Source organism: Scyliorhinus torazame, chromosome 11, assembly GCF_047496885.1.
Source record: "Scyliorhinus torazame isolate Kashiwa2021f chromosome 11, sScyTor2.1, whole genome shotgun sequence".
In the NCBI taxonomy this organism is placed as follows: Eukaryota; Metazoa; Chordata; class Chondrichthyes; order Carcharhiniformes; family Scyliorhinidae; genus Scyliorhinus; species Scyliorhinus torazame.
The window spans coordinates 21,350,134-21,926,849 of record NC_092717.1 but is presented as its reverse complement, the minus strand read 5'-3'; the positions used below and the strand labels follow the sequence as shown (position 1 = coordinate 21,926,849).

The following is a 576,716-nucleotide window of genomic DNA, read 5'->3' as shown; positions in this document are numbered from 1 at the left end:
TTAAAGCAGGTCCTTGTCCCAGTCTGTACAGTTAGTGCAGGATCCTGCCCAATCTGTACAGTTGGAGCAGGACCCTGTCCCAGTCTGTACAGTTAGAGCAGGACCCTGTCCCAGTCTGAACAGTTAAAGCAGATCCCTGTCCCAGTCCGAGTCTGGACAGATAAAGCAGGTCCCTGTCCCAGTCTGTCCAGTGAAAGCAGGTGCCTGTCCCAGTCCCAGTCTGAACAGTTAAAGCAGGTCCCTGTCCCAGTCCCAGTCTGTACAGTTAAAGTAGGACCCTGTCCCAGTCTGTACAGTTAAAGCAGGACCCTGTCCCAGTCTGTACAGTTAAAGCAGGATCTTGTCACAGTCTGTACAGTTAAAGCAAGTCCGTGCCCCAGTCTGTACAGATAAAGCAGGATCCGATCCCAGCCTGTACAGGAAAAGCAGGACCCTGTCCCAGTCTGTACAGTAAGGGCAGGTCCCTGTCCCAGTCTGTACAGTTAAAGCAGGATCCTGTCCCAGTCTGTACAGGAAAAGCAGGACCCTGTCCCAGTCTGTACAGTAAGGGCAGGTCCCTGTCCCAGTCTGTACAGTTAAAGCAGGTCCCTCTCCCAGTCTGTACAGTTAGAGCAGGTCCCTGTCCCAGTCTGTACAGTTAAAGCAGGATCCTGTCCCAGTCTGTACAGTTAAAGCGGGATCCTGTCCCAGTCTGTACAGTAAGGGCAGGTCCCTGTCCCAATCTATACAGTTTAAGCAGGTCCCTGTCCCAGTCTGTACCGGAAAAGCAGGACCCTGTCCCAGTCTGTACAGTAAGGGCAGGTCCCTGTCCCAATCTGTACAGTTAAAGCAGGTCCCTGTCCCAGTTTGTACAGGAAAAGCAGGACCCTGTCCCAGTCTGTAAAGTTAAAGCAGGTCCCTGACCCGGTCTGTACAATGAAAGCAGGATCCTGTCTCAGTCTGTACAGTTAAAGCAGGTCCCTGTCCCAGTCTGCACAGTTAAAGGAGGTTCCTGTCCCAGTCTGTACATTGAAAGCAGGTCCATGTCCCAGTCTGAACAGTTAAAGCAGGTCCCTGTCCCAGTCTGTACAGTTAAAGCAGGACGCTGTCCCAGTCTGTACAGTTAGGGCAGGTCCCTGTCCCAGTCTGTACAGTTAGAGCAGGTCCTTGTCCCAGTCTGTACAGTTAGAGCAGGATCCTGTCCCAATATGTACAGTTAGAGCAAGTCCCTGTCCCAGTCTCTACAGTTAAAGCAGGTCCCTGTCCCAGTCTCTACAGTTAAAGCAGGTCCCTGTCCCAGTCTGTACAATTAGAGCAGGATTCTGTCCCAATCTGTACAGTGACAGCAAGTCCCTCTCCCAGTCTGTACAGTTAGAGCAGGTTCCTGTCCCAATCTGTACAGTTGGAGCAGGATCCTGTCCCAGTCTGTACAGTTAGAGCAGGATCCTGTCCCAGTCTGTACAGTTAAAGCAAGTCCGTGTCCCAGTCTGTACAGTTAAAGCAGGACCCTGTCCCAATCTATGCGGTTAGAGCAGGTCCCTGTCCCAGTCTGTTCAGTTAAAGCAGGTCCCTGTCCCAGTCTGTATAGTTAAAGCAGGACCCTGTCCCAGTCTGTACAGTTAAAGCAGGTCCCTGTCCCAGTCTGTACAGTTAAAGCAGGTCCCTGTCCCAGTCTGTATAGTTAAAGCAGGTCCCTGTCCCAGTCTGTATAGTTAAAGCAGGACCCTGTCCCAGTCTGTACAGTTAAAGCAGGACCCTGTCCCAGTCTGTACAGTTAAAGCAGGTCCCTGTCCCGGTCTGTACAGTAAAAGCAGGTCCCTGTCCCAGTCTGTACAGTTAGAGCAGGTCCCTGTCCCAGTCTGTACAGTTGAAGCAGAATCCTGTCCCAGTCTGTACAGTTAAAGCAGGATCCTGTCCCAGTCTGTACAGTTAATGGAGGTTCCTGTCCTAGTCTGTACAGTTAAAGCAGGACCCTGTCCCAGTCTGTACAGTTAGAGCAGGATCCTGTCCCAGTCTGTACAGTTAGAGCAGGATCCTGTCACAGTCTGTACAGTTAAAGCAGGACCCTGTCCCAGTCTGTACAGTTAAAGCAGGTCCTTGTCCCAGTCTGTACAGTTAGAGCAGGATCCTGTCCCAATCTGTACAGTTAGAGCACGTCCCTGTCCCAGTCTCTACAGTTAGAGCACGTCCCTGTCCCAGTCTGTACAGTTAGAGCAGGATTCTGTCCCAATCTGTACAGTTAGAGCAAGTCCCTCTCCCAGTCTGTACAGTTAGAGCAGGTTCCTGTCCCAATCTGTACAGTTAGAGCAGGATCCTGTCCCACTCTGTACAGTTAGAGCAGGATCCTGTCCCAGTCTGTACAGTTAAAGCAGGATCCTGTCCCAGTCTGTACAGTTAAAGCAAGTCCGTGTCCCAGTCTGTACAGTTAAAGCAGGATCGTGTCCCAGTCTGTACAGTTAAAGCAAGTCCGTGTCCCAGTCTGTTCAGTTAAAGCAGGTCCCTGTCCCAGTCTGTATAGTTAAAGCAGGTCCCTGTCCCAGTCTGTACAGTTAAAGCAGGTCCCTGTCCCAGTCTGTACAGTTAAAGCAGGTCCCTGTCCCAGTCTGTACAGTTAAAGCAGGATCCTGTCCCAGTCTGTACCGTGAAAGCAGGTCCCTGTCCCGGAATGTAAAGTTAAAGCAGGTCCTTGTCCCAGTCTGTACAGTTAGAGCAGGATCCTGCCCAATCAGTACAGTTGGAGCAGGACCCTGTCCCAGTCTGTACAGTTAGAGCAGGACCCTGACCCAGTCTGTACAGTTAAAGGAGGTCCCTGTCCCAGTCTGTACAGTAAAAGTAGGTCCCTGTCCCAGTCTGTACAGTTAAAGCAGGACCCTGTCCCAGCCTGTACTGTGAAAGCAGGTCCCTGTCCCAGTTTGTACAGTAAAAGCAGGTCCCTGTCCCAGTCTGTACAGTTAAAGCAAGTCCCTGTCCCAGTCTGTACAGTTAGAGCAGGTCCCTGTCCCAGTCTGTACATTTAAAGCAGGTCCCTGTCCCAGTCTGTACAGTTAGTGCAGGACCCTGTCCCAGTCTGTACAGTTGAAGCAGGACCCTGTCCCAGTCTGTACAGTTAAAGGAGGTTCCTCTCCCAGTCTGTACAGTTAGAGCAGGATCCTGTCCCAGTCTGTAAAGTTGAAGGAGGTCCCTGTCCCAGTCTGAACAGTTAAAGCAGGTCCCTGTCCCAGTCTGTACAGTTAAAGCAGGATCCTGTCCCAGTCTGTACAGTTAGAACAGGTCCCTGTCCCAGTCTGTACTGTTCGAGCAGGACCCTGTCCCAGTCTCTACAGTTAAAGCAGGATCCTGTCCCAGTCTGTACTGTTAAAGCAAGTCCGTGTCCCAGTCTGTACAGTTAAAGCATGTCCCTGTCACAGTCTGTACAGTGAAAGCAGGATCCTGTCCCAGTCTGTACAGTTAAATCAGGACCCTGTCCCAGTCTGTACAGTTAAAGCAGGTCCTTGTCCCAGTCTGTATAGTTAGAGCAGGATCCTGTCCCAATCTGTACAGTTAGAGCAGGACCCTGTCCCAGTCTGCACATGTAAAACAGGTCCGTGTCCCAGTCTGTACAGTTAGAGCAGGACCATGTCCCAGCCTGTACAGTTAAAGCAGATCCCTGTCCCAGTCCCAGTCTGGACAGTTAAAGCAGGTCCCTGTCCCAGTCTGAACAGTTAAAGCAAATCCCTGTCCCAGTCTGCACATGTAAAACAGGTCCGTGTCCCAGTCTGTACAGTTAGAGCAGGACCATGTCCCAGCCTGTACAGTTAAAGCAGGTCCCTGTCCCAGTCTGAACAGTTAAAGCAGATCCCTGTCCCAGTCCCAGTCTGGACAGTTAAAGCAGGTCCCTGTCCCAGTCTGTCCAGTGAATGCAGGTGCCTGTCCCAGTCCCAGTCTGAACAGTTAAAGCAGGCCCCTGTCCCAGTCCCAGTCTGTACAGTTAAAGCAGGTCCCTGTCCCAGTCTGTACAGTTAAAGCAGGACCCTGTCCCAGTCTGTACAGTTAAAGCAGGACCCTGTCCCAGTCTGTACAGTTAAAGCAGGATCTTGTCCCAGTCTGTACTGTTAAAGCAAGTCCGTGCCCCAGTCTGTACAGATAAAGCAGGATCCTGTCCCAGTCTGTACAGGAAAAGCAGGACCCTGTCCCAGTCTGTACAGTAAGGGCAGGTCCCTGTCCCAGTCTTTACAGTTGAAGCAGGATCCTGTCCCAGTCTGTACAGGAAAAGCAGGACCCTGTCCCAGTCTGTACAGTTAAAGCAGGTCCCTGTCCCAGTCTGAACAGTTAAAGCAGGATCCTGTCCCAATCTGTACAGTTAAAGCAGGATCCTGTCCCAGTCTGTACAGTTAGAGCAGGTCCCTGTCCCAGTCTGTACTGTTAGATCAGTTCCCTGTCCCATTCTCTACAGTTAAAGCAGGATCCTGTCCCAGTCTGTACTGTTAAAGCAAGTCCGTGTCCCAGTCTGTACAGTTAGAGCAGGATCCTGTCCCAGTCTGCACAGTTAAAGCAGATCCCTGTCCCAGTCTGTACAGTTAGAGCAGGATCCTGTCCCAATCTGTACAATTAAAGCAGGTCCCTGTCCCAGTCTGAACAGTTAAAGCAGTTCCCTGTCCCAGTCCCAGTCAGGACAGTTAAAGCAGGTCCCTGTCCCAGTCTGTCCAGTGAAAGCAGGTCCCTGAGCCAGTCCCAGTCTGTACAGTTAAAGCAGGACCCTGTCCCAGTCTGGACAGTAAAAGCAGGATCTTGGCCCAGTCTGTACAGTTAAAGCAAGTCCATGCCCCAGTCTGTACAGATAAAGCAGGATCCTGTCCCAGTCTGTACAGGAAAAGCAGGACCCTGTCCCGGTCTGTACAGTAACGGCACGTCCCTGTCCCAGTCTGTACAGTTAAAGCAGGATCCTGTCCCAGTCTGTACAGGAAAAGCAGGACCCTGCCCAGTCTGTACAGTAAGGGCAGGTCCCTGTCCCAGTCTGTACAGTTAAAGCAGGTCCCTCTCCCAGTCTGTACAGTTAGGGCAGGTCCCTGTCCCAGTCTGTACAGTTAAAGCAGGATCCTGTCCCACTCTGTACAGTTAGAGCAGGATCCTGTCCCAGTCTGTACAGTTAAAGCAGGATCCTGTCCCAGTCTGTACAGTTAAAGCAAGTCCGTGTCCCAGTCTGTACAGTTAAAGCAGGTCCTTGTCCCAGTCTGTACAGTTAGAGCAGGATCCTGCCCAATCAGTACAGTTGAAGCAGGACCCTGTCCCAGTCTGTACAGTTAGAGCAGGACCCTGACCCAGTCTGTACAGTTAAAGGAGGTCCCTGTCCCAGTCTGTACAGTAAAAGCAGGTCCCTGTCCCAGTCTGTACAGTTAAAGCAGGACCCTGTCCCAGCCTGTACTGTGAAAGCAGGTCCCTGTCCCAGTTTGTACAGTAAAAGCAGGACCCTGTCCCAGTCTGTACAGTTAAAGCAGGATCGTGTCCCAGTCTGTACAGTTAAAGCAAGTCCGTGTCCCAGTCTGTTCAGTTAAAGCAGGTCCCTGTCCCAGTCTGTATAGTTAAAGCAGGTCCCTGTCCCAGTCTGTATAGTTAAAGCAGGTCCCTGTCCCAGTCTGTACAGTTAAAGCAGGTCCCTGTCCCAGTCTGTACAGTTAAAGCAGGTCCCTGTCCCAGTCTGTACAGTTAAAGCAGGATCCTGTCCCAGTCTGTACCGTGAAAGCAGGTCCCTGTCCCGGAATGTAAAGTTAAAGCAGGTCCTTGTCCCAGTCTGTACAGTTAGAGCAGGATCCTGCCCAATCAGTACAGTTGGAGCAGGACCCTGTCCCAGTCTGTACAGTTAGAGCAGGACCCTGACCCAGTCTGTACAGTTAAAGGAGGTCCCTGTCCCAGTCTGTACAGTAAAAGCAGGTCCCTGTCCCAGTCTGTACAGTTAAAGCAGGACCCTGTCCCAGCCTGTACTGTGAAAGCAGGTCCCTGTCCCAGTTTGTACAGTAAAAGCAGGTCCCTGTCCCAGTCTGTACAGTTAAAGCAAGTCCCTGTCCCAGTCTGTACAGTTAGAGCAGGTCCCTGTCCCAGTCTGTACATTTAAAGCAGGTCCCTGTCCCAGTCTGTACAGTTAGTGCAGGACCCTGTCCCAGTCTGTACAGTTGAAGCAGGACCCTGTCCCAGTCTGTACAGTTAAAGGAGGTTCCTCTCCCAGTCTGTACAGTTAGAGCAGGATCCTGTCCCAGTCTGTAAAGTTGAAGGAGGTCCCTGTCCCAGTCTGAACAGTTAAAGCAGGTCCCTGTCCCAGTCTGTACAGTTAAAGCAGGATCCTGTCCCAGTCTGTACAGTTAGAACAGGTCCCTGTCCCAGTCTGTACTGTTCGAGCAGGACCCTGTCCCAGTCTCTACAGTTAAAGCAGGATCCTGTCCCAGTCTGTACTGTTAAAGCAAGTCCGTGTCCCAGTCTGTACAGTTAAAGCATGTCCCTGTCACAGTCTGTACAGTGAAAGCAGGATCCTGTCCCAGTCTGTACAGTTAAATCAGGACCCTGTCCCAGTCTGTACAGTTAAAGCAGGTCCTTGTCCCAGTCTGTATAGTTAGAGCAGGATCCTGTCCCAATCTGTACAGTTAGAGCAGGACCCTGTCCCAGTCTGCACATGTAAAACAGGTCCGTGTCCCAGTCTGTACAGTTAGGGCAGGACCATGTCCCAGCCTGTACAGTTAAAGCAGATCCCTGTCCCAGTCCCAGTCTGGACAGTTAAAGCAGGTCCCTGTCCCAGTCTGAACAGTTAAAGCAAATCCCTGTCCCAGTCTGCACATGTAAAACAGGTCCGTGTCCCAGTCTGTACAGTTAGAGCAGGACCATGTCCCAGCCTGTACAGTTAAAGCAGGTCCCTGTCCCAGTCTGAACAGTTAAAGCAGATCCCTGTCCCAGTCCCAGTCTGGACAGTTAAAGCAGGTCCCTGTCCCAGTCTGTCCAGTGAATGCAGGTGCCTGTCCCAGTCCCAGTCTGAACAGTTAAAGCAGGTCCCTGTCCCAGTCCCAGTCTGTACAGTTAAAGCAGGTCCCTGTCCCAGTCTGTACAGTTAAAGCAGGACCCTGTCCCAGTCTGTACAGTTAAAGCAGGACCCTGTCCCAGTCTGTACAGTTAAAGCAGGATCTTGTCCCAGTCTGTACTGTTAAAGCAAGTCCGTGCCCCAGTCTGTACAGATAAAGCAGGATCCTGTCCCAGTCTGTACAGGAAAAGCAGGACCCTGTCCCAGTCTGTACAGTAAGGGCAGGTCCCTGTCCCAGTCTTTACAGTTGAAGCAGGATCCTGTCCCAGTCTGTACAGGAAAAGCAGGACCCTGTCCCAGTCTGTACAGTTAAAGCAGGTCCCTGTCCCAGTCTGAACAGTTAAAGCAGGATCCTGTCCCAATCTGTACAGTTAAAGCAGGATCCTGTCCCAGTCTGTACAGTTAGAGCAGGTCCCTGTCCCAGTCTGTACTGTTAGAGCAGTTCCCTGTCCCATTCTCTACAGTTAAAGCAGGATCCTGTCCCAGTCTGTACTGTTAAAGCAAGTCCGTGTCCCAGTCTGTACAGTTAGAGCAGGATCCTGTCCCAGTCTGCACAGTTAAAGCAGATCCCTGTCCCAGTCTGTACAGTTAGAGCAGGATCCTGTCCCAATCTGTACAATTAAAGCAGGTCCCTGTCCCAGTCTGAACAGTTAAAGCAGATCCCTGTCCCAGTCCCAGTCAGGACAGTTAAAGCAGGTCCCTGTCCCAGTCTGTCCAGTGAAAGCAGGTCCCTGAGCCAGTCCCAGTCTGTACAGTTAAAGCAGGACCCTGTCCCAGTCTGGACAGTAAAAGCAGGATCTTGTCCCAGTCTGTACAGTTAAAGCAAGTCCATGCCCCAGTCTGTACAGATAAAGCAGGATCCTGTCCCAGTCTGTACAGGAAAAGCAGGACCCTGTCCCGGTCTGTACAGTAACGGCACGTCCCTGTCCCAGTCTGTACAGTTAAAGCAGGATCCTGTCCCAGTCTGTACAGGAAAAGCAGGACCCTGCCCAGTCTGTACAGTAAGGGCAGGTCCCTGTCCCAGTCTGTACAGTTAAAGCAGGTCCCTCTCCCAGTCTGTACAGTTAGGGCAGGTCCCTGTCCCAGTCTGTACAGTTAAAGCAGGATCCTGTCCCACTCTGTACAGTTAGAGCAGGATCCTGTCCCTGTCTGTACAGTTAAAGCAGGATCCTGTCCCAGTCTGTACAGTTAAAGCAAGTCCGTGTCCCAGTCTGTACAGTTAAAGCAGGTCCTTGTCCCAGTCTGTACAGTTAGAGCAGGATCCTGCCCAATCAGTACAGTTGAAGCAGGACCCTGTCCCAGTCTGTACAGTTAGAGCAGGACCCTGACCCAGTCTGTACAGTTAAAGGAGGTCCCTGTCCCAGTCTGTACAGTAAAAGCAGGTCCCTGTCCCAGTCTGTACAGTTAAAGCAGGACCCTGTCCCAGCCTGTACTGTGAAAGCAGGTCCCTGTCCCAGTTTGTACAGTAAAAGCAGGACCCTGTCCCAGTCTGTACAGTTAAAGCAAGTCCCTGTCCCAGTCTGTACAGTTAGAGCAGGTCCCTGTCCCAGTCTGTACATTTAAAGCAGGTCCCTGTCCCAGTCTGTACAGTTAGTGCAGGACCCTGTCCCAGTCTGTACAGTTGAAGCAGGACCCTGTCCCAGTCTGTACAGTTAAAGGAGGTTCCTCTCCCAGTCTGTACAGTTAGAGCAGGATCCTGTCCCAGTCTGTAAAGTTGAAGGAGGTCCCTGTCCCAGTCTGAACAGTTAAAGCAGGTCCCTGTCCCAGTCTGTACAGTTAAAGCAGGATCCTGTCCCAGTCTGTACAGTTAGAACAGGTCCCTGTCCCAGTCTGTACTGTTCGAGCAGGACCCTGTCCCAGTCTCTACAGTTAAAGCAGGATCCTGTCCCAGTCTGTACTGTTAAAGCAAGTCCGTGTCCCAGTCTGTACAGTTAGAGCAGGATCCTGTCCCAGTCTGCACAGTTAAAGCAGATCCCTGTCCCAGTCTGTACAGTTAGAGCAGGATCCTGTCCCAATCTGTACAATTAAAGCAGGTCCCTGTCCCAGTCTGAACAGTTAAAGCAGATCCCTGTCCCAGTCCCAGTCAGGACAGTTAAAGCAGGTCCCTGTCCCAGTCTGTCCAGTGAAAGCAGGTCCCTGAGCCAGTCCCAGTCTGTACAGTTAAAGCAGGACCCTGTCCCAGTCTGGACAGTAAAAGCAGGATCTTGTCCCAGTCTGTACAGTTAAAGCAAGTCCATGCCCCAGTCTGTACAGATAAAGCAGGATCCTGTCCCAGTCTGTACAGGAAAAGCAGGACCCTGTCCCGGTCTGTACAGTAACGGCACGTCCCTGTCCCAGTCTGTACAGTTAAAGCAGGATCCTGTCCCAGTCTGTACAGGAAAAGCAGGACCCTGCCCAGTCTGTACAGTAAGGGCAGGTCCCTGTCCCAGTCTGTACAGTTAAAGCAGGTCCCTCTCCCAGTCTGTACAGTTAGGGCAGGTCCCTGTCCCAGTCTGTACAGTTAAAGCAGGATCCTGTCCCACTCTGTACAGTTAGAGCAGGATCCTGTCCCAGTCTGTACAGTTAAAGCAGGATCCTGTCCCAGTCTGTACAGTTAAAGCAAGTCCGTGTCCCAGTCTGTACAGTTAAAGCAGGTCCTTGTCCCAGTCTGTACAGTTAGAGCAGGATCCTGCCCAATCAGTACAGTTGAAGCAGGACCCTGTCCCAGTCTGTACAGTTAGAGCAGGACCCTGACCCAGTCTGTACAGTTAAAGGAGGTCCCTGTCCCAGTCTGTACAGTAAAAGCAGGTCCCTGTCCCAGTCTGTACAGTTAAAGCAGGACCCTGTCCCAGCCTGTACTGTGAAAGCAGGTCCCTGTCCCAGTTTGTACAGTAAAAGCAGGACCCTGTCCCAGTCTGTACAGTTAAAGCAGGATCGTGTCCCAGTCTGTACAGTTAAAGCAAGTCCGTGTCCCAGTCTGTTCAGTTAAAGCAGGTCCCTGTCCCAGTCTGTATAGTTAAAGCAGGTCCCTGTCCCAGTCTGTATAGTTAAAGCAGGTCCCTGTCCCAGTCTGTACAGTTAAAGCAGGTCCCTGTCCCAGTCTGTACAGTTAAAGCAGGTCCCTGTCCCAGTCTGTACAGTTAAAGCAGGATCCTGTCCCAGTCTGTACCGTGAAAGCAGGTCCCTGTCCCGGAATGTAAAGTTAAAGCAGGTCCTTGTCCCAGTCTGTACAGTTAGAGCAGGATCCTGCCCAATCAGTACAGTTGGAGCAGGACCCTGTCCCAGTCTGTACAGTTAGAGCAGGACCCTGACCCAGTCTGTACAGTTAAAGGAGGTCCCTGTCCCAGTCTGTACAGTAAAAGCAGGTCCCTGTCCCAGTCTGTACAGTTAAAGCAGGACCCTGTCCCAGCCTGTACTGTGAAAGCAGGTCCCTGTCCCAGTTTGTACAGTAAAAGCAGGTCCCTGTCCCAGTCTGTACAGTTAAAGCAAGTCCCTGTCCCAGTCTGTACAGTTAGAGCAGGTCCCTGTCCCAGTCTGTACATTTAAAGCAGGTCCCTGTCCCAGTCTGTACAGTTAGTGCAGGACCCTGTCCCAGTCTGTACAGTTGAAGCAGGACCCTGTCCCAGTCTGTACAGTTAAAGGAGGTTCCTCTCCCAGTCTGTACAGTTAGAGCAGGATCCTGTCCCAGTCTGTAAAGTTGAAGGAGGTCCCTGTCCCAGTCTGAACAGTTAAAGCAGGTCCCTGTCCCAGTCTGTACAGTTAAAGCAGGATCCTGTCCCAGTCTGTACAGTTAGAACAGGTCCCTGTCCCAGTCTGTACTGTTCGAGCAGGACCCTGTCCCAGTCTCTACAGTTAAAGCAGGATCCTGTCCCAGTCTGTACTGTTAAAGCAAGTCCGTGTCCCAGTCTGTACAGTTAAAGCATGTCCCTGTCACAGTCTGTACAGTGAAAGCAGGATCCTGTCCCAGTCTGTACAGTTAAATCAGGACCCTGTCCCAGTCTGTACAGTTAAAGCAGGTCCTTGTCCCAGTCTGTATAGTTAGAGCAGGATCCTGTCCCAATCTGTACAGTTAGAGCAGGACCCTGTCCCAGTCTGCACATGTAAAACAGGTCCGTGTCCCAGTCTGTACAGTTAGGGCAGGACCATGTCCCAGCCTGTACAGTTAAAGCAGATCCCTGTCCCAGTCCCAGTCTGGACAGTTAAAGCAGGTCCCTGTCCCAGTCTGAACAGTTAAAGCAAATCCCTGTCCCAGTCTGCACATGTAAAACAGGTCCGTGTCCCAGTCTGTACAGTTAGAGCAGGACCATGTCCCAGCCTGTACAGTTAAAGCAGGTCCCTGTCCCAGTCTGAACAGTTAAAGCAGATCCCTGTCCCAGTCCCAGTCTGGACAGTTAAAGCAGGTCCCTGTCCCAGTCTGTCCAGTGAATGCAGGTGCCTGTCCCAGTCCCAGTCTGAACAGTTAAAGCAGGTCCCTGTCCCAGTCCCAGTCTGTACAGTTAAAGCAGGTCCCTGTCCCAGTCTGTACAGTTAAAGCAGGACCCTGTCCCAGTCTGTACAGTTAAAGCAGGACCCTGTCCCAGTCTGTACAGTTAAAGCAGGATCTTGTCCCAGTCTGTACTGTTAAAGCAAGTCCGTGCCCCAGTCTGTACAGATAAAGCAGGATCCTGTCCCAGTCTGTACAGGAAAAGCAGGACCCTGTCCCAGTCTGTACAGTAAGGGCAGGTCCCTGTCCCAGTCTTTACAGTTGAAGCAGGATCCTGTCCCAGTCTGTACAGGAAAAGCAGGACCCTGTCCCAGTCTGTACAGTTAAAGCAGGTCCCTGTCCCAGTCTGAACAGTTAAAGCAGGATCCTGTCCCAATCTGTACAGTTAAAGCAGGATCCTGTCCCAGTCTGTACAGTTAGAGCAGGTCCCTGTCCCAGTCTGTACTGTTAGAGCAGTTCCCTGTCCCATTCTCTACAGTTAAAGCAGGATCCTGTCCCAGTCTGTACTGTTAAAGCAAGTCCGTGTCCCAGTCTGTACAGTTAGAGCAGGATCCTGTCCCAGTCTGCACAGTTAAAGCAGATCCCTGTCCCAGTCTGTACAGTTAGAGCAGGATCCTGTCCCAATCTGTACAATTAAAGCAGGTCCCTGTCCCAGTCTGAACAGTTAAAGCAGATCCCTGTCCCAGTCCCAGTCAGGACAGTTAAAGCAGGTCCCTGTCCCAGTCTGTCCAGTGAAAGCAGGTCCCTGAGCCAGTCCCAGTCTGTACAGTTAAAGCAGGACCCTGTCCCAGTCTGGACAGTAAAAGCAGGATCTTGTCCCAGTCTGTACAGTTAAAGCAAGTCCATGCCCCAGTCTGTACAGATAAAGCAGGATCCTGTCCCAGTCTGTACAGGAAAAGCAGGACCCTGTCCCGGTCTGTACAGTAACGGCACGTCCCTGTCCCAGTCTGTACAGTTAAAGCAGGATCCTGTCCCAGTCTGTACAGGAAAAGCAGGACCCTGCCCAGTCTGTACAGTAAGGGCAGGTCCCTGTCCCAGTCTGTACAGTTAAAGCAGGTCCCTCTCCCAGTCTGTACAGTTAGGGCAGGTCCCTGTCCCAGTCTGTACAGTTAAAGCAGGATCCTGTCCCACTCTGTACAGTTAGAGCAGGATCCTGTCCCTGTCTGTACAGTTAAAGCAGGATCCTGTCCCAGTCTGTACAGTTAAAGCAAGTCCGTGTCCCAGTCTGTACAGTTAAAGCAGGTCCTTGTCCCAGTCTGTACAGTTAGAGCAGGATCCTGCCCAATCAGTACAGTTGAAGCAGGACCCTGTCCCAGTCTGTACAGTTAGAGCAGGACCCTGACCCAGTCTGTACAGTTAAAGGAGGTCCCTGTCCCAGTCTGTACAGTAAAAGCAGGTCCCTGTCCCAGTCTGTACAGTTAAAGCAGGACCCTGTCCCAGCCTGTACTGTGAAAGCAGGTCCCTGTCCCAGTTTGTACAGTAAAAGCAGGACCCTGTCCCAGTCTGTACAGTTAAAGCAAGTCCCTGTCCCAGTCTGTACAGTTAGAGCAGGTCCCTGTCCCAGTCTGTACATTTAAAGCAGGTCCCTGTCCCAGTCTGTACAGTTAGTGCAGGACCCTGTCCCAGTCTGTACAGTTGAAGCAGGACCCTGTCCCAGTCTGTACAGTTAAAGGAGGTTCCTCTCCCAGTCTGTACAGTTAGAGCAGGATCCTGTCCCAGTCTGTAAAGTTGAAGGAGGTCCCTGTCCCAGTCTGAACAGTTAAAGCAGGTCCCTGTCCCAGTCTGTACAGTTAAAGCAGGATCCTGTCCCAGTCTGTACAGTTAGAACAGGTCCCTGTCCCAGTCTGTACTGTTCGAGCAGGACCCTGTCCCAGTCTCTACAGTTAAAGCAGGATCCTGTCCCAGTCTGTACTGTTAAAGCAAGTCCGTGTCCCAGTCTGTACAGTTAAAGCATGTCCATGTCACAGTCTGTACAGTGAAAGCAGGATCCTGTCCCAGTCTGTACAGTTAAATCAGGACCCTGTCCCAGTCTGTACAGTTAAAGCAGGTCCTTGTCCCAGTCTGTATAGTTAGAGCAGGATCCTGTCCCAATCTGTACAGTTAGAGCAGGACCCTGTCCCAGTCTGCACATGTAAAACAGGTCCGTGTCCCAGTCTGTACAGTTAGAGCAGGACCATGTCCCAGCCTGTACAGTTAAAGCAGGTCCCTGTCCCAGTCTGAACAGTTAAAGCAGATACCTGTCCCAGTCCCAGTCTGGACAGTTAAAGCAGGTCCCTGTCTCAGTCTGTCCAGTGAATGCAGGTGCCTGTCCCAGTCCCAGTCTGAACAGTTAAAGCAGGTCCCTGTCCCAGTCCCAGTCTGTACAGTTAAAGCAGGACCCTGTCCCAGTCTGTACAGTTAAAGCAGGACCCTGTCCCAGTCTGTACAGTTAAAGCAGGATCCTGTCCCAGTCTGTACAGTTAAAGCAGGATCCTGTCCCAGTCTGAACAGTTCGAGCAGGATCCTGTCCCAATCTGTACAGTTAAAGCAGGATCCTGTCCGAGTCTGAACAGTTCGAGCAGGATCCTGTCCCAATCTGTACAGTTAAAGCAGGATCCTGTCCCAGTCTGTACAGTTAAAGCAGGTTCCTGTCCTCGTCTGTGCAGTAAAAGCAGGTCCCTGTCCCAGTCTGTACCATTAAAGCAGGTCCATGTACCGTTAAAGCAGGTCCCTGTACCGGTCTGTAAAGTTAAAGCAGGTCCTTGTCCCAGTCTGTACAGTTAAAGCAGGTCCGTGTCCCAGTCTGTACAGTTAAAGCAGGATCCAGTCCCAGTCTGTACAGTTAAAGCAGGACCCTGTCCCAGTCTGTACAGTTAAAGCAGGTCTTTGTCCCAGTCTGTATATTTAAAGCAGGTCCTTGTCCCAGTCTGTACAGTTAGAGCAGGATCCTGTCCAAATCTGTACAGTTAGAGCAGGACCCTGTCCCAGTCTGCACATTTAAAAAAGGTCCGTGTCCCAGTCTGTACAGTTAGAGCAGGACCATGTCCCAGCCTGTACAGTTAAAGCAGGTCCCTGTCCCAGTCTGTCCAGTGAAAGCAGGTCCATGTCCCAGTCAGAACAGTTAAAGCAGGTCCCTGTCCCAGTCTGTACAGTTAAAGCAGGACGCTGTCCCAGTCTGTACAGTTAGGGCAGGTCCCTGTCCCAATCTGTACAGTTAAAGCAGGTCCCTGTCCCTCTCTGTTCAGGAAAAGCAGGACCCTGTCCCAGTCTGTACAGTTAAAGCAGGTCCCTGTCCCAATCTGCACAGTTAAAGCAGGATCCTGACCCAGTCTGTACAGTTGGAGCAGGACCCTGTCCCAGTCTGTACAGTTAGGGCAGGTCCCTGTCCCAATCCGTACAGTTAAAGCAGGTCCCTGTCCCAGTCTGTGCAGGAAAAGCAGGACCCTGTCCCAGTGTGTACAGTTAAAGCAGGATCCTGTCCCAGTATGTACAGTTAGTGTAGGACCCGGTCCCAGTCTGTACAGTTAGAGCAGCAACCTGTCCCAGCCTGTACAGTTAATGCAGGTCCCAGTCCCTGTCTGTACAGTTAAAGGAGGTTCCTGTCCCAGTCTGTACAGTTAAAGGAGGTTCCTGTCCCGGTCTGTACAGTTAAAGCAGGTCCCTGTCCCAGTCTGTACAGTTAAAGGAGGTTCCTGTCCCAGTCTGTACAGTTAAAGCAGGATCCTGTCCCAGTCTGTACAGTTAAAGCAGGATCCTGACCCAGTCTGTACAGTTCGAGCAGGATCCTGACCCAGTCTGTACAGTTAAAGCAGGATCCTGTCCCAGTCTGTACCGTTAAAGCAGGATCCTGTCCCAGTCTGTAAGGTTAAAGCAGGTCCCTGTCCCGGACTGTAAAGTTAAAGCAGGTCCTTGTCCCAGTCTGTACAGTTAGAGCAGGATCCTCCCCAATCTGTACAGTTGGAGCAGGACCCTGTCCCAGTCTGTACAGATAGAGCAGGACCCTGTCCCAGTCTGCACATGTAAAACAGGTCCGTGTCCCAGTCTGTACAGTTAGAGCAGGACCCTGTCCCAGCCTGTACAGTTAAAGCAGGTCCCTGTCCCAGTCTGTCCAGTGAAAGCAGGTCCCTGTCCCAGTCTGTACAGTTAAAGCAGGATCCTGTCCCAGTCTGTACAGTTAGAGCAGGTCCCTGTCCCAGTCTGTACTGTTAGAGCAGTTCCCTGTCCCATTCTCTACAGTTAAAGCAGGATCCTGTCCCAGTCTGTACTGTTAAAGCAAGTCCGTGTCCCAGTCTGTACAGTTAGAGCAGGATCCTGTCCCAGTCTGCACAGTTAAAGCAGATCCCTGTCCCAGTCTGTACAGTTAGAGCAGGATCCTGTCCCAATCTGTACAATTAAAGCAGGTCCCTGTCCCAGTCTGAACAGTTAAAGCAGATCCCTGTCCCAGTCCCAGTCAGGACAGTTAAAGCAGGTCCCTGTCCCAGTCTGTCCAGTGAAAGCAGGTCCCTGAGCCAGTCCCAGTCTGTACAGTTAAAGCAGGACCCTGTCCCAGTCTGGACAGTAAAAGCAGGATCTTGTCCCAGTCTGTACAGTTAAAGCAAGTCCATGCCCCAGTCTGTACAGATAAAGCAGGATCCTGTCCCAGTCTGTACAGGAAAAGCAGGACCCTGTCCCGGTCTGTACAGTAACGGCACGTCCCTGTCCCAGTCTGTACAGTTAAAACAGGATCCTGTCCCAGTCTGTACAGGAAAAGCAGGACCCTGCCCAGTCTGTACAGTAAGGGCAGGTCCCTGTCCCAGTCTGTACAGTTAAAGCAGGTCCCTCTCCCAGTCTGTACAGTTAGGGCAGGTCCCTGTCCCAGTCTGTACAGTTAAAGCAGGATCCTGTCCCACTCTGTACAGTTAGAGCAGGATCCTGTCCCAGTCTGTACAGTTAAAGCAGGATCCTGTCCCAGTCTGTACAGTTAAAGCAAGTCCGTGTCCCAGTCTGTACAGTTAAAGCAGGTCCTTGTCCCAGTCTGTACAGTTAGAGCAGGATCCTGCCCAATCAGTACAGTTGAAGCAGGACCCTGTCCCAGTCTGTACAGTTAGAGCAGGACCCTGACCCAGTCTGTACAGTTAAAGGAGGTCCCTGTCCCAGTCTGTACAGTAAAAGCAGGTCCCTGTCCCAGTCTGTACAGTTAAAGCAGGACCCTGTCCCAGCCTGTACTGTGAAAGCAGGTCCCTGTCCCAGTTTGTACAGTAAAAGCAGGACCCTGTCCCAGTCTGTACAGTTAAAGCAAGTCCCTGTCCCAGTCTGTACAGTTAGAGCAGGTCCCTGTCCCAGTCTGTACATTTAAAGCAGGTCCCTGTCCCAGTCTGTACAGTTAGTGCAGGACCCTGTCCCAGTCTGTACAGTTGAAGCAGGACCCTGTCCCAGTCTGTACAGTTAAAGGAGGTTCCTCTCCCAGTCTGTACAGTTAGAGCAGGATCCTGTCCCAGTCTGTAAAGTTGAAGGAGGTCCCTGTCCCAGTCTGAACAGTTAAAGCAGGTCCCTGTCCCAGTCTGTACAGTTAAAGCAGGATCCTGTCCCAGTCTGTACAGTTAGAACAGGTCCCTGTCCCAGTCTGTACTGTTCGAGCAGGACCCTGTCCCAGTCTCTACAGTTAAAGCAGGATCCTGTCCCAGTCTGTACTGTTAAAGCAAGTCCGTGTCCCAGTCTGTACAGTTAAAGCATGTCCATGTCACAGTCTGTACAGTGAAAGCAGGATCCTGTCCCAGTCTGTACAGTTAAATCAGGACCCTGTCCCAGTCTGTACAGTTAAAGCAGGTCCTTGTCCCAGTCTGTATAGTTAGAGCAGGATCCTGTCCCAATCTGTACAGTTAGAGCAGGACCCTGTCCCAGTCTGCACATGTAAAACAGGTCCGTGTCCCAGTCTGTACAGTTAGAGCAGGACCATGTCCCAGCCTGTACAGTTAAAGCAGGTCCCTGTCCCAGTCTGAACAGTTAAAGCAGATACCTGTCCCAGTCCCAGTCTGGACAGTTAAAGCAGGTCCCTGTCTCAGTCTGTCCAGTGAATGCAGGTGCCTGTCCCAGTCCCAGTCTGAACAGTTAAAGCAGGTCCCTGTCCCAGTCCCAGTCTGTACAGTTAAAGCAGGACCCTGTCCCAGTCTGTACAGTTAAAGCAGGACCCTGTCCCAGTCTGTACAGTTAAAGCAGGATCCTGTCCCAGTCTGTACAGTTAAAGCAGGATCCTGTCCCAGTCTGAACAGTTCGAGCAGGATCCTGTCCCAATCTGTACAGTTAAAGCAGGATCCTGTCCGAGTCTGAACAGTTCGAGCAGGATCCTGTCCCAATCTGTACAGTTAAAGCAGGATCCTGTCCCAGTCTGTACAGTTAAAGCAGGTTCCTGTCCTCGTCTGTGCAGTAAAAGCAGGTCCCTGTCCCAGTCTGTACCATTAAAGCAGGTCCATGTACCGTTAAAGCAGGTCCCTGTACCGGTCTGTAAAGTTAAAGCAGGTCCTTGTCCCAGTCTGTACAGTTAAAGCAGGTCCGTGTCCCAGTCTGTACAGTTAAAGCAGGATCCAGTCCCAGTCTGTACAGTTAAAGCAGGACCCTGTCCCAGTCTGTACAGTTAAAGCAGGTCTTTGTCCCAGTCTGTATATTTAAAGCAGGTCCTTGTCCCAGTCTGTACAGTTAGAGCAGGATCCTGTCCAAATCTGTACAGTTAGAGCAGGACCCTGTCCCAGTCTGCACATTTAAAAAAGGTCCGTGTCCCAGTCTGTACAGTTAGAGCAGGACCATGTCCCAGCCTGTACAGTTAAAGCAGGTCCCTGTCCCAGTCTGTCCAGTGAAAGCAGGTCCATGTCCCAGTCAGAACAGTTAAAGCAGGTCCCTGTCCCAGTCTGTACAGTTAAAGCAGGACGCTGTCCCAGTCTGTACAGTTAGGGCAGGTCCCTGTCCCAATCTGTACAGTTAAAGCAGGTCCCTGTCCCTCTCTGTTCAGGAAAAGCAGGACCCTGTCCCAGTCTGTACAGTTAAAGCAGGTCCCTGTCCCAATCTGCACAGTTAAAGCAGGATCCTGACCCAGTCTGTACAGTTGGAGCAGGACCCTGTCCCAGTCTGTACAGTTAGGGCAGGTCCCTGTCCCAATCCGTACAGTTAAAGCAGGTCCCTGTCCCAGTCTGTGCAGGAAAAGCAGGACCCTGTCCCAGTGTGTACAGTTAAAGCAGGATCCTGTCCCAGTATGTACAGTTAGTGTAGGACCCGGTCCCAGTCTGTACAGTTAGAGCAGCAACCTGTCCCAGCCTGTACAGTTAATGCAGGTCCCAGTCCCTGTCTGTACAGTTAAAGGAGGTTCCTGTCCCAGTCTGTACAGTTAAATGAGGTTCCTGTCCCGGTCTGTACAGTTAAAGCAGGTCCCTGTCCCAGTCTGTACAGTTAAAGGAGGTTCCTGTCCCAGTCTGTACAGTTAAAGCAGGATCCTGTCCCAGTCTGTACAGTTAAAGCAGGATCCTGACCCAGTCTGTACAGTTCGAGCAGGATCCTGACCCAGTCTGCACAGTTAAAGCAGGATCCTGTCCCAGTCTGTACCGTTAAAGCAGGATCCTGTCCCAGTCTGTAAGGTTAAAGCAGGTCCCTGTCCCGGACTGTAAAGTTAAAGCAGGTCCTTGTCCCAGTCTGTACAGTTAGAACAGGATCCTCCCCAATCTGTACAGTTGGAGCAGGACCCTGTCCCAGTCTGTAAAGATAGAGCAGGACCCTGTCCCAGTCTGCACATGTAAAACAGGTCCGTGTCCCAGTCTGTACAGTTAGAGCAGGACCCTGTCCCAGCCTGTACAGTTAAAGCAGGTCCCTGTCCCAGTCTGTCCAGTGAAAGCAGGTCCCTGTCCCAGTCTGAACAGTTAAAGCAGGTCCCTGTCCCAGTCTGTACAGTTAAAGCAGGTCCCTGTCCCAGTCTGTACAGTTAAAGCAGGATCCTGACCCAGTCTGTACAGTTGGAGCAGGACCCTGTCCCAGTCTGCACAGTTAGGGCAGGTCCCTGTCCCAATCCGTACAGTTAAAGCAGGTTCCTGTCCCAGTCTGTACAGTTAAAGCAGGACCCTGTCCCAGCCTGTACAGTTAAAGCAAGTCCCTGTCCCAGTCTGTACAGTTAAAGCAGGTCCCTGTCCCGGTCTGTACATTTAAAGCAGGACCCTGTCCCAGTCTGTACAGTTAAAGCAGGATCCTGTCCCAGTCTGTACAGTTGAAGGAGGTTCCTGTCCCAATCTGTACAGTAAAAGCAGGATCCTGTCCCAGTCTGTACAGTTAGAGCAGGATCCTGTCCCAGTCTGTACAGTGAGAGCAGGTCTCTGTCCCAGTCTGTACTGTTAGAGCAGGATCCTGTCCCAGTCTGTACAGTTAAAGTAGGACCCTGTCCCAGTCTGTACAGTTAAAGCAGAATCCTGTCCCAGTCTGTACTGTTAAAGCAGGTCCCTGTCCCAGTCTGTACAGTTAAAGCAGGTCCCTGTCCCAGTCTGTACAGTTAAAGCAGAATCCTGACCCAGTCTGTACAGTTGGAGCAGGACCCTGTCCCAGTCTGCACAGTTAGGGCAGGTCCCTGTCCCAATCCGTACAGTTAAAGCAGGTCCCTGTCCCAGTCTGTGCAGGAAAAGCAGGACCCTGTCCCAGTGTGTACAGTTAAAGCAGGATCCTGTCCCAGTATGTACAATTAGTGTAGGACCCTGTCCCAGTCTGTGCAGTTAGAGCAGCAACCTGTCCCAGCCTGTACAGTTAATGCAGGTCCCTGTCCCTGTCTGTACTGTTAAAGGAGGTCCCTGTCCCGGTCTGTACAGTTAAAGCAGGTCCCTGTCCCGGTCTGTACAGTTAAAGCAGGTCCCTGTCCCAGTCTGTACAGTTAAAGGAGGTTCCTGTCCCAGTCTGTACAGTTAAAGCAGGATCCTGTCCCAGTCTGTGCAGTTAGAGCAGGATCCTGTCCCAGTCTGTACAGTTAAAGCAGGATCCTGACCCAGTCTGTACAGTTCGAGCAGTATCCTGACCCAGTCTGTACAGTTAAAGCAGGTCCCTGTCCCAGTCTGTACCGTTAAAGCAGGATCCTGTCCCAGTCTGTACCGTTAAAGCAGGTCCCTGTCCCGGACTGTAAAGTTAAAGCAGGTCCTTGTCCCAGTCTGTACAGTTAGAGCAGGATCCTCCCCAATCTGTACAGTTGGAGCAGGACACTGTCCCATTCTGTACAGATAGAGCAGGACCCTGTCCCAGTCTGTACAGTTAAAGCAGGTCCCTGTCCCAGTCTGTACAGTAAAAGCAGGTCCCTGTCCCAGTCTGTACAGTTAAAGCAGGACCCTGTCCCAGCCTGTACAGTTACAGAAAGTCCCTGTCCCAGTCTGTACAGTTAAAGCAGGACCCTGTCCCAGCCAGTACAGTTCAAGCAGGTCCCTGACCCAGTCTGTACAGTTAAAGCAGGTCCCTGTCCCAGTCTGTACAGTTAGAGCAGGACCCTGTCCCAGCCTGTACTGTGAAAGCAGGTCCCTGTCCCAGTTTGTACAGTAAAAGCAGGTCCCTGTCCCGGTCTGTACATTTAAAGCAGGTCCCTGTCCCAGTCTGTACAGTTAGAGCAGGACCCTGTCCCAGTCTGTAGAGTTAAAGCAGGATCCTGTCCCAGTCTGTACAGTTGAAGGAGGATCCTGTCCCAATCTGTACAGTAAAAGCAGGATCCTGTCCCAGTCTGTACAGTTAGAGCAGGTCCCTGTCCCAGTCTGTACTGTTAGAGCAGGATCCTGTCCCAGTCTGTACAGTGAGAGCAGGTCCCTGTCCCAGTCTGTACTGTTAGAGCAGGATCCTGTCCCAGCCTGTACAGTTAAAGTAGGACCCTGTCCCAGTCTGTACAGTTAAAGCCGAATCCTGTCCCAGTCTGCACATGTAAAACAGGTCCGTGTCCCAGTCTGTACAGTTAGAGCAGGACCCTGTCCCAGCCTGTACAGTTAAAGCAGGTCCCTGTCCCAGTCTGCCCAGTGAAAGCAGGTCCCTGTCCCAGTCTGAACAGTTAAAGCAGGTCCCTGTCCCAGTCTGTACAGTTAAAGCAGGTCCCTGTCCCAGTCTGTACAGTTAAAGCAGGACCCTGTCCCAGTCTGTACAGTTAAAGCAGGTCCCTGTCCCAGTCTGTACAGTTAAAGCAGGATCCTGTCCCAGTCTGTACAGTTAAAGCAGGAGCCTGTCCCAGTCTGTACAGTTAAAGCAGGATCTTGTCCCAGTCTGTACAGTTAAAGCAAGTCCGTGCCCCAGTCTGTACAGATAAAGCAGGATTCTGTCCCAGTCTGTACAGTTAAAGCAGGGTCCTGTCCCAGTCTGAACAGTAAGGACAGGTCCCTGTCCCAATCTGTACAGTTAAAGCAGGTCCCTGTCAGAGTCTGTACAGGAAAAGAAGGTCCCTGTCCCAGTCTGTACAGTAAGGGCAGGTCCCTGTCCCAATCTGTACAGTTAAAGCAGGTCCCTGTCCCAGTCTGTACAGGAAAAGCAGGACCCTGTCCCAGTCTGTACAGTTAAAGCAGGTCCCTGTCCCGGTCTGTACAGTGAAAGCAGGATCCTGTCTCAGTCTGTACAGCTAAAGCAGGTTCCTGTCCCAGTCTGTACAGTTAAAGAAGGATCCTGTCCCAGTCTGTACTGTTAGAGCAGGATGCAGTCCCAATCGGTACAGTTAGAGCAGGACCCTGTCCCAGTCTGCACATTTAAAAAAGGTCCGTGTCCCAGTCTGTACAGTTAAAGCAGGTCCCTGACCCAGTCTGTCCAGTGAAAGCAGGTCCATGTCCCAGTCTGAACAGTTAAAGCAGGTCCCTGTCCCAGTCTGTACAGTTAAAGCAGGACGCTGTCCCAGTCTGTACAGTTAGGGCAGGTCCCTGTCCCAATCTGTACAGTTAAAGCAGGTCCCTGTCCCAGTCTGTTCAGGAAAAGCAGGACCGTGTCCCAGTCTGTACAGTTAAAGCAGGTCGCTGTCCCAATCGTTACAGTTAAAACAGGATCCTGACCCAGTCTGTACAGTTAGAGCAGGATCCTGTCCCATTCTGTACAGTTAAAGCAAGTCCGTGTCCCAGTCTGTACAGTTAAAGCAGGTCCCTGTCCCAGTCTGTACAGTTGGAGCAGGACCCTGTCCCAGTTAGTACAGTTAGGCCAGGTCCCTGTCCCAACCGTACAGTTAAAACAGGTCCCTGTCCCAGTCTGTACAGGAAAAGCAGGTCCCTGTCCCAGTGCGTACAGTTAAAGCAGGATCCTGTCCCAGTATGTACAGTTAGAGTAGGACCCTGTCCCAGTCTGTACAGTTAGAGCAGCACCCTGTCCCAGCCTGTACAGTTAATGGAGGTCCCTGTCCCTGTCTGTACTGTTAAAGGAGGTCCCTGTCCCGGTCTGTACAGTTAAAGCAGGTCCCTGTCCCAGTGTGTACTGTTAGAGCAGGATCCAGTCCCAATCGGTACAGTTAGAGCAGGACCCTGTCCCAGTCTGCACATTTAAAAAAGGTCCGTGTCCCAGTCTGTACAGTTAAAGCAGGTCCCTGACCCAGTCTGTCCAGTGAAAGCAGGTCCATGTCCCAGTCTGAACAGTTAAAGCAGGACCCTGACCCAGTCTGTACAGTTAAAGGAGGTCCCTGTCCCAGTCTGTACAGTTGAAGCAGGTCCCTGTCCCAGTCTGTACAGTTAAAGCAGGACCCTGTCCCAGCCTGTACTGTGAAAGCAGGTCCCTGTCCCAGTTTGTACAGTTAAAGCAGGACCCTGTCCCAGCCTGTACTGTGAAAGCAGGTCCCTGTCCCAGTTTGTACAGTAAAAGCAGGTCCCTGTCCCAGTCTGTACAGTTAAAGCAAGTCCCTGTCCCAGTCTGTACAGTTAAAGCAGGTCCCTGTCCCAGTCTGTACAGTTGAAGCAGGACCCTGTCCCAGTCTGTACAGTTAAAGGAGGTTCCTCTCCCAGTCTGTACAGTTAGAGCAGGATCCTGTCCCAGTCTGTAAAGTTGAAGGAGGTCCCTGTCCCAGTCTGAACAGTTAAAGCAGGTCCCTGTCCCAGTCTGTACAGTTAGAACAGGTCCCTGTCCCAGTCTGTACTGTTCGAGCAGGACCCTGTCCCAGTCTCTACAGTTAAAGCAGGATCCTGTCCCAGTCTGTACTGTTAAAGCAAGTCCGTGTCCCAGTCTGTACAGTTAAAGCATGTCCCTGTCGCAGTCTGTACAGTGAAAGCAGGATCCTGTCCCAGTCTGTACAGTTAAATCAGGACCCTGTCCCAGTCTGTACAGTTAAAGCAGGTCCTTGTCCCAGTCTGTATAGTTAGAGCAGGATCCTGTCCCAATCTGTACAGTTAGAGCAGGACCCTGTCCCAGTCTGCACATGTAAAACAGGTCCGTGTCCCAGTCTGTACAGTTAGAGCAGGACCATGTCCCAGCCTGTACAGTTAAAGCAGGTCCCTGTCCCAGTCTGAACAGTTAAAGCAGATCCCTGTCCCAGTCCCAGTCTGGACAGTTAAAGCAGGTCCCTGTCCCAGTCTGTCCAGTGAATGCAGGTGCCTGTCCCAGTCCCAGTCTGAACAGTTAAAGCAGGTCCCTGTCCCAGTCCCAGTCTGTACAGTTAAAGCAGGACCCTGTCCCAGTCTGTACAGTTAAAGCAGGATCCTGTCCCAGTCTGTACAGTTAAAGCAGGATCCTGTCCCAGTCTGAACAGTTCGAGCAGGATCCTGTCCCAATCTGTACAGTTAAAGCAGGATCCTGTCCCAGTCTGTACAGTTAAAGCAGGTTCCTGTCCTCGTCTGTGCAGTAAAAGCAGGTCCCTGTCCCAGTCTGTACCATTAAAGCAGGTCCATGTACCGTTAAAGCAGGTCCCTGTACCGGTCTGTAAAGTTAAAGCAGGTCCTTGTCCCAGTCTGTACAGTTAAAGCAGGTCCGTGTCCCATTCTGTACAGTTAAAGCAGGATCCAGTCCCAGTCTGTACAGTTAAAGCAGGACCCTGTCCCAGTCTGTACAGTTAAAGCAGGTCTTTGTCCCAGTCTGTATATTTAAAGCAGGTCCTTGTCCCAGTCTGTACAGTTAGAGCAGGATCCTGTCCCAATCTGTACAGTTAGAGCAGGACCCTGTCCCAGTCTGCACATTTAAAAAAGGTCCGTGTCCCAGTCTGTACAGTTAGAGCAGGACCATGTCCCAGCCTGTACAGTTAAAGCAGGTCCCTGTCCCAGCCTGTCCAGTGAAAGCAGGTCCATGTCCCAGTCTGAACAGTTAAAGCACGTCCCTGTCCCAGTCTGTACAGTTAAAGCAGGACGCTGTCCCAGTCTGTACAGTTAGGGCAGGTCCCTGTCCCAATCTGTACAGTTAAAGCAGGTCCCTGTCCCTCTCTGTTCAGGAAAAGCAGGACCCTGTCCCAGTCTGTACAGTTAAAGCAGGTCCCTGTCCCAATCTGCACAGTTAAAGCAGGTCCCTGTCCCAGTCTGTACAGTTGGAGCAGGACCCTGTCCCAGTCTGTACAGTTAGGGCAGGTCCCTGTCCCAATCCGTACAGTTAAAGCAGGTCCCTGTCCCAGTCTGTGCAGGAAAAGCAGGACCCTGTCCCAGTGTGTACAGTTAAAGCAGGATCCTGTCCCAGTATGTACAGTTAGTGTAGGACCCGGTCCCAGTCTGTACAGTTAGAGCAGCAACCTGTCCCAGCCTGTACAGTTAATGCAGGTCCCAGTCCCTGTCTGTACAGTTAAAGGAGGTTCCTGTCCCAGTCTGTACAGTTAAAGGAGGATCCTGTCCCAGTCTGTAAGGTTAAAGCAGGTCCCTGTCCCGGACTGTAAAGTTAAAGCAGGTTCCTGTCCCAGTCTGTACAGTTAAAGCAGGACCCTGTCCCAGCCTGTACAGTTAAAGCAAGTCCCTGTCCCAGTCTGTACAGTTAAAGCAGGATCCTGTTCCAGCCAGTACAGTTCAAGCAGGTCCCTGTCCCAGTCTGTACAGTTAAAGCAGGTCCCTGTCCCAGTCTGTACAGTTAGAGCAGGACCCTGTCCCAGCCTGTACTGTGAAAGCAGGTCCCTGTCCCAGTTTGTACAGTAAAAGCAGGTCCCTGTCCCGGTCTGTACATTTAAAGCAGGTCCCTGTCCCAGTCTGTACAGTTAGAGCAGGACCCTGTCCCAGTCTGTACAGTTAAAGCAGGATCCTGTCCCAGTCTGTACAGTTGAAGGAGGTTCCTGTCCCAATCTGTACAGTAAAAGCAGGATCCTGTCCCAGTCTGTACAGTTAGAGCAGGTCCCTATCCCAGTCTGTACTGTTAGAGCAGGATCCTGTCCCAGTCTGTACAGTGAGAGCAGGTCTCTGTCCCAGTCTGTACTGTTAGAGCAGGATCCTGTCCCAGTCTGTACAGTTAAAGTAGGACCCTGTCCCAGTCTGTACAATTAAAGCAGAATCCTGTCCCAGTCTGTACAGTTAAAGCAGAATCCTGTCCCAGTCTGTACAGTTAGAGCAGGTCCCTGTCCCAGTCTGTACTGTTAGAGCAGGATCCTGTCCCAGTCTGTACAGTTAGAGCAGGACCCTGTCCCAGCCTGTACAGTTAAAGCAGGTCCCTGTCCCAGTCTGTCCAGTGAAAGCAGGTCCCTGTCCCAGTCTGAACAGTTAAAGCAGGTCCCTGTCCCAGTCTGTACAGTTAAAGCAGGTCCCTGTCCCAGTCTGTACAGTTAAAGCAGGATCCTGACCCAGTCTGTACAGTTGGAGCAGGACCCTGTCCCAGTCTGCACAGTTAGGGCAGGTCCCTGTCCCAATCCGTACAGTTAAAGCAGGTCCCTGTCCCAGTCTGTGCAGGAAAAGCAGGACCCTGTCCCAGTGTGTACAGTTAAAGCAGGATCCTGTCCCAGTATGTACAATTAGTGTAGGACCCTGTCCCAGTCTGTACAGTTAGAGCAGCAACCTGTCCCAGCCTGTACAGTTAATGCAGGTCCCTGTCCCTGTCTGTACTATTAAAGGAGGTCCCTGTCCCGGTCTGTACAGTTAAAGCAGGTCCCTGTCCCGGTCTGTACAGTTAAAGCAGGTCCCTGTCCCAGTCTGTACAGTTAAAGGAGGTTCCTGTCCCAGTCTGTACAGTTAAAGCAGGATCCTGTCCCAGTCTGTGCAGTTAGAGCAGGATCCTGTCCCAGTCTGTACAGTTAAAGCAGGATCCTGACCCAGTCTGTACAGTTCGAGCAGTATCCTGACCCAGTCTGTACAGTTAAAGCAGGATCCTGTCCCAGTCTGTACCGTTAAACCAGGATCCTGTCCCAGTCTGTACCGTTAAAGCAGGTCCCTGTCCCGGACTGTAAAGGTAAAGCAGGTCCTTGTCCCAGTCTGTACAGTTAGAGCAGGATCCTCCCCAATCTGTACAGTTGGAGCAGGACACTGTCCCAGTCTGTACAGATAGAGCAGGACCCTGTCCCAGTCTGTACAGTTAAAGCAGGTCCCTGTCCCAGTCTGTACAGTAAAAGCAGGTCCCTGTCCCAGTCTGTACAGTTAAAGCAGGACCCTGTCCCAGCCTGTACAGTTACAGAAAGTCCCTGTCCCAGTCTGTACAGTTAAAGCAGGACCCTGTCCCAGCCAGTACAGTTCAAGCAGGTCCCTGACCCAGTCTGTACAGTTAAAGCAGGTCCCTGTCCCAGTCTGTACAGTTAGAGCAGGACCCTGTCCCAGCCTGTACTGTGAAAGCAGGTCCCTGTCCCAGTTTGTACAGTAAAAGCAGGTCCCTGTCCCGGTCTGTACATTTAAAGCAGGTCCCTGTCCCAGTCTGTACAGTTAGAGCAGGACCCTGTCCCAGTCTGTACAGTTAAAGCAGGATCCTGTCCCAGTCTGTACAGTTGAAGGAGGATCCTGTCCCAATCTGTACAGTAAAAGCAGGATCCTGTCCCAGTCTGTACAGTTAGAGCAGGTCCCTGTCCCAGTCTGTACTGTTAGAGCAGGATCCTGTCCCAGTCTGTACAGTGAGAGCAGGTCCCTGTCCCAGTCTGTACTGTTAGAGCAGGATCCTGTCCCAGCCTGTACAGTTAAAGTAGGACCCTGTCCCAGTCTGTACAGTTAAAGCCGAATCCTGTCCCAGTCTGCACATGTAAAACAGGTCCGTGTCCCAGTCTGTACAGTTAGAGCAGGACCCTGTCCCAGCCTGTACAGTTAAAGCAGGTCCCTGTCCCAGTCTGTCCAGTGAAAGCAGGTCCCTGTCCCAGTCTGAACAGTAAGGGCAGGTCCCTGTCCCAATCTGTACAGTTAAAGCAGGTCCCTGTCCCAGTCTGTACAGGAAAAGCAGGACCCTGTCCCAGTCTGTACAGTTAAAGCAGGTCCCTGTCCCGGTCTGTACAGTGAAAGCAGGATCCTGTCTCAGTCTGTACAGCTAAAGCAGGTTCCTGTCCCAGTCTGCACAGTTAAAGCAGGTTCCTGTCCTAGTCTGTGCAGTAAAAGCAGGATTCTGTCCCAGTCTGTACAGTTATAGCAGGACCCTGTCCCAGTCTGTACAGTTAAAGAAGGATCCTGTCCCAGTCTGTACTGTTAGAGCAGGATCCAGTCCCAATCGGTACAGTTAGAGCAGGACCCTGTCCCAGTCTGCACATTTAAAAAAGGTCCGTGTCCCAGTCTGTACAGTTAAAGCAGGTCCCTGACCCAGTCTGTCCAGTGAAAGCAGGTCCATGTCCCAGTCTGAACAGTTAAAGCAGGTCCCTGTCCCAGTCTGTACAGTTAAAGCAGGACGCTGTCCCAGTCTGTACAGTTAGGGCAGGTCCCTGTCCCAATCTGTACAGTTAAAGCAGGTCCCTGTCCCAGTCTGTTCAGGAAAAGCAGGACCCTGTCCCAGTCTGTACAGTTAAAGCAGGTCGCTGTCCCAATCTTTACAGTTAAAACAGGATCCTGACCCAGTCTGTACAGTTAGAGCAGGATCCTGTCCCATTCTGTACAGTTAAAGCAAGTCCGTGTCCCAGTCTGTACAGTTAAAGCAGGTCCCTGTCCCAGTCTGTACAGTTGGAGCAGGACCCTGTCCCAGTTTGTACAGTTAGGGCAGGTCCCTGTCCCAACCGTACAGTTAAAACAGGTCCCTGTCCCAGTCTGTACAGGAAAAGCAGGTCCCTGTCCCAGTGTGTACAGTTAAAGCAGGATCCTGTCCCAGTATGTACAGTTAGAGTAGGACCCTGTCCCAGTCTGTACAGTTAGAGCAGCACCCTGTCCCAGCCTGTACAGTTAATGGAGGTCCCTGTCCCTGTCTGTACTGTTAAAGGAGGTCCCTGTCCCGGTCTGTACAGTTAAAGCAGGTCCCTGTCCCAGTGTGTACTGTTAGAGCAGGATCCAGTCCCAATCGGTACAGTTAGAGCAGGACCCTGTCCCAGTCTGCACATTTAAAAAAGGTCCGTGTCCCAGTCTGTACAGTTAAAGCAGGTCCCTGACCCAGTCTGTCCAGTGAAAGCAGGTCCATGTCCCAGTCTGAACAGTTAAAGCAGGTCCCTGTCCCAGTCTGTACAGTTAAAGCAGGACCCTGACCCAGTCTGTACAGTTAAAGGAGGTCCCTGTCCCAGTCTGTACAGTAAAAGCAGGTCCCTGTCCCAGTCTGTACAGTTAAAGCAGGACCCTGTCCCAGCCTGTACTGTGAAAGCAGGTCCCTGTCCCAGTTTGTACAGTAAAAGCAGGTCCCTGTCCCAGTCTGTACAGTTAAAGCAAGTCCCTGTCCCAGTCTGTACAGTTAGAGCAGGTCCCTGTCCCAGTCTGAACAGTTAAAGCAGGTCCCTGTCCCAGTCTGTACAGTTAAAGCAGGATCCTGTCCCAGTCTGTACAGTTAGAACAGGTCCCTGTCCCAGTCTGTACTGTTCGAGCAGGACCCTGTCCCAGTCTCTACAGTTAAAGCAGGATCCTGTCCCAGTCTGTACTGTTAAAGCAAGTCCGTGTCCCAGTCTGTACAGTTAAAGCATGTCCCTGTCACAGTCTGTACAGTGAAAGCAGGATCCTGTCCCAGTCTGTACAGTTAAATCAGGACCCTGTCCCAGTCTGTACAGTTAAAGCAGGTCCTTGTCCCAGTCTGTATAGTTAGAGCAGAATCCTGTCCCAATCTGTACAGTTAGAGCAGGACCCTGTCCCAGTCTGCACATGTAAAACAGGTCCGTGTCCCAGTCTGTACAGTTAGAGCAGGACCATGTCCCAGCCTGTACAGTTAAAGCAGGTCCCTGTCCCAGTCTGAACAGTTAAAGCAGATCCCTGTCCCAGTCCCAGTCTGGACAGTTAAAGCTGGTCCCTGTCCCAGTCTGTCCAGTGAATGCAGGTGCCTGTCCCAGTCCCAGTCTGAACAGTTAAAGCAGGTCCCTGTCCCAGTCCCAGTCTGTACAGTTAAAGCAGGACCCTGTCCCAGTCTGTACAGTTAAAGCAGGATCCTGTCCCAGTCTGTACAGTTAAAGCAGGATCCTGTCCCAGTCTGAACAGTTCGAGCAGGATCCTGTCCCAATCTGTACAGTTAAAGCAGGATCCTGTCCCAGTCTGAACAGTTCGAGCAGGATCCTGTCCCAATCTGTACAGTTAAAGCAGGATCCTGTCCCAGTCTGTACAGTTAAAGCAGGTTCCTGTCCTCGTCTGTGCAGTAAAAGCAGGTCCCTGTCCCAGTCTGTACCATTAAAGCAGGTCCATGTACCGTTAAAGCAGGTCCCTGTACCGGTCTGTAAAGTTAAAGCAGGTCCTTGTCCCAGTCTGTACAGTTAAAGCAGGTCCCTGACCCAGTCTGTCCAGTGAAAGCAGGTCCATGTCCCAGTCTGAACAGTTAAAGCAGGTCCCTGTCCCAGTCTGTACAGTTAAAGCAGGACCCTGACCCAGTCTGTACAGTTAAAGGAGGTCCCTGTCCCAGTCTGTACAGTAAAAGCAGGTCCCTGTCCCAGTCTGTACAGTTAAAGCAGGACCCTGTCCCAGCCTGTACTGTGAAAGCAGGTCCCTGTCCCAGTTTGTACAGTAAAAGCAGGTCCCTGTCCCAGTCTGTACAGTTAAAGCAAGTCCCTGTCCCAGTCTGTACAGTTAGAGCAGGTCCCTGTCCCAGTCTGTACATTTAAAGCAGGTCCCTGTCCCAGTCTGTACAGTTAGTGCAGGACCCTGTCCCAGTCTGTACAGTTGAAGCAGGACCCTGTCCCAGTCTGTACAGTTAAAGGAGGTTCCTCTCCCTGTCTGTACAGTTAGAGCAGGATCCTGTCCCAGTCTGTAAAGTTGAAGGAGGTCCCTGTCCCAGTCTGAACAGTTAAAGCAGGTCCCTGTCCCAGTCTGTACAGTTAAAGCAGGATCCTGTCCCAGTCTGTACAGTTAGAACAGGTCCCTGTCCCAGTCTGTACTGTTCGAGCAGGACCCTGTCCCAGTCTCTACAGTTAAAGCAGGATCCTGTCCCAGTCTGTACTGTTAAAGCAAGTCCGTGTCCCAGTCTGTACAGTTAAAGCATGTCCCTGTCACAGTCTGTACAGTGAAAGCAGGATCCTGTCCCAGTCTGTACAGTTAAATCAGGACCCTGTCCCAGTCTGTACAGTTAAAGCAGGTCCTTGTCCAAGTCTGTATAGTTAGAGCAGAATCCTGTCCCAATCTGTACAGTTAGAGCAGGACCCTGTCCCAGTCTGCACATGTAAAACAGGTCCGTGTCCCAGTCTGTACAGTTAGAGCAGGACCATGTCCCAGCCTGTACAGTTAAAGCAGGTCCCTGTCCCAGTCTGAACAGTTAAAGCAGATCCCTGTCCCAGTCCCAGTCTGGACAGTTAAAGCAGGTCCCTGTCCCAGTCTGTCCAGTGAATGCAGGTGCCTGTCCCAGTCCCAGTCTGAACAGTTAAAGCAGGTCCCTGTCCCAGTCCCAGTCTGTACAGTTAAAGCAGGACCCTGTCCCAGTCTGTACAGTTAAAGCAGGATCCTGTCCCAGTCTGTACAGTTAAAGCAGGATCCTGTCCCAGTCTGAACAGTTCGAGCAGGATCCTGTCCCAATCTGTACAGTTAAAGCAGGATCCTGTCCCAGTCTGAACAGTTCGAGCAGGATCCTGTCCCAATCTGTACAGTTAAAGCAGGATCCTGTCCCAGTCTGTACAGTTAAAGCAGGTTCCTGTCCTCGTCTGTGCAGTAAAAGCAGGTCCCTGTCCCAGTCTGTACCATTAAAGCAGGTCCATGTACCGTTAAAGCAGGTCCCTGTACCGGTCTGTAAAGTTAAAGCAGGTCCTTGTCCCAGTCTGTACAGTTAAAGCAGGTCCGTGTCCCAGTCTGTACAGTTAAAGCAGGATCCAGTCCCAGTCTGTACAGTTAAAGCAGGACCCTGTCCCAGTCTGTACAGTTAAAGCAGGTCTTTGTCCCAGTCTGTATATTTAAAGCAGGTCCTTGTCCCAGTCTGTACAGTTAGAGCAGGATCCTGTCCCAATCTGTACAGTTAGAGCAGGACCCTGTCCCAGTCTGCACATTTAAAAAAGGTCCGTGTCCCAGTCTGTACAGTTAGAGCAGGACCATGTCCCAGCCTGTACAGTTAAAGCAGGTCCCTGTCCCAGTCTGTCCAGTGAAAGCAGGTCCATGTCCCAGTCTGAACAGTTAAAGCAGGTCCCTGTCCCAGTCTGTACAGTTAAAGCAGGACGCTGTCCCAGTCTGTACAGTTCGGGCAGGTCCCTGTCCCAATCTGTACAGTTAAAGCAGGTCCCTGTCCCTCTCTGTTCAGGAAAAGCAGGACCCTGTCCCAGTCTGTACAGTTAAAGCAGGTCCCTGTCCCAATCTGCACAGTTAAAGCAGGATCCTGACCCAGTCTGTGCAGGAAAAGCAGGACCCTGTCCCAGTGTGTACAGTTAAAGCAGGATCCTGTCCCAGTATGTACAGTTAGTGTAGGACCCGGTCCCAGTCTGTACAGTTAGAGCAGCAACCTGTCCCAGCCTGTACAGTTAATGCAGGTCCCAGTCCCTGTCTGTACAGTTAAAGGAGGTTCCTGTCCCAGTCTGTACAGTTAAAGGAGGTTCCTGTCCCGGTCTGTACAGTTAAAGCAGGTCCCTGTCCCAGTCTGTACAGTTAAAGGAGGTTCCTGTCCCAGTCTGTACAGTTAAAGCAGGATCCTGTCCCAGTCTGTACAGTTAAAGCAGGATCCTGACCCAGTCTGTACAGTTCGAGCAGGATCCTGACCCAGTCTGTACAGTTAAAGCAGGATCCTGTCCCAGTCTGTACCGTTAAAGCAGGATCCTGTCCCAGTCTGTAAGGTTAAAGCAGGTCCCTGTCCCGGACTGTAAAGTTAAAGCAGGTCCTTGTCCCAGTCTGTACAGTTAGAGCAGGATCCTCCCCAATCTGTACAGTTGGAGCAGGACCCTGTCCCAGTCTGTACAGATAGAGCAGGTCCCTGTCCCAGTCTGTACAGTTAAAGCAGGTTCCTGTCCCAGTCTGTACAGTTAAAGCAGGACCCTGTCCCAGCCTGTACAGTTAAAGCAAGTCCCTGTCCCAGTCTGTACAGTTAAAGCAGGATCCTGTCCCAGCCAGTACAGTTCAAGCAGGTCCCTGTCCCAGTCTGTACAGTTAAAGCAGGTCCCTGTCCCAGTCTGTACAGTTAGAGCAGGACCCTGTCCCAGCCTGTACTGTGAAAGCAGGTCACTGTCCCAGTTTGTACAGTAAAAGCAGGTCCCTGTCCCGGTCTGTACATTTAAAGCAGGTCCCTGTCCCAGTCTGTACAGTTAGAGCAGGACCCTGTCCCAGTTTGTACAGTTAAAGCAGGATCCTGTCCCAGTCTGTACAGTTGAAGGAGGTTCCTGTCCCAATCTGTACAGTAAAAGCAGGATCCTGTCCCAGTCTGTACAGTTAGAGCAGGTCCCTGTCCCAGTCTGTACTGTTAGAGCAGGATCCTGTCCCAGTCTGTACAGTGAGAGCAGGTCTCTGTCCCAGTCTGTACTGTTAGAGCAGGATCCTGTCCCAGTCTGTACTGTTAAAGCAGGACCCTGTCCCAGTCTGCACATGTAAAACAGGTCCGTGTCCCAGTCTGTACAGTTAGAGCAGGACCCTGTCCCAGCCTGTACAGTTAAAGCAGGTCCCTGTCCCAGTCTGTCCAGTGAAAGCAGGTCCCTGTCCCAGTCTGAACAGTTAAAGCAGGTCCCTGTCCCAGTCTGTACAGTTAAAGCAGGACCCTGTCCCAGTCTGTACAGTTAAAGCAGGATCCTGACCCAGTCTGTACAGTTGGAGCAGGACCCTGTCCCAGTCTGCACAGTTAGGGCAGGTCCCTGTCCCAATCCGTACAGTTAAAGCAGGTCCCTGTCCCAGTCTGTGCAGGAAAAGCAGGACTCTGTCCCAGTGTGTACAGTTAAAGCAGGATCCTGTCCCAGTATGTACAATTAGTGTAGGACCCTGTCCCAGTCTGTACAGTTAGAGCAGCAACCTGTCCCAGCCTGTACAGTTAATGCAGGTCCCTGTCCCTGTCTGTACTGTTAAAGGAGGTCCCTGTCCCGGTCTGTACAGTTAAAGCAGGTCCCTGTCCCGGTCTGTACAGTTAAAGCAGGTCCCTGTCCCAGTCTGTACAGTTAAAGGAGGTTCCTGTCCCAGTCTGTACAGTTAAAGCAGGATCCTGTCCCAGTCTGTGCAGTTAGAGCAGGATCCTGTCCCAGTCTGTACAGTTAAAGCAGGATCCTGACCCAGTCTGTACAGTTCGAGCAGTATCGTGACCCAGTCTGTACAGTTAAAGCAGGATCCTGTCCCAGTCTGTACCGTTAAAGCAGGATCCTGTCCCAGTCTGTACCGTTAAAGCAGGTCCCTGTCCCGGACTGTAAAGTTAAAGCAGGTCCTTGTCCCAGTCTGTACAGTTAGAGCAGGATCCTCCCCAATCAGTACAGTTGGAGCAGGACACTGTCCCAGTCTGTACAGATAGAGCAGGACCCTGTCCCAGTCTGTACAGTTAAAGCAGTTCCCTGTCCCAGTCTGTACAGTAAAAGCAGGTCCCTGTCCCAGTCTGTACAGTTAAAGCAGGACCCTGTCCCAGCCTGTACAGTTACAGAAAGTCCCTGTCCCAGTCTGTACAGTTAAAGCAGGACCCTGTCCCAGCCAGTACAGTTCAAGCAGTTCCCTGACCCAGTCTGTACAGTTAAAGCAGGTCCCTGTCCCAGTCTGTACAGTTAGAGCAGGACCCTGTCCCAGCCTGTACTGTGAAAGCAGGTCCCTGTCCCAGTTTGTACAGTAAAAGCAGGTCCCTGTCCCGGTCTGTACATTTAAAGCAGGTCCCTGTCCCAGTCTGTACAGTTAGAGCAGGACCCTGTCCCAGTCTGTACAGTTAAAGCAGGATCCTGTCCCAGTCTGCACAGTTGAAGGAGGATCCTGTCCCAATCTGTACAGTAAAAGCAGGATCCTGTCCCAGTCTGTACAGTTAGAGCAGGTCCCTGTCCCAGTCTGTACTGTTAGAGCAGGATCCTGTCCCAGTCTGTACAGTGAGAGAAGGTCCCTGTCCCAGTCTGTACTGTTAGAGCAGGATCCTGTCCCAGCCTGTACAGTTAAAGTAGGACCCTGTCCCAGTCTGTACAGTTAAAGCCGAATCCTGTCCCAGTCTGCACATGTAAAACAGGTCCGTGTCCCAGTCTGTACAGTTAGAGCAGGACCCTGTCCCAGCCTGTACAGTTAAAGCAGGTCCCTGTCCCAGTCTGTCCAGTGAAAGCAGGTCCCTGTCCCAGTCTGAACAGTTAAAGCAGGTCCCTGTCCCAGTCTGTACAGTTAAAGCAGGTCCCTGTCCCAGTCTGTACAGTTAAAGCAGGACCCTGTCCCAGTCTGTACAGTTAAAGCAGGTCCCTGTCCCAGTCTGTACAGTTAAAGCAGGATCCTGTCCCAGTCTGTACAGTTAAAGCAGGAGCCTGTCCCAGTCTGTACAGTTAAAGCAGGATCTTGTCCCAGTCTGTACAGTTAAAGCAAGTCCGTGCCCCAGTCTGTACAGATAAAGCAGGATTCTGTCCCAGTCTGTACAGTTAAAGCAGGTCCCTGTCCCAGTCTGTACAGTTAAAGCAGGATCCTGTCCCAGTCTGAACAGTCAGGACAGGTCCCTGTCCCAATCTGTACAGTTAAAGCAGGTCCCTGTCACAGTCTGTACAGGAAAAGAAGGTCCCTGTCCCAGTCTGTACAGTAAGGGCAGGTCCCTGTCCCAATCTGTACAGTTAAAGCAGGTCCCTGTCCCAGTCTGTACAGGAAAAGCAGGACCCTGTCCCAGTCTGTACAGTTAAAGCAGGTCCCTGTCCCGGTCTGTACAGTGAAAGCAGGATCCTGTCTCAGTCTGTACAGCTAAAGCAGGTTCCTGTCCCAGTCTGCACAGTTAAAGCAGGTTCCTGTCCTAGTCTGTGCAGTAAAAGCAGGATCCTGACCCAGTCTGTACAGTTATAGCAGGACCCTGTCCCAGTCTGTACAGTTAAAGAAGGATCCTGTCCCAGTCTGTACTGTTAGAGCAGGATCCAGTCCCAATCGGTACAGTTAGAGCAGGACCCTGTCCCAGTCTGCACATTTAAAAAAGGTCCGTGTCCCAGTCTGTACAGTTAAAGCAGGTCCCTGACCCAGTCTGTCCAGTGAAAGCAGGTCCATGTCCCAGTCTGAACAGTTAAAGCAGGTCCCTGTCCCAGTCTGTACAGTTAAAGCAGGACGCTGTCCCAGTCTGTACAGTTAGGGCAGGGCCCTGTCCCAATCTGTACAGTTAAAGCAGGTCCCTGTCCCAGTCTGTTCAGGAAAAGCAGGACCCTGTCCCAGTGTGTACAGTTAAAGCAGGATCCTGTCCCAGTATGTACAGTTAGAGTAGGACCCTGTCCCAGTCTGTACAGTTAGAGCAGCACCCTGTCCCAGCCTGTACAGTTAATGGAGGTCCCTGTCCCTGTCTGTACTGTTAAAGGAGGTCCCTGTCCCGGTCTGTACAGTTAAAGCAGGTCCCTGTCCCAGTGTGTACAGTTAAAGGAGGTTCCTGTCCCAGTCTGTACAGTTAAAGCAGGATCCTGTCCCAGTCTGTACAGTTAGAGCAGGATCATGACCCAGTCTTTACAGTTAAAGCAGGTCCCTGTCCCAGTCTGTACTGTTACTGCAGGATCGTTTCCCAGTCTGTACTGTTAAAGCAAGTCCCTGTCCCAGTCTGTACAGTGAAAGCAGGATCCTGTCCCAGTCTGTACAGTTAAAGCAGGACCCTGTCCCAGTCTGTACAGTTGGAGCAGGACCCAGTCCCAATCTGTACAGTTAAAGCAGGTCCTTATCCCAGTCTGTACAGTTAGAGCACGATCTTGCCCCAGTCTGTACAGTTAGAGCAGGACCATGTCCCAGCCTGTACAGTAAAAGCAGGTCCCTGTCCCAGTCTGTACAGTTAAAGCAGGTCCCTGCGTCAGTCTGAAAAGTTAAAGCAGGTCCCTGTCCCAGTCTGTAGTTAAAGCAGGATCCTGTCCCAGTCTGTGCAGTTAAAGCAGGTCCCTGTCCCAGTCTGTACAGTTAAAGCAGGTCCCTGTCCCAGTCTGTACAGTTGAAGCAGGAACCTGTCCCAGTCTGTACAGTTAAAGCAGGTCCCTGTCCCATTCTGTACAGTTAAAGCAGGATCCTGTCCCAGTCTGTACAGGAAAACAGGTCCCTGTCCCGGTCTGTACAGTTAAAGCAGGATCCTGTCCCAATCTGTACAGTTGGAGCAGGACCCGGTCCCAGGCTGCACAGTTAAAGCAGGTCCGTGTCCCAGTCTGTAGAGTTAGAGAAGGACCCTGTCCCAGTCTGTACAGTTAAAGCAGATCCCTTTCCCTGTCTGTACAGTTAAATGAGGTCCCTGTCCCAGTCGTACAGTTAAAGCAGGTCCCTGTCCCAGTCTGTGCAGTAAAAGCAGGATCCTTTCCCAGTCTGTACAGTTAAAGCAGGACCCTGTCCCAGTCTGTACTGTTAAAGCAAGTCCATGTCCCAGTCTGTACAGTTAGAGCAGGACCCTGTCCCAGTCTGTACAGTTAAAGCATGTCCCTGTCCCAGTCTGTACAGTGAAAGCAGGATCCTGTCCCGGTCTGTACAGTTAGAGCAGGTCCCAGTCCCAATCTGTACAGTTAAAGCAGGTCCTTGTCCCAGTCTGTAAAGTTAGAGCAGGATCCTGTCCCAATCTGTACAGTTAGAGCAGGACCCTGTCCCTGTCTGTACAGTTAGAGCAGGACCATGTCCCAGCCTCTACAGTTAAAGCAGGTCACTGTCCCAGTCTGTACAGTTAAAGCAGGTCCCTGTATTAGTCTGAACAGTTAAAGCAGGTCCCTGTCCCAGTCTTTAGTTAAAGCAGGATCCTGTCCCAGTCTGTGCAGTTAAAGCAGGTCCCAGTCCCAGTCTGTACAGTTAAAGCAGGTCCCTGTCCCAGTCTGTACAGTTGAAGCAGGAACCTGTCCCAGTCTGTACAGTTAAAGCAGGTCCCTGTCCCATTCTGTACAGTTAAAGCAGGATCCTGTCCCAGTCTGTACAGTTAAAGCAGGACTTGTCCCAGTCCGAACAGTTAGAGCAGGATCCTGTCCCAATCTGTACAGTTGGAGCAGGACCCGGTCCCAGTCTGCACAGTTAAAGCAGGTCCGTGTCCCAGTCTGTACAATTAGAGAAGGTCCCTGTCCCAGTCTGTACAGTTAAAGCAGATCCCTTTCCCAGTCTGTACAGTTAAAGTAGGTCCCTGTCCCGTTCTGTAAAGTTAAAGCATGATCCTGTCGCAATCTGTACAGTTAGAGCAGGACCCTGACCCAATCTGTACAGTTAGAGCAGGACCCTGACCCAATCTGTACAGTTAAAGCAGGTCCCTGTCCCATTCTGTACAGTTAAAGCAAGATCCTGTCCCAGTCTGTACAGTTATAGCAAGTCCCTGTCCCGGTCTGTACAGTTAAAGCAGGACTTGTCCCAGTCTGTACAGTTAGAGCAGGATCCTGTCCCAATCTGTACAGTTAGAGCAGGACCCTGACCCAATCTGTACAGTTAAAGCAGGTCCCTGTCCCAGTTTGTACAGTAAAAGCAGGTCCCTGTCCCAGTCTGTACAGTTAAAGCAGGTCCCTGTCCCGGTCTGTACATTTAAAGCAGGTCCCTGTCCCAGTCTGTACAGTTAGAGCAGGTCCCTGTCCCGGTCTGTACATTTAAAGCTGGTCCCTGTCCCAGTCTGTACAGTTAGTGCAGGACCCTGTCCCAGTCTGTACAGTTGAAGCAGGACCCTGTCCCAGTCTGTACAGTTAAAGGAGGTTCCTCTCCCAGTCTGTACAGTTAGAGCAGAATCCTGTCCCAGTCTGTACAGTTGAAGGAGGTTCCTGTCCCAGTCTGTACAGTTAAAGCAGGTCCCTGTCCCAGTCTGAACAGTTAGAGCAGGTCCCTGTCCCAGTCTATACTGTTAGGGCAGGTCCCTGTCCCAGTCTATACTGTTAGAGCAGGATCCTGTCCCAGTCTGTACAGTTAAAGCAGGATCCTGTCCCAGTCTGTACAGTTAGAGCAGGTCCCTGTCCCAGTCTATACTGTTAGAGCAGGACCCTGTCCCAGTCTCTACAGTTAAAGCAGGACCCTGTCCCAGTCTGTACAGTTAAAGCAGGTCCTTGTCCCAGTCTGTACAGTTAGAGCAGGAAACTGCCCCAATCTGTACAGTTAGAGCAGGACCCTGTCCCAGTCTGCACATGTAAAACAGGTCCGTGTCCCAGTCTGTACAGTTAGAGCAGGACCATGTTCCAGCCTGTACAGTTAAAGCAGGTCCCTGTCCCAGTCTGAACAGTTAAAGCAGATCACTGTCCCAGTCCCAGTCTGCACAGTTAAAGCAGGTCCCTGTCCCAGTCTGTCCAGTGAAAGCTGGTCCCTGTCCCAGTCCCAGTCTGAACAGTTAAAGCAGGTCCCTGTCCCAGTCCCACTCTGTACAGTTAAAGCAGGACCCTGTCCCAGTCTATACAGTTAAAGCAGGACCCTGTCCCAGTCTGTACAGATAAAGCAGGATCCTGTCCAAGTCTGTACAGAAAAAGCAGGACCCTGTCCCAGTCTGTACAGTAAGGGCAGGTCCCTGTCCCAGTCTGTACAGTTAAAGCAGGATCCTGTCCCAGTCTGTACAGTTAGAGCTGGACCCTGTCCCTGTCTGTACAGTTAAAGCCGGTCCCTGTCCCAGTCTGTACAGTAAAAGCAGGTCCCTGTCCCAGTCTGTACAGTTAAAGTAGGACCCTGTCCCAGCCTGTACAGTTAAAGCAGGTCCCTGTCCCAGTCTGTGCAGTTAAAGCGGGACCCTGTCCCAGCCAGTACAGTTCAAGCAGGTCCCTGTCCCAGTCTGTACATTTAGAGCAGGACCCAGTCCCAGCCTGTAGTGTGAAAGCAGGTCCCTGTCCCAGTTTGTACAGTAAAAGCAGGTCCCTGTCCCGGTCTGTACATTTAAATCAGGTCCCTGTCCCAGTCTGTACAGTTAGTGCAGGTCCCTGTCCCAGTCTGTACAGTTGAAGCAGAATCCTGTCCCAGTCTGTACAGTTAAAGCAGGACCCTGTCCCAGCCTGTACTGTGAAAGCAGGTCCCTGTCCCAGTTTGTACAGTAAAAGCAGGTCCCTCTCCCGGTCTGTACATTTAAAGCAGGTCCCTGTCCCAGTCTGTACAGTTAGTGCAGGTCCCTGTCCCAGTCTGTACAGTTGAAGGAGGTTCCTGTCCCAGTCTGTACAGTAAAAGCAGGATCCTGTCCCAGTCTGTACAGTTAGAGCAGGTCCCTGTCCCAGTCTGTGCAGTTAAAGCAGGATCCTGTCCCAGTCTGTACATTTAAATCAGGTCCCTGTCCCAGCCAGTACAGTTCAAGCAGGTCCCTGTCCCAGTCTGTACAGTTGAAGCAGGTCCCTGTCCCAGTCTGTACAGTTAGAGCAGGACCCTGTCCCAGCCTGTACTGTGAAAGCAGGTCCCTGTCCCAGTTTGTACAGTAAAAGCAGGTCCCTCTCCCGGTCTGTACATTTAAAGCAGGTCCCTGTCCCAGTCTGTACAGTTAGTGCAGGTCCCTGTCCCAGTCTGTACAGTTGAAGGAGGTTCCTGTCCCAGTCTGCACAGTAAAAGCAGGATCCTGTCCCAGTCTGTACAGTTATAGCAGGTCCGTGTCCCAGTCTGTACAGTTAAAGCAGGACCCTGTCCCAGTCTGTACAGTTAGAGCAGGTCCCTGTCCCAGTCTGTGCAGTTAAAGCAGGATCCTGTCCCAGTCTGTACAGTTAAAGCAGGACCCTGTCCCAGTCTGTACAGTTAAAGCAGGACCCTGTCCCAGTCTGTACAGTTAAAGCAGGATCCTGTCCCAGTCTGTACAGTTAAAGCATGTCTCTGTCCCAGTCTGTACAGTGAAAGCAGGATGCTGTCCCAGTCTGTACATTTAAAGCAGGACCCTGTCCCAGTCTGTATTGTTAGAGCAGGTCACAGTCCCAATATGTACAGTTAAAGGAGGTCCTTGTCCCAGTCTGTACAGTTAGAGCAGGATCCTGTCCCAGTCTGTACAGTTAGAGCAGGACCCTGCCCAGTCTGCACATGTAAAACAGGTCCGTGTCCCAGTCTGTACAGTTAGAGCAGGACCATGTCCCAGCCTGTACAGTTAAAGCAGCTCCCTGTCCCAGTCTGAACAGTTAAAGCAGGTCCCTGTCCCAGTCCCTGTCCCAGTCCCTGTCCCAGTCCCAGTCTGGACAGTTAAAGCAGGTCCCTGTCCCAGTCTGTCCAGTGAAAGCAGATCCCTGTCCCAGTCTGAACAGTTAAAGCAGGTCCCTGTCCCAGTCTGTACAGTTAAAGCAGGTCCCTGTCCAAGTCTGTACAGTTAAAGCAGGATCCTGTCCCAGTCTGTACAGTTAAAGCAGGTCCCTGTCACAGTCTGTACAGTTAAAGCAGGATCCTGTCCCAGTCTGTACAGTTAAAGCAGGACCCTGTCCCAGTCTGTACAGTTAAAGCATGATCTTGTCCGAGTCTGTACAGTTAAAGCAAGTCCGTGCCCCAGTCTGTACAGATAAAGCAGGATCCTGTCCCAGTCTGTACAGTTAAAGCAGGATCCTGTCCCAGTCTGAACAGTAAGGGCAGGTCCCTGTCCCAACCTGTACAGTTAAAGCAGGTCCCTGTCCCAGTCTGTACAGGAAAAGCAGGTCCCTGTCCCAGTCTGTACAGTAAGGGCAGGTCCCTGTCCCAATCTGTACAGTTAAAGCAGGTCCCTGTCCAAGTCTGTACAGGAAAAGCAGGACCCTGTCCCAGTCTGTACAGTTAAAGCAGGTCCCTGTCCCGGTCTGTACAGTGAAAGCAGGATCCTGTCACAGTCTGTACAGTTAAAGCAGGTCCCTGTCACAGTCTGTACAGTTAAAGCAGGATCCTGTCCCAGTCTTTACAGTTAATGCAGGACCCTGTCCCAGTCTGTACAGTGAAAGCAGGATCCTGTCACAGTCTGTACATTTAAAGCAGGATCCTGTCCCAGTCTGTACAGTTAAAGCATGATCTTGTCCGAGTCTGTACAGTTAAAGCAAGTCCGTGCCCCAGTCTGTACAGATAAAGCAGGATCCTGTCCCAGTCTGTACAGTTAAAGCAGGATCCTGTCCCAGTCTGAACAGTAAGGGCAGGTCCCTGTCCCAATCTGTACAGTTAAAGCAGGTCCCTGTCCCAGTCTGTACAGGAAAAGCAGGTCCCTGTCCCAGTCTGTACAGGAAAAGCAGGTCCCTGTCCCAGTCTGTACAGTAAGGGCAGGTCCCTGTCCCAATCTGTACAGTTAAAGCAGGTCCCTGTCCAAGTCTGTACAGGAAAAGCAGGACCCTGTCCCAGTCTGTACAGTTAAAGCAGGTTCCTGTCCCGGTCTGTACAGTGAAAGCAGGATCCTGTCTCAGTCTGTACAGTTAAAGCAGGTCCCTGTCCCAGTCTGCACAGTTAAAGGAGGTTCCTGTCCCAGTCTGTACAGTTAAAGCAGGTTCCTGTCCTAGTCTGTGCAGTAAAAGCAGGTCCCTGTCCCAGTCTGTACAGTTAAAGCAGGATCCTGTCCCAGTCTGTACAGTTAAAGAAGGACCCTGTCCCAGTCTGTACAGTTAAAGCAGGTCTTTGTCCCAGTCTGTATATTTAAGCAGGTCCTTGTCCCAGTCTGTACAGTTAGAGCAGGATCCTGTCCCAATCTGTACAGTTAGAGCAGGACCCTGTCCCAGTCTGCACATTTAAAAAAGGTCCGTGTCCCAGTCTGTACAGTTAAAGCAGGTCCATGTCCCAGTCTGAACAGTTAAAGCAGGACGCTGTCCCAGTCTGTACAGTTAGGGCAGGTCCCTGTGCCAATCTGTACAGTTAAAGCAGGTCCCTGTCCCAGTCTGTTCAGGAAAAGCAGGACCCTCTCCCAGTCTGTACAGTTAAAGCAGGATCCTGTCCCAATCTGTACAGTTAAAACAGGATCCTGACCCAGTCTGTACAGTTAAAGCAGGTCCCTGTCCCAGTCTGTCCAGTGAAAGCAGGTCCATGTCCCAGTCTGAACAGTTAAAGCAGGACCCTGTCCCAGTCTGTACAGTTAAAGCAGGATCATGTCCCAATCTGTACAGTTAAAGCAGGGCCCTGTCCCAATCTGTACAGTTAAAACAGGATCCTGACCCAGTCTGTACAGTTAGAGCAGGATCCTGTCCCATTCTGTACAGTTAAAGCAAGTCCGTGTCCCAGTCTGTACAGTTAAAGCAGGTCCCTGTCCCAGTCTGTACAGTTGGAGCAGGACCCTGTCCCAGTTTGTACAGTTAGCGTAGGTCCCTGTCCCAACCGTACAGTTAAAGTAGGTCCCTGTCCCAGTCTGTACAGGAAAAGAAGGACCCTGTCCCAGTCTGTACAGTTAAAGCAGATCCCTTTCCCAGTCTGTACAGTTAAAGCAGGTCCCTGTCCCAGTCGTACAGTTAGAGCAGGTCCCTGTCCCAGTCTGTGCTGTTAGAGCAGGATTCTTTCCCAGTCTGTACAGTTAAAGCAGGACCCTGTCCCAGTCTGTACAGTTAAAGCATGTCCCTGTCCCAGTCTGTACAGTGAAAGCAGGATCCTGTCCCAGTCTGTAAAGTTAAAGCATGTCCCTGTCCCAGTCTGTACAGTGAAAGCAGGATCCTGTCCCAGTCTGTACAGTTAAAGCAGGATCCTGTCCCAGTCTGTGCAGTTAAAGCAGGTCTCTGTGCAGTTAAAGCAGGTCTCTGTGCAGTTAAAGCAGGTCCCTGTCCCAGTAGGTACAGTTAAAGCAGGTCCCTGCCCCAGTCTGTACAGTTGAAGCAGGAACCTGTCCCAGTCTGTACAGTTAAAGCAGGTCCCTGTCCCATTCTGTACAGTTAAAGCTGGATCCTGTCCCAGTCTGTACAGTTAAAGCAGGTCCCTGTCCCGGTCTGTACAGTTAAAGCAGGACTTTTCCCAGTCTGTACAGTTGGAGCAGGATCCTGTCCCAATCTGTACAGTTGGAGCAGGACCCGGTCCCAGTCTGCAACGTTAAAGCAGGACCCTGTCCCAGTCTGTCCAGTTAAAGCAGGATCCTGTCCCAGTCTGTACCGTAAAAGCAGGATCCTGTCCCAGTCTGTACAGTTAAAGCAGGTCCCTGTCCCAGTCTGTACAGTTAAAGCAGGATCCTGTCCCAGTATGTACAGTTAGAGTAGGACCCTGTCCCAGTCGGTACAGTTAGAGCAGAACCCTGTCCCAGCCTGTACAGTTAATGCAGGTCCCTGTCCCTGTCTGTACTGTTAAAGAAGGTCCCTGTCCCGGTCTGCACAGTTAAAGCAGGTCCCTGTCCCAGTCTGTACAGTTAAAGGAGGTTCCTGTCCCACTCTGTACAGGAAAAGCAGGACCCTGTCCCAGTCTGTACAGTAAGGGCAGGTCCCTGTCCCAATCTGTACAGTTAAAGCAGGTCCCTGTCCCAGTCTGTACAGGAAAAGCAGGACCCTGTCCCAGTCTGTACAGTAAGGGCAGGTCCCTGTCCCAATCTGTACAGTTAAAGCAGGTCCCTGTCCCAGTCTGTACAGGAAAAGCAGGACCCTGTCCCAGTCTGTAGAGTTAAAGCAGGTCCCTGTCCCGGTCTGTACAGTGAAAGCAGGATCCTGTCTCAGTCTGTACAGTTAAAGCAGGTCCCTGTCGCAGTCTGCACAGTTAAAGGAGGTTCCTGTCCCAGTCTGTACAGTTCAAGCAGGTCCGTGTCCCAGTCTGTACAGTTAAAACAGGATCCTGTCCCAGTCTGTACAGTTGAAGCAGGACCCTGTCCCAGTCTGTACTGTTAAAGCAGGTCTTTGTCCCAGTCTGTATATTTAAAGCTGGTCCTTGTCCCAGTCTGTACAGTTAGAGCAGGATCCTGTCCCAATCTGTACAGTGAGAGCAGGACCCTGTCCCAGTCTGCACATTTAAAAAAGGTCCATGTCCCAGTCTGTACAGTTAGAGCAGGACCATGTCCCAGCCTGTACAGTTAAAGCAGGTCCCTGTCCCAGTCTGTCCAGTGAAAGCAGGTCCATGTCCCAGTCTGAACAGTTAAAGCAGGTCCCTGTCCCAGTCTGTACAGTTAAAGCAGGTCGCTGTCCCAGTCTGTACAGTTAGGGCAGGTCCCTGTCCCAATCTGTACAGTTAAAGCAGGTCCCTGTCCCTGTCTGTTCAGGAAAAGCAGGACCCTGTCCCAGTCTGTACAGTTAAAGCAGGTCCCTGTCCCAATCTGCACAGTTAAAGCAGGATCCTGACCTAGTCTGTACAGTTAGAGCAGGATCCTGTCCCATTCTGTACAGTTAAAGCAAGTCCGTGTCCCAGTCTGTACAGTTAAAGCAGGTCCCTGTCCCAGTCTGTACAGTTGGAGCAGGACCCTGTCCCAGTCTGTACAGTTAGGGCAGGTCCCAGTCCCAATCCGTACAGTTAAAGCAGGTCCCTGTCCCAGTCTGTACAGGAAATGCAGGACCCTGTCCCAGTGTGTACAGTTAAAGTAGGATCCTGTCCCAGTATGTACAGTTAGAGTAAGACCCTGTCCCAGTCTGTACAGTTAGAGCAGCACCCTGTCCCAGCCTGTACAGTTAATGCAGGTCCCTGTCCCTGTCTGTACTGTTAAAGGAGGTCCCTGTCCCGGTCTGTACAGTTAAAGCAGGTCCCTGTCCCAGTCTGTACAGTTAAAGGAGGTTCCTGTCCCAGTCTGTACAGTTAAAGCAGGATCCTGCCCCAGTCTGTGCAGTTAGAGCAGGATCCTGTCCCAGTCTGTACAGTTAAAGCAGGATCCTGTCCCAGTCTGTACCGTTAAAGCAGGATCCTGTCCCAGTCTGTACCGTTAAAGCAGGTCCCTGTCCCGGACTGTAAAGTTAAAGCAGGTCCTTGTCCCAGTCTGTACAGTTAGAGCAGGATCCTGCCCAATCTGTACAGTTGGAGCAGGACCCTGTCCCAGTCTGTACAGTTAGAGCATGACCCTGTCCCAGTCTGTACAGTTAAAGCAGGTCCCTGTCCCAGTCTGTACAGTAAAAGCAGGTCCCTGTCCCAGTCTGTACAGTTAAAGCAGGACCCTGTCCCAGCCTGTACAGTTAAAACAAGTCCCTGTCACAGTCTGTACAGTTAAAGCAGGACCCTGTCCCAGCCAGTACAGTTCAAGCAGGTCCCTGTCCCAGTCTGTACAGTTGAAGCAGGTCCCTGTCCCAGTCTGTACAGTTAGAGCAGGACCCTGTCCCAGCCTGTACTGTGAAAGCAGGTCCCTGTGCCAGTTTGTACAGTAAAAGCAGGACCCTCTCCCGGTCTGTACATTTAAATCAGGTCCCTGTCCCAGTCTGTACAGTTAGTGCAGGTCCCTGTCCCAGTCTGTACAGTTAAAGCAGGACCCTGTCCCAGCCAGTACAGTTCAAGCAGGTCCCTGTCCCAGTCTGTACATTTAGAGCAGGACCCTGTCCCAGCCTGTACTGTGAAAGCAGGTCCCTGTCCCAGTTTGTACCGTAAAAGCAGGTCCCTGTCCCGGTCTGTACATTTAAATCAGGTCCCTGTCCCAGTCTGTACAGTTAGTGCAGGTCCCTGTCCCAGTCTGTACAGTTGAAGCAGAATCCTGTCCCAGTCTGTACAGTTAAAGCAGGATCCTGTCCCAGCCTGTACAGTTAGCGCAGGATCCTGTCCCAGCCTGTACAGTTAGAGCAGGTCCCTGTCCCAGTCTGTACTGTTAGAGCAGGATCCTGTCCCAGTCTGTACAGTTAAAGCAGAATCCTGTCCCAGTCTGTACTGTTAAAGCAAGTCCGTGTCCCAGTCTGTACAGTTAAAGCATGTCCCTGTCCCAGTCTGTACAGTTAGAGCAGGACCCTGTCCCTGTCTGTACAGTTAAAGCAGGACTCTGTCCCAGTCTGTACTGTTAAAGCAAGTCCGTGTCCCAGTCTGTACAGTTAAAGCAGGTCCCTGTCCCAGTATGTACAGTGAAAGCAGGATCCTGTCCCAGTCTGTACTGTTAGAGCAGGTCCCGGTGCCAATCTGTACAGTTAAAGCAGGTCCTTGTCCCAATCTGTACAGTTAGAGCAGGATCCTGTCCCAGTCTGCACATGTAAAACAGGTCCGTGTCCCAGTCTGTACAGTTAGAGCACGACCATGTCCCAGCCTGTACAGTTAAAGCACGTCCCTGTCCCAGTCTGAACAGTTAAAGCAGGCCCCTGTCCCTGTCCCAGTCTGGACAGTTAAAGCATGTCCCTGTCCCAGTCTGAACAGTTAAAGCAGGTCCCTGTCCCAGTCTGTACAGTTAAAGCAGGATCCTGTCCCAGTCTGTACCGTAAAAGCAGGATCCTGTCCCAGTCTGTACAGTTAAAGCAGGTCCCTGTCCCAGTCTGTACAGTTAAAGCAGGATCCTGTCCCAGTATGTACAGTTAGAGTAGGACCCTGTCCCAGTCGGTACAGTTAGAGCAGCACCCTGTCCCAGCCTGTACAGTTAATGCAGGTCCCTGTCCCTGTCTGTACTGTTAAAGAAGGTCCCTGTCCCGGTCTGTACAGTTAAAGCAGGTCCCTGTCCCAGTCTGTCCAGTTAAAGGAGGTTCCTGTCCCAGTCTGTACAGTTAAAGCAGGATCCTGTCCCAGTCTGTACAGTTAGAGCAGGATCCTGTCCCAGTCTGTACAGTTAGAGCAGGATCCTGTCCCAGTCTGTACAGTTAAAGCAGGATCCTGTCCCAGTCTGTTCAGTTAGAGCAGGATCCTGTCCCAGTCTGTACAGTTAAAGCAGGTCCCTGTCCCAGCCTGTACAGTTAAAGCAAGTCCAGGTCCCAGTCTGTACAGTTAGAGCAGGACCCTGTCCCAGTCTGTATAGTTAAAGCATGTCCCTGTCTCAGTCTGTACAGTTGAAGCAGGATCCTGTCCCAGTCTGTACAGTTAAAGCAGGTCCCTGTCCCAGTCTGTACAGGAAAAGCAGGACCCTGTCCCAGTCTGTACAGTAAGGGCAGGTCCCTGTCCAAATCTGTACAGTTAAAGCAGGTCCATGTCCCAGTCTGTACAGGAAAAGCAGGACCCTGTCCCAGTCTGTAGAGTTAAAGCAGGTCCCTGTCCCGGTCTGTACAGTGAAAGCAGGATCCTGTCTCAGTCTGTGCAGTTAAAGCAGGTCCCTGTCGCAGTCTGCACAGTTAAAGGAGGTTCCTGTCCCAGTCTGTACAGTTCAAGCAGGCCCGTGTCCCAGTCTGTACAGTTAAAACAGGATCCTGTCCCAGTCTGTACAGTTGAAGCAGGACCCTGTCCCAGTCTGTACTGTTAAAGCAGGTCTTTGTCCCAGTCTGTCTATTTAAAGCAGGTCCTTGTCCCAGTCTGTACAGTTAGATCAGTATCCTGTCCCAATCTGTACAGTTAGAGCAGGACCCTGTCCCAGTCTGCACATTTAAAAAAGGTCCATGTCCCAGTCTGTACAGTTAGAGCAGGACCATGTCCCAGCCTGTACAGTTAAAGCAGGTCCCTGTCCCAGTCTGTCCAGTGAAAGCAGGTCCATGTCCCAGTCTGAACAGTTAAACCAGGTCCCTGTCCCAGTCTGTACAGTTAAAGCAGGTTGCTGTCCCAGTCTGTACAGTTAGGGCAGGTCCCTGTCCCAATCTGTACAGTTAAAGCAGGTCCCTGTCCCTGTCTGTTCAGGAAAAGCAGGACCCTGTCCCTCTCTGTACAGTTAAAGCAGGTCCCTGTCCCAATCTGCACAGTTAAAGCAGGATCCTGACCCAGTCTGTACAGTTAGAGCAGGATCCTGTCACATTCTGTACAGTTAAAGCAAGTCCGTGTCCCAGTCTGTACAGTTAAAGCAGGTCCCTGTCCCAGTCTGTACAGTTGGAGCAGGACCCTGTGCCAGTCTGTACAGTTAGGGCAGGTCCCAGTCCCAATCCGTACAGTTAAAGCAGGTCCCTGTCCCAGTCTGTACAGGAAATGCAGGACCCTGTCCCAGTGTGTACAGTTAAAGCAGGATCCTGTCCCAGTATGTACAGTTAGAGTAGGACCCTGTCCCAGTCTGTACAGTTAGAGCAGCACCCTGTCCCAGCCTGTACAGTTAATGCAGGTCCCTGTCCCTGTCTGTACTGTTAAAGGAGGTCCCTGTCCCGGTCTGTACAGTTAAAGCAGGTCCCTGTCCCAGTCTGTACAGTTAAAGGAGGTTCCTGTCCCAGTCTGTACAGTTAAAGCAGGATCCTGTCCCAGTCAGTGCAGTTAGAGCAGGATCCTGTCCCAGTCTGTACAGTTAAAGCAGGATCCTGTCCCAGTCTGTACCGTTAAAGCAGGATCCTGTCCCAGTCTGTACCGTTAAAGCTGGTCCCTGTCCCGGACTGTAAAGTTAAAGCAGGTCCTTGTCCCAGTCTGTACAGTTAGAGCAGGATCCTGCCCAATCTGTACAGTTGGAGCAGGACCCTGTCCCAGTCTGTACAGTTAAAGCAGGTCCCTGACCCAGTCTGTACAGTAAAAGCAGGTCCCTGTCACAGTCTGTACAGTTAAAGCAGGACCCTGTCCCAGCCAGTACAGTTCAAGCAGGTCCCTGTCCCAGTCTGTACAGTTGAAGCAGGTCCCTGTCCCAGTCTGTACAGTTAGAGCAGGACCCTGTCCCAGCCTGTACTGTGAAAGCAGGTCCCTGTCCCAGTTTGTACAGTAAAAGCAGGTCCCTCTCCCGGTCTGTACATTTAAAGCAGGTCCCTGTCCCAGTCTGTACAGTTAGTGCAGGTCCCTGTCCCAGTCTGTACAGTTGAAGGAGGTTCCTGTCCCAGTCTGTACAGTAAAAGCAGGATCCTGTCCCAGTCTGTACAGTTAGAGCAGGTCCCTGTCCCAGTCTGTGCAGTTAAAGCAGGATCCTGTTCCAGTCTGTACAGTAAAAGCAGGATCCTGTCCCAGTCTGTACAGTTAAAGCAGGACCCTGTCCCAGTCTGTACAGTTAAAGCAGGATCCTGTCCCAGTCTGTACAGTAAAAGCAGGATCCTGTCCCAGTCTGTACAGTTATAGCAGGTCCGTGTCCCAGTCTGTACAGTTAAAGCAGGACCCTGTCCCAGTCTGTACAGTTAGAGCAGGTCCCTGTCCCAGTCTGTGCAGTTAAAGCAGGATCCTGTCCCAGTCTGTACAGTTAAAGCAGGACCCTGTCCCAGTCTGTACAGTTAAAGCAGGACCCTGTCCCAGTCTGTACAGTTAAAGCAGGATCCTGTCCCAGTCTGTACAGTTAAAGCATGTCTCTGTCCCAGTCTGTACAGTGAAAGCAGGATGCTGTCCCAGTCTGTACATTTAAAGCAGGACCCTGTCCCAGTCTGTATTGTTAGAGCAGGTCACAGTCCCAATATGTACAGTTAAAGCAGGTCCTTGTCCCAGTCTGTACAGTTAGAGCAGGATCCTGTCCCAGTCTGTACAGTTAGAGCAGGACCCTGCCCAGTCTGCACATGTAAAACAGGTCCGTGTCCCAGTCTGTACAGTTAGAGCAGGACCATGTCCCAGCCTGTACAGTTAAAGCAGCTCCCTGTCCCAGTCTGAACAGTTAAAGCAGGTCCCTGTCCCAGTCCCTGTCCCAGTCCCTGTCCCAGTCCCAGTCTGGACAGTTAAAGCAGGTCCCTGTCCCAGTCTGTCCAGTGAAAGCAGATCCCTGTCCCAGTCTGAACAGTTAAAGCAGGTCCCTGTCCCAGTCTGTACAGTTAAAGCAGGTCCCTGTCCAAGTCTGTACAGTTAAAGCAGGATCCTGTCCCAGTCTGTACAGTTAAAGCAGGTCCCTGTCACAGTCTGTACAGTTAAAGCAGGATCCTGTCCCAGTCTGTACAGTTAAAGCAGGACCCTGTCCCAGTCTGTACAGTTAAAGCATGATCTTGTCCGAGTCTGTACAGTTAAAGCAAGTCCGTGCCCCAGTCTGTACAGATAAAGCAGGATCCTGTCCCAGTCTGTACAGTTAAAGCAGGATTCTGTCCCAGTCTGAACAGTAAGGGCAGGTCCCTGTCCCAACCTGTACAGTTAAAGCAGGTCCCTGTCCCAGTCTGTACAGGAAAAGCAGGTCCCTGTCCCAGTCTGTACAGTAAGGGCAGGTCCCTGTCCCAATCTGTACAGTTAAAGCAGGTCCCTGTCCAAGTCTGTACAGGAAAAGCAGGACCCTGTCCCAGTCTGTACAGTTAAAGCAGGTCCCTGTCCCGGTCTGTACAGTGAAAGCAGGATCCTGTCACAGTCTGTACAGTTAAAGCAGGTCCCTGTCACAGTCTGTACAGTTAAAGCAGGATCCTGTCCCAGTCTGTACAGTTAATGCAGGACCCTGTCCCAGTCTGTACAGTTAAAGCAGGATCCTGCCCCAGTCTGTACAGTTAAAGCATGATCTTGTCCGAGTCTGTACAGTTAAAGCAAGTCCATGCCCCAGTCTGTACAGATAAAGCAGGATCCTGTCCCAGTCTGTACAGTTAAAGCAGGATCCTGTCCCAGTCTGAACAGTAAGGGCAGGTCCCTGTCCCAATCTGTACAGTTAAAGCAGGTCCCTGTCCCAGTCTGTACAGTTAAAGCAGGTCCCTGTCCCAGTCTGTACAGGAAAAGCAGGTCCCTGTCCCAGTCTGTACAGTAAGGGCAGGTCCCTGTCCCAATCTGTACAGTTAAAGCAGGTCCCTGTCCAAGTCTGTACAGGAAAAGCAGGACCCTGTCCCAGTCTGTACAGTTAAAGCAGGTCCCTGTCCCGGTCTGTACAGTGAAAGCAGGATCCTGTCTCAGTCTGTACAGTTAAAGCAGGTCCCTGTCCCAGTCTGCACAGTTAAAGGAGGTTCCTGTCCCAGTCTGTACAGTTAAAGCAGGTTCCTGTCCTAGTCTGTGCAGTAAAAGCAGGTCCCTGTCCCAGTCTGTACAGTTAAAGCAGGATCCTGTCCCAGTCTGTACAGTTAAAGAAGGACCCTGTCCCAGTCTGTACAGTTAAAGCAGGTCTTTGTCCCAGTCTGTATATTTAAGCAGGTCCTTGTCCCAGTCTGTACAGTTAGAGCAGGATCCTGTCCCAATCTGTACAGTTAGAGCAGGACCCTGTCCCAGTCTGCACATTTAAAAAAGGTCCGTGTCCCAGTCTGTACAGTTAAAGCAGGTCCCTGTCCCAGTCTGTCCAGTGAAAGCAGGTCCATGTCCCAGTCTGAACAGTTAAAGCAGGACGCTGTCCCAGTCTGTACAGTTAGGGCAGGTCCCTGTCCCAATCTGTACAGTTAAAGCAGGTCCCTGTCCCAGTCTGTTCAGGAAAAGCAGGACCCTGTCCCAGTCTGTACAGTTAAAGCAGGATCCTGTCCCAATCTGTACAGTTAAAACAGGATCCTGACCCAGTCTGTACAGTTAAAGCAGGTCCCTGTCCCAGTCTGTCCAGTGAAAGCAGGTCCATGTCCCAGTCTGAACAGTTAAAGCAGGACGCTGTCCCAGTCTGTACAGTTAGGGCAGGTCCCTGTCCCAATCTGTACAGTTAAAGCAGGTCCCTGTCCCAGTCTGTTCAGGAAAAGCAGGACCCTGTCCCAGTCTGTACAGTTAAAGCAGGATCCTGTCCCAATCTGTACAGTTAAAACAGGATCCTGACCCAGTCTGTACAGTTAAAGCAGGACCCTGTCCCAGTCTGTACAGTTAAAGCAGGATCATGTCCCAATCTGTACAGTTAAAGCAGGGCCCTGTCCCAATCTGTACAGTTAAAACAGGATCCTGACCCAGTCTGTACAGTTAGAGCAGGATCCTGTCCCATTCTGTACAGTTAAAGCAAGTCCGTGTCCCAGTCTGTACAGTTAAAGCAGGTCCCTGTCCCAGTCTGTACAGTTGGAGCAGGACCCTGTCCCAGTTTGTACAGTTAGGGTAGGTCCCTGTCCCAACCGTACAGTTAAAGCAGGTCCCTGTCCCAGTCTGTACAGGAAAAGCAGGACCCTGTCCCAGTCTGTACAGTTAAAGCAGATCCCTTTCCCAGTCTGTACAGTTAAAGCAGGTCCCTGTCCCAGTCGTACAGTTAGAGCAGGTCCCTGTCCCAGTCTGTGCTGTTAGAGCAGGATTCTTTCCCAGTCTGTACAGTTAAAGCAGGACCCTGTCCCAGTCTGTACAGTTAAAGCATGTCCCTGTCCCAGTCTGTACAGTGAAAGCAGGATCCTGTCCCAGTCTGTACAGTTAAAGCATGTCCCTGTCCCAGTCTGTACAGTGAAAGCAGGATCCTGTCCCAGTCTGTACAGTTAAAGCAGGATCCTGTCCCAGTCTGTGCAGTTAAAGCAGGTCTCTGTGCAGTTAAAGCAGGTCTCTGTGCAGTTAAAGCAGGTCCCTGTCCCAGTAGGTACAGTTAAAGCAGGTCCCTGCCCCAGTCTGTACAGTTGAAGCAGGAACCTGTCCCAGTCTGTACAGTTAAAGCAGGTCCCTGTCCCATTCTGTACAGTTAAAGCTGGATCCTGTCCCAGTCTGTACAGTTAAAGCAGGTCCCTGTCCCGGTCTGTACAGTTAAAGCAGGACTTTTCCCAGTCTGTACAGTTGGAGCAGGATCCTGTCCCAATCTGTACAGTTGGAGCAGGACCCGGTCCCAGTCTGCAACGTTAAAGCAGGACCCTGTCCCAGTCTGTACAGTTAAAGCAGGTCCCTGTCCCGTTCTGTACATTTAAAGCAGGACCCTGTCCCAGTCTGTACAGTTAGAGCAGGTCCCTGTCCCGGTCTGTACATTTAAAGCTGGTCCCTGTCCCAGTCTGTACAGTTAGAGCAGGATCCTGTCCCAGTCTGTACAGTTGAAGGAGGTTCCTGTCCCGGTCTGTACAGTTAAAGCAGGACTTGTCCGAGTCTGTACAGTTAGAGCAGGATCCTGTCCCAATCTGTACAGTTGGAGCAGGACCCGGTCCCAGTCTGCACAGTTAAAGCAGGTCCGTGTCCCAGTCTGTACAGTTAGAGAAGGACCCTGTCCCAGTCTGTACAGTTAAAGCAGATCCCTTTCCCAGTCTGTACAGTTAAAGCAGGTCCCTGTCCCGGTCTGCAAAGTTAAAGCATGATCCTGTCCCAATCTGTACAGTTAGAGCAGGACCCTGACACAGTCTGTACAGTTAAAGCAGGTCCCTGTCCCAGTCTGTACAGTGAAAGCAGGATCCTGTCCCAGTCTGTACAGTTAAAGCAGGATCCTGTCCCAGTCTGTGCAGTTAAAGCAGGTCTCTGTGCAGTTAAAGCAGGTCTCTGTGCAGTTAAAGCAGGTCCCTGTCCCAGTCTGAAAAGTTAAAGCAGGTCCCTGTCCCAGTCCCTGTCCCAGTCCCAGTCTGGACAGTTAAAGCAGGTCCCTGTCCCAGTCTGTACAGTTAAAGCAGGTCCCTGTCCCAGTCTGTACAGTTAAAGCAGGATCCTGTCCCAGTCTGTACAGTTAAAGCAGGTCCCTGTCACAGTCTGTACAGTTAAAGCAGGATCCTGTCCCAGTCTGTACAGTTAAAGCAGGACCATGTCCCAGTCTGTACAGTTAAAGCATGATATTGTCCGAGTCTGTACAGTTAAAGCAAGTCCGTGCCCCAGTCTGTACAGATAAAGCAGGGTCCTGTCCCAGTCTGTACAGTTAAAGCAGGATCCTGTCCCAGTCTGAACAGTAAGGGCAGGTCCCTGTCCCAATCTGTACAGTTAAAGCAGGTCCCTGTCCAAGTCTGTACAGGAAAAGCAGGACCCTGTCCCGGTCTGTACAGTGAAAGCAGGATCCTGTCTCAGTCTGTACAGTTAAAGCAGGTCCCTGTCCCAGTCTGCACAGTTAAAGGAGGTTCCTGTCCCAGTCTGTACAGTTAAAGCAGGTTCCTGTCCTAGTCTGTGCAGTAAAAGCAGGTCCCTGTCCCAGTCTGTACAGTTAAAGAAGGACCCTGTCCCAGTCTGTACAGTTAAAGCAGGTCTTTGTCCCAGTCTGTATATTTAAGCAGGTCCTTGTCCCAGTCTGTACAGTTAGAGCAGGACCCTGTCCCAGTCTGCACATTTAAAAAAGGTCCGTGTCCCAGTCTGTACAGTTAGAGCAGGATCCTGTCCCAATCTGTACAGTTAGAGCAGTACCCTGTCCCAGTCTGCACATTTAAAAAAGGTCCGTGTCCCAGTCTGTACAGTTAGAGCAGGACCATGTCCCAGTCTGAACAGTTAAAGCAGGACGCTGTCCCAGTCTGTACAGTTAGGGCAGGTCCCTGTCCCAATCTGTACAGTTAAAGCAGGTCCCTGTCCCAGTCTGTTCAGGAAAAGCAGGACCCTGTCCCAGTCTGTACAGTTAAAGCAGGATCCTGTCCCAATCTGTACAGTTAAAACAGGATCCTGACCCAGTCTGTACAGTTAAAGCAGGACCCTGTCCCAGTCTGTACAGTTAAAGCAGGATCCTGTCCCAATCTGTACAGTTAAAGCAGGGCCCTGTCCCAATCTGTACAGTTAAAACAGGATCCTGACCCAGTCTGTACAGTTAGAGCAGGAATCTGTCCCAATCTGTACAGTTAAAGCAAGTCCGTGTCCCAGTCTGTACAGTTAAAGCAGGTCCCTGTCCCAGTCTGTACAGTTGGAGCAGGACCCTGTCCCAGTTTGTACAGTTAGGGTAGGTCCCTGTCCCAACCGTACAGTTAAAGCAGGTCCCTGTCCCAGTCTGTACAGGAAAAGCAGGACCCTGTCCCAGTCTGTACAGTTAAAGCAGATCCCTTTCCCAGTCTGTACAGTTAAATCAGGTCCCTGTCCCAGTCGTACAGTTAAAGCAGGTCCCTGTCCCAGTCTGTGCAGTAAAAGCAGGGTCCTGTCCCAGTCTGTTCAGTTAGAGCAGGTCCCTGTCCCAGTCTGTACAGTTAAAGCAGGTCCCTGTCCCATTCTGTACAGTTAAAGCAAGTCCATGTCCCAGTCTGTACAGTTAGAGCATGTCCCTGTCCCAGTCTGTACAGTGAAAGCAGGATCCTGTCCCAGTCTGTACAGTTAAAGCAGGAACCTGTCCCAGTCTGTACAGTTAAAGCAGGTCCCTGTCCCATTCTGTACAGTTAAAGCTGGATCCTGTCCCAGTCTGTACAGTTAAAGCAGGTCCCTGTCCCGGTCTGTACAGTTAAAGCAGGACTTTTCCCAGTCTGTACAGTTGGAGCAGGATCCTGTCCCAATCTGTACAGTTGGAGCAGGACCCGGTCCCAGTCTGCAACGTTAAAGCAGGACCCTGTCCCAGTCTGTACAGATAAAGCAGGTCCCTGTCCCGTTCTGTACATTTAAAACAGGACCCTGTCCCAGTCTGTACAGTTAAAGCAGGTCCCTGTCCCGGTCTGTACAGTGAAAGCAGGATCCTGTCTCAGTCTGTACAGTTAAAGCAGGTCCCTGTCCCAGTCTGCACAGTTAAAGGAGGTTCCTGTCCCAGTCTGTACAGTTAAAGCAGGTTCCTGTCCTAGTCTGTGCAGTAAAAGCAGGTCCCTGTCCCAGTCTGTACAGTTAAAGCAGGATCCTGTCCCAGTCTGTACAGTTAAAGAAGGACCCTGTCCCAGTCTGTACAGTTAAAGCAGGTCTTTGTCCCAGTCTGTATATTTAAGCAGGTCCTTGTCCCAGTCTGTACAGTTAGAGCAGGATCCTGTCCCAATCTGTACAGTTAGAGCAGGACCCTGTCCCAGTCTGCACATTTAAAAAAGGTCCGTGTCCCAGTCTGTACAGTTAAAGCAGGTCCCTGTCCCAGTCTGTCCAGTGAAAGCAGGTCCATGTCCCAGTCTGAACAGTTAAAGCAGGACGCTGTCCCAGTCTGTACAGTTAGGGCAGGTCCCTGTGCCAATCTGTACAGTTAAAGCAGGTCCCTGTCCCAGTCTGTTCAGGAAAAGCAGGACCCTGTCCCAGTCTGTACAGTTAAAGCAGGATCCTGTCCCAATCTGTACAGTTAAAACAGGATCCTGACCCAGTCTGTACAGTTAAAGCAGGTCCCTGTCCCAGTCTGTCCAGTGAAAGCAGGTCCATGTCCCAGTCTGAACAGTTAAAGCAGGACGCTGTCCCAGTCTGTACAGTTAGGGCAGGTCCCTGTCCCAATCTGTACAGTTAAAGCAGGTCCCTGTCCCAGTCTGTTCAGGAAAAGCAGGACCCTGTCCCAGTCTGTACAGTTAAAGCAGGATCCTGTCCCAATCTGTACAGTTAAAACAGGATCCTGACCCAGTCTGTACAGTTAAAGCAGGACCCTGTCCCAGTCTGTACAGTTAAAGCAGGATCATGTCCCAATCTGTACAGTTAAAGCAGGGCCCTGTCCCAATCTGTACAGTTAAAACAGGATCCTGACCCAGTCTGTACAGTTAGAGCAGGATCCTGTCCCATTCTGTACAGTTAAAGCAAGTCCGTGTCCCAGTCTGTACAGTTAAAGCAGGTCCCTGTCCCAGTCTGTACAGTTGGAGCAGGACCCTGTCCCAGTTTGTACAGTTAGGGTAGGTCCCTGTCCCAACCGTACAGTTAAAGCAGGTCCCTGTCCCAGTCTGTACAGGAAAAGCAGGACCCTGTCCCAGTCTGTACAGTTAAAGCAGATCCCTTTCCCAGTCTGTACAGTTAAAGCAGGTCCCTGTCCCAGTCGTACAGTTAGAGCAGGTCCCTGTCCCAGTCTGTGCTGTTAGAGCAGGATTCTTTCCCAGTCTGTACAGTTAAAGCAGGACACTGTCCCAGTCTGTACAGTTAAAGCATGTCCCTGTCCCAGTCTGTACAGTGAAAGCAGGATCCTGTCCCAGTCTGTACAGTTAAAGCATGTCCCTGTCCCAGTCTGTACAGTGAAAGCAGGGTCCTGTCCCAGTCTGTACAGTTAAAGCAGGATCCTGTCCCAGTCTGGGCAGTTAAAGCAGGTCTCTGTGCAGTTAAAGCAGGTCTCTGTGCAGTTAAAGCAGGTCCCTGTCCCAGTAGGTACAGTTAAAGCAGGTCCCTGCCCCAGTCTGTACAGTTGAAGCAGGAACCTGTCCCAGTCTGTACAGTTAAAGCAGGTCCCTGTCCCATTCTGTACAGTTAAAGCTGGATCCTGTCCCAGTCTGTACAGTTAAAGCAGGTCCCTGTCCCGGTCTGTACAGTTAAAGCAGGACTTTTCCCAGTCTGTACAGTTGGAGCAGGATCCTGTCCCAATCTGTACAGTTGGAGCAGGACCCGGTCCCAGTCTGCAACGTTAAAGCAGGACCCTGTCCCAGTCTGTACAGTTAACGCAGGTCCCTGTCCCGTTCTGTACATTTAAAGCAGGACCCTGTCCCAGTCTGTACAGTTAGAGCAGGTCCCTGTCCCGGTCTGTACATTTAAAGCTGGTCCCTGTCCCAGTCTGTACAGTTAGAGCAGGATCCTGTCCCAGTCTGTACAGTTGAAGGAGGTTCCTGTCCCGGTCTGTACAGTTAAAGCAGGACTTGTCCGAGTCTGTACAGTTAGAGCAGGATCCTGTCCCAATCTGTACAGTTGGAGCAGGACCCGGTCCCAGTCTGCACAGTTAAAGCAGGTCCGTGTCCCAGTCTGTACAGTTAGAGAAGGACCCTGTCCCAGTCTGTACAGTTAAAGCAGATCCCTTTCCCAGTCTGTACAGTTAAAGCAGGTCCCTGTCCCGGTCTGCAAAGTTAAAGCATGATCCTGTCCCAATCTGTACAGTTAGAGCAGGACCCTGACACAGTCTGTACAGTTAAAGCAGGTCCCTGTCCCAGTCTGTACAGTGAAAGCAGGATCCTGTCCCAGTCTGTACAGTTAAAGCAGGATCCTGTCCCAGTCTGTGCAGTTAAAGCAGGTCTCTGTGCAGTTAAAGCAGGTCTCTGTGCAGTTAAAGCAGGTCCCTGTCCCAGTCTGAAAAGTTAAAGCAGGTCCCTGTCCCAGTCCCTGTCCCAGTCCCAGTCTGGACAGTTAAAGCAGGTCCCTGTCCCAGTCTGTACAGTTAAAGCAGGTCCCTGTCCCAGTCTGTACAGTTAAAGCAGGATCCTGTCCCAGTCTGTACAGTTAAAGCAGGTCCCTGTCACAGTCTGTACAGTTAAAGCAGGATCCTGTCCCAGTCTGTACAGTTAAAGCAGGACCCTGTCCCAGTCTGTACAGTTAAAGCATGATCTTGTCCGAGTCTGTACAGTTAAAGCAAGTCCGTGCCCCAGTCTGTACAGATAAAGCAGGATCCTGTCCCAGTCTGTACAGTTAAAGCAGGATCCTGTCCCAGTCTGAACAGTAAGGGCAGGTCCCTGTCCCAATCTGTACAGTTAAAGCAGGTCCCTGTCCCAGTCTGTACAGGAAAAGCAGGTCCCTGTCCCAGTCTGTACAGTAAGGGCAGGTCCCTGTCCCAATCTGTACAGTTAAAGCAGGTCCCTGTCCAAGTCTGTACAGGAAAAGCAGGACCCTGTCCCGGTCTGTACAGTGAAAGCAGGATCCTGTCTCAGTCTGTACAGTTAAAGCAGGTCCCTGTCCCAGTCTGCACAGTTAAAGGAGGTTCCTGTCCCAGTCTGTACAGTTAAAGCAGGTTCCTGTCCTAGTCTGTGCAGTAAAAGCAGGTCCCTGTCCCAGTCTGTACAGTTAAAGAAGGACCCTGTCCCAGTCTGTACAGTTAAAGCAGGTCTTTGTCCCAGTCTGTATATTTAAGCAGGTCCTTGTCCCAGTCTGTACAGTTAGAGCAGGACCCTGTCCCAGTCTGCACATTTAAAAAAGGTCCGTGTCCCAGTCTGTACAGTTCGAGCAGGATCCTGTCCCAATCTGTACAGTTAGAGCAGGACCCTGTCCCAGTCTGCACATTTAAAAAAGGTCCGTGTCCCAGTCTGTACAGTTAGAGCAGGACCATGTCCCAGTCTGAACAGTTAAAGCAGGACGCTGTCCCAGTCTGTACAGTTAGGGCAGGTCCCTGTCCCAATCTGTACAGTTAAAGCAGGTCCCTGTCCCAGTCTGTTCAGGAAAAGCAGGACCCTGTCCCAGTCTGTACAGTTAAAGCAGGATCCTGTCCCAATCTGTACAGTTAAAGCAGGACCCTGTCCCAGTCTGTACAGTTAAAGCAGGATCCTGTCCCAATCTGTACAGTTAAAGCAGGGCCCTGTCCCAATCTGTACAGTTCAAACAGGATCCTGTCCCAACCGTACAGTTAAAGCAGGTCCCTGTCCCAGTCTGTGCAGTAAAAGCAGGATCCTGTCCCAGTCTGTTCAGTTAGAGCAGGTCCCTGTCCCAGTGTGTACAGTTAAAGCAGGTCCCTGTCCCATTCTGTACAGTTAAAGCAAGTCCATGTCCCAGTCTGTACAGTTAGAGCATGTCCCTGTCCCAGTCTGTACAGTGAAAGCAGGATCCTGTCCCAATCTGTACAGTTGGAGCAGGACCCGGTCCCAGTCTGCAACGTTAAAGCAGGACCCTGTCCCAGTCTGTACAGATAAAGCAGGTCCCTGTCCCGTTCTGTACATTTAAAACAGGACCCTGTCCCAGTCTGTACAGTTAGAGCAGGATCCTGTCCCAGTCTGTACAGTTGAAGGAGGTTCCTGTCCCGGTCTGTACAGTTAAAGCAGGACTTGTCCGAGTCTGTACAGTTAGAGCAGGATCCTGTCCCAATCTGTACAGTTGGAGCAGGACCCGGTCCCAGTCTGCACAGTTAAAGCAGGTCCGTGTCCCAGTCTGTACAGTTAGAGAAGGACCCTGTCCCAGTCTGTACAGTTAAAGCAGATCCCTTTCCCAGTCTGTACAGTTAAAGCAGGTCCCTGTCCCGGTCTGCAAAGTTAAAGCATGATCCTGTCCCAATCTGTACAGTTAGAGCAGGACCCTGACACAGTCTGTACAGTTAAAGCAGGTCCCTGTCCCAGTCTGTACAGTAAAAGCAGGTCCTTGTCCCAGTCTGTACAGTTAAAGCAGGACCCTGTCCCAGCCTGTACTGTGAAAGCAGGTCCCTGTCCCAGTTTGTACAGTAAAACAGGTCCCTGTCCCAGTCTGTACAGTTAAAGCAGGTCCCTGTCCCGTTCTGTACATTTAAAGCAGGTCCCTGTCCCAGTCTGTACATTTAAAGCAGGTCCCTGTCCCAGTCTGTACAGTTAGAGCAGGTCCCTGTCCCGGTCTGTACATTTAAAGCTGGTCCCTGTCCCAGTCTGTACAGTTAGAGCAGGTCCCTGTCCCAGTCTGTCCAGTGAAAGCAGGTCCCTGTCCCAGTCTGTACAGTTAAAGCAGGACCCTGACCCAGTCTGTACAGTTAAAGCAGGTCCCTGTCCCAGTCTGTACAGTAAAAGCAGGTCCTTGTCCCAGTCTGTACAGTTAAAGCAGGACCCTGTCCCAGCCTGTACTGTGAAAGCAGGTCCCTGTCCCAGTTTGTACAGTTAAAGCAGGTCCCTGTCCCGTTCTGTACATTTAAAGCAGGTCCCTGTCCCAGTCTGTACATTTAAAGCGGGTCCCTGTCCCGGTCTCTACAGTTGAAGGAGGTTCCTGTCCCAGTCTGTACTGTTAAAGCAGGACCCTGTCCCAGTCTGTACAGTTAAAGCAGGTCCCTGTCCCGGTCTGTACAGTTAGAGCAGGATCCTGTCCCAATCTGTACAGTTAGAGCAGGACCCTGTCCCAGTCTGCACATGTAAAACAAGTCCATGTCCCTGTCTGTACAGTTAGAGCAGGACCATGTCCCAGCCTGTACAGTTAATGCAGGTCCCTGTCCCAGTCTGAACAGTTAAAGCAGATCCCTGTCCCAGTCTCGACAGTTAAAGCAGGTCCCTGTCCCAGTCTGCCCAGTGACAGCAGGTCCCAGTCCCAGTCTGTACAGTTAAAGCAGGACCCTGTCCCAGTCTGTATAGTTAAAGCAGGTCCCTGTCCCAGTCTGTCCAGTGACAGCAGGTCCCTGTCCCAGTCCCAGTCTGTACAGTTAAAGCAGGATCTTGTCCCAGTCTGTACAGTTAAAGCAGGACCCTGTCCCAGTCTGTACATTTAAAGCTGGTCCCTGTCCCAGTCTGTACAGTTAGAGCAGGATCCTGTCCCAGTCTGTACAGTTGAAGGAGGTTCCTGTCCCAGTCTGTAAAGTTAAAGCAGGTCCCTGTCCCAGTCTGTACAGTTAGAGCAGGATCCTGTCCCAGTCTGTACAGTTGAAGGAGGTTCCTGTCCCAGTCTGTAAAGTTAAAGCAGGTCCCTGTCCCAGTCTGTACAGTTAAAGCAGGTCCTTGTCCAAGTCTGTACAGTTAGAGCAGGATCCTGTCCCAATCTGTACAGTTAGAGCAGGACCCTGTCCCAGTCTGCACATGTAAAACAAGTCCATGTCCCAGTCTGTACAGTTGGAGCAGGACCATGTCCCAGCCTGTACAGTTAATGCAGGTCCCTGTCCCAGTCTGAACAGTTAAAGCAGATCCCTGTCCCAGTCTCGACAGTTAAAGCAGGTCCCTGTCCCAGTCTGTCCAGTGACAGCAGGTCCCAGTCCCAGTCTGTACAGTTAAAGCAGGACCCTGTCCCAGTCTGTATAGTTAAAGCAGGACCCTGTCCCAGTCTGTACAGTTAAAGCAGGATCTTGTCCCAGTCTGTACAGTTAAAGCAAGTCCGTGCCCCAGTCTGTACAGTTAAAGCAGGATCCTGTCCCAGTCTGTACAGGAAAAGCAGGACCCTGTCCCAGTCTGTACAGTTAAAGCAGGATCTTGTCCCAGTCTGTACAGTTAAAGCAAGTCCCAGTCCCAGTCTGTACAGATAAAGCAGGATCCTGTCCCAGTCTGTACAGGAAAAGCAGGACCCTGTCCCAGTCTGTACAGTAAGGGCAGGTACCTGTCCCAGTCTGTACAGTTAAAGCAGGATCCTGTCCCAGACTGTACAGGAAAACCAGGATCCTGTCCCAGTCTGTACAGTAAGGGCAGGTCCCTGTCCCAGTCTATACAGTTAAAGCTGGTCCCTCTCCCAGACTGTACAGTTAGGGCAGGTCTCTGTCCCAGTCTGTACAGTTAAAGCACGATCCTGTCCCAGTCTGTACAGTTAAAGCAGGATCCTGTCCCAGTCTGTACAGGAAAAGCAGGTCTTTGTCCCAATCTGTACAGTTAAAGCAGGTCCCTGTACCGGTCTGTAAAGTTAAAGCAGGTCCTTGTCCCAGTCTGTACAGTTAAAGCAGGTCCGTGTCCCAGTCTGTACAGTTAAAGCAGGATCCTGTCCCAGTCTGTACAGTTAAAGCAGGCCCCTGTCCCAGTCTGTACAGTTAAAGCAGGTCTTTGTCCCAGTCTGTATATTTAAAGCTGGTCCTTGTCCCAGTCTGTACAGTTAGAGCACGATCCTGTCCCAATCTGTACAGTTAGAGCAGGACCCTGTCCCAGTCTGCACATTTAAAAAAGGTCCGTGTCCCAGTCTGTACAGTTAGAGCAGGACCATGTCCCAGTCTGTACAGTTAAAGCAGGTCCCTGTCCCAGTCCGTCAAGTGAAAGCAGGTCCATGTCCCAGTCTGTACAGTTAAAGCAGGACGCTGTCCCAGTCTGTACAGTTAGGGCAGGTCCCTATCCCAATCTGTACAGTTAAAGCAGGTCCCTGTCCCAGTCTGTTCAGGAAAAGCAGGACCCTGTCCCAGTCTGTACAGTTAAAGCAGGTCCCTGTCCCAATCTGTACAGTTAAAGCAGGATCCTGACCCAGTCTGTACAGTTAGAGCAGGATCCTGTCCCATTCTGTACAGTTAAAGCAAGTCCGTGACCCAGTCTGTACAGTTAAAGCAGGTCCCTGTCCCAGTCTGTACAGTTGGAGCAGGACCCTGTCCCAGTCTGTACAGTTAGGGCAGATCCCTGTCCCAATCCGTACAGTTAAAGCAGGTCCCTGTCCCAGTCTGTACAGGAAAAGCAGGAGCCTGTCCCAGTGTGTACAGTTAAAGCAGGATCCTGTCCCAGTATGTACAGTTAGAGTAGGACCCTGTCCCAGTCTGTATAGTTAGAGCAGCACCCTGTCCCAGCCTGTACAGTTAATGCAGGTCCCTATCCCTGTCCCGGTCTGTACAGTTAAAGCAGGTCCCTGTCCCAGTCTGTACAGTTAAAGTAGGTTCCTGTCCCAGACTGTACAGTTAAAGCAGGATCCTGTCCCAGTCTGTGCAGTTAGAGCAGGATCCTGTCCCAGTCTGTACAGTTAAAGCAGGATCCTGACCCAGTCTGTACAGTTAAAGCAGGATCCTGTCCCAGTCTGTACCGTTAAAGCAGGATCTAGTCCCAGTTTGTACCGTTAAAGCAGGTCCCTGTCCCGGACTGTAAAGTTAAAGCAGGTCCTTGTCCCAGTCTGTACATTTAGAGCAGGATCCTGCCCAATCTGTACAGTTGGAGCAGGGCCCTATCCCAGTCTGTACAGTTAGAGCAGGACCCTGTCCCAGTCTGTACAGTTAGAGCAGGATCCTGTCCCAGTCTGTACAGTAAAAGCAGGTCCCTGTCCCAGTCTGTACAGTTAAAGCAGGACCCTGTCCCAGCCTCTCCAGTTAAAGCAGGTCCCTGTCCCAGTCTGTACAGTTAAAGCAGGACCCTGTCCCAGCCAGTAGAGTTCAAGCAGGTCCCTGTCCCAGTCTGTACAGTTAGAGCAGGACCCTGTCCCAGCCTGTACAGTTAAAGGAGGTTCCTCTCCCAGTCTGTACAGTTAGAGCAGGATCCTGTCCCAGTCTGTACAGTTGAAGGAGGTTCCTGTCCCAGTCTGTACAGTAAAAGCAGGATCCTGTCCCAGTCTGTACAGTTAGTGCAGGTCCCTGTCCCAGTCTGTACAGTTGAAGGAGCTTCCTGTCCCAGTCTGTACAGTAAAAGCAGGTACCTGTCCCAGTCTGTACAGTTAGAGGAGGTCCCTGTCCCAGTCTGTGCTGTTAGAGCAGGATCCTGTCCCAGTCTGTACAGTTGAAGCAGGATCCTGTCCCAGTCTGTACAGTTAACGCAGGACCCTGTCCCAATCTGTACTGTTAGAGCAGGTCCCAGTCCCAATCTGTACAGTTAAAGCAGGTCCTTGTCCCAGTCTGGACAGTTAGAGCAGGATCCTGTCCCAATCTGTACAGTTAGAGCAGGACCCTGTCCCAGTCTGCACATGTAAAACAGGTCCGTGTCCCAGTCTGTACAGTTAGAGCAGGACCATGTCCCAACCGGTACAGTTAAAGCAGGTCCCTGTCCCAGTCTGAACAGTTAAAGCAGGCCCCTGTCCCAGTCCCAGTCTGGACAGTTAAAGCAGGTCCCTGTCCCAGTCTGTCCAGTGAAAGCAGGTCCCAGTCCCAGTCTGAACAGTTAAAGCAGTTCCCTGTCCCAGTCTGTACAGTTAAAGCAGGTCCCTGTCCCAGTCTGTACAGTTAAAGCAGGATCCCGTCCCAGTCTGTACAGTTAAAGCAAGTCCGTGCCCCAGTCTGTACAGATAAAGCAAGATCCTGTCCCAGTCTGTACAGTTAAAGCAGGATCCCGTCCCAGTCTGTACAGTTAAAGCAAGTCCGTGCCCCAGTCTGTACAGATAAAGCAAGATCCTGTCCCAGTCTGTACAGTTAAAGCAGGTCCCTGTCCCAGTCTGTATAGTTAAAGCAGGATCTTGTCCCAGTCTGTACAGTTAAAGCAAGTCCCTGCCCCAGTCTGTACAGATAAAGCAGGATTCTGTCCCAGTCTGTACAGTTAAAGCAGGATCCTGTCCCAGTCTGAACAGTAGGGGCAGGTACCTGTCCCAATCTGTACAGTTAAAGCAGGTCCCTGTCCCAGTCTGTACAGTTAGAGCAGGTCCCTAACCCCGTCAGTACAGTTAGAGCAGGATCCTGTCCCAGTCTGTACAATTAAAGCAGGTCCCTGTCCCAGTCTGTACAGTTAAAGCAGGTCCCTGTCCCAGTCTGTCCAGTTAGAGCAGGACCCTGTCCCAGTCTGTACAGTTAAAGCAGGTCCCTGTCCCAGTCTATACAGTTAAAGCAGGACCCTGTCCCAGTCTGTACAGTTAAAGCAGGTCCCTGTCCCAGTCTGTACAGTTAAAGCAGGTCCCTGTCCCGGTCTGTAAAGTTAAAGCATGATCCTGTCCCAATCTGTACAGTTGGAGCAGGACCCTGTCCCAGTCTGCACAGTTAAAGCAGGATCCTGTCCCAGTCTGTACAGTTAAAGCAGGACCCTGTCCTAGTCTGTACAGTTAAAGCAGGTCTTTGTCCCAGTCTGTGTATTTAAAGCAGGTCCTTGTCCCAGTCTGTACAGTGAGAGCAGGATCCTTTCCCAGTCTGTACAGGAAAAGCAGGACCCTGTCCCAGTCTGTACAGTTAAAGCAGGGTCCTGTCTCAGTCTGTACAGTTAAAGCAGGTCCCTGTCCCAGTCTGTACAGTTAAAGGAGGTTCCTGTCCCAGTCTGTACAGTTAAAGCAGGATCCTGTCCCAGTCTGTACCGTTAAAGCAGGTCCCTGCCCCGGTCTGTAAAGTTAAAGCAGGTCCTTGTCCCAGTCTGTACAGTTAGAGCAGGACCCTGTCCCAGTCTGTAGTTAAAGCAGGATCCTGTCCCAATCTGTGCAGTTAAAGCAGATCCCTGTCCCAGTCTGTACAGATAAAGCAGGTCCCTGTCCCAGTCTGTACAGTTAAAGCAGGTCCCTGTCCCAGTCTGTACAGTTAAAGCAGGATCCTGTCCCAGTCTGTACAATTAAAGCAGGACCCTGTCCCAGTCTGTACAGTTAGAGCAGGACCCTGTCCCAGTGTGTACAGTTAAAGCAGGTCCCTGTCCCAGTCTGTCCAGTTAGGGCAGGACCCTGTCAAAATCTGTACAGTTAGAGCACTACCCTGTCCCAGTCTGTACAGTTAAAGCAGGTCCCTGTCCCGGTCTGTAAAGTTAAAGCATGATCCTGTCCCAATCTGTACAGTTGGAGCAGGACCCTGTCCCAGTCTGCACAGTTAAAGCAGGATCCTGTCCCAGTCTGAACAGTTAAAGCAGGATCCTGTCCCGGTCTGTTCAGTTAAAGCAGGTCCCAGTCCCAGTCTGTACAGTTAGAGCAGGTCCCTAACCCCGTCAGTACAGTTAGAGCAGGATCCTGTCCCAGTCTGTACAATTAAAGCAGGTCCCTGTCCCAGTCTGTACAGTTAAAGCAGGTCCCTGTCCCAGTCTGTCCAGTTAGAGCAGGACCCTGTCCCAGTCTGTACAGTTAAAGCAGGTCCCTGTCCCAGTCTATACAGTTAGAGCAGGACCCTGTCCCAGTCTGTACAGTTAAAGCAGGTCCCTGTCCCAGTCTGTACAGTTAAAGCAGGTCCCTGTCCCGGTCTGTAAAGTTAAAGCATGATCCTGTCCCAATCTGTACAGTTGGAGCAGGACCCTGTCCCAGTCTGCACAGTTAAAGCAGGATCCTGTCCCAGTCTGTACAGTTAAAGCAGGACCCTGTCCCAGTCTGTCCTGTTAGAACAGGACCCTGTCCCAGCCTGTACTGTGAAAGCAGGTCCCTGTCCCAGTCTATACAGTTAGAGCAGGACCCTGTCCCAGTCTGTACAGTTAAAGCAGGTCCCTGTCCCAGTCTGTACAGTTAAAGCAGGTCCCTGTCCCAGTCTGTCCAGTTAGAGCAGGACCCTGTCCCAGTCTGTACAGTTAAAGCAGGTCCCTGTCCCAGTCTGTACAGTTAGGGCAGGATCCTGTCCCAGTCTGTACAGTTAAAGCAGGTCCCTGTCCCAGTCTGTACAGTTAGGGCAGGATCCTGTCCCAGTCTGTACAGTTAGAGCAGGATCCCGTCTCAGTCTGTACAGTTAGAGCAGGATCCTGTCCCTGTCTGTACAGTTCGAGCAGGTCCCTGTCCCAGTCTGTACAGTTAGAGCAGGATCCTGTCCCGGTCTGTACAGTTAAAGCAGGTCCCTGTCCCCCCGGATCTTGCGGGGCCGCGGAAGGAGGTCCTCCTTCAGAGAGGACGGCCCGTCGATCGGTGGGCACCGATCGCGGGCCACCTCACATTTGAGCAGGTCCCTGTCCCAGTCTGTACAGTTAAAGCAGGACCCTCTCCCCGTCTGCTGCTCAATAATTTGAGAACATCCTGCACATATCACTGAAGTTGGTGGTGTGATACTGGATGCAGGGAGAGCAGCGAGGAAGCCAGCGTTGTGTTGTCACCCTGCCTGCAGTCATGTTTAGCCTGCTGCTGGAGCTTCATTTGGACATTTGCCCAACTTTGAAGTTTCTCATTACGTACGCTTCCTGCATCCTATCTTCCACATCCTCGTCCCTGGATGTTTCAATGCTCCTCATGTTTCCACAGTAGGTCAGATAGCCACAATTAAACTAAGCCCTGGGTTTGAATCTTAATGCACAGACTGACAAGCTGCTCACTTATTGGTTGGTAGTGAAATCTCTTCCATCTTGTAATATATGGGAGGCACAGATTCTCCTCCGACCAAAATAGTTAAAATGTCTGAATGAACAAGTTTGATAGGCTCACGGCCTCGTCTACCGATCTGCCAGGAGATCTCAAAGATGGGAATTTAATGATGGGGCCAATGCCTGCACAGACTCTGCTAAAATTGTTGTGCTTTACTTCCAGTTTATACCTGAAGAGCAAGCAGAGGGCAAAATAATCTTCAACCCTAAATTGTAATTTTTTTTGTTGGCAGCAATAGTGGTAATGTTTCGATATAGAGCACCTGAATTAGTGCTAAGATCAAGATACTCCAGAGTTACACCCATTCTAAAATGCACCTATAATCTTGGCCAAAGTGGGGCATGTAGACAATCGCCAGGGTAAAAGGTGGCATCCCAGATTGACACCGTCACTGGACTGGGGGTTACGTCTGTGGAATATACAGCGGCACAGTGGTTAGCACTGCTGCCTCACAGAGCCAGGGACCCGGGTTCAATTCCGACCTTGGGTGACAGCCTGTGTGGAGCTTGTACGTTCACCCCGTGTCTGCGTGGGTTTCCTCCGGGTGCTCCGGTTTCCTCCCACAGTGTAAAGATGAGCAAGTTAGGTGGATTGGTCATGATAAATTGCCCCTTAGTGTCCAAACTTGTGCAGGTTTGGTGGGGTTGTGGAGATGGGGAGGGGTTGGGGCGAGGGAGTGGGCCCAAATGGGTGCCCTTTCAGAGAGAGGGTCGGTGCAGACTCAATGGGCCAAATGGCCTCCTCCTGCACTGTAGGAAGTCTATGGGGCGGGATTCTCCACCCCCGCGCCGAAGTGCCCATGCCGTCGTGAACGCCGTCGAGGTTCACGATGGCGTGAAACGGCCCCTATCCCGACCGATTCAGGGCCCGATAATGGGCTAGGAGCGGGGCCGCGTCATCTACATGCGCCAGGCCTTGTCGCCGCGTAAAGGCGGCGCCACATACATGACGCGGCCGGCGCCGCATAACTGCCGTCACCCGCGCATGCGCGGGTTGCCGTCCTCTCCGAGTCAGCCCCGCAAGAAGATGGCGGACGGATCTTGCGGGGCCGCGGAAGGAGGTCCTCCTTCAGAGAGGACGGCCCGACGATCGGTGGGCACCGATCGCGGGCCACCTCACATTTGAGGTACCCCCCGGTGCAGGATTCTCGGCGATTCTCCGGCCTGCGGCCCGCGGAACTCGACGGGGCCGTTCCCGCCGCTTGGGAGAATCGCGGGAGGGCGTCGGACCGGCGTCGCGGGAAACCTTGGCGGCCCAGGCGATTCTCCCAACCGGCGCGGGAGCGGAGAATCTCGCCCATGGTTCTAAGTGGCCTTCCATCAGTATCAAAGCAGGAAGTGAGTGAGTTCACAGGCTTGGAATGGCCACAAACCTTATCTGAACCCTCAGCTTTGACTGAAGTTACCAAAATCTATCCCCAGCTGTGCGATTAAGAAAGGGTTCAGCAATCCGACTTTCAGCAGTTTCAGGCTGGAAAGCTTCTCCCGTTCTTCTGCCCTGGAATGGCTCAGTAAGGAGGCAGAGAAAGAATAATGTCCCATTGCAAACTGACCTCCAAACGTCCTCTCAATCATCAAACCATTCAAGGAATGAACACACTTTGGAATACGGACCTTCATATCACAGTGTTTTCACTGTGCACAGATACAGCTACAGCAAGTGACTTTTTATCGCTATGAGTCCGGTGTTTTTCCGTGGCATCCTTTATTCTGTCACAGGGCTGTGTTGAGGTGATGATAGCTAAAGGATCAGGTCAGCAGTGGCGCCTGCTGCACTGTGGTGTTCGGACCTCTGGGAACGGAGGGGATCCTCTTTCCAGGGCTGCTGAAACCCGACAGACCACTCTTCAGAAGGCCACATTGCCATTACACGGGTGTATAGAGCCTGTGCCCTTGCCCAACTCCAGTCGGGAGTTACAGATGCTGACTGGAGACAGGGGGATGTCATTACTCAGGCGGATTCTATACACAGCACTTGTGCTCGGTTCTGGATCTGAGTGCCCACTGGTCACTGGGAGGGCGGGTGTCTTGCTATCAGTTAGTCTGCAGGCCTTGAGAAATGGCATCCCCAAACAGCTCGAAGGTCGATGTCTCCCTCCAAATTTCCCCTCCCCAAAAGCCTGGCGGCATGTACGATTCACTGACTGATCCAGTGGCCTCCCTGTCAGCGCAAAGATCCCACTGACTCCAGGCAGTGCTGCGGGGACTGAATCCTTCTTGGATGTTGACACGGAGGATGGCGCTTCCGCGACCCTTACCTCGGGTCTCCTCCGATGATCCTCAGTGGGACCTCCAGGAGAGCACGATGCTCACCCAGCATCCCACCGTATCGGCCAGAATCCCAGCAACGTGAGACTTCAGGGCACTTCGCTGACACCTGCAGAGCCTCCGTTCCTCACTGGCAGATCCCATCTTGACCTCTGAATTCTCTGGGCCTGTGAAGGTGGCAATTAAAGAGCCTCGAACCTATAAAGAGACAGCAAGGACAGATCAGGAGAATAGATCGTTTGCCTTGCTGCTGGAGAGAGAGACCTGCATTGCAAAGAAATGTTGGGACTCTCAAAGATACCATTTAATGTTGCAACCTCCTCCCCTCCACATTCTTGATGGATTTCTTGTCCTCCACACTAAACAGATCATCCCTCCTCCTCCATATTCCCGTAAGGCCAGTTTCCTGAAGTTTGCTGTATATTTCTCTGATATTAAAAAAAAAGCACCAGGTCTTTCACTTGCTTCCATCAATGCTGCCCCTTTAAGTAGCAAGTTTTAGATCCGAAACGTAAAATCCGAAACAAGCAATTCTGAAATCGTACTGGCGTTTCCACATTCCAAATGTTATTGTTGCTTTAAACCTTGATGGTTTAGTATTGCACAGCTTAACGTTGCACTGCCTGGTGCTGTTCGATATTTTACAATTTAACATTGCACAGTTCAACATTGTGCAAGTTAAACAAAGCCTATTTTCTAATCCACACGTTGCACACAGCCTTAGCAAAAGGTGCAACAGGCGCAAGATTGCACAGCGGCTAAATCATCTGCAGTATTAAAGTTCAAATATGCACAGCACAAACAAACCCCCCCCCCCCCCCCCTCCCCTCCCCCCGAGCAACTGTTCAACTGAGATCAGTTAGTAATATTCCTCGAGTGCCCTTGTCACCTTGCTCCTTTGTTTGACAAGGTTCTGCCCTGGCAACACTGCACCCATGGCAATAATGGGCATCAAACGCAAATGCTATTACCCAAGGATATGTGACGCCTTTTAAACCTTTCTTAATTTAAGTTGGACCCTGCAGATTTGACAGTTCAGAACAGAATACAGAAAGCCTGAGAATTTGTGGACAAAAGACAATAATAATCCATCATCAGCTGTTCACGACGTGTGCTGGCAATTTTATCTTGCCTACACTGGCAATAATTTATTGAATGTTTCCACAGCCGACGCAGAGTAAGAATCGGAGTTTCCCCTCCCGTCCCCACAAGCTATGTGGTTTGTACATCACGGTTTAATATGCCAACCTGCCCCTATGTCTACCCGAGTGGGGACCTGCCTTACAGATCATTGGCTGAACACATCAGTGGATTTCCCAAGACGGAGTCCAGTTATTTCAGTCGATGGAAGAATCCAAATTCCTTTGATTCGGAACTAGAGGGATACATTCAGGGCCCTGTGCAAGTAACCAATAATAGGGTCGCTAGGAACTGGTCCTTGGGTTGATACCAAAACTCATTGCACCTCCAAGAGAACCTCATTACCTAGTGGAGTGGTGCAGCGACAACAATCTCTCCCTCAATGCCAGCAAAACTAAAGAGCTGGTCATTGACTTCAGGATGTAAAGTACTGCACACACCCCTATCAGCATCAACGGGGCCGAGATGGAGATGGTTAGCAGTTTTAAATTCCTAGGGGTGCACATCTCCAAAAATCTGCCCTGGTCCACCCACGTTGACTCTACCACCAAGAAAGCACAACAGCGCCTATACTTCCTCAGGAAACTAAGGAAATTCGGCATGTCCACGTTAACCCTGACCAACTTTTACAGATGCACCATAGAAAGCATCCTATCGGGTTGCATCACAGCCTGGTATGGCAACTGCTTGGCCCAGGACCGCAAGAAACTTCAGAGAGTCATGAACACCGCCCAGTCCATCACATGAACCTGCCTCCCATCCATTGACTCCATCTACACCTCCCGCTGCCTGGGGAAAACGGGCAGCATAATCAAAGACTCCTCCCACCCGGCTTACTCACTCTTCCAACTTCTTCCATCGGGCAGGAGATACAGAAGTCTGAGAACACGCACGAACAGACTCAAAAACAGCTTCTTCCCCACTGTCACCAGACTCCTAAATGACCCTCTTATGGACTGATTTCATTAAAACTACACCCTGTATGCTTCATCCGATGCCAGTGCTTTTGTAGTTACATTGTATATGTTGTGTTGCCCTATTATGTATTTTCTTTTCTTCCCTTTTCTTCTCATGTACTTAATGATCTGTTGAGCTGCTCGCAGAAAAATACTTTTCACTGTACCTCGGTACACGTGACAATAAACAAATCCAATCCAATTACTCACCTCCTTGATAACCTCCAATTTAAACCAGTCGCCTCGCAGGCAGCGGCTCTGAAGTAAACTGGAAGAGGTGAGGGTGGAGGGAAGGTAGGCGATTGTGGACTGGCTGCTCTTTCGGGCTCTTCACTCAATAAAAATCTGAGAAAAACGTAACGATTTCCTGGTCATTACGTGTGGTCCCTTTAAGGACCATTGGTTAGTCGGCACCTAATCCAGGGAACACTGGACAAAGGATCTAGCATCTGGCTGAGGCAGCCTGGGAGGTTCCTGAAAAGGCGACTGAGCAAATCTGGATTCTGAGCATTTTCAGGTGCCCTTGGGCCATGGGACACAGCCCCAGGAATTTGTTCATTTGTCCCATGTTTCCCACCTGGGAAGCCGGTGCAATTAAGTCCACTTTCTTCCACAAGGTCTTGGGCATAATGGCACAAAGAATATAATTGGCCTAAAGCTAGCAGGGCTAAAGGGCAGGTCATTGACTCTTTTACTGGCGTACAAATGATGTCCTTCACCTGTATATCCGGCGATATAATTAACAAACCATTAACTGGATGAACAGGTGATAAATACAAGGAAATAAACAGTGTAAAAACCAATAAATATGGCACATGCGCAAAGGACTTGGGCCCGGATATTGCTGATCCCAGGCAGAGAGGGAAAAGGGAATCAAGACCAGTTCCATTGGATCCTGTACTCCCCACGTCTTTTCCATTATTCTATATTTTCCGTGGTTTCCCCGTACACATATTCCTGCTTCTGGACCTAGAACAGGCGTGGGGACAGTGCTACTTCGACTGAGGTGGGAGGCTATGTTCCCAGCTCACCTCCTCCTCCTGACCCTGTTATCCAAAGCAACTGCCAGTGGGTCACACCCTCAGTCTGGAGATTGTGAGTGGAGCAGTCAGCGAGGCAGAGGGAGCTACGCAGGTAAGGTGCCCCCTTTCCCCTGCGGCCTCTCAACAGTGTTCTGAGCCCGTGGCACTTCCGGCTGTGATTCTCCAACATGGTCTTTGAAAGCCCCATGCCCCGAGGATGCACTTCTCTTGACAAATTCCTGGGCAAGAAGCCAAGGTATGGGCCTTGAAGTTCTTGAATAGGCTGATTAATCTGTTCTATACACTATTCATTCGTTTGGGACTTGGGGATGGAGAGGAACGGGGATCAATCAAACAGCGGGACAGGAACATCAGTACAAGAGGTCTTTGCGTAGACACTGTGGCCATGCAGTCAACCATTTAACTTAGCTGAAAATATCAACTCAGAACTCTGACATCACGGCGGCGCGGTGGCACAGTGGTTAGCACTGCTGCCTCACAACGCCAGGGACCGGGGTTCAATTCCAACCTTGGGTGACTGTGTGGAGTTTGCCCTTTCTCCTCATGTCTGCGTGGGTTTACGCTGGGTGCTCTGGTTTCCTCCCACAGTCCAAAAGATGTGCAGGTTCGGAGGATTGGCTAAGCTAAATTGTCCCTTAGTGTCCAAAAGATTAGGTGGGGTTACGGGGATAGGGCAAAGGAGTGGGCCTGGGTGGGGTTGGTGTAAACTCGATGGGTTGAATTTCCTGCTTCTGCACTGTATCTATGATCTAGTGCTACTAATTGTTACAGACTGGAGGGGGGATTAATTTAAATGGCATTAATTTCTCTTCTCAACAACTATCCATAGGTGTTTCGATTTATACACGGTGGCATATTTCCCCAACCCCTCAGTTTTGGTGAAAATTACCCCACAGCCAAATTGAGATAGGATGAACACAAAGGGTTAGTTTATTTGCACACACTCAAAACACAAAATAGCTTTGCAACATCCCTTTCATATTCAGACAATAAAGAGGGGGCTAGAGAAAAGTAAGATTTACAGTGCAGAGACCACAGAGAAAATAAATATTGCTTCACATGGGTTCCAGAATCAAAGTTCAATGAGGGATTCCTTCACGAAGGTGGGTGGGTTGAAAACCGATGCTGGATAATGGGTAATTCATTTTTCTGGTGGTGTTGAATTCACACAATGATATAGGCACGCAGTGATGAATCAGTCTTGTAGGCAAAGGTACAGATTTCTCGAAGAATCAATGGTCAGGTGTCTAACCTGGGCCAGAGCTTCTTTGGTGTGGCCTGCTGGTCAGATGTTAAACAGCAGATTAAACCATGCAGTTCAGTAAGGCAATATTACTTGTTCCACAAGCTGGAGGCCCATGTCACATGACTCCCAGCTCTCCATCATCTTTGACAACGGATGGCTGACGATTCATCGCCTACTAACCAGCATAGATTATTAAATGCAGGTGGCCCTCTTCGAAGTTGGGGCTGTGCAGTCCTCAGGCCATCATTAGTAGCTCCTCAGGGATAAAAAGGTGTGAGATTTCCGAAACTACAAAACTCCAGGGCCATAGACTGTCACAGTTTCTGCCATATTCAGGGTCTTTGTTCAATTTTAAAAATGTTCGAAATAGCCATGAGGGTATCATATTCTACAGTTTGTAAAAGAATACCGTGTGAGGTCTTAGTCCTTCACACAACCTTGGGATTTCCCTGGGGTATCCAGGAATTGAGGATTAGTCTCTGGAATCCTGCTGGAAGAAACTCAGAAGAAAAATCATCGGGGCTTTAAAACATATATTTTATTTCAACACTTTTGCTTATTAATTCTAAAAATATTGGAGTTGTTTGACCAATACTTATAAATCACCCAATCAGGTAACAAACTTTCCAATTGGCCAAGTGAATGTGTTGGGTGATCAATCAATGGGGGCAGTTTGGGGGAGGGCCAGTTGAATAGAGGCAGTCACATGACAAAACCTCCAATTGTGATCTCTGGGAGCCAACGTCGGCGCGTGTGTACATATCGCCATGGAAACCAATAAACCCGCGGCCCAGCTCTACAGGCCTCAGTGAGCACAGCCCACACTGTCAGCCCCTGTGGAAGGAAATCTTCTTGCAACATGCCAAATTACAGCAGCAACAAATCGAAATATTTTTCGAAATGTCAAAACACCAACAGCTACTAAGAAATCCATCGAGAAATTTGATTCACGGAGATGTTGTCATCGTGCCTTCAGGCCCGTTTCCAGGAAAAGCGAGGCCGCAATAAGCCTGCTCTCAGAAACCTGCCGGCGGGGGGGGGGGGGGGGGGGCAAAAACAACCACCATTAAATTAGTCTGCTTGTTTATAACGGTAAAAATAAAGCCCAGGCTGAAAACTCACAAGCGATTGCTCGACACACGTTCCTCAAGGTGTTCATTTTCTGCAGGTGTTGACCGCTTTATTTATTTTGAAACGCCGCGCGCGCAAAAAAATGTAGCACGATCGCATTCAGCACTCTCTCACCCGACTTCAACAATCGGTTTTACTAACCCAGGCGTCGAATTTTCAAAGGACCCGATACCCGGATGAATTCCGAGACCCGATCCCACTCCTGAACTGCATCAGTCCGGCGACACTTAAAAAAAAAAATTGGGCGGGAGGTGAATTCATCACCCAATCAGGGGAGCTTAGAGGGCCGTTAATGGGCGGCCTGCTGGTTTCCCATCCCCTCCCATCTAGCCGGCCGTTTGAAAATTGCAAACTTTCCCGAAGGTGATGGGATCTAAGGCCACCCTCCAGGGACACAATTTCCAACCAAATCGCGCTTACGCTCATTTCCACCCTGGTTGGCAATTGGAAATCCAGCTCTTTGAGTCAAAAATATCAATGCCTTTTGTGGTCTCGCTGCAATCGATAGTGAGAATGATATCAAGCAATACTTACGTCTGCCCAATCTGGTTAACTGCTTAGCAAGGTTGAAGCTGACCGATGTTAATTGACCAAATAAGGCAGCAATCTTCCATGGGTATGTAAGGGCGAGGGGAGGGGCGCCAACTAGTGGCTGCTGTGGCTTAATCGCTTTAATCGTCATCATTAAAGGACAGCAAAAAAACACTTTTCCCATTTCATAGAATTTACAGTGCAGAAGGAGGCCATTCGGCCCATCGAGTCTGCACCGGCTCTTGGAAAGAGCACCCCACCCAAGGTCAACAGCTCCACCCCATCCCCATAACCCAGTAACCCCACCCAACACTAAGGGCAATTTTGGACACTAAGGGCAATTTATCATGGCCAATCCACCTAACCTGCACATCTTTGGACTGTGGGAGGAAACCGGAGCACCCGGAGGAAACCCACGCAGACACGGGGAGGATGTGCAGACTCCGCACAGACAGTGACCCAAGCTGGAATCGAACCTGGGACCCTGGAGCTGTGAAGCAATTGTCCTATCCACAATGCTACCGTGCTGCCCTTCATCCTTACTACAGAAAAATTGCAATCAAGTGTTCCCACAATTTACCTGACAGTTAAAATTAGAATCATTTCACAAAATGGTAAGTAGGCTGCATTTGATTTAACAGAGGCCTTTTATCATTAAGGAGACTTTTTCTAAATTAGTTTTGCAGCACGGTGGGAGCACCCTCACCCCTAGGCCCGAAGCTCCAGGTTCAGATCCACTTGATGGCCATGGAGGGTGCATTCATAACATGGCCAAGTCCTTTCGCTAAGCCTGACGGCAGGCGGCAAGAGCAGGAGAATTTCCTGGTCAGCCACACTGCAGAAGGCAACAGCAAACAACTGCAACACCTTGCCAAACATAATGGGCGGGATTCTCCTTTCCGAGGACTAAGTCCCCACGCCGGCGGGAGAACCGGCAAGCCACCGTGGGGTCAGATCCCCCCGTGCCCCCCCCCCCCCCCCCCCCCCCGTGGACCGCCCCGGCCGAATTACCTGCCAGGTCCCGCCGTGTGGGACCATGCCTGACCCACGCCAGTGGGACTGGCCAAAAACAGACTGCCGTTCAGCCCATCGGGGCCCGGAGAATTGCCGGTGGGGCCGCTGCCAACGGCTCCCGACCGGCGTGGCATGAACACCGCCCCCACCCAAAAACCGTCACGAGAGAATACGGCAGCCAGCGTCGGGGCGGCGGGGCAGGATTCGTGCCGCCCCCCGGGGATTCTCTGACCCGCCGGAGAGTCGGAGAATCCCGCTGAATATGTTACGAAACCAATGGAAATGCATGGTCACCAACACCCTCTTCGTGCTTGGTACCTGGAGGAGGTACTGAAGAGCCAGCAGCTGTCAGCAGCGGGACTCCTGTCCCTGGTGCCTTTAGTAACTTGAAGAAGCCAGCGGCTAGAGAACAGAGATTTATTTAACTATCTACAATATTCTGCTCAAGGCAGCAACTCGTTCCCACTCCAGCCTTGCTGGGAGAACTAACCACCCCAGGCCCTGCTTTGGGCCGGTTTTTATGTTCATTTACAACAAGCTCCTCTGGGTGGCCTCCATCCCCTATCTGGGAAGTTCGTACTTCATGGGTCCTACAGGGAGATCAACAATGGTTTCCCCGTGGTCCTCATGAGGGTTATAACAGTGACTTTGATCCCTGGATAAGACCCTCTGCTGTCCGGATAAGTGCCGGAGTGCCACTTAATTTGGCAGGCCTTCCCTAATGGAGGGAAGTGAAGCTCTCGCCAGCCGCCCAGCCAGTGGGCGAGACTCCCCTCACCTCCAGTAAATACGGCCCATTAACTCCGTTCTCCTCGCCACAGATGATGCCTGACCTCCTGAGCACCTTTTTTTTTTTAACCTCACGTTTTCAGCATCCGCAGTACTTGGCTTTCGTGATGAGCAACTTGCTGTTTCCAATAACTTGAAGCACGCCCCTCACTTTGAAACCGGTCGCGGTAAGTGAAGCACCCAGAGTGCTCCCCTAGATCCCACTAAGAACGTTTTGCCTTCCAGTGTCCAGGGAGGCGATTTGGGCAGGTAGGTGAGCAGTCTGTGTTGGGATGCTGCATGATGCTTAAAAAGTACCCATCTGAATAGAAGTCTCATATAAAGCCTGTTTGGACAGTGCTCTTTAACCCGGAGTTCATGGTTTCTCTAGGGTGCACCGCCTTATTTTGACATGTGCGTAAACTTTGAAATTTATTTCTTTAGTACCACATTCCCCCGCTCCCTTTCCTTCTTTCACCATCATAATATCCTTTCCCGAGAGTTAGCCTGTGTGTGTTCGCGCCCCCAAGGGACCCATCCACAGTGGCTGTCGGGGGAGACAGCAGAAAACAGATTAGGTTAGGGAGGTGACGTCGATGGTGGCACAAACCCTCTGCTACACCTTAGTTTAGGTGCATGAACCCTTGCAACAGGCGGCCCAGATCAACACCCGGTACCAAGCTGGCCTCGGAACCCTGCAGACATTGTCCTCAGGCATTGTCAGGTACGTAGGCCGAAGCTTGTTGATACAGTTGGCAGCAATAGGCTGCTGTCAGCACTGTCGCTCTGGAGACTCACTGGGAAGCCTTCTCTCATCATGGCTGGGCCCAATTCTAACCCATTCAAAACCCACCCTCTTGCACAGTTAAAATTGGTCCTGATGTACAACTTGAAATTCTGCCAAGCCCCCATCACAAATTGAACTTGACTGTTGGGGAATTATCACTCAGCCATTTGGCGGGTAACTTTTAACTTACTGACACTCTGGCAGCTGAGGATTGGGGGGAAAGGGAGGTCAAAAGCCTGGGTTAGCCCAGGGGATAATGAACGTTTAACTCCACAGCATCCATTGTCTGTCATTGACAGGCTCCCCACTCAGGTGGCAGCAGACTCGCCTAAACCCAGGCAAGGAGATCTCCAGACGGGGTGGCAGAACTGGGGTCTGGTCCCTGATCCTTCGTATGGGACTGAGGGGCCTGCTATTTAGGGAACTTCGGGGGTTGCTGAGAGGAAGCCCACCTGTTCCCCTTGGCCCACAAGGAGTGCTTTGAAGGCACTACTACCCTGCTCTCCAAAGTATTCCTCATCCTTCAGCATCAAGATTTCCCGAGACCTGGGGAAACCCCGTCGCCCACGGCTAAACCTGAAGAGCAAGTTAATTCCGAGATGTTTAAAACTCATAGTTAAAATGCCAATCCGCCCCCTGGGAGCGGATTGGCCAGTCGCTTCTTGTCCCACCCCTATGGCAGCCGAAGGTCAGCAAGTTGAAACCGGCTTCCTGATACACAGGGAATTTTTCCCCATTGAACTTCTCTCAACCGCAACCAACCCCACCCACCTACTCAAGTTGAAATTTCTCCCTTTTTCCTCCCTGAGTAAGTTAATGGTGTAAGAAGTCCGTTTTAATCCCCCCTCTTTTGACAAGTCTTTTTCTTCCGCTGAAGGAGCGTAAATTCCCTGCTTGGATTCAGCTTTCTGATACATTATCAGACATCTCAGCAAATGTAGCTCCCACGCCGACACAATGTGAATACAAAGAAAATAAATTCTCCCAAAATTATTTGTTTTGAAATTATCATTTCTGTCCAGTAAACAATTCATATTAAGTGGAGGAAACAGGATTGCGTCATTTATTGGTTCCACCCTAAAAGCCTGATTAAAATTTGTTTTTTAAAAAGTCACCGAACCCAACAGAATTGATGTCACGTTTTACACTGGATGTGACCTGGATTGCAACAGAGTCAACCTCCAGATTTTTAATTCCGACAGTGCACTTGAAACAAGATTTTAAAACATACTTTTTTTTCATTCTTTCACGGGATGTGGGCGTCGCTGGCTGTGCCAGCGTTTGTTGCCCAGCTCTAATTGCCCTTGAGGCGGGCAGTTAAGAGTCAACCACATCTCTGTGTGGGTCTGGAGTCACGTGTAGACCAGAATTCCTTCCCGAAAGGGCATTAGTGAACCAGACGGGTTTTTACACCAATCGACGACGTTTTCATGGCCATCATTCGACTTCTAATTCCAGATGTTTACTGAATTCAAATTTCACCGTGGTGGGATTTGAACCTGGGTCTCTGGTTTACCAGTTCAGTGACCGGCCTTCCCATGGAGACCCCAGCCGGGCGCCACTTAGTATTGGTCCACGCAAATGCAGACCAGGCGGGATGGTATCCGGAGAGTCTCCCAGGCCATTGGAGTCCCCCGGGTGGCCAGGGACAGGGCAGGGTGTCATCCTGGCTCTCCATCTGCGACCTGGGTACCTTGGCACGACCAGCGTGGCACTGCCAAGCTACCCAGGTGACTGTGCCAGGCTGGCAGGAATGCTTCCAGAATAACACTGTGAAGGGTCCGGGCCTGAGGTTGGCCATTCCCATGAAAGGAAGGGCGAGGGGAGGTATGAAGGGTGTGTGGGGGGGGGGGTAGGGCTGGTATAAAGGAGCCTCCAGAAGGTTGGGGGGGGGGGTGAAGGGTGGGGGTCCTGAAAGGGGAGTGGGGAGACCTGAAAATGGGGGCCCCCTCAGTGACCACATAGTGGGGTGTCCTCACTTGGGGGGGGGGATGTGGTGTAATGCTCATGTGTGTGGGAGGTGACATTGTCCATGGGTGGAGGGGGGGGGGGGGGCGGTGAGGGGGACCCTCCAACTCACTTAGAGATTAGGGCACCCTTTCAAAATGGTGGCCCGATCTCTGAGGAACCGGTCTGACCAGCGGGTTCAGCTCCCCAGTGATGAAAGAAATTCTATGGCGCGATCTAACTGAATTGCAAAAGAATGCCATGGCAAGCAAGTTTAACTGGACGTTTCCTGCACTGAAGAGCTCTGGTCATCACAACTGCTCAGTGCAGGAGATCGGGACACCATTTTTAAATCGCGCCCCGGTCTCTGTACCCCCCCCCCCCCCCCCCCCATGACGGAATCCCCGGACAGCCCAAAGCACCAACTCACTTATAAGGGGGTCCTAGACCCCCGCCGCAACCCAGCTCATACAGGCAAGTCACCCCAGGCCTGATCCCTGGCGCAGGCAGGTTGCCAGCATGGCACCATGTCAGTGCCCCTTCCAGCCAGGGTGCCGGCTGGCAGTGCCAAGGGTGTCATCTATCCAGAAGGCAACCACCCAGGGGCCTCCGATCCCCAGGCCTGCCCCCCCCCCCCTCCCCTATTGTGGAAGTGCTCCTGCCAACTGGCAGCACCACCTGGACACCTTGGCAGTGCCTGGGTACCATTCTGCCCAAAGGGGCCTCCATTCCCCTGGGAGACCCCATGGTCCCCATTTATGGAGACCAGTACTGAACGGCGCTCGCCCGAGGTCTCCAAGGCGAAGGGGATAGATCCCAATGCCTAAGGTACCTCAGGAATCTGCACATTAAAGTGAGACTTGCAGTCTCGTTTAATATGCAGATTTGACACAAAGTGATCCCGCCCACAATTGGCAGGATCTGCATCGTATCACGTTGCAAGATCACTTTAGATTTCACAAGGCTTAGCAAACCGGGTAGATCCTGGGAGCGCGGTCTCCCGGCTTTTATCGGCCATGCTACACCATGGCAAGCTGCTATTCGGGCGCATCGTGGCCATTCGATCTCGCCCTTAGTGTGTTTAGATAGCGCTGGGAAACTCGCCGACAAAGCCAGGAAGAAACTCCCAGTCAAACCCACTTGAAATGACACTTAAAAGCTTTTCTGTTAGATCGCGCCCACTGTCTCTAGTTACTTACAGCCCAGGGAACCTCTTCTTTCTACAAATAAAATTCCATTAGCCCTATTCAGGTAAACAATATACATGGTTGGAATGAATTGTGAACTTCTTTTACGACATCTTAATTACACGTTCTGCAGCCAAAGTGTCTGCCTTTCTTTTAAACCAAGATTTAAAAAAACATGATCGCAGCAGTTACATACACGCACTAACCCAGACTTGTAACCATTACTGCACCAGATACAGATAATACAATATATATCTGAACTTCCGACATTCATCACAGTGTGCATGTGTGTGTGCATGAGTCCATGTATATGTGTGTGTGTGCGTGTGTGTGTGAGTGTGTGAGTGCATGTGTGTGTTTGTGCATGTGTGTCTGTCTGTGAGTGGGTGCTGTTACAAATTGGATGTCAAAAAGTAAATATGTAATATTTCTTTAAACTTACAAGAAAACTTGCCTTTTCTCTGTACATTTCGACGCTCAAGGATGTAATACATTTTTTCTCTTTAACACTACTTAGAAGAATAAAATAACGTGATTGATTAGTTCCTGGAAGATAATTAAATATAGAGTCATTCTTCATACGTTTCTATCCCTGCCATGGAACCAGCTCCAATGGGAGTGCATCATTGGAAATCACGCAAAATTCTTCTCATGTGCTTCCAGCAGGCAAGAGCTGTCACCCATTACGGTCAATTTTGTCGTACCCATACTCCTCAAGGGCAACTAGGGGCGGCCAATAAATGCTGGTGTAACCAGCGGACCCACATCCCAGGAATGAAGGAAAAATGATCAATGGAAATTTCTCCAATTCTGTAAATTGGTGCAAGGTTTTTTTAACCCATTGGGACCATTTTATCCGTACCTGCCAGAGGTGGATTTACAGTTAGTGGGGCATTGTGCTCACCTTCATTTCTGGGTGCCCCCCCCACCCAACACCACCCCACCCCCGCCTTCCCCCCAACCTCACCCGTCTCCACCCACCCTCACCCACAGAACATAAAGGCAGAAGCCATAAAAAATGTTCAATACTTTGAGCTTCTAAAATAAAATGAGAAACTTTCTTTGCTTAGCTTTGTCCTCTTGTCTTGCCTTCAACTTTCTGTGTTTTGGACTTCCAGATTGATAGCATCGCTTCATATTGCAGAAGAAACTGATCTTGTTATTAGCCAGCTAATAAAGTGCCTGAAAGAGCTGGCATTCACACAGTCAATCCCAATGCTTTTATCAGATTCTAACTTTGTGAAAATTAGATTCATCTTTTAACTATGAAACACTGTTTCTGATCGGGGATTTCAAAAAACATGCACTCCACTCTTCCCCCTGCCCACACACTCCCCCTCTCACAAACACTACCTCCCCCGCAACACCCTCACAAACTCTCCCTCCCCACAACACCCTCACAAACTCTCCCTCCCCCTCACAAAATCTCCCTCCCCGCAACACCCTCACAAAATCTACCTCCCCGCAACACCCTCACAAACTCTCCCTCCCCCTCTCACAAACTCTACCTCCCCACACCACCCTCACAAACTCTCCCTCCCCACAACACCCTCACATACTCTCCCTCCCCGCAACATCCTCACAAACTCCACCTCCCCGCAACCTCCTCACAAACTCTCCCTCCCCTCTCACGAACTCTACGTCCACACAATACCCTCACAAACTCTACTTCCCCCGCAACACCCTCACAAACTCTCCCTCCCCGCAACCTCCTCACAAACTCTCCCTCCCCTCTCACAAACTCTACGTCCACACAATACCCTCACAAACTCTCCCTCCCCGCAACACCCTCACAAACTCTCCCTCCCCGCAACACCCTCACAAACTCTCCCTCCCCGCAACACCCTCACAAACTCTCCCTCCCCGCAACACCCTCACATACTCTCCCTCCCCGCAACATCCTCACAAACTCCCCCTCCCCGCAACCTCCTCACAAACTCTCCCTCCCCTCTCACAAACTCTACGTCCACACAATACCCTCACAAACTCTCCCTCCCCGCAACACCCTCACAAACTCTTCCTCCCTGCAACACCCTCACAAACTCCCCCTCCCCGCAACCTCCTCACAAACTCTCCCTCCCCTCTCACAAACTCTACGTCCACACAATACCCTCACAAACTCTACTTCCCCCGCAACACCCTCACAAACTCTCCCTCCCCCGCAACCTCCTCACAAACTCTCCCTCCCCTCTCACAAACTCTACGTCCACACAATACCCTCACAAACTCTACTTCCCCCGCAACACCCTCACAAACTCTCCCTCCCCCGCAACCTCCTCACAAACTCTCCCTCCTCCTGCAAGACCCTCACAAACTCTCCCTCCCCCTCTCACAAACTCTCCCTCCTCCCACAATCTCCTCACAAACTCTCCCTCCTCCTCAACACCCTCACAAACAGGGTGTAGTGTTAATGAGGTCAGTCCATAAGAGGGTCGTTTAGGAGTCCGGTAACAGTGGGGAAGAAGCAGTTTTTGAATTTATTTGTGCGTGTTCTCAGACTTCTGTATCTCCTGCCCGATGGAAGAAGTTGGAAGAGTGAGTAAGCCGGGTGGGAGGGATCTTTGATTATGCTGCCCGCTTTCCCCAGGCAGCGGGAGGTGTAGATGGAGTCAATGGATGGGAGGCAGGTTCGTGTGATGGACTGGGCGGTGTTCACGACTCTCTGAAGTTTATTGCGGTCTTGGGCTGAGCAGTTGCCATACCAGGCTGTGATGCAGCCAGATAGGATGCTTTCTATGGTGCATCTGTAAAAGTTGGTAAGGGTTAATGTGGACATGCCGAATTTCCTTAGTTTCCTGAGGAAGTATAGGCCCTGTCGTGCTTTCTTGGTGAATAAATACGAATAAAAACTGCCCAGACCAGGGAAATCACAAGAAATTCACCAGGGGATGGAAAGAGGAAGTGAACAATTACATTAACACGCAGTCAAAGCTGTTTCATAATCCGAGCACAACCCTGCAAATAATGGAGATGTTAATGCATTGATTAGCAATGCCCTGGACAGGACAGTCAATGCTGTTGAACTCTTATTAAGGCAATGGAGCCTCTGCAAGAGAGTGGCATGACCAGCAGTATGTTTGGTAAGGCAATGGTGCCAGTACAAGGAGACAATCATTGCAGCATTGTCACTGCCAATGGGGGAAGGAGGTCAGATACTGCCCAGTCTGTGGAACCGCTTCGGACCTTAATTGCCAACTTTCAGTTGCAAACTGGGTTGTGTCGCAGGTCGACACCGAATGGCACTTAAATCCGCAGAACACTCAGAAATTCCAACAACGTTGCAGGTATTTAAAAGCCCTGCCAGGTGGGCGCCGGTGGTATTAAAATGGGAAGAAACCAATTGCAAAGTTGGGTTATTCAACAGTGCTGCCAGTAAATGTAAAGGGAATGTCAATATCCATAGCACAGCACAGTGGTCCAACTTATTGTATGTTTCAACATGCTGTGTAACAGACTGCTAAGTGTCAGTGTCACGTTAATCACTCAGTTCCAATGCAGTTTCTGTCGGTCTAACAAGGGATGCGATAGAAATTTTCGTTTTGGCTCATCGGTCCGAAGTAACAACACTTTCACTTTTCTTTTTGCCCCTCAGGTGCCACCAGACCTGGTGAGCTTTCTGAATCAGGGAGGACAGCGACGGAGCCCACTGCTTTGCTCGGATAGGACATTCTGAAACGGTCTGGCATAAACTCTCTTTGGATCCAGGGATGCGTTGAGGGATCGCCACACATCGCAGCGACAGCCGCCTGTACGTGGCACAGGTAGGACGAGACGTCATCGTCATAGGACCAAAGGGAGGCTCTTCGGCCCTTCGAGCCCCTCCTGCTAGATTATGGCTGATCACACCACAACTCCCATTTATTTGATTTTGTTCTTGATGCAGTTACCAGGCAAATATCTCAATCACTGCCCTGAACATTTCAACTGACTCAGCATTCAACTTCATTTGGAAGTTCCAGATTTTGAATACACTTAGCGTGACCAAATATATTTAGTCCCAAATGCTCCACTTTAAACCAGTTTGAAGATTTTTCCCCTTCTTCTAGCCTCCCGCACTAGTGGCGACCAGTTCTCTGTGTCTACCCTAAAAAATCCCTTTATTATTTTGTCAGCGGGATCCCCTTTTACCTCCACCCCCGTGGGCTTCTACCAGGCTTGGCACCCCGTTGGCCAAGCCCCACCACTGCCCGGGTGATCGTCTCTCTCACCGGTGGATTCGCTCCCACCTGCGCCTGCTTCACCTGAGCAGCGCCCCCAAGAGAGAGAGGAAAGGAAAACCTCTGCCCACCTGTACCTGGCAGCCTTTCCTGAGTGAGCGGGTTCGAATCGCCCAGGGATTTCCCTCAGTTCTCGACACTGGATTTATGGTAAGGAGTATTTTAATAGTGACTTGGCTAGAGCTCGTTGGTGAGGGATTGAAGGAATTGAGACAGACTCCAATTCCAAAATCCAAACACATATATTTATTAATTGCCAAGATCAACCACCACCAAATACAGAAAACACACAATTATCTTATACTTTAATGACTATTACTATGGAAGGAATACTATCGCAGCACAACGTAAAACTTACATACACAATTTTAGCAATCTTTTAAAAGGACAAAATAGGAGCGTGCACCCCCTTTCCCCAAAGCCTCAAACACTATACTAGTCCCGGGAGCTTCGCAAGCTGCTGCGGGATACTTACAATCCAAGGCTGATGTTGTAGGAGCAGAGAGTTCAGCACGAGCAGAAGATCCTAAGTTTGAGGTCCGGTGGCCTTTAAACTCAAAAGTAAAATAATCAAGTTTTCAACAACTGAATAAGCATTTTTGCCCGAGCAGTTCAAACTCACACAACCTTCGATAGTCTCACACATTTTTTGTTTGATTGGGACAATTAGTACTTAGGGGATGTCAAATTTAGATAGCCTATCGCAATGGAGAAGCGGTCGCAACTCACGTCATCCCAGTTTCCCATATGAAGGGAGAGAGGAGAAAACAGTGACAGGGTGAACTTAGAAGGTTACATAAGTCAGGTTGAGATAGTAGATTGTGAATGGTCTGAGGGCAGGTCAGGTGGCGCAGTGGGTAGCATCCCTGCCTCTGAGCCAGAGGCTCCTGGTCAGCCACACTTGAGCCCCTCGAGCAATAATAAGGCCCTGGCGACAGGCTAATGACCTCCTCCGGCAATCACTAGCAATGGAAAGAGATGAAAGTCTGCCTTAATGCGGCACCAGGTGCGGGAGAAAGAGGAAGAAGAAATGGTCTGAGGAAAATGAGATGAGATGAGGGGCGGTGTTTTTCAGCCAACACGGGATTTCGCACCCCCTTCACCATTTCCGCAAAATCCCAGCTGAGGAGTTGCCAAAGGCGGAGATACTTAAGACAAACCTCTCTTGCCCACTCCATATTGGGCTGAATTTTCATTTTGGAAGCTTTGAATCCACGCCCAGGGAAAACAGTCACCGACCTGGGATTTTGACGATGCACCACCTTAAATTGGAATGGAGATATGTTCCTTGACCAATTGAGGTTCTCTCAGATCTAACTTCAGAGCAGCAGCACCTGCAGAGGAGGGTAAACGACTGAGAGGGTGCTTCACCTTTGCGCCGTCACACCAACTTCTCCCAAAATTGAAATCAAAAATATAAAAAGTAGCACCACCACCTTTGTTGGGGGAATTGAACTCTCTGCAGAGGGCAGTCTGTGGCTGCACCCACTCTCAGGCAAGCAGGGAGGGTCTCGAGGCCTGCATTGAGCACTGGTCTCCCAGCCTGTCTCTGAGTGCCTGCCTCCAGGCAGTTCAATGTAAAAATAACAATCTTTATTAGTGACACAAGTTAGGCTTGTGAAGTTACTGTGAAAATCCCCTAGTCGCCGCATTCTGGCACCTGTTCGGGTACACTGAGGGAGAATTCAGAGTGTCCAATTCAACTAACAAGCACGTCTTTTGGGGCTTGTGGGTGGAAACCGGAGCACCCGGAGGAAACCCACGCAGACACGGGGGGAACGTGCAGACTCCGCACAGACAGTGACCCAAGCCGGGAATCGAACCCGGGTCCCTGGAGCTGTGAAGCAACAGTGCTAACTACTGTGCTACCGTGCTGCCCTAGGTTACTGTGAAAATCCCTTAGTCGCCACACTACAGTGCCTGTTCGGATACACTGAGGGAGAATTTAGAATCATAGAATTTACAGTGCAGAAGGAGGCCATTCAGCACAACGTGTCTGTACTAGCCCTTGGAAAGAATACTCTACCCAAGCCCACACCTCCACCCTATCCCTGTAACCCAGTAATCCCACCCAACCTTTTTTTGGATATTAAGGGTAATTGATCATGGCCAATCCAACTAACCTGCACATCTTTGGACTGTGGGAGGAAACCGGAGCACCCAGAGTAAACCCACGCAGGCATGAGGAGAACGTGCAGACTCCGCACAGACAGTGACCAAGCCGGGAATCGAACCTGGGACCCTGGCGTTGTGAAGCAACTGCGCTAACCAATGTGCTACCGTGCTGCCCCTCAGAATGTTCCCCCACAGGCTTAGGAAGTCGGAGGCAAACTGGAAAATCCCAGTCAGCCTCGACTGTCTACCCTTGACCAGGTCCTTAATGAGCCTAATTGGCTGCCCACCTCGAAGGGGTGAGTAACCCGGCTAAGCTCCAATGTTTAGCACAGGGCTAAATCGCTGGCTTTGAAAACAGACCAAGGCAGGCCAGCAGCACGGTTCGATTCCCATAACAGCCTCCCCGAACAGGCGCCGGAATGTGGCGACTAGGGGCTTTTCACAGTAACTTCATTTGAAGCCTACTTGTGACAATAAGCGATTTTCATTTCATTTCATTTCATTTCATTTCCTCCCCTAAAACGGTTGGTCAGGAAACAGGTACACCACCCAGAACCGGTATCTTGGGACCTCGTTAGCCGCCTGACCTTGGAGGTGCCCGAAAATTCTGCCCCATGCTTCCTTGTAGGCTCGTGTCAAGAATTTGTCTGGGCCAATGCTGATGGAAGCACAAAGATTAAGAGATAATAAACAAAGTCTACTTCCAACAAGAACTAACCACACTTTTATGAACCACATTTTAAAGCAGTCACTCACTGAGTATATTCAAACACTTCCCATTTAACACTTAGGAATAACATGTTGACTTTCATTCCTATTACAACTAATTGAAATGGTTTGCACCATAAACCTAATCTGCCTACGAAAGCTTAAGACACGTGACCAAGCCATCCCTGATAGTTAAACCAATTAAGAACATATCTGTGTCAGCATCAAAATAAAAGCTAATAGGGGCAGCACGGTGGGGCAGTGGGTTCGCACTGTGACCTCACGGCGCCGAGGTCCCAGGTTCGATCCCGGCTCTGGGTCACTGTCCGTGTGGAGTTTGCACATTCTCCCCGAGTTTGCGTGGGTTTCGCCCCCACAACCCAAAGATGTGCAGGCTAGGTGGATTGGCCACGCTAAATTGCCCCTTAATTGGAAAAAATGAATTGAGTACACTAAATTTAAATAAATAAAAGCTAATGCAACTGGGTTTATGTTGTGCAGGACTCGCTCAAAGGTTGTTTAGCGATGCTCAGAACTTTGTAAAGATGCACAATTTTATCATTGAGGAGAGGCTAATTCAAATCTTTATGTCAACATCAATATGAGGCACATTTTTCCTTGTTTCCAAGCAACTGATACTGTCAGGTCAATTATGTAGAAATGCATCAGCTCGTCACTGGACAAGGTTCATTGCTGCAAAAATATGACCTCTTCCTTGTCAAATAGGATTTCCACTCTTCATTTTAAAAGTCATGGGCGGGATTCTCTGTCAGTGGGATCCTTCGCTGCACCGGCAGCGCACTCACGCCTGGGGATTTCCTGAATGGGAAACCTCATTAGCCGGCTGCCAGGACAGAGGATCCCGCTGCCGGCTGGGCTGCGCGCACCAGAAAACAGGTCTGGCGGGACAGAGAATCACACCCCGTTTTCCTGGCCATAACAACATGGACAGTATCTGGGCCCTGGGCCATGCTGATCAGATCCCCATTTACAACAAAGGTCTCTGCAAAGGGTAAGATCAAATAAACGTTCAACACACTAAAAATAGGAATCCAAATGATGTTCAACAGTGTTCTAACATAAGAACATAAGAAATGGGAATGGGCGTAGACCTTCTGGTTCCTCAATGACTTTGTCATTCAATCAGATCATTGATGGTCTTCAACCTCAACGGCACTTGCCTGCCTAATTCCCGTGGTCTTTCCCTTAAGAGTCCAAAACCTTATCAGTGTCATCCTTGAATATACTCAACAACTCAGCGTCCATAGCCCTCTGGGGGTAGAGAATACCAAACTCTCAACTCTCCAAGTCAAGAAACGTCTCCTCATCTCAGTCCTAAATGCCCAACTGTTTATCATGTTACTCTGCTCCCGAGTTCCAGAGACGCCATGTGGTAGTCACCACTGTTGTATTATATTGTATATATGGGTATTACGGTAAGGCCCCTGTACTACAGGTACGGGGGTAGATCCCTGCCTGCTGGCTCCGCCCAGTAGGCGGAGTATAAATGTGTGTGCTCTCCGAACAGCAGCCATTTCGTCAGCTGCTGTAGAAGGCCACACATCCCTGTGTAATAAAGCCTCGATTACATTCTACTCTCGTCTCGTCGTTATTGATAGTACATCACCCCAGCCAAGGAAAACAACATCTCAGCATTTACTCTGCCAAACCTTCTCGGGACCTTTTGATTTGATTACCTCTCATTCTTCTCAACTCCAGAGAATATAGGCCCAATCTACTCTTTAAACTACCTCATTGGACAACCTGCTCATCATAGGAATTAATTCAGGAATTAATCCCTCTGAGCAACAACATTTAATAGATCTTTAGAGTCTAAAAACATTTTATTTTAATTCTGCCTACTAACATAAATAACTTCACCTTTCCCCACTTTACACTCTATCTGCCACCTCCTTACTCACTTAACCCATTTCTATCCTATTGCAGATCCTTTAGGTCACTTTTAACCTCAAATATCAGGGTTGAGTGGGAGGTCAAAGTGTTACATTTGAATCCAACCCCAAACCCTCTTCCAACCCAGCCACTCCCAGATTTAACTGGAATTCATCAACCCAATCCCAAGAGAGGGGTTGCCACTTTAAGTGTAATAATGCGGTTGCAAGCCTCATTATGTTATTCCCCATTTTAACTGAGGTAACGAATGCCAGATCGAGAGGTTGCGGCTTTTCACTAAACAACCAGATCCAACGTGCCTGCCTTGTGCCTGCCTCGGAATCACCCTCTCCCATCAGTAAACACCCCCCCACACACATAACATATACAGACTCTTCTGATAATCAAATCTCCCCACTGCCAGGCCCCTTAAACCCCCTGCCCTGTTGATGGCCTCCAAACCCCTCTCCTAACCTATCACCCCCTCTAACATCCCTCTCCACACCCACGCACCCACCAATCTTGCACTGTTTAGCACAGGGCTAAATCGCTGGCTTTGAAAGCAGATCAAGGCAGGCCAGCAGCACGGTTTGATTCCTGATTCTGCCTCCCCGAACAGGCGCGGAATGTGGCGACTAGGGGCTTTTCACAGGAACTTCATTTGAAGCCTACTTGTGACAATAAGCGATTTTCATTTCATTCTATTCATTTCATTTTCATTTCATTTCATTTCAACAGGCCCTGGTCTCCCAACTGCTCAGGTGGAGGCCAAAATCTGAGAACATGGGGGATCCCTGATCTCCAGGTTCGTTGTGCCTTCGCCATTCCCGGCCATTCAGGTAAGTTAAGAGCCAGTCCTTTGCGTCCTCCTCAGAGCTTACCTTCCCAGTAAGCTTTGCATCACAGGCAAAATTGGATACATTATGCTCTGTCCCTTAATCTAAGCCAAAGGTCTGCAACTCACATCGCTACAATTGTACGGGTGGCACGTTGGCACAGTGGTTAGCACTGCTGCTTCACGGCGTCGAGGACCCGGGTTTGATCTCAGCCCCGGGTCACTGTCCATGTGGGGTTTGCACATTCTCCACATGTCTGTGTGGGTCTCACCTCCACAGTCGAAAAAGATGTGCAGGGTAGGTATTGGGTTCTATGAGTTGCCAGCATACTGGTCCAGGGCTGGTTTAAGTGCAGCCCATTCAAATGGAACAGCTCCCCTTTTCCCCGGTCCTGGTGTCAGTGTCCCATGAATTGAAACCACCGTCTCTGAAACCACTCTTTAAGCCACACACACAACCTATAGATCTGGTTTGCCTGTATGCTACTTTTCACATAACCAGGCAGTGTCCCAAAGATAATTACCTTTACGGTTCTGCTTATTAATTTGGACCCGAGCTTCTCATGCTTGTTTTTCTTGTTCGTTTACAGGATGTGGGCGTCGTTGGCTAGTCCTGCATTTGTTGCCCATTGTTGGGGCAGAGGTCAAAGGTCGTTCAGCACCTTTACATCACCCTCCTGTCCTTGACTACTTGACCAGGCCTGTACCATTGCCAACCGGAAGGGGTATGACTGCCTCCTGGATCAAAATGTCCAGGTAGCTCTCCTCCTCTAATATGCTCCACAATGTCTGCCCTCAGGTTCCAGTTCAACAACTCGAGGTTGTGGTTGCTCAAGATGCAGATGTGATTATCCAGGATTGCCATACTGTCCACAAACCCCAACATGCTTCAGCTGCGGTACACCACATCCCCATCTAACCTCACCTTATTGATTTCATTAATTAAAGTTCATGGCCACAAAATTGGGCTCCTTGAAGAGGTTTGTATTTTTGAACGAACGAACCCTGGCCACTATTGCCAGGTTGTCGGTATGTACGGGGCCATCGGGCCCAGTTGTGACCTACTGATCGCAGTACCTCCAGTGACGGAGCTGGAGTGAATTGTGTGAAAGAGGCCTCAAGGGACCCCCGGACAGCCACCAGCAAGTCGACTCCAGGAACCTGTTGGAATTCGGCTTCATCAGGAGGGCCCAACCGCCCTGGTGTGTCCCCAATCTGTTTTGAAATGGGCCCTTACAAATTCAAATTGAGGAAAGGTTGGGCTTATATTCTTTGGAGTTGAGTAGAATGAGAATCAATCCTATTGAAAGGTTAAGGGTAGAATTCTCCCATTTTGAGGCTAAGTGCAGTGGTGGGCAGCTCCGGAGGTGCTTTTCCCGCTGGCCGAAGTGGCCAGATCCCACTCCAGATTATACGGTTGGAACCTCATTAATCATGTGCAGGTGAGTTCTCCTCAGAGTTACTGGCGGGCCGCAGTTGATTTGTCCGCCCGTATCAGCTGGTGCGTACAAAGGTCCTGGCACCGTATTTAAATACTAGTCCAGCCCACTCATCTCATTCTCTCCAGTACACCTGCCTTCACCAGACTTTACAGGATGTCAACAACCCAGAGGGAAAAGGCTAGCAGCCTCAAGAGGACATTTGTTCCTCGATTCAACCACGCTCCCCCCGAGCCCATCACCTGCAAGGCCCCCATACCCCACTTGGACATCTACCCACTGCACCTGGAGTCTTCGTGCTGCCCCTTCCAGTAAACGATGCGGTAACCCTTTGACCTCCTCGTTTGTGAACTTTTCATGCAGACTTGTCGGGGTCCACCTTCTGTCCCCTCAGTCCTACCTCTGCCTTCCATTGTACAACCCCCTTGTCCCACCGCCTGCCTCACCCTCGCCCCTTCCTTGCACGGTCCCCCTGCCACATTGTTCTCTTATATCTTTGTCAAGCCACCACCACCCTCTTGCCTCAACTTGCACTCCACCTGCCATCAAAGTTGAACCTTTGTTGCGGTGGCTTTATGAGTCCCGTAGCACAGAGCTGTCCAGATAGGCACTGGTGGCTGGCACCCGGGAGAAGGAGACCCCTGTGTGCCCCCAAGCCCAGGCACTGTACTGATCTGAGACAGTGCCACAGGAGGGTTCATGGTGCAGTCCATGAAGACCAGTTGGGCATGGAGATGGAGGACAGGAACCGGTCTGCCCCTTAATTGCCTGATGACTGTGAAATCTGGTCATAGCTTCCCAGCCCGACGGAGGCGATCGTATCCCGATTTTCCGGCTGGTGGGCGGGGCTAAAGTCTGGGCAAAAATGCCGGCCAAAGAAACAAAATATTAGCTGGCAGTGTAAAAGAGGAGTGCTGTGCACGATGTGGTGCGTACTGTGTAAATGCTGGCACAGAACAGAGAATCGTGGTATTACGCCCCTTGCAGCGCTTTTCAAACCATGTCATTTGACCCTGAGAGTTTCTTGCCATTTGCGTCTCTCGAGTTGAGTGACACACACAGGAGAGGTGGAAGTGGTAGCAATACGTTGGAAACTGATTAGCATTTCCCTGTATTTGTCAAATGTTGCTTTTGACCTTGGTCGGCTGCCCATCTAGATGTCTGCCAATTGAAAGGGGTTGGCCCTGACTCTTTATATAATAACAGAATCACTAATCCCACAACTGACAAGTAGATCGCTTCCACAGTTTCGAGTCAGAGGGTCCTTGTTATACATGGGTTTTTTTCAACCAAAAAAAAACTTTATTCATAAAATCTATACTAAACATTACAGAACATTTCGAATTGGCTTGACTGTAAATTTCCAATCGAGTTACACATTCCCTTGACTTTCTTCCATTCAATTTTGACATTACACACATATCGCTCTTTACGTTACAATTCCTTCTTAAACATTTACATTGTCATGTTTCTTTTATACATTTGTGAAGACTTTATATATATGTGTGTGTGTCCACTTACTCCTTGGAATGCACCATACATTGACACCTAGTCTAAGGGCCGCCCATTATTACCAGTTCCGGAAGGTCTGTGCTCTATTCAATGTCACTCCGCTCAATCCCGTGCTGACTTCCCTTTTTCTAAGCAGAAACAAACTGCATCCAATACCCATGTGAACCCGAGTAGACTCGTCCAGCCTTTTCCAAAAACAACAGGCAAGCCTTGGATCACGTCCAAAGGACACATTCTGGTTGAGGAGCTCACAATTAATGCAAACCGATGTGGGGCAATCTGCGGTGGAATCAAGTGGGTAATTTGCTTTCGTAGATGGATTCCTTCTGTCAAGTTAGGAATATGGGGGGGGGGGGGGGGGGGGGGCGGGGGAGGACTTGGATCACCCAGGGGAATATTAACTGTAAGCTTTTCCGAGAGCGATATCACGTCAGTTAATTTTCTGATCAGTGATTTGCGGCTACCCCTGAAGTTTTAATTCGAGCAGGGTTCTTAGCATTTTCACTTCTGAGCACCCTTTCCATGTTAATAGAACTCCAAAGACCCGCCCAACGCAAGTATTGTTTCTGTACATCAATCAGTTTTGCACCTATGAAAATAAACGTTCCTTTTTATTTTTTTGAAATAGATTTAGAGTACCCAATTTTTTTTTTCCAATTAAGGGGCAATTTAGCGTGGCCAATCTGCCTAAACTGCACATCTTTGGGTTGGGGGGGGGGGGGGGGGGGGGGGGTGAGACCCACGCCGACACGGGGAGAATGTGCAAACTCCACACGGACAGTGACCCGGGACCGGGATCGAACCCGGGTCCTCAGTGCCGTGAGGCAGCAGTGTTAATCACTGCGCCACCCTGCCGGCCAACATTCCTTTCCCTTCTATGTTTCATTGCTTGGCAATTAAACGTCTGCAATTTCCAGGGTTTCGAAGATTCATCGGACAGGACTTGTACACCAATTACACGTTATAGTTCAGGAATAGGTCCACTTCTAGTTCTAATGAAGCCAAAATTCAAGTAGCTGTCTTTGTATTTCCCTAATTTTGCAGGGTTAATTTGACTGCTTCATGTCTTTCCCTCACATCTTCACCAACTCAGTACTCTAATCGCTGAACTTGATGAAGAAAGTTCTGCCTTATCATTCAGTGAGTTTTGTTGTTTCCAAGCTGATGGTCTGACATATCTATTTACCACGGTCATTCCTGTTCTTTGTCATTCATCCTGCTGCCCTGAAATAGCTCTATTATACCTTACACAACGGGAGGACACATTATCATGCCTAACAAGGTGCTAATTCCTGCTTTCACTGTGTGACAAGCACACAGCAAATGGGGTGAGCACCATGCTCTCACCCCAAGGATCAAAACATAACTCAAAAATACTCCCGCCCTCACACAGATGGTGAGCAAAGCCTTTTACGTCAATGGCATTAGATACTCCATTTGGATGAGCAAAGCATCAAATATCCCAGGTGGGTGAATATAGGATCAGATACCCTGAACCATTCTGAAGATATATTGCCTGCTCTTCCTGTGGCTGTTGATTCGCCTGTTCTTCCTGTGGCTGTTGATTCGCCTGCTGTTTTCCAGTCTGTCTACTGTTGCAGGAATTTTCGTTATTATCTTCCTACAAAGGGAATGCTTTGAAACGTCATCTTGTGAACCTGCAACACATTCCCAGTTTTATGGAGGTGTTGCGAAATGGGTTGCTGAGCCTGACCCTGTGCCTCTTGGGTCATTGGTGTGGTTGCCAGTAAATCTCTAAATAGAATCATAGAATTTACAGTACAGAAGGCCATTCGGCCCACCGAGTCCGCACCGGCCCTTGGAAAGAGCACACGACACAAGCCCACACCTCAACACTATCCCCACGCCTCCACCCTATCCCCGTAACTCCCTAACCCCACTTAGTATTTTCTTAAGACACTAAGGGCAATTTAGCACGGCCAATCCACCTAACCCGCCATCTTTGGACTGTTGGAGGAAACCGGAGCTCCCGGGGGAAACCCACGCAGACACGGGGAGAACGTGCAGACCCGTACAGACAGTGACCCAAGCCAGGAATCGGACCTGGGACTCTGGTGCTGCGAAGCAACGGTGTTAACCACTGTGCCACCGTGCTGCCCTAGAGAGTGCAGTACAGCTGAAATCTGCACTGGGGCAATGCACCAGAAGCTGGTTCCAAGGTGAATGGGGGGGGGGGGGGGGTACACGTTAAGAAGACCAGGGTGAAAATCACTCAGTTAACCTCATCACCACCCATGACCCCATCTCAGAGGGGGACAGGGTTTACCTCAAAGTCATGGTTTAATTGTGCAAAGGTGAGCTGTTGGAACTAACTCCACAGGTCGCTGTCCATCTCCAGGTGTGTCCTTCACCTCCGCCCTCTGCTTTATAATGATCCTTTTTTTCCCCCAAACATCGCGCTGCTGCTGTGACTTTCCAATCAGTGTCCAATTCCCAGTGACCTCACTATACCACGTGCGCAAAGTGGAGCGGTGCTAATTTGGGAATGAGTGCATTATTACATTGGGTCAAAAATGAAACTTATTTTTCGACCTTTAGGTCACAAACCCCTAGTTGAGAAACCATGAGAAAACCGAAGATATTTGGGCTAATTCACCAACGAACAGCTGTCCACTGCTGTCACTTTAACATGGAGTCCAGACATCGTTTCAACTCCATTCAAGTTATCTATTGGATTTCATAGCCGGCACATCCATAGCACTTTGGAATAAATGTCTTTGAGACTAAAATTCATCAGTTCTTGCCCCTTTTTCTGCTTGTCAGACTCCAATCTGGTAGGCAGTGAACTCATTACCAGCCAGAATCACTGTATTAATGTAGGTAAGTAAAACGGCGCCTGGCGCAGGAGTTAGTCCCACTGCGCATCTTAACAAAGGACCATGCCTCTGCCTGCTGTTTAAAATTGAGTTAACCTAAATGCTGTCGACTCCGCCCAGCTACCCAAACATATTGCAGTTCGATACCAGCCCATGCTCCCGAACCCCGCCATCTAGCACACTGGGCTAAATCGCTGGCTTTGAAAGCAGACCAAGGCAGGCCAGCAGCACGGGTTCAATTCCCGTACCAGCCTCCCCGAACAGGCGCCGGAATGTGGCGACTAGGAGCTTTTCACAGTAACTTCATTTGAAGCCTATTTGTGACAATAAGCGGTTATCATTTTTCATTTCATTTCATCTTGCTGCCCCCCACTCTCCCATCTGGATTGGATGCCCTGCCCCTACCCCCCCCCCCCCCCCCCCGCCCACCCACCCCAGCCCGCACCGTGGCCTAATCTGCCCCTTGGCCCCTGTGTATGAAACAAACAATTTCCTGCTGTCCCAGAGCCGAAGCAGGGTAGGGTGCTAGGATTGGGGGGGGGGGGGGGTGCTGTTTGATGCCCAGTTGCACGCAAATGTGCAAATTATTTGGCCCTCTTGACAAGTTTTGAGTGGGTGACATTGCCTCTCCGTCAACCTCACTCCGGCTGAATATTCGTTCCCTGCCCCCCCATTTAACATTAGACACTGATTTCAACTGGTACCAGTTAAAACCAGACGGGGGAGATGGTGCCATGATGGTAACGAGTGATCCAGAGGCCCAGGCTAATGTGCTGGGAATGTGGCGAGCACATTCCACCGTAGCAGGTGGCAGAATTTAAATCCAATTAAGAATCTGGAATTGAAAGCTAGTCTCAGTAATGATGACCATGAAACCATTGTTGATTGTCATGAAAACCCCGTCGGGCTCACTCATGTCCTTTAGGGAAGGAAATCTGCCCTCCTTACCTGGTCTGGCCTACATGTGACTCCAGACCCACAGCAACATGTTTGACCCTCAGCTGCCCCTCTGGGATGCTGTGGCAAGCCACTAACTTCAAGGGGCTATTAGGGTTGGGCGACAAATGCTGCCCTTGACAATGATGCCCCCCCCCCCCGCCCCGAAATAATAAAAAAGGAGTCAAAGTAATACCGTCTCATTTCTATTGCACTAAATTTACCACATCAGTCACCAGAAGGGGCGTTTTGACTGGATGTTTTTGTTGGAAAACACAACGCAAGACCATTTTTGTTGTCATTTAATTCCAATTCAGTTTAGTTCGTTTAATTGACAAACCACTTTCCTGAAACTGAAAGTAGGTTACGCAAAAGGAAGTCAATGAAATAGATGAGGGTTTGCATTCCCTCGGCAGTCAGAGTAAGGATGCGGAGGGTGAGTCACAGAAGCTGCCCTGAAAATGAAATTAAGGTCATGGGAATATTTCCCTGACCAGAAAACAGATGTCACACGGTCGGCACAGGATTTAACCGTGGATGTCTGGAGACTCTTTGACATCCTACTGACAAGTACGATGAAAAGCATAAGCTGGAACCAGAACATCCTGAACTGACGCAACGTCGAAGCTGTTTATTGAGCCTTGTGAAAAAGACTTTTGTTTCTTTCCGTACATAATAAGTGCTTTCTGGCCGAGTCAGTCAACTCCCTTGAGGTTCCATCACAAATACTATTACTGGGCACATTCCAAGCCTCGGGGGTAAACAGAGAAGTGTTCTATTAAGATCTCCGATCTACAAGAGAGGCATCAGGGTAGGAGCCCATGTGGAATACAACTGATTCTATCCAAGAGGATTTCATAACTGGCTGGTCAAGGAGGACTTCACCCACGTTGTGCCAAGTAACGGGAAGGACATTATTAAACTTATTAAAGAAAAGAGTGCCGAAAAGATTTACTAGGATATTACCGGGACCTGATGGTTTGAGTTATAAGGAGAGGCTTGATAGATTGGGACTTTTTTCCCTGGAGCGCAGGAGGCTGAGGGGTGATCTTATAGAGATCTATAAAATGATGAGGAGCACAGACAAGGTAGATAGTCAACATCTTTTCCCAAAGGTAGGGGAGTCTAAAACTAGAGGGCATAGGTTTAAGGTGAGGGAGGAGAGATACAAATAGGTCCAGAGGGGCAATTCTTTCCCACCGAGGGTGGTGTCTACAATGAGCTTCCAGAGGCAGGAGTAGAGGCGGGTACAATTTTGTCTTTTCAAAAGCAGTTAGACAGTTATATGTGAAAGCGGGTATAGAGGGTTATGGGCCAAATGCGGGCAATTGGGATTAGCTTTGTGGTAAAAACTGGATAGGTTGGGCCGAAGGGCCTGTCTTCATGCTGAAATCTCTATGAGGTGGTTGGGAAGCAGGGGTGGGATAATGAATTAGCAACAACAGCTCTAAGGGCAGCACGGTGGCGCAGTAGTTAGCGCTGCTGCCTCACGGCGCCGAGGACCCGGGTTCAATCCCAGCCCCGGGTCGCTGTCCGTGTGGAGTTTGCACATTCTCCCCATGCCTGCGTGAGTCTCACCCCCACAGCCCAAAGATGTGCTGGAGAGGTGGATTGGCCAGGCTAAATTGCCCCTTAATTGGAAAAATAAAATAAACCACGGCGCTGGAACGCCCTTGTTCTCCCGCCGTTATTCCAACCCGAGATCGGGGGGGACGTCGGCGGAGTTTCAGGATCAGTGAGTACAGACACCAGCAAGTAACCATGTGACACTTTGTTGAAGCCACACGCATGAGGAGGAACTGAGGGAAACATAAATGAAGCTGGTCTGAACCCCAATCATAAAACCATTGAAATTACAGCGCAGACAGCGACCATTTATCCTATCCCAGGTCTGCCAATGTACCCAGATTTCCCTTCACATTTGCCCAGAACTGTGTCAGGGCAGATGTTCTGCCTGCAAATGCATCCCCACTCTGTCTCCATCCTGATTTCTTTCCTCAGTTTTATTTCTGGGCAGGCTTTTAGCATTCACTCTTATAAACGTGCCTCAGGAAACCAGCACTAATGCAATGTGCAGTTAGCTACAGAAACTTAAATGGACAGGTCAGCAATTTCAAAACTGGAAGCAACAGCATTTTCAAACCAGGAGTGTGTCGGATGGTAAATCCCCGGTAGAGATTTTGTTCGACGAAAGGAAGAAGAGGTTAGTTAGCACTGAGGGAGGGAAGTCAACAAGGCCATGGTCTCAACACAGTGGGAGCAGGTGGGCTTGCTGGGCAAAGCTACCTCCCATATACCCCACAAAGCATTGAGAAAGCATTTGGGGCGGCACAGTGGTTAGCACTGCTGCCTCATAGCATCAGGGACCCGGGTTCAATTCCGGCTTTGGGTGACTGTACGGAGTCTGCACGTTCTCCCCGTGTCTGCGTGGGTTTCCTCCGGGTGCTCCGGTTTCCTCCCACAGTCCAAAGGTGTGCAGGTTAGGTGGAGTGGCCATGCTAAATTGCCCCTTAGTGGCAGAGGATGGGCAGGTTAGGTGGGACTATTGGTTTGCAGGGATAGGGCAGGGGAGTGGGCTTGGGTCGGGTGCTCTTTCGGAGGGTCAGTGCAGACTCGGGACAAATGGCCTCCTCCTGCACTGTAGAGATTTTACGATTTGAAATTTTCGATAACCTCACCAGGCAAGACAAGGTAAAGCTGGTAACCAAACCATAATATGGGGGGTCATTGTAACCCAGGGAGGAAACCCACAGGATTGTGTGGAATACAGACTTTATACCGCATCCAATAATACTGACAACAATGGAGAGTAAAATCCAGCAGGACGAGAAACCAGTGTTGCACTTTGCACTTGATCCCATCAGCTTCCTAACACACATCCGAAGTTAAAGTAACCCCCAGTGAAACTGAAGAAGCAAATTTCACATTTGTAACCCCTTGCCCTTGCAACGATCTCTGTAGAACGTCCCAGAAATTCGTACGAGGTACCATGGAACCTCCCACAAACCATGCTATCCCTTGTAATTGTGCCTGCACTCACTCAACTTAACATGAGGTCAAGCTGCAAAATTGTGCATGCCGTACACTGCACCTGTACGTTTGCATCTTGCAACTGCTAACAACTCCATAGTGGAATACTTACCACTATTTATACTGCTGCCCACATGATGGGCAGTAGAAAATCTTCACATCATGCACTTCTTAAAAGTAGAATAAGATCAGACTCAAGTGGTGAAACCTTCAACTGCTCACCTGTAATAGGGGAAGTAACTCTTCAACTCGAGCAACGCAGGAAAAGACCAGTTGTAGATTCACCTAATGATTAATTTTCCCATGCCTCTGAAGCACCTGCAGTGCACAAATAAGTGGTATCGCGATAAAAGTGAATGCTTGAGGTTATATCTTTTACCGAATACACTGTAGATGTTTGCTGTTCATCCTCCCCAGCGTATCTTTCTTCATTTTGTACCTTCCTAAGTGTTTTGCATTAACCAAGAGAGGAAGAACAACAGGAGGATCCTGGTGTTTCTGCTTGAGGACAACCCCAACTCCTCAGTACAAACTGCATCATTCAGTCACTTCCTCCCAAACACCAACTCAACGGAATCATTGAATCCCTACTGTGCAGAAGGAGGCCATTCAGCCCATCGTGTCAGCACCGGCCCTTGGAAAGAGCGCCCCACTTAAGTCCACTTCTCTATCCCATCCCCATAACCCAGTAACCCCACCCAACCTTTTGGACATGAAGGGGAATTTATCATGGCCAATGCACTTAACCTGCACATCTTTAGACTGTGGGAGGAAACCAGAGCACCCGGAGGAACCCCATAGAGACACGGGGAGAAAGTGCAAACTCCACACAGACAGCCACCTGAGGCCGGAATTGAACCCGAGTCCCTGGAACATCCCACGTGGGCCGGACGCTCGTAACCTTCCTTTGGATTCGTCTTTTTTTTTTTCTTTTGATTTCGAAGGCTCTGAATTCCAATTGAACTTCTCCCTCAAGATTTTCTCGTTCTAGGCTCAAAGGTCAGTCCTCGGAATATCCTTGGAAATACATGTCTGGAGGATCCTGTGCTCGGAGAGATCTCTGTCGAACGTCCTGGAGCTATCAGGTGGCACAGCGGTTAGCATTACTGCCCCACAGTGCCGGGTTCAATTCCGACCTTGGGCGTGGACTTTGCACGTTCTCCCTGTGTCTGCGTGGTTTTCCTCCGGGTGCTCTGGTTTCCCCCCACAGTCCAAAGATGTGCAGGTTAGGTGGATGCTAAATTGCCCCTTAGTGTCCAAAAGGGTAGGTGGGGTTACTGAGTTATGGCGATAAGGTGGGGCCGCCTAGGTAGGGTGCTCTTTTGAAGGGTTGGTGCAGACTCGATGGGCCGAATGGCCTCATTCTGCACTGTTGTGTAGTAGCGATTCTACCAGACATTCCAGGATAGAATGAATTGGTAAATATCTTTTTCAGGTAGTACCACAAAATTGGGCTTGGGACTCTAACATCCTTAGCGGCGCCTTGATATTGCCTGATGCTCTCTCCCCTAACATCATCATCTGAATGATGAACAATTGAAGTCTTATGTCTCTTAAGCCTTCAGTCGGAAAATACCTTTCCAGTCCAATGCCTCATTCATTAGCTTCCCAATGAACCCCAAATCACCCAATCCCTCTTCCAGACTATCTGCATCACCCTGAATGAAATCATCTGTGCTGATTCATTGACGTGATTAGGGGTCGTGACGGAACGTGCCAATATCTGCTGGGAGAGCCACATGCTAAATATTCTGCCAATTGTTCTATTCTCTCTCTCTCTCTCCCTCTCTTTCCGCACCATCTTCCCTGCTTCTGGCTTTGGTGGAGATAAGAAAAATGGGAATTGTAATGAGTTTCCTGCCTTCTACGTTTTCCTTCCTGTTGAACTCTTGTTAGTGTCTCCCCAGAATTTGAGACGTAACAAAGAGAAAACATGTCGGATTTCTGGCCATTGGTCAATGCACACACCCTCCCACGTCTCCATCCTTACAGCCCTGGCTGAGTGAGTTCCCAGGATTGACTTTGCCTCCTACCCCTGGGTGTTGTATCTATTTAGTTTAAGCCGTCCCTTTGCAGAGTTGACGACTAAGTCCTGCTGACCATTTAGGACACAGAGTGAAACCCTTAGCTTTGTGATTCACACTTTCAGAGTAAATATAGGTTTACTGAAAAGAGCAAAATATCCATTACTGACACTTTTCAGCTATCACATTATCATCACTGACCTGGTGAGGCCATAATTGCCCTGGTGTTGGATAGATTCTACTCACTAAATGTACCATTCTGTTGCTGTACTCCAAGCTTGCTTGCTACTCATTCCTAGTTCTCCATTTCACCCATCATCATCCCCCCCCACCCCCTAGCCCCCACACCCCAGGGGTGTGCTGGCAACAGGGGGTTGCGGGGTGGTCAACAGCAAGGACAAGCCCCCTCCTCTCAACTTGCCCTTCCCAATGTCAGATCACCTTGAGCGAGCAAGAAGGGAAAGTCCGGCAGCTCATGGAATTTTCTGTTCATCTCAAGGGGACTTGAGGAGAAAGTTGTGCTCCAGTTGTGCAGAGGCTTGGCCAGATCACATCTGCAGCACTGTGCTCAGTTTTGAGTACCGCGGATTAGAAAGGGTGCAAATTCACCAGGATGACACCACGCGACGGCAAGCTGCAAATACTTGGCTTGTCTTCCCTTAGGCTTAGAAAGAAGGGTGATCTCGTTGTGATATTTAACATTTTAAAGGGATTTGAGAGGGTAGATACACTACAATGCTTTCCTCTGAAGGGAGGATTCCAGAACAATTTTTAAATTAGAGCGAGGCCATTCTAGGGTTGAATAAGGATGCAGTTTGTTCCACACAGAGGGTAGTGGAAATCAGGGATTCCTGCCCCCAAACATCTGTGGGGGGAATTCAACATGGCTGCAGGGTGGTCCCGGACTTGGCAATAAAATCTGGTGGCACCCTCCCGCCGGCCTGATATCCCAACGTAATAAAATGCCTAATTGGCAGTGAGAACCAGGGACATTTAATTGTGGCACTGCTGTGTCTGGGCGGATGTCCTGCCCTGAGAGCTGCCAGCCAATCAGAGGAACTCCAGCAGTGCCACCAGAAGCGGTGGCCACTGTCAGTATTGCATGCGGGCCTTCACAGAGGATCACCGTTCAATACTCCCGAGTCAGATAAATGGAGCAGGATGGGGGTCCCGGGAAGGGGTGTGCTGGCAAAGGGTTGGTCGACAGAAAGGACATAAAGGTTGTTTCCTACGAGCCCCCCCCCCCCCCTCCCCCCACACACAACCCCGCCAGTTCCCAATGTCAGCTCCCTCAAGCAAGCACAGAATGCCTGAGAACATGGGACCCCACTAAGAGACTACAGGGCAGACCTGAAAGAATTTGCTGTGTGGTCTTCAGCGATAGCGAGTCCCTGGCTCACTACAAGTAGAATTGCATGCGCAATTCCATGACTGAAAACACTCAGGTGATTTTCCCTCAGGGAGTCCAGCCTATCAAGCTAACCTTTGTGCCCTGGGGCACCGTGGTTTTAGCTGGGCAGTAACCGAGCCCCTGCTGCCGGTGATGCAGGGGAATTGCACAAACTCTCCCTGTCCAGAGTCTCCACCCCTGATTGTACAAGGCTGAAAAATCCCTATGGTCAGGCTGATATCGGGCAGAACCAGACCCAGGCCCATTTTACCAACCCTTCCAGCCCACTCCCATTCGAATGTATGTGAGATACCTTTAAGTTTTATTTATTTAAGCGATGATTCACCGTTGCACTTTTTAAAAAACAAGTGCTGGGTGGAAGTCTCTGAGCCCTGCAATTTGTTTATGTAACACTACCATATCAGCAAAGCTGAATGGACAGTATTTTCAGAAGGAACTGCAAATCACTTTTACTTGATTTCAGCAGTTCTCGGTGGGACATGAGCAGGGTGGAGGTTCCAGTGACAAGGAAACAGTTTTTTGGATATCGTCTTCTAATCTTTGGTGGTGGAAGATGTTTGCTGAAACTTACCCTGGGCTAAATCTGGTCACGTTGAGCAATCTCAGCTTTTGCATGCAACATTCTTTGGCAGGCACCCAGCATTGTCTGGGAAGCTTCAATAGCACTGATTCTGCGTAATCCTCTACTGATCCACAGGTTACGCAAGACACACACATCAGGCCCAACAACAAAAAATTTCAACTCTTCTAACTCAGCTGAACCATTTTAAGTCTGCTTTTCCTTTTAGCACAGTTTCAAAATGTAAGCGGCATTCGTTTTCTTAATGGTTCAAAAGGACTGAACCCCAACTTTCATGCGCTGTGAGGACGCAAGGGTGGCAGGGTGGGAGGGGGGGCACCTAATTCACATGGGCTGGCAGGCACCTGCCCACTATGGGCAGGTGACACCCCCCCCCACCGGGTGACACCCCAGCCCCCCATCACTGTCCCACTCCATCCTGCTCTAAGCTGCCAGGATCTCCAGCCTGTTAGTTCCAAGGAGATATCAAGACCAATCATACTGATCACATCCTTCGCTGTGCATAACCATTCATTTCAATGTACAATACCTGTACATTTTTTTGCATGGCCGCTCTGTGACCGAATACGCATGCAACCTTAAATGCACTGAAGCCTGAACAAACGTAGGGCTTAGAGTTGCTGCACATCCACGGACAACCACATCTTAGGGGAAGTATTGATCAGAGATGCATAAAACACCCGCGATTGGTCTCAAATGTCTCATTTTGTAAGGGGCGGGGAGGGTCATTAACCACACACACACAGAATAAGTTGGCTGTCAGCCTTTGGGGCTCAGTCCTTGGCCTGGACACTTATTGTGTTTCTCTCGCGCCCATGAAGCAGCTTCTTTGCATCTGAGATACTAACTCTCAGGGTTCGGCCTGTGAAGTCAGGGATAGGGGATTTCCCCGGGTAGGGAGCTCTCTCTGAGGCAGGAGCTCCTATAAGGGGCAGGCAGGCTGGCACGATCCCAATCCGTTTCCAGCCCTCTCACCGTCCTTCAGCCTGAGTTGGGTCAGGGGTTGTGTTCGAAGGCCATGGAATTCTGGCCACGTTTGAGTGCCTTTCCTGGAACAATTTACTCAGCCCGCTCACTTCCTGAACATTTGCTGGGCTAGAAGCTCACAGGTATCAGTCGCCATCTAGTCATTCACCCGACTGGTCATCAGACTTTGATTGCTGGCAGGAATCTTGACCATGGGACTTCCGGTGGAGGCATGTCGTGGAGGTTGCACGTTAGATGGCTCCTGCTAGAATCTCTGGACCTTGGACTTTTATGCCCGGTTTCAGGGGTAGTTTGTGAAGGAGTTGGTGTGGGAAGTTATAAGGAAGGTGTGAAATGTCGAAGACCCAGAAGAAGGGTGCTGGAAAGAAGGAGGCGAGCGAAAGTCCGGCGTCGAGTGAGTCTGGAGTTCTGCAAGAAGGAAGATGGTGGGGTTGGGCTGTCGGGTGGGGCCGATTCCATCACGGTGGAGACTCTGACTGAGGTGATGTCGGGGGAGCTCGAGAGGCTGTTTGCCAAGCATATGGAGGGAGATGATGGCTGTGATGAAAGAGTGGGTGGAGGAGGCGATTGCCCTGGTAAAGGCAGCAGCGATGAAGACGTTGGTCGAGGTGCGGGATCAAGGAGAGAAGTTGAAGGGGGTGGCGGAGACATTGTTGCAACACAGCGACCAGTTAACCTCGATGGGTGAGGAGCTGTGGAGGGTGGCAGAGGCAGACAAGGGCTCAGGGCTAAGGTGGGAGGACCTGGCTGCCTACGGCGCTGAGGACCTGGGTTTGAATCCCGGCCCTGGGTCACTGTCCGTGTGGAGTTTGCACATTCTCCCCGTGTCTGCATGGATTTCACCCTCACAACCCAAAAGATGTGCACGTTAGGTGGATTGACTATGCTAAATTGTCCCTTAATTGGAAAATAAAAATATTTGGGTACTCTAAATTGATTTTTTTAATTAAATTTTTTTTGAAAAGGTGGAGGACCTGGAGAAGAGGTCTAGGAGGCAAAATCTGAGAACCGTGGGCCTGCCTGAGGGGGTACCCGGAGGGCACGGGTCCGAACGGGTATTTTGCGAAGATGTTTACGGAGTTGATGGGAGAGGGGGAAGAACCCTCCCGCTACGAGTTGGACAGGGCACGTCACTCGCTCAGGCCGAAGCCTAAAGCGAATGAGCCACCAAGAGTGGTTTTAGTCTGCTTTCACAGGTTCCATGTGAAGGAGAAGGTCTTGAGCTGGGTGAAGCAGAGACAAGAGGTGAAGTGGGAAGGTGTTGGTATGCGAATATATTAAGACCTGGCAGCAGAGCTGGCAAGAAGGCAGGTGGCCTTTGGATGGGTAAAGGCTGCATTGGATCGCAGCAGAGTGAGATTTGGCGTGGTCTACCCTGCAAAATTGAGAGTGGCACACAACGCGAGGGATTTTTATTTTGAGACGGTGGAGGAGGCGGAGGTGTTCGTTAAGGCTGAAGGACTGGGACTGAGATGAGAGTTGGGATTTGGACTTGGTTGATGGGGACGCATATGGTGTTTTTCTCAGGGAGGGCTTTCTATTTGATTGGGGCTTTGGTTTTCTGTCTCTTGAATGGGGGATTTTGTTTTGATTTGTTTGTATGTGCTCTGGGTTTATTCCTTTTTTCTGTGGGTACAGTTTTGTACGGTTCTGTAATAGGAGGGAGGTGGGGATTTGTTGAGGAGGAAGTTGAGAGGAGGGGGGGGGGGCTCTGGCAGGGGTCACCACACGAGCAAGCGAAGGTTGGCTAGTGAATGGGAGTGTGGTGGGGCCATGGTCACGGAGTCTGGTCGAGCAGGTTTCATTGGGCCTGGGAGGTGTGAATGGTGGGGGGAGGGGATCGATACTGGTTGAGGTGTTTGTACGAGGAAGTGGAAGGAGTGATTCTGGGAGTGGAGGATGGGTTCGGCTGTAACAAAATGGTAGGGCGGGCCTGGCCGGAGGGGCAGGGCCCGGGGTTACAGTGTTGGCGGATAGGAAGGGGGGCGGGGGGCGGTGAGAGCCCCCCAGTCGGAATTGTCATGTGGAACGTGAGGGGTTAAGGGGGCTGGTGAAGAGATCAAGAGTTTCACGCACTTGAAGAGTTTAAAAACTGACGTGGTGATAGTGCAGGAGACCCAATTGAGCGTGAAGGACCAAGTGAGGCTTAGGAAGGGTTGGGCGAGTCAGGCGTTTCATTCGGGGTTGGAGTAGGATTCGGGGGATTAGGGATATTGGTGGGCAAGTGGGTGAGGTTTCAGACGGAGAAGGCAGTGGCTGATCCAGGGGGGGGGGGGGGGGGGGCAGGTACGTGGTAGTGACGGGTGCATTGGTGGGGAGGTTGGTGGCACTGGCGAGTGTATATGGCCCCAATTGGGATGATGCAGGGTTTGTGACGAGGGTGCTGGGTACCATCCCGGATCTGAATACCCATGAGCTGATAGTAGGGGGTGACTGGAACACAGTGTTGGAACGACAGGTCCCAGGCGTGCTTGCTGACCCAGTCGGGGGGGGGGGAGGTGAAGGGATTGGCTTGGCTCATGGGGAGATGGGAGGAGTGGACCCATGCAGGTTTTCACACCAAGGGATCGAGAGTATTTGTTTTTCTCCCCAGTGCACAAGGTGTATTCGAGGTTTGGCTTTTCTTACGGTGGAAAGGCGCTGTTTGCTGGGGTTAGGAGGTCGGAGTACTCGGCAGTTGAGATCTCGGATCACGCTCCGCATTGGATGGAGGTGGTTTTGGAGAGGAGGCAGCCCAGAGCTGGGGTGGAAAATGGATATGGGGTTATTGGCGGATTGGAGCTTCTGTGACCAGATAGGGGAGGTGATTGAGGAGTAAGTGGGGTTCAATTGCATGGGGGAGGCCTCACGGTCGGTGGTCTGGGAGGCTCTGAAGGTGGTGGACTCAGGTACCTTGGCAAAGAGGAAAGAGCTGCAGCGAGGGAGATAGTTTGGGTGTGCGATAAGGTGGGAGAGTTGGTGGTGGCTCCGGAACAGATTAATAAGATGTTCGAGGAGCTCTATAGGGATTGGTAAGGTCAGAGCCACCAGAGGAGGAGCATGAAATGAGGGGATTCCTGGGTGGGCTGGAGTATCCGAGGTTGGGGGAGGCAGAGAGGGTAGGGTTGGAGTAGCCGGTGGGGGAGGAGCAGGTGGAGGTGGAGATTGGGAGGATGCAGGCAGGGAAGGCGATGGGGCCTGACGGGTTTCCAGTCACGTTTTATTAAAGATTTAAGGACTGGCACCGTTAATGGTGGGAATGTTTGAGGCCATGATGGTTAGGGGTGTCTTGCCGCAAACAATGGGGCAGGCTTCCATCTCATTGTTGCTAAAGAAGGACAAGGACCCCGTGGAGTGTGGGCCATACAGGCCCATATCTCTGCTGAATGTAGCCGGCAAGGTACTGGCAAAGGTGTTGTCGTTAATGTTGGAAGGGTGTCTCCCAAAGGTGATTGTAAGGACCAGATGGAGTTTGTAAAGGGAAGACAGTTGTCCTCGAATGTGATGAGGTTGCTGAACTTGATGTTCTCTCCGGCAGAGGGGGGGGGGAGATGGACGTGATGGTGGCGTTCGATGCGGAGAAGTTGGTCGCTCGGTTGGGGTGGAGTTATTTGATGGCGGTATTGGAGAAATCTGGGATTGGGCCGAAGTTTGTGGGAAGGTTGCAGCTGCTATACAAGGAGCCGATGGCGAGCGTGGTACAACAGTATGAACTCGGAGTATTTTGCATTACATCAGGGTACGAGGCAGGGATGCCCCATGTCTCCCCCTTCTGTTCGCATTGGTGATAAAGCTCTTGGCTATTGCGCTGAGTAGCTTAGGGTTACGGAAAGGGATAGTGAGGGGGGAGGCGGAACATAGGGTGCCCTTATATGCAGATGATTTGTTGCTGTATATTTCTGAGCCGAGCTCTTCGGTGGGGAGTATAATGGGGCCGTTACAGAAATTTGGGACGTTTTCAGGGTATAATTTGAATTGAGGGAAAAGTGAGTATTTTGTCGTCTCCCCTCCGGGAGGGGGAACGGGGGGGGGGCTGCCATTTCATCTGTCAGCGTCTCACTTTAGATATATGGGGGCCAGGGATTGGGCAGGGCTTGGGAGGTTTAACTGCACTAGCTTGGTGGGGGGGGGGGATGTCTGATTTGCTGAGGTGGGACGATCTCCCTCTGTCATTGTCAGGCAGGGTGCAGGCAGTAAAGTTGAATATTTCACCGCAATTCCTGTTATTGTTCCAATGTCTGCCGGTCTTTTTGCCCAAGGCATTTTTCAGGGGGGTGGGCAGGCTGATTTAGCTTGTTTGGGGGGGGGGGAAGGTGGCCAGGATTAGGAGGGCGATACTGCAGAGGGGACGGCAGGCAGGGGGGGGGGGGGGGGGGGGGGGGGTTAGGGTTGGGGTTAGGCAAAGAAAGTTATTCCCAACCTTCCTGATAGCACCGACCTCCTCATTGCTGGAGGTGGTGTTGTCGGGGGGGTGGGGGTGGTTTTGAGAGGGGGGTCGTCTCAGCGATTTATGGGAGGATTTTGGTGGCGGACTGGCTGTCCATGGGGGGGGTTAAGGCAAAGTGGGAGGAAGAGCTGGGGTGATGCTGGAGGAGAGTTTGTGGTGTGAGGTGCGGCGGAGTACAGGGCGCACCTCACAGAGTCTGGGATGAGCTGTCTATTTGAGGGGGTGGAGAATGTCTGTGAGCGATGTGGGAGGGGCCCTGCGAATCATGTACATATGCTTTGGTCCTGCCCAAAATTGGAAGGTTTTGGAGGACAGTGTTCCGCACCATTCCGGGGGTTTTACATGTGGACATGGAGCCTGGTTCCCGAAAAGCCATATTCGGGGTGTCGGATTGGCCGGAGCTGTAGGCAGGTGTGGGGGCTTTAGCCTTCGCCTCGTTGATTGCTCGGAGGGGGGGCTTGTAGGGTTGGAGGTCGGCGGGGGGGGAACCTGCTGGAGTTTCTGACCCTGGTTGAATAAACTCAGTTTGTTCTCACTGGAACGAAGGGGTTTGAGGGGCGACCTGATAGAGGTCTACAAAATTATTATTATTTTTTTAAAATTTAGAATTCATTTTTTCCAATTAAAGAGCAATTTAACATGGCCAATCCACCTAGCCTGCCCACCTTTGGGTTGTGGGAGCGAGACCCACGCAAACACGGGAAGACTGTGCAAACTCCACATGGGCAATGACCCAGAGCCGGGATCGAACCTGGGACATCATGGCTAACCCACTGCACCACCGTGCTGCCCAGAGGTCTACAAAATTATGAGGGACATAGACAGGGTGGATAGTCAGAGACTTTTCCCCGGGGTAGAGGGGTCAATTGCTAGGGGGCATAGGTTTAAGGTGCGAGGGGCAAGATTTAGAGAAAATGTAAGAGGCAAGTTTTTTACACAGAGGGTAATGGGTGCCTGGAACTCGCTGCCGGAGGAGGTGGTGGAAGCAGGGACGATAGTGACATTTAAGGGGCATCTTGACAAATACATGAATAGGATGGGAATAGAGGGATACAGACCCTGGAAGTGTAGAAGATTGTAGTTTAGTCGGGCAGCATGGTCAACGCAGGCTTGGAGGGCCGAAGGGCCTGTTCGTGTGCTGTACTTTTCTTTGTTCTCTTTGTTCTTTGAAAAGGCGACATTCGTTCTGAGGGGAGCGAGTGATGGGTTTTACGATTGTTGGGGAGTTGTTCATCATGCATTTTGGGGGCTGGGTTGTTTTTGTGGAGTTGATTTGTATTGTCAAACTGTTGAAAATTTGTTGAATAAGAATACTTTTAAAAAAAAAGGAATCTCGATTATGGTAGGCATCATCGGAACGCCTTCCACAAATGTGCCTTTTCCAGCCAAAATGCACAGGACAGTGATCTGGAGCAGGCTACCCTGACTGATTCGTCCTCTTCCTATCACAGTGGCACTGGGACTATTTGCAATTCTTCAGCCTGACATCAACAGACAGGTCAGCGTTCTGCCTGGGTTGATCCTTCAGCAGGTCGTGCCTGTAGGAAACAGACCATTGGCAAATTCATCAACATCATCTAATACCAAGCAAGGAATATTATTGCAGCAAGAACTTTAGCCTGGGCCGTCTCGCGCCGAGTTCCCATTACTGTATATTTGCAAATGTATATATCAGGGTCTGTCCTCGCTGCTCCAACATTGAGGATAATTATAGTGACTTTCCACTTAAGTCTAAACACAGCTGCCACAGAATATACAGTGAACTAAAACCCCAATTAAAACAATTATTAGAGGGTGGATCTGAGTGGAATGAACCAAGCAGCTACTGCCTTGCTGTTTTGGGAGGGGCGCTAAATATGTGTGTTCTCTAAATCAAACTGGAAGTGGCGTTTAACACCTCCCACTGCTTTATGTTGAGGTTTGGTTTTACAGCTATCTATTTATGGAGAGACAGACTACAATCATTCTCATTATCTGTCATGATGCATCTGATGCAATATAATTATAGAACCAAGTGATCATTTATGAAAGATTGCACCTTGGATTACATTATGAGACAGGGATTTAAAAAGACTCTAATCTAATTACATATATTGCAGCTTTCACACGGTACATTCTACCACAAGTTTATGCCACTCACAAACAAAAACAAGCAAGGGGTCAAAGGAGAGAAGGAAAGGGGAGGAATGGTGGCCGAGACGAAGAGGAGGTGGAGGAGAGAGGTTGCAGAAAACAAGGGTGCGAGCAGAGAAGGGGTGAAAGGGTGGAGGTCGCGGAGGGGAGGAGAAACGTGAAGGAGCTGGCAGGATGTAGGTGTCGAGCAGATAGAGGATCAGGTTGGCAACTAATCATTTTAACATTTCCCTTCTCCCCCCTCCCCTCTTTTCCCATATCTCCTCATTCTCTCTCGCTTCCCCTTTTGCGCTCCATTGGCCCTCCATTGTCCTCAATTCCTCCCCCTCGCTCACTCTCTGCCCTCTCCACGTCTCCCTCCTTTTTCTCAACTCCTCTGATCCATTCTCAGCCTCTTTGCCCCTTCACCATCCCTCGTCATCTTTCCCTTCCTTTTTCTTCTCTCTACTCTCCTTCCTCTTCCCACTTTCTCATTCCCCTTTCCCTCTTTGTCCCCTCTCCTTTCCGCCTTCCTATTCCCAAATTCCCTTCCCCTGCAGCCTTCCTGCTCTCCCAGCATTCCACCTTCCTACCCTCGCTTCCCGTCTTCTCTACCCCTCCCCACCCTCGGTAGACAGTGCAAAGTTGACCATCTGTTAATTGTGAAGTTGGTTGTGTGAATAGAACAAATTGCAGGTCTGCAGGACAACGGTGGCGGAATGGAACTGGGTGAGGTGCTCTTGCAGAGAGGCAGCACGGACACCAAAGAGAAAAGGCTGGAAAATCTCAGCAGGTCTGGTAGCACATGTAGGGAGAGATAAGAGCTGATGTTTCGAGTCCAGATAACCCTTTGTCAAAGCAGCACAAATACAATGGGCTGAATAGCCTCCTGCTGCACTGTAAATATCCTGCAGCTGGCGTTTTCCAGCCCTTTCATGGTGGGACCCGCCTTGTGGATGCAGAGGCCCAACCAAAGGTCCATTGATTTTCGACAGGACCAGACCAGACCAGCAACAAGTGGGGTTGGAAGGTTCCTCCCTATTGTTCTAATGGCTGGACAGGAAGTTGGCCCTTTCATAACATAGAATTTACAGTGCAGAAGGAGGCCATTCAGCCCATCGAGTCTGCACCGGCCCTTAGAAAGAGCACCCTACCCAAGCCCACACCTCTACCCTATCCCCATAACCCAGTAACCCCACCCAACCTTTTTTGGACACTAAGGGCAATTTAGCATGGCCAATCCACCTAACCTGCACATCTTTGGACTGTGGGAGGAAACCAGAGCACCCGGAGGAAACCCACGCAGACACGGGGAGAACGTGCAGGCTCTGCACTGACAGTGACCCAAGCTAGGAATCGAACCTGGGACCCTGGAGCTGTGAAGCAACTGTGGGTCTGCTCCAACATTCAATAAAGCCACTGCTGACCTGGTTGTGATGAACTCCCCATAACCCTCTTGACTGTCCCCCCCCCCCACCCCGATAATCCTCGACTCCCTTGTCCAACAAAAATCTGTCTAGCTCTGCCTTAAATTAATTCAATGACATAACCTCCACTAACTTCTGAGGAAGAGAACCTCGAACACCAACGATCAACTCTTTGGGAAAAAAGGTTTCTCCTCATCTCTGTATTTTTTAAACTATAGTGTCCTCGTTTAGGTTCTTCCGCAAGAAGACAAGTCCTCCGAGTCTCCACTCTGTCAAGTCCCCTCAGAATCTTGTATTTGCCCAGATTAGGCCGAAGAGGCTATGTGATGAAGGAGAGGTCATTAAACGGTGGACAGGCATGATAAAGACACAGCAGAAAAGGAAACTCCTGTTTCCTCGGGAGTTCACACTTTCTTTCCCGCTCAAAGCTGACGCGAAGCTTGAAGAACTGGTGTCTGGGTCGTTTCATCTGTGTCTGAATGGACTGCTGCTCATTAGCCCCAGTGTGCATGATACTGAGAGATAGATAGTGTTTGGGAAGTTACTCCTGCTTAACCTTGGCGGTGTTTCTGATAGAGAAGCTGAATATTCCACTGAACCAGCGTTATTTAAAACTAAGTGTTACATTTCTAGGGGGGCTGCCTAATCTCATCCCTTTAATGAACAGGGGTGATGAATGAACCGTTTGGAGGGACTGAACGGGCTCCTCCTGTTCCTCTGGCGACATGTTCATGTCCTGACGAGGACATTGTGGTTGTAAACCCTTCAATTATCTTGCTTTATAATAAACGCCTGAATCAAAATCTTGAATTTGCTCTCCTTGAGACATTGCAATGACAACTATTTCTCAACTTAATATAGTTCAACAATTAAACGGGTACTGCCTTGCCTACCCAATTTCAAGATGGAGTCATTAGAACAATATCAGTGGGACAAGGCCATGTTGATAGACCGGAAAAGGGATTCCGTTCCAGGCATCCCTGTTTGTGAAATTATTTCATTATAAATGATCACAGCTTTATCGAGTGCACAAGACCTGGATGATATGCAAGATAGGGCAATATCCCCAGCAATGCAGGGTGGCACGGTGGCACAGTGGTTAGCATCGCTGCCTCACAGTGCCAGGGACCCGGGTTCAATTCCGGCTTTGGGTGACTGAGTTTGCATGTGCTCCGCGTGGGTTTCCTCCGGGTGCTCCGGTTTCCTCCCACAGTCCAACGATGTGCAGGTTAGGTGGATTGGCCATGATGAGTTTAAGGGGAGGGCCGGGTGGGATGGAGGAGTGGGCATGGGTGGCGTTTTCTTTCAGAGGGTCGGTGCAGACTCAATGGGCCGAATGGCCTCCTTCAGCACTGGAGGGATTCTAGGATTCTATGAATGCACCATTGACCGACAGATGTGACATCGGAGACTTGCAGACTGAATCTGGGACACAATAGCCGGAATTCTCCGGCCGTTGGGATTCCCAGTTCCCGCTGGCAGCACACCCCTGCCCACGGGAATCCCATTGACAAGCGGTGGGAGTAGAGAATCCAGCCCAATATCTCCGGTTTTGATCCTGATTGGGGATTTGAACTCCATGACGGAAATGTAATTCCCGTTATTCGCGTAACGCATTGTACCACTCAGGCCTGTGAAAAACAATTGAACCACAAAACCCCTGTCACTTAATCCTACCCCTGGAACCACACGGCACTGAAGGAGGTAATTTGGCCCATCAGGCCCGGACTAGCTCTTCAGAAGGACCCTCAAATCAGTCGCAGTTCTTCCCCAGTGGTTGTGAAATTTCTTTCCTTGCTAACAGTAACTAATAGGAGGGCCACCATGGCACAGGGTAGAACCAGGTGCGGCAATGAAAGAAATGGAAGGGCAGACACCATTGCACTGGGTTTCTGCCTCCATGCACTGTCTGACAATATTCCGCAGTTCCCAAAGCGTGTGGGACTGGGCCTACGCCTCCGACAGGCAAGATGTCTCAAAAGGCGAGGCCCGGACACTCTACGGGGCTGGAGTGCCTCTGGGTATCCTGGGAAGACTGCAGAGAAAGTTGATCAGAAGATCAGGAGCCCATTCAGGGCCAGAGCGGTTTTGATAAGAGCAACTACAAGTTCTGCATTGTACTTTGCTCATGGCTATGGTTGGAGGAGGGAGGGGAACAGTAAGTCGTGGATTTTCTCATGGCCAAGTCTGAAAAACCTGTTCATTTCTCAATATCAGCAACTTCTCAATCTAAAGCTTCACTTTCCCACGGAATCCAGCCCATGAGGTATCTGACTCATCGCCTTCAAACCTCAAGACAATGAGCATTATCAACTATTGCATAATGATCTATCACCAATGGCATCCTTTCCACACTGTAAGCTGCATAGATGTACTGTGCAAGTCAGTCCAGCCTCCAGCTTGCTGTGACGATCTCACTGTGAACACTCTGAAAAGCATTATCATTCTGAACTGGCGTGGATTGATCAAGTTTCCTGGAATTGCGTGAATTTGGTGAAAATTGCAAACACAAACATATGAGCAGCTCCCGAACAGGGACTTAAACCCTGGACCCTCAGATTAAAAGTCCGATGCTCTAACCAACTGAACTGGCCGGGCTCAATGTACAAATGCAAATGGCGTCCTCCTAAAGATAACGTGTGCTCAGCATGGTCTCATTGCAACAAACACCCTCTTCCACCAGAGGGGCAAATACAAAACCCCATGAAAAGACATACTTGCCAGAGAGGCAGTGCAGGGGAGGGTCACTCTGCTGGTACCAGGGTTGGCGGGACAGTACTATGAGGAGAGATTGGCTTGACGGGGCCTGCAGTCACGAGATTTCAGAAGGATGAGAGGAGATCTGATCGAAGCGTATTAAATTCTAACAGGGCTGGACTGACTAGACGTAAGGGATGTTGTTCTCCCTTGTTGGGGAATCTAGAACCAGGGGACACAGTCTCAGGATGCGGGGCGGACCATTTAGGACTGAGATGAGGAAACATTTCTTCACGCAAAGGGTAGAGAACCTGTGGAATTGTCCACCACTGAAGGCTGTGGAGGCCAAGTCACTGAATGTACTTCAGAAAGAGATTGATAGATTCTTTTTTAGATTTTAATGGCATCGAGGATTAAGGGAACAACACGAGAATATGCATTGAATTTGATGATCAGCCATGATCATAATGAATGGCGGAACAAGCTCGAAGGGCCGAATGGCTTCCTCCTGCTCCTAGTTTCTATGTTTCTTAGGTAGCATTGGGTACTTCTAATCCATTGACACATTGTTCTGGTGGTTTGTTAGGTGGCCCTGGACAATGGCAGGTGTGAAATTCCCCAGGAGAGTCCACTTGGGCATGTCCATTGCTAATCCATTTGGAGCGTTCTAGAACCTTGATAAACATTGCGGTTGAAAAAAATCCAAGTGACCCTTGGAGTCCATTTTAAAGCTTCAGCAGTGTCCATTTTAAAATAAAGTCCAGGTTTATTTTTAAATTGTAATATCCTCATGTGCACTCAGCATGAAAAAACTATTCCCCACCCTCCAAAGTTCAGAAGTGCACCAATTGTAAATATCTTCAAGAAGGTGATAAATCATTCTGAGGAAACGTTTGATTTATTTATTTCTTGTCCGAAGTAGGGGAAACACTGACAGGCATTTTCCTGATCCGCCTATTTCCTGCGGCTGAGGAAATCCTCCCAGAGACACATTTGGCTTCAGATCTTCCACAGGTACTTGTGTCAGCCTCCTTGTTGCCAGGAAAGCTGAAGAAAAACGTCCGAAACTACACACGCATCTCTTCACTGCGTTCATCAGCCGGACCTAAGCAATTGACTCAGTGAACCGTAAACCTCTGAAAATAGTGTCTCAAACATTTGGATGTCCAATTGATAAGTGTCATCACAATTCTGCAACTGCTTCATGATTATATGGTTGCCTCTATCTCGAGAGGATGGTCTGAAACAGGCCCCTTCAAAATCCACACCGGGCTCAAGCAAGGCTGTGACGCTGCCATACCATTTACTACCTATCTGACAGTGGCTATTCACCTCATTGGAGATCAACTCCCCACTGCCGTGAGTACTACTTACCGCCTCGGTCAAAAGATCTAACCTTAGTCGCCTCCGTGCCAACGCTAAGAGATCTATAGTTTGTGGGTGACTGCAATGTCGTTGCCCACACTATGGCAAATACAAATTTCTTTACCCGTCAGTCTGGCCTCAATAAAAGTCGAGATGGATTTGCAGGTACAGCATTAGTTATTTTATTTGACTTGCAAGTCTGATTCATTTCACACAGGCACAGGACACAGAACTAGTCTCCTAGACCCCTGGAAAACGAATGAAGAAGGAGACAAAGGGATTTCTGCAAATACATTCAAATGGCATCAAGTTTCACATACACGATTCCCATAGGTCATCCTATACCCCTCCTGACCTGGCCATACATCCTGATTGGCTCACTTCTCATCCCTTCCTCTGGCCTCCTATTACCCAGCATCCTTTTCTCCTCCTTATCTGGACACCCCTGCCCCTTGCTTTGCCATGCGTTCTGAAATTCTTTGTCTGTGAACTAACAGAATCAGACCGGCCTATGTTTACATTACAGTAACTAATATCACTAAAGTAACTATTTTATATCACATTCGTCAACTACACCAGATTTGCAAGCCACACTCAATCTCCGCTATTCCGCCTAAAGAAACATGACCCATCCTTGAATGTTGTCAAAACAGAATTCACATATAAACCCACACCTGGTCAGCCAGTTATTCCACCTCCCGGATATGATGACGAGGAGACTCTGGGATATGTTTAACCCTTTCTTGCACATCGGCAGTCACCTCTTTCAAAAAGCCACCATGGACAAGGAGATCCAATACCACCTCATCTGTCCAACTCGGCCTGGTACAAACTATGACAGCAAGTGTTTGACAACAAAGACTTCTGCAAGTCCTAGGCCACGTTTTTCAGGGCTCACTTGTTACGGGCGCAAATCCTTTTATGGGCACTAACTCTCATGAGGGGGCCATAACGGGGCTTGCGCAGGTCCGATTTCAGAATGAGATCTTTCCCGCCTTCCCATTGGCAATGTAATCAGGTTCATGTCCAGCGAGGTCGTGAACGTGATTACCACTAATTTGCATGGATTTAATATTCCTGGACAGCACAATCCCATATCTTCTGGGGGCGTCAGATGATACGACCCATCAGTATCACATCACACCAGCAGGAATCATAATCAAAGGCCTCTTCCATCCAGGGTATTCTCCCTTCCATCGGACAGGAGATACAAAAGTCTGAGAACACGCACTCACAGATTCAAAAACAGCTTCTTACAGCTTCTTCCCCGCTGTTACCAGACTCTGAATGACCCTCTTATAGACTGAACTGATCTCTCCGCTCATCTTCTCTACTGAGTAGTACGACACTCCTGTATGCGCCACCCGATGTCTCTGTCTATGTATTTATATTGTGTATTTATCATATGACCTAGTTTTTCAAGTATGGAACAATCTGCCTGGACTGTACGCAGAACAATACGGTACGTAAAACGATACTGTATGCAGAACAAAACTGTACACAGAACAATACTGTACGCAGAATGATACTGTACGTAAAATGATACTGTATGCAGAACAATACTACGCAGAACAATACTGTACGCAGAACAATACTGTACACAGAACAATACTGTATGCAGAACAATACTACACAGGACAATACTGTATGCAGAACAAGACTGTACGTAGAACAATACTGTACGCAGAACAATACTGTATGCTGAACAATACTACGCAGAACAATACTGTATGCAGAACAATACTGTACACAGAACAATACTGTATGCAGAACAATACTACGCAGAACAATACTGTACGCAGAACAATACTGTACGCAGAACAAGACTGTATGCAGAACAATACTGTACGCAGAACAATACTGTACGCAGAACAATACTCTATGCTGAACAATACTACGCAGAACAATACTGTATGCAGAACAATACTGTACACAGAACAATACTGTATGCAGAACAATACTGTACACAGAACAATACTGTACGCAGAACAATACTGTACACAGAACAATACTACACAGAACAATACTGTACACAGAACAATACTGTATGCAGAACAATACTGTACACAGAACAATACTACACAGAACAATACTGTGCACAGAACAATACTGTATGCAGAACAATACTGTACACAGAACAATACTGTATGCAGAACAATACTGTATGCAGAACAATACTACACAGAACAATACTGTACACAGAACAATACTGTATGCAGAACAATACTGTACTCAGAACAATACCGTACGCAGAACAAGACTGTATGCAGAACAATACTGTATGCAGAACAATACTGTACGCAGAACAATACTGTATGCAGAACAATACTACGCAGGACAATACTGTATGCAGAACAATACTGTACACAGAACAATACTGTATGCAGAACAATACTGTACACAGAACAATACTGTACGCAGAACAATACTGTACACAGAACAATATTACACAGAACAATACTGTACACAGAACAATACTGTATGCAGAACAATACTGTACACAGAACAATACTACACAGAACAATACTGTACACAGAACAATAGTGTATGCAGAACAATACTGTACACAGAACAATACTGTACGCAGAACAATACTGTACACAGAACAATACTACACAGAACAATACTGTACACAGTACATTACTGTATGCAGAACAATACTGTACACAGAACAATACTGTATGCAGAACAATACTACGCAAAACAATACTGTACACAGAACAATACTACACAGAACAATACTGTTACCAGAACAATACTGTATGCAGAACAATACTGTACACAGAACAATACTGTATGCAGAATACTGTACACAGAACAATACTGTACACAGAACAATACTGTACACAGAACAGTACTACACAGAACAATACTGTACACAGAACAATACTGTATGCAGAACAATGCTGTACACAGAACAATACTACACAGAACAATACTGTACACAGAACAATACTGTATGCAGAACAATACTGTACACAGAACAATACTGTACGCAGAACAATACTGTACACAGAACAATACTACACAGAACAATACTGTATGCAGAACAATACTGTACACAGAATACTGTACGCAGAACAATACTACGCAGAACAATACTGTACACAGAACAATACTACACAGAACAATACTGTACACAGAACAATACTGTATGCAGAACAATACTGTACACAGAACAATACTGTACACAGAACAATACTGTATGCAGAATACTGTACACAGAACAATACTGTACGCAGAACAATACTGTACACAGAACAATACTACACAGAACAATACTGTACGCAGAACAATACTGTACACAGAACAATACTGTACACAGAACAATACTGTATGCAGAACAATACTGTACGCAGAACAATACTGTACACAGAACAATACTACACAGAACAATACTGTACACAGAACAATACTACACAGAACAATACTGTACGCAGAACAATACTGTACACAGAACAATACTGTACACAGAACAATACTGTATGCAGAACAATACTGTATGCAGAACAATACTGTACACAGAACAATACTACACAGAACAATACTGTACACAGAACAATACTGTACGCAGAACAATACTGTATGCAGAATACTGTACACAGAACAATACTGTACACAGAACAATACTACACAGAACAATACTGTACACAGAACAATACTGTATGCAGAACAATACTGTACGCAGAACAATACTGTACACAGAACAATACTACACAGAACAATACTGTATGCAGAACAATACTGTACGCAGAACAATACTGTACACAGAACAATACTACACAGAACAATACTGTACACAGAACAATACTGTACGCAGAACAATACTGTACACAGAACAATACTGTACGCAGAACAATACTACACAGAACAATACTGTACACAGAATAATACTGTACGCAGAACAATACTGTATGCAGAATACTGTACACAGAACAATACTGTACACAGAACAATACTACACAGAACAATACTGTACACAGAACAATACTGTACGCAGAACAATACTGTACACAGAACAATACTGTACGCAGAACAATACTACACAGAACAATACTGTACACAGAACAATACTGTACACAGAACAATACTGTATGCAGAACAATCTAAATCACTATTGCTCTCCAGCAGTCGGGTGGTCAGAAACATGGGGCTGGATACTACGCCGTAATTGCGGCTGGCGAAGGGGCGGAGAATCCATTTTGGCGCACGGAATTGGGACCGCCGCCGATTCCCCGATTCTCCAGACCCCCAAGTGCGGTATGTTCCGCCATTCTCCGCCCCCGACCAGGTGGATCTAATGTGGTCCAGCCAGTCGGGATAGTCGCGTGGCGGCTGCGGACTCAATCCATGGCTGCCCTGGTCGGGGGGGCGGGCCAATCAGAGGGCTGGAGGGGCCGGGGAATGTTTGTGCAGGTGTTGAGGGTCAGGCGCACGGCCAATCGGGGGGGGGGGGGGTTATTTTTGGGGTCCACCTCCGCGACCCGAGCCTGCCATGGAGCACGGCAATCCTACGGCACTTACCTGACTGGCTGCAGCTTCCTAAAAGGCCTCCCCCTTCTCTTCAGTGATGTCCCACCATCGAGACGTCCTCGTAATGAAGCACCAGCCTTAGCGCTGGCCACTGCCACCGTAGGCACTACTGAGGCTGTGAGGGCTGGCAGCTCTTGGGCAAGGGAGGCGGTGCTGGTGCTGGCAAGCGGGCATTCTCAATTGGACAATGATCCAGGGACCCCAGCCTCCTAATTGGCCACCACCAGCAAAATCCCACCCCAGGATTCCGCTGCCAGTTTCATCCCTGGAAGGTCAATAATCTCCATAAAATTCAAACAAAGAACAAAGTAGAGCACAGGAATAGGCCCTTCGGCCCTCCAAGCCTGTGCCGCCCATGCTGCCCCATCTAAACTAAAATCTTCTACACTTCCTGGGTCCGTATCCCTCTATCCCCATCCTATTCATGTATTTGTCAAGATGCACCTTAAATGTCACTATCGTCCCTGCTTCCACCACCTCCTCCGGTAGCGAGTTCCAGGCACCCACTACCCTCGGTGTAAAATACTTGCCTCGTACATCTCCTCTAAACCTTGCCCCTCTCACCTTAAACCTATGCCCCCTAGTAATTGACCCCTCTACCCTGGGAAAAAGCCTCTGACTATCCACTCTGTCTATGCCCCTCATAATTTTGTAGACCTCTATCAGGATCGCCCCTCAACCTTCTTCGTTCCAGTGAGAACAAACCGAGTTTATTCAACCGCTCCTCATAGCTAATGCCCTCCATACCAGGCAACATCCTGGTAAATTTCTTCTGCACCCTCTCTAAAGCCTCCACATCCTTCTGGTAGTGTGGCAACCAGAATTGAACACTATACTCCAAGTGTGGCCTAACTAAGGTTCTATACAGCTGCAACATGACTTGCCAATTCTTATACTCAATGCCCCGGCCAATGAAGGCAAGCATGCCGTATGCCTTCTTGACTACCTCCTCCACCTGTGTTGCCCCTTTCAGTGACCTGTGGACCTGTACACCTAGATCTCTCTGACTTTCAATACTCTTGAGGGTTCTACCATTCACTGTATATTCCCTACTTGCATTAGACCTTCCAAAATGCATTACCTCACATTTGTCCGGATTAAACTCCATCTGCCATCTCTCCGTCCAAGTCTCCAAACAATCTAAATCCTGCTGTATCCTCTGACAGTCCTCATCGCTATCCGCAATTCCACTAACCTTTGTGTCGTCTGCAAACTTACTAATCAGACCAGTTACATTTTCCTCCAAATCATTTATATATACTACAAAGAGCAAAGGTCCTAGCACTGATCCCTGTGGAACACCACGAGTCACAGCCCTCCAATCAGAAAAGCACCCATCCATTGCTACTCTCTGCCTTCTATGACCTAGCCAGTTCTGTATCCACCTTGCCAGCTCACCTCTGATCCCGTGTGACTTCACCTTTTGTACCAGTCTGCCATGAGGGACCTTGTCAAAGGCCTTACTGAAGTCCATGTAGACAACATCCACTGCCCTACCTGCATCAATCATCTTTGTGACCTCCTCGAAAAACTCTATCAAGTTAGTGAGACACGACCTCCCTTTCACAAAACCATACTGACTCTGGTTTCTTTACCTCTGGCTCCTGTTCTACAAATTGTACAACTACTTGCTTCCTCTGACAGCCCAAAATACGAGCCCTACAAGCATGTCCCTCTTCAGGTTTGAGGTTTTGGCACCCCTGTCACAAACAGAAACTTCCTAGTTTACCCTTTGCTGCAAACCCCAATAACCAGAATGGCAATTCTTCGGCGATTGGCCAGAGAATCAAGGTTCCTGACCAAATCGAGGGCGGCGCTGCTTTCGCGATGTTCCGCCCCCTCCAAAGTGGCCCACATTGCCTGAGGCCCACTTCCCGATCGGTCGTGTTCTCCGCAGCGTCGGTCACGTGTGGTTTCATCCGTCGGGAGCTCGGCGTGGCGGTTGTGGACTCAGTCGGGGGAGGGCCGATCCGTGGGCAGGGGGACTTTGTCAGGGGCTGGGGGCACTGTGGGGGGCTGGTCCGGGGCACGCGAGCCGGCCAAAGGGGGGGGTACTATTTCGTGGGCAGGGTCCGTGGGTGGCCTCGGCGCAGCCGCTCCAGGCTGCGCCATACGTACGCGCGGCCACGGACCCGGCAATTCTCCGGGCTGTATCGGCAGCAACAGCTCGGTGCTTTACACTGCCGGCATGCTAGCCCCCAGCCAAACGGAGGATCGGTGGCCGTTTTACGCCATTTCTTCTGTCGTAAAACACCACCGTTCCCACGCCAGCATGGGAACATATCCTCAAAATCGGAGAATCCAGCCTTTGAACTTTTTGATGTTCTTCCCAGCTTGATCTCTGCTTTATGCGAGGTTTATGCTTGTTGCTCTTGCAACTTTTGCAAGAGCCATTGAATTATTTTTCTTTGTTCATGAGAGCTGAAGGCTTTACCTCACAAATGGAGTTTTACTCATGTGCATCTTTGAATGGTAACGTGTCCGGACAAGCGGTCTTATCATTCCACTCCGTCATCTGTGCGAGTCAAAGAGAAATAACAAAAACTGATCTTAAGAAATCGGACTTTAATGTTCAAATCTGATGTTGATTCAAAGATTAACAGGCAGGTAGGGAGTATAATGTCCACAGCATACCTCATTGAATGAGTGAGACGTCCCTTCAAAGGCATTCTATGTTTCCCACAATTAGGTGGAACTCTGCACCTTAAAGATGTTGATCAATTATACCCAATAAATGTACTGAACGAAAGACAAAGGAATAGAAGAAACATTTCCTCAGTCAGAATCACAAGATTGCACCGAGCTCATGTTTGGATGAAAATGAAGGGAAGATGAAACAAGAGGAGTCTCAATAATGTCCCCTTGAATCAATACTCATGAAACATTCTCTCAGATACGTTGGGCAGATCATGGTCAGTTTGACGGTCCTGGCGAACTGTATGCCCCAAATGAGCATGCCTCAGCTTGCAGCAGGATCATGGGGCAGGGAGACCGATCTGAGGGCTTGGGGTGGGGGGGTGTTGGCGGTTGGTTGGAGGGGGGGGAATAGGGCGATGCAGGAACATTGTTTTGTGAAACTCTTCGGAGAAATCCCGCTCCTACACTGCGGGCTTTTTCTGCTGTCCCAGCTCCAGCTCAGTACACTGAGCGTGGCACACGTTCTGCCCAATTGTCCCTCTAACTTACATCCTGTGCATGACTTAAGATAACAATTTGCATACTGTAATGAGACTCCCGTTCTCCCATGCCCCCGCCGATGGGATCAATGGGGAACGGGGAGCAAACTTTCCCAGGGTGAGAAGCCCCGGGGAGGCACGGTGGCACAGTGGTTAGTACCGCTGCCTCACAGCGCCAGGGACCCGGTTCAATTCCGGCCATGGGTAACTTTGTGGAGTTTGCACGTTCTCCCCGTGTCTGTGTGGGTTTCCTCCGGGTGCTCCAGTTTCCCCCTGCAGTACAAAGATGCACGGGTTAAGTGGATTGGCCATGCTAAATTGCCCCTTAGTGTCCAAATGTTAGGTAAGGTTACGGGGTTGGGCAGGGCAGTGGGCCTGGGTAGGGCGGTCTTTCAGAGGGTCGGTGCAGACTTGATGGGCTGAATGGCTTCCTTCTACACTGTAAGGATTCTATGGGCGGGATTCTCCGACCCTCCGCACCGAAATCGGCTCGGCGCGGGGGGGGTGGAGAATCACCCAAAATAGGCTCTCACGCCGGCCCACGATTCTCCAGCGACCAGAGAATCGCCGTCAGTTGCGCACGCGCGATCGACGAGGCGCCGGTCGGGGGCCATTGAAAGCGGCCCCCGCGGTGATTCTCCGTGCTCGACGGGCCGAGTGACCGCCGAGTTCCGCCGAATCCGCCGGCGTGGTTCACATGAGGTCCCACCCGGCAGGGCCTCGGCGTTCTGGCTGCGGGTAATGTCCTGGTGGGGGGGGGGGGGGGTGGCCTTCACGGTGGCCAGGCCCGCGATCGGTGGCCACCAATCGGCGGGCGCGCTCATTCCGGGGGGGGCCTATGTACCCCCGTGCCAGGACACTGTAGGGCTCCGCCATGTTGGGCGGGGGCCAGCGCGAAGACGGCCGCCATGCGCATGCGGGCTGCGTGGGCGTAACTGCAGGGTCCCGCTGGCAGCCGGAGCTGCGGGGCGCACGCCGGGGCCCTGCTAGCCCCCTTGAAGACGGGGAATCACCCCGGACTTTCTAGGAAAAAGTCTGGAGTGATTCCCGCCTATTTTCCAGCGGGCATGGGGACTTAGTCCCCAGAAGGGAGAATCCCGCCTCTATGATTGCGGTTGAGGCCCAAAAATCGGATTCACGTTGGCAAGACTTTACAGAGGGGTCTTCCCACGGTTCCCGCCATGACAGTTGGGGAAGCTTTGCGCAAGTCAAGGAGACACAGCCGGAGTGAGACATATCCAGAGTGGGAATTTGGAACTTGGTAGTTTGGTGCAGTGAGGTAATTCGGTGCAGAGTGGGAGAAGGTGCTTTTTCTCTACTGTTTTGTTCTCTCTCTTTCTTCTGGCCTGTAACTTTTAATCTGCAGGGAGAGAACCAGAGAGCATCTGAGACCCTCGGAAGGTAAGTAAGTGATTTTTACTCATTTTTACTTTTATTACCTTTCCAAATTGTGTTTGTGGGGGGGGGGGGGGGGGGAGAAACTGAAGTGACATCACGGAAAAGCTGTGACCTGATTGGCTGGTTGGGAATCTACACTAAATTAAAAAAATTAAGCATTGGTAAACTAATTAAACATAATTACTTATTACTTAATTATAATTAAGAGGGGTATCTAAGCCAGAGATCGGAGAGTACTGTATTTAGCTTTCACATTTATAGTAGAAATCTAGTGCTAGGAAACATACAGTTAACAGTAACTTTTAAAAAAACTTTTAAATTTAATTTACTAATTAATTGACGCAATGTCAGTTAGAGGGGTGCAGTGCTCTGACTGTGAGATGTAGCAGGTCCGGGAGGCTTCCAACATCCCGATGGCTTCATCTGCAGAAAGTGCACCCAACTGGAGCTCCTCACAGACCGCATGGTTCAGTTGGAGCAGCAGTTGGATGCACTTAGGAGCATGCAGGTGGTGGAAAGCGTCATAGATCGCAGTTATATAAATGTGGTCACACCCAAGGGGCAGGCAGAGAAATGGGTGACCACAAGAAAGGGCAGGCAGTCAGTGCAGGAATCCACTGTGGTTGTCCCCCTCTCAAACAGGTATACCCGTTTGGATACTGTCGGGTGGGTAGCCTATCAGGGGAAAACAGCAGCAGCCAGAGCAGTGGCACCACGGCTGGCTCTGATGTTCAGAAGGGAGGGTCAAAGCGCAGAAGAGCAATAGTCATAGGGGACTCTATAGTCAGGGGCACAGATAGGCGCTTCTGTGGACGTGAAAGAGACTCCAGGATGGTATGTTGCCTCCCTGGTGCCAGGGTCCAGGATGTCTCTGAACGAGTAGAGGGCATCCTGAAGGGGGAGGGCAAACAGGCAGAGGTCGTTGTACATATTGGCACTAACGGCAGAGGTAGGAAGGGGCATGAGGTCCTGCAGCAGGAGTTCAGGGAGCTAGGCAGAAAGTTAATAGACAGGACCTCTAGGGTTGTAATCTCGGGATTACTCCCTGTGCCACGTGCCAGTGAGGCTAGAAATAGGAAGACAGAGCAGCTAAACACGTGGCTAAACAGCTGGTAGGAGGGAGGATTTCCGTTATCTGGACCACTGAGAGCTCTTCCGGGGCAGATGTGACCTGTATAAGAAGGACGGGTTGCATCTAAACTGGAGAGGCATAAATATCCTGGCCGCAAGGTTTGCTAGTGTCACACGGGACGGTTTAAACTAGTATGGCAGGGGGGTGGGCATCGGAGCAATACGTCAGAAGGTGAGAGCATTGAGGGAGACTAGGGAATAGGGCCAGTATGGCTTTGAGGCAGAGCAGACAGGGAGAAGTTCCTGAACACAGCGGGTTTGGTGGGCTGAAGTGCATATGTTTTAATGCAAGAAGTATGACGGGTAAGGCAGATGAACTTAGAGCTTGGATTAATACTTGGAACTATGATGTTGTTGCCATTACAGAGACCAGGTTGAGGGAAGGACAGGATTGGCAGCTAAACGTTCCAGGATTTAGATGTTTCAGGCGGGATAGAGGGGGATGTAAAAGGGGTGATGGAGTTGCGCTACTGGTTAGGGAGAATATCACAGCTGTACTACGGGAGGACACCTCAGAGGGCAGTGAGGCTATATGGGTAGAGATCAAGAATAAGAAGGGTGCAGTCACAATGTTCGGGGTTTACTACAGGCCACCCAACAGCCAGCGGGGGATAGAGGAGCAGATAGGTAGACAGATTTTATAAAAGAGTAAAAACAACAGGGTTGTTGTGATAGGAGACTTCAATTTCCCCAATATTGACTGGCACTCACTTAGTGCCAGGGGCTTAGACGGGGCAGAGTTTGTAAGGAGCATCCAGGAGGGCTTCTTAAAACAAAATGTAGACAGTCCAACTAGGGAAGGGGCTGTACTGGACTTGGTATTGGAGAATGAGCCCGGCCAGGTGGTAAAAGTTTCAGTAGGGGAGCATTTCGGGAACAGTGACCACAATTCAGTAAGTTTTAAAGTGCTGGTGGACAAGGACAAGAGTGGTCCTAGGGTGAACGTGCTAAATTGGGGGAAGGCTAATTATAACAATATTAGGTGGGAACTGAAGAACCTAGACTGGGGGTGGATGTTTGAGGGTAAATCAACATCTGACATGTGAGAGGCTTTCAAGTGTCAGTTGAAAGGAATTCAGGATCTGCATGTTCCTGTGAGGAAGAAGGATAAATACGGCAAATTTCGGGAACCTTGGATAACGAGAGATATTGTAGGCCTCGTCAAAAAGAAAAAGGAGGCATTTGTCAGGGCTAGAAGGCTGGGAACAGACGAAGCCTGTGTGGAATATAAGGAAAGTAGGAAGGAACTTAAGCAAGGAGTCAGGAGGGCTAGAAGGGGTCACGAAAAGTCATTGGCAAATAGGGTTAAGGAAAATCCCAAGGCTTTTTACACGTACATAAAAAGCAAGAGGGTAGCCAGGGAAAGGGTTGGCCCACTGGAGGATAGGCAAGGTAATCTATGTGTGGAGCCAGAGGAAATGGGTGAGGTACTAAATGAATACTTTGCATCACTATTCACCAAAGAGAAGGAATTGGTGGATGTTGAGTCTGGAGAAGGGTGTGTAGATAGCCTGGGTCACGTTGAGATCCAAAAAGATGTGGGGCGAAATTCTCCCGAAACGGCGCCAATCAGACGGCCATCGCGCCGCCCCAAAGGTGCGGAATGCCCCGCATCTTTGGGGGCCGAGCCCCAACATTGAGGGGCTAGGCCGACGCCGGAGGAATTTCCGCTCCGCCAGCTGGCGCGGAAATGACATCTCGGGGCGGCGCAAATCTTTGGCGGGTCGGATCAAGGAAAACCCCAAGGCCTTTTGCACATATGTGAGAAATATGAGAATGACTAGAGCGAGGGTAGGTCCGATCAAGGACAGTAGCGGGAGATTGTGTATTGAGTCTGAAGAGATGGGAGAGGTCTTGAACGAGTACTTTTCTTCTGTATTTACAAATGAGAGGGGCGATATTGTTGGAGAGGACAGTGTGAAACAGATTGGTAAGCTCGAGGAAATACTTGTTAGGAAGGAAGATGTGTTGGGCATTTTGAAAAACTTGAGGATAGACAAGTCCCCCGGGCCTGACGGGATATATCCAAGGATTCTATGGGAAGCAAGAGATGAAATTGCAGAGCCGTTGGCAATGATCTTTTCGTCCTCACTGTCAACAGGGGTGGTACCAGGGGATTGGAGAGTGGCGAATGTCGTGCCCCTGTTCAAAAAAGGGACTAGGGATAACCCTGGGAATTACAGGCCAGTTAGTCTTACTTCGGTGGTAGGCAAAGTAATGGAAAAGGTACTGAAGGATAGGATTTCTGAGCATCTGGAAAGACACTGCTTGATTAGGGATAGTCAGCACGGATTTGTGAGGGGTAGGTCTTGCCTTACAAATCTTATTGAATTCTTTGAGGAGGTGACCAAGCATGTGGATGAAGGTAAAGCAGTGGATGTAGTGTACATGGATTTTAGTAAGGCATTTGATAAAGTTCCCCATGGTAGGCTTATGCAGAAAGTAAGGAGGCATGGGATAGTGGGAAATTTGGCCAGTTGGATAACGAACTGGCTAACCGATAGAAGTCAGAGAGTGGTGGTGGATGGCAAATATTCAGCCTGGATCCCAGTTACCAGTGGCGTACTGCAGGGATCAGTTCTGGGTCCTCTGCTGTTTGTGATTTTCATTAATGACTTGGATGAGGGAGTTGAAGGGTGGGTCAGTAAATTTGCAGATGATACGAAGATTGGTGGAGTTGTGGATAGTAAGGAGGGCTGTTGTCGGCTGCAAAGAGACATAGATAGGATGCAGAGCTGGGCTGAGAAGTGGCAGATGGAGTTGAACCCTGAAAAGTGTGAGGTTGTCCATTTTGGAAGGACAAATATGAATGCGGAATACAGGGTTAACGGTAGAGTTCTTGGCAATGTGGAGGAGCAGAGAGATCTTGGGGTCTATGTTCATACATCTTTGAAAGTTGCCACTCAAGTGGATAGAGCTGTGAAGAAGGCCTATGGTGTGCTCGCGTTCATTAACAGAGGGATTGAATTTAAGAGCCGTGAGGTGATGATGCAGCTGTACAAAACTTTGGTAAGGCCACATTTGGAGTACTGTGTACAGTTCTGGTCGCCTCATTTTAGGAAGGATGTGGAAGCTTTGGAAAAGGTGCAAAGAAGATTTACCAGGATGTTGCCTGGAATGGAGAGTAGGTCTTACGAGGAAAGGTTGAGGGTGCTAGGCCTTTTCTCATTAGAACGGAGAAGGATGAGGGGCGACTTGATAGAGGTTTATAAGATGATCAGGGGAATAGATAGAGTAGACAGTCAGAGACTTTTTCCCCGGGTGGAACAAACCATTACAAGGGGACATAAATTTAAGGTGAAAGGTGGAAGATATAGGAGGGATATCAGAGGTAGGTTCTTTACCCAGAGAGTAGTGGGGGCATGGAATGCACTGCCTGTGGAAGTAGTTGAGTCGGAAACATTAGGGACCTTCAAGCAGCTATTGGATAGGTACATGGATTAAGGTTAAATGATATAGTGTAGATTTATTTGTTCTCAAGGGCAGCACGGTAGCATTGTGGATAGCACAATTGCTTCACAGCTCCAGGGTCCCAGGTTCGATTCCGGCTTGGGTCACTGACTGTGCGGAGTCTGCACGTCCTCCCCGTGTCTGCGTGGGTTTCCTCCGGGTGCTCCGGTTTCCTCCCACAATCCAAAGATGTGCAGGTTAGGTGAATTGGCCAATGATAAATTGCCCTTAATGTCCAAATTGCCCTTGGTGTTGGGTGGAGGTGTTGAGTTTGGGTAGGGTGCTCTTTCCAAGAGCCGGTGCAGACTCAAAGGGCCGAATGGCCTCCTTCTGCACTGTAAATTCAATGATAATCTATGATTAATCAAGGACAAAGGTTCGGCACAACATCGTGGGCCGAAGGGCCTGTTCTGTGCTGTATTTTCTATGTTCTATGTTCTATATGCGCGGGAGCGTCAGCGGCGGCTGACAGTTTTCCACGCATGCACAGTGGAGGGAGTCTCTTCCGCCTCCGCCATGGTGGAAACCGTGGCGGAGGCGGAAGGGAAAGAGTGCCCCCATGGCACAGGCCCACCCGCGGATCGGTCGGCCCCGATCGCGGGCCAAGCCACCGTGGGGGTACCCCCCCGGGGCCAGATCGCCCCGCGCCCCCCCCAGGACCCCGGAGCCCGCCCACACCGCCTTGTCCCGCCGTTCAAAAGGTGGTTTAATCCACGCCGGCGGGACAGGCAATTTATCGGCGGGACTTCGGCCCATCCGGGCCGGAGAATTGAGCGGGGGGGGGCCCGCCAACCGGCGCGGCCCGATTCCCGCCCCCGCCGAATATCCGGTGCCGGAGACTTCGGCAACCGGCGGGGGCGGGATTCACGGCAGCCCCCGGCGATTCTCCAACCCGGCGGGGGGTCAGAGAATGACGCCCGAGGTGTTGGGCATCTTGAAAAATATTACGGTAGATAAGTCCCCAAGGCCTGATGGGATCTGCCCCAGAATACTGAAGGAGGCTAGAGAGGAAATTGCTGAGGCCTTGACAGAAATCTTTGGATCCTCACTGTCTTCAGGTGATGTCCCGGAAGACTGGAGAATAGCCAATGTTGTTCTTTTGTTTAAGAAGGGTAGCAAGGATAATCCAGGGAACTATAGGCCGGTGAGCCTTACATCAATGGTAGGGAAATTACTGGACAGAATTCTTCGAGACAGGATCTACTCCCATTTGGAAGCAAATGGACGTATTAGTGAGAGGCAGCATGGTTTTGTGAAGGGGAGGTCGTGTCTCACTAACTTGATAGAGTTTTTCGAAGAGGTCACAAAGATAATTGATGCAGGTAGGGCAGTGGATGTTGTCTATATGGACTTCAGTAAGGCCTTTGACAAGGTCCCTCATGGTAGACTGGTACAAAAGGTGAAGTCATACGGGATCAGGGGTGAGCTGGCAAGGTGGATACAGAACTGGCTAGGTCATAGAAGTCAGAGAGTAGCAATGGAAGGGTGCTTTTCTAATTGGAGGGCTGTGACTAGTGGTGTTCCGCAGGGATCAGTGCTGGGACCGTTGCGGTTCGTAGTATATATAAATGATTTGGAGGAAAATGTAACTGGTCTGATTAGTAAGTTTGCAGACGATACAAAGGTTGGTGGAATTGCGGATAGCGATGAGGACTGTCAGAGGATACAGCAGGATTTAGATCATTTGGAGACTTGGGCGGAGAGATGGCAGATGGAGTTTAATCCAGACAGATGTGAGGTAATGCATTTTGGAAGGTCTAATGCAGGTAGGGAATATACAGTGAATGGTAGAACCCTCAAGAGCATTAAAAGTCAGAGAGATCTAGGTGTACAGGTCCACAGGTCACTGAAAGGGGCAACACTGGTGGAGAAGGTAGTCAAGAAGGCATACGGCATGCTTGCCTTCATTGGCCGGGGCATTGAGTATAAGAATTGGCAAGTCATGTTGCAGCTGTATAGAACCTTAGTTAGGCCACACTTGGAGTATAGTGTTCAATTCTGATCGCCACACTACCAGAAGGATGTGGAGGCTTTAGAGAGGGTGCAGAAGAGATTTAATGAGGAGAGGTTGAATAAACTCGGTTTGTTCTCACTGGAATGACGGAGGTTGAGGGGTGACCTGATAGAGGTCTACAAAATTATGAGGGGCATAGACAGAGTGGATAGTCAGAGGCTTTTCCCTAGGGTAGAGGGTTCAATTACTAGGGGGCATAGGCTTAAGGTGCGAGGGGCAAAGTTTAGAGGAGATGTACGAGGCAAGTTTTTTACACAGAGGGTAGTGAGTGCCTGGAACTTGCTGCCGGAGGAAGTGGTGGACGCAGGGGCGATAGTGACATTTAAGGGGCATCTTGACAAATACATGAATAGGATGGGAATAGAGGGATACGACCCAGGAAGTGTAGAAGATTGTAGTTTAGTCGGGCAGCATGGTCGGCACAGGCTTGGAGGGCCGAAGGGCCTGTTCCTGTGCTGTACTTTTCTTTGTTCTTTGTTCTTGAATCCCGCTGGGGAGCGACGTGAAACTGAATTACACCCCACTAATATTGCAAATGAAGGCCTGCCGAAGTTTGTGGCATGCAAAATTCAGGACTTACCTGAAGAAGACCTGGGGTTGCCTTGGGAGTTGGAGATGGAGGCGACCCCGGACCCTGGAACACCACAGGAGTGGGTAGGGGGAGCATCAATCAGGTGGATCTTCAGCATCAGTGTCTTCGAGGAGGTCCAATTTCCAGCCTCAGAGAGTTCCTGGAGAAACAGCTTCTTTCTTCAGGAGATCCATTTTCTTTCTTCAATGGTGGGTCAGTGATGCCGGGCACCTTTTCAATGTGGCTCCCACGTATGACGGCGGAACACCATCCAAGCCCGCCCTCATAACGGGAGATGGCCCGAAACGCCCAGATGCACAATTCATTACACTGGGGGTGGAAGATATGACGTGGTCTCTCATCGGCCTTCGCTGCGGGAAACGTTCTCCATCTCCGCCCCTGCCACAGGTCTTAGTTCCGGGCAGGAGAATTCCGAGATTGGTTCGGGGGGGGCACCTGGACCACCCACAGGAAGCACCCTGTAAACATCGCTGTGGCAGGTTAACATGATGGTCAATGATCCACAGCAATATTAACTCAATGAACACCTTTGCTTCCGCCAAGCAAGTTAACCCTTTCATTTTTACAACAATCTTCCACTTCATGGGCGAAATTCTCCGATATCGGCGGAAAGTCCGCCGATCGGCGCAAAAAACGGCGCAAATCCGACTTGCGTCACGTCGGAAAAATGGGTCGATAGTCTCCGGCCCGAAATGGGCTAGCAGCGACGTAACGGGATCCGCGCTTGCGCAGTGGTTCACGCCGTGCAGCGTCATACGCGCTGCACGGCGTGACGGCTCATAAGGCCGCGCAGCTCCCCCCCCACCCGACCGGAACACCCGACCGCAACACCCGACTCGATGGCTGGCCGCCGCTCAGCCCCGAGGTTCGAGTCACGCGATGTGGAGGCGCTCCTGGACGCGGTGGAGCAGAGGAGGGACGCCCTGTATCCCGGGCACGGCCGCAAAGCTGCCCCACGCCACAGCCGGCGTCTGTGGAGGGAAGTGGCAGAGGCCGTCACCGCTGTGGCCCTGACACCACGGACAGGCACCCAGTGCCACAAGAAGGTGAACGACCTCGCCAGAGCAGGCAGGGTGAGCCTCCCCCATATCCCCCCCTCCCCATATCCCCCCTCCCCCATATCCCCCCTATCCCCCCTCCCCCATATCCCCCCTCCCCCATATCCCCCCTCCCCATATCCCCCCTCTCCCATATCCCCCCTCCCCCATATCCCCCCTCCCCCATATCCTCCCCTCCCCCATATCCCCCCCTCCCCCATATCCCCCCTCCCCCATATCCCCCCTCCCCCATATCCCCCCTCCCCCATATCCCCCTCCGCCATATCCCCCCTCCCCCATATCCCCTATATCCCCCCCTCCCCCATACCCCCCCTCCCCCATATCCCCCCTCCCCATATCCCCCATATCCCCCCTCCCCCATATCCCCCCTCCCCATAACCCCCTCACCCATATCCCCCATATCCCCCCCTCCCCCATATCCCCAAGTGAATCCAGCCCTAACCTTAACCTCTGCAATGCACGCGCAACCGATGGCGTGCATTCATATACCTGCCTAACACTGTTGCCTTTTACCCCTGCCCCCCCCCCCCCCCCACAGGAGAAGCGCGCACACAACAATAGGGAGCATGTGAGGACTGGAGGAGGGCCCGCTGATGAGAGGCCACTGACCGTACACGAGGAAAGGGCCCTGGAACTGGCTGGCGGACCTGAGGACCGGGAGGTTGCTGATGCAGAGGTCGGGGGCGTACTAGCGAGTGAGCCACCGACAGCCCGTCCCCATATCCCCCCTCCCCTATATCCCCCTCCCCCGTATCACCTGATCACTGCCTGATGTCTAACCATGCATGCTTCATTGTGTATCGCAGGACCAAACGTCCAGGCACCCATCCCCGCAGATGCAGACCACCCGCAGGATGCCCCTCGGAGACCACAGGAGACGGAGAGACCCGCACCCTCCAGCATGCGACGCCCGCAGGACGCCCCTTGGAGACCACAGGAGACGGAGAGACCCGCACCCTCCAGCATGCGACGCCCGCAGGATGCCCCTGGGAGACCACGGGAGACGGAGAGACCCGGACCCTCCAGCATGCGACGCCCGCAGGATGCCCCTCGCACACCAGGGGAGACGGAGAGACCTGGAGCAACAGGGAGACGACACCTCCGTCACGTGCGGGAGCGACCACCCAGCGACGAGGGGGGCAGCCACAGGCCCCCGTCACATCCGAGCCAGGACACCACTACCCAGGACACCACTACCCAGGACACCCCTACCCGGGACAGCACTACCCAGGAGACGAAATACCGACAGTGACTCAGAGTGGATGGGTGGAGACGAACCCCCACCCCAAAGTGCCATGGACTCAGAGTGGGACGAAGAGCATGACACAACGCCACTGCTGTCACCAACACCCTCCACCATCGCAGAAACACTCACCACGGTTGGGCACTTTAGTGATGAGGCGTCTGGTACACTCACTGGTGCGCACAACACAGCCGTCCCGGTACAGCAGGTGGAGGTAGGAGCAGCAGAGGGACCGGGCGGTCGGAGGGCAGCCCAGCCCAAGCGAACATCTGCCGCCCAGATGGATCCCGGGTTCCTGCAGTTACCACACCCACACATAGATCCGATGCAACCACCGACCCGGAGACGAGCGAAGAGGGTGACGGGCGGCTTGCGGCGGCTTGCGGTCGCAGGTGGAGGAGTCCACCCGCGTCCAGGAGCTGGGAGTGGTGCCGGTCATGCGTGCCACCCAGGCCGACACCGCACGGGGTGGCGTCCGCGGTGGAGGCAATGGGTGAGACGGTGTCAGACATGGGGAACGGTTTGCGAGGCCTGGGGCCTTCCGTGCAGGCGGCGTCTGTGGCCCAGGAAATGGCTGCCCTCTCACAGGAGGCCATGAGCCAGTGCCAGCGCCAGATGGCAGAGGCGCTCAACGCCATAGCCCAGTCTCAGCAGGCCATGGCCCCAGTCTCTGCAGGCCATGGCCCAGTCTCAGCAGGCCATGGCCCAGTCTCTGCAGGCCATCGCTGAGGGCATCGGCGCCAGTGGCCATGTGCGAGCCGGCGTCGCACTGTCACAGACAGGGTTTGCCAACCCCCTGGGCTCCATGGCTGCAAACCTGCAGACCCCTGTCGATACCAGCACGGGCTTCCAGGACTGGCAGCGCCAGATGTCGGGGGGCGTTGGATGGCCAGTCCGTTCGCATCCCCCACCCATGTAGAGGCCTGGGGGCCATCGGGCACCCCGAGGGAGGAGGAGGTGGTGTGGTCCGTCCCGGTTCCCTCTGTAGGGGAGGTCCCGGTACACCGCGACAACTCGGACTCTCCCCCTTCCGTCCCAGGTGCATCGGGTGGGCAACGGGCAGGACAGGCTGGCAGCTCGCCATCCCAGTCGCCCGGGCCGCAGCCTGGCCCATCTAGGCCAGGACGCCCCCAGGAAACGGCCGCCAAAGGAATCCAGTGTCAGAGGGCAGGAATCACAGGAGTCCACCTCCAGTTCTGCTGTACCGTCTGGGGAACCACGGAGACGTAGTTAAAGGGCCCGTAAGGCCAAACAATTAGACACTGAGTAAGTTGGCACGGGTGCAGAGCACAGATGAGTTTTTGGGGCTAGGGCACGTGCATGAACTCCTTTGGTTATTAAAGTCAATGTTACACCTACCGAAGCTGCCTTCGTGCTCTGTCCAAAGTGTGCGGGGGTGTCATGTACGTTGAGCGCAAGTGTGTGTGTGAGGGGTGGTCTTACCTCAGCCCCAGGTGAGTCTGCCCCCTTCCCCCTGGGCCGCCATCAACATCCCCCGGGCAGAGGACGGGACCGTGCGCTGCAGTGTCACAGCCGCATGCAGGGATGGTCCGGGTGGATGGTGGTACTGTGGCCATGGGTCAGACATAGTCCCAACGATGTAGAGCCAGGTGCTCATCGCAGGGCGGGTTGTCATCATCCTCCATGGCCTGCGATAGACATGCGTCCACCCGCAACTGTGTGAGCCCGCTCGTTGGATCGGCAATGGGGGGGGGGGTGGTGTGCATGCGGGTGGGGTGGGTGGGGTTGGGGAGGGGGGTGAGGGTGCTGGGTGGGTGGATGGGTGGGGGGTGTGGGTGGTCGGCTGTTGCCATGGTGTGCGGTCTGTGGCCATACTACCCGATTCCCACGCCCATCTAGTCAGTGAAGCGGGCGTCTATCAGTCTGGTCCCGTGCCCGCTGGGCCAGCCGGTAACGGTGGACAGCCACCCGCCTGTGTCTACCCCGTCTGCCCTGACCATTGCCCCCATCCCCCTCATCTGGGGAGGACTGGGCCTCTTCCTGCTGCTCCTCCACTCCGCCCTCCTCTGCCTGCGGCACATCGCCCCTCTGCTGGGCTATGTTGTGCAGGACGCAGCCACACCACAATGATGCGGCCCGACCCTATCTGACCGATACTGGAGGGCGCCCCCAGAGAGGTCCAGGCACCTGAAACTCATCTTCAGCACGCCAAAGCACCTCTTGATCACTCCCCTTGTCGCTACATGGGCATCATTGTAGTGGTTCTCCGCCTCATTGCGTGGCCTCCGTATAGGCGTCATCAGCCACGATCGCAATGGGTAGCCCCTGTCGCCCAGCAACCAGCCCCTCAGCCGGGGATGGCGTCCCTCGTACATGCCGGGGATTGATGACCGCGACAACACGAATGAGTCGTGTACACTGCCTGGGTGACGGGCGCAGACGTGCAGGATCATCATGCGGTGGTCGCAGACCACCTGTACGTTCATCGAATAGGTCCCCTTCCTATTAGTGAACACGGCCCTGTTATCTGCAGGTGGCCGCACGGCGACGTGCATCCCATCGATCGCGCCCTGGACCATGGGGAACCCGGCCACGGCAGAGAAGCCCACGGCCCGGGCATCTTGGCTGGCCAGGTCCACGGGGAAGCGGATGTAGCGGTGCGCCATGGCATATAGGGCATCTGTCACTGCCCGGATGCACCGGTGCACCGATGTCTGCGATATGCCGGACAGGTGCCCCACTCGGTGCCTGGAATGACCCCGTTGCATAAAGGTTCAGGGCCACCGTAACCTTGACGGACACGGGGAGAGGGTGTCCCCCGCCAGTGCCACGCGGTGACAGGTGTGCCAGCAGGTGGCAGATGTGTGCCACGGTTTCCCCGGCTCATCCGAGTCTCCTCCTGCATTCCCGGTCCGTGAGGTCCTGGTATGACTGCCGGGGCCGGTACACACGGGGCGCCCTCGGGTGCCTCCGTTGCCGTGGGGCCGCGACGTCCTCCTCCCCCCTCCTCGTCCTGTCGGTCAGGTGTCCCTCCAGCCTGGGCGGCTGCCGCCTGCCCCTCTGCGGCAGCCTGCGCCGCCTCTCTGGCACGCTCCTCCTCCTCCTCCTCCTCCTCCTCCTCCTCATCCAGGGCAACATAGACATGAGCGGCTGCCACCACGGCGGCCAACATCGCTGGATGATCTGAAAACATGACGGCCTGGTGCGGGGGAGGGGAACGACGACATGTCATCATTGCCCATATCCCCTCCTCCCCCCCCCAGCCAGGTGGCATGGACCGCATGGGTCCAACTGTTGGAGGCTGGCACCTGGCCAGGTGGGACCAACTCACTTGCCTTCCCATCCCCCTCCTCGGCATGGACACCCCCCCCAACCTCCACCCCAGCACGGACCCCCCCCCCCCCCCCAACCTCCACCCCGGCACGGACCCCCCCCCCCCCAACTTCCACCCCAGCACGGACCCCCCCCAACCTCCACCCCGGCACGGCACGGACCCCCCCCCAACCTCCCCCCAACCTCCACCCCGCACGGACCCCCCCCCCCAACCTCCACCCCAGCACGGACCCCCCCCCAACCTCCACCCCAGCACGGCACGGACCCCCCCCCCCAACCGCCACCACGGCACGCACGGACCCCCCCCCAACCGCACCACCCCGCACGCACGGACCCCCCCCCAGACATCCACCGCCGCACGACCCCCCCCCCAACTTCCACCCCGCACGGACCCCCCCCCCAACCTCACCCCGGCACGGACCCCCCCACCGCCACCTCCACCCCAGCACGGACCCCCCCCCCAACCTCCACCCCGGCACGGACCCCCCCCAACCTCCACCCGGCACGGCACGGACCCCCCCCCAACCTCCACCCCGGCACGGCACGGACCCCCTCCCCTAGACCTCCACCACCGGCACGGACCTCCCCCCAACCTCCACCCCGGCACGGCACGGACCCCCCCACCAACCTCCACCCCGGCACGGACCCACCCCCCCCAACCTCCACCCCGGCACGGACCCCCCTCCACCTCCCCGGCACGGACCCCCTCCCGGCACTCCCCGGAGCCCAGCCTACTCTAACCACCCCCCCCCCCCCCCCCCCCCCCCGCCGCACACACACACACACACACAACCCGAGACACACCTCTCCCCACACATTCAGACTGCGGCCACGCCATTGCCTGCCAAGAGCCAACCCCCCAGGCCGTCACTCACCTCCACGCTGGTCGGCGTGAGCCTGGAGCACCGGGTCACGCCGATGAAAAGGAGGTTTAATTTACGTCGACGTGAACGGTCATCACGTCGACGGGACTTCGGCCCATCCGGAAGGGAGAATATCGGCAGGCCGAAAATCGGCTGCCTTGCGCAGACCCGTGACATTCTCCGCGGCAGCGGCGACATTAACGCCCCGCCGACTTTTCTCCCTTTGGAGACTTCGGCAACCGGCGGGGGCGGGATTCACGGCGGCCAACGCCCATTCTCCGACCCTCTGGGGGGGCGGAGAATGACGCCCCATGTGTTAATTTAAATTTTATTTTCCATTTCTGCTACTTTCAAAGTTGCCACTTTCCATCCTGGTAGAACAAAATCAGGATGATTATAAGCTGGCAGGAAAGATCTTTTCCTGACAAGTACATTCTATTTGGCTGGATTACAATGTTCTCTTATATAACATAAAGACTTAATTAATGACTCATTATGCTGATAATTCAGATGCAAAAGTTTAGTTCCAAAACATTGCGGGAAATCAGTGATTTATTTTTCTTTCAATGAGTATGATTTGAATTTGTTCCTAAAAATCAGGATTAAACTTGGCGTGCTTTCTCTCCCGTGAGCAGAGTCTCTGTCAATGCCGCAGTCTCGTTTTGTGAAGTCCGTCTTTTTCTTCATCGAGTCCTTTTCGCAAAGCAGAAGATTGCGACGGACAAATCCCCAAAGTCATTGAGACTGTATAATCAGGATCAGGATAATAAAGTTCCAAGTAATTCATCATCTTTGTGGCACGTCAGATTGGGTTTTAAGGAAATGGGTTCATGGTGACCTCTGATCGTATTCTAGGACCAAAATTAGTCTTCTGATGAGAAGCCTCACGAACCGGTAAGGATCTTTCCACTTAATCCACATTTTGTTTGTATTTGGAGAAGAAAGCATTCTGTTAAGTTTGGTGAAAACTATTTTTTTGCAGGCGAGTGGAGTGGAATCAAACAGAGGAGTCTAACTGGCTCAGTGATGGAACAACACAGAAGCTTCTTTTTTAAAAATCCTAAAAAAACAACTGTGAACAGAAATGAATCCTCATTATTCCCTCTTCCTCTGGGTTGGAAGTAATCATTTGCGTTCCTCTGGGTAGGAAGTCTTCCAGATTATTCTCGACCTGGGCCTAAGATGGGGCCAAGCTCTCGTCATTCACACTTCAACTCCATTTGGAAGAATCGAGCATCTATTGTTCGCAGTTATAACTGGGATTAGGAACTCTCCATCGCTCCACGTTAGAATACTTCTTTGCTTTGAGAATTCATTCTTAGAATGTGGGGGTCACTGGCAAGGTTGTCTAATTCCCAAGTTGCCCTTGAGAAGGTCGTGTTGGGCCTGCTCTTTGAGTAGTGTTAACCCTGTAGCCATCTGGGGTGGCCATTTACAATAAGAAAGATGGACGGTCGCAAAGCATAACGGGAAAAATGGACAATGTAAGGTTCAGGCAGGCTCAGAGCCTGAATGTATATTTGTGAGCGAAGAATCCAGACAGCATCGAAACCCCCAACCGATTAGTATTTTGATGGCCCATCTCCGTAAGACAAAAGACTGATACTTGAGCAACCGATACAATCCCACACATTTCGGCGCCACTCCCTGTACCCAGGATGCATCAACAACAGGGTCAATGACCGCTTAGGACACGCCCAGCCAGGAAGGCACCCGCTCCTTTATTGGCTCAGATCGAATACAGTGATCGGGAACTACCCAATTAGTGGGGTCCAAACCGAAGGACCGCCCAAAAGAGCGCGCAACTCCCCAAGGATAAGGAGAGAAACCGCCATGCGTTCGATCTCTCTTGGGCCTGGCGCTCCGGCAACGTCGACCTCCAACTGCAGCGCCACCAGAAGCAAGTCCAAGTTCAACGCCCGCTACCAGACGGATGAGCCCAGCTGAGCAGCAGTTACTTCTCCAGACCCGATAGACCCAGATTCGAACAACGGCCACTGCTCCTCTGACCTAAGCCGGGTGCCTGAAGTTAAGTACAGGTTGTCATAGTCGATAGGTATAGTTTAGCTAGTAGTGTTTATGTTGCATGATAATTGTGTGTGTAAATAAAGTACCCTTGATCTTGAACTAACTAACTGGTGTTTGGCTCTTTGATCGATAGCCGGTTGAACCTTGTGGTGGTATCATTTGATACCTGGCGACTCTGAGCAATATAATATAGATATCCAAAGAAAGAAGGGCAACCTTATTGACTGCCATATGTATAGCAGGCAAAAAAGGCAACAACCCACGCCTAACATTAGCCCAGAACCTCGCACCCTCTTCTTTTTAACTCCAACCTGAAAGAACTGCCACAACAAAAGCAGGGAGTAATTTATTTTTAATTTGTTCCAAGACAACACAGTCAAATCGATGGGCTGAAAAGCTGCACTCAATGTATATCCTCTGCCCCTGGGTTTATATCTATTTCTGAGAAGGTAGCAAATAATAAATTCTGACAGGGATGGAAGTCAAAAGTGCAAAATTCTACACTTCTCAGTTCCTGCAAGTAGATTAATAGGGGTAGGACAGATTTCCCCTCAGGCTAAAAATACACTTCTTGTTACTCACTAATGACTCATGTTCATTGTATGGCATTGCAACTAAAATATCACTGAGTGCAAACGTAACGTGACTCCAAACCTCAATCCCATAAACCACCCAGCAGCCCACCTCAGGCAATGAATGGGTAGCAAAAAACCTGGATGTGCTACTCTACTTCAAACCCAGCTTTTTATCCCATTTCTGATCCGGTCTCATGACCACTTTTGTCCATCTCAGGAATATCATCACCCCTTGCTGTTGAAATTTTAACCCATGCCTTAATGGCCACAGGGCTAAAGTTCTGCAATACGTCCCTTGCTAGCCTCCCGGTTTCCATTCTCATTAGCTCCAACTCACCCAGAACTGCAATGCTCGAGGTCTTCAACATATTACGGCCTACGTCACCCTTAATCCCATCCTTTCCACAATTCGCTTGCTCGCAATTCTCCTGATATTTCCCTTTAAGCGACCCAGCCTCATCTTTTCCTGCCCCGTGCCTTAAACCAGCTCATTCACTCTTTCATGTGGTGAGGTGGCAGGGTTTTGGGTGGCATGGTGGCAAAGTGGTTAGCACTGCTGCCACACAACAGCAGGGACCCGGGTTCGGTTCCGACTTGTCAGAGTGGAGTCTGCACGTTCTCCCAGTGTGTGCGTGGGTTTCCTCCGGGTGCTCCGGAGTTTCCTCCCACAGTCCAAAGATGTGCAGGTTAGGTGGATTGGCCACGCTACTTAGATGAGGGGAGTGAAGACATCGGGTGGGGTTCTCTGACCCCGGGCCGGGTCGGAGAATCACCGGACTGGGCGTGATTCACGTGACGCTGCCCCAACGCCGGTCCACCAATTCTCCGGTCAGCGGAGAATCGGCGCCATTGGCATCGGCGCCAATCATCCCGACGATTCTCCGCGCAGGATGTGCCGAGTGGCCGCCAAGATGGGCCGAGTCCCGCGAGATAGGCGATTACGCCACTTCCACGGGGGCGGAGCATGGCTGACCGACGCCCCGATTTAGGCACCGGAGTGGATTCTCCGCCCGATCGCCAATTACGATATTGGCGTTGGGCAATGGAGAATACCAACCAGGAAATAGGAGCAGATGTAGGCCATTCTCCACAGCTCTGTTAAAAGGGTGATCACTCATTTTAAAACAGTGTCCCCTCATTCCAGACTCACCCACAAGAGGAAACATACCTTCCACATCCACCTTGTCAAGATCATTCAGGATCTTACATACTTCAATCAGGTCACCTCTCACTCTTCTAAACCTCAGCTGAAACAAGCCCAACCTGTCCTATCAATACTCGTAAGACAATCCACTCATTCCAGTTACAGTCTAGTAAACTTCCTCTGAACTGCCTCCAACACATTTACATCCTTGTTTAAACAAGGAGACCAAAAGCTGTGCACACAATTTGACATGTGGTCTCGCCAATGCCCTGTATAACTGAAGCATAATGTGCTGACTTTTATGCTCAATTTCTTTCGTAATATAGGATAGTATTCCACAACCCTCTTGATTACAGGCTGTACCTACACACTAACCTTTTGTGACTCATGTAGGAGAACACCCTCTGCACCTCGGAGTGCTGCAGTCATTCTCCCTTTGAGATATCCTCTGCTTTTTTATTCTTTCTGCCAAAGTGAATTTTTCCACATTATACTCCAGCTGCCAGATTTTTGGCCACTCACTCACCCTAACTTTATCCGTCTGTCTGCAAACTCCGTGGGCGTGATTCTCCGTTTCTGAGACTAAGTGTTGACGTCAATGCAGAATCCGTGGACTTTTACGACAGAAAAACCTTTGCCGCACCCAGACCGATTCCGCTACCATTGAGGGGCTAGCATTGGTGCTGCGCGGAACCCATTCGATTCCAATGAAAAACGGTGCGGGATTTGCCGGGTCCGTGATTGACACTCGGGAGGCTGACAAGCTGCAGCCGCACCTACACAGTACAATCCCCACACACACTATCCCAGCCAACAAGGTGGCACTGGTTGTGCTGGAGCACGCCCATACAGCTGATGGGTCGGCTGGGGGCAGAGGGCACCCAGGGGGGTGCCCTGGTGGGACACCGATACGACACGTAGCACTAGGTTCAAAGTGGGCCGTTAGTGGTGTGCGCAGCTGCACAGCTGCCTTGTGGGCTGCGGCAATGGTGTTCCGTGCCCATCCATCCCACTCCACAGCCCACCTCCTGGCCACCCCGGCTACTCCCCCCGACCCTGGCAGAAACCCACCCGGTCAGTGGCACAACTGCCAGCAAACTATGGTGATATTGGACACTGTCCGAACCCCCTCTCTCTCCCTCAGCAGCCGCCACGTCGGTTCCACGATTCTTAAAGGCACAAGTGAACCGTGCCGTCGGGAACTCGGTCCATCGTGGAGACCCCGGAGAATACCGCGGTGGTCAGGCCCGCTAATGACATGCAAATGGTGTCTACCGTGCGTATGTTTCGGAATGCATTGATGCGTCTATTGAGATGACGGAGAATTGCGATTTGGCGTCCAATCGGCGCCTGTCGCAGTTTTGGCGTCGGCTAACGGAGAATGCCGCCCCTTATACCTTCACAGCATACTTTCCTACCTTTCTTTGTGTCGTCTGCAAATTTAGCTACGATGGGCGAGATTCTCTGGTCCTGAGGCTAAGTGTTGACGCCCATTTACGACGGCGACGGCATTTACGACGGCGCCAACAAGCCCCCAGGCGTCAAATGGGCGCCACGGGTCTGCGCGTGCGCGCCGCGTCCGGCACGAACTCGCGCAAGCGTGCTAGCTTCCTTCTCCGCGCCGGCCCGGCGCAACATGGCATAGAGCTACAGGGGCCGGCGCGGAGTAAAAGAGGCCCCCACCAGGAGAAGCCGGCCCGCCGATCGGTAGGCCCCGGTTCCGGACCAGGCCACGCTGGAGGCACCCCCTGGGTCGGACCCCCCCCCCCTCCACCAGGCCGTCCGCTGCAGGATGGACGCTTCAGTTATGCTTCAGTTATACAGGGCATTGGCGAGACCACATGTCAAATTGTGTGCGCAGCTTTTAAACAAGGATGTTTAAACAAAGATGGAAAATGTGTTGGAGGCAGTTCAGAGGAAGTTTACTAGACTGTAACTGGAATGAGTGGATTGTCTTACGAGTATTGATAGGACAGGTTGGGCTTGTTTCAGCTGAGGTTTAGAAGAATGAGAGGTGACCTGATTGAAGTATGTAAGATCCTGAATGGTCTTGACAAGGTGGATGTGGAAGGTATGTTTCCTCTTGTGGGTGAGTCTGGAATGAGGGGACACTGTTTTAAAATGAGTGGTCACATTTTTAGGACAGAGCTGTGGAGAACCTGCTCCTATTTCCTGCTCGGTATTCTCCGTTGCCCAACGCCAATATCATAATTGGCGATCGGGCGGAGAATCCACTCCGGTGCCTAAATCGGGGCGTCGGTCAGCCATGCTCCGCCCCCGTGGAAGTGGCGTAATCGCATCGAGCGCCGCACGTCATTGCAGCGGCGTTGGCACGCCATCGGCAGGCCCTCCCACGATGCTCTGCCCCCGATGGGCCTAGTTTCCGACCACACGGGACACGTGTGGTCTGAGCGGTTACGAACCCGACGTGGCGGCTGCGGACTGAGTCCAGTGCCGCCACGCTCGGCTGGCATTCCTGCCGCTGGCCAGTGGGGCTTCCGCGGGGGCTGGGGGACTGGTGGGGGGGGGGGGGGTGGCCTATGGGGTGGCGGATGGTGGGTCGGGTTCGCAGGCGGCCGGCGCCATCTGTACGGCGCGACCGCTGCAGGTTGTCGCCGTGCGCGGCCACGGCCATTCTCCGGCCGTTTTCAGCACGGGAACTGGGAGTTTCATACGCTCGCCCCTCCCGGAATCGGTGAGGGTTCGGCGCCGATTTTCGGGTCGTAAAACGCCATGAATTCTCGGTTTGAGCTGATGCTAAGCCGCTGAAAGGGGGAAGCCAGCCCTTTTTCTTTGCCAAAGCGATGCATGACCTGTCTCTTCATAATGAGTTTTAAAAAAGAAAATGATGATTATCACAAGCTGTACTTTCCCACTTGAATGCTCACACAAATGTCAGTATGTGGTTTTATCCAGGATAATTTCTTCACTGCTATTTTATATTTGGGGGGATTCTTCCAAAGGCTTTACTGGCTATCCCTTATCTGCTTGAGAAGGTGATGGTGAGCCACGTTCTTGAACCGTGGCAGTCCATTTGGCGTGGGCACACCCAGATTCCTGGTAGGAAGGGAGGTCCAGGATATTGACCCAGCAGCAGTGAATGAATGGTGACATTGTTCCAAGCCAGCATGATATGTTGCTTGGAGGGAAACTTGCAAGTGGTGGCATTCCCATGATCATGAGTTTGGAAGGTGCTGTCGAAATAGGCCGGGACCTCCGGCGTGAATGTTGGAAGTGGTGGATGGGTTGCCAAGAAAATGGGCTGCTTTTGCCCAAGATGACATCAAGCTTTGAGTGTTGTCGAGCTGCACTCTACTCGACGAGTCAAAAGTATTCCACCTCACTCTTTGTGAACTTGGAGATCTTGACAGGCTTTGAGGAGTCGCTTGGTGAGTTACTAACCACAGAATTCCCAGCCTCCGACCTGCTGTTATAACCACATGGCTGACACCATTCAGTTTCTGGTCAATGGTCGTTGATCGAATGTGACCAGCTCGGGTGATCAATTATGGTAATACCATTGAACGTCAAGGTGCATTTTGGAAGGTCTAATGCAGGTAGGGAATATACAGTGAATGGTAGAACCCTCAAGAGTATTGAAAGTCAAAGAGATCTAGGAGTACAGGTCCACAGGTCATTGAAAGGGGCAACACAGGTGGAGAAGGTAGTCAAGAAGGCATACGGCATGCTTGCCTTCATTAGCCGGGGCATTGAGTATAAGAATTGGCAAGTCATGTTGCAGCTGTATAGAACCTTAGTTAGGCCACACTTGGAGTATAGTGTTCAATTCTGGTCGCCACACTACCAGAAGGAAGTGGAGGCTTTAGAGAGGGTGCAGAAGAGATTTACCAGAATGTTGCCTGGTATGGAGGGCATTAGCTATGAGGAGCAATTGAATAAACTCGGTTTGTTCTCACTGGAATGAAGGAGGTTGAGGGGAGACCTGATAGGGGTATACAAAATGATGAGGGGCATAGACAGAGTGGATAGTCAGAGGCTTTTCCCCAGGGTAGAGGGGTCAATTACTAGGGGGCATAGGTTTAAGGTGAGAGGGGCAAGGTTTAGAGTAGATGTACGAGGCAAGTTTTTTACACAGAGGGTAGTGAGTGCCTGGAACTCGCTACCGGAGGAGGTGGTGGAAGCAGGGACGATAGGGACATTTAAGGGGCATCTTGACAAATATATGAATAGGATGGGAATAGAAGGATACGGACCCAGGAAGTGTAGAAGATTGTAGTTTAGTCGGGCAGCATGGTCGGCACGGGCTTGGAGGGCCGAAGGGCCTGTTCCTGTGCTGTACACTTCTTTGTTCTTTGTTCAGCAATGAGATCGGAAACGACTTTTTTATGATGAAGTGCAGATTCAATTTTGAGTTATGAGGTACCAATTACCTTACAGGCAATAAATCCCAAAACTGCAGCAAGGGGGCCTCAGAAAGAAATCTATACATTACTGTCCCAATGTGTAAAGTTTTGGGGCTGAATTCTCCGCCGTTGGGATTCTCCGTTTTGCTGGCAGCCCGGGGGTTTCCCGGCGGCATGGGGCTGTCCCGCAATGGGAAACCCCATTAATCAACCGGCAAAACGGGAGAGTCCCGACAGCGTGCTGAACCAGAAATCCGGTGCTGCGGGACGGAGAAATCCGCCCTTAGTATTTGTACACATAATTACTGATTAGTAAAATTACAGTTATCTTCATCTGAATTGGTCAAAACACTCCTAATCTATGATTGGCCAAAATAATTTTCACTGTTTCTAAAAGTATAATTACAATTTTTGCACCTTGTGACGAATGTAAGAAATTGTCATTTTTTTTTTGTTGCAATTATGTTATTAAAGCCAGACAGTGTGACTGCGAGAGCTGTGATTAGGGTGCCGCAAAAGTGAGGTCATCGTTGATTTGCAGGTGAAGTGTTCTGCGAATAGATCTTGAGAACCATGTGCTTGTTTACAGATAGCTTCCTAATGGGACGCTGCTTACATTTGAAAGACCCTTGGTGTGTAAATAATTTGAGGGGTATTGTGTTTGGTCCTGGCCAAACAAGTCAAGGGATATCTTGTAGGAAAGGACCAAATAATGTCTTATACTTTGGGTACACTTATGTGACACTCTACTGTTTCCGAATGCCCTATTCCACTTAAACTTTCAGTAAGGATCCTGAATATAAAAAATGTCCAGTAAGAAGTCTTACAACACCAGGGTAAAGTCCAACAGGTTTGTGTCGAATCATGAGCTTTCGGAGCGCAGCTCCTTCCTCAAGTGAATGAAGAGGTGGGTTCCAGCAACGCCGGCATCTCCACATCATAACAAATGCCGGGGCGGAATTCTCCATTCCAGCAGTTAAGTGCTGGCGCCAACAGAGAATCCGCGGGTGGCTCACGACCTGGAAAATCGGCACGAACCCCTCACCGATTCCGGTACCGGTGAGGGGCTAGCGCCAGCGCCGCGTGAGCCACCCACGGATCGCGCGGAAAACAGTCGGAGAATGGCTGGATCCCGGGCAGGGCTGACGGCCCGGAAAACATAGTTCCGGCCGTGCCCGAACCCTAATCTGCCCACCCCGGCCTCACAGCCTACCGGCTGGCCACCCCCCACCAGCCCCCCCAGCCTTAGCAGAAGCCCCCCCAGCCAGCGGCACGGATCCCGGACGGGTGTGGCGGCGCTGGACGCCGCCCGCAGCCGGCACTCCGGGTTCCCCACCATTGAGACCGCACGTGGCCCGCGCCGTCGTAAACCCAGCCCATCGGCATCATCGCGGGTGGGCCGACTGATGATGCGCCAACAGCCTTGCGCCCTGGATCCAGCTTCGCAGTCCATTCTCCACCCCATCCCAATTTTGGCATCTGGCTACAGAGAATCCCGCCGCATATCTATTGCCCCTACTCGGGCAAGTGACTCTGCTGCCAATGTACTTCTTACCATTCATAGAATCATAGAATTTACAGTGCAGGAGGCTATTCGGCCCATCGAGTCTGCACTGGCCCTTACAAAGATCACCCTACTCAGGCCCACGTATCTACCCTATCCACATAACCCAGCAACCCTCACTTAACCTTTTAGGATACTAAGGGCAATTTAGCACGGCCAATCCACCTAACCCACACATCTTTGGACTGTGGGAGGAAACTGGAGCACCCGGAGGAAATCCACGCAAACACGGGGAGAACGTGCAGACTCCACACAGGTAGTGGCCCAGCCTGCAATCGAACCTGTGACCCTGCAGCTGTGAAGCAATTGTGCTAACCACTTTGCTACCGTGCTGCCCGTAGAATGGCTGGGTCCCATTCTTAGTATCTTTTTGTTTTTCATGCCAAAGGACAATATTTACCTTCCCCACCCCCATCCTCCCTCAGAGAAAAATTATAAATCCTCCCGCATAAGATGAGTCACTATAAACAATCAGTTTCCGCTGCCTAATATCACCTCAAGATGGGAATTTCAAAACACAATTGTCCAATTTAATTTTGCCAATGTTTTGTTTGTTCACTTTAGTGCTTAGTTCTAAAACATCAAAAAAAACTGCCGTCCAATCTTGATTGCCGAGCTAACTAATTCAGCTGCCCAATTAAACTCTTTTTCCATTTCAGGAACCGCCGTATCCTTTAGTGAGATCCGACAACGAGTAATCGCGATGAGGTTAATATTCTCCAAGTAAGGAGTGATATGCGAGCCACTCTGCCCAATGTCTAACCCAATGTATTTGAATGCACCAGAGGCCTGACTTCCAATCTTAAACTGTGTTCTCAGCCGGTTATTAACACTATTTCCAAATTTGCTGCTGCCGCCGATACACGATCAATGACCTCTAAAGCGAGGTTGTAGTCCAACTGAAGGCTTTAATAAGCTAGATGTTTCCCCCAGCAGCTCAGGTACAGAATGAAGGCTGCTGGGGCGGCACAGGTTCTTATAGCCCACCTAGCAGGGCGGAGCTATCATACATTCTAACCGATAGAAAGCATACAGTTTCCACCAATGGTGCTTTAGCCTATCAGGTACCGTAATACCTATAATGCCACACAGCACCACAAAAAAATCATCTCCGGGCATCATGAAGATGCCTGAAAGTTTCCCTCCATGGTTCGAATAAAACATCGCAGCTTTCAACTGGAGACAGCCCGACTGTAACAAAACTGGCATCACTGAGAAATATCAAATTGTGGGGGCATCATTCAACCCCGCGTAAACATTCATTTAACTTGCAGAGCACCTCTTCTGTGTTTGCCACCTCTTTTGGGGGACAAAGAAAAATGCACCTTTGAAGCTATATCCCTGTAGGAAAGCAGCTTTAATGTCTATTGACTTGCATTCCAAAGCATTTGAAGCTCACAGAGCCAATAACCTTTCCTGCTGTAGGTGCATCTGTCCTTACATCTTGGTCACCCATTTTTTCTTCAAAACCTTGTGCCACTAGCTCGGTTTTGGCCTTAGAAGTTCCATCAGGAAGCATCCTTTCCTTGCATATCCATCGATGAGATAAAACCCATTATCCCCTATCTGGGACCTCCGTGTACACCCCAAATTCTTTCCAACTTTGCAGTTCTTGCTGCTATGCATGTCTTATTAATTTATCACCTAATATATTGGAAACCACTAAGACCTCCCGATCATATGGGCATCTGCTCCTTGTAGCTTTCTGTGCCTCTACCAGATTACTTGACCTTGTTAAGCTGTGCCCTCCATCCTGCCTTATGTCTTGTTCCGGATTGCTGCTGTTTGATCTCCCCCTCTTAATGTGAGATGTTCTGTCAACGGTTCTTGATTGCTTCCTATGGGCATGTTCACTGCCAGAGCTACTGTCCGAAATAGCACTACATTTCTCTGCTCCCCCATTTTATACAAAGAATACAGCACAGGACCAGGCCCTTCGGCCCACCAAGCCTGTACCAGTCATGGTACTAACCTTGGCCAAAACCCTCAGCATTTCCTTGTGCCATATCCCTGTATCCCCATCCAATCCATGTATTTGTCAAGATGCCTTTTGAACGTAGTTAATGTATCTGCTTCCACAACCTCCCCTGGCAACGTGTTTCAGGCACTCACCACACTCTGCATAAAAAACCTGACTCACACATCTCCTTTAAACTTTGCCCCCTGGACCTTAAACGCCTGGTGACTGACCCCTCCACCCTGGGAAAGAGTGCCTGCCCATCCATTCTATCCATGCCCCTCATAATCTTGTAGACCTCTATCAGGTCGTCCCTCAACATCCGTCTTTCTAATGAAAACAGTCCGAGTCTATTCAGCCTCTCCACATAGCTAACACTCTCCAGACCAGGCCACATCCTGGTAAACCTCCTCTGCACCCTCTCCAAAGCCTCCACATCCTTCTGGTAGTGTGGCAACCAAAATTGTGCGCAATATTCCAAGTGTGGCCTTACCAAGGTTCTATACAACTGCAGAATAACTTGCCAGCTTTTATACTCGATGCCCCGTCCAATGAAGGCAAGCATTCTACATGCTTTCTTGACTACCTTTTCTACTTGTATTGCCACCTTCAAAGATCTGTGGACCTGCACGTCCAGATCTCTCTGACTTCATGTTCTCAAACTAAGGGCCTAACCTCCACCCCTTCATCTTGTACATTCAAACAGTTATTATGTTTTCTGGTGGCCTTCCCTGCTCTCCCAATGAAGGTTGCGTCCTTCCACTGACCGGCCCCTTCTGACAAGTATTTTACTTTAGCACCAACCTTTGGCAGTTGTCCTGTAGGACAAATAGCCTCATCCGGTCCATCAAAATTAGCATAGTCTGGTTTCCATGTTGCAAAATGATTGTTTTATCATCTATATCTCGAAGCTTTCCTGGACCTTTCCACTCGTTAACTCCATCTCTTTTATAGTATGCCATGTCTGTTTGAAAATAGTTCCCGCTGCCCGTACATTGTGCCTCAAGGCTCTCTGAATTCTACTTCATGTTCTTTTGCCCGCGTGGGGTGCATTCAAATACTGAGAAAAGATAGAGCTAATTGTAGTTCCCCTCCCAAGCTGGAGGATGATCATTCATGACTGAAACGTATTTTGGGATTTCCGCCCAAAAACCAATTGATACGGCTGTAGCCCCTAACCATCTGCAGCAAATTCTTTGCATGTATGGCCCATGCTAAAGCCGAAGTTACTTTATGTGGTGCGGTCTATTTAAACATTGAGTGAAATCTATTGAACAATAAAACAATTAAAACACCAATTCTGTCTCATGTGCTGGGGCATCTAACTCTTTCCTAACACTGCACTGTAAGCAGAATAAAATACTCACTTCATCATTGGCTGTGTGGAAGGAGGGTGTGTCTTCAGCTCAGTGGAATTTTCTGAGGAACAGAAACTTGAAGATTGCCTAGTTTGAAGCTAATGGGAGAATCTTCAGTGGACCTGACAGTGTCTTATTGCAAAAGAAAGTAACCAGCAGATTAGCATGGTAGCACAGTGTTAGCACTGTTGCTTCACAACGCCAGGGTCTCAGGTTCGATTCCGGCTTGGGTCACTGTCTGTGCAGAGTCTCCACGTTCTCCGTGTGTGTGCGTGGGTTTCCTCCGGGTGCTCCGGCTTCCCCCCCACAAGTCCCAAAAGACGTGCTGTTAGGTAATTTGGACATTCTGAATTCTCCCTCAGTGTACCCAAACAGGCGCCGGAATGTGGCGACTAGGGGCTTTTCACAGTAACTTCATTGCAGTGTTAATGTAAGCCTACTTGTGGCAATAAAGATTATTTTTTAAAAAGTGTTGAAAAATAACCACAAGGCCTCCACAGTCGAGAGAGGATGAATTAAAGTTTTACCTCTGAGAATAGCTGGAGCTGCGGAGAATTCTCCAGGGGACTGTGGCGTATTTATGGGTGGTCCCTATGGAAATAATAACTTAAAGATTGGTGTGTCATATAAGAGAATTCTTGGGAGAAGTAGTGTGCGAACCTGAGTGCCTAATACACGTAGTTATAAACCATATTGTTTAGGTAATAATGTTAATAGCGGCATGGTGGCACAGTGGTTAGCACTGCTGTCTCACGCCGCCGAGGACCCGGGTTCAATCCCACCTCCGGGTCAGTCTGTGGGGTGGTTGCACATTTTCGCCGTGTCTATGTTGGTCTCACCCCCACAACCCAAAAAGATGTGCAGGGTAGGTCAATTGGACACGCTAAATTGCCCCTTAATTGGAAAAAATAGAATTGGGTACTCTAAATTTATCTTTCAAAAAGTTAATATTAGACTGCTTGCTTTGTTTATTTTGTTCTATGTGCAATAAAGTTTTGTTAAAAAAAGTGAAATCTTATTGCACAGTATTTGGATTTATTTTTTAAATGCTAATGGTCCCCAAATGTATCAAAACAATTCAATCTCTGGGTAAAGAGAGTGCCCATGAATTCTTTTTTGGACTGTTCAGCGACTGTCTTGTATTTGACTCTCAGTTTTGGGGTGTGCATTCCATTGACCTGGCTTGTACCAGGTCCCCAATGCCCAATCCTTCTGGAGTCCCTATTCCATAGCCCATTGGCCTCAAGCACAAAAAGGTTTTGTTCATTGACGTCTTTCAATGGGAAATAGTGAAATATATAATTTTGCATGTGAGACAATAGGTTATAGTGTGCAGAGATTGCATAAAGCAGGTTATAGAGGTACAGAACCTTTGCTAGGATTCAAATCAAAACCACAATTGCTGTATAGATTCTGTGTAAGAATACTCTATTTTATGTCCTCTGCATCATTAACTATAGATGACTGAATTTTACAATCTTACAAGCTGCTTGAACAAGATGCTACACCTGAGCCTTGCTAAAAGCCGCAGATCATTGTTCCTTTTCTCGCATTCCTGTTGTTTGCGGTGCATTTCTGTTTTGAGCAGAGAGCGTATGTTGTGCAATTTTAAGATGGGTGCGATCTTGCCAGGCGTCACAGAATGTTGAGATGATGTGTCTGCCTTAGTCTCGGTTAGCAATGGAAAAACTTTGCTTTTCTCAGATATTTGCAAAATCCCCTCAGATTTCCCTCTCAAACCACGGGACTTTAACGGAACCTTTTTAAAAACATTTCAGCGAGCGATGATTCTGCCGCGCCGCGTACGGTAAATTAAGGTGTGTTTGGATCCACAACGGGAGGCCTGTTCGCCCTGGTGTACGGAGGCGTCGTTTCGAGGGGTGACGGGTTTGCGCTCCATGATTTCCCAAGTGAGGTTTGGAGGGTGGGGTTGAGAGAGGGGTGCGGGGTCAGTTCAGATGCTTCCCGCACCAGTGCAGCTCCCCTGTGGTTCCAGGCGGATAGCCGACAGCAGATTACCCGTTCAGTTCAGGCTGCGGAATAACGCCTTGCAAAAAAGTCTTGTAATATCTGATCCCTCGCATGTGATTCTGCACATAGCCTTTCATGCCACCTTCGTAAGAGGGCTAAGGTTATGAACCCAAGGGCGGCACGGTGGCGCAGTGTTTAGCACTGCTGCCTCACGCCGCTGAGGACCCGGGTCCGATCCCGGCCCCGGGTCACTGTCCGTGTGGAGTTTGCACATTCTCTCCGTGTTTGCGTGGGTTTCACTCCCACAACCCAAAGAATGCGCAGGGTAGGTGGGTTGGCTATGCTATATTGCCCCTCAATTGGAAAAAAAATAATTGGGTACTCTAAATTTATATTAAAAAAAAGATAATGAACCCGGTAAGCTGTGATCCTAGTGTATGAGCATGTTAGTTTGACTGAAAGGACATGTCCAGCTGAAAGAGTTATCTATCATTAATCCACAATAACTGTTCCTGCACCAATATACACAGCCAACACATCTGGACTAGAGAACTGCAGCATTACTGAAGCCCCAACCGACCTAACCACCTGAAATGATGCAGAGCTTTGCAGCATTTACAATATTGAAGTACATGGAGCAATCTCAAGTGGCAAAAAGTTGCCCTAATAATATCCAGCGTTAGCCTGAACAGTTCTGACCTATATTGGAAAATATACTTGTGCTTACTCTTCCCCCTTTTTTTATTCCTTTCTCAGAATTACAAAGCAAGCCCTTAATCCACCTGACTCCAAAAAAAATTGAATCCAATTCATGGTCCCCAAAGAGTCATACTAGATTGGAGTTGTCTCGAACAGGCATTCCACCCGATCGCAAGCTTGAGTCTACGCTTGGTCTTAGCCAAAAGGTCGAGAAGCGATCTTCCGCTGAATTCCAGAGAGGCTTTTATCTTCAGCTAGTGAGCTGAAGATTAAACTCGAGACCCTTTGTATACAGTAACCACGATCGGGTCACTATCATCAACCAACCAGTTAAATGTATGACAATAGGTTTTTCTAATTGCTCGGCAGGATTGCCTAGTAACTAGGCCGCCCGGTTCAAGGCGGGTCTGTATTTGATGCGTGGTCTCTGCTGAGTTGGCCGTTCATAGCCAGGGTCGTACAATTGGCCTCAAATGGGGAAAATTACCATGTGTAGTGTTATGGCGAGGCATTTTCAGAACCTCAAAATGTATCATGGAGTTCAACCAACCTCTCCCTTTAATGTATTTGTTGCTTTTCCGAGCACACGGCTTTTTTCCTAGGTGTGGGATTACAATTATGGACACGTGGGTTTTTAAACACAAAACACTGTTTATTCCATGAACTCAACTTAACATCTTAAATAAACATTGGATCTCTTAACACCCCTTACTTCAAAGATAACTCAGAAAATATTGCAACAGTAAATAATTCCATAAAATGTTCCTTCAAACTTCCAAGAGACTTAACACCTTTAAACAGTATCACATCAGGTTAAAGGATATATATTTTCTGTAGAATGGCAGAGATATATTAGCTTGGTTGACTTCAGCTCCAGCACCTTGCTTTCTTCCTGCAGCTCTCTGGAAACCCACAGACACACCAAGCTGCTTTCTCAAACCTGGCTTTCTCCCTTCAAGCAGATCACAGCAAACCAGAACTTCTCAAGCTGCTGTCTCAAACTGGCTTTCTACTTTTAAACTGCTCTCAGCAAAACCAGCCAGGCACTTTTTAGCTGCTCTCAGCAAAACCAGCCAGGCACTTTTCAAACTGCAAAATGGCTGAACTGAGCTGAGCTCCACCCACTATGACATCACTGTTTTCTTAAAGGTACATTGCTTAAACATCCACGTCTTAAAGGTACCCTCACATGACAGTAGTGACCTCCGTAGTCGTCAATGGGAAGGGGGGATGGGGGGGTTGAGTTTGAATGTGATGCCCTTGTAGTCAAATAGTCTGCCAAAACGCACCGTCAGAGCTCCCGGAAAAATATTGGTGACTTTGGCAAGGAACCAGAGACCATAAGAGAATGACTGTTGCCCATGGACCATCTTCAAGGAAGGTGTCAAAGGGGTGGCTTCTGATCTTCTCAATTCAGTGGTGCATGTGATCTCACTGAGGGAGGTGAATGCTGCCCGACTGGTGATGCCTCCATCTCTGCCAGGATAATGTATGAACATCACTGGTCTCCCTTCAGTAAAGGCTGTTTAACAAAACAGGCATGTCTGTTTTCACCTTTAACGGCTTAATCATCAGGTGAAAGGTTTTAAATTTGCACCATTACACCATATTTGGGGGAGGTCTTGTGGCGGTGGGCAGGTCCCTGTCTCTGAGCCAGAAGCTCCAGGTTTGAGTCCTACCCCAGGGCTTGATGCCCAAGGAAGGGCCATTCATAATGCAGTCAAACAGGTTTGAGTATCAACCTGCACATCCTTCCAGGCACACCAATGGCTGGCGGTAAGAGCAGGAGACACTTCTGGTCAGCCAACACTCAATGTGGAGTGGTGCCCATCAAGCTATAAGCCGCTGGTGACAGACTAGTGACCTGTTCCAGGAATAACTAGCGACAGAAACAGTCAAAGCCTTTGTGCCACGAGGTGTGGGAAAAGAATTGGAATTGGAAAGCATATTTGCAAGTGTGTGAACTCACGAGCAAGTGGACACAGCAGAATAACTGTGGTCTGTGTCAGGTTCCCCTCCCTCAAGCCCATTTTTTGTGAATAATATGGAAGGCCTGTGCAGTGGGAACCAGCATTAGAATAATAGAATCCCAACAGTGCAGAAGGAGATCATTCGGCCCATCGGGTCTACGCCGACCCTGCGCAAGAGCACCAGGTCCACCACGCCCAATCCCCGTAACCTAACCTGCACATCCCTGGACACGGAAGGGCGATTCGGCATGGCCAATCCTAACCTGCACATCTTTGGATCGTGGGGGAAACTGGAGCCCCCGGAGGAAACGTAAATCAGGTATTATTTCCACGGTAAGGAATATGTCAAAACTTAGACCTCAACAGTAGCACAGCCACTGTGCTAAATAACCAGTCAAGATTTTGGACAAGCAATTGACTGCAGGACGTTTTGATACATCGCACTACCTACCTCATTTCACCAAACTCCGCAAAGCAGGCGCGTGAGACTGAATGGCCTACTGCTGGGCCTCTTCATTAGTTCCTCATGTTCGTCTGCTCAAAGGTTTATAATGTCTCCACCAACACCAAATAGGACTAACTAGGCTGCCTCAGCAGACATGATGCACGTAGAAATTCTTGATAAGTCTGCCTATCACTGTCAGCAACAAAGGGCATGGCTCGATACAGACTCCTGGCAAACTGCATTGCATCAATTCAGGGGAAAGAAAAACATCCAATGTGTTAGTTGCTTGAAATCAAACAAAGAAAAGTGAAATAATACGAGTTTCCCTTCCAATTCTCACTTTACTTACATTAACAAAACACACAAACTATTTGTTCATGTAATTTTGCCTTTATTGCTGAAGGTTCATTTACAGCTGTACATATTCACATATTCACATTTTCAAAATAGTGTTTCATATTTTTCAGCAGGACATTGCTGCCAGTATAGATTTGCATTTCCCAATAGTCTTTTTTCACCTTGTATCACAGATACGATAAGCTCAACAACCATGAGAATAATCAGTGCAACAGAAATATTTCACCGTCTTTTAAACCTCAAATCTCATGATTTTCATCTAATATTGCTTGTAATAATTCACATTTACACTGATCTTTTATACAACACCAGTAAGATATTTTTCTGACGATATGCAAGAAAAGATACAGGTTACACGTCCACTGTACACGAGGTATAAACAAAACATACACAGTAGTTAATGAAAATGCAACATCTAACTCAAGCCAGTTCGTCCTGCTGTTAGCTCAGATTTCACCCCTGTAGTTGGCGACCTTATTTCACAAGCTGCAAAACTAATAAATGAGCTCTTTAACGGATGCACATAATCTTCATAATGATTCCACAAACACAAAAGGATGTAGCAAACACATGATGATGGTCACCTTTCAACCGAGGATCAAGTGTGTAATGTATTTGAGTACAACTGGGATATCTTTTGCGATGTTTCACACAATGAAAAATACAGTCACAGTATCGTTTACACGTGGACAAAGTTCTAGAGTAGTCACGGTAATGGATGCTTTTTGAAACACATTTGTCTTGATATTGTATGGACAATTTTAACACACTTGCATTGTAAAGATCCTACTTTAAATTCCTCCAGGAGAAACAGTGAAGTTGTTTGCAATAATGCTCATGGCATCTGCGCCATTTTTGAAGCGGTCAACAGCATCCAAGGAAGCAATGGACAATGCAATATTTTGGCTGTCTTCACAAACATTAGCTTCATTTGTGTGACGTTTGCACTTTTAGACTGAATTACAAAAGATTCCCTGTTAAATGAAAAATATATATAGACCTACTTTACCCCTTTGTAAGACTGACAATATCTCACTGACCATGATATACGTTTCCAAGCCTAAAACTTAGATTTGTAAGGCTGGTTTAGCACACTGGGCTAAATAGCTGGCTTTTAAAGCAGACCAAGGCAGGCCAGCAGCACGGTTCAATTCCCATACCAGCCTCCCAGAACAGGCGCCGGAATGTGGCAACTAGGGACTTTTCACAGTAACTTCATTGTAGCCTACTTGTGACAATAAGTGATTTTCATTTCATTCTTGTAGATGATAAAACGTTACTAAAGTTCAGGTGTTTTAAACCTTTTTTTCCTCTTAATAAATTTAGAGTACCCAATTATTTTTTTCCAATTAAGGGGCAATTTAGCGCAGCCAATCCACTTACCCTGCACATCTTTGTGTTGTGGGGGCAAAACCCATGCAAACATAGGGAGAACGTCCAAACTCCACACGGACAGTGACCCAGAGCCGGGATTGAACCTGGGACCTCGGCGCCGTGAGGCAACAGTGCTAACCACTGCGACACCGTGCTGCCCTTAGGGATTTTAAACCTGACGCTTGCAAACCTTCCCATTTTCTTGTACCATGCCACCCCTGCAAAGCTAATAACCAATAGTGTGTTATAAGGCTGTGTCGTACTTGCCCTAGTACTCCAAATCTCAAGGGTACATTATGCTTGTGAACCCGCTTAAACAGTTTTCCCGCTTTGTTTATGTTACACAAGTTAGCAGTCTCTTTCCCAGTGGTAAATATTACTATCCGAGGTTTACCAGTTGCCAATTTTCCCCCCAAATCATTGTTAGTCAGCTTGGGCAATAAGATTAATTGTTTGTGTTAAGATGATGAAAAGGATTTTTTTTCAAAACAAGATTCTGATACCAGCTACAATAGTATGGGCTGATGAGAGTTTTACTGAAAAATAATGCAATCTTTTACTGTGTTATAATAGGCTTGGATGCATTATGCAACAGTTAACCAAGACAGCTGTATAATCAATGGGGCCAGATGACATCAAAGCCAAAAGGCACAGCTTAAATACTATACAATGTCAACTGATCCCTGGCTATTTGTGTAGCTGCCTTGGAGTGACTCATTGACATTTATTAAATATGTTTACGCAATGTAGTAATGGTTGCTGTATAATGCATAATTTGAAAGCATTGTCCAGCTGCAGGGTTCCCTCGGTCATGTTGTAGAGTTGTATTATTTATGGTGGTGGAGCAAGATGTCGGAGGCCATGTTACCAGCTAGCATTTGGGGGGGGGGGGGGGGGGGGGGGGGGGGGGTGTACGGCAGTGTGCAATAAGGGAGCTCTTTCGCTGTGAGTGGAAGGCCTCAGGCTGCTGAGAGATCAGTTCAAATTGCCAGCCCTCACACAGAGGCCCAATGACAACAACCATGCACAAATCTCCCCACCTTCTCAAGCCAGAAGGCCCACCTGCAAAGACCCAAATACAGGAGGAAAGGATTTTGACGAAACAACCAATTATATAGAAATTAACAAAATTCATAACGGTTTCAATGTTACACAAATACAATAAGTTAAAGTGGTTGCACTTGCTCTCTCTTAAATAAATCTTTAAATGAATAAATAGGTTAGGGAGGGTGTGAATGACATTGTGAAATTTAATAAATTCCAACACAAACGGAGGTCTCTGCCTAGGTAACCTGAACTGGTCTGAAAGTTGGGGAAAGGTCTCATGTGATGGAAACTGCTGCCAAACTGAAGGATATTAATGCCCGTTTGAGACCGGTGTAAGTTTGCGTGTGCAAATGTATACAGGGGTTCCTTCTTGGATGAGAAAGGATTGGGATGGGCTACTTCGCAGTTCTTTCTTGTGGGCGAGTTATAAAAGTTTTTCAGTTCTCCCACTGGTCAACAGGAAAGGGGGTGGTCTTCCTGCCCATCACCCTCAAATTCTGGGACTGTCTGGTCCGAATTCAGGCTCTCCTGATCGGGCTGCAACGGCTGGCAGGCAGCGCGGAACCAGGGGTGCAGCAGGATCTCTCCGGCCGCCAGTCTCTCCGGCGGGTCCCGCCTCAGCAGGCTACGGATCAGGCACTTGGCTTTGGGGGAAACACTGTCGGGAATGCAGAAGTGGCCTCGGCGGATCTTGCTGAACAGGGCGCTGGGGTCCGAATCGTGGAAGGGGTAACGTCCCACCAGCAGAGTGTAAAGCATCACACCCAGGCTCCAGACATCGGCTGCCTTCCCGGAATAACATCCACTCGTGTTCAGTATCTCCGGGCTCACATAAGCTGGACATCCGTGCTTGTCGGACAGGGAATCGTCCTTTCCTTTCAGAATATGAGCATCTTCCAAGCTCTCCAGCCTGAGCCTCGTGCTGTGGGAATAGCACAGAGATGATCAGACCCTGCCTAGGAAACATACTGTACCCCACCCACCCCCACACGGTGTATAAAAACCCCTGAGGAATCCTGGTTTATAAATTACTCCAACCCACACTCTATAAAAAAAAACCATTCCAGAGTGGATCTAAACTATCCCATTCCACAGTGTATAAAATGTGCTAGCTCAGTCTAATGACCGATATGCTGAACAATATAACCCCAAACTAAACCACATCCAGATTAGTGCATGTTTAGCACAGGGCTAAATCGCTGGCTTTGAAGGCAGACCAAGGCAGACCAGCAGCACAGTTCAATTCCCGTAACAGCCTCCCCGAACAGGCGCCGGAATGTGGCGACTAGGGGCTTTTCACAGTAACTTCATTTGAAGCCTACTTGTGACAATAAGCAAATTTCATTTCATTGTGGGGACAAATCTCCTGTCATCACAATGCTGACTTATACTCAGGTTTTTATTTGAGGTCGAAAGTGAAATATAACTAACAGCATTTGCCACACCTTTAACGTTTGTTAAATATTAATGATGCCCCAATTGTACGTGACTTTTGAGTGCGAAGCGTTTGCATACTGTTCGTTGCAATGAAATGACATCCATTGGAAATTAAGTGAAGGGTTAACGTGGGGCTAAAAATATGTTTGTTATTCTATTTTAATTTTTGGGGGGAGGGGATGCAATTTAAGTGCTTTGAAGAGGGGAAATCGATGGCGGGGGATGTGTCCTATAACTGAGCCCTGGAGCCAGTGGAAAGGGCAGTACCCTCAGCTCTCCTGTTTTGTAAATGGAAAACATGACTCATTGCAGCCTGCTGTGTGTGTGTATTATAGTCCCTTACGACACCGAATCAATAAACACCTGCTTTGACACGGAGAGTACCTTCAATTGCAAAACCGCCCCGAGTTGCCAAATCTGCAGCACATGATGTTTAAAAAAAAGTCTGCCCAATGCCTGCTGCTGCTGCAAAAAAAAATTAGCACAAGCAAGCAGAATTGCAATTTCATTTCCAGCTTCCAGTGTGTGTAAAGAATAAATAACGCGGCTGCACCGCCTCCTGCTGCGGGAACATTCTCAGCTATTGAGAATGAAATGGAATTTCACAGCACCCAGAAACAGACCATTCGGTCAGTGTCAATTTCCCCACTAAGGCTCTTCCCACCCAACCCCCATCTAAATTAACCACTCCAGCATAGCTTTGCTATGCACTCCCCACATGCTTGTGAATCAGGTTCTCCTCCCGTCCCCCTTCCTGAATACCTCAACTATTCCATGCGGTCCAATCTCACCGCATCCGTGACACAAAGACAATAAGCTCACCTCGTGCAACAGAGAAGCGATCAAGAGAAAATGCTGGGCAAAGTTTCTCCCCACCCCTCCCCCAGAACTTTCTGTTTTATTTCAGATCTCCAGCTTTCATCCAATGCACATCGCCCTGATCCAGACAAGAGACACAAAAGGTGCTCGGGTTTAACTAAGCCCTTTTTTTTGTACAGTGAAGGACTAGTTACAAACCGCACCGCCATGAAAATGTCCAAAGCAGCCTCCAGAAAATAAGGGGAGGGAAGTACTGAAGCGGGACTAACAATCAGGGCAATTGCTAAAAAAAATAGATACACAAAACTTCAATTCAAACGTCCCGTGGTTCAGTAACCATCAAAAAACTGGGTGCAAATGTCAACTGCGATTTTTAAAAAAAAGTTTAATATTTATATTAATAAATTACCCATTTAAAAAAAGGCTGCAGATAATAATATTTCAAGTAAACCTGCACTTGCCCAACTCCACTCTATAAATGTTTGATAACCTTGTGCAATACGTTTTATTCCGCCGTAATAAAGTGTTTTGAAACATTTGGACCAATGTTCGTTCGTCCCAATCGTGTGTCTGCGCCGTGTGCAGCATCACTCCCATTCTACAAAAGGGCAAATCACTCTTTGAGGGATAGATTTATAAGGGCTCGGCCAGGTTTGGTGGTTAAGTGTGTTAAAGATGTCGTTATAACGGATAAAACATACTTTCATGTTTCTTGAGTATTGAATACGAAATTAATTTTGCACAAGATTTTGATACTACCAAAAAAAGGGGGGACTAAACGCACCTTGCAAATATTTTTAGTAGATTCATTAATATTTGCAGCTTTTGCCTGCACCATTCCGAAAGTTAACCCCTCAGTAAACTGTGCGTGTTAAATAATTCTCCTTTAAGGTGGCCTTTAGGAAACAGTGAATCTTTTTTGAGATTGGGGACATGGAAAACACCATTGTGCTCACACTCAATTATTGACAAAGTGTATTAATAGGGCATTAAAATCCTGTAAATGGAAACGGTGCTAAACCCCTTCCCATGAATTACATTCCAGATACACCCCTGTCCATTAATAAAACACACACATGGAGCCCGGTTGGGGCATTCATGCAGCCTGACAATCAATTCATATTTTGTTTATTGGATTAACCTGTCAGTTTTTGTACCATTATTAAATTGGGGGTTAACTCTCTGAATGCCATCACATGGTTTTACCCTTTTGCGTTACATGTACCCACCTCTGCTTGTCGGCGAAGACGAATTTCCTGAGTTTGAGGTCTCGCAGGACGATGCCCGAGCTGTGACAGTGCGCCACGGCCGAGACAATCTGGCGGAAGAGCCGCGCCGCCTCCTCCTCGTCCAGCCGCTTGCAGCTCCGCATGTACAAGTGCATGTCCCCGTGCCCCTTCCCCAGGAACACGTAGCACCTCCGCTCGCCCAGGATGATCTCCTCGATCGCCGTGATGTTCTCGTGGGCTGGGATTTGCAGATAGGGTCCGATTTCATCCCTGTAACTCTTGATGTCAAAAACCTGGGCAGGGAGGGGGAGAGAGACACACACCACACTCAACTCTCAGAAAATGTTGCCTCGCCAGAGAAGGGAAAAAAAGAGTCAATGTTTCTTTGAGCAGCATCCAGCCATTATTGACAAACTGAGACTCCGAATCTCAGGCAGCTGGAGCTCAGAAACAACAACAACAAAAGTTCAATAAAAGCAAGGAAGTTATCCAATAACAAAAAAAAACCAGAAAAATGCTGGGCAATCTCAAGCAGGTCTGACAGCATCTGTGGAGATTTGGGAGCTATCGTTTGGAGTCTGGATGACCCTTTTGTCAAAGCTGATGAGAACTTTGTCAAATTATCTAACATTGGACTCGAAATGTTAACTCCCCACAGATGCTAGCCCCAAGCACTTTATTTGCAACAAGTGAGTTTTTGCAACAAAGTTTTCGTGGAGCAAACCTCACTTTGACCTGTCTGAACTCAACATGGTGCAAAAATTAAAAATACAGATTTTGCCCTTCAATAAATCTAGGCAGACTTGGCGATACTCTCTCCCCGGATTCTTGCCGCAGCCTCTTGGCCACACACGGTGGCAGCACCGGGTGGGCTGTCAGTCTCACGGCCGCATCCACTTCAAAGTGCAAATCCAAACAAAAAAAAACCCTCAGAAGTTGCACTCAAAACTCCCACCCTTTTAACCCAGTCCCCCGGGGTCACACGTTGCACTTGCAAAAGGCTGTGCAAAAATGCATAATGAAAAATTATTATTCCTCCCTCCCTGATAAAACTGCGCCCATCCAACAATTTAGAACAGGACTTTCTGCTGTAGCATTTCCCCTTCCTTACCTTGCAGACGAATTCCTCTCCCGTGTGGCTGCCAATCGCCCGGAAGACCTTGTCCCGCTCCAGGCTCTGCAGGAGAATGTAGTCGCCGATGCGAGCCGATGCCTGCGAGCCGGGCGGGCAGCTCTCGGTGGGGCAGGGGGAGGCCGGCGAGGGGAGGTCAGCGCTGTCCGGGGGGCAGTCACTCAACCGCGGGCACTTGGCGGCCGGCTCGTCCGCCTCCACCCGCTTCTGTCTCCATCGCAGGATGGGGATCGCTGTCCGCGCGTTTACACTCATCAAAAACCGCTCGGTGCAAGAAAGAAGCGAGCCGGGATCACGAGGTTTGCAAAGACACAGGCACAAAAAAACCCACACAGGAGCTGGGTTAGGAGGGAGGCACACACACACCCCCAAACTTTCTTTTCCTCCTCTGGGGGTGGGCTGAAGTCGAGATTGCAAATAAGTCCAGAGGGTTAAGCGTTTGCAGAAATGCTCATTGCAATTCACCGTGGATCAAGACAGCGAGCTGCTCTCCTCTGCGCCTGGAACAAAGGAGCCGCTTTAAAGTGACTGGTCCACGGCTCTCTCTGCACAAGTCGAACGCATCCGCCTCACTGTGTCTGCGGGATGAAATTGGGAGGGCGGAATTGTTTCCTTTTCCCCCTCACCCTCGCCACAACCGAGTATCCGTTTCCCCACCACCTCCTCTCCCTCTCCTCCCCGGATGAAGGTCGCGACTCCTGGAGAAGATCCCAACTTGCGTGCAAGGTGTTCGCTCTCTGCTCTCTCTTTCTTTAACAAGCGATCCAGGCGAAGGAACGCATTGCAAAACTTTAGCCGAAGTCCCCCACACCCTTCCCTGGGTTGGAATAAGCTTGTAGGTGAAGCTTGAAGGACAGTTGCCCTGTTTGGGAAAAGTTGCAGTAACTGATGCAGAGAGAGAGTGAGTGTGTCTATGGAATGCAGGCTGGGTCACAGTGTGGCTGCACAGAACAGACTGGGAGATTGCAACATCACGCACTCAATGAGTCGCCCTAGCTGCCAGAAATCGGCAAGAACACAATAGTTTCACTGCCCTTTACCTGCACCCGGGGAGAAGCTACATTTACGCAATCTGGCGCCGCCCGCAGTGTGAGAAAGCAGATTGTGAACCTCACGTTTCTCTCTCCCGCCTTGCAATAGAGAGAACCCCCCCCCAAAAAAAATTAAAGAAACCCTCAACCAACCAACCCCCCCAAAAAAAAGCAAATCGAGTTTATTTTAAGAAATCAAATAGGGTACCCTTTAAGGGGGGGGTGCTTGTTAAGGTCATAAGTGTTACTAATTATATCCGAGTTTTTTTAAGGCAGAGGGGTTTTTGGTCGCTCGATTTGCAGATGCACATTTAACCTTTCATGTATTACGGTAGACGAATTCGATCCCCCTTCTCTCTCTCTCAACACAATTCATCACCATCACATGGGCTGCCTGGAATGACGCAAGGTTCCAGTCTAGGCAACTCTCTTGACGTCGAGGCCTCGGTGCGAACTATCATTAACTCAACACCTCCAGCAGCTCACTTCAACAGCAAGCCTATTCCCTCCCCCCCCCCCCCCCCCCCGATAGCAATGAGGGCTGAGTGACAACCTTACTAAGCCAACACAATCGGGTTTTGGCCAGGACAAAGCAAAATAGACCAAATCTGATGTGTGTGCACTTGCATTTTGATGGCACTTTAACCCCTTCCGAAGTTGTTTCAACGACTGCTCTCGAATTAAATTGCTAGCGAGCAACATTAGGAGGAGCTATCAGGACAGGGGACTAAAGCGTGGTCAAAGAGGTTTCAGGAGTGAGTTCCAAGAGCTTATGTCATAGAATCGCTCCAGTGCAGAAGGAGATGGTCATTCGGCCCATCAAGTCTGCACCGACCCTGCGCAAGACCACCCTACCAAAGTCTAATCCTCCGTCCTATCCCCGTAATGTTTTGGACACTTAGGGGCAATTTAGCAAGGCCGAGCCACCTAACCTGCACATCTTTGGGAAGAAACTGGAGCACCCAGAGAAAACCCGTGTAGACACGGGGGAACGTGCAGACTTCACACAGTCAGCCGAGGTCAGAATCAAACCCGGGTATTTCGCACTATGAGGCAGCAGTGCTAACCATCCGAGCTGTCCCTCTGTGGATGAATGTTATATAGGTTTAAAACAGCAACCAAATACATGAATATAGTGTCTTTAATTTAGTAAAATATCCCACAGCCCTTCACAGCAAGTCCCAACAAAAACCTGAAAATAAAATTCAAAGTGACTTTTACACATTTGCCATTTAAACGTAAACAGAGAATGCTGGAAAACTCAGCATGTCTGACAGCATCTGAATCATAGAATTTACAGTGCAGAAGGAGGCCATTCATCCTATCGAGTCTGCACTGGCCCTTGGAAAGAGCACCCTACTTAAGCCCACCCCTCCACCCTATCCCCGTAACCCCACCTTTTTGGACACTAAGGGCAATTTATCATGGCCAATTCACTTAACCTGCACATCTTTGGCCTGTGGGAGGAAACCTGAGCACCCGGAGGAAACCCACGCCGACACAGGGAGAATGTGCAGACTCCGCACAGACAGTCACCCAAGCTATGAAGCAGAAGTGCTAACCATTGTGCTACCGTGACGCCCTTAAGGGAGAGAATTTAAAAATAAAATTAGGGAGAAAATTAAACTGCCATTTTAAACTTAGTTCATTTTAATTTTAAAAATGCATTTATTTGAAAACAATTCCCAAATATATTATAAAATGATACACATATAATATAAAATATCCCATTGGTTTACATAAATTGCATAATTAACCAACATGGTCATAGATGCTTGAATATCTGAAGATCATCCTTCATGTACAAGCAAGTTCATAACAATGGCATGAGTGAAGTGTTTAGGGCTTAGAATCCCTGCAAGAATTCAGCCCCTTCTGGAGAGGGGATGGGTGAAATTGTAATTTTAAAGACTGCCTACACTCTAGTTGTTTCAATATTTGAATGGATGGAGGATCTACCCACAGACAGTTCATCTTATGATTGGATGCATTTCACCAACTATCACAACAAGCTATTACTTTAATTTCTGTTCCAGTAAAACAGGCGTCTGGATATAATCGCGTTATCTTTTCCGTCAAGTGGTACAAAATTCTGCAACCATTGATGTAGTGTAGCCTATGTTCTATTTTGGATCGTGAATAGAAGGAAATAACAGGATGGTGAGCTCCTGTGCTAAGTGGAACTCAGCAAACACATTTGGTAAGAATGTATTTTACCGCATAAGCATTCGCGACAGCATAATGATAGCCATAACTACCAATTAGAACTTGCTGCATCAAAATCGGTGACAAGGTCAGAGTTAGGAACTCCCCATCAAGCAATTGCCTGGAATTTTCTTGTGGATTTTCCAGTGGGTGATTAACCAAGCTCCCCAGGGAAATGGCATTGAAAACCAAAAATTACACTACACTACACTTGCTTCCAACCTACCTTAACATAGTCCGAATATGTTGTCGCATAGCTTCTTTTCCCCACTTGCTGCCCAACAAGGTCACCTTAGATGTGCTATGAACTTGAGTCATTGGTCCCTCTGTCCTATGTGTTAGGACCTCAGTGACATTATCCATAAGTGGCACAGGAGCACACTGGTGAGCACTGTTGCTTCACAGCGCCAGGGTCCAAGGTTCGATTCCCGGCTTGGGTCAATGTCTGTGTGGAGTCTGCACGTTCTCCCCGTGTCTGCGTGGGTTTCCTCCGGATGCTCCGGTTTCTTCCCACAAGTCCCGAAAGACGTGCTTGTTAGGTGAATTGAACATTCTGAATTCTCCCTCAGTGTACCCGAACAGACGTCGGAATATGGGGACTAGGGGATTTTCACAGGAACTTCATTGTACTGTTAATGTAAGCCTACTTGTACAATAGTAAAGATTATTAAAGTGTCAGATCAGCTTCTGCATGTAGCCTGACAATTCCCACTCCATCACCAGCTTTGACCCAATTGTCGCCACTGTGCTGTCGGACCGTCTGTCAAATCACGGATGAGCCACAATGTTCTCAACCTAACCCGTGATGGAAGCCTGCCAACACCGTAACTTTGTCCTTGATGTCAAGGCCCCTTCCTCAGCTGGTACCGCAGACTGAGCAAAATGCTACATAACCTTGGTCCCGATCTGAATGTTAAACCTTACGAGACCATCTTGCTCAATCTCTACCTTTACTTCAACCTCACTGCTTCTGAAAACCCCATGTTCATATTTGGTATTGACACTGAACCTTCCCAGCATGCTCCTCACCAGCTTTTGAGCAAAATTCCAACTCCTCCAAAATTGCACCATGCAAAAGCTTTGTGCATTAAGTTGAATGTACCCATCACTTGTCCCAGCTAAAGGACACAGAGTGATAGACAACCGGAAAAAGATACAAAGGAAATTAAAAACAAGAGAAAGGATCAGACAGTGGTAAAAGTAAAGAACTGGAAACGAGAATTGGAGAAAGACATCATTGGGGTAGCACGTAGCGCAATGGTTGGCACTGCGGTCTCATGGCGCCGAGGACCCGGGTTTGAGCCCAACCCTGGGTCACTGTCAGTGTGGAGTTTGCACATTCACCCCATGTCTACGTGGGTCTCACTCCCACAAACCAAACATGTGCAGGGTAGGTGGATTGGCCATGCTAAATTGCCCCTTAATTGGGAAAAAAAAATTGGGAACTCTAAATTTATTTTATTTTATTTTTAAAAATAAATTTAGAGTACCCAATTAATTTTTTCCCAATTAAGGGGCAATTTAGCATGGCCAATCCACCTAACCAGCACACCTGTGAGTTGTGGGGGTGTGGTATTGTAGGTATTACGGTACCTGATAGGCTGGAGCACCATTGGTGGAAACTGTATGCTTTCTATTGGTTAGGATGTATGGTAGCTCCGCCCTGCTAGGTGGGGCATAAGAGCCGTGCCACCCCAGCAGCCTTCATTCTGTACCTGAGCTGCTGGGGGAAACATCGAGCTTATTAAAGCCTTCAGTTGGACTACAACCTCGCTTTAGTGGTCATTGATCATGCATCAATTTAATAAGCTAGTTTTTTTTTAAGAAGAAAGGATGGAGCTCCGAATCAAGCCGGAGTGTCTACAACTCAGCCCCCGCGCGGCGAACTCAGCGGCAATCTTCAAGCACTGGCTGGCATGCTTTAAAGGGTATCTCGGGACGGCTGAAAACACACCCACGGGAGAGCAGAAACTGCAAGTCCTGCACTCAAGGGTGAGCCCGGAGATTTACACCCTCATCGAGGAAGCGGAAGACTTCGATGCAGCAATAGAGCTGCTAAAAGGACATTATATTCACCTGGTAAACCAGGTCTACGCTCGGCACCTGCTTGCAACAAAGCGACAAACCCCTGGGGAATCACTGGAAGAATTCTACCGTGCACTCCTGGTGTTAGGGAGACGCTGCAGCTGCCCGCAAGTTTCGGAGAGCGAACACACTGAACTTTTAGTCTGGGACCCTTTCGTGACAGGTATGCTATCCTCACAAATCCGCCAGCGACTGTTAGAAAAAGACACTCTGGGTCTCAGGGAGGCACGGGCCCTTGCAGGCTCCCTGAACATGGCTTACGTCCCCGACCGCGTGGCAGCCCCCTTGGCAGCGTGGAACCCCTCCGCGGCCGACCCCGAGACTTTCCCCATTCCCCCACAGGCCTGCGCTGCAAGGCGGCCTGGCAACCCCAGGGGGCCCCGCTGCTGCTTTTGCGGGCAGGCCAAGTACCCCCGCCAGCGCTGCCCAGCCCGCGCATCCACCTGCAAGGGATGTGGCAAAAAGGGCCATTTCGTGGGGGTATGTCAGGCCCGTGCGGTTGCCGCGGTCTCCGGTGGCGAATGCGGACCACAACCACAAATTTCTCCACGGTCCCCATGCGGCCAGCGGTCGCCGCCATCTTCCTATTCCAGGGCCACGTGCGGACCCCTGGCGCCGCCATCTTGTTCTGCGAACGCCACGTTGGAGGGATGGGCGCTGCCATTTTGTGCACCCCCAGCCATGTGCGACCAATGGAAGCCGCCATCTTGGATGAACCCTCAGGACCCCAGCTCGGCTGACCACGCATTGCCCGAAGAGAACTCTCAACTGCTGCGATTAGCCTCGGTGACCCTGGATCAGTCCCGGCCTCGAACACTCTCAACTGCTACAACGACCGTATTCATCAACGGGCACGAGGCGTCCTGCCTAATTGACTCTGGGAGCACGGAGAGCTTCATACACCCCGACACGGTAAGGCGCTGTTCTCTCCTCATCCACCCCATTAATCAAAAAATCTCCCTGGCCTCCGGTTCACACTCAGTGGAGATAAAGGGGTTTTGTGTAGCAAACTTCACAGTCCAGGGAAGGGATTCCAAAATTTCCGTCTCTACGTCCTTCCCCACCTCTGCGCGGCTACACTCCTGGGTTTAGGATTCCAGTGTAACCTCCAAAGTCTAACCTTCAAATTCGGCGGCCCTATACCCCCCCTTACTGTCTGCGGCCCTTAAGGTCGACCCGCCTTCCCTGTTTGCGAACCTCACCCCGGATTGCAAACCCGCCGCCACCAGGTCAGAGGTCCAAAGGCTACTGAGGGAAGAGGGTCATTGAAGCCAGTAACAGCCCCTGGAGAGCTCAAGTAGTGGTGGTAAAGACCGGGGAGAAGCATAGGATGGTCATAGACTACAGTCAGACCATCAACATGTTTACGCAGCTGAACGCGTACCCTCTCCCCCGCATATCCGACCTAGTAAACAGGATCGCGCATTATAAGGTCTTCTCCCGGTGGATCTCATGTCCGCCTACCACCATCTCCCCATCCGCACTAGTGACCGCAAATACACTGCCTTCGAGGCAGATGGACGGCTCTACCATTTCTTAAGGGTTCCCTTCGGTCTCACCAACGGGGTCTCGGTCTTCCAGCGGGAGATGGACTGAATGGTTGACCGGTACGGTTTACGGGCAACATTCCCGCATCTCGATAATGTCACCATCTGCGGCCACGACCAGCAGGACCACAACCTCCGAAAATTCCTCCAGTCTGCAAAAATCCTTAACCTTACATACAACAAGGATAATTGCGTGTTTAGCACCGACTGCCTAGCCATCCATGGCTACTTAGTGCGAAATGGAGTTACAGGCCCCGACCCTGAACGCATGCGCCCCCTTATGGAGTTCCCCCTCCCTCACTGCTCCAAGGCCCTGAAGCGCTGCCTAGGGTTTTTCAGTTACTATACCCAGTGGGTCCCCAACTACGCGGACAAGGCACGTGTCCTGATCCAATCCACAGCTTTTCCCCTGTCGATAGAGGCCCGCCAGGCCTTCAGCCGCATCAAAGCAGACATTACAAAGGCTACGATGCACGCCATTGATGAGTCCTTCCCCTTTAAGGTCGAGAGCGATGCGTCCGACGTAGCTCTGGCGGCTACCCTCAACCAAGCGGGCAGACTGGTGGCTTTCTTCTCTCGTACCCTCCATGCTTCCGAAATCCGCCACTCCTCAGTCGAAAAGGATGCCCAGGCCATAGTAGAAGCTGTGCGACATTGGAGGCATTACCTGGCCGGCGGGAGATTCACTCTCCTCACGGACCAACGATCGGTTGCTTTCATGTTTGATAATGCACAGCGGGGCAAGATAAAAACGACAAGATCAAACTCTCCACGTACAACTACGATATCTTGTATCGTCCCGGGAAGCTAAATGAGCCACCTGACGCCCTGTCCCACGGCACGTGTGCCACCGCACAAGTGGACCGCCTCCGAGCCCTCCACGAGGACCTCTGCCACCCGGGGGTCACTCGCTTTTTCCATTTTGTCAAGACCCGCAACCTGCCCTACTCCATCGAGGAGGTCAGGACAGCCACCAGGGACTGCCAAATCTGCGTGGAGTGCAAACCGCACTTCTACCGACCTGAGAAAGCACACCTGATAAAGGCTTCCCGTCCCTTTGAACGCCTCAGCATGGACTTCAAAGGCCCCCTCCCCTCCACCGACCGCAACACGTACTTCCTGAACGTGATTGATGAGTACTCCCGGTTCCTATTCGCCATCCCCTGCCCCGACATGACCGCAACCACCGTCATCAAGGCCCTCCATAGCATCTTTGCACTGTTCGGATTCCCCACTTACATACATAGTGTTAGGGGGTCCTCCTTTATGGGCGAAGAACTGCGTCAATTCCTGCTCAGCAAGGGCTTCGCCTCGAGCATGGTAACAGACAGGTAGAGAGGGAGAACGGAACGGTCTGGAAGACCGTCCTACTGGCCCTACGGTCCAGGAACCTCCCAGTCTCCCGCTGGCAGAAGGTCCTCCCGGATGCCCTCCACTTCATCCAGTCACTGCTTTGCATGACAACCAACCAGACACCTCACGAACGTCTCCTTGTCTTCCCCAGGAAGTCCTCCTCTGGGACCTCGCTCCCGACCTGGCTGGCAGCACCCACTCATCCTGCTCCGAAAACACGTGCGGGCGCACAAGTCGGACCCGTTGGTCGAGGCGGTCCATCTGCTCCATGCTAACCCCAGTACGCCTACGTGGCGTACCCCGACGGCCAACAAGATACGGTCTCCCTACGAGATCTGGCACCCGCTGGAACCCCACGCACACCCCAGCCAGCAGTCCCATCCTCCGCTCCACCGGGGCACCTTACAGGAGGATCGGTCCTTCTCCCGGCCCCGTCGAGGCCCCCCCACCCACTGATGCTCCCCGCAGGCGCTCCCTTCCCAGCTCAACCGTTTTCCCCACCAGCGCCATCTAGGGGTGCCGAAGCTGCCATGGAGATCGAAGCCACGCTCCCGGAGTCACAGACACCCGCGCGTCCACTGGAGTCACCGCCGAAGCTCCGACGTTCACAGAGGACGACCAGGGCCCCCGATCGACTGATTGCTTCATTTTAAATTGTAGACTGTAAACTGAAAACTGATTGCTCCATTTTAAATTGTAAATTGTAAACTGTAAATCATCAAATGTACATAGCTATCAGAATTGTAAATAGTTACAAAACGCTGTACGGAGGTATTACGGTACCTCCATAACTAATTCTACCACGTTGCCATGTTTGTAATATCAGTCCACCACCCCCGCCGGACTCTTTTTTTAACAGGGGGTGAATGTGGTATTCTAGGTATTATGGTACCTGATAGGCTGGAGCACCATTGGTAGAAACTGTATGCTTCCTATTGGTTAGGATGTATGGTAGCTCCGCCCTGCTAGGCGGGGTATAAGAGCCGTACCACCCCAGCAGCCTTCATTCTGTACCTGAGCTGCTGGGGGAAACATCTAGCTTATTAAAGCCTTCAGTTGGACTACAACCTCGCTTTAGTGGTCATTGATCGTGCATCAGGGGGTAAAACCCACGCAGCCACAGGGAGAATGTGCAAACTCCACACGGACAGTGACCCAGGGCCGGGATTCGAACCCCGGACCCAGTGCTAACCATTGTGCCACATGCCGCCTCTAAATTTATTTTATAAAAATGGAGAAAGACATCAGAAGATCGAGAGAAGCTTCCAGGCAGAGGGGGTTGGAAGACAAACGATAACTTCTGACTTATATTGACTACACATGGGAGACCAATGATTTGTTGATAGCAATTTATCACGAAAACATAGAAACTATGTATCAATGCAATGGAATTTAAATTATCAGTGACTTGCATCCTTACTTCCACTGTAAAAAGGCGTATAAATCTCTGCTGCTAAAAAAGAATCATTTTCCATATGACTGGAATAACCTTTTTAATCATTACAGTGTGGGTTTTGTGGGTGGCCTGGTGGGATCACAATTTGAAGCTCATTTTCTTGTTGTGTTTTGCAGGGGAGTGAAACAGGAAGCAAAATAAAACTGAAAGAGTCAATATATTCTAATGCTTATTTCAAATTTAAGATGCGTTCAACATGGAAAACTGAAAATGTTCTGTTCCACTGTCATTCCAGAGAAAACTGATTGACATTAAATGTAGAACATACTGATGGTAGCATGTATAAACATGAGAACATAATCTTGGCGGGTATCATGGGGTCATTTTTTACCTACAAGATAAAGGCTGCTGCAAAATCAAATGATCAAACGAAGAGTGAAATGGTTTTACATTTCACCCACAGTACTTTTAGCATCAAGGCGTCAAAGTTAATAATGTGAGGATGGTGCGAGGGTATCCCAACTTGGAACACCGGTTTATGGGGTTATATAGCTTCATTTTCGGAGTGGGGCAGCACGGTAGCACAGTGGTTAGCACTGTTGCTTCACAGCGCCAGGGCCCCAGGTTCGATCCCCGGCTTGGGTCACTGTCTGTGCGGAGTCTGCACATTCGCCTCGTGTCTGTGCGGATTTCCTCCGGGGGCTCCGGTTTCCTCCCACAAGTCCCGAAAGACGCGCTGTTAGGTGAATTGGACATTCTGAATTCTCCCTCTGTGTACCCGAACAGGTGCCGAATGTGGCGACTAGGGGCTTTTCACAGTAACTTCATTGCAGTGTTAATGTAAGCCTACTTGTGACAATAAAGATTATTAAAAATTAAAAGAGAGAGAGAAAGCCCTTGCCTTAGTGTCCAGGATTTGAAACAGAGCTTCTTGGGTCTCTGTAAATCATTCAACTCGAGTAGGACCCAATCATCACCTGTTACTGGGCAGAATACGGCCTTTTGGCCAATTCATTAGCCATCAGCCAATCAATTGGATCAAGTACCACCCCATCTCTCGGATGCAGAATTGTCTGGGCCTTACTGTCCATATACTATGTTGCAACTTCTAGAATTCTTCCTTGTCTCTGCTGCTTGACTTAAAGATCATAGATCATAGAATTTACAGTGCAGAAGGAGGCCATTCGGCCCATCGAGTCTGCACCGGCACCCACACTTCTTACCTATCCCCCTAATCCAATAACCCCAACTAACCTTTTTGGACTCTAAGAGCAATTTAGCATGGCCAATCCATCTAACCTGCACGTCTTTGGACTGTGGGAGGAAACCGGAGCACCCGGAGGAAACCCACGCACACACGGGGAGGATGTGCAGACTCCGCACAGACAGTGACCCAGCCGGAAATCGAACCTGTGAACCTGGAGCTGTGAAGCAACTGTGCTGACCACTATGCTACCGTGCTGCCCATGTGCATGGATCAAAATGACACCAGCATAAATAAAGAATGGGGAAATAAGAGAATCAGCAGGAAGGACCCCTACACACCTTTGTGATTCAACGGAAAAAGTTCAGAGCCCGTTTTAGGACCCATTTAGGAGATGGGAAAGGCCCCGTTTCAATGGCACTTTGGGGTTATTTTTTTGGCCTCGGTGAGGAACGCCCCGTTGAGTCGCACTTTAGTCATTAGCTCAGTTCACCAGTACAGGAAGACAACTCGCAGATCAGGGCACAATTTCTAAAGGCAGCTCCGATCTTTTAACCCCCCTCAGTGACCCCACTGTGGCCTCCAGACCCTCCATCCCCCACTGCACCAACTTACTTCTTCCAGGGTCCTTGAGCCCTCCTCACCCCACCTCTTATGGGCAAGTCACCCCCGGGTCCAACCACAGGTACGGGCAACTTGGCACCCGGGCACCTTGGCACTGCCAGCCTGGCACCATGGCGGTGCCAGGCTGTTAGTGCCTTGGTGCCAAGGTACCACCCTGTCCAATGCCCGACCATCCAGGGGTCTCTAGTGGCCTGGGAAACCCTCCAGGCGTTGTTATGCCTGGTCCACGTTTGTGGAAACCAGTGATAAACAGTGCCCTGGTGAGGTCTCCCAGGTGCGGCCAATGGCTCATTTAAATATGCATATCTGGATCTCGCTGAGTGAGGGCAAGATCCAGATTGCAATGTCTCGAGAGGTTTGGTTGAATCACATGAGATGTCTCAAGCGCTGTGAATCTCACAACAGGCCTCTCGCGAGATTAACGGTTTTGTGCGATGCCAAGTCAGGCGCAAAATGGCCGGTACATTGCACGCCTTGATTCCAGACATTAGCATGTGCATACCTAATTAATCTCCCAATCATCTAGGTAAACTGTTTCTACTAAAAAGCTATTCACATCTGGTTCTATCTAAAGACCTTCTAATCTTGTTACTGGGAGAGACACAAGTCATCTGGCCTTTTGAATACTGGCTATTGCTTTCGCTGGGCAGATTTGTACCTGTCGCTGGCAGGTCGTATCCTATTGTATCTTGTTAAATGGCTATTGCTGTCACTAGGCACTTCCAAAATCTAAAGTTATTTAAAATATGTAAATAAATATACAAGCAGCAGGAATGTGAAATTGGCATCAGATCATCCAGGCTAAGGAAGGTAATAAAATTGCAAATCCTTAAGCCTTGTTCAAGGATTACTTACATATGCATAGTTGGGGAAAGAGATTGGCATTGACCTTGGCTTTGATATCCTTTATGATTAGATGGGTGCTTGGTCATCACTGGGCTGAATATTCCTGTTTGTTTCATTATCACACTGGTCTAAATTCAGGGTCAGGAACTCTGAACTGGCCGCATGGTGGGACATATATCATGATTTTCCCAGAAGTGGCCAATTAAGAAGCCACTTCCAGTAGCCCCATCAAATTAAGCACAGTGAGCAGAGCCAAGGCCCAATCAGGAATCCTGCAATGATGTTCAACCACTAGCCCCACCAGGAGAGGTGGGTGCTGTCGATGTAAGTAATGGAACAGGAGGGCATCTCATGAGGGAGGCGCCCTCTGAAGAGCTCATTAGTCTGCAGGATACCCTATGTTGTGAGCCTCTGATACCCGTATCTCTATGGAGAGGGAAGGACTTAAAGGAGACCTCACTAGTCCCTTGGCCTGCCTCCAGCATGATGGCTTGCAGGTGTGATCGTGTCAGGGATCTTCCCCAACATGTTATTCTCTAATTTTGCTCCCAGGCATACCTCCAAAGCTACCAGGGAAATTCTGCCCTGCTATTTGGGCTCACGTTCGAAATAGGTACTTGAGAAACCAATATGAGACAGAAGGAGAATGAATGTGAGGAGAATGGAAAGGATGAGAAACTAATCATGTGGACTAGAGATGTGAAACACTCACCGTTAACATGAAGGTCAGAACGCTGTTAAATATCTTTAATTATCCATGCCTTTTTCTTCATTGCAAGAATGAAGCTATCGAAAATTAAGAATTTGAACCTGGGCAAGTGTGGAAAAAATCAGCCAAGATTCCTTGGATATCGGTTTCTGAAGATTCAGTAATAAAATGTTTAATCTGATAGGACTTGGTTTAACCTTTAAAGTACCATCGATCTAGGCACTGTCCAACTCCAGGTCCCTCTGACTATTGTGCTTTTTGGCAGAGCTCTCTCCGAGTTTGACATGTTACATTTGGTCTGGTCATGTCAATGATGTAACTGTGTCAATGTTATTGTTTTTGACTGGCTGGAACTCAAATCAGCTTCCAGCCAACCAAACCAATTTTATTTTTTGGAATATGTTCCAAAGTACACAGCTTTAAATAACCAACAGTGGACGGAGGTAGCAGAGAAGGTTAGTGCCAGGAAACCCGCGATACAGACCTGGCTTCAATGCCCGAAGAAGTTTAAAGACATGACCAGGGTTGCTAAGGTAAGATTTCTTACCCAGATTTCTTACTAACTAGGGGCTTTTCACAGTAACTTAATTGAAGCCTACTCGTGACAATAAGCGATTATTATTATTGTGCTAAACCTTGCAATATCTGTAGCCCCAGCGCCCATAACACTTCCCTGTCCTGATTTCAACCATTCCCCATCCCCTCCAATCACTACAACATTCATTCCAGCCTCTTTGTGTCTTGATGTCACACTCTATGGGCCAGTGGCGCAATGGATAATGCGTCTGACTACGAAGTAGGAGATTCCAGGTTCGACTCCTGGCTGGCTCAGAGTTCAAAATTTTAGGGGCTGGTTTAGCACACTGAGCTAAATAGCTGGCTTTTAAAGCAGACCAAGGCAGGCCAGCAGCACGGTTCAATTCCCGTACCAGCCACCCCGAACAGGCGCCGGAATGTGGCGACTAGGGGCTTTTCACAGTAACTTCATTGAAGTCTACTTGTGACAAGCGATTTTCATTTTTTCACTCTGCACCTGCTAATCTTCTCATCATCACTCCATTCATTTCCTTACACCTCTGGTACCCTTTACACACTCGCACCACTATTTTAACTTGACATACAAATCTTCAAAATATCTCACTGACTCTTCCAGGGAAAGCTAGCAACTAATAATGTGAATCATGTGCACCCGTTAAGGTCCTCTCCCCGGAGAGAAGAGTATCATAGATTGAAGGAATTGGATGGGTCCGAGATGTGGTGAGTGGCGAGGCTGGAGAACACATGCAGCACGCCTCTTGACCATCTTACACTCTCATCTTCCCACTGAAATCTCACCGTTAAACATTGTACTCACTGTGACAAACTGCAGCTGGCTTCAGCAGCCACTCTTCTGTCTCAATCTTCAAGACTAAAAAGTAATCCTTGCCTTTCTGCTAAAACAAACATATAGCAACGAGGGGAAAAGGAGCTGGGCAAAGGGAGCATTAATGAAGATACAGAATTACCGAAAGCACCAACTCAGAGACTGACACCAGTAGAGGATCCATGAGATGGCTCTACACTGGCAGACCCACCAAGCACTGGTGTGCAGGAGTTTGGGAAGGGGAAAGAATGGCCCAGGAAGCAGCTTGCCAGAGTGAGAATTTGCACCCCAAGCCCTGTTGCAGACAGAGGGAATGGAGGAAAACTTTGAAAGTCTACATAAAAAAGGTAATCGCTATACACTAGCTCCTTCCAACTGCGCTGGGCAGCTGCCATTGAGATTGCACACCACAGCACAGAACAGAACATGGAAGCACCCAGTTCCAGCTTGTGTGCAGCTGTCTAGCACAAAATTGGGATTGTATATTCATACATGGAGTATTTGGCAAACTCAAGGAGGTCCACAAGACTGATCCCTGGAATGAAGAGCTTCTCGGATGAGGAACGGTTGAGGACTGGGTCTTTATTCGTTGGAGTTTAAGAAAGATGAGGGGGGATCTTATTGAAACTTACAGGATACTGCGAGGCCTGGATAGAGTGGATGTGGAGAGAATGTTTCCACTTGTAGGAAAAACTAGAAGCAGAGGACACAATCTCAGACTAAAGGGACGATCCTTTAAAACACAGATGAGGAGGCATTTCTTCAGCCAGAGGGTGGTGAATCTGCGGAACTCTTTGCTGCAGAAGGCTGTGGAGGCCAAATCACTGAGTGTCTTTAAGACAGGGATAGATAGGTTGTTGATTAATAAGAGGATCAGGGGTTATGAGGAGAAGGCAGGAGAATGGGGATGAGAGAAATATCAGCCATGACTGAATGGCGGAGCAGACTCGATGGGCTGAGTGGCCTAATTCTGCTCCTATGTCTTATGACAGCTCTGATAGAATCACTGGAAACGTACCACTGCTGTCATTATTGCTCTGGGATCGAGCATCTCCGCAGGCCATTGATCCATGAAGGAAATCATGGATAGGGGCTTCCAGTGTTTCATTCCACTCGTTCACTTTGCTCTCCCGCAGAGCAATGGGATGGTAGATATACCATCCCGATGGCAGTGGTATTGATTGCATGGAAAAGACGCATGCTGTCTTCCCCAAGGATAAAAGAATGCCTGCTCTCCTAACTTCAGACCATTGCCTTTGTTGTACATCCACATGATCAAACTGAGACACAGCAGAATTCAGCTGAGCCCTCAAGGGCAGAGCTGTTTAAGGTCACCTACTGCAGCCAACTCCCATGCTTCAATGAATAATCAGCAATCTTCAACATTCCAGACTCCAGTGACAGTGGAACAGCCTCTTGGGGCCTCTAAAGTAGGTCAATGAACAAAAAGGACAGCCACTACGATAGGATGATTTCGCCTTCATTCAGAGAACTGAAATTTGTCAAAGGCTTCATCTGCAAGATGAAAATGGTTTTTTCTCATTCAGGTTGGTTTCATATTCTGCTCAGACATGTACAGTCGGACCCTTCCATAGGTGTTCAGAAATTGAAATCTTTGAGACTGACGATGATTTGTTCAATGCAATCTCTTACTCCTGCCTGGCTCTCATTGTATCGGCACTTTGCATCTGTGCCGCGGCCCTAACAGTAGTCATGAGCCAGATCTGGGGTGATTATCCCTGTCTTCAAGTAGCTAGAGAGTGACTTACTGGTCTCTGTGGAAGGCAAGGGGTGGGGTGGTGGCGGGATTGAGGAGGAGTGCAGTATGACCTCACCATGACTACTTCCAGAACATCTAGTCTGTGGTAATTCACCCCGCTGCCCAATGTGTGGGTGGAACTCCTTCCTAGTAGAGAACATGGTCGATTCTTGGGTGTTTGCTGATGATTGCACAATGTTCAGCACCATTCACAACTCTTTAGGCATTGAAACAGTCCGGGTCCATATGCAGCTAGACCTGGACAACATTCAGGCTTGGGTTGGTGTGCAAGTAACATTTGCACCAGGCAATGTTCATCCCCAACAAGAGAGGCTCTAACCATCTCCCCTTGATATTGGCTAGAGGTTGGGAATTCTGAGTAACTCACCTCCTGCCTCCCCAAAGCCTGACCCCCATCTACCACAGGGGCTGGTTTAGCACAGGGCTAAATCGCTGGCTTTGAAAGCAGACCAAGGCAGGCCAGCAGCACGGTTCAATTCCTGTACCAGCCTCCCCGAACAGGCGCCAGAATATGGCGACTAGGGACTTTTCACAGTAACTTCATTTGAAGCCTAGTTGTGACAATAAGCGATATTCATTCATTCATTTCATTCATTCATTCACCAGGCACAGGTCAGCAATGTGATGGAATACTCTCCGCTTGCCTGGATGAGTGCAGCTCCAACAACACTCAAGAAGCTTGACACCATCCCAGGTCAAAGCAGCGCCGCTTGATTGGCAACCCATCCACCACCTTAAACATTCACTCCCTCCACCACAGTGGCAGCCGTGTGTACCGTTTACAAGACACACTGCGGCAACTCACCAAGGCTCCTTCAACAGCGCCTTCCAAACCTACGACCTCTACCACCCAAGAGTAATAATAATAAGGGCAGCAGATACATGGGGACGCCTCTCCTTGCATGTCCCTCTCCAAGCCACACACCATCCTGACTTGGAACTATATCGCCGTTCCTTCACTGTCACAGAGTGAAAATCCTGGAAAGCCCTTTCTAACACTGTGGGTGTACCTACACCACTGGGACTGCAGCAGTTCAAGGAGGCAGCGCACCACCACCTTCTCAAGGGCAATTAGGGATGGGCAATAAATTCTAACCTAGCCAGAGACGCCCAAATCCTGTGAAAAGAATGAAAAAACATTTTGATTCAGACAACGCAGGGCAACCCCTGTGCAATCAATTATGCTTTGCACATGGGGAAACACAGCAGTACATGACAAATCAGAGCGTTCTTTCTGCAGTTTAGTAGCCTCTATGGGAAAGGGTTTGCTCTCTTCCGGCAAAGAGGGCACCATTTCAGCTTGATGGTTGAATGGATAGAACGGCGGCACAGTGGTTAGCACTGCTGCCTCACAGCGCCAGGGTCCCGGGTTCAATTCCGGCCTCGGGTGGCTGTGTGGAGTTTGCACTTTCTCCCTGTGTCTACGTGGGTCTCCGGATTCCACCCACAGTCCGAGGATATGCAGCTTAGGTGGGGCTGTGGGGTTAGAGCAGGGAAGTGGGCATAGGTAGGGTGTTCCTTCAGGGAGAGGGTCAGTGCAGACTCGATTGGCGAATGGCCTCCTTCTGCACTGTAGGGATTCTATGGAAAACCGATATAATGCTGCTGGCGACACCTGCTGTAGCTTGGCATGAGAGCTTCTGGTTAATAAGCTGAGTTCTTTAACAGCCACTGGCAATGCTGTGTGTCCTGAGGATTGGTTCAAATTTCTGCTGCAATAGATGGGATAGATCAGATCTGCTGAAAGTTCATTGACCTGAAACATTAACTCTTGCTTTTCTCTCCACTCATGCTGCCTGAGCTGCTGAACGTTACCAATGTTTACAGATTCTGGGTCACTGACGTCCTGACTGTTGACACGGAGCCTCCTCATAACCTGCTTCAGTCATATATGAAGTTACATTCTGGAAGATCTGCATCCTGCACAGCCTCTCATGCCTTTGCCCACTTCTGTGAGCCTCCCAGGTCCCTGCTGCTTTGCCTGCTCTGCTGCTCCCTCTGGTGTGGCAACCCCAATAACTAACCCTTTGTCTTCATCGTCTGGGTCAATGGCAGAGTAGCTGGTGGAACTGAAACCCTGTGTGTATTGTATAGTTAGGCCCGGTCGTAAGGTGAAACTGGGGCGGCACGGTGGCACAGTGGTCTGCACAGCTGCCTCACAATGCTAGGGACCCGGGTTCAATTCTGGCCTTGGGTGACTGTCTGTGCGGAGTTTGCACTTTCTCCCAGTGTCTGCGTGGGCTTCCTCCGGATGCTCCGGTTTCCTCCCACAGTCCAAAGATGTGCAGGTTAGGTGGATTGGCCATACTGAATTGCCCCTTAGTGTCCAAAGATGTGCAGGTTAGGTGGCGTTATCGGGTTACATGGTAGGGCGAGGCGAGTGGGCTTAGGTAGGGTGCTCTTTCAGAGAGAGGGTCGGTGCAGACTCAATGGGCCGAATAGCCTCCTTCTGCACTGCAGTAATTCTATGGCAGACAGCAGCAACTGACACCGGGGATTCCAATTTAAATATCCACAAACTGTTTTGTCATGTAAATTTGCTAACTCTCAAAGCTGTTCTTACTTGGTGCAGATGGAGAGCACAAGGCACATAATACATGACGCTATTTCATTGAAGGTATGCATCTGAGACGCATGTTTACATTAGCCACAATTATACATGGGACAGTGACATTTAAATCCGTAAGGTGACAATAAGTCAGTTATTCAACACTATACTGGGCTGAAGCAGCTTTCAATCAGAGATTGACAACTCAATACATGCTGAGGCTTAACATACAATGGCACAATGGGATGACCACATGGACTAACATCAACAAAAGTTTTGAGAGGTAGTCCCTCTGAACATTCACATCAAAAAATGGGTCCCAGTATCTATTTGTTCATTCTGGTGGTAGGTGGAGGACATCAGAATGAGGGATCATTCAGAATACTGGTTGATCTACATTCAGGAGAGATTTTGTTATTGCGGGTTTGTGTAATGCTTTGATGATTAACAGGTCTGCCCCAAATAGTTCCAGCCATGAGTCATTCTGACTGTAACCTTAATATTTTGCACTGCATTTGCAAGCAGTTAATGATTTTACCTGGGATTTACTGTAGAAATGTTTCTATCACAATGAAACAGGGTGCAAAAAGCCATCTATTTAAAGAGACACTATTTAATTTTCTGAATGGCTCCCTGGGCAAAGGTATCACCAATGTGGTACTGAGTCACGTATAGTCCAGAAGTTCAGATTCCATTGCTGGTCTTTTTCGTGTCAGCTGATCTCAGTTTTAGGTAACACCAGGCATACTGCGGGTGTCCTCAGCTGATGCAGAGGATTAAAATAATTCAGGAGTCTAATCCCTGGAGCTATCCCCGTGGAAAGGACTGATGCCTGGAGGCTGGGAGAGGAGGTTTTATGGCCCCACCATCTGGCAAGTTGCTTAAACTCAAAATTCATTCACAAGAGATTGACATCCTGGCTGGCCAAGATACTGAACAATTCAAAATGGTCATGAAATTGTAAATCGCCACCAGTTGTTGCCTTCGTAAGGGAGATAAATGGAGGGTGGGTGGGGTATTTTGGGGAAGAGTTGGCATTTCTTGCTCTAATTCCAATATGATCTGTCCTGAGAGACACATGCAGAAGGCCAGAGTTTTAGCTCAAAACAAACGTCTGCATATACCTTTCTGAAAGTATTTATTTTTAATGAATTCAATATTGCAGAACAAGGTTAATGATGTTTCCAGGCATAGGTCTTCGAGCAATTGTAGAACAGTGCATGAGGGTATCCAAATTGTACTTTTTTTTCTGTGGAATTATGCTAAATTATCTGGTAGCAACAGCTTGTATGGAAATGCACTTAGTGTTTTCTGTGCAATTCAGTAGAAACTCAACCCCACAGCCACAAGCGTTACAACAGTTCAAGACCACATTGTGAACTTTGTAATCTTCGCTAATTTATAGCTGTTGCCCTAATTAGCAAAAACCAATCTGCCCACATGGAACAGACTTTGGTGTTGTCATTAGGTTATTTTTTTCTCTTATAGGACACAAGTATTACTTGTCTCTCAGACACACAATGAATAATTGGAAGCATGACTTAATGAATTAGATATTTCAGTAAGTATTTTTTCAAATTATCTTCCGTCTGATTAATAATACGAATCATTTTTGTATTTTCAAAAAGGGGGCGTGGTTTTAAAATTAGGGCGTCGCCCTTTTAGCACAGGGATGGGGAGAATTTCTTCTCTCTCTCAGAGGGCTGTGCTACTTTGGAACTCTCTACCTCAGCAGGTGGGGGAGGCGGGGGCCGTTGGGACATTTTTAAAGCGGAGGTAGATGGATTCTTGTTGGGCAAGGGAATCAAAGGTTATCGGAGTAGGTGGGAATGTGGAACGCGATATACAAACAGATCAGCCATGATCTTATTGAATGGCAGAGCAGGCTCTATGGACCGAATGGCCTACTTCTGCTCCTATTTCGCATGTTTGCACGAATGCGCGGAATAAAATAAGCCTTCCAGTTATCTATGTTTAGAAATGCCACCAATTAGTGTTTCCAATTATCATTAAGGGGACTGCAATTATTTTGTTAATCCACAGAAGTTAAATTTAACCTTTACTCTTCTGACAGCTTGAGAATGCATTTCAACAGGAGATTGTACACAACAGGCCCAGAACTCAAAGCTTCCAATGTTATCCCATCTGTGGAATGTTATTGCAAAACATAACAGTATGACTGGAAGAGCAGCCTGCCAAATGTTTGGAAAGATCACAGGAAATGTTTCACATAGACTTGAATGCAAGAGACTTGATGTGTAAATAAGGAGGCGCGTACTTCAAATCCATGGGCATTGGCAAATATGCCATGTTATCTGTCACATGAGCCATGAATGTTCAAGATCTACCCGGTGACTTTAAAGGTGAAAGCGGCACACTGAATTTAAAACAGACACTGGATTCATACATATTACACCTGTTACAATAAAAACTAAGCATTAGAGCAAAAATACAAACATATCACTGGAGAGGGATACAAACATGGAAAGCACAGTTCCTGTGGTCCCCTGTTCCCTTCCCACTTTCTATCCTGCATCCCCCCACCCCGGTCGTCTAGCGTGCCTTCTTCCCTCGTCTGTTCTTGTACCTTGCTCTAGTTACGTTGGTGTGATGCTGTCTTGTGTTTCTTGTTGGGCCTGGTTGGGTTCCATGTCTCCCCTGACCCCCCAGCCCCCACCCCTTGTTGTATCGTGACTAACCTCTCCTGTTCTTTGGCTTATTGCCTGTTGGTTACGAACAGGTCTTGGAACAACTGAGTGAATGGCTCTCCATTTGGAGAAATTCCAATAGGTCGGACAGCCTGTCTGTAGCTTTGGGTGGTGCTGCTGACCGCCAGTCGAGCAGGATTCTCCGGCGGGCGATTAGGGAGGCAAGTGCGTCGGCCCTCCTCCCCATGAATGTTCTGGCTGTTCAGAGACCCCAAAGACTGCCACTCTCGGGCATGGCTCCACCCTCATCCCCACCACCTTGGACATAGAACATAGAACAGTACAGCACAGAACAGGCCCTTCGGCCCTCGATGTTGTGCCGAGCTTTGTCCGAAACCAACATCAAGCTATCCCACTCCCTGTCATTCTGGTGTGCTCCATGTGCCTATCCAATAACCGCTTGAAAGTTTCCTAAAGTGTCCGACTCCACTATCACAGCAGGCAGTCCATTCCACACCCTAACCACTCTCTGAGTAAAGAACCTACCTCGGACATCCCTCCTATATCTCCCACCCCGAACCTTATAGTTATGCCCCCTTGTAACAGCTACATCCACCCGAGGAAATAGTCTCTGAACGTCCACTCTATCTATCCCTCTCACCATCTTATAAACCTCTAATAAGTCTCCTCTCATCCTCCTCCTCTCCAAAGAGAAAAGCCCTAGCTCCCTCAACCTTTCCTCATAGGACCTACCCTCCAATCCAGGCAGCATCCTGGTAACAATGCTTCCACATCCCTCCTATAGTGAGATGACCAGAACTGCACACAATACTCCAAATGTGGTCTCACCAGGGTCCTGTACAGTTGCAGCATAACCCCACGGCTCTTAAACTCAAGCCCCCTGTTAATAAATGCTAACACACTATAGGCCTTCTTCACGGCTCTATCCACTTGAGGGGCAATCTTCAGAGATTTGTGGACATGAACCCCAAGATCGCTCTGTTCCTCCACATTCCTCAGAACCCTGCCGTTGTCTCGCCTGGTGACATTGTCTCAAAGAAGGCTGCCCAAAACCCTGTAAGTCTGGGGCAAGACCAGAACATGTGGGCGTGGTTGACGGACCTCCTTGGCACCATTCGCATTTGTCCTCCACCTCCAGGAAGAACCCGCTCATTCAGGTTCTGGTTAAGTGGGCTCGGTGTACCACTTTTAGCTGCATTAGGCTGAGCCTTGCACATGTGGAGGTGAAGTTGACCTTGTGCAGTGCTTCGCTCCAGAATCCCCACCCTATTTCAAACCTCAAGTCCTCCTCCCACTTCTCTCTTGTCAAGTTGGGTGATAGCCTTCCCTTGTAGTCACCCATATATATCGCCACAGTTCCCTTTCCCTAGGATGTCCGCGTCCAGTAGGTCCTCTAGCAGTGACTGTTGTGGTGGTCGTGGATACGTCCTCATTTCCTTTGTAGGAAGTTTTGGATCTGCAAGTACCTTAGTTCGTTCCCTCCGCCAGCTGGATTTTTTCTGTCAGTTTCTCGAGTGTTGGCAGTGTAGAAGTCCCTGTCAGTGTACCCCCCGTCCTTTCTCCACCTTTTGAGGGTGGCATCCATTGTCGCTGGCGGAAACCCGTGGTTGTTGCAGATGGCAGACCCATTACCCATCTCCGCTCCAAAGCAGCTAAGTGATTTCACTTCCTCTTTTCTAACCGCAAAAAACACTTAGCATTGTTGAAGCGGTCAGCAGCTTTCAATCATAACAAGACTGTTTACAAACATTGCAGTTAGGATCAATGGAGGGTACTTCAGATGCATGCAAGCATGAAAGGAAAGATGCATAAACAAATCTCCTGGCAGCTGTTTTTAAACCATTAAGCTATCAATCGAAGGCAAGTTAAAGGTACTGTATTGTAAAATTGAATGAATGCTTAGCATTTCTAAGGATCTCGGGGGGTTTAAAGCCTGTTAAGGTGTTGTGGGCTTTCTTTTAAAAAAAATAAATTTAGAGTATCCAATTATTATTTTCTGAGGGGCAATTTAGCGTGGCCAATCCACCTATCCTACACATCTTCGGGTTGTGGGGGTGAAACCCACGCAGACACGGGGAGAATGTGCAAACTACACACGGACCGTGATCCGGGATCGAACCCGGGTTCTCAGCACCGTAGGCAGCAGTGCTAACCACTGCACCACCGTGCCACCCTTGGGCTTTCTCGGAAAGCTGTTACACTTCAAAAAGCAGAGTTTCAAAAGCATAGGGCTGAGGGAACAGGTGTGAGGAAAGGAATGCTTTCCTGGCTTGATTCTTCAATGAACTGTCTGCCCTGTTCATCAGCTGTCAGGCAGAGCAGTTCAGAGTGAGAAGCCACCTCAGTGTTTACACCAGGATGAAGACCTTAAACAGGGGACTGCCTGAGATCAACATGCCAAGAGTGATCTTCAGGTTGCCCATTGCTGGAAGGGGTGGTCCAGACACAGGACCCCCATCCGGGGGGGAAGGATCCCAAGGCGAACCCCTTATCAAAAGCCTGAGCCCACCCAACTCCCAGGACCCTTGAGGAGCCTTCCCTCTGTGACCTGGCAGCAGCATAGGGGCATATGAGCAATGAGTTAACCCCCCTCGGGTCCACTGCACCAGGCGAGGGAGTCACTGCCACGATGTTAGTGCCAGGTGGCGGTGCACCATTGGCAATGCCAGGGGGGGTGCCAGGGACTGAAGGGGGTGGCTGAGGGGGCCGGCGTACCCTCATGCGTGTGTGGTAATAATAATAATCACTTGTCACAAGTAGGCTTCAGTGAAGTTACTGTGAAACGCCCCTAGTCGCCACCTGTTCGGGGAGGCTGGTACAGGAATTGAACCGTGCTGCTGGCCTGCTTTCAAAGCCAGCGATTTAGCCCTGTGCTAAACCAGCCCCCCAGTATGGGGGGGGGGGGTGACCCGTTATTCCCGTGGTGGGGAGTATGCCCTTCCTTGATGAGTTGGGGGTTCTCCCCTCATCAGCAGGGGGGGTTCAGCATTTGCGTGGTGGAGGGAGGGATGGCTAAAGAGGGGGGCCTATCCCGGGATGCTGGGATTGTGGCACCCATTCAAAATGACAGCCTCACCCCAGTAACTGCAGGTAAACCGGCGTGTTCAGCGTCATGCAAATTTTCGCGTAGTCAAGCTATGAGCCTCCCACCCCAGCAACATTACTAGCAACAGCAGGACAGAGTCCGGATTCTTTGCCTGCGGGAACACTTGGACTCCGGAATGGAGAATCCCAACCATGATCTTTTTCCCTTTCACCGACCTAGACCTATACATTCTGCATGACAAACTGCACGTGCTTTCACAGGTCACCTCTCGCTATGCATTAAAAGATAACCCCTTTCCCTAGCCTTTCATTTCGAGTGCTGAGAGAGTGGAGATACCCCTGCCACTCTGGGAAAAGGTCAGCCATTCTGAAGGTGGACCATCACCAGCTGAGACATTGAAATGCACTTCAGTGGGGAGGCTAGAGAAGCAGCTTCCTTGTACTGCATCACTGAGCACAAGAGTTCAGGATCGGGTGGAGGGGTGCAAGATGTTATGGGGGCCAGCTCACAAGACAAGAGACTGCATATTAGCTCTTCTACATAGGATTCAGATGAAGACTTCAAGGGCCCAGACAATTGATAAAAAGCAATGGGGATAAGCCAGGAAATGTTTAGTACTTTGGGAAGCCTGTCAGAAGTTCAGCTTCAACTTCTCTCAAGGATTTGTGCACGGAGATAATTCTACCCAGCACACACCGAGTGGTCACAGCTCATCAACAAGAAAGTGGCTTCGTCCATGATGAAGGTTCTGACAGCTTCCAGTGTAGCAAGCATTGCTGCCATAGCAGCTCTGGCCTCCACCGTCAAGATGGCAGTTGTCTAAGTTGGCAGGGAGCAGCTTCATTGCGATCCAGCAGTGTGCCTTCGTGCAAAATCACTAGAGTGCTGAGATCGTGGTGGATGGTCTTGGTTCTGTGAGAAGAGGCACCAGCTCCTCCCCTCTTCCACATCCCAAAGTGTCAATACCCACACTTCCTTACCCTCCTAAAACAGTCACTTGTCCTCTCTCCGTCCTGCCTCACATCGATTCCAGCCTTCATAATTTTACTTCTCCTTAGCATTGCGCTTACTCAAACCCAATTCATGCAGTAAGTGACTCAGGTCCGCCAAATGTAGTGGACAATAATTCCTCTTTAGTCATATAGTGGTCAGAATTACACACAGTAGCAGGAATGACTCAGGGGGGAGTGATGCTGAGGAAAGGGGCCCCATCAGTGCTGATCTTAGTCTGTGACCTCGCCAATTTTCCCAAATTAAATGCAGACATTTGGCATGTATAAATGCATGAGCCTACATCTTTGGCTAGACCATAGCTACAGTGTTACACAGTTTTTGATAACACACTTTGGGAAAATATATTGGCCTAGGGGGGAGTGCAATGTCGATTTACCAAAACTATCTTCAGGGGTTAAATTACAAAGAGGGATTATGCAAACTAGGGTTGTATTCCTTGGGATTAGAAAATTAAGGAGTATTTTAAGAAGCATAAATAGTCAAGATATTGAGGAAAACTGACAGAATAGAGAAAGATATTTCTGCTGGTTGGGAAGTCTGGGACTAGGGTACATTAAGGAACACTTCTAATAATAATAATCGCTTATTGTCACAAGCTTCAATGAAGTTACTGTGAAAAGACCCTAGTCGCCACATTCCGGCGCCTGTTCGGGGAGGCCTGTACGGGAATTGAACCCGCGCTGCTGGCCTTGTTCTGCATTACAAGCCAGCTGTTTAGCCCACTGTGCTATACCAGCCCCTGGAAAGGGCTGTAGAAGCTTGAAACGTTACTACTAAATGACAGCTAATACAAGGGCAAGTGTTAATTGTAAATTTGAGATTAAAAGATTTCTGTTATTACAAAATCTGGGACGAAGACGTTTGATCAAAGGTCAGCCATGAACTGATGGAATGGCAGAGCAGACTCAAGGGGCTACATGAAATCAGAGTGACTGCTTCACTGTGGAAGTGCCTGCCTCCTGTTACCCCTCTTAGAGAATAGGATGACTGAAATACAGAATGTCCTGTCTAGCACCGTGTCACTTTTAGGGCATTGCGCATTGGAACTTCGGTTACACCTTGCAGTCGATGCTTGATTTGTGGCCTATTTTTATTTTGGCAGATTTACACAAGTCAATATTTCATCATTCATTTTAAACTATGCATTCCCTTATGATTAGCATAGGCAAGTCAAATTAATTCCAGTTATTCCCCAAAATAAGAATTTAGAAATTAAGGTTCAACCAGGATAAAGCTGAAAATATCGACACAAATGTACTGCAGTTTTAGTGCGACATGGGGCAGCTGCTTTCTATTCGGTGAAGTGAGTGTTTATTTTTTTCTTCAGCCTCGGGGTAAGACTGACACATTGTACCTTCAGTTGCCCGCATTATGGAGAGACAGCTGAACAAAGTTCCATGGGAGAGGTGACACTACAGTTGATGATTCACATCAATGCCTTTCAGTATTGAAACACTTTGAAGACAGCTGTAAGCATTTTTTTGTGTATCCAGAGTACTGCATTTGTTTCTTCCAAAATTGACTTGCTTCGAAGTATTGTACATTGGCGCTAATATTCCCATTAGCCTAATCATAGCCCCCATTTTCTTTTTGAATACAAATGTTGTCCGTCATTTTTGACATTTAAATGGATACATTTGCTTACAGCTGATATCACCCCATTTGGAAAATCGAAAACCTGAAAATCAGAAAGACTGCCTTTAACCCACCAATTTTGCTTGAGGTGGACGAAATGGGTTGGAATCACTGCTTTGGTAATCAATATAATTGGAGATTGAAGAAGGGCGAGACTCGGGATTTCAGGAGATAATAGGAGGGCTGTTTAATGTTCCTTCACCTTCTGTAATAAATTGTGTGCAAGAAAAGCTATGGTTCGTATGAGTCAACATAATGTTTTTGATTCAAATTCATTAAATTGTTAATGTGCCCACGTCAACCACACTACTATTTAATGGTATTATTTAAAATTAACACTTAAAACAAAAGTGGCCGACATCACATTGTAAACTATATTTGTATCTATAACAAAATTAATCCAAGCCAAGAGTTAAAATGACTTGTAAACCACAATGAAGCAATTCAAATATGCAAGATTGGGTTACTGCTTTGTAACAAACTTATTCATTATCCTCTATGATTCAAAGCTTATGACAGTTTGGATGAGTGTCTTGATAGTTGCTGTCGCAAGTCGCACCACCCAAGTATTTCTGTAATATGTAAATGACACCATCTCACGTCCGTATCCTGCAATTTACATCAACATGCCCATGTTGGCTTCATCCTTCTACACAATACAGCAATGTAGTTTGGTAATCTAAGCAGTTTGATATTCAACATTCAAACTACATAGGCACACTTCCAAGTTCTTTTGGACACTTTTTGTCATAGCTGAATCAGCTGGCTGACTTTTGGGTAGTTGCTATCCCATTGCTAGGTCAAATGTATGTGTCCCCTCTTCAGAGTTTTGTGTCCTTCCGATCCTATTACCAATAGAACATAAAAACTGTCCTGAAATTACAAGTAATTGGATGTCACCCTCAGAAAAAACACAAAGTCAGTGAGTGTGAAAAGGTAATGCAGGTGGAAAATATAATTCCGCAGTCCTGGAACTTGTAAGGGCAATTTAGAAGTTCTGAATCACAATCAATTCATGGTCCATTTGACCTAGAAGTATTTCATGGGGTCACTGACTGCTAAATCATACATGCATAACGAGCAGCTCTCTTAAAACAGGCACTTGTACAGAAAACAAGTAAAAGTAATTTATTCAAAATTTAGCCTTGGTCAGGATTGCTGCTGAGAGGCAATTTGAATTGTTTCATGCAAGATAAGTAGATATCACGGGCATCTGGTATCTGTAAAAGGTAAACAATGCTATGCTGAAATTCATTTCCAAGTATTTGGAGAATTAATTAAAAAATGGCAACTATAATAATAATTTTTATTAGTATTACAATTAGGCTTACATTAACACTGCAATGACGTTCCTGCGAAAATTCTAACATGAAACATCACTGGCGGGATTCTCCGTTTCAGATGACACCGGGACTGAATGGGCGGTGTTCTACGACGGGGAAATTGGCGCCGTTCCCAGACCAATTAATCAACTGTTGATGGACTAGCACCGGCGCCACGTGGAACATCACCGATCTAATGAAAAATGGTGTGTGATTCACCGGAGTCGGGATTGACACTCAGGAGGCTGACAAGCTGCTGCCACATGTAAGCACTCCACTCCCCGCACACACACCATCCCAGCCAACAAGATGGCAGCAAGGAGAGCAACACCGCTGTTCACAGACGCTGAACCCGAGACCCTGTTGACTGCCATGGAGGAGAGGCAGGCCACCCTGTGCCCCGGGGCGAGTAGGAAATTGTCACCTGCCGCCGTGCACTGGGCCTGGGTGCAGGTGGGAGAGGTATTGAGCACCGTGGGCAACACCGCCAGGACCAGCCAGCAGTGCCGTAAAAGTCCGCACAACCTCCTCAGAGCGGCCAGGGTAAGTGTGCTCCTGGCACCAACCCCTGGCCCACACACCCTTAACCCCACCCCTCAACCCCTCCCTACCCGGGGGGCGACAGAACCATCACCCATACCGACCGCCATGGTCGGCTGTTCTGGCCACCAAGGCACCAGTTACCCACCGACTGCGCTGCATGCGTCCGACTGTCAAACCCCCCCCGCCCCACCCAGGAGAAGTCAGCCCACGACTGGCGTGAGAGGGAGAAAGCCGGAGGGGGCCCGTACAGACCTGCAGCCCCTCACGGCAGCTGAGCAGCGGGCACTGGACCTGGTGGGTGGGCCCTGGGAGAGGGCGGTCACTGAGGCGAAGGTCGGCCTCGGACGAGCAAGTGAGGTGGGCCAATCCCTGTGCTCCATGGCCACGAGTATGGAGACCCTGCTCTGGGCGGGTGTGGGCCTCCAGGACTGGCAGGGCCAGGTAGCAGGGGAGCCTCAGGGGTGAGCTCTGCTCACATCCCCATCCCATGAAGTAGCCTCGGTACAATCAGGCCCCCGAGGTAGGAGGAGGTGTTGGGGGGCTGTGCTGATGACTCCCGCAGGGAAGGTGCTGGAACAGCACAGGACCTCACTCTTGCGCCCCCCCCCCCCCCCCCGCCTTACAATTTTAGATAACGTTTTAATATCTCTCCAGCTTCTCGCAACCCCAAAACATGTGTGCATGATTCATCGGCCCTCGCCCTTACTTCTTGCACTCATTGTCCATCCCTTGAAAAAATCCATTCATCTTCGCCTGGGTCATATGAACCTTGTGTAACATCTAATATCTAACTGAATCAAGCTCATCCTCCACTTCACCCTACGAATCGCCTTACACCACAGTCCCTCCTCACATTTTTTCTTGATCAGCACTCCGACACCGCTTCCCCAACTATCCATAAATGTCCCCAGTCCTACCCTCCCCCAACTCTGCTGAGAGCAGCAGTTGCTCCGAAGCAACCTGGGAAACGTCCTCCATTTTGTCTTGCAAAGTCCCTCACCACCTGCATATACCTGAATTCACTCCCCCTCAAAACTCTCCCGCAACTCAACAAAGCAGTATTTATATGCTCACATTAAACACTTGATCACAACGTTACAACGTGTCTCGGTGCTCTGTCAGAAGGGTGTGAGGGATGGGATGGGCTGGTCTGGCCGCAGAGGGGGCGCAGGGGGGGTGGTGGGCTTGGCTCAGGGTCCCCAGTTCAGCCAGCGCTCACCGCTCCGGTGTCCCAGCCTCCATTCGCTCCCCACCACCCCCACCCCAAGGATTCGATGGGACCATGTGATGGAATGGCCAGCTCATATATTCAGTGATCACCCAGGTGGAGGGTGGAAAGTTGTTGACTGGTGCAGAGCACCAGAATTCACTGCAAAGCGGGTCACCATCACCCTCCATCCCATAGACCAGACCCGCTGTCACTGTCAACCCAGGGCCTGCACCCCGTAGTGAGGCAGGTGTGAATCACAGATGGGGTTGCAGGGGGTGAGATGGGATGTCCGTGCTGCCGGCCTAGCCCCCTGGTCGGTGAACATTGTGTGGCCTCCCGTGTTAGCCTGGGCCCCGTGTCCAGCCCATCCTTGCCCTCCTCCGCAGCCCCCTTGCCGGACGAGGACTTGTGTTCATCCTCCTCCTCCAGCACTTCACCCCTCTGCTGCGCGATGTTGTGGGGGACATAGCAGGTCACCACGATGTTAGACCCTCCTAGCGCTGTACTGGAGACCCCACCAGTGGTCCAGAAATCTAGACCTCATCTTCAGGATTCCAAAGCACCGCCCGATTACAGCCCTGGTTGCGGCGTGGCTGTTGTTGTAGCGTGTCTCCGCATTGGACTCCGGATGGGTGTCATCAGCCACTGCCGCAGTGGCTATCCCGTCTCCCAGGAGCTAACCCCTCAGCTGGCGATGCGCCTCGAAGAGGCCGGGAACCTTCAAATGAGTCAGGATAAAGGCGTTGTGCACACTGTCTGGGTATTGGTCACACACCAGCTGTACGTTCATTGAGTGGAAACCCTTTCAGTTTGCGAAGAATGGCCTGTTATGAGCGATGCATCCCGGCGATGCAGCCCCTGGATCTGGGGCATCTCCTCGGCGATGATGGCGAATCCCGCAGCCCAGGCATCCTGGTGGGCTCACTCCACATTGAATTTGATGGGTTGTGGCGACTGGCCACACAGTTGAATTTGATGGGTTGTGGCGACTGGCCACACAGGGGCTTCGTGACGGCGCGGAGGTACCGGTGCACAGAGGTCTGCGCGTTTCTGGACAGGTCCCCACTCGACACCTGGAAAGTTCCCGTGGCGTAAAAGTTCAGGGCGACCACCACCTTGATGGCCACCGGGAGTGGTTGGCCTCCCCCATATCCCCATGGTGCCAAGTGCACCATGATCTGGAAGATATGTCGCACTGCCCCCCCCCCCCCCCCTCCGCTCAGCGGAGTCTTCAACTGCATGCCCGGTCCGGCAGGTCCTCGAATGACGGGCGCTGCCAGTACACACGAGGTCTCATGTGGTACCTCCTTTGCACCTTCTCCTCCTCAGCCTGTTGGGCAGCCGGCTCCCAATCCTCACTGGCTGCCTCCTGTTCCACTGGGACAGCTATTCTACTCTAGAGCCTTGGCTATTCTTTTCAGACTTTACCCTGATCTAAACCCTCTCAACCACTTAATCGCTTGAAACCCTATTTAACTAGTTATTCAAATTGCCACGGCATTGGTTGAACCGGCAGGGGTCTATCTCAGCCAAACAGCTCTCGTTCCAGTACTGACATTGCAAGAAGTGTGGGCGGCACAGTGGCAAAGTGGTTAGCACTGCCTCACAGTGTCAGGGATCGGGTTCAATTCCAGCCTGGGAGACTGCCTTTGTGGAGTCTGCACATTCTCCCCGTGTCTGCGTGGGTTTCCTCCGGGTGCTCCCATTTCCCCCCACAGTCTAAAACTGTGCAGGTTAGGTGGATTGGCCATGCTAAAATTGCCCCTTAGTGTCCAGGGATGTGCAGGTTAGGTGAGGTTACGGGGTAGGGGCCTGGGTGGGGTGCTCTTTCAGAGGGTTGGTGCAGACCCGATTGCCGAAAGGCCTCCTTCTGCATTGTATGGATTCTAAAGCTCTGCCTCCCACACAACTCTTTTCAGCCACGCATTTATACCTCTAAGCAGTTGGTCCCCATGCCAATTTACATGGTTCAGGCAGTAATCCATTGATTATTCCTTGCTTTTTAATTTGTAGCCTGGCTCTTTAAACTACCTCAGCAGAAACTCATTCCTAGTTCTGTTTATGTTGGTGTTTCCTTATGTGGATCATAATTCCGGGATCAACTCCCTCCTTCACAATTCCCCCCAGCTACGCAGATGTCCTCAACTGGCAAGGAGCAGAGTCTTTGAAACCCTGCTCAAAGCTACACAGAACAGCACCTATCCCCAACTGTAGTATGCTCTACCCTTACCACAAGTCTTTATAAACCGCTACCTCTCCCTCCCCGCACGTGGTTTCTTGTACCTTGACTCCTCCCCGCTATATTTTTCATCATCTATACATGTAGCTGGTATCTCTTACCTGTGGAAAATGGCAAAGGATTACATTCTCCACACTTCATATGTTGCCTGAGTCAAAGTCCCATCAACCTGTCCCTGACCACTAACCAAATCGAAAACACTGCCCAACTTAAGAAGTGCGACTGCCTTCTCTGTCAGCATGCCCCGTTAGCTCTCCCAATCCCTGATGCATTGATGCATTGAAACATCTGCGTTTCAGATATTAGCTCGACAACTCTAAGCTGACGCCCCTCGAATTGCTGACATTTACCACATATGTGGTTGCTTAAGATCATGGAGCTCTCCGCAAACTCTGCAATACTGCAGATGTGGCACATCACCTGTGCTGCCATCGCTATGTAACCTTGTTTTTAAAAAAAATGTAATTCACAGCTCAGCTGTGATTCTGAAAAATGTTAACAGCGCAGTTTCAATTATTGTTCTGGCGGAGGTAGACTTGCGATCTGCATCCTTGCTCTGCCCCCGAGAGTGGAAGGCAAACCACCACTGACAAAGTCTGCCAAAAGAAACAGCTCAGGACGAAACATCAACAGACATTGAGCCAAGGACATGACATGATGATGAAAGCTTAATGTAATTCACCACTTTTATTTTTAAAAAACTAATTAATTAAACTAATTTAAACTATTAATTTAATATGGTATTAGTCATAGATTCCTAGCTTTAAATATTGCAAAAGGTAAAGACACCTCCTCATGAACGAGAGATCACAGATATAGGTTGAGAGGCGGTAGATTTAGAACTGAGATGAGGAGGAACTACTTCTCGCAGAGGGTGGTGAGTTTGTGGAACTCGCTGCCCCATAGCGCGGTGGAATCTCAGTTATTAAATGGTTTTAAGAAGGAGATAGATATATTTCTGATTTTAAAAAAGTGTTAAAGGGATATGGGCAACATGTGGGGAGGTGGATTTGAGACCAGGAAGAGATCAGCCATGATCTGATTGAATGGAGGAGCAGGCTCGAAGGGCAGAATTGCCGACCTCTGCTCCTAATTCCTATGTTCATCCTCTGTATTACATTCCCACTCATTTAATGTTTTCATTCAAAATACAAAATTCACACAGAAAGCTTAATAATTAAATACTGAATTTTGTTTCTCTTTTGTTTAACCTCAGGACCGTTACTTAGTTTAGACAAACAAAGCAATTTTGCAGCAATTCTATCCGCTACTACAGACATAGAAAGGATAAACCCCATTTTTGGCAGGAGTTCAACTTCTAAATTCTCCTAACGGATTTAGGTTATTTGCCACGGATCTTAATACAAATGAAAATGGCATTTAATACAATTATGGTATTACTGAATCTTGTAAAACTAATGCAAACGGATATAAAGTATTATTCCAGCTCAAACAAGGCTAAAGGCTTCTTTTTAGTTGTCATAGAATTTACAGTGCAGAAGGAGGCCATTCGGCCCATCTAGTCTGCACCGGCCCTTACAAAGAGCACCCTACTGAAGCCCACCTATCTACCCTATCCCTGTAACCCAGTAGCTCCCACTTAACATTTTTTGGACACTAAGGGCCATTTAGCACGGCCAATCCACCTAACCCGCACATCTTTGGACCGTGGAAGGAAACCGGAGCACTCGGAGGAAACTCACGCAGACACGGGGAGAACGTGCAGACTCCGCACAGACAGTGACCCAGCCGGGAATCGAACCTGGGACCCTGGAGCCGTGAAGCAACTGTGCTAACTACCATGCTACCATGCAGCAACATGGACGCCATTTTCTGTTTATTTAAAATGTTTGCAAACAGAAATGCTAGAAAAGCACAAAAAAACCTCAAGCTCCTACAAAGTATTAGCACCTCACGCTCTGACAGCTCAATGTGTAACCACCACCAATATTATGATGCAGATCCGAGAGGTTCCAAGGTTTTTACACTGGTCACCACAATGATCAGAGTTGTGTATCTGAGCACAACACCAGTGCCTGTTGCTACAATTCAATATGCATGGACAGGGGCACACAGCATCGGAATCAGCTGTGCCAGACTGCATCTGAATAGGCAGTAGACTACTGACTACAGCCCAGACAACCCCATGAAAAAAGGTTATTGGGGCAAGGGATGGAAAGGTTGCTGTCATGCCAAGTAAGCCTTTGGGGCAGCACGGTAGCCTTGTGGATAGCACAATTGCTTCACAGCTCCAGGGTCCCAGGTTCGATTCCGGCTTGGGTCACTGTCTGTGCGGACAGTGACCCAAGCCGGAATCGAACCTGCGTGGGTTTCCTCCGGGTGCTCCGGTTTCCTCCCACAGTCCAAAGATGTGCAGGTTAGGTGGATTGGCCATGATAAATTGCCCTTAGTGTCCAAAATTGCCCTTAGTGTTGGGTGGGGTTACTGGGTTATGGGGATAGGGTGGAGGTGTTGACCTTGGGTAGGGCACTCTTTCCAGGAGCCGGTGCAGACTCGATGGGCCGAATTGCCTCCTTCTGCACTGTAAATTCTATGAATAAAGCCTGTTTTGCAGGGCTATGGGGATGGGTCTAATTAGGTGTCTCTTCCAAAGAACAGGAAAAGGCACGACAGGCCCAATAGCCTCCCTTTGTGCTGTATCATTCCATGATTTTAAGTTAACTCCTCCAGATGAGGGGAACAAGCTGGACTGATAGCCAGAAATGCGTAGAAGCTGATTTTCAAATAGCTTCAATTTTAAAAACAGCCAAGATCTGCCCGCACTAAAACATGGTCGTTGTGTTTGATTGGAGTCAGGGCTCAGTTGGAACCAGTCTTGTTTCTGCTTCAGTAGGTTGTTGGCACCAGCTTCACTCCAGGACATAGAGTGTCCTGTAAGCTGACACTTCAGTGTGGCAAGTGTCAAAGTTGCTGCAATTCAAACACGACGTTAAATCCTTCCTGCCTGTGCCAGTGGCTCTGAGGGACATTGAAGATTCCATAGTATTTTGTGAAGGAAAGAACTATCCACCTGTAATAACCTGCACAGGACTCATCCACCTGGGGATGATTGTTCCCCGTGTTCAATTGGACTGAGTTAACCCAGCACTAGCATAAAAGGCAGGCAGCTGAAGAGCCAGCTAAAAAGGAATGAGGACCTGGTGAAAGGGAACCGGGCCCTGTGTATGTATGATGCTGTTGCTGAAATAAAGGACTTTTCAGAAGCTCGTTGGACTCCCCTGGCTTTATCACATTGGCGACGATGATGAATTGGAGCTGCTTGTTTGGCTGAGCTACTTCCCGGGAATTTTTTTTTCAAAAAAAGAGTGGACAACGGTACCAAGTTTGTTTCTGTGTTTTTTTTTTAGAGCCTCTAATGTTATGGAAGGCGAGGAGCCGGGGCGAGTTTTTTTTTTTCTGTCGGCTTGTGAAGTGTGTCCGCTGGGAGTGATCTGGAGTCTGATGTGTCCGGCAGTACCAGATGCGGTATCATTCTGGTGTGGGTCGCGTAGCGTTTCGTCCATCTGTCTGCTGTGTTTCCTGATGCTGGCAGAGCGGTCCACCGGGGAGTCCGCTCTCGAGTTGCCGCCGCCGTTTTGGAACGTCATTCTGGTCGCGAGTGCAGTCTTGTTTTTGGAAGACTGTTCTGCGGCAGCTTGGACTGTGGGATTTGCAACAGTGATGTTTTGCCTGCGACCTGACAGTTATTGTGCGACTGCAGGTTTTGTGCCTGAAGACTCTGGTGTGGAGTTGACAGGACATTCTATACGTGACTTCTGGTCCTGTGGAAGCTTGCACGGAACCATGCTTTTTTTTTTTATTTGCGCTGTGTGTTTATTTGCCTGTGTACTGTAAGAATGTCGGGGCGACAGCTCCCTGGGCATTTTGGTAGGTGTTTTATTTTTTTGGGGTAGAATTTAGAGTGCCCAATATTAAAAATTAAGGGGAGTTGCGGGATGTTGAGGTGGACGTTGTCTGATGTTCCCCACCCACTGTTCACTCTGTGGCTGGAAGGCATGCCACGCCGATTGGGCCTTGGGTTGATGGGTCCGATGCTGTGGCGTGCGCCGTCCCCGGGTTCGGCTGTTGGCAGCTTCGCCCCCTGTGTGACTGGTGAGGGTGTTGGGCCGGACGTAATGCTTGGTGAGGGTACACGCCTGCCCATCCTGCTTCCCCGTTCAGTGGAGCCTTATCCAAACCAATTTTTTTTTTAGGTTTGCTGTCTGGTCACTGTGGGGTTTGCACCCGTTTGGTCCTCTCCTATCCACTCCTCCTAAATGGCCGTCCTTGTGAGGGGTTTCGGGCTTTGTGGGGGGGGGGGGGGGGTGTAATAACCTGCACAGGACTCATCCACCTGGGGATGATTGTTCCCCGTGTTCAATTGGACTGAGTTAACCCAGCACTAGCATAAAAGGCAGGCAGCTGTAGAGCCAGCTAAAAAGGAATGAGGACCCAGTGAAAGGGAACTGGGCCCTGTGTATGTATGATGCTGTTGCTGAAATAAAGGACTTTTCAGAAGCTCGTTGGACTCCCCTGGCTTTATCACACCACCTAACGCAGCCTTCTGGTTAGGAGTTCAATACATCTTGTGGAGCACCTTCATGTCCTTTCGGCTGGTTTCCAGGGCTACTCCCAATTTCTGCTAATTTGCATCACCTTGCATCATGTTCTGCTAGCAGTCTCTGATTTACTGGACCTAATTAAATCAGAGAAACAACTTTAAAAAAAGCCACGTTTATTTTAGATGTATGCAACAAGGAAAGAAATTGCAAAAGGAAATCCCAAGCAGTGGTGGTGATAAATTAGAACAACAATATACTTAGGGAGTTTCATGTTGCAAAAGATTGAATCAAAGCATTATCCACATTGGAGGAGGATGCAGAAATTATTAAGTGAAAACGTTTAAATTTTAGTGAGAAATCCTTTGCTATTCGGAACTGCTCATATAGTTCAATACCGCTACCTTGGAACGGTAAACAACATTTAATTTGAAAACAATATGCTCAATTTTCCCAAACTAAGTTTTGACTGGGGCGACCTGAAAAAATTCAAAGATTGTATATATGTGCGCTTCCATCAAAGCAGGTCACACCAAAGTGAACATCAATTTTTGTCTAATTATATAATTAGCAATGATCGACCAGAACTCGTTCCTCCCATAAGATAACCTTCTGAATATTTGGATCGGATAGCTTCTTCTTCATCAGAATTGCCTGTTGAGGGTCTGATCATCTAATCATCGCATTTGATGTTTTTTGTGATTTTCAATAGCACGCCTCAGGGTGGTGTCCATTGAGAGGTCACACTGGTTGATATCTTCATTGTCACATCCAACAACGGGGCACCTATTGCCAAAACAAAAGTGCAACAATCACAAATATAAACTGGACAGTGCAGAAATAGTCAGGTGGCCATTTCTTAACTCACCTGCCGAATTCTGAGGCCGAGACTAGCTTAATTTTATATTTTTTAATGCCTTTCGCCATCAGGTACATAGGGTGGGATTTACCACATTGCTCCACACACAGAGCGTTGTCTGGTGGCAGAGGCAGCTCACCATTAGCTGCCGGCAGGGTTTGGCCCCATTGATGTCTACAGAGCTTTATGTGGCTCACCTGTCCTGCCGCCAGGAAACCCGCCGGGGGCAGAGGGAATCCAGAAGATTCCATCAGCAGGAATGGCCAGAAAATCCCACCCTCGGACTTTTTACTTTGAATAGTTTTGACAGACTGATGTATATCATATAATTTACAGTTGCACTAACTCCTAAGTATGCCTTTGCATAGTTATTGGTAATTATATATTCCTTTAACTGCCCGTTAAAGTATACATACCAACACCGAGAATGCTTTCATACAAAGTCTGATAGAAATATAACATCAGTGAGTTTGCATGCAAGAAGGTTCGTGATGAAGCCAGTGTTGCAATATTCCATTAATTCTGTGGCCAATCCATCTGTTAAAAATGTTAAACATGTCTGGAAATCATACTGCTTTTGGTTGTAAAGAACATTCCAATGTGCTTTACGTTGGAATAAGGAGCTTAGCCATCGTTGTGTTTCCAGTTAAGAGCCTAATATTGCTGGAATGTACGTGTCTTCAGTGGTTGGTAGAAAAAGGCGAGCCCAAGTCAATAGCAGCCAGTTTAAAAGACAGTATTCAGCTGGATGTTTTGAATCGCCAAAATCATTAAGAATGTGGGTTTCTCTAGCACGTTAAAGAAGTGTTGTGTCGCACTCAATTACTTTGCTGCAAGCAAGTGATCCAACAACCTTTTAGCAACAGCACAAGGAAATCTGCACTGCTAGCTGGCAAACAAATGACCATACAAATATGTTTAAAATGAGACTGCTGCTCTAACAGATGCTCTCTGACCTAGTTGGATGAGCTTGGAGAATCAATTATGTGCAAGTGCTAATTTGTTGTGATTAATTATCATATATCAAAAACAGGATACAAGTTGCCTCTTAATTGGAAACAAAGAGAGAATTTGGTTTTCATACATCGAAGACTGCAACAATGGTATGGTTCATTTAAGCCTCTGGACTGTACTTGAGTGATATATGGTCATACTTGTGACATCCAAGTGCCTGTTAGGGTGCAGTTGGGTCGTGTTCTGCTTTTAACTTACCGGGCTTTCTTCTTCTGTTTGTGTTTGTTCTGGATTATTCTTATTATGGCTTCCTCTTCGTAGCTGTGACCACAAACTTTATTCTTCACAGGACATTCCATTTCCCTCTAAAAATGCAAAAGTTTAAAAAAAAATGACTCCTTCCTCTCCTTTTAATAATAGAATGGCTAAACCGATTAGGATTTTCCACAACATTTGATACTTATAACTGGCCTGAAGTCAGTTTCTTATCAACAAAAGTGGAATAAAACAATAATTTCAATGAAAACAAAGCGTTTTACCCTTCTTTCCCTGCCAACCTTATTTAGTCTCTCATGCCTTTTGTAACCCTAAATTTGTCAATACCTGCATTTCAATGGCAATATTATTCTGCAGCTAGTTGGTCAATGGGATCTGTGGACCTGGATTTTCCTCTTTGGGGCAAAGTTTCAAGAGGGCAGTACCTCCACCTGCATGCTCCTGCAGGTACCCTAGCCTGGGCTGGAGTCATCAGAGATGCAAGGTAAACTCCCGATGATAGTCCTTTCATCAAGTGGAAGCCTGACAATGCCAGCCAGGAATCCATACAGTCTTCTAGCTGGGACGTGAATGCAGCTGCCAAACATACAGCGGAGGTATTAAAAGGACAGGAGTGATGAAAAGCATGAAAAGAGGCCTGCCCCGGAAGAACTCTCCTGAGAATCAGACCTTTAGCAGGCAAAACCCTTGTGTCTCCATTTTGGTATACACTGCGACTTCTGAAACCAATCATCCCCTACCACGTGGTTGACTCAGGAAGCTGAGGTAAATATGGCAGAGAGCAGCAAAGTCTTTCAGACTGACTATTTATATTTGGTGGGAGAATATGATGAAGACCTCAGAGGATGACTTTTAAAACATTTGCTATCAATTTGGGGGCGAGAAAAACTTTCCCTTGCTATTTACAAAGTCATATAGAGCAATCTTAGCTGCATTAACAGAAAGGAAAGAACTATAACCATTTCGAATCATAGAATTCCTACAGTGCAGAAGGCGGCCATTTGGCCCATCGAGTCTGCACCAACCCTACCTAGGCCCACTCCCCCACCATATCCCTGTAACCCCACCTAACCTGCACATTTCTGAACACTAAGGGGCAATTTTGGCATGGTGAATCCACCTAACCTGCACATCTTTGGACTGTGGGAGGAAACTGGAGTACCTGGAGCACCACACAGACATGGGGAGAAGGTGCAAACTCCACACAGTCAGTCACCTGTTGTCGGGCCGATTAGGCTCCCCGTGAGTCTCTTGGAATACGAGCTTCCCCCGCTAAGGGGGCAGAGGCTCCTCATCAGCGGGTATGCAAACCGGAAGATAAAACCCCAACCCCGGTGTGGGCTGGGTAGTCCCTTCTGGGCCCAGTGAATATAGAGTCTTCGTTCTTCATTCATAAATCTTTTGTTGCTTATACTTCCTGTGTGGCCACGTTTGTGAACTCAACGTCTACCAAGGCCAGAATTGAACCCGGGTTCCTGGCGCTATGAGGCAGCAGTGCTAACCACTGTGGCATCGTGCCTTTGGAAGTGCAAATTCTGCACCCCCACACTCCGCCCCCCCAAACTGGCCCTGCCTGGAATATTGAATATGTTGATGATAAAGCCAATGCTTTTTTTCTAAGAGTCAGTTTACTTTATCATCACATAATTGTCCTTTCATTCAGAGGCAGTGACGTTGTCACTGGGCTAGTAATCCAGAGACCCAGTGTAACGCTCTGGGGACCTGGGTTTGAATCCCACCATGGCAGATGGTGAAATTTCAATTCAATAAAAAATCTGGAATTAAAAGTCGCAAGGTGACCATGAAACCATTGTCGTAAAAACCCATCTGGTTCACTGATGTCCTTTAGGGGAGAAAATCTGCCGTCCTTCCCTGGTCTGGCCTACATGTGACTCCAAACCCATTGCAATGTGGCTGACTCTTAAATGCCCTCCGGGATGGGCAATAAATGCTGGCCTAGCCAGCGACGCCCACATCACGTGAACAAAGAAATAAAAGAGTAGATCCTTCCTGGATGGAGGGAGGGAAAAAGGAAAATCTGAAAAACAGATTGAAATATGGGGCGAAATTCTCCGGAAACGGCACGATGTCCGCCGACTGGCGCCCAAAACGGCGCAAATCAGACGGGCATCGCGCCACCCCAAAGGTGCGGAATGCTCCGCATCTTTGGGGGCCGAGCCCCAACCTTGAGGGGCTAGGTCGGCGCCGGACGAATTTCCGCCCCGCCAGCTGGCGGAAAAGGCCTTTGGTGCCCCGCCAGCTGGCACGGAAATGACATCTCCGGGCAGCGCATGCGCGGGAGCGTCAGCGGCCGCTGACAGCTTCCCACGCATGCACAGTGGAGGGAGTCTCTTCTGCCTCCGCCATGGTGGAGACCGTGGCGGAGGCAGAAGGGAAAGAGTGCCCCCACGGCACAGGCCCGCCCGCGGATCGGTGGGCCCCGATCGCGGGCCAGGCCACCGTGGGGGCACCCCCCGGGGCCAGATCGCCCCGCACCCCCCCCAGGACCCCGTAGCCCGCCCGCGCCGCCTTGTCCCGCCGGTAAGGTAGGTGGTTTAATTTACGCCGGCGGGACAGGCATTTTAGCGGCGGAACTTCGGCCCATCCGGGCCGGAGAATCGAGCGGGGGGGCCCGCCAACCGGCGCGGCGCGATTCCCGCCTCCGCCGAATATCCGGTGCCGGAGGCTTCGGCAACCGGCGGGGGGTCGGAGAATTTCGCCCATGAAGTGCCTCAGTTTTGCTGTAGATTTTAACGTGTGTCCTGGAGGGGGCTCATCAAAAAGAATAATGGAGATTCTCCAGAAAGGTTTCTTTTTTAAAAAATTTAGAATACCAAATTCTCTTTGTTTCCAAGGGGCAATTTAGCGTGGCCAATCCACATACCCTGCTCATCTTTGGGTTGTGGGAGTGAGACCCACGCAGACACGAGGAGAATGTGCAAACTCCACACGGACAGTGACCCGGGCCGGGATCGAACCTGGGACCTCAGCGGCATGAGACAGCAATGCTAACCACTGTGCCACCCTCTCAGAAAAGATTTTAAAATGTGGTAGCGAGCGGGAACTGCCGTGAGCTTTCCGGCTCTCGGCCCAGTGAGGCCGGCAATGCTATTAAATGTTAATTGGTCCACCTAATGAGGCCCCACGGGCTTCTCGCTGCAAATGACGGTTCGCCAGCTAATTCGCTAGCACTACCAGTCCCCCGCCAGCAAAGTCGAGCAGCACTTGCTCTGCCAACCCCAGCCAACTCGCAAGAATGGAGCCCAGGAGACCGTCCCCAAGATTCGGGAATGCAGATCTGGGAGGCTCCTAAACGCAGTGGAGGCCAGGAGGGATGCCCTGTTCCCCTGAGGGTTCCAGAGTGTCAGCCAGTGCCACCTGGGATGATGTGGCAGCGGCTGTGAGCTGCAGGAGTGTGAGAAGGAGGAAGTCCTCCAGTGCAGGAAAAAGGTCAACGACCTACATTGGGCACCATGAATGAATAGAATTCCGCCCCCCCCCTCCCTTTCCGCATCCAAATATCATGCAGAGGTGAGGAACCCAGCCAAAAGACTGATCAAACGTGAGTTTTATTGCCTTACTGACTGACCCATCCTTGCCACTGACCACATGTCCATTCTCCCGCAGGTACTCCAGCCGACTGGGCCGGCCCATCCCGGGTGGCCCCCTCTCCTGACTCCGAAGAGAACACCTTGGAGGGGAGCTCCGAGGATGCATCTATTGTAGTTGTGGCACAGTTGTCATCCCCACTCTCCACCAGCGCAGATACACGCACCGCGGTGGGAAATGTTAGTGGTTAGGTTTCTGGGGCACAATCTGGTGAGCACCACACAGCTGATGAGGCACATCAGGTGAAGGCAGGAACCCTCAGGCGAGACAGCAGTCAGAGATCTGCTGGATCCCACGACCCATGCTGAGCCTGTGGAGGAGATCACCCCGGAGCTGATGGAGACTTTAGGGTGCGGCCGCGACATTCAGAGGGAGATGTCAGCGACACTCCAGCAGGTCCGTAGCCGATTGGAGGAGCGCCAGGGGCTACAGGCGCAGGAGATGTCGCCAGCAACCTGGTACCGAGGTCAACACTGCTAGTGTGGTGACCGCAGTGGAGAACCTGGTGCACAACATCAGCACCATTAGTGAAGGTGTCCAAGGCGTCGTGCAATTGGTGACGGCCATGGTTGAGGGTCTCGACAGAATGTCTGCTTCGCTGGGGGATGTCACCCCGTGCTAGGCTGACCTTAATGAGGTTCTGCGTGACATGTCCCGCTCTCAGATGGGAATGGCCAATGCGCTACACAGCATGTCCCAGTTACTGAGGAGCATCGCCGAGGGAATTGACACGATGGTGTGAACCATGGGGAGCCGCCAGGGCTGGCAGAGCCAGATGATGCAGGGGCAGCCGGGGCTCGAATCAGCTACACCTCTGTCCAAAAGTGAATCCCAGGGCTCTATGGGCACCGAGCGGGAGGAGGGGGCGCTGGGTGGCAACTTGGACTTGTCCCATGGAGTGGCGGCGGTGGCCACCAGTTCTCCCAAATTCCACCCCTCAGATGAAGCCACTTCTCACAGGCAGCACACGGGATAGGGCGGCACACCTGTGCATGTGACGGCGACAAGTGAGCCGGAGCCCTGCAGCCCCAGAGGATGCCAGCCAGGGTCATCGTAAACCATGGGGCGAGATAAGCAGCTGGCTGCCTGCACCTCAGATGTGCATCCTGGGGACACACCTGGACGTAGCATTAGAGCTAGGAAGGCAAAGCAAATCGAGGAACACTGAGGGCACCGGATAGGGGGGACAGGATTGCGGAACCATCGGGAGAGTGGGAAATTGTGAAACCCCCTTGAGCACAGCCAGTATGATGCCTCTGTCACTTTCTTCCGCAATGCAGACCGACCTCTGAAGCTTTGCCCATCTCTCCAGGCATACCCCCACTTTCCCGGGCACCCCACATGCAGGTGATGGGTGTGAGTGAGCACTCAGCAGACAGGGAGGAGTTAGATTATGGCATAGAATGAGGACCACTGCCGCTCAGCACGATGCGGGTTATCATCACCCCCGCTGCCCTCGACAGTGGCTCACTGATGTTGCCGACAATCCTAGCACACTGGAGTGACGAGACATACCCTGGGAGGGTGGGAAATGGGAGTTGGGGGAGGGGGGGTTTGAAGGACCAGGCCATGTCCTATGTGAATCGGGCGAATAGGAGGGCCTCCCTGACCCTCCGAGCTTGCTGGACCCTCGCCGCTGCCGCCTGTCCTGCAGCCTCCGGCTGGTTCTTCAGCTCCTCCCCGGCCTCGCCCTCCAGCCCCTGCTAGTGTGACGCCACCTCAACATCATCATCCTCATCCTCCTCTGCCTCGGAGGCCCGCTGCTATGCCAGGTTGTGGCGGGCACAACAGACCACCACAAAGCTGGAGTGCACCACCGGAGCGGACGAGGCATCCGAACCGCATCCCATGGCTGTTCGGATCTCCGCTGTTGTGTGTGGTGTTGCGTCCTGCAGTATTCAGGCACAGTGTGCAGGCATCACAGTTTGATTGGGATTCTAGGCAATGACTCTCACATGCTACATGGCCCACCCATCCACGGGAATCTATGTGGGTTGTGCAAAGTGCTCATTTAAGGAATGTCAAATTGTGATATTATCAGGTGTGGTCGAAATAGGAGATAGCTGGGAATCTTTCATAGAGTTTAATAAAAAAGAACTATTATTTATAGAATCATCGAATTGACAGTGCAGAAGGAGTCCATTCAGCCCATTGAGTCTGCACCGGCCCTTGGAAATAGCACCCCATTTAAGCCCATGCCCCCACCCTATCCCCATAACCCAGTAACCCCACCTAACCGTTTTGGACACTAAGAGCAATTTATTCTGGCCAATCCACCTAACCTGCGCATCTTTGGACTGTGGGAGGAAACCGGAGCACCCAGAGGAAACACATGCAGACAAAGGGAGAACGTGCAGATAGCCACACAGACAGCGACCCAAGCCGGGAATCGAACCTGGGACCCTGGAGCTGTGAAACAACTGTGTTAACCACTGTGCTACTGACGATGAAAACTACATTAAAAATAAATGTTGTTGGGCAGTTCCAGTTGAATGATTTTGCGCATAACAAGATCCTAGTCAACCAAATCATTTGGAAGCAAGGGCAAATAGAGGAATCACATTCACCCGCAAGAAAAGCTAAATGAAATTCAAAGGCCATCCCCATCATTCATGTTGTCCCGACTCCCAGGTTGGGAGCAGGACCACATGACCCTCTTTTCTCTAAAATTGCAATTCACCAACATTTCGAATTTTAGGCCTCAGTCAGGCCTTACTTTCCAGCAACAACCAAGACTTTAAGCGAAAGGCAAGGACCTTAAGTTAATTTAAATGTATTGAAAGAACTCAAAATACATTCAATAGCTAACGTTGCTAGTTAACTGCAAAGGAAAATGGACCTGAACACTTAGTTCTGAGAATATGCTGTTCTGTACCTGTGTAATGGGGCAAATGAAATTTCTTTGGCTCTGGGTGACCGCAATGTCTTCATCAATCTCATTGGCTGAAGTGCTCTCATTTTGTGATTCGGCACCAACTGGAAATCCAAAAGAACATGATGAATAAGTCGCGTTTCCCAATGATGTGCCACACAACTACATTATTTATTCACTGACTGAAGTCCTTTAATTCTAACATTAAAACATGCTGCAGCTACAATGAATTCTACTATTACACAATCTATTTCAGCATTTACTTCATTACGTCTGGGAGCCGGTTTAGCTCACTTGGCTAGGCTTGTGATGCAGAGCCAGGCCAGCAGCGTGGGTTCAATTCCCGTACCGGCTGAGGTTATTCATTCCTTCTCAACCTTGCCCCTCGCCTAAGGTGTGGTGATCCTCAGGTTCAATTACCACCAGTCAGCTCTCCCCCTCAAAGCCTATCGTCATCTGGGACTATTTTTACATTACCTTTACTAGGTCTAAGTTATTTAGAAGTCAGTGCAGCTCATTTAACTCATTAATTCAACATTCATCCTCGGATTTAATGGAAGTATAATAGTGGAAGTCAACTTTTCAAATAACTACATGGATTTTCACGCAGCTATGGTGCACGATTTGTTTTTCAAGAAGGGGCTATTTTACAGTCTCTTCGAGCAAGCGCATTCTCTCCTCCGGGCAAAAAAATCACGTTCAGATAAATACTTGACCATCAGGAAATTAAAAAAGCAATAAAATTCATAAAACATTAGAATGTAAGCATGTAAAAGGTCAAAACACAAGGTACAATCTAGAGACAAGGGGAAATGAGACATTAATTTTTTTTTTACTGGAAAGAGAAAATGAATAGGTAAAATAGAATGTCAAATTGCTAGGGTCAACCAGATGGTGCACGAAGTAGCAGTTCCGATTATCTTGAACTGACTTTAACTTCTGTATGCACAATATCTTTGGAACTTTGTCCGGATACATTACTTTTCTCCGTCTGCTGATCTTAAAAGATTTTTTTTCGTGCTGTATCACTGAACGTTTGCAAAATTAACCTTTTACACTATATAGAGAAATTAACTTGCTTTTATGCAGCAACTTATTATGGCTCTTAATGAGCGATCTTAAATTTTGTGGAGGTAACATAATTTTAGGCAGAATTATGAAGTTGAAATTTAAGCTCGGAATCAAGTAGAATTCCAAAGCTCCGAGACAGTGACTGCAAAGGGATGGAATTCATGCCAAAAGTGCTGAGTTTGTGATTGGGGCCGATGGTCTTCCCAATATTTAGCCAGAGATATTTGTAGCTCATTAATGACTGGGCAAATCGCATGACAAGACAGAGGCAGTGGCAGGATGAAGAGAGACAGTAGGGAGGAAGAGATAGGTTTCATCATTGTAAGTGGGGGCAGTGACCTTGGCCGGGATTCGCTCACGCCGGTTTTGACGCCGGCATCAACAGACTTCCAGGCCCAGTAATTCTCCTCTTCTTCGGGGCTAGAATGGCGCCGGAGTGCTGTGTGGGCCCGCGCATGCGTGCCACCGGCGTCTCCGTGTATGCGCGTGGTTGCCATCACGCGCCGTGGAAAGTGTCAACCTGAAGTATTGTTGCCGCCGCACCCATCCTGGCGAATGGTAAGTTTTCCACCAGACGCCTGAATTGAACCACAGTTGGAGGTCAGTAGGACGTAGTTGCACATTTTTTTGTTTAGAATTATCATCATCTGCATCAAAGTAACATGAATATTACCTGAGGCTCGTCAGCCCAAGCTGTTGTTCAAGACCTACTGGCACTGGTTGCTTTATTGTTAGAGGCATTGTGAATGGAATTGAACACTGTAGAATAATCAGTGAACAGTCCTACGCCAGACCTTAAGATGGGGGGGGGAGGGGTGTTACTTAAAGAAGCTGTTACGGGCAAGGTGTTTTCAGAACCCCAAAATGTATCATGGAGTTCAACCAACCTCTCCCTTTAATGGATTTGCTGCTTTTCCTGGCACACGGCTTTTTCCCTAGGTGTGAGATTACAATTATGGACACGTGGGTTTTTAAACACAAAACACTGTTTATTCCATGAACTCAACTTAACATCTTAAATAAACATTGGATCTCTTAACACCCCTTACTTCAAAGATAACTCAGAAAATATTGCAACAGTAAATAATTCCTTAAAATGTTCCTTCAAACTTCCAAGAGACTTAACACCTTTAAGCAAAATCACATTAGGTTAACGGCTTCACTATTATAAGTTTAAATCACCCAAATGATCCAGAGATAGTCTTTCATGGCAGAGATCCAGCTCACTGCAAAACACAGAAGCACACCCAGCTCTTTTCCTCCAAACTGCAAAACTAAACTGCAAAATGGCTGACCTGAGCTCAGCCCCACCCACTCTCTGACATCGCTGTTTTCTTAAAGGTACATTGCTTAAACATCCATGTCTTAAAGGTACTCTCACATGACAAAGCTATTGAAGATGGTAGAACTGAGGACCCTTGCTGTAATATCCGTTAGCTGCCAACAACACAATCATTTTTGTTTGCGTTAAGGCTCCAGCTCTAGAAGGCTTCTTGCATTGACCATTATTTAATTGGGTCCCTTTTTACTATTTTAATTATTTCCCGTCATATTGGTACCTAAATGCTTAATTACAGTATGTAACTTTTCAATTCAGTACTACAGTGCATAAACTTAATTAAATTCCTTTCAGTTGCTTTCCTTGCTCCATTCAATTTGAAGTTGCATTTAATTAATTATTAATTTATTGCTCAAATCTTGCACTAAAAATTGACAATTCTTTCTTCTGACGCTTTTTATTTCACCAATTCTACAATAAATTTGATCTGGACCTGTCTTTGTGAATAGTTTCTTGCAGTGCATAACCTTTAAGGAAATTCCTCCTCCTTTCCTCGCTGTGAAGAGTTTTACTGAAGTAAATTACTTTTCAATTAATGTGGTTTGTTTTGTATATATGTAATGGTCACTTACATATGGTGTCTTCTTACAAAATTAAAATGGTTAAACCTTTGGAACTTAATCCCCCCCAAAATTGTAAAAAAATTGGACAATGGAATAGAAGTGGAATTTCACTTATTTGTCATTGTAAACTAGTGAGCCTGATGGTAGGCCAACATGAGTTATATTAAGAGTTCAGTAGATTTTTCTCTTGTTGTGCTTGGGATCATCTGTACACATGACTCAGAGGAACTCAGGGTTATAATTTAATTGTCCATGAGCTTCATTCTCTTCTTTAAAATTTATTACCCAATTCATCTTTTCCAATTAAGGGGCAATTTAGTGTGGCCAATCCACCTACCCTGCACATCTTTGGGTTGTGGGGACGAAACCCACTCAAACACAGGGAGTATGTGCAAACTCCACACGGACAGTGACCCAGAGTCAGGATCGAACCTGGGACCCCGGCGTTATGAGGCGGCAGTGCTAACCACCGCGCCAGTGGTGCTACCCGATCTTCATTCTCAACTAAGGGAGCAACGTCCAAATATTTTTCAAATTCCTTTTGCTGTGTTTTCTTTGTCTCCATTTTTAAACAATTACTGTGGCTTAAAACTGAAAACAAGCCTGTGAAGCAGCACAAGTCACAGGCTGAAAAATTGTTGTGTGGGCATTTTATTTGCATTCTGGTTGCACAGTCCTAACATAGTGGGGTTAAAGTCATTCATTTGGTGCAGGTGCTCAACCCGCTGACCAAACACAATTCCATGAAGCAAACATTTTATCATCAAATCTAAAGACTTTAGTTCTTTTGTTGTGGGGGCCGTGTATATATTTGCATTTCTGCAACATGCAATGTTTCTTCCTTCAAGCTGTGCTGTCTGTTCTTTTTTCTCAAGATGCATTATGTACATGTTTTCCCATTCTGCTTGTCTTTTATTTCGAGCTACATACAATGCTTTTTTCTCCTATCGCAGTACTTTTTAAAAAAAAGGCTGTGTTCTGCAATGTCTTAAAAATAATGATTGTTTTCAATTTTCTTTTAACAACCAGCACCTATTTTCTCCCAAATTCTCTATATTGGGCATCTTTTCTTTATTCTTTTCTAAACTGCCCTTCACCACTCTCCATTTCATAACCACCCCCCCAGCCCCCCAATTTCCATGTGATGTTACTGATTCTAATAACGCTTTATTTTATGAGTTTCTTCCAGACATAACCGAGTCTTTGCTTCAGAGAAATGTGACACACAATAAGAGGCTTGGAGGCAAATTCGTTTTTCAATTAACTCCTAAAATAATATGCGCCAGATGCAAATGCTCCCTGCCAAAATCATTAGATGTAATGGGGACACTACAATTTTGTACCAAATTTCTTCTTTCTGCTACTTTTCTGAAGTCTCCCACATACAACTTTCTTCGCCATCTACACCCAGGCTATTGCCAACTGGTCACTGTGATGGATGCTAAAGCAGCCTATTGTGCAGTCCTACAATTTTCTTTCCATGTGTGAAATAGCCTTGCTTCAACTTGATGCCTGTCCTGATAGTATGGCAGGATCAGACAATTCATGTGCCATCGTTGTGGGTGTTAACCACACCTTAGTCTCTGTTATAATGTATGGGAACTTTGGTAGCCAATCTGGCCAGGATCCAGTACCGGTTAGCTTTACATCTAATATTTTGATCCTTAGTCCCTTATCCTAATGAAACACCAGCATGGGCCTATGCTTGTTGCTTTCCCGCTCTGCAATAGCTTTGATGTGACAGGGACACAAAAGTCAAGTTTGTTTTAATCGTTCCCCCACAACCCGCCTGCCCACCCACCTCTGCACCCCTGTCTCCTCCACCCCCACTTCACCATCATTGTCTCTGCAGCTCCTTATTCAACTTGTTCGTTTACTGTTGCCCACTAAACATACATTTTAAGTATGATCCAGTGGGTATGATCTGGAAGATAAGATGCCAGAACTTAATGGACAACATATTATTTTTTTTTAAAAGTGTTTATTTGCAAGTTGAGTTCTTTAAAGAAGGCAGGAAACTAGTTCACCCAATGTCTAATGCTGCAATGTTATTAGTAGGATTAAGGCAGGTAATGGAATGCAAAACTATCCAAATAACTAGCTTTCTTTTGCATTTATTTATGATAAACTTTGTAAATGATAATTTGCTGAGTTTTAAAACAAAAAGAGAAATAAAATAAATACAAATGTACAACCTCACCCTAAAGTAGGTCTGCATACAGGAAACACACACTCAAATTACATCTAAATATTTAGCAAGTTTTCTTTGGGAAATTAGGCTGAGAACTAGAAGTCATGGGGGCTTGTGGACACGACAACATCCTCTCTTAAATACACAGAAAATGTCTCCACGACCTAATCATTTGCTAAATGCTGCAAAGTAATTTGAGATTTAAAAAAAAAAACTCTGTAGGTTCTGTTTTTTGGTGGAGGCGAATACTTCCCCAATTATACCAGATAATTAATAGTTTGAACAGAGAATGTTAAAACATTTACTAATGCTTCAGAAATCTCAGAGGTGGCCAAGTACCACTCCCACCCAGCCTTGAGCCTGGTATGTTGTTGCATTATACTTGTGTTACTTAATACTCATTGAAGGCCACTCTCAATGGTATGAATGTGCCTAGACCTGTCTCCCAGCCCATTTGGCAACCTCTATGAAATTTCGAAGTAGCAAATGAATACAGATTGATTGTCACTTCAAAGGAATGTTGTGACACAAATGCTATTCATTGCCACTTTACAACTTTTTTTGCATTCATATTGTCAGCTGCTCAAGCATCTGGGCTCTGTGACAAAATTAGTTATTTAAAAAAATATTTGCACTGTAACATGGACTTCTGTGGTCCAGAGAGGAGTGGGAACATCATTTACAGCCTATCACAGCGAATGTCATATTAAATTGATCTTCATTTTATTAAGCTATGATAATTGCAGCGATCTTTACATGAAACTTTTGTATTATCCATCTTTCCCAAAACCTCTGATGACCATTTACCCCAGTGGACAGTTGGCACTGCATACGAAACAAACGCAGAGCCAATTCACATAATTAAAGCATTTATTAAGGCCAATTTTTCAGCCTTTCTGGAATTTTGCCAGCCCCTGCCACAGCTGGCATCGGGGGAGCGGGAGGGGAGGGGGTGAAGAGATCAGAGCCAGAACAAACATGCCCCCAAGACAAAGCTGCGCTCAAGAAAGAGTGCGCCTTCTGTCCAAACGATACTGCCGAAGGGCTTCTCCTCTGCTCTGAGGGGCATACCAGCTTCATTTCAATCTGCTTCTCTCTTCTTTAATAAATTTAGAGTACCCAATTAATTTTTTCCAATTAAGGGGCAATTTAGCGTGGCCAATCCACCTACCCTGCACATCTTTTGGGTTGTGGTGGCGAAACCCACGCAAACACAGGGAGAATGTGCAAACTCCACACGGACAGTGACCCAGACCCAGAGCCGGGATCGAACCTTGGACCTCGGCGCCGTGAGGCAGCAGTCCTAACCACTGCACCACCATGCTGCCCACCAATCTGTTTCTCTCGAGGATGCCTCCACGTTGAGACACCTTTGCGGTCCCCAAAGTTCCTCAGCAGCACTCTCCTTTCCCAGTGAAGTAGTCGAGGTTCTAGAGCTGCCAGCCTGACCAGGGAGCAGGCAACTTCGGGAACGCAGCAAATGGGGAGATGATAACTTTGGCTGCTTCTGGGAGGATTGCAACAGCAGTCTTGCTGCTGGCAAGTTCCGGCTTGGGACTCTCACTTGATCCTGACGTCAAGTTCTTGAAGTCCAGGGGAAAATCTAGTCCACAGTCTCAAACTTTCACTATTGGAAGCATAGGAATCATGATAGAATAGGTATGGATCAGAGTAAGTTGAAATAAATTGGGGTGCCTGATTTAGAAAGAAAACCAAGAGTCAATCACAGAACCCTGGCTGGATTCTCTGAGCCGAAATCGGGTTCGGTGCGGGGGCAGAGAATGGCCGTTTACCCGGAAATCGGGACTGGCGCCATTCCCGGAGAATCGCTCGGGAGTCTCGCGTGCGCGAACTACGCGGGGGCCATTGACAGAGGCCCCCCCCCCCCCCCCCGGTGATTCTCCATGCAAAACTGGCCGAGTTCCCGACGGCGTGGTTCTAACCACCTATCGGCCATCGGAAACCTCGGGAGCGGCCAGGGGAGTGATCGGGTGTCACAGATCCGCCGGCGCGCGGGATTTCGGGGGCCTACATTTTTGTCTTTTAATTGTGAACTTGGCTCAGTTGTCTTTGAATCAGTTGTTAATAGGTTCAAGCCCTGCTCAGAATTAATGTTACCTTTGTTGCTCTCTCAACCAATGCTGTCAGGCCTGAGTATTTCCAGCATACTCTTTTTTTTTTAAATAAATGTATTTGTTTATGGGACAAGAGCATCACTGGCTAGACCAGCATTTATTGCCCATCCCTAATTGGCCTCAATAAGGCTTTGATACGCTGCCTTCTTGAACCATTGTAACCCACATACTGTAGACGCACCGATTGCGCTGATAGGAAGCAGGTTTCCAGGATTTTGACCCAATGACAGTGAAGGAATGGTGATACAGTTCCAAGTCAGGATGGCGAAGGACTTGGAGAGGAATTTGCAGGTGGGGGTGGTGCTACCATGCGCCTGCTGCCCATGTCCTTTTAGGTGACAAAGGTCACAGGTATGGAAAATGCTGTCAAAGGAAACTTGGTGAGTTCCTGCAGTGCATCTTGTAAATGTCACTGTGCGTTGGTGGTGGAGGGAGTGCATGTTGAAGGTGGGGGATGGGATGCCAATCAAGTGGCTCTTTGTCCTGGATGATGTCCAGTTTCATGAGTATTATTGGAGCTGCACTCATCCCAACAAGAGGAGAATATTCCATCACATTCCTAACTTTTCTTTGTGGATGGTGGACACGCTTTGGCGAGTCAGGAGGTAAGTCACTTGCCGCAGAATTCCCTGCCTCTGGGAGTTTCCGTGTTCCAGTATCCACAGTATTTTGCTTCTGTTCTAATTAAAGGGCTAATCAGTTTTGCTGGTGGGGGTTAAAGGATAAATATTAGTGAGGATTCGTAAAAAAAATTCATGCTCTTCAAAGAGTGACATGGGCCTTGTACCTCCACCTGAACAGTAACAACATGCCTTTATATAGCACCTGGGACAAAAGTGTACAAGTGTTAAACAGATTGTATGCTTCAGTCTATTTCAAAATTGTTGCAAATACTTCCTCCGAAGGTCAAGTCTGTAGATAGTTTTCATGCATGTCTTTTGAGAACATTTGACTACTTCAATGTCATCCAAAACTCAATTAAAAAATGACTCATACTCTCAACAGCCGCTTTACAGACGAATAGTAGGCAGACAATATGTTACTGCATCTCACTCCGGAAATGAACCAGTACCGAGAGTTAGTTTGCTGTAGCAGCTACCAAAATGAGTCTATGCACGTTCAAAATAGGAAAGATACAAAAATAAATTCTCAAAGCCTACAAAGGTCGACACGTGAAATTTTGGCTTATTCCCAGAAGCTTGCTCATTTTGCCTCATACTTTTTTAAGTGGTTAGAAAAATCAATTTATGCAGCCAGCTCAAAGTAATTTTAATCTCCAGGAAGCATAGCAAGATGCTCTTATTCACCAGGACCCACTGCCCCTTTGATACCAAATTTTACCTGCAACTGGACCCACCCTAGCCTTATTTATGATAACTATATCTGACTTAGATCTCAACTGATTACTTCTGCATCTGGTGAGATATTAAGCTTGCATTTCTCACTTCCTCCCTGCCCCACAAACTGAGAATATGAATCATTTAATTTCCTTCTCGGTAACATTTTGTCCGATCTGAAATCAAAGAACCTCCGATGCTGCTTTGAACTGGCTGCTTGGGATGTGAGAACACCCTGGACGTGACACTTATTCCTATTTTGTTTCCACTAATGCTATTGTAATATGCTTTTGTAACTGCCCAATTTCATGCCTGTTGTCACAGAGTGAACCGATGTGAGAACATGCAATATTTAGGGTATTCCTGACATAAGGTATCCTTGGAAGGTGATGGATGGTTCCAAATGGGAGCAAAAGAGCTGAGATGATAGAGCAGTGCACGGGAAATGCTGAACGAAGATTAACAATGGACAGAAAGTCGCTCAGCTCTGGTTAGAGAGACAATGCAATAATGCGGTGCTATGTCATACATGTCCATATTCGCTACTACTAATTGATTATTATTGCACCTATCCCCCCCCCCCATCAGTATTACTGTTTGATTTAAGGTCACAGGCCAGCTAGAGGTAGGAGTCAATACTTTCTGTCCTTCAAAGGAAAAATGATCTGTAATATCATAAATAAAAACAGATAATGCTGTGGAGAGAGAAACTTTCTGAACGTCCTTCCAAAACTTGAATGTTTATTTTATCATTTGATGACCAGGTACAATATTCAAAGGTCAAAACCTTGAGGGAGGTAAAAATCATTGAGTGTTTTATTTCTGCTATACTATTCCTGTAATAGCTAGTAGGAAGTGCAAATGTCAGATGATTACAAACCTAAATGTAACTGTGGTGCTGTGCATGGCTGACAAGCTGTTGGCGTCCATAACCAAGGTGGCCCAGATGTGCAAGATGGCACACGGCAACCATCTATTATTTAGTTATGATGGCTCAACTTTAGACAGGTATGATTGTTGATTGACAGTGCAGCTAATTAGATTCAATTAGCCAAATGTCTGTAGCACCACTCCACAAAACTCCAATTTGGTTCGTTCACATGGAATAGGTGTCGCAAAGCAGGGGAGAAAAGAAGTCTTAAAGCAGTAGCCCAGTTCTATTCATATTGGTTTTTCCAAATACAGCAGGCATTGTTTTGTTCGTGGTTACCATAGTCTTGGTGGGGCTGTTGGCACCATCTTGCTGCTTCTTTGACTTTTTACAAGCCTCCCTCAGTCCACATCTCAATGCTTACTGCCCTTCGGATTTTTCTAATTCCTCTTGTTTTCACCCTCAATTTCTCCTTCAGTTGTTGCCAGGACAAGGCAGGTCTTTGCTTCCAATAATGTCTATAACTTGGTTACCTTTTTAAACGGTACTCCGTTGACTCCAGAACATCTACTCTTGATCTAACCCAGAATTTTGAAAATTAAATTGATTTTTCTCAATGGGCAATCAAAATTATTACTGAAATTAACACTAATAATAATAATTATTATTATAAAATTTAAACACTCTGTACAAAAAAAATTACAAGGTCACACCTGCCCCCCAACAAGGAAACCAGATTTTCAACTAATGTCTTTGATCCTCTGCTCTTACAATAACTTGGAGCTTTGTTGGACTGGTTTAAGATGCTCAAATTAGTTTGATTACTCACTCGTTGAGTTCTGGGGAAAACCTGCAGAACCACTTGCAGATACACAGGTTAATAAGAAACTAAACTGCTTACATGCAAAAGTTTGAAAAATTAAGATTCTTCAGAAACTTTGTGATGTGCTCAACATGTAACATTTAATTTAGTTAATTGTCCTTTATCAGAAACAAACACTTCTAGAATAAGTATCAGCGGTGTAACATGGGGAGGTGGTGGCATAGTGGTATTGTCACTGAACTAGTAAACCAGAGACCCAGGATAATGCTCTTGGGACCCAGGTTCAAATCCTGTCACTGCAGATGGTGAAATTTGAATTCAATAAGAATCTGGAATCAAAAATCTAATGATGGCTATGAAACCATTGTGGATTGTTGTAAAAACCCACCTGGAAAGGAAATCTGCCATCCTTACCTGGTCTGGCCTACATGTGACTCCAGATCCACAGCAACCATGACTCTTAACTACCCCTCAAGGGCAATTAGGGATGTGTAATAAATGCTGGCACAGCCTGCAATGCCCACGTCCCAGGAACAAATAAAAGAAATGTTTAGAAAAAAAAAGTTGTAAATAATTTGAATTAAATTTAACATCTTTGCTTAAACATCTCTGTTGAAACATCGAAAGCCAATCACATCTTAGTTGGAGGAAAGAGGACAGACTGAGCAATATAACTGGTTACAATATGACATCTTGAACCGGATGCCGTGAGACGTCTGCATCAGTATTCATTAAGAAAACAAAAATAGGGACTTCCGGGTGCGGCTATGCAGAGCTAGGTCGCATATTCGGTAGCTCCCGCTTGGAACGAACTTTTGGGCTCTTTTACAGGGCCCCCACGGCATTTGTTTGACATTTCCCAGTGTGGGAAGAAGACTGCAGCATTCCCCTGACAGTGTCCCCCAGGAATGTTATGTCTTTTGGCTGCCAGACCCAGCAGAAACAGTAAAGGATTTGGCTTTGGCTGCAGGTTTAGACAAGGGCCTCTTCCAGCATGCAGGCGGGGGAAGGGCAAGCTTAAAGCTGCAATCTGACTTGACTCTATCAAAGGTGAATTCTAGCAGCAGAGGGAACAACTGTGAAAGGATCTACCAGGGCCATTGAAGAAGCAGGGACGAGGCTTCCGGTCGCGGCCATGGAAGAGTAGGTCGCGCATTCGGCAGCTCCTGTCTGGAACTGACTCTCAGACCTTTTTCAGGAGTTTCCATAGACTTTTTAAACAGACCAGAAGTGTAACGGCCAAAGGAGCGGCACTGGAGCAACGGGAGAAGCGAGGGAAAGAAAACAAAATGGCGGCGGCCAGGGACAAAGGGGAGATGCAGGAGTTCATCAAGCGCTGCTTCGAGGAGCAGCGCGAGGAGATGCGCAAGGAGATGTTGGCGCCTATGCTTTCGGCAATTGAAGGACTCGGGATCACCCAGAAGGTCCACGAAGCTAAGATCCAGGAGGTACAGAAAAGAGTCAGTCAGAACGAGGACGAGATCGTGGGCCTGGCGGTGAGAGTGGAGCAGAACGAGGCGCTACACAAGAGGTGGGCGGGAAGACTCGAAGACCTGGAGAACAGGTCGAGGAGAAAGAATCTGCGAATCCTGGGTCTCCCTGAGGGAGTGGAGGGGGCTGATGCCAGGGCATACGCGAGCACGATGCTCGAGGCGATGATGGGCACGAAGGCCCCTTCGAGGCCGCTGGAGTTGGACGGGGCACATCGGGTGCTGGCAAAGAAGCCCCAGGCAAATGAGCCGCCAAGGGCGATGGTGGTGAGGTTCCACCGGTTCACGGACAGAGAGTGGGTCCTGAGATGGGCCAAGAAGGAGCGGAGCAGTAAGTGGGACAATGCAGAGATCCGAATATATCCGGACTGGAGCACGGAGGTTGCAAAGCGGAGAGCGGGTTTCAACCGGGCCAAAGCGGCGTTGTACCGGAAAGAAGTGAAATTCGGAATGCTGCAGCCAGCGCGACTGTGGGTCACATACAAGGGCCAACACTATTACTTCGAAACGCCTGAAGAGGCATGGACCTTTGTACAAGCCGAAAAGTTGGACTCTAACTGAGGGTTTGTGAGGGTAGGGGGGATGTTTGAGGTTTGATGTGTGATGGTTGTTGTATATAGGGGGTCAATCACGCGCAGGAAATGTTACATGGGCTGGGAGAGAGAGAGACAAGGCCGCGACAGGAGCTGCGCCAGAGGGGGTGGAGCGGGCTTTGGAAAGCGCGGGGTGTTTTCCCGCGCGCGGGAAGAAAGGTGGGAAGGGGAACGAAGGAATGCATATGGATTGGGAGACTCCCACGCGGGGAGGTCAATGGGACAGTGGGGGAAGCCGGGGTCAGCAGGCGTCAGCTGACTTACATGAGTGAGATGGGGGGAGCAAAAAAGCCAGACAGGGGTCTAGCGGGGGGGGGGAGGGGAGGGGGGGGGGGGAAGAGGGGGGAAAAAGGGTTGCTGCTGCACTGGTCGAAAGGGAATGGGACACAGAAGAGGTGGTCGGGACGGGGGTCCCCCCTCTGGGGGACTGGAGGATGAGGGAGGCGTGGACACGGGACTGGCCCAGAAAAGGAGATGGCTAGTCGGCGGGGCGTGCGGGGGGGTGAGTGCCCCTCCAATCCGGCTGATAACGTGGAATGTGAGGGGCCTGAATGGGCCGGTGAAGAGGGCTCGAGTGTTCGCGCACTTAAAGGGACTGAAGGCGGACGTGGCCATGCTCCATGAGACACACCTGAAGGTGGCGGACCAGGTCAGGCTAAGAAAGGGATGGGTAGGACAGGTATTCCACTCGGGACTGGTGCGAAGAATAGAGGGGTGGCAATATTGGTGGGAAAGCGGGTGTCATTTGAGGACAAGACTATTGTAGCGGACAATGGAGGGCGATATGTAATGGTGAGCGGTAGGCTGCAAGGGACGTGGGTGGTGTTGGTAAACGTATACGCCCCGAACTGGGATGATGCAGGATTCATGAAGCGCATGTTGGGGCGCATTCCGGACCTGGAGTTAGGAGGCCTGATAATGGGAGGGGACTTCAATACAGTGTTGGATCCAGCACTAGACCGCTCCAAATCAAGGACTGGAAAGAGGCCGGCGGCGGCCAAGGTACTTAGGGGGTTTATGGATCAGATGGGGGGAGTGGACCCATGGCGGTTTGCAAGGCCGCAGGCCAGGGAATTTTCTTTCTTCTCCCATGTACACAAAGCCTACTCCCGGATAGATTTCTTTGTTCTGGGTAGGGCGCTCATCCCGAGGGTGGAGGGGACGGAGTATTCGGCTATAGCCGTTTCGGACCATGCCCCACACTGGGTGGAACTGGAGCTGGGAGAGGAGAGGGACCAACGCCCGTTGTGGCGGCAGGATGTGGGACTGCTGGCGGACGAGGTGGTGTGTGGGAAGGTGAGGGGGTGTATCGAAAGGTACTTGGAGGCCAACGACAATGGGGAGGTGCGGGTGGGGGTGGTATGGGAGGCGTTGAAGGCGGTGATCAGGGGAGAGCTAATTTCCATTAGGGCTCATAAGGAGAAGACAGAGGGTATGGAAAGGGAGAGGTTAGTGGGGGAGATTTTGAGAGTGGACAGGAGATACGCAGAGGCCCCGGAGGAAAGATTACTTTGGGAAAGACGACGGCTACAGACGGAGTTTGACCTGTTGACCACAGGGAAGGCGGAGGCACAGTGGAGGAAAACGCAGGGGGCGACCTACGAGTATGGGAAAAAGGCTAGTCGGATGCTGGCACACCAGCTCCGTAAGAGGATGGCAGCGAGGGAAATAGGGGGAGTCATAGATGGAAGGGGAGCCACGGTTCGGAGTGCGACGAAAATAAACGAGGTATTCAAGGCCTTTTATGAAGAGCTGTACAGATCCCAGCCCCTAGCGGGGGAAGAGGGGATGACACGATTCCTAGATCAGCTGAGATTCCCAAGGGTGGAGGAGCAAGAGGTGGCTGGTTTGGGGGCACCAATTGGGTTGGAGGAGCTGAGCAAGGGTTTGGGGAGCATGCAGGAGGGGAAGGCCACGGGACCGGACGGATTCCCGGTGGAGTTCTACAGGAAGTACGCAGACCTGTTGGCCCCGCTACTGGTGAGGACCTTTAATGAGGCAAGAGGGGAGGGGACCCTGCCCCCGACAATGTCGGAAGCGACAATTTCTTTGATCCTAAAGCAGGACAAGGACCCACTGCAATGTGGATCGTACAGGCCGATCTCGCTCCTCAATGTGGATGCAAAGTTGCTAGCAAAAGTGCTGGCCACGAGGATCGAGGACAGTGTCCCGGGGGTAATCCACGAGGACCAGACGGGATTTGTAAAGGGCAGGCAACTAAACACCAATGTGCGGCGGCTCTTAAACGTGATAATGATGCCATCGGAGGAGGGAGAGGCGGAGATAGTGGCAGCTATGGACGCGGAGAAGGCCTTTGACAGGTGCTGTGCAGGTTTGGATTCGGGGTAGGGTTTATCAATTGGGTTAAGCTCCTTTACAGAGCCCCGATGGCAAGTGTAGTGACGAACCGGCGGAGGTCGGAGTACTTTCGACTGTACCGAGGGACGAGGCAGGGGTGCCCCCTGTCCCCCCTGTTGTTTGCATTGGCGATCGAACCATTGGCCATGTCATTGAGGGAGTCTAATAAATGGAAGGGGGTGGTCTGAGGGGGAGAAGAGCATCGGGTGTCGCTATATGCGGATGACCTGTTGCTGTACGTGGCGGATCCAATGGAGGGGATGGTGGAGGTCATGCAGACTCTAAGGGAGTTTGGGGAGTTTTCGGGCTTTTAGTTAAATGTAGTGAAGAGTGAGCTCTTTGTATGACAGGTGGGGGACCAAGAAAGAGGGATAGGGGACCTACCGCTGAGGAGGGCGGAGGGGAGCTTTCGGTATCTGGGGATCCAGATAGCCAGGAGTTGGGGGACCCTACATAAACTGAATCTGACAAGGTTGGTGGAGCAAATGGAGGAGGATTTCAAAAGATGGGACATGTTACCGCTCTCACTGGCGGGTAGAGTGCAGTCGGTCAAAATGGTGGTCCTTCCGAGGTTTCTGTTTGTGTTTCAGTGCCTTCCCATCGTGATCACTAAGGCCTTTTTTAAGAGAGTAGGCAGGAGTATTATGGGGTTTGTGTGGGCGAATAAGACCCCGAGAGTAAGGAGAGGGTTCCTGGAACACAGTAGGGACCGAGGAGGGTTGGCGCTGCCAAACCTGGGGAGCTACTACTGGGCAGCAAATGTGGCGATGATCCGCAAGTGGGTTATGGAGGGAGAGGGGGCGGCATGGAAGAGGATGGAGATGGCGTCCTGTAAAGGAACGAGCCTGGGGGCGTTGGTGACGGCACCGCTGCCGCTCTCGCCGACAAAGTATACCACGAGCCCGGTGGTGGCGGCATCGCTAAGGATCTGGGGCCAGTGGAGACGGCACCGGGGTGCAATGGGAGCATCGGTGTGGTCCCCGATCAGGGGTAACCACCGACCGGTTTGTCCCGGGGAAGATGGACGGGGGGGTTCCAGAGCTGGCATCGGGCGGGGATTGGAAGAATGGGGGACCTGTTCATCGACGGGACGTTTGCAAGCCTAGGGGCACTGGAGGAGAAGTTAGAGTTACCCCCGGGAAATGCCTTTAGATATATGCAGGTGAGGGCTTTTGTGAGGCGACAGGTGAGGGAATTCCCGTTCCTCCTGGCACAAGAAGTTCAAGATAGGGTGATCTCGGGTGTATGGGTCGGGGAGGGCAAGGTGTCGGAAATACACCAGGAGTTGAAAGAAGAGGGGGAAGCGCTGGTAGAAGAGTTGAAGGGTAGATGGGAGGAGGAGCTGGGGGAGGAGATCGAGGAAGGTCTGTGGGCTGATGCCCTAGGTAGGGTTAATTCCTCCTCCCCGTGTGCCAGGCTCAGCCTGATACAATTTAAGGTGGTCCACAGAGCGCACTTGACGGGGGCGAGGTTGACTAGGTTCTTTGGGGTAGAGGACAGATGTGGAAGGTGCTCAGGGAGCCCGGCGAACCATGTCCATATGTTTTGGTCATGCCCGGCACTGGAGGGGTTCTGGAGAGGAGTGGCGGGAGCAATATCTCAGGTGGTGAAAGTCCGGGTCAAGTCAAGCTGGGGGCTAGCAATATTTGGAGTAGTGGACGAACCGGGAGTGCAGGAGGCGAAAGAGGCCGGCATTCTGGCCTTTGCGTCCGTAGTAGCCCGGCGAAGGATCTTGCTAATGTGGAAGGAGGCGAAGCCCCCCAGCCTGGATAAATGATATGGCTGGGTTCATTAAGTTGGAGAGGATTAAGTTCTCCTTGAGAGGGTCTGCGCAGGGGTTTTACAGGCGGTGGCAACCGTTCCTAGACTATCTCGCGGAGCGTTAGAGGAAGGTCGGTCAGCAGCAGCAGCAACCTGGGGGGGGGGGGGGGGGGGGGGGAGATGTCCTGGGAGGGGGGGGGGGGAGAAGAGGGGGGACTGCCTGGGAGGGTGGATGAGCAAGAGATAACATGAAGGGTTGGGGAAACTGGCACGTACGGGTGAGGGCCAGTGTACAAAGCTGTGTAAATATATCATTTTGCCATGTATGTATCTTGCTCTGCGCAATTTCTCGTTTTTTTTTGTTACGGAGGGGGGGGGGGGCGTTATTGTTTGTAAGGGAGAAAAATTGTGTTAAAAAACTTTAATAAATATATTTTTTTTAAAAAGAAAACAAAAATAGATTTTTCAAATTCAAGAGAAATAAATGGGTGAAAACAATGAAGTTAATTCCTCTCTGTAATTTTTTTTTAAGGATTACCAATAAGATTTCCACCCTTCTGAAGCCTACTGCCTGCCCTAAAATTTGCATTCCATTATTGCAAATTGCAATACAACTAAATTTTAAACTATGGCTATAATAATAGTGATATTATTTCTTTACTGCAAATTACATACGATTATATACTGTAGAATTTACAGCACAGAAACATGTCATGATGCTTTGGCTCCATCTGAGCTTCCTCCCACACTATTTACTTCATCTAAGTCCACCCATTCTTTTTGCCTCATGTATGTAAGTAGCTCGCTTCCCCTTAAATGCATCCATGATACCCTCCTCAACTACATTAATGCATTTTTATTAAAATCAATTTGCAGATTTTGTCTTAACTGGTTAGGCATTGAAACAGGGTGAACAAAATGACAGGATGTTTTGCCATTATTTTAGGGGTTACATGCGAGTCTTTATGCAACAGGACGCAAAAAAGCTCAGAAAACTGGGTGTGCCTAAAATAACTGCAGTTTACAGATCTGAACAAAATAACAACCCAGAGATTTGCATGTTTCCCAATGCAAAATAATCTGATTTTAACCTGTATGCATCTTATGAATAAAGCTGTGCACAGCAAATACAATTTAACAAATCGCTCATTTAAAAGGGAAACGCACGAAAATGAACAAAAAGAAAATAGGGTGTGAATCTCAAACTGAGATGAATTAGAGCTCAGCTCCATAAAAGTTTCTACGCTGACAACCTTCTGGTTCATATGTGATACACAAAATTATTAATTAAAAAAATAATAATTTCAAGTCTTTTTTTCCAATTAAGGGGCAATTTAGCATGGCCAATCCACCTACCTTGCACATTTTTTTGGGTTGTAGGGGCAAGACCCACGCAAACACGGGGAGAATGTGTAAACTCCACGCGGACAGTGACCCAGAACCGGGATCGAACCTGGCACCTCTGCTAACCACTGTGCCACTGTGCTACCCTACACAAAATGATTAAAGTGTACAATTTTAAATTTCCAATTTTTACATTCAATAGTCTGGCCTATTTTAACATACTAATAGTTCAGTTGAATTCCTTACAGATTATAAATCTGCCTATATAGCTGTATCTATAATGTATTAAAATTATAAGTATAGCGGACATTTCCTGTTGTGCCACTTTGTCACATTTTCCCTGCCACACTTTATTAATTGGGTCAAAGTAAAACAGCAAAAAAGTCAGAACTGAAGATATGGAAAGTAAATGCCGCAACCTGAATTTATGCAGCACTTCAGAAATGGAAAAATGTCCCAAGGTACTTCAGAGGCATTAAGAAAAAATGGATGCTAAACTGAAGGAGTTATCAAGGAAGTTGCCAAAAACTTAGCTTTAAGGAGGGTTCTACGAGAGGAGGAGGTGAAGATATTGATGGATTTAAGGAAGGAAATTCCAGAGCATGGATCCAGGATGTTAAAGACATAGTTACCAATGGTGGAACAAAGGAAGTGGGGATGCAGAAAAGCCAAATTCAGAGGAATAGAGATACAGGAGGAATAGTTCATAATTATGGGAGAGGTTACAGAGGAGGAGAGGAGTGGAGCTCACGGAGGGATTTACACATGCAACAAGAGAATTCAAAATTGGAGTCTTGAATATATAGCACTGGAATAGTCAAGTCCAGAAATGATATGGATGCAGGTTGCGATGACCAAAGTAGAGGCAGTTGCTGGTGATATTATACAGGAGGCGGCAGTTAGTGATGGAGAGCACATTGTTAGGCAAACAAAGATAGTTTTAAGGGATTTATATTTGTATGAATAAACATTTGAAATAAGGTATAGTTTTAAGTAGATTTAATTTAATGTTTCTGTGTCTGGAAGGGGCCTATAGCTAAATTCATACTGGACAAAGGAGTTTGCATGTGTGGAGGTTGGTTTCAATTCCAACTGGGATGCTATTGTGCTTAGAGAGGGGCACGGTATGAAGAATAAATAGAAGTAAGGTGTTGCTTAGCAACAGAAGGCCAGTTTCCAGAGAGATGGGATTTCCTTTGTTCTTAGTTTCTTTAAAACTGAAAGCCACAACAGTTGGAACCAGGGGCGAAATTCTCCGATATCGGCGCGATGTCCGCCGACTGGCACCCAAAACGGCGCAAATCAGTCGGGCATCGCGCCGCCCCAAAGGTGCGGAATGCTCCGCATCTTGGGGGCCGAGCCCCAACCTTAAGGGGCTAGGCCCACGCCGGACTAATTTCCGCCCCGCCAGCTAGCGGACAAGGCCTTTGGTGCCCTGCCAGCTGGCGCGGAAATGACATCTCCGGGCGGCGCATGCGCAGGTGCGTTAGCGGCCGCTGACGGCATTCCCGCGCATGCACAGTGGAGGGAGTCTCTTCCGCCTCTGCCATGGTGGAGACCATGGCGAAGGCGGAAGGAAAAGAGTGCCCCCATGGCACAGGCCCACCCGCGGATCGGTGGGCCCCGATCGCGGGCCAGGCCACCGTGGGGGCACCCCCTGGGGCCAGATCGCCCCGCGCCCCCGCCAGGACCCCGGAGCCCGCCCGCACCGCCTTGTCCTGCCGGTAAGGTAGGTGGTTTAATCTACGCCGAGGGGGAAGAGGCATTTTAGCAGCGGGACTTCGGCCCATCCAGGCCGGAGAATCGCGGGGGGGGGGGGGCCGCCAACCGGCGCGATTCCCACCCCCGCCGAATATCCGGTGCCGGAGAATTCGGCAACCGGCGGGGCCGGGATTCACGCCAGCCCCCGCGACTGGCGGGGGTTCGGAGAATCTCGCCCCAGATCACTGAGAAGTGAACAGCTTTTAACTCTGCTAGGCGAAGTTTCCGAAGTAACAAGCTACAGTCCAGATAACCAGCGAATTGTGACAGAAAGAGTTTCTTACAAAGTCTGGAGTTAAACCGAATAGAGAACCTGGGAACAAGACAGATTACTGTTCAGTAAAGTCACTGAGTTGAAAAGGCATTGGGTCATGAGAGGCCAGAAAGATATCTGCAGTGGTATTAAAGTCTGTAAGATATTACTACAGATTGTGAGACATTACTTGAAATAATCGAGTAAATCGGTGGCTGGATCTGAGAGTTTGTTTAGAAGCCTTTAAGGATCCTGAAGGATAGGTATAAAATCATGGCCTGGATTTGCTGGTAAAAGTGGAGCGGAAGCTCTGTCCACAAGAATATTTTGGAAGATGTGGACTGGACTTTCGATTGCAAACCTCTAATGGAAAGCATGATTATGTGAGACAATTTTAAAGCATGTTTTGGGGATTAGAATTTGGAAACCTTTGCATGACAATCATCTGGGGGATTCGGAGGAGACATCCACAGACATTGGGGTTTTCAGAGTGGAGTTTGTATTTGACCACAGGCATTGCGTGTGTGTCGAAGGGTCTTTGTGTGCCAATGAAACCATTGTAGCTTCAAATGTACTTTATCATCCGTGTTAATCTTAAAATCTGTGCGTATCTGTTAAGCTAAGCGGGGAATAAAGGAGTATTGCATTTTAATCCTTTTTTTTCAAGTTTAATAAACATCTTTTCTTGTTAAACTAATTTCGCAGCACTGTGACTCTATTCCTCCCCATTTGATAAAATAAAAGTTACAGTCTTTTGAGCCAGTGTTCCAGTCTGGGATCTTCCCGTCCAATTATATCAACTGGCATCGTAACAACTTGAGGCCAGAAAAGGATGCTGACAATAAAAAGAGCCTTTTTTATCCCAGCCAATGGCGAGGGAAATCAAGTTCGTGGTAAGTGCACAGAGCTAGTGACATGCCCAAGCGCTTGGGATTGGTTTTCTCAATATTTAGCCAGAGGAAATTACAGTTCATCCAAGAGTTAATTGTTGAAAAGCAGTCCGACAAAAAAAAAATCCAATACAGGGTATGAGAGAGGGAGGTGATGGGGAGATAAACCTGAGTGTCATCAATGTGCATGTGGAGGCTGACCACATATCTTTCTTTTAAAAAAAATATTTTAATTCAAATTTTTACATATTTTCAACAAAACCCCTCCCCCTTACAAAAAAAAAGAAAAACAAAGAACACATAAATAAACATCTTACAACTACATAAACACAGTAGTAAACACAAAGTACCCCCCCCCCCCCCCCGCCCCCCTCCTGGGTTGCTGCTGCTGCTGACCACCTCCTGACGCTCCGCTAGAAAGTCTAGGAACGGTTGCCACCCGCCTGAAGAACCCTTGCACAGACCCTCTCAAGGCAAATTTTACCCTCTCCAATTTAATGAATCCATGTCACTGATCCAGGCTTCCACGCTTGGGGGCCTCGCATCTTTCCACTGTAGCAGAATCCTCCGCCGGGCTACCAGGGACGCAAAGGCCAGAATAACGGCCTCTTTCGCCTCCTGCACTCCCGGCTCGTCCGATACACCAAATAATGCTATCCCCCAGCTCGGCTTTACCCGGGTTTTCACCACCTTAGACACCGTCCTCGCAATACCCCTCCAGAACCCATCCAGCACCGGGCACGCCCAGAACATATGGGCGTGATTTGCTGGGCTCACCGAGCACCTCACACATCTGTCTTCCACCCCAAAGAACCTGCTCAGCCTCGGCCCTGTCATATGCGCTCTGTGAAGAACCTTAAATTGTTTCAGGCTAAGCCTGGCGTAAGAGGAGGAAGAATTAACCCTACCCAGGGCGTCCGCCCACGTACCCTCGTCTATCTCCTCCCCAAGCTCCTCCTCCCATTTACCCTTTAGCTCCTCCACCGAGGCCTCCTCCTCCTCCTGCATCTCCTGGTAGATCGCCGAGACCTTGCCTTCTCCAACCCACACCCCCGAGAGCACCCTATCCTGGATCCTATGTGCTGGAAGCAGCGGGAACTCCCTCACCTGCCGTCTTACAAACGCTCTTACCTGCATGTACCTGAAAGCATTTCCGGGGGGAAGCCCAAATTTTTCCTCCAGTGCCCCAAGGCTCGCAAACGTCCCATCTAAAAACAGGTCCCCCATCCTTCTAATTCCTGCCCTGTGCCAGCTCAGGAACCCTCCATCCATTCTCCCTGGGAGGAACCGATGGTTCTCTCGGATCGGGGACCAAACCGAAGCCTCTACCTCACCCCTGTGGCGTCTCCACTGCCCCAAAATTTTCAAAGTTGCCGCCACCACCGGACTCGTGGTGTACCTTGTCGGTGGGAGCGGTGCTGTCACCAGCGCTCTCAGACTCGTGCCCACACAGGCCGCCATCCCCAGCCTCTTCCACGCTTCCCCCTCCCCCTCTCCCTCCATTACCCACTTGCGTATCATCGCCACATTGGCAGCCCAGTAGTACCCACACAGATTAGGCAACGCTAACCCTCCTCTGTCCCTACTCCGATCCAGAAACACCCATCTCACCCCTCGGGGTCTTTTTTGCCCACACGAATCCCATGATGCTCCTGCTAACCCGCTTAAAGAAGGCCTTAGGGATCAGGATGGGGAGGCACTGGAATACAAAAAGGAACCTCGGGAGCACTGTCATTTTCACCGACTGCACCCTACCCGCCAGGGAGAGTGGCAGCATATCCCACCTTTTAAACTCCTCCTCCATCTGCCCCACCAGTCGCGTCAAGTTGAGCTTGTGTAGGGCCCCCTAGCTCCTGGCCACCTGGATCCCCAGGTACCGAAAACTCCTTTCCGCCCTCTTCCATGGAAGCTCATCTATCCCCCTTCCCTGGTCCCCTGGGTGCACCACGAAGAGCTCACTCTTCCCCACGTTGAGCTTATACCCGGAAAAGTCCCCAAACTCCCTGAGGATTCGCATCCCCCCCACTGGGTCCGCCACATAACAGGTCATCAGCATACAACGATACCCGGTGTTCCTCCGCCCCCCCCCCCCCCCCCCCCCCCCCCCCCCCCCCGACCAGCCCCCTCCAGTTCCTGGACTCCCTTAAAGCCATAGCCAAAGGCTCAATTGCCAATGCAAATAGCAAGGGGGATAAGGGGCACCCCTGCCTCGTCCCCCGGTACAGCCAAAAGTATTCCGACCTCCTCCGATTCGTGGCCACACTCGCCACTCCGATTCATGGCCACACTCGCCACTCTGATTCGTGGCCACACTCGCCACCGGGGCTTCGTAAAGTAGCCTAACCCAACTAATGAACCGCTCCCTGAACCCAAACCTCCTCAACACTTCCCAAAGGTACCCCCACTCCACCCTATCGAAGGCCTTCTCCGCGTCCATCGCTGCCACTATCTCCGCTTCCACCTCCACTGCAGGCATCATGATTACGTTAAGGAGCCTCCGCACATTGGTATTCAGCCGCCTTCCCTTCACAAAACCCGTCTAGTCCTCGTGAATTACCCCCAGGACACAGTCCTCAATTCTGGTAGCCAACACCTTCGCTAACAGCTTCGCGTCCACGTTGAGGAGCGAGATTGGCCTATACGACCCACACTGTAATGGGTCCTTGTCCCACTTCAAGATCAGCGAGATCAGCGCCCTGGACATCGTCGGGGGTAGGGCCCCTCCCTCCCTCGCCTCATTGAAAGTCCTCACTAGTAGAGAGCCCAGCAGGTCCATGTACTTCTGGTAAAATTCCACTGGGAACTCATCTGGCCCCGGTGCCTTCCCCGCCTGCATACTCCCCAGCCCCTTAGTCAGCTCCTCCAGCCCTACCAGTGCCCCAAGCACAGCCACCCTCGGGAACCTCAGCCGATCAAAAAATCGACACATCCCCCCCCCCCTCCTCCGTCGGGGGCTCAGGCCTATACAGCCCCTCATAAAAGTCTCTAATTACCCCATTTATTCCCACTGCACTCCGCACCGTTTTCCCCCCTTTATCCCTAACTCCCCCAATCTCCCTCGCTGCCTCCCGCTTCTGAAGCTGGTGTGCCAACATCCGGCTAGCCTTCTCCCCGTACTCATACACCGCCCCTTGCGCTTTCCACCATTGCACCTCTACCTTCTTGGTGGTCAACAGGTCGAACTCGGCCTGGAGGCTTCGACGCTCCTTGAGTAGTCCCTCCTCGGGGACCTATGCATACCCCCTATCCACCCTTCACATCTCCCCCACCAATCTCTCCCTCTCTCTCCTCTCCTTCCTCCCCTTGTGGGCCCCAGTGGAGATTAGCTCTCCCCTAATCACCACCTTCCAGACCTCCCCCACCTGCACCTCCCCATTATCGTTAGCCTCTAGATAACTTTCAATGCCCCCCAGATCCGCCCGCTCACCTCCTCAGCCGCCAGCAAGCCCACATCCAGGCACCACAGCGGGCGCTGGTCCCTCTCCTCCCCTAGCTCCAGCTCCACCCAATGCGGGGCATGGTCTGAGATGGCTATGGCCGAATACTCCGTGTCCTCCACCCTCGGGATTAGTGCCCTGCTCATAACGAAGAAGTCTATTCGGGAGTAGGCTTTATGGACGTGTGAAAAAAAGAAAATTCCCAGGCCCGGGCCCGGCCTGACAAACCTCCATGGGTCCACTCCTCCCATCTGGTCCATAAACCCCCTCAACACCTTGGCCGCCGTCGACCTCTTACCCGTCCTGGACCTGGAGCGGTCCAATGCTGGATCCAGTACCGTGTTAAAGTGTCTCTCTCCCCCCCCCCCCATTATCAAGCTCCCTGCCTCCAGGTCCGGAATCTGGCCCAACATGCAGCGCATAAATCCCGGCATCGTCCCAATTCGGGGCATATACATTCACCAAGACCACCCGCATCCCCTGCAGCTTAATACTCACCATCACATACCTACCTCCATTGTCTGCCACGACGTTCAGCGCCTCAAACGACACCCGCTTCCCCACCAAAATCGCCACCCCTTGATTCTTTGCGTCCAACCCAGAGTGGAAAACCTGCCCTACCCACCCCTTTCTCAGCCTAACCTGATCTGCCACCCTCAAATGCGTCTCCTGGAGCATAACCACATCTGCCTTCAGTCCCTTCAGGTGCGCGAACACACGGGCCCTCTTGACTGGCCCGTTCAGGCCTCTCACATTCCATAATATCAGCCAGATCAGGGGGCTTCCCCTTTTCTAGGCCAGCCACGTGCCCGCGCCTCCCGCACTCTCCATTCCCCCCAGCGGCAGACCCCCTCCCCGACTCTCTCTCCGAGCCCCTCCCCAGATAGGTCCCCCCCCAGCTGCGTTGCTCCGCCCATAGCACTCCCGTAAGTCAGCTGACTCCTGCTGACCCCGGCCACTCCTGCCACACCATCGATCCCCCAGTGTGGTAGTCTCTCTCTCCCCCCCCCCCCCCCCCCCCCCCCCCCCGGTCCATCAGCAGGTACTCCTCTCCAACACCGGCCTCCCATCTCCCCATCCCAACGGGGCCCGGTCTTTCCAACCACCGACGCCCACACTCTCTCAAAATCCCCACTTCGAACCATTTCACCCTACCCCACCCAGCACCCAAGGAAACAGTACAGAACATCCCCCAAAACACAGTAACCACAGTAGCCCTCCCCCGCGACATCCCCTCACAACCGACCCTCAGTCCGTGTCCAATTTTTCGGCCTGGATAAAGGTCCACGCCTCCTCCGGCGTCTCAAAGTAATGGTGGCGGTCCTTAAACGTGACCCACAGTCGCGCCGGCTGCAGCATCCCAAATTTCACCCCCTACCGATGCAGAACCGCCTTAGCCAGATTGTACCTGGCCCTCTTCTTGGCCACCTCCGCGCTCCAGTCCTGGTATATACGGACCTCTACATTCTCCCACCTGCTGCTCCGTTCCTTTTTTGCCCATCTTAGGACACACTCCCTGTCCACCAAGCGGTGGAACCGCACCAATACCGTCCGCGGCGGCTCTTTAGACTTGGGTCTCCTTGCCAGGACTCGGGTGGGCCCCATCCAGCTCCAGGGGTCTCGGGAAGGCACCCGCGCCCATCAACATGTTCAGCATCGTGACCACGTATGCTCCAGCATCCGACCCCCCCACTCCCTCCGGGAGCCCCAGAATCCGCAGGTTCTTCCTCCTCGCCCGATTCTCCATGTCCTCAAACTTCTCCTGCCATTTCTATGCAGCGCCTCTACCTTCACCGCCAGGCCCAATATCTTGTCCTCATTCTCCGAGGCCTTCTGCCGCACCTCCCGGATCGCCACCCCTTGAGCTTGTCAATCGAAGCCTTCATCGGCTCCAGCAGCTCTGCTTTCAATTCCGTGAAGCAGCGTTTGAGAAACTCCTGCTGCTCTTGCGACCACTGCGCCCACGCTGCCTGGTCTCCCCCCGCCGCCATCTTGGTTTTCTTCCCTCGCACTTTTCGCTGCACCAAAATTACTTTTCTCACCGCTCCACTCCTGGTCCAATCCTTACAGTGCCAGGGGAAATCGCACTGTCACCTTCCCACACTGGGAACCGTCGAACAAATGCCGCTGGGGCCCCTAAAAAGAGCCCAAAAGTCCGTTTCTGGCGGGAGCTGCCGAGCGTGCGACTTAGCTCAGCATAGCCATAACCGGAAGTCCCCACATATCTTCTAATGATGTCGCCAAGGGGTGACATTTAGATGAGGAAGAGATCCAGAATTAAAGCCTTGGGAGATTCTCATAGTGACAGTGTTGCAAGGCAAAAAAAGCCACTGCACAAAACTATGATCAGACACGCAAGAGTAGAATGAAGTAACAGGAATCTGACCAAGCAAAGTTGTAAAAGATCAAGGAAGGATAATGCACCGTGATCACAGAGAGACTGTCATTTGTGATTTGATGTATAGCCAATTCTGCATTGTGAGAGGGATGGAACTCAAATTTCTTGTGTTCTGCTTTTAAATGGGCACAGATCTGGGAGGCAACTACATGTCCAACGACTTTGGAGAGCAGAGGAAGTTGCAGATGGGGCGGTAGTGCACAAGAACAGGGGTTCCATCGATATTTGATAACCTTAAGAAAGCCTCAAGTCTGACTTAACCATTTCCTTTGAGCAAACTTCATTACAATATGGCACTCTGAAAAAAGGAATTAGAAACGACCAGTCACTTGGAAAATAATTTTACAGTGGAATAGGAAAAGAAACAAAACAGGGAAAGGCAACTTTAAAAATGATAACTTAAAATAAAACAAATCAAAATAGAGGAAAGGAAAACAGCTGTTTTAAATAAACAGGTATTGACAGAAACTCAACTCAATGTTCTCTTCCTGCCACAGAGCTAAGTTTAAATACAGGGATCCTTTCTTGGGAGATGAAACGAACAAGGTTTTATTGAAGACTTCTGCAAGGCCTTTACCAATTCTCTAATTGTGTATCACTGGACAAAAGAATATCGGCAAATATTAAACATCATTCACCTACACCAAACAGTATGCAGTACTTAATTCTAAGAATATTCTTATGAATAACCATTCAGGACGGTATGGTACTAATTCAACTTCAATGATTTGAATTGGTTATCCTTCACCTGGGAGCGTATTTACACTATGTCAGCAGCATTTACACTATATCAGCAGCATTTCAACACATGTTTAAAGTGCAACAAAATTACAAAACATGGAAATTAACCTCTGTCGAGCAATCAAAATTAATAGCAAATTCTAAAACATTTCAGATAACTGAAATTGGTTACGAACCAGCTGATGACGCCTCTTAAGGTTTTTGCTATAGATCATTATTGTGTGCAGGGAATCTGATGAGACAGTATCATTTTCTGCTATAGCTATTAAGATGAAAGATCAAAACGTCTGCATTTCATTTTTGAAGTTAATACACAAAAGAAAACACATTCAGGGCTTTGAGATGTGAACTTCCAGACTTGTACCTTAGAAGCTCAATCGTTTTATGTGGTTTTAATACTGAAAAAACTGAAGACGTTTCTACATCAGACCAAGCTTTTCCTCCCAGTTTCACCGTAAATAAAATCCAAAGTTTTGAAGCTTGGAATAAGGAATCAGCAAAGTTCTGGTCAAAACATTCAAATATAGAGAATACATAGACAGGTTTAACTCCCACCTCCCAAAATCCCTAACCCTGACTATCACAGAGCATTTACTGTGTCCGGCTTTTTTGCAGCATAGGAAGTACAATTAAGTACCAGAGATCAGGTTCCACATCAGTAAATTGTAATAGAGTGTGCAATGGTCGATGTGGGAAAACACAGCATAGCATGTATGCTGTTATTTGGACCACCCACAGAAAGAGATTTTAAATTATTGTTTATGAAATCTATTTTGTAAGAAAAAGTTAAGGCACTAAGCACCACCAAATCTGACCAAGAACTAAGAACAAAAAACAAAGAAAAGTACAGCACAGGAACAGGCCCTTCAACCCTCCAAGCCTGCGTCGACCATGCTGCCCATCTAAACTAAAATCTTCTACACTTCCGGGGTTGATATCCCTCTATTCCCATCCTATTCATGTATTTGTCAAGATGCCCCTTAAACGTCACTATCGTCCCTGCTTCCACCACCTCCTCCGGTAGTGAGTTCCAGGCACCCACTACCCTCTGTGTAAAATACTTGTACATCTCCTCTAAACCTTGCCCCTCTCACCTTAAACCTATGCCCCCTAGTAATTGACCCCTCTACCCCGGGGAAAAGTCTTGACTATCCACTTTGTCTATGCCCCTCATAATTTTGTAGACCACTATCAGGTCGCCCCTCAACCTCCTTTGTTCCAGTGAGAACAAACCACGTTTATTCAACTTCTCCTCATAGCTAATGCCCTCCATACCAGGCAACATACTGGTAAATCTCTTCTGCACCCCCTCTAAAGCCTCCACATTCTTCTGGTAGTGTGGCGACCAGAATTGAACAGTATACTCCAAGTGTGACCCAACTTTGCATTCAAAAGGTACTTGAAACGACATCATAGGCCAAAACACAGCAAAAGGCCCAGCTGGACACTTCAATTCATTTAACCCAATGAACACTATCTTAATTTGTGCAGAAAGCTCACATATTCTGAAGACTGGAAAGATTTATAAACTATGCATGAAGTAATTCTGAACATCTTGAACTGCAGCCAAACTCCAGACCACCCAAAAGTGACAAACACGAACATGTTTATAGTGCACTGAGTTACTGCGAAACATAAAGAGGGCTACGTGCAGGTTCTACGAGAAGTTGTGACTCAATGAACGGCAGTAAAGTAATATTCAAACTTTATAGACGAGCGGTCAGAATAACCATTGTAGAATAATCACTAGAGTAGAATCACAAGGGCTAGTTTCAGTCTGGAAGAATAAAGCCCATAGTATGCTTCTCCCTCTCTTTCATGTGGTAAACATACACCAGCAGAATGAAATGCTAGATATCTTGAACAAATAACTAATGAGTAAGGAAGTTATGATTGGGACATGATCCCATCGGATAAGTGGACATATTCATCACATCATTATTCCATGCAGAGTCCATTTATAGCAATTGCAACAAATGTTCAATATGGAAAAATGAATTTAATGAAAATTATTTTAGCTTTTGTTGCCCAAAGGAAAATCAGATTAAACAGTCTTATGGTAGGAACGTAGGAGTGTACAGAACTGGAAGAGAGGATTACAGTCCACAATTAGTCAGATATTATGTTTCTATTTATGCACACGGGCTTTCAATCAGTTTATTAACAGCAACTTGTATTTATATAGTACCTTCAAATGTAGTAAAACACCTCAAGGTTCTCAAGAACATTATCAAACAAAATTTGACATTGAGTCACAGTAGGAGATGTTAGGACAAGTGATCAAAAATTTGGTCAAAGAGATAGATTTTAATGTGAGTCATCCAGAACGAGAGGTTCATTAAGGTGAAAGTTCTAGTGCCGAGAAGCCAGGCAGCTGAAGGCACCGTAACCAATGGTGGAGCATGGGCAGCATGGTTAGCACTGTTGCTTCACAACTCCAGGGTCCCAGGTTCGATTACTGGCTTGGGTCACTGTCTGTGTGGAGTCGGCACGTTCTCCCTGTGTCTGCGTGTGTTTCCTCCCACAGGTCCCAAAAGACGTGCTGTTAGGTAATTTGGACATTCTGAATTCTCCTTGTGTACCCGAACAGGCGTCGGAATGTGGCAACTAGGGGCTTTTCACAGTAACTTCATTGCAGAGTTCATGTAAACCTACTTGTGACAATAAAGATGATTAAAAATGATTATTTATCCACTTCTAAGCCTGCTAAAACCGCTAACACCTTCTCCCTCTCAATGCTAATCTGTTCAATGAACTTCCTCAGTTCATCGGCCTCAGCTGTAAGACTCCCTACATTAAAATAAATTCCATCCAGCCATGCCATATTCTCTTGTGCCTTAACATGTCTATCATTGCTCTGCCTTCCAGACTGACTTGTTTTTTCTTCTACATTAAAGCTGTGCATGACCGCCTACTGTACCTCCATTTTGCAACTCATCCCCCTCTGCCAGATTAGTTTTAGACCCCCCGCCCTCCCCCACTCCAAACAGCACTAGTAAACCTCCCCTCAAGGATATTGGACTTGTACAGGACCCACTTTTCCCAGAAACAGCCCAGTGATATAGGAAACTAAAGCCCTCCCTCCTGCAGCATCTCTTCACCCACGCATTCATCCAGTGCTGAGTGAAACATGCATTTTGTTGCCATTACCCTTCACCTACATGTGTGAGTTGGGATTTTCCATTTTCACAAAAATGAAGATGGCACAAAGGAACTGGCTGAAGTCAGCACCTGATATGCGCATTGCCCTCTGCTCCTTTGAACCAGATTCAAGTGAGATTAGGAAGAAAAAGCAGGCTCCCCTTTCGCATTAAAAGGGAAGCAAACATGTTGTGCGTCGCGAAGGTCGGTTGGCCAGCATGGGTTGCAAAGGTCAGCCGGCGTGGGTCCCGAAAGTTGGTCAGTTGCCAAAAGTGGTCCCGGGAAAAAAAGTTTGAAAAGCACTGCTTTAACCTTTGCTTTTCATCCTCTAGGCGAATAATTGTCAACCAGAATGCAATGACTTACTGATCCTGAAGTATGCTAATAGTATGGTATTTGTGTGTCTCATAGGGATAATGAAGTAAGCTATAGGGACTCGGTGGAAACGTTTGCAAAATGGGTGAGATAAAAATAATCTTAAACTGAATGAAAACGGGACAAAAGAACTAGTTGTAAACGTCAGGAAAAAGCCAGTTAAGGACAATGTTCTGGTAAAGATTCATGATGTGGACATTGAAAGTTACCAACTACAAGTCAACTTTTTACAAGTTATATAAGATTCCGACAGTGGAGTCAGCCTCGGTGAGGGTGAAATGGGAGGGGGAATTGGGATCTTTTTGGATGAGGAAGTGTGGAGTGAGGCCCTTCATAGGGTAAACTCCACATCTTCTGTGCACGGCTCAGCCTGATCCTGTTCTTGGGGGCCGCCCAATCACACCCATATGATCTGCTCGTGTTCCAAGCTGGTAGGCTTTTCAGTCTACTTCTTTAACACCATGTTAGCAATTCTTAACGTCCATCTTGTCCTTTGGTGGCTATTTTCGGGGTGTCAGACTTTTTGGGGTTGCAGACAGAGGTGAAGGCAGATGTCCTCACCTTTGCCTCGTTAATAGCCCGCAAGCGGCTTCTCCTGGGGTGGAGGTCTTCTACTCCACCCAGCCCCTCAGTCTGATTGGGTGACCTCATGAATTTTTGCATCTGGAGAAAGCCAATTACATTGTCAGGGAGTCAGATGAGGGGTTCTACCTGAGATGGCAGCCATTCATTTTCTTCTTTAAAGTGTTAGTCACCGTCAGCTGTTGGGGGGGGGGGGGGGGGAGGAAAGAGTGTTAGTTTATTGGTGGGGACAGGGTTCTTTTTGCTTTTGATGCGATTTATATGGTTGGTTGGGTTTTTGCTATATTGTATTGTGTAACATCCATCTTTTGTGTTGTTAGTTTGTTATAAATTTGTTATAAATTAAAAATCTTCAAAAAGATATATATTTTTGAAAGTTTGCCTTCCTAAGACAATACCAGACCATCCTGAAAGGATAATAATCTTTTTTTTTAAAACAAACATTTTATTCAGGTATTTATGGTTTTATAGCAATAAAAGATACAAATACAAATGTAAACATAGTTCAGTACGTAGCGCATCCCTCCATCTCCCACTGTTCCTGCCTAATCTAGACAAAAAATAGCCTAACTCCCTCTACCCCCCCTTACCCCTAACCACACACCCCTTATTGAATCTGCTAACAGCTTAGTTTTCTCCGAAGAAGTCGATAAACAGCTGCCACCTCCGAACGAACCCTAATGTTGATCCTCTCAGGGTCAACTTAATTTTCTCAAGTCTGAAAAACCCAGCCATGTCGCTAACCCAAACCCCTGAGTTCGGAGGCTTCGAGTCCCTCCATGCGAGTAAGATCCGTCTCCGGGCTAGCAAAAGGCAAAGGCCAAAACGTCAGCCTCTCTCGCCCCCTGGACTCCCGGGTCTTCCGACACTCCAAAAATCGCCACCTGTGGACTCAGCGCCACCCTCGTTTTTAGTACCGTGTACATGACTTCTGCAAATCCCTGTCAGAATCCCCTAAGCTTAGGGCATGCCCAAAACATGTGGACATGGTTTGCGGGCCCTCCTGCACACGTCACACACCTGTCCTCCACCCCATAAACCTGCTCATCCGGGCCACCGTCATGTGTGCCCGGTGAACCACCTTGAACTGTATCAGGCTGAGCCTGGCACATGAAGACGACGTGTTGACTCTGCTCAGAGCATCCTCCCACAAGCCCGCCTCTAACTCCTTACCCAGCTCATCTTCCCATTTACGTTTTATCTCACCTATCTGGGTTTCCTCCCACTCCATAAGTTCTTTATAGATTTCCGCTACCTTCCCCTCCCCCATCCCCGTTCCAGAAACTACCTTGTCCTGTATTCGCGGTAGAAGAGAAAGGTCGAAACCTGCCTTCGAACAAAGTCCCTCACCTGCAGATACCGAAACCCATTCCCTCCCGGCAATTCCAAGGATAACAATCTGAACTACAGCCGTTTAGAAAACTTTCATGATTGTAAGATCCACTTAAAAATGATTTTAATTTTCTGAGACAGTATAACTGCGTATGTCCCTTGCCCGCTCCATTCTGTACACCAATCCCTCCAATTTACCCTGTGAAGGGGCTCACTCCACGCTTCCTCATCCAAAAAGATCCCAATTCCCCCTCCCATTTCACCTTCACCTCATTCACCGAGGTCGACTCCACTGACGGAATCTTCCCGTAGATACCTGAAATAGTCGCCCACCAGACTCTGCTAAAAATAGAATCCTCCTCAGCAGGGATGATGGCGGTGCCACGGGAAATGACAGAAAGACCTTTTGCACAAAATTACGAAATTAGGTCGATCTGAACAAATAGAGTTGAAACTTTGCCGACAGCCTCTCCAGACTGGCAAACCATCTCTCCACGAACAAGTCCCCAAATCTCTCAAGACCCTTCGCCACCCCCCCCCCCCCCCCCCCCCCCACCCCCCCAACCCACCCACCCTCCCCACCATGACCTAAACGTCGAGTCTAAACTCGATGGCACAAATAGGTGGTCATCACTGGTAGGGGCCAGCAACGACATGGACCCAAGCTTAAAATGTTGCCAAATTGCTTCCATATCCTTAGAGTGGACACCACCACCAGGTTCAAAGAATAACAGAGAAAACAGCAGGAAGGCTGTTACCAGCTCACCTAAACTAGAGCTGCTGCACAAACCTGCCTCCATCTGTCCCAATATGGAACTCAGATCACTGAACCACCCCAACACCTTCTCAATATTGGCTGCCCAATCATAAAAATGTAAACTGGGCAACACAAGACCTCCCCTGGACTGTCTGCCTCTACGAATCTTTGGGGTCTTACCTGCCCGTATAAAGGAGGCTCCCAATTTATTAACCCACCTGAGGAAGGAGCTGCGCTCTGAAAGCTAGTGATTCGAAATTGGACTTTAACCTGGGTGTTGTAAGACTTCCTACTGTAACAAAAAAGGATTTGGGGAGAAAAGTGAGAAGACACTGAAAAAGAAATAAAAAAACCTCGGGAGGATATCCATTTTAATAGTCTGGACCCTGCCCACTAAGGCCAGGGGAAGGTTATCCCACTTTTGCAAGTCGGAAAAGCAGACGTTTAAAATTGTACAGAGATTATTCGAACAGACAGAAGGATATTTAATGAGCAGACCTCTCTTGACAAAATCTGCTCTAAGAAACTGAAAGAGACAAAAGACAAGACTGTCATAAACAATACCTCCTTGTCTCAGTATTACTGTTGGATATGTTCCGGGAAAAGGTTACAATCCCTCAGATGCAGGGCAAAGTGGTTCCTAAATTGGTTTGTTTGCTTCTCTATAAGAACTTTTTGCAGGAGTTTGATGTATGGGCAAGTATCTACACTGACGCTTGGACTGACTGTATGATTATTTCAATACACTGGAATAGTTTTTAATATATATTTTAATTAAAGATAGACTCCTGTGATAGGGTAATCTTCTTTCTTTTTATTCTTATTATTCATTTATATGTAATGTTTTATTGATCAAGCAATGTACCGGAAATAAACTTCTTTATGGATAATGAAGTGAAATCGAGCTGAATGGAATTTATTTTCATTCCCACTGCCCCTTTACACATTCCACACATTAGTTAACTTTGGAGCCTCAAATAAATCTCTCCTGGAGGCCTTCGCACCCAATAGCATTTTTATTCAAATGCTAACATTTTTACATTTAACACATCACATTACAAAACAATATAAGCCCAACACCAACCCCTAAACCCGCCCCTAACACCCCAAACAACCTCCCCACCTCCCCCTCTCCACCCCCTAACAGTTGACAGCAACCAGCTCCCCGAAATATAGTAAAAACAAACCCCATCTTTTATGGAAACACTCACACACCCCTCTTAAAGCGAATTGTACCTTTTCTAACTGCAAAAACTCCATTAAATCCCCTAGCCACACCTAGGAACAGGGCGGAGAAACTGACTTCCACCCCGACAGAACCCGCCTGCAAGCGATCAACGAGGCGAAGCCCCCACTCCCGTCTGCAACCCCGAATATGGCCCCCGGGGACTGGGCTCTAAATCCACGTGCAAACATTTCTCGAACTTTGGCAGGACCAGAACATGTGTAAGTGATTGGCTGGGCCCCACCCACACCGCTCACAAATATCACCCAGTCCCCCAAACAGCCGGCGCATTCTCGACTTTGTCAGGTGCGCTCTGTGCACTACTTTTAACTGCATCAACCCCAGCCTCGCACATGAGGTTGAGGCATTCACCCTCCGCAGCAGCTCACAATACAGCCCCTTCTCCAGCTCCATCCCCAGCTCCTCCTTCGACTTAGACTTCACCCACCCAACCAGAGACTTCTTATCCTCCTCCAAAATGCTCCAACAGATTGCCGAAATGACCCTCTTTCCCCCCCTCTAACCACATCATCGACAACACCCCCTCCAGCAATGACGGGGGGTGCTACCAGTAAGGTCGGAAAAATCTTTTTCGCAAAATCCCGCACCTGCATGTACCTGAAACCATCCATATGCAGGATCCTAAACGTCTTCCCCAACTCCTCCAAACCACTCTTCCGAAAACAAGTCCTTCATCTCCATCACCCCATGCTCCTCCCATCCCCGACACCTCGCATCCATCCTCCCTGGCTCAAACCCGTGGTTCCCTTGGATCAACATCAACTTCAGCCCTGCTCCCAGTGTAAATGCTGCCGGAATTGACTCCATATTTTCAGTGTGGCCACCACCATAGGACTCCCCGAGAACTTCCCTGGTGCAAACGGGAGCAACGCCGTTGCCAGCCCCCAGAACCCGAACCCTTACAAAAGCCTGCATCCATCTCACCCGACTGGCGTCCTCTCTGAAGTACCATCCGCCGAATCCTTGCCGCCTTACCAGCCCACACAAGCGCGTAACCAACCCCCAAAAAACAATTTCAGCAAAAAAACTAATAAGCACTGAAATAAAAATAAGAACTGCAACAAACTGTGCATCTTAACCGCCTGCACTCGACTGGCCAATGATAGGGGAAGACTGTCCCACCTCGATATCGATAGATCTGCCTTAACATTGCCCACCAGTCTCGAAGTTCAACTTATGGAGCTGGGCTTACTCGTGAGCCACCTGCACTCCCGAATACCTCAAGTGGGTTGTTGTTACCTAGCCCAACGCCCGCCCCCGGAGAAGACACCAAAAATCACACTCTTTTCCCCAAATTTAACTTTAGTCTGAAAAAGCCCCAAATCTCAGAGGCAGTGCTATTATATCCAGCCTGAAGAGCCGGGGTTAGAGAAACACGGCAACAAATCATCAGCATCAGCATACAGGGACATCCTATGCTCCACACCCACCCCTCACTATCCCAATATATTAATCTGAGCACCTCAGCGCTATGACCATGGACTCTATAGCCAGTGCAAACTGAAGTGGGGGGGGGGGTGGGCATCCCTGCCTCGTTCTCTTTTGCAACGGAAAGTACCCTGAATTCATCTCATTCGGGCACACACGCCATCAGATCCTTAGACAACAATTTCACCCGTGCCCCATATTTAGGCCCAATCCCCAACCTTTCCAGCACTGCAAGCAAATAACTCCATTCCACATGATCAAACACCTTCGCCTCATCCACTGCCACCATCACCTCTAACTCCCTCCCTTCTGCCAGAGAAAGGACCACATTCAACAGACAGCGCACATTTGTGACAGCTGTCTGGCCTTTTACGAACACCGTCTGATTCTCTCCAATCACCTCTGGGAGGCACTCCTCCAACTTAAGCGCCAGCACCTTCACCAAAATCTTAGCACCCACATTCAAAAAGATATAGCCCACACTCCACCGGGTCCTTGTCCTTCTTACGCAACTGTGAAATGGATGCCTATCCCATAGTCTCTGCCAGCGCCCCCTTAGTCACCACGTCCTCAAATATCTCCACCAACGTGACGCCAACTTATACATAAACGTTTTATAAAACTCTACCGGGAAACCATCTGGCCCTGGTGCCTTACCTGTCTGCATTTTCCCTTATGCTACCTGCACTTCTTCCACCCCCACTAGCTCCTCCAACCGTGCCCTCTCCTCTTCCTCTCCTACTTCAGGACACTCCAATCCCCACAAAAACTCCCTCATCTCCGACTCATCCTCCGAAGGCTCTGACTTATACAAACTCTGATAGAACTCCTCAAATGTCTTGTTCACTTGTTCCGGTGCACCACCAGCTCCCCGAACAATCTCTCTTACCGTCGCCGGCCAGCAGAGCTGGCCCGCCAACAAGCGACTAGCATTCTCCCTATACTCATACACGTCCCCTCTAGCTCACCTCAACATCCGAACAGCCTGTCCCATGGACACAATGTCTAACTTCGTCTGTAGCTCCCATCTCCTCATCAAAATATCCGGAATCGGATCCTCTGCATACCTTCCATCCACCTCCAAAATCTCCTCTACCAACCGCTGCCATTCCTCTCTGTCCACCTCAGCCTTAAACAAGATGGCCTCGCCCCTCACTATTACTCTCAAAGCTTCCCACACCACTGACAGCAAAACCTCCCATTCGTAATTATTACAGGACAGAAGGCGGCCAATCGGACCATCATGTCTGCAATTGCTCTCTGTGTGATCAATTCCTTTAGTGCCATTCTCCCGCATTCCCCACATAACATTTATCAGTCTAATTCCCCTTTTAATGCTTCCATTGAACTTGCCTCCAACCCACTCTCAGGCATTCTACACCTTAACGACTTGCTGCACGAAAAGATTTCTCACATTAATTTTGCTTCTTTTGTCAATTACTTTAAATCTGAGACCTCTTGTTCTTGATTCTTTCACGAGTCGGTACAGTTTCTTCCTATTTACTCTTCCCAGACCCTTCATGATTTTGAATACCTCTATCAAATCCATCTTCTTTTTTCCTAATTTTGCCAATCTGTCTTCATTGCTAAAGTTGCACATCTCAGCAACCATTCTCGTGAATCTTTTCTGCACTCTCTCCAATGCCTTTACATCGCCAGAACTGCTTGCAACATTCCAGCTGAGGCCAAATTAGTGACTTATACAAGTTCAAGATAACCTCATTGCTCTTGTACTCTATGCCCCTAGGGTACTGTATGCTTTATTAATCGGGCTCTCAACCTGTCCTGCCACCTTCAATGACTGATGCTTATATACATGCAGGTCCTCTTGCTCCTCCACCCCTTTTAGAGTTTACTTCAAAATAAAGCAAGTACTTTACTTTCATTTTATATTGTCTCCCCATGTTCTTCCTACCAAAATTAATCACTTCATATTTCTCTGTATTGAACTTCATCTGCCAACTGTCCACTCCTCCTCAAAGTTCACAATACTTCCAAGTTTTGCAACTTTGAAATTGTGCCCTTGTACACCAAGGTTTAGGTCATCAATATATATCAGGGAGAGCAAGGTTCCTACCACTGACCCCTGGGGAACTCCACCGCAAGCTTTCCTCCAGCCCGCGAAACATACATTAACCACTAGTCTCGATTTCCTGTCACTCAGCCAACAATGTTGCTGCTGTCCCTTTCGCCCATGAGCTATAACTTTGCTCTCAAGTCTTTGTGCGACACTGTATCAAAGGCCTTTTGCAAGACCATTTACACTAAATTAACAACATTGCCCTTGTCTACCCTCTTTGTTGCCTCTTCAAAAAACTCCTGCAAGCTAGTTAAACACTATTTTGCCTTAAAAAAAACCAAGCTGACTTTCTTCAACCCGCATTTGCCCTTGTGACTACTAATTTTGTCCCGGATTATTGTTCTACTCTATGGCAACAGAGGACAATGCAGTACAATAAGCAAAGGTGCAATCTGATGCCAAAACATCCCCAATATCAATATTATTAGTCACCCAAAGGTGCAATTCTTCAAATAGCTACAGCAGAGGATAATAGAATGGACTGAGTTACCCGATCTGGTTCCCGCTTCTGCACTATGGAGCCCCACCAGCCATTTATTTAATTCAACAAAAATAGTAGACACCTAGAAGACAACTGAAATGATGGGCACAATCTTCCCAAAAGGGGACAAAGTGCCCTAGCGAACATGTTTAACCATATGTTTCCCGGCACTCACAGTGCAGAGAAACACATGACTATTCAACGCAACTCGTTTTTAATTAGGGGCCTGAACGGACAACGCACGGCCGAGGCTGCACATAGTCCCGTTTTTTACAATGAGGGAGATCCGCTCACCGGAAATCCCCTGCCAGGGTACCCAATTGGCACCACCCTGCCCAAAGAACATAAGAACTAGGAGCAGGAGTAGGCCATCTGGCCCCTCGAGCCTGCTCCACCATTCAATGAGATCATGGCTGATCTTTTGTGGACTCAGCTCCACTTTCCGGCCCGAAGCCCATAACCCTTAATCCCTTTATTCTTCAAAAAACTATCTATCTTTATCTTAAAAACATTTAATGAAGGGGCCTCTGCTGCTTCACTGGGCAAGGAATTCCATAGATTCACAACCCTTTGGGTGAAGAAGTTCCTCCTAAACTCAGTCCTAAATCTACTTCCCCTTATTTTGAGGCTATGCCCCCTAGTTCTGCTTTTACCCGCCAGTGGAAACAACCTGCCCGCATCTATCCTGTCTATTCCCTTCATAATCTTATATGTTTCTATAAGATCCCCCCTCATCCTTCTAAATTCCAACAAGTACAGTCCCAGTCTACTCAACCTCTCCTCGTAATCCAACCCCTTCAGCTCTGGGATTAACCTAGTGAATCTCCTCTGCACACCCTCCAGTGCCAGTACGTCCTTTCTCAAGTAAGGAGACCAAAACTGAACACAATACTCCAGGTGTGGCCTCACTAACACCTTATACAATTGCAGCATAACCTCCCTAGTCTTAAACTCCATCCCTCTAGCAATGAAGGACAAAATTCCATTTGCCTTCTTAATCACCTGTTGCACCTGAAAACCAACTTTCTGCGACTCATGCACTAGCACACCCAGGTCTCTCTGCACAGCAGCATGTTTTAATATTTTATCATTTAAATAATAATCCCTTTTGCTGTTATTCCTACCAAAATGGATAACCTCACATTTGTCAACATTGTATTCCATCTGCCAGACCCTAGCCCATTCACTTAGCCTATCCAAATCCCTCTGCAGACTTCCAGTATCCTCTGCACTTTTTGCTTTACCACTTATCTTAGTGTCGTCTGCAAACTTGGACACATTGCCCTTGGTCCCCAACTCCAAATCATCTATGTAAATTGTGAACAGTTGTGGGCCCAACACTGATCCCTGAGGGACACCACTAGCTACAGATTGCCAACCAGAGAAACACCCATTAATCCCCACTCTTTGCTTTCTATTAATTAACCAATCCTCGATCCATGCTACTACTTTCCCCTTAATGCCATGCATCTTTATCTTATGCAACAACCTTTTGTGTGGCACCTTGTCAAAGGCTTTCTGGAAATCCAGATATACCACATCCATTGGCTCCCCGTTATCTACCGCACTGTTAATGCCCTCAAAAAATTCCACTAAATTAGTTAGGCACGACCTGCCCTTTATGAACCCATGCTGCGTCTGTCCAATGGGACAATTTCCATCCAGATGCCTCGCTATTTCTTCCTTGATGACAGGTTCCAGCATCTTCCCTACTACCGAAGTTAAGCTCACTGGCCTATAATTACCCACTTTCTGCCTACCTCCTTTTTTAAACAGTGGTGTCACGTTTGCTAATTTCCAATCCGCCGGGACCACCCCAGAGTCTAGTGAATTTTGGTAAATTATCACTAGTGCATTTGCAATTTCCCTAGCCATCTCTTTTAGCACTCTGGGATGCATTCGATCAGGGCCAGGAGACTTGTCTACCTTTAGCCCCATTAGCTTGCCCATCACTACCTCCTTGGTGATATCAATCCTCTCAAGGTCCTCACCTGTCATAGCCTCAATTCCATCAGTCACTGGCATGTTATTTGTGTCTTCCACTGTGAAGACCGAACCAAAAAACCTGTTCAGTTCCTCAGCCATTTCCTCATCTCCCATTATTAAATCTCCCTTCTCATCCTCTAAAGGACCAATATTTACCTTAGCCACTCTTTTTTGTTTTATGTATTTGTAGAAACTTTTACTATCTGTTTTTATATTCTGAGCAAGTTTACTCTCATAATCTATCTTACTCTTCTTTATAGCTTTTTTAGTAGCTTTCTGTTGCCCCCTAAAGATTTCCCAGTCCTCTAGTCTCCCACTGATCTTTGCTACTTTGTATGTTTTTTCCTTCAATTTGATACTCTCCCTTATTTCCTTAGATATCCACGGTCGATTTTCCCTCTTTTTACCGTCCTTCCTTTTTGCTGGTATAAACCTTTGCTGGGCACTGTGAAAAATCATTTGGAAGGTTCTCCACTGTTCCTCAACTGTTTCACCATAAAGTCTTTGCTCCCAGTCTACCTTAGCTAGTTCTTCTCTCATCCCATTGTAATCTCCTTTGTTTAAGCACAAAACACTAGTGTTTGATTTTACCTTCTCACCCTCCACCTGTATTTTAAATTCCACCATATTGTGATCGCTCCTTCAGAGAGGATCCCTAACTATGAGATCCTGAATCAATCCTGTCTCATTACACAGGACCAGATCTAGGACCGCTTGTTCCCTCGTAGGTTCCATTACATACTGTTCTAGGAAACTATCGCGGATACATTCTATAAACTCCTCCTCAAGGCTGCCTTGACCGACCTGGTTAAACCAATCAACACGTAGATTAAAATCCTCCATGATAACTGCTGTACCATTTCTACATGCATCTGTTATTTCTTTGTTTATTGCCTGCCCCACCATAATGTTACTATTTGGTGGCCTATAGATTACTCCTATCAGTGACTTTTTCGCCTTACTATTCCTGATTTCCACCCAAATGGATTCAACCTTATCCTCCAAAGGGCATGCAGCTGTGGGCCTCTGATCCCCTTGGGGAGCCCTTCGAGTGTCGTTCCGTCTGGTCCACGTTTGTGGAGACCTGTACCAAATGGCGCTCACCCGAGGTCCCTTTGGATAAGGGATTGACTCCCAAAGCCTCAGGTACCTTGGGAATCCGCACATTACTGCCTCTCTCTAATATGCAGATTTGCCATCAAGTGATCCTACCCATTGTGGGTGGGATTAACCTTGCAACAACTCACGAGATAGCATTGAATCTCGTGAGGCGTTGCGAGTGAAAGTCGGGAGACCCCACCCCAGAGTCTAGTGACTTTTGGTAAATTATCACTAGTGCATTTGCAATTTCCCTAGCCATCTCTTTTAGCACTCTGGGATGCATTCGATCAGGGCCAGGAGACTTGTCTACCTTTAGCCCCATTAGCTTGCCCGTCACTACCTCCTTAGTGATAACAATGTTTTCAAGGTCCTCACCTGTCATAGCCTCATTTCTATCAGTCACTGGCATGTTATTTGTGTCTTCCACTGTGAAGACCGACCCAAAAAACCTGTTCAGTTCCTCAACCATTTCCTCATCTCCCATTATTAAATCTCCCTTCTCATCCTCTAAAGGACCAATATTTACCTTTGCCACTCTTTTTTGTTTTATATATTTGTAGAAACTTTTACTATCTATTTTTATATTCTGAGCAAGTTTACTCTCATAATCTATCTTAATCTTCTTTATAGCTTTTTAGTAGCTTTCTGTTGCCCCCTAAAGATTTCCCAGTCCTCTAATCTCCCACTAATCTTTGCCACTTTGTATGCTTTTTCCTTCAATTTGATACTCTCCCTTATTTCCTTAGATATCCATGGTCGATTTTCCCTCTTTCTACCGTCCTTCCTTTTTGTTGGTATAAACCTTTGCTGAGCAGTGAAAAATCGCTTGGAAGGTTCTCCACTGTTCCTCAACTGTTTCAACATAAAGTCTTTGCTCCCAGTCTACCTTAGCTAGTTCTTCTCTCATCCCATTGTAATCTCCTTTGTTTAAGCACAAAACACTAGTGTTTGATTTTTACCTTCTCACCCTCCATCTGTATTTTAAATTCCACCATATTGTGATCGCTCCTTCCGAGAGGATCCCTAACTATGAGATCATGAATCAATCCTGTCTCATTACACAGGACCAGATCTAGGACCGCTTGTTTCCTCGTAGGTTCCATTACATACTGTTCTAGGAAACTATCGCAGATACATTCTATAAACTCTTCCTCAAGGCTGCCTTGACCGACCTGGTTAAACCAATCGACATGCAGATTAAAATCCCCCATGATAACTGCTGTACCATTTCTACATGCATCCGTTATTTCTTTGTTTATTGCCTGCCCCACCATAATGTTACTATTTGGTGGCCTATAGACTACTCCTATCAGTGACTTTTTCACCTTACCATTCCTGATTTCCACCCAAATGGATTCAACCTCATACTCCAGAGCACCGATGTCATCCCTTACTATTGACCGGATGTCATCCTTAAATAACAGAGCTACACCACCTCCATTACCATCCACTCTGTCCTTCCGAATAGTTTGATACCCTCGGATATTTAACACCTAGTCGTGACCATCCTTTAACCATGTTTCAGTAATAGCCACTAAATCATAGTCATTCACGATGATTTGTGCCATCAACTCATTTACCATATTCCGAATACTACGAGCATTCAGGTAAAGTACACTTTTGTTGGCTTTTTTACCTCTGTTTTGAATCTTAACACCTCGATCAGTAACCTCTCCTAAGTTATATTTCCTCTTAACTTTTCTCCTAATTTTCCTTGTCGTTGAACCCATATCTTCATGTAACAACCTGCCACGTCGCTTACCATTAATGTTTTTACTTCCCGTTTTATTTCTTTCAGTATTACTGGGCCTATTCACTGAGCTCCCCTCAGTTACTGTACCTTGTACTGTCGCCCTTTTTAATTTTTGACTATGGCTTCTCTGCCTTACACTTTCCCCCTTACTGCCTTTTGTTTCTGTCCCTGTTTTACTACCTTCCAACTTCTTGCATCGGTTCCCATCCCCCTGCCACATTAGTTTATACCCTCCCCAACAGCTCTAGTAAACACCCCCCCATAGGACTTCGGTTCCAGTCTTGCCCAGGTGCAGACCTTCCGGTTTGTACTGGTCCCACCTCCCACAGAACCGGCTCCAATGCGCCAGGCATTTGAATCCCTCCCTCTTGCACCATCTCTCGAGCCACGCATTCATCCTATCTATCCTGACATTCCTACTCTGACTAGCCTCTGGGCACTGGTAGCAATCCTGAGATTACTACCTTTGAGGTCCTACTTTTTAGTTTAACTCCTAACTCCCTGAATTCAGCTTGTAGGACCTCGTCCCGTTTTTTACCTATATCGTTGGTGCCTATGTGCACCACGACAGCTGGCTGTTCACCCTCTACCGCCAGAATGTCCTGCAGCCGCTCAGAGACATCCTTGACCCTTGCACCAGGGAGGCAACATACCATCCTGGAGTCTCGATTGCGTCCGCAGAACTGCCTGTCTATTCCCCTTACGATTGAGTCCCCTTTCACGAGAGCCCTGCCATTATTCTTCCTGCCCAGCTGCGCAGCAGAGCCAGCCACGGTGCCATGAACCTGGCTGCTGCTGCCTTCCCCTGGTGAGCCATCGCCCTCAACAGTATCCAAAACAGTATATCTGTTTTGCAGGGAGATGAGCGCAGGGGACACCTGCACTGCCTTCCTACTCTTGCTCTGTCTTCTGGTCACCCATTTTCTATCTCCCTCAGTAACTTTCACCTGCGTTGTGACCAACTCGCCAAACGTGCTATCCACGACGTCCTCAGCATCGCGGATTCTCCAAAGTGAGTCCATCCGCAGTTCCAGAGCCGTCAAGCGGTCTAATAGGAGCTGCAACTGGACACACTTCTTGCACGTGAAGGAGCCAGGGACAGTGGACGTGTCCCTGAGCTCCCACATCGCACACAAGGAGCATGACACGGGTCTGGGATCTCCTGCCATGTCTTAAACATTAGGTAAACTTATACAACTACAATTCAAAAAAAACAAAAGATAAAATAAATAAATTAGGCAATGAAAATAAAAACTACTTATCAGTCACCTACCAGGGATAAAAAGCACCCCCCCCCCCCCAAGCTTCGAATTCCCACCTAGCTTCAAATTCCCAAACTCACTCTTGGTTGTGTCTCACTCTGGCTGTGTCTTCTCTGGCTCACTGGGAGAATTATTATACACCTGATCAAGCTCGCCCGTTAAACATATGGGTATATGAACAGGAGTTAAAAGCAAATTACTGCGAATGCTGAAATCTGAAACAAAAACAGAAAATACTTGACATTTCAGCAGGCCTGGCGACATCTATGGCGAGAGAAGGGAACTAATGTTTTGAGTCTGGATAACTCTGCCAAATGGAAGTAGTGAGCCACTCGGCCTTGTAAGCCTGCTCCATCATTCAATTATCATGGCTGAACTGATTGTAACCTCCTGCCCAACCCCGACATCCTTTTAGCCATTGTTTATCGACCTCTGCCTTGAAAACATTCAAAGACTTTGCTTCCACTGCCTTCTGAGGGAAGGAGTTCCAAAGGCTCTCCACCCTCCGAGAAAATACTTCTTCTCATCCCTGTCTTAAATGGGCAACCTCTTAATTTCAAACAGTGACTTCCTAGTTCTAGATCCTCCCACAAGAGGGAATATTCTCACCGCATCCGCTCTGGCGCAACCCCACTCGGCATTCTATGTTTCAATCGAGTCATCTCTTACTCTTTTAAACTCCAGTGGATACAAGCCCTCGCCTGTCCAATCATTTCTCATAACACAACCTGCCCAGTTTAGTAAAGCTTCTCAATAATCTGATGTACATTTAAAGGAAGGTAATTTTGGAGGATCATTTCTGTGTTTGCTTTCAGGAATAGCTTTTTTCCATAAATATTCTTTGCCAAAATTTCTGTCTGCATTATCTTTTAACATCATCTTCATCAATCTCAACTGCCTCAAGAGATGTCAACCTCAGTACTATAGAGGGTGGCACAATGACGCATTGGTTAGCACCGCTGCCTCACAGCGCCAGGGACCCGGGTTCAATTCCAGCCTTGGGTGACTGTGTGGAGTCTGCACATTCTCCGTGTGTCTGGGTGGGTTTCCCTTAGGTGCTCCCATTTCCTCCCGAAATCTAACGATGTGCAGGTTAAGTGGATTGGCCCTGCTAAATTGCCCCTTAATGTCCAGGGATCTCCAGCTTAGGTGGGCATTAAGGGGAGTTGGGTACTCTTTAAGAGGGTCGGTGCAGACACGATTGGCCGAATGGCCTCCTTCTGCACTGTAGGGATCCTGTGATTCTATGCGGGCAATCTGCAGATACATCCACACCAACGTCACCATTGCTTAGAAAATTGCAAATAGTAAAATACAAAACACAAACGTTCCAGGAATGAATCAAAATAGTTGCGGTAGTCTCCCAAAGACATCCTAATCAACAGACTGAGAATTCACCACAAATACTGGGAAATCCAAAGCCAAGTGTAATCATGAGCTAAACATAGAAGTGCCTAGTCTTGGGGTATTCAAAAAGAATTACAGATGCCAACAGGCACTTAATCTTGAAATCTTACTGATGGTAAATTGTACACTCCTCTCTGATACTTTAATGTTGTCTCAAATCCGGTGCTCGCGATGCACGCAATTATTAATGTGTATATCAACCAGAAAGTTCAGGTGATGAAAAGATAGTCTGAGCTTAAAATCACCGTACCTTGCTAATCAATTGATGCTGCTCCACCATTTTCCTCACAAACAGCAGCTCACCCTCCATCTCTCAATCTCTCCATTACCTTTAAGAATTTGTTAGATTACTACACCAAACTCCCTAAAGAATGCTAGAGCTGGCACTTAATAATGCCATTTAAAAACATGGTTGTTAATAAAATGCCACCCAAACTCTCTAGCTGAGAAAGAGAACTATGTAAACTGTTGAGGGGTGGCACGGTGGCAAAGTGGTTAGCATTGCTCCCTCACAGCGCCAGGGGCCAGGTTTGATTCGGGTGACTGTGGGGTTTGCATGTTCTCCCATATCTGTGTAGATTTTCTCCGGGTGCACTGGTTTCCTCCCACAGTCCAAAGATGTGTATGCTAGGTGGATTGGTCATGCTAAAATTGCCCTTTAGTGTCCAAAGATGTGACGGTTCGGTGAGGTTACGGGCTTAGGGCAGGGTGTTCTTTCAGAGGGCCGGTGCAAACTTGATGGGCCAAATGGCCTCCTTCTGCACTGTTGGTATTCGATGCTCATTCCTAGCAAATCCTGCTTAGATATTTAAAGTTGAAAACAAAGCTCTTACTTTTTCTGTCTCTTTTTCCTCTTTCTTAATTTAATTTACTTTAACTTAATTTAATCCAAACTTAATTTATCTCTATGTATTTCTCTTTGTGCACCTGATTCTGAGTGTTCAAGGTGTAGTGCTATCATGGTTGTATTGTAATTCACCAACTGACCACTAGGAGTCTCATTTGAATATAAGTGAATGTTAAAGTCATAGATTTCATAGAATAGATTTCATAGAATTTACAGTGCAGGAGGCCATTCGGCCCATCGAGTCTGCACCGGCTCTTGGAAAGAGTACCCTATCCGAGGTCCACATCTCTACCCTATCCCCATAACCCAGTAACCCCACCCAACACTACTGGCAATTTTGGACACTAAGGGCAATTTATCATGGCCAATCCACCTAACCTGCACATCTTTGGACTGTGGGAGGAAACCGGAGCACCCGGAGGAAACCCACGCACACACGGGGAGGATGTGCAGACTCCGCACAGACAGTGACCCAAGCCGGGATCGAACCTGGGACCCTGGAGCTGTGAAGCAATTGTGCTATCCACAAGGCTACCGTGCAGTCAGGTGACCTCAGACTGATGAGGGAGCTGGGAGAGAGATAGTGTTTTGTGCATGTTTATACTATTATTCATCTGTTACCTGTATACATTTGATCCACAGTTAATGTTAAGAAATCGTTTATAGTTTAGGCTACAAGTGTGCTCTTTGGACATTCTGAATTCTCCCACAGTGTACCCAAACAGGCACGGAGTGTGGCGACTAGGGGCTTTTCACAGTAACTTTATTGCAGTGATAATGTAAGCCTACTTGTGACAATAATAAAAAAAGAGAGAGATTATTCTTGTAATATAACTCAGGCCATCCAGCAAGAACATTACACAAGGCAGACAATTAAGGGACACTTTGGCACTGTGGACTATATGACATCCTGAGAAAGTAGGGTGGTGGGGTTTGCTGGTGAACTTGTGAGATCGGGGGAGAGGGAGCGTTCGCTGGCAAACCTATCAGAGCAAATCACTACATGCGTGAAAATTGTGCATCAAAAATAAGGGACATTTAGCAACCCACCAAGAAACAACCTGGGACACAAGACAAATGCCTCAAATACGAGACCATCCCATCAAATCCGGGACAGTTGGTCACCTTGACCTCCACTGCTTCTTTCTCTGTACTTAAGACTCATTGGTAAAAGAAATAGACTGACAGTCATGTCATTGAGGTCCCATGCGCCCTGCTGTCCTCAGCCCGCCCTTATCAATTTGCACTTTCAGCAGCTCGCTGGCAAACCTTTTCGAGCTGAAGGATGCAGGAAAAGAAAACAATTGGTAGACCTCAACATTATCATTAATATGGAAGTGTAGTGGCACTGCAGTAAACATTGCAGTTGGACTAGAGGGGTCCATGGTATACATGTCAGCTAAAGACCTTTGAAAGGCAGCAAGTTGATTTCAGAAATCTTACCACCATGCGAATGTGCTGCAAGCAACTGAATTGAACCACTGTAAATTTGCTTCCTTATAGTAAAGTGAAGGCCTAACTGCATGGCTATCACCTCTCAATTAACTATGCAGAATTCTGAGCTATTGCTGGATAACAACACACACCATCTCCTCAATCCCATCATCTCCCCTCAATCCCAAAACTAAAAATACTTTTCTGTCAATTGGACACAGGATTGTTAGGAGCTATATAGGAGCGATTGTTAGGAATTGCATACAGCAATTCTATATAATTTTCAATCTTCATAAACATGTAAAACAATCAGAATGTTTGATTGCATGTGAAACAATTTTAATCACGTGTCTATCATGCTCCACCAATTTCATACCAAAACACCATTATCAAGGGCAAGCAGCTGATCCACTGAGTTAGGAAACAGTTGCAACAGGGCACAAAGGATTAGATTAAAACGACTGCAAACTGAAAACATGGGGTTCTGATGAAGAGTTACCTCTAGATGTTCATTTATTTTTGCAAATGCTGATTAATCTGCTTTTATTTGACTTTTTTTTTTGTGGGGGGGGGGGTCATTTTACAAAGAATTAGATTCAAGCCACTTGCAAATTGGCGAGTTTTCTTTATTTTCCAGCTAGTCAAATCTGGAAAGTAACACCCCAGCTTAGTTGGTAAACAAGCATTTCCAGCCCTGACGTCATCTGTAGGCCTGAATTAATCAGCTTTGGTCTTCAGTTGTGGTTACCTCAAACAATAATTGCTGCACTGTGCAAGGAGAGATCAACAGGGCTCTTGATTTTTGAAGTGTTTTCTTTAGAATGTAAACCCAAAAATAACTGCAGTATATGCAGAAAACCAAGCACTCTTATTGATGAATCACTGTTTGCTAAGTGAATATAAATTCCGAATATGTGGATAGTTATGCCACTTAAGACTTCACGCGCTCTCAATTTAGAATATAGATTGTGCACACGTAGATAACAATCACCGCTCTTGTTCCATGTTTGACCATTTATACACAACCCGAGTGCAGCTCTGAGTTTTATGTGGGAATTGAACTTTTAAACTAAACTTTTTTGATTAGCCAAATGTCACTCACTACCTTCATAACATTATTAAAATAATTCACAAGTTCTGGATGCAGGCATATTTTTTATGATGATCCCAAATTGCTCATGACTTGAAATGAGAAATGAACTGCAACATAATCCTTTAATGGTACAAAGAGAAAGAACTACTAATTGGTGTCTCTCAGTCATTCCACTTCCTCTGTTTAGAGTAGCTGGTCGGTCATTTTGTGGAGAACTCTGTCCTTGTGATGAGAACATTTCATCCCACTGACTTTATCAATGGGAACAATAAACTGTAACCATCACTTCTCATTCATGTCGTTGCAGTGAAATTTGAGTAAGTGCACTCAAATCCAGCAGCAGAGGTACCCAATTGAAAGCCAATAGATACAGGGCCCAAACCATCAATGTTGCGTTCAAGACCATGATTCTTGACTGCAGATGGAGTGCTGCGATGAAATATAAGCAATACAGGAGTTCAAATGAATGTGAAAGACTTCACTGGAGCTGTAGTAACTAAAGATTCTTTGATCTAAAGTTGCTAAGTTGCCAATACACAAACCTTCAATTTATCTGACCACATAGAGGCAGATTTATAGCTGCAAGTGAGAATTTGCAAATATCTGGCATTAAAAATCACCAATTTCTCAGCCTTGTCTTATCAAGTGACATTAATTCAAAGAGTTCATTTGTTTGCTTGTTTTTCTGAAGATTGGCCCTCGAACACCATTCAAACTTGCACCTAAAATTGGGAAACTTGGAAAAACGGTAGTTGTTTGAATATTCTGCAACATTAGGTAAGCTGTAGCAGTGACTGACTGCGACCTCCAAAAACCATCTCACATTCCAACTGGAGTTGAATGAAAACATTTCTAAACATTGCTTAAAGCAGCAATGTACCCTGTTCATTTATAACCATTTCACAACAGCCAACGTAAATCCAATCGCTACATCAAACAGTATTTAATACCTCTGTAATTTCAACATCAATAGCATACATTCCTCCATGGAAACAAACTAACTGCATTTGGTTCAAGAATGTTGTTAATCTGGATGGGTAGCATACAAATACCTAAATTCTGACACCATTCCTGTCACACAATCATAGAATGGTCAGCATAGGAGGCAGCCATGTAGCCTATCATGTCTGTGCAAATTCTCACAGAACTACACAATTATCCCCACTATCCTGTTCTTTCTCCACACCCTTTTAATTTTTTCTCTCTTGATTTATTTATCCAGTTTCCTTTTGCAAGTTGTTACTGAATCTACTTCCACCACCCTTCCAGGAAGTGTATTCCAGATCACCACTCACTGGGGATTTTTTATTCATGTTACATATGGTTCTTGTGCCTCGCCTCGATTGTGACCTCTGGTTAGTTTACAATGAAAGGCAACTGAGGCCCACGATGTGTGGTGCTTGCACAATATGGGAGGACCTAGATACTTATGTTCATGAATACGACATGTGGGTGACCATCCAAAGGGGTAGGAAGAGTAGATAACGCAGAGTGCCAGAAGAGAACAACCATGTGTTTTGTTACCTGTCTGGTAGGTAACATGTGCTACTCAATCCTTGGTTAGTGATGAGGTATTCTGAATCCCGATGAAGAAGATTTAAACTCTTCTAGTAGTAACAAAAGGTTTATTAAGTAACTACAACAATATTTACATGAGTTCTTTACTTTAACTTTGATACTAGTGATAAGGTTAACAAGATCTAACTATGGTAACAATACGTAACTCTACTGGCCATCTAAACTAGTCTGCTGTTGCTTTGATCACTGTGCACCCCAGAGAGAGAGAGACCCAATGTGGCTGCCCTTTATACTCCTGTTGGTCCGGCCCTCTAGTGATCATGCGGTGCTACTGATTACACATTAACCCCTTGTGTACATGCACACATAGAGACACCACACCATGAGCAAAACCCAGTAAGGTAAAGTCGCCACAGGCTGCTTTCCCCTTTGAGGGGGAGAACTGACTGGTGGTGTTTTAACCTGAGGGTCACCACACCTCAGGCGAGGGGCAAGGTTGAGAAGGCGGGGCCTTCATGAATAACCTCAGACGGTACAGGAATTGAACCTGCACTGCTGGCCTTGCCCTGCACCACGAACCAGCCGTCTAACCAAGTGAGATAAACCAGCCCTTAGCAAAAACTCGGCAAAAGGAGCAACTGACAGCTAGTGAGGAAGCACGGGATGTAAATGAAGGCCCAGCCCCCCCACTCTATACTCTTGGCTGTGCCGGTTGGAAATCACATTGGTGTAAAATGCATTACGGACAGCATGGCAGACAGATGTGAGGATCCATTTGACCAATACCTGGGGTTGTCTCCAGAGTTCAGGATGGAGGCTGCTCACAACCCTGGGACACCACAGCAGTGGGTCTGGGGTGCATTTGCAGGTGGACCTTAGGTGTTCTGGAAGGGATCCAACCTCCGGCCTCAGAATATTCCAGGAGATCCATCTTCGTTCTCAGGAGGTCCACCTTGTTTCTTCAATGGAGGTATAGTGATGTTGGACAACTTTTCAATATGGCAGCTGTACACGGTGGGTGGACTACGGGCCAGCCAGGCCTGCCCCACCACGGAATACGGCGTGAAATACTGAGGTCAGGGCCAGAAGATTTGACGTGATTACCCCGCCGGCCACTGCAACGGGAAACATTCCTGCACCCGCCATGGCACTTAGTTTCAAAATGAAAGAATTCCACCCATAATACCAAGGAGAATACCACCAAGATAATCATAATTAATTATCCAAAGACTGTGGTAAGAATAATCAAAAGACAAAATGGAAAATAATCTATTCTCCAATATGCCCATGATTCCTTTCTGAATCAGAGTCTGGAGTCATAAAAGTTTGCAGCAGAGGAAGGCCATTCAGATTGTCATTCAATGCCAGTTCTAAAACAGCCATCCATTTGTTCCCATTTCCCTGCCCCTTTACCATTTTTAGTATTGCTGCGTCTTCAAGATAACACAGTTCATAATGGCAACTGAGGACCAAGTGAACATTCTGTGTTAAGCTCTGACCCAATCTGGTATTCCAGGATGCTGCTTGTACGTGACCAGTCAGCCTGCCTCATGAATGGATCTTAGGGCAAAGAGGGGAAAGAGTTGATGGTGGTGACAGGCAGACTCTGTGGCTAGCGGTTAAAATTCAGATAGTCCGACAAGTTAATGTCCTTAGAGGAAGGATGGCTATAATAAGTAAGCAATAGAAAGCGTACTAAGGGCACAAAACTAAATTCCATCAATGCACTTACGCACAAAGAATTATTCCAGCAATCTCCAGCTGAACTAGAAACATACATACAAAATAAAAGCAGGAAGAGGCCATTCGGCCCCTCAAGCCTGGTTCCGCCATTCATTACGATCTTGGCTGATCTTCACATTCAATTGTCAAAAGAGCTTTGAGAAAGAGTCATCGGACTCAAAACTTTAGCTCTTTTCTCTCCCTACAGATGCTGCCAGACCCGCTGAGATTTTCCAGCATTTTCTCTTTCGTATCACAGTCAATATCCTGACCCCGCCTCTTCTTCTCCCCCCCCGCCCCCCCCCCCAATATCTGTAGAGACAACTACCTGCTACAGTAGTGAACTCGCCAACATTGAGGGCATTTAAAAGTTTATTGGATAAACATATGGATGATAATGGCATAGTGTAGGTTAGATTGCTTTTGTTTCGGTGCAACATCGTGGGCCGAAGGGCCTGTACTGCGCTGTATTGTTCTATGTTCTATGTAGACAAGATATGTCTACCAGGAACTCCCCATCATCGGGAATATTCTTCCTGAATTTACGCTATCTAATTCTATTAGAATTTTATAAGTTTCTGAGATCCCCTTGCACTCTAAACCCCAATGAATACAATCTTAACCGATTTAGTCTCTCCTCATATGACAGTCCCGCCATCCTAGAAATTGGCCTGATACACCTTCGCTGCACTCCCTCCAAAACAAGAACATCCTTCCTCAGATTTTTGATTTTGCCTAGTGTCCCTTTGCAGCAGGGAATGCACACCTCATATTAAGAGAAGAAACATTCTGTATGCATAAACTTCTGAGTAGCTTGGTTTGCAGATTCAAATATAATGATGGATTTAGAGGCATTGACAGCACTGATTAAAACAAAGTGCTTCTAATTAAGAAATAGGGTTACATAAGCCTCATGCATTTTATATCGTGCCATTCAACTGCAGATGAAGTGTGAAAAGGTAAAAAACGCATTCATAAATTGCACATCATTGAAGATCAGAAGATTGTAACACTCAACAGATCTGCACACCCCTTTTGATGTATCAGGCATCATTTCCAATAACGTTGAGTCAAAATATGGGAGAAAAGTAGGAATCAAGAAATTTTGCAGACGACACTCATTGCAATATCTACAGTCACAAGTCATTAATATTCCATCAAGCAACTTTCTGGAAAACATAAATCTAAGTTGGAGCTTCATTGCAGTACTGTGGGAGTGTTGCTGGCCAGAGCTGCCATCTTTCAGATGAGACATTAAACCAAGGTTGCTGATCCTGGAAGTCACACAGCGTGCTGTTCAATCATCAGGGCATTTCTGTAATGTATGTCGCCCAAGAGGGATGTATTAACTAAAAACAAGGTTCTGCTATAAAATGTCCTTTAGCAGACAAACTGCATTAAAGTACTTTGAATTTTTATTTTCTTAATAAATAAACCAAATACAGATTTTCTAAAAGTCACAAAATGCCAGAAATTTAACAAGAGTAACAATCTGTTTCATGTTCACACGTCAGGAAACAATTAGATTTAGCATAATTTTGAAAAACAATGGGTGGAATTCTCCATAGCCAGATGCCAAAATCGGGATTGGGCGGAGAATGGCTTCCAGCGCCGTATTCGGGGCAGGCGGCGGTTCGCGATGCTGCGTCCCCTCCAAATCAGCGTCATCGGGATACGCGCTGTGTGCAGTTAATGGGCCGAGTTCCCTACGGCGCAGGCCACGTGTGGTCCCAGCGGTCGGGAACCTGGCGTACCGGCTGCGGGCAGTGCCCAGCGGCATCACACTCGGCCGAGATCCGTGCCGCTGGCTGGGACCTTCTGCTCGGGTTGGGAGGAGTGGTGGGCGGTGGCCAGGGGGTGCGCTGTGGGGTCGGGGTGGGCAGGTACGTGGTCCAGCACGGCCGGTGCCATGTTTTCCGGCGCAACCGGTGCAGCTGGTCAGCCCTGCACATGCGTGGCCCGGGCATCGGCGATTCTCCGGCCGTTTTCCACACGACCTGTGGGTGTTTCACCCAGCACTGGTGCTAGCCCTTCACTGGTATCGGAATCGGTAAGGGTGATTTTCCCATCGTGGAACACCCGCGGATCCTCCGTTTGCGCAGGCACTTAGCCTCAGGAACGGAGAATTCCGCCCAATAATTACTCCTTCTTTAAAACACATTTGTGCCGATTCATACTTCTCCTGGCAAAAGGCTTGCTTTGTTTGCAATTTGGAATCCTGCAGATGTTGATTCGTTAACACCATGCAGTTCCACAGGTGCTGCTCATCCCTTGGTATGTAATTCAAGTGGTAATTTTTCATGTGCAAGCTTTGATAGTAAGCATGGGAAGGCTTGTTGACATAGGAATTATCATAACTAAGCAACCTTGTCCTGTCCATATGATACACAATCACCAAACAGAACGCAGGAACAGGGTCCTTGGCTGATCTTCTCCTGCACTGAGTGGCAATGGGGCCAGTTAAAGAACTGTACTGGCACAACATCTGAGGTAGTGCAGATACGAGATCAAACTTGCCACTTTCCTCATTTGTTGCTGTATAAACTCTACAGGTCAGAATTGCCTCACCTAATGCTCAGCCAACCACTCCCACTTACCAACTGCATACAGTTATGTTCAACAGTGCCTCACAGTACAAGATGCAAATCCATACCTGCACTACGAAAAGGTGAATTCAAATGTCAGTCAAGAATGAGTTTTAAAATTGGATAAATCTAACCACTGTGCTACTGTGCCCACTCTCATAAAGTTCACAGTAGCTAGTTAAAGAGAGTTAGATGACCTTTTGCAAAAAAAGAGAAACATTAACATTATTTTATTTGGTTCCCTTTTTCATATATTATATTTGAAATGTTTTTGTTTAAATGACAAGTACTGGTGATACTACTGACCCATAGTTCCTGAATCTTACCATGGAGAGGAATTGAATCAGTATTGGTAGGAATACAATCAAAACTGCAGGGATTACAGGTCATTTGTGTATTTTAGTTCATCTCCCTATGCGGAGGAGACCTAGTACAACATCAAGCCAGTAACTCTGCTGATGTCAAATAATTGTTGCTTAAAAACATCAACTAAGAAAATAATTTCAGTGCAAATCATAATTATTTCTAATTGTCTTATTCTTATAAGAGTCCTCAATTTAAGATTCTTTACAAATTCATTCTGTTGGAAAACCAACGGCAACTTGGGTGCCTGACTACATAGCCAAAAGAAAGCATGCACTAAAATCCAGTATAGCCTGCTCCCTGGTTGGCTCCACAACATATTGCTCCAAGAAACAATCTCTAATACGTTCAATGAACTCTCCCTCAAGGTTGCCCTTGCCAATTTAATTAATCCAGTCCCTATGCATATTAAAATCGCCCCTGATTATTGCCATACCTTTCTTACAAGCTCCCAGAATTTTGTGGTTTATACTGTGCCCCACTGCCAAATTATTCTTTTGGGGTCTATAGATGACTTCTACCAGGGTCTTCTTTCCTTTGCTATTTCTTATTTCTAGTCAGACTGATTCTATATCTTGATCTCCAGTGCCTATATCATTTCTCACTACAGCATTTATCACTTCCTTTACTAACAAAGCTAAAGCGCTTCCATGGAATCCCTACAGCGAAGACCATTCACTTCATCGAGTCTGCACTGACCCTCTGAGAGAGCAACCTACTAGGCCCAACCCCCAGCCCTAGCCTCGTAACCCCACCTAATTTTGAACAGTAAAGGGCAATTTTTAGCCTGGCCAATCCACCTAACCTGCACATCTTTGGACTGTGGGAGGATACTGGAGCACCCAGAAGAAACCCATGCAGGCATCACCCAAGGCTGTAATTGAACCCTGGTCCCTGGCACTGTGAGGTAGCAGTGCTAACCTGTGTGCACCGTGCTGCCTTCTTTTCCTCCCTGCCGATCCTTCTGAAATACTGAGTACCCTTGGATATTAAACTTCCTGTTCTCCTTGTAACCATGTCTCCACAATCCCCACCAAATCATACCCCTTTGTCTCTATTTGAGCTGTTAACTCATTGATTTTATTAAGAATGCTTTGTGCATTCAGATACAAAGCCTTCAAGTTTGCTCTGTTATCAAATTTCCCTACTCTTGTATGATTCCTTGGTGCAATATGACGTTCACACGTTCTGATCCATTCTTTTATTTACTGGTAACAATGAGCCTCATTGCGAGCCTGAAATCCTACCTTCCTCTTTAACTTTGATTTTCTAAATTTCCATGTAACTGAAATTACCCCTCCAACTATCTCATCATGAGATCGTACATCTTTGTGCCGGTAAAGAGACCATCAGTATACAAGAAAATTTATGTTTTGATCATGCATTTTATAAATTATTTTACATGGAGTTAAGCAATGGTTAGAAATTTCAGCTCTACCATTTGCATGGCAAGTAGTAACTAGCTTTTCCTTCAATTTTGATGCAAACATCTCCTCTTTCTGAAGGCCATTAAGCAAACCAATATAGAAGAACTGAAACCATGTTTTTAGCAAATTAACATCCATATATACTGTAATCGTGATATTTTGTAATACAACTTTTTTAAATTTAAAGTGCCCAATCCTTCTTTTTCCAATTAAGGGGCAATTTAGCGTTGCCAATCCAGCTACCCTGCATATCTTTGGATTGTGGGGGTGAGATCCATGCAGACATGGGGAGAATGTGCAAACCTAACACGGACAGTAACCTGTGTGCTCCCCCCCACCCACCCACCCACCCACCCACCCACCCACCCACCCACACACCCACACACCCACACACCCACACACACACACACAATAATCTCATAGTTAAGGATCCTCTCGGGAAGAATGATCATAGCATGCTAGATTTTCAAATTTAGTTTGAGGGTGATAATATGGAGTCCCACATTAGTGTTCTGGAGTTAATCAAAAGGTAATCACATAGGCATGAGGACAGATATTTGGCCAGAGTGGGCAGGAAGACTAAAAGGAAGGACAGCTGATGAGCAGCAGCTGATGGTTAAGGAGATTTTCAATTCCTCCCAACTAAAATATAGTCCTGAGAGGAAGAAAGATTGTAAGAGGGAGAAAAACAGCCAAGGCTAAGCGAGGAAGACAAAAACTAAGGCATACCATATTGCAAAGTCTGTGGCAGGCTGGAAGATTGGGAAACTTTTAAAGATTAACAAAGGGTTACTAAAAAAGTTTTAAAAAGAGCAAAGGTAAGTTATGAAAAAATATATGGGCAAAATAGGAAAAAGGTAGCAATAGCTCCTATAAGCATATAAAAGAAAGAGAGTCGCTAAAGTGAATGTTGGTCGCTTGGAGGATGAGACTGGTGTTACGAATCCCCCCCCCCCCCCCCCACTGGACTAGTGCGCGGTCAATTGCAGCCCCACTTGACCTGGAGTTGCAACACATTGAAATTAATAAATAATTCTTAGAAAAACACCCCATGTCTTTGGCTCTTATCTGCCCAATAACCACATTCACCAGGTTTGGAAATGTAAACATAATTAAGTTCATTTATAACAATAACTATAATTAAATATGCAGCAAATATAACAGGTTAACTATTATCCAATTCCTAATCACCCCCCCGGCCCCCCACCCTCTACACATACGCACACACACATACATACACAAAGACAGACAAATACAGATGGGAGAAGAGGGGGGAAAATAATATGCAACAAGGATAAAAGTCTTTGTTTCATGTGATTGTCTTATAGCACATCTTCCTTCTCTACAAACTTTGCTTTCAGTTCGAGGTTTTCACTGTCGGTCCATTTTAGTCTCTGCAGTTTCAGAAATACAGCAGCTTTTCTGCAGAAAACACGAGGACAGGGGAGCAGGTCCTTTCCCCCACCCCACGGAGTGTCCAAGTCTCCAACTGAACTTCCCCAGGCTCTCTGAAAATCAGCCTACTCAGGCAGGATCCAATCACCGCCTGTTACCGGGTCTTTTAGTCAGTTCATTGGCCACCAGCCAACCAATCAAACCGGGTCCCACCAATCTCTTGGGTGCCGAAAAGTCTGAGTTCTGCTATCCAATGGCTAGCACAGTGTTCTGTTTTGTAATTTTAAAATTCCTTCTTCCCTGCTCGACTTAAAGGTACATGTCCATTAAGCATCCATGGATCAAAAACGATAACAGCAAAAATAAAGGGGGAAAAATGGAATCAACAGGAAGGGCCCTTACACTGAGGGTTAATAGTGGGGAACACAGAAATGGTGGAAACTGGCAGCACGGTGGAGCAGTGGGTTTGCCCTGTTGCCTCATGGCGTCGAAGTCCCAGGTTCGATCCCGGCTCTGGGTCACTGTCCGTGTGGAGTTTGCATATTTTCCCAGTGTTTGTCTCCCCACAACCCAAAGATGTGCAGGGTAGGTGGATTGGCTACGCTAAATTGCCCCTTAATTGGAAAAAATTAATTGGGTACTCTAAATTTATTTTTAAAAAGAAATGGTGGAAACACTAAATCAATATTTTGCCTAAGTTTTTACAGTGAAGGACACCAGTACCATCTCAATAGTAACTGGTAATGCAGAAGTAATATAAAGGGAGGAACCTAGAACAATCAACAATAGGGAAAAAGTACTGAGCAAACTATTAGGGCTGAAGACAGACAAGTCCTCAAGGCCTGATGGCCTACATCTTAGGGTCTTAAATAGGTGGATGTGCAGATAATGAATCCATTGGAATATTCCAAAATTCCCTGGATGTGGGAAATGTTCTAGTGGATTAGAAAAATGCTTATTCAAAAAGGGAGGGAGGCAGAAAGTAAGAAACTATAGACTATTTAGTTTAACATCTGTCATGGGGAAATTGCTGGAACCCATTATTAAGGGATTAATAAACAGGATATTTGAATGACTTTCATCAGAGTCAGCATGGTTTTAAGAAGGGTAAACCGTGCTTGACTGATTTCTTAGAGTTTGTTGAAGATGTCACAAGCAAAACAGATAATGGGGATCCTGTAGATCTGGACTTCTGGAAGGTGTTTGATAAGGTGTCACACAAAAGATTAATACACAAGGGATTTGGTGTAATTTATTAGTTTTGATAGAGGACTGGCTAACCAACAGAAAGTAGCGTCAGGATAAATGGGTCTTTTTCTGGTTGGCAAGATGTAACTAGTGGGGTGCCACAGGGTTCGGTCCTCAGGGCCCAACTATTTACAATCTATTAATGACTTGGATGTAGGGATAGATGTAGGTACTTTAGCCAAATTTGCAGATGACACTAAAATAGGTGGGATAGTAAGTTGCAATAAAGAAATAAGTGGATATGGATAGGTTAGGTGAGTGGGCCAAAATTTGGCAGATGGAGTTTAATGTGGATAAGTGTGAGGTTATCCATTTTGGTTGGAAAAATAGAAAGGCTACTTACTATCTAAATGGAGGGAACTTCCGAGTGCTTTGATGCAGAAGGATCTGGGCGTCCTCGTGCATCAATCACAGAAAACTAGTATGCAGGTACAGCAGGTAATAAGGAAAGAAAATTGAATTTGGGCATTTATTGCTAAAGGAATAAAGTATAAAAGTAGGGAAGTGTTGTTGCAACTGTACAAGGCATTCATGATACTGCACCTGGAATATTTTGTGTACAATTTTGGGCCCCATACTTGAGGGTGGATGTAGTTACATTGGAGGAAGTTCAGATAAGGTTCACTAGATTGATTCCAGAGATGAGGGGTTTGTCTTATGATGAGAGATTGAGCAGTTTAGACTATACTCTCTCAAGTTTAGGAGAATGAGAGGAGATCTAATTGAGGTATATAAGATAAAGGGGATTGACAAAGTAGACGGAGAAAGGATGTTTACTCTTGTGGGGCAATCTAGGTTGAGGTCATAGTTTTAAGATGAAGGTTAGCAGATTTAAAACAGAGATGAGAAGAAATTACTTCTCTCAAAGGGTCATGAATCTGTGGAATTCACTACCCCAGAGTACGGTGAATGCAGGGACATTGAGTAAATCTGAGAGATAGGCAGATTTTTAATTAGTAATGGGTTGAAGGGCTATGGAGAACAGGCAGGAGAGTGGAGTAGAGGCCGAGATGAGATCAGCCATGATCATACTGAATGGCGGAGCAGGTTTGAGGGGCTGAATTGCCTACTCCTGCTCCTAGCTCTTATGTCCTTATAAATGATGTGGAGATGCCGGCGTTGGACTGGGGTGAGCACAGTAAGAAGTCTTACAACACCAGCTTAAAGTCCAACAGGTTTGTTTCAAACACTAGCTTTTGAAGCACTGCTCCTTCCTCAGGTGAATGAAGAGGTATGTCCTTATATGTGGTCGAGTGGATATTTATGCACTAAATAAGTTACCTTCGATGTGCACATTAGAAAGATGCCACGTACCTTGCATTCATAAGTAAATATTTTATTTTTAAAATTTTTATTAATGCAGCTATTAATGGCACTGGCCCTGACAAAGGAGAAAAACGGTGTAAAATGCAGAAATAACCTGCGGTAATGATGTGACTCACGACAAAATCTGCAACAGCATACTTCAGAATGCTTCATGCGTCATGTAGACCTTCCTGTTTCTGTCACCAGTTTGATCTCTGTTGGCAACTGTGTCTGATCATTTAAATAAATTCCTGATTAACCGTTTGAAGACCACATCCTTAATTAACTGGAAAGTATCTGCTAAAACTTGTTACATGGGAGATAGGCACCTGTATGGTGTGGGCTCTTGACCAGCAACTGCCCGAGAGCTACAAAGCATACTTTGCTGTCTGCAAATTATGAATCAAGCTCTGAACCCATAATGAAAATGTGAGGATTACACTATGGATACCCTCATAGAATAAGTGGAAAAATGTTTCCTGGTTAAACATCAACTGACTGAAGAAGTGGGAAAATAATGTACTACAGTTCATTAGGGAAGAGAGGACGTAATGGGAGTGTATTCTTGATCATGCTCATACAGTTTAGAAACTGGTTTCAGAACAGCATTGATAGAGGCTGAGGACCAAGTCTCTTCACTGCCCTACCAGCCACTAATGTTGGAGAGCTTGGAAAAGAAACATAATTGCCTGCAAAGTTTTTGATTTCAATTTTGTGCAAAAATACCATAAGGAGGAACAACTAATCAGTAGATTAACAGTCGTTTTGCACTGCACTCTTCATCGGCACAAACATTTGTCATTCAGCCAGGGAAATGTGCAAGAACTCAGCAGTGCCCGCAAGGCAAAAAGTAAAAGGGAATGTTATAAGTGAACAAATCTTTACTGTAGAGACAAGATATGTCTACCAGGAAAATGACTGGACATATTAAAGGAAACTAAAAAGAAAAAAAAGTAAAGTTGCAGATTCATTCCTTGCTGATGACAATGGACGGGATTCTACGTTTTTGAGGTGTTGACGTCAACGCAGAATTTGTAGACTTTTGCAATAGCAAAACTGGCGCCGAACCTGGATCGATTCAGCGGAAGGGCCCGCACCGGCGCCATGTGGAACACAATCGATTCCAATGAAAAACGGTGCAAAATTTGCCGGGTCCGTGATTGACACTCGGGAGGCTGACAAGCTGTAGCCGCATAGAGACATTACACTCCCCACACACACTCATCCCAGCCAACAAGATGGCACTGGTTGTGCTGTAGCACACCCATACAGCTGATAGGTGGCTGGGACCAGAGGACACCTGTACAACCTAGTGAGCTGTTAGTGGTGTGTGCAGCTGCAAGGCTGTCTTTCCAGCTACGCAATGGTGTCCATGCCTGTCCACCCCGACCCCACAGCCCATCTCCTGCCCCTACCCCCCGCACACCCCCACTCCCCCCGGCCCTGGCAGAAGCTACACCGCCAGCAGCACAACTGTCAGCAATCTATGGCATGGCGATGTTGGACACTTTCCGTACGCCCTCTCTCTTCCTCAGCAACCAGGACGTCGGTATCATGATTTTTAGAAGCACAAGTGAACCTCGCCATTGGGAACTCGGCCCATCGGAGGCAGAGCATTGCGGGGGCCCCGGAGAATACCGGGTCGGACCCGCTAATGACATGCAAATGGTGTTTACTGTACATGCGGTCCTGACCGCATTGACGCCACTGACGAAGTGACGGAGAATTACGATTTGGCGTCAAATTGGCACCCACCGCGATTTTAGCATCTCCGCCCAATCGCGTTCCCCAATTTAAAAAAAATATATTTTTATTCTCCTTTTTCACATTTTCTCCAAAATTTACACCCCACTAACAATACACAATAATCAGGAACAAATATGTCAATCCCCATATCAATAACAACGAGCCCATCCTCCCACCAAACCCCAAACATGAGCTCGCATGTTCACAGAAACAAATGACAAAAAGGAATCAGGAATCACCCATAGTCACCATTAACACACACAGCCCCCTTCACCCAACCCTCCCACCCACCTCCCCCAACTAATGTTCGATGTTATCCAGTTCTTGAAAGTGCATAATAAATAATGCCCATGAATGGTAGAACCCCTCCCCTCAGTTCAAACTTAACCTTCTCAAGAATTCCAACAGGTCCCCCTGCCACGCCAAGGCACAGGATGGAGAGGTTGCTCTCCAAACCCATCAGGATTCACCTTTGGGCGATCAACGAGGTGAAGGCTACACATCTGCCTCGGCACCCGTTTCCAACCCTGGCTGGTCCGACACCCCGAATATGGCCTCCCAGGGTCCTGGGTCCAGTTTCACGTGCATCACTTTAGAAATTACCCTAAAAACCTCCTTCCAGTAATCCTCGAGCTTTGGACAGGACCAAACCATATGAATGTGATTAGCGCCTCCCCCACCCCCGCAATGTTCACACACACACTCTTTCAAAGAATCGGCTCATCATCGCCCTCGTGAGGTGTGCTCTCTATACCTTCTTCAGCTGTATAAGCCCCAACCTCACGCACGAGGTGGAGGCGTTCACTCTCCAGAGCACCCCACACCAGAACCCCCTCTCCATATCCTCTCCCAACTCTTCCCCCCACTTTGCTTTGATCCCTTCCAGTGGTGCCTTCTCCTCTTCCAAAATAGCCCCGTAAACCACTGACAATACCCCCTTTTCCAGTCCCCCTGTCGTCAGCACCTCCTCCAGCAATGTGGAGGCCGGCTCCACGGGAAGCTCTGTATCTCCTTTCTGGCAAAATCTCGAACCTGCATGTATCTAAATATTTCCCCCTGCTCCAGCCCAAACTTCGCTTCCAGCTCCTTCAATCCTGCAAACCGACCCCTAAGAAACAAATCTTTTAGTGTCTTAATCCCCTCCTCCTCCGATTTCCATCCCACATCCCTGGCTCAAATCTGTGGTTCCCCCGAATCGGCATTTCCCTTGACCCTACCCCCAAACCGAAGTGTTGGAGAAACGGCCTCCAAATTCTCAATGAAGCTATTATTACCGGACTCCGAGTATTTCCCCGGGGCTATCGGGAGCGGCGCTGTTGCTAGTGCTTTCAATCCCGACCCCCTGCACAAACTGGGGATCAACACCTCTGACCCAGCTCCGCACCTTCTCCACATTCACCGCCCAGTAGTAATACATCAGGTTTGGAAGATCGAAACCCCCTGCCTGCCTTCCCTTCTGTAGCAGCACTTTTCTAACTCTGGTCACCTTCCCTCCCCATATGAACAAAGTAATCATTCCCTCAATCTCTGCGAAAAAAGCCTTTGGCAGGAAAATCGGCAGGCATTGGAAAATAAATAGAAATCGCGGCAACACGTTCATTTTAACTGCCTGTACCCGACCCTCCAGTGTCAGCGGGAGACCATCCCACCTTACCAGATCAGCTTTCACTCTCCCCACCAAACTAGAAATGTTGTACCTGCGTGCCCCCCCCCCCCCCCCCCCCCCCCCAACCCCCCCCCCACCCCCCCCCCCCCACCCCCACTCCCGGGCAACCTGCACTCCCAGGTACCTAAAGTGAGTCCCTGCCCTACGGAATGGCAGCCCCCCCACCCCTGGCCGAGACACTATAAAATACTCACTCTTGTCTAGATTTAGTTTGTACCCCGAGAAAGACCCAAACACGCGAAGCAGCCCCAATATTCCCCCTATCGACACACTCGGTTCCGACACGTATAACAGCAAGTCATCGGCACACAAAGACACCCTATGCTTTATCTCCCCCCCGCACTATTCCTTTCCATACCCTCGAACTTCTTAATGCGATGGCCAACGGCTCACTCGCGAGTGCAAACAGCAGGGGGGACATAGGACATCCCTGCCTAGTCCCACGGTGGAGAGGAAAGTGTCTCGAGCTGATGTTGTTTGTGCAGACACTCGCCCCCTTATATAGTAGCTTTACCCAGTTCACAAATCTTGGTCCAATCCCAAACCGCTCCAGAACTGCCATCAGGTACCCCCATTCTACCCGGTCAAACGCCTTCTCAGCGTCCAATGCCACAACCACCTCTGTTTCCTTCCCCTCCGCCGGTGCCATAACCACGTTCAATACCCTTCTAACATTTGAAAAGAGCTGCCTCCCTCTCACGAACCCCTTCTGATCTTCACCTATCACCTTCGGGAGGCACTCCTCCAGCCTACCCGCCGGTACCTTCGCCAATACTTTTGCGTCCACATTCAAAAGTGATTTGGGCTTATACGACCCACACTCCGTCGGGTCCTTATCTTTTTTTAGCAACAGGGAAATTTGATGCCTGCCCCAAGGTTTGTGGCAGCACCCCCTTCCCTATCGCCTCTTCAAACATCCCCACCATCAGGGGTGCCAGCTTATCCTTGAATTTTTTATAATATTCCACCTTCCCCGACTGCATCCTCCTAATCGCATCTTCTATCTCCTGCTCCACTATCGCTCCTTCTAATGTAGCCCTGTCTCCCTCCCCTAACCTTCGGGTACTCCAACCCATCTAGAAATTCCTGCATCTCCCGGTCTCCCCCAGGTGGCTCTGACCTGTATGACCTCTCATAAAATTCCTCAAAGACCTTGTTTATCACATCCGGAGCCACCACCAACTTCCCTGCCTTGTCCCTTACCTGAACAATTTCCCTTACCGCTGCCTCCCTCCAGAGCTGACCTGCTAACATATCTCCATGTTCGTAAACTGCACTCTTTGCTCGCCTCAATTGGCGCACCGCCTTCCTGGTAGATAGTCGGTCAAAGCTCGCCTGTAGTTCCTTCCTCTTTTCCAACTTGGCTGGGTACCCATCTTCTGCATAACTCCTATCTACCTCCAACATCTCATCTATTACCCTCTGCCGCTCCAACCTCTCCTCTTTGTCCACCCTGGCCTTAAACGAGATCACCTCACCCCTCACAACCGCCTTTAGAGCCTCCCGGACAACTGCCTTCGATACCTTGCCCGTACAGTTGAAACCTACATAGTGTTCCCCAATTTTGGCATCAGCCAGTGGAGGATCCTGCCCAATGAGCTTCCAAAATACAATACTGGACGCCAATGCGTGGTTGGCAGCATGATGCCGTTAACGCTTAGGAGCGTTTTAGGGGTGGCCACTTGTATTAGAGAAGTGATGGACATGTTACCAATGACGAAAGGTGCTTATAAAAATAAGTGCTGTGAGGAAAAAAGAACAATGGACAAAAATAAATGAGAGATCATAAAACAGAGATGGTAATGTAAGTATTTTGTCATCATGCTCAGAGTGTGCAAAATGAGTAAAAATAGTTGCTTGGTAGAACAGATCTTGAATATTGCTGAAAAAAGAAACATGTTGTCGAAACTTTTCATCTTGCACTCATCGGGATAGACACAAGAATGGCAAATTTCAAAGGAAACAGCAATCTGTACTGCATGAGAAAATGGGTGCTGATTGATTGGCAAGTCGGTGCATTCGCCTTAGTAACATCTCAACCAGAGCTGATGTTAACCAATTAGCATCCAATTTCTCATGCAGAATAAATTGTTGCTCCCTGTGGAATTTGGCGTTTTTGAATCTGTTCTGATGTGTGCATGAAGAAAAACTTTGACAGCATGTCTCTTTTTTTAGCAATACAGTGGAAAAGCTAAGAGTAGAATTCCAGGTTGGAGAGAACATCGCAAGTACCAACAAAAGATTTCACAGTAAACGCTGGGAAAAACTATTGGCCTATTTAGATCCGGCACACTATTTACTCATTGTTTTTTTTTAATAAACATTTTATTGATGTATTTTTGGTCTTATAACAACAACAAAATAAACAATGTACATGAAACTATAAACATAGTGCAAAAGCCATCTCCCTCCCTTACAGGTCCCACCTTTATTAACCCCCTACTCTAAGCTAAACTACCACCACACCTCCCCTTCTGCTGACGATTAATTTTCCGCGAAGAAGTCGACGAACAGTTGCCATCTCCGGGCGAACCCTAACAGTGACCCTCTCAAGGTGAACTTGATTTTCTCCAGAGAAAGCTAACCATGTCCGATAGCCAGGTCTCCGACTTCGGGGGCTTTGAGTCCCTGCAAGCTAATAGTATCCGTCTCCGGGCTACCAGGGAAGCAAAGGCCAGAACGTCTGCCTCTTTCTCCTCCTGGATTCCCGGGTCTTCCAACACCCTGAAAATCGCCACCTCTGGACTCAGTGGCACTCTTGTTTTTAACACCGTGGACATGACACCTGCAAACCCCTGACAAAATCCCCTAAGCTTCGGGCATTTCCAGAACATGTGGACATGTGCTGGTCCTCACGCACATTTTGCACACCTGTCTTCCACCCCAAAGAATCTGCTCATCCGGGCCACTGTCATATAAGCCCGATGAACGACCTTGAATTGTATCAGGCTGAGCCTGGCACATGTTGCGGACGAGTTGACTCTACTCAACGCGTCCGTCCATAGACCATCCTCCATCTCATCTCGCAGCTCCTCCTCCCACTTGCGCTTCAGCTCCTCGGTCTGCATCTCCTCTGACCCCAGAAGTTCCTTGGAAATGTCAGAGACGCCCCCCTCTCCTACCCACCCCCTGGAAACTACCCTGTTATGAATCCCCCTTAGGGGTAGGAGCGGGAAGGTTGATACCTGTTTACGTAGGAAGTCCCGCACCTGCAGATACCTGAATTTGTTTCCCCTCGCCAACCCAAACTTCTCCTCCAGCGCCCTCAAACTCGGAAAGCTCCCCTCTATAAACATATCCCCCATCTTCTCAAGCCCTGCTCTATCCGGAACTCCCCATCCATACTTCCCGGGGCAAACCGGTGATTATTACAGATTGGGGACCAGACCGATGCTCCCACATGTCTCCTCCATTGTCCCCAGACTCTCAGGGCCGCCACCACCACGGGGCTGGTGGAGTACCGTGCCGGCGGGAACGGCAGAGGCGCAGTTACCAACGCCACTGGTGCCCTTGCACGAAGCCGCCTCCATACGCTCACATGCCAACTCCTCCCCCACCACCCACTTCCTGATCATGGCTATATTCGCCGCCCAGTAATAGTGCCAATCCACCCTCTCCCCGACCCCACTCAAGCATTACTTTACTTACTCGCGGGGTCTTGCCCGCCCAAACGAAGCCAGTGATCACTTTGAAATGAAAATCGCTTATTGTCACAAGTAGGCTTCAAATGAAGTTACTGTGAAAAGCCCCTAGTCGCCACATTCCGGCGCCTGTTCGGGGAGGCTGTTACGGGAATTGAACCGTGCTTCTGGCCTGCCTTGGTCTGCTTTCAAAGCCAGCGATTTAGCCCTGTGCTAAACATGCACTAATCTGGATGTGGTTTAGTTTGGGGTTATATTGTTCAGCATATCGGTCCAGAAGCGTGATTGGAGACAATTGAAGGCTTTATTGGACTAGATGTTTCCCCCAGCAGCGCAGGTACAGAATGCAGCTGCTAGGGAGACAGAGGCTCTTATACGACGCCTTACTGGGCGGAACCAGCAGGCAGGCTCCACCAATGATATAACAGTCTCAGGTACCTCCCACACCAATGATCTTACAGCATTATCCAGGGTACCGTAATACCCCTAATACCGACTACCACATTCACCCCCTGTTAAAAAAAGAGTCCGGCGGGGGTGGTGATCTCGCATTATACAGTGGTAGAGGTTGAGGTTATGGTGGTACCCGGTATACATTAGCATAGTGTTTTGCCTCGTTACATGTTGCAACTATTTACAGTATTTATTTACAGTCATAATGAAGCAATTAGTCAATCGGGGGCCCTGGTCGTCTTCTGCTATCGTCATAGCTTCGGCAGTGATGCAGGCGCCGGCTCGGGCATCCGTGGCTCCAGGAGCGTGGCTCCGGCTTCTTCATCACCCCTACATGGGACAGGTGGAAGGACCGATCCACCTGGGAAGGGGGCGGCTGTGGGGTGCGCCGGTGGGAGGGAGGGTGGGGTCGGTGGTGGGGGTGTGGGTGGGGATCCAGCGGGCGCCAGGTCCTGTAGGGAGACCGTATCCTGTCAGCCGTCGGTGTACGCCACGTAGGCGTATTGAGGGTTAGCGTGAAGGAGGTGGACCCTCTCGACCAATGGGTCTGACTTGTGCGCCTGCACGTGTTTGCGGAACAGGATGGGCCCAGGAGCTGCCAGCTAGGTTGGGAGCAAGGTACCGGAGGAGGACTTCCTCGGGAAGACAAGGAGACATTCGTGGGGTGTTTGTTTGGTCGTTGTACACAGCAGTGATCGTTTGGCGTGGAGAGCATCCGGGAGGACCTCCTGCCAGCGGGAGACTGGGAGATTCCTGGACCGTAGGGCCAGTAGGACGGTCTTCCAGACCGTTCCGTTCTCCCTCTCCACCTGCCCGTTTCCCCGGGGGTTGTAACTGGTCGTCCTGTTCGAGGCAATGCCGTTGCTGAGCAGGAATTGACGCAGTTCGTTGCTCATGAAGGAGGACCCCCCTATCGCTGTGTATGTAGGCGGGGAAACCAAACAGCGTGAAGATACTGTGGAGGGCTTTTATGACGGTGGCTGCGGTCATGTCAGGGCAGGGAACGGCGAATGAGAACCGGGAGTACTCGTTTAGGAAGTATGTGTTGCAGTCGGTGGAGGGGAGGGGCCCTTTGAAGTCCATACTGAGGTGTTCAAAAGGGACGGGAAGCCTTTATCAGGTGTGCTTTCTCTGGCCTGTAGAAGTGCGGCTTGCACTCCATGCAGATTTGACAATTCCTGGTGGCGGTCCTGACCTCCTCGATGGAGTAGGGCAGGTTGCGGGTCTTAATGAAATGGAAAAATCGAGTGACCCCGGGTGGCAGAGGTCCTCGTGGAGGGCCGGGAGGCGGTCCACTTGTGCGTTGGCACATGTGCCGCGGGATAGGGCATCAGGAGGCTCGTTTAGCTTTCCGGGATGATACAAGATCTCATAGTTGTAGGTGGAGAGTTCGATCCTCCATCGTAAGATCTTATCGTTCTTTATCTTGCCCCGCTGTGCATTGTCGAACATGAAAGCAACCGAATGTTGGTCAGTGAGGAGAGTGAATCTCCTGCCGGCCAGTGCCGCACAGCTCTACTATGGCCTGGGCCTCCTTTTCAACTGAGGAATGGTGGATTTCTGAAGCATGGAGGGTGCGTGAGAAGAAGGCCACGGGTCTGCCCGCTTGGTTGAGGGTGGCCGCCAGAGCTACGACGGACGCGTTGCTCTCGACTTGGAAGGGGAGGGATTCATCGATTGCGTGCATCGTGGCCTTTGCAATGTCAGCTTTGATGCGGCTGAAGGCCTGGCGAGCCTCTGCCGACAGGGGAAAAACTGTGGATTGTATTAGTGGGCGGACTTTGTCCGCGTAATTGGGGACCCACTGGGCAGAATACGAAAAAAATCCTAGACAGCATTTCAGGAGTAGTGGGGGAGGGGAAACACCATGAGGGGGCGCATGCGTTTGGGATTTGGGCCTATAACTCCATCATGCACTACATAGCCGAGGATGGCTAGACGGTCGGTGCTGAACACGCATTTGCCCTTGTTATATGTTAGATTAAGGATTTTTGCGGTATGGAGGAATTTTCGGAGGTTGGTGTCATGGTCCTGCTGGTCTTGGCCGCAGATGGTGACGTTATCGAGGTACGGAAACGTGGCCCGCAAACCGTACCGGTCAACCATTCGGTCCATCTCTCGTTGGAAGACCGAGACTCCATTTGTGACACCGAAGGGAACCCTTAGGAAGTGGTAGAGCCGCCCATCTGCTTCGAATGCAGCATATTTGCGGTCACTAGGGAGGATGGGGAGCTGGTGGTAGGCAGATTTGAGATCCACCGTGGAAAAGACCTTGTATTGTGCAATCTGGTTGACCAAATCAGATATTCGGGGGAGAGGGTACGCGTCGAGCTGCGTATACCTGTTGATGGTCTGACTATAATCGACGACCATTCTATGCTTCTCCCCGGTCTTTACAACCACTACTTGAGCTCTCCAGGAACTGTTGCTAGCCTCAATGATACCTTCCTTCAGTAATCGCTGGACTTCCAACCTAATGAAGGTCTGGTACTGGGCACTGTACCGTCTGCTCCTGGTGGCGACGGGTTTGCAATCCGGGGTGAGGTTCGCAAACAGGGAAGGCGGATCGACCTTGAGGGTCGCGAGGCTGCAGACAGTGAGGGGGGGGGGGTATAGGCCACCGAATTTAAAAATTAAGCTCTGGAGGTTACATTGGAAATCTAACCCTAGGAGCGTGGCAGCGCAGAGGTGAGGGAGGACGTAGAGCCGGAATTTTTTTAATTCCCTTCCCTGGACCGTGAGGTTCGCTACGCAGAACCCTTTGATCTCTACAGAGTGAGACCCGGAGGCCAGGGAGATTTCCTGGTTCACTGGGTGGATGGGAAGAGAAAAGCACCGTACCTTATTGGGGCGTATGAAACTCTCTGCGCTCCCAGAGGCGATCAGGCAGGATATTTTATGCCCGTTGATGAGCATGGTCGTCGTCACAGTCGAGAGTGTTCGGGGCCGAGACTGGTCCAGGGTCACCGAGGCAAGTCGTGGCAAACGTTGGATGTTTTCCTCGGGCGGTGTGTGGTCATCAGAGTCGGGGTCCTGAGACTCCAGCCAAGGTGGCGGCGCCACTGGTCGCACATGGTTGGGGGTGTACAAGATGGCGCTGCCCACGGGTCACACATAGCTGGGGGAGTACAAGATGGCGGCGCCCATCCGTTGCACGTGGTCCCCAGGGAACAAGATGGCGGCGCTGGGAGGCCGCACGTGGCTCTGGAGAAGGATGATGGCGGTGGCCGCTGGCCACACGTGGTTCGTGGAGAAAGTTGGGGTGGCGATCACGGTTCGTCCTCAGAGACCGCAGCGACCGCCCGGGCCTGGCATATTGCCACAAAATGGCCCTTTTTGCCGCACCCTTTGCAGATGGATGAGCGGGTCGGGCAGCACTGCCGGGGGCGCTTGGCTTGCCCGCAAAAATAGCAGCAGGGCCCCCTGGGGATGCCTGGCAGTCTCGCAGCACAAGCTCGTGGGGGGATGGGGGATGCATCGGAGTCGGCCGCGCGGGAGGGGGGGTCCACGCTGCCAAGGGGCTGCGCGCGGTCGTGGACGTAAGCGCGGGTGTTTCGGGAGGCCACATCCAGGGAGCTGGCAAAGGCCCGTGTCTCCTTGAAGCCTAGGGTCTCTTTCTCCAGCAACCGCTGGTGGATTTGGGAGGACAGCATACCTGCAACGTATGCGTCCCAGATCAAAGGTTCTGTGTGGTCGCTGGCTGAAACTTGCGGGCAGTCACAGTTCCTACCTAACACCAGGAGCGCACGGTAGAACTCCTCCAGCGATTACCCTGGGATTTGTCGCCTCGTCGCTAGCAGGTGTCAGGCGTAGACCTGATTTCCAGGGCGAATATAATGTCCTTTCAGCAGGGTCATCGGCCGCATCCTCGATGAGGGTGTAGATCTCTGGGCTCACCCTCGAGTGAAGAACGTGCATCTTCTGGTCCTCCATGGGTGTTGTTGTGGCCATCCTGAGGTACCCATTGAAGCACGCCAGCCAGTGCTTGAAGGTTGCTGCTGAGTTTGCCGCGTGGGTGCTGAGTTGCAGACACTCAGGCTTGATTCGGAGCTCCATTCTTTAAAATCTAGTACAATAAATTGATGCTCGATCAATAACTCCAGAAGCGAGATTGGAGACAATTGAAGGCTTTATTGTACTAGATGTTTCCCCCAGCAGCGCAGGTACAGAATGCAACTGCTGGGGAGACAGAGGCTCTTATACTCCGCCTTACTGGGCGGAACCAGCAGGCTGGCTCTACCAATGATATAGCAGTCTCAGGTACCTCCCATACCAATGGTCTTACAGCATTATCCAGGGTACCGTAATACCCCTAATACCGACGACCACACCCTTCGTCAGCCAAAAGTCCCACATCTAACCTCCAATGCGGGTGCTGGTTACTGTCTTTACTAACCTGCAGGTTAACCCAGTGCGGAGCATGGTCTGAGATTGTGATCGTCGAGTACCCGTGTCCACCACTCCTGCCAATAAGGCCCTGCTCAAAATAAAGAAATAAATCTGGGAGTACACTTTATGCACGTGTGAGTAGAAGGAGAACTCCTTCACCCTCGGCTGCCCAAATCTCCATGGATCCACGCCCCCCATCTGCTCCATGAACCCTTTTAGTTCCTTTGCCGTTGCTGGCACCCTGCCCGTTTTTGAGCTTGACCAGTCCAAGCCAAGGTCCGTATGTGTGTTGAAGTCCCCTCCCATGACCAACCTGTGCGAGTCCAGCTCCGGTATCTTTCCCAGCATCCTCTTTATAAACTCCACATCATCCCAATTTGGCGCATACACATTTACTAATACCACCTGCACCCCATCCAGTTTCCCACTGACCATAATTCCCGTACCAGCCTCCCCGAACGGGCGCCGGAATGTGGCGACTAGGGGCTTTTCACAGGAACTTCATTTGAAGCCTACTTGTGACAATAAGCGATTTTCATTTCATTTCATTTCATGTACCGACCTCCCACATCCGAGACTATTCTACCCGCCTCAAACACCACCCGCTTATTAATCAGGATCGCGACCCCCCTAGTCTTTGAGTCTAGTCCCGAGTGAAAAACTTGACTGACCCAGCCTTTCCTCAATCTAATCTGGTCAGTTACTCTAAGCTGCGTCTCCTGCAACATTACCACGTCCGCCTTCAGTCCCCTAAGATGCACGAACACACGTGCCCTCTTGACCGGCTCATTTAACCCTCAAACATTCCAGATGATCAGCCTAGTTGGGGGTTCATTGCCCCCTCCTTTTGCCGATCAGCCATCCCCTTTTTTGGGCCCGCCTCCAGCCCATGCTCCACGCCTCCACCGGCCCAGCCCCAGACAGCGTCCGCCCACAACCTCCTCTCTGTCCCTTAGCCCAAGTCCCTCCCTCGTCAGCAGAACATTTATCCCCCCTCCACCCCTAGTAACAACACTCTGTAACCCAACCCCTTTAATAAACCAAACATATGCATACCCCCTACTGTGCTTCCATGAGCTAGCCCACCCAGCTGGCTTGGTGGCCCCCATCCCTGGCGCCGGATAGTCTCCCACCTATTGTTCCCTCCCTACCCTCCCCCCGCTCATACAAACATACTCCAACATCAAACAATCCCCATACAATTGCCCGACAGAAAAACACCAAGATCTAAAGAAGCACACCTCTATCCCCCAACAGTGCAAATGTAAACTTTAACTCACTCAGCTCTATTGCTGGTCCCAAATCAATGCCAAAGGCATTACAAACAGCTTCCACAAAACAAGAAACTTTTTTAAAAAGAACAGAAAAACAAACAGAAAAAAAACCATGAACGTTGTAGCAAAGTTCCAAAGTTCTCAGTCCACCACCAGTCCTTTCCTCGAAATCCAGCGTGTCCTCAGGCAACTAAAATAAAAGAGCTGTTCCTCATGCGTGACCCAGAGACTGGCCGGATACAACAGTCCGAACTTCACCTTTTTTTTAAAAAGGATCGACCTAATCTGGTTGAAGCCTGCTCTTCTCCTGGCCACCTCCACACTCAGGTCTTGGTAGACCCGCAGGATACATGTCCCACTTACAGCTCCGTGTCTGCTTGGCCCACTGTAGAATGCGCTCCTTATCCAAGTACCTGTGGAATCTCACCACCATTGTCCTCGGGGGGGGGGGGGGTCTCCCATTCGCAGCTTCCTCGTGAGTGCTCTGTGAGCCCTGTCCACCCCCCAAGGGCCGGGAGAATGCCCCATCCCCCAGCAGCTTCTCAAACATGTCTGCGATGTATGCCCCAGCGTCCGCTCCTTTGCTCCCCTCCGGGAACCCAACGATTCTCAAGTTCTGCAGGCGGGACCTATTCTCTAGGTCCTCCACCTTCTCCAGGAGCTTCTTCTGCTGGTCTCTCAGCATCCCCACCTCCAACTCCACCGCAGTTTGATGTTCCTCCTGCTCAGCCAGCACCTTCTCTACCTTCTGGATCGACCGATCTTGGGCGTCCAATCTAAGCTCCAGACACTCAATTTACTCTTTTATCAGGTCCAAGCAGCTCCGTTTCTGCTTAGCAAAGCCTTCCTGAATAACTTGCATCAGCTGCTCCGTAGACCGCTGGGTCGACAAACCAGAGGTCCGGTCCTCTGCCATGTTGTCTCCTGCTGGAGCTTCAGCCCAAGCCTTCTCTGTCTTTCTGTTTCTGCCTTTACGAGCACTTCTAGTCCTTCTCTCCATGCACCGATGTGGGAATTCAGTACACAACTGCCTCTGTCATCAGTTTTACAATTCAAGTCCGGTAGAAAATCGGGGGAAAAGGTCCGAAAGTCCGACCCGAGCGGGAGCCACCAAATGTGCGACTTACTCCTTCATTGCCGCCACCGGAAGTCTTATTTATTCATTGTTAATGAAATACTTCGCTATTAAATTTACTTTCAGAAAATATTTCACATATGCCTTTATCAAGAGGACGTCACTAATTCGGGTAGCAGATTTCTAGAAACAGCCCTCTCCACAAATAGCAGCACAAGTCCAATCCGCCCGTTGTCATCCTATCAGCCTATTTCAATCATCAGTGAAGTGATTGAAGGAAGCAACAACTGTACTATCAAATGGCACTTACTCAGCAATAATCTGCTCACCAATGCTCAGTTTGGGTTCTACCCAAACCACATGACAGCCTTTGTCCAGGCAAGGACGAAGTGATGAGCTGGGAGTGGCTGCCTTTGTCACCAAGGCAGAATTCAACAGAGTGTAGCACCAGAGAGACCTATTAAAACTGAAGTCAGTGGGATTCAAAGGGTAAACTCTAGTGGCTGGAGTCATATCCAGCACAAAGGAAGATAACTGTGGTTGTTGGAGTACAATCATCTCAGCCCCAGGACATCATTGGAAGAGTCCACTGCAGCATTCTTGACCCAACTATCTTTAGTTGCTTCATTAATTAACTTCTTTCCATCATCAAAAATTGTAATCGATGTCCAAGTTGGAATAATGTGCAGCTTGGAGGGGATGATTGCAGCCTGTTCAACCCCATTCATAATTTGATAGATTACAAAACAGTCCCACATATTACACAGCATCCAGGTTTGGGATGATAAATGGCAAGTAACGTGGACGCAATGTCATCAAATGAACACCTCCAAAGATAAAGAGCATCCCGATCTTACTGACATTTAACATCATTACCATGGATGAATTCCATACAGTCAACATCCTGGGGGTCACCATTGACCAAAATCTCAGCTGGACCAGCCACCTAAAAACCATAGTTACTTCAGTAGGTCAGAGGCTGGGTATTCTGCAGTTAATGACTCACCTCCTGACTCCTTAAAATGACAATTACAAAGCACAAGTTCATTTGGTTGGATTGGTACAACTGCTGTAATACTAAAGCTCAACACCATTGAAGACAAAGCTGTCTGCTTAATGTGCAGCCCATCCATCACCTTACGCATTCATTCCCTCCACCATCAGTGTATAGTGGCTGCGGTGTGCACTATTTGCAGGGTGCAATGCAGCAACTCACTCAGGCTTTTTTAGCAGCTCCTCTCAAAGCTCTGACATGGTATCTGCATCCATGAGTCTGAGGGCCCATTTGGCTGGGATGACAGCATTTCTATCTTGGGAGTCAGAGGACTGTACCAAATATGTTAGTACTGAGGAACTGCTGGTTCCTGAGGGAGCTCTCTTCATATCCAAGCCCAGATTTCTGCAATGACCAACAGCAAAAATATTAGATTAACTGCTCATTCATCTCCTTCACTGTTTGTGGTCTATTCTCAAATTGGCTTTAAAAAAAAATTAATTCATGGGATCTGAGCATCATTGGCAAGACCAGCATTTATTGCTCATCCCTATTTTCTCTTGAAGTGGTGCTGAGTCACCTTCCTGAGCTGCAGCAGTCCATGTCCTGTAGGTACATCCACAGCATTGTGTGGAAAGGTGTTCCAGACTTCTGAACCAATGACAGCGAAGGAACAGTGATACAGTTCCAAGTCAATGTGGGCTGCGACTTGGAGGAGAACTTGCAGCTGGTGATGTTTGGACCAAGGCTTTAATGAGCTCTGAAACTGAGTGGCCATGGCAGAACCCAAACTGAACACTGTTGAGATTACTGCTGTGCCATGACTTCGCTGAAGAGCGACAGTTAACTGATGGGACAATAATTGGCTGGACTGAACTTGTCCTCCCTTTAGTGGAATAGACAGGTTACAGTGGGCAATTTCCAACATTGGCAGACAGATACCAGTGTTGTAGATGCTGTCCTCACCAATGTAACAATGAGTACACTTCAGAAATAATAGAATTCATTGGTGCTTATGACAAAACGCAAGCTGTTTTTATTGAAGTGAGATACTGAATGAAGTTACTGTCTTGCATTTCTGTAGCAAAAGATCATGTCCCTCAGAAATGTCCTAAAGGACTCCACATGAATTACACTGACATGGTTATAAAGGAGGTATAGTTTTGGTATTCATGGTTGAGAGAGAAGTGTTGGCCAGAACATGGGGAAAATTCACTATTCCTCTTCAAATATTGCCATGAGCTCATTAACATTCACCTGACTAGGCATATGGAACTTGGACTTAATGTTTCTTCTGCAAGAGTGCAACACTCCTTTACATCTGCTTGGCATGTCAGTCAAAATAATGCACTCCGTCCTGGAGTGGGACTTAGACTTGCAACCTTCTGAATCAGAGGAGTTTAGGTTGCCAACTGAGCCAAACTGACACCCCTATTTGTGAAGATTGATATTTCTTTGCAGGTTTGATTTATTTGGAAGAGAATCCAAAGGCTTTGGAATTGACGGACTTCCATTATTTAAAAATAAAAAGGTTATGAGGCATGCCTAGAAACTACAGATCAATAAATTTACTATCTAATAAATGACTGAGACATCTAGCGAATGCTTGGAAAATAATCAAATGCAAAGAACGGTCAGCAGAGATTCTGGAAAGCGAGGTCATATGGAACAAACCTTACTAATTTCATGGACAGGACAATTGCAATTAGCATAAACCTTTGACAAAGTTCCACTTTAATGATTAATGGCTAAGACAGGCAGACCCCACAGGCAGTCAGGTAAGGTACTTGACAAAAACTTGGCTTAAAAGCAAGAAACATTCAGACCAGAAAGTGGTTATGAGCAAAATAACCTACAGTTAGTCACAGGCTCCTTGATATATTTATTAATACATACGTACATACATGGAAAGACTTATGCATATAAGCAGAATATCCAAACTTACAGATGATAAAAGGTGAGGCAAGGTAAATAATGAAGGGAGCACAAACTACCCAGGTCCTCAATGTCCTCGCCACAACCAGCTTCTCATCAATGACCTTCACTCCAAAAACTTCCGGTGGCGACATGAAGGTGGAGGTTGTATGTTGGGTGGCTCCTGCTAGAGCTTTAATTTTTGGCCCTTTTCGCCCAGATTTTGGGGAGAATTCTATATGGGTGACTACTAGAAAAGTTGTGAAAACCAAAAGATGTTGAAATCCCAGAAAAATAATCCGGAAATATAGGGTGCGAGCGATAGTCCACCGGCAAGTGGGAGGAAAGATGTCTGGAGCAAGGTCGCTGGCTGGGGTGGCGCGCATAACAGTGGATAAACTGGCCAAGGTGATGGCCGGGGAGTTTGAGCAGCTGTTTTCCAAGCACTTCGACAGGCATGGAAAGGAGATGATGGCCTCGGTCAAGGAGTGGGTGGATGAGACCCTTGCCCCAGTAAAGGAGGCTTTGGAAAAGACATAGACAGGGGTGCGGTAGCAAGGAATGGTGTTGAAGAGGGTGGAGGAGGCACTGTCGCAGCACAGTGACCAGTTCACCTCGATGGGTGAAGAGCTGCGGAGGGTGGTGGAGAGTAACAAAAGACTGAGAGCCAAGGTGGAGCATCTGGAGGGCCGGAGGATTTGCGGAGATATCCGCCACGTTGTTAGGGGAGTAGGAGGATCCTCTCCCTTCTAGCTGGACAGGGCTCACCGGTCGCTCTGGCCAAAACCAAAGGCGAAAGAACCACCAAGAGCTGTGATAGTCTGCTTTCACAGTTACCAGGTGAAGGAAAAGGCGTTTAGATGGGCGAAGCTGAATTGAAGGGTGAAGTGGGATGGCGGTGATATGTGTATATACCAGGATCTCACAGCGGAGCTGGCAAGAAGGCCTTTGGTCGGGTGAAGGGGGCATTGTATAAATTTGGGGTGATCTACCCAACAAAGCTGAGGATCACACCTAACTCCAGGGGCTACTACTTTGAGATGGTGGAGGAGGCAGGGGCATTTGTGAAGGCTGAAGGTCTGGGACTGAATTGAGTTTCGGTTTTGTTTGTTTTGCATCTTTTTATCTTTCTTCCTTCTTTCGGGTTGTATTTGGGATGATGGTTTTGGGACTTTGGTGTAATTTGTTGGGATTTGTTTCTTCTTGGTTTGAGGGATTATTGTGTTGGATTTGGAAGATCTGGGTGCGGGAGGGCCTTTGTGATGGTTTTCCTTTTGATATTGGGCGGGGGTTCTGGCAGAGGCCACCTCGTTAGCAAACGTAAGATGGCTACTGAACAGGAGTGAGATTTGGGGGGGGACCTATATGGACAGATTTCGATCGGCCTGGGAGGTGTGAATGGTGGGGGGGGAATGGGGACGATACTGGGAGAAGTGGTCTTGAGAGGAAGTTGCTGGGGTGGGGGGGGGGCATGTAGGAAGGGATGGGGTAGGTGGCTGACGGTGACTAGGCGTACGGCTGGGTCCTGCTGGCCGGGCAGGGCCAGGAGTAGCTGTTAAGACTGATAGGAGGGGTGGGGGGTAATGAGAAACCCCTGGCCCGTTTGGTAATATGGAACGTGCAATGGCTGGGGGTCCAGTGAAGCGAGCAAGGGTTTTCTCGCATTTGAAGAGCTTGAAAGCCGACCTGGTGCTGCTCCAAGTGACCCATCTGAGGGTGAAGGACGAGGTGAGGCTTCGCAAGGTCAGGGTGAGTCAGGTGTTCCACTCAAGCTTTGATATTGGGCCTGTGGTTAGCAATATTGGTGAGTAAGAGAGTGAGGTTTCAGATGGAGACGGTGGTGGCTGACCAGGGGAGACACATATGCTATAGTACAGGGTGCTTTGGAGGTGAGGCCGGTGAGCATGTAATAATAATAATCTTTATTATTGTCACAAGTAGGGGCGGGGGGAGAATTTTAACACAGTGCGGAATCCGAAGGGGGATAGGTCGAAGCCGCGTTTACTGACCCCCTCGGGTGGGTGGGTGGGGGCACGCGCGACCCATGGGGATTTTTGCATCCACGGGACAGGGAGTATTTGTTCTTTTCACCGGTACACATTGCGTATTCAAGGATTACTTTTTTATTATGGGAAAGGCGCTGTTGGTTGGAGTGAGGAATGCAGAATATTCGGCGATTGTTATCTCGGACCATGCTCCGTGGAGGTTGGATGTGGAGCTGTTGGTGGACCCAAACCTTTGTGCAAAGATGGTAAAGGTGATTGAGGATTATGTGGGTTTTAATAGGAGTGGGGAGGTTTCGCCGTCAGTGGTGTGAGAAGTGTGGAAGACAGTAGTAAGGGGTGAGATCATCTCGTTTAAGGCTCAAGTGGACAGGGAGGCAAGAGAGGAGCGGCAGCGTCTGGTAGAGGAAATTTTGGAGGTGGATGGAAAGTGTGCGGAGGATCCTACTCCGGATCTTCTGGTGAGGAGAAAGGAATTACAGGCAAGGTTTGGCCTTCTGTCCACAGGAAAGGCGGTTCTGCTATTGAGGCGGGCGAAGGGGACAGTGTATGAGTACGGGAAGAAGGCCAGCCCTGCTGGCAGGCGGCTGCGAGAGAGACAGTTCGGGTTTGGGATGGGACAGGGGAGCTGGTGGTGGCACCGGAGCAGGTGTTCAAGGCATTCGAGTTTTATAAAAAGTTGTATAGGTCGGAGCCTCTGGAGGATGTCAGGCATGAGAGAGTTTATGGGGAGGTTGGAGTGACCTAAAGTAGGAGGAGAAGAGGGCAGTGTTGGAAAGCCAGTGGGGATGGAAAAGGTGCGGATAGCGATAGGGAGGATGCAGGCGGGTAAGGCACCAGGGTCAGATGGTTTCCCGGTGGAGTTTTATAAAAAGGTTTTTGGAGAAGCTGGCGCCACTGTTGCTGGAGAAATTTGAGGATGTGGTGACTAAGGAGGCGCTGCCAAAGATCATGGGACTGGCAACTATTTCATTGTTGCTAAAAAAGGATAAGGACCCAGTGGAGTGTGGGTTGTATAGGCTGCTGAACGTGGATGCCAAGATTTTGGCTAAGGTGCTGACACTTAGGCAGGCTCTTGTCAGTGGTCAGTCAGTGTTGCGGGCGCTAACAACCTTTGCCCCAGGGAAATATTCGGGGAGTCCGGTGGTGGTGGCTACGTTGAAAATATGGAGGCAATTTCGGCACCATTTTAGGTTAGGGGTGGGGCCGAAGTTGATGTTGATCTGAAGGAACCATGGGTTTGAACCAGGGAGGATGGATGTGAGGTTTCAGGGATGGGAGGAGCGAGGGGTGATGGAAATGAAGGACCTATTTTTAGAAGGACGGGTTACGAGTTTGAAGGAACTGGGGAGAAGTTGGGGGGGGGGGGGGGGGGGGGGAGTGTATTCAGTGCGGGATTTCACGAAAAAGTTATTTTGAACTTTTCTGGTGGCACCACCCTCCTCGTAGTTGGAGGGGGTGCTGTCGGTGACGGGGGTTTTGAGGGGGTCATCTCGGCAATCTATGGGAGACTTTGGAGGAGGATATGGCATCTCTCAAGATTATGGCAAAGAGCGAGGAGGAGCTGGGGATGGCGCTAGAGGAGGTTTGAGGTGCTGCGGAGGGCGAATGCCTCAATCTCACGTGCAAAACTGGGGTTGATACAGCTAATGCTCGTACATGACGGAGTGGAGGATGAACCAGTTGTTTGAAAGCATGAAGGATGCTACTGGGCGGTGTGGGAGGGCCCCGTCCAATCACAAACGTATGTTCTGGTCCTGCCCTGAGTTGGAGGAATTTTGGAGATCGTTATTCAGCACCACATCAGCAGTCTCGCACAACATGCAAGATTCGGAGCCCAGTCCCCTAGGGGTCATATTTGGGGTGACGGACTTGCTGAAGCAGCAGACGAGGACATGGGCAGATGTTTTAGCCTTCGCCTCGCTGATTGATCGCAGGCGGATCCGGTTAGGGTGGAGGTCAGTTGCTCCACCCTGTGCCTTGGTGTGTGGTTGGGGGTTCTAATGGAGCTTTTGTCTGGTTTTGTCCGATACGTGGTAAGTAACTTTTGTGCCACAAAAGTACAAGGCAATGGCCATCTCCACAAGAGAGAATCCAACTATTTCCAATTATGATGGAATACTCTCCAATGATTGCAGCTCCAACAACATTCAAGAAGCTCAACAACATCCAGGACAAAGCAGCAGCTTGCTGGATTGGCACCCCATCCATCACCTGCAACATTCACTGCTCCAGCAACTGTCTGCCATCTACAAGACACACTGCGGCAACTCAACATAACTCCTTTGACAACATCTTCTGAATCTGCGACCTCTACATCCAGAATGGGAATACCACCAATTGCAGGTTTCCCTCCAAGCCACACACCATCTTGACTTGGAACCATATCCCCATTCCTTCACTTTCACTGGGTCAAAAGCCTGGAACTTATTTCCTAACAGCACAGTGAATGTATCTTCACCACGTGGACTGCACTGGTTCAAGAAGGCAGCTCACCACCATCTTCTCAAGGGCAATTAGGAGTGAGCAATAAATACTTGCCTAGCCAGCAACGGCCATGTTCCATGAAAGAATGAAAAAGAAACAGATAAGAGCGATTAGATCCTTTATACAGCTAAAGCTAATTGGAGAGATATAAAATAACTAGTAAAGCAGCAAAAAAATAAATTAAGGAGCAAGAGATAAGTGGAGCAGTTTCTAAGAACAGAACTTGTGTTGCTGCTGTATACGTTTTTTGTTCGACCCCATCTGAAGTAGGATTCGATGCATTCCACATTTGGCCACTGGATGGTTAAGATGTAAGCAAAGTAATTTTTAAAACCTGGCCCCGGTCACTGTCCGTGTGGAGTTTGCACATTCTCCCAGTGTCCACGTAGGTCTCATCCCCCACAAACCCAAAGATGTGTAGGGTAGGTGGACTGGCCACGCTAAGCTGCCCCTTAATTGGAAAAAAAAGATTTAGATACTCTAAAATTAAAAAAAAAAGTAATTTTCAAAAATATATTATTTTGTGGGATGAGAATGCCACTTGCAAAGCCAAAATTTGTTGTCCTCCCAAATTGCCCTTGAGAAGGTGGTGGTGAATTCACCATCATTAATACCCTGTGGGTTACCACTGACCAGACCTTAACTGGACCAACCATATAAATAGTGTGGCTACAGAACCAGGTCAGAGGCTGGCATTCGGTCATAGAAATAGACATAGATTTTACAGTGCAGAAGGAGGCCATTTGGCCTATCGAGTCTGTGCCGGCCCTTGGAAAAAGCACCACACTTAAGCCCACACCTCCATTCCATACCCGTAACCTAGGAACACCACCCAACCCATTTGGACACTAAGAGCAATTTAACATGACCAATCCATCTAACTTGCACGTCTTTGGACTGTGGGAGGAAACCGGAGCTCCCAGAGAAAACCCACGCAGACATGAGGAGAACGTACAGACTCCGCACAGCCAGTGACCCATGCCAGGAATTGAACCCGTGACCCTGGAGCTGTGAAGCGACAGTGCTAACCACTGTGCTACCGTGCCGCCCATAGTAACTGAGTAACTCACTTCCTGACTCCATAAAACCAAATACAAGGCAAAAGTCAAGAGCATGACGGAAGATTCACCACTTGCCTGGATGAATGAGCTCCAACGACATTCAAGAAGCTCAATACCATCCAAAGCAAAGCAGCTCAGATTGCAAGGACGTAAGAAAAAGTGAGCAGGAGTAGACCATTCACCCCCTTGAGGATGCTCCACCATTCAATACAATCATGGGTGCGATTTTTTAATATCAGTCCACCGGGAATCTATCTGGTCCTGGGGTCTTTCCCACCTGCATGGAGTTAATCCCCTCCAAGATTTCTCCCAGTTCTAATGGTGCTTCCAGCCCATTTTCTATCCTCCCCCACGAGTGGCATGACCGTCGAGGAACTGCTTCATCCTCGAGTCCCCTCTGAGGGGCTCGGAGGTGTACAGTCCCCGGTAGAAGGCCTTGAATGCTTCATTGACCTTTTCTGCTCAGTTACGAGTCTGCCATTGTTTCCCTGATCTGTGCTGCCTACTTTCTCAGCTGGTGAGTCAGCAGGTGGCTGGCTTTGGCTCCGTGTTTGTAAAAGGCCCTCCCGTGTCTGACAGAGATGGTGTACTGCCTTCCTGGTGGACAGCAGGTCAAAGTCCATTTGCAGCTTTTTCCTCTCCCTGGAACCAATTTAATGTACCGTCTTGTTTTCCAACTCCAGTGCAAGTACTGCATATATTTCCTGACATATGGAGACCAAAGCTGCAGACAGTACCCCAGAAGTGGTCTCACCAAAGCTCTACTGCAGCAAGACTCCCTTATTGTTATATACCAATCCCATTATAAGTACATAAGAACTAGCAGCAGGAGTAGGCCATCTGGCCCCTCGAGCCTGCTCCACCATTCAATGAGATCATGGCTGATCTTTTGTGGGCTCAGCTCCACTTTCTGGCCCGAACACCATAACCCTTAATCCCTTTATTCTTCAAAAAACTATCTATCTTTATCTTAAAAACATTCAATGAAGGAGCCTCTACTGCTTCACTGGGCAAGGAATTCCAGAGATTCACAACCCTTTGGGTGAAGAGGTTTCTCCTAAACTCAGTCCTAAATCTACTTCCCCTTATTTTGTGGCTATGCCCCCTAGTTCTGCTTTCACCCGCCAGTGGAAACAACCTTCCCGCATCTATACTATCTATTCCCTTCATAATTTTATATGTTTCTATAAGATCCCCCTGCATCCTTCTAAATTCCAATGAGTACAGTCCCAGTCTACTCAACCTCTCCTCGTGATCCAACCCCTTCAGCTCTGGGATTAACCTAGTGAATCTCCTCTGCACACCCTCCAGTGCCACTACGTCCTTTCTCAAGTAAGGAGACCAAAACTGAACACAATACTCCAGGTGCAGGTGTGGCCTCACTAACACCTTATACAATTGCAGCATAACCTCTCTAGTCTTAAACTCTATCCCTCTAGCAATGAAGGACAAAACTCCATTTGCCTTCTTGATCAGCTGTTGCACCTGTAAACCAACTTTTTGCGACTCATGCACTAGCACACCCAGGTCTCTCTGCACAGCAGCATGTTTTAATATTTTATCATTTAAATAATAATCCCTTTTGCTGTTATTCCTACCAAAATGGATAACCTCACATTTGTCAACATTGTATTCCATCTGCCAGACCCTAGCCCATTCACTTAGCCTATCCAAATCCCTCTGCAGACTTCCAGTATCCTCTGCACTTTTTGCTTTACCACTCATCTTAGTGTCATCTGCAAACTTGGACACATTGCCCTTGGACCCCAACTCCAAATCATCTATGTAAATTGTGAATAATTGTGGGCCCAACACTGATCCCTGCGGGACACCACTAGCTACTGATTGCCAACCAGAGAAACACCCATTAATCCCCACTATTTGCTTTCTATTAATTAACCAATCCTCTATCCATACTATTACTTTCCCCTTAATGCCATGCATCTTTATCTTATGCAGCAACCTTTTGTGTGGCACCTTGTCAAAGGCTTTCTGGAAATCCAGATATACCACATCCATTGGCTTCCCGTTATCTACCGTACTGGTAATGTCCTCAAACAATTCCACTAAATTAGTTAGGCACGGATGCCCTTTATGAACCCATGCTGCGCCTGCCCAATGGGACAATTTCCATCCAGATGCCTTGCTATTTCTTCCTTGATGATAGATTCCAGCATATTCCCTACTACCGAAGTTAAGCTCACTGGCCTATAATTACCCACTTTCTGCCTACCTCCTTTTTTAAACAGTGGTGTCACGTTTGCTAATTTCCAATCCGCCGGGACCACCCCAGACTCTAGTGAATTTTGGTAAATTATCACGAGTGCATTTGCAATTTCCCTAGCCATCTCTTTTAGCACCCTGGGATGCATTCCATCAGGCCCAGGAGACTTGTCTACCTTTAGCCCCATTAGCTTGTCCATCACTACCTCCTTAGTGATAACAATCCTGTCAAGGTCCTCACCTGTCACGGCCTCATTTCCATCAGTCACTGGCATGTTATTTGTGTCTTCCACTGTGAAGACCGACCCCAAAAACCTGTTCAGTTCCTCAGCCATTTCGTCATCTTCCATTATTAAATCTACCTTCTCATCCTCTAAAGGACCAATATTTACCTTCGCCACTCTTTTTTGTTTATATATTTGTAGAAACTTTTACTATCTATTTTTATATTCTGAGCAAGTTTACTCTCATAATCTATCTTACTCTTCTTTATAGCTTTTTTAGTAGCTTTCTGTTGCCCCCTAAAGATTTCCCAGTCCTCTAGTCTCCCACTAATCTTTGCTACTTTGTATGCTTTTTCCTTCAATTTGATACTCTCCCATATTTCCTTAGATATCCACGGTCGATTTTCCCTCTTTCTACCGTCCTTCCTTTTTGTTGGTATAAACCTTTGCTGAGCACTGTGAAAAATCACTTGGAAGGTTCTCCACTGTTCCTCAACTGTTTCAACATAAAGTCTTTGCTCCCAGTCTACCTTAGCTAGTTCTTCTCTCATCCCATTGTAATCTCCTTTGTTTAAGCACAAAACACTAGTGTTTGATTTTACCTTCTCACCCTCCATCTGTATTTTAAATTCCACCATATTGTGATCGCTCCTTCAGAGAGGATCCCTAACTATGAGATCCTGAATCAATCCTGTCTCATTACACGGGACCAGATCTAGGACCGCTTGTTCCCTCATAGGTTCCATTGCATACTGTTCTAGGAAACTATCGCGGATACATTCTATAAACTCCTCCTCAAGGCTGCCTTGACCGACCTGGTTAATCCAATCGACATGCAGATTAAAATCCCCCATTATAACCGCTGTACCATTTCTACATGCATCCGTTATTTCTTTGTTTATTGCCTGCCCCACCATAATGTTACTATTTGGTGGCCTATAGACTACTCCTATCAGTGACTTTTTCGCCTTATTATTCCTGATTTCCACCCAAATGGATTCAACCTTATCCTCCATAGCACCGATGTCATCCCTTAAGTTTCACACCTTTTAGCATTATTCTGTTTTTTTGTTCTTAGTGTCAAAATGAAATAACCTCACACTGATGTGTTATGTGAGTTGGTTCAACATTGACTGCAACTGGATGCAGTGAAACTAGAAACAGGCTTCCGACACAGGAGATGGTCCAACACTGTTTTATTGAACTTGCTGATAGCTGTACATAATCTGCTGTGGGTTGACACTCTATTAATTTAACTGATGACCTCCTACTGGCTTGACCAGACTAGCTCTCTACCACATGGAGATGGTGCTCACTGGCTTGTCCACTCTAACTATCTCAGTAGTTGTGTCCTGTGAGAGAGAGAGTCTTAATGCCCTGTGGGCTTTATAGTGCAGTACGAAGTCTGACAACACCAGGTTAAAGTCCAACAGGTTTGTTTCGATGTCACTAGCTTTCGGAGCGCTGCTCCTTCCTCAGGTGAATGAAGAAATCTGTTCCAGAAACACATATATAGACAAATTCAAAGATGCCAAACAATGCTTGGAATGCGAGCATTAGAAGGTGATTAAATCTTTACAGATCCAGAGATGGGGTAACCCCAGGTTAAAGAGGTGTGAGTTGTACCAAGCCAGGACAGTTGGTAGGATTTTGCAGGCCAGATGGTGGGGGATGAATGTAATGCGACATGAATCCCAGGTCCCGGTTGAGGCCGCACTCATGTGTGCGGAACTTGGCTATAAGTTTCTGCTCGGCGATTCTGCGTTGTCGCGGGTCCTGAAGGCCGCCTTGGAGAACGCTTACCCGGAGATCAGAGGCTGAATGCCCTTGACTGCTGAAGTGTTCCCCGACTGGAAGGGAACATTCCTGCCTGGTGATTGTTGCGCGATGTCCGTTCATTCGTTGTCGCAGTGTCTGCATGGTCTCGCCAATGTACCACGCTTCGGGACATCCTTTCCTGCAGCGTATGAGGTAGACAACGTTGGCCGAGTCGCACGAGTATGTACCGCGTACCTGGTGGGTGGTGTTCTCACGTGTAATAGTGGTATCCATGTCGATGATCTGGCACGTCTTGCAGAGATTGCCATGACAGGGTTGTGTGGTGTCGTGGTCACTGTTCTGAAGACTGGGTAGTTTGCTGCAAACAATGGTTCGTTTGAGGTTGCGCGGTTGTTTGAAGGCAAGTAGTGGGGGTGTGGGGATGACCTTGGCAAGATGTTCATCGTCATCAATGACGTGTTGAAGGCTGTGAAGAAGATGACGTAGTTTCTCCGCTCCGGGAAAGTACTGGACGATGAAGGGTATTCTGTCGGTTGTGTCCCATGTTTGTCTTCTGAGGAGGTTGGTCCGGTTTTTCGCTGTGGCGCGTTGGAACTGTCGATCGATGAGTCGAGTGCCATATCCCGTTCGTACGAGGGCATCTTTCAACGTCTGTAGATGTCTGTTACGCTCCTCCTCGTCTGAGCAGATCCTGTGCATACGGAGCGCTTGTCCATTGGGGATGGCTTCTTTAATGTATTAGGGTGGAAGCTGGAGAAGTGGAGCATCATGAGGTTATCCGTAGGTTTGCGGTAAAGCGAAGTGCTGAGGTGATCGTCCTTGATGGAGACGAGTGTGTCCAAGAATGCAACTGATTTTGGAGAGTAGTCCATGGTGAGTCTGATGGTTGGATGGAACTTATTAATGTCGTCGTTTCAGTGATTCTTCGCCGTGGGTCCAAAGGAAAAAAATGTCATTGATGTATAACATCGGTTGAAGGTCCTGTGCGGTGAGTAGGTCCTGTTCAAACTTGTGCATGAAGATGTTGGCGTATTGGGGTGCGAATTTGGTCCCCATGGCTGTTCCGTGCGTCTGGATGAAGAACTTGTTGTCGAAGGTGAAGACGTTGTGATCCAGAATGAAGCGGATGAGTTGCAGAATTGCGTCTGGAGATTGGCAGTTGTCGGTGTTGAGTACTGAGGCTGTTGCAGCAATGCCATCGTCATGGGGGATGCTGGTGTAGAGTGCCGAGACGTCCATTGTGACGAGGAATGTTCCTGGTTCAACTGGTCCATGGGTGCTGAGTTTCTGTAGGAAGTCCGTCGTGTCGCGACAGAAGCTGGGTGTACCTTGTACGATGGGTTTCAAGATGCCCTCGATGTAGCCAGAGAGGTTCTCACACAGGGTCCCATTGCCTGAAACGATAGGGCGGCCTGGTGTGTTGGCCTTATGTATTTTCGGGAGGCAGTAGAGATCTCCAATGCGGGGAGTACGTGGGATGAGAGCACGTAGGGTGCTCTGAAGATCTGGATCCAAGGTCTTGATCAGTCTGTTAAGTTGGCGGATGTGTTCCTTGGTCGGATCTGCGGGTAACTGTCTGTAGTGTTCTTGGTTGTTCAGTTGTCGGAATACTTCTTTGCAGTAGTCCGTTCTGTTCAGTACGACAGTGGCCCCCCCTTTGTCTGCTGGTTTGATGACGATGCTGTGGTTGGTCTTGAGAGCGCGGATGGCATTGCGTTGTGCTTGGGTGACGTTCGGGGCTGTCTTGTGAATGCGACTGATGAATCTGGCATTGACGCGACTCCTGACGGCTTGAGCATACATGTCGAGTCTAAGGCAGCGGCCTTCCGGAGGGGTCCAATTCGACTCTTTCCTCTTCGGTTGCCGCACCGCAGATCTCTCGGTCTGCTGTTCCGGTTCATTGGTAGTCTGCTTGGGTTCGCTGTTGGCCTCTTGGGGTCTGTGGAAGAATTCCCGGAGCCTCATTCGCCTGATGAATTCCTCCGTGTCTGCCGCGAGACTGATGGGGTCCATTTTGGTGGTGGTGCAGAAATCTCCACATCATGGCTTTATAGTGGTGTTGTCCTGTCTGGTGATTGGTTGTTCTGTGTCGTGTGTGTTCATTGGTTATCCTGTGTGTCAATCACTGCCTGTCTGTATCTCATTATATTCATGAGTGGATATTTTGATACACACTTTTTCACATTATACCCCATCTGTCACCCTGTTGCCCATGCACTTAATGTCCCTATCTTTTAGTAGCCTTATGTCCTCCTCATACCTAACATTCCCACCTAGGTTTGTATCACCAGCAAACACAGCTACAATACTCTTATTCCAGCAGTAATCAGCACCATGTTCACCAACTTGAACATTCACATCCCCACCATCACACTGTGGTTGCTGTGTATACAATCAACAAGATGCATTTCAACAACTCACTGAGACGTATTTGACAGAACTTCACAAACCCACAACCACTTCTCAAAGAACAGAAACAGCGGGTGCATAGGAACACCACCACCGGCAGTTCCTCTCCAAAGCAAACACATTCTTGATATGGGGAAATACAGATATTCCTTCATCATCAGTGGGACAAGGTTCTTGTGCTCTCTACCTACCAGCACTGTAGGAGTACCTTTACAACACAGATTGCTGCAGTTCAAGGCAGCAGCTCACCACAACATTCTCAAGGGCAGTGAGGGATGGGGATTAAATGATGGGCAGCATGGTAACACAGTGCTGAGCACTGTTGCTTCACAGCTCCAGGGTTCCAGGCTCGATTCCCAGCTTGGGTCACTGTCTCTGCAGAGTCTGCATGTTCTCCCTGTGTCTGCGTGGGTTTCCTCTGGGTGCTCCAGTTTCCTCCCACAAGTCCCGAAAGACGCTCTGTTAGGTGAATTGGACATTCTGAATTCTCCCTCTGTGTACCCGAACAGGCACCGAAATGTGGCGACTCGGGGCTTTTCACAGTAACTTCATTGCAGTGTTAATGTAAGCCTACTTGTGACAAGCCAGTAGGAGGTTATCAGTTAGATTAATAGAGTGTCAACCCACAGCAGATTATGTACAGCTATCAGCAAGTTCAATAAAACAGTGTTGGACCATTTCCTGTGTCGGAAGCCTGTTTCTAGTTTCACTGCATCCAGTTTTTATTAAAAGTACACTCTCTCCTCTGAGTTAGGTTTTAGGTGCAAGTCTCGCAACAAAACTTGAGCCTACAGTCTAGGTTGGCTCTTTATTGAGGGAATGCAGTATGATTGGAGGTGCTGTCTTTTGTGACACATGAAACCTGGCTGTTTCTACTGTTATGGGCGAGGTGTTTTCAGAACCCCAAAATGTATCATGGAGTTCAACCAACCTCCCCCTTTAATGGATTGTTGCTTTTGAAGCACGCGGCTTGTTCCCCAGGTGTGATATTACAATTATGGACGCGTGGTTTTTAACACAAAACAATGTTTATTCTATGAACTCAACTTAACCTTTTAAATAAACATTGGATCCCTTAACACCCCTTACTTCAAAGATAACCCTGAAAATAATCCAACACTAAATAATCCCTCAAAATGTTCCTTCAAACATCCAAAAGGCTTCAAACCTTCAAAACAGTAACACACCAGGTCACAGTTAATATATATTTTCTGTTGGATGGCAGAGATATATCAGCTTGGTCGACTTCAGCTCCAGCACTTTGCTTTTCGTCCTGCAGCTCTCTGGAAACACACAGACACACCCAAGCTGCTTTCTCAAACTGAAACCAAAAGCAGAAGTGAGCTCAGCTCCCCCCCCCCCGTGACATCACTTCAGTAATATGATCAGCTTCATCTGTTAAAGGTACATTGCTTAAACATCCATTTCTTAAAGGTACTCTCACATGACACTACCCTCTCAGATGAACCGCTCATGCAGAGAACTTGCACAGACACCACAAGTCGAATAGCCTCCCTCTGAGCTGTAACCATTCTATGATGTTAAAAAAAACAAGTGGCACTATTCAAAGAAAAGCTGGGGTGTTCCAGCAGAGAAGTTGCAGTACTTGAGGTTACACTGACGGGGATTGGTGAAATTGATGATGTAATTTAAAAAGAAGAACCTATGGACACTAAAAATGAATGTAGGCATGCGAAGGTGAGGGCAATGGGTTTGGTGGGGGAATAGGGAATGAGGAACATATCATTTAATATGAAGTTCCCTCTGCTAGACCTCATTTAAAACCACTATTCAAAGAGTTGTGACAATAGCTGACAGCGACTGGGATGCAATTATCCTCTCTCGCCTTGTGTGGGAATTAGTTAAGCTTCCTCTTTGTACCTTCTCAATAACATAATTCAGATGAGGAAGTGACAATGCAGACAATCAAAGGTGAAACCTTCACCCTAAGGGGGAAGCAGCCTATGGTAACCTAGGACTATGGCGACTTTACTGGTCACTGGAGCACGAGTTCCATGAGTCATTTTTGACTCAATAAGAGAGATAATCTCTGCTTCAAGCAGAATTACAGTTCTTCCAAGTCCAGTTAATAATTGAATTGTGATTCAGGAACAAATTGGTTCCAAATAATGTAAAGAAAATTACAGTATAAAAATGACCACGTCAACCTTTGGCCAATTGTGCTCTGACTCAGGTCAGGTAACGTAGCACAGGACAGGAACAAAGCAGATATCTGCCTGATTTCATTCTACGTTAAGCTGTGCCTTTCTCCATCAAGCAATCCTCAGAGCCATTTCCTCTATTACCAATAAATTTGTTTGGTGATAAGCACTTTCTAAGTTGGGTAATAGTAACAAGTTAAAGTTTAATCATCATTTGAATTAGTCAACATTTTCAGAGAAAACGACTGTACGTTTGGAGGTTGATTGAAGTTCACAAACAATGGTGATACAGGTTGCACAATATCTCTTTGCAAGATCAAATTAGCTGGGTCTGCTATTTTTCAAAAAGACAATAAGTAAATCTCACATAAATCAGTGTAGCAACAGCTTAAAATCAGTTTATGCAACAAAATCTGGCAGGAGGGCCAGGAATAGTAGCTCTTCTGATTTTGTGAAGGAAAAGGAAGGCTTATGTTGGCATATTTCTGAATTAAATTAAATTCCAACAGAATTTCTTTAAAATTTCTCATAGGTACTTTCTAACAGAAGTGCTCTCTAACATTTGTTTTCTGTGTGCGGCTGCCTTGTTGCGCTGTAAGACTGCCACATGGCCATTCATGCGCTCATCTTAAAGGGAATGGCACTTGTGTGCGACCTGTTTGTTTAGTGCACTGTGCATTCCTGATTGCTCCGGAACAGAGCATCTTAAGGGGAACATTGGTGGATAGGCAAGGAAACTGGTATCAATGTGGCTGCATATTTCATTCTAGTTGGTTTCCTGCAGTACTGCACACCAGGAGTAAAGACAAGGTTGTCTTTAATTGAAATAAGTTAGGGATTAGCATACTGAAGCCAACATTATGACCCGATTTTGATGCAATTCATATTGTAGTTGAACTGCAAAATATAACAGTTTGGGAGTAGGGAAACATTGGAGACCTAGAGCTTCATGACTGGCAGTGGGATGTAATTACACAGTTCCAGGTTTACATAAAACATTCCCATTACAAATAGGAACAACTTGTAGTGAAGACACCTGCTTGCAAATATAGGTGTCGGTTTCTTTGGCACGGCTTTATAATTTGTAATTTATGAATTGTTGAATATAAAATATGAAAACTCAATAAAAACATTTCTTTTTATAAAAGGCACAACAGGAATTTATATTTGAATAAAGGTTGACATGTACAAATCTAACATTTTTACCAGGTTATTAGGAAATCTCCCAAAATGTTATAAAAGTCAAGAACAATGATGCTAGATGCAGAAGGAGAAAATGGTGAGCGAAAGAGGGGAAAGGAGTGAGAGAGAGAATAAAGAAAGACAGATGATGGGGACAGCAGGGGTTTGGAAGAGAGTTTGGAGAGAGACCTTGTGGATAGAGTGAGCAACAGAGTGGGTAGAAAGTGCATGTAGTAACGAGAGAGAAAGAGAAATGGGGAAGAAGATAGAGGAGGATGGGGGGGGAAGGTAGAGGAGGATGGGGGGGAAGAGAGCAGGATGGGGGAAAGAGAGGAGGACGGGGGAAGATAGAGGAGAATCGGGGGAAGAGAGAAGAGGGAGGGAGATAGAGGAGGATAGGGGGAAAGAGAGGAAGTTGGGGGGGGGGGGAGATAGAGGAGGATAGGGGGAAAGAGAGGAAGTTGGGGGGGGGGGGAAGAAAGGAGGGTGGAGGGGGAAGAGAGGAGGTTGGAGGGGAAGAGAGGAGGTTGGAGGGGGAAGTGAGGAGGTTGGAGGGGGAAGAGAGGTGGGTGGAGGGGGTAGAGAGGAGGGTGGAGGGGGTAGAGAGGGTGGAGGGGGTAGAGAGGAGGGTGGAGGGGGTAGAGAGGAGGGTGGAGGGGAAGTGAAGAGGGTGGGGAGGGAAGAGATGAGGCTGGGGGGGAAGAGGGGAGGTTGGGGGAAGAGCAGAGGGTGGGGGGAAGAGATGAGTGTGGGGGGGGAAGAGCGTAGGGAGGGGGAAGAGTGGAGGGTGGGGGGATGAGGGAAGGATGGGGGGGAAGAGGGGAGGTTGGGGGAAGAGAGAGGAGAGAAGGGAGGCAAAAGGGAGGGAAGTAGGCAGGCAAGAGGGAGGGAAGGAGGGAGGGAGCGAGAAAGAGGGAGGGAGGGAGGCGATAGAGAGAGAGGGAGGAAGGGTAGCAAAAGTGGGTCGAGGGGGAGGGAGGGTGGCGAGGGAGGGAGGGTGGCGAGGGAGGGAGGGTGGCGAGGGAGGGAGGGTGGCGAGAGAGGGAGGGAGGGTGGCGAGAGAGGGAGGGAGGGTGGCGAGAGAGGAAGGGCGGTGAGAAAGGAAGGGTGGATGGCGAGAGAGGGAGGGTGGGTGGCAAGAGGGAGGGAAGGTGGCAAGAGGGAGGGAGGGAGGGTGGCAAGAGGGAGGGTAGCAAGAAGGAGGGAGGGAGGGTGGCAAGAGGGAGGAAGGGTGGTGAGAAAGAGGGAAGAAGGATGGTGAGGGAGGAAGGATAGTGATAGAGGGAGGAAGAATGGAGAGAGGAAGGGAGGGTGGGTGGCGAGAGAGGGAGGGAGGGTGGCGAGAGAGGGAGGGAGGGTGGCGAGAGAAGAAGGGTGGTGAGAAAGGGAGGGTGGAAGGCGAGAGAGGGGGGAGGGTGGCAAGATGGAGGGAGGGTGGCAAGAGGGAGGGAGGGTGGCAAGGGGGAGGGTGGCAAGAGGGAGGGTGGCAAGAGGGAGGGAGGTTGGCAAGAGGGAGGGTGGCGAGAAAGAGGGAGGAAGGATAGTGAGAGAGGGAGGAAGGATGGTGAGAGGAGGAAGAATGGAAAGAGGAAGGGAGGGTGAGTGTCAAGAGAGGGAGGAGAGAGGGAGGCAAGAGTGAGGGAGGTAGGGAGGCAAGGGAGAGTGGCGAGAGAGGGAGAGTGGCGAGAGAGAGGGAGGGAGAGTGGCGAGAGAGAGGGAGAGTGGCGAGAGAGAGGGAGTGTCGAGAGAGAGGGAGAGTGTCGAGAGAGGAAGAGTGGCAAGAGAGAGGGAGTGAGGTGGCGAGAAAAAGGGACGAAGGATGGTGAGAGAGGAAGGAAGAATGGAGAGATAAGGATGGTGAGAGAAAGCGGGAGGGTACCTGGGCCTTGTGCTAAATTCTTTGTACAAGTTTTGCTCTCGGCTCATTTTGGTCCTCCTCACTATGAGCTTCACTTAAGAAAAGCTGTGGCCCATAGTGCAGCTGGAGCACCTGAAGAGTGCTCAGCAGCCCAGCTTTCATTTGAAAGGGGCATCAACACTGTTGGGGTCAAATTGCCAGCCACTGCTGCCTGGTGCTTATCAGGCACTCCTGGCTGCTGCTCATCTGTGACTATGCCAGTAAAAGTTGCCCAACATGTAGCCACACTTCTACACTGGCATAGTCACAGACAGTCTCAACGTGCAGGTTGACGGCATTCCAAAATCGTCTGAGTGAGCTGATCTAACATTATGGGTGGGCTTTACTGGCCCTGAATCGTCCAGTCCTGCCAAAATCGACATCCCGCAGTGGAGCTGGCGAATCACGCAAATCGCACTTCAGTGGAACTGGAAGATCCTGCCGGTGGTCAGTAGCTCACCGTCTCTGCCGCAGGAAAACCCACCACGGTCCCTGGGGACAGGCCTATGTAGCCACGTTACCTTATTCCCCTGTAGTCTCATAACTTATTACTTTACTTGTTTTTTTTTTACTATTTGAAGTTAAACAAATATAAAATTAGAAGCCAATTTGTTGTGTCAGCATAGAATGATGACCAAAATGTGTCATCACAGTATTAAGCTTCCAATAAATTATCGCTCTACTCGACTTAACGCAATAGTGAATATTAATGTTACCAGTCATGTGAGAAAGTTGAAATATAACATTACTACATAATTGCAAACAAAAGTTAGCGATGACACAGTTAACTTTATGCCGTAGTACATACACCATGCTCAAAGCAGCCCAATGTAAACTCTTCTGCGACGTTACACAACTTTTCGAGGGCATCATACCCACTGAAACACAGACTTTTCCGCTGATCGAAATGGTGGCTAAAATGATATTTGTTTTCAAAAGTAGAGGGTTTAAGGAAGTGAGCCTCCCTGGAAACTCCCCGAAAAGGCAAAAAGATTAATTTCACAGTTCAGAAAAGGTGGATTCGCTTGAAGTACACAAGTCATCATGCAATTGCTATGCAATCAATTCAGTTGCCAGTGCTGGCATGAAAAAAATATTCAAACTTTTAGAGAGCATTCAATATCCTTTCAAAGTTCGCAATCCCATAACTGATTGGATTTCCCAAGCCAGATTCACGATAAAGTTCATTCAATTCTTGCTTTTCCCCTTCCACACACATTCATTACATACAATTTAAGTCAATAATAATTGCAATAAAACACCTAAAAAAAAAAGCAGAAGTTGGAAAATGATGCATCTATTGAATACCAATTTTATGACATATGGAACCAGCATATTTCCTGTTATGGGGAAGAAGCTTTGATAAAATTACATCATTCAATTTCCACCATTCTAGTTCCACTTGGGACTATTTCTACCTAGTTTCCTGTTTGGTTGTCAGTAATTTGAAAGTCTAAACCTCATCCAATGATAACGCAAATGCCGAGCCCCTTTTTCCACAAGAGGTGTAACAAAATACTTTGCATGTTCCGACTGAATGAAGCTCTTGGATTGTTGGTATTATTTCCCAACACATTCCTAGATAAGCTTTATGTGATGCAGGAGGACATGATCATATAGAAATGCCGGAATTCTCTGCCTGTTGCGATTCACTGCCCGCTTTTCCCCCCCTCCCCACCCCCGCTGTGCATCCCAAGCCAGCAGGTTTGCAGGCAGTGTGGGGTGGCTTCAATGGGAAATCCCATGGACAGGCGACGGGAGTGTCGAATCCCACCGTCAGCGAACGGCCCGCCACCGAGAAACACGGGGCTGGGGGACCACAGAATCCAGCACGAGCTCTTAATTCAGGTGAAAATCAGCCACACTTTTATGAGGGTATGACGGTCGTTTCATCAGCACAACTCACCATGTTGCCGCCCATTCACCGGCAACGCAGACCCCATTGTGTGCTTATTTGCCTACCAAGCAGAGGCAAATTAAATGGTGCCACTGAGACTGACACATACCCAAAGTAAAGTTTAGGCCAGGAGTGGGTGTAGGCAAATAATAGTTTGTGGTTTTATTGGAGGTTATGACAGTTGAATTTATTTGCAAAGATACACACAATTGTGATTTTCTAAAAATCTACCTTGAAGTGAAACATTGAGAGGGTGAAATCATAAAGTTTCATATAAAGTGAAGTTTATTTGTTTGACTGGTAAAGAAAACATAATGACACATCTAGCAATACAATGGTTATCAAACCTTACTGTCTGGTAACCACAGTTACTGTACTTGTTGCTCATAACAACATTTTATCATCTCCATAAATCCAGATGATGCAATGAGCCAAGCTTGCTGCTGCAACATAATAACCTCTCTGAAGATACCTGAAAGTTTTGATAATCAGTGCTCCAGTTCTCCAACTGGGATGAGTACGCACCTAAAGGATGATTGAAGTTACAGCAATGCTCGTGCCTCTTGGCACTGCAAGTTGTGGCACTCTAATATCTGTTTCTGATATCTGCGTTTTTTTTTCGTTTTTTTCTATTCTTATTCCATCTCTCTTCTGTTCTCATCAGTTGGTTCCCTCAACTCTTTTTGCTTCGTTCTTTGTCTTCTGAGGCTTCCCCATCTTTTTATTTTCTTCTTTCTTTCCGGTACAATATGGGTAATATGCCATGAAATGGAAGGGAAATGGAGGTACAAATGGACACAGGTTGTATTTAAGGTGGAGGTTACAGGGAAAATGTGTCCTTCAGTGGCTCCATTCTGAAATTCATACCTTTTCTGCCTCACTCATCTGCAACCCTTATCATTCTATGTTCCCACTACCCACTTCCTCCAAACACCACTGACACCCACCCCTCTGTGATCCCTTAGATATGCCATCAGTCATCACCCTGAATCTGCCATTCATTCTCTTCTATCAAGGGGAGATCCTGTCAGATTCCCCCCTCCCTTGTAACAAATTTCACTCCTGCCTATCCCTTGCAGGGACTTCCTGTCTTCAAGTTGAGTTTTCAAAGCAATTAACTTCGATCAGAAGAGAACCCCCTACCTGTTCCACTCTCTCACTCCCCATTCCATATGTTAGAAATCATAACCTTTATCCAACAAGTATACACAGCTAAAACTGACCTTTGCTTGGTTGTCAAAAAGCACAGGTGGAAATAGAGTTGGCTTCAAGATTCAACTGTTTCCCTTTATAAAATGAAGTATTAAATGAAGATACCCTTAGTTTACTACAGTCGCTAAGATATAGAGAACATGATATTGCTCACAGACAGCCTCGCCCCCAAAAATCCTTCATCACGGCAACGCAGTGAAATGTGTTTCTTGGGAAATCTAGGACACTGCACATGCTCAGGATGCACAATCCGAATTCAACTTACAGCGCTGGCAAAAAATATCCTTTTGGGAGAGGCTGAGACCCTTCAAATAAATATTTTAATGAAGGTGTTAAAAGATAATTCAATTCATAAATTTAATCATATTGCAAAACACGCCTTTTTGAATTTTCGTTTAAACTGTCATTTTGAACATGAGAAATTTCGGGGAGGCGGGAGGGAATGGCAGTAAAAAAAAAATAATCAGAAGGCATTTGGAGTGTTTTGTGGAAATCTGGTGACCAGGTTATGCAATCACAGAGCAATATACTTTTCTATTAAAATAACAATTAGTGCATCTGAAACTGACACCTTTAACATTGCAAAATACCCATCAAAGTGCCACTTACAGATGTAAGCTGCACTATAAGACCATAAGGTGGAGAAACAGAAGTACGCCTTCATGTCTGCTTCACCTTTCAGAAAGATCGTGACTGATATGAAATGATAATTCTCAACTCCACTTTCCTACCCTATCCCCATTACCCTTGACTCCTTTGCTGGTTAAAAATCTGTCTCACTGTAGGTGTTGCACCGATTTTCAATGTAATGTTCAATCCCAAATATCAAACGTATCTCAAGTCAAGGAACATAAAATTCAGACATGCACAACACAGTTCACCAAACTATTTTACACAGCCAGCCAAAGATAAGGTGGAAGAAAATAGAAAGAATGTGAGAAAGGGGGAAAGTTTTTTTAAATTTTAGAACAGTTTCCCAGAATAGAGCTCTCTTTTTCTATATCAATGCTTCGTTTCATACCCAGTTATGTTCCCACTGACACCCTGAAACATACCAAAGATATGACTCAAACAAAACATAACCCATTCTAACCAAGGTAAAATATCACCAGTTGTTGGACAAGATCTCATTAATGTGCGTCATGTAAATAAAACAACCAACAATTTTATAGCACGCCCTTTTTTTGTTATTGTCATTGAAGTTATCAATGTATCGCACATCCCATTTGAGTCATTAAATTAGAACAGGCTATCACAAAGTTTTTTGACAAGTTATAAGGAATGTTAATGAAAATTATTCTAGGTTATTACTCATTGGGTGTGCTGAGATTCACTGCGAGAATGACCTTTCAAACTTTTCAAGTAAATTTCAAAGCAGGTTGCAGCATCATGTAAAAAGCGACTAAATTTGCACATGCAAAAATAAGTAAATTCTATACCTACTTTACATAAATGTCAATGCACTCTTTTATTCACTGTGGAAACTCGTAAAAGACATGTTTGTCACTTAGCAAACCTCATGCGGGTTTTGCATCTGCATGAACTACGAATGAATGGCTACAGCTTTCAAATTACTGAACATATTCCTGAATCATGAGTTACAAATTGACCACTGGGTGTACATGAATTTTGAACATACAAAGTTAGTTGGCTGATCTCAGGGGAAGATATGTAAAAGCGAGCAATGCAAAAACATACTGCTGGCCATTACGCATAGGCAGGAAAGTTAAGTCTGCCAACTGCAAGGACCAAGCCTTTGAATCCAACTTCAAATCCCACGAGTAAGAGCTGCTGTCACTGGCATTCCTACAACCACCATCCACCCTCCTTCCTCTCTGCTTAAGGAGGCAACTCTGCAGCACAGAGAGGAATTGCTGTGCTAACATAAAAAAGTGAAGTTAATATATTAAATATTCATTCCAACGGTTTGAGCATCGAGTACATGCACCCCTACACAGGTAATTCTATAGGCATGCAAGTGTATAATAATGAAGTATTTTTCTGATACTTCATTATTGCACATAACAAATCTTTTCTGTGCAAAAATCCATTATGTCAATGAAAATGTTATAATATTGTGATAATTATAGTTTATCTTAAGCTCATTTCTTTAGGACGTAAACAATATGAGCACTGGCCAGCAACTTGATTCACACCTGCATGACCAACATATATGTCTTTTTGCAATCTTTGTATCCTTTAAATATAATTTTGCAAGTATTTGATACAGCTGTAAATCAATTACTGGTTTTTGAAAAAATTTTTGTGAACAGAGAGTTCTGCCCCCTGCTGGAGCAGAGCTAATTAAGCTGCAGAACCTGAACGCAAGAGGAAACTCCATGCCCGTCAATACTCATTGAGCATTGTATTCAATGTTCAGTATCAGCACGCCTGTCAATCCTGCTCCCTCAAATAATTGCACCCAATATCTCCTTCAGCGCAATGATGTAATCAGAAAAAAAATGTGAGAGCAAGTACACTTTCTCTGGTTTAACCAATAAACACACATTGGGTTTGACTAAACAGGATCATTATTTTAAATTGATTGGCAACGTTGACGCCAGTCGCTGGGAAACTCTGAAATGGAATGGGATAAAATGGAATGTCATGCGGTAACAAAGTGAATCTACTTTGAAATATAAAGCATTCACAATGAATACCCGCCAAAGGTTGACTTCTACACAGCTACATCTTTATTTCCCAGAGCAACTGCTTCCTTGTTTAGTTTTTGTTTACATTTTCAGCCCAAAGGCTATTTCAACCTCTTGCATACAGGATATGCAGGAATAGAATCAAGCCTTATACAGACGTCATGGATCAACGCCCAGCCAAAAGGAGCGTGGGAAAACTGCTATGTGGATAAAAAGTTGAAAAATAAGGCCCAGTACACCTCCAACGAATAAATAACTTTTCCACTTGATTTTGTTTCTTTCATACCAGACATATTTCTCCCAATGTGGTATGTTGCCTTCTTCTTCAAAACATTGAAGAGCTGTCACTGCAGCAAACATTTTAGCTTTCTTTTTGTTTCTTTATTGTATATTACATACTCTGTAATAGATACCTGGTGTCCGCTGCTAGGTTACTGCCAATATTTGGACTTATTCATATTGCAGTATTCATTGTGGCTTTTCCTATCTGAACAGTAGACAGGCTGATCAGGTTTTGCAGAAACCATCCAACACCCAGAATCTACAAATATTGCCATTCGTACACATATCTCAGCGAAAGGGATAGAACATACAGTGCAGAAGGAGGCCATTCGGCCCATCGAGTCTGCACCGACCCACTTAAGCCTTCACTTCCACCCTATCCCTGTAGCCCAATAACCCCTCCTAACCTTTTGTTGGTCACTAAGGGCAGTTTATCATGGCCAATCCACATAGCTTGCACGTCTTTGGACTGTGGGAGGAAACTGGAGCAGCCGAAGGAAACCCATGCAGACACAGGGGGAACGTGCAGACTCTGCACAGACAGTGACCCAGCGGGGAATTGAACCTGGGGCCCTGGCGCTGTGAAGCCACAGTGCTATCCACTTGTGCTACCGTGCTGCCGTGGATGAGGAGGTTTAATGCGAAGGGAACCACCAATGAGCCATCAAACACGTTGCAACCTGATTTTCAGGCCACTTTCAACATGTACAACACGGAACCCATGGATATCAAACTCACCGTCACACTGACTCTGCATGCTTGAGCTTAGCTCCGCCTGCTTCTGGGAATATTAGTAAATTACGGAGTACGCAATGCACACTTGCGTCAGTTAGGTAACAGATGCACGGCTTCGCATGGGCCAGTGATTACACATATATGTTCCCTCCAGGAGTTTGATCATTGATGACATGCAGGAAATTTTTACCACTTTTGGAATGTTCAGTTTATCTGTGAACCATCAGCAGATTATCATACAATTCAATGCTCATTTTCCTATTAAGTTAGCAATGCCAATACTTTTCAACCAGAAAGGCAAACCTCAGAGTGGATTCTGGAAAATCAAGTTTACATTGTGCAACTTTGGTTGATGGCACTTGTCAGGACACTTGGCAGGGTTACCCCAGGGTTCTAATCAAGCATATTGAAGAATTACCGACGTTTTATTTCAGGTACATGGATCGATTTGGAAGGGGGCTCAGTGTATTTCAGTTTAAGTCAGCAGTGTAGTGTTACATGACTTTCCATTGAGGTCCCCTCACGTTGGGCACCAAGGAATGAGAGAGAGGATGAAAACATCCAGCAACTGCTATGGGAAAGAAAAATAGGCTAACACATAGTCCCAAGATATTCAAAAATCCATCTACCTGGAAGGCTTTTTCTTGATAACTACATTAGCTCAAGGCTTATACAGCCCAGTCTCATTTTTATTCTCATATTCGATTACGTGCTACCTGAGATATAGTAACGCAAGAGGTGGTTGGTTAATTAAGATAGTGCAGGGCCTCCTCCTTGAGTAGCTGCCCACGAGTTTTGCCCGCGCACTTAATCTGATTATGTCCCTATGTAAGTTTCTGTTCCCATTGACATAACTCAATGTTTTTAAGAATTGCCGAGAAAAGACCTTCATAGAGGCTAGAGCATACATCTACCAAGGTAACAACGAGGTTTGAGAAGGACTAACCACACCCCCCAGAAATGTGTGCCGTGTTGTTGAATATGAATGCAATGTTCTGAATAGCCCTGAACATAAATTTGCTCGATGGCTTTTAGGGTATTTGCATCGAAAGAAAATGCAGCAATGTCACTTCAATGAAAGTGAATGTCAGAGACCAGTGCTCAGACTTACAAAAGCACTGGGCACAGTTGCAGGACTAATTGCCTCCTGGTATCCCTGATTCCAGAACTGTTGAGCCCCATCTGTTTTTACGTATTGCCAAGAGATTCTTTATTTTTGGTCCCATGGAATAAAACATTTTTTTATTGCTTCTGTGGGTGTAGCAAAACTCAAGTTAATATTTTACATTTAGTGATGGAGGCAATGTTTTATACTGATTGTGCCACCTGCCCTTTTGTGACATGACCTATCCTGAAGCAGACATGCCAAACTAATTGAAGCCTCTTTGACACCTGGAATCAATTGCTAGGTCACCTCTTCAGTAAACACTTGTTCCCCTTACAGACGAGGAAACTCTCCTTTCATTACGACCATAATACTGCTCCATGCTAGCTGTAATAAAAAGAGAAACCACACATCTCCTCCTATCCTTGCACCACAAATCAAATGCTACGGAACACTTTTTTCTTGCTTGGATGGATGTATGCAGATTGTTGTGTTGGGTGTTCTGGTTCACAAACAAGGCAACAATGCTGGAAGTGGTGTAACGCTATTTTATTAACTGTTCAACTATGTTAACATACTGTAAACGTGGGTATAAGCAATACCAGCTTAACTGTGGACCCTTTCCTATCACTAGCTATGGTGAGGCACTCAGCACATGGTGAATGTCTGTGATGCAGGCTGTGAGCTCTGTGCTCTGAGCTGGCTGCTGCTAGAATGAGCGGGAACTCTCCTGCCCCCTGTCTTTATAGTGCTTGTGCTCTCACTGGTGATTGGCTGCGGTGTTATGTGTGCTGGTTGGTCCTACTGCATGTTCATCAGTGTGTGTATGTGATTGCACCAGAATGTACTGATGTATATTATGACACAGATCAGGCAAAACTCAAGAAGCTCAAAACCACGCAAAGCAGCCCACTGGATTGGGAGCACCACCTTTAGTATCCTCTCCCTTCGTCACCACACACAGGAGCTGCAGTGTGTGCTAGCTACAAGATGCACTGCTGCAATTCGTCAAGGCTTCTTTGGCACTTCCCAAACCTACAACTTCCACCACTTAGAAAATGTCCATCGGAGCGCCTGAAGTTTTACTCAAAGTCACAAACATCTGTTTCCTTCATCATCATGGAAGTAAAATCCTCGAACGCGGTACCTAATAGAGTCAAGAGAGTCTCGAAGAGAAGGCAAGACATAAAGATCGGACAGAAACCTGAGAAAGATGTGGAGTCAGGTCAAGGGCAGGGAGAAGCTCAGTTGGTAGACAAAGGAAGAGATGGGTGGGGCAAAGGCAGCTCAATCTTAGTGGCAAATAAGTCCACAAAATCCTCATACTTCTTCTAGGCAAGGGTGGAGAGAACAGGACAAAGTTATTTATGAAGACTGCTGGTGGTGGAAAGAAAAAAAAAAACAGGGGTTATTGTTTCACTTCTGGACTATTTAGGAGTCAGTAAGGGTTTTACTCATGACAAGAGCATCAAAGGTGGAGCTCAGGGAGTCTTAAGTTTGTTCTCATAGTTTGTTCTACTGAATTACTGAAAGTAGGAAGGTGGATTTAAGAGCAGGAAGAGATCAGCCAAGATCTGACTGAATGGTGGAGCAGGCTCGAGGGGCTGATTTGCCTACTTCCGCTTCTAATTCCTATGTTTTTGCATTCCTATTACACTTTATAAAAGAAAATCACAACTACTAGAACAAATTGATAAAAATAAAACTGAGAGGATGAGATTTGGACTCCACATTTTAGTAGAGTTAAAAATCTAAATAGACACCAAAGGACATTTTGGAGCAAGTACTCACTTTATTTCAAAGTATTCAGTTGTAAATACAATTTAAGAACTGAAGCTAACAGCTGGTGGTATGACTTTCTGTTCCTATCTTGCATGGAGTGTATTTTGTTTTGGCAATAGAAGACTTTCATATAAAATGTAGATTTTTTTAAAAGTTGATAAATATCTATGGAACACTTTTCCCCCATACAGGCTGTGGTAATTCATGGGGTCTGCCTACTTACCTTGCCCCCTATGTAAGTGTTTAACACTGGCAGATTAGGTTAGGCTTACAGGGATCAAATGCAGAGTAAAGATTCCTATAATTGTTGCAAAATCTCAAAACTCTAACCTCAATAATTTGCATCAGCTAAATCTTTGACATTTGCCATTTTAACAACTTTTATGACCAAAGACTGGGTATTTGTTACCCTATGCATAGTGAATGTAGTTTTAGTCTACTAAAGATCGCCCAAACTCAACTTCCAAAGAAGCCTCGCAGTTAGAGTTAAATGACATTGCACTCACCTGCGATACAGGGTAATAAATCCCATTTTTCACCCAAGGTTAGCCCAGTTAGCACTCTTCCCTCGGAGTCAGACGGTTGTTGATTCAAACCCCACTACAGATTCCAATACTGTAGGCTGACACTTGGGAGTGTAGTACTGAGCACGAGCTACACTGTTGGACACACAGGGCGGGATTCTCCGTAGCCCGACACCAAAATGGAGAATGGCGATCGGGCTGAGAATACCAATTGGCGCTGAAATCGGAGCAGGCGCCGGTATGCAATCCTCCGCCCTTCCAAATCAGCGTCATTAGGCCGTACGCAGTCGTAACTCGTCGGAGCGCCATCAGTCGGCCCACCCATGATGCTCCACCTCTGATAGGCTGAGTTACCGACGGCATGTGTGGTCCCAGGGTTGAGAGCCCGGCGTGCCGGCTGTGGATAGTGCCCAGCGCCACCACATTCGGCTGAGATCCGTGCCGCTGGCTGGGGGCTTCTGCTAGCGCTGGGGAGTGGTTGGGGGGGGTGACCAGGAGGTGGGCTGTGAATCGGATACGCGGTCCAGCATGGCCGGCGTCATGTTTTCCAGCACGACCGGTGTGTGTGTGTGTGGGGGTGGTGGTGGGAGGGGGGGGGGGGGGGGCTATAGGCGGCGCGGCTGCTGCTCGTCAACCCTGCGCATGTGCGGCCCAGGACCTGGCGATCCTCCGGCCATTTTCCGTGCGCTCCGCGAGTGTTTAACGCAGCGCCTCACCGGTACCGGAATCGATCAGGATTTTGCGCCAATCTTCCCGTCGAGAAATACCATGGATCCTCTGTTGGCGCCGGCACTTAGCCTCAGGAACAGAGAATCCAGCCCAAATTCTTTGGATGAGACAACAAACTAATGTCCCACCTGTTTGCTCAGGCTGCAAATGATCCAATGGCACTATTCAAAGCATACTAGGAAATCCAATGCAAATCGTTGCACCTGACTAAATTATTGGTACAAAACATTACATAAAATGGCAGTGAAAATAGAAAGTACAAACTTTTAACCTATGTTAAAAAGTTGTTCAAATAGTCGGAAGCAATTAACCCAAGTTTCTAAATTCCAAACCTCAATATACCTCGCATTTAACAGAATCTCAATTATTTTGTTACTAATTGTAAAATTCAGACAGATTTCAACAATTAATTTAAATCCAGCTGATGCACGTCAAGAAAAACATTTTTAAAATGTAACCATCCCTTGATTTTATTAGATTCCTTTATCACTTGAATCTGTCATTGTTTGATCCAATCCTTTCTCAGCCAGCATTGTTCTTTCTTTTATCCCTCAATGACAATAGCTTTTGCAGAAGCCATCTTATGTGGGCTGCACTGTTCAACGAAGAAGACACGATTTTTAAATGATTGTTTTTTCCTTCATGCGGTGCTTTTGCTGTATAATGGTTTCCTTTCATAGAATCATAAGAATCTCAGCAGTGCAGAAAGAGGCCATTCGGCCCATCAAGTCTGCACTGGCCCTTGGAAAGAGCACCCTACTTAAGCTCACGCCTCCACCCTATCCCCATAACCTCACCCAACCTTTTGAACACCAAGGGAAAATTTAGCATGACCAACCCACCTAACCTACGCATCTTTGGACTGTGGGAGGAAACCGGAGCACTCGGAGGAAACCCACACAGACACGGGGAGAATGTGCAAACTCCACACAGTCACCTGAGGCCGGATTTGAACCCGGGTCCCTGGAGCTGTGAGGCAGCAGTGCCTAATCACTGTGCCACCGTGCCACCAGAGGCTACAGAAATCCTATGCCAGGTAATTATTCACTTAGCAACCAAATTTCCACCAACGAAGAAACCGGAACTAACCTATTCAGATAGTTTGAGCAGTCATTGTGACAATAAGAGCAGGTCTTTTCTTCTGTAGCTCTGAAAGAGTTTGTGTGTTCTTGGAAATCATCCCACATTACTTTCATCTACAGTAAAGACACCTTGCTTAATAAAGATTATTATTATGCAAGAGTCAGCTATGCACAATAGCACACGGACAGTGGTGAAAACTAATTTATTCATGGCATACGGGAACTGCTGGCTAGGCCTGCATTTAATGCCAATCCCTAGTTGCTTTGAATGTGAGAGTAAGCCATCTTCTCAAACTGCTACTGTTCAAAGGAGCACTCTCCGAGTACTGTTAATTAGGGAGCTCCAAGACTTTGACCTAGTAACAATAAAGAATGAAGATGTATGTTAAAGTTCGGGTGGTGCCTGACTTGGAAAAGAACATAAAGGTAATTGCATTCCCATGAATGTACTTCTCTTATCCCTCTAGGCAGTGGAGGTCACAGGTTTGGGAGGTGTTGATGAAGTAACATTAATGACTTGCTATAAGTAGAAATAGAATAGAATTTACAGTGCAGAAGGAGGCCATTCGGTCCATCGAGACTGCACCGGCTCTTGGAAAGAGCACCCAACCCAAGGTCAACACCTCCACCCTATCCCCATAACCCAGTAACCCCACCCAACACGAAGGGCAATTCTGGACACTAAGGGCAATTTATCATGGCCAATCATCTAACCTGCACATCTTTGGACTGTGGGAGGAAACCGGAGCACCCGGAGGAAACCCACGCACACACAGGGAGGATGTGCAGACTCCGCACAGACAGTGACCCAAGCCGGAATCGAACCTGGGACCCTGGAGCTGTGAAGCAATTGTGCTATCCACAATGCTACCGTGCTGCCCCTAACTGATCTAACTGAAAAATCAGAGAACTGGTAAATAATTCAAACTGAGCAGCAGACCGTTGATGAAACAGCCTAGTCCATAAAACATTTTGCAATTCCAGTGGTTAGCACTGCTGCCTCACGCCGCCGAGGTCCCAGGTTCGATCCCGGCTCCGGGTCACTGTTTGTGTGGAGTTTGCACATTCTCCCTATGTTTGCGTGGGTTTCGCCCCCACAACCCAAAGATGTGCAGGGTAGGTGGATAGGCCGCGCTAAATTGCCCCTTAATTGGAAAAAATTAATTGGCATTCTAAATTTTTTTTTTTAATTTTTGCAATTCAACAAATACTTTTGAGGAAATCACAAGCTGCGAGGACAAACCAAGTAGTTTAGGACAAATCAGCAAATCTCCAAGTTGAATTATTGCCTTATGCTCAGTGTCAGTTTATATAATTTATAGCTTTCAAAGTTTCGAATTTTTTCATACTTACACAGTGGGTACCATGATTTCCAGCAGTGTGCTTCATGCAATGATTGTCCTACCTGCAGACTTAATCACCAACAGTTCCTTTCACTGAGAAATTAGTACGAACAGTCAACCAGCACTTCAGAACCAGGATTGCTGGATACACAATATAATCACCGTGGTACATTAATTTTTCCGTGATTTTGCAGTGTGCATTGGTGCAGTTGCTGAACATTGTTCAGGGTCACGAATTAATAAATGTATGTTAATGGGCTCAATAAAATTCCTGTTCTCCCTGCAACAACAATGTTATCCTCATTGCTCTGACTCTGGGCAATCTCCACTGTCATGCTACATGTAATTTGCCACAAACAAAAATCAAGCATGTGTCATTAAAACTTCTATTTATGGACAATATCCAAATCTTATTTTCCTCAGTCTGTTTCAGCAGTCTCCAAATTTTCAATGACTAGAGTTCTTTCTTATCATCCCTCGCTTGTTTTTCTCTTTGAAAGGCAGATTTTTATTGCTGTTGTGCAAGAGGAGGAACAGTATAGAATTATCCAAATGTCACTGCGGTTTAAGGTTGCATCACTATTTATAATTGAGGGTATTTCTGCCTTGACAGACATGGTTCAAATATCATTTTGTTCATTGACATTAAAAGGAACATCTCAATTAGAAGGGTTCTCTCTGCGCATGTTTAATTATTCACATAAAAATTCATAAAGGGCTCCAGCTCTTAACGAGAAACAATGTCCTAGACATCTCATGCCCACTCATGTGTTACAACATTAAAGCTGAAATAACATTTTTTTTCTTTCTAAAACATTCTGAGTACCCAATTTTTCTCCATTCCCCAATTAAGGGGCAATTTAGTGTGGCCAATCGACCTACCCTGCACATAGATACATAGATGATAGGAGTAGGAGGAGGCTTTTTGGCCCTTTGAGCCTGCTCCGCCATTCATCACTATCATGGCTGATCATCCAACTCAATAGCCTAATCCTGCTTTCTCCCCAAAACCTTTGATCTTTGGGTTGTGGGGGTGAGACCCACGCAGACACGGGGAGAATGTGCAAACTCCACACGGACAGTGACCCAAAAGTCACCACATGAAGCTGCAGAAAAACAGACTTATCCACCAATACGGAGGTACAGATTACGCTCTCCTCTTGTCCCTCACCTCAAGAGTTGCGAGGCCCTCTCCAAGAAGTTGCCTCACTTCAATTTTCACTAAAAACAAATCAAATTTAAAACACAGGATGATATGAATCCATTACAATTTGTGAATTTGCGTTTCTGAAAAAAATGAGAACACTTCATGTTTATGAAGGTAAACCACCAATTTCTAAATTATAATTATTTTTTTGAGAGGGGGGGAGAAATTGACACAAACAAAAACTCTTAAAAGTTTGTTTACCCACCAAATGAAACCTGCCATTCATAAAGTTTCTCAATTCATCAACCCACTTCCTAGTTATTGTCTCTGGCTACAATTTTTTAATCTTGATGCACAACAGGGATACTCTGACAATTAATGGACCAGTCATTCGATTTGTCACTTCACAGTCTTCCAGCTTCAATATAAGAACTAGGAGAGGGAGACCATACAGCCCCTCGAACATACTCTGCATTCAATTCGATCACGGCTGACATTAAACTTCAGCTCCACTTTCCCGCCTGTTTCCATATTCCTCATCTCAATCCCAAATGATCAACTCCTCAACCTGGGCCCTAGATTCCCAAGCCAGGGGAAACAACCCCTCAGTGTTCACCCTGTCAAGCCCTTTCAGAATCTCTTTTTAAATAAATTTAGAGTACCCAATTCCACCGCCCCCCCCCCCCCCCCCCCCCCCTCCCTATTTAAGGTGCAATTTAGCTTGGCCAATCCACCTATCCTGCCCATCTTTTTGGATTTGGTGGGGGTGAGGCCCACTCAGGCACGGGGAGCACGTGCAAACTCCACACGGACAGTGACCCAAGGCCGGGATCGAATCTGGGTCCTCTGCGCCGTGAGACAGCAGTGCTACCCACTGCACCGCCATGCCGCCCCCATTTTCAGAAAATCTTGTATGTTCCGATGATATCACATCGCGTCTTACTTCACTCCAGAATTCAACAACTTCAGATCGTAAGCACAGTTGCATTTTTTTGTGGCCGCCAGCAGTTGGCTATGACCCCACCATTGCCATTCCCAAATGCTATATAGATAGAGCAATATTTTGTTTTCTTAATTTTCTAATTACAACTCCAAATCAACAATGTAGATGTAGTTACAGGAAATGTAGACTCTGCCAATGTAGAGTCTGGTCATAAATCAATAGAACACCAAATTCAATGTTTGACCTGCCCTATGGGTTCTGATCTTACTCTGGGAATGGGTAAGAAACGATAATAGCAGTTCTGATGGAAGGGCACCGACCTGAGACATTAACTCAGTTTCGCTCGCCACAGATGCTGCCCAGCCTGCTGAATATTTCCAGCAATTTCTTTTTTTATTTTATATTAGAAAACCCAATTTGGCCTGTGGGGAATGGTCGGAGAGGGATAATCACTATCCAATGAGCTTAGTTGTAAACTGTAAATGTTTAGACAATGGGCGCGATCAAATGGCCACACTGTGCCTGAAAGGCAACTGACAACGTGGCCAATAGATGCCACGAGACCCCCCCACTCGCGGGATCTCCCGGCTCACACTGCCTCACAAGGTCAAACACGATCTCTCAAGATATTGCGATATAAATCCCGTCCATTGTGGGCGGGATCAATTTTTGGCAAATCTGCATATTAGCGAAGCAGCTAGTCTCACTGTAATGTGCAGTTTACCGAGGCACCCGTGGTGTTGGGATCCATCCACTATGCCTTTGAGACCTCAGGCGAGCGCCGCTCAGTACTGGTCTCCCCTAACGGGAGCCAGATGAACGGTACTCGTGGGGGTCTCCCATGGATGGGCTGCGAGCGCCGGGAAACATGCGGCTAAACGTGCTTGCTCTGGACTTTGTTCCCATTTAGTTAAAATCGCACCCAAAAGGCGAGAACCCCAGGTTGAGTGCAGTTATGATACTCATGGTTAAACAGCTGACAATTAGGCCTGATGATTGGCTGCTTGGAGGACTGCTGCTGAGATGGAACTGTGTGAAGTCTCCCCATGTCTCCCCATGTCTGCGTGGGTTTCCTCCGGGTGCTCCAGTTTCCTCCCACAAGTCCCGAAAGACGTGCTGTTAGGGGGTAGGCGTCCCATGTCGACGCTACCATCAAGAAAGCACAACAGCGCCTATACGTCCTCAGGAAACTAAGGAAATTCGGCATGTCCACATTGACTTTTACCAACTTTTACAGATGCACCATAGAAAGCATCCTATCAGGCTGCATCACAGCCTGGTATGGCAACTGCTCGGCCCAGGACCGCAAGAAACTTCAGAGAGTCGTGAACACCGCCCAGTCCATCACACAAACCTGCCTCCCATCCATTGACTCCATCTACACCTCCCGCTGCCTGGGGAAAGCGGGCAGTATAATCAAAGATCCCTCCCACCCGGCTTACTCACTCTTCCAACTTCTTCCATCGGGCAGGAAATACAGAAGTCTGAGAACACGCACAAACAGACTCAAAAACAGCTTCTTCCCCACTGTCACCAGACTCCTAAATGACCCTCTTATGGACTGATTTCATTAACACTACACCCTGTATGCTTCATCCGATGCCAGTGCTTATGTAGTTACATAGTATATGTTGTGTTGTCCTATTATGTATTTTCTTTTCTTCCCTTTTCTTCTCATGTACTTAATGATCTGTTGAGCTGCTCGCAGAAAAATACTTTTCACTGTACCTCGGTACACGTGACAATAAACAAATCCAATCCAATCCAACCCAATTTGGACATTCTGAATTCTCTCTCATGTGTACCCAAACAGGTGCCGGAATGTGGTGACTGGGGGATCTTCAAAGTAACTTCATTGCAGTGTTAATGTAAGCCTACTTGTGACAATAAAGATTATTATACCCAAACTTATTATTGATCAGCTAATTATCAGGCCAACACACTCTGCAACACAGGTATAGTCCAGGCCCTGTATTTTAGATAACCCTAATCCTCCTAGAAATAAAATGGCATGTAGATCTTGTGCACCAACCTACAACTCCACTTACAGAATCTATCAGGGGTTACAACTGTCCTTGCTAAATAAGTGAAAATATATTAAATTTGAATACAAATATAACAGAGTAAAACAAACCATTTACAAATCATATATAATCATATAGCTTAAGTTATTCAATACTAATCAGGATATTAAACTACCTATAAGAAAATAGTCCAATAAATCAAAGAATGGTTGTCCTGTGCAATCGTAGATGTTTCAGGTGGGATAGAGGGGGATGTAAAAGGGGTGGAGGTGTTGCGCTACTGGTTAGGGAGAATATCACAGCTGTACTGCGGGAGGACACCTCAGAGGGCAACGAGGCTAAATGGGTAGAGATCAGGAATAAGAAGGGTGCAGTCATAATGTTGGGGGTTTAACTACAGGCCACCCAACAGCCAGCGGAAGTTAGAGGAGCAGATAGGTAGACAGATTTTGGAAAGGAGTAAAAGCAACAGGGTTGTTGTGATGGGAGACTTTAACTTCCCCAATATTGACTGGGACTCACTTAGTGCTAGGGGCTTGGATAACGAGTGATATCGTAGGCCTCGTCAAAACGAAAAAGGAGGCATTTGTCAGGACGAGAAGGCTGGGAACAGACGAAGCTTGTGTGGAATATAAGGAAAGTAGGAAGGAACTTAAGCAAGGAGTAAGGAGGGCTAAAAGGGGTCACGAAAAGTCATTGGCAAATAGGGTTAAGGAAAATCCCAAGGCTTTTTACACGTACATAAAAAGCAAGAGGGTAGCCAGGGAAAGGGTTGGCCCACTGAAGGCGAGGGAACCTATGTGTGGAGCCAGAGGAAATGGGCGAGGTACTAAATGAATATTTTGCTTCAGTATTCACCAAGAGAAGGAATTGGTGGATGTTGAATCTGGAGAAGGGTGTGTACATAATCTGGGTCACACTGAGATCCAAAAAGACGAGGTGTTGGGCGTCTTGAAAAATATTAAGGTGGATAAGTCCCCAGGGCCTGATGGGATCGACCCAGAATACTGAAGGAGGCTAGAGAGGAAATTGCTGAGGCCTTGACAAAAATCTTTGGATCCTCACAGTCTTCAGGTGATGTCCCGGAGGACTGGAGAATAGCCAATGTTGTTCCTTTGTTTAAGAAGGGTAGCAAGGATAATCCAGGGAACTACAGGCCGGTGAGCCTTATGTCAGTGGTAGGGAAATTACTGGAGAGAATTCTTCGAGACAGGATCTACTCCCATTTGGAAGCAAATGGACGTATTAGCGAGAGGCAGCACGGTTTTGTGAAGGGGAGGTCGTGTCTCACTAACTTGATAGAGTTTTTCGAGGAGGTCACAAAGATGATTGATGCAGGTAGGGCAGTGGATGTTGTCTATAGAGCCCTCATGGCAGACTGGTACAAAAGGTGAAGTCACACGGGATCAGGGGTGAGCTGGCAAGATGGATACAGAACTAGCTAGGTCATAGAAGGCAGAGAGTAGCAATGGAAGGGTGCTTTTCTGATTGGAGGGCTGTGACTAGTAGCGTTCCACAGGGATCAGTGCTGGGACCTTTGCTGTTCGTAGTATATATAAATGATTTAGAGGAAAATGTAACTGGTCTGATTAGTAAGTCTGCAGATGACACAAAGTTTGGTGGAATTACGGATAGCAATGAGGACTGTCAGAGGATACAGCAGGATTTAGATCGTTTGGGCGGAGAGATGGCAGATGGAGTTTAATCCGGACAAATGTGAGGTAATGCATTTTCGAAACATAGGTTTCATAAAAGGAAGTCTGACATCGAAGGTAGGGAATATACAGTGAATGGTAGAATCCTCAAAAGTATTGACAGTCTGAGAGATCTAGGTGTACAGGTCCACAGGTCACCGAAAGGGACAACACAGGTCGAGAAGGTAGTCAAGAAGTCAAGAAGGCATACGGCATGCTTGCCTTCATTGGCCGGGGCATTGAGTATAAAAATTGGCAAGTCATGTTGCAGCTGGAGAAAATCTTAGTTAGGCCACACTTGGAGTATAGTGTTCAATTCTGGTCGCCACACTACCAGTAAGGATGTGGAGGCTTTAGAGAGGGTGCAGAAGAGATTTACCAGGATGTTGCCTGGTATGGAGTGCATTAGCTATGAGGAGAGGTTGAATAAACTCGGTTTGTTCTCACTGGAACGACAGGTTGAGGAGCAACCTGATCGAGGTCTACAAAATTATGAGGGGCATACACAGAGTGGATAGTCAGAGGCTTTTTCCCAGGGTAGAGGAGTCAATTACTAGGGGGCATAGGTTTAAGGTGCGAGGGGCAAGGTTAGAGGAGATGTACGAGGCAAGTTTTTTTTACACAGAGGGTAGTGGGTGCCTGGAACTCGCTGCCGGAGGAGGTGGTGGAAGCAGGGACGATAGTGACGTTTAAGGGGCATCTTGACAAATACATGAATCGGATGGGAATAGAGGGATACCGACCCAGGAAGTGTAGAAGATTTTAATTTAGACGGGCAGCATGGTCGGCGCAGGCTTGGTGGGCCGAAGGGCCTGTTCCGGTGCTGTACTTTTCTTTGTTCTTTGTTCGCAGTGCAGAAAGAGGCCATTCAGCCCATTGAGTCTGCACCGACCCTACAAAAGAGCAGCCTACCTAGGCCCACTACCCCGCCCATCCATGTAACACCACCCAATCGGCACATCTTTGGACCTGAGAGGTAATTTATCGTGGCCAATCCACCTAACCTGCACATCTTTGGACTTGTGGGAGGAAGCCGGAGCACCCGGAGGAAACCCACACAGACACGGGGAGAACATGCAGACTCCGCACAGATAGTCAGCCAAGGCTGGATTTGAACCCGGGTCCCTGGCGCTGTGTGACAGCAGTGCTAACCACTGTGCTGCCCTAATGAATGCCAAAATGAATGTGTCACTTTTCCATCAGTGTGTTTATACTCATAGTACTCCTGATGGAATTGTAATTTTTCTGTAAGTTCTGATGCAATCCCCAAAAGATCCGAATATATAATTTTGCAAAAAGCACCAGTGTATAAGACAAGCCATCATCCCGTTCAAGATGCTAACTGCATGTAGGACACAGAACCCTAGAAGTGGGACATACATACAAACAGAAGTAGGCCATTCGGCCCCTCGAGCCTGCTCCGCCATTTAATAAGCTCACAGCTTATCTGACAGTAACCTCAAATTTGCATCCCACCTACTCCTGATAACCTATCGCCACCTTGCTGACCAAGAACCCATCCGCCTCTGCCCCGCACAACTGAAGCATAACCTCCCTACTTTTTTATTCAATTCTCCACCTGTGTTGCCTCTTTCAGAACCTGTGGACCTGTACACCTAGATCTCTCAGACTGTCAATGCTTTTGAGGGTTCTACCATTCAATAAATCATAAATACTATTAGTTTTCCTAATTAATTGCTGTACCTGCACACTAGTTATTGTGATTCATGCAAAAGGACACCCAGATCCCTTTGCACCTCAGAGGTCTGCAATCTCTCACCATTTAGGTAATATGCTTCTTTCTTATTTTTCCTACCAAGGTGGATAATGTCCCACATTATGGGCGTCATTCTCCGACCCCCCGCCGGGTTGGAGAATCGCCGGGAGCTGCCGTGAATCCCGCCCCCGCCGGTTGCCGAAGTCTCCGGAACTGTATATTCGGCGGGGGCGGGAATCGGGCCGTGCCGGTTGGCGGGCCCCCCCGCTCGATTCTCCGACCCGGATGGGCCGAAGTCCCGCCGATAAATTGCCTGTCCCGCCGGCATGGATTAAACCACCTTTTGAACGGCGGGACAAGGCGGCGTGGGCGGGCTCCGGGGTCCTGGGGGGCGCCCCACGATGGCCTGGCCCGCGATCGGGGCCCACCGATCCGCGGGCGGGCCTGTGCCGTGGGGGCACTCTTTCTCTTCCGCCTCCGCCACGGTCTCCACCATGGCGGAGGCGGAAGAGACTCCCTCCACTGCGCATGCGTGGGAAACTGTCAGCGGCCGCTGATGCTCCCGCGCATGCGCCGCCCGGGGATGTCATTTCCGCGCCAGCTGGCGGAGCAACAAAGGCCGTTTCCGCCAGCTGGCGGGGCGGAAATTCCTCCGGCGCCGGCCTAGCCCCTCAATGTTGGGGCTCGGCCCCCAAAGATGCGGAGCATTCCGCACCTTTGGGGCGGCGCGATGCCCGTCTGATTGGCGCTGTTTTGGGCGCCAGTCGGCGGACATCGCACCATTTCGGGAGAATTTCGCCCTATATTCCAATTGCCAGACCGTAACCTATTTATATCGTTTTGTATCCTCCTTAGGTCCTCTTCACAACTTACTTTCCTACCTATCTTGTCACCAGCAAATTTGACAACCTGTCTTTTAAGACATTTATATAAATTTTACAAATTGAGGCTCCAGCACTGATCCCTGTGGCACACCAAATCTTGCCAACCTGAGAAAGATCCATTTATGGCTGCCCTCTGTTTCCTGTTAGCCAGCCTTTGTTGTGATACTTTACCAAATGCCTTCTGGAAATTTAAGTACAGGACATTACAAATATAATAAATACTATATTATATTGCAATAATAACTAAGCAAAGTATACACTCTGTTCAAAACATAGGTTTCATAAAAGGAAGTCTGACATCATTCAGGACAAAGCAACACAGTTGATTCGCACCACAATCACCATCATAACCATTCACTCCCTCTTCCACCAGCGCAACATGGCTGCAGTGTGTATCAAGACATCCTCAACAGTACCTCACAACTCAGTACTTTGCAATTTAAATGATCATAGTTTGTGGTATATGGTTTGTAAATCAAAAATACATTTTCTGATTGAAGGGAGTATAAGTGACAACTTGTTCTGAGGTTGGTGTCTCTGACCTTTATTTAAGAGTTTGTATCCTTGAATGTGTAGAGCACAGAGCAATGGAAATGCTTTAGTAAAGGAGATTGCATTTTAGATTTGCTGAAATCATTCAGAAGCCCAGTTGCAGTGTTTTTTGTTGAACATTCAAAAATACCAGTCAGTAACTGTGACAGCTTTTTGCCCTTGGTTACTTTCCGTTTTGTCACCCTCTCTATTGCTTTTTCTGTTGTTTTTTTCTCTGTTGTTCTTTTGGAACCACAGAATTCCTACAGTGCAAAAGGAGGCCATTCGGCCCAGCGGGTCTGCACCGACCCTCTCTGAAAGAGCACCCTAGTTAGGACCACTCCCTGCCCTATCCCCATAACCCCACGCAGCCTTTCGGACACTAAGGGGCAATTTTAGCATGGCCAATCCACCTAACCTGCAAATCTTTGGACAGAGGGAGGAAACCAAAGCACCCGGTGAGAACCCACACAGACACGGGGCGAAAGTGCAAACTCCACACAGTGACCCAAGGCCGGAGTTGAACCCGAGTCCCTGGCGCTGTGAGGCAGCAGTGCTGACCACTGTGCCATCGTTCCACCCTTGTTCCTCTGGCGCTTTCTCTCTTTCAATTTGTTGGCTGATTACACACATGTACAGTAGTCTGCTGCCTAGAAAATGAAAGGCCGCAACCATGTGGGATCACCACTCCCCAGACTCCTGTCCACGTCACACACCATCTGGACTTCAATAAGTCATTGCTCCTCATCGTCGCCGGGTCAACAATGTGGAACTCCCTACCCAACAGAATTGTGGGAGGACCTTCACCACATCGACTACAGCTGGTCAAGAAGGTGCCTCACCACAACCTTCTCAAGGGCAATTAGCGATAGGCAATAAATGCTGATCTTGCCAGCAAAAACCTATGAATAAAAATCCCAAAGAACACTAAAAAACTTATCAGAAAAAATTCGAATAAATCAGGGAAAGTAGCATTATTGCACAAAATGAATAAATAAAAGCCAATACAGGATTTAGTCCTCCAAGTTTAGAACAAATGTACTCCAGCTTTCCCTCTGTTGGTGCTGTGATAATCTCCTATTTGCGCAATTTTTCCTCTCGTCCATTTTCCATGTTGGATCCTCCAGATAAGCATGAACTAACTGCTTTTATACATCAGCCAACCAATAGGCTGAGAGGGAGCAACAGAGAAAGCGACACACATGGAAAGTAACCAAAGGCAAACAGCTCTCATAGTTACTGACTGGTATTTATGAGTGTTGAACAAAAAACATTGCAGCTGGACTTCTGAATGATTTCAACAAATCTAAAACGCTTTCTCCTTTACTTCAGTATTTACTGATTAGGGCTCTGTGCCCTACACATTCAAGGATATAAACTCTTACATAAAGGTCAATGGCCCTAATCTCCAAACAAGTTATCATTTATACTTCCTTTAATCAGAAAATTCCGCTATCAATAATCACTAACTGAAATGTACGGGAACAAACGAGGAGCTGCAAAATTCATTCTTCCAAGTACAGAACCGTAAGTACATTATGGCTGTCACTGAGTAATATGTTCTCTACATTCTGTGCTAGTTGTGAAAATGATTCACTTTGCAATCAAAGACTGAATGCTTTTAACTAATCTTATTACAAAGGAGGATTTAAAAGAACTAAATGTAATCATGAGTTCCTAGAAAAAAATCTATAGCACAGTAAACAGAAAGCCTGCCAAATAATTCAATGTGCACAACTTCAGAATCACTTGAAGCAAATGACTCATACTGAGTCACACTTCTTTTTTTTTGGCATTTATACTGCTTCCATGGGTCGAAGTTAATATTCAACTCACTGTAAATTTAGCAATTTGTGAAAACAGTGGTTTCTATGACACTTCTAAAGTTTAAGCAGGCTGTTTACATTAAACCCCTGCAACCGAGCCAGTTTTACTAAGCGCAACACTTTTGCTCAGCAGGCGACAGATGCCAGAGCAACTCAAGGTTAATGGCTACCAAAACGATCACCTCGACGAAAAATATATACCACTCCAGGGTACATAGAGACTCTTAAGCAACCAATCGTAATAGCTGGAGGCACAGGTCTAACTTTTCCATGTCACTGAGAGCCACAACAGGTCAACACTGCCGTTGACAGAATGCGAGTAAAATGTAGAACAAACAGGATTTTGATAATTATGTTGCAAGGAGGTACTTTTGAACAAGAAATAGGAGGCTGACAATGCTGCTCTGGTGCATGGTGCCAGAGCTGGGTACCCGCCAGGCACTGAATGCACACATGCTTCCCTCAAGAGAATTACTGCGCCACCATCAGCTCCATGTGCTGCATGTCAAGACTATCAAATATTTATTGCTATAAGCCTACTTCATTAATGGCCAGTTTATTATAACAAATATTCAACACACAACATATAAATCGCGGGTACCTTGGGTAGAATATCCGATATTAGCAACTCTTAAAGAGCTGCTGGTCAATGACAAAAGGGAAAATAACGATCTTCACATGGCACTATACTCCAATTTATAATATTTTAAAGAAAGAGTTTTGCTGGGATTCATAGAATTCTAATTTTAGGAAAGAGGTAGGTACAAAGCAGAAAATTGACATCCAATTTTTAAAGTCCTAGATTTGGACTGCTGGTGTCAGTGGAATAAGGCTAGGTCAAAGCCTTTCCACAGTATGGAAAGGGATAAAAGAAACAGCAAATCTAAAATTAATATGGTAATAAAATACTGCGGCTGGTGGAAATCTGAATTGACAGAAAATGTTGGAAATATTCAGCAAGCCAGGCAGCATTAGTGCAGACAAACACAGTTAACATTTCTGGTCAATAACCTTCCATCAGAACGAAAAGGAAGTTAAATATGTAACAGGTTACATAAATAATAATCTTTATTGTCACAAGTAGGCATACATTAACACTGCAATGAAGTTACTGTGAAAATCCCCTAGTCGCCACACTCCGCAGCCTGTTCGGGTACACTGAGGGAGAATTCAGAATGTCCAATTCACCCGACAAGCATGTCTTTCAGGACTTGCGGGAGAAAACCGGAGCACCCGGAGGAAACCCACACAGGCACAGGGAGAACGTGCAGACTCCACAGAGACAGTGACCCAAGCCGGGAATCGAACCTGGGATCATGGAGCTGTGAAGCATCAGTGCTAACAACTGTGCTACCGTGCTACTAAGTATCTGGCTAAATTGGATCGAAGTGCACTGAAATAATTCAGTTCCCAATTTAAAGTCATGCATTCTGCATTTGTTTTCATGTAATACCTTGTTTTTATATTATTTATTACTAAATATGCCACTTTAGGAAGGAGTAGAGTTGACTGGAGCAAAGGAGTTTCGTTTTGTAGCAGCTAAGAAATAAGGTTTTGTCAACAGGAAGTGCACCCAGATTCATGATTTTTAATATATTTATAATGCATTTCTGAGATTCATGGGCTAATGTTAACTTTTTGGGCACTAGGTAGCAGTGTGAATTATCACTGTTTTCAAGAGGTGCCATACAGCAGGGCCAGATACTTTGCAACTGAGAGCTGAGAGTGATGAATGAATCAAAAATGTTAAGGAAAATAAAGAACCTGCTTTTTAAAAATGTGTTCATGGGCACTGCTAGCAAGATCACCGTTTATTGCCAAACCCAAATTACCTTCCAGAAGCTGGTGATGAGTCGCCTTCTTGAACCACTACAGCCCATGTGGTGTAGGTATTCCTAAAGTACTGGAGACCGGGATTTCAGGATTTTGATCGAGCACAAATGAAGGACAGCGATATAATTCCAAGTCTGGGCGGCGTGCAATTTAGGGATATTTTCAGCAATGGTGTTCTCAAGCATCTGCTGCCTTTGCGCTTCTAGGTAGTGTAGGTCACAGCTGCAGACGGTGCACACCGCAGCCACACTTGCCAGGTAGTACAGATGCTATTTGCCATTTATCAGCCCAAGGCTGAGCATCCTCCAAAGTACGCTGCATGTGGACACAGACCAGATATAGCATTAGAATGCTTAAGGCGTTAGTGCCAATCAAATAGGCTGCTTTATCTTGGATAGTTTCAAGCTTCTTGAATGTTGTTGGAGCTACACTCATCCAGGCATTTGGAGAGTATTCATCACATTCCTGATTTGTGCTTTGAAGTTGGTGGAAAGACTTTAGTCAGGAGGTGAGTTATTTTGACCTGTGCTTGCAGCCACAGTGTTCATGCAGTTTTCCCGAGTTAAGTTTCTGGTCAGTGGGGATTACAAGGATATTGATAGTGGGGTTTCAGCAATGATAATGCCTTTCAATGTCAAGGGGAAGCACTTAGATTATCTCTAGATGGAGATGATTACTGTCTGGTACTTGTGTAATTGCCAATTGTCAGACCAGGCCGGAGTGTTATCCAGGTCTTACTGCATGTTGACAACAGCTGCTTCAGTATCTGATCAGTTATGGATGGTACGGCACACCGTGCAATCATGAACGAATATCCCCACTTCTGACCTTATGATGGACCTTATTAAGGTTGATCAAGCAGCTGAAGGTGGCTGGACGTAGGACAGTGGCCTGAAGAATTCTGGAGAGATGTCGAGAGGCCCGGACAATTGGCCTGAACAACGCCAACCATCTTCCTATGTGCTAGGTCCCCAGATACCCAGTAATTTCAATTTTCCTCGGACTCCTTGATGCTACACTCAGTCAAATGCTACCTTGATGGGAGGTCATGTGATGTGAGCGTGGGAGCGGCTGCATTTTCGTGAGCTCCAGCGCTGCTCTTCTTTTAATCCGTCTTTCATCCTAGTGCACATTTTGTATGTCTTTCCTTGGGTTGCAAGGCTTGTGCTATGTCTCAGGAAGAAAGAGCAGAGATAAAATGTTAAAATTCTCGTTTGCTCGTGGCGGAAGGAGTAGGCTGGAGTGGGGCTTTGCAGTGGCGCAGTTGCTTTTGAGCAGGCTTTCACCTTGGCGGTACTGTGTGCATCGGATGATGGCTGCAAACAGAAGTGTTTGCATGGAATGAAATGTTAAACTAGTTTATTTTGTATCACAAACAGAGCAATCTTTCCTTTTGACATCAACCAAGAAAAAACAGACTGCTTGATTGGCATTCCATCACCTTGATCATCCTTCAATATTTTACGGACATAGGAATTAGGAGAAGAAGGAGGCAATTCAGCCCCTCAAGCCTGCACCGTCATTCAACCATGGCTGATCTCTTCCTGCTCTCAAATCCCTCTCCCTAACTAGCCCCCTATCCCTTTAACCCATATCCCTTAATCCCTTTTTACCAACTGTTTGGTGTATGTTTTTTTTCCCTCTCCTCTACAAAGAAGCACTATACAACACTTGGTTGCTGCTATCTGAACAGGATTAAGCACTGGATCAGTTACAAGTGGCATTTCTTTGAACATATTGAAGTTTATAGCAGGAGCTTCAGAAGCCAGATGATGACAAAGAAGTGGATGAGAATTTCGCCAGCAATGACAGCAAGGTAAAGTCAGAGCAGGACAATATTGATTCAGTAGAAATAGGTTGGCTAGGTCACAGAATAAATATGGGATTTGAACCACAGGATTTGGCACATCTGTCCATCATCAGTCTTAACCGTAGAAAACATCCACGGACAGGAGTGGATTTGAGAGATGGGCAATGGTCCTTTTTGATGGGAGCTGAACAGGATGGCTTATAAACCGTAAGTTAGAAAACAGCACAGTGGTGTTCACGTAAGCAAGGATGATGGAGAAAAGTACAGCGAGATTCCACAACATTTTCTGGAAGCTAACATCATGCTAAAAGTGGCATGTTATGCAACCTGTGATACAAAGCTATATTAGTCAGAAAATTTACAATTTATATAAATGACTTGGAAGAAGGGACTGAGGTATGGTTACTAGATTTGTTGTTGACACAAAGATAGGTAGGAAAGTAAATTGTGAAGAGGATGTAAGGAGAGTATAAAGAGACATAGATTAAGTGAGTGGGCAAAAACCTGGCAAATGGAATACAATGTGGGCAAATGTGAGATTCTTTATTTTGGCAGGAAGAATAAAAAAGATTATCCAAATGGTGAGAGATTGTAGAGCTCTGAGGTGCAGAGGGATCGGAGTGTCCTGCATGAAGCACAAAATGCTTGTATATAGCAAGCAATTAGGAAGCTGACAGAACGTTATAATTTATTATAAGGGAAATTAATTACAAAAGTAGGGAGGTTAATGCTTCAGTTGTACAGGGCATTGGTGAGACCACATCTGAAATACTGTGTATAGTATTGGTCCTCTTATTTAAAGAAATATGTAAATGTGTTAGGAGCAGTTCAGAGAAGGTTTAACAGACTAATACCAGGAAAGGGCAGGTTGCCTTACGAGGAAAGGCTGGAGAGGTTGGGTTTGTATCCATTAGAGTTCCGAAGAGTAAAAGGCGATATCCTAAGAGGGATATTGACAGGGTGGATGCAGAAAAGATGTTTCCTCTTGTCGAGAATCTCTTCCTCAAAAGGTAGTGGGAAGCAGTGTCTTTGAATATTTTTAAGGCAGAGGTACATTCTTGATTAACAAGGGGGTGAAAGGTTATAGGAGGCAGGCAGGAATGGGCATTTTAAGTTACACTCAAATCAACCATGGTCCTATTGAAAAGCGTAGCAGGCTCCAGGGACCAAGCATGTTCGGAAAAAGCTTGTCGTCACTTTTCATTTGGTTTAAGCATTAAGACACCAACAAACCATTTTGTAGTACAGTGCTCTTACAAGATTCTTTCTGATAATGTCAGTGTTATGGAGAGTCCTTATTCAATAACGTGAACCAATGCTTAGTTGGATATGTTTCACAGTAGAACTGCAGTTGCCTGCATAAAAGAGGTCACACGAAGTATTTCAAGAAAATATCTATTTTATATCAAAACCCACACTGCGTTTGCCTCCAGAATTCCCTAACATGTTAACTCTCTTCAGAAACATCCACAATCAAAGAAATACCAATGGTAATTACTTCAAAGTGGCATTCATAGGTTACAACATGTCCTGGAGAACTTCACAGGAAGAGAAAAAATTATAAATGATATTAAAAGAAAATATTACGCCTTTGGTCTCCGACACTTTGAAATTATAAACTAAAAAGTAGAACATACTGTGAGAATGAAACTGCAAACTAAATCTGCTGTTTCCGAGATGCTTTGATCGTCTGCCCACTGAAACCATGAATTAAAAATAATTTCACAATTTGTTCCTTTCAAGTAAAGTTCATGTATTACACTAGCTCAAGGAAAACAAATGTCGAACATTTATTTAAAATGAAAATTCCACTGGTATAAATTAATAGCCTGCATTAACTACAATAAACCAACCATGCTCACTAAAATCACTGAAACATAGACATTGCATCAGGGTTATGTCAGCATCATTAATAACCTTTGCTTATAATAAAACTCTCTGTCCACCAGTGTTAAGGTTTGTTCATAGTTCTTGCCTAAAAATATCTGCTTCTTCAACATTTACATACATGCTCTTTCCTTCCCGATTGGCTATTTTCTACTTCTTACATTATTCTCTCCAATTACATTCTACCAAACACATGCTCCACAACACAACATGTCAGTTCATACATCCTTTAAATTAAAGTCACATAACAGACAAAAGAAATCCCTTCCACCCAACAAACCTACCAATAAAACTTGGCGCCAATAATGTCTCCCTTCACCACCAACATTGTGAACTCCTCCAGGAGGTAGGTAGAGAGCAGTGTGGGCGGTGAGGTTGGGGGCTGGCTGGCAGTGGGCAGAAGGATTCTGAACGTTATGGAATTCAGACACTCACTTTCTCAGGATTCAATAAGCACTGATCAGGTATCGGGACTTTTTCGATCTGGCAACAAAGGTTTCAAAATAAAATGGACTATTAACACAGAGGCCCATGCTAATGCTCTGGGGACAAGGTTTCAAATCCCACCACGGCAGCTGGAGAAAATTCAATTTAATTAATAAATCTAAAATTTCTTCTCCGCATTGCTGGATGCCAGGAAAGGATGCAGTCCGAGTTGGATCCTGATCCTTTGGTATCCGATGGGTTAGTTCTGGGAGTTCTTGTTCTTTATTTCTTCTTTTTCTTCGACGGGAGGCCCTGAAGTTTTGATCGCAATCCGAATATGTTGTTGCCGGTCCCCTCTCCACAAATGTATGGAATTATTTTGGTTCTGCTCTGGGCCTGGATATGGGGTTATGTTATGTTGTGTGGCATGTATGTAACTCCCCTTAGAACCAGGGTTTTTGTGCATTTTCTTTTGTTTTTTGTAAGGATGGGTATGCTGAATCGGTTCTGGGCTACGTCATGGGTGCAGATGGGTGTGATATCCAAGGAGAGGAAGCTATGATGGGTCGTTGATGCCTTTGGCTGCTGAGGTCGAGGGAGTTGGATGTTGTTGCGCGCCCGATCAGGCCACGGAAATTTAACCTGATTTCTTGTGATGATTGTGCCTCGTGCAACCTGGGAGTGTGTGCTACGTTTTATCTGATCTTGTTTATGACTTTATCCTGCTTCTCATTCGGACTTTAGTGAGGCCATATGAGTATTTATGTTTGTCTAAGGATTGTATCTAGCCAGTTGTGATGTTTTTCCCCAGTTCCATTCTGTACTCATGTATGTTAAGCCGTTTTCTTCTTCTTCTTGCTTAATACTATGTATTGTTTTGTAATTTTTTTCTGTAATTCTCTAAAATATAATACCTCAATAAATATACTTGATATACTTGTTTTTTTAAACATCTGAACTTTAAAGACAGTCACAGTAATGCTGAACATCAAACCATCATTGTGTAAAAACCCATCTGGTTCACCAATGTCCTTTAATTAAGGAAATCTGCCATCGTGCTTAGTCTGGCCTACATGTGAATGCAACCCACAGAAATGTGGTCGACTCTTAGCTGCCCTCTGAAATGGCCTCGCAAGTCACTCAGTTCAAGAGTGATCAGGGATGGGCAACGAATGCTGGCCTTGCCAGAGACGCCCACGTACCAAGAAAGAAAAAAGGCTGGGATATGCTAAAAAGCCTCGTCACAGCTAGCACTCTGCCAGCATGGCTATACTACTGTCTCGAATGTATGCTTTACTCCCGTTGTTATGCATCACCAATTAGCTAACTTATATATACTGCGCTCTTGTTTGCTAGAGTTATTTACCAACACTCCAGATCCCAAAGCGGTTTGTTTTATAGCTTGGACCAATTTCATATAGCTCTCTTGCCCGCCTTCTGAATCAATTCAGATCCTTTTGTATTCGGATTTCCCCATTCCACTTGGCGATCAAGCCTCCTCAGTTGACAGCTTTATTTCTGTCCCTAGTTCCCAATCTTTAAAGTGTACTGTGAAGAGTAATGATCCCACAGAAGTCCCTTTGCCACCCTCCTAGTGAGTCCTTGCCCTTTTGACGAATCTCCATTGACAATTATCCTTTGCCTTCTCAGGTACAATCAACTTTCAACTAACTGTACAAGGTTTTTCTCATTTCATGCCATCCTACCTTGTATACCAATCACTTGTGTGGCATCATCAAATAAATCCCTTGTTGCAGTCTATAATCACAAGCACAGAATTTATTTTGTCATGGTTTCCTTGAAGAACTTCAGTAAATTTGTAAGGCAAAACTTTCTATCCATAAATCGAGGCTGTAATTGCTCTCTCGTTGCCCATTTAACTAATTCATCCTACATTCTTTCAGCTTCCCAGTTTTGCTGTCTATGTTGCATCTGTTCAGTGTCACCTCCCATACCAATGCTTCCGACATATCTACCTGTATCCCCAATTTCCCCTCCCACCCGGCTTACTCATTCTTCCAACTTCTTCCATTGGGCAGGAGATACAAAAGACCACGCACGAACAGATTCAAAAACAGCTTCTTCCCTGCTGTTACCAGACTTCTAAACAACCCTCTTATGGGCTGATCTGATTAATACTACACCACTGCATGCTTCACCCGATGCCGGTGTCTATGTATTTACATTGTGTACCTTGTGTTGCCCTATTACATATTTTCATGTACAAATGACCTGTTTGAGCTGCACGCAGAAAAATACTTTTCACTGTACCTCGGTACACATGACAATAAACAAATCCAAATGAGGATTTCTCCCCCCCCCCCCCAACCCTCCCCAACCCTCCCCCCCCCCCCCCCCCCCCCCCCCACCCCACCACACATACACAGTAGTTACCAGGGTCCTTGCCTGAGTCCAATCTATTTTCAACAATTCAGCTCTCATCACTTGCCTTCCTTCCAAGGACCACAATAAGGCTTCCTTGTTCTCACCTTCCAACCCACCAGTCTTCACTGGATTATAGCTGCAATTTCTGCCACCATACTTCTCCCCCACTTCCCTTTAGGCGTTCTGAAAAACGATTCCCTCCATGACACCCTGGTCCACTCATCAACCATTCCCAAATGCTCCTCTGCTTCCCGCAATAGCCATCCTCCACAATACCGTGCTCTGCTCATCAACCATTACCAACAGCCTCTCCATTTCCCACGGCTCCTTCCCATAAAAGTATAGAAGCTGCAACTCCTACTTTTTCACCTCCTCCCTCCTCACCATAGATTATCATAGCATTTACAGTGCAGAAGGAGGCCATTCGGCCCATCGAGTCTGCACCGGCTCTTGGAAAGAGCACCCTACCCAAGGTCAACACCTCCACCCTATCCCCATAACCCAGTAACCCCACCCAACACTAAGGGCAATTTTGGACACTAAGGGCAATTTATCATGGCCAATCCACCTAACCCTGCACATCTTTGGACTGTGGGAGGAGACCGGAGCACCCGGAGGAAACCCACGCACACACGGGGAGGATGTGCAGACTCCGCACAGACAGTGACCCAAGCCGGAATCGAACCTGGGACCCTGGAGCTGTGAAGCAATTGTGCTAACCACAATGCTACCGTACTGCCCGAGGCATCCAGGCCCCAAACAAATAATTTACTTGTTCATCTTTCAATTTAATCTACCAAACTCACTATTCATGATTTAGTATACTTTACATTAGGGTGGCGAATGGAGGATTTTAGGAATATTGAATTATAAACCTTTGGCAATTTAAGGGTCAAAAAGCCTGGGGTTAGAGTCTGATTGTCTCATGTTTTTAAAAAGGATTTTGTTTTGCAGGACCTGGAAGCTTTTAGGAGCCAGAAGATGAAATTGACCAGAGGAATGTGTTTTTAGTCTGGACTAATACATTGTGTTTGACTGGGGAATGTCCCTGGGGAGTTAATGTGCTTTCCACCAAGAGAGTTAATTTGTTTATCAGCTTGGGGAGGTTATGTCATTGCTAAGGGATTCTGAGAGACATTTTGAGAAAACTTTGGAGAGGAATTGAAGTCTGATCTGTCTGACATGGAGTCCCAACTATCTCTCCCAATAGGATAGTTACAAAAGGAGTAATAATATTTAAAGCAGAGCAGTCTTGTCTGAGGACAAGGACGAAGCTGAAACATGCCAGATGAACCACCTTTTTGAAGATATTCAGCCAAAGTCTGAAGGGATTCTAACAGGAACCAAATCTGTTCTGTAAAGAAAGTATTACTCAATGCCATGCTGATGTCAAGATGGACTGAGAGCTCAATGTTTCTTTTATTGTTGTTTAATGGGAAATTGAGTAGTAGTGGTTAAGGGGTAATTGTACGCTGTTCCTTTCAGGTGTGAAGTTAAGTGTTTAATATTGTATTCATAATGAAGTTTTGTTTTAAAAATACCTCCTGAAGCGAATCATTCTTTCCACACAGTCTTACAAAATAACCTAAATATTGGGGTTTCGGTCCAGTATCCTAGCCACTGGTGGGGTCTTGTCTGGGATCGTAATATGTAGCCAAAAATAGATTCAGTGCCCACTTGGCAGAAGGTCACCATTCAGTGTGCAGTGTGTTCTGAGTTTGTGGTTGCCTGTCATTTTAATTCTCAACCCAACTCCTACTCTGACCATCACCTCATATACTGTTCAAATGACAGAAAGCAAATACAAATTTAGTTCCTCAGCCATTTTTTGTTCCCTTGTTTCTGACTGTTAAGGGGCCTACGTTAGTTTTTGTCAATCTTTTTCTCTTTACATACGTATAGAAACTTTTACAGTCAGTTTTTATGTTCCCACCAGCTTACTTTCATACTCTATTTTCCCCTTCTTAATCAATCCCTTGATCCGCCTTTGCTGAATTTTAAACTGCTCCCAATCCTCAGGTCTATTGCTTTTTCTTGCCAATTTGTATGCATCTACTTTGAATCTAATGCTATCTCTAATTTCCCTTGTAAGCCATGGTTTGGCCACAGTTCCCTTTCCATTCTTATGCCAAATAGGAATAAACAACACCCTTTGAATGCCTGCCATTGCCTGTCCACCGTCCTTCCTTTCAGTAATGTTTCCCAGTCCATCATAGCCAACTCATGAGATTCAGGACCATGGTCTCAGTATCAACTACCTCACTATCCACCTTAATAAAGAATTCTATCATATTATGGTCACTCATCCCAATGGGTTCTCTCAACTAGATTACCAACTAATCCTTTCTCATTGCAAAATACCCAGTCCACGATGGCCTGCTTCTCTTGTTGATTCCTCAACATATACCATCCCGTATACACTCCAGAAATTCCTCTATTGTACTGTGACTAACCCAATCTACATGCAGATGAAAGTCACCTAGAATCACAGTTGTTCCTTTATTGCATGTATCTTTGATTTTCTATCTAATGCTATTCCGAACATCATCAGTACAGTTTGGTGGTATGTATAGCACCGCCGCAAATGTTTTTTGCCCCTTGGTGCTTCTTAACTGGACCCATACAGATTCCACATTGTCTGTACGAATATCTTTCCTCAATGTTTTATCAATATCTTCTTTAAATCAACAATGCAACTCCACCACCTTTTCCCTTCTGTCTGTCCTTCCTAAACACTGAATAGTCCTCAACGTTTAGTTTCCATCCTTGGTCGCCTTAGAACCATGTCTTCATAATCCCAACTATATCATGTCCCTTTCCATCTATCTGCGCAACAAATTCATCCATTTTATTTTGAATGCTCTGAACGTTCAGGTAAAAAACCTTAAGGCTAGTCCTTTTAACCATTCCTTGTCCCTTTTTTACAGTGTCATCTGATTCTGGCCATTGATTTCTCTGCCTATCACTTTTCTTATTCTCCTTGCCGTCTTTTTCTCTTGTTCTTGATTCCCCCCACTCTGCATCCTTACATGGCTTCCCATCCCCCTGCCATATTAGTTTAAACCCCACCCTCCAAAAAGGCCATCAGTCCTGGTCCTGCCCAGGTGTAACCCGTCCAGTTTGTACTGGTCCCATCTCCCCCAGAACTGGTCCCAATGCACCAGGAATCTGAAACCCTCCACCTCACACCATCTTTTTAGCCACGTATTCATCCTTTATATCTTGTTGGGGTTGAACATACCTATCTGAGATGTCCTGCACCTTCAGAAGCTATGCAATAATGTTATCCCACTAAGAGACTCATCATTCATATACACTAAAGTGAACTTCCCGTACTTCCTTTATAGATATTGACTAAATTCGCCAGAGAAAGTTATGGTTTGTTCACTCCAAGGCAAGCACAATTTTAGCATTGAGATTTACTGCTAAACAATGTTTCTCGTATTGAAAATTTAACTTTTAGAACGGTGTAATCGCAGCCCTTAAAATATTATTGGAGATTTTTTTAAAAAGTAAATAACATTTTTCATTTCTTCTCTCTCTCTTAAAAAAAGTTGTTATGCAAATGTTCAAAACATAATGAAGGCTTGTATCATTACAAATTAAGCTGCAAAAGTCACATAAAAAATGTCACATGGTACAAAGTCCAAAAAAGAAACAAAAATCAACTGCCAAACTGTTTTCTATTAACACATTTTCTTGTTGAAGCCGCTTTTGGATCTTGTTTTACAGCTAAATGTTCCATTTAAAACAAAAAGCTGCAACTGTAACCAGGATAATCTTAATCACTTGGAGGTCTATCCAATGAAAACAACATGACAACCTCTGTCTATCCTGCTTCAAGTACTTTTTCTCCCTGTCCTCTTACCCAATTTTCCATCCAATTCAACTTATTATGGACCATCAGTCCAACGAAAAGTTAAAATGAGACTTTTATTATGAATTTTAATAAAAACAATGGTGATCCCCTTTGGCACCATGGGGGCCGTTTGGGGCCACCAGTTACAGGCTTTCAGATAAGAGATTGGAAAGGATGGGCTGAAGCATTCAGATCAGACACTAAGGGCTGCATTCTCCCACACCACCGCCTTAAGAAGGCCACGGACAAGATGCCGACAATGAAAAAAATCCATTGACCTCGGGCGGGATTCTCCGGTCGCCGGGTGAACGTGGTCGGAGAATCCCGCCCATAATTAATGGGAGATTTGCTGTTAAAACAGTTGGTATGGTCTTGAGTGCGTGAAATATAGCCCCAGCACTGGGAACAGGGTGCACGAAAGGGACAATAGGTTGGGCGGAGTGTGCATAATGTCCAGGCTGGAGAGTTCAGGAGAGAGAAAATAAAAATTGGGAGCTATCATGAGTGCTGAAAACAATTACCTTTTTTTTTTCTTAAAAACAATCCAAGTGAGTTAGCATAAACAATGTTAGATAGTCATTAACGTGCAATACGGCATACAAATGACAGATGTAAACAGAAATGTCAAGATGGTGGAAAGCTAACTAGATGGACTGTGTGGTCTTCTCTTCAGCAATTTTTATGTTCCAATATCTACTGAACTGCTGTGCGTTACAGTTTTACATTTTCATTAATGGTATATAACTCCTTTAAAAACTGTAATGTAATATAAGGTTTTCAACATGAGGTTAGAAATTGCAAACAATGATACGGATGTTTTAAATACAGAAACACTTACCTTGTTTTTTCATCTCCTTCAGTTGACCTTTAAAGTGGATATATTTATCATTTTTGATTAGATCCTCATCTTTGTTCAGATTTTTCAGCTCATTGAACCTTTTATCTACAAGTGATTTCAAATCAGGCATTCGTTCTGGTCGCTCTTGCTTTATCTATGGAAGAGAAGATTTATTCAATAATAATGAGGATGATAGGATTTTAACACGTTCATTTGAATTTAATCGCCTTCAATAACTATCTGCACTCAAACAACTAACTATCGGTGTTGTATTCTGCCATCCCTCAATATATCGAAGATAAACATTCTTGTGTCTACCATCTACATGATCAACAAGCAATCAATTTCTTCCTCATCAGTCAACTTCTTAGGTCTCAGTTATTCACCTTCATAGTAAGTAGATGCAATTATAAAATGCAATCCATAAAAATGGCACAAATACCTCCATATCCTAAAATTTCAGACGATATAAACAATTTAACTAGCAGACTGCAATTTCCAAATGTCATAAAATTTTGAATCCTGTGCAATAAAACTGGTAATTTACCATAAATCTGCAGAATTGTACACTGGTTACTTACTTTATACTTCCTTCATACTTTAATTATTCTTCACCTATCTCGGAACAAAATCCTTCTCCCCAAATTCAATTTGTTTAAATTCGGTATAAACCTCGAAGAATAACATTTAGAACATGATAAACACAAAGAAAAACTTATCTGGAACAAAAATACAAACATACCCATAACCACACCTAACTCACAGTTCAAAAGCAAGGGGTCCTGTTGGGGATTATCAGGAATTATGAACAAAACTAAAGAACAGAACCTCAAGAGTTATAATCTCTGGATTATTATCCGAGCCTCATGCAAATTGGTATAAAGATAAGAAATCAGGGAAGTAAGCACTTGGCTAAAGGAGTGGTGTGGGAAAGAGGGATTCTAGATTGTGGGGCACTGGTATCAATATTGGAACAGAAAGGAGCTGTACCATTGAGACAGGCTCCATCTGAAGAGGTCTGAGACCAGTGTCCAAGCGGAAAGGCTAAATAGGGTGGTCACAAGGACATTAAACTAGTAAATGGGGGTGGGGGAAGAGAGTGGTGGCCTCGGGGGTAGTCAATACAGTTTCCAAAGCAAGTCACAGAACAGAGACTAAAGAAACAGTCAGGAACCCTACTTCAGGCACGGCTGGTAATGGCAAAACTATAGAGCTGCAGGCACAAATTCAAATTGGAGATTATGATACAGTAGCCATTACTAAGACATGGCTACAAGATGGTCACGACCGGGAACTTGATAAACCAGGTTATAAAGTTGACAGGATGGTTAGGGAAAATGGTGGTGGTGGTGTGTGTGGGTGTGGGGTTAGGTGTTGTTTATAGTCCCCCTGGTAGCAGCTTGGAGGTGCTAGATTGTATAAATGCAGAAATTAGGCAAGTGTGTTGCAACGGCAAAGTGGTATTAATGGGGGATTTTAATTTTAACATAGATTGGGAGAGGCAGTCAAGTATCTGTCAGAAGAGTAATGAATTTCTGGAGTGCGTCAGGGATAATTTCCTACAGCAATATGTCCTGGATGCAACAAGGGGACAAGCAATATTGGATTTAGTATTGAGTAATGAGCTGGATTTAATTAGTAATCTAATTGTGCGTGAAGATTTATCAAATAGTGATCGAGTTCAATGTAATGTTTGAAAGTGAAAATCACAAATCAGATACTAGAATTTTAGATTCAAATTGGAGATTATGATACAGCAGCCATTACTAAGACATGGCCGACTTTAATGATATGAGACGCAGGCTGTCCATAGTAAACTGGGAAAATCTGCCAATGGGTAAAACAACTGAAGAACAGCGGAAGCCGTTTCAGGAAACATTTAACACGATACAGAGCCAGTTTATACCCTGAGAGGGAAAAGCTCCACTTCACAGAAAAAAACAACCATGGACAACAAAAGAGTTAAGGGTCAGCACAAAATTAAAAAAGGCTTACAAAAATGCAAAAAACAGCACAGGTGGGAACGAGACAAAAACCAGCAAAGGGCCTCAAAGCAGCTTATAAGAGCTCCTAAAAGGGATTATGAAAGGAAACTTGCAAGGGACATCAAAATCAATAAGGAGTAGTTATTTTGTTACATAAAGGAAAGCAGATGGTCAGGAGCAATGTTAGCTTACTAAAGACTCAAAGTGGGAATATTGTCAATGACTATGGGAAAATGGCAGACATGTTGAATAATTATTACTTTGCCTCAGTATTTACAGTAGAAGAGGAGGATAGTTTGCCGGAAGCCCCGAGGACATTAATAGTGGATCGGGGCCGAGGACTAAATAAAATTAGCGCAAGTAAAACATCAATAATGAGGAAATTAATGGAACTAAAGAATGACATATCTCCAGGGCCTTACTGTTTCCATCTGAGGGTATTAAAAGAAGTAGGTGAGCATATTGTAGATGTCCTAAGCTATAATTTTTCACAGTTCCCAAGATTTAGGAGTCAGCCCTCTGGATTGGAACATTGCCCACATGACTCCACTTTATAAGAAGAGCGGAAGAGGAAAACCAGGGTATTACAGGCCAATCAGCCTAACATTTGTGGTGGGGGAATTGTCAAGGATAGAGTAACTGAACATGTCAACATTTTCAGTTAATCAGAGAGAGCCAGTATGGATTTATAACAGGTCAGTCATACCTGACAAACCTCATTAAAAAGATAGTGGACAGGGGAATGTCTATTGATGTTGTTTATATGGACTTCTGGAAGGCATTTGATAAAGTTCCACACAAGAGGCTATTAAGGATTAAGAGGATTAAGGGTAAATTACTGACATGGCTGGGAAATTGGTTGAGTGACAGGTGACAGAAAGTAGGGATAATGGGTAGGTACTCAAATTGGCTGGATGTTACTAATGGTGTCCCACAGGGATCTGTGTTAGGGCCTCAATTGTTCACATTATTGATCAATGACTTGGATAATGGCATAGTAAGTCATATATCCAAATTTGCTGATGACACCAAGTTGGGTGGCATTGTAGACAGTGTAGGTGACAACATAACATTACAAAGGAATATTGATCGACTAGGTGAATGGACACAACTGTGGCAGATGGATTTTAGTGTAAGGAAGTGTGAGGTTATCCATTTTGTACCAAAAAAGGATAGATTAGGGTACTTTCTAGATGGCATGCAGCTAAATTCAGTGGATATGCAAAGAGACCTAGGAGTTCAGGTGCATTGCTCTTTAATATGCCACAAACACATACAAAATGTAATAAAGGTGGCTAATGGAATGCTGGCCTTTATATCTAGAAGGCTGAAATCTAAGGACACGGAAGTTATCTTGCAACTTCACAAAACCCTGGTTAGACACCCCCCTCCACCCCCTCCCCCACTTGGAGTTCTGAGAGAAGATCTGGGCAGCACACCTTAGGAAGGATATTTTGGTCTTGGAGGGAGTGTAATGTAGGTTTACAAGAGATGATACAAATTAAGCCTATTTTCTTTAGAATCTAGAAGGTCAAGGGGTGACCGATCGAAGTCTTCACGATATTAACAGGAAAAGACAGGATAGATAAAGATGAACTGTTACCACTGGTTGGAGATTCTAAAACTAGGTGGCATCGTCTAAAAATAAGGGCCAGACCACTCAGGAGAGATGTTAAGAAGCACTTCTACACGCAAAGGGTGGTACAGGTTTGTAACTCTCTCCCACAAAAGGGAATTGATGCTAGATCAGTTGTTCATTTTAAATCTGAGATAGCTACATTTTTGTTAAGCAAAGGTGGTAAGGGATATGGACCAAAGGCAGGTATATGGAGTTATCCCACCAATCAGCCATGATCTCATTGAATGGCGGAGCAGGCTCAAGGTGCTGAACGGCCTGCTCCTGTTCCTACGTTCTACCACTCCCCCAAACAAAGGGTAATAGTGGGAGGGGTGGGGAGAGAATGGAGGGAGCAATAGAGTCAGGAAGAGGAGACTGCTGGATAGTGGGATACTGGTAAAGGGGAAGAGAGAAAGGGAGTATCACAGAACTGTGAAAATGTCAAAGTGTTAAAGTATCAGCTGACTTCAATAAGGTAAAGGGAGGGAGTTAGAAAATGTTGGGGGAAAAAAGCCCTGTCAGAATCATTTGAAGGGAAAAGAAAGGTTCATGGATCAGGTACAAGAAAACACATTTTTTTTCATACATTTAGAGTACCCAATTATTTTTTTTTCAAATTAAGGGGCAATTTACTGAGGCCAATCCACCTACTCTGCACATCTTTGGGTTATGGGGGTGAGATCCACGCAGACACGGGGAGAACGTGCAAACTCCACACGGACAGTGACCCGGGGCCAGGATCGAACCCAGGTCCTCAATGCCGCAGGCAGCAATGCTAACCATTGCGCCGCCGTGCCACCCTACAAGGAAACACTTACATGGTGGATGAGAAAGCAGTCAAATTCAGTTTCCCAAAGAAGAGTTGTAAAACCTAAGCAGCTTTAGTAACAAGGTTACGGTAACTGCAAACCTACTTCATATTGCTCTTCCAACCCACTTTCGTCCATCAGCTCAAAGAAAGGCATTTCACTTTAAAGATGCACATACAGAAGTTATACAAAACTTTAAATTTTTAAAAGTTACTTTGAAAAGACAAGATGGTAACAATTATTCCAGATCTGAAATTATAGTCAAAATGGATAGCAAATAGAGACACATGGCACAGCTTTATCATGCATGTACCCAAAGCCAGATCAGTATAGGCTTCCCAGAACGGACAGCTGGTTAATCACCATCTCGCCGTCCGTCTGTCTCTTCTCTCTGTCTCTCTTCTTCTTTCTGTCTGTCTCTCGCTCTCTTTTTTTCTGTCTCTCTCTCTCTCTTTCTGTCTATCTCTCTTGTTTTGTCTCTCTCTCTCTCTTTCCATCTCTCGCTCATTCTGTCTGTCTCTCTCTTTCTGTCTGTCTGTCTCTCTCTTTCTGTCTCTCTCTTTCTGTCTCTCTCTCTTTCTCTTTCTGACTCACTCACTCACTACTCAAATGCGCCTCCTGATTCTCAGCCTACCCAAGATTACTGCCCAAACTACCTCTCCCTTCACCACCTATCAAAGGTCCAAACCTCTCTCCTTGCTTCCTGTCCTCTTCTCAGGCCACCCCACTCCCACATCTTCACCTGCTGCTGGATTTATACAAGCTCCACTCTAACTCTTTCGCAGTAAACTACCTGACCACAATGCAGAGAACATATACTGAACATGGTACTTCCTGAGGACTTTCATCTGCACATTTAACTATAGCCACTTCATTCACCGTAGCTATTTGCTTCCAGAGGTAAACCAATAGCACTTTATCCCAGGACTGATATAGATGTACATCCGCAGAAAACAGACACTAACTACAAACACTGTAGGTGAAATGTGAAAGGAAGACTGGAATCCCTTATGAGCGAGACAGGATCTCAAAGAAATTGGCTGTTTAAGTGTTTACTGACATCTGGGGGAGGGGGGGGTGCGATTGTTGGGAAATCCACAGAATCTGTCTTGGTCACATTTGTCTTTTTTGTACAGTGTGGTATGTTCGATCACATTTTCCCTGTTAATTTACATATTAACTCAATGTTAACGCACAAGATAGATTTGAAAATTGTTTTATCTTTCTGACTTTGTGCAGTAACATTTATTTTTGTTTGTTCAAAACCTGTGAAATCGTGTGGGTTTTATTCTCTTAGCTAGTGCCTTGAATCTCAAACTTTGTCTCCTTGAATCAAAAGTTAATGGTTGTAACAGGATCGCACCAAGAATGTGGGGGTCTGGTTCAGGATCGAAAGTACTAATGTATTGTAACTATTCCTTATTGTAACTATTCTCATTATGAGCAGCTTAAAACTACTTCCTAAACAAAGGTTTTGGCCTCACTTCACGCGCATGCCACGCTGAAGCCTTGAAGTCTCAAAATCCATATTTAGATCATCTGTAGTATGGTTTAGGAATGCAGCTAAAATGTGTTGGAATTGCAGAGAACAGAATTAGAGTTTCAACCACAATATTTTACATCAAACCTGTACATCTTAGTGTTCAGTCTGACCAAGAAGAGGCAGCAGAAAGATCCAAGTATCCATTACCAATGCAACAATCATACTGGCATTGTGTATACCACTAATCAAAAGAAAAAATTAACTGACTCTTTCTGATTTACTCTAACACAGGTCTACGAAATCTGAATAAGTGTAATAAAATTGGCACTTGAGCGCATGTATTATGAATAACTCATGAATAATTGAAATACTTGTTACTCCAGAAGGTGGTGCTGTGCTCGACCGTCTCAATCTCTCCCTCAATGCCAGCAAAACTAAAGAGCTGGTAATTGACTTCAGGAAGCAAAGTACTGTACACACCCCTGTCAGCATCAACGGGGCCGAAGTGGAGATGGTTAGCAGTTTCAAATTCCATGGGGTGCACATCTCCAAAAATCTGTCCTGGTCCACCCATTTCGACGCAACCACCAAGAAAGCTCAACAGCGCCTATACTTCCTCAGGAAACTAAGGAAATTCGGCATGTCCACATTAACTCTTACCAACTTTTACAGATGCACCATAGAAAGCATCCTATCAGGCTGCATCACAGCCTGGTATGGCAACTGCTCGGCCCAGGACCGCAAGAAACTTCAGAGAGTCACCGCCCAGTCCATCACACCGCCCAGTCCATCACACAAACCTGCCTCCCATCCATTGACTCCATCTACACCTCCCGCTGCCTGGGGAAAGCGGGCAGTATAATCAAAGATCCCTCCCACCCGGCTTACTCACTCTTCCAACTTCTTCCATCGGGCAGGAGATACAGAAGTCTGAGAACACGCACGAACAGACTCAAAAACAGCTTCTTCCCCACTGTCACCAGACTCCTAAATGACCCTCTTATGGACTGATTTCATTAACACTACACCCTGTATGCTTCATCCGATGCCAGTGCTTTTGTAGTTACATTGTATATGTTGTGTTGCCCTATTATGTATTTTCTTTTATTCCCTTTTCTTCTCATGTACTTAATGATCTGTTGAGCTGCTCGCAGAAAAATCTTTTCACTGTACCTCGGTACACGTGACAATAAACAAATCCAATCCAATCCAATATTAAAGGTCCACACACAATAACTGCTATTGTACAGTAAATGATACTCCCAATTGCAAAATCTGGCCATCAAATTTCCTGATATTCCTCAAAATGCCTTCTGAGTTGTTTGCTCGTTATCCAGTATTTTTTGTGCAGCCATTAGAAGTTCTAATGTCCAATGCAAGAGGTTCAACAGAAAAGAAAAGACGCATGCAGTAATCAACAAGATGTCGAACTTTGTCAGCAAAGAAATAGAATGCAAGACAAAATAAATCAAGTGCAACTCCATCGTGCTGTGCTCAAACTACACTTTGAATACTGCTTTTAGTTCTGGTTGCTGGGACACAAGGGAAACATTTGAGCACTAGACTGTGCAGACAAGGGCCACAAGGCTGAAATCCAACGTTAAAGTTAAGCAATATCAGGAAATGATTGAGAAATGTTGGCTTTTAAGTATGGAAAGGGAGCATCAGTGAGGTGTTCTCAAAGCCAGTTATAATATGGATAAGGGAATGGGGATGGTAAACTCAGAATATTACTCTGAGTAACTGAGCAAGAATGAAAAGGGAGAATAGAATAAAACTCTCCTCTGCTTTGTACAAATAGCAGATGAATCTTGGTCCTCATACATGATTCACAGAAGGACAATAGTTTGGAAGTCCCTACACATGACCACTTCGAGGAGGGTGACCTACTCCTCCATTCAGCCTAATCTCGAACCGAAGAAAGGCGCTAACAACACTGAACCGAAGCATTCAGATTCACACTTCGGTCCCCGCAGCCAAAGGATACTATCTCCCCAGGGGAACCAAATCTCAAGAAGGAGAGGAGGCAATAAGCCGCCAAAAGGGGACATCTCAGGGGAGGGTGACCTTCTCTCCCGCCCGCCGTACCCTCTACCTGATCCAGATAGATGGAGTTAATACCGCCCTAACCTAGTCAATCGAGCTAAACTAGGACCAACCACACTAGAATAGGGGCCAACAGACCACGAATACTCATACACTTTTATATATACTGAACCAAGCAAACAACCGCTACCTCTAAAAACCCCATAGGTGCTACTAAGGCCCCATCATCGACGGGATTCCATCCATTTCCCCTCATTAAAGAAACCTTATCAGGATGATATGCTCACTGTACACTCCATGAAACAAGTAACCACCGTCACAGTCAAATAAATATAGAAGACCAACCCAAAACGCTAGATATCCAAGGATTAACTGACCACACCCAGGTGTGCACCAATACATATTTCCCCCTATTCCAACAACATCAGACCCGCCAACAACAGGGGAAAAAAAAGAAACCATTTTTTTCCATGATCTGCCTGCACCTTCATAGGAGACAAGCAAGGATTACTTCATCCCAAAATAACAAAAGTACAAAAAACATGACACCAATAGTTCTATCGGGGGTTCTCCTCCACCACAATGAGGACTTCTAAGGCCATACCACCTCTATACCAAACTACCGACCCGCCACCATGATGTGGTACTAAATCTTATTTATAAGTAAAGCAGAGGGTATCACAAAACGTACTCTCGGTGTAAAAGCAAGGATTACAGCACACACACAAAAAAAACAGGAAAACATTGCACAACCTTCATGATATACAAATGTCTCAGCATAACAGGCAACAAACGCCTCTGTGCTCATATTTCATACACCCTTGCCTGGGTAAAAGGCACTATTACAAAATCAGGAGTATAATCACAAGGGAACAGAGTTCAGGATTAATGATGAACTGCAGGATAATATAATCATCCATGAAGCTTAGAGAGGCCAAAGCAAGACAGGATCATCGAGCAACATCCAGGATCCATCCAGAATTTCACCGAAGCCTTTGCACCTCCGCTATGTCATCGTCCTGAAGCCCCGATAGTGAGAAACCTAGGCTGCAGCGGGTGACAAAGACCCGTCGCGTCCGGCCATCTCCAGCCCTTCCCAACAAACACCGAGAACAAGACAACATACGACCAGTGGTTGGAGTCTCTGACCGACTGCAGGCTTCAAAGACCGGATACAATCTGCTCTATCAAATCCCAGCCTTCAAATTGAGATCATGAAAGTATGGTAGCCAGTTCTCAGTATCGGTTGGGAATTCATCCCCATCTCCCCTTGAGAGACCGAGCGCAAGGATACTCCTTCTCCGGCCTCATATCCCCGAATCAACGAGTATGTTAGACATACCATGCAACAGGATTTCCAAAGACGGAAGGTGAGCCCTCACCGAGGAAACTGCTCTATCAATTGACAGGATTCTCTTCTCCGCTTCATCCGTTCTCTTTAGCATATCTTGCAGTTCATCAGTGTGGGCACCAATAAGTGTGAGCACCATCAGTTTGAGCATCATTGTGAGCATCCCTAATTCCTTTTTTTTTGCCACCTAAGCACTTCAGAGGTCTTTCTGTGTTGGTGCATGTGTATGTACAAGATATTTTTTCCTCTCCTTTTAAACACTGTTGATGTACAATATTTTCCAGCTGCTGTGTGACATCCACACCCTAAACTGCTCTCTACACAGGTGTTAATTGATCTGTTGAGTGTTTCAAAATTCGCCCCTATGGCTTTCACTGTGAGAAATAACCTCAATTCTGAGTCTCTCTTCATGCCCTGGAGTCATAAGTTCCACTATGACTCAATTTGTTCTTTTCTGAACTTTCCCCAATGGATCCATTTTTCTGCAAATAGGTTCACAACACCGCCGAGAATATAGTTAATAATGAGCTGCATGAAGTTTTAATAATTCATTTGGACTTAAATAAGCAGCCCTTGAAGTACATTCCGGTCCTTCATTAACCTTGTTGAGTAACGGTTTTATATTAACTGGACACCATCAGCAAATGGTCAATATCGAAGCCAAGTTATTTATCTGCTGGTTTGGCAATGGACACCTATTCATTCTGCCTCATCGCTGCACATCCCAATGTGCTCTTATCTGCAAATTCCAATGTGCTTTAATCTGCAAATCTCCGGCCCTCAGTTAGCCTGATCTGTATAATATAAACACAGAAATATTATAGTGACATCGTATGCTTATTTTAAGATAAAAATAACTCATCGGTGGTAAGCAAAATACCAAGAGTAGACTTGGAACTTCCAACTTGGAAGATCAACTATAATTCCAGGTTTCCTTTGGAAACAAATACAGACTGTGATAAACCTGCAGAGTTTGAACCCAGGGTCAACAAAGACTGCTCACAACATGAGCATAAATGCAGCTGGCAAGGTTCAGTCAAACAAAAGCACAATTTAAAACAGAAAATGCTGGAAAAGCTCAGCAGGTCTGGCAGCATCTGTGGAGAGAGAAACGGGATCAACATTTTGAGTCAGTATGACTCTTCTTCAGAGTTTCTTCAAAGAATAATTAAATGTTCACAAACTTTATGTCTTAAAGAAAGAATATCAATGGGACATTTTACACAGGATATAATCCATTTAGGATACCATCCATTTAAGTTTATCTTTGCAACTCTGAGATCCTTCTAACACAGATGAAGCATTCAGATGTTCTGGCATTGCCAGAAACCCCTACTTAGAATGCTGTTGCCAGCCTGCCATAGAAACAAGCTACAAATTGTGCCATGGCTCTCAAGTGCTGACATAACCACCCACAGGGGAACTCTAATAACAAAAAATGTTTATGTCTCTATCATAATTTAAGCATTAAAAAGGCAGGGTGAACTGGAAGTCTGATGTTTTAGCAAAAAAATCATTGAAATTGTAGTTCTGAACATATATCTATCAAGTAAATGACATTTTAGAAAAATATATTGCAATTAAATTGACCACTTCGATGTGTCAATTATGGCACTATTCCTCGAGAGATATGCCCGTTGCGATATTTTACAGTATTTATGATCATATCTAAATGAAGAGGCTTGTGAATATGAAGAAAGTTTGAGAGAAGCCGAGAGGGGTTAGAAGGAAGGTTAAAAAAGTGATTAAGAACTTTTGAAATGGATTCTTGAAAGCTGAAAGCAGAAGCTAGAAGGTCAGCCAGACACAAGTAAAAGACTACAAAGTGTATCTCACCAATTAATATAATTGCTGGGGTTTCCAAGCTTAGAGAAAAACCTAGTTTAATAGCAGAGATAAATGATATCACTTAAGAGTTAAAACTAGGTGTAGTGACCTCTATATGTGCATGTACACAAGGGGTTAATGAGTAATCATTAGCACCACATGATCACTAGAGGGCCGGACCAACGGGGGTATAAAAAGCAGCCACATTGGGTCTTCGGCAGTCTCTCTCTCTGGTGCACTGTGATCAGGTCAATATCAGAATAGTTCAGATAGTTAGTGGAGTTACGTATAGTCACTGTTGTTAGATCGTGTTAACCTTATCACTAGTATCAAAGTTAAAGTAAAGAACTCATGCACTTCTTGTTGTAGTTACTCAATAAACCTTTGTTGTTACTGGACGAGTTCGAGTCTTCTTCATCGAGATTCAGAACACCGCACCATTAACCAAGGATTGAGTAGCACGAGTTCCCTACCACACAAGTAACAAGACACTAGGAAGATAATGTTAAAAAGAACCCCCCCCCAATTACTTGTCACAGGTTTCCAAGGCTAAAGACAGAGCATCCCAGAGGGCGACAGAACTGCTTAATGCCACAGCATGATTTCCCACTTCAGTGGGTTGTTATACTAGTTCCAACTAATCCTTTGTATCCCAACTTATCGATGAGGAGGTCATTGTTTATCCCTACTGATTGCGGTCTGTCAGTCAGGAAGCCAAGGACCCATTTGCAAAGGGGGAAGTTGAGTTCTAGGATTTGGAGTTTGGGTATGAGCTTGGCTGGTCATCCCAAGCCTCTTCAAGGAGCACCCCAGAATGGACGGCTGGCTCTTGGGGGATAAGGGGTACCTGCTGAGGATCTGGCTAATGACACCAGTAAGGAGGCCGGAGGCCCTGTACAACAAGGCCCATGTGGCCACCCGGGCTGTGATTGAGCAGACTCCTGAAGATGCAGTTCCGATGCCTCGACCACTTCGGTGGTGCCCTGTAATACACAGTCTGGAGGGTTGCCCACTTTGTGGTGGTCTGCTGTGCCCTCCACAACCTTGCATAGCAGCGCGGCGACAAGCTGGAGGTTGGTGATGAGGATCATGTGGCAACCTCCGAGGAGGAGGAGGTGGACGAGGATGACAAAGTGGCGCCAGACCAGCAGGGGTTTGAGGACGAGGCCAGGGAGGAACCCGAGGACCAGCCGGAGGCTGCAGAACAGGGAGCAGCGGTCAAGGAGGTCCTCATATTCGCCAACTTCACATAGGACATGGCCTGGTCAGTCACCCCTCGCTCCCATTTCCCAGGGTTTGTGTCACATTACTCCAGGGTGCTGGGATTGTGTAGCCACCGTCAGCGGGTCACTACTGAGAGCAGGTGGGTGGTGATAACCCGCAGAGAGCTGAGCACCAATGCTCCTCAATCTATGCCATAGTCTAACCCCTGCCTGTCTGCTGAGTGCTTACTCATACCCATCACCTGCAGGTGGTGTGATGGGGGGGGTGCCTGGAGAGATGGACCACGGCTCGGAGGCCAGCCCGCGCTGCCGGAAAAGTGACAGAGGCATCATACTGGTTGTACACAGGGTGTTTATTGTTTTTCACAATGCCCCACTCTCTCGGTGCTGCCCCCACCCCTGCTGCCTCCCTACCTCCCACCCCTGACCTCCCACCCCCCTCCCCAGATGCCCTCAGTGTTCCTCGATGTGCCTTGCCTTCCTAGTTCTACCGCAACATCTAGGTGTGTCTCCAAGATGCACATCTGAGGTGGAGGCAGCCACCTGCCTACCTTGTCCTGTGGTCTTCGATAACCATGGCGGGTGTCCTCTGGGGCCAGAGGGCCTGGCTCACTTCTCAGCAACACATGCACAGTCGTGCCGGCCTGTCCCATGTGCTGGCTGTGAGACGCGACCTCATCAGAGGGGATGCTGATGGCCACCATCCGCACTCCATGGGATGGGTCCGGGTTGATACCCAGTGCCCCCTCATCCCGGTCGATGCCCATAGGGCCCTGGGAGTCACCTTGGGATGGAGGGGCAACTGGATTGAGCCCCAGCTGCCCCTGCATCATCTGGCTCTGCCAGCTCTGGCGGCTCCCCGATGCCTGAATCATGGTGTCGATTCCCTCAGCGAAGCTCAATGACTAGGACATACTCTTCAGCACCTCAGCAATGCCCACTGTGACTGGGACAAGCTCCGCAATGTCTCGGCCATTCCCAAATGAGAGCGGGACATGTCCCGCAGAACCCCATCAAGGTCAGTCTGGTACTGGGTCACATCCGCCAGCGAGGCGGACATTCTGTTGAGGCCGTCAGCCATGGCCGTCACCAACTGCGCTACACCTTGGACACCTCCATTAACGGTGCTGACATTGTGCACCAGGCTCTCCACCGTGGTCGCCAGTCCGACTGCTGTCTCGCCTGAGGATTTCTGCCTGCACCTGATGTGCATCATCAGATTGTGCCCCAGAAGCCTAACCACGAACACATCCCACCGAGGTGTGTGCATCTGCGCTGGTGGAGGGTGGGGATGACAGCTGTGCCACAACTATTATGGTGGCATCTTTGGAACTCTCCTCTGAGGTGTTCTCTTGGGAGGCTGGAGATAGAACATAGAACATACAGTGCAGAAGGATGCCATTCGGCCCATGGAGTCTGCACCCACCCACTTAAGCCCTCACTAAGTGTGATACTGCGCGGGAACTGCAACGATTTCCCAGCGCACACCTGGCGAGGCCGGCTACGCTATTCAACGTTAATTGGTCCAATTAACAAGAATCTACGGGAGTCTCGCCGCAAATGAAGGCTCGTCAGCTGATTCACCAGCACCGCGCTCGCCAGCCTCCCGCTAACAAGGTCGAGCAGCACTTGCTCAGCCAACCCCAGACAGCTCGCAATAATGGCCCCCAGGAGACCTATGGTAAGGGAGATGAAACCACACAAAGTGTTCCAGAGTAACCACAATGAGGAAACATTGGTGGTGAGAACGAGGGATATACAGAAGCCTGGCTACAGATCACTTATTTGGATAGGGTAAAATGCAGTCATGAAGAGCTGAGGGCAACAATTTTCAAATCAGCTCGCTTGAAGAACAGGTGGCCAGACAGAACATAGAGAGCCAAGTGTGATATCATCAAAGTGTGGCTGACAGGCAGCAACATTTTGGATAAGTTGAAGCTTCTGCAGGATTAAAGCACAGGGGAAGTTTTGAGAGCATTTTAAAACCCAAAACTCAAACGAGGTAGAAAACAATGCTGTGGGTCAAATTCTCTCTTCCCATTAACCTTGCCTTTACTGTGAAACTCTACTTCACTGAAATGTTAAGGAACTTAAGAAGGGAAGAGCTCACATGTATTGAATGTGTGGTGTAATATCTCAACAAGCTGCCTCACGGATACCACATAAATGGCCTCCACTGCGTCTAGCAGCCTCCCCAGATCTGAATCCCCGAATCTTGGGGCCGGTCTCCTGGACGCCATTGTTGCGGGCTGGCTGGGGTTGGCTGAGCAACTGCTGCTTATGTGCTGCTCGACCTTGTTAGCGGGGGGCTGGCGAGAGCAGTGCTGGTGAATCAGCTGATGAGCCTTCATTTGCGGCGAGACACCTGTGGGGCTTTGTTAAGTGGACCAATTAACGTTGAATAGGGTTGCCGGCCTCGCCAGGCCGAGCGCTGGGAAATCGCTGCAGTTCCTGCGCGGTACCACACCACTTAGAAATTTTACCCGAGAATCGTGCCCTTAGTATAGGATTTTGCATTCAATAGGTCTGGGGACAGGGAGTCAGTGAAGGTTATTGAGGACAGCATTGAAGGGCAATTTGGATGTCGCATGAGACAGAATGAGTAGTTATAGAGATTTGGACAAACTGGAGTTCGTGTGAAGTAGAGCTCGAAGATTATCAGAGAGGAGTTAGAGAAATCGTGTAAATATTTATCCCCCCTACTTGCTCCCTCCTCCACTGGAATACTAATGTCAAGAACCGAGATTTCATATGATATGATATGAATGATGAAATGCCCTCTTCACAGGATCCCAATTCAAGTTTTGTAAACTTTAATGACTGCCTAACTCTTCACAAAGATTATTTTATCTCGCCACACTCTGCTGATTCCTATTCACCCGCAAATTCATCAACATCCTGGTACTTGTTTACAAATCCCGCACAGCCTTCCAATTTGAGTTAAGTCCTCCAATCAAGTGTTCCACTGTACACCCTTCGTCATTCTTATTGCTTATTGTTCATTCCCCTCTTTTTCCATTCTTGGTCAATCTTTCAACCACTATCTCCCCTGTTTTCTAAAACACCCCACCTCACAACATGTATGGAAGCAACACTTTGGATGCTGGAAACCTGTAATTAAAAAGCAGAAATTGCAGGAAAAATATATTGGTCACTGTTATAACCCGACCGGAGGCTACGGGGTCTGTAACCTCAGAGTCCCTGTGGCCTCACCCGAGTACGAGCTCCTTAGATGAGGGGGCAGAGCCACATCCTTAAGCCAGGAACTTCTGGGTCAAAAATACCCCGGCCCAAATATGAGCAGAGTGTGGAAGGCCCTTCGGAGAGTAGGAGGTGTAACATTATAGGTGAAATTTTTCTTAGTCATTGCTTCCGTGTGGTTGCTCGTCTGGAATGTTACAGTCACATTCAGCACAACATGTTAATTCTGTTTCTCTCTCTACACAGATGATGGCAAAACTGCTAAGTATTTGTCGCACTTTGTTTTTATTCCACCTCACAATCTCTCCCACTTCCTTCAGTCGCCTTTCAGCCTCTTCTCCTTCGTGCCCTTGATTCTCTACTCTTGTGTCTTCCCTTAATCTCACTAGTTACACCCTCCCGTGTCCAATGAATGTCCTGTTTCTCCACATCGTCAAATGTCATGAAGGGTTTTGCTATCTGGGAGGGCTATACAGCTGTAACTGGGTGCTGCCCACCACTCTTCCTGGTCTCTCTCTGACACTGACAATTATTGCATTGCAGCGTCAGTTTAATTGTTCAACAGTTTCTCTCGCTGCTTGTATAAGTGCCTCTTTCACAGTGTTCTCTCTCTGCATGATTATGTTCTATTATTAAATACTTATTTGTTTGCAATATTTAGTTTTCTTTTAAAAGCCTGTACATGCAGCAAGGTTCTAGGCCACACATATTAGATTGTGTGTACAGGCAGCACGGTAGCACAGTGGTTAGCACAGTCACTTCACAGCTCCAGGGTCCCAGGTTCGATTCCCGGCTTGGGTCACTGTCTGTGCGGAGTCTGCATGTTCTTCCTGTGTCTGCGTGGGTTTCCTCCGGGTGCTCCAGTTTCCTCCCAGTCGAAAGATGTGCAGGTCAGGTGGATTGGCCAAGCTAAATTGCCCTTAGTGTCCAAAAATGTTAGATGGGGTTACGAGGATAGGGTGGAGGTGTGGGCTTAGGTATGGTGCTCTTTCCAAGGGCTGGTGCAGACTCGATGAGCCGAATGGCCTCCTTCGGCACTGTAGATTTACTGTAGATTCTATGAGTCTATGTAGATCAGGCAAGTTGGAGAGGCAATGGGAAAGAAACACTGGGGTGGAGGTAGCAGTGAGAGGACTTCCACAGGTGGGGAGTGGGGAGACAGGGACCAGAAGGAAGTAGTAGATTGTGTGATGCGGTTTGGCACATGGGAATGAGCAGGCCTGGATGAAAGATCTGAAAGGAAATTGCTGTTTATAAGTGCTTAATGGACAAGGAGGCATGGGATTTTGATGCGCAGGGGAAGAGCGGGGAGATAGAAACTACAGCCACACCACTTGATGAATATGTGGAAGAAGCTGAAGCGTGGGATTTATCAACACTTTGCAGGGACTTGGTTGTCGAGACTCAGGAACCCTTGGTTGTGGGCATCTGGTGTCTGACAACACGGTGGGATTAAAGTTTGGAAGCACTACAGCTAGGCAGCACTTGAAGCTCAGTTTGTTGAATGGTTGCAGTCTATCATTGTACAACAACATATTTCTGATCATTCAAAGTATGATTTTGTGTTAAAGAAATTTCAAAACATCCAACGACTTGAATTGAAAATCTGAGGACAGACAACCCTGGAGGGTGTTCAAACACAATTTGGTTGACATTCTTAACAGTTGATTCATTAGCATTTATATAATGTTGCTTATGACTTGAAATTGAAGTAATTTTGAAGATTCTGAACCAGTGCTCTCCACCATAATTCATATGTAATCATATTTAATTTTACCTGCTTCGGAAATAAACTTTTTCTGCACCTTCCCTCAATTAATTCCAAAGTTATTTTTAGACCCATGTTAGTTTCCACATTTACTTGGAAGCTAGGCAAGATAATACTTAGCCAATGTACTGTTAAAACAGTCAGTTAGAACAGCAATTTGGATTAGTAGCCTGCTCCTCACATGCCAGTAGACACCTCAAAGCATCAGTAAAATAAACACTGGACACGGCTCAGGAAAGGAAAAGACAGATGGAGTTAGGAGGAAGGAACCAAGGCCAAAATCAAAAGGTGTGTTTTCACAAGGCTTCTGACAGCAAGATGGAAGATGGTAAGGGAAATGAAACCACACCAAGTGTTCTACAGTAGCCACAATGAGCAAACATTGGTGGCAAGAACGAGGGATATTCAGAAGCCTGGCTAGAGATCACTTATTTGGATAGGGTAAAACGCAGTCATGAAGAGCTGAGGGCAACAATTTTCAAATCAGCTTGCTTGAGGAACAGGTGGCCAGACAGAATATAGAGAGCCAAGTGTGATATCATCAAAGTGTGGCTGACAGGCAGCAACATTTTGGATAAGTTGGAGCTTCTGCAGGATTAAAGCACAGGGGAAGTTTTGAGAGCATTTTAAAACCCAAAACTCAAACGAGGTAGAAAACAATGCTGTGGGTCAAATTCTCTCCTCCCATTAACCTTGCCTTTACTGTGAAACTCTACTTCACTGAAATGTTAAGGAACTTAAGAAGGGAAGAGCTCACATGTATTGAATGTGTGGTGTAATATCTCAACAAGCTGCCTCCCGAATACCACATAAATGCACGATCAATAGTGATGAACTTGAATTAATTTCAGATTGCTCTCACAAAAAAAAGCACAAATATGATCGTCTGAATGGCCTTTTTTTTTACTGCCAATGTTCTAATGTATCGTAGCAAGTGTGTAATACTCAGTACAGTAAAACTATGTGAATGCACACATAATACCAAGACCACATTGTTTGCAGGTACACAGCAATCAAAATAGGAGGCGGGATTCTCCGTTGGCCAACGCCAGAATAGGGAAACACAACTGTGCGTCAGCCGAAAATCGAGGCCAATCCTGACCCCGATGAATTGGACACCATTTTTCATTGGAATTGCTCTAGTTCCACAGATGCCGGTGCGAGCTCATTATCGGATCCTGAATTGCTCCAGGACCGACGCCGCTTCCTTGGTCGTAGAGCATCACCGATTCAGTCCCATGTCAGCATTTAGTCTCTGAAACGAAGAATCCTGCCCAGTTTTTGTTTAATAAATTTAGAATACACAATTCTTTTTTTTTCAATTAAGGGGTAATTTAGCATAGCCAACCCAATCTTTGGGTTGTGGGGGTGAGACCTACGCAGACACAGGGGGAAATGTGCAAACTCCACATGGTCAGTGACCCGGGGCCGGGATCGAACCCGGGTCCTCAGCGGCAGTAGTGCTAACCACTGCGCCGTTGACTTACTAAGTTGATATAAAACTTACGGCCCTAATTACTCAGAATATACAAATGGCAAACAGAAAGGGAACGAAGGCATGTCTGTTCCCTTACAACCATTATTTATGAGCAATGCCTTTAAAACTTAAATTCACATCTGAGGTGGCAAAAGTGGAGACCAGCATGTTATGTATCATTAGAAAACAGTTCTACTCTTACAACGTCTGAAGACTTTTTCTTGAACCAGTGATTTAAGTGGAAAGTTCAGTGTTAAATACAACATCATTTTGATAATATGCCGCAGAGAAATCTTTTCCATAACCAGACATAAACAAAATGATAAGTGCCTTTGTCTAGGTGTAAATCAGAGTGAAATATTTGACTTGTAACCAAGCCCAGGCATGTTGAGTGAAGGTTTCTGCAATGTTTAATTTGACATTACATTGACTGTTCATATTGAGCAATAGTCTCCATGTAAAAGTAAAATAGAATATAACAAATGCATCTTGCTCATATTCAGATTTATAGGCAGAGAGTAGCCACTGAAGGAGAATTGTAATCTAAATATGAAGCAGTTTTCTTCAATGTAAAGCAAACACATGGATGAGAGTCAAACAAAATCCGAGCAGTAGCCATAGCAATTACATGAAGACAACGGGATGAAGACAACAGAAAAAACACACTCAGTAACAGCACAAAGCATTAGTCACCATGGGTTTGCATCCTGGTCACTACCAGGAAGACTTCAACTGAAAACTGTGCATGCGAATATTTGACGAGGACAATACCATGTGTAACTTTGATAACCTCACAATCAGTAAGCTGGTCAACATTCATAGGTGAACTGGGTGTCATGGTGCGCAGTGGTTAGCACTGTTATCTCACTGCGCCATGGACCCGGGTTCAGTCCTGGCCCCAGGTCACTGTCCGTGTGGAGTTTGCATATTCTCCCCATTTGTGTGGGTCTCACCCCCACAACCCAAAGGTGTGCAGGGTAGGTGGATTGGCTACGCTAAATTGACCCTTAATTGGAAAAAGAAAGAATTTTGTACTCTAAATTTATTTTTAACAACATTCATAGGTGAAGAGTGGGCTTGATGGTGCCCATTCAAGTATAACCCCAAAATTAAAGTGCCTTCAAGGAAGAAAAAGATACTTTCAAGTCAAAATCCAGGAATAATTTATAAAACAACTCATGCTACAATGAGGGAGACTGCAGGAATGTTCTGGATGGATAATCTGGATTTATTTTATGTGGAATGTTTAATGTAGGAGAAAGAGGCAAGCAGAGCAAAGTCTCAAATGAGACCAGAGAATCAACAGCAGGCAAATTTATTAATCAGGAAGCTCTCCTTTGATATCACTGCTAGTGGAAGGAATCTGGGTGAAATCGAGCCAGAGAGATTTTATGGAGGATGTTGTGTGTTTCAGGTAGACTACTAGATGTGAACATGGACATAGTAGAGTTCAGTGAGGTTCTAAAGATTGGGCAAGGAAAAGCTGTGGTGGGGGGGGGGCTTCATGACAAGGACAACAATTCAGAGGTTTTATGCTAAGAGGTAACAAGGACATGGGTAATAGACGTACTGGAATTTGTGCAGAATATAATGTGGTGGTAGGGTGGAGTTTGGGAATGGAGTAAGCATTGGATTAGAAAAGTCAAAAAGCTGCCAAAATATTTGAATGCATTTCAGTAGCATGGCGGCGAAGGATAAACGGATGAATTAAAAACAGAAATTAGCAAAGAGACGGAAACAGTAATTGAAGAAAATACAAAGGGCTTTGACTGCTTTTATTTTGACATTGATAACTTATCCAAAACAGAATGTAAAATGCAATTTCCCTAATCTATTCAAATCATTCCAAAGCACAATTGATGTCATCAGTACAAAGAGCAGGCAAGCACCAAATCTCACGACAGAATTTACACTATTAATTTAAACTTATTTATATCAAACATTTCTAAAACCAATTTTTACGGATTGGTGTTATGTGATAGCCCATTTTTGAGTCACAAATCTTCATCACTCATCACAATTAAAACAACTTGGATTTCCGAACGCAGCATGTAGAGGGCAATCGCACACGAGGTGGCTCCGCCAGAGTACTTTGATTTTGGCCCTTTTCGTCCATCTTTTGGGGGTTGATTTTGGGGGAAACTATCAGTTCGATGGGATAAAGTTCCCAAGTAAAAGGAATGCCCAAAAAGTACAAGGCCAGACAGCAGGCAAGTAATGAATCTCAGTCAGACTTGGAAGTCTCTTCAGCCTCCTCTGTTGAGGAAATAGCAGAGGCTCCTGCTGCGACTTTGGCCAGTCCACTGACGACTGAGATGCTCACAGGCATCTTGGCAGTGGAGCTGAAGAGGGGTTACGGCAGGCTGTGGAGGTCCACGACAAAGCAATCGAAGGGGCTCTGGCCCCCATTCCTGCAACATTGGCATAAATTTACCAGACAGTAAAACGTGATACAGGCTGTGGAAGTGGCCCTCTTGAGGCAGAGTGATCAGATCGCCATCCTAGAAGAGGCAAGGGTGGTCGGGGATAATAAGACGCCGAGGGCCAATGTAGACGATCTGGAGAATCACTCCAAACGGCAGAATTCGAGAATCGTTGGTCTGCCAGAGGGTGTGGAAGGCCCAAAAACCAACTCGCAGGTGCTTGGAAAGATGGTGGAATGGGTCCACAGGTCGCTCAGGGAAAAAACCCGTTCTGGTGACCACTGTGGTGATCATCGTGAGGTTTCACAGTTACCAGGAGAAGAAGCAAGTCCTATGGTGGGCGAAGGACCATCGTGGCTATAAATGGGTGGGGCATGTCATTAGGCTCTACCAGGATGTGGAAGCGGAACTGGTTAAGAGGCCTGCGGCATTCAATAAGGCCAAGGCCTCGTTGTACAGAAACAATGTTGGATTCGTTGTGGTGTATCCTGCGCTCCTCAGAGTGACTTACGATGAAAGAGACTACGACTTTGCCGCACGGAGGAGACAGATGCATTTGTGAAGAAGCATTGGCTGGGGTCAGGCTAACTGTAAATTGTATTAATTGTGAGATCTCTGTTTGGGGAAAGAGCATGTGATTTTTGGGGTTTGTTGGCCGGGGGGGGGGGGTGTTCTGAGCATTGTGGAGTTTGTATTTGTTTTTTTCCTGTACATGTATGGGATGGGTATTGTTCTTTGGCTTTAAAGTTCTTTGACTATTGGGCAGAACAGTGGCGCAGTGGGTTAGCCCTGCTGCCTCACGGCGCCGAGGTCCCAGGTTCGATCCTGGCTCTGGGCCACTGTCCGTGTGGAGTTTGCACATTCCCCCCGTGTTTGCGTGGGTTTCGCCCCCACACCCCAAAGATGTGCAGGGTAGGTGGATTGGCCGCGCTAAATTGTAGAGTTAGCTAACAGGAGCGGAGTGGGGAAGGGGGTACCTGCAGCTCATTACATTAGGAACGTTTTAATGATCAGTTTAGGATTTTTGTTTTCTTTGTGTTTGGGGTTAGAAGTGGGGGGTGGTGAGGGACTTTGTTCATCTTGTTGCTGTTTGCTGGTTTATTTGGGCATGGTAGTGGTGGGAGGCGAGCTGGTGGGGGGTGGGTGTAAGTTCTTTGACGATGACTACAACATTTTCTTTGTTCTGTGCTGGTGGGTGTTGGCGGCCATCATGGGTGGGCCCGGTGTTGGCACTCTTCGGATAGTTGCTGGGTTACCCCACATGGTGGGAATGGCTTACTTTAGATCGCGGGGGGGGTGACTGCCCCCTGTCCGGCTGGTTACTTGGAATGTAAGGGGATTGAATCAGGCTCTTGTAGAGCTATAGGCTCTTGTAGGCTGGTTTGAAGGCCTTGGCTACTGCTTCCGTTTCCCCCCACAAATTCTACTTCAAATCCGGTGGTGGTGGCCAAGCTGAGGATTTGGAGGCAGTTCCGGCAACATTTTAAGCTGGCACCATGTCGATGTTGGCCCCAATCTGCGGGAATCATCTCTTTTCGGCTCGTTGTTCGGGTCATGGGGAGGGAGAGAGGGGCTGGAGAGGTTTGTAGACATGTTTATAGAGGGGAAGTTTTTCGGTTTTGAGGAGCTGTTGGATAAATTACAACTCTTGAGAATAACAGATTTGGGGTTTTTTCAGCTCCTTGCCCACTGGTGGCCATTTTTGGGGTCTCTGAGTCGCCAGAGCTGCAGTTGGGCATGAAGGCAGATTGCCTCGCCTCATTAATAGCCCCGAGACAGGTTCTACTTGGGTGGAGGACACCGGTTCCGCCCAGTGTCTCGTCCTGGTTGAGTGACCTTATGGAATTTTTGTACTTCGAGAACATCATGAGGGGGTCGGGAGAAGGGTTCTACTCGAGTTGGCAGCCATTAATTATCTATTTCAAGGAGCTAGTCATGGTTAAGTTCTGATTTCATTTTGGGGGGGTGGGGTTGGAAGGGTGGGTAAGTGTGGAGTTGTATTAGTTATATGTTGTGGGTTTACTGTATTATAATGAAAAATTCTTAATAAAAATATTTTTTTAAACAATTAAAATAGCTTCACGACTGTTTCACTTGTTACTCTATGAAACATATCGCCTACAATGCCAGATTGTGAAGCTTTATGAAGAAAAAAATACACAATACATTATGAAGACTCACAGGATATGACTTTGATCCATTAGTGGACTGAGTAATAACATATAAGCAATGAAATAAAAGGATGGTGTGGGCAGCAGAGTGTGGAAGCAATTGAATTCCGCAAGTCTTCAAAATGTATTCCATTTATCCTTCTACCCAAAACAAAATCAATTCAGCGAAGTTCTTTTTTTAATGTTAGAAATGTTGAATTTTAAGCATTCTCATCTTCAGACTACAAAGAATATATTTCCAGTGACTAACATAATGCGAGGTTATTTGTTTGAATTTTTTTTCAAACCTAAATGGTATTGGCATCGTGAGTTCTCGTGAAGCATTGGGCTGGATTTCCAACTGATGATGGGTCACATTCCAGGAGGTTGTTTCTGGATCCTTACGCTTCCAGAACACACCACGAGTTACAATGGAAAGGAAGGAGGGGCTGGAGGGAAGGAGGGGCTGGAATGCGAATCCACCCACCTCCTATTAACCACCACTTAAGCTTTCCAAGGGGTTTGTTAACAGGCCAAAGAGCAAGAGGGAAAGTTTCAATGCAGAATTCAATGAACCCAAAAATCTGATGAATGTTGGTACACAACAGTAGGGGGAACTGAAAGCTTGTTCCCAGTTCATTAAAAAAATGTTGGGACACGGGGATTTGTGCGCTCTGTTGTGCACTTTATCTTTATTTTGGCTGCATAACCACTTTACTCGGAGTTAATGCTGCTGCCCTAAAGCTCTTTTTGGCACGACAATGGCAGGTCCCATCATGGCTGCCATTAGCGTTTGCCACTGGTGCTCAACATGCAGCTCCCTCCTCTTGAAGATGCTCTGCGCCACTAATTGAGCGCTTGAGTTCACCTCATGCTCGATTAAGGTACTTACTGCCATTTCAAAATGGTGGCAGGGGATCGGGATCCAGAAATTATCTCCAGGCATTAGGTTCCTGACCCCACTTTCAAAATCCAGTCCATGATTTCTATTCCGCTAGTGGTCTGGTCTAATAATCCATTAAAATAAAATGACCAATACACAAAGTGGCACCTGTTCTTGGATTTTGTCTAAAATATGCGTTAATAACAATAAGATAAAAAGGATAAAAATTTAGAATCTAAATTTGAATTTTAAATGGAAAGAAAATCAATGCATGCATTGCAAAATACCCTGCTGGTGCTGCTGTGAAACGGATCTCATGCAAACTGTAAGCCCTCGTCAAATGATCGCACTGGATCTAAAAGTGCATTAGAAGATCATAAGAAATAGGAACAGGAGTAGGCCGTGCAGCCCCTCGAGCCTGCTCCACCATTCAATAGGATCATGGCTGATCTGACACTCCTCACGTCCACGTTTCCACCCTTTCCCAGCGACCCTCGATTCCCTTACTGATGAAGAATCTATCTGTCTCAGCCTTAAATAAACACAAGGACTCTGCTACCACAGCTCTCTGTGGCAAGGAGCTCCAAAGACTTACACCCCTCAGAGAAGAAATTCCTCCATATCGTAAATGGACATCTCTTTATTCTGAGACTATGCCCTCTGGTCCGAGACTCTCCCGTGAAGGGAAACAACCTCTCAGCATTTACCCCGTCAAGCCCCTTAAGAATCCTATAATGTTTTAACATTTATGCAGATAACATCTCAAATGAAACACAAGTAGCAATATCACACTGTGCTGCCTCTCGTGTGCTATTGTGGGAACTCCAAAGCAGGTGCCATGGTGGATTTTTCTCACCTTCACAGGTAATAAATGCCAAGCCTAGAACATGATCTTGCCAATACTAGCAAGTGCTGAATGTATTCATGTGACATTCCTCAGCCCCACTATTTTAATAGAAGCTTTAACCTTGCCTTTTCTCTTTCACACTGTGGCAAACGTGAAAATACATTGGAGATGGTGATTGATAATGTTTTGTGACAGTAACTTTATAGTTCCACAGCCTTCAGGTGATTTTGGAAAATACTATCAGAACACTTTCCAACATACATATTAAATATTTATTTGAAGCAACTTTAAAAAAAATCAACTTATACTTGCATCTTATAAATCCCCCCAAAATTTCCCCTATATTTCATTCTTCTTCATATGTAACCAGCAGATATTATGCAGGTCACATCGCAGCCAATTTATGCATGGTAAGATTCCATGAAGTACACAGAGATGAATAACCAATTAATCAGTTTGTCTGATATTGGCTTTAATTCAAGGAATGTTGGCCAGGACACCTAGAGAACGTCTTGATCTTCTAAAACCGCCACACACACCTCACACACATAAAACCAAGTCATTTGGTTTTATCCATTTAATATTTTACAGTCAGTCTCTAATTTCACCATTTCAGTATAAAACTACCTTCATTCCTCCTGTTTTCTCAACTTTGAAACACTTTATGGTTACATGGCTGAAAATCAACAAAGTTTTATTTTACAACATCAAAATTCTCAAATTTTACCAAAAAGTAGTTTAATGGTTTATGAACCCAGAAACCGACCCTATAGTTCTTCCATCTTGTCTACCAATAGTGCATGAAAGTTTAATATCAAATCATAAAAGAAAATTAAACACTCACAAATTAATAACCAAATGCAACAACTTACACCAACATAATGCTTTTAAGGCAGAAACTATGTCAATGCATTATACAGAGAATAGAGGAGAGGGAATTGAGCAGAATGTTTTTTTAATTCTTTCATTTGGGTATCACAGGAAAACCAACTGTTCAACACTAATTGTCCTCACCTTCTTGAATTACAGCAGTCCATGTGGTATGGGGTAGTCCCACAGTGCCGTCAGGCAGGGAGTTCCAGGATTTTGACCCAGTGACAATGAAAGAATGGCAATGCATTTCTATGTGTGAGTAATTCACCACAGAGCAGCAAGCCTGACTGTTCTTATAGTCATGCTACATATGTGGTTGGTCCAGTTAAGTTTCTACTCAGTGGTAACCCACCCAAAATCCCATTCCTGCCACTCCCCCAGGATGCTGGTGGGAAATTTAGCTATGGTATCATGGGGAGATGGTCAGACTCAAGATCACCATTGCCTGGTGTATGTATGGCATAAATGTTACTTGTCACTTATCAGCTCAAGCCTGAATGTCTCCAAGTCTTGCTGAACACAAACACAGACTGCTTAATTAAGATGACAGATGCCTGATGCCATCAAAATTATAGTTTTGAGAAAATCTTTAAAGGTAGAGACACAATCAGAGAGACAGAGGAATTTGATCAGTGAGTTCTAGACCAGGGTCAAGTCAGCTGACAGCTCCACCAATACTAATCAGGCGATGGAAAGCCATAGAACCATAGATATCCTACAGTGCAGAAGGAGGCTATTCAGCCCACTGAGTCTACACCAATCCTCTGAAAGAGCACCCTACCGAGGCCCACTCCCTATCTCCGCAACCCATAACCCCACCTAACCTGCTCATCTTTGGACTCTAGGGGCAAATTTAGCATGGTCAATCCACCTAACCTGCACTTCTTTGGACTGGAACCATAAAAGATCTGGGGCAGAATAGGGTGCAAAAGGGGATACAAGGCTGACACAGGTTGCAGATGGTGCAGAATGAGATGATGCCGGAGTGAATTTGAATGAATATTTCTAACTGAATAGACTTGGGCTTTGAGAGCCAGTGCAGATCAGCAGGAAGTGGAAGATGTCAAGCAGGACAGGATATGACTAGCTGAATTTTAGAAGAGTTGGAATCTGTGGAAGGTGGAAGAAGAAAGGTCAAAAAGAACATTTTTTAAAATAAATTTAGAGTACCCAATTATTTCACCCCCCCCCCAATTAAGGGGAAATTTAGCGTGGCCAGTCCACCTACCCTGCAATCTTTGGGTTGTGGGGTGAGACCCACGCAGACATGGGGAGAATGTACAAACTCCACACAGACAGTGACCCGAGGCCGGGATCGAACCCGGGTCCTCAGCGGCGTGAGGCTGCAGTGCTAACCACTGCGCCACTGTGCCGCCCCTGGTCAAAAAGAAAGTTATTGGAGAGATCAAACCTAGAGCTAACAGAGCATGGATATGGGTTTCAGCAACAGAATGGCTGAGGTAACCACAGAGGAGGGTGACACTAGAAATGGAATTAAGCGGGCTTGCTAATGGATAGGATGCGGGTTTTAAGCTCAGCTCTGAGTCAAACAGGATGCCAAGGTTTCATATGGCTTGGTTTAACATGTGTGAGTGGCTGGAGAGGGTTTGAGAATCAATCTTTTTTGCGGGTTGAGGGATGTTTCAGTTTAAATATTCATTTGCAGGACAGAATGTATTAGGGCAAGAAGGACTTAACAAGTCATGGAGCTTGTCCATAGTTATCGCTGGAGTCAGAGTGATCCTGAAATAGTAGTCCGTTTTTACTGGCAAAAAGCAAATCACAATAGAATATAACATTTTTGAGCCAAATCTAGTTGCCGATGGCGAGACCAGTTATGTCCCAGGTGTGCCCATGTTTGCAATGCACATTTGACAAAAAAGAAGGGAAGTGCACCAAGGAAACTGGTAGGAATGAGAATTGGTGGGTTATTTGGAAGGTTACTTGCAGGCTTGAGGTAAGGGAGCAGTTCATCAATAACAGCAGAGGTAACATAAAAGGCAGTGGCAAAAGCAATGGTAGTTAGGAACCTGAGGAAATTAGCAAGAGAATGGGAAGGAAGGAAGGTGAATGTAGCTAGAAAGGGAATTAGTGACAGATCACCTTGCAAATGATGAACATTATTTAGAGCACAAAGACAACAACAGAAGAAAATGTCAAGGGTGGGTCGAAACGTACAGATAATGGAAGGACATAGAGACACTTTTTTTTTTACAAATCTACAAATAGTTAAAACTAGCAGGAATCAGTAGCATAAACAAAAAAAACCTCCCACTGATAAATAGCATAAACACAGGCACTTGACGCAAGCCTGACCAGTAAAAATTGTAAAAGGGGAATTTTCCCTTTTTTTTTTTTAAAAGTCTTTATTCTACAAAAATTTTGCTACTCATTTGATACATTCCCAGAATATCACCTAGTATGCCCAGTTCATGAAAAAACTGGAAAGATGACCCTGATATGAGATTACTCATCAAGGCCCAGATCCGGAAAAACATCAACCACTAAGTTAGTGTTCCATGTACAAACTAGAGGCATACCTCAAATGCCATGACCACAGAACATCTCAAACACATCACAATCATAGTACAGTCATGGTAATTTGGGGAAATTCAGTAGCCAGTTTGTACACAGTCATATCCCACTAACAGCAATGACATAATTGACCAATTTAAATTGTTTTGTGGATGTTTATTGGGCAAATATTGGCTAAGGCACTGCAAGAACCCTCTTAAAATTCTGCCCTGGAAGCTATTACACCCACCTGAGAGGTGGGTGTAATACCATTTGACATCTCAAAGGGGCACCTCTGACTACACAGCACTCCCTCAGCAAATAACTTGTCAGTTGAGATGAAGTGGTCAAGTCTCTGGAATGAGGTTTGAACCAACAACATTCTTATTCAGGAGGGCGGCACGGCGGTGCAATGGTTAGCACTGCTGCCTCACGGCACTGAGGGGCGAGGTTCGATCTCAGCCCCAGGTCACTGTCTGTGTGGCGTTTGCCTATTCTCCCACTGTCTGTGTGGGTCTCACCCCCACAACCCAAGGATATGCAGGCTAGATGGATTGGCCACGCTAAATTGCCCTTAATTGGAAAAAAAGGAATTGGGTACTCTAAATTTAAAAAATTAGCCTTCTTATTCAGAACCAAGTGACACTGAAACAAGGCTGACGCAAAGAATGCATTTCAGCAGCAGCTTCCCCGATCAACTTCTCGTTTTACTTCCCATTGATAATTCCAGAGAAGTTACCCAGTTTCTGCACCTTTCCATCTACGAATGATAATGAACACGCAACAAACAATCCCATTTCAGATGGGGTGTCTTCATATGGCACAGCTCTGCTAATGGTTGAGGGAGCCAATCCTTGAGAGGCAGTTTCCGCCGCACATCAAGCCACCAAGTGTCATCGTGAGAAATCAGCACTCACAACATTACTATAGACAGAAATGAAACAATCTCAGCAGGTCTGACAGCATCTGTGGAGAGAGAAGGGAGCTAATGCTCTGAGTCTGGGTGACTTTGTCAAAGCGAGGGAGAACTGAAAATAGGATTAGATTTGTACTGGCGTGTGTGTATGGGGAGGAGGGGGGGGGAAGAGAGAGAGAGACAGTGTGGAGCAGTGGAGCTGGGTACTAGGTGAAAATTGACAAAGATGTCATGGACTACAAGACAAAGGGGAAATGACAAAGAAGGGTGCTGATACTGGCACATTAAGAGACATGCTTACTCAAGCCTCAGCCTGCTTATGTAAGTGTACATGCTCATCAGCTGAATATACGTACTTTCCTCGAGAATTAGAAATTACATCACAGTAAGATATGTGGTCATGAATGGCAAACATGCATCATTTCTCCAGCTAAGGAAGCGGCCCACAAAAGAACTTGCCTTTATAAAGCATCTTTAATGGTAGTTGGATTTGAAAACAAGAATGAAAACTTTATAAATCGAAACAGTGGTTACCCAGGAGTCAGTGGAGGGGTTGAGAGAGGTGATAGTGAGGTAAAACTGGGTGTCATTGCCGTACATAGAATCCCACAGTGCAGGAGGTCATTTGGCCCACCGAGTCTGCACCGACCCTCGGAAAGAGCACCCTTCCTAGGTACATGCCCGCAACCTATCCCCGTAACCCCACCTAACCTTTTGGACACTAAAGGGCAATTTAGCATGACCAATCCATCTAACCTGCACATCTTTGGACGTGGGAGGAAACCGGAGCAGCCAGAGGAAACCCACGCAGGCATAGGGAGGACATACAGTCACCCAAGGCCTGAATTGAACCCGCGTCCCTGGCGCTGTCCGACAGCAGTGCTCACCACTATGCCACCGTGCCGTGGTAGAACCCAATGCTATTTTGAAATGATATCGCAAAGGGGCAGCAGCATGTAGGTAATAGGTGGGAAACAAGGTTAGACCCTGGGAAACTCAGAGGTGACAATGTGGGAACAAGAATATAAACTATTACAGGTGATTTGCTGCTTACAATTGAATAGATAAGAACAAAACCAGGGGAGGACAGACCTATCCAGCCACTCAAATGAAAATTCAGGCAGATTTTTACAAGACCTAGGAATCCAAGTCATTATTGCAGAACTGCTTCCAAAAATAGTGAAATATAAAGCCATTATCAAAGCAATTTTGACCCCTTACCTGGTGTGTGACATCATCTACAGCCTGTATGAACTGTTCAAGCTCTTGGTCCATAGAAACATAGTCTAGCATCAGCTTTTCCATGTTGTTTATTTCTTCTGCAGCAGCTAGAAAACAAACACATCAATAACTTATAGTTGCATTAACAAGCAATTAATCTCTAGCTGCTTTGGTCACTGAAGCTTTAAGTGTATTAAATGTTTGCAATTTAAGTGCTTCTGGAGATTGACAAAGCAAGAATTATGCTTTGAGAGCACCATCACTGTCTCGTGAGCAGCAATTTGGGAAGATGAGGCTTTGAACCCAAGCTTGTGTACACAAAAGTTGTTTGAATGGGAAATTCTCTGCCATAATCCATTGCTTTTTTTACTCATTTACGAGATGTGGGTGTCTCTGGTTAGGCCAGAATTTATTGTCCATCCTGCTCTTCAAAAGGTGGTGGTGAGTTGCCTTCTTGAACCGCTGCAGTCCTTGAAGTGTAAATATACCCACTGTGGTGTTAGGGAGAGAGTTCCAGAATGTTGCCCCAGCGACAGTGAAGGAATGGCGATATATTTCCAAGTCAGGGTAGTGAGTGACTTGGAGGTGAAACTCCAGGTGGTGGGGTTCATAAAATATCATAGATTCATAGGTTCCCAGGTATCTGCTGCTCTTATCCTTCTAGATGGTCGTGGTCGTGAGTTTGGAACCTTGGTGAGTTACTGCAGTGCATCTTATAGATGGTACACACGGCTGCCATTGTTCGTCGGTGGTGAAGGGTTTAAATGTTTGTAGAAGGGGCAGCAATCAAGCGGGCTGCTTTGTCTTGGATGGTGTTGAGCTTTTCAATGTTGTTGGAGCTGCACTCATCCAGGTAAATGGAGAGTATTACATTACACCCCTGACTTGCTAATCAGGAGGCCATTAAATATTTTAGAAGGAAATTGGACATTTAATGGAAAAGGAGGAATATTAAAAGGTATGGGGAGCGAGCAGGATAATATAATTGGACCAAGTGGTTCATATGAAGAAAAATACCAATGCTGATTTCAGGAGTTGAACAGTTCCTCCTGTGTTACATTGTTCGACATGAATGTTTACAGTAAGTCAGTACGTTCTGCACTTGTCAAATATCACACCACAAATCCATAATCACGTAATCAACTGCAAAGATATTCGGGATTTTAAATTACATGCCCTCGTAAAGTTTTCTCTCTCACGAGACCTTAAAGGATCTTCTAAGCCATTGTTCAAGAGCCAAGACAACCGGTAACTTCCCGGCACTGGAGGGAGGGGCACTTCAAAGATGCGCTGGGAAATCCCTCTCAGAAATTCCCAGGTAAGAGTTCACATGGCAATGGTCCAGAAGCACCAACTTCCCACAGACAACTGTGTTGCGCTGGGAACCACCCGACAAAGCAATTTAAATTGCTGACTTCAAATGGTTCTGCCAGTGTTCCAGCTACTGGTTAGAAGAAATAAAACCACTTCTAACTTCAGTGCAACTATTTTAAATATCCAGACCGATCCCTGCACAGGAACCCCTCCACCCACCCACCCCAGAGGACTCCCCATCTCCCCCTTCCTCAATAAGCACCCTGCCCCTACAGTATTCATCCCCACCCACACAGGATTCCTCAAACGCCCCAAACCGATCCAACCTGACCCTCAACACCACCTCCCTCCCTCCACCACCAGTCTGATCCCTCCATCCCCCGATGTCCTCATCTCCTTCCCCCCCCTTCCACAGCCTAGTGCCATAATGCTGTAATAAAGGGGGCAAGTCCTCCTTCGCACTGCTTCTTTTAGACTCCGAAGCTGGACCCAGGGACCTGCTGCGCTGCCTGGATCTAGTCTGGCCTGAGTCAAGGAATTTGGGCGAGACAGACACTGAAGAAATTTAACACAGTTAAGTGGGTACAGGGTAGCAATCCAAACCAATTGGCACTCAAAGGAAGTTATGGCCCATTACGTCTGGGATCTAAAATACGGAGCATTTGAGTGCAAATCAGGTCCTTGAGACCACTGCTCATGTACCCCCTGTGGAATCCACACAGTTGCACTTAGAAATGGTACCTGAAGTCAATGAGTTGTTTGGAAGATGTTTTTAAAGTCCACTGAACCTTTGTATATGAGCATAAAGCAGCTCATGAGGTTTGATAGAGATGTGACTATTACTAAAAAAAATTTCAAGCTAGGCTTTCCTTCTTACTGTGCTATTTACAGAGAGCAGTGATCAAATTCCAAATTCTTATTAATACATGAAAGTCATAAGCTTGAGTATTCATGACTATTCCTTCGCCAATGCAGTTAATTCTTATCTCGTCTTTTTTAAAGTCCAGGATACACAAGACCGTTGTAATAACTCTGCCAAGGCCAGGCTTCATACAAACTCTAGTTTATTTGAACAACAAAAATAGCCACAGCCACGGCATGCAACGCTTGAGTCCCAGGTTGGGCACCATCGGGAATGCTGTTCCGGGTCTGGGTGGCAGGGACGAGCCTCCGTCCGCTCAATAGGGGGAATGCATATTCCACAAACCCCACAGGGCGATCTATCGATGATTCCCCGTTGCCATCATATGAACTGTATTCAAGATACACCTTGATTGGAGGCAATTAGCATTACCGGAGGTTTGTTGAATTAACAGTAGCACAAAGCTTTCCGTGTTTTAGTCGCATTGGAGGGGTTGCTCTTGGAACAGTGTGTTGACAGCTGTAGACGGGTAACCCAAGAGCTTTCAAAAGGGGATTTGGTTTGTAAGTAGCATTTCCACGTATGGCAAATCTTGCTATTAATAATAAACATCTACCAAAGCTTTCTCAGAAAACATTTACCCAATGGGTTCAAATTATTTTGAAAGCATTAAAATTTGGTCACAAAATACTTTATACCAACAGGTTATTGTATCAAACCTTCCAAAATTCTTTGCCCTGTTTGTATTCAAAGACAATTTCAAAACTACTATGAAATACTGCTACAAACCATTTTTCTTTTACTGAGAAAATAAATAATATTGTCTGGAATTCGAAGGTGAACTAAAATAAGCATGAGCATACAATAAACAGTCAATCACCATGAATCAATGGTTACGGTAGAGAATGAAGAAATCATCCAACTGAATGAACCAAATGTAGTATAAAGGGTTAATGTTAAATATGTGAGTGCCTCATCATTGATGTAAGATCACATGGCAACAGTGCATTGAGATAGTTCTATGTACAACCTCGTGCTCAGTATGCATTGTACACAGTGAGTGTAATGTTCAATAAAGGGTAGAGTTAATCAACAGTTTTATTTGCAAGTCCAGACCCATGACTACCAGATCTAATATCTACAACAATAATCACAGATGACGACAGCCGAGAAAACATGACGAAAGGAGCAAATGTTAAGAGCCCAGCAAGTGGAAGCAGCAGCATGACTGCAGGACAAGGCCAGGGAGGGAAAACCAAACTACACAGAAGGCAACAGGAAAAGGAAGACATGGAAAAATCCTACCTTTAGCAGAATTGGCAGAACTGGCATTGCAGGTTTGCCAGGTACAGACCAGCATCAAGACTTGCAGAAAAGACTAGCAGGAGTAGTTCAGTACCTTACTTGCCACCATAGGCAGTAATGCAGACGATATGCTGGTCAGACAGGGCGTAAATGAAGATATGGCGACATAGATCATAGAATTTACAGTGCAGAAGGAGGCCATTCGGCCCATCGAGTCTGCACCGGCTCTTGGAAAGAGCACCCTACCCAAGGTCAACACCTCCACCCTATCCCCATAACCCAGTAACCCCACCCAACACTAAGGGCAATTTTGCACACTAAGGGCAATTTATCATGGCCAATCCACCTAACCTGCATAACTTTGGACCGTGGGAGGAAACCGGAGCACCCGGAGGAAACCCACGCACACACGGGGAGGATGTGCAGACTCCGCACAGACAGTGACCCAAGCCGGAATCGAACCTGGGACCCTGGAGCTGTGAAGCAATTGCGCTATCCACAATGCTACCATGCTGCATATGACATATGAATAAGTTATCAAAGTTTTTGATATTTATTTTGAAAGAACACCATTACAAAGATAGAAAAAAAACAATTGGCACATCCGAAGCCCAGGAGAGAGGGCATAAGTTCCATTATTAAAGGTCTATATTGCTTGGCTGAGAATTGCACCAATGGAGCCCTGAAAGATGAATTGATTCAGAATCACAGTGTTGTTGGAAGAGACAATATCAGGTTTTCTGCAGTCAGGAGAAGATTTGACCGATCGAAGGCTGTGCAGTTAACAAGACAGCAAAAGGGAGAAAAAGAAAATAATGTTTTTATTCGAGGCAAAATGGAAATCTCGTGGAGAAAAACATGTGATTAGTCCATATTGCAGCACATAGAAGTTGCAGTGTACCTTATCCCAAAAAAGAAAAAGGGTCATGGTAGGTACCACTGGTCATTGATCTTGTTGTGAAGAGAAAAGGCTGCCCTGGCGCAAAGAGTGCCCCACCCACCAAAAATGGCGAGTACCATTCAGCAAGAAGACAGGCCATTTTAAATCAGCTTGCCCAGAAAATAGCTCTTAACTAAATATTAAAGGCGAAACTCAAGTACCATTCAAGAAGTTGGAAGAAATTCAAGAGGTTGAAGAAAGAAAAGAACAAGTACCATCATTCTTGGGAGTGCAGATTTTATGTCAACGAGCATAAAAAAAAACTTCAAATTAGACACTGGAGCAGAAGTTTCAATTCTTTCAGACACAGAACAGTGGTTTAAACCAGACTTTTTCCAGCCATCGACCATAAGACCCCACAGTCCAGGGTCGATTATCTGCTAAACTACAGAGAGAAATCACGGAAACTTTGTCTGTGATCCACAATCAAAAATGTGCACTGCTGTCAAAAAGCATACACAGCTCGATAACCCATCTTTAACGGGGATCAAGTGGAAAACCATGAGGAAACCCACAGACGGTTTCTCTGGAACCGCCTGCGAAGGACAAACATGACCACGGCAAACAAAAAACAACAGAAGCTGCATTGTCACACTCCTGTTAAAGAGGCTGAAGAGGGGAATGAAAATCTTGTTGACTTTGTAGAGTCATGCAGCGTATTCCTGCCACCAACACAAGAGGTTGCATGAAATACGACAAACACAAAAAGCAAATGAAAAATTAGCTAGAATTGGAGAATATTACTGGATTCCATGTTCGGGGAGTGGCAAGGGAAGGGGCTAGAGAAAGGGGTCGATTTGCTCCTACAGGGACAGTTTGCCAGTCTAGAGGAATTGATGGAAGGGGCTGGAGAGAGTGGGCAATTTGTTCCTGGAGGGGGGGTTTGCCAGTCTACAGGAATTGATGGAAAATTGGGCTCTCAGGTTCAGATTTACTTAGATATCCTCCAAGTTCGCAATTTTGCGTAACGGATTTTCCTGACATTCCCCATGGTGCTGCCAACCTCCCTAATGGAGAGGGTTCTTTCACTCGCAGGATCGGAGGAAGAGAGCACTTCTGGTATTTATGGACGGATTATGTCACAGGATTCGGTGTCAGTGGAGGAGGTTAAGGTTAGGTGGGAGGAGGAGCTTGGACCCATACTGGATGAGGAGATGTGGAGTGAGGCCCTTCGCAGAGTAAACTCCACATCCTCACGTGCGAGACTTGGTTTAATCCAACCTAAAGTCGTTTTTTAGGGTGCAGCTTACCAAGTCCAGAATGAGTTGCTTCTTGCTAAGGGTGGAGAACAGGTATGAGCGCTGCTCAAGTGGTCCGGCTAACCACGTGCACATGTTCTGGTAATATCCCAAGCTGGTGGGTTTTTGGGTCTCTTCCTCAGCACCATGACAGTGATTCTGCAGATTAAGCTGGAGTCCTGTCCTTTAATGGCCATATTTGGGTTGTCAAACTCGCCAGAGCTACAGACAGGAGTGGGGCCGATGTGCTGTCCTTCGCCTCCCTGATTGCCCGGAGGCGCGTACTTTAGGGGTGGAGGTTGGCATCTCCACCCAGTGCCTTGGTGTGGCTGGGAGAACTCGAGAAATTGGAGTACACCAAGAGGGGAGCAATCGAGGAGTTCTATCAGAGGTGGCAGCCTTTTATTGTTTATTTCAAGGAATTGGTCACCTTTAGTTGTTGGGGTAGGAAAGAGGAGAAAGGGGACAGGGGCAAATTAGCTTTTGCAAAGGGATGTGGTGTGTTGGGCGTTTTTAATGTATTTATTTATTTATTTAATGTGTTTATTCTTTCTTATTTTATATTGTATAAAATGGAAAATTTGAATTAAAATGTTTCTTTAAAATTAGAGAATATTGTAAAAATGGATGGGCAGAATATGTTTCAAACAATCGCAGCGAACTGAGCAGGGCAGGCATCTCAATATTGTTAATGCCTTGTTAATCTACAACAGGTACTCGGTCATCTCAAGATTCCTCAGACTCGAGAACCTTCAAAGAATATACCAAGGACACCCAAGCATTGCAAGTGTTTGGCTGGAGCCAGAAATTCAGTTTGGCAGCCAAGGATCTCAAAGTTACGAGAGGAAATTTTTTTGAGCTGCATCACCAGGGCAATCCATTGGCAAGAGCAAAAAGAACCGCTGATAATATCACGATTTCCATCCAGACTGTGGGAACATCTTTGGACGGAGTTCAAACGTTTTCATGCTACAACCTCAGAAGCAGTCATTAATTCACTGAAAGAAATGTTGCCATACATGGCATTCCAGAGCGTGTCATTTCAGACCATGGTCCACAGGTTATGAAATTTATGGAAGAATATCAATCTGTGCATACAACTACTTTACCCAGGTACCCATAAGCAAATGGAGAGGCCAAAAGAGGAGCGAGAACGTTAAAATCTTTGTTGAAAAGGACTTGTATAAATTTAGCACCATCAAGCAATCCCCCGTGCCACCTTAGAATAGTTTGTCTCCCTCATCTGATGGGCAGATGACCATGGACTGAACTTCCTGTTCTTCCACATATGCTCATACCATACCTAAAAACCACTGATATCAAGAGAGTAAGGAAGGAGGAGAATAAATATCATACCAATCAGACCAGAATCTATTATCACCGCCATAGAGTGCATAAATTACCAGAACTGCAACCAGGTGAATCAGTCTGGAGTAGAGACCAGAATAGACAGGGTCCCTAATGGAAAGGACACAAGATTTTATCATGTAGACTGAAAACGCGATAATGGGAAGAAATAGGCACACACTCATATCTGCAGGACATTGGCCATCACTAGAATGGACTAACTAACCCTTATGATCAGGAATGCAATCTAAACAGAGAACCATTGGTCTCTGAAGATTCACATGTTACTCTCGAGAACCAGGAGAACTTGAATCTTATTCAGCCTCCAAGAGAAATGAGAATAAAGTTGGTGAGATTGGGGAAATCACAACAATGCTTATTTCTGTCAACCATAAATGAGGCAGAGATTTCTAGGCGAATGGATAATGTAAATAGTGTCTATTCAAGTCAGAGACTTTGGCGTGGGGTTGTGGGGAGAAAGAGATGTGGTATAAAGATTTACTGTTAAATATAGAAGTGTAAGGACAGCACGTGGCAGTGGTTAGCACTGCTGCCTCACAGTGCTGAGGACCTGGGTTCGAATCCTGGCAGTGGGTCACTGTCCATGTGGAGTTTGCACATTCTCTCCTTCTCTGCGTGGGTTTCACCCCCACAATCCAAAGATGTGCAGTTTAGGTGGATTGGCCACGCTAAATTGCCCTTAATTGGAAAAAAAATAATTGGGTACTTTAAATTTATAAAAATAAATAAATAAATATAGAAATGTTTAGTTTACATCAGTGACATGACAACAGAGCATGGAGAAAGACAGTTCTATGTTGAGTCTTGTGCCAAGCCTGTATGGTACTTAGTTATTACAATGTTCAATAAAAGATAGAGTTTACCAACAGCCTTGCCACCAGCATTATCTGTAATCCAGCCCCACAACAATAATAGACCAAAAGGAGTTCTATGTCAAGCACTTTCCATAGGTCACATTTTAGATGTCACCTTTTTGAATGCAAATTACTTTGTCACTCAAAAGGCCTCTATTTATATTTATAAAAAATGTAGGAAAAGACAATATGGGAACTAGAAAGTCTGGAAACTCCCAATGAGCAAAACTGAATTCTGACATTGCTGTCAGCGGAGGTTCATCTCTGAGTCATTAGGTTGTGGGTTCAGGGTTTGAGAACAAAAATCAAGATTGACATTCCAGTGCGGTATTCAGGGAATGCTGTAATGTCAGATGTGCTATTTTTCCAAATAAGATGTTAAACCAAAATATTACAGGTGGGTGTAAAAATTCCCATGTCACTATTTCAAAGAAAAGCAGGGGCTTAATCCCTGGTGTTCTGGCCAATATTTATCCCTAAATTCACATCACAAAAATGGATTATCTGGTCATTACAGTGTTACATTGCTGTTTGTGAGAGCTTGCTGTGTGGAAGTTGGTTGCCCATTTCCAACATGACAACAGTGGCCGCACTTGCAAAGAACTTCATTTGCTGTAAAGCACTTTACAACATACTTGAAAAGCACGATATATATGCAAGTATTACTTTCTTGCAATAAATTGAAATTAACCTTTGAATAAACTTTTGTAGAGTTTACCTCTGCAATTAGCCTCTGTTATTGCAAAGGAAAACGCATTTTACACAAGTTTAATCTTCATTGTTGCATATAATTCACCATGAATATCACCAAAGATTTATTAATATGGGTATACGTAAAAACAAAACTCATTTCAATATGCAAACTCTATGCCACATTTCAATCAAAAGTAAAATAGAGAAAAAACGTAATTCCAATTTTAGACAATCCTAGCAAAACACGATGCCTCATTTCACACAGGTATCAGAATGTCTAACTACTTAAGAAATTGCACTTAAATGAAGCAAGAAAGCCAAACATATTGTGTTCTTCTAACTCAAAGCCTGAAAGCTAAATTGTATTTTCCAATTAGTATCATTTGCTCATCCAGCAATTAAGCTCTGATTTAACTGAAACTCTGCTTAATAAATTAGATTTTAAGGACTCAAAAGGACATCACTCCTCCATAACACCGGAATGAAAACAGTTGGCATGTTAATTACGAGGAAATTTATTACTCTGAAATTACAACATGGAAACAGACTGCTCGGCCTAACTATTCCATGTGAGTGTTTACTTTCACACATTTAATCCATTCTTAGTGCTTAGTGTCCTGCCTCAATCCCTAACTCCAACCATGCATTCCACATTCAATCAGCCCATTATGTAAAAAAAACTTTCTTGTGCTTTCTCTCCTAAATCTCTGATATTTAATCTCGTTTTAACACATCCATCTATCTGACTCTAAACAGGTATATGAGCAACTTGAGGATGCAATACACACAATAACAGGCTGGAAATTTTACACATGGAATTGGATAGTATACAAAACATAACATCCAGTTTTGAGGATACAAGCTGCTTTCAAATAGCTCTTTTTTTTAAAAAAATCAAAAGAACCAAGCAGCATTAGATTTTCCATTGTTGGGTTCCTCCAACAGGAGTGCCATCTGGTGGAGTTAAGTACATTGGCCTTTGCTCCTATCCAACTCATGAAAGGATTCAATTTCTCTCTTTGAATTACAAAAGCTCTTAAATCAAATGAGCAGCAAACCTTTTATGTATCGTTCATTTTCTACGGAATGAGCATGCACTTCAAAACAAAAGTGCATGAATGCATGACAAGTGCATGAATGGATGACCAAGTAAACATGCAGATTTATTTTGCATGAACTGATTGCTTTCTTTTAAAGAAATATGACCTGGTTTGTACACCCTGTTGATGTCAACCACAGGGAAAATCTCACTGGATTATGGGTGTAAACTTTATGAAGTTTCTCTCCAGAGAGAAGATTTATTCTTAACACTGAAACACTTGATAATTTATCTCATATGAAGGGAAAGTAGCAATGGTGGTATTAACCTAAATGTGATTAACTAGTGGTATCTCATGGAATCGCTACTTGGACAACTTTTTAAAGCTCATCACTTCTTAAATGTTTCAATATCTTCCCAACCATGATACAGAGATATTGGGTACTTAGATGGGTTTTATAAAATGTACTTGGGAACTACTAAATCAAAGGAATATCAGGGATGAGTGGGTGAAGACAAAAAAAAAAAGCTTGAACATTTTTTTTGTGACAAGGAATCGGGAACAAATTCATAAGTCACTGCATTGTTAGGAGCTGGAAAAGTATAGCACATTTTATGGTCTGTAGTGAAATGCAAATGCTGCTAAGCCACTTGAAATGGGTGAAATTATTGGACGTTAAGTGGATAGAAACATTAGTTTTCCCTTTATTTAACTCCTGTTATCTTCAAGGTGGACCAATGCATTTGTGTCAAATCACTAAAGCGACCTCAATATTCAATGCAGTTAGTGCATGCAACATACTAACAACAGAACATGACCTTGCAAGCTTATTCACAAGCGAAGCAAAGGGCTACAGAGAGAGGTAGGCAGAGGTTGGAAAAACATTTCAAACGGCAGAATTCTATAATCAAATTTCGCCAATGAGTAGACCTACTTTCCAGCTCTCGGTCCATAGCCCTGCTGATTGCAGCATCTGAAGTGGATATCGGATTTTTTTTAATTTTATTTTATAATGGGTTTTTCTGCCTCCGTCACTCTTTCAGATGCTGAATTCCAGACTTCCACTGTCCTCTATCGTAGAATTCCGCCAGTGCAGAAGGAGGCCATTCATCCACCTGGCCTGCAGCAACCCTCTGAAAGAGCACCCCAACTCGGCCCACTCCTTGCCCCATCCCCACAACCTCACTCAACCTGCACACCTTTGGACACTAAGGGCAATTTATCATGGCCAATCCACCTAACCTGCACATCTTTGGACTGTGGGAGGAAACCAGAGCACCCGGAGGGAAACCTGAGCACCCAGAGGAAACCCACACAGACAAGAGGAGAAAGTTCAAACTCTACACAAGGCTGGAACTGAACCCAGGTCCCTGGCACTGAGTCAGCAGTGGTTGCCACCGTGCCACCCCTGTTTATATATTTTTAGCGGGGTGAAATATTTGTAAATGCCTGGAACAAATTTAAAATCCACTTTTTTAAGGCACTGTTATTTAATCTGGTTGGCACATTTTAACAAAAAAAGCTATGTCACCTCATTTGTAAGTTATTTAAAAGATTTGAATGGGAATGTGGGATCAAGAATGTTTTCACATTTTGCATCCACTATTATGATTAAAGAATGCAAAACCAAGAATATTGTAGATTAAAAGCAGAATACCATAATAAAGTGCTTTAGTCCACAGCAACATTTGCTTTGTACTATAAAAAGCATCTAACCATTGAGTTATTTTAGTGTCGATTGCTTCATTCTGTGCAGAAATAACACATAAATAGTCTCAACCATCACAAGTACTGGGTTGCCAAATAGTTTATAGCATAGAGATATGCTCAGAGGAAAATCTTAGCAAGTCAGAACCCTGATAAAAGTAACTGGACCCTGAAAAGCACCCTCCCGCTATTGGTCCTTTCACTTTTCGCAAAACAATTTATTTAAATCGTCGGAAATTGTCAATCCACATAGAATTATGAACAGGTTTATCGCCTGAATCTCTAATCTCGTTATTTAATTGAAAATATTCAATATTACAATTCCACAATAAGGGAGACAAATGTTTCAGCCCATCCCTCTGGTTTGGATTTGAACTCAGGCGACAAGAGACAATGGAGCTGTGTATTGGCCACATTTGCCTTCCTTCTCATACAAATTTCTCTACTGGATATACTAATAAGCAACAGGTTTTATTCACAGTAAACTAGAATAAAAATACGTTGCCTTTCAAAGCTTCAATTATTTGGCAGTTTTCTCCTAATTTGACATTCTGTCATTCTGCTAAATATTTGGCAGAAAATAAACCATTTTTTCTAGCTGGCTTACATTGAAATACTTGAACATTAATAGCCTCATCTTTGATGTTTCATTTGCTATTCTACTGGTTTGGACATATTACCTCTTAGACTGAGATCCAGGGTGTAAAGCAACAGATTTAACAAAATATTAAACTGGGAAATGGACAAAAATAGTACATGGACAAGCGTTTGCAGAACTTACTATTTATCTAAAAATACCAAAACAAAGAAAGTTTTGCCTGTACTATGTCCTAACATAAAATTGCTGTTTGACACATGGCTGCTGATTTGGCAAAACACTACCAGAAAGTCACTGACATAGTTCACGTGACTTTTTAAGACATAAGCAATTCTGATGAAGCACTGGATGGATTAATCATATAATCCTAACATCGTAGAATAATACAACACAGAAATCTGCCATTTGGCCCACCTTGTCTGTACTGGCTCTTGGAAAATATTGAAATATACTGACACAATCAAACCACCGAACCTCATAGCAGCAACTTGTAGCCCCATTATGTGTGGAGCCAACATCTGCCACACAGTAACCAACAACCCTTGCAACTGATTCTGATTTTAACCCATTGCTAAGTAAATGGAAAGACAGTAACAGAATGGCAGAACTACTCTATTAATCACAGAAATGCTCTCAGACACTGGTTGGTCATTTATGCATTTCCACTTTTAATTTTTATTTCATATCTCAAGCATTCAATAATATAAATAGAAAATGGTGGAAATATTCACCACCAGGTCAGGCAGAATTTGCGGAGATAGAAACAGCATTAACACCTCAGCTCTCTGACCTTTTGCCAGAACAGGAGGTTTATGGATGCAGGTTTTAAGCAAGTACAGGTATGCTGAAAGGGGGTGGCACGGTGGTTAGCACTGCTGCCTCACAGCACCAGGGACCCAGGCCTTAGATGACTGTGTGGCGTTTTGTCCGCATGGTTTTCCTCCCACAGTCCAAAGATAGGTGGATTGGCCTTGATCAATGCACAGGGTTACAGGGATAGGACAGGGGAGTAGGCCAAGGTAGTAGTGCAGACTCAATGGGCCGGATGGTCTCCTTAATCAGTGGGAGCGGGGTGGGGAATTAAAATGGCAAGCAAACAGGGGTTTAGTCACACTTAAGAATTGAATGGAGATATTTGGCAAAGCAACCACCCAATCTGTATTCTGCCTCCCAGTGTGGAGCAGGCTGCATTCCGTGACAAAAGTAGCAAAAGTACAAATCTGTTTCATCCGGAAGCGAAGAGGTAAAAGGGTAAATGTTCCATTTCCCGCACTTACATGGGACGCTGACGTAAGAAGATGAGAGATGGGAGAATTAATCGGTATGTCACAAAAGGAACAATCCCTTCGGAATGCTGAAAGGGTGGGTGATTGGAAATATACTGTGGGCAGCACAGTAGCATAGTGGTTAGCACAATTGCTTCACAGCTCCAGGGTTCCAGGTTCGATTCCGGCTTGGGTCACTGTCTGTGCGGAGTCTGCACATCCTCCCAGTGTGTGCATGGGTTTCCTCCGGGTGCTCCGGTTTCCTCCCACAGTCCAAAGATGTGCAGGTTAGGTGGATTGGCCATGATAAATTGCCCTTAGTGTCCAAAATTGCCCTTAGTGTTGGGTGGAGTTACTGGGTTATTGGGATAGGGTGGAGGTGTTGACCTTGGGTAGGGTGCTCTTTCCAAGAGCCGGTGCAGACTCGATGGGCCGAATGGCCTCCTTCTGCACTATAAATTCTATATAAAATGCCGGATATTCAGCAGCATTTCCACATTTAATTTTTTTTTCCCTTTTCATCTAAACAAAATCTATAGCTTTCCCATGAAGGATCAGTCTAGATAAATACATTCCCAGAAGCATATCCTTATTTTTATTATCTACAATATCTATCCATGGTAAGCTAAATGTCACAATTAATAACAAATTGACACACTAAGGAACTTGCCTTTATTAAGTCACAAATATTTCAGCATCAAAACTCACTGCTTTACAACAACAAAAAATGTGTACGTGTATAAGGTAGGAGCAATTAAAAGAACAAAAGGGATGATTGGTGCAAGGTAAAAGGGGGTGGTAATAAGACAATGAAGACATTTAAAAATGAGTCCAGAGGAGGTGTAAATGACAACAGCAGAACCCATTAACACACACTGGTGTTGGTGAAAGTGGGAGTGGTGTTTATGATTAAGGTGATTAAGGCCGAAAGATTTAAAAAATGCTACTCACAGATGGGATGCTGTTCCTTGAACTTGTGTTGAGTTTCACTGGAACAGTGCAGGAGACAGAGTACAGAGAGGTCAGTGAGGGAGTGAGATGGAGAATTAAAATGGCAAACCAACTGAGGCCCAAAGTCACGCTCACAGAATGAAAGGCGATGTTCAGCAAAGCAATCACCTAGGGTGTGTAGGCGCCCCAAGTGGAGGAGACGGTATCATGAGTAACAAATACAGCTCTTGAGGTTGAACGGCCACGTATCCGTACAGGCAGAAATTGGCACCTTGCGAAATGCTTTCCAGCAATCTTAGTCTATCTAGTCGTAGCTGAATTAGTAATAGCCTTTTACGTAAGAAAAATACATCACCAGGACAGAGTGAGCACCTCCACAGGGATAGAAATTTGGGGCCATGAGGCTCAGATCCCAGCAGGCTGGGGGGTGCAGCCTCTTCTATCACTAAGCGCTTAATTAGCCCCAAGGAACGGCTGGAGTTGTTTAGACCCAAGTCTTCTCATCAGTAACGGGGTCTTGGATTGGGCGAGAACTTCCAACTATCCTGCACCAGCAGAGGCAACACCAGAAAGGTGCTCTGTAGGCTGTGTGTGGGCGCAACAGCTACTGGGGGAGGAGAAGTTGCTACATTTTACAATCACAGCAAGTAAATCAGGTTGGCAACAGATTAATGAGAGAGGGGATGAGTAAGAACTGCACCTTGCCAGGCGGGCGGGACAGAGAAGAATTAAAAGAACAGAATTCCGTGATCCAAAAGTCAGAATTACACCAATTGAGGCAAGAGGTGGACAGACTAAAACCTTGGTGAATGACATGAAACTTTACAGTACAGAACTACGCCATTCAGCCCAACATATTATATGGCAGTAATTAAGCTCCATACGAGATTCCTTCCGCCAAACCTGATCTCACTCCATCAACCCAGGGGTAGAGAGTCTTCAAGCAAAGGCTTAATACAATGAGCCTCTTCAATTAGATCAAAGAATCCTCATTGAGACATGTACGGCTTGATTTTACGGAGATCATCAGGACCCTGACATTGGCCTTAACTCTGGGTCAGGAATCCCAAAATTACAAGGGCATGACACGACTCGCGATCTTCCTGCAAGTAGCTAATTAAGAAGCCGTCACTGGAAGCTGCGTCCAATTAAGTGTGGTGGAGAGGTGAGATATGGGAGGTCCATGGGGCTCGCTGCAATGGCTGGCATGCAGTCCAATGTAGAGAGGTGGGTGCTGCTGAGGCAGACAGGGGGCTGCAGGGGCACCTCAAAATGAAGACAATCTCAGAAGGAGAACCCTTCTACAGGGTGCCTGTGGCCACAGCTGTAGATGACCCATGATATCGAGTCTGTGTTTGTGTGATGGAAAGGAGTCGTCAATGACTCCCTGGCCTGCTGCTGGCTGCCCCCAGTTCAATTATAGGCTGCAGCCTCAGAAGGGGGTTTAGCTCCAGAAAACTGTACCATCGCTACCCATTCCGTGCACAGTGGGGATCGCACCTGGATCTGACTTGGTTGTTTGGCTCCTAGACAGACATTGGGGTTTACAAACTGTATTTATCGGGCTTCGCTTGCAACGACCAGACCAAATGATTTGACATTCCACTAAATTTGTAAAATGTCACTTCCAGGTGCCAACCATCACTGCCGGCAATAAAGATTTTTTTTAACCAACGTTAATAATGAAATTCTGAGTTTTTCTGTGAGCGTAAAATAATTATTGCAGGTTACTTAAATCATTACTGACCCTGCTAAAATATGTTTGAACCCAATCTGTCACATTAGACAAATACAGCAAGTTAAAATGCAGCAAATCTACATACTGTGCCAATGGGTAAGTAATATTGTTGGGCAGCACGGTGGCGCAGTGGGTTAGCCCTGTAGTCTCACGGTGCCGAGGTCCCAGGTTCGATCCCGGCTCTGGGTCACTGTCCGTGTGGAGTTTGCACATTCTCCCCGTGATTGTGTGGGTTTCACCCCCACAACCCAAAGATGTGCAGTGTATGTGGATTGGCCACGCTAAATTGCCCCTTAATTGGAAAAAATGAATTGGGTACACTAAATTTTTTTTTTTTTTTTTTAAATCAATATTGTAACCAGACATCACCATATATTTTAAAATCTTGCAAAGCAACTGCACTTATTAATTCTTCAGAACCTCTAGAAGCATTGCATGAAATTTGATGTACAGACCAAGCATCAAAGTGGAACTAACAGAACCAGAAAGTCATCATAAACTGAACATCTGGAAATACTATGTCAAACTAGCCATCCTCCCATGTTTGTATTAGTGGTTTTCATCCATGCGTGATATCTACGTTGTGGACACTAAAGTTAATTATGATCTGGGGATTTTAAAAATCCTTAAGTGCGCGCTTCAATGAATTGAGCTTGACATGACGCTGAGCTCTTCTGTCGCCTGCAATCCAAGTTCACCTTTTGGCCAGTAGTCCTCCCGCTGCACAAGACACTTCCTCCCACCTTCATAATTTTCATTTTGCCTGGTCATCTCCTTCTGACGTCATCTTCCCTTGATCCTCTCACTGGGAAGTACATGATATCAACAGTCTCAATTTTTTCTTCCCACCCCACCCCACCCACCTTACTCAATCGGACCTTCCTCCCTCTGAACTTGCAGGATTCTCTTCTCTGAGCCCCAAGCCGGACATTGTCATTAAGCCTGCTGTTTGACTAACAGACCTCGGGCGGCACGGTTGGTGCAGTGGTTAGCAGTGATTCGATCCCGGCCCCAGGTCACGGTCCGTGTGAAGTTGGAACATTCTCCCGTGTCTGCGTGGGTCTCACACCCATAATCCAAAGATGCGCAGGGCAGGTGGATTGGCCACGCTAAAATTTCCCCTTAATTGTGTTATGGGCCAGGGTTTAGAGAACCCCAAAGTGTATCATGGAGTTCACCTGACCCACAACTTTTAATAGATTGTGGTATAGGGAGCATCGGCCCACTCTACAGGTGTGGTACAGCATAAATGGAAAAGTATTTTTTAAAGCAAAACCATGTTTATTCTATGAACTCAAGTTAACCTTTATAAAACATACAGTGAACATCTTAGCAACCATTAATTCAAATACAACCCCCAAAGAATACAACACTACGTAATCCTTAAGCTGTCCTTTTAACATCCATAAGACTTAAAAAAGAACTTTTAACAGAAGCACATCAGGTTAAAGTCACTACTGAGAGCAGTTATTCGTTTTAAATCACCAAAGGATCGATTTACAGTCTTTAGATTACAGAGAGAGAGGCTAATACCCCTTCTGGCTGTGACTGCAGCTATCCAGCTCTGAAAACAAAACTAAAACACACCCTGCAGCAAACAGCCTAAAACTAAAGAAAAAAGCTGATAGACAGCCCAACTCCACCCACACTCTGACATCGCTGATAAACCCCCATTTCTTAAAGGTACATTTCTTCAACACCCATCTCTTAAGGGTACTCTCACATTGACAATTGGAAAAAAAGAATTGGGTACTCTAAATGTATTAAAAAAACAGACATGAACTTTGTGGAGGCTGAATGCCAACTCGCAGTCATCACTCATCTCTTCTCCTCTGACGATCTTTCTCTCCACCCCCACTCCCAATTTAGCTTAGGCCCAACCCCACATTTAGAAACATACAGAATAGGAACAGGAGTAGGCCATTCAGCCCGTCAAGCCTGCTCTGCCATTCATTATGATCATGGCTGATCATCCAACACAGGAACCTGCTCCTGCCTTTCCCCCCATATCCTTTGATCCCTTTATCCCCAAGAACTATATCTAACTCCTTGGAAACATATAATGTTTTGGCCTCGCTGCTTTCTGTAGTAGTGAATTCCATAGGCTCACCACTCTCTGGGTGAAGGAATTCCTCCTCACACAGCATGCTTGTACCTCCTTCCCAAGATCCACAAACAGTGCTACCCTGGAGAAACATCCTTTCAGCCTGTTCTTGCCCCAAGAATTTATTTTTTCCTATCTTGATCACTTTTTCTCCCCTTGCCCAGATTCCTCCAACCTACATTTAAGACTTTTCCAACACCATTCTCCACGTCACAGGTTTCCAGATTCCTGATCCTAAGCATCTCCTCTCTACACCTCCATTTCTTCCTTGAATGGAGGCCCAATCAGTCTCCATCCACCAGCCTCCTCTATACGGCTGAACTTGGTCACACTGAACAACTTCTCCTTTGATTCACCTATGAGATTATTCGAATAAGGAGCCACTGTAGCATATTTCTAATGTGAATAACATTCTCTTTTCAGGGACCAAGCAAACAAGCAAGTTTTAACTGAATGATTTATTAGGAGTTGAATCCACAACAGGTGGATTCCACAATTGAAGTCTGCTGTATGGAATGAAGATAATGAGCGGAAATGCAAATAATTTGCACGAGCAGACAAAGTTACCTGCACAACAAAACAAAAACAGCGCATGACCCCGGTGTGGTGCACCGAAAAACCCGGAGGAAACCATCTTGAACAATGATTCTAGCTTCACCTCTTGCCTTTCAGAGCCTTCAGTTTGTGGGTTCGAGCACAATTGACAAACAATTGAAATGAACGAGCAGCTAATTTGTTTTTTTGTAGGGATGAGTGAAAAAGAAATGTTGGCCAAAGCAGAACAGCATATTTTATTGTTCTAGACTAAAATAATTCCCTCAGTGTACAAGTGAAAGCACAAAGAAAAAAAAATTAACATTTTTGAAAGCAATGAAAATATTTCATTGGAAAACTGGAAAAAAGATGTACAGCTACTTAAAACGAATACGCAGCAACATACATTTTAATTACAGCAATATACATTTAATTATTGCACTTTCAGAGGTATCATCTTTGAATGAAATGTCAAATTGAGACCCGATCAGCTCATTAAAGTGAATGTAAAAGATCCCACAGCACTATTCAAAGAAGAGCAGGAAGGTTCTCCCAATGTTCAGGCCAATATTCATCCTTCAGTCAATGTCACTAGAAACACTGGGCTGGATTCTCCGCTGTCGGGCTTCTCTGTTACGCCTGGAGCGCACCCTCACCCAGGGATTTCCCAACGGTGTGGGGCTGCCCACAATGGGAAATCCCATTGACCGGCTGGCGGGACGGAGAATCCCGCTCACTGCATCTGTTCAATATTTAATTGCTAGTTAGAACAAAGAACAAAGAAATGTACAGCACCGGAACAGGCCCTTTGGCCCTCCAAGCCCGTGCCGACCATGCTGCCCAACTAAACTACAATTTTCTACACTTCCTGGGTCCGTATCCCTCTATTCCCATCCTATTCATGTATTTGTCAAGATGCCCCTTAAATGCCACTATCGTGCCTGCTTCCACCACCTCCTCCGGCAGTAAGTTCCAGGCACCCACTACCCTCTGTGGAAAAAACTTGCCTCGTACATCTCCTCTAAACCTTGCCCCTCGCACCTTAAACCTATGCCCCCTAGTAATTGACCCCTCTACCCTGGGGAAAAGCCTCTGACTATCCACTTGGTCTATACCCCTCATAATTTTGTAGACCTCTATCAGGTCGCCCCTCAACCTCCGTCATTCCAGTGAGAACAAACCGAGTTTATTCAACCGCTCCTCATAGCTAATGCCCTCCATACCAGGCAACATCCTGGTAAATCTCTTCTGCATCCTCTCTAAAGCCTCCACATCCTTCTGGTAGTGTGGCAACCAGAATTGAACGCTATACCCCAAGTGTGGCCTAACTAAGGTTCTATACAGCTGCAGTATGACTTGCCAATTCTTACACTCAATGCCCCAGCCAATGAAGGCAAGCATGCCATATGCCTTCTTGACTACCTTCTCCACCTGTCTTGCCCCTTTCAGTGACCTGTGGACCTGTACACCTAGATCTCTCTGACTTTCAATACTCTTGAGGGTTCTACCATTCACTGTATATTCCCTACCTGCATTAGACCTTCCAAAATGCATTACCTCACATTTGTCTGGATTAAACTCCATCTGCCATCTCTCCGCTAAGGTCTCCAAACGATCTAAATCCTGCTGTATCCTCTGACAGTCCTCATCGCTATCCTCAATTCCACCAACCTTTGCGTCGTCTGCAAACTTACGGATCAGACCAGTTATATTTTCCTCCAAATCATTTATATATACTACAAAGAGCAAAGGTCCCAGCACTGATCCCTGCGGAACACCACTAGTCACAGCCCTCCAATTAGAAAAGCATTCTTCCATTGCTACTCTCTGCCTTCTATGACCTAGCCAGCTCTGTATCCACCTTGCCAGCTCACCCCTGATCCCGTGTGACTTCACCTTTTGTACCAGTCTACCATGACGAACCTTGTCAAAGGCCTTACTGAAGTCCATATAGACAACATCCACAGCCCTACCTGCATCAATCATCTTTGTGACCTCCTCGAAAAACTCTATCAAGTTAGTGAGACACGACCTCCCCTTCACAAAACCATGCTGCCTCTCATTAATACGTCCATTTGCTTCCAAATGGGAGTAGGTCCTGTCTTGAAGAAGTCTTTCCAGTAATTTCCCTACCACTGATGTAAGGCTCACCGGCCTATAGTTCCCTGGATTATCCTTGCTACCCTTCTTAAACAAAGGAACAACATTGGCTATTCTCCAGTCCTCCGGGACGTCACCTGAAGACAGTGAGGATCCAAAGATTTCTGTCAAGGCCTCAGCAATTTCCTCTCTAGCCTCTTCAGCATTCTGGGGTAGATCCCATCAGGCCCTGGGGACTTATCTGCCTTAATATTTTTCAAGACGCCCAACACCTCGTCTTTTTGGATCTCAATGTGACCCAGGCTATCTACACACCCTTCTCCAGACTCAACATCCACCAATTCCTTCTCTTTGATGAATACTGATGCAAAGTATTCATTTCGTACCTTGCCCATTTCCTCTGGCTCCACACATAGATTCCCTTGCCGATCCTTCAGTGGGCCAGCCCTTTCCCTGGCTACCCTCTTGCTTTTTATGTATGTGTAAAAAGCCTTGGGATTTTCCTTAACCCTATTTGCCAATGACTTTTCGTGACCCCTTCTAGCCCTCCTGACTCCTTGCTTAATTTGTAGGAGCTTGCTGCGCTCAATTTGGCTGCCTTATTTCCTGACAATACAGCACTTCAAACGTACATCAGTGCCTGTAAAATATTTTAGAGACAACCCGAAATTGCGAAAGATACAAATGCAAGTTCTCTCTGTAACATACCCAATTTTTTGAGGAGTATATATTGGCTCGGATCACCGGGCAGCGGTAATGATCATCGGATTGGCACTGCAATCGAAAATTCCCCCAATTTGGCGGATTTCAAACAAAACCTTCTACGCCCAGCTTCCACAGAAATGTGCAGCGCAGTATCCACTGGGAACTCTGTGGAAGCGGAGTAGAGCTGTGGTAGGCCGGTAGCCGGGGGAAGGGGGAGGGTGGTCAGTTGTTTAGCTACCCGAGTGTTAGGCTAGGGGGTGGGATTTACTGGTCTTGCCCGTCTGTCCTGACGCCGGACATTCCCGCCCGAGATCAACAGTCCGCTCAATGGTCCATCAAATTGTCCATCCTGCCCACGATGATTACCACGACGGGCAGGACTGGAAAATTTGCCCCCAGGTTTTAAACTGTCTCACATTTCCTGGGTAAATATCCAGGTAAGCCCCGTGGGAGTTAGAGTCAGAGATTTCTGTGGTGGGTCCTGGGGAGTAGAGGAACTACCCATCGGAAACTGAAACCCCCTGGACAATTCCCACGTAAGGTCCACAATCAGGCATTGGATGCCAAAGTACATCTTCGATCATATGCCCATCACCAACAATCTGGATGTTGGAAGGTCTGAGCCATTATTTATCCAGCCTCACTGGCCAATTCTTCAAAATAAACAGTCTCTGATAGTACGATAAATAAAACCCACACTAACAATTACAGTCTGTGCCGTTTGTACAGCTCAACATGCCTTCATTATACATGACAATGAACATAAACTAAGAGGATACTCTCTTTGAAGCTCATCCAACTTCTTTGAAGTGAACAAAATGTCAACAGCTTTAATACTTTAGCTACCAGTGGAATAATGGCTGTATCAGCCAGGCTCCTTCAACAATTGTGATTCAAAATTTTTTCCAATACTTTTTATAGGGACGAAGCTTCCATAGGAAATCCTGCATTTTCTGTTAACCACAACGTGATTTAATATACCAAATACCTGGGACTGCATTATCATAGGAGGAAGACTTAACCCTTGAAATGAAAATTAAATGAAAATCGCTTATTGTCACAAGTAGGCTTCAAATGAAGTTACTGTGAAAAGCCCCTAGTCGCCACATTCTGGCGGCTGTTCGGGGAGGCTGGTACGGAAATTGAACCTGGCCTGCCTTGGTCTGCTTTCAAAGCCAGCGATTTAGCCCCGTGCTAAGCCAGCCCCTTGTACCCTGAGTTTTGGAAATCATACAAGCCTTCCCAAAGTCCTCAGGGGTTCTTTAATCCAACATAAAAACAAAATGGGCCGAAACTTCCAAGATCCCCAACATCAGATTGGAGAGGTACCCTGATGTTGTACTGGGGAATCCCTCTCGGAATTTCCCAAGTGAGGTTTACATGGCAATTATCCAGAGGCTCTAACTTACCCCAATCCCCTCCTCACCTCCCCTGCCTCCCCGACTGGCCCCCACCGAACCCACCCCTTACCATCCCACTCACCATACACCACAACAGCCCCTCCACTCCCTACTACCCTACCACCCCCCCATCCACTATACCCCCCACAACACCACAACGCCCCCCACCCCGGGAGAAAAAACTTATTTTCATCACACCTACCTTCATGTTCAGTTAGAGCAAGTGCAACATCTGTTACGGCTTCAATTCCAGTGTTAATAGACACATGACATGTTTTCAGTGAAGACACTGCTGAATCCACAGAGTTGAAGGAAATCACAGGCATTATGGTGGACCGTCCAGGCATCCTGTAATCGTGTCAACCTGTGCACGGCAATAACAGACAATCAAGCAGCAAACCAAAAGGAAATCCATCGTTCATAAGATTCTCTGCATTTCTTATGCAAACAAATGTTTCCATTGTTAAATCAGAAGAATATACATCTGGACAGGGGTAGAAACTACACCACTTTCTTAAATCTAAGTTGTCGTCACCTCTAAAAATTCTAACCACCAACAATCAAATCTGTTTGATTATATTTGGGAGTTTCCTGGTCTGTCGAGCTCAGCTACCTGTCGACTGAGCGAATGGAAGAACTCAGAGGAGGCTGAAAATGTCACACAGTGCAGTGCATCATTTGAGAATCTGAAAGAATGTACATAGGCAAATCAGAGTGTGAGATTTATTGAAGAGTCATAATGAGATCCCTTTTATTAAAAAAAACAATTTTTTAGGCCCCCAATTCTTTTTTCCCCAATTAAGGGGCAATTTAGTGTGGCCAATCCGCCTACCCTGCACATCCTTTGGCTTGTGGGGGTGAGACCCACGCAGGCACGGGGAGAATGAGCAAACTCCACACGGACAGTGACCCGGGGATCAAACCCGTGTCCTCGGCGCCGTGAGGCAGCAGTGCTAACCACTGCACCACCCCCATAACAAGATCTCTAACTGTTTGTCCAACCCTGAACCCAGCTGAACCAAGAGCACCTGTCACGGCACTAGTGTCATCCTCACAGCTGGGTCTGCTAACTCACCACTAACTTGTTGGAAAGCTGGTAACATTCAGCACGACACAGGAACTGTACCATCTAATCAAGAACTTCAAGATTATGGCAAGTTAATAATGATGACAATGCAAATAGGAATCATTTCCAATGCTGAGCAAGACTGCAAGAAGACGGTACATATTGAAAATGAAAATCGCTTATTGTCACAAGTAGTCTTCAAATGAAGTTACTGTGAAAAGCCCCTAGTCGCCACATTCCGGCGCCTGTTTGGGGAGGCTGGTACGGGAATTGAACCGTGTTGCTGGCCTGCCTTGGTCTGTTTTAAAAGCCAGCAATTTAGCCCAGTGAGCTAAACCAGCCCCTATTTACAATCACCAAGGAATTAAATGGGAAGTTGAAAAAGGATGGTTACATTGAAGCAGTCTAAAAAGACGAGATCACTGGCTGAAATATGGATTTCCAGGGATAATGGGATTGTCCTATGAGGAGAGATTAAGAGGACTATCTTTATATTCCCAGAAGTTTAGAATAATGAGAGGCGATTTTATTGAAACATGTACAATTCTGGGCAGCATGGTGGCGCAGTGGTTAGAACTGCTGCCTTCTGGCGCTGAGGTTCCAGGTTCGATCCCGGCTCTGGGTCACTGTCCATGTAGAGTTTGCACATTCTCCCCATGCTTGCGTGGGTTTCGCCCCCACAACCCAAAAAGGATGTGCAGGATAGGTGGATTGGCCACACTAAATTGCCCCTTAATTGAAAAAAAAAATTAATTGGGTACTCTCAATTCATAAAAAAAAGAAACATGTACAATTATTGATGGGGTTAACAGGCTAGATGCTGAGAAAATGTTTCCTCTGGCTGAGAAATCTAGAACACGGGCCATAGTTTCAAAATAAAGGATCAGTTATTTAGAATGGAGATGAGAATTTATTTCCCTCAAAGGGTTGAGACTCTTTGGAATTGCCCACTTGAGAGAACTGTTTATGCTCAGTCAAGACAACTGGTTTTGGGGTACTAAGGGAATTAAGGGATATGGGGATTGCACAGGAAGGCGATGTTTAGTTGGAAGATCAGCCAAAAAAAAAAAAAATTATTGAATTACAGACCTGGCTCTAAAGGTCAAATGGCCTTTTCCAGTTTCTAATTCCTACGTATGAAAGCAAACGTAAAGGCTGGGGGACCTGACAATATTCTGTCTCCAGTACTTAAGACTCATGCTCCAAAGATAGCCTGTACAGGTGCAGCAGAATCTACGTGGCCATGTGGAAAATTGCCCAGATATAGTCAACACAAAGCACGTCAATTCCCAGTGGGCCAATTCCCACCATTTTTGTTTAAATTTAGAGCACCCAATTCATTTTTTCCAATTAAGGGGCAATTTAGTGTGTTCAATCTACCTACCCTGCACATCTGTGTGTTGTGGTGGCGAAACCCATGCGAACACAAGGAGAATGTGCAAACTCCACACGGACAGTGACCCAGAGCCGGGATCGAACCTGGGACCTCAGCGCCATAAGACTGCAGTGCTAACCACTGCACCGCCGTGTTGCCCCGGCCAATTCCCACTATATCAGTCTTCTCTCACTCATTAGTAAGAATAATGGAAGATTTTGTTGACAGTGCTATGAAGCATCATTGATTCAGCGAGAGCTTGCTCCCAATGCTCAGTTTGGGGTCCACTAGGATCACTCAGCTCCTGGCCTCATTGTAACCTTGATCCAAATATGGATAAGAGAGCTGAATTCCAAAGGTAAGATGAGAATGACTTTCCTTGATATCAAAGGAGCATTTTACTGAGTGTGTCATCAAGGAGCTCAAGTACAGCTGATGTTCAATGGGAATCAGTGTGAAAACGCTACACTGTTTGGAGTCATACCTAGCACAAAGGAAGAGTTTGGTTGTTGGAGGTCAATTATCTCACCCCAGGCACTTCATGCAGGAGTTCCTCAGGGTAATGTCATAGGCCCCATCAACTTCAACTGATTCAGCAATGACCTTCCTTCCATCAGGTCAGAAGTGAGGGCATTCACTGATGACTGCGCAGTGTCCAATGCCATTCATTCAGTACCATGTCTACAACAGCAGTTCAGAAGCTGGGAATCCTGCAGCAAGTAACTCGTCTCCTGACTCCCGAAAGCCTGTCCACAAAGCACAGGTTAGGAGTGCGATGGTACCCTCCCCACTTGCCTGGATAAACATAGTTCCAGCAACACTGAAACTGAACACCATCCAGGACACAGCAACCCACTTGAGATGTACCCCATCCACCAAACGTGGGGCAACACGGTAGCACCATGGTTAGCACGGTTGCTTCACAGCACCAGGAACCCAGGTTTAATTCCCGGCTTGGGTCACTATCTGCACGGAGTCTGCACGTTCTCCGTGTGTCTGCGTGGGTTTCCTCCGGGTGCCCAGGTATCCTTCCACAGATCCTAAAAGGTGAATTGGATATTCTGAATTCTCCCTCAGTGTACCCGAACAGGGGTGTGGCGACTTGGGGATGTGGGACTTCATTGCAGTGTTAATGTAAACCTACTTGTGACACTAACATAGATTATTATTAAACATTCCCTTTCTCCACCATCAGCACACAGTGGCAGCCATGTGTATCTACGACATGCGCTGGAGCAACTTGGCAAAGCTCCATGAACAGTTCCTTCCAAACCCACAACTTCTACCATCTGAAAGAGCAAGCAGAATATGCAGGGGAACACCAACATCTGCAAGTTCACCTCAAATCAAATATCATCTTGACTTGGGAGCTATATCGTCATTCCTTCATTATGGCCGAGTCAAATTCTTACCAGCACGGTTGAGTATACCTACGCCAAATGGATTGCACCAATTCACAGCAGCAGTTCACCACCACCCTCACCAGGGGAACAAATGCTGGCCTCGTAAACAACGTTGACACATGAGCAAAAAGAAAAAGTGGAAGTTAAACAATTTGGTTCAGGGGGGGGGGGGGGGGTGGCGGGGGCGCCAACGACACATGCACAGAATTGATCCGCCAGATGGCCTGTTTGTGTGCAGTAATCCTCACCCCCGACCCAAAGGGTCCTAATTTTGTTTATCCATAAATACAACCCTTTAAAAGAAATGGCATGAAATGTTCAGGTCGGGAGGCATCTGTGGGAAGAGAGACAGGAGCATTTCAGTGCTGATGAAGGGTTAGGCCTGAAACATTAACCCTGTTACCCAGGTGCTGCTGGCGCTGAACATCTCCAGTGCCTACTGGTACCACTTCAGATTGCCAGCACACTTCTTGCATCCTTTGAAAAGACCCCTTGTGATGAGTTAAGGGAAACAAAAATAATTTTTGAGCACATGTGAAAATTAAAAGATTCTCCCCCCCCTAACCAGGACCACGTTTGATCCGTGTTTATATTGTTGGACGGGTGACTCAGCCATGACAAGTTGAACATGTCCCTCCCCAGGAGCTGCTGTTTATTCCCCCCCAGCCTGGCTGATGGTAAACATTTGCTGTGTTGTTTTGTAAACTGCAGCTCCAGCAACACACAGCCGCTCAACTGGGCACAAAACAAAGCCAGGGGCTCACATGGTTTAAATCAGACGGATCGAACTCACACGCTCAGCGCTGGCCCGGGCTTCACTCCGCCGCCGCCGCCGCCTGACGGTTCAAATGGCCGGCGAGGAGCCGCGCGGCGCATCATGGGGCTTGTAGTCCGTCGCCTCCCCGGCTCCCCAGTCAGCTCGGAACGATAGACTACAGATCCCAGCGGGCCTTGCAGGGGCAGGTTCTTCCGTCCCCCCGCCTCGCCTCTTTCTGCGGCTGCGCCACACCTCGCCACCCCCCCCCCCCCCCCACCCTAGCGCCCACCCGCGGGACTGCAGCTCTGCGATCAGACTGGTGCTCTGGGATCGTGGGTTCAAATCCCGCCACGGCAGCTGGTGAAATTTAAATTCGATCAATAAAATCTGGAATTGAAAGCTAGTCTCGGGTGACCATGACCCTGCTGTTCACAGTTGTTAAAAAAAAAAACCACACTTGGTCCACAAACGCTCTTCAGAGAAGCTTCCTTCCACACCTCCTCCAGCCCAGCCCAAGTGTGGCTCCTGACCGACAGACTGGTATGTGTTTTTTTCCCTCTGGAACAGGTCACTAGCCTGTCACCAGAAGACCTGAGGCACAGCTCTCCACCTCGAGCATGGCCGAGCAGCACACTCTCCCCCTCTTAGCGCCTGCCAAAGACATGTTGGAAGGATTTAAACATTGACAATCAACCTGTTTGGCCAGGTTAGGCATGCACATTCCGCAGCTATCAAGTCCTCTAATGGGACTTGAATCCAGAGCTTCTTGCAGGGACTTGAATCCAGAGCAGGGACACTAGGCCACTATGGCAGAAGACCGCCCCGCTGTAAATTCTATGCATGCAAAATTCTGTGTGGTAGTGTGAGAGAGGACTAGTACAAAAACTTTAAGGTGACAGCTCTTTTCAGGAACCATTCACAGAGCGGTTAGAATACTGACTTCACTGTCCTGGCTTGAGACAATTCACACCTCTTTAACCTGGGGTTACCCCTATCTCTGGATATGTAAACACTTAATTAACTGCAAATACTCGCACTCGAAGCATTGTCTTGCACCTTTGATCCAATTGGGAACAGAAAACCACAAGTGTTCAAGCAGTTCTGATCAATCCTCGTAATTCGGAAGTGTGTTAATGCATGCGTAACTAACAGGGCTATAAGGTAAAACTGATAGATTTTTGTTGCGAAAAAAACTGTCGGGAGTTTGTATTCCGGAAAATAGCGAAAGCCGTACCCGTAATTACAGCACCGTCTTAGTACCCCTCGTTCCAAATTTTAAGAGAGTATTTAGAGAGGAAAGGTGGCAATGCAGGCAATGCAATGCCTCATGAACCCTGAAGAATTTGTGGTCGCAGCGACCAGCAGCAGAGAAGGACAGTGTTCCGTTTGGGAAGAGGAAATCAGGAAGTACCTCAAAGGGAAAGGATGGCCCCTTTGGAGTGAGTTCTGTGAGAATAAGGAAACAGGACCCAGGAGTATAGGACATACTTGGTGGGAGAACCTGTCAGAGATTCATAAGAAAAGCTTGGGAAAAGCTCGCAAGCCGATGGCAATCGTGTCCTGTTTGGCACAATTGCGAGGCACAGAGGAGGTCGTTCGGACGCTCCGTAAAGAGATAGAAGGAGTACATCGAACGAGCAAGGTCGATGTAAGTGAGGTTGAGAAAGAGAACGTAGAGTTGAGAAGGAAGTTAGCAGGAAAGGACGGAGAGGTGGATGATGCCAAGCGGGCACACCAGTCTTGTCTGGCGCACCTAAGCAGCTTCCAGACACAGTACGAAAAGGCCTATCAGGACACGCAACATACAGTCCTGGTAAGAGAGGAAACAGAGAAACAGGTAGAGGCATTGCAAAGGCAGTGTAGCGACCTGAAAGCAGCATTATGAGCACTCCATGCTGCCACCACAGAGCACAGACAAAGCTCATTAGATCACGCAAAGTGCCGGAAGCAGATTGCAGAACTGCAGTCTTTGCTTTCAGTTCAGAATGGATTCCATAGCACCTTTGGATCCCAGTTAGATACAGAAGACTGCCCGGATTGGGAAGAATTAAATGAGACCGCGCATAGATATGTTCAGGGAACATGTGCGAAAGGAAAGCCCCAGAAGAGAAAGGCGCCCCAATTCCCTACATCGCAGATAGTTCAGGCACCAATGAACCCAGTAACCACCCACTGCACAGTCACATCGGAAGGAGACACAGAATTCCTGTACACAACCCCCTTAACCATGACCCAATTACGGGATGGGCGCGACAAGATCACACCATTCCTCCCCACCTCAGACCCCACCACTTCTTTGCCAGAGTAAAGCAGCAGGCGACCATGTACGGCCTGGACGAGCGTGAGCAAGTGAAGCTCACGGTTTTGAGTTTAGACCCTTCGGTCGTAGCAGCCCTTCCCGACCCACAGAATGTAGGAGGAGGCACCCTTGCAGAGATGCACTCAGCGATCCTAGAGGCGATCGGCTACAACAGAGGTGATCCAGTAGAAGGCCTGAATAAGTGCAGGCGAAAAAGACGGAACACCCCACAGCGTTTGCTGGACGCCTGTGGATTCATTTTACAACCGTTTTCGGTATTCCAGACCGCGCCCATTTGTCCCAAGAAGGTATGGCCAAATGGACCCGCACCCTTATCTCCCATGCCACAGAGGCAGGACAAAAAGCCTGTGCCAACTATGACTCCTCAGAAGAAGCGCATAATGAGAAATGGGTTTTAAAGAGATTGTCCCGCACCTGGGAGCAATCTGTCCAAAACAAACCCACAGTTAGGAAACCCGAGGAACAGCAGGCAGAAGCAGACATCCAAGCGGTGAAAACGCACCAGAACCCCGCATGGGTGAACGAAGGCAGGAACAGCCCCCCCAAAAAGCCACAGGAGTGTTACAACTGTGGACAGTTAGGACACTTTGCACGAGAATGCAATGCCCCACGAAAGTCACAGAGAGACCAACAGGCAGGCACTCTGAATAAGAATAGGACAGAGCCCATACATAGTGTGAGCATCCGTTCAGATCAGACGGACCTGAACGGAACGGACTGACTGTGTTTGGGCTCCCCCAGTTGGGTCTGCGACACCCTTTGGGATAGGTCCGGCCGACCAGTAGTTGCAGCAAAGATACGGGGACAGCCCATCAAATTTCTCTGGGACACAGGAGGGTCCTGCACCACAATTAATTCCTCCACCATGTTTCAGAAAGACACGTGGCCCACTACAGCCACCATCACCCTCAGCGGCTTCACAGGCCACTCACAGCAGGGACACATCACAGCCCCTGTACCCATTCAGATTGGCAATATAACGACAAAGCACCCCATAGGTTTAGTCGACCTACCCCACACAGCAGAACACATTTTGGGAATTGACTTTATGAATTCCCACAACCTTTCATTTGATCCGGTAAACCAATGCGTTTGGAGAATGGCAAAATCCGCAAGAGCCCCCGCAACGCTCACAATAGGTGAATATGCAAACAAGATTAGCGCAGTTGGCAATTTCTGGTTTGATCCGACCACGATTAGCACAGACAAGCAGGTTAGGGCAGTTCTGCAGAAGCACAGGACAGCATTCGCGACCCACAAACACGACTGTGGCCGGGTGACTGGTTCCGTTCAAATCACAGGACCCGACCTTAGACCCCAAAAGCAATACGGATTTCCCCAAGAGGCAGAGGGAGAAATCTCAAAAGTTATCGATAGCTTATTAGAGCAGGGCGTACTTAGATCAGTAGCCTCCACTAATAATGCCCCGATTTGGCCAGTGAGAAAGCCCGATGGATCATGGCGACTGACCATCGATTACCGGGAACTCAAAAAAGTCACCCCCACAGCAGCCCCCATGGTAGCCACAAGTCCCGAGACCATGCTCAAACAGGGACTCAACTCACGATATTTTACGGTTTTGGATGTCAGTAACGGATTCTGGTCCATTCCATTGGCAAAAGCGGGCCAATACAAATTTGCCTTCACTTTTAAAGGTCAGCAGTACACGTGGACATGCCTTCCACAAGGATTCCACAACTCCCCCTCCATTTTCCACCGACAGCTGGCAAATGGATTATTGAAATTTTTTTGCCCCGAATGTCTGGTCCAGTATGTGGACGACCTATTACTGCAGACAGACACCAAGGCAGAGCACATCGAGCTTCTGTCCGAACTCCTGGAATTCCTACAACAGATTGGCTGCAAAGTAAACCCAAAAAAGGACCAGATTTTGGAAAACAAAGTGATATATTTGGGTACGATTATCACGCACGGTAAACGTGAGATCGAGCACAAAAGAATTGACTCGATTGCCAAATTACCCCTTCCCCAGAATGTTTCAGCCCTCCAGTCGTTTTTAGGACTGATTAGCTACTGCCGAAACCATATTGACGGTTTCGCCAGCAAGGCAGCACCCCTCTCAGACCTCCTAAAGAAAGGAGCCCCTTGGGAATGGCTTCCGCAGCATGTGGATGCTGTGGATGCTTCGAAAAGAGTCCTCATTGCAGCCCCCGCACTACAGGTTCCAGACCCGCTTTCCCTCTACGCTATAGAGATAGCTGGCACAGACCGCACCCTTTCGGCCGTGCTCCTCCAGGAACGGCACGAACAGTTAAGACCCGTGGCTTACGCATCCAGACTTTTAGATCCTGTGGAGCAGGGATTTTCGGCCTGTGAAAGGCACCTACTCGCAGTTTTCTGGGCAGTTCAATATTTTTCTTACATAACCGGACTAAACCTCATCACAATCCTCACGGAACACACCCCCACCCAACGTTTACTTGACGGACGACTTAAGGACGGTACAGTTAGCCAAATTAGAGCAGCTAGATGGACCCTTCTTTTGCAGGGACGGGACATCACTGTTAAGTGGACCAAGACCCACACTTTCTTAGCCGATAACCTTCAGTACCCAGGCATCCCCCACGAATGTGAAATCATCTCACCGCACCACAACACAGGCCCCTTTATTGCGAAAACACCCCCCAGAAAGATAGGTAGTTCACCCCAGAGCCCCCAGCCGACAGACACGTGTGAACCCTTAAGGATATATGTGGATGGTTCTTCCACAGTATTAGAAGGGAAGCGCATTACAGGATGCGGCATATATGTCGAGGACGTGCAGGGACGCGCCCTAGAAGAGATCTCCTTAAAGCTACCAGGCCACTTAGGCGCGCAGGCAGCAGAAGTAGCAGCCGTTGCGTATATTATAGATCACCCAGATTCCTTCCCCAGCCCAGCAGACATATACTCGGACAGCCTCTATGTCTGCAATAACCTTACCCCTGCACCCCTGTGGAAAGCAAGAGGATTTGTTGCCGCAGATGGAAAACCCCTCCCTTCAGCCCCATTGCTCCGCCACATTTTAGAGAAAGCACAGGACAGGACATTTGGAATTGTTAAAGTTTTCCTCCCCCCCTGGAAATGTAAAAGCCGACGCACTGGTTCCAGGCATGGACATTTTTGGACCCCCCCCCCCCCCCCGAAAGCGCCCCAGTGAATGCAGTTCAGGTCTCGCAGACTAATAACGAGGATTTAGTGCAGGCTCAGAAGCAAGCTAGCAATCTCAGGGAGATTTTGAAAGGAAAACTTACGGCACCTTAGGATAGATTTAAAAATGCACTACCACACATGATGGTGTGGTGTTAAAAGACACTCTTTATGTGGTTCCTGAACAGGACAGGAATCAACTTATTTGTTTATTCCATGACAGTCATGGGCATCAGGGAATTGATCCCACTACAGCCCACCCCAGGCAGCTCTGTTGGTGGCCAAGTTTAAAAGAAGATGTAACGCACTACGTTGAGAATTGCCTTATCTGTGCCGAGAACAATCCGGACAGATACGCAAAGAAGGCTCAGCTTAGTCACACCCGCCCCGTTAATGGCCCCTGGACTAACCCCCAGATTGATTTTATAGGACCATTGCCCCCTTTCAGGAATGGTTACAAGTACGTATTAGTCATCATAGACACTTTTACGAAATGGGTAGAGGCATTCCCATCCAGAACAAACACAGCAAAGACCACCGCAAAGATCTTAACCCACCACATCTTTACGAGATGGAGACTCCCCCGCAGCATTGAATCCGACCAATGTTCCCATTTTACGGTACGTGTCATGCAGAACGTCCTCACGATATTTGGCATTACCCAAAAATTCCACACCGCATACCACCCCAGTCGAGTGGTATCGTGGAGCGCATGAATCGGACCCTAAAAGCCACCCTCAGAAAAATGGTCCAACAAAACAACACCACTTGGGATTCAGTCCTCCCTTTTGCGCTGATGTTTTTGAGAAATACTATTTCAACATCCACAGGTTACACCCCACACACTCTCATGACCGGATGCCCCATGAAAGGCACAGAATTTTTATTAGGATTGGACTTGACCAGCCCCGAAGTGACGGCCCTCACACATGAGAACGCAGTCAAACAGTTAGTTGAAAATGTGAAAACGACTCAGCTAGCAGCCGCAGTAAGATTAGGCACAAGGAAGAAACAGAGCAAGATCTGTATTGACAAGACAGAGCATGCGACTGAGTTTGAGGTAGGACAGCAGGTCATGCTCTCAATTTACAACCCCAGCACATTCCTGTCACCGAAGTATTCGGGTTCGTACTCCATTGCGGACAAAGTAAGCCCCTCAGTGTATAAAATTAATTACCCCAACGGAAAGACTGCGTGGTTCCATATTAACCAGCTTAAGGCATATGGCCCACAGTCCAATCATGCACACCACGTCATGCTCGACGCAGCAGACCACACCCCGCCCAAACCCAACGTATCCCGACCCTCCCCCAACACGCCCACCACAGCCACGGACTCGCCCTCGACTCCACCCCCGACCTCTAGACTCCGCCCCAGAACACCCACAGACAGCAGCAGCAGCGACAGCGACTGTGACTCAGACAATAGCCACAGCACGCCTCCCTACTATCCCCAGGCAACAGGACCCACACCCAGCGAATCTGACCACGATTCGAGTGATCCCTTCCTCATCACATTCCTCAACAAACCCTACCAAAAACCACTGCCCTACGATGACGACTCCGTCCCCACAGAATTAGATACAACTTTTTGGCACCGCGACAATTCATACAGACTCGTCCGGAACGACGAGATGGACCCCAAATCGCACCATGCAGCCCTATCAGCCCTTATACATTCGAGAGTAAGGCATCCGGGAGAAGATGACGACTTTGAATCTGACTCCCAAAGCGAGAACCCCTTTGCGACCCTGTTCGCAACCGATAACTGAGGTGTCCAGATGATGTTTTAAAAAGGAACCGGTTGTGAGAAACGGTGTCCTTTCTGATGGAACCTGCAGCATGTTTAATGTTGTTTGTTAGTGTTATTGTTAAATGTTGTTTGTGCACTCGGAAGTTCCACGGCCACACGCCATATTTGTCAGCCGAAACCTGTGAAAACTTGCCAGCACACTCATCGGCAGAAACCGCTGAGAGCTTGCGAGCCCGGGTTCATAACTGCTCTTCTCGTTCGAAGGTAGAACCAATACGGCAACCTACCACGATGACTACATTTCTTGCCCGTTCTTGCCGGTTGCTCAGGCAGTGGAGAAACGGCATTGGTCTCCACCCTGCCTGAGGATCCCCCTCTAGTCAACTACCCTCGGGTCGAGCACATACGGCATTGGTCGCCGTCCTACCTGGGGATTCCATCCAAATCTTACCCAGCGCGGCCCATACGCACCTCATTTCGGCACTTTTGGTTCAAAAAGTTTTGTTGTTTTCTGGCAACCCTTAGGTTGCCATCCCTGTGCTATTTACATCCTCAAACATTGGGATGGTAAATCGCACAGCCTGCGAGACGGCTCGCACTGGTTCAGTATTTTTAAATATGTCTTGTCCTGAATATTCGTTTTTTTTTAAATGAGGGAGTCACACATGGTGACAAATTGTAAAGGGGAATTGGCACTGAAGGACAGACATACTAACGCATGAGATATTAACCAAGATAGTAACAGAAACTATGCTTGATCCCTCAGAACTCCAGAAGCCCCAAGGAAAGAAACGAAGAGAAGAGAAAGAAGAACAATGAGGACATCCTCCGTGTTGATCACCACCATTATGTTGCGCGCGGACGCGAACCCCCTGACTCCAACCCCCCCCCCCGTCCGCCGTTAATGATTCACTTCCCCATAGCACCCAGAGCCCAGTAACAGGCAACACCACACCATCATGGTGTAATAAGCTCATAACATGGTACTCCCTTTCCTATGTAGTCGAATCCCTATTAGTGTTGGCGATACTCTGCAGCACCGTGCAGACTATCCGCATGAGGAAATGGCGAAGGAGAGCCTACCGCGCTAGCAGCCTGGTATACAGAATGAGATCCCCTATTTTCGGTTTTCACCAGGCCCCCGAACCCCTTGATCTACAATAAAGACCATTTGTGTTGCATCTTTTGTAAATAAAGAAATGGAAATATTGTACACCCCTGTGCTTGACTGCCAAGCCAGGAAAAATGTGAATGCTGCTTTTATTATTTTGTATTGTTTAGGAAGTTAATATGACTGAATGTTTTAGTGAGTGTAGTTTATTGAGGACAGTTAGAGGTACCGTTTTTGTTTTTGTGTTGTAATGCATGTCCCTGTCTGACATAGCGCCACTTAGAAATTGTTAGTTAAAATTTTTACTGCATAGTTATGGTCAGTGTAGAGGCCATGGAAGAGTGCTCGCTGGGTCAGGGAATTAAGACAACGTAGTTATGTGATCCTTCACGCCTCGCATTAGGGATCACAAGGAGGGTGTGTAGCCACCTGAGTTGGCCACTTCTCGACTTAAAATGGAAAACCGCAAAGACTCAAGGGAAATTCAGCCAACATAGGCAAAAACGAGCAAGTGCTTAAATCCTGTGTATTGGAACATGCAAAAACCAGACAGCACTGAAACCAGCAGCCATCTGCATAGTAATGAGCGATTCCCAGGCACAATTGATACACTTCAAGTGAATAAGGCCAAGCCAGACTCCTCGGCGCCAGCAGGAACCAAGACAAAGGAAGGCCAACGGACATTTAGGGACCGCCCAGCGATCAGGGAACAACTCCAGTATTGGAGAAATCGATCCAAGTGATCGGAACGCAGTCCAATCATTTGGAACCAGGTACGGGGTCCGCCCCAAAGGAGGGGGGAAGCCCTTGGGGACTATAAAGTAAAGCCCCCAAGTTCAAATCGGTCTTCTTGGCAGGGTCACTCAACAACGCAAATCAACCCGAGAGTGAACTGCTCAGCTGCCGCACCAACCAAGTAAGTCTCCAGTCAACGCTCGCTACGAGATAGGCGCTCCTAGCTACAAGTCCATACCAGCTTTTGAATCCTGCAGACTCAGGACCTGAACGAAAGGCCATTTTTTCCCCTGACCTGGTGGGCCAATTCCGAAGCTAAGTATAGGCCTTTTAGTGATAGAATTAGACTAGAAAGTAGAGTTATATGCATAAGTAGTGACTTACTGTATATAATAAATGTATCTTGATTTGAATCTTACTAATTGGTGTGTTGAGTTATTGATCAGTACTTGAACTTGAACCTCGTGGCGGTATCATAAAGATACCTGGCCACTCTAGAACAAAGGTTAAACAAACAGAGCAAATTACGAATTGAGAGCCAACCAAACGTTAGCAACAACTGGTGCCTCTGCCAATCTCATGGCGTGGTCTGACTTCCAAAGCCTTTGTGTCAAACCAGCCATCCTTCCATCAGCCTGCCAGCTATTGGATTATAATGGCAACGTCATTCCTGCTAGCGGCTCGTGCCAACTTGAAGTGACGCACAGGTCACGCAAAGCCATCCTTCCTTTCGAGATTGTGGGCTCCTCAAAAGCCTCCCTGCTTGGCGCGCAGGCATGCAAGCTGTTGAACCTCATTCAGAGAGGGCACTCTCTCTCTCCTAATGACACGTCTGCCTTCCAGGATGCTGACTTCAGGGTGCAACTCGACGCCATCATCGACCAGCACCGCGACGTCTTCGAAGGCATGGGCACGCTCCCATATACCTACAAGATCCTACTCAAACAGAACGCCACGCCTGTGGTGCATGCACCTCGCAGGGTCCCAGCACCCCTTAAGGACCACCTCAAGCAGCAGCTGCAGGACCTACAGGACCAAGGAGTGATCTCCAGAGTTACGGAACCAACCGACTGGGTCAGTTCCATGGTGTGTGTAAAAAAAAGCCTTCCGGCGGGCTGAGAATTTGCATTGATCCCAAGGATCTGAATCGCAATATCATGAGGGAGCATTATCCAATTCCCAAGCGCGAAGAGATCACATGCGAGATGGCTCGCACCAAGCTCTTCACCAAATTTGACGCCTCAAAAGGATTCTGGCAAATCCAGCTCGACAAATCCAGCCGGAAACTCTGCACATTTAACACCCCGTTTGCCAGATATTGTTACAACAGGATGCCGTTTGGGATCATATCTGCTTCAGAAGTGTTCCACAGGATCATGGAACAAATGATGAAAGGCATTGAAGGTGTTCGCGTCTATGTCGACGACATAATCGTTTGGTCCACCTGGAGCATGTCAGTCGCCTCCAGCACGTGTTCAAACGCATACGTGAGCAGGGCCTACGCCTCAACAGAGCCAAATGCTCCTTTGGTCAGACGGAACTCAAGTTCCCAGTTGGGTGTGTGGCCAGATGCGGACAAGGTGGCTGCTATCACAGCCATGAAAACGCCAGAGGACAAGAAGGCGGTCCTCCGATTTCTGGGCATGGTCAACTTTTTAGGGATGTTCATCCCTAACCTCGCCTCTCATACCATGGCTCTCGGGAACCTGGTCAGGAAGACGACAGACTTCCAATGGCTTCCTGCCCACGAGCGCGAATGGAGAGAACTCAAAACCAAACTCACCATGGCCCCGGTCTTAGCTTTCTTTGATCCAGCAAAAGAGATCAAAATTTCGACCGATGCCAGCCAATCCGGCATTGGGGCAGTGCTCGTGCAACGCGATGTGGCCTCATCATGGGCCCCCGTTGCATATGCGTCACGTGCGATGACCCCCACAGAGCAGTGCTACGCGCAGATAGAAAAGGAGTGCCTGGGCCTTCTGACCAGTGTCGTCAAGTTTCACAATTATGTGTACGGCCTTCCTCAATTCACCGTCAAGACCGACCATCGCCCGCTGGTCAATATAATACAGAAAGACTTGAACGCCATGACGCCTCGCCTCCAGCGTATTCTTCTCAAGCTCCGGCGATACGACTTCCAGCTGGTATACACCCCAGGCAAAGACCTCATCATTGCCGACGCTCTCTCCAGGGCTGTCAACACTCCGTGTGTCCCAGCGGGATTCGTCTGCCAGGTTGACGCCCATGTGGCCTTCGTGGCCTCCAATCTACCTGCCACGGATGAACGCCTCATCCAAATTCGCCACAAGACGGCGGCTGACCCTTTGCTACAATGTGTCATGCGCCACCTAACAGACGGGTGGCTCAAGGGCCAATGCCCGCAGTTCTATAACGTCAGAGACGATCTGGCGGTAGGAGATGGTGTTCTCCTGAAATTGGACCGCATTGTTATCCCGCATAGCATGCGCCAGCTCGCCTTGGAACAGCTACACGAGGGCCACCTTGCTGTGGAAAAGTGCCGCATTCGGGCCCGAGAGGCAGTGTACTGGCCCGGCATTAATGACGACATAGCCAACACAGCGCTCAACTGACCCACTTGTCAGCCCTTCCAGCCGGCCCAACCACGTGAGACCCTGCAGCCCCATGAGTTGGTCACGTCCCCTTGGACCAAGGTGGGCATCGACCTGTTCCACGCGCTGGACAGGGACTATGTCCTGATTGTAGACTACTTTTCAAACTACCCGGAGGTGGCACGTTTACAGACATCACATCGTCTGCAGTCATCCGTGCCTGCAAGGACACCTTTGCTCGACACAGCAGCCCACTCACTGTGATGTCGGACAATGGCCCCTGCTTCGCAAGCCAGGAAAGGTCCAACTTTGCCAGGAGGTACAACTTTGTGCATGTGACATCCAGTCCCCTGTACCCCCAATCCAACGGCAAAGCGGAGAAGGGCGTCCACATAGTCAAACGGCTCCTCTGCAAGGCTGTCGATGCTGGGTCCGATTTCTACCTCGCCTTGCTGGCTTATCGCTCCGCCCCACTGTCCACTGGCCTGTCGCCAGCCCAGCTGTTAATGGGTCGCACCCTGAGGACGACGGTGTCGTCCATTCATGTCCCAGACCTCGACCAGGTTCCGGTCCTTCAACGGATGCAGCTGTCTCGTGCACAGCACAAGGCGGCTCATGACTCCCGTGTAGCTGATCTCCCTGCTCTGGGTCCAGATGACAACGTCCGCATCCATCTTCCGGATGGTGGCTGGTCTGCAACCGCTGTGGTCCTTTGGTAGGTGGCCCCACGCTCATTCCTGGTTCGTCTACCAGATGGCTCCATTCTGTGCCGCAATCGACGCGCCCTTCAACTCGTTCTGCGCTCGAAACGTGATCCTCCGCCATTGCTATGCCCTTCTGTTGACCCTGACCTGGACTATACAGAGATCCCGGTCACTCTGCATCCTCCTCACTCTGACGCAGTCCAGCCCGCTCCTCAGCCGGCGGCTCCCGACCCACCCTTGAGGCGGTCAACCAGAATCCGTCGCCCACCTCAAGAGACTTAATTTGTGAACTTTGTGGACTTATGGACTTTCTAATGTTTTGTTCTTCTGTGAAAAATTTGCAAGCTACCCTGAAGTGGTTAGAGTCACAATCTAGGAGTTAAAAAAGGAAGTGTGATTTTTTTTCCAAGTCATGCATAAATTACTGAGGTCCTATCATCAACAGAGATGACTTAAAAGCAGCCGAAGACATTGTCAGCAATCTTAGAAGCACCACGTCCTCAAAATGTGACACAATTATGGTCGTTTTTAGGATTGATCCATTAGGATGGTAAATTGTTTCGGATTTAGCGACATGATTGAACCTTTACACACATTGCCATGTGTCAAACAGGCATGGGCTTGGTCAGAAGAATGTAAAAATGGATACAATGAAGTGAACGCTTTAGAAGGCAGAGCTCTTGGTTCATTGCAGCAGCAAGGTGAAGTTGCAACTTGCTTGCGATGCCTCACCCTATGGGGTTGGTGCAGTGCCCTTGCACATTATGACTTCAGGTAAGGAACGACCAAAAGCATTTGCTTCACGCACTTTTACCACCCCAGAAACAAATTACACTCAGCTAGACAAAGATTTGAGCATCATTTTCGGTGTAAGACCAGTCAACCATTACCTTTATGGGCGTCATTGTACTATTTTGACCAATCATCGACTTTTGACGACTGACTTTTGACGCAAATCTCTAACGGTATACCTTCTCTGGCAGCTCGTAGATTGTCAAGACGGTCTTTGAGATTGTTGGCACACACTTACAGTACCTAATATTGCAAATCAGAGCAGTATGCAATTGCGGATGCTTTGTCATGATTGCCGTTACAAGTCAAGCATGAACCAGAAGAACATTTAGTCAACATCCTGTGTTTCTCTCTCGTGGATAGTGTACCTGTGACTTTTTCCTCAAGTTCAAAGATTAAACAAGAACCGATCCAGTGACAGGGAAGCTGATGGACTTTGACCAGAAAAGTACACCGTCAGACCGTTATAGGAAAAATCCAGAGCTGGCTTTTAAAGCAGACCAAGACAGGCCAGCAGCACGGTTCAATTCCCGTACCGGCCTCACCGAACAGGCGCCGGAATGTGGCGACTAGGGGCTTTTCACAGTAATTTCATTTGAAGCCTACTTGTGACAATAAGCGATTTTCATTTCATTTTCATTTCACCTCAAGCCCCAACATCACACAGACTTGAGTTAACAGTCCAGAATGGAGTTCTATTATGAGGAATCTGTGGTGACTATTCCTCCGTGCTTACGTAGTAGAGTCCTTGACCAACTACATGGGGGACATCCTGGTGTGGGGAGGATGAAGCAGTTATTTTTGGTGGGCATGATTAGATGCTCAAATTGAAGAGAACGCCAACTCAACCAAATAGGAACAATGTCAACCACTGTCTTATTGAAATGTATATATTAATAGAAATAATGCACAAGTGGATCTGTTGTCTAAATGTTAATTGTTGTTGTTGCACTAATGAAATAAAGAGGATGGGGTGCTATGTATCAGAGAATGCATCCCTGCTAGTAAAGCATCACATGATGTGCAGTGATGTCAGCAGTGTCTACGCGAGCTTTAGGCAGTTCTCCAACATTGATTGTAAAAGCAAACCTCTTAATAAACCTTTCATCTTGAGTCACAAGAATCCAGAGTGTGGGCACCTCCATACCTTTTCTCTTTGCAGCAAGAAATTTGGGGGCAGCAAGGTAGCATTGTGGATAGCACAATTGCTTCACAGCTCCAGGGTCCCAGGTTCGATTCTGGCTTGGGTCACCGTCTGTGCGGAGTCTGCACATCCTCCCCGTGTGTGCGTGGGTTTCCTCCGGGTGCTCCGGTTTCCTCCCACAGTCCAAAGATGTGCAGGTTAGGTGGATTGGCCATGATAAATTGCCCTTAGTGTCCAAAATTGTCCTTAGTGTTGGGTGGGGTTACTGGGTTATGGGGATAGGGTGGAGGTGTTGACCTTGGGTAGGGTGCTCTTTCCAAGAGCCGGTGCAGATTCGATGGGCCGAATGGTCTCCTTCTGCACTGTAAATTCTATGATAACAAACACCATGAACAAGCCGTTCTCCGCCACTCTCTCAGGCAGCGCATTCCAGATCCTAACCTCTTGCTGTGTCAAAAAGCTTCCCTTCATGTCGCCGTTAACTGAACGATGTCTGTGGGGCCGTATTCAATTTGCACTACAATTACAACTTGGCAAACCAAGTGCCGCACAACACATCATAATCAGAAAGAACTTTTAATGGTCAGCTGTACAGTCAAAAATCACCTACATTTCCAGTGTAAAAATGTTTTGTGTTTGAAGGTCAACTCTTGCCCTTCCTAAACAGGGCAATTCATTCAATTTTACTTGGCGTTCCAGTTTTCAAGAGAATACAAATTGTAATGTTTTCAGCAAAAACATTAATTTCGCATAATTTATGGCTCACTCAAATGCAATACGTTACAGCCATGATTCCTTTGTTAACATTTCAAGTGAACACTTTTTTTTTTACAATTTATTTGAATCAGAATTTAGTACGTAACTTGGGAGCGGTAGGGATCGTTTATTAGAAAAAGAGGTTTCGGCAGATAATGTTACCAAGTCATTGCAAGTAGAAAATGCGAATTCCTCTTCGTTTTCGCAGAATTTTCTGTGTCGGTAAAATTCTCAACGTGAGGAATTTCACCCTTTCCGTGTTTTAAGTCTGCCGGAGACAGACTTATTCACGTCGACCGAAAATCCCTGCATTTCACGGGCATCAGTACACACTCCACCTCATCGCAGACGAGTACCTTCATCTCCAAAATCATAGAATCGTCCTGAACTCATCAAAGATGAAACTAGGGACGTGCGCTTCCACAACCTTGCAGGGGGAGAAGAACAATGTCAGTTAATTCTGATGATGAACTGCTATGCATCAGCACCAGTTTAGCCTGCCAGAATATTGAAGCAAGGACAACCTGGTCAGCAACCTGCCACAACAACACTTCGGAGATGTCTGCATCTTTCCGCAAACGAGGATGCCCACCTGTCAACATGGTTGACAGGGATTTTGGCCAAGTCTGCCACATTTCCCGCACTTCTGCTCTCCTCCCTCACCCCATCCCCAGAACCACAATAGGGTTCCCATTGTCCGCACCTTCCACCCACCAGCCTCCATACCCGATGGATCATATTCTACTACCTTGGCGTGATGCCATCACCGAAACACATTTTGCCTTCACCTCTCCTTTCAGCATTCTGCAGGGATCGATCCCTCTGTAATCCCTGGTCCACTCTTCATTCACCCCCAACACCCCAAATCCTTCCCGTGGCACTTTTCCATGCCATCGCAGGAGGTGCAACACCTGCCCTTGCACTTCCTCTCTCCTCACCTTCCATGGCCCCAAACGCTCCTTCCAGGTGGAGCAGCGATTTACTAGTACTTCTTTCAATCTAGTCCACTGTATTTGTTACTCACAGTGAGGTAGGACAAACGTAAATTGGGTGACCGCTTTGTGGAACACCTCTATTCTGTCCGCAAAAACCAAGACCCCGAGCTTCTATGTGTCCTGTCATTTTAATTCTCCACCTTGTTTTCACGCTGATATCTCTGTCCTCGGCCTGCTGCACTGCTCCAGTGATCACAATGTAACCTTCAGGAACAGGACCTCACCTTTCAATTAGACACTTTACAGCCTTCTGCACGCAATGCAACACTGAGTCCGACAATTTCAGATCGTAAACTTTCCCCCTTTTCTTTCAGTGTCACACCTGCTGTAGGCACGTTCTGTCATTAAAATTTCTCCACCCTTCCACTCTCCCACAGAATTTTCCTTTTGTCCGTGTCCCATCCAGCTCTTGCTCAAAATCCATTCCATCTCTAACTTTTCCCAGTTCTGATGAAAGGTCATCGGCCTGAAACTCTAATCTTGTTCTTTCTCTGCACAGATGCTGCCTGACCTGCTGAGTTTATTTCCCCCGGCATTTTCTGTTTTATTTTAGATTTCCAGCATCCGCAATATTCTCCCTTCCCATTATGCTCAGCGAGCTCTCGTATTTTCCCGCCTCATTGGTTGTCCTCTCACAGATCGTCAAATTAGTGCTGAAGATTGTAACTCATTCTTTGTCACTCAGTGAAAGCCCGACCAGAAAAGAAAATCAATCTATTGGAGCCAGTTTCATTATTCTTTTTAAATTTTTTAATGGAATCCGAGTGTCTCTAGCAATTATTGCCAATCCCGAAATGGCCTTGACAAGGTGGTGGTGACCTCTTGGGTCACTGCAGTCCAGACGGGGTAGGTATGTCCACAGTTCCAGAACTTTGACCAAGCCACAGTGAAGGAATGGTGATGTGGAATCATGGAATCCCTACACTGCAGAAGGAGGCCATCCAACCCATCGCGTCTGCTCCAACCTTCTGAAAAAGACCCCTGCCTCAGCCCACTCCCCCACCCTACCCCCATAACCCCATGTACACTAAGGGACAATTTATCATGGCCAATCCACTTAACCTGCACGTCTCTGGACCGTGGGAGGAAACCGGAGCACCAGGAGGAAACCCACGCAGACACGGGGAGAACGCGCAAAGTCCACACAGACAGTCACACTGTGGTTGGATTCGAACCCGGGTCCCTGGCGCTGTGAGGCAGCAGTGCTAACCACTGTGTACCATGCCACCCAAGTCAGGATGGTGTGGGGCTTTGAGTGAAGTGGTTCGAATTTTCTACAGCTGGGATTTCCCAGCCCCGTCACGGCGTTCAAATCTCCGCGGGACCGGGAGGTCTTGCCGGCGGGAGGGGTCGGAAAATCCCACCCTGCGTTTCTGCAGGGTTTGTATCTGGAAAGGGGAGACCAAATTAGGACAAAGAACTTTGAGCGAATCGATCTTGCAGATGTGACTCAGTGAGGTGGACCTGAATTTTACCCAACTGTGCAAAATCAGGAGGGATGTGAATCAGGAGTTACCTCGCGAGCAGGGTTAATATCTGTCTGATTGAGGAGAGATTTAGTAGTCTTGATCAATAATTCTAGAATTCTACAGCTAAAGGACCGTCCTGGGAAGCAATGACATGATTAGAACTGGAATATTCATGTTAATGAGCATATCCCCACCTTTCTGGATAATTTTGCGTAATAAATGTAATTCTCCAAGAACATCAAGGCAGCCACAGCATCTGCAGGCATTTCTGGGATTTTCTGACTAAATAAGCAGAAAGGAAAAGAAGAATGCTTTAAAATGTACCATCGCATTAATAGAACATACAGTGCAGAAGGAGGCCATTCGGCCCAAGTCTGCACTGACCCACTTAAGCCCTCACTTCCACTCTATCCCCCTAACCCAATAACCCCACCTAACCTTTTTGGACGCCAAGGGCAATTTAGCATGTCCAATCCAGCGAACCTGCCATCTTTGGACTGTGGGAGGAAACCGGAGCACCCGGAGAAAACCCACGCAGACACGGGGAGGACACGCAGACTCCGCACAGAGTGACCCAAGCCGGGAATCGAACCTGGGACCCTGGAGCTGTGAAGCAACTGTGCTAACCACTGTGCCACCGTGCTGCCCATCATTATCTATCCCACATGTAAAGTACCATTGCAATAAAATACAGAACTGTCAGCCAGAGGGTGAATTTTGCAAATCAATTTTGTTTTGGCCTCTCTGTAGTGTCCTGAAGGGAATCTTTGTTTTTGTTTTAACCATTTGACGGTTTTATGAAACGGTTGAGTGAGTAAAGTGTCCCTCCCGTCCCAAAGGTGATCCTTACCTGGTGGTGCACTGCTCCACGGTGGAGCGAACAAACTGGCCGATTAAGGCCAGGAATTGCTCGGTGTAACGCGAGTGGAACTGCTTGAGCAGAGTGACCAGTCCCACCACCAGAGGCGGCCAATCGGTGGGATCCGTGGATTTTTTACACACCATTCCTGCAGACAGACCACAACGCAATGCAATGGTCAGGCGGTCCTAATGCTTCACATGATAATTATTTGAGACTCGAAAAACGTGCTCTTCTCGAATTTTCTTCCCAGACACGAGACCTGCAAACTCTCGGTACTATCAGCAGATGCTGGAACCCGGGACCATGCATGTTGGATGTTTTTAAAAAATGTATTTACCATATTCTCTGGATTCACGCTGGGCGGCTTCACAACAAGTAATTGGAATTTCCTAAGAGCGCTGTGGGTGTACCTACACCACATGGGCTGCAGGGGTTCAAGAAGGCAGCACGCCCTCACCTTCTCAAGGACAATTAGGGATGAGCAATGAATGTTGGCCGAGCCAGCGAAGCCCACATCCCAAAACTCCGCAGAATGGGGAAATTGGAGCAGCACGGGCAGCAAAGAGTGAGATTAGACAGGGCTTCTTTTGTGATATTAAATACTGGCACAGACTTCCAACAGGCCACACTGCCTGTTTCTGTGCTGTGACATTCACATTCGATGAGGTCGGTCATAGCTTGAAGTGCCAACCCCAGAGAGGAAGACTGAGAATTCTCAGCCACGCCACAAGGTGGAGCACTGCCCGTCGTCTGGGGGGAAACTAAACCTGCCATTCGACAGCCTTCCCCGGGGATCATACAGCAGCACCAGCTCAATCACACCCCACATTTGCAGGAGACGGCAGAAGATAATTAACGGCAGTAAATGAGCAAAGGGACAAGCGACAGACAGTTAAAGTCAGGAATCAAAACCATTTACGTAGAGAGTTCAAGACGCAGGCACCAAACCCGTATAGTGCGTTTTATAAAGGCTGCAATTTACAGACTGCGTTACCTTGGTTCTTAACGTATTGCACTTTGGGCAGCTGAGAAATCAAAAACAGGAAGTTCACCACGGGAAAGTACGGCAGCCTCTTTGTGGTTACGTAAATCTAGAAACAACAAAATGTCAGTAAGAATACAACTCATCTCAACAAGAGTGAGAGAGGGGGGGCGAGAGGGCAAGGGGGGGGCGAGAGGGGAAGGGGGGGCGAGAGGGGAAGGGGGGGCGAGAGGGGAAGGGGGGGCGAGAGGGAAAGGGGGGGCGAGAGGGGAAGGGGGGGCGAGAGGGGAAGGGGGGGCGAGAGGGGAAGGGGGGGCGAGAGGGGAAGGGGGGGCGAGAGGGGAAGGGGGGGCGAGAGGGGAAGGGGGGGCGAGAGGGGAAGGGGGGGCGAGAGGGGAAGGGGGGGCGAGAGGGGAAGGGGGGGCGAGAGGGGAAGGGGGGGCGAGAGGGGAAGGGGGGGCGAGAGGGGAAGGGGGGGCGAGAGGGGAAGGGGGGGCGAGAGGGGAAGGGGGGGCGAGAGGGGAAGGGGGGGCGAGAGGGGAAGGGGGGGCGAGAGGGGAAGGGGGGGGCGAGAGGGGAAGGGGGGGGCGAGAGGGGAAGGGGGGGCGAGAGGGGAAGGGGGGGCGAGAGGGGAAGGGGGGGCGAGAGGGGAAGGGGGGGCGAGAGGGGAAGGGGGGGCGAGAGGGGAAGGGGGGGCGAGAGGGGAAGGGGGGGCGAGAGGGGAAGGGGGGGCGAGAGGGGAAGGGGGGGCGAGAGGGGAAGGGGGGGCGAGAGGGGAAGGGGGGGGCGAGAGGGGAAGGGGGGGCGAGAGGGGAAGGGGGGGCGAGAGGGGAAGGGGGGGCGAGAGGGGAAGGGGGGGCGAGAGGGGAAGGGGGGGCGAGAGGGGAAGGGGGGGCGAGAGGGGAAGGGGGGGCGAGAGGGGAAGGGGGGGCGAGAGGGGAAGGGGGGGGCGAGAGGGGAAGGGGGGGGCGAGAGGGGAAGGGGGGGGCGAGAGGGGAAGGGGGGGCGAGAGGGGAAGGGGGGGGCGAGAGGGGAAGGGGGGGCGAGAGGGGAAGGGGGGGGCGAGAGGGGAAGGGGGGGGCGAGAGGGGAAGGGGGGGGCGAGAGGGGAAGGGGGGGCGAGAGGGGAAGGGGGGGCGAGAGGGGAAGGGGGGGCGAGAGGGGAAGGGGGGGCGAGAGGGGAAGGGGGGGGCGAGAGGGGAAGGGGGCGCGAGAGGGGAAGGGGGGGTGCGAGAGGGGAAGGGGGGGTGCGAGAGGGGAAGAGGGGGTGCGAGAGGGGAAGGGGGGGCGAGAGGGGAAGGGGGGGGCGAGAGGGGAAGGGGGGGGCGAGAGGGGAAGGGGGGGGCGAGAGGGGAGGGGGGGCGAGAGGGGAAGGGGGGGGCGAGAGGGGAAGGGGGGGGCGAGAGGGGGCGAGAGGGGAAGGGCGAGGGAGAGGGGAAGGGGGGGGCGAGAGGGGAAGGGGGGGGCGAGAGGGGAAGGGGGGGCGAGAGGGGAAGGGGGGGGCGAGAGGGGAAGGGGGGGGCGAGAGGGGAAGGGGGGGGGCGAGAGGGGAAGGGGGGGGCGAGAGGGGAAGGGGGGGGCGAGAGGGGAAGGGGGGGGCGAGAGGGGAAGGGGGGGGCGAGAGGGGAAGGGGGGGCGAGAGGGGAAGGGGGGGCGAGAGGGGAAGGGGGGGCGAGAGGGGAAGGGGGGGTGAGAGGGGAAGGGGGGGGGCAAGGGGAAGGGGGGGGCGAGAGGGGAAGGGGGGGCGAGAGGGGAAGGGGGGGCGAGAGGGGAAGGGGGGGCGAGAGGGGAAGGGGGGGCGAGAGGGGAAGGGGGGGCGAGAGGGGAAGGGGGGGCGAGAGGGGAAGGGGGGGCGAGAGGGGAAGGGGGGGCGAGAGGGGAAGGGGGGGGCGAGAGGGGAAGGGGGGGGCGAGAGGGGAAGGGGGGGGCGAGAGGGGAAGGGGGGGGCGAGAGGGGAAGGGGGGGGCGAGAGGGGAAGGGGGGGTGAGAGGGGAAGGGGGGGCGAGAGGGGAAGGGGGGGGCAAGGGGAAGGGGGGGCGAGGGCGAGGGAGAGGGCGAGGGAGAGGGCGAGCGACACAGTGGAGTCACACGGTCGCACAGCTGGCTGGTGTTTGCTCTCCAGGAATATTTCGGAGAATGGCTAAATTGGCTGAGATATCCCAGCTGGTGTCCCTGGGCTCTCCTGGAGCGAGTGTCAGCAACGCATGAGGAACTGTTTAGAAGCATGATGAGGTGAAATCCATGCAGTAAAACAGAATGACTGATGATTTAACAAAGTTTTTAAAACAAAATAAGCAAGCCCACTCCAGAAACACAAACACCGCACCGCAGTACCCAGTAACCCGCCTGGCATTGACTGAGTTACAGAGGCTGACATGTTGAGGCAAGAAGCTGCACTCCTCCCGAAGCCCATTTATAGCGAGTATTCTAATGTTCCATCCAGCAGCTTAGGTCAAATGTTGCCTGATTATTCAGACACTGATGAAGAATTCCCTCCTCCTAAACGGGCAGCAGGGTAGCACAGTGGTTAGCACTATTGCTTCACAGCGCCAGAGTCCCGGGTTCGATTCCCGCTTGGGTCACTGTCTGCGCGGGAGTCCGCACGTACGCCCTGGGTGCTCCGGATTCCTCCCACAAGTCCCGAAAGTCGTGCTTGTTAGGTGAACTGGACATTCTGAATTCTCCCTCAGGTGTACCCGAACAGGTGCCGGAGTGTGGCGACTTGGGGCTTTTCAAAGTCACCTCATTGCAATGTTAATGTAAGCCTACTTGTGACAATAATAAAGATTAACTTACCTTACTGAGAGGGTTGTGGATGCCAGCAGCCTCCATGTAAGCTGTGATTTCATAAAGTAGTGTGTTACCATCTTTAGGGTACGGCAGAGTTGGATCCTGATAGTGTGCTTCAACATCAGCTAACAGGGACCTGAAGAGAAAATATATTCCCCTTCGTTACGGAAGGATGCCAAAAAGATACAATTTCTATTGAAAGTACACATGGAAATTCCCACCCGAGGTCAATGGACCTTTACATGGTCCGCGACCCGCCCGTAGCGATCTTCAGCGGGCGAGGCGGAAGAATCCAGCCCATAATATTGCTTTCCTTCCAGATGCAGGGTTAAATCAAACCCCCTTCATGTCTGTTCAAGGGGTCATAAAATATCCCATGGCGCTATTGAAACAGGAGCAGGGAGTTTTCGTCACCGGGACAACTTCCATCCCTCAAACAAGCCAGCAAAATGGATTAAGTCCTCACATATCTCACTGCCGCTTTGTGGGATCTTCCTGGGAGCAGACTGGTTGTGTTTGCCAACGAGGAGAGATTACACCAAAAAAGGGTTGTGTCGCCAGGAATTGAGACGGCCGAGGGAAGTTATGATTTAAGCTTTCAAGATATTAAGGGAGACAGGTAAAGGGAGAGTGAAACCATTCCTGCTGTTTGCACTCGAGCGAGTGGGCATAATCTAAAAGGAAGGAAGGCTTGCATTTATATAGATTTTTTCCACAGCCACAAGGCGTCTCAAAGTCCTTTGCCAATTAGGCACTTTTCGAAGCGTTGTTAATGTAGGAAACACGGCGCACAGCAAGCTCCCAGAAACAGATTGGGATAATGACCAATCTGTTTTTGAGATGCTGACGGAGGGTTAAATATTGGCCAGACCACTGGGGACACTTCCCTGCTCTTCTTCAAAACGGCGGCCTGGGTTCTTCTACATCCACCCGAGGAGGCAGTTGGGGTCCTCGGTTTAACTCGTCATCGGAAAGGCAGCACCTCCAACAGTGCCGTACTCCCCCAGTGCTGCACCAATATGCCCAGTGGGAAATTCTGAACATTTATATGAGCAAAGGGCGGCAGAAGTTTGAACTCTCTCGCACAAACGACAATTAATGGTCGATCGCTTGTCAATTTAAAAGTTGAGATTGCAAGACTTTTGTCAGCCAAAGATAGTTAGGGATATGGGGTAAAAGCAGGTATATGGAGTTAGGTCAGAGATCATTCAATGCCAGAGCAGAGAGGCTAAATTAATGGCCCATCCCATTCCTATGTTAACACCAGGAAATACAATTCAAAAGCAATCCCCTGACCGGAATCCGAAATGCCTGCTCCAGACTAGCTCCATGGAACAACTGATCCCAACACTCAGGGAGGGTAGTCAAAAATAAAAATCCAAACATTGACTTTAGTGCCAAGAAATAACTGGCGGGGGTTGCACGGTGGTGCAGTGGTTAGCACTGCTGCCTCACGGGCACCGAGGACCTGGGTTCGATCCCGGCCCCAGGTCACTGTGTGTGGAGTTTACACATTCGCCCAGTGTTTGCGTGGGTCTCGTTCCCACAACCCAAAGATGTGCTGGTTAGGTGGATTGGCCACGCTAAATTTTTTTTAAAAAAATATTTTTTTATTCTCCTCCTTTTTCACATTTTCTCCCAAATTTACACCCACAACAATAAACAATAATCAGTAACAAATATGTCAATCCCCATATCAATAACAACGATCCCATCCTCCCACCAAACCCCAAACATTAACCCGCATGTTCACATAAACAAATGACAAAAAGGAATTAGGGATCACCCATAGTCGCCATTAACACACGCAGTCCCCCTTCCCCCAACCCTCCCACCCACCCGCCCGCCCCAACTAATGTTCAATGTTATCCAGTTCTTGAAAATGCATAATGAATAATGCCCATGAATTGTAGAACCCCTCCATCCTTCCCTCAGTTCAAACTTAACCTTCTCAAGAGTCAAGAAGTCCAACAGGTCCCCCCGCCATGCCAGGGCACAGGGTGGAGAGGCTGCTCTCCATCCCATCAGGATCCGCTTCGGGCGATCAACGAGGCGAAGGCTATAATATCTGCCTCCGCACCCGTTTCCAACCCTGGCTGGTCCGACACCCCAAATATGGCCACCCGGGGGCCCGGGTCCAGTTTCACGTGCACCACTTTAGAGATTACCCTAAAAACCTCCTTCCAGTAATCCTCCAGCTTTGGACAGGACCAAAACATATGAATGCGATTTGCGCCCCCCCGCCGCAACGTTCACACACATCTTCTACCCCTTCAAAGAATTGGCTCATCCTCACCCTCGTGAGGTGTGCTCTGTATACCACCTTCAGCTGTATCAGCCCCAACCTCGCGCACGAGGTGGAGGCATTCACTGTCCGGAGCACCTCACACCAGAACCCCCCCCCTCCATATCCTCTCCCAACTCTTCCTCCCACTTTGCTTTGATCCCTTCCAGTGGTGCATTCTGCTCTTCCAAAATAGCTCCGTAAACCGCCGACACTACCCCCTTCTCCAGTGGCCACGCTAAATTGCCCCTTAATTGGAAAAAAAAATAATTGGGTGCTCTAAATTTATTTTTAAAAAGTGAATGGTACTTAATAGTACAACTCCCTTCCCTGTTAGCAAGCAGGAGAGCCACTGAAAGCTTCATGCACGGTTGCCGGCCACAAGGTGAATGTGAGGGACTGTGAAGTTCTGCGCTCACATAAGCATTTCCTGTTTGTCGTGCAAAGGTTGACAAGTGTTCTTACTGGTTGAGATTTTCCAGAGTGGCTGCTAGGTGCTTCGAGTCGAACTTGCACGAATAGCTCAATTCGTTGGCAATTTGCTGTCTCAATATCTGCATCTGTCCCACCTGTACGTTAAAAATGAGCAAGTCAATAAAGGACGATCCTGTATGTTAACAACAAAATAGCTGAAGACAGCAGTCAACCACTGGACGAGCATTTGTACACGTAGCAAATATAATGGATAGGTTTAAAATTCTTCCAATCCAGTAATAATCAGGATTCCTCAGTCTTATCGTTTCCAATTTCACACCATTTCAATTCACTGTGGGCAAATGCGTTAATAAGTCGGTCGCTTCAGGATGGGCAAACCAGGCTCTAAAATATTCTACAATCGGGTGGGATTTTCGGCTGCTTCTTCCAGTGGGATTTTCCGGCCCCGTCAGCAGCGGAGGGTGTGAACAACAGGAAACCCCGTTGGCAGCGGTGGGACTGGAAGATCGCACCGTCAGCCAATGGCAGGCCCCTCCGCCGGCACGGGTGGGTGGTGTGATTAGATCTGCCCGTTACAACCAGCTCACTGAGCTTAACTCGGGGCCGGGATTTTCCAACCCGGCCGTGGCAGGTTCCTCCACGCTGGGTGCGGCGAATCATTCAAATGTCCGTCGACCCCAGCCGGACCGGGACAGGAAAAAATTCCGAACTCTGTCTTAAGTGAATGGGTTTTGAGACGAGTTATAATCGGGCCCCAAATTAAACATTCACCCAAAAGAATCGGAGTGCCAGGTTCTGACTGAATACCTGTGTGTTCCCCCCCCCCCCCCCCCCAGAGGAACAGTTTCTCTCCAGGATTTCTGACACTTGGTCAAAAAACCAGGGGGGGGTGGGGGTGAGTTTTGAGCCATCACTATGGCAAGGCGGGGCCAGAACCAGGGGTCACATTCGGAGGATACGGGGTAGACCACTTAGGACAGAGGTGAGGAGACATTTCTTCACCCAGACAGCGGTGAGCCTCTGCAATTAGTTTCCACAGGAAGTAGTTGAGTCCAAAACATTACACGTTTTCAAGAAGCAGTTAGATGTAGCACTTAGGGCATGGGGTCAAAGGATATGGGGCTTTTGAGTTGGACGGTCAGCCATGATCATAATGAATGGCGAAGTGGGCTCGAAGGGCCGAATGGCCTCCTCCTTCTCCTGTTTTTTCTATGTTTCTATCAGCAGAGATCACCCCAACAAGAGTACAGTGGCCTACTAAACCTCCATGGTTCTCTGCGCCTCTCAGGGCAGAAAGGCTCCCATCCCTTGGGACCACCAGCTGTCTCCTGCTGGCGAGACTGGCAGCGCTGACTGCTTCAGTCACCAGCTCGCAGGCAGTGTTCAGGAGGGCAGGCGTGAGTCTGCAGCCCACCCTGGGGAAGAAGGTGTCCATTCGCTCCTCACTGGAATGGAGCTGTGGGTCCAACTCCGAATCCTGACCTTGCAGGTCTTCTACAAGCCAGTGGCTGCAGTGAGTGTGTGGCAAGTGGAGCGATTAAAAATAGCTCCAGCTGCCAGGCTTCAACTCCGGCCCCGGCGGATAGAACGCCCAGTGGCCGCGAATTGCTCGGAATTCGCGCCAGCATAGTGCTGGCCTATTAGCATATCCTGAATTGCACCAGAAACAGCGCCCCCAATGGAAATGCGAACCGCATGCAATTCAGTCCCGGCGTCAACACTTGGGGCGGGATCCTCAGATCCTCTGGTTAAGTGTTGACGCTGTCGTAAACGCGTTGAGTTTCTTGACGGCATCAACATGCCCTCAGGAGCAGCGATTCTGACCCCTACAGGGGGCCAGCACGGCACTGGAGCGACCCACGCCGCTCCAGCTGCCGACACCAGCGCCAGATGGGCGCAGTGGTTCTGCGTATGCGCAGTGCGACCGGTGCCAATGCGCACATGCGCGTGGCTCCCTTCTCCACGTCGGCCCTGACGCAACAAGGCGTAGGGCTACAGGGGCCGGCGCGGAACATAAGAGGCCCCAGCCCGAGAGGGTACCGTTGGGTAAGACCACACGTGAACGGCGCCGGGGGGCTCGGGTTTTTTGTACGGCCGCTCAGCCCATCCCGGGCGGAGAATTGCCATTGGGGGGGGGGGGGGGCGTAGAGCGGCTCCCGACCGCGCTGACACCAATGGCGCCGATTCTCCGCTCTCCGGAGAATCGGTGGACCGTCGTTGGGGCGGCATCGCGCGATTCGCGCCTGGCGATTCTCCGGCCGGGGCTGAGAGAATCCCGCCCATGGTCTCCCAAACAGAAAATATCGCCCAAGGTGTCCATTCGCCCGCCTGTATAGTGCAGGATAACTCAACAAAGATGAATGTCAAAGAAGACCTGAAAAGTTGGGTGTTTCATTCTGCTCAATGGGTGCAACACAAACTGATTCATCAAATCAATGAATGAATTAACACATGATTGAAATGTACTACAGTTCTTAGCAACTTCACCTTACTTCCAAGGGCAACTCTCAATAAAAATCTACATGATAGTTTTATGTTTACTTCGAAACACCAAGCTTTCCTTCGTCAGAATCCTTCCCATCAGACAGAACGACTGAAAGGCCGGCTCCAAATTCTCCACAGAATCTCCACAGTACAGCAGACGGCCATTTTCCCCATCGAGTTGGCAGGGGCTCTCCGAAAGTGCATGCTACCTAGGCCCACTCCCCTGCCCTATAACCCCACCTCACCTGCACATCTCTGGACTGTGGGAGGAAACCGGAGCACCCGGAGGAAACCCACGCACACACGGGGAGAATGTGCAAACTCCACGCAGTCACCCAATGCTGGAATTGAACCCGGGTCCATGGCGCTGTGAGGCAGCCGTGTTCATCTCGACTTTCTGGATGACTAAACAGACTTGCAAGTCATCATCTGGACAATTTAGCTTCCATTGTTTTTACAATCCTGGTAGAAAGGTTTGCACCTTCATTTACTTTGTCAGAGACGGAATAGGGAGGTCACCTCGGGGAGGACGGCGAGATCCTGAAGTCCCGCGGTGTCGAAGCACCGACAATCTTATATTACCAACTAAAGAAGAGCACATTCTCAAAAGTTTCTTTAGTGCAAAACAGAAACTTCCAGAAACACAAAACAAATTCCAACATAAAAGAATCACGTACGAATGCAAAGCAATTACCTTTAGAATGGAATCCTGGTAAGATGACCAGACCTTCTGAGTTTTCGTCACAGCAGCAGAATACAATTTGCTGGAATTCGCTAATGTTCATGGAATAAAAAAAAATAAACTACAGTAAGAAATCCAAATATTTACTTCTGTGGCATTTCTGCAAGTTGTCCAGCAGAAAATGCAATGGACATACACAGGAAGTAAGTGCTACCATTCGGACCATCTCCCTGTGCTCACTGTAAAAGGCATGATGGACAAACTGTCCCACACCTTCAACAAGTGGGATGCAACGCATCTCAGAACCTACACTTTTGCTGCAGAATAACACCATAGTCAGCAGCTGGGTGGCTTAACTGAGCATCACCAGGAAAAGAACAGCAGGGTTAGGAGAAATTGTTGTACATAATGGTTCGCTATGATTGTGACCCGAACCAACAGTGGAAGTAAAATCAACATTAGCTTTTGAAAGGGAGTGGACAAGTACTGGGTAAGAAGGGCAAACAAGAGTAAAACTAAGTTAATTAGCTGCTTGAGGACTATTACAAAGTTAATCATACTTTCAGAACAGTTCTATATAGATTGTTCAATAATGTATATAATATGTGAACCGATTGAAGATCAAAGCACTTTGTTCATACACTGCTCCCTCCGAAGCCAGCGTAACGCTGTGACCAGTAGGTGACAAAGTTGCTATTTTGCTCCTAGTTAATTGAAATTATTCACATTTAAAAGTTCTGAAAGAAAATTTAATACCACGTTGCTATAGCTTTCAGCGGAATGGGGCTCAGCTTCAGCAATCTGAACTCCAAATCTTCGGGTTGCACGGGGAGATCCATGCATCACCACTGGGATATAATTAATAATCTTTATTGTCACAAGTAGGCTTACATTAACACTGCAATGAAGTCACTGTGAAAAGCCTCTAGTCGCCATATTCCGGCGCCTGTTCGGGTACACAGAGGGAGAATTCAGAATGTCCAATTCACCTAACAGCACGTCTTTATGGACTTGTGGGAGGAAACCGGAGCGCCCGGAGGAAACCCACACAGATACGGGGAGAATGTGCAGACTCCGCACAGACAGTGGCCCAAGCCGGGAATCGAACTGGGGACCTTGGCACTGTGAAGCCATAATGCTAACCACTGTGCTACCGTGCTGCCCACGGTCAGTTTGATTAAGTTTCTTCTTTCCCTTACCCTTTCTTGTTTCAAGAGGTGGCGTAATTAAGGCGGAGGCCTCAGCAACTCACTCCTTTGGGCAGCCTGCTTGTGAAATGTGGGGAGTTTGCCAGCTACACCTGCAACACTCCTGTCAGAGACACAGAGAAGTGTTGCTCAAGTGAGGGTGTGGGAGGTACTCTGCATCCGAATCCAATATCCTCATAGATTTGGGCTTTACTACCTGTCACTTGCATGTTTGGAAAGTAAGAAAAGTAACTAAACTTTAAACCGACAGGCTCTTGGGCTTCTACAAATACATGAAATGTTAGCATGTCGAGAAGCAAAAAGTTAGTGAAGTTCAAATTACGGTTTCCAACTAAATTAATTTTTTTTAAAAACCTTCACACAATCTTCCATCTTGAGAATTAACATTTCTCCTGTAACAATTTTTATCCGTGGCTCTCCAAATTATTTTTCCATTCATACAACATACACTTTCAATATATCAGTCGCTAAACAAGCACTTACGCTACTTAAAAATCAGATGGAAAGGATATTGTCAGAACTTGCCATCGAATGCACCCTCAGAATTCATTCTTCTTCTGAATGACTTACCTACGATTCCTTTCACTGGGTTCACGTTCATCTGAAAGGGTTTAATCGTGTCCATCACAGCCTTGTCCCTCAGCACATTTCTATGAAGCATATTGAGGAAAATCTAAAAAACAAAATAATTATTTTCCTCAAGACGAGCATCAATAATCCTCCAATAGTGGATTCTGCCTGCTCCACAAAATGTTGAACCAAGTGATGGAATGGGACAAAAGCAAATTACTGCGGATGCTGGAATCTGAAACCAAAGAGGTAACATTTCGAGTCCAGATGACCCTTTGTCAAAGCTTGGACAAAAGGTCATCTGTACTCGAAACGTTACCTCTTTTCTCCCTCTACAGATGCTGCCAGACCTGCTGAGATTTTCCAGCATTTTCTCTTTGGTGATGGAACAGGACACTGCACTGAATAATCAAAACATTTAGCAAGCAGTTGGTGCGTCTAAAAAGTTGCCTTGCACTGAATCATTGGTCTCCACTCCTTTTTATTTGAGCACTGAATGGAAATCATTCACTATTTGCACCAAAAGTTCCAAACATCTACAATTTTTCAACAAATAGAAGAGAGGGAAAAATCTCCACCAACCCCCAAAAATTTTTGTCTGCAGCATTAATATTGTTTTCCCAATATGGGAGCATAAGGAGGGTAGGGAAATATCCAACAATCCATGGTGCAGCATTTATGCACCCCCCCATTCCATAATCTCCTGAGAGACGGGAAAACAAAAAGGTTTGGGGTGGGGGGGAAGAGAGAGAGAGAGAGAGAGAGAGAGGGAGAGGGAGACATGGAGATAGAGATAGAGAGATAGATAGAGAGAGAGAGAGAGAGAGAGAGAGATAGAGAGAGAGAGGAAATTTCTCTCCAATCCAAAGTCAATCAAGGCAAATGCCAGAATATTTTGCAGTAACAGCCATCACAGCTAACACAACTATCTGTATAACTCAAGGTATCTTTTCGGGTACTTGTCCAGCATCCTTCGGAAGGCCTATACCAAGTCTCTGCTTCCTGGACCCTCCCGCAATCTATTACAGTCATTGCTCGTTCTCAGTCAAAATAATGTATTTTCCAGCATCTATCCGAAGTCCTGATTCTGGCTCGGGTTAGAAATCGGGTTGGTAGCTCAGGCGAGGTCCACAGCCCTAACCTCAGCAGTACGAGGACCAGGCAATTTCAAACTCCCGGGACGAATTTGCATTACCCCATGCAAAACCCATCAGGAAGCAGCAAGCCGGCATCAATCGGATCCCGCTCCCTGCACATTTACAGCACGACGCCTCGTTGCGCTTTCTCACCTGTTGAGCAGGTTTTAAAAAATCACAGAACAGTGGGAAGGGACTGGCACACCCACCGGCAGGTAAGTCTGTCTGTTCAACTAATTTCTTCCAGGGTTAGCGGAATTAAAATCACCCCTCGTGTTTTCAGAATTCTTTTTTTTTTTTTTTAAACAGTGCTCCTCAGTCCTTTAGTTCGAATAACCAAACAAAATCGAATCCATTTTCGAAACAGGAATACATTCCCTTGCTATCTACGATTAAACATTGCGGAAAATAAATTTGTATTTCCCAGAACCCATCAGGATCGTTTCAAGCCCAGAGGCGAAATATTATTCTGGTTGCCTTCCTCTGGACTTTTCCGCAGGAGGTGATATACCCCATATGACCTGTATGCCTCAATTTAGTTTGAATCATCCTATAACTCTACATTGTGCCAAACTATTAGCTTTCCCTACAGGCTTTCAACTTTTCATGAACTACGACACTCAAGCCCCCCTCCCGTGTTGCAATGTTAAGTATGTAACCCTGGACGCTAAGCGAGTAGGTAGATAATTAACCGTAGTCTACAAGGGGCCACTGACATCTCTCCCTATTAGAGAGAGGGAAACAATTTGTTATGCGGCTTGAGGGGCACCATTCAGGCGAGGAGACAGGTCCCCAGCCTACGTACATCAGCAGGAATGGGAATTGAACCCATGCTTTTGGCTTTATGGGGAACCACACGTGAGTCATCTAACCAAATGAGCTAACTGGCCTTGTACCCTGCATGAAAAATAGCAACGGGTTGATCAGAGAAGCACTTGAATTGTTTGGGAAGCACATGAAGTGGTTGGGCGGCACGGTAGCACAGTGGTTAGCACTGTCGCTTCTCAGCACCAGGGAGACGGGTTCGATTCGCGGCTTGGGCCACTGTCTGTGCGGAGTCTGCACGTTCTCCCCGTGTCTGCGTGGGTTTGCTCCGGGTGCTCCGGTTGCCTCCCACAAGGCCCGGAAAACATGCTTGTTAGGTGAATTGGACATTCTGAATTCTCCCTCCGTGTACCCGAACAGGTGCCGGAGTGTGGCGACTGGGGGCTTTTCACAGTAACTTCACTGCAGTGTTAATGTAAGCTTACTTGTGACACTAATAAAGATTATGATTATGCACGAGAGAAACTACACCTTCAAACCCTGAATTCTACAGAGCACATTATTAACATTGCCCGATATTGGTTCAGACAGGGAAAAAAACAAACAATGAAAGAAGTAAAAAATAAAATCATTATTCCCATTAGAGGCAGCATGAAAAATACACCAAGATTTAAGAAAATACAAACCATCACACAGCTAAGCACTGATAGTGCTCAGAATGGTACAAGAGTTAAAATAAGAATGTGCAAATATCAGATCTATAATAGGGCCGTCTTACCTGGAGCTCCTTAACAATCATGAAGCAGAGCAGCCTGTCTAGCCCGTTCAGTCCAAACGTACCTAAAGAATTTTGGATTTCAGAGAAGAGCTGTTTGTTGGTCACTTCTTGGTGAGTCTTCATGTCGTACCACGTGTTTATCTGATCAATGTAGCAGGTCACTCTAAGTGGAAAGAAACCAAGGGAAATGATTGCCTCTCTTCACTTTAGAAGAAGGATCAGTGCTTAGAAAATGTCCCAATTAAGAGTAGGGAGGCCTGGAGGTTCCTCGCGTCCCGCTCAGAGATCAGCGCCAACAGGGCGGAATGGACTGAAATAGCAGAAAAGGTCACGGAATGCAAAACACGATTGACGACCATAACCATTTACATTAGGGGTTCTGCGCCCTTTTACCCTGCTTTAAAAGTTAATTTGCCAAAAGCAGTCTTCGTGCACAAAACCGTCCACTTCATGGTGAGCTTCTGCTGGTTGCATTGTCCACCGCGCTGCGCCCAGCTGCCTGGCCATACAAGTATCCAACGGTCACATTGATCCAGTGTAAATGATACAAGAGTATAAGAGCAGGAGCTGGAGACATCCATTTGTCCGTCCGAGCCAGCTCCGCCATTCAGTTAGATCGCGACTGCCCTTCCACCTGGTCGCACTTTACCCACATCCCTCAACTCCCCCAAAATAACTACCCTCTCAGTGAAATAGCATCCACAACTCTCTGGGGCAGGACATTACACAAGATTCGCAATCCTTTAGTCAGTGAAGAAGTTTCTCACCTTGGTCCTGAATGGCCTACCCATAACTCTGCCATCGCAGTGATCGACACTCAATTGAAACCGTACTCTGGCCTGCTTCCCATACGGTTTCAAAATTACTTTAAATTAGTTCTAATTCATTCAACCGGCCTGCCCCGAGTAGGTTAGGCCTGTAACCAGCAGTCAATTGAAATTCATAAGTAGCAGCTTGTGATTGCCATCATTTTACTGTACCTGAGCGGTACTTTAAGCTTTACAAAAGGTGTAATGCTCATACTGATACAAAATTATTGATGCAAACTATACGCAATAAAAAAAAGCACTAGCACAGGGAGAGGCCATTCCGCCTTTTTGTCTGCACTAGTTTACTATAAAATAGAGATGGAAACTGGGTTATACATTTATGACTTGAATTAGATCAGCACACGTATCTCAACCTCTTCCTGGTTAATAGCAGTGAATCATTACCCTGAGCATCAACATTCGTCAACATTCACCCCATAATCAACAACAAAACAGAGGGGGCGGTTGAACGGAAATGAAGCAGAGTCTCGTGTCGGACACCTTTAGCCCGGGTGTTTCCCTGAACTGCAGAGTTTAGGGGGCGAGGAGACAAGAAATGGGAGGGCTGGGGGGTGGCAAACCTTGAACTGGCAGTTCAACCACGATTTAGTCATTCTTCTCGATTCCGACTCCCAATTGACATTTCATCGTTATTCTGACCCTCAAATAAAAAAAATTTTAAAAAAGAGAATACCACGACAGAAGGGCAAGAAAATCATAAAATACTCACTTGGGATCGGTGATTCGGAGGATTTCACTACAAAGGCGTCCAATGAAGGTCACAGATTCGTCGACCGGTTGGAATTTGGGTATGGGAATGTGGGTGGACTGGTACATGCTTTGCCAGTCTAGAATCTGCAAGGGGGCAAAAACATCCGTTACTCAAAAACGGATAATCGCTGAGTCAAAGCCAGGTCCTTTTACCCGATTCACCAGTTATAACCTCGAGAGGCGTTTGTTTCAAACACGTTTTAATTTAACGTGTAGCACAAATCAAGTGAAAAGCCGATTTGAAAATTCAAAACTGGCTCGGAGGGTTTGGAAGGTCTGAACCAACTGCCCAGAGCACATTTGGGAAAATTTGTTTTCTGGGAGATACCAGCATTTTCTTATTTCTATTAACGTTCCAGCTTCCCATCTTTCATTTCTTAATGTCTTAGGTCATGCATCACTCATATATGTAACTAAAGGGCTGGAGTTATACCACTCACGACGCACCGCCCCAAGATCAATGGCAAAGAGGTTGTGGGTGCATCTGCTTGGGGGGCATGCACAGAGCCCCATTCCTTAAGGGTTAAAGTTCAATCCTAGGAAAGCATGTTCAGCTTCTCGCGCAAGATCCAAAATATCGAAAAGAGTGTGTCTGGGAATTCCAACGCATTTTGAATTGCAAGATCAAGTTACTCTTGTGTCCAGTGTGAATGTAGTGTGAGATGTCTTCGTGGGGAAACGTCATAGGGATCTCACGCCATTTGGTTTCCAGGAATTTGGACAAACTGCAACTGGAGAGATGTTGCGCATGCCGTATGGACGGCATCAGGACGTCACCTGAGGCCGAATCCCCGCGTGTGCTCACACCGTTTGGGAGCTCATGTGGCGGCTGCGGACTGAATCCAGCGCCGCCACAGTCGGGGGTGGGGGGGGGGGGGGGGGAGCCGTTCCACTGGCAGGGGGGCTTCAGCGGGGTTTGGGGGGGACTGGCGGGGGGTGGTCCGTGGTTACAGGGCAGTTTATGGCAGGCCAGGTCCGCGTGCGGCCGCTCCATGTTGTACGGCGCAGTCACCGCTGTGCGCACGTATTGCCATGGACCCGGCCTGTCTCTGGCCATATCCGCAGGTAAAACCGGGGCTTTACGCTGCGCAGCTCCAGTCCCCCACCAGACGGAGGATCGGTGCGGGGGCAGCGCCGACTTTCTGGTCGTAAGACCAGACGGATCCTGCGGACATTAAAAATATATAATTAACGTGGAGGAACAGAGTCACAGGACCGCTAATTAGTTTTAACTACAAGAAAAAACATATTTAAAAATTGCATTATGATACAATATGTCTTTACTACCCCCCTTAGCTTAACAATTACATACAGGTTTTAGGTTTAACACAGATTAAAAAGTACACCTTATTCTACAATGGTCTCATAACAACAAAGTCCCTTTGAAACACACAAAGGGTCTCTGGGCAAATACACTCTCCACTCTGAACCCCAAGGGAATGTTTGTGGATTTCTCCTCAGGATCCACCCCCCCCCCCCCCCCCCCCCCCCACCCCCATCCCCAGATGATTTTCACTCGAGTTTCCAAACTCCACTCCCAAAAATCCTAAAATCTCCTCTCCTAGGTATTCTTTCCCTTAGCGGTTTGCATTCCGAATTCCGGAAGAGATTTTCCAAACAACACTTTTGAACAAAGTTTCCGCTCGGCTTTTAACAGCAAATCCAGTCCAGGATTTAACAGCAGCCACTTTAGGTTTCTTTTGGCGGCTTTTACACAAACTCCGAAATCCAGCCACCGCCTTCCATTGTTATTTCAACTCGCGTTCTACAAGGCTGTAGTAAAATCTCATAATCCAGAAAAAATCTCTTCAGATATCTTCCTGGCATCTCAGTCTTCTTCTCAGCTCTGTCTGACTTTACTGAACTGTGCTCTATTCTAGTGCCTTTAACCTCAGACATCTTGGAAACCTTTCTTCATTTCTCTAGTTTCCTCAACTAGCTTCAGATCTCTGCACTTGTTTTCTTAACTATTACTCCATGGAATGGCTTTTCTTCCAGCAAAGAAAGAGAGATGGTCCCTCTTTAGCCTTCTGAAGCGACAGCTTCCAGCTAAGCTGCGGGAGCTGTCTTCTCGCTCACTACCTATCTTCAACTGCAGTCAAGTTAGCTAAATTGAAATGTTACAAGGCCCCAGTTGCTAAGCATTACCCACATGCTTATGCCTGGTTTAAACATAAATGTTGAGCACAAAAATAAGAGGTTCGTTTGCTATTTTACTGCGATGAGCACAAATACTCAAAGTGAATTCATTACTGTATTATTTCTCGCTAGGCGGTGGTTTCGGGGGGTAGGGAGGGCAGACATGAGGTGGGGCTGGAAAATGTATCGCGTCATGGGAATGTCACTTTAAGAAATGTTTGTCTTCAAGTGGCTGCAGTGATGTCATTGTGCGGGTGGAGCTGGGCTCGGGCTCTGCTTTTTACTTTCATTTTGAGCTGGAAGCTATTTTTTGTGGCTCTGAGTTTTACTTTCGGTTTTTAAGTTGGGGGGCTGCATCCAAACCAAGGTGGTGTATTTTGGTCTCTCTCTCTCTCTCTGCATGCTAAAGAATTTCTCCAGAACACTTGATAATTTCAAAGTAATACCTGTTTCTGTTAGGAATGCAAACCTACGGTTTTTGCAGGGGAAGAAAAAGGGTGTTTGGCTTATGGATGTTGTTAGGAAAGTTACTAAGGGTTACCTATAGAGTACTGTATCTTTGGGGAGGAATTTGTGTTGGTAGTTGATAAAATGTTTACTGTGTTTTTATAAAATGTTAACTGGATTCATAGAATAAACATTGTTGTGTTTAAAAATACTTAAGATCTCTGTTGCATCACACCTGGAAAGTGGGGCCCTTGTGCTCCCCATAACCAAAATCTATTAAAAGATGTGGGTCAGATGAACTCCATGATAAACTTTGCTGTTCTCTAAACCCTGGCCCATAATAATCGAACCACTCAACGTCCATTGTCTTGGGCGGGAGTGGGAAATCTCACCGGTGTAAAATTCTACCCATGTTAATTGTGAGCAAATGTAAAGAGACGCTTACTGAAACCATGGGGCAGCTGAATTAGGAAGCACATGCATGTAATGTTTCACTCGGGTGAATAAATGTGAGACCAAGTAAAGACTGGCTCCAGTCCTATCCCTCACACCTTTTTGGGGGGGGATTAGAATAAGACACACACCTGGTATTTTCAGCTGGATGCACCAGCGACAACCAGCTTTAGCTGCACAAGTGTCAGGCCAGGTGGACGGAAGGGTCTAAGTGTGGCAGGGGAAACAGCCAGAGCAGAATAAACCAAACTATTTCAACAGCAAAACACTAATTTACGTTTTCCCTCCGAGTTACCTTGGTCCGCAAGAAGTTATTGCACTCTTGTTCCACGTTGTAATTGATTATTCGAGACACCTCCTCCTGCCATATCTTCAGCCCATAAATGCTGACATAATCTTGTATGTATTCAAACGAACGGTAGAATCCATCCATTGTGGCAGCCATCTCCTTCAGTTTGGGCATCAGTTCACTGGTCTGTGTGAAAGAAACGGCAAGTGTTTGAAACTTTTAAAACACACCCGGTCGTCGTAGACGAGCACAACTGACAGCGCTTCACAGCTAGGCTGTCAGTAAATTCTTATCTTCTGTACACTTAAAACCTTGACATAGATGATTTGGAGTTGGGGACCAAGGGCAATGTGTCCAAGTTTGCAGACGACACTAAGATGAGTGTAAAGCAAAAAGTGCAGAGGATACTGGAAGTCTGCAGAGGGATTTGGATAGGTTAAGTGAATGGGCTAGGGTCTGGCAGATGGAATACAATGTTGACAAATGTGAGGTTATCCATTTTGGTAGGAATAACAGCAAAAGGGATTATTATTTAAATGATAGAATATTAAAACATGCTGCTGTGCAGAGAGACCTGGGTGTACTAGTGCATGAGTCGCAAAATGTTGGTTTACAGGGCAACACGTGATTAAGAAGGCAAATGGAATTTTGTCCTTCATTAATAGAGGAATGGAGTTTAAGACTAGGGAGGTTATGCTGCAATTGTATACGGTGATGGTGAGGCCACACCTGGAGTATTGTATTCAGTTTTGGTCTCCTTACTTGAGAAAGGACGTACTGGCACTGGGGGTGTGCAGAGGAGATTCACTAGGTTTAATTCCAGAGCTGAAGGGGTTGGATTACGAGGAGAGGTTGAGTAGACTGTACTCGTTGGAATTTAGAAGGATGAGGGGGGATCTTATAGAAACATATAAAATTATGAAGGAATAGATAGGATAGATGCGGGCAGGTTGTTTCCACTGGCGGGTGAAAGCAGAACTAGGGAGCATAGCCTCAAAATAAGGGGAAGTAGATTTAGGACTGAGTTTAGGAGGAACGTCTTCACCCAAAGAGTTGTGAATCTATGGAATTCCTTGCCCAGTGAAGCAGTAGCGGCTCCTTCATTAAATGTTTTTAAGATAAAGATAGATAGTTTTTTGAAGAATAAAGGGATTAAGGGTTATGGTGCTCGGGCCAGAAAGTGGAGCTGAGCCCACAAAAGATCAGCCATGATCTCATTGCATGACGGAGCAGGCTCGAGGGGCCAGATGGCCTACTCCTGCTCCTAGTTCTTATGTTCTTATTCTGAACAGTGAGAAATTCAGAATGCAATCTAAAGTTTGTACACATCAGGGGCAGGTTCTATAAATCATAGACAGCCTTGTGAAATAAAAAAAACCTCACTGGATTCTATCATGATGTGCAAGAACAGCAGAGTGATGTCCTTTTTTAAAAAATATTTTTGTTCTCCTTTTTCACATTTTCTCCCAAATTTACACCCACCAACAATAAACAATAAGCAGTAACGGATACAATGTCAATCCCCATATCCCCAAAAGTGACGACCTTCACCCCTAAGAGGCCTGTGACCATCTTCCTATTCCAGTTGTACGGTCTCCATCCAAAATGAATTCACTCTTTACAGACCCGTAGGAGACAGTGTCCAAAGTCTTGGAATCACACGTCTCAATGCAATGCTACATAATCTTTGGAGAGAGGTCTCTTCGTACCTCAGGGCACTAAGAGACGAGTCAGTGAAGCTCAGGTGGTGATCAGAGACCCTCCTTCCCTGCTAGTTTTCCATGTGCATCACTAATCTAAACCCCGCCGGATCGGAGAATTGGCGGGGGGGCGGTGTGAATCCCGCCCCCGCCGGCTGCCGAATTCTCCGGCGCTGGGGATTTGGCGGGTTGGCAGCCCCCCCCCCCCCCCCGCTGGCAATTCTCCGGCCCACGATGGGCCGAGTGGCCGCCCGTTTCCGGCCTGTCCCGGCGCCATAAATTACAACAGGTACTTACCGGCGGGACATGGCTCCGCGGGCGGCCTCTGGGGTCCTCGGGGGGGGGGGGGTCTGGCCCCAGGAGGTGCCCCCATGGTGGCCTGGCCCACCATCGGGGCCCACCGATCCGCGGGCGGGCCTGTGCCGTGGGGGAACTCTATTCCTCCGCGCCGGCCGCTGTAACAGTCCGCGATGGCCGGCGCGGAGATGAACCCCCCTGCGCATGCGCTGGGATGACGCCAGCACACACTGACGCTCACGCGCATGCGCCAACTCGCGCCGGCGGAGGCCCTTCGGCGTGGCGCCAAGCCCCTTGCGCGCCGGCCGGCACAGAACAAACCACTCCGCCGCCGGCCTAGCCCCTGAAGGTGTGGAGGATTCCGCACCTTCAGGGTGGCCCGATGCCGGAGTGGTTCGCTCCTTCCCGCCGGAGCTGCCCGCCCCCCGCCGGTTCGCGGAGAATCCCGCCCCAGATCTTTAAAAAAAATGCTTCCAACCCATGGCCAAGAACAGTGAAGCATGAAGAAATAGCATTTCAGCATAATTGTCATATCCTCTCACCTTAGCTTTCGGGTTAAAGATCAGGCACTTGTGAAGACCGAAGGCAACCCTTCTGACCAACTCCTTCCGAATCCATCTTCTAACAACTGCTTAGGATCCACCTAATTTTAAAAATAAAATCACAAAGGAAGGGATTTTTCATGCAAAGTCTCTTTTAGGCTGAGCTCTTTGGTATAAAAGCGGAAAGCTAAATTTCCCTTAAAAGTTGGGCTGCATTTTACGTTAAACCCCCCCCCCCCAAACTGTTGATTCCCAAATTTCTTTCTCTGTCAGTCTGGCCTCAATAAAAGTTGAGATGGATTCGCACGTAAAAAGAAGTTATTTATTTAGCTTGCAAGCTTGATTCATTTCATAGAAATATAAGAGACATCCAGTTTCCTATATCCCAGAAAGCGAATGAACAAAGAAACAAAGGGATCTCTGCAAATCAATTCAAATGGTATCAAGTTTCACATACTCGACGCCCATAGGTCAGCCTATATCCCTCCTGACCTGTTTGATCTATTCTGATTGGCTCACTTCCAATCCCTTTCTCTGGCCCCTATCAATGCAGCATCACTCTCATAGACACACCTCTTCCTGCTTTTTCCATGCGGTCTCAAATCCCTTTCTCCCTAACTGCCAGAATCAAAGTGGCTTATTTCTACATTACATTAACTAGTATCTCTAAAGTAACTATTTTATATCACATTCGTCACAACCACTGCATTAGAACTGAGTGGAGAAAGGGGAGGAAGAACACACAATATAAGCAGTTGACCTTCCCACAGCCTCCTGCCCATCCCAACCGGTTTCCCATATTACAGTGGGCGGGAATGGCTTTCGCTGCCGGGGGGTTTTCTAGTTTAATATTGACATTCGTGGATGGTAACTTCGCTTTTGAAAAAACGTTGGGTTCTTTAATACTTATCAATCAGCCCCACTAACTAAACATTCTTTCAAAAATGTATTCTCGAAATTCCTTGATGCACAGACTTTTGTTCAAACAATGAGGGGGTCATATAATGAGATCCTCCACCCTTCTCTAGGTCAGCTTTTGGCAGCAGCTGAACAGAATTACTTCAGTTATTCAGACAGTTCTAGCCTACAATTTAAATGTGAATGCAGGAACATTCCGAACATTCCTCTCAAATAAATTTACATTACTTAAAATTTGGGTTTTTTTTTTTTGGAAACAAAATGCATTTTACAAAGCAACCCGTCTCCAAGCCTCTCTTTCCCTGTAGCTGGCCGTTCAGAAAGGCATGAAAACTGCTTTGCAAATCACGCCACCCACCCGCCCTCCCGGTGACAAAGCATTTGACCCCTGCTGATGGCATCCCGCCATGGAAACTGCTACAACCCCACACATCGTCATTAAGTGGCACAGCGCAATCAAGCTCGCTTCAGCATCACCCTACAATTAGCTACTTCAGCAGGGACACAACATGCCACATCTTTTGATGCTTCATCGCTGAATGTCATTCAAACAGCACCTGTGAATGCACCGAGATTGGAAAGCATTTAATCCAATGTGACTTGGTATTGGAGTGGGGCACCCTGAAGTCAGGGAGAGTGCCTTTTACCCCACTGCAAGACAGCAAAGGAAAATTAATCACTTGACAAAATTGACGGCACAGTGTGGGGTAGACTTGATTGCATTCTGTCCTCTGCACAGCATGACAAATAGCCTATGAATCGGCACAGTCAGGAACTGTAAAGCAGAACTCAAACAGGATACGGCCTCATTCCGAAAAAGTGGACACAAACTTTTTATTTCAACGGCTCCTTGTTTTGCCATCAACAAGGTTCAAATCTAAACCAGCTTCTCCCAGCTCAACCTATTTGTCATGATAACTCATAATAACGGAGCAAAAACAGGATATGCTTCCTCGTTGTTGGGAAATTGAGGTTTAATTACGTTCAGAATCTTTATAGAATCATAGAATTTACAGTGCAAAAGGAGGCCATTCGCCCATCGCGTCTGCACCAGCCCTTGGAATGGGCACCCTACCTAAGCCCACACCTCCACCCTATCCCCGTAACCCCACCTAACCTTTTTGGGTTACAGAGGGCACTGGAAAACCTAACCGTATTATTTAAAAGCAAAACAACCCTTTCTGTGTTGCATTGTAGGTTTTGCAGATTATCCCAGAGCGAATGTTTACATCCTTGGCAATTTAGCATGGTCAATCCACCTAACCCGCACATCTTTGGACTGTGGGAGGAAACCGGAGCACCCGGAAGAAACCCACGTAGACGCAGGGAGAACGTGCAGACTCCACACAGACAGTGACCCACGGCTGGAATTGAACCCGGGACCCTGGAGCTGTGAAGCAACTGTGCTAGCCACTGTGCCACCCTGCTTTGAGGCGATCTATAAATACTCCCTTTCCCACTACTGTTGCACAATCCAACGGTGCAGTTATGGATTCAAGAGCGTACCCTGCAGAAGTTGAATTAAATATTTATAACCCTTCTGGCTCCTGGCAGTCTGCCTGAACGATAAGTCAAATACAAGCAACGATTAGCCTTCATATTTGATAAACCCCGAAGGTAAAATAACCCTAAATCTTCAATAAGGACACAGACACAGCTCCAATAGTCTTCACTTGCCTTGATGATGCCAACAAGGGTAGTCTTCATCATCAGAATGCCTTCAGTAAAAATTGATATTGCGTGAGTAAGTCTTGCAACCTTTGGGTGAAGAGGATACGAAAGAAAAGAGCAATGATGATAAAAAGATAAAAACCATTTGAAGTTCTTTTTGACATATCAACTGGCGGCATATTCACAACGACGGAACCTTTGCCCATAATGTCGACCAACAGTTCAGTGCAGAACTGCGAGGCAAATGAGGGGCTAGCTGTGCAGGTGTATGTGGGTCGGATACATTATTTTGTTTTAATTGAAGGGGATACGGTGTTCAGGACAAACTGACCGGCTATACTTCCAAGGAGCAGCTGGAAAATCAATGTATCACAGTCAACACGAGAACACCTGCAATGTGGTGAAGCAAATATAAAACTGGCAGCACTTGATGAAGATTGAGCCCCTTTAACAATTTATTTTTTAAAAAATGCACGAGGCAAAATAGCAGAGGCCCCCCCCCCCCAAAGGAAAGCTGCACCACATGGGAGAGGAGTTTCGAATGGCCTCCGCCCACTGCATCCACACAAAGCGAGCGAGCACCGCCCGCCATGAATTCCGTTCAGTCAAGTCAGCGGCTATTGTACTCGTTGACCAATCCGCTGCGCCCCCATACCTCGTATCTTGAACCAAGCTGGGCATAGTCCTTCAGCTTGTCTTTATCCAGTCGAGTTGGAACCTCCATAATGTTGTGCGTTTGGAGCTTGATAATCTTTGCCAAGGACGTAAACATGCTCTCTGGGATAATCTGCAAAACCTACAATGCAACACAGAAAGGGTTGTTATTGCTTTTCAATAATACGGTTAGGTTTTCCAGTGCCCTCTGTAATGTTATGCAGTGATAAGTTGCACCCGGCTGAAGGTGAGGATTTCCCCATTTATAATACAGTACTGTGTCGCTTAAAACATTCAACTCAAACGGTTGACTTAATTCCAAGTTAAACACGGAACCAACACAAAACACTACAAATCTGGTGGAATGAAGCACAAAATAAATGTATAACTGTAAACAGAAACGATGTTGAACAAGATATGTCGAAGTTCAATGTGGAGAAACGTGAGGTGATTCATTTTTGTAGGAAGAACATGGAAAGACAGTATAATATAAAGGGTACACATCTACTGGAGTGCAAGAGCAGAGGGTCCTGGGTATATATGTGCACAAGTCATTGAAGGTGGCAGGACAGGTTGATAGCGGGGTTAACGAAGCATACAGAACCTTAGTCTTTATAATAGAGGCGTAGTGTACAATAGCAAGGAGGTTCTGTTGAACTTGTACTAGGTAGGTCTCAGTTAGAGTAGTGTGTAAGTTCTGGGTGCCACACTGTAGGAAGGGTGTGAAGACATTGGAGAGGATGCAGAAAAGATTCATGGGAACGGTTCCAGGGATGAGGAACTTCAGTTACAAAGATAGATTGCAAGACTGTTTTCCTTGGAGGAGAGAAGGCCAAGGGGAGAACTGATGGCGGTACTCAAAATCGTGAGGGGCTTAGACAGAGTAGTAGGTCGGGAGAAATGGTCCTCGCTCCCGAAGGGATCAAGAACATGAGGTCACAGGTTTAAAGTAATTGGCAAAAGAAACAAAAGCGATATGAGAATTAACTTTTTCACACACACAGCGGTCGGTTAGGGTCTGAAATGCAGCGCCTGAGAATGTGACAGAGGCAGGTTCAATCAAAGCATTCAAAAAGGGAATTAAACTGTTATCTGAAAAGAACAATGAGGGGGGGGGGGGGGGGGGGGGGGGTTGCAGAGAATCCCACCATGGCGGGATTTAAATTCAATTTATAAACTCAAAACCACTATCAGTAACCATGAATCGATCATTAATTGTTGTAAAAAGCCCATCTGGCTCACCAATGCTCTTTTGGGAAGGAAATCTGCCACCTTTACCTGGCCTGGCCTACATGTGAGTCCAGACCCACAGCAATGTGGTTGACTCAACGGTCCTCCAAAATGACCTAGCAAGCCTCAGAGTTCAGGGGCAATTGAAGATGGAGAACAAATGCTGGCTTTTACCAGCGAAAGCCACATCCCATGGAAGAATACATTTTTTTTTAAATGGCAGTAGGTCAATTGCTCATTTGGAGAGCCAATGCAAACAGCCTCTTTCTATACTGTAAGAATTTTGTGATTCTGTGAAGAGATAAAGGGCGGAATTCTCCGAGCCTCCGTGCTGAAATCCCGGTTGGCACGGGAGCGGAGAATGGACGTTGACGCCACTCCCGGACCAGAGAATCGACGCAAATCGCGCGGTCTACGCAGCACATGTAGGGGACCATTGACAGAGGCCCACGCGGCTATTCTCCGACGACAACTGGCCCAGTTCCCGACGGCGTGATTCTAACCATGTTTTGCCTGTCGGGAACGGCCGGAGGCAGCTGCGGAGTCCATGGCCGCGCTGGTGGGAGGTGGGGAGATCCTTCACCGGTGGGGGGGGGGGGGGTAGGAGTTTTGACGCTGGAGGGGACATAGCCCCATTATTGGAGAATCCCGCCCCCAGTGTCTACTGAACCAACAAAAACAGAAGAACTTACATTTACATTACCCCATAAGCAAATGTCTCAAGGTGTTTCACCGAGGCATAGAGGAAAATGGACACTGAACCAAAGGAAACATGTTGGGTAAGATGATCAAAATCTTGGTCAAAGAAGGAGCTTTAAAATAGAATAGTTTAGGCACAAACTTCCAGAATGGTGAGAATCTAGGTAGCTGATAGCCAGGTCGCCAATAGTGGGACAAGGAGGAAGTTCATGGGTCATCTAAAAGCTGGGGTGTGGGTGCGGTGAAAGACTGAGTTGTACAGGCTGTTAAGGTTACAAATGAGGGAATGAGGCCATGAAGTGATTTAAAGAGAGATCAGAACTTCAACCTGAGAATGTGGGACTGCAAAGATGTGGATGATCGTTAATCACGACTGGATGTGGGACAGGTTACGTGGAGCAGAGTTTTGGATGAGCTGAAAGCATACAGGGGGTGGAGGATACAGGGTCAACAGGCAAGATGACAAAACCAGGAGTGCGGATTTCAGTAGCGATGGGCTACAACTAAGGATGGTTAAAGGCGGGGAATGTTGCCGAGCTGGATGTGCATTGGGGCTGGATTCTCCGCAGCCTCGCGGCTAAATCGCGTTTGGCACGGGGGCGGAGAATCAAATTCCCGCCGGAATCAGGCCCGGCGCTGCTCCGGCGATTCTCCGGGCCCCGAATAGCCGCACGATCGCGATTAACGCCGTACGCCGCGTGGCTGGGAGGCCATTGCCAGAGGCCCGCCCAGCGATACTCCGACCGGCCGAGTTCCCAACGGCGTGGAAATAACATCGTATGGCCGGTCGGGATGCTCGCGTGGCGGCTGCGGACTCAGTCTGTGGCCGCCCTGGTGGGGGGGGTGGGGGGTGGGGGGGTGGGGGGGGCTCTGCGATCAGAGTCTGCCATGGCGCTTGGCATGGCCGCCACCGTGCGCATGCGCAGAACCGGAGGCGCGTGGCCCGTATCCGAAGCCAAAGCTGCGTGAAGCACTCCAGGTCCCTGCTAGCCCCCTGGTAGTAAGTGAATCGGGTTGTATTTTTTTTCAGGAAACACGGGAGTGCAACGCCTGCATTTTTACGCAGGCGTGGGGACATAGCCCCATTTGGGGAGAATCCAGCCCATGATCTTTGTGATGGGGAGGAGATGGAGTTTCTGACCTAGGGTCCAATGGGATGGCAGGATCTGAAAACAGTCTGGTTCACCCTATGACAACCCACAGAGCCTCGGAAAAGTTAGAGCACGGAAACAGGCCATTCAGCCCATCGAGGAGGGGAATGGAAGAAGCGAGAGTATGGAATTTGTGCCAGGAATCAAAATTGATGCCTTCTTGGAATAATTTGTAATATAAGATAGCATGGGGGCCAGGAACGGAAGGTGATCAGTAAGGACTTGAACGAGAATGTCACTGAGCACAGTGGGAAGATGAGGTAGGCGAGCGAGTGCATTGAGAGGGTGGAGAAAAGTGGAGAAAAATATGAAGGTTCAGGGCTAGAGTGGAAAATGACTGTGCAGAAGGGGCTGATGGTGTACCAGCGACAAAAGAATTCCAAAAGGTTCTTGCAAATATTGTTAGAGTTGAGGGAGTGTGGTCATAAGGAGATTGATGATAGTAAACTCAAAGGAGCGTGCAGTCAACTTTGCTGTCCAGAATGATCATCAAGTAGTGTGCGGTTATAGCCGAGAGAAAACTGGTCCAGTAGAATTTTATGCGATGAAGCTAGGTCTGATGGTGGATGGCCAAGGCAGTGCACCAAATGTGGTTACGTTAATGGTCCCAGAGTTGAGTGCAGAGATGGCAACCACACTGGCACAAAAGCATTGATGGAGCAGATAAGCATTATCAACAGCAGCGAGTCATTGTGACAAATTCAAATGAGAGGGACAGGGGGATGGAAGGGAAGGCCTGAAGGGAAAGAAAAGTAGAATTGCATTGAAGGTAATAAGGAAGTGGCTGAAGGCAGGTCAATGGTTGATTAAAATCAAAGGAGGCATCAAGGGAGATGGTGAGACTGAAGGGGTGATTACAGATGAGAGAATTTCAGTGGTGGGAAACGTTCAGAGGGAAACACAAATGTGCAGCTCTGCATCCGAAATGCAAACTAACATAATGCAATACCTCAAAGTGGCTATTCATTCGAGCTCACAAGACTCACCTTTCTAACGTAGGCTACAAGCTCTCCAGAATAATACTGTGACACACTAAGAAGGTCAGGGCTATTGGCTTGATTTATTCGCATGAGTGGAAGGTCGAGCGCTGATGCCAACTGAAATAACACAATGAATTATCCACCATTATAAAACCTGATTAAATCAAATAACCTCAGACCCATTGACAATATTCATTCGTTTGACTTTCAAAAGCATTTTTAAAAAGAAGAAATAATTCTCAAGGATGCAGGCATCATGGGCAAAGCCAACATTTATTTCCCATCTTTAGATGCCCCGTGTGGGTGGCAGTGGGCCTTAGATGAAGGAATTGAATGTTGCCAACACAGTGGTGGTGCAGTTGGGAATAGAAAGTTGAAAATGGAGGCAGGGAAACTCACTTCAGACATTAACTGCTTTGCCCCAGCGACCGAGGGAGAATGTGAGCAGAAATCTTTCCTCTCAAAGAACAAAGAAAAGTACAGCACAGGAACAGGCCCTTCGGCCCTCCAAGCCCGTGCCGACCATGCTGCCCGACTAAACTAAAGTCTTTTACAGTTCCAGGGTCCATATCCCTCTATTCCCATCCTATTCATGTATTTGTCAAGATGCCCCTTAAACGTCACTATCGTCCCTGCTTCCACCACCTCCTCCGGCAGCGAGTTCCAGGCACCCACTACCCTCGGTGTAAAAAAACTTGCCTCGTACATCTCCTCTAACCCTTGCCCCTCGCACCTTAAACCTTACCCCTCGCACCTTAAACCTGTGCCCCCTCAATATTTGGATAAAACAGCAGAAACATCTGCTCGCTTTGTCAACTGTTGCCGACTGTAAAAGTCAGAGCAATCAAATGAAAATCAATGTTAAAGGATGAGAGGGGTTTCGACTTTCAGCTAAAATTAATCAAATTCCTGTCATTCCCAAGATTGCTGGCAGCATAATGACACGGAATGGGACTTCCTGGTGACCCAGTCAGAGGAATCTAGCGACAACTATTTTCGGGCAAGCTTATTGCCAATTAATCACCCACTCGTTCATCTTGTTCAATAATTTAACCATTTCTGGTCTCTACCGCTTTCGGACTCCTTCCCACTCACCTTCAAAAATGTTGCTTTAAGTTTGGTGACCATGAAAGGGCTGACTCGGATTTCTTCCTGCATGATAGTCGTGTAGCTGTGGATAAGGACCATTATATGTTAGTCACAGCCTAGACACAGGCTTGATAGACGTAAATGAAAGACAAAAATTGAAGCAAGTATTAACTGGAGTCAATGGAGAAACCAACTGCATGAACAGAAATGATGATAGAGAGTTCAGGGGTTAAATGCATGAGGCTCAACCTTTGACCTCCAAAAACAGTTCATTATTTTGATTTCAATCTTTGGAGCGTTGAGCAATTCCAACAGGCATTGCCGAAGTTTCACATTTTATTGGAAACTTGTAGCATTCATGATCTGTGTGTCATAACCACACTCGAGACATTTGAGAGGGTACAAGGCATTCAGGATATCTACTCCACTTTTCCATTATCAATAAGTTGAACCAACAACCTGTGTAATTTTCTTCAGTTGTGCCAAGTGCACAGGATCTTTAGCTACTGCAGGGCCAGGCAAGCAGGATGTGGAATGTGTAGTCATGCCTATATTACCATGGCCTGTGCATTCGAAGTGATGGAGTGGCTGGGCGGGAGATCTCACCAGTGTGGCTACAGGCATGGTACCATGGCCTGTGCATTGGAAGTGATGGAGTGACTGGGCGGGAGATCTCACCAGTGTGGCTACAGGCATGGTACCATGGCCTGTGCATTGGAAGTGATGGAGTGGCTGGGCGGGAGATCTCACCAGTGTGGCTACAGGCATGGTGTGCAAGAGCTGCCAAAGATCTCTGTAATAAACTGTTGTGGCTATCGTCCCACGCGACCTCACAATATTACACGGAGTACCGTAAAAGGACCAAATTGTGCTCGGCCTGCAAGGGAAGCTCTGGGATGCTGCGTGATGACAGAGACCTATTCAAAAAGCAGCTTTGGCAATGTCACTGCAGTTAGCGTACTCCAATTTGTTAAACGTATCTGGCTAGTTCTGCCCATTTAGCCAAAAAGTCTTCCGTGGAATGAGTTACCTTGGGCGGGATTCTCACAGCGCCGCGCCGGGCCGGAGAATCCCCACGTAGGGGCCAATGCCGCCCCGACGCCGGCACGCGATTCTCCGCAGTGCGGGCAATTGGCGTCGGCGTGGTTGGCGCGGCGCCGGTCGCGGGCCGCTCTACGCGGCCGGCCCGCCGATTCTCCGGCCCGGATGACGCCGAGTCCCGCCGCCGCCGCCCTAACCTGCTCTGGGCCAGCGGGACCTCGGCGTGTAAGGGTCGTGTGGCGGCCTGTGGGGGGGGGGCCTCCGACGTGGCCTCTGTGGCTGGGGGCCTCCTTTCCTACATGCCAGCCCGTAGCCCTGTGCCATGTTGCGTCGGGGCCGGCGCATTGAAGGAGTCCACGGCGCGTTGGCGCCAGCGCCACGGCGCATGTCCTCGTTGGCGCCGGGGTGAGGTACAAATGATTTATGCTTGGGATTTTTAGCTGTCAATGCAAAGTTGGCCAATTGTGCCACCTGCTAACTGCACCCAATTCCATCCATTCAACTCATTTGATTAAGTTGTACGTATTTCACGTCATCTGTTGTGCTTCCACGTTGCTGACCATCAAACCGGGGAAGCTGTGTCCTGCTCAGACTCAATTTCCATAGAGTATCATAGAACTTACAGTGCAGAAGGAGGCCATTCGGCCCATCGAGTCCGCACCGGCTCTTGGAAAGAGCACCCTACCCAAGGTCAACACCTCCACCCTATCCCCATAACCCAGTAACCCCACCCAACACTAAGGGCAATTTTGGACACTAAGGGCAATTTTGGACACTAAGGGCAATTTATCATGGCCAATCCACCTAACCTGCACATCTTTGGACTGTGGGAGGAAACCGGAGCACCCGGAGGAAACCCACGCAGACACGGGGAGGATGTGCAGACTCCGCACAGGCAGTGACCCAAGCGGTGAACAGCGGTGAACATGGGACATCAGTGAACTGTGACAGCAGGGAAAGGTGTTCTACACTCAAAAGGATTCAACTGCAGCTTCAGCTGGGCAGACTGTTCACAACAGAAGCAGGATGGGTTTAACTATCCTGACGCAGCAAACGGAGGATATCCCGGATACCTTTAAGCCAACAGAGGATTTGTACAGAATCACAGGATTGTTACTGCGCAGGAGGCCATTCAAGCCCTTCGTTCCCGCACACGCTCTCTGAAAGCGCATTTCACCTTCTGCCATTTTCGCTGTAACGCTGCACATTCTTCCTGCAGAAAACAATCGAATTTCCTTTCTAATGCCTCGACTGAACCACACTTTTGGGCAGTGCATTCCAGATTCTTTTTAAAAAAAAAATAAACTTAGCGGACCCAATTATTTTAATTTCCAATCAAGGGGCAATTTAGCGTGGCCAATCCACCTAACCTGCACATCTTTTGGGTTGTGGGGGTGAAACCCATGCAGAGAGTGTGCAAACTCCACACGGAGAGTGACAGATTCGAACCCGGGCCCTCTGCGTCGTCGGCAGCTGTGCTAACCACCGCGCCACATGCCGCTCTGTGCATTCCAGATTCTAACCACTCGCTGCGTGAAAAGGTTTTCCCCTCAGGCTGCTTTTTCTTCCTTTGCAAATTATTTTAAATCTGCTCTCTTGATCCTTTCACAAGGGAAGAGGGGGACACTTTCTCCCTTATCCACAGCAATTTGAGGGCAACGTGGGGGGTCTTGCACCAACGTGTAACATTTAATGTCAGGATTTCAAGGCCTCTCTCACGATGCTAGAATAATCTTACCTGTCAATAAGCTGCCAGGCGTACGACAGGTCCCCGATAATCTGCATGGTGATGAGGACCTCCTCTTTGATGTTGATGGTGCGAATCATTTGATGGAGAAATTTGCGAGTATCCGCCAGGAACTGGCAGATCTGCAAATTTGATTCCAGCTGGTGGAATTCTTGGACCTGTTTCAAGAAATTCCAAAACTGTTAGCGTTAGCATTGTAGGGACGAGAGATATCTGAAAGTTAGGACTTTATTTTAACCTTCAAGAATGCTAATATCTCAGCTATGCCCCAGATTCCTCAAAATCATCCATTTCAGGATATTTGATAGCACCTTAGATAGATTTATTAACTTATAGCAACAGGTATATGTGTATGGCTAGATACAAAATAGGATTTTAAAACTTTAGTCTGACCTCAGCAGCTGAAATAAATTCATGAAATAAGTCTGATGCAATGTAACCGCTTTTCTGAAATATTTCATCTCCACCTTTCTCTTCCCTTGGATATGTTTTAAGACATCTTATCTGTGTGCTAAATTAGCACTCTGTGGACATTGTACCACTGATTCCTTCTTAGTAACACCGAGTGTCGGAGTGTTTTGATAGACCACCTGGTCAGTTCAAGGGTCGGTGAACAAGGGTTGGAATCGGTTTTTTGGTCAGACATAAAAACATCCCAAATGTAAGGGACAAGAGACAGGAGAAAGGGCCAGGTGCCAGCGAAGTTAAGAAAAGGAGACCCAGCCTCCAATTAGAGAAAGCTGCAGGGAGCAGACTCTAAGTCAGGTGGGCTCAAGAGAAGCCCGGAAGGTCCACAAAGGCAGGTAACCCCTCGCTGTCGTCTGTCGGGGCAGAAGTACCCCTTTGGAACAGTGACGATCTGAAATTGTGGCTTGGAAGGTGACGCTCGAGTGTATTCGGAGGTCCAGGAGAAAGGAATCTCTGAAGGCAAGATTGATATCCTGCAAAGTTCACCATTGTTGTAGCCATCCGAGTGGGAGTGATTCTTTGGGGAGAATTTCCAAGGCGGGAGCTTCACATGTGATTGGAAACCCTCGTGAGAAAGACAACTTTTCAGTGAGATTGGTTGGTTCACAATCTGACAAACCTCGGAGTGGGGTGTTGAGAAATCCATGGAATCTGTTTTGGTCGCATCTGTCATCTGTGTAGCGGGGTGCATCTGACAAACGTTCGCCTGTCAACTTACATGTGCCTCACACTTGCCCTGAATCTTAGAGTAATCTTAGGACAGATATTGTAAATTGTTTGATCTCCCCATTGACAGTGACAGAGGCCTGGAAAGAGGTAATCGGTGCATGGTCCGGAGAAGCAAAAAGGAGTTTTGAAACAACTTTGAGGAATTTAACGTCATCAGTTCTTGCCTTGGATATCTTGAGTGCAGGAGTATTTGTTATCACGCTGAGAAGTCTGCCTGCCCTATATTCAGAAGTGGGCCCATAAAATTCAAATTATACAATAAAATAATCTCGAGGTGCAACAACAGGATCCCTTTGTGATGTGAACTTGATTCACTGCCTTTCAAATGTGCCCTCACCTTTGGGTCTCTAATCTTCTTGAAATGAATGAAATCAAAATGAATGAAACGAAAATGAGAATGCAGACGGCAAGAGTTTAGTCGGACAGGGGTGGACAGTAATTGCTAAACTGCTTTAACAGAGTGGTGTACATAATCAAACACCACCCCCCAGAAGGAAAGAAACAGTACAAAACATTCATATCCCAGTGAGAATCAGTTCCATTTTAAGGTGTAGAAGACCAGTTTTGACGGGTTTTTACAGGCACTCTTCATTTCCACGTTTTACTGCTTTCTTTCCTGAATTGAGCTGACTACAGAATGCTCCTGACCATCGGGAGAACCGTCCTTCTCACTTCTTCCTGGTTCAGTGAGTCACCACTGGGCCACTCAATAAAACCGTCCGGTTCTCCACGGGGTCTGGCATGAGGGAAACATCTCCACAATGAAAAAGGGCCCAATGTGACTTGATGGTTTGAGACGAGACAACAGATTCTCAATACTCCAACCTGGAATAAGACTCTCAGCCAGGACACTCCGCAAACACGGGGCAGCACGGTAGCATTGTGGATAGCACAATTGCTTCACAGCTCCAGGGTCCCAGGTTCGATTCCGGCTTGGGTCATTGTCTGAGCGGAGTCTGTACATCCTCCCCGTGTCTGCGTGGGTTTCCTCCGGGTGCTCCGGTTTCCTCCCACAGTCCAAAGATGTGCAGGTTAGGTGGATTGGCCATGATAAATTGCCCTTCGTGTCCAAAATTGCCCTTCGTGTTGGGTGGGATTACTGTGTTATGGGGATAGGGTGGAGGTGTTGATCTTGGGTAGGGTGCTCTTTCCAAGAGCCGGTGCAGACTCGATGGGCCGAATGGCCTCCTACTGCACTGTAAATTCTACGATCTATGATCAAACTGGCTCGTGTGGTTTAAATACACATCGCCTAACTCATTGACAAGTAAATCCTTCATCCAAGTGGCTTCGGCTGGTGTTTTCGTTCTAAAACGGCTGCAAAACAATTGTTCTGAAGCGCAACATAATATTACTCATTTTCAATTTCTTCGCGTTGAGACAAAATGATTTTAGTGATAGTCTCGGGCGTGGGCCTGCGTTCCAAGACTTTTTCGCTAAATTTCCATTCGATCTTGCAGACTTTAATTTTGTTCGAAGCTCTAGACTCATCTCACCTCTTCCAAAGCCTGGATTAACTGCACCGTCTTCCTCCCGGCTGCAGTAGAGTCTTCGTAATTCAAGGAGGAAATCTGCTTCGAGATCTCCCGAAACCAGGCCTGCAGATTTTCTGACAGCAACAAAAAAAAAAATGTGTTTGCGAGGATATCGATTGTGTTGCATCGCCATAAAACATAAACATACATCAATGACTGTCCTACCTCATGCCTCCATGTCTGCTTTATTAAGTTTTTAAATTATATATTAGAGATGATTGTGACATCTTTAGAATGTTAAACTCCCTCCCAGGGGCGTCATTCTCTGACCCCCCACCGGGTCGGAGAATCGCCGGGGGCTGGCGTGAATCCCGCCCCCGCCGGTTGCCGAAGTCTCCGGCACCGGAGATTCGGCGAGGGCGGGATTCGCGCCGCGCCGGTTGGCGGGCCCCCCCGCGCGATTCTCCGGCCCGGATGGGCCGAAGTCCCGCCGATAAATTGCCTGTCCCGCCGGCGTGGATTTAACCACCTTTTGAACGGCGGGACAAGGCGGCGTGGGCGGGCTCCGGGGTCCTGGGGGGGCGCGGGGCGATCTGGCCCCGGGGGGTGCCCCCACGGTGGCCTGGCCCGCGATCGGGGCCCACCGATCCGCGGGCAGGCCTGTGCCGTGGGGGCACTCTTTCCCTTCCGCCTCCGCCACGGTCTCCACCATGGCGGAGGCAGAAGAGACTCCCTCCACTGCGCATGCGCGGGAAACTGACAGCGGCCGCTGACGCTCCCGCGCATGCGCCGCCTTGGGATGTAATTTCCGCCCCAGCTGGCGGGGCAACAAAGGCCGTTTCCACCAGCTGGCGGGGCGGAGATTCCTCCGGCGCAGGCCTAGCCCCTCAATGTTGGGGCTCGGCCCCCAAAGATGCGGAGCATTCCGCACCTTTGGGGCGGCGCGATGCCCGTCTGATTGGCGCCAGTCGGCGGACATCGTGCCATTTCGGGAGAATTTCGCCCCTGATGTGCATGCGTCACAGACCTCCAGCAGGTGAGCGCGAAGAGATTAACTCCCACGATAGAGCTACGCTAAACCAGCCATTGGCATGTAGAGTCCCTACAGTGCAGCGGCCATACAGCCCATCAAGTCTGCACCAACCCTCCGAAAGAGCACCCCACCCAGGCCCACTCCCTCCGCCCTATCCCCGTGACCTCACCTAACCTGCACATCTTTGGACACTAGGGGTCAATTTAGCATGGTCAATCCACCTAACCTACACATCCCTGGATACTAAGGGTCAATTTAGCATGGTCAATCCACCTTATCTGCCCATCTTTGGACCATGGGAGGAAACCGGAGCACCTGGAGGAAACCCACGCAGACACGGGGGAGAACGTGCAAGCTCCACAGTCACCCGAGGCCGGAATTGAACCCAGGTCCCTGGTACTGTGAAGCAGCAGTGCTAACCACTGTGCCACACACCTGTGGGGAAAACTGACCACCAGCTTTCCCTTTTGAGGAAAGCTACACAGCCCAGGTTGGGCCTATACCCATTGGAAATTAGACGAATGAGAGGTGGTCTTATTGAAACATTCTAGGTCCTCAGGAAACTTGGCAGGGTGGATACGTGGAGGATGTCTCCCCCTTTTGAGGGAGTCTAGAACTTGGGGACGCAGCTTAAAAATGAGGGATCGCACATTTAAGATCGAGATAAGAATATTTCCTTTCTCTCAGAGGGTCGTTAGTCTGTGGAATCCTCTTACCCAGTGAACATTGGAGTCTGGGTCATTGAATATATTCAAGGCTGAGGGAGACAGATTTTTGAATGGCAAGGAGGTCAAGGGCTATGGCTGAGGATAGAGGTCGAGGTGGGTGGACGGACAGCAAAGTTGAGCCCACAATTACCCCAGCTTATTGAATGGCAAAGCGGGCTGCCTGGCCCACCCAATGCTCCTATTTCTCACGTTCCCAGTACCACCACGTGGCAACATCAAGATTGGCATTTCTCAAAGGCAACTGAGCATCTCGCCTCTCAGTAATATCATTGACGTTACTAAAATATACTCCTCAACAGCAACATCAGGAGACTCATTTTTTTTTAAACCTTTGATAATGTTCTAGTTAAAACACACACCCTCGACCACACAGCAAAGATATTAGCGAAATGATCAACGTGTGGGGTGGTGGGGAGGGGGTGTAAGGCGAGGAGGTGCACAGGCAACTCGTGGGTTTCACCTGGAAGTCCCCATGAGCAGAGCACCTGGGTTAGTGGTATTATTGAGCCAAATCGTACTGCGGAAAGGAGGAAAACCAAAATGCAAGTGAAAATGTTATGCTTTCACATCAGCTGATGCTTGACCGTGTAACAGGATGGCCGGGGTTCTCGGTCCGTTTGCTGGCCGCGGGATTCTCTGGTGCCGCCCAGGGGTTTCCCGGCAGCGTGGGGTGGCTTCAAAGCCAATTCCCATCAACAGCGGCGGGAACAAAGAATCCCGCCGCCAGCAACGGTGAGAAACACGCGTCTGGGAGGCCTGAGAATCCCGCCCAATGTCTTGAGGGATGCTCACACACCCGTTTCACAGCTGACGTGTGGCATACGGTGCTGGGGCGATCCAAAATAAATGAATAAACGCACAAAGGGAAACAGTCTAAAGATTGCACAGTCATCTCACGGTAGCATTGTGGATAGCACAATTGCTTCACAGCTCCAGGGTCCCAGGTTCGATTCCGGCTTGGGTCACTGTCTGTGCGGAGTCTGCACGTTCTCTCCGTGTCTGCGTGGGTTTCCTCCGGGCACTCCGGTTTCCTCCCACAGTCCAAAGATGTGCAGGTTAGGTGGATTGGCTATGCTAAATTGCCCTTAGTGTCCAAAATTGCCCTTAGTGTTGGGTGGGGTTACTGGGTTATGGGGATAGGGTGGAGGTGTTGACCTTGGGTAGGGTGCTCTTTCCAAGAGCCGGTGCAGACTCGATGGGCCGAACGGCCTCCTTCTGCACTGTAAATTCTATGAAATCTATAACTTAAAAACTGAATAAGGCAGACATGAGGGCGTGAGGCAGGACATTCACTGCTGCCCTGGCACAAGCAATTAGTGAACCTGCAAGCTTCAAAACATGAAGACAATGCACTGTCAATAGCAAATTATACGCACATTTGTTTCATAAAGATCCGACTCAGGATGGAAAGTGGGACATGGCGGGACACTTCAGAAAGCCCCCAAATTTAGAACACTTTAGGTGTGAGGGATTTGGACATGAAAAGAAAACAAGTTGTTTTTGGTGGTTGGGCGGGTAACCTGCTTGCATTTTGTCTCTAAATCTCCCATCATTTTTCACCTCTGATGAATCCATCCTTAATTCTTCATCCAGTAACATTTAAAGTTTAAAAGTGCCATCAATTTGTGCCAAAGTGCCAAACACTTAATTTCCCTCGTTAACTGATACTTCTCTGTGAAGCTCATATCCGTCTGAAACTTGAATTCTGCTCCAACGTCTGCGGAGAATCTTCTAACCCCTTTATGTCAGGATACAAGGAAGATGTGGTTGTCTGACGCAAGTTCCTGCATCACAGCCTCTCTAGTCTCTATTTTTAACATTTTTTTTTATAGAACATAGAAAATTACAGCACAGAACAGGCCCTTCGGCCCACGATGTTGTGCTGAACCTTTGTCCTAGATTAATCATAGATTATCATAGAATTTACAGTGCAGAAGGAGGCAATTCGGCCCATCGAGTCTGCACCGGCTCCTGGAAAGAGTGCCCTACCCAAGGTCAACACCTCCACCCTATCCCCATAACCCAGTAACCCCACCCAACACTAAGGGCAATTTTGGACACTAAGGGCAATTTATCATGGCCAATCCACCTAACCTGCACATCTTTGGACTGTGGGAGGAAACCGGAGCACCCGGAGGAAACCCATGCAGACACGGGGAGGACGTGCAGACTCCGCACAGACAGTGACCCAAGCCAGAATTGAACCTGGGACCCTGGAGCTGTGAAGCAATTGTGCTATCCACAATGCTACCGTGCTGCCCTTAAGAACAACTTTTTTTTTAATAAATATTTTATTGAAAATTTTTGGTCAACCAACACAGTACATTGTGCATCCTTTACACAATATTATAACAACACAAATAACAATGACCTATTTTATAAACAAAAAATGAATAAATAATAAATAACAAAAATGAAAACTAGCCCTAATTGGCAACTGCCTTGTCACAAGTAACACTCTCCAAAAATATAATTTAACAGTCCAATATATAATTATCTGTAGCAACGACCTATACATATTATACAGTATATATTAACAACCCTGAGAGTCCTTCTGGTCCCCCCCCCCCCCCCCCCCCCCGATCCTGGGCTGCTGCCTTCTTTTTTCCATTCCATCTATCTTTCTGCGAGGTATTCGACGAACGGTTGCCACCGCCTGGTGAACCCTTGAGCCGACCCCCTTAGGACGAACTTAATCCGCTCTAGCTTTATAAACCCCGCCATGTCATTTATCCAGGTCTCCACCCCCGGGGGCTTGGCTTCTTTCCACATTAGCAATATCCTGCGCCGGGCTACTAGGGACGCAAAGGCCAAAACATCGGCCTCTCTCGCCTCCTGCACTCCCAGCTCTTGTGCAACCCCAAATATAGCCAACCCCCAGCTTGGTTCGACCCGGACCCCTACTACTTTTGAAAGCACCTTTGTCACCCCCATCCAAAACCCCTGTAGTGCCGGGCATGACCAAAACATATGGGTATGATTCGCTGGGCTTCTCGAGCACCTCGCACACCTATCCTCCACCCCAAAAAATTTACTGAGCCGTGCTCCAGTCATATGCGCCCTGTGTAATACCTTAAACTGAATCAGGCTTAGCCTGGCACACGAGGACGACAAGTTTACCCTGCTTAGGGCATCTGCCCACAGCCCCTCCTCGATCTCCTCCCCCAGCTCTTCTTCCCATTTCCCTTTTAGTTCATCTACCATAGTCTCCCCTTCGTCCCTCATTTCCCTATATATATCTGACACCTTACCATCCCCCACCCATGTCTTTGAGATCACTCTGTTCTGCACCTCTTGTGTCGGGAGCTGCGGGAATTCCCTCACCTGTTGCCTCGCAAAAGCCCTCAGTTGCATATACCTGAATGCATTCCCTTGGGGCAACCCATATTTCTCGGTCAGCGCTCCCAGACTCGCGAACCTCCCATCCACAAACAGATCTTTCAGTTGCGTTATTCCTGCTCTTTGCCACATTCCATATCCCCCATCCATTCCCCCCGGGGCAAACCTATGGTTGTTTCTTATCGGGGACCCCCCCAAGGCTCCAGTCTTTCCCCTATGCCGTCTCCACTGTCCCCAAATCTTCAGTGTAGCCACCACCACCGGGCTTGTGGTGTAGTTCCTCGGTGAGAACGGCAATGGGGCTGTCACCAGAGCCTGTAGGCTAGTCCCCCTACAGGACGCCCTCTCTAATCTCTTCCATGCCGCTCCCTCCTCCTCTCCCATCCACTTACTCACCATTGAAATATTAGCGGCCCAATAATACTCACTTAGGCTCGGTAGTGCCAGCACCCCCCTATCCCTGCTACGCTGTAAGAATCCCTTCCTCACTCTCGGGGTCTTCCCGGCCCACACAAAACCCATGATGCTCTTTTCAATCCTTTTAAAAAAAGCCTTCGTGATCACCACCGGGAGGCACTGAAACACAAAGAGGAATCTCGGGAGGACCACCATCTTAACCGCCTGCACCCTCCCTGCCAGTGACAGGGATACCATATCCCATCTCTTGAAATCCTCCTCCATTTGTTCCACCAACCGCGTTAAATTTAACCTATGCAATGTGTCCCAATTCTTGGCTATCTGGATCCCCAGGTAACGAAAGTCCCTTGTTACCTTCCTCAACGGTAGGTCCTCTATTTCTCTACTCTGCTCCCCTGGATGCACCACAAACAACTCACTTTTCCCCATGTTCAATTTATACCCTGAAAAATCCCCAAACTCCCCAAGTATCCGCATTATTTCTGGCATCCCCTCCGCCGGGTCTGCCACGTATAGTAGCAAATCGTCTGCATACAAAGATACCCGGTGTTCTTCTCCTCCTCTAAGTACTCCCCTCCACTTCTTGGAACCCCTCAACGCTATCGCCAGGGGCTCAATCGCCAGTGCAAACAATAATGGGGACAGAGGGCATCCCTGCCTTGTCCCTCTATGGAGCCGAAAATATGCAGATCCCCGTCCATTCGTGACCACGCTCGCCATTGGGGCCCTATACAACAGCTGCACCCATCTAACATACCCCTCTCCAAAACCAAATCTCCTCAACACCTCCCACAAATAATCCCACTCCACTCTATCAAATGCTTTCTCGGCATCCATCGCCACTGCTATCTCCGTTTCCCCCTCTGGTGGGGCCATCATCATTACCCCTAACAACCTCCGTATATTCGTGTTCAGCTGTCTCCCCTTCACAAACCCAGTTTGGTCCTCGTGGACCACCCCCGGGACACATTCCTCTATTCTCATTGCCATTACCTTGGCCAGGATCTTGGCATCTACATTTAGGAGGGAAATAGGTCTATAGGACCTGCATTGGAGCGGGTCCTTTTCCTTCTTTAAGAGAAGCGATATCGTTGCTTCAGACATAGTCGGGGGCAGTTGTCCCCTTTCCTTTGCCTCATTAAAGGTCCTCGTCAGTACCGGGGCGAGCAAGTCCACATATTTTCTATAGAATTCGACTGGGAATCCATCCGGTCCCGGGGCCTTTCCCGCCTGCATGCTCCTAATTCCTTTCACCACTTCTTCTACCTCGATCTGTGCTCCCAGTCCCACCCTTTCCTGCTCTTCTACCTTGGGAAATTCCAGCCGATCCAAGAAGCCCATCATTCTCTCCCTCCCATCCGGGGGTTGAGCTTCATATAATTTTTAATAAAATGTCTTGAACACTCCATTCACTCTCTCCGCTCCCCGCTCCATCTCTCCTTCCTCATCCCTCACTCCCCCTATTTCCCTCGCTGCTCCCCTTTTCCTCAATTGGTGTGCCAGCAACCTGCTCGCCTTCTCCCCATATTCGTACTGTACACCCTGTGCCTTCCTCCATTGTGCCTCTGCAGTGCCCGTAGTCAGCAAGTCAAATTCTACATGTAGCCTTTGCCTTTCCCTGTACAGTCCCTCCTCCGGTGCTTCCGCATATTGTCTGTCCACCCTCAAAAGTTCTTGCAGCAACCGCTCCCGTTCCTTACTCTCCTGCTTCCCTTTATGTGCCCTTATTGATATCAGCTCCCCTCTAACCACCGCCTTCAACGCCTCCCAGACCACTCCCACCTGGACCTCGCCATTATCATTGAGTTCCAAGTACTTTTCAATGCACCCCCTCACCCTTAGACACACCCCCTCATCTGCCATTAGTCCCATGTCCATTCGCCAGGGTGGGCGCCCTCCTGTTTCCTCCCCTATCTCCAAGTCTACCCAGTGTGGAGCGTGATCCGAAATGGCTATAGCCGTATACTCCGTTCCCCTCACCTTTGGGATCAATGCCCTTCCCAGCACAAAAAAGTCTATTCGCGAGTAGACTTTATGGACATAGGAGAAAAACGAGAACTCCTTACTCCTAGGTCTGCTAAATCTCCACGGGTCTACACCTCCCATCTGCTCCATAAAATCTTTAAGTACCTTGGCTGCTGCCGGCCTCCTTCCAGTCCTGGACTTCGACCTATCCAGCCCTGGTTCCAACACCGTATTAAAATCTCCCCCCATTATCAGCTTTCCCATCTCTAGGTCCGGAATGCGTCCTAGCATCCGCCTCATAAAATTGGCATCATCCCAGTTCGGGGCATATACGTTTACCAAAACCACCGTCTCCCCCTGTAGTTTGCCACTCACCATCACGTATCTGCCCCAGTTATCCGCCACTATAGTCTTTGCCTCGAACATTACCCGCTTCCCCACTAATATAGCCACCCCCCTGTTTTTCGCATCTAGCCCTGAATGGAACACCTGCCCCACCCATCCTTTGCGTAGCCTAACCTGGTCTATCAGTTTCAGGTGCGTTTCCTGTAACATAACCACATCTGCCTTAAGTTTCTTAAGGTGTGCGAGTACCCATGCCCTCTTTATCGGCCCCCTTAAGAACAACTTAATCTACACTATATATGTGCCCCACTAAAATTTCATTCCCCCCCCCTCCTCCAATCAGCAAATTTGCCATTCTGTAGTGCCCTTTAGCTGCCTCAGCCTTCTTAGACCATAAGACCATTGAGTCTGCTCCGCCATTCAATCATGGCTGATATTTTCTCAACCCCATTCTCCTGCCTTCTCCCCATAACCCCGGTCCCCTTATTAATCAAGAACCTATCTACCTCTGTCTTAAGGACACTCAGTGATTTGGCCTTTACAGCCTTCTGCGGCAAAGAGTTCCACAGATTCACCTCCCTCTGGCTGAAGAAATTCCTTCTCATCTCTGTTTTAAAGGTTCATCCCTTTAGTCTGAGGGAGACAAAGAGGGTGCAGGCGAGAGAGAGAGAGAGAGAGAGAGAGAGAGAGAGAGAGAGACAAAGACAGCGTGGGCAAGGCAGAGAGAGAGACAAAGAGGGCGAAGGAAGGATGAGAGACATCCATATTGCTTCCAGAGTTCAGTGACATACTACGACAGAGTACCAGAGTCTCTGCTTAATCAAGACCTGAATTTACCTAATGAAATAAACCAATAATAATAATAATACTCATCAGCAGAGGGAGGAAACACCATTATTTTCTCTGTATTTGGCAAAGAGTTTGAATATTTCAACCAGGCTTCAACTCAAATCGATTGCAAAACCAGACACTAACAGAATGTGGCTGGATGTTGCACATATGCATGGTGCAACCCTAGTGCTAATCACATACCGTTTTTTTCCACTCTGGTGAGTGGCTTTACTCCGGAGAACACCTCAGCCAGTTCAGTCATTCTCTCAGATCCCTCTTTCTGATAACTTTCCCATTTGGCTTGTTTTTCTGACAGCATTTGCTTAAACATCTAAATCAATAAATGAAAACGCATGTCACTCAACGAGCACCACAAAAAGAAGACAAAAGAAAAACTGCGGGACCCACAGAGAAACACATAGCGCCCAGGCTGGGATGGTAGCCATGTTGTTCACTGAAGAAACAATAGCCAGGTCCAACTTCACAGATGGTCAATGCTAGTAGGGACATCGAATCAGGAGGAGGCCACTGAGGCCCAAGAGCCTATTGCATCAATAATGGCTGATCAATACCACAATTCCCATTATCGGAATTGATTCCCTCGCCATTGATACCCTTGCCCAACAAAAATATATCAATCAATCTGAGAATTGAAATTTTTAATTGACACAATATGAACAGGATTTCAGGGTAAAGAGCTCCAAATTTCCATTGCCCCGTGTGTGAAGAAATGTCACAGGACATCTCCCCTGAATGGCCTAGTTCTGAATTTAAGGTGAATCTTGTTAATGGTATAAAAGTGTATACAGGAGGGGAGGGGGTGAGAAAATTATTTATGTACATCTAAAAGAGATGCTTATCTGTTCATAGGCTGTCAACTTGATTAGTTTATTTGTTTTATTGCTGCATGGAAAAGAATATAAAGAATCACCATTCCGGGGCTGGAATGCATCATCTGTCCCGGGAATGTTATTTTGATTTGATGAGGTTCCTTTGTTATTTTTGTTTTAGTTGCAAAACCCCCTTTAAAAGGGGTTGTTAATTAGTTAACATGTTCATTTGATTGTACGAGAGAGAGACTGGGTGAATGCCCCTGAGACAAGAGTTCAAATCTCATTTCAGATGCAAGAGGGCAATTAAATCCAATGAATATAAAGAGACACTGATTAACACTGGCGGTGGATTGTTGTAAACTTAGGAGCTGTACATTTGTCACGTTTCACTTGGTGAATAAATCCAAAACTGAGAAAAGATAGACCTCTGCTCCTTCATTACGGACTGCTGAGAGAAGTTTAGTAACCCTCCCTTGTGCTATGCTATCCCACGAGACTAAACATCTACGCTATCCAATCCTTTAACTTACTCCTTGCAAGTTCTAAAGTGTTATTTAAAGAAACAAAACCCAAGGACAAAAGTAGCATACCTCCTTCAAAACAAACTCAAACTGAGCACTGTCCAACAAGAGCTGGAAAAGGGTTTTGGAATTGTATTTCGAGTCGATGAAAATCTGATCTTTAATCTGGCGCAAACGCTTGTTGTTTGGATCATACACTGTAACAAAAGGAAAACAAAAATGTATTCAAGCAAAGAATGTTGACATTCAACCGCACTACCACTCTCCACCATTAGCAACCTGGGAGTTACAACAGGCCAGATACTTAACCGATCCAGCCATATAAATACTGTGGTTACAAGAGCAGGTCAGAAGCTGGGAATTCTGCAGCAAGTAACTCATTTCCAGACTCCCCAAAGCCTGTTTACCATCTAAAAGGCACAAGCCAGGAATGTGATAGGACACTTCCCACTTGCCAAGACGAGTGAAGCTCCAACAAGAACATTCAACAGCTCAAAACCATCCGCGACTAAAAAGCCCCCCCCACCTTAAACATTCACTCCCTCCACCGTCAACGTACGGTGACCGCGCCATCTACAAGATGCATTGCAGCAACTCGCCAAGGTTCCTTTAATTGCGCCTACCCAAACCTGCGACGTCTACCACCTAGAAAGACAAGGTTAGCAGATGCATGGAAACACCAGCACCTACAAATGCTCCTCTGAGTCACGATCCTGAATTGGAACGATATCATTGTTCCTTCATTGTCACTGGGTCAAGATCCTGGAGCTGCCTACCATACAGCACTGTGGGAGTGCCTTTATCACATGGACAGTTGTGGGTTCGGAGACAGCTCAGCATGGCCCGTTCAAGGGCAATTGGGGATGGGCAATAAAGGCCAAAGACACCCACATCACATGACTAATAAGGAAACATTCATTGAAAACAATGGCTGTGTGCAGTGCATAAAGAAATAAAACCGTAACTGCGTTGCATTATTTGAAACTGAAGCAATCGAGATCAACTGATTAGCACAGTAGTTTACAAAAATGCTCCCACATTGCTGGGATTTCGAAAAGCTACGTGCAAATCCAGCCTAGGGAAAGTGGACAAACTATTTTCTATATATTGGCTGAAATGGCCTTTCAGAAACAGTTTTCATCATCGGCCTTGACCAAAGCTTTTTTTAATGTTGATCTTCTCCCTTCAAGTAGAGGTCCCGCACAACTGCGCAGTGACACATTAAACATGAATCTGCCAGGTTTGTTGAACTGGTACCCAGGGGAACCAGAGTTGTTGTTTTTTTTAAAACTAGGGTTTCCCAACTACCTTCAAGACTGGGTCAACAACGCGTATTGCTCCAGCAGTTTCTGCAGAACACAATAGCGCTGGCATGATCACGTCCGACGGCCAAGTCTGCGCAAGGGCAGAATAGCAGGCTTACACAGCAGGTCGGGCTACACAATAAACCAGGGACTGTGGGAATCGCAGCATATCAAGCTTCTCCTTTCTACACCCAGGTGGCAACACAAAGGTGGTTCAAGTTCAGAGGGAGTGTTGGGACCTCCAAAGATTTGGGCAAACTGCAATTGAGAACCCAATGTGATTGCTCACCGAATTCTGCACCTGGGAAAAGATTTGCAAAGCTACAGGGAGTGGGACTAGTTGAGTTGCTATTGCAGATATCCAGCACAGGCATGATAGGCCGAGTGGCCTCCTTCAGTGCTGCAACCATGCTATGGTTCTATGATCATGCTTTAACAACAATTACATTAAATGAAAAATTATCTTTGCTCTCCCAAAAAGAGGAAATCTAAAGGTCTCGGCATTCATTTATATTGCACAATATTTTATCAATGCTTATCTCATTTACGTATTTATCCTTCAATATAAATTTTCTCCTCCGAGTGTTTATTTTTGAGAGACTTGTGCACTTGGCCATTAGAAGAAAATCAGGTCGGTATTGGACACTATAAATAATGCACTGCTCGTAAGGGTCCCAAAACAATTATTTAAATCGCAACTGCCCTTGGCCTTAAACATGCTTTCTCACATTTACCCGATTCTGCAGTGTGAAGCATCAGCCAGCGAATTGTCACATTACAATCCCGCAGGCAATTCAGTAGTTTAGGGATGTGATCCAGGACATACTCTTCCCTCAGGAAGCCTTCCTTCAGAAACTGTTGTACCTGCCGACGCAGTCGGTCAACACTCGTACCGTATCGAATTGCCTGCCAAGAAAAGAACCCTCATCAATTTAGGCATCTGTTAGGATCCCGAACAATAACCCAACTATTTTCAATTTGTAACACTGCGAGGAAATGTTACTGCACCACAGGAGTGATAACACTGACCCACAGGTGTCTATTATGTTAAAACACAGAATTAACCACATTAGCAACAAAGAAATAGCTTTACAGTTAAGTTACAATAATTATTAAGCAAAAAGGAAAAAGAAAACCTTAACTTACTTCCTAAACCTGCCACTATATTCCAATGAAGCAAAACAATGTATTTCAAATACCACTCATGAATAAAGTTAACAACCACGTTTCCACATACTGTGCAGAATCTTTCCAGACCAAACTGAACCACCTCTGTTCGGATGAGAGTCTAGGACCAACTGACTTCTCAGACAAATCAGGCTTCTCCCATTAACTACATCATCTGTACCCAAAGCATAAGGCATTCTTCGGTCTCTTTGCACGAGATGTCCCTTGAATTGTTTAGCCAGGACCAAAAACAATCTTGCTTCATAAATTATCTACACCCCTGGGGTCCTTCAAACCTAAACAATATTGCATTAGCTAGCTATCTATAAACAAGTAAATTGTTCTCATGATCTCGAAAACAGAATATTTCACCTGCAAATCAGCGAATGTCATACATATAGGGGCTATTTAGCACAGGGCTAAATCGCTGGCTTTGAAAGCAGACCAAGGCAGGCCAGCAGCACGATTCAATTCCCGTAACAGCCTCCCCGAACAGGCGCTGGAATGTGGTGACTAGGGGCTTTTCACAGTAACTTCATTGAAGCCTACTTGTGACAATAAGTGATTTTCATTTCATTTCATTCATTTTCATACTGTCTGTATACATCTTAACCCAGGTTTTAATAACATTACTGCAAAAAAATATATAAAGTATGATAATTTCTTACATTCATCACTGATCGGTTCAATGCATTTTTAAACAGACAGTGGGGGGAGAATAACAAGTCTTCAGTGGGAGGCAAAATGGTGACCAGCAATTCCGCAGTATCGTTTTCCACTCCACCCGATTATTTTTCTCATGAGGGCAAAGGTTACAAAACAGGGTGCTGGTTTCTTAGCGACCATCACATATTACTACCACGGTCAACTAGCATTCTCAATGAATTTTATACATGACAAGAAAAAATTCAAAATACCCATGCCTGTGTTACAACTTCGGAAAGCACCCACCCTTCAGGAGATCGTACCTGCTCCCTGATGTTTGGTTGCTCTAGTGTATAATTCAGGGCCGTCCTGGCAGCTTTGTACGGTTCCCAGGCTTCAATGAGGTTGACAATGATCCCCATGTAAATGCTGATCACCTGATATGAAAAAGAAAATTCAAAATGCTTAATTCTTGTTCAAATATTTTGCATTTGCAAACCCCATTGCCAACAGCGACTGCACTGTTAAAACACAATTTATTGGCTGGAAGATGCTTTGGGGCATCCTCACGTTGTGAAAGACTCAAAGCAAATGCAAGTCCTTCTTTCTTAAAACAAATTGCACCCGTTACAGTGCCTGTGCGATGTTTTAGTGGAGCTGATGCAGACGATGGTCCAAAGAGATCCTGGGAAAACTCACTTGAACACCATGAACCCAAACATGACCATTATAAAAAAACCTTGAAAACAGACTTAACAATTTTATGAATTCAGTCAGGTATTCCATTTGGACATCAATGGGTATTTTTCACATTGAATAATCTAATTGTCTAACAAAAATAAGAGGTTAATAAGTAAGTTTTGTGCTTTGGTTTTTTGAAAGAATAGGATAACAGGGGGGGGGGGTCATGTGATGTGAGTGGACGAGGGGCTGCATTTTTGCGCGCCCCAGCTCTGCTCATCTTTTAATCCCCCTATTCATCCTGTTGCACATTTCGTATTTATCTTTTTTTGGGATGCATGGCTTGTGCCATGTCCTGATCGTGTTTGGTCGGTGCACTTGCAAGAAAGAGCGGAGATAAAATGCTAGAATCCTTGTTTACTTGTGGCGGCTGGAGTGGGGGACCTGATTTCAGTAGGGCAGTTGCTATTGGGCGGGCTCCTGCCTTGGCAGTGCTGTGTGCATCGAACGATGGCTGCCAACGGAGTTGTTATCCTGGATGAAAGTCTCGGCGTCGCGGTGCAGGGCTCACTACAAAGAATTGCGGGATACTTTATGGAGGCATTAGAAGTGCAGAAGGGGGTTCTTATACTGGAGAGAGCACTTTTTCTGGTGAAGGTGCACCTCCTTAATCGAGATCCTGCTGCTTGGCTTGTCGTCCATGCTGACAGGTTGTGGAGAGGGAGAGGGGGACTGAGAGTGGGACACCACTGAGCTTTGTCCATGGCGAGAGGTGGTGGAGGAGTTCCCAAGTGAGTTTGAAAATTGGCTGCCGTGTTTTGGTAATCTTTATTTGGAGGCCGGGTGCATCAGATTTGACGGGGCACTTTGTTTCCGGTCTTCGAGGCTGGGGTTGGTTTGGCCTACCGACCGCAGATCCTGTGTTGTCCTGTTCCTGATGTTCATCGTGAGGGGCTGGAGGTGGCCATCCCGGTCGAGTCGTCCCACCCGGCCGGGTCCTAGGCAGTGAACTGCCTGGCTGTTGGTGTGATGACATGGTGGTGAAAGATTCTGCAGAGTACTCATTGATCTGGCTTTATCCTTAGCTTTTGCTTTCTTTGTGCACCCAGGAAAATGTCTTTATCCTGAGGACTGCCCTGCGATTCAGCTGTTATCCTGGACATTACTCCCCATTAATCATGTTGTTGTTTACTTGATGCTGTCCTTTTTCCTACGGGGGGGGGGGGGGCGTGTATTATGGGTTTGGTGACCTGTACCGTTGGATATCCTGATTTACCAAGTTCATGTTTAATTGAATATGGAAAAAGGGATTAGTGCGTAGTTTCAATCCTAAAAGTAATCATGCTTTGTGGTGTCTGTTAATCCTGGCGGCTGAAGGAGGGGGTTTTGTTATCATCCCCCGCCTCATTTAGAGGGACGGTGAATGTAGTCGGAGCCGGCCCCCCGGCTAGGGTTGGGGTGGTGTTAACCTTTCCTTGAGTGGAAGTGGTGCCTTGCCCTAGATGGGGTTGGATAGGTGCAGGCATGGCAGGATACAGGTTAGGGGTTGTGCGAGAGGTGCTGGGGACATTATTTCCTGTGTTTCTTTTAGGATGGTATTGGGCCAGGTCAGGCACAGCGCTGTGCTCGATATCCTACTGTTCCCGGGGATCGGGAGTGGTCTCCTCTGGGGGAGGTGTCGTGGGGCTGGGCTTGACCCCCCAGGTGTGTGGGGACTGTACGGAATAGGATATCCTTTTTTCTCTTCTGGGATGCCTTTGAGGCAGAGTCCTCCGCTGTCGTTCCCTCTGGGCGTGTGTTGGCTGTTCGTTGGTCAAGTGATCTATCTGTCCATGAATGCTATGATGATGAGTTTGGACCTGGCCTGAGTACTGATGTCTTATTATCCAAGGGTCAGTTCGGGTCGCTCTGGACTTTTCTCTCCTTCTTCTGCTATGGGAGACCCTGGGTCTAAGAACAACTTGGACATGTTGCTGCTGGTCCTCTCGTCATTATTTTCCGGCTATACGATCGATATTGGTTCTGCTCTCGGCCTGGATGAGGGTTAGATTGCATTTTGGGGTAACTTCCCCTTAGAGCTGAGGTTCTGATGGACCTTCTGTGGGGTTTTTTTGGTAGTGCTGGGTTTGATGTAACCGTTCTTGGCTTCCGCATGGGTGCAGTTGGGTCTGATAACTGAGAGAGAAGGTTGGGTTGGGTGGCTGGTGCCTGTGGTGCTGCCGGAGGAGAGGGGTTGGTGCGTTGGCATGCGCCCGATTTGGGTGCGTGAAGTGCGGCTTGGGTGGGAGTGCACCGCCCTGGTCAATCTTCCCTTGGCCCCTGGTGGGGTCGGGGGAATATTCAGTTTTGCCCAGTGATTGCACCGAGCCAGTTGTGGTATCTTCTCCAGTCCAATTTGGTGCCCATAGTTCTGAGCCCATTTGTTTCCACTAACCTGATGTATGGTCTGGTTTTTGTAACTTGGTTGCGTCAGTTTCCAAAATGTAAAATTCTAATAAATATACCTTTTTTAAAAAAAAAATTGATAACATTAATTAAATCTGTAGGTAGAGTTCTGGGATTCTTTTCAGATTCACTCACCCAGTTGTCTGGAAAGTATTTATCTACTATCTCCCTCATCTTGGCTTGTTGTGTATGAAGAATGGATGGTTCAAAGTAGAGGATGACATAAAGCATGGCGGCCTGAGTAGCAAAGGCAATGCTACGGTGTTCTGGCAGAGGGTAGGCTGACACCTAATAAAAATAAAGCCGTAAGATTGAAGGGGAAACTTAAGTTAACTTACATTTCATATCATCCAATGATTCAGTTTACCAGTTTGTTACAAACCCTGGGCTTTACGAGACTTTAAGGTTTCAAAATGGCTCCTTTCACTCAAGGCGAAACGGAATGTTCTGGTTAGGAGGATGACGGGATCATACCACCCAGAGACAGGGCAATGTGATCTGGCGACTATGGGAATGAAACTATACACAGAAACCGAGTGAAATAACAAGTGGCAGTTTCCACAGTAACTCACAGCAAAGGGACAGCTGCTTTGTGAGACACGGCGAAAGAGAGAAAGGACCATGGGACGGAGAAGCCCAAGTGGAATATCCAGCCCATCGAGTCTGCTCCACCGTTCAATGAGATCATGACTGACCTGATGTGATAATCATCAACTCCAGTTTCCCGCCTTTTCCTCCCTTCCCTTGAATCCCTTCCTGATTAGAAATCTGTTTATCTCAGCCTTTACTTTAGTTTGGTCTATTAATTGCCTGGAATTTTTGCTATTTGTTGGTTTGATTTTATTACAGTAAGTCTAAAATGCCTTTCAGTAATTTCTGTCCGGCGCGAGGAAATCAATCTCTTTTTAAAAGTTATTGGTACAAAGAACAAAGAAAATTACAGCACAGGAACAGGCCCTTCAGCCCTCCCTGCCTGCGCCGGTCCAGATCCTTTATCTAAACCTGTCGCCTATTTTCCAAGGATCTACTTCCCCCTGTTCCCCGCCCGTTCATATATCTGTCTACATGCATCTTAAATGATGCGATCGTGCCCGCCTCTCCCAACTTCGCTGGCAAAGCGTTCCAGGCACCCACCGCCCTCTGCGTAAAAATCTTTCTACGCACATCTCCCTTAAACTTTCCCCCTCTCACCTTGAAATCGTGACCCCTTGTAATTGACACCCCCACTCTTGGAAAAAGCTTGTTGCTATCCACCCTGTCCATATCTCTCATAATTTTGTAGACCTCCATCAGGTCCCCCCTCAACCTCCGTCTTTCCAACGAAAACAATCCTAATCTACCTTTCTTCATAGCACCCTCCATACCAGGCAACATCCTGGTGAACCTCCTCTGCACCCTCTCTAAAGCCTCCACATCCTTCTGGTAACGTGGCGACCAGAACTGCACGCAGTATTGCAAATGTGGCCTAACTAAAGTCCTGTACAACTGTAACATGACCTGCCGACTCTTGTACTCAAGGGAGTCTTGTCCCTTCACAGGGATCGTAACGCCATCAAAAAGCTTTTAAGTTTTCAAAGGCTTCAATGAAATGAATGTCGCCATACTCCCAGAGGATCATTTCCCCTTTGGCGAGACAGCTGACTGGTAGTGATTTAACCGGAAGGTCACCACACCTCAGACGAGGGTCAAGGCTGAGAAAACGGGGCCCTTCGTGTATAACCTCAGCCGGTGCGGGAATTGAACCTGCGCTGTTGGTGTCGCTCCAAATCACAAACCAGCCGTCCATCCATCTGAGCCAACCACTCACCCCAGAATAAGACTTCAATACCTCTTTTGCAGCTGCTAGACTTCTTCCTGATGCAGGGAAAGGTCTGCCATAGATTACCTGGAGAATGAGAAGTACGAACTCTCCCAATGTTTTCTTAGCAATGTTTTCATAGTACTTAATTAGTCGCTTAGTAGTTTTAAGGGGCCAGATATAGTTCTGAGTGGAGACAAGTTAGCAGAGAGCCTTTTGTTGGGCCTAAAATTCCAATCGCGCCATTGCAGAGTACCTGCACACCTCTGGACTCTGTGCAAGAGAGGGCTGGTTTAGCTCAGTGGGCTAGATAGCTGGTTTGTGATGCAGAACAAGGCCAGCAGCGCGGGTTCAATTCCCGTACCAGCTTACCCGAACAGGCGCCGTAATGTGGCGACTAGGGGCTTTTCACAGTAACGTCATACTTGTGACAATAAAAGTTATTATGACTATTATTAGATAATAAGATGCAAACTAGTTCCACCAGGAATCAACTCAGCATTTTCCATGTTGCCACCTTCGACCCCTGGAGAAGCGACTGCTCATCCTTCGCTCACTTCACCCAAAACAAGGGAGTCTGGGACTCCAGAGTGACCCTCACAGCTCCACTCTTCAAGCAGTAGAGATACAGCCGAACCAAGCAAGAACTGGCGCAAGGCTCCCTGAAAACTGGCCCCAAACCTTAACCAGGGGAAGGTTAATCGAAGATGACCACATGGAAATATTTTCTGCGGGCCTCAAATCCCCAACAATGCAAAAGAGCCCTACCACCCCCAACCCATAAACCCACACACCGCAACACCCCCACCCCCCAACCCATAAACCCACACACCGCAACACCCCCACCCCCAACCCATAAACCCACACACCGCAACACCCCCACCCCCCAACCCATAAACCCACACACCGCAACACCCCCACCCCCAACCCATAAACCCACACACCGCAACACCCCCACCCCCCAACCCATAAACCCACACACCGCAACACCCCCACCCCCAACCCATAAACCCACACACCGCAACACCCCCACCGCCAACCCATAAACCCACACACCGCAACACCCCACTCCCAACCCATAATCCCACACACCGCAACACCCCCACCCCCCAACCCATAAACCCACACACCGCAACACCCCCACCCCCAACCCATAAACCCACACACCGCAACACCCCCACCCCCCAACCCATAAACCCACACACCGCAACACCCCCACCCCCAACCCATAAACCCACACACCGCAACACCCCCACCCCCAACCCATAAACCCACACACCGCAACACCCCCACCCCCAACCCATAATCCCACACACCGCAACACCCCCACCCCCCAACCCATAAACCCACACACCGCAACACCCCCACCCCCCAACCCATAAACCGCAACACCCCCACCCCCAACCCATAATCCCACACACCGCAACACCCCCACCCCCCAACCCATAAACCCACACACCGCAACACCCCCACCCCCCAACCCATAAACCGCAACACCCCCACCCCCAACCCATAAACCCACACACCGCAACACCCCCACCCCCCAACCCATAAACCCACACACCGCAACACCCCCACCCCCCAACCCATAAACCGCAACACCCCCACTCCCAACCCATAAACCCACACACCGCAACACCCCCACCCCCAACCCATAATCCCACACACCGCAACACCCCCACCCCCAACCCATAATCCCACACACCGCAACACCCCCACCCCCCAACCCATAAACCGCAACACCCCCACTCCCAACACATAAACCCACACACCGCAACACCCCCACCCCCCAACCCATAAACCCACACACCGCAACACCCCCACCCCCAACCCATAAACCCACACACCGCAACACCCCCACCGCCAACCCATAAACCCACACACCGCAACACCCCACCCCCAACCCATAATCCCACACACCGCAACACCCCCACCCCCCAACCCATAAACCCACACACCGCAACACCCCCACCCCCAACCCATAAACCCACACACCGCAACACCCCCGCCCCCCAACCCATAAACCCACACACCGCAACACCCCCACCCCCAACCCATAAACCCACACACCGCAACACCCCCACCCCCAACCCATAAACCCACACACCGCAACACCCCCACCCCCAACCCATAATCCCACACACCGCAACACCCCCACCCCCCAACCCATAAACCCACACACCGCAACACCCCCACCCCCCAACCCATAAACCGCAACACCCCCACCCCCAACCCATAATCCCACACACCGCAACACCCCCACCCCCCAACCCATAAACCCACACACCGCAACACCCCCACCCCCCAACCCATAAACCGCAACACCCCCACCCCCAACCCATAAACCCACACACCGCAACACCCCCACCCCCCAACCCATAAACCCACACACCGCAACACCCCCACCCCCCAACCCATAAACCGCAACACCCCCACTCCCAACCCATAAACCCACACACCGCAACACCCCCACCCCCAACCCATAATCCCACACACCGCAACACCCCCACCCCCAACCCATAATCCCACACACCGCAACACCCCCACCCCCCAACCCATAAACCCACACACCGCAACACCCCCACCCCCCAACCCATAAACCCACACACCGCAACACCCCTACCCCCCAACCCATAAACCCACACACCGCAACACCCCCACCCCCAACCCATAAACCCACACACCGCAACACCCCCACCCCCCAACCCATAAACCCACACACCGCAACACCCCCACCCCCAACCCATAAACCCACACACCGCAACACCCCCACCCCCCAAACCATAAACCCACACACCGCAACACCCCCACCCCCCAACCCATAAACCCACACACCGCAACACCCCCACCCCCCAACCCATAAACCCACACACCGCAACACCCCCACCCCCCAACCCATAAACCCACACACCGCAACACCCCCACCCCCCAAACCATAAACCCACACACCGCAACACCCCCACCCCCCAACCCATAATCCCACACACCGCACCCCCACCCCCAACCCATAAACCCACACACCGCAACACCCCCACCCCCCAAACCATAAACCCACACACCGCAACACCCCCACCCCCCAACCCATAAACCCACACACCGCAACACCCCCACCCCCAACCCATAAACCCACACACCGCAACACCCCCACCCTCAACCCATAAACCCACACACCGCAACACCCCCACCCCCCAACCCATAAACCGCAACACCCCCACCCCCAACCCATAAACCCACACACCGCAACACCCCCACCCCCAACCCATAAACCCACACACCGCAACACCCCCACCCCCCAAACCATAAACCCACACACCGCAACACCCCCACCCCCCAACCCATAAACCCACACACCGCAACACCCCCACCCCCCAACCCATAAACCCACACACCGCAACACCCCCACCCCCCAAACCATAAACCCACACACCGCAACACCCCCACCCCCCAACCCATAATCCCACACACCGCACCCCCACCCCCAACCCATAAACCCACACACCGCAACACCCCCACCCCCCAAACCATAAACCCACACACTGCAACACCCCCACCCCCCAAACCATAAACCCACACACCGCAACACCCCCACCCCCCAACCCATAAACCCACACACCGCAACACCCCCACCCCCCAACCCATAAACCGCAACACCCCCACCCCCAACCCATAAACCCACACACCGCAACACCCCCACCCCCAACCCATAAACCCACACACCGCAACACCCCCACCCTCAACCCATAAACCCACACACCGCAACACCCCCACCCCCCAACCCATAAACCGCAACACCCCCACCCCCAACCCATAAACCCACACACCGCAACACCCCCACCCCCAACCCATAAACCCACACACCGCAACACCCCCACCCCCAACCCATAAACCCACACACCGCAACACCCCCACCCTCAACCCATAAACCCACACACCGCAACACCCCCACCCCCAACCCATAAACCCACACACCGCAACACCCCCACCCCCAACCCATAAACCCACACACCGCAACACCCCCACCCCCAACCCATAAACCCACACACCGCAACACCCCCACCCTCAACCCATAAACCCACACACAGCACCCCACTCCCCAACCCATAAACGCACACACCGCACCCCACTCCCCAACCCATAAACCCACACACCACAACACCCCCACCCCCCAACCCATAAACCCACACACCGCAACACCCCACCCCCAACCCATAAACCAACACACCGCAACACCCCCACCCCCCAACCCATAAACGCACACACCGCACCCCACTCCCCAACCCATAAACCCACACACCGCAACACCCCCACCCCCCAACCCATAAACCCACACACCGCAACACCCCCACCCCCCAACCCATGAACCCACACACCGCAACACCCCCACCCCCAACCCATAAACCCACACACCGCAACACCCCCACTCCCCAACCCATAAACCCACACACTGCAACACCCCCACCCCCCAAACCATAAACCCACACACTGCAACACCCCCACCCCCCAAACCATAAACCCACACACTGCAACACCCCCACCCCCCAACCCATACACCCACACACTGCAACACCCCCACCCCCAAACCATAAACCCACACACCGCAACCCCCCACCCCCAACCCATAAACCCACACACCGCAACCCCCCACCCCCCAAACCATAAACCCACACACTGCAACACCCCCACCCCCAAACCATAAACCCACACACCGCAACCCCCCACCCCCAACCCATAAACCCACACACCGCACCCCACTCCCCAACCCATAAACCCACACACCGCAACATCCCCACCCCCCAACCCATAAACCCACACACCGCAACACCCCCACCCCCAACCCATAATCCCACACACCGCAACACCCCCACCCCCAACCCATAAACCCACACACCGCAACACCCCCACCCCCAACCCATAAACCCACACACCGCAACACCCCCACCCCCAACCCATAATCCCACACACCGCAACCCCCCCACTCCCCAACCCATAAACCCACACACCGCAACACCCCCACTCCCCAACCCATAAACCCACACACTGCAACACCCCCACCCCCAACCCATAAACCCACACACTGCAACACCCCCACCCCCAACCCATAAACCCACACACCGCAACACCCCCACCCCCAACCCATAAACCCACACACCGCAACACCCCCACCCCCAACCCATAAACCGCAACACCCCCACCCCCAACCCATAAACCCACACACCGCAACACCCCCACACCCCAACCCATAAACCCACACACCGCAACACTCCCACCCCCCAACCCATAATCCCACACACCGCAACACCCCCACCCCCCAACCCATAAACCCACACACCGCACCCCACTCCCCAACCCATAAACCCACACACCGCAACACCCCCACCCCCCAACCCATAAACCCACACACCGCAACACCCCCACCCCCCAACCCATAATCCCACACACCGCAACACCCCCACCCCCCAACCCATAATCCCACACACCGCAACACCCCCACTCCCCAACCCATAAACCCACACACCGCAACACCCCCACTCCCCAACCCATAAACCCACACACCGCACCCCACTCCCCAACCCATAAACCCACACACCGCAACACCCCCACCCCCCAACCCATAAACCCACACACCGCAACACCCCCACCCCCCAACCCATAATCCCACACACCGCAACACCCCCACCCCCCAACCCATAATCCCACACACCGCAACACCCCCACTCCCCAACCCATAAACCCACACACCGCAACACCCCCACCCCCAACCCATAAACCCACACACTGCACCCCACTCCCCAACCCATAAACCCACACACCGCAACACCCCCACCCCCAACCCATAAACCCACACACCGCAACACCCCCACCCCCAACCCATAAACCCACACACCGCAACACCCCCACCCCCAACCCATAAACCCACACACCGCAACACCCCCACCCCCAACCCATAAACCCACACACCGCAACACCCCCACCCCCAACCCATAAACCCACACACCGCAACACCCCCACTCCCCAACCCATAAACCCACACACCGCAACACCCCACCCCCCAACCCATAAACCCACACACTGCAACACCCCCACCCCCCAACCCATAAACCCACACACCGCAACACCCCCACCCCCAACCCATAAACCCACACACCGCAACACCCCCACCCCCAACCCATAAACCCACACACCGCAACACCCCCACTCCCCAACCCATAAACCCACACACCGCAACACCCCCACCCCCCAAACCATAAACCCACACACTGCAACACCCCCACCCCCCAAACCATAAACCCACACACTGCAACACCCCCACCCCCCAAACCATAAACCCACACACCGCAACACCCCCACCCCCCAAACCATAAACCCACACACTGCAACACCCCCACCCCCCAACCCATAAACCCACACACCGCAACACCCCCACCCCCAACCCATAAACCCACACACCGCAACACCCCCACTCCCCAACCCATAAACCCACACACTGCAACACCCCCACCCCCCAAACCATAAACCCACACACTGCAACACCCCCACCCCCCAAACCATAAACCCACACACTGCAACACCCCCACCCCCCAACCCATACACCCACACACTGCAACACCCCCACCCCCAAACCATAAACCCACACACCGCAACCCCCCACCCCCAACCCATAAACCCACACACCGCAACCCCCCACCCCCCAAACCATAAACCCACACACTGCAACACCCCCACCCCCAAACCATAAACCCACACACCGCAACCCCCCACCCCCAACCCATAAACCCACACACCGCACCCCACTCCCCAACCCATAAACCCACACACCGCAACATCCCCACCCCCCAACCCATAAACCCACACACCGCAACACCCCCACCCCCAACCCATAATCCCACACACCGCAACACCCCCACCCCCAACCCATAAACCCACACACCGCAACACCCCCACCCCCAACCCATAAACCCACACACCGCAACACCCCCACCCCCAACCCATAATCCCACACACCGCAACCCCCCCACTCCCCAACCCATAAACCCACACACCGCAACACCCCCACTCCCCAACCCATAAACCCACACACTGCAACACCCCCACCCCCAACCCATAAACCCACACACTGCAACACCCCCACCCCCAACCCATAAACCCACACACCGCAACACCCCCACCCCCAACCCATAAACCCACACACCGCAACACCCCCACCCCCAACCCATAAACCGCAACACCCCCACCCCCAACCCATAAACCCACACACCGCAACACCCCCACACCCCAACCCATAAACCCACACACCGCAACACTCCCACCCCCCAACCCATAATCCCACACACCGCAACACCCCCACCCCCCAACCCATAAACCCACACACCGCACCCCACTCCCCAACCCATAAACCCACACACCGCAACACCCCCACCCCCCAACCCATAAACCCACACACCGCAACACCCCCACCCCCCAACCCATAATCCCACACACCGCAACACCCCCACCCCCCAACCCATAATCCCACACACCGCAACACCCCCACTCCCCAACCCATAAACCCACACACCGCAACACCCCCACTCCCCAACCCATAAACCCACACACCGCACCCCACTCCCCAACCCATAAACCCACACACCGCAACACCCCCACCCCCCAACCCATAAACCCACACACCGCAACACCCCCACCCCCCAACCCATAATCCCACACACTGCAACACCCCCACCCCCCAACCCATAATCCCACACACCGCAACACCCCCACTCCCCAACCCATAAACCCACACACCGCAACACCCCCACCCCCAACCCATAAACCCACACACTGCACCCCACTCCCCAACCCATAAACCCACACACCGCAACACCCCCACCCCCAACCCATAAACCCACACACCGCAACACCCCCACCCCCAACCCATAAACCCACACACCGCAACACCCCCACCCCCAACCCATAAACCCACACACCGCAACACCCCCACCCCCAACCCATAAACCCACACACCGCAACACCCCCACCCCCAACCCATAAACCCACACACCGCAACACCCCCACTCCCCAACCCATAAACCCACACACCGCAACACCCCACCCCCCAACCCATAAACCCACACACTGCAACACCCCCACCCCCCAACCCATAAACCCACACACCGCAACACCCCCACCCCCAACCCATAAACCCACACACCGCAACACCCCCACCCCCAACCCATAAACCCACACACCGCAACACCCCCACTCCCCAACCCATAAACCCACACACCGCAACACCCCCACCCCCCAAACCATAAACCCACACACTGCAACACCCCCACCCCCCAAACCATAAACCCACACACTGCAACACCCCCACCCCCCAAACCATAAACCCACACACCGCAACACCCCCACCCCCCAAACCATAAACCCACACACTGCAACACCCCCACCCCCCAAACCATAAACCCACACACCGCAACACCCCCACCCCCCAACCCATAAACCCACACACCGCACCCCACTCCCCAACCCATAAACCCACACACCGCAACACCCCCACTCCCCAACCCATAAACCCACACACCGCAACACCCCCACCCCCCAACCCATAAACCCACACACCGCAACACCCCCACCCCCAACCCATAAACCCACACACTGCAACCCCCCCACCCCAACCCATAAACCCACACACCGCAACACCCCCACCCCAACCCATAAACCCACACACCGCAACACCCCCACCCCCAACCCATAAACCCACACACCGCAACACCCCCACCCCCCAACCCATAAACCCACACACCGCAACACCCCCACTCCCCAACCCATAAACGCACACACCGCACCCCACTCCCCAACCCATAAACCCACACACTGCAACACCCCCACCCCCCAAACCATAAACCCACACACTGCAACACCCCCACCCCCAAACCATAAACCCACACACCGCAACCCCCCACCCTCCAAACCATAAACCCACACACTGCAACACCCCCACCCCCAAACCATAAACCCACACACCGCAACCCCCCACCCCCAACCCATAAACCCACACACCGCAACACCCCCACCCCCAACCCATAAACCCACACACCGCACCCCACTCCCCAACCCATAAACCCACACACCGCAACATCCCCACCCCCCAACCCATAAACCCACACACTGCAACACCCCCACCCCCAACCCATAAACCCACACACCACTCCCCAACCCATAAACCCACACACCGCAACACCCCCCACCCCCAACCCATAAACCCACACACCGCAACACCCCCCACCCCCAACCCATAAACCCACACACCGCAACACCCCCACCCCCCAACCCATAAACCCACACACCGCAACACCCCCACCCCCCAACCCATAAACCCACACACCGCAACACCCCCACCCCCCAACCCATAAACCCACACACCGCAACACCCCCACCCCCCAACCCATAAACCCACACACCGCAACACCCCCACCCCCAACCCATAAACCCACACACCGCAACACCCCCACCCCCAACCCATAAACCCACACACCGCAACACCCCCACCCCCCAACCCATAAACCCACACACCGCAACACCCCCACTCCCCAACCCATAAACCCACACACCGCAACACCCCCACCCCCCAACCCATAAACCCACACACCGCAACACCCCCACCCCCCAACCCATAAACCCACACACCGCAACACCCCCACCCCCCAACCCATAAACCCACGCACCACAACATCCCCACCCCCAACCCATAAACCCACACACAGCAACACCCCCCAACCCATAAACCCACACACCGCAACACCCCCACCCCCAACCCATAAACCCACACACCGCAACACCCCCACCCCCCAACCCATAAACCCACGCACCACAACATCCCCACCCCCAACCCATAAACCCACGCACCGCAACACCCCCACCCCCAACCCATAAACCCACACACCGCAACCCCCCCACCCCCCAACCCATAAACCCACGCACTGCAACCCCCCCACCCCCAACCCATAAACCCACACACCGCACCCCACTCCCCAACCCATAAACCCACACACTGCAACACCCCCACCCCCAACCCATAAACCCACACACTGCACCCCACTCCCCAACCCATAAACCCACACACCGCAACACCCCCACCCCCAACCCATAAACCCACACACCGCAACACCCCCACCCCCAACCCATAAACCCACACACTGCACGCCACTCCCCAACCCATAAGCCCACACACCACACCCCCACCCCCAACCCATAAACCCACACACCGCAACACCCCCCAACCCATAAACCCACACACCGCAACACCCCCACCCCCAACCCATACACCCACGCACTGCAACCCCCCCACCCCAACCCATAAACCCACACACCGCAACACCCCCACCCCCCAACCCATAAACCCACGCACTGCAACCCCCCCACCCCCAACCCATAAACCCACACACCGCAACACCCCCACACCCCAACCCATAAACCCACGCACTGCAACCCCCCCACCCCCCAACCCATAAACCCACACACCGCAACACCCCCCACCCATAAACCCATAAACCCACACACCGCAACACCCCCCAACCCATAAACCCAAACACCGCAACACCCCCACCCCCAACCCATAAACCCACACACCGCAACACCCCCACCCCCCAACCCATAAACCCACACACCGCAACACCCCCACCCCCCAACCCATAAACCCACGCACTGCAACCCCCCCACTCCCCAACCCATAAACCCACACACTGCACCCCACTCCCCAACCCATAAACCCACACACCGCAACACCCCCCACCCCCAACCCATAAACCCACACACCGCAACACCCCCCAACCCATACACCCACGCACTGCAACCCCCCCCCCACCCCAACCCATAAGCCCACACACCGCAACACCCCCACCCCCAACCCATAAACCCACGCACCGCAAGCCCCCCACCCCCAACCCATAAACCCACACACCGCACCCCACTCCCCAACCCATAAACCCACACACCGCAACACCCCCACCCCCAACCCATAAACCCACACACCGCAACACCCCCACCCCCAACCCATAAACCCACACACCGCAAGCCCCCACTCCCCAACCCACAACCCCCCAGGTATTGTTCAGCTGCTTCAGATTGTGCAAGTGTGTCTGCCTCCTTTTAAAAAAAATAAATTTAGAGTACCCAATTCATTTTCTCCAATTAAGGGGCAATTTAGTGTGGCCAATCCACCTACCCTGCACATCTTTGGGTTGTGGGGGCGAAACCCACGTAGACACGGGGAGAATGTGCAAACTCCACACGGACAGTGACCCAGAGCCGGGATCGAACCTGGGACCTCGGCACCGTGAGGGTGTGTGCCTCCTGACTAGAAAGGTACACAATCATTTGCTGTGAAGCAAATAAAATACTGCGTTAGAAAGGGATAAGCTAAGACTCCGGAGATATTATTCAGCTGTTAGAAAATGGTTAAGCCGTTGGCAATGCCACTGATTTGTCCTTGTGGTGATTTCTTTATATTAACCGTGTCCAGTTACTTTTCAGTTGGAGTCGATCTCACCGGCAATTTAATAATCCCTTTGATATAAACAGATCCGGTAAGACTGTCTTGAGAATTCAAAGGCATAGAAACGGCTGTGAAGACAAAGTGGCATTTTGTAGGCATTTCATCTTCCAACTTCACAGGGACATGGGAGAAACGTGACATCTTTAGGCTGCTGGGATGAAATTGGCAGCAAAGGGTTGATTTATCGGGCATAAAACAGCTGCACGCTAAGGCAAATTTGGAAGGCTGCATCTTCCAAAAGGGATAGAGCCCAGGGTGACAAATAAATGACACTCTCACAGAGAGTCAAAAGGCTTTTAATCGTTCATCAAAATCCTTAACTGTCTTCAATCTTAACAAATCAATCAGTATGTGTAAAACTGAAGTTACTGATAAGGAACACAAAATGAAAATTAGGTAATGCTGAAATATAACTGGCTTGATTCAAAAACAAGGTATTGTTTTTATTTGTTTACGGGATGTGGGTGTCGCTGGTTCGGCCCAGCATTTATTGCTCATCCCTAGTTTCCCTTCAGAAGGTGGTGGCGAGTTGCCTTCTTGAACCGCTGCAGTCCTTGAGGTGAAGGCGCACCCACTGTGCAGTTAGGGAGGGAGTTCCAGGATTTTGCCCCAGTGACAGTGAAGGAGCGGCGATATATTTCCAAGTCAGGGTGGTGAGTGACTTGGAGGGGAACCTCCAGATAGATGGCGGGGTTCCCAGGTATCTGCTGCTCTTGTCCTTCTACATGGTAGTGGTTGTGGGTTTGGAAGGAGCTGTCTGAGGAACCTTGCTGAGTTACTGCAGTGCATCAGTGCATCCATAGGTGTTGCTAAGTCTTTCTTTAATTATTGCCAATAATAGTGGTTATATGCTTAATAGTTCTGCGAATATATTTCTGCGATGCTGTGAAACCTTTATTTTGAGGAGTAACGGCTAATTAAGAATATTCAACAGATCCAGTATTGTGTATTCTTGGTGAACTCTTCTTTAAAAAAAAGGCTAGTCAGAGTTTAGAGTGCAATGCTGGAAATGACAAGAGGATAAATGCTCGACTTCCTGTACACACAAAACCGCTCTCATTTCACCCTGCTCACAATGAGTTGGAAGATACAACTGCGTCAGAAGGACAGTGAGTGTGGAAGGATAGGGAGCGTTTTATCATGTTGAAAACAATGCATCGACCTGCCAAAGCGTTTCTTTAAGCCCACAAAGTCTAATTATTCAATCTACAGTGGTTGAGGTCAAAATTCCTTTGTTGTTTGGTCAGAGAGTATTGCACACTGGGATGCATTTGTCAGACTAAGAATGAAGGGTAGACAGTTTTGAAGCATTACTTTGCAACACAGTTAAGTCTGATGATGGACCATTTTTTAACTGCAAGGATGGGCTTATGACAAAGTCCATTTGTAATTACAGATTGCGTAATCTTAGCACGCATATTTTGGTGTGCACAATATCTACTGTTGATGAAAGGCTTGCTGAAACAAGCGGGCACCATGGGCGTGGATAGCGGAAATCCTTTCCCTGCAAGTGTCCAAAGTGTGAATGCATATATAGGGTATGTATTTATTGTCGATATGAAACTCAAGATTAAATGATGTGCTTCATCCCCTTCTTTTCCCCTAAACATTAACAAGTTAACATTTACACTTACAGATCAGCATGAGTAACACAATGTCAGTGCAAGTTGAAACTGTTCATCTAAATTCAGAGAAGTCTTTGTGTCAACATTTTAGAAATATATCTGATCGATCGACAGTATACTGACTTGAATTGGATTTGGTACTAGAGGAAGAAATGTGCGGAACGGTGGCAAAGTGGTTTGCACTGCTGTCTCGCAGCGCGGGGGACCCATGTTCAAACCCGGCCATGGTTGATTGACTGTGTGGATTTGCACATTATCCCCGTGTCTGCGTGGGTTTCCTCCGGGTGCTCCGGTTTCCTCCCACAGTCCAAAGATGTGCAGGTTAGGTGGATCGGCCATGCTAAATTCCCCCTTAGTATCCAAAGACGTGCAGGTTAGGTGGGGATGGGGATTGGGAGTGGGCCTGGGTAGGGTGCTCTTTCAGGTGGTCGGTGCAGACTCGACGGGCCGAATGATCTCCTTCTGTAGGGATTCTATGATCCCAAAGTAACCCACTCAGTAACTAGAAAACTGTTGAATTTTCCGTTTAAACAGCATCGCAGTAATGGCATTGTATCCACTTGCATGATTCTACTCGTAAATAATGTAACGTTTGAAGAATATATTTATCTTGGGGAAGTGAATAGTACACATTTCTCACCTGATTGTAAATATCATCTGATCGCAGCCGGCCGACCACCATCGAGATGAATGTCCTGCTAATTGGCACTCGCTGAAAGTAGCTCTCTGGGTAGTTTGCGGGTTTCTTTGCCCCTGCCACAGGCGAATACCCTGTGCTACGCACTAGCTTGCAAATATCATCCAGGTTGGAATCAGAGGAAGAACGCGCAGCACTGTGAAAGACACATGAATGTTATCCTTTTACAGCGGGGACTTAAGACCAAAGGCTATTTGTAAATGCGAGCAAGAGAGACAAAATAATTTCAACCATCCTGAGCTCCTCAGCAGGAGCGTTTTTACAAGTGAAGCCTTTGGAACATGGTGCACACATCTTTGATTAACTGATGAGTGTTAATGACATCACGTGAAAATGTTTGAAGAAACTGATTTATACCCACAGATACATTCCAGATTTCTTCTCAGCCAGCTCCTCTGATTATTTATTTAATTTTTATTCATTTATGGAATGTGGGTGTCGCTGGCTAGGCCAGCATTTATTTCCCACCTCGAATTGCCCTCGGGAAGGCGGTGGGGAGCCGCCTTCTTGTCCCGCTGCAGCTCCTGTGGTGCTGGCACACCCACCGTGCTGTTAGGGAGTGAGTTACAGGATTTTGACCCAGCGACAGTGAAGGAATGGCCAATATATTTCCAAGTCGGGATGGTGAGAGGCTTGGGTGGTGTTGAGCTTCTGGAGTGTTATTGGAGCTGCACTCATCAAGGCAAGTGTAGAGTATTCCATCGCACTCCTGGCTTGTGCCTTGTAGATGGTGGACAGGCTTTGGGGAGTCAGGAGGTGAGTTACTCTCCGTCCCAAACCTCTAACCTACTCTTGTAGCCACAGTATTTATATGGCTAGTCCAGTTCAGTTTCCGGTCAATGGTAACCCCCAGGATGTTGATAGTGGGGGATTCAGTGATGGTAATGCCATTAAATTTCATGGGGCAATGGTTAGATTTTCTCCTTCTGGAGATGATTATTGCCTGTGTGGTCACCTAGCAGCCTAGTTTTGAGCCCAAATCAAATTAGATATCATAAATTAAAGGATTGGATACTTTAAATTAAACTACAGTCAGCTCCAACAAATGGTCTGGTGGGAATTCGGACTTGGCCAAGTTCGAATATACAGAACTCAGACGGGTTGCCTGGGCATGTCTGGACCTGCCCTGTTAGTCGCCGATCATCACACCCTATTGATACGCACCAGTCTGCAGTCTAGATTGAGCCAGACTCCTGGGCTCCCCAAGTTCCAGCCGTTACCTTATTTGGTAAGGGCATGCGTGCAGGCCACACTATCGAAAATGGACACATAGGATGAGCCCAGGCGTCCCTTCAACAGGTCATCAACCAGACCATTGGTTGCTGAGTCCCCCTCTCGAGGCCTCATTGGCAGGAAGCCAGGGGAAGTGGTAAAAAGACGCAAAGGAAAAGGGGATAAAAATAGACACCTGGGGCACATCGAGAGCAAAAACTCGACGTGGGAGGTGACCATCCGAAGAACTGACCAGAAGGAAGGAAGGAAGAAGCTGTCAGCGAGACCCACCTTCGTGATGACGGACCAGAGGGACTCAGTAATCAGACCCATCCTTCAACCGGACAATCTTTGTAGGTAGTATAACCGAATCTTGGGTGTTTCTTGTACATATATTTGGGTTAATTTATGGGTTAACTGTGTGTTTAATAAAGATTGTTAAACTTGTACTTGCTGTTTGTCCTTTGTTCGCTATTAAAAGACACCCAAGTAAAACCTTTGAGTAAGTGAACTGGTCGAAAGTATCTGAATTGGACAGATACAACACCTGGCACTTGTGTAGTGCAAATGTTATTTGCCACTTGTTAGCCCAAGCCTCGGTGTTGTCCAGATCTTGCTGCATTTGGACATGGACTACTTCAGTATCTGAGGAGTGGTGATTACTGATGAACACTGTGCACACCATCAACGAGCATCCCCACTTCTAACCTTATGTTGGAAGGAAGGTCACTGATGAAGCAGCTGAAGATGGTTTTAGCTCAGACACTATCCTGAGGAACAATAAATTCTTTAATAGGTTTGACATGATGATATCTGTGACAAAAAAATTAGTTGAAAAAGTTTATGGCTTATCGAGTTCAGATGGTTGAAGGTGTGATCGAATCAAAAAGTGTTTAAAATTGAAGCAGGGGTTTCATAGGAGAGGTACCGAGAGATGATTTCCTCTGTTGGTAGAATCCAGAACAAGAGATGATCATATGTTCCTATAGGAACAGGAGAACTAGCAAAGTGAAGCATAATTATTCACAGGAATGCAATTGGGGGTAAGATAGTTTAAAATCAATACTAACCACCTTATTGTTTGGATACAAAAGATCAAACCACACAATTGCACTGGTTGGCTGGCCAAATTGCAAATTACCTTGCAAGTCATGCAAACCTAATAGCAAAGGTTGTAGATATCAAAAGTAGAAGACAAGAGTAAAGGGCATTTATCCTTTTTAGAAAAAAACATGAAGAAAAAACCCAAAAGAACATTCTTTAAAATAAGGCATTTTTAAAAGGGCTTCAAGGCACAAACATATCTAAGAATTTGGATGATAATCATACTCTCCATGTTCTCTTTCTCTGCAATGTCATTTGGACTCAAAGTTTGATGCCTCCATGTCTCACATACTGCATCAATGAGTTATATTACGTACAATAAAAAACGTACCGACATCACCTTATTTATACTGCCTTCATACAGTACCTGTATCTGTAGTAGGAAACCAGCATCCTTTCTCTAACCTCTCCTTCAATCTTGTAGTCGATAACCAGCAGCATGACTCCATACAAATATAAGGCTTCACACTGAACAATGAACAAGGGGGGAAAAAATCAAATAGAAATCCATGATCATTGTAACTAATTTACTAAGACTGCAAGAGCATGTGGCGACGAGGGGCTTTGCACAGTAACTTCATTGAAGCCTACATAGAACATAGAACAATACAGCGCAGTACAGGCCCTTCGGCCCACGATGTTGCACCGAAACAAAAGCCATCTAACCTACACTATGCCATTATCATCCATATGTTTATCCAATAAACTTTTAAATGCCCTCAATGTTGGCGAGTTCACTACTGTTGCAGGTAGGGCATTCCACGGCCTCACTACTCTTTGCGTAAAGAACCTACCTCTGACCTCTGTCCTATATCTATTACCCCTCAGTTTAAAGCTATGTCCCCTCGTGCCAGCCATTTCCATCCGCGGGAGAAGGCTCTCACTGTCCACCCTATCTAACCCCCTGATCATTTTGTATGCCTCTATTAAGTCTCCTCTTAACCTTCTTCTCTCCAATGAAAACAACCTCAAGTCCATCAGCCTTTCCTCATAAGATTTTCCCTCCATACCAGGCAACATCCTGGTAAATCTCCTCTGCACCCGCTCCAAAGCCTCCACGTCCTTCCTATAATGCGGTGACCAGAACTGTACGCAATACTCCAAATGCGGCCGAACCAGAGTTCTGTACAGCTGCAACATGACCTCCCGACTCCGGAACTCAATCCCTCTACCAATAAACACTCCATAGGCCTTCTTCATAACCCTATCAACCTGGGTGGCAACTTTCAGGGATCTATGTACATGGACACCTAGATCCCTCTGCTCATCCACACTTTCAAGAACTTTACCATTAGCCAAATATTCCACATTCCTGTTATTCCTTCCAAAGTGAATCACCTCACACTTCTCTACATTAAACTCCATTTGCCACCTCTCAGCCCAGCTCTGCAGCTTATCTATATCCCTCTGTAACCTGCTACATCCTTCCACACTATCGACAACACCACCGACTTTAGTATCGTCTGCAAATTTACTCACCCACCCTTGTGCGCCTTCCTCTAGGTCATTGATAAAAATGACAAACAGAAACGGCCCCAGAACAGATCCTTGTGGTACTCCACTTGTGACTGTACTCCATTCTGAACATTTCCCATCAACCACCACCCTCTGTCTTCTTTCAGCTAGCCAATTTCTGATCCACATCTCTAAATCACCCTCAATCCCCAGCCTCCGTATTTTCTGCAATAGCCTACCGTGGGGAACCTTATCAAACGCTTTGCTGAAATCCATATACACCACATCAACTGCTCTACCCTCATCTACCTACTTGTGACAATAAGCGATTTTCATTTCATTTCATAATAAATGGCACTTCGCTCAAGAGCTTACAGCAACTGTTTGGGAATAAGATCAAACAAAATAGGAGATAAGACTGTCCATTGATAGAGAAGTAGAAAGTAGATTCACACTCGCAATTGCTCAACATATTCCCACTTCTGGAAACAATGATAAGGAAAAGTGGGAAAAGAAATGAAACACAAACTCAAAGTTACACCTCCGGCAACTAGGAAATAACACATGGAGTTTTATTAAAAGAGGGAGGTGACTGTCTTGATAACTATTTGGCTGATTTCGGAGCAGAAAATTTGCAGAACTGCCACTTGCAAATATATAATATAGGGAACAGGGTGATAATTAAATAACTTGAAGTTCTAGGCGGACGTCAGGATAAAGGGAAAGAACAATTGCTGATTCCAGGGGAAGCCTTGATTACATCCCTTAAGCTTCATCACTTTGTTCTTTCTCGTCCTGTTGAAGATGTACCCATTTACCAAGATAGGGAGCATATCAAAGAATTTTGAATTAAGACAAAATAGGATCAACTTTCCCACTTTTCATTTTGTATTCCTGTACTTTCTAGCGATTGGTACCGCTCATCAAGATGAATAATGCCAGTCCAGTGGAATGGGATATTTCCCTATCTTTTGACATTAAACATAAAATATTCCCTGGTAAACTACAGAATATGCTGCATGTTAAGTGAATTTCACCCCTCAACTTTAGATCAATTGAGACAATTTCAGCTCGCATACTAACCAACCTGTGGCCTCACCTGCCATTAACCGTCAAGCACCGCTCATACACTTTTCAATTACATTCTCGCTTCCTTTTATGAACGGTTGGTAAAGTTACAGCCCATTAAAGAGATGACCTGAATCCTAGGTATTTGTAGGTCTCCAATTAATTTACTTAAATTTCGTTTGACTTCACTTTTCGACTTCAGGTTTGCTGCGCTAGTGGAGACATAGCTCAGAGAACAGAAACTAGCACCAAAATGGCGATTGGAACAAGTGGTCATTCTCCCCCCCCTCCTCCTGTATCAGAGGTGCTTATCGAATAAAAAGAAGCTGCTTCACAAGCCAGAAGATAACAGATGGAAATAATGACCCCAGAGTATGGCTCCAAGTCACAATATAAATCAGGTATTAAACTGTGGGTAATTCTACAACATGGATCCGTGTTCTGCATTGAGACCACTAGAACATGTTCTGCAATATTGATAAAATGGATTTTATAGTCAAGAATAGGACAGTTCACTATTTGCATTTACGTAGTGCCTTTGACATACACAGAAAATAGGAACAGAAGTAGACCATTCGGCCCCTCCAGCTTGTTGCGCCATTTGGTAAGATCATGGCTAATCTGCTTGTGTTTCAATTTCTACATTCTCATCCACTCCCGATAACCTTCGATTCCATTGTCCAACAAGAATCTACCTACCTCCACCTTGAAAATATTCAATGACCCTGCCTCCACCACCTTCTGAGGCAGAGAGTTCCAATGTAGCACAACCTAGAGAAATAAATTCTCCTCATCTCTGGTCTAAAAGGCCCCTAATTTTAAAACGGTGACCCCCTAATATAGTGCAGCAAAATGTTACAAGACATCTGCGACTCGCCCAGATTAGTTCTCCTTCTTCCCAGATAAACTTCAAGCAAAATACCTGTTTTTGCAATGAGTCGCCCATTTAAGACTGAGATGAGGAGGAATTTCTTCTCTCAGAGGGTAGTGAATGTGTGGAATTCTTTACCGCAGAGGGTTGTAGAGGCTGGATCATTAGGCATGCTCAAGGCTGGGATAGAGAGATTTTTAAAATCAGTTAGGGTATCAAGGGTTAAGAGGATAAGGCAGGAAAATGGAGTTGGAGATGATCATATCAGATCAGTCATGATCTGATTGAATGGTGGAGAGACTCGATGGGCCGAATGGCCTCATTATGCACCTACGCCTTATAGTCTCATACTTACAAGTAATTGCTTCCCATCTTCATTGAGGAGCACTGCTTCAAGGGTCTGCTGAATGTATACACCTTCGTTGAGATCGTCAAGGAATCTGAAGTAATCAGTCAGAAAAGCAGAATTCAACATTCGTGATAAATCTAACTCAACGACGAGAGACGAGGCAGCAACAGCACAGAATTAATTCTTCATTACACATTCGCACTCCACCAGTTTGTGGTGCAGTCTGGTTAACACACTTCACAAAATTTTTTAGCTGATGTACATTTGTGCAGCAAACATACGGATCACAGAAACCAAAATTAGAATTTGAATAAAAGTAAAGCTTGTCATACGCATTACAGGATGGTCATGGTGCTATTTGATGCAATTGCTTTCAATACAGTTAATTTTCAAACTTGAAGGGGTCGGCATGGAGGCGGTTTCATGTAAGGGCACCAGTCTGGGGGCGTTGGGAACTGCGCCTCTGCCGTTCCCGCCGGCACAATACACCACCATTGGTGGTGCCGGCCCGGAGAGTTTGGGGCCAATGGAGAAGGCATGTGGGAGCATCGGTCTAGGCCCCTATCTGTGATAATCGCCCGTTTGCCCCGGGGAGTATGGACGGGGGGTTCCGGTTATGGCGGAGAGCGGGGATTGAGAGGATGAGGGATATGTTCATCGAGGGGAGCTTTCCGAGTATGAGGGCGTTGGAGGAAAAGTTTGGGTTGGCGAGGGGAAACAAATTCAGGTATCTGCAGGTACGGGACTTCCTTCGTAAACAGGTGTCAACCTTCCCGCTCCTCCCACTAAGGGGGATTCAGGACAGGGTAGTTTCCAGAGTGTGGGTAGGAGAAGGGAGCGTCTCAGACATTTATAAGGAGCTTATGGGGTCGGAGGAGACACAGACCGAGGAGCTGAAGCGCAAGTGGGAGGAGGATCCGGGAGGTGAGATAGAGGATGGTCTGTGGGCAGACGCGTTGAGTAGAGTCAATGCGTCCGCAACATGTGCCAGGCTTAGCCTGATACAATTCAAGGTTGTTCACCGGGCTCACATGACAGTGGCCCGTATGAGCAGATTCTTTGAGGTGGAGGACAGGTGCGCAAAATGTGCGGGAGGACCAGCGAACCATGTCCACATGTTCTGGGCATGTCCGAAGCTTAGGGGATTTTGGCAGGGGTTTGCAGATGTCATGTCCACGGTGTTGAAAACAAGGGTGGCGCTAAGTCCAGAGGTGACGATTTTCGGGGTGTCAGAAGACCCGGGAATCCAGGAGGAGCGAGAGGCAGACGTTCTGGCCTTTGTTTCCCTGGTAGCCCGGAGACGGATACTATTAGCTTGCAGGGAGTCAAAGCCTCCGAAGTCGGAGACCTGGCTAACTGCCATGGCTAGCTATCTCTGGAGAAAATAAAGTTCACCTTGAGAGGGACACTGTTAGGGTTCACCCGGATTGGTGGCAACCGTTCGTCAACTTCCTCGGGGAAAATTAATTGTCAGCAGAAGCAGAATGCCAGGGGGGGGGGGGGGCAGACTGCTGTTTTATGGTTGGGGTGTGTGAAGATTGTGATGGGGGTGGAAATGTTTATTATACCATGTTTATGTCACTGTTATTGTTATCATAAAAATTGCAATAAAAATAAAATTCAACCCTCAATTGTTAGCAGCAGACATGTACACATTTTTACCTGTTCAGATCAAATATGTATTTGTGAACACTCTCAAAGGCAAGGTAGAATCTTGTCAATATTTCAATGTGATTTTCACGAAATTCTTCATCTAGATCCTGAAGCTCTGGTTTAGACTCCAACTTGACTTCATAGTATTCCGGACCCTAAAACGAGATCCGTTTCATTGTTAATAAAGCAGAGCCTTTTCTTGAAAAAATATAGGGTGGATTTAACTTGAAAAGAAGAGTCCGTTCTGGGCGGGAATCGAGGGGCCGTTTGTGACAGGAACGACCCCGCTATCTAATGACACTCTGGGGTTTTTTAGGTCCCCGGTGGGGAAGGCCCTACTGAGGCCACACTTAGCCACATAACCTGCACTGAGAAATTCAAGTGCAGGAGGAGATCTCTCAACCCCACAACGTGACCCTTGGACCTCATCAACACACAAGCTCACCTATTGGAGGGTCCTCGAGTTCCCCTGCACCCACCACATACCGGCAGGACATCCCCGGGCCCGATCGCTGACACGGGCAAAATAACAGCCTGGCACCTTGGCACTGCCAGCCTAGTACTCTGGTAGTGCCCCTGCAAGCTTGGCAGTGCCACTTGGACACCCTGGCAGTGTCAAGCAGGCACCCAGATGGCACTGCCAGGGTTGCAGTGCCAAGGTGCCCAGGTGGCACAAGCTGCGCCAGGGAGTTAGCCTGGTCAGTGGCCGCTCACAGGGGGGGCCTCCGTTCGCCTGCGAGACCGCCCCTCCCAAGTGCCCATTTGTGGGGACCAGTGCTAAACGGCGCCCGTCTGAGTCTCCTCGGCAAGGCCGATCCAGCGGCAGCACAGCTAAGTGAGCTTTTAAGTTCTTTTAGCTACGAGAGTCTGGGTCCAGTCCATAATGGGCAGGATGCAGGTCGTGACGTCTCACGAGATCTCGCAAGGTGTAAGAACCATCGGGAATCCCGGGAGAGGCCTCTCCCAAGATCCGTCCTGATTCCGGCGGGTCACGGCCAGTAAATTGCGCCCATATTCTTCGGCTCAAGAGGAAACCAATTGTGATTAAATAGATTAATCAATTATCAGAGTAAAACAGCAACCCAAGATGGCTTTCCCCTAATTATTCCTGCATTCCAAATGTTGCTAGCATTTTCCCAAAGGTATTTGTAAGGTGGGAGATAGGCATCCCACTATTTCGTGGCAAAATACATCTGAGCACCAGTTTGTGCACAGTCCGGACTTTGCTGTGAAAAGGACAACAAAACCCTCCGTGTTTGCCGTCATTGCTCCATCAAAGCAAACAGCAACTTCGGGACTTCGCACATGCTCAAAATAACCTCAAAAACCAGAGTTGCTGTCAATGATTTTGTGCTGCTCCAGGGGACATGTTGTGCAGTAACCCACAAACATTCAGGAAATTTATATAGACGGGAAATCATGTTTAACCAATTTGTTGGAGTTCTTTGAAAGATTTGTTGTGGATAAAAAAGGGTAAATATACTGTATTTAAGATTTCGAAAGAGCATTTGATAAGGTGCCACATCAAAGGGTATTGCGGAAAATAAAAGCTCATGGTGTCGGGGGTAACATTTTAGCATGGATACAATATTAGCATGGATAACTAGAGACAGAGAGTAGGCGTAAATAGGTACTTTTCTGGGTGACAAGATGTAATGAGTGGTATAACCCAGAGATCAGTGTTGTGGCCTTAAACTGTTTACAATTTATAGAAATGATTTGGATGAAGGAACTGAAGGTATGGTTGCTAAGTTTTCTGATGATACAAAGATAGGTAGGGAAGTAAGTTGTGAAGAGGACGTAAGGAGGCTACAAAGAGACAGAGATAGTGGACAAAGTTAGGCAAATGTAACAATTTTGGAAAATGTGAAACTGTCCATTTTGGCAGGAAAAATAAAAAGAAGCATATTATCCAAATGGTGAGAGGCTGTATAGCTCGGAGATGCAGGGGGGTCTGGGTAGCCAAGTGCATGATTCACAAATGGTTAGCAGTCAGGCACAGCAAGTAATTAGAAAAGATAATAGATTATAATTTATTGTGAAAGGAATGGATCACAAAAGTATGGGGGTTGTCCATCAGTTATACAGGGCACTGGTGAGACCACATCTGGAGCACTGTGTACAGTATTGATCCACTTATTTAAGAAGGGATGTAAAATGTGCGGGAAGCAGTTCCGAGGTTTACTAGACCACTACCTTGAATGGGAGGGTTGTCATGTGCAGACAGGTTGGACAGGCGAGGCTTGTACCTGCTGGAGTTTAGAAAAGTTAAGAGGCAACTTGATTGAAAGGTACAAGATCCTGAAGAGTCTTGACAGGGTGGGATGTGGGGAGAATGTTTCCACTTGTAGGAGAATCTAGAACTAGGGAGTTATTGTTTAAAAATAAGGGGTCACCCATTTAAGATGGAGATGAGATTTATTTTCTCTCCGAGGGCAGAGTATCTTTGGAGCTCTCTTCCACAAAAGGTGATGCAAGCATTGACTTTGGATGTTTTTGAGGCAGAGCTAGATGGAATCTTGATAAGCAAGGGGGGGTGAAATGTTATTGCGAGTAGGTGGGAGTGTGGTGTTGAGGTTACAATCGGATCAGCCATGATCTTATTAAATGACAGAACGAGCACCGTCAGGAGTGTGATGGGATACTATCCACTTGCCTGGATGAGTGCAGCTCCAAGACTGAAGAAGCTCGACACCATTCAGGACAAAGCAGCCCGCGTGATTGGCATTCCTTCCACAAACATTCACTCCCTCCACCACCGATGCACAGTAACAGCCGTGTGCACCATCTACAAGATGCACTGCAGGAACTCACCAAGGCTCCTTTGGCAGCACCTCCCAAACTCACAAGCTCTATCATCGAGAAAGACAAGGGCAACAGACACCTGGGAACACCATCACCAGGAGGTTCCCCTCCAAGTCACTCACCATCCTGATTTGGAAATATATTCCTTCACTGTCGCTGGGTCCCTGAACTCCCTCCCTAACCGCACCATGTGTACCAAGGCCTCAGAGACTGCAGCGGTTCAAGAAGGCTGCTCAAGGGCAATTAGCGGTGGGCAAAAAATGGTGACCTAGCTAGTGATACCCACACCCCCTAAATTAATTTAAAAAGGGGCTGAGTGGCCTATACCTGCTCCTAATTTATATCTAACTTCCATTTTTACATTGGTCATCTTACTGGAGAAACACTTGTTGAATGAGGAGTAACTAGATTTTTAACAATGTGTTAACTTTATAATTACTGCTAAATTCTCTCACTAGCCCCAAAAGGCCAATTCAACATTTGAGGAATACGGCACGATAGCACAGTGGTTGGCACTGTTGCTTCACAGCTCCAGGATCCCAGGTTCGATTCCTGTCTGCACGTTCTCCCCATGTCTGCGTGAGTTTCCTCCAGGTGCTCCGGTTTCCTCCCACAAGTCCCGAAAGACGGGTGTTAGGTAATTTGGACATTCTGAATTCTCCCTCCTTGTACACGAACTGATGCCGGACTAGGGGCTTTTCACAGTAACTTTGTTGCAGTATTAATATAAGCCTACTTGTGACAATAAAGATACTTGTGACAATAAAGATTATTAAATTAGAAAATACCTATAAAGGTTTAGCTTTTTTCCCTGATCCATTCATAATCATTTATTTAGCCATCTGAAAACTGCAAAATAAAAGCTATTATTTTACTTCAGATGCCGGTGGTTGTGGAAAGCACGATATAAATGCAAGCCTTTCTTTTTTAAATTACTAATAACTTAGTTGTAGTACTGCTCATCGATTATTATGGAGCACAGTTCTTTTAACTACACAAGGGCTGCATGGTAGCACAATGGCTTAGCGCCAGGGACCCGGGTTCGATTCCAGGCTTGGGTCACTGTCTGTGCGGAGTCTGCGCGTTCTCCCCGTGTCTGCGTGGGCTTCCTCCGGGAGCTCCGGTTTCCTCCCATAAGTCCTGAAAGATGTACTTGTTAGGTGAATTGGACATTCTGAATTCCCGCTCAGTGTACCTGAACAGGCGCCCGAGTGGGGGATTTTCACAGTAACTTCATTGCAGTGTTAATGTAAGCCTACATGTGACACTAATAAAGATTATTATTATAAGACAGCAACTGAGTGAAGAGGCATTAGCAAAGAAAATATTTGCATTTATAGAACACTTTTTCATAACATCAAATGCCCCAAGCACGTGAAGGATTTCATGGCACTATGCTGGCAAGGAGCAGGGGAGCTCTGGCCAATAATTATTCCTCAACCAACATAGCTAAAACAATTACCTGGCCACTACCTCACCACCCTTGCTGTACAGAAATTGGCTGCAATACATTAGAACCGTGTTGAAACCTCACTGGCTGTAATAATGCTTTTGAGGCGTCCGGAGGTCATGAAAGGCTCTATATAAATGCAAGTCAACCGTTCTTTTAAAAAGCTTTACAACTGAATTGGAAATAATCCTGTGCTAATCTACAATGGCACGGTCACAGAAAAGCACCGGCAAAAAAAAAAGTGACAGCAGGAAGTAAAGTTTGTGGCATGAAATACGCAAGATCGTTTACATAGTTCCTCAAATATGCTGATAAATATAACCCAAAATCCATTTTTAAAATGACCACAGCTCAATGTTTACTTTTCCCTTTGCATTTTGTTATATTTCAATGCTGGTCTAACTGCCTGTCACTGCTGTGGGTGGGGGGGTCATGCATGCTCAGGGCAAGTGTGACACCAGAAAGCCTGACCGACAACTGTAACAAAACATTACATTGGTTGCATTAATGTCTGTGGGCAAACATCACAGGAAAGAGCCTTCAAGCAGGTTGATTGCCCAGCACTGAACTGCATGAGGTGCATGTTCCCCCGGGAGGGTTCTGGAGACACAGCAGCCCTCACCTTGAAGTAGCTGAAGTCAAAGATGATGTCTCCATACTTCTGTTGCTCGGCCTTGTCCCGGAGTCGGTAAACGCTGGGGACGAACTCGGACAGTCTCAAAAGTTCCGCGATGATGGCGTTACCGCGGGACACGATCCTCAGGATAGTCTGGCCACAGAGGTTGTTCTCCGCCAGGAAGTCCACCATGGCTGAGAAGGGGGGGGGGGGGGGGGAGTGCAAGGCTGCAGACCGGCCCTTGCACCGACGGGAGAGGCTGGGTCTAATGCACCGAGCCTGCACTCATGCCCCAGCGCTGCCTTCCCCTTCAAACCCGCAGCTCCAGCGCTCAGGCTCCGGGGAGACAATGTAGCGAAATTCAGAGCCAGGGATACTCTCACTCAGCCCTCACTGCGCGCCCCCTCCCGCAAGCATCTCTCACTGAGCTGCAGGGATTCCGCAAGGCTCTGCTTGTTATTGCTCCTGTGTCTTCAGCAGGGTTCAACACACAACCCTGACTCCCAGCTCTTCCATGTTGATCATATGATTTCCTTCCTGTCAGCTCAACATGTGACCAGCAGGCGCATTCTGGTGATGCTGAGCAAGGAGCCGAGTCCTGCCTCTGGAATCGCTACAGTGCAGAAGGAGGCCGCCCGGCCCATCGAGCCTGCACCCACCCTCCGCGAGAGTGCTTCATCTCAGCTCACTCCCCCACCCTATCCCATTGCCCCCCTTCATCTACACATCTTTTTGGACGCTAAGGGCAATTGAGCATGGCCAATCCACCCAACCAGCACATCTTTGGACTTTGGGAGGAAACCGGAGCACCCGGAGGAAACGCACGCACACACGGGGAGAACGTGCAGACTCCGCACAGGCAGTGACCCAAGGCTGGAATTGAACCCGGGACCCAGGCGCTGTGAGGCAACAGTGTTAAGCACTGTGCCACCATGCCCACCCTAGTTTGAAACCCATTGTCATCAAACCCTCCTCCCCCTCTTTTTCTTTTGTAATAGGGTGCAACTAATAAACTCCCCCCCCCCCCCTTCAGCCCACCGGCTCCCTAACTGAGTGAGAGCATTTCAGTTATAAAATCTTGCAGAATTTATAATTGTTGATGTAAAACACCGCCCTTCGGTACATTGTCAGGCATGCACACCAACCTAGAAAACTTTTTTTTCCGGTATAAATTTAAGAGTACCCAATTATTTTTTCCCCCAATTAAGGGGCAATTTAGCATGTCCAATCCACCTACCCTGCACACCTTTGGGCTGTGGGGGTGAGACCCACACAGACACAGGGAGAATATGCAAACTCCACACGGATAGTGACCCGGGGCGGGGATCGAACCTGGGTCCTTAGTGCCCTAGGCAGCAGTGCTAACCACTGTGCCGCCCCTCCTCCCCAACCTAGCAAACTAACAAAATATGCCCAACAGCTTCATAAAATGTTTGGGCAGCACACCACCACACGCCGCTGAGGATCCAGGTTCGATCCCAGCCCTGGGTCACTGTCCATGTGGAGTTTGCACATTCTCCCAGTGCCTGTGTAGGCCTTACCCCCACAACCTAAAGATGTGCAGGGTAGGTGGATTGGCCACACTAAATTGCCCCTTAATTGGAAAAAAAATAATTGGATACTCTAAATTTATTTTTTAAAAGCTTCATAAAACTTCACCCATGCACCAAAAAGGTGACATCATTTCCTGTACCTGTATCTTAACTGGTTATGAGCCAACAGGTAAAGGCAAGTCGTTATATAGGCTGTGTGATGTGAGTTGTTCTTGTCAATTTGAAACTAATATGTCCCTTTTGTGGAGAACATGAATTAGATTGAATTTGAATTGTTTTCGGAGCAAGCATGGAGATGGATTAAGGGTTTGTTCCTTCTGCTCTGCACATTGGCTTTGTGCCTCTGAGAAAGGAATAACATTTTTTAACACGTTCTTATTCAGCCGTGAAGCAGACTCAAGGGCTCAAATTGGAGAAGGCTGGTGCAGAGCTTAAACACGAGCACAGAGCAATGGGGCAAAATGGCCATTTCTGCAATTTACATACAGTGTAACTTGATGTAACTGAGGAGTGCTAGGCATCCGGAATGGAAAATCACTGGAGACAGCAGCAACTTACATTTATTTAGCACCTGAAAAGTTATTCATATATCAAGATACTTCACAGGAGCATCATAAAGCAAAATGTCAGTATGCTCTGGTTTCTCTTCAGACTGTACAAATCTTTCACCCAGAAAACAAAATGTCACACCAAGTCATATAAAAAGATATTGGGCTTGATTTAACGGAAATGAAACAGAATCCCACGTCGGGCAGGTTTAGCCGGGCGCTGGCTGGTGCCATGAACCACCTCGCTATTAAACGGGACTCTGCTTAATTTCTGGGCCTCGCAGAGGAATGCCCTGCTGAGGCTGCACATAGACCCATTACCTGCACTAAAGAGCTCCACCATTTTTAAATGCTTCCCCAATCTCTGGACCCCCCCCCCCCACCACGACCTCCGGACCCCCCAACTTACCAACGAGGGGATCATCAAGCCCCCATACCCCACCTCATAATGGCAGAGTATCCCTGGACCTGATCCCTGGCACAGACAAGATGGCACCTTGGCACTGCCAGCCTGTCATCCTGGTAGAGCCCATGCCAGGCTGACAGTTCCACAGTGGCATCAGGAAACCCACCCTGCCCAGCTTCTGACCACCCAGTGGCCCCCGATCACCTGGGAAACCCCCCCATCCCAACAAGTGCCGGTATGCCTGGTCCATGTTTGCGGAAACCAGTGCGAAACGTGGCCGTTAGGTCCTGGGCGTAGGTAGATCCAGTCTAACTACTCACTTGAATATGCAAATCTGACTTCCGGAGGCGGCCATGGAGTGAGAGGTTGCGTATTTGGCAGCTCCCACTCATGACGGACCTTTTGGACCTTTTCTCCAAACTTTTTCGGGATTTTATTGGAACAATTGGGGAAGAGTGAAACAGTGAGGACAAATCCCCCACCAGGATATGGGGAAGTGGACCAGAAGTGGTTGTATAAAAAGTCGAGCAAAGAAGGCGGGTGCAGAACCTGCAGCACGAGAAAGCATGGGGGAGGGACATGATTCCGGTTTGGTGGCACAGTGGTCAACGATACTGCTGGTGGAATTCATTCAGGAGAGCTTCAGCAAACAAGAGGAGGAAGGGTTAGACCCGATTAAGGCAACAATCGACCGGTTGGAACAAGGGCTGGAAACCCACGGACTGGCGATCCAGAAGGTAGAGGTGAAGGTGGTCGAGCACGAGGACCATTTAAACCGCGTTGGAAGCGGAGGTGCGGCTGATGAGGGACCAGCAGAAAAGGCTGCAGGAGAAGGTGGAGGACCTGGAGAACATGGTCCCGGAGACAGAACCTGAGGATCATCGGCCTCCCAGAGGGCAGCGAGGGACTGGACGCAAGGGCATATATGGCAAGTAAGCTGGAAAAGTCGATGGGGGCTGGGGCGTTTACTCGAACCTTGGAAGTGGACAGAGCGCATAGAGCGCTTGCGAGGAAGCCGCGAGTGAATGAACCACCGAGGGCGATGGTGGTGGGAATGCACCGGTTCCTGGGCAAGGAACAGATTTAGCGGTGGGCCAAGCAGACACGAAGCTGCAAGTGGGAGAACGTTTTTTTTAAAAAATATTTTTATTCAAACTTTTTACATATTTTCAACAAAACCCCCCCTTACAGAAATAAGAAAAAACAAAAAACACATAAATAAACATCTTATAGCTATGTCACATATTCCCCCAATATACAAGCCCCCCATTAAACGATAATAAACACAGTAGTAAACACCAAGTCCCCACCCTCCCTCCCCGGGTTGCTGCTGCTGCTGACCACCTCCTAATGCTCCGCTAGAAAGCCTAGGAACGGTTGCCACCACCTGAAGAACCCTTGCACAGATCCTCTTCAGGCAAATTTTACCCTCTCCAATTTAATGAAGCCTGCCGTGTCGCTGATCCAGGCTTCCACGCTCGGGGGCCTCGCATCCTTCCACTGTAGCAGAATCCTCCGCCGGGCTACCAGGGACGCAAAGGCCAGAATACCGGCCTCTTTCGCCTCCTGCACTCCCGGCTCGTCCAATACCCCAAATAGTGCGAGCCCCCAACTCGGCTTAACCTGGGTGTTTACCACCTTAGACACCGTCCTCGCAACGCCCCTCCAGAACTCATCCAGCGCTGGGCACGCCCAGAACATGCGGGCATGATTTGCTGGGCTCCCCGAATACCTCACACACCTGTCCTCCACTCCAGAAAACCGACTCAGCCTTGCCCCTGTCATGTGCGCCCTGTGCGGAACCTTAAATTGTATCAGGCTAAGCCTGGCGCAAGAGGAGGAAGAATTTACCCTACCCAGGGCGTCCGCCCATGTACCCTTGTCTATCTCCTCCCCCAGCTCCTCCTCCCATTTACCTTTCAGCTCCTCCACTGAGGTCTCCTCCTCCTCCTGCATCTCCTGGTAGATCGCAGAGACCTTGCCTTCTCCAACCCACGCCCCCGAGAGCACCCTATCCTGGATCCTACGTGCTGGCAGCAGCGGAAATTCCCTCACCTGCCGTCTTACGAACGCCCTTACCTGCATGTACCTGAAGGCATTTCCAGCGGGGAGCCCAAATTTTTCCTCCAGCGCCCCAAGGCTCGCAAATGTCCCATCTATAAACAGGTCCCCCGTCCTTCTAATACCTGCCCTGTGCCAGCTCAGGAACCCCCCATCCATTCTCCCCGGGACAAACCGATGGTTCTCTCGGATCGGGGACCACACTGAAGCCTCTGCCTCCCCCCTGTGGTGTCTCCACTGCCCCAAAACGTTGAGGGTCGCCGCCACCACTGGACTCGTGGTGTACCTTGTTGGCGGGAGCGGCAGCTGTGCCGTCACCAGCGCTCTCAGGCTCGTGCCCACACAGGACGCCATCTCCAGCCTCTTCCATGCTGCCCCCTCCCCCCCATCAGAATGGGGAGGCACTGGAATATAAAAAGGAACCTCGGGAGCACCGTCATCTTCACCGACTGTACGCTACCCGCCAGGGAGAGTGGCAGCATATCCCACCTTTTAAACTCCTCCTCCATCTGCTCCACCAGCCTCGTCAAGTTGAGCTTGTGTAGGGACCCCCAGCTCCTGGCTACCTGGATCCCTAGGTACCGAAAACTCCTTTCCGCCCTCTTCAGTGGAAGCTCGTCTATCCCCCTTCCCTGGACCCCTGGGTGTATCACGAATAGCTCACTCTTCCCATGTTGAGCTTATACCCGGAAAAGTCTCCAAACTCCCTGAGGATCCGCATCACCTCCGGCATCCCCCCCACCGGGTCCGCCACATACAGTAGCAGGTCGTCTGCATACAGTGATACCCGGTGTTCCTCCCCCCCGCACACCAGCCCCCTCCAGTTCCTGGACTCCCTCAAAGCCATCGCCAAAGGTTCAATTGCCAACACAAATAGCAGGGGGGATAGGGGGCACCCCTGCCTCGTCCCCCGGTACAGCCGAAAGTATTCCGCCCTCCTCCGATTTGTGGCCACACTCGCCACCGGGGCTTCATACAGTAACCTAACCCAACTAACGAACCCCTCCCCGAACCCGAAGCTCCTCAACACTTCCCACAGGTACCCCCACTCCACCCTATCGAAGGCCTTCTCCGCATCCATAGCCGCCACTATCTCCGCTTCCCCCTCCACTGCAGGCATCATGATTACATTTAGGAGCCTCCGCACATTGGTGTTTAACTGCCTTCCCTTCACGAAACCCGTCTGGTCCTCGTGGATCACCCCCGGGACACAGTCCTCAATTCTGGTAGCCAGCACCTTCGCTAACAGCTTTGCATCCACGTTAAGGAGCGAGATTGGCCTGTCCGACCCACACTGTAATGGGTCCTTGTCCCGCTTCAAGATCAGCGAGATCAGCGCCCTGGACATCGTCGGGGGTAGGGCCCCCTCACTCGCCTCATTGAAAATACTCATTAGTAGTGGGCCCAACAGGTCCATATACTTCCTGTAAAATTCCACCGGGAACCCATCTGGCCCCAGTGCCTTCCCTGCCTGCATACTCCCCAGCCCCTTAGTCAGCTCCTCCAGCCCTACCGGTGCCCCAAGCCCCGCCACCTGACCCTCCTCTACCCTCGGGAACCTCAGCCGGTCCAGAAAACGACGCATCCCCCCCTCATCCGTCGGGGGCTCAGACCTATACAGCCCCTCATAGAAGTCTCTAAATACCCCATTTATTCCCACCGCACTCCGCACCGTGTTCCCCCCTTTATCCGTAACTCCCCCAATCTCCCTCGCCGCCTCCCGCTTCCGCAGCTGGTGTGCCAGCATCCGGCTAGCCTTCTTCCCGTATTCATGCACCGCCCCTTGTGCCTTCCTCCACTGCACCACCGCCTTCTTGGTAGTCAACAGGTCGAACTCGGCCTGTAAGCTTCGTCGCTCCTTGAGTAGTCCCTCCTCGGGGACCTCTGCACACCTCCTATCTACCCTTAAAATATCCCTCACCAACCTCTCCCTCTCTCTCCTCTCCTTCCCCTCCTTGTGGGCCCTAGTGGAGATTAGCTCTCCCCTAATCACTGCCGTCAGCGCCTCCCAGACCTCCTCACCTGCACCTCCCCATTATCGTTCACCTCTAGGTATCTTTCAATGCACCCCGGATCCGCCCGCTCACCTCCTCATCTGCCAGCAAACCCACCTCCAGGTGCCACAGCGGGCGCTGGTCCCTCTCCTCCCCCAGCTCGAGCTCCACCCAGTGCAGGGCATGGTCTGAGATGGCTATGGTCGACTCCGAGTCCTCCACCCTCGGGATCAGCGCCCTGCTCAAAATGAAGAAGTCAATCTGGGAGTACATGTGGGAAAAGAAAGAGAATTCCCTGGCCCCCGGCCTAACAAACCTCCATGGGTCCACTCCTCCCATCTGGTCCATAAACCCCCTCAACACCTTGGCCGCCATCGGACTCTTACCCGTCCTGGATCTAGAGCGGTCCAATGCTGGATCCAGTATTAAAGTCCCCCCTCATTATCAAGCTCCCTGCCTTCAGGTCCGGAATCCGGCCCAACATGCGCCGCATAAATCCGGCATCGTCCCAATTCGGGGCATACACATTCACCAAGACCACCCGCACCCCCTGCAGCTTACCGCTCACCATCACGTACCGACCTCCATTGTCAGCCACGATACTCAGCGCCTCAAACGACACCCGCTTCCCCACCAAAATCGCCACCCCTCGATTCTTTGCGTCCAACCCCGAGTGGAAAACCTGCCCTACCCACCCCTTTCTCAGCCTAACCTGGTCTGCCACCCTCAAATGCGTCTCCTGGAGCATGACCACATCTGCCTTCAGTCCCTTCAGGTGCGCGAACACACGGGCCCTCTTGACCAGCCCGTTCAGGCCTCTCACATTCCAAGTTATCAGCCGGATCAGGGGCTGCCCCCCCCCCCCCCTGCCGATTAGCCATCTCCCTTTCTAGGCCAGCCGCGTGCCCGCGCCTCCCGCACTCTCCGTTCCCCCCGCCCCGACTCTCACTTCAGGCTCCAGCTCCCCTTTGGCCAATGCAGCAGCAACCCAGCACCCCCCCCCTTCCGCAAGCTAGGTCCCCCCCTAGCTGCGTTGCTCCCACCATACCACTCAGCTGATCCCTGCTGACCCCGGCCGCTCCCGCCACTCCATCGACCCCCCCCAGTGTGAAAATCTCCCCCCCTCCTGTCCATCAGTTAGCACTCTTCTCCAGCACCACCCCTCCCCCTGACCCCGCCCCCTTCCTTCCCTAAGCGCAGGGAAAAAAAACCGCGCTTTCCACCAAGCCGGCCCCGCTGCCTCTGGAGCAGCTCCCTTTGCAGTCTGATCCCAGCTCCCCCACCTCGGGCCTCCCCTTTCCCCTCCCCCCCCAATGGGGCCCCCTCTTCCAACCACCGACGCCCACACTCTCACCAAACCCCCACTACGAACCATTTCACCCTACCCCACCCAGCAACCAACAAAAACCCAGTACCAAACAGAACAGAACATCCCCCCAAAACACAACAATCACATCAATCCCACCCGACATCCCCTCGCAACCGACCCTCAATCCGAGTCCAACTTTTCGGTTGGATAAAGGTCCACGCCTCCTCCGGCGTCTCGAAGTAGTGGTGGCGGTCCTTGAAAGTGACCCACAGTCGCTCCGGCTGAAACATTCCAAATTTCACCCCCTTCCGATACAGAGCCGCCTTAGCCCGATTGTACCCGGCCCTCTTCTTGGCCACCTCCGCGCTCCAGTCCTGGTATATCCGGACCTCTGCATTCCCCCACCTGCTGCTCCGCTCCCTCTTTGCCCACCTTAGTACACACTCCCTGTCCACGAAGCGGTGGAACCGCACCAGCACCCCCCGCGGCGGCTCGTTGGGCTTGGGCCTCCTCGCCAGGACTCGGTGGGCCCCCTCCAGCTCTAGGGGCCCCGGGAAGGCCCCCGCGCCCATCAACGTGTTCAGCATCGTGACCGCGTATACTCCAACATCCGACCCCTCCACTCCCTCCGGGAGACTCAGAATCCGCAGGTTCTTCCTCCTCGACCGGTTCTCCATGTCCTCGAACTTCTCCTGCCATTTCTTCAGCATCGCCTCGTGCGCTTCTACCTTCACCACCAGGCCCAAGATCTCGTCCTCGTTCTCCGAGGCCTTTTCCCGCACCTCCCGGATCGCCGCCCCTTGGGCCTTCTGGGTCTCGAGCAGCTTGTCTATCGAAGCCTTCATCGGCTCCAACAGCTCTGCCTTCAATTCCGTGAAGCAGCGCTGGAGAAACTCCTGCTGGTCCTGCGACCACTGCGCCCACGTTGCCTGGTCTCCACCCGCTGCCATCTTGGTTTTCCTCCCTCGCACTTTTCGCTGCTCCAAAACTACTTTTTTTACCGCTCCACTCCTGGTCCAATCCATACAGTGCCGGGGAAATGTTACTGTCACCTTCCCACACTGGGAACCGTTGAACAAATACCGCTGGGGCCCCTAAAAAGAGCCCAAAAGTCCGTTTCTGTTGGGAGCTGCCGAACGTGCGACTTAGCTCCGCATAGCCGCAACCGGAAGTCGCAAGTGGGAGAACTGAGTTGTGCATCTGCCAGGACCTGGGTGCGGAGCTGGCCAAAAGACTAGCTGTATGCAATCGGGTAAAATCGGCCCTCTTCAAGAATGGGGTGAAGTTTACAATGTTATATCCAGCACGCTTGTGGGTCACCTATGTGGGTCAAGAACATTACTTTGAATCGCCAGACGAGGCGATGGATTTTGTCAAAGATGAAAGGCTGGCAGGTGTTTGAGGACACTGAACCTTGGAGGAGGGTATTGCTGTATCGATTCTGTAAAAGTTATTTTTGTTTCGAACTGTACATGCAGTGCCTTCTGTAACAATTTTTGGGCCGTTGCTCAGATCTGTAAGTTAACTTTGTTCCAGTGGGGGAGGGTGGGGGGATATTTTTCTTCTGTGAGTTTATTGGGGACTGTAATGTTTTAAATATTTATGTTCAAGAGGGTGGGGGGGAGGGAGGACAATAGGAGTTGGATGTCTAGTGCCATGGGCGGCGGCTACCAGGCTAGCTGGGTGGGCTAGCTCACGGAAGCACAGTGGGGGGGCAAGTAGGTAATAAGTTTGTTAAGGGGGGGTTGGGATTGTGGTGCTGCTAATAGGGGGGGGGGGTGGGGGGAGCTGCTCTGCTGACAGGGGAGGGACTGTTGTTGGGAGACAAATGGGAGGTCGAGGACGGCGGATGCCCGAGGGCGGGCCTGCGGAGGCGAGGGGGCGCGAGCTGGAGGCTGGCCTACGAAGGATGATGGTTGATCGGCGGGGGTGGGATGCCTCCCAGCCAGGCTGATCACATGGAACGTTAGAGGGCAGAATGGGATTGAAGGCGGACATGGCAATGCTCCAGGAGACACACCTGAGGGTAATAGATCAGACCAGATTGAGGAAGGGGTGGGTCGGCCAAGTGTTTCATTCGGGGTTGGACTCTAAGACTAGTGGGGGGGGGGGGCGCGATCCTGATCAACAAACGGGTGGTATTTGAGACAGGGAAAATAATGGTGGACGCATGGTGCAATAATAGGTACATCATGGTGAGCGGGAAGCTGGAGGGGTGCCGGTGGTGCTTGTGAATATATACGCACCAAACTGGGACGATGTGGAATTTCTGAGATGGGTGTTTGGGAAGATCCCGGACCGAGATTTGCATAAGCTGATCATGGGGGCGGTGACTTTAATATGGTCATTGATCCAAGGTTGGACCGGTCGAGGTCAAGGACAGGGAGGGTGACAGCATTGGCGAAGGAACTAAAGGAGTTCATGGAGCAGACTGGGGGGTAGACCCATGGAGGTTCGGACGGCCAAGAGTGAAGAAGTTTTCTTTTTCCTCCCGTGTGCACAATGTATACTCCCAGATCGATTTTTTTATTTTGAGCAGGGCTTTACTGGCGGGAGAGGCTGATACCGAGTATTCAGTGAGTGCTGTGGCGGACCATGCCCCACATTGAGTGGATTTACGGGTGAGCAAGGCGGGCGGGCAGCGTCCGCAATGGAGATTGGACGTGGGACTGTTAGCGGATGAGGGTGTGTGTGGGCGGGTGAGGGAGTCCACCCAGAACTATCTGGAAATAAATGACACGGGGGAAGTCTCGGCGGCAAAGGTTTGGGAAGCGCTGAAGGCAGTGGTTGGGGGGAGCTAATCTCGATACGGGCCCATTGGGAGAAGGTGGAGCGAGCAGAGATAGATAGACTGGTTGGGGAAATACTCCAGGTAGACAGGAGATATTCGGAGGCCCCTGAGGCAGGGTTATTGAAGGAGCGGCAGAAGCTACAGATGGAGTTTGGTCTGTTATCTACAGGGAAGGCAGTGGAGCAATTGAGGAAGGCGAGGGAGGCGATGTACGAGTGTGGAGAAAAGGCAACAGGATGCTTGCACATCAGCTAAGGAAAAGGGAGACAGCCGGAGATATAGGAAGAGTGACGGTGATGCACGATCAATGACACAAAGACGAGAGTCGGATGTAATCGAGGCTTTATTACACTGAGATGTATGGCCTCCTACAGCAGCTGACGAAATGGATGCTGTACTGGGAGCACACATACTTATACTCCGCCTACTGGGCGGAACCAGCAGGCAGGGATCTACCCCCGTACCTGTAGAAATCCTCTTCGTCCCCGGGTGTGAGCAAGGGGAGGACGGATTGTCCCGGAGCGGGGGCTGCGGTGGGGTGCGCCGGTGGAGGGTAGGGTGGCGCTGGGGCAGGGGGTGTGTGTGTGTGTGTGGAACCAGCTGGCGCCAGGTCGCTGAGGGAGACTGTGTCTTGGCGGCCGTCGGGGTACGCTACGTAGGCGTACTGCAGGTTGGCTTGAAGTAGCTGTACCCTCTCAACCAACGGGTCCGCCTTGTGGAGTCGAACGTGTCTACGGAGGAGAACGGGTCCTGGAGCTGCCAGCCATGTCGGCAGCGAAACCCCGGAGGTGGACTTCCTGGGGACGGCAAAGAGACGTTCATGGGGGTTTCATTAGTCGCGGTGCACAGGAGCGACCGAATGGAGTGATGTTCGTCGGGAAGGACGTCCTGCCAGCGAGAGGCCGGGAGATTTCTGGACCGTAGGGCCAGTTGGATGGCCCTCCAGACCGTCCCATTCTCCCTCTCCACCTTCCCGTTTCCCCAGAGGTTGTAGCTGGTCGTCCTGCTCGACGCAATGCCCCTGTTGAGCAGGTACTGGCGCAGCTCATCGCTCATGAATGAGGATCCCCGGTCGCTGTGGACGTAGGCGGGGAAGCCGAACAGAGCGAAGATGGTGCTGAGGGCTTTGATGACGGTGGCAGACGTCATGTCGGGGCATGGGATGGCGAAGGGGAATCTGGAATATTCATCGACCACACTGAGGAAGTACATGTACATGTGACTCCCGGGTGACAGAGATCGTCGTGCAGGGTCCGGAGTCGGTCTACTTGTGCGCTGGCACATGTACCTCGGGATAGGGCATCGGGGGCTCGTTGAGCTTACCGGGGTGATACAAAATCTCATAATTGTAGGTGGAGAGCTCGATCCTCCACCTCAAGATTTTATCGTTTTTGATCTTGCCCCGCTGTGTGTTATTGAACACGAAGGCAACCGATCGTTGGTCAGTGAGGCGAGTGAATCTCCTGCTGACCAGGTAATGCCTCCAATACCTCTTCATTCACCTGAGGAAGGAGCAGCACTCCGAAAGCTAGTGACATCGAAACAAACCTGTTGGACTTTAACCTGGTGTTGTAAGACTTCTTACTGTTGTATGTGAGGTTGAGGAGAGTGGCGGTGTGGAGAAATTTGGCAAGGTTGGCGTCATGGTCCTGCTGATCGTGGCTGCAGATGGTGACGTTGTCCACGTACGGGAAAGTGGCCCACAGCCCGTACCGGTCAACCATTCGGTCCATCTCCCGTTAAGACCGAGACCCCGTTGGTGACGCCGAAAGGAACCCTAAGAAAGTGGTAAAGGCGGCTGTCTGCCTCGAACGCAGTGTATTGGCGGTCCGCCTTGCGGATGGGGAGCTGGTGGTAGGCAGATTTCAGGTCTATTGTCGAAAAGACCTGGTACTGTGCAATCTGTTTGACCATATCAAAAATGTGTGGGAGGGGGTATGCGTCGAGTTGCGTATGCCGATTGATGGTCTGACTGTAGTCAACGACCATCCTGTTTTTCTCCCCAGTTTTGACCACTACCACTTGGGCTCTCCAGGGGCTGTTGCTGGCCTCGATGATACCTTCCCGCAGCAGCCACAGGACCTCAGACCTGATGAAGGTCCTGTCCTGGGCACTGTACCGTCTGCTCCTGGTGGCGACGGGTTTGCAATCCGGGGTGAGGTTTGCAAACAGGGAAGGCGGGTCGACCTTAAGGGTCGCGAGGCTGCAAACAGTAAGGGGTGGTAGGGGCCCGCCAAATTTCAGGGTTAGGCTCTGGATGATGCACTGGAAGTCCAGGCCAAGTAGCAAGGCAGCGCAGAGGCTGGGGAGGACGTAGAGGCGGAAGCCGCTGAACTCCACGCCCTGGACAGTGAGAGTGGCGATGCTGTACCCCCGGATCGCCACGGAGTAGGACCTGGAGGCCAGGGAAATTCTCTGGTTAGCGGGGTGTACCGCGAGGGAGCAGCGCCTTACCGTATCGGGGTGGATGAAGCTCTCAGTGCTCCCGGAGTCCAGCAGGCAGGAGATCTCGTGCCCGTAGACCTTCACTTTAGTTGAACAATTGTGAGGTGGGAGTGATGCCTACTGTGGTTGATAAGCCAGTAGAAAATCAGACAACTGAAGTGTTGAAGGATGAACATCCTGGGATTTTTCCGGATTGTGTAGTAACAAGGTCGCAAAGTCACAGGTTAAGACAAGAGGAGAAATCAAAGAGTGAAGATGAAGTTGAAGTGCAATTATCAGAAACGATTTTTGATCAGATGGTTGAAAAAGAACAAGAACAGGTGGAGGATGAGGCGGGTATTTTTAGTTAAGGAAAATTGGCAGAGTTACAACAAAAGAATATATAGAAATAAAACGGATGTATCAGAAATCATACACAGAAGAGGAATCTGCGTGTATAGCAGAGTGCTATTACCGTAAAAATGATGTCTTGATAAGAAAATAGAGACCTTTACATATGCAGGCGGATGAAAAGTGGGCAGAAGTTCATCAAGTAGTATTGCCGGTAGGGTATAGAAAAGAGGTGTTGCGAGTTGCACATGAGGTACCAGTGGGAGGTCGTTTGGGGATAAGGATTAAGCTAAAATCCAGAAACATTTTTATTGGCCTGGACGACATAAAGATGTAGTTAAATTTTGTCAATCATGTCACACATGTCAAGTGATAGGGAAACCTCAAGCAGTGATAAAACCAGTGCCCTTAATACCCATTCCAGCATTTGAGGAACCTTTTACAAGGGTCCTAATTGATTGCATAGGACCGCCGCTTCCGAAAACAAAAAGTGGGAATCAATATCTTTTGACTATAATGGATGTGTCGACTAGGTTTCCAGAGGCCATTCCAGTACGTAATATTACAGCTAAAAAGATTGTGGAGGGATTCTTTACGAGATATGGACTACCCACAGAAATATAATCGGATCAAGGATCAAATTTTACCTCAGGGTTATTCAAAGAAGTAATGGATAGCTTAGGAATAAAACAATTTATATCAACTGTGTACCATCCAGAATCACAGGGAGCATTAGAAAGGTGGCATCAGACATTAAAGACAATGTTGAGGGCGCATTGTCAAGATTATCCAGAGGATTGGGATAAAGGAATTCCATTCGTACTGTTTGCAATTAGGGATGCTCCTAATGAGTCAACCAAATTTAGTCCTTTTGAACTAGTTTTTGGTCTTGAGTTAAGAGGACCACTTAAATTGATTAAGGAAAAATTGGTGGGTGAGAAATCGGAAATTACATTATTGGATTACGTGTCAACTTTTAGGGAACGATTAAATAGAGCAGGTGAATTGGCGAGACAACATTTGAAAGTTGCACAAAATATGATGAAACGGGTCGCGGACAAGAAAGTCCAAAGTTTGTAGTTTTGCCAGTGGAGATAAAGTTTTAGTGTTGTTACCAGTGGTAGGTGAACCTTTAAAAGCAAGGTTTTGTGGACCTTATCAGATTGAAAGGAAATTAAGTGAGGTGAATTATGTGGTAAAAACACCAGATAGAAGGAAGAATCACCGAGTGTGTCATGTGAATATGCTTAAAAGGTACTTTGAAAGGGGAGGAGAGAAAAAGGAGGAGGTTTTAATGATTCTAACTCAGTGACGAACCAAATCCAGATGACTGTGAATTTCACATACCTCAAATTAAATTGGAAAATGAGAATGTTCTTAAAAATTGGGATAAATTGGTGAGTTACCTTCCAGAGGAAAAACGAACTGACCTGAAAGAGTTATTGATATCACATGGGCAAGTTTGTAGAGATAAATTGGGAAGTACACAAATGACTATACATGATGTAGATGTGGGAAATGCTGTTCCGATCAAACAACATCCATATAGACTTAACCCTTTAAAATTGACACAGGTTAACAAAGAGATTGAGAGTATGCTTAAAAATGGCATAATTGAAGTGGGTTGCAGCCAATGGAGCTCACCCATAGTGATGGTACCAAAACCAGATGGTACCCAACGGTTGTGTGTGGACTATAGAAAGGTTAATGCAGTTACAAGAACGGACTCTTATCCTATCCCATGTTTGGAGGATTGCATTGAGAAAGTGGGACAGGGCAAAGGAGATTTCAGCTTTTGTGACTCCAGATGGTATATACCAATTCAAAGTTATGCCATTTGGCATGAAAAACACCCCAGACACATTTCAATGGTTAACTAACACAGTTGTTTCAGGATTACCCAATTGTGCGGTATACATCGACAATCTGGTGATTTTCAGCCAGATATGGACAGAACATTTGAAACATCTGATGGAGTTATTCGATCGACTTCTGAAGGCGGGTTTGGTGATAAACCTAGCCAAAAGTGAATTTGGAAAAGCCCGAATCACTTTCCTTGAGGAGTTTTCAATACCCCCGAGACAAAGGGAAATAATGCGATTCCTTGACATGAGTGGATTTGATCGAACATGTGTGCAAATGTTTTGTAGCGTGATTGCTCCACTGATGGATTTGCTGAAGAAACGTCAAAAATGTCACTGGACAGCGGAGTTTTAACAGGCATTTGACTGCCTGAAAGCTGTGATAACCAATGCTCCTGTGTTGGAGATTTACAAGGGACTCTGTGATCAGGTTGAACTAATGTATCTGACTTTGAAGAGACATGCCGAGGCGTAGATAATTGGACGGATCATGCAGAGACCTTCTTGTTCAACGAGACTGTCAATCATGAGGAAGAAGAACGGAAAAAATGGACTATGTTATTATACCTGTTTGCGTGTGTAGTTTTTTTAAACAAACAAGTATATTTCTTAAAGGAAAGTGCAAAGATGAAAAATGAAACCATCTTGAAGTTGATGGGGTTTTTTTTTCTGGGGGGGGGAGGTGTCATGTGAGAGTACCCTTTAAGAAATGAGTGTTTAAGAAATGTACCTTTAAGAAATGGAGCTGCTCATGTTACTGGAGTAATGTCAGAGTGTGGGTGGAGCTGAGCTCCACTTCTGCTTTTTAGTTTCAGTTTGAGAAAGTTTGGGTGTGTCTGTGAGCTGCACTGCTGTTGATCTCTGCCATGAAGAACTATCTCTTAATCATTTGGTGAATTCAGAAGAATTATAAATGTTTTCAGTCTTGAATGTAAACCCTGATGTGCTCCTGTTTGAAGATTTGTTAAGCCTTTCGGATGTTAAAAGGACGGCATAGAGATTACTTAGTGTTGTATTCTTTGGGGGGTATATTTGATTTACTGGTTGCTAAGATATTCACTGCTTGTTTTAAAAAAGTTAACTTGAACATAGAACATAGAACAATACAGCGCAGTACAGGCCCTTCGGCCCACGATGTTGCACCGACATGGGAAGTCAAAAAACAAAAGCCATCTAACCTACAGTATGCCATTATCATCCATATGCTTATCCAATAAACTTTTAAATGCCCTTAATGTTGGCGAGTTCACTACTGTTGCAGGTAGGGCATTCCACGGCCTCACCACTCTTTGCGTAAAGAACCTACCTCTGACCTCTGTCCTATATCTATTACCCCTCAGTTTAAGGCTATGTCCCCTCGTGCTAGCCATTTCCATCCGCGCGAGAAGGCTCTCACTGTCCACCCTATCTAACCCCCTGATCATTTTGTATGCCTCTATTAAGTCTCCTCTTAACCTTCTTCTCTCTAACAAAAACAACCTCAAGTCCATCAGCCTTTCCTCATAAGATTTTCCCTCCATACCAGGCAACATCCTGGTAAATCTCCTCTGCACCCGCTCCAAAGCTTCCACGTCCTTCCTATAATGAGGTGACCAGAACTGTACGCAATACTCCAAATGCGGCCGTACCAGAGTTTTGTACAGCTGCAACATGACCTCATGACTCCGGAACTCAATCCCTCTACCAATAAAGGCCAACACTCCATAGGCCTTCTTCACAACCCTATCAACCTGGGTGGCAACTTTCAGGGATCTATGTACATGGACACCGAGATCCCTCTGCTCATCCACACTTCCAAGAACTTTACCATTAGCCAAATATTCCGCATTCCTGTTATTCCTTCCAAAGTGAATCACCTCACACTTCTCTACATTAAACTCCATTTGCCACCTCTCAGTCCAGCTCTGCAGCTTATCTATGTCCCCCTGTAACCTGCAACATCCTTCCGCACTGTCGACAACACCACCGACTTTAGTGTCGTCTGCAAATTTACTCACCAACCCTTCTGCGCCCTCCTCTAGGTCATTTATAAAAATGACAAACAGCAACGGCCCCAGAACAGATCCTTGTGGTACGCCACTTGTAACTGAACTCCATTCTGAACATTTCCCATCAACCACCACCCTCTGTCTTCTTTCAGCTAGCCAATTTCTGATCCACATCTCTAAACACCCTCAATCCCCAGCCTCCGTATTTTCTGCAATAGCCTACCGTGGGGAACCTTATCAAACGCTTTACTGAAATCCATATACACCACATCAACTGCTCTACCCTCGTCTACCTGTTCAGTCACCTTCTCAAAGAACTCGATAAGGTTTGTGAGGCATGACCTACCCTTCACAAAGCCATGCTGACTATCCCTAATCATATTGTTCCTATCTAGATGATTATAAATCTTGTCTCTTATAATCCCCTCCAAGACTTTACCCACAACAGACGTGAGGCTCACCGGTCTATAGTTGCCGGGGTTGTCTCTACTCCCCTTCTTGAACAAAGGGACCACATTTGCTATCCTCCAGTCCTCTGGCACTATTCCTGTAGCCAATGATGACATAAAAATCAAGGCCAAAGGCTCAGCAATCTCTTCCCTGGCTTCCCAGAGAATCCTAGGATAAATCCCATCAGGCCCCGGGGACTTATCTATTTTCAGCCTGTCCAGAATTGCCAACACCTCTTCCCTTCGTACCTCAATGCCATCTATTCTAATAGCCTGGGTCTCAGCATTCTCCTCCACAACATTCTCTTTTTCCTGAGTGAATACTGACGAAAAATATTCATTTAGTATCTCGCCTATCTCTTCAGACTCCACACACAACTTCCCATCCCTGTCCTTGACTGGCCCTACTCTTACCCTAGTCATTCTTTTATTCCTGACATACCTATAGAAAGCTTTTGGGTTTTCCTTGATCCTACCTGCCAAATACTTCTCATGTCCCCTCCTTGCTCGTCTTAGCTCTCTCTTTAGATCCTTCCTCACTACCTTGTAACTATCAAGCGCCCCAACTGAAACTTCACACCTCATCTTCACATAGGCCTCCTTTTTCCTCTTAACAAGAGATTCCACTTCTTTGGGTAACCACGGTTCCCTCGCTCGACGCCTTCCTCCCTGCCTGACCGGTACGTACTTATCAAGAACACGCAGTAGCTGTTCCTTGAACAAGCTCCACATATCCAGTGTGCCCAACACTTGCAGCCTACTTCTCCAACCTATCCCCCCCAAGTCATGTCTAATGACATCATAATTGCCCTTCCCCCAGCTATAACTCTTGCCCTGCGGGGTATGCTTATCCCTTTCCATCACTAACGTAAACGTCACCGAATTGTGGTCACTGTCCCCAAAGTGCTCACCTACCTCCAAATCTAACACCTGGCCTGGTTCATTACCCGAAACCAAATCCAATGTGGCCTCTCCTCTTGTTGGCCTGTCAACATATTGTGTCAGGAAACCCTCCTGCACACATTGTACAAAAAACGACCCATCTAATGTACTCGAACTATATCTTTTCCAGTCAATATTTGGAAAGTTAAAGTCTCCCATAATAACTACCCTGTTACTTTCGCTGTTATCCAGAATCATCTTCGCCATCCTTTCCTCTATATCCCTAGAACTATTTGGAGGCCTATAGAAAACTCCCAACAGGGTGACCTCTCCTTTCCTGTTTCTAACCTCAGCCCATACTACCTCGGAAGAAGAGTCCCCATCTAGCATCCTCTCCGCCACCGTAATACTGTTTTTGACTAGCAGCGCCACACCTCCCCCTCTTTTGCCTCCTTCTCTGAGCTTGCTAAAACACCTAAACCCCGGAACCTGCAACAACCATTCCTGTCCCTGCTCTATCCATGTCTCCGAAATGGCCACAACATCGAAGTCCCAGGTACCAACCCATGCTGCCAGTTCCCCTACATTATTTCGTATACTCCTGGCATTGAAGTAGACACACTTCAAACCACCTACCTGAACACTGGCCCCCTCCTGCGAAGTCAAATCTGTGCTCCTGACCTCTATACGCTCAATCTCTCGTACCCTAAAACTACAATCCAGGTTCCCATGCCCCTGCTGCATTAGTTTAAACCCCCCCAAAGAGCACTAACAAATCTCCCCCCCAGGATATTTGTGCCCCTCAGGTTCAGATGTAGACCATCCTGTCTGTAGAGGTCCCACCTTCCCCAGAAAGAGCCCCAGTTATCCAGGTGCTAACCACTGAGTTCATAGAATAAACACTGTTTTGTTTTAAAAAACACTGTTCCATTTTCTGCTGTACCACACCTGCAGAGTGGGCCGTGTGCTCCCCATACCACAATCTATTAAAAGTTGTGGGTCAGGTGAACTCCATGATACACTTTGGGGTTCTCTAAACCCTGGCCCATAACACCTCTCATTCTTTGGAATCGCATCATGTGGATCTCCACCATTCCCGCTGACACTCACTGGACAGCAAACCTGGAAAGAAAACGAGAATCAAGTGGCTGAGTTCAAAATAGACACATGGAAATTACTTGCAGGTTTCTCACGCACTATCAGACATGACCAGCACCCCTCCCAGCTTGTCACAAACCTAGGGTCAGGACCATCATTACTGCCATGTGTAATTCCATGATTTGAGCAATGTATAATATTGTTTATCATTTTATGCTCCATATATATCACGAAACAACAACAATTATTCTAAATATTTCCTATGTATTTGTAACTATGTACAAAATTGGAACCATTTCAGAAACTAATGTCCCTCCATATTATTATTTTTTTATTTTTAAAATAAATTTGGAGGACTCAATTCTTTTTTTCCAATTAAGGGACAATTTAGCGTGGCCAATCCAACTTTGAATCATGGGGGTGAGACCCACGTAGACACGGGGAGAATGTGCGAACTCCACACGGGCAGTGACCCGGGGCCGGGGTCGACCCCGGGTCTTCGGCACCGTGAGGCAGCAGTGCTAACCACTGCATCACCGTGCCAGCCATCCCTCCATATTATTTTAAATGTATTAATAGTATTTCCACGTCAGGACCTATTAATGGTATGTACACTGTAATTTTCTAAAATATTCTCATTGTTCCTTCTGTCCCATTCTTGCCATTTTTATTGGGAACTGTAACAACACAAACATGCGTAACACGATAAAAGATTGAAGGGAAAGGGAGGTCAAAGGAAAATGTGTAATGCTAACCATGTCTCACCATCTGTGCCTTGTGAATTGTTCATTGTGAAAATAGAAGTAAAAAATCCCTTACTCCCACACCTAAACCCCACCTGTAATGATTTCTCACTGGTATATTTGGTCCTACATGTCGTGGGGCAGGCTGAGTATTGAAAGAATCTATAGGAGTAATTTCCTGAGTCTCCAAAACGGCTCCTGATTTTTCTAAGGGTTTGCTGGGACAAGAAAGATGCAAGAGAATAAACCCCATCTTCAACCGTCACAGCTAAATTTGGAGCCAGTCGAATGATACCTTGCGGTATAATCCCGCATGTATTTTCAACGGTTCGATTTGTTTTTGGGAAGTCGTCCTGTGTGTATTTCATTCAGGAAAATAAGAAGATTGCATCAGTTACAATTTTTAAAATGTGCTTCTGCGAGCTGCTCACAATTGTCCTGAGCACAACTTCCAATCTTAGCTAGCTAGCAAGTGTGGTAAAATGGCCAAAGGCCTGAATTTTAGGCCAGACGTACAATTGGACACTTTAAATTAAAACCACAGTTAGAACTACAGATAGGTCTGATGGGAAGTCCAACAGCCAAACTCAAATACATTGGAAAGAGACAACCAGCTGGGGCAGGTCTAGGCTTGTCCTGTAAGCAGGACATCGGAAGATAATCGGCCTCATTCAAATGGATCAATTGTTGTGGATTGCCCAGATGAAGCCAGGCTTTCTGTCACCTAGTTCACCTTATATGGGATAAGGTCACGTGCAGACAATGCACCTGAGGATGGACTTCTAGGGGGGGAGGGGGGGGGCTCCTGAAGAGTTGCAATCGGCAACTCCATTGGGTGTTGAAACCCCCGCCAAGTGACCTCATTGACTGAAGGCCAGAAAACTTCTGGAAGGGCATCAAGGGGGAGATAAGAAGGAGGCATCCAGAGACCCACCCCAGCGAAGACTCGCCGCAGAGCCATCGCAGAAGACTCAATGGCGGACCAGAGGACAAAAGGAAGCAGCGTACGAGATCCACTTTCGCAGATGAAGGCCCTGAGATGACCGAGACTCAGAGGATTGGACTGCAGCTCGATCCAGTTTAACGACAGGGGTAGTGTTAAGGATCTTAGGCATATTCTAGTTGGGGTAATTTGGGGATAAATTGTTTTATTGTGTTTGAAGCTAAATGTGGGTTGAATTGTGAACTTGTGTTTTGTCCTTTGTTCATCTCGCAAATAAAGGCACCTGGGTAAAACGTTTGAATAATAAACTGGTCGAAGTGTCTCAATTTTACAGACAATACACGTCAACACAGGTAAGTGAAACTACTAACTGAATGTTACAACAGGCCCCTGGACAGACTGAGACTGATTGCAGAGGCCTACAGACAGAAGAATTGTTTAGCTAATTAAGGTTTATGCTTACACTTTGCTGTTGGTTCTGGCTGTATTTGAAAATGGTTCAATTTTAAAATTCTCAGCCTGTTTTCAAATCCACCCATGGCCTAGTCAACATCCCTACTACGCCCATCCAGTTCTGGCCTCCTGCACATGCCCAGTTTTAATTGCTTCACCACTGGCAACTGTGCCTCCAGCTGTCGAGTTTCTAAGTTCTGTAATTCTCTCCCTAAACCTCTCTATCTCCTGCTCCTCCTCTATCTCCCTCCTTGAAACCAATGGCTTTGACCTGACAGGGGCTTGAATTCCCGGGCGGTTTACAAAGCCAAAATCGGCGCCGATTCCGGGACTGGTGAGGGGCTACCAGCGGCGATGGGTAAAACCCCCGGCTCCCATTGCAAAAACGGCCAGAGAATGACCGGGTCTGTGGCTGCGCATGCGCACGGCGATGACCTGCAGCGGTCGCGCCGTACAACATGGCGCCGGCCGTGAGCAGACCCGACCTGCCAAAAACGGCCCCACAGGCCACCCCCCCCCCCCCCTCTGGCCAGCCCCCCACCAGTCCCCCCAGCTCACACGGAAGCACCCCCCAGCCAGCAACACGGCCATCGTCCGACTGTGGCGACGCTGGACACAGTCCGCGGCCGCCACGCTGGGTTCCTGACCGCCCAAACCACAGGTTAACCGTGCGGTAGGGAACTTGGCTCATCAGGGGCGGAGCATCGGGGGAGGGCCTTCAGGAGACGCGCCAACGCTGTTCCAACGGTATGCGCCGTATGACGCGAAAAAAACCAAAAAACAACCGCTGTAAAGATCAATAGGAAGGCTCGAGGGCAGGTAGAAATAGAAAGAAGTTGAACGGTGACGTCACAGCCTGCAGGTAAGGGATTGGCTGGTGACTGGTAAGTAGTTTTTCTTTTATTTTCCCTCAGGTGTTATCGTGCGGGACGCAGAGGTTGCTGAATGATAGCTTGCTGAGAAGGGGAGTAAATAACAGGTAAGCTCTTTCTTTCTTTTTCTTTTTTATCTAGAGGGGATGGCAGGGAAGGTAGTGCAATGTTCCTCCTGCAGAATGTTTGAGGTGAGGGACGCCGTCAGTGTCCCTGCTGATTTCATCTGTGGGAAGTGCACCCATCTCCAGCTCCTCAGAAACCGCGTTAGGGCACTGGAGCTGGAGCTGGATGAACTTCGGATCATTCGGGAGGCAGAGGTGGTCATAAATAGAAGCTTCAGGGATGTAGTTACTCCGAAGAATAAAGATAGATGGGTGACGGTGAGAGGGGCTGGGAGGAAGCAGTCAGTACAGGGATCCCCTGTGGTCGTTCCCCTTAGTAACAAGTATACCACTTTGGATACTGTTGGGGGGGGGGACATACCAGATCTCTGGCACAGAGTCTGTCCCTGTTGCTCAGAAGGGAAGGGGGGAGAGGAGTAGAACATTAGTCATTAGAGACTCCATAGTTAGGGGGATAGATAGGAGATTCTGTGGGAACGAGGGAGACTCGCGGTTCATGTGTTGCCTCCCAGGTGCCAGGGTGCGTGATGTCTCGGATCGTGTTTTCAGGATCCTTAAGGGGGAGGGGGAGCAGCTCCAAGTCGTGGTCCACATAGGTACCAACGACATAGGTAGGAAAAGAGATAGGGATGTAAGGCAGGAATTCAGGGAGCTAGGGTGGACACTTAGATCTAGGACAAACAGAGTTATTATTTCTGGGTTGTTACCCGTGCTACGTGATAGCGAGACGAGGAATAGGGAGAGAGAGGAGTTGAACACGTGGCTACAGGAATGGTGCAGGAGGGAGGGTTTCAGATTTCTGGATAATTGGGGCTCATTCTGGGGTCGGTGGGACCTCTACAAACGGGATGGTCGACACCTGGACCAGAGGGGTACCAATATCCTGGGGGGGAAATTTGCTAATGCTCTTCGGGAGGGTTTAAACTAGTTCAGCAGGGGCTTGGGAACCTGAATTGTAGCTCCAGTATACAGGACGTTGAGAGTAGTGAGGTCATGAGTAAGGTTTCAAAGTTGCAGGAGTGTACCGGCAGACAGGAAGGTGGTTTAAAGTGTGTCTTCTTCAATGCCAGGAGTATCCGGAATAAGGTGGGTGAACTTGCGGCATGGGTTGGTACCTGGCACTTCGATGATGTGGCCATTTCGGAGACATGGATAGAGCAGGGACAGGAATGGTTGTTGCAGGTGCCGGGGTTTAGATATTTCAGTAAGCTCAGGGAAGGTGGTAAAAGAGGGGGAGGGGTGGCATTGTTAGTCAAGGACAGTATTACGGTGGCAGAAAGGACGTTTGATGAGGACTCGTCTACTGACGTAATATGGGATGAGGTTGGGAACAGGAAAGGAGAGGTCACCCTGTTAGGGGTTTTCTATAGGCCTCCAAAAAGTTCCAGAGATGTAGAGGAAAGGATTGGAAAGAAGATTCTGGATAGGAGCGAAAGCAACAGGGTAGTTGTTATGGGGGACTTTAACTTTACAAATATTGACTGGAAACGCTATAGTTCGAGTGCTTTAGATGGGTCCGTTTTTGTCCAATGTGTGCAGGAGGGTTTCCTGACACAGTGTGTAGATAGGCCAACGAGAGGCAAGGCCATATTGGATTTGGTACTGGGTAATGAACCAGGACAGGTGTTAGATTTGGAGGTAGGTGAGCACTTTGGTGATAGTGACCACAATTCGAGTACGTTTACTTTAGTGATGGAAAGGGATAGGTATATACCGCAGGGCAAGAGTTATATCTGGGGGAAAGGCAATTATGATGCGATGAGGCAAGACTTAGGATACATCGGATGGAGAGGAAAACTGCAGGGGATGGGCACAATGGAAATGTGGAGCTTGTTCAAGGAACAGCTACTGCGTGTCCTTGATAAGTATGTACCTGTCAGGCAGGGAGGAAGTGATCGAGCAAGGGAACCGTGGTTTACTAAAGCAGTCGAAACACTTGTCAAGAGGGAGAAGGAGGCTGATGTAAAGATGAGACATGAAGGTTCAGTTAGGGTGCTCGAGAGTCACAAGTTAGCTAGGAAGGACCTAAAGAGAGAGCTAAGACGAGCCAGGAGGGGACATGAGAAGTCTTTGGCAGGTAGGATCAAGGATAACGCTAAAGCTTTCGATAGATATGTTAGGAATAAACGAATAACAAGGGGAAGAGTAGGGCCAGTCAAGGACAGTAGTGGGAAGTTGTGCTTGGAGTCCGAGGAGATAGGAGAGGTGCTAAATGAATATTTTTCATCAGTATTAACACAGGAAAAAGACAATGTTGTCGAGGAGAATACTGAGATTCAGGCTACTAGACTAGAAGGGCTTGAGGTTCATAAAGAGGAGGTGTTAGCAATTCTGGAAAGTGTGAAAATAGATAGGTCCCCTGGGCCGGATGGTATTTATCCTAGGATTCTCTGGGAAGCTAGGGAGGAGATTGCTGAGCCTTTGGCTTTGATCTTTAAGTCATCTTTGTCTACAGGAATAGTGCCAGAAGACTGGAGGATAGCAAATGTTGTCCCCTTGTTCAAGAAGGGGAGTCGAGACAACCCCGGTAACTATAGACCAGTGAGCCTTACTTCTGTTGTGGGCAAAATCGTGGAAAGGTTTATAAGAGCTAGGATGTATAATCATCTGGAAAGGAATAATTTGATTAGAGATAGTCAACACGGTTTTGTGAAGGGTAGGTCGTGCCTCACAAACCTTTTTGAGTTCTTTGAGAAGGTGACCAAACAGGTGGATGAGGGTAAAGCAGTTGATGTGGTGTATATGGATTTCAGTAAAACGTTTGATAAGGTTCCCCACGGTAGGCTACTGCAGAAAATACGGAGGCATGGGATTCAGGGTGATTTAGCAGTTTGGATCAGAAATTGGCTAGCTGGAAGAAGACAAAGGGTGGTGGTTGATGGGAAATATTCAGACTGGAGTCCAGTTACTAGTGGTGTCCCACAAGGATCTGTTTTGGGGCCACTGCTGTTTGTCATTTTTATAAATGACCTGGAGGAGGGCGTAGAAGGATGGGTGAGTAAATTTGCAGATGACACTAAAGTCGGTGGAGTTGTGGACAGTGCGGAAGGATGTTACAAGTTACAGAGGGACATAGATAAGCTGCAGCGCTGGGATGAGAGGTGGCAAATGGAGTTTAATGCAGAAACGTGTGAGGTGATTCATTTTGGATGGAATAACAGGAAGACAGAGTACTGGGCTAATGGTAAGATTCTTGGCAGTGTGGATGAGCAGAGAGATCTCGGTGTCCATGTACATAGATCCCTGAAAGTTGCCACCCAGGTTGAGAGGGTTGTTAAGAAGGCGTACGGTGTGTTAGCTTTTATTGGTAGAGGGATTGAGTTTCGGAGCCATGAGGTCATGTTGCAGCTGTACAAAACTCTGGTGCGGCCGCATTTGGAGTATTGCGTGCAATTCTGGTTGCCGCATTATAGGAAGGATGTGGAAGCATTGGAAAGGGTGCAGAGGAGATTTACCAGAATGTTACCTGGTATGGAGGGAAGATCTTATGAGGAAAGGCTGAGGGACCTGAGGCTGTTTTCGTTAGAAAGAAGAAGGTTAAGAGGTGACTTAATTGAGGCAAACAAGATGATCAGAGGATTGGATAGGGTGGACTGTGAGAGCCTTTTTCCTCGGATGGTGATGTCTAGCACGAGGGGACATAGCTTTAAATTGAGGGGAGATAGATATAGGACAGATGTCAGAGGTAGGTTCTTTACTCAGAGAGTAGTAAGGGTGTGGAGTGCCCTGCCTGCAACAGTAGTGGACTTGCGAACACTAAGGGCATTCAAATGGTCATTGGATAGACATATGGACGATAAGGGAACAGTGTAGGTGGGCTTTAGAGTGGTTTCACAGGTCGGCACAACATCGAGGGCCGAAGGGCCTGTACTGCGCTGTAATGTTCTATGTTCTAATTTCTATGACACCATTTCAGAGGGCACGGAGACTCGAAAACCGTCATCAAACCGGCGCCGCCCCTGATTTGGGCTTCGGAAGGGATTCTCCGCCCGATCGCCGATTACGATATTCCGTCGATTACGTCAGGCAGCGCAGAACCAGCTCCAGGTTTTTCCAATCCTGTCAGCAGCAGGTATTGCCATGGGGAGGACAAAAAATTCCACCGGAGTTTTTGATTGCTTTTCACATGTATCCAGACGACACATAGCTCTCAGCTCACCATCCTCTCTCTCAACTCCTCCACTGCCGGTCGTATTGTTTGCCCAAGATTAAAAACTGGCTGAGCAGGGTTCTCCTGCACTTAATTATTGGGAAGACCGAAGCCATTGTTTTCTGATTCCCGTACAAACACCATTCTCTGATCACCAACTCCATCTCACTCGCTGGAAAGCATTCTGATGTTCGCCAGACTGTTTGCAACCTTTGTGTCGTATCTGAATCCCAAGATGAGCTTCTGATCACATGTTTGTGCGGTTGCTAAGGCCACCTGTTTCTATCTCCGTAATATGGCCCTGATCTGTTCTGTCTCAGTTCATCCACTGTTGAATCCTCATCCATGCCTTTGTTACTTCCAGATTTGATGATTCCAATCTGATCTCCCACAATCTACCCTCTGTGAACTTGAGGTCATCCAAAACCCTGCTAACCACTGTACCACCGTGCTGCCCCAATCGTTATTATGGGCACAGATGTTACAATTGTCACGCTATGCCATGGGTGCTGTTCTTGGTGTTTCCCCATTGCCCCCACTGCAATTTGATCACTTCAGGGCCTCTTCCTGCTGCTATGGATGAGATCCCTGTGCTAGGAGGCAGGTGCCAAGTGTGCAGCCTGGTGGTTTTCAGTGCTTGGACTAGTGCTCGATGGGGAGTGGGGGGGGTGTATTGGGGGGATGTTATGTCCTCTACTAGTCTCCCGTGTCCATCAGAGGCTCTCCTCGCCCCCCCAGCTCTTACCACCCCTTGCTCTCCCCTCCACCCCGGCCTGACCACGTTGGCCCTTCAGTCCCCTCGCCGGGGCCTGCCAGCCCGGCTCGCCTCAAGTCAATTAATGGCCAACAGCCGTTGAGTGGCTGTGAGGTGAGCTGACAAAATGCCCGACTTTCAGACCAGGGTAGGTCAAGGACAGCATCTCCAACATGAAATCTCGTCCGCTAAGTGCGGAGGGGGAAGTTTCACAGACTGAGTGAAGAGGGGACGGTGGTACACGTACATTGTAAACAATGCGGGAAGGAGTTACACATTGGCCTCAACATTAACTCCCTCTTGATATTTGTGGAGGTGTGGGTGCGGGTGGTGGGGGGGTTAGTGGGAGGTTATAAATGAGAAAACAGAGAACATAATCCCAAAGCATTACTGAAGGTTAACATGCAGATGCATCAGGCAATTAGGAAGGGTAATGATATGTTGGGCCTTTATTGCAAGAGGGTTTGAGTACAGGAGTAGTGAGGTCTTGCTTCAATTGGTGAAGCCGCACCTGGAGTATTGTGTGCTATTTTGGTCCCCTTCCCATACCGGCCTCCCCGAAGAGGCGCCGGAATTTTGCAACTAGGGGATTTTCACAGTAACTTCATTGAAGCCTACTTGTGACAATAAGCAATTATTATTAGTATTAATACCTCAGAAAGGATATTATTGCTGTCGAGGGAGTACAACAAAGGTTCCCTGGATTTGTTCCTTGTATGACAGGACATGTCTTATGAAGAGAGATTGGGGAAACTAGGCTTATGTTTCTAGAGTTTCGAAGAATGAGAGGTGATCTAATTGAAATCTGCAAAATAAAGAGGGTAAATGATGGTTGGGGATTCTAGAACCAGGAGACAAAATCTCAAGATAAGGGAGAAACCACTTAGAACCTGTAATGTTCTTTGATTGGGCTGATGTACATAGAACATTTGGGCAGCACGGTAGCATAGTGGTTAGCACAATTTCTTCACAGCTCCAGGTTCCCAGGTTCGATTCCCGGCTTGGGTCACTGTCTGTGCGGAGTCTGCACATCCTCCCTGTGTCTGCGTGGGTTTCCTCCGGGTGCTCCAAAGATGTGCAGGTTAGATGGATTGGCCATGCAAAATTGCCCTTAGTGTCCAACGTTGGGTGGGGTTACTGGGTTATGGGGCTAGGTGGAGGCGTGGGCTTGGGTAGGGTGCTCTTTCAAAGAGCCGGTGCAGACTCGATGGGCCAAATGGCCTCCTTCAGCACTGTAAATTCTATGAAACATAGAACATACAGTGCAGAAGGAGGCCGTTTGGTCCATCGAGTCTGCACCGACCCACTTAAGCCCTCGCTTCCACCCTATCACCGTAACCCAATAACCCCTCCTAACCTTTCCAGTTGGAAATAAATGTCTAACACTAACTTACACTAAGATACTGCAGATCTATTCTAATATCCAACTGCTATCAACTCCTTTCAAAAACCTTCTGATGGAACACATGGTGCATCCGGGTCTTGCGCCTGCACACTCGCCCCACCTGCTGGTCGGATGAAACAGTAAAACATATAACTTATAATACACGTGCAGATGATGATGAACTACTCAGATTATATACAGATGATACTCTACTTATCATCACAGGACCGAGGTGTTGAGAATTTTTAACCATAGGTTTGTGAATCTTTGGAATTCACTACCCCAGAAGGCTGTGGAAGCTCAGTGTGTTGAAAGTAAAGATTTCTAATTACCAATGACGTAAAGTGATTTGGGGCTAGTGTGGGAAAAGGACATTGAAGAGGATGATCAGTCATGTTCATATTGAATGGTGGAACAGATCGATGGGCTGAATGGCCTACTCCTGCTCCGATGTTCTTGTGTACATGCCTGTTGTCATATTCATGGCAGAAGGATTCGTGACCTAGAGGCGGGACAATTCATGAACATGTACCTGAGGGAACACAAAAAGATGTTTCCCCTTGTAGGGGAGTCCAGAACTAGGGGAGATAGTTTAAAAATGAGAAGCTTCTCATTTAAGACCAAGATGAAGAGAATATTTTATCTCTGAGGGTGGTTATTGTCATGTTCTGTCGACTGACCCATATGAATGATGTACAACAGAACATCTCGGATAAATAATTTATTATGAAGCAACTGTGTGATAAAGATAACTAGGATAAATAAAATAACAAACTACTAACACTGACTAATTGTTATAGAGCTACTGCAAAATACATATATCCTCTAACACAACTTACTTCCAACTCCCCAGACACAGGGTCATGTGGTGGGTTTAACACTGCCACCTGGTGGTCGAAGGACGTGTATAATATTATGTACAGAATTGCTTTATGCTTATCATCACAGTTATGTCGGTGGAATTCTCTTCCTCAGAGCGGCACAGTGGGTAGTTAGCACTGCTGCCACGCAATGTCGGGGACCCAGGCTTGATTCTGGCCTTGGGTGACTGTGTGGAGTTTGCACATTCTCCCCGTGTTTGCGTGGGTTTCCTCCGGGTGCTCCGGCTTCCTCCCACAATCCAAAGATGTGCAGGTTAGGTGGATTGGCCATGATCAATGTGTGGGGTTAAAGGCATCGGGGTGGGAGGATGGATCCTTGGTGGACTGCTCTGTTGGAGGGTTGGTGCAGACTCAATGGGCCGAATGGCCTCCTTCTGCACTGTGGGGATCCTATGGATTAACTTTTTTTTAAAAGACAGATCTGGAGGCTGGGTCCCTGAATTTATTCAAGGCAGAATTAGACAGATTATTGATTGGCAAGGGAGTCGCCATATAATCCCTACAGTGAAATAGGTCATTTGGCCCATTGAGTCTGCACCGAACCTCTGCAAGCGCACCCCTAGGCCCATTCCCCTACCCTATCCACATAACCCCATCTAACCTGCACATCTTCATATACTAAGTGGCAATTTTAGCACGGTTAATCCACCTGCAGGCAGGAAAGTGGTGTTGAGTTCATAATCAGACCAGCCACAACTCTATTGAACGATGGAACATAAAATATTGCTAAATAGCGATACAATTCATGAACAAACTATTGCTAAATGCACTAAATAGCTATAAAATATGATCTGAATGGTCATAAATTAGGAGAGGGGAATGTGCAACGTGGTCCTCATACACCAGTCGCTGAAGGTGCAGCAGGCAGTAAAGAAGGCAAATGGTACGTTGCCTTCCTAGCGAGAGGATTCGAGTACAGGAGGAGGGATGACTTGCTGCAATAGTACAGGGCCTTGGTGAGGCCACACCGGGAATATTGTGTGCAGCTTTGGTCTCCTTATCTGAGGAAGGATGCTCTTGCTCTAGAGGGAGTGCAGCGAAGGTTTAACAAACTGATTCCTGGGATGGCGGGACTGACGTATGAGGAGAGATTAAGTCACTTATGATTGTATTCGCTGGAGTTCAGAAGAATGAGGGGGGGGTTTTCATAGAAACCTAGAAATTTCTAACAGGACTAGACAGGGTAGGTGAAAAAAGCATGTCCCCAATGGTGGGGGTATCCAGAGCCAGGGGTCACAGTCTGAGGATATGGGGTAGACTAGTGAGGACAGAGTAGAAGAAATTTCTTCACCCAGAGAGTGGAAGTCTTTACCACAGAAAGTAGTTGAGGCCAAAACATTCAATGTTTTCAAGAAGCAGTTAGACATGGACTTCTGGTGGTGGCCATGGAGTGAGTGGTCACACATTTGGTGGCTCCTGCTCAAGGTGGATCTCTTCGGTCTTTCCCCACCTGAAGGGTGTAGCTTTGAGGACAAAAAGTGCAGAAGTGCCCAGGGAAGGTAATACTCCTCTGGTGTGGCTGATGTATAATAATAATCTTTGTTGTCACAGGTAGGCTGACATTAACACTGCAATGAAGGTACTGTGAAAAGCATGGATCAGCGGGTGAGGAGTGCCACGTGAAAGAAAGAGCAGTTGCAGCAAAAGAGTTTTCGTGGTGTGCCGCAGGTAAAGGGGGTGCGCTGCGCGCACCGTGGTCAACGGAGCATCTGGTGGCGTTCTTGAACAACAAGTTCCAGCAGCAGAGGAAAGAGGCCCTGGAGGGCCTGGTCAAGGTGATGGAGCCCCTGAGATCTGGGATTGAGCGAGTCGAGCAGAGGCTGGAGTCCCAGGATTGAGCAAGTGGAGGAGGCAGTGGGCGAGCATGAGAAGCAGATGGCCTCATTGCCGACGGAGTTGGGAGTGATGCGGGAAAGCCAATCGAGACTGAGGGAGGAGTTGGAGGACCTGGAGAACCGCTCCGGGGGAAGAATGTGAGGATGGTTGGGATGCCTGAAGACATTGAAGGTGCAGAAGCTGCTGTATATGGGATAAGAATGCTAGAGAGGTTGACCGGCCTCTTGAGGTGGACCGAGCACACAGGGAGTTGAGGAGGAGGCCACAGGTCAGCGAGCCACCGAGGGCGATGGTGGTGCGCCTGCATCGCTTTTTGGATAAGGAAAAGATCCTACGATGGGTGAGGCAGACCAAGAAGTGTACCTGGGTGCGATGGAAGTGGGCTACTGGTCTACCAAGACCTGGGTGCGAAGACGGCGAAGAGGAGGGCCGGGTTCAACCGGATAAACCGGTCCTCTCTGAGAAGGGGGTGCAGTTTGGAGTATTATATCCAGCCCGCCAATGGGTGACTTTCCAGAAACAGGAGCTTTATTTTGACACGTCAGAGGAGGCGACGGACTGTATGAGGGACAATGGACTGGGAGGAATGTGCGGACATTGGAGGAGCTTTGTGTGCTTTATAAAGTGTCTGGGGGTGGGTCTTCCGGGGCAGGTCTTAGCAGGGGAGCAGGGATGTGAGTGCCTTTTGTTACTCTTTGTGTATTGGCAGTTGGGTGGCTGGGGGGGGAGGGGTCGGGGACTGGAGACAAGAGGAGAAGTCGGAGGCCTTGGGCAGGGGCCACCATGCTAGCTGGGCGGGCTAGTTAACGGGAGTGAAGTGGGGGGTTGCCAGGAGGCAGGTGTGGGTGGGGTTGTTTTTTTGTTTGAGGGTGGGGCGGGGCGGGGGGGGGAAGGGAGGGTTGCTGACAAGGGTGAGGTTGGTGTGGTGCAGTTGGGAAGGGTTCGATGGCGGGGGACATCCGGGAGCAGGCCTGGAGGGTCGCGTGACGCAGGCCGGGGGCTGGCCCAAAAAGGGATATGGTTGACCAGCGGGAGAAGAGGGCAGGGAGCCCCGTGACTAGGCTGGTCACATGGAATGTGAGGGGTTGAATGGGCCAGTTAAATGGTTGCCTGTGTTCACGCATTTGAGGAGTCTGAAGGCGGACGTGGCATTTTTGAAGTTGGAGGATCTGACAAGGCTGAGAAAGGGATGGGTGGGGCGGCTGCTTCGCTCGGGGCTGGATATGAAGATGAAGGGGGTGGTGGTGTTGGTCAATAAGAGGATTGCTTCCGAGGTGGGGAGCATTATGGCTAATCCGGGCGGGGGGTGGGAATATGTGATGGTTAGTGGGAAGTTAGAGGGGGGGGGGGGGTGGATTTTAATACGGTCATAGATCCGAGCTTGGACCGGTAAAGTCCCAAGTCGTCGAGGGTGTCAGCAGTGGCGCGAGAGCTTCTCCCATGTGCACTGGTTGTACTCCTGGTTTGACTTTTTTGTGATGGACAAGGTGCTGCTGGTGGATGTGGCCGACTCGGAATATTCGGCAATTGTGGTTTCCGACCATGTGCCACATTGGCTAGAATTCTGCGTGGCTCGGGGTGGGGGGGGGGGGCAACAGCCACAGTGGAAGCTAGACGTGGGGTTGCCAGTGGATGAGGAGGTGTGTGAGCGGCTGTGGGCTGCCATTCAAAGCTACATGGAGTTGAACGACACAGGGGAGGTCACAGCCGTCACTTTGTGGGAGGCACTCACAGCTGTCGGCAGGAGGGAGTTTATATCGATTCGGGCACACAAGACGGCGGAGAGAGAGGAGTGGGCAAGGCTGGTCAATGAGATTTTGAGGGTGGACAGGAAATATTCGCAGGATGGGTTGTTGAAAGAGAGGCAGAGGCTCCAGATAGAGTTTGGGCTACTTTCTACAGGGAAGATCGTGAGACAGTTGCAGAGGGCCAGAGGGGATGTGTATGAGTATGGGGTAAAGGCAGGTAGTATGTTGGCCCATCAGTTGAGCAAGCAGGAGGCGGAGAGGGTGATTGGTAGAGTTAGGGTAGATAAGGGTAGTTGGTGATGGACCCAGAGGGGGTGAACGTGGTGTTTGAGGCCGTTTATAGGAGGCTCTACGAGTCGGAGCCCCCAGCCGGGGATGATGAGATGCGGCGGTTCCTAGATGGTTGGAGTTAGAGGAAGGGTTAGTTCAGGGTCTGGGGGTCTGAATTGGGCTGAGGGAGGTGGGGGGGGGGGGGGGTGGTATGGGGGTGATGAAAGTGGGTAAGGCCCTGGGGCTCCCGGTAGAGTTTTATAAAATGTTTGGGACGGATTTGAGGGCACTGATGGTGAGGGTGTATAATGAAATGAGGGGCGGAACTCCCCCCTACATTGTCGCAGGCTTATATCTCTCTGATTTGAAAGAAGGAGCAGGACCCGGAGCAGTGTGGGTCATACCACCCGATATCATTATTGAATGTAGATGGCAAGTTTTTGGCAAAGGTGCTGGCATCGCGGATTGAGGACTGTGTGCCGAGGGTGATAGGCGAGGATCAGACGGGGTTTGTGAAGGGAAGGCAATTGTCGACGAATGTGCAGAGGTATTATGTAGGTATTTGGGTAGCCAGGTGGTGCGGAGCAGGGCGCAGCTGCATAAACTGAACTTGGCTCAACTGGTGGAGACGAAGGCTGATTTTAAGAGGTGGGATGTTCTGCCTCTGTCGCTGGCAGACAGTCGGGTGCAGACAGTGAAAATGACGGTACTGCCGAGGTTTCTGTTTGTGTTTCAGAACCTGCCGATCTTTGTTTCCAAGTCGTTCTTTAGGCAGGTCAACGAGCTGTTCTCCGGGTTTGTGTGGGCGGAGAAGACGGTGTGGCGGACTTTTTGGGAGTAGGGGCAAGGGGGCTGCTGGCGTTACCGAATATGATAAATTATTACTGGGTGGTGAACATTGCAATGATGAGGAAATGGGCTGTGGGGGAGGGGTTGGTGTGGGGATGGGTGGGGGGGGCACCATGTCGGATTACGTATTTGTGGGCTTAGTTGCTGTCACCTTTACCTTTCCCCCCGGCCAAGTACTCCGCGAGCCTAGTGGTGGTGTTAGCCCTAAGGGTGAGGGCGCAGTGGAGGCAGCATTTGGGGCTGGAGGGTGGCTTGGTGTGGGCACCGATATGTGATAATCATATATTTGCGCAGGCATGGCTGGAGGAGAGGTTTAGGGAGTGGCGACAGGCGGGGATTGAGCGCTTTGGGGGCTTGTTTATAGGGGCAGGTTTGCGGGATTGAATGACTTGGAGGAAGTGTATGAGTTGCCCATGAGGAATGGCTTTAGGTATCTGCAGATTTGGGACTTTGTGAGGAAAGAGATGCCGTCCTTTCCTGGGCTGCCATCCCTGGGGTTGCAGGACAAAGTGCTGTTGAAGGATAAAATAGGGGAGGGGAAGGTGTCAGATATCTATAAAGAACTGATGGAGTGGGAGGGAGCCCTGGTGGGGGACACTAAGCAGAAATAGGAGGAAGAGCTGGGAAGGGAGATTGGGGCCGAGAAGTGGTCGGAGGCCTTGTGGAGGGTGAATGCGTCCTCGTCATGCGCGAGGTTGAGCCTCATCCAGTTTAAGTTGGTGCATAGGGCCCACATGACGGTGGTGAGGATGAGTTGATTCTTTGTGGGGGTAGAGGATAGGTGTGGGCAGTGCCGGGGGCGGGGGGGGGCGAATCACCTCCACATGTTCTGGGTGTGTCCAAAACTGAGGGGTTGCTGGCAGGGGTTCTGGAACATGATGTCCAAGGTATTGGGCGTGGGGGTGGTTCCGAGTCCAGACGTGGCAATATTTGCGATGTCGATAGTCCCGGGAGTCCAGGGGGTGAGAGAGGCCAATGTTCTGGTCTTTGCCTCGCTGATCGCCTGGAGATGGATTTTGCTAGGATGGCAGGACTCGGAGCCGCGGAAAGCGGGAGTGTGGGTGAGCGACTTGGCAGAATTGTTGAGGCTGGAGAAGCTGAAGTTTGCTCTGCGAGGGTCAGCAGAGGGGTTCACCTGGAGGTGGAAGCCTTTTATCGATTTCTTTGAGGATTGAGGGGTCAGCAAGGAGGGGAAAGGGAGATTAAATGGAGAAGGTGGGATGTGGCAGTAGTTGGTGTCAGTGGAACAGGCAGGTTGCAGTTGTTTATCGAGTTGTTTTGCTCTTCTGATATTTTGTGTATATATGTGAAAATGCCTTGAATAAAAATACTTTAAAAAAGGAAGCAGTTAGAACATAGCACTTGGGGTGAAGGGAATCAAAAGATACGGGGGGGGGGGGGGGTGAAGTGGGATCAGGCCACTGAGTTGGATGAACAGCTATGATCATAATGAATAGCAGAGTAGGCTGGAAGGGCCGAATAATAATCTAATAATAATCTTTATTATTGTTGCAAGAGTAGGCTTACATTAACACTGCAATGAAGTTACTGTGAAAATCCCCTAGTCGCCACGTTCCGGCACCTCTTCTGGTACACAGAGGGAGAAGTCAGAATGTCCAAATTACCTAACAGCGGGGGGGTGGATTCTCCGCCAGCGGGATGCTCCGTTTTGCCGGCAGCCCGGGGGTTTCCCGACGGCGTTGGGCTGCCCCACACTGGGAAACCCCATTGACCGGCCGGCGTAACGGAGCATCCCGACGGCGGGGTGAAATAGAAATGTGGCACGGCAGGACAGAGAATGCAGCCCCTCATCCTTCGGGACTTGTGGGAGGAAACCGGACCACCCGGAGGAAACCCACGCAGACATGGGGAAAACGTGGCAGTGACCCAAGCCGGAATCGAACCTGGGACCCTGGCTCTGTGAAGCAACAGTGCTAACCATGGCCTCCTCCTGCTCCTATTTTCTATGTTTATGTTGCCCTGAACTGTCAAGGTAGATCGAAGTGATCTCAGTTACTATCCGTGTGGAAAGGGGCAACATGACCCAGAGGTGCTGCTGGTGATGAATGGCCATGTTGAGAGCAGGACTTTACAGAAGTTGCTTTCAATGGAAATTGATGAGGATGCTACTGATGAGGATGCTGATGCTGCCGCTCCCTCTTTGTGACATCACATGGTGCTAGGAGACGGCAGACGCCCGTCTACCCGGCGCCGCCTCCGATTGGCCAACCTCCCGATAGCGTGAGCTCTGCTCACCGGCGCGCCGGGCGCTGATTGGCCAGGGGGGCGGGCCAGGTCACTCGCTACTTCATTCACATTTTGTTACATCCCCCAGCCTGCCGCGAACAGCTGATGCAGCGGGAGAAAGCCACAGGCACTCCTCCATCAGTCAATGCAGCATCAGCAAACCCGGCACACTCTCTTACCTACCTTCTCCACCCGGGGAAAGACATTCCAGAGGAGGGGGAGCGGGGGCGGGAAAAAAAAAACAATGCGACTATAACATAAGAGCAGGTGGCTGCAAATGATCTCTGCTTTAAAATATCATCTGGATGTAACGGGTACGGTGGGCCAAATGGCCTTCTTCTTCTCTGTGACCAGCGGGCAGCTTAAATTGCATGTTTGCTCCTTAAAATACAATCACTGAATATGGAGAGCGTGTTTTATTTTTAAAAAGGGTAATTTTCGATGTTCTAAACAGACTTGGATTGAGAAAAGGTCAGGTTTATTTCTTCTCTGCACTGCACCTTGTGGACTGTGGAAATAATTGCATTTCTCTGTCTATTTGGATTATGTTTCTCTTTTCCTCCCACAGTGATCAGCCGAGGATGAACTGACAAGATCATATACAGGCTAACAGAGAGAAAACAAAATCAAAGTGAACATTTCTTTTGAAGACCCAAGTGAAGGAATGTGCTAAGAAATGAGTCAAAACATAATGTAATTTTCTGTTTATGTTGTAGGGTTGCTTTGAGGAAAAATACCGTTTGGACTTTTTCTGGAACATTTGCTGGAAGTTCAATTAAATTTGAGGGCGAGAGAGAACTTGTTCGAATTAAAATGTGGACTTTCCTGGGAATTGCGACTTTTACTTATGTCTATAAGAAGTGCGATGACTTGCTGAGCGTGAGCTACGCTAACAAGGAGGTGCTCGGGGCATTCCTGATCTTTTTCACCCTAGGGCTGATCCTGTCCTATCGATACAGATACGGACAAGGCAAAGGCAAAAAGCAACCTTCAGACCTGGGGTTCATCTCCCAGCTCCTCTCTGCCCTGCCCTTGGCAAGCTCTTTCTTCAGGGGGCCCAGCAATACTGAGCAAGGCAAGGTAGGCACAGAACCATCAGTGTTCGTAATTACAAGGCGAGGGGAGTTATCCCCACTTGTGCCACGATGTATTGACGACTGCTAAGATATGTTGTAAAACTCCGACTAAAGCTATTGTAGCTTTTAATTTAATAACGAATTGTTGTACTATACGTTGGTACAGTGAAACATTTTAATCTTGTTTTGAAACCAACCCTCTATAAATGTAAACATTGACAATCGTTCTACATAAATACGTTTCCATTAGTTGGGGAAATTTCATTTTGATGTCCCCTCTCTGATTGTTGCCTTTGAAGTTGAAAATGACGTGAATAGTGGCAGTGGCAAAATTCGAAGAACGGTTTAAAAGTAGAATAACGTTTGGAATGTAAAACCATTAAAAAAAAATTGGTGTTCACCACTTATAATCATAGCAAGTGGGGAATGATCCCTTAGATGATTTATCTAGATATTTTGAAATATTTTGGGTTGATCTGGCTGAAGACACAGATGCTTAAATTGGACTTGGCATAAGAATTTGTTTAAATGAGCAGAATGCTAGTTTTCTTTGACCATAATAAAATTGGGACATAAACAGGGGCTCAGACATAGCATTACCTGAATTTACTGCTGCCTTGTTAATTATTAATTGTTATTCAGAGGCAGCAGTATGATAGCAGCAGAGATCATTGACGGTTCACTGGAGAGTGAGGGGTGCTGAGATCAACATGAATGCATTATTTTTATGCAATATTGTAATATATTTAATTTCATGTGTATGTTGAATTGTAACTTTGTGTCACAAAATGGGTAAAACGGTAACAACTTGCATCAAGGTGGCTGTCTAAACTAAAATAGGCCCCACGTGCTTCACAAATAAATAAATGAGGGAAACAGGAGGAAGAATGAAGGGATTATTTGCGTTATCAGAAAGATTGATCAAAGAGTTTTTTTTTCCAGACAGGTGATAAAGAAGGTGAAGATTTTAAGGTGAGAGTTCTTGATTATCTGAAGAGAAATACTTTTTGGGGGAGGGGTGTTGAGGGGGGGGGGGGGGTGACTAGATGGGCTGCTCTGGAAGAGAGAGCCAGCAAGGAGTTAATGGCTTAATTTTCTCAGTAAATGGCTCTTGGCCATCACCGGAGAGATGAAGGGAATGCAGAGCAGAAACCCAAATTCTTTTTCCAAATTGGAAGCTGACATTAAAGCCTTAAAATAATGGGCAAATGAATGATCTATCTGGAAGGGGTTAAAGGTGAGGTAATGTTCATGTGGTCTGAGATCTGTCTGGTAGGCTCATTTCTGAGGTTGAAAACATCACCGAAGCATTCTGCCATTTTATACCGTGCACAGCTTGCGGAACTGATACGACCACCTTGTCTTGTGGACCGTAACAACGGCACATCTTAGTTCACATTTCAACATGCGCAAAATGGAGTACTGCACGGGTATGGAATGCTTCTCAAATGGTGACTGAAATCAGCAGCATGGCATGCAAAGAGCCATTCCTATTCACATTCCAGCTTACAGCATGAAATAGGCGGGCTGCGTTGCAGAGAGTTTAATCGGAGCCACGCACAACCTCAGCTTTTATGCTGCCTGAAATATAAAGAATATTTTACATATATTTGTTAGCCGTTGTCCATGTTAAATATCAATTTTTTTTTTTTAACCTCTCAAATTTGTCTCTTCCTCTCCTCAAATTGTTCACTCATGCTGGATTTTTTAAAAAATGAATATTTATATTCCTAATCTCAGGGGGACCCCCCCCCCCCCACCTGAAAGTGCTTCACAGCCGATGTAGTAGTTTTGAGCTGTTGCCACTGTTGAAACGTGGCGACCAGTTTGTGCACAGCAAGCTCCCACAAATAGCAAAACACTAAATGGTGGGATACAGTCATCTGTTTTAGTGATGTTGGTTGAGGGATAAATATTGGCAAGGACACCAGGGAGAACTCGCCAACTATTCTGCAGCATTGTGCCACGGGATGGCATGGTGGCGCAGTGTTTGGCACGACTGCCTCACAGCGCCAGTGACACGGACTCGATTACTGCCTTGGGTGACCGTGTGGAGTCTGCACGTTCTCCCCGTGTCTTCGTGAGCTTCCTCCGGGTGCTCCGGTTTCCTCTCACAGTCCAAAGATGTGCAGGTTAGGTGGATTTGGCCGTGATAAATTGCCCCTTAGTGTCTAAAGATGTGCAGATTAGGTGGGGTTATGGGGAGAGGGCAGGGGAGTCGGTAGGACGGTCTTTCAGAGGGTCGGTGCAGACTTGAAGGGCCGAATGGCCTCTTTCTGCACTGTAGGGATTCTATTCTATGGATCTCATGTGTCCACCTGGGAGAGCGGATGGGGCCTCGGTGTAACATATCATCCAAAGGAAGGCAGGCACCTGTGACAGTGCAGCACTCCCTCTGTCTTGCGCTGAAGTGTTAACCTAGATTTTGTTTAGTGCTCAAGTTGCTGGGGTGGAGCATGAACTCAGAATCTTATGACGCAGAGACCAGTGGCTACGACTGACACTAGTATCAGCCTTTTCTTTCTGTCATTGTTTTGGCAAGTAGCCATTCACCGGGATGTGGGTCTAGAAAGTGAGAGCCAGCTGATTTAATCCTGAGGAAAATTCACAGTTAAGCCTGATCCTATGCTCAAGTGGTTTGTGTATATTTGTACTGACTAGCAGGACCCCACGAATAGGATAAAATACATTTCGTACATACTGAATATTTCATAATGAGTTATAGAAAATACTTAATCACTTGTATATTAATAAAACCATCATCAATTTCAAATGGTTAAAGAAGACATACTTAGCTCCAAAGATGTGCAGGACGGTGACATGGTAGTTAGCATTGTTGCCTCACAGCGCCACAGACCCGGGTTCAATTCCCACCTTCGGTGACTGCGTGGAGTTTGCACGTTTTTCCCGTGTCTACGTGGGTTTCGTCCGGGTGCTCCGGTTTCCTCCCACTGTCCAAAGATGTGCAGGTTAGGTGGATTGGACATGTTAAATTGCCCCTCAGTGTCCAAAAGGTTAGGTGGGGTACTGGGGATAGGGCGGGGGTGTGGGTCTAGGTAGGGTGCTCTTCCGAAGGGTCGGGACCCGATGGGCCGAATGGCCTCCTTTTGCATTGTAGGGATTCTATGGTTCGGTGGATGTGCCATGCTAAAGTGTCCCTTAGTGGCCAGGGATGTGCAGGTTAGGTTACGGGGGATAGGGCTGGGTTGTGGGGGGGGGGGGGCTGGGTTGGGGGGGGGTGCTGGGTAGGGTGCTCTTTTGGAGGGTTGGTGCAGACACGATGGGCCGAATGGCCTCATTCTGCACTAGAGATTCTGAGTTACTGGATAGTGATTAGGAACAATAAGCATAGATTTTTTCTTCCCTTAACTTTGGGGCAATAGGACATCACTGTCAGTTCACTCGAGCGAAGTTAACTCAGTGTAGACTGTAGTTTGAGTTTGGGATCTTCTGTTCCTTAGATTTCAGTTCAACACTGTACCGTATATTTATATTCTGAATTGTTGCCGAATGCCCATTGATTTTAAAAGATATCAAGGATAATTAAGATGAAATAGCCAATTGAAGTAGCAGTGCACAGGGCCACAGCGAGGCCAGTATTTGATCCCCATTGCATAGCTTCCAATCTGGCCTGGATAAAGGCATTTATCAAGGAGTGGAAAACTGAAGAAATACAGCTACAGTTAGATATGATACCATTGTTTTAAGAAACAGTTTATAAGGAACAACATTGAGTGATGGGACAGCAGATTGCTTTACCAATACATTGTAATAGAGGGCAATGGGTAAATCGTATAATTCCCCACATGGACAGTGTTGAATCTTGGCTGTGACTTTGATAGCAATGGTATTGGAGGTGACATCAGTAACATTTTACTTCATGGCACATTTTACTGAATGAAAGGCACTATATAAATGCAAGTTGTTGTTGTTGCAACTTCTGTGAATGGGGCAATTGTCAAATACGTCACAAGGTTTCTCCTGGATTCCTGCCACCACCTTGACGAGATTCCCAAGAGAAATGGGGTAACTGGCCATTTTCAGCCTTCATGCCGTCTCTCTTGGGTTCCCGCCAATCCCACAGCCAAATGTGCAGCAAGGAATCAGGGGACAGCCTTGCGGAATTTCAAGAACAGTAAATAAGTTTGAAGATTTCTCATTCCTTTCTGTCTTGGTGCAGCCCAAGGAAAGGACGATCAGTTTTTCAGAGTCTGTTCAGACGGAAAACTCCTCCAGCGCCAGGATTTCTTCCCAGTCTGATCCAGAGGTCATCATTGTGGGCTCTGGGGTCCTTGGCTCCGCAATGGCTGCTGTCCTTGCAAGGGATGGAAGGAAGGTGACCGTGATCGAGAGAGACCTGAAGGAACCAGACAGAATTGTCGGAGAGTTGTTACAGCCTGGGGGTTACCGTGCATTGAAAGAACTTGGCCTTGGAGGTACACATAAAAGGCACTCGGGACTAATGTCGCACTAGCACGGAATGGTAATCAGTCATCAAATCCCGGTGTGGTAGCAAATTGGTTATGCTAGTGAATTAATAATCCAGAGGTTTAAACTAATAATCCAGAAACACAAGTTTAAATCTCACCTCAGCTATTGGGAATTTCAATTCAGTTAATTGAACACGTCTGGAATAAAAAAAATCTACGATCGGTAGCGGTGACCATAAACCTACGGAATTGTTGTAACAATAGTTCATTCATGCTCTTTAGGGAAGGAAAGCTGATTTCCTTTGCAAGTCTGGCCTATATGTGTCTCCAAACGCACAGCTATGTGGTTGACCATTATGTCTCCACTGAAACGGCATAAAAAGTTGTATCAAAGGCTGCCACAATAGTTCAGACGAGGCAGTTAGGAATAGACAATAAATGCTGGCCTTTCCAACGATGCATGCAACCCATGAATGAACGCATGAAAGAAAACTAAACAAATAGATAGTTGAACATTTAACCCTAATAAGAATAATGATTTGAACGCTGAATATTATTTGCCTCTTTAAAAGTCAAGGCACTGTTTCAATTCTAAGTTAAATAAAATTCTGGAAGTGCAGAATAGGTTAATCAGCATGTCGAGGGGTGTTGGGGGGGGGGGGGGGGGGGGAAAGTTGGTTAACATTAATTCTTATGACTGGTTAGAAACAAAACATGAACCCAGCTTTCTCTCAGACTCTGATTGATCTGCTCTCAATGCCGACCCTCCAGTTTTGTAGCGATCAAATATTTGTTTATTTTCTTTACAAATATATATGAGAATGGAGACCAAAAAAATAGGAACTGGCCCACCCAGGCCTGATGCAGATCTATGTGCATTAGCAATCAGATCACTCAATCTCCTGGGAACACCCTCTCCCCCAATTTACCCAACACGGCTCGTGCCTGTGGTAGGTGAACACCCTATAAGTATCTCTGATGGGTGGAGCAGCATTGCCAGTGAAGCAAAAAAATCCCACCGCTGACCCCACAAACGTTGGCAGTGTTTGTGGCAGAGGTCCTAGGTTGATGCATCACGGCACTTAGGTCAACATCTGTCTTCTCCTCATGGCTATCTGGGGCTGTTATACTTTTTACAAAAATATAAAGTAGTTAGACTCTACAAAGAAGGATTGATTAAGTAAAAGCATGTGTGCTCAATGCACTACTATCCTACGATCTCTTGCTATTTGATGTTAAAATAAAAGGAAGAAAATGTGGATAAAGAATACCAATCAGCATTTCCCCCCTCCCCAGCCCTTTAAACCAGGGTCCACTGCATTATCGGAGCTTCAACCCAACTCAATTCAGCATCCCTGACAAACGTGATTAAAAAATAAAAAACAACAAATTCCATTTACTTTTTGTCACATTCTCCCTCTGTGTACCCGAACAGGTGCCGCAGTGTGGCGACGAGGAGATTTTCACAATAACTTCATTGCAGCCTACTTCTGACATGAATAAAGATCATTATAATGAATTAATTTGGTGAATGTCCAATTAACTAAACTGTGCCGAAATCCATGCCTTTTAAGTTCAGTCTGTTACCTGCCAGAGTTGTTGTCGCACTTGAATCTACGAAAGGTCTAGCCTCCCTTGAGACGCGAACATCTTGAATCTTATGTCCTCCAATTCCAAAGCCACAATTTTAGCCAAATAAGTCTATGTTGCCTCTTGTGGCTGCACCATTTTAACAACTTGAACATTGCTGCTACTCGATTATCCTTTCTCCAGTAAATGGTTCCTTCAGCTTGCCTGTAAAAAAGGTATTTTAAGTTTTGGAATTATCCGAGCCATTCTTCCCACAAACGTTCTACATCTTCTGTACGTTGCTTTACTTTCTCCTCAACAAGGTGTCGTTGAAGGCCTTGATGCCCACATCGTTAATGGTTACGTCATACATGACATGGAGAGCATGACCGAGGTGGAAATCCCTTACCCTCTGGATGAAGACAGTCAAGTACAATATGGGACAGCGTTTCACCATGGGCGCTTCATCATGGGTCTCCGAAAGGCAGCCATGGCAGAACCCAAGTAAGCAATGCTCATTAGTATCGAACGTCTGCAAATTTTGTTCTGTCGATCATTAGGACAATCAGATTTAAAAAGACAGCCACACTTTACAAGCTGGACTTTGAATGTGCCATTCCAACATCCATGGCTGAATACAATATTATGCAGAAATCCTGAAGATAACCCATAGCCACTTCATAATTTTCAGTGGCTTTATGTAGGAATGTAATTATAATGAAGCAGTGAAAGCTGACGGTAAATGTAAATAGATTTATTGACAAGTATTTACTGCACACCGCAGCAGTTCATTCCCAGTGCAATCCTAGCTGGGAGGATGTTTCTCACCAGGTCCTGATCTGGGCCTACTTTTAACCTTTGCTCGTAACGAGCCTCAGCTGATAGGTCTCTGCCCCCTACCTGGGGAGCCCGTACTCCATGAGTCCCGCAGTGAAGGCTTCCCCGTGATCCTGGTGGGGGGTTATGACCGTAATAATTCTAATTTACCTTGGTGAATCTTGGTTAAAACAGAAGAAGCTAACTTCCCCATTGTTGTGTTCTAGTGTAAGATTCATCGAAGGGACAGTGACACACCTACTGGAAGAAGACGGTCAAGTTACAGGAGTTCAGTACAGGGAGAAAGAAGGTGGAGATACAAAGGTTCGTAAGCTATTCATCTGAAGCGACATTGCACAGCTAAGTAATGCCAAGTAATGGGCAGAAGTGCTGGACACACGAGCCCCAACATTTGTTTTCCAGTTCCACAGAAGAATACCAATTCAGTGGAGTACATAAGAACTAGGAGCAGGAGTAGGCCATCTGGCCCCTCGAGCCTGCTCCGCCATTCAATGACATCATGGCTGATCTTTTGTAGACTTAGCTCCACTTTCCGGCCCGAACACCATAACCCTTAATCCCTTTATTCTTCAAAAAACTATCTATCTTTATCTTGAAAACATTTAATGAAGGAGCCTCAACTGCTTCACTGGGCAAGGAATTCCATAGATTCACAACCCTTTGGGTGAAGAAGTTCCTCGTAAACTCAGTCCTAAATCTACTTCCCCTTATTTTGAGGCTATGCCCCCTAGTTCTGCTTTCACCCGCCAGTGGAAACAACCTGCCCGCTTCTATCCTATCTATTCCCTTCATAATTTTATATGTTTCTATAAGATTCCCCCCTCATCCTTCTAAATTCCAACGAGTACAGTCCCAGTCTACTCAACCTCTCCTTATAATCCAACCCCTTCAGCTCTGGGATTAACCTAGTGAATCTCCTCTGCACACCCTCCAGCACCAGTACGTCCTTTCTCAGGTAAGGAGACCAAAACTGAACACAATACTCCAGGTGTGGCCTCACTAACACCGTATACTATTGTAGCATAACCTCCCTAGTCTTAAACTCCATCCCTCTAGCAACGAAGGACAAAATTCCATTTGCCTTCTTAATCACCTGTAAACCAACGTTTTGCGGCTCATGCATTAGCACACCCAGGTCTCTCTGCACAGCAGCATTTTTAATATTTTATCATTTAAATAATATCCCTTTTGTTGTTATTCCTACCAAAATGGATAACCTCGCATTTGTCATCATTGTATTCCATTAGAAAGTGTTGAAAGTGTTGTGTAGAGTAGAAAGTGTTGTGCACCCTGTGTTTTCTGGGTGCAAATCTGTCAAATTTAGCAATGGGGCGGCTCGCACCCAGCCCTTGCTTCAAGTAAGCTGCTGGGTTTGTCAGCACTTCGGGAAATCCAATCAACAACTTTAAAAGTTCAAAACCTGCATGATAATGAGGCTCACAGCCTCATTATAATATTTAAAGTTCCAACTCTCCACCGTGGATTGGGTAGGTCACTCACTCACCTTCTAGTCTCAGTTGTCAGATTGCGTTCAGGCCATTGTAATGTAAAGGTGCTCGACAGAGCAAGGGCTAACCTGAGACTGGAGAGCAGCACTGTCCAAGGTATGATGTAAAGAGTTACATGGTAAGAAACTCGGAGAGAGCACTCTGGAAATAGCCTACCTGCACAGAATTGTATAGAGCATCAGTGTGGTGTGAAAATGCTAGTTAAGGCTGTAGCCCTGAAACTTGGCATCTCAGCCTGTTGGGAGCTTCACATATTGAAACATAACCAACCTGAAGTATTTTTCTGATCGCAGGAACTCTATTGTCCATTGACTGTGGTTGCTGACGGGCACTTCTCTAAGTTCAGGAAAAATCTGGTGAAGAGCAAAGTCAATGTTTCATCACATTTTGTAGGGTGCATTATGAAGGTAAGCCTGTTCAAACATGCATTGTAGTTTTTTTTTTAATATGCCGCATCTGTCTTGAATTACACAGCTAATATTGTTTCTGTACAGTTCAGCTTCTTAACATAAAACACCCCCGAATATATATTCCACTAGTTACTAATGTGAGTGAAAAGGTGGCACGATTCCAAAATAGATTTTACACATTGACATTAGTGGCCAGTGAAAAATACCTGTCAGCTTTCATCTTCTGCAGTTCAGCTAGATTGTCAGTTGTCTTACTGAGAAATATCTGCACTGAAACCACCAGCTACCTGGTAAATGGAATCATAGTGCTGACAGTGGGTACTTTGGGGGCTGTGTCTTGCTTTGGCAGGTGTTTTTATAAAAAAACCTAAATCACGGTTGTCTTATGGATTAGTAAAATAACCGCTGTAAAAGTGCCCTTCCTAAGCTCAGTGGAGGATTGTGCAAACGCTGGAGAAATGGCATAGGAAGCCTTTCTCCAATCTCCCACCAAAGGTAAAGTCTGTAGCCCTGAAAATTGACACTTCACCCCCTGAGACAACTCACGTTTTTAAGCATAACTGGCTAGCAATTTCTTTTCTAATCCTTCAAATTTCTGACCCATCCAAAAAATTTGAATAAAATATATTTTAAAAAAAAAAGAAGTTTCTGACCCAGGATCATCACTGTCCAAATTCTCAACCTGTAAGGGGGTGTAGGTGACTTTTCTGCCTGCCCATCACCTCCGCAGCCGGCTTTGGGGGTCAAGCCAGGGTGTATTTTCTTGGAGTTACAGCATCCTTCGATCCAGATGTGAGCAGACATGGGTTCAGCAAGTGGGCTTTGCAGTGCAAACAAGAAGGAACCAGGTACTTCCAAGTGCTTACTGTAGTTTCTCTTGGGAAAGTAGAAAATAATAATGGCCATCTCACCTTCAACCTGGCCAAGGGCCATTGGCTTTCCCAATTGGAGTGACAAGGTGTCGCTCTCCATTTTCTCTTGGTTACTTAGGGAGGACTGTTGCATCTCCTTAGACATGGGCCGTCTGCCTCAACCATTAAAATGACTGCGGGAAAAGGAATTAAAACACTAAAAGATTTATTTCTTGGGGGTCATTTTGCTGGATTGAAGGAGCTGGGGGCGAAGTATGGGCTGGAGCAGGGGGAAATATTTAGATACATGCAGGTTCGAGACTTTGCCAGAAAGTCAGATACAGAGCTTCCCAGTAGAGCCGGCTTCCACATTGCTGGAAGAGATGCTGATGACAGGGGAACTGGAGAAGGGGTAGTATCGGCGGTTTACGGGGCTATTTTGGAGGAGGGGAAGGTGCCACTAGAAGGGATCAAGGCAAAGTGGGAGGAAGAGTTGGGAGAGGATATGGAGGAGGGGTTCTGGTGTGAGGTGCTCCGGAGGGTGAACGCCTCCACCTCATGTGCGTGAATGCCTCCACCTCGCGTGCGAGGTTGGGGCTGATACAGCTGAAGGTGGAGTATAGAGTGCACCTTACAAGGGCGAGGATGAGCTGGCTCTTTGAGGCGGTAGAAGATGTGTGTGAACGTGCGGGGGTGGCCCCCGCAAACCACGTTCATATGTTTTGGTCCTGTTCAAAGCTGGAGGATTACTGGAAGGAGGTGTTTAGGGTAATCTCTAAAGTGGTGCATGTGAAACTGGACCCGGGCCCTCGGGACGCCATATTCGGGGTGTCGAACCAGCCGGGGTTGGAAACGGGCGCGGAGGCAGATGTTGTAGCCTTTGCCTCGTTGATCGCTCGAAGGCGGATCTTGTTAGGGTGGAATTCAACCTCCCCACCCTGTGCCCTGGTGTGGCGGGGGGATCTGCTGGAATTCTTCATGCTTGAAAAGGTCAAATGTGAACTGAGGGGAAGGATGGAAGGCTTCTACAATTCATGGAAGCTATTCATTATGCACTTTTGCGAATTGGATCACATCGAACATTAGGGGGGTTGGGGGTGTTGGGGGGAGGGGGGGGGCGTTGGGTGTTAATGGTGACTATGGGTGATTCCTGATTCCATTTTGTCATTTGTTTATGTGAACATGCGGGCTAATGTTTGGGGGTTTGGTGGGAGGATGGGATCGTTGTTATTGATATGGGGATTGACATTACATTCGTTACTGATTATTGTTTATTGTTGGGTGTAAATTTGGGAGAAAATGTGAAAAAGGAGGAGAATAAAAAAAAATGAAAAGAAAAAAAATGACTGCGGGAAAGATTTTTATCTTTGCCGCAAGAGCCTCGAGTGTTGGCACCACAGGAGTGCAGAACTGAAAACCTGTCTTAGAGCTTTGGATGATTCTTGCAGAAGGTTCAGATTGATGCAGGTAGGGCAGTAGATGTTGTCTATATGGACTTCAGTAAGGCCTTTGACAAGGTCCCTCATGGTAGACTAGTACAAAAGGTGAAGTCACACGGGATCAGGGGTGAACTGGCAAGGTGGATACAGAACTGGCTAGGCCATAGAAGGCAGAGGGTAGCAATGGAGGGATGCTTTTCTAATTGGAGGGCTGTGACCAGTGGTGTTCCACAGGGATCAGTGCTGGGACCTTTGCTCTTTGTAGTATATATAAATGATTTAGAGGAAAATGTAACTGGTCTGATTAGTAAGTTTGCAGACGACACAAAGGTTGGTGGAATTGCGGATAGCGATGAGGACTGTCTGAGGATACAGCAGGATTTAGATTGTCTGGAGACTTGGGCGGAGAGATGGCAGATGGAGTTTAATCCGGACAAATGTGAGGTAATGCATTTTGGAAGGTCTAATGCAGGTAGGGAATATATAGTGAATGGTAGAACCCTCAAGAGTATTGAAAGTCAAAGAGATCTAGGAGTACAGGTCCACAGGTCATTGAAAGGGGCAACACAGGTGGAGAAGGTAGTCAAGAAGGCATACGGCATGCTTGCCTTCATTGGCCGGGGCATTGAGTATAAGAATTGGCAAGTCATGTTGCAGCTGTATAGAACCTTAGTTAGGCCACACTTGGAGTATAGTGTTCAATTCTGGTCGCCACACTACCAGAAGGATGTGGAGGCTTTAGAGAGGGTGCAGAAGAGATTTACCAGAATGTTGCCTGGTATGGAGGGCATAAGCTATGAGGAGCGGTTGAATAAACTCGGTTTGTTCTCACTGGAACGAAGGAGGTTGAGGGGCGACCTGATAGAGGTATACAAAATTATGAGGGGCATAGACAGAGTGGATAGTCAGAGGCTTTTCCCCAGGGTAGAGGGGTAAATCACTAGGGGGCATAGGTTTAAGGTGAGAGGGGCAAGGTTTAGAGTAGATGTACGAGGCAAGTTTTTTACGCAGAGGGTAGTGGGTACCTGGAACTCGCTACCGGAGGAGGTAGTGGAAGCAGGGATGATAGGGACATTTAAGGGGCATCTTGACAAATATATGAATAGGATGGGAATAGAAGGATACGGACCCAGGAAGTGTAGAAGATTGTAGTTTAGTCGGGCAGTATGGTCGGCACGGGCTTGGAGGGCCGAAGGGCCTGTTCCTGTGCTGTACATTTCTTTGTTCTTTGTTCCTTCTATTCATTTCAATGGATGGAATATGAGGCAAGTTCTGCCAAAGAGCCGAGACCTTCCTCATCAGATTGTCTTGTGGCATGCCATCCAGATAGTAAAGACAAAAAGAAACCTACCCTTCTTCCGCAACAGGTTGAAGGGTCGGCAACCGCTCAATGGCCGGGAAATCCAAGAAATTCCATTTTTAAATTAAAAAAAAAAAAATCTATTGTCACAAGTAGGCTTACATTAACACTGCAATGAAGTTATTGTGAAAAGCCCCTAGTCGCCACTTCCCGCACCTGTTCGGATACACAGAGGGAGAAGTCAGAATGTCCAATTCACCTAACAGCACGACTTTCGGGACATGTGGGAGGAAACTGGAGCACCCGGAGGAAATCCACGCACACATGGGGAGACATGGGGAGACTCTGTACAGACAGTGACCCAATCCGGGAATCGAACGTGGGACCCTGGCGCTGTGAAGCAACAGTGTGAACCACTGTGCTACCGTGCCGACTCTTGTACTAGTTTGCAGAAAATGTAATCTTTTAAAACAACATTGATTGCGAATTAGATCATGGAAGATACTGGGTTACTCACCCTGCTAATGTAGACAAACCGGTCAAATTTAGTGAGGAAACAGAAATAACATAACCTGAAATTTAAGTATGAAGTTCGTTGCTATACCTCTCCCGGTGTGAAATCACACTCGATGCCTTGGGAATTGTCTACAACAATGTCACTAGGACTTAAACAAGAAATACTTAACTAATGTTCAGAGTCTTGAATGGTTGTATTGAATCAGCGATGCTCGCCTATTGAAGACTCCGAAATCGTGGCTGGAATAAACAGTGTTTGGTAAGTTATTCACGAATAGTTGCATCCAACTCTATGGAGCCTTGTGCAATTGTTTAAATGTGCAGTCCCTTGCAATTGTTTAATTTTCTTACCAAAAGGTACAGAGGATGAAAGAAAGAATCCAATTACACTAGCAATGATACTCTTTAAAAATGAACTAGTTTCAAAGGAAAATATTGCCAAAATAGAAATATCTACTATTTGATGTCTGTGTTTGTGATTGTAGGACTCGCCGCAATTCAAACCGAACCATGCTGAACTCGTCCTTGCTAACCCAAGCCCTATTCTTGTCTATCAAATTTCATCCAATGAAACACGAGTGTTAGTGGACATCAGAGGGGAAATGCCAAGACATCTTAAAGATTATATGATTGAGAAAATCTACCCACAGCTTCCAGGTACAATTGCATGTCTCTTCCCTTCGGAGAGTCTGAATCTTGCGATTTTCCCTCCAGTGCTCCCGGCCACCTTTCACGATCCATGTCTAAGGGTGTGAATTGGCGATGCTATCCCGGCTCTCTAGCAATGGCTTTCTTAACCTCACTGCCAAGATATCCTGCGGCTGTCAAAACAGAATAGGGGAGTATTACAAAAATCCCACGTTTGACAGCAACCATGGCCATTGGGAGCACTTGGCAGAAAATTAGCAAGATCTCTTCGCAATTATACCTCCTCCATAAAAACGAATTCATCGAAAATTACGGAGAGCACCCCTCCGAATCTGTGACCCAAAGAAAGAGTCTGCATTTATATAACCCTTTGGATAATCTCTGAACATCACAAAGTGCTTCACAGCAGATGAGGTACTTTTGAATCGCTGTCACTGTTGGAGGGAAAGTCGATGAGGCTCTGAATGCGAGTGCAATGTCAGAAAGTTACCCGAATTAACCAGCTTCAAATTTCATTTAACGGGCCTCAAAAGTTTACATAAAACAGTATCATATACTTAATAGTCTGTGACTGTGTAATAATAGCCATGATCAAGGTGATAAACCAATAAATACTAGCGAAATTAACTTTAGCTGAGATTCCTTAAATTACTTTATTGTCATCACTAAAAGCGATTGCCCATATTTTTTCAACAGAGCACATAAAAGAACCATTCCTACTTGCAGTCCAGAACGATCGTCTACGCACTATGCCAGCAAGCTTCCTCCCACCATTACCGGTGAATAAGCCAGGTAAAGCCTGCAAGGTTCAACTTTGCAAATTCACATTCTATTTGCCATGTCATTCACGCACCCATAAGAGTTTATAACTTGTATGCACCCAAATAGGATATTTTTGTCTTAATCTTGAGTCATTGAGATAGATTTGTGTCTTTGCCACCTGGGTGTTAATCATGGTCTGGGTATGGAGCAGTGTAGGAAGAAGATTGGACTGGGAAGATTGCACCAAATCTGAAGGGCTGGCCCCTCGTTTTGCTTCTTTTAATATCTTTTAGTTGTGTGTGTGGTTCCCTCTGCTTTCCCTACATTCTGTTCCGATATTAAGTATTGAAGATGTTATTAAGTCAGGTGACTGTAAATGGTTAAGGTGTAATTGGTTCAAATATTTGTTCATAAGACTATTAAGACATAGGAGCAGAAATTAGGCTACTTGGCCCATCGAGTCTTCTCTGCCAATCAATTGTGGGTGATATTTTTCTCATCCCCATTCTCCTGCCTATTCCCCATAACCCCTGATCCCCTTATTAATCAAGAACCTATCTATCCCTGTCTTGAAGACACTCAAGTGATTTGGCCTCTGCAGCCCTCTGTGGCAAAGAATTCCACAGATTCACCACCCTTTGGCTGAAGAAATTCCTCCTGATCTCTGTTTTAAAGGATTGTCCCTTTAGTCTGAGATTGTGCCCTCGGGTTCTAGTTTTTCCTACTCGTAGAAAAACCCTCTCCATGTCAACTGTATCCAGGCCTCGCAGTATCCTGTAAGTTTCACTTGATCCCCCCTCATCCTTCTAAACTCCAACGTGTACAGACGCAGACTCCTATGGATTCTGGAACAGTTCCTGAAGATTGGAGGGTAGCTCATGTCACTCCAATATTCAAAAAGGGAGGTAGAGAGAAAGCAGGGAATTATAGACCAGTAAGCCTAACATTGGTAGTGGGGAAAATTCTTGAATCCATTATCAAGGACTTTATAGCGGAACATATAGAAAGCAGTGGCAGGATCAGAAGGGCTTGAGGTTCATAAAGAGGAGGTGTTAGCAATTCTGGAAAGTGTGGAAATAGGTAAGTCCCCTGGGCCGGATGGGATTTATCCTAGGATTCTCTGGGAAGCTAGGGAGGAAATTGCTGAGCCTTTGGCTTTGATCGTTAAGACATCTTTGTCTACAGGAATAGTGCCAGAAGACTGGAGATAGCAAATGTTGTCCCCTTGTTCAAGAAGGGGAGTAGAGACAACCCCTGTAACTATAGACCAGTGAGCCTTACTTCTGTTGTGAGCAAAATCTTGGAAAGGTTTATAAGAGATAGGATGTATAATCATCTGGAAAGGAATAATTTGATTAGAAATAGTCAACACGGTTTTGTGAAGCGTAGGTCGTGCCTCACAAACCTTATTGAGTTCTTTGAGGAGGTGACCAAACAGGTGGATGAGGGTAAAGCAGTTGATGTGGTGTATATGGATTTCAATAAAGCGTTTGATAAGGTTCCCCACGGTAGGCTACTGCAGAAAATACAGAGGGATTCAGGGTGATTTAGCAGTTTGGATCAGAAATTGGCTAGCTGGAAGAAGACAAAGGGTGGTGGTTGATGGGAAATGTTCAGACTGGAGTCCAGTTACTAGTGGTGTACCACAAGGATCTGTTTTGGGGCCACTGCTGTTTGTCATTTTTATAAATGACCTGGAGGAGGGCGTAGAAGGATGGGTCAGTAAATTTGCAGATGAGGCTAAAGTCAGTGGAGTTGTGGACAGTGCGGAAGGATGTTACAAGTTACAGAGGGACATAGATAAGCTGCAGCGCTGGGCTGAGAGGTGGTAAATGGAGTTTAATGCAGAAAAGTGTGAGGTGATTCATTTTGGAAGGAATAACAGGAAGACAGAGTACTGGGCTAATGGTAAGATTCTTGGCAGTGTGGATGAGCAGAGAGATCTCGGTGTCCATGTATATAGATCCCTGAAAGTTGCCACCCAGGTTGAGAGGGTTGTTAAGAAGGCGTACGGTGTGTTAGCTTTTATTGGTAGAGGGATTGAGTTTCGGAGCCATGAGGTCATGTTGCAGCTGTACAAAACTCTGGTGCGGCCGCATTTGGAGTATTGCGTACAATTCTGGTTGCCGCATTATAGGAAGGATGTGGAAGCATTGGAAAGGGTACAGAGGAGATTTACCAGAATGTTGCCTGGTATGGAGGGAAGATCTTATGAGGAAAGGCTGAGGGACTTGAGGCTGTTTTCGTTAGAGAGAAGAAGGTTGAGAGGTGACTTAATTGAGGCATACAAGATGATCAGAGGATTGGATAGGGTGGACAGTGAGAGCCTTTTTCCTTGGATGGTGATGTCTAGCACGAGGGGACATAGCTTTAAATTGAGGGGAGATAGATATAGGACAGATGTCAGAGGTAGGTTCTTTACTCAGAGGGGCGTGGAATGCCCTGCCTGCAACAGTAGTTGACTCGCCAACACTAAGGGCATTCAAATGGTCATTGGATAGACATATGGACGATAAGGGAATAGTGTAGATGGGCTTTAGAGTGGTTTCCCAGGTCGGCGCAACATTGCGGGCCGAACGGCCTGTACTGCGCTGTAATGTTCTATGTTCTATCAGTCTCAGCATGGATTTATGAAGGGAAAATCATGCTTGACAAATCTTTTGGAATTCTTTGAAGATGTAACCAGTACAGTTGACAAGGGGGAGCCAGTCGATGTGCTATACTTGGACTTTCAAAAAGCATTTGACAAAGTCCGCATAAGAGATTATTGTGCAAAATTAAAGCACTTGGGATTGGGGGAAATGTATTGAGGTGGATGGAAAACTGGTTGGCAGCGAGGAAACAAAGAGTAGGGATTAATGGGTCCTTTTCACATTGGCAGGCAGTAACTAGTGGGTACCACAGCGATTGGTGCTGGGACCCCAGCTATTCGCAATATATATTAACGATTTGGATGAGGGAACAAAATATAACATCTCAAAGTTTGCAGATGATAGCAAGTTGGGTGGGGGGTGAACTATGATGAGGATGCAGGGATCCTACGGCATGATCTGGACAGGTTGGGCGAGGGGGCAAATCAATGGCAGATGCAGTATAATTTGGATAAGTGTGAGGTTATTCACTTTGGAAGCAAAAACAGGAAGGCAGATTACTGAATGGTTGTAAATTGGGAGAGGAGAGTGTGCAGCGGGACCTGGGTGTCCTTGTGCACCAGTCGCTAAAGGTAAGTATGTAGGTGCAGCAGGCGGTAAAGAAGGTTAGTGGTATGTTGGCCTTCATTGCGAGAGGTTTCGAGTACAGAAGCAGGGATGTGTTGCTGCAATTATACAGGGCCTTGGAGAGGCCACACCTGGAGTATTGTGTGCAGTTTTTATATCCTTTTCTGAGGAAGGATGTTCTTGCTCTCAAGGGAGTGCAGCGAAGGTTTACCAGACTGATTCCAGGGATGGCCAGACTGTCATATGAGGAGAGATTGACTTGGTTAGGATTGTTCTCGCTGGAGTTCAGAAGAATGAGGGGGATCTCATAGAGACTTATAAAATTCTAACAGGACTAGACAGGGTAGATGTAGGGAAGATGTTCCCAATGATGGGTGTGTCCAGAACCAGGGGTCACAGTCGGAGGATTCAGGGTAAACCATTTTGGACAGAGATGAGGAGACATTTCTTCACCCAAAGAGCGGTGAGCCTGTGGAATTCATTACCACAGGAAGTAGTTGATGCTAAAACATTGAATATATTCAGGAGGCGGCTAGATGTAGCACTTAGGGAGAATGGGATCAAAGGCTATGGGGAGAAAGCAGGATTAGGCTATTGAGTTGGATGATCAGCCATGATCGTGATTAATGGCGGAGCAGGCTCGAAGGGCCAAAAGGCCTATTCCTGCTCCTATCTTCTATGTATCTATGTAACCGTTCCTCATGCAACAGCCATATTTCAAAGCAAAATCTTTAAACTGTGCCATAAAGGTGTTGCTCCAAGCACAGTTTTAGATTTTAAAAATGCTTTTGTGTTGCAGCGATAACTTTGCTCATTAAATAACCGTTCAATATAAAAGCAACCAGGAGTTTGTCAGTCACTTTGTTCAGCTTTGTAAAAAAAATAGGTACAATTTCAATCCGATATTTAGCAGTATCTATTTTCTGCAGAGTATCATTAAATATCTTTCATGTCAGAACAGTACTGACAGCAAAGGTTCTAAATGGTGACATCTAAGCAAAGTTGACATAAATGCTCCCGCCAGGCGTTCACAGCAGATAAAAGGACCCTGGGTCAGTAGGTGTTGTGAGTTTGATTTTCCTCTGGGATTCCCTGGACCACAGGGACGAACTAGACCTTTAAATTCCAGTTGTGGGTGGTGGGGAGGCACAGGGGGCTGAGGTGGGTGTCGGGCCATGGACACATCTCAACTGTTTCACTGAAAATCCATTCCCTGACTCTGTTAAAAGGCCTCTGCAAAACCACACCACAGGACACGTGGCCAACCATCACTTTCTGAACCAAAGACTAGGAATCCTACAGCGAGTAACTCACCTCCTGACCCCCACACAGCCTGTCCACCATCTACATGAGTGTAATGGAATACTCTCCACTTACCTGGATGAGTGCAGCTCCAACAACACTCACAAAGCTTGACACCACCCAGGACAAAGCTGGATTGCTCCCCCCTCCACAAACATTCAAACCGTCCACCATCGCCGAACAGTGGCAGCTGTGCGCTCCATCTACAAGATGCACTGCAGTAACTCACCAAGGTTCCTTAGGCAGCACCTTCCAAACCCATGACCACTACCATCTAGAAGGACAAGAGCAGCAGATACCTGGGAACCCCACCACCTGGAGGTTCCCCTCCAAGTCACTCACCACCCTGACTTGGAAATATATCGCCGTTCCTTCCCTGGGCCCAAATCCTGGAACTTACTCCCTAACAGCACAGTGGGTGTACCTACACCTGAAGGACTGCGGCGGTTCAAGAAGGCAACTCACCACCACCTTCTGAAGGGCAACTAGGGATGGGCAATAAATGCTGGCCTAACCAGCAACGTCCGCATTCCGTAAATGAATTTTTAAATAGTCAATAAAAACTGCACTCGAATATGGAAAAGTGACCTGTCTCCACGTGTTCCAGTCTAATGACCAGTGAGGGAAAAGCAAAGCACATTTCAATGACCTTTAAGTTTGCTATAATACAGTGGTTGTTCCATCTTTTATCCAGGTGTGCTACTTTTGGGTGATGCGTATAACATGCGTCATCCTCTCACAGGGGGTGGAATGAGCGTGGTGTTGAATGATGTGAGGATATGGAAAAGTCTCCTGTGTGAAATTCCGGACCTCCATGATAATGAAGCAATGCTGAAGGTCAGACTTCTTATCTATAACTCGTAATTCAGGAAGTTGAGACTTGAATTGCCACGGGGGATTCTTCAGACCAGAAAAAATGCTGGAAGGGTCAGACGGACTGGAAACGTTAACTCTGTTTCCCTCTCCACAGATGCTGCCAGACCTGCTGAGTTTATCCAGCAGTTTCTGTTTTTATTTCAAGATTTCCAGCATCCTCAGTATTTAACTTTTTTTATTCTTACCGGGGATGTGGCCAGCATTTCTTGCCCCTCGCTAATTGCCCTTGAACTGAATGTCTTCTGAGACCAGTTAAAGGTCAAACCACATAGCTGTGGGTCTGGAGTCACATGTAGGCCAGACCAAGTAAGGACGGCAGATTTCCTTCCCTGAAGGGCCAGATGGGTTTTTACGACAATCAACAATGGTTTCATGGTCATCGTGTAGACTTCTGGGGCGAGATTCTCCGACCCCCCCGCCGGGTCGGAGGATCGCCGGGGGCTGGCGTGAATCCCGCCCCCGCTGGTTGCCGAATTCCCCACCACTGGATATTCGGCGGGGGCAGGAATCGCGCCGCGCCGGTTGGCGGGCCCCCCACCCCCGCGATTCTCCGGCCCGGATGGGCCGAAGTCCCGCCGCTAAAATGCCTGCCCCGCTGGCGTAGATTAAACCACTTACCTTACCGGCGGGACAAGGCGGCGCGGGCGGGCTCCGGGGTCCTGGGGGGGGACACGGGGCGATCTGGCCCCGGGGGGTGCCCCCACGGTGGCCTGGCCCGCGATCGGGGCCCACCGATCTGCGGGCGGGCCTGTGCCGTGGGGGCACTCTTTCCCTTCCGCCTTCGCCACGGTCTCCACCATGGCGGAGGCGGAAGAGACTCCCTCCACTGCGCATGCACGGGAATGCCGTCAGCGGCCGCTGACGCTCCCGTGCATGCGCCGCCCAGAGATGTCATTTCCGCACCAGCTGGCGGGACACCAAAGGCCTTTTCCGCCAGCTGGCGGGGCGGAAATTCGTCCGGCGCGGGCCTAGCCCCTTAAGGTAGGGGCTCGGCCCCCAAAGATGCGGAGCATTCCGCACCTTAGGGGCGGCGCGATGCCCGACTGATTTGCACCGTTTTGGGCGCCAGTCGGCGGACATCGCGCAGTTTCCGGAGAATTTCGCCCCTTATTCCAGATTTTTCTTGAATTCAAATTTTCCCATCTGCTGTGGCGGGTTTCTAACCCGGGTTGCCAAGCATTACGCTGGGTATCTGGGTTACTGGCCCAGTGACAACACACATGCCCGTCTATGCTATTTCATCATGGTATTCCACTTACCTCCCACCACTATCCACGATGCCCTATGCTGTTCTTGCTCATGTATTGCTTGTTTGGCCCTTGTTCCTCACTGTAACCAATCACTTTTTGTCGATGCACCACTGTCAATGTACTCTGTTGATTATTCTTTCTGTCTACTATGGACATACTGTGTACGTTCTCTTGGCCGCAGAAAAATACTTTTCACTGCACTTCGGTACATGTGACAATAAGTATCAATCAATCAATCAAGGCAATGTCGGAAATTCACTGCTGTGGTTGGATTTCCAGCTTTGTAATATGACAAAACGCCTGTGATCAGAATGTCCTGTTGTACTGGCGGCTCGTATTCACAGCCAGCAGTTGTGTGTGCAATGATGATTTTCACCCCCAATATGCTGCCTCGTTTCAAAACTTTGTCAGACCGTCCCAAGGATGAAGCGATCTCTGATTGTTGCTTATTCGAAGGGGCAGTGTTGGCAACACTGCCTTATCTCCCAGTGAGTTTCACAGCAGAAAGAATTTGAGTATTTTCAAACTTTTCTCCAGCCAACCTGAAGCCCAAATGGGTCAGGAGAGAATTCCAAAGATTCTTGAGGCCACAATGTTAAGCTGACAGTATAACAACATTAAAGCAAAAACGTCCGATTTGAAACACATGGGCACCACTAGAATATTGTTGATGTCTAAAACTAAGACAGCACATTGGTTTTTTTGAAATCAGTGTTTCTGAGCAATTGCATTTCGAATCTTTTTTTTGCAGAATATTTAGATTAACTGTTCCTTCATGTGCCAGCTTCAAACTCTGCAACATGATGAAAGTTATGTTCAGTGAACAAGATATACAAGAGACCAGGTTATATTTTCTGTGACTGCAGTTTGCAAACTGCAAAAATCTAGTTTAATTCTTGTTAAAGTTATTTTGTTTGTCATCTCTGATCACCTGGGGGCTCAATAAAGTTTTGCCTGTTTCTGGGGCCAGGACTTTCTGGTCCTACTTGTGGCAGGGTTGAAAATTCCCGCCTCCAGGCTGGCTTGCCAAATTTTCCGTCCCGCCTGCGATGGATCCCGCCATGTGCGGGGCTGGAATATCCCAGCCAGAGTCTCCATGTTGCCGCTACTCAAAACTGCTTACTGTGGGAGTTGGCCAAGAGTTTCCTGGGAGTCTTATCCCGCATGTTTCCTCGTCTGAGAATGCACTTGGCAGCTCTCATCCGGCCCAAGGGGGAATGGAACCACCGATGGATACCCCACAGCCAATCACTCTATGGTGGAACACATTGCAATCCCACCCCCACACTGGTCAATGCATTTCATGGTAGGCGAACCATGAAAATCAAACAATACAAGACAAGTGGTGGCCACATGGCCTAATGAATCTGACTTTGGTGATTCCAGGGATGGTATCAGATGATGGCAGGATAGAGCCCTGTCGTGGTCAGGGAGCAGGCGGTACGCTGACACAATGGTTAGCACTGCTGACTCACAGCGTCAGGGACCCGGGTGAAATTCCGGCCTCGGGAGACCGACTGTGTGGAGTCTGCACGTTCTCCCCGTGTCTGCGTGGGTTTCCTCCGGGTGCTCTGGTTTCCTCCCACAGTCCGAAGATAAGCAGGTTAGGTGGATTGGCCACACAAAATTGCGGTTAGTGTGCAGGTTAGTTTAAGGGGATAGGGGAACTGGGCATGGATAGAGTGCTCATTCGAAGGGTCAGTGCAGACCTGATGGGCCAAATGGCCTCCTGCATTGTAGGGATTCTATTCTATTCTATTGAAAATCTGAACACAGAATTTAGATGTGAATTATTTGGATTTGAGTATTTGTGGCTCAAAGTTGTGGCTCTTTCCCCCACCCCCCCAATTGCACCTGCTTTCACACTGATGTAAAGCATGACTTTGCACTTTTTGTGATATTTTCTCCTCCCGTCGCCGAACCCCCGCCTGCTGCGAATGGGAGGGGCAAATCCTGGCCATTTTGTATGATATGCCGCAACATGACATAGATGCCTAGACCTGCACTTAACAAGGAAAACTGAGTGCAGCCCTTGGACACCAAGTTAGCAATGAGCCCATACTTGAGGAAAGCAGTTTGGAAAGAAATTTTACGCAATCTGTTGTGACTTTTTGCAGGCGAAGAAGAACTTTGACTGGGCAAGGAAGAAGTCCCATTCCTTTGTGGTGAATGTTCTGGCTCAAGCTCTGTATGAACTATTTGCTGCTACAGATGGTAAGCTCAGAGTCCTGGGAGCAGGGGACTCTCACAAACGTGTGTGTCCTCCAACAGGCGCAATGCAGTTTGATTTCTCCACCATACTGTGTTACGTGGCCTCGATCTTACAATTCTCATCCTTGTTTTCAAATCCACGCCCTCCTCCGAAAACTTTCCACTTGTCTGCCTCTGCTTCCCTCCTTTTGTCGCAAAGCCATCATAGAATCCCTACAATGCAGGAGGCCATTTGGCCCATCGAGTCTGCACCGACCCTACGAAAGAGCATCCGGCCTCTGCGCACTCCACCCTATCCCTGTAACCTTGGTCATCCTTAGACACTGAGGGGCAATTTAACATGGCCAATCCATTAACTGCCCTAATATTATCTTATTTAGCTTGGTGTCAAAGTTTGTTTTATAATGATCCTGTGAAGCGCTTTGAGGGACTTTTTAATTACATCAAAGATGCAATACAAATGCAAGTTGTTGTTGTTCATCCCCCATTCTGTTTTATTTAATAATAATAATCTTCATTAGTGTCACAAGTAGACTTATAGTAACACTGCAATGAAGTTACTGTGAAAATCCCCTAGTCGCCACACTCCGGCACCTGTTCGGGTACACCGAGGGAGAATTCAGAATGCTCACTTCATCTAACAGCGCGTCTTTCGGGACTTGTGGGAGGAAACCGGAGCACCCGGAGGAAACCCACGCACACACCGGGGAGAACGTGCAGACTCCGCACAGACAGTGACCCAAGCCGGGTATCGAACCCAAGTCCCTGGCGCTGTGAAGCAACAGTGCTAACCACTGTGCTACCGTGCCGCCCTTGCATTGAAACCAGAATTGATGCAGAAATTGCATTACACTTCTGTTGAATGTTATCAAAAAAATAATTTTGTTGCATTAATAGCCACACATAATTACATTTATAAGTTTATTTTAATTTTTCTAATAGATTTTCCAAGCCTCAAAACTTGTACAAAATACTGCACAATTATAAGATGAACAGAAATGTACATAGAGTTCATTATTTTTAATTTAATTCCAGATTCCCTGCATCAACTCCGGAAGGCCTGCTTCCATTATTTCAAACTAGGTGGACAGTGTGTGACAGGACCAGTAGGACTGTTATCTGTGTAAGTCCAAATTATGAAAATGATCTGTTTTTTGAAGAAATCGCTGAAGAACAGCTTTCTCTTAATTGTGAACAGGGAAATGCCGTTATTCCAACTCGGGGGAAGAATTTAATGTGATTGGCAGGTGGTCCGGATTGTGATGGCACCCCCACTGACCGGATCCCTGGGAGCCCTAGCAGAATGAAGTCTCTAATAAGCAGTGGGAACCTTGCCACAGGGCTCCAGGCTCCACCGGGGACGTTTAAACACTGCACTGCCCTCCTCCACAACCGATCTTCTGATCAATCAGAGATTGGCAGCTCTGCAGAACCGGCAGCGCCACCGGGAGCGATGGCCACCACTGGTATTGCATTGGGGAAAACCAGCTCTCGAGTATTCAGCCATTCATGCTGCATTATTGAGTTCCTGGTGCTGGCCTCTCCTCCCTGCACCCCTGTGCCCCCCCGCCCCACTCTGCACTAGCCTGTGGAATGACCCGGTGAAGATCACAATCTAATCTCAAACACAGCTGCCGCGATGCCGGCCAACTCTGGTCCCTGTGGATCTCCAGCTTCGGAGAAGTAAAACCTGAAGGCGGAAATTATTCTGAAATGGTGAGGCTTTTGCTATCCCCATTTTCTGTGCACCCCATACTACTGAGTCAGCAGGTGGAGTCGCACAGTCCAGGAGCGACATAATGGTGACACTTACTGTCTTGCCATGGGGAACTACCTGTGCCTTCACAGAGCATCGGAGGATTCCAGGCCGCATCACCTCAACTCCATTAGGCCAAATAGTAAGGTTATTGTCTCGATTAACGACAGCTGACAGAAACAGAACAGAAAAGATGAAAATGGATAATAATATACGTTGCTTTCATCCCCCAAATTATGGAATGTTTTAAAAAATATATATTTTTATTGGGGTATTTGCAATTTTTATAACAATAACAGCGACATAAACATGGAATAATAAACATTTCGACCCCCATCACAATCTTCACACACCCCAACCATAAAACAATAGTCTGCCCCCCCCCTTTGGCAATCTGCTTCTGCTGACATTTTAATTTTCCCCGAGAAAGTCGACGAATGGCTGCCACCTCCGGGTGAACCCTAACAGTGACCCTCTTAAGGCGAACTTTATTTTCTCAAGACTGAGAAACCCAGCCATGTCACTAACCCAGATCTCTGCACTCGGGGACTCTGAGTCCCTCCTTCGCCCCCTGGACTCCCGGCTCTTCCTGACACACCAAAAATCGCCACCTCTGGACTCGGCACCACCCATGTTTTGAGTACCGTTGACATCACCCTCGCAAAACCCTCTAAGCTTCGGGCATGCCCAAAACATGTGGACATGATTTGCTGGGCTTCCTGCGCACCTCTGTCCTCTACCCACAAAAAATTGCTCATCCGGGCCACCGGCATGTGTGCCCGGTGGACTCCCTTGAACTGTATCAGGCAGCAGGGGCTGGTTTAGCTCAGTGGGTTAGACAGCTGGTTTGTGATGCAGAACAAGGCCAGCAGCGCGGGTTCAATTCCCGTACCATCTGAGAATTCTGAATTCTCCCTCTGTGTACCCGAACAGGCGACGGAATGTGGTGACTAGGGGCTTTTCACAGTAACTTCATTGCAGTGTTAATGTAAGCCTACTTGTGACAATAAGGATTATATATATAAATATATATATCTCAAGATGGAAATGTGACTCAGCATGTTGTAACGCTACTGGGATAATCCTGCAGCCTCCACTCCCTGCTGAAGAGGACACTTGCGACATTACCTGAAACCATTCTTACCTGTGACTAATAACTGCCTCTCTTCCTGTTAGGCTTTCTCCTGAACCAATGACTCTGATTGGACACTTCTTTGCGGTGGCACTCTACGCGATCTATTTCTCGTTCAAGACAGAACCATGGTACCTGAAACCACGGGCCTTAGTGAACGGCGGCCTCATTGTCTATCGGGCATGCTCGGTTATTTTTCCCCTCATTTATTCCGAAATTAAATATCTTGTTTACTGAAGAATGTACGGAAACGGCGAAGAGGAGCAAGAAGAGAAAAATCACACGGAGCCTTTTGCGATAGTTGGACATTTACCTCATTGTCGTGTCTCTAGAATGGATACTGTTGTCGGAAGAGTAAACACCCCCGCCCCCCCTCCTGTGGCCAATTGGGTAGCAGAATGACTGATTGTCAATCTCACACTTTGTAGATTTGTGACCCAGCTTTGCAACTGCAATGCCCTTAACAAGCACATGTTTATGGTGTGCGGGGATAAAATGGCTTGTGCCATGCAGTGCAAATTGGACACACGTTTTAAGCAGCGCTGATGATGGCTTGTGGCACTGGGCCTGCCACACTGCTGTTAATGAATCGCTTTCGTCATTCCTTCTCGTTCAGAGTCAAACCTGTATCTAAAACATTTGAAAAAGGCATGTTCTTAAACCGTAATTGCTCCCCAACGTTGAGGGGGGGGGGGGAGAGAGAGAGAGAGAGAGAGGGAGAGAGAGAGGGAGAGAGTGAGAGAGTGAGAGAGAGAGGGAGAGAGGACGTTTCATCTGTTGATTTCTAAGGGTGCGTTTCTACGGGGGCTCTCCCGATCACCCGCTGTGAATTGGGAGGAAGAGTTACAATCAACCCGCGATTGGTAACCTCTGCAGTAATTCCCTCTTTTAAAAGCGTGCTTTTCTTTGTTGAAGCGAATGGGAGATTTGATTAATATCTTTACCCGGCTGCATTTGAATAACATATTATTTGTAGTAACTAAGATTTGGATTTGCCTGTTGATTTCATTACTGCAAAAACATTCCAACGTCATCAATACATATCTCAGAAACTGAACGTTTCTTGGAGGCAATATAGTCTGATTTTCTTTTAAAGGGGAACAAGAGTTAGGCCACATTGATGATACATATCACTGGGTATTTCCCAATCCAGGAGCCAGAATTTGATTTGCAGACGCCATCCGATCTGAGCGCTGTGGGTGAGTTTCACGAGCTCACAGCTAGTTTGCCAGGCATGGCTCTTTATCTTGCACTGATTGGCCTCCAAAGGGACTGTCAATAGGTTCCATCATTAAGGAACATCATTAGATCAACAGTGATCGAACATTACTGTCACTGGCCCGAAGCAAGAAGCTAAATAGGCAGAAATTAGTTGTGATCTAATATAAGGGGAGAAAAAGACCAAAATCTTAAGTGGCTTGCTGGATTTCCCATGTTCCCTCGATAAAATGACTTCCCATGTTTGTGGGTGTGTTTTTGAGTGGAAAATTACTCAATACTGATTTGCAGCCACAAGATGTCACTTGAGCCCAAATTTACAAAGTGCTGCAGCCATATCGAGAGCTGGTTAAACAGACTTGGTGCAAATCCCAGTGGGCAGGATCCAATACATTTAGTTTAGGTTCTTTATTATATTCTTTCATCCCCAGTTTAAAGAAATGAAGCTTAATTTGTGCCAAACAAGCCACATATCCTGCTTTAATCACACCCTTTTGATTGATATGTTTGCATCTGAAATTTGTGTACTATATTATTAAAAGTGTATATAATGTACAATTATAAAAGCAGTAATGAATTTTCCCAGTTATATTTGTTCATTCTCTTTAGTTATTCTACCATTAATTATATGAATGTTATATATTAGTATTCAACACTTTATTAAAAGGTTTGTAATTTGTCCAAGGTTTTGCTGAAAATATGTAATTTCTGTATGCGCACCTCCCAGGTGTATTTTGGGACTTGGGAAGCCTTTCGCATTGCCTCTCATTTGGCCACCTTTGTGCGCAGTGAGGATGCAGGCCCTCTGATGTGCTGTCTCCTCTCTTCTGCAAGGCAGTGGCAGGCCCCATCGTGGCTGCCATCTACCTTTGCTCCTGGCACTCTGCAGGCAGCTCCCGTACTTGGTACTGCTCAATGGCACTAATTTGGCATGAAGCTCACACCGGCCCAATTTGGGTATCTACATTGGGACCTGGAAATTAGACGGGCGTTGGATTCCTGACCCCGAATTGTAAATCAAGCCCAATAGATCTGTAAAACCAGAGAGTCCGAATACGTGAACTTCCTCTACCTACGGTGAAGCAGGAATCACAAACCACCTGCAAAGAGAGACCCTGGGCTGGATTCCTCACCGGTGGGATCCTCCATTCCGCCAGCAGCGCACTCACGCCCACAGATTTCCCGAAAGCGCAGGGGTGCACACAATGGGAAACCCCATTGGCCGGCAGGCAGGACGGAGGATCCCGCTGCCGATGGGGGCATGCCGCACCAGGAAACGGGTGAGGCTGGGTCAGAGAATCCCACCCCCTGACTGCTGGAGCTTCTGGGGTCAGAACATTTATGTAAGGACAGTAGGTTGCAAGCATTAGTGTGGTGCACCCCAGGTTCCTGTTAGATAGATGAAATTTAAGATGCAAAGCTATGTTGTTGCATTAATATAAATCCAATAGGACTGGCTGGAATGACCCATTTTTAAAACAAGTGTGAATTCAAAGTCTTCAGACAAGAATCTGATGGAGCATCGCAGGCCATGACCCTGGTCTGGAACCAAGGTCCTCCGCCTTTCCACAGGTATTACAAGCACATATTTTTCAAGTATGCTGTACATTGATTCCTCAGGAAGGGAGCCGAATGTTCAACAGCAGCCCTCTGTCTCCTTTTTGCACACTTAACCTCTGGAGGATGCATGGGATCTCTGAGCATCCTCAGGAAGAGTTCCCCCGGCGTGATCTTCTGTCTTCGGCTGGACCTCCAGCTCAAGTACAAGACTGGCTGTGAGAAGATTCAGGGCTGGAGTGACTAAAGAAAGGAAATTTAATGAATGTATCAATTCAGGAAGCCTTTGATATGGTGCCGCACAGGCACTTGTTACAGAAAAGGAAGGTACATGGCATTTGTAGGAATGCAGCTTGTTGGATAAGAGCTAACTGCAATTGGCTGAAATATTAACACAACAGAGAAGGAAATCTTCAGATGGCTGGAACTTCCAATGACCTTTCACCAATAGTGAAATCCATTTGTTTGGTTGGCGTTTATGCTGCGTAACAACCTGATGCCACTGCATCTCCTGACTAGTCTTTCACCTCCATAATGTAAACACTGCATGCCGACGCTAGCTCTTCATTACTCCGTTGAAATCTTGGAACTCTCGACTTAACAGCCCTCACCAGACGAGGCTGCAGCAATCCCAGAACAAAGACCCACCAGGGCATTCTCAAGGACAACTGAGATGGGCAAAAAATGCCAGTCTTGACAAACAAGACTGTAGCACAGTGGTAGGACTTCTGCCTCACAGCTCCAGGGGCCCGGGTTCAATTCCGGCCTGGGGTGACTGTCTGTGTGGAGTTTGCACTTTCTCCCGTGTCTGCGTGGGTTTCCTCCTCCCAAAGATGTGCAGGTTAGGTGGATTGGCCACGCTAAATTGCCCCTTAGTGTCCAAAAGGTTAGGTTGGGTTACGGGATAGGGTGGAGACGTGGGCTTAAGTAGGGTGCTCTTTCCAAGGGCTGAATGGCCTCCTTCTGCACTGTAAAATTCTATGATAATTCTATTAACCCCTGTATGCTGGGAATTAATGACCAAAGTCTTTAGCAGTGACAATAACATAAGAGCCAGAAGGATGTACCCTTTGAAGGCTTCACAACTCCTACAGTTGGTTAAGATTGTACACGTTGCTCTTCCTGACCGTCCTCGTCGTCCTTCTATTCCTCCGTTTTTTCCTCAATCTGATTCCAAGAGTTGGCTCCTTTGCAGGGCAAAGTTCTGGAACTTGCAGCAGACCACCCACCCGCCCCACACGCCTGTCCTCCTGACAGGTCATCAGTACAGAGCTTCTCCAGAACAGTCCAGACAGCAGATCCTCCAACAGAGAGGCTGGTAGTTTGTTCGATCAGACTTGAATACCCCGATTATGGTGGTTGGGTTCATTACAGAGGGAGACAAATGTAACTCGGGAGGCAAACTTGTGTCTGTCCCTCAACTTCCATTTTCACCATCGTGCTGGGTGGCGGGCGAGAGGTGTTGCATTTCCACCAGTCTCCTGGTAGAGTTGCAGCAGGAAAGACTAGGAAAACTTCACTGGAATTTCAGGGAATATAAATATCACCGATTCCGAGCCTCACAGTTAACCATCCTGCTTACAAATGCCTACCAGGAGAATTTCAATCAAGAAGAATAACATGGATTGCAATTCACTTTTCTTCTGCCATTCGATCATAAAATCCCGACAGTGCAGAAGGAGGCCATTCGGCCCATTGAGACTACACCGACCCTCTGAAAGAGCATTCCACCCAAGTTCAAGCTCACTCCCTCGCCCTACTCCAATAACCCCTTAACCTAAACTACACATCTTTTTGGACACCAGGGGCAATTTATCATGACCAATCCACCTGCACACCTTTGGACTGTGGGAGGAAACCGGAGCACCCGGAGGAAACCCACGCAGACACAGGGAGAACGTGCAAACTCCACACAGACAAGTCACCCAAGCCGGGAATTGAACCCGGATCCCTGGAGCTGTGAGGCAGCCGTGCCACCCACTGTGGGTCTGGAGTCACATGCAGGCCAGACCAGGTCTGGGTGACTGAGGTCCTTCCCAAAAGGCACTGCAGAACCAGATGGGATTTTACATCAATGACAGTGGTCATGGTGACCAATACTGAAACTAGCTTTATTTTCCACATTTATTAATTTAACCTCCACCAGGATGAACAAATTCCTGCTTGGTGTAAAAATAGATGTCAAGAAACATTCACGACACCTGACCAAGCCGCCCCCATTTGCTTAAATAGACATGAATGTGTTTCTAACACAATTTAATAGCTGTGATTTTACTTCTGACACACTGTTGAATTGCTGTCTATTGCTGACTGCTGTACAATAAAAGTAACTTACTGCAGATGCTGGAATCTGAAACAAAAACAGAAAATGCTGGACAATCTCAGCAGGTCTGACAGTTTCTGTGGGGTGAGAAGGGAGCTAAGCTTTCGAGTCTGGGTGACTCTGTCAAAGCTGGAGAGACTGCGAGAGAGAATGGCTGACGACTGTCCTTTCCCCCGCTCTGCCCATTTTCAAACGTCCGTCACCATATCTCCCTCCCTGAATGCGCGAGGAGGAGGGATTCCGCAGCTGGGGTGAGTGTTTTATCCTCCAGTCACGACTCGAGTGTAATTCTGTAGGAGGCCCGAGGGGAATGGCATAAAAGACGTTTTACTTTCTCCCCCTATCATTATGGTTGGCGAACCCTCGGGGAAACACCAGTTGGTTAACTCCTTGCTGGCGTTCTGTATGCTACTCTTCAACGTGGCAGCCCAGAAGGTGGGTAGGCCAGGGGAGCACAAGAACCGGTCTCACTCCCGTTCCCACCAGCCATCAATAGAGTTGCAACTTTCTTTTTTTAAATATAAATTTAGCGTACTCAATTCATTTTTCCAATTAAGGGGCAATTTAGCTTGGCCAATCCACCTACCCTGCACATCTTTGGATTGTGGGGGCGAATCCCACACAGACACGGGGAGAATGTGCAAACTCCACATGGCGTTCCACTGGTCGCCCATGTCGATTTTAGGCTGACGCCCGATTCTCCGACCCATTGCGATTCGCGATTCCAAAGCGCTGGCAGAGAATCCCGTCAAATATCTCTAACTCCACAGGCAACCCCCTTAATGCGAACAAAATTCCATTAGCCCAAACTTTTATGATGCCCTAATTGCGCCCCAGGTTCCTCAAACCTTTCAAACCTGGATTCTTTAAAATACTACTGCAGCAGTCATACACACTAACCCAGGCTTTTAACCCTTACTGCACCAAATACATGTAATACAGTGGGCGGGATTCTCTGTCCCGCCGCACACCCATCTTCTGGTGCCCCCCCCCCCCCCCCCCCCCGGCGCAGCGGGGTTCTCCAACCCGGCAGCTGGCCAATAGGGTTCCATTGTGGGCGCCCACACACTGGGAAATCCGCGGGTGTGTGCGCTGTCTGCAAAATGGAGGATCCGGCCAACAGAGAATCCAGCTCCATATATCTGGGGCTGGATTCTCCGTTTCTGAGACTGTGTTGACACCGGGGCAAGATTTGTGGACTTTCACGACAGCAAAACTGGTGCCGATCCTGGACTGACTCAGCGACTGTGGAGGAGCTAACACAGGCGCCACGTGGAACACAATCGATTCCAATGAAAAACGGTGCGGGATTTGCCGGGTCCGTGATTGACACTCAGGAGGCTGACCAGCTGCAGCCGCACATACACATTACAATCCCCACACACACTATCCCAGCCAACAAGGTGGCACTGGTTGTGCTGGAGTTCGCCCATCCTGCTGATGGGTCAGCTGGGGCCAGAGAGCACATCGGGGAGTGGCCTGGAGGGACACCTATACGACCCGTGGTGCTAGGTTCACGTGAGCTGTCAGCGGCATGCGCAGCTGCAAAGCTGCCTTGCAGGCTGTGGAAATGGTATTCTGTCTCCATCCACTCAGTCCTCACAGCCCACCTCCTGGCCACCCTGCTACTCCCCCAGGCCCTGGCAGAAGCCCCCGGCCAGCAGCACAACTGTCAGCAAACCTTGACGATGTTGGACACTTTCCATATCCCCTCTCTCTCTCCCGTGATGTTCCTTGTGGAGTCCCTCAAGGTGGCTAAAAGTTGGAGTGCTGACAAAGAACATCAAGCTATGTATTTCAAACAGAGCTAGTTTATTTACACTACTTTAAATGATTTGCAAACCTTACTAAGTAATAGCTAAGAAAAGAACAGTATTAAATCTATGCTACAGAAATTAATAATATATCTCTAATAGAACTAATACCCTATCTCAACCCTTCACTAACACCTTCTCCACCACCTTCTCCCAGAACCCTAGGAGTCACAGGATATTTATATGACTACTCTGTGGTGCCATCTAGTGTTGAGATACATGAACATCTTTTGTTAACCCTTTACACTCCCTACACTATACATATCATTACATCCCTCAACAGCCATGATGCCAGTTTTACGATTTTTAAAAGCACAAATGAAACTCGTCGTCAGGAATTAGGCCCATTGGTGGCTGAGAATCGCGGAGGCCCCGGAGAATACCGGGTCAGACTCGTTAATGATATGCAAACGTGTTTACTGTACGTTCGTTCCGGAATGCATTGACGGCGCTGTTGAGGTGACGGAGTATTGGGATTTGGCGTCAAATTGGCACCCAACGCGATTTTGGCGTCGCAACCTATTCTCTGCCCAATCGTGTTTCTCAATTTCGGCGTCAGCCTGCGGAGTATCCCGCCACATTCATCAGAATATTGATTGATTGATTTTCCACTCCTAATTTGCAGATGACATCTGAACACAAGGCCTCGGATCCTTGGGATCCAACGATCTCTAGTCCAGCTCAGCACGAGCAGCCACTTCTCCAACATTCGACGATGATGTGAAAGGTGTCGTTATCATTTGAACACAAACTTGCCAGCTGTAACATCTTTGAATTTACTGGGTACGATATGTGATCCCGTTGCCTTCTTAATCTCAGGCATGGTGATATACTGGTTATGCTCCAGGATTTATGCTCCAGGGTATCTGGACTCTTCGTCAGGGGAGGCGAGTTCAAATCTCACCAGGGAATTTTGTGCATATGAGTTCAGTGAATTAAATAAGCCTCTGGAAAAGGGAGACTGTTAAGCTATTTGATTGTTGTAAAAACACAACTGGTTCACTAGTGTCCTTTAGGGAAGGGCCTAGGTAGGGTGCTCTTTCAGAGCGTGATGCAGACCTGATGGGACGCATGGCTTCCTTCTGCACCTTCTGTAATGATTCATCCTTAATGACAGGCCATCAATTAAATGTCAGCAGCAGCCAGGTCCAAGGAAATCTGCTTAACCATGTAAATCTAATGCCCATGAGTAACGCTCTATTGATCTAATTGATCAAGCAGGAACAGACCTTGTCACCCAGGGTAACAGTTGGATAATATTTGGGGAAATAAATGTCCTAGTGTTTCCAGAGTTCAGATGGGCAGCATTTAAAACCAGGGGTGTCTGCGAAGCACTGTTGTGGGTTCAGTAAAGTATCAACTAGAACGACTGTCTTCTGGACTACTCTGGAGCATCTGGTCTACTCAGTAATAGTTTCCCACTGATCAGGGCGGATGGCACAGCATCTGATTGTCGTGCTTTAACTCTGATAAAATGTGGCACCAGGAATTTCATTTCATGGTTCAATACCAATGGGAAGCAATAGGTGGTGGATCCACACCCCTATGCACCTGCACAAACAATGAGGTCAGTTATAGGTTGGGAACCCCTTTGATTCCTAAACTCAGCCAAGGCATTCCATATTTACCGGTCAGTCAGAGCTGCCGGGCAGAATGGCAAGATGAATCTATCAAAGGAACGGTTTCTCCTGAGGCTTTAACGGCAGGTCATTGCTGACATCTGCAACATCTGGACAGCATTCGGACCAAACGGAGATTAGAATGACCGATCTGCACATTGATTCCCGAGGCTTCAGCAAACACAGGAATGGAGAGAACCACAAGGCAGCCTTGCCCGGGTCTCACTCAGCTGGAAGTCCCACTGAGAGGTCGGAGGGGCTGAAATGTGACAGGGATGAGGGGAAGAGGCCTGCCCATGATGGGTGGAAGTGGCTGAGGAAGTGAGCAGCAGATGTGTTGTCCCTCGGGCCTGACGACATTCCCCAAGGGGGACACTCACTCTTCTCCTCCTTCTGGAAAAAGAGAGCAATGAAGCGGAGGGAGGGGCAGAGAATCACGCACTAACTCTCCAATAACAGCCACCTTGATGACCACTGGCATTGCGTGCTCAGCTCATCCACTGGGAAGGAGGCCTTGTTCCAGGAGGTGCGAGCAATGACCTGCTATGAAAGCCTGAGCCACCTGATTAAACTTAATTGTTTTGAGCTGGTGCTCACACAGGTCGAAGAAACTGACTCTGTGCCTGGGGTTTCCAGGATCTTACATCCTTGCTGTTCAGCCCACCTGCTCTGTGGGGCAGCAGGTTGCTGAGGAGGGGGCAGCTGGTGCTGCTGCTTGTTTTGCTTCTTCTGCAGCTGGCGTTCCTCATCAGTGGATCAAGGTGAGGCTGCATGAGGTGTCCCCGTGCTGTGGGGAAGGCTGACAGCAGGCAGGTGCAGGTGAAGGTGAATTAAGCCTAAGGGCAGGTGAACTGATCACCTGTCAAGCTGGGAAATGGCATTTTCAGGAGAAGTGCTTTGAGCAGCGGCCTCTCTCTCACTCAGCCATGACTGAGACTCTTCTGTCTTCAGACTGGCTGAATGGAGCAGAAAGTGGATCCTATCGTTGGCAAAATTTGTCTCAGGGAATCTTGAGGCAAGATTTGAGTTTCAAAGAGAAATGTCCTCAATCTGGGTATAAAACTTGAGTGGCTGCTGTTCATTGTTATCCTTATCATACCCTAGAGCTCAGGTTGTTGACATAAATGTAACCCAGAATGAGGAAATGAAACATAGGAAATACTCCCCTCAAGGACTGGGAGACAAGAAGGCGACAGTAATAATGCTGGGTCAGCTGGGACTTCACAGTGGTTCAGTTTAGACGGGAGCAGATCCTCATTGCGATATTCTGGACAGAACGTTGAGGACTAAACAAGTAGTACTGGGGGCAAGGGTGGTGCAGGCACTTGTACAGGAACGGAAACTGAAGTCAGCTGATAAAGTGTTAGCCAAGAATTACAGTCTGAATAATAAAATCAGCTTGAAGCTATGAGGATGACACCCTGTTTCACGTTTACTTGGGAGACATATAATGTGGTGTCTGCACCATGACCTTTATCACACCGTGGACATGTATAATATAACCTGCTGGGAATTCCACCTCAGCATCCAGGCCACCGATCAGAATTTGGCACGGACCATATCCAGGCAATTCAGATTAGCTGTTTGGATCCACTGTCCAGGAATGACATTCCATTGCTCTGATTGGCTGGGCAGCGCCAGACTTTGTAACCCAGGGTAACGGTTGGACAGTGTTCGGGAAAATAATGCTTCCTGAAATTATAGAGAGGGTCGTGATCCATCTTCAAATGACTTGGTATTGGCTGGGCGGCCCAGAGGTCAGACTGGCAGCAATCAACACCCCTTGTTCCAAAATATATCAACGATTCCTGAACTCCTTCAGACTTCCCATTTCCTCAAACATTACACAAATCAAAGAGATCTATTTGTCAAAACCAACTTATATTTATCACGCAATACAGGAATAATAATCAAGTCTGGGAAACGTCTTGTCCAGGTCCAGCAAAGATATTTAAACGCCCTTGATGAAGGTTTTTGCACTGCTTTGGCTCTAGGATGTAGAAGTTGTTAGGTGTAAAACTGGACTCCAAGCTGCTAGATGTAAAATAGCCTCTGTGCTTCTGAGCGTGCTGGCAATCATACCATTGTTCCCCTTTGCTTCTACATTCTGTGTATTGGGCTGTCTGCCCCTCTCACATTCCTTGACTCTATAAATTATCATATGTATACCTCACTAATCTCCCAATTGTCTAGGCAAGCTGCTTCCATGAACAGGTGATTCACACCTGATTCTAACTAAGTGCCTTCTAATCTTGTTACTGCGAAAGACACATCTTATCCTGCCTTTTGACTGTTGGATACTGCTTTCGCTAGGCAGATTTCCACCTGTCACTGGGCAGATTGCATCCTATTATGGTCTTGTTAGATTTGTGTTACTGCTGTAACTGGGCAAATCTATGACACCAGAATCCCCCGCCTGCTGCAATATTCTGTAACATCAGGACTACCTCAGTGTGGATCACTCACTGATCAGGGTGGATTACAGAGCAGCTGATTGTGCTGACGGTTGTGTTTCTTATTTACACCAAATATGGCAGTAGGAATTTAATTTCATAATTCAATATCAATGTGAAGCAATAAGTGGAACAAGATCCTAGTGAATCTGCACATAAAATGAAGAGGTCAGTCACAACTTGTTTGATTCAGCAGTGGATTTTACTGTGTCTCTTTAACTGAGCTATGCCATTATCTGCTTTCTTCTACGTTTTCCAGCCTATCGGCACGATAGCACAGTGGTTAGCACTGTTGCTTCACGGCTCCAGGGTCCCAGGTTTGATTCCCCGCTGGGTCACTGTCTGTGCGGAGTCTGCACGTTCTCCCCGTGTCTGCGTGGGTTTCCTCCGGGTGCTCCGGTTTCCTCCCACAGTCCAAAGATGTGCGGGTTAGGTGGATTGGCCGTGCTAAATTAC

The 576,716-nt window shown here is 48.1% G+C and overlaps 4 protein-coding genes and 1 long non-coding RNA gene across 9 annotated transcripts; 2 read left to right on the top strand and 3 right to left on the bottom strand.

The window, feature by feature from the left end:
* Positions 1–159,548: 159,548 nt before the first annotated feature.
* On the bottom strand, positions 159,549–167,915 carry LOC140385171 (tribbles homolog 1-like). The gene is made up of 3 exons (XM_072467036.1): positions 166,553–167,915; positions 165,442–165,734; positions 159,549–162,878 (listed from the first exon to the last, which is right to left on the bottom strand). Exons 1-3 carry the CDS (start codon positions 166,826–166,828, stop codon positions 162,410–162,412), a joined length of 1,038 nt encoding a protein of 345 aa, XP_072323137.1. The 5' UTR covers positions 166,829–167,915; the 3' UTR covers positions 159,549–162,409.
* Positions 167,916–203,660: 35,745 nt separating this feature from the next.
* nsmce2 (NSE2 (MMS21) homolog, SMC5-SMC6 complex SUMO ligase) lies at positions 203,661–403,101 on the bottom strand. Of its 2 annotated transcripts, none has more exons than XM_072467034.1 (7): positions 402,989–403,101; positions 398,554–398,715; positions 375,636–375,742; positions 345,021–345,174; positions 212,075–212,175; positions 205,573–205,679; positions 203,661–204,287 (listed from the first exon to the last, which is right to left on the bottom strand). In XM_072467034.1, exons 2-7 carry the CDS (start codon positions 398,696–398,698, stop codon positions 204,179–204,181), a joined length of 723 nt encoding a protein of 240 aa, XP_072323135.1. In that variant the 5' UTR covers positions 398,699–398,715; positions 402,989–403,101; the 3' UTR covers positions 203,661–204,178. The 2 variants fall into 2 exon arrangements, with proteins under 2 accessions (XP_072323135.1, XP_072323136.1); XM_072467035.1 differs by having other exon boundaries at positions 402,960–403,034.
* On the top strand, positions 331,454–387,476 carry LOC140385170 (uncharacterized). The gene is made up of 3 exons (XR_011933301.1): positions 331,454–331,683; positions 384,648–384,778; positions 386,293–387,476. It is a non-coding gene; the product is annotated as an uncharacterized lncRNA (long non-coding RNA).
* Positions 403,102–417,790: 14,689 nt separating the features above from the next.
* Positions 417,791–501,754, bottom strand: washc5 (WASH complex subunit 5). The gene is given in 29 exon segments (XM_072467033.1): positions 417,791–418,413; positions 420,645–420,732; positions 421,301–421,457; positions 422,307–422,403; positions 425,090–425,219; positions 427,833–427,936; positions 430,981–431,060; positions 432,747–432,849; positions 435,426–435,588; positions 436,965–437,089; positions 440,340–440,519; positions 442,873–442,943; positions 442,946–442,973; positions 445,468–445,548; positions 446,117–446,257; positions 450,182–450,292; positions 451,271–451,346; positions 454,044–454,210; positions 456,746–456,858; positions 465,584–465,713; positions 466,806–466,933; positions 468,775–468,946; positions 470,176–470,289; positions 473,114–473,266; positions 488,575–488,767; positions 491,315–491,415; positions 494,697–494,781; positions 496,353–496,498; positions 501,221–501,754. Coding segments are annotated over 29 exon segments (3,480 nt in total). The 5' UTR covers positions 501,407–501,754; the 3' UTR covers positions 417,791–418,356.
* A 36,522-nt stretch (positions 501,755–538,276) lies between these two features.
* sqlea (squalene epoxidase a) lies at positions 538,277–573,160 on the top strand. Of its 4 annotated transcripts, XM_072467030.1 has the most exons (14): positions 538,277–538,499; positions 538,754–538,816; positions 538,902–539,265; positions 540,204–540,233; positions 543,442–543,697; positions 545,584–545,764; positions 546,304–546,400; positions 547,899–548,012; positions 552,607–552,778; positions 553,466–553,561; positions 558,746–558,888; positions 562,295–562,391; positions 563,424–563,511; positions 565,321–567,173. In XM_072467030.1, exons 3-14 carry the CDS (start codon positions 538,999–539,001, stop codon positions 565,511–565,513), a joined length of 1,734 nt encoding a protein of 577 aa, XP_072323131.1. In that variant the 5' UTR covers positions 538,277–538,499; positions 538,754–538,816; positions 538,902–538,998; the 3' UTR covers positions 565,514–567,173. The 4 variants fall into 4 exon arrangements, with proteins under 4 accessions (XP_072323131.1, XP_072323132.1, XP_072323130.1 ...); XM_072467031.1 differs by lacking the exon at positions 565,321–567,173 and adding an exon at positions 572,814–573,160 and having other exon boundaries at positions 538,754–539,265; XM_072467029.1 differs by lacking the exon at positions 538,754–538,816.
* Positions 573,161–576,716: the final 3,556 nt, after the last annotated feature.

Excerpts from the sequence above, each read along its gene's own strand:
- sqlea (XM_072467029.1), top strand. The coding sequence starts at position 538,999 with ATGTGGACTTTCCTGGGAATTGCGACTTTTACTTATGTCTATAAGAAG. Across the intron at positions 552,779-553,465 it reads AATCTACCCACAGCTTCCAG|AGCACATAAAAGAACCATTC; the intron begins GTACAATTGCAT and ends TTTTTTCAACAG. Across the intron at positions 563,512-565,320 it reads CCAGTAGGACTGTTATCTGT|GCTTTCTCCTGAACCAATGA; the intron begins GTAAGTCCAAAT and ends TCTTCCTGTTAG.
- LOC140385171 (XM_072467036.1), bottom strand. The coding sequence starts at position 166,828 with ATGAGTGTAAACGCGCGGACAGCGATCCCCATCCTGCGATGGAGACAG. Across the intron at positions 165,735-166,552 it reads GAGAGGAATTCGTCTGCAAG|GTTTTTGACATCAAGAGTTA; the intron begins GTAAGGAAGGGG and ends CTCCCTGCCCAG. Across the intron at positions 162,879-165,441 it reads GTCTTCGCCGACAAGCAGAG|CACGAGGCTCAGGCTGGAGA; the intron begins GTGGGTACATGT and ends CTATTCCCACAG.
- nsmce2 (XM_072467034.1), bottom strand. The coding sequence starts at position 398,698 with ATGCCTGGACGGTCCACCATAATGCCTGTGATTTCCTTCAACTCTGTG. Across the intron at positions 345,175-375,635 it reads TAGATGATGTCACACACCAG|ATAAAGCAAGAGCGACCAGA; the intron begins GTAAGGGGTCAA and ends TCTCTTCCATAG. Across the intron at positions 204,288-205,572 it reads AAACAGAAGAAGAAAGCCCG|GTGCCCCGTTGTTGGATGTG; the intron begins GTAAGTTAAAAG and ends TTTTGGCAATAG.